The sequence below is a fragment of the Notechis scutatus genome, chromosome 2, assembly GCF_049901735.1.
Source record: "Notechis scutatus isolate UNSWTSFEM ecotype Mainland chromosome 2, rNotScu1.2, whole genome shotgun sequence".
NCBI lineage: Eukaryota > Metazoa > Chordata > Lepidosauria > Squamata > Elapidae > Notechis > Notechis scutatus.
Window position 1 is genome coordinate 132,783,289 of NC_142010.1, and position 419,394 is coordinate 133,202,682.

General features: G+C 38.9%; 6 protein-coding genes across 13 annotated transcripts; 3 read left to right on the forward strand and 3 right to left on the reverse strand.

The window, feature by feature from the left end:
• The first annotated feature begins 6,255 nt into the window (after positions 1 to 6,255).
• TMPRSS12 (transmembrane serine protease 12) lies at positions 6,256 to 31,500 on the forward strand. Its single transcript, XM_087956237.1, has 4 exons — positions 6,256 to 6,451; positions 7,440 to 7,705; positions 9,879 to 10,021; positions 31,098 to 31,500. Exons 1-4 carry the CDS (start codon positions 6,270 to 6,272, stop codon positions 31,332 to 31,334), a joined length of 828 nt encoding a protein of 275 aa, XP_087812363.1. The 5' UTR covers positions 6,256 to 6,269; the 3' UTR covers positions 31,335 to 31,500.
• Positions 31,501 to 34,680: 3,180 nt separating this feature from the next.
• On the forward strand, positions 34,681 to 44,734 carry LOC113420147 (transmembrane protease serine 12-like). The gene is made up of 5 exons (XM_026679954.2): positions 34,681 to 34,917; positions 35,681 to 35,885; positions 39,771 to 40,036; positions 43,220 to 43,353; positions 44,406 to 44,734. The coding sequence occupies exons 1-5, from the start codon at positions 34,815 to 34,817 to the stop codon at positions 44,643 to 44,645; spliced, it is 948 nt and encodes a 315-aa protein (XP_026535739.2). The 5' UTR covers positions 34,681 to 34,814; the 3' UTR covers positions 44,646 to 44,734.
• Positions 44,735 to 57,417: 12,683 nt separating this feature from the next.
• LOC148132251 (transmembrane protease serine 12-like) lies at positions 57,418 to 66,551 on the forward strand. The gene is made up of 5 exons (XM_087954087.1): positions 57,418 to 57,655; positions 58,689 to 58,890; positions 62,191 to 62,456; positions 65,213 to 65,355; positions 66,309 to 66,551. The coding sequence occupies exons 1-5, from the start codon at positions 57,553 to 57,555 to the stop codon at positions 66,549 to 66,551; spliced, it is 957 nt and encodes a 318-aa protein (XP_087810213.1). The 5' UTR covers positions 57,418 to 57,552.
• Positions 66,552 to 76,958: 10,407 nt separating this feature from the next.
• ATF1 (activating transcription factor 1) lies at positions 76,959 to 116,419 on the reverse strand. 3 transcript variants are annotated; one of them, XM_087956240.1, is made up of 8 exons: positions 116,197 to 116,419; positions 97,707 to 97,777; positions 94,240 to 94,362; positions 91,451 to 91,548; positions 86,831 to 86,952; positions 86,271 to 86,435; positions 80,601 to 80,754; positions 76,959 to 79,618 (listed from the first exon to the last, which is right to left on the reverse strand). In XM_087956240.1, the coding sequence occupies exons 3-8, from the start codon at positions 94,360 to 94,362 to the stop codon at positions 79,474 to 79,476; spliced, it is 807 nt and encodes a 268-aa protein (XP_087812366.1). In that variant the 5' UTR covers positions 97,707 to 97,777; positions 116,197 to 116,419; the 3' UTR covers positions 76,959 to 79,473. The 3 variants fall into 3 exon arrangements, with proteins under 3 accessions (XP_087812366.1, XP_087812365.1, XP_087812367.1); XM_087956239.1 differs by having other exon boundaries at positions 97,663 to 97,777; positions 116,197 to 116,410; XM_087956241.1 differs by lacking the exon at positions 97,707 to 97,777 and having other exon boundaries at positions 116,197 to 116,409.
• Positions 116,420 to 120,975: 4,556 nt separating this feature from the next.
• DIP2B (DIP2 acetate--CoA ligase B (putative)) lies at positions 120,976 to 311,752 on the reverse strand. Of its 3 annotated transcripts, none has more exons than XM_026679973.2 (38): positions 311,389 to 311,752; positions 227,720 to 227,791; positions 191,442 to 191,570; positions 187,626 to 187,751; positions 176,408 to 176,620; positions 172,792 to 172,941; positions 167,636 to 167,755; positions 161,922 to 162,119; positions 160,639 to 160,730; positions 159,751 to 159,861; positions 158,835 to 158,958; positions 157,950 to 158,059; positions 157,135 to 157,237; positions 155,995 to 156,059; positions 154,273 to 154,366; positions 153,708 to 153,827; positions 151,925 to 152,039; positions 150,800 to 150,939; positions 149,656 to 149,792; positions 148,300 to 148,380; positions 146,982 to 147,109; positions 145,586 to 145,700; positions 144,207 to 144,408; positions 143,741 to 143,850; positions 142,538 to 142,618; positions 140,209 to 140,332; positions 137,877 to 137,998; positions 136,394 to 136,505; positions 136,091 to 136,200; positions 134,960 to 135,090; positions 133,691 to 133,859; positions 131,650 to 131,820; positions 131,004 to 131,065; positions 128,239 to 128,296; positions 127,629 to 127,703; positions 127,050 to 127,227; positions 125,221 to 125,344; positions 120,976 to 124,627 (listed from the first exon to the last, which is right to left on the reverse strand). In XM_026679973.2, the coding sequence occupies exons 1-38, from the start codon at positions 311,489 to 311,491 to the stop codon at positions 124,375 to 124,377; spliced, it is 4,728 nt and encodes a 1,575-aa protein (XP_026535758.1). In that variant the 5' UTR covers positions 311,492 to 311,752; the 3' UTR covers positions 120,976 to 124,374. The 3 variants fall into 3 exon arrangements, with proteins under 3 accessions (XP_026535758.1, XP_026535757.1, XP_087812364.1); XM_026679972.2 differs by having other exon boundaries at positions 143,741 to 143,853; positions 311,389 to 311,696; XM_087956238.1 differs by lacking the exon at positions 176,408 to 176,620 and having other exon boundaries at positions 143,741 to 143,853; positions 311,389 to 311,696.
• A 14,511-nt stretch (positions 311,753 to 326,263) lies between these two features.
• Positions 326,264 to 363,402, reverse strand: LARP4 (La ribonucleoprotein 4). 4 transcript variants are annotated; one of them, XM_087956242.1, is made up of 17 exons: positions 363,081 to 363,402; positions 355,377 to 355,482; positions 354,769 to 354,913; positions 351,653 to 351,808; positions 350,150 to 350,225; positions 349,083 to 349,219; positions 340,854 to 340,957; positions 340,194 to 340,304; positions 338,140 to 338,193; positions 337,302 to 337,511; positions 334,750 to 334,853; positions 331,725 to 331,958; positions 331,584 to 331,632; positions 330,083 to 330,241; positions 328,461 to 328,582; positions 327,930 to 328,095; positions 326,264 to 326,905 (listed from the first exon to the last, which is right to left on the reverse strand). In XM_087956242.1, exons 2-17 carry the CDS (start codon positions 355,455 to 355,457, stop codon positions 326,564 to 326,566), a joined length of 2,250 nt encoding a protein of 749 aa, XP_087812368.1. In that variant the 5' UTR covers positions 355,458 to 355,482; positions 363,081 to 363,402; the 3' UTR covers positions 326,264 to 326,563. The 4 variants fall into 4 exon arrangements, with proteins under 4 accessions (XP_087812368.1, XP_026535760.1, XP_087812369.1 ...); XM_026679975.2 differs by having other exon boundaries at positions 354,769 to 354,916; XM_087956243.1 differs by lacking the exon at positions 355,377 to 355,482 and having other exon boundaries at positions 354,769 to 354,916; positions 363,081 to 363,362.
• Between the last annotated feature and the right edge of the window lie 55,992 nt (positions 363,403 to 419,394).

Consider the following 419,394-nt stretch of genomic DNA (forward strand, 5'->3'; position numbering starts at 1 on the left):
GCCTTGCTCTTCTTGTGTGACTGGTGCGTAATACCTGATTCACACTTTCTCCTTTCCAAAGTAAGTTCTTCTTCTAGGACCATGATCCCTGGCTTACTTAAGTTATCATTATCACAACTACCTTGACCTGTCACTTTAGTGTCCCTATTAAGGTCAGCAAGGGCATTGTATCTGTTATGCTGGGACACAGCAAAAGCTTTGTGTCTATGGTCCACAGCTCTCACCCTTCCAGATCCCACGGTTGTCCATACTGCCCTTTTCCTGTAGGATCTTTGTGGTAGTGGGGGCTAGTAGCACGGCAGCTCAATAGATGGCTGGATTGGGCACCTAATTTCTGTTTGGAGAGCACAGATTAGAGATTCTAGATAGGTAATCTGTCCATGTAGACTGGTAATATTTTTACAAAGAGGACAGTATCCAAGTTTGAAAAGAGTACTGCGAAAGACAGCTAAGAAAGACTAAGAGAAAGACTAAGCCGGTCATTTTGAAATAAAATAAAATCACAATCTCAAGTGTACTTACTCTAAATGTCTTATTGGTATTCTTGGTTTATAGTTATATGATTAGCGCGCCGTTAGGCGTGCGGGCCGCTATCTTTCTCCTTTCTATTCACCCTCTGCTTCCTTCACAAGCAGCCAGCAGCTCCTCCCACAACCTCTGGGAATTTGAAATGCAATGGAAGCAATTCAAACTGCCTCTCTTTTTTCTACTCACCCTCTGCTTCCTTCACAGACAGCCAGCAGCTCCTCCCACAACCTCCGGGAATTTGAAATACAATGGAAGCAATTCAAACTGATGATGATGATGATGATGATGAGCAAATTAGGCTTTGTGGTTGCTTCTGGGTTGAATACTCTGCTCCTTGTTTTTCAGCATCTGCATGAAGTCACTGAAGATCACCCATTGGTTCAGGATAATTACAAGTACAATAATGATACCAAATTATACATAAGTCATCATCTCCTGTGTCTAGGTCAAACTTTAAACTGACAGAATGAAGCAACCTTCCTAATTTTGTTGTTGGTCCAAAATAAGTCATTATTGGTACATGTTTCTAGTAGTAGTTGACATACCAGATGAACCAAGCTCTGCATCTGTCCACATTCACACATATGGTATAAGTACCCAGAGGTGAATAGATGTCATGGAGGTTCTTAGGAATACTTGAAGACTGTAAAGGATTGGATAAGACAGACAAGTTAGACAGAATCCCAAGAAAAAAGTGCTGTTTATGTAGCAATGACGTTGTTGACTGATCTCCTTACTAGTCTTGGGAGGCATCCATTACTTGGAAATGTTCCTGAATCAGCAAATGGAAATTATGATGAGGAGTGTCTTTGTCTTGCTATACCTAGTGCAGTTTTTAGGCAGAAAAATTTGGCAACAATAACTCCATGGCCTTATTACCTCTACATTACCGCAACACACGCAGAATTGCCCTTGAAGTCTACCCAGAAACTGCAATTGGTATATAGTACAATAGTAATAGCATTACCATTTAGACTTATATACTGCTTCACAGTGTTTCACAGCCCTCTCTAAACGGTTTAGAGTCAGCCTATTGCCCCCAACAATCTGGGTCCTCATTTTACCCACCTTGGAAGAATGGAAGGCTGAGTCAACCTTAAGCCTGGTGGGATTTGAACTGCCAAATTGCAGACAGACAGCACTCAGCAGAAGTAGCCTGCAGTACTGCACTCTAACCACTGCGCCACTGCAGCTCTTAGCTCACATACAGTTCAATAGCTTCCAAGGAGGTATAGTTCAAAGGACTGACATGTGTTTGAATATTAGTAGCTCAGGTTGGTAGTTAGGTTGTTGGTTTGAGCTCCGAACTTGGCAGTTTGGTAGCAAATGTTTCCTCAATATTTGAGGAGATATCGTCAGTGCAGACAACGCACTGACAATGTCAGTTTGCTACCAAACTGCCAAGTTCGGAGCTCAAATCAACAGCCTTGTTCAAAAATTATAAAACCCTATAGAGCTTAGAGCTTGATATTTTTGAGACGATTGCTTCTGAATAGATTGTGACCAAACTATTCATTTATTTAACCTGTAATTTTTTTTAGTCCAGAAGATGAAAGAGAATGAAAGCTTTGTGGATATCCTTGCCATATGTAATAACTCTCTCCCCAAATACATATACAGTAGTTTGTACACATTTTAATAAGGCTTGTTAAGTCCCCGTTCTTTAAATAAGCTCTTGAAGACTGAGAATTAGAATTCGGAAAGTAAAAATTAGGAGACTGGGTGTGGTCAGACACTCTGAATAAAGAAGTACAACAAAAATTTTTTCCTTCCCCCGACAATCAGCTGTTCCAACTATCAGCTGTGGGGGAGATTTAGATTAGCTAGAAAGCAGGAAATCCAATATTGGATTTCTTGCTTTCTAGCTAATCTAAAAGCAAAGCTGAACCTTCCTTAGGACTGAAGCTTTTATTTTTCAGTGCAGACCCAGGTAGCAGATTGCAGAATGGTAGATCTGAGTGAATCTGTGATTCTGGGAGCAACTCAATCTGCCTGCCTGCTTTGCCTGCTTTTGCTCTTTTTTTAATAAAATAAAAAGTTGCTATTTTTTATAAAATATTCAATATTTACATAAATATTTACAATATTTATATACAAGCCACACCCAGCCAGTCAGTCAGCAAGCCATGGCCAGCCAGTCACATGACCACCAAGCCACACCCACAAATTAGGCCACGCCCACAGAACAGGTGGTTAAGAAATTTGAATGTCACCCCTGCTTTGATCTCTCCATAAGAAGATTACTTGTGTGCCAAAAGCTATTTTTTATCTTAGTAGAATTGCTTGATTCTGTAGTAGAGGAAGTTAAATTTTAGGTACCAGAGAAAGTATACTGAATACCATAGAATTATTGCAAGGATCTAGGGGCCACCTTCTGACATATCTTCTAGGTACGTTGGTGCATAATTTTATTTTAAAATTATACAACACCCTTGATAGCAGGGTTGCCAGATCGCAGCTTGGCTTTGCGGCCAAACTCAAGTCAAAATTCGGCCAAATTATTTTCTCTCACAGCCAAATTTTCCGGCCAATTTTTTTTATGCAATATAACATGAGGATATATTGTTTTTTGTTTTTTTAACTGTTTTTAAATAATCAAATCATAAAAAATAGTCAACCAGGGGGCTCAGGATTGCGTGCAGCACTCACCCATCTCCTCCGGCACCTCCGGCCCTGGTCTGCTTCGCGCCTGCCTCTCCTCCTCCATCTCCTCCTCGCTGGCTCGTTCTCTCTCATTCCTCAAGCAGCGCCCCTTGCACGAAGGTTGGGGTGGGGTGGGGGTGGTTTCTCATGGGGCGCGTCCGAGGAGCAGCTCCGGGCAGAGGGGAAAGGGAGCGCGAGAGAGAGAGAGGCGTATGAGCCGAAAGCTGGAGTGGGGTGGAATGAAGGGGCTCAGATCCCGATCCAGACCCCTCGCGGGAGCCCCTGAAAGCAGCCCTGTGCTTGTCCAGGGTGCCGGAGGGGCGCCGGGGCCATGGTTCGGTGGCAGCGGCGGTGGAGCTGTCAGCCGGGGGAGGAGGAGGGTGTGCGACGAAAGGCACCGGGCGGAGGTGAAGGCAGTCGCCGCCCGAAACAACCGGGAGATGAGGAGAGCGAAAGAGACGAGAGAGGGAGAAAAAGCCGCTGAGGTTCCAGCCAAGGGGGTTTCTTTTGCTTTTGCTGCTTTCCAAAGGTGGCGGGAGCGTGCAAGAATTGAGGAAAGGGGTGGGCCGAGGGAAAAATTAAATAAAAAAATAAAAAATCAGAATAATTGCAACGGGGAGAAAGCGATGCAAAGGTTCCCGGTTTGCAAAACACACACACACACACACACACACACACACACACACACACACCCTGAAGCTTGCAAAAATAAATTTTTGTTGCAAATTTCAACAACAACAAAAGGAGCTTGCAAGAATAAAAAAAGGAGCTTTTTGCTTTTGCACGGAGGGTCGGGCGCGCTTAATGGGGCAGGAATCTCCCTCTCGGACGGCATTCCGGGTGTGGTCCTTGGCCAAGGGGCAAGCAAGCCAAGGCACCAAAGCGCATGATTTATTTATTTTTATCATTATTATTATTTTTTGGAGGGGTATTTTAAGGATTCCCTTAGGATTCCTTCACAAAGCGTAAATATAACGGGCGAGGTGTGCCGGAAAGAGGTGCTTCGTGGCAGAGCCGCTGAGGCGAGCTTTCTCCCACCCTGCGTTCCTTTCTCCCTCAGGCCGCCGACTGGTGCTGCTGAGGGCGGACTTCCCTCGCCCGTAGGCTGCTGCGAGATTCCCCCGGACGAGGTCAGACCCGCCATTTAGCCCCAAATTGGGGCTGGTGGGGGCAGAACTGAAAACCGGTATTCGGCCAAAATTTCGATTTCATGGCCAAGCAACTTTCATGCGGCCAAATTTCCGGCCAAATATATTTGGCCCGAGACATCATTTTTTTCACAGCCAAGCAGACTTCTATACGGCCAGATTTCTCGAATTTGGCCGGAAAAATGGCCAGATGGCAACCCTGCTTGATAGGATGTTCCAGAGAAAAATTTGGTCTCAACATAACACACAGGAAGTGAAGGAGTGCACAATATTACACTATAACAATGGCATCTTTTATACTGGATATGAAAATGAGCCCAAATTCAGTGAGGCAAATCAAGCATACATCAAAGAGTGTATCAGCTTTTGAATTTTGTGGAGTAATGTCCTGTTTCCCTGGCCCTCAATACCAGAAACAATGTCATGGAAAACTGCAAGCTTGTACATAATTTTAGCACCTGGGGTTGATCTAATGAAACTGCTTACTCACAGGGCTTAGGTGCCATTCATGTAAAGTGGAAATACAATATTTTGAGAAGGTTAACTGTACTGTTTAGGTAAATGAAGTTAAAATATACACAGAAAATATATAACACAAAACACAGAATCCAGGAAATATCTCTAGGAATATATTCAGCAATCTCCAGATTACATGAGGAAGCTGCTCATGATATTCCCACCATAAACCACAATGGATCTCACAGGGGTGGCCTCAAAATGTTTGAAGATCTAAAGGCTGCATCCCCATTACTTTGGAAGGTAAGCAAGTGGGGCCTGCCAATCAGCGTGAGAATAGCCGAAGGGGCCGTCATATGGTGGTGAGGAGGGCCCGGAATCCCCTGGTTCAGCCAGCGGTTATTTCAGTTCAGTGACCGCTTGGAAGGAAAACCTCCACTTTCCCCTCTCGGTGGCCGTGCCTCGATTTGCGCCGGAGCAGCGACTTAGCGAGGCGACTTCCCGCGAGGAGAGTCTTGGCTCTCGCACTCCCTGTCAGCTGGCCCTTAGCGGCCCTCGCCTCAAGTAAAACGCGCGCGAAGTCGGGCGCCATTTTTCTCCCTGGATGGACGATGAGCCGCAACTTTTGCCCCGCCGCCTTTTCCTTCTGGGCTTCGCTTCTGCTGTTCAGGGAAGTCCGCCCAAAGCCCTGTCATCCCAGAATCTTTCTGACGGTGAGCCTTGAGTCTTCGCAGGGCGTTGAGCTCGGCGGTTGATCGCCACCGTGCTTCTCAGGACGGGATAGCCTGACAGATCGAAGTTAATTGGGGGAGGGGGTGTTTCTGTGCTGGGATCTACTCGAAAATAGTTATAATTTACCTGTTCCCAGCTCTTGGGGAAATGTCGGTAATTAGGCCATCGTAACTGGAGTGGGAAGCTCAGAAATAAAGCAATTAAAGATTCGGGACTATGGGTAGTAACAGAAGAAAGAACGCTGAGGCCAAGGTTGTAATTTACATACTAAATTATGTCTGACGCGTTATCAGTTCTAAAATTGGTAATAACTGAATGCAATTTGGGATCATTGTTTAGATTTTGTGCCTCATTTACCCATGTATTGAAACACGGGTAAAAGATCCTATACCTGAAGGAATTAAGTTCGAATATTTATGTGATACGTTTTGTTTTCAGCTACATTTCACCATTCCATTCCCCCTGTTAATTCTGGTGTATTTTGTGTGTGCAACACACTCAACCATAAATTAACTACAGAGGCTGACTAGATACAAGTAGGCCAAGATAAAATTGGCTAGTAAATATATATGGTTTAGACTAGAGTCATACAACCTAAATGGGAGTGATTCAGTTTCTCAAACCTTTCACTCTTGTTTCATTTCTTATAGAAAGTGGTTTTTGTTAAACACTGCTTTAACTATATTGTTGCTGCATGAATGCCGTTTCTTACATGGCTAACTTATTTTTCTTTGATTTCTAGTCTGTGGAACAAGGCCTCTTATGAAAAATACAGCAACAGGAACTCGAATTATAGGTGGACATGATGCTATGCTAGGAGCATGGCCTTGGCAAGTTAGTCTTCAAGTTTATGCAATTGGTCTAGGATATGTCCATATATGTGGTGGATCTTTAATTAATAAAATCATAGTGTTGACAGCAGCACACTGCATTAAAATGTCAGAGTATGTATCTTTCCATTCTAATACTTTTTCTTCAATTTGGGTGTGATTTAATGATTTGATTAGTTTTGATATAGAAACTGAATAAAATTTAAACTTTTATATCACTTTTACAATCTGCAGCGCTTCAGCATCGCTAATATACATACATACACACATACACACACACACACACACACACACCCCTACATCTTTTTTCATAAATTACCTTTATATTTAATCTTTACTTCTGTTTTCTAACCATTTATATCATGTGTCCCAGACCAAATAATATTCTGTTTCCCCTCTTTTAATTCTAATGTCAGCCTGTCCATCTCCACACAATCCAACACCTTTTTTATCATCATTCTCTCAGAGGGCGTGCTGTCCTGTTTCCAGTTTTGCGCCTATGCAATTCTGGCTGCAGTCATTATGTACAATATAATACATTGAATTTTCTTGTTATGGTTTCCTCTTATTATCCCTATTAGAAATAGTTCGGGTTTTATCTCAGTTCGTTGACTCATGATTTCCTCTAGCCAGTTTCTTATTTTGGTCCAGTACTTCCTAGCTTCCGGACAAGACCACCACATATGAAAAAAATGTACCTTGGTTGTCTTTGCATTTCCAACATTCTGCAGATCTATTTGGAAACATTTTTGCCATAGATTGGAAAATACTTTCATTGGCTATAAATAATGCTGAGTATATGCTACCATCAGAGAGACATATGTAGATTTCCTATAAGCATCTGAGCAGTAGTTACTATGGGAAGCAGGATACTTAATTGAGTGAAGTGATAGTATAGAAAAAGAATATTTTTTATTGGTGTTTCTGTCATTTTCTGCAGTGATCCTTGTTTTAGCCACATAATTCAATTTTAATCTGTACTGAGTGATTTATTGTTCACGCTGAATGGAATAAAAAAAACCAATGTCCATGTCATAGAAGTTATAAAATAGCAATGTATAATAAGAACAATAATCCCTATAGAAGTTTTGTTCTGTCATAGGAACCCAGCCATTTGGAGGGCTGTAATTGGCTTGCATAATCTTAATGAAGATAACTCTCATACAATAAAACGTCGGATTAAAGCTATCAATATACATCCTAATTATATGGCAAACACACATGACAATGATATTGCATTGATAATATTAGTCAGATCTATCAAATTCAATGACTATGTTCACCCGATCTGCTTACCTGCCACAAATCTTTTGAAAAATCAACAGTATCCCTGTTACATATCTGGATGGGGTAAAACAAAAGAAAAAGGTACTTTTCTATTATTTATGTGATGTTTATATAAAGACAATGTACAAACATCAGATTAAAAATTACTGTGCAACAAAAACCATCAGTTAAAACTAATAATATATAATAAAAGTAAACATGTCCCACTGTATTCATAATAGTTTTTTTATTCTCTTTTAAAGTGTTAAGAATATTAAGTTTCTAGCAAATGTTTTTGCTGTTACTATATACTATTCATGGCATTTCACATGTTTGTAAGAAAACTAGGCTTGATTTATATTTCAGAGAATGCTGAAAATCTTGGATAATGAAATTAGGTTTTTACAAATATAGGGCACAAAAGGGCTATTTTCATTTTGCCACTGGGCCTCTATCTAAAAGGTCTCCAATCTGGATTTATATGCAAGCCACTAAACATGTAGAAGCAACTTTTGTTGTCTATCCAATTTTTCATCCTCCCTTTCCCCAAATGTTGAACAAGATAATTTGCAGTAAAAGGAAAGGGCAGTTGCTGCTAGATGAGGTCACTTGCCTGTTAAGAATACATTCAGTTCTGCTCCTGACCTTACTAATAAGATATGAGCAACCTGAGCAGATGTATGATCCACAAAACATTTGCTTTTTTAATCTTACAAACGAAAAAAGACTGCCTATTTAGAATGTTGATGAATCTGGCTACTTCTATCTTTCAGCATTTGAAACTAAAAAACAACCATCAAAAGATTGCAGTAGTGTTTAGCCTGCTAAAGATTAAATGTAAGATTCGCTACCCAAGCAAAGTACCTTCAGCACCAAGAATAGCACACATTTCTGTTAAAATGATAGGCAAATATAGTATGGTGTAGCTAAATTAATGATTCTAAACATTTTGTTTCATTACACCCTTTCCCCTTAGTTTTCCATTCATACCCTCTCCCCATCCATCAGGCATCCATCCATTCTGCAACAAATAAACATGTTTGATCATAATTACTTTTGTTAACTCTCTCAACCCAACTTAATTTTTCTCGGTATAATTTGTCTGGCTTTTGTAGAGTTTATTGGACCCATATACTGAAAGCTGTTTGGTCCTCAACTTTGAGAGGGCAAATAACACTGAAACTAATTTATGATAAAAAATCTAGCAGCTATCATCACCACACATATAAAACTGCCTCTGAAATTTCAGAAATATTTTAGTAAAAAACCCACCAAAATAGAGGAAGTAGGAGTTTCACTAATTTAGCAGACACCAGCATTTTTTAAACTTTATTTTTTTTAAATTTTAAACTTTAAGGGGCAATTGGTTCGAAGGAATACAGGTATACAATCTTAGTTTGATTTCAAAGTTTTGGATACAGCTATTACAGTATTCAAGATCTTGGTTCTTTTTTTTTGCATCAGAAGAAAAAATTACCTTGAGAAATCCTTAAAATTAAAGTGATATCTTCCTCATCAGGATTAGAATTTTACATGAAATAAATCTCACTATAATTTAAGCTTCATTGCATATAATTAATAGCTAGTTAATATTTAATTGTCTTAATTATCTTACTGATCCACTCTTTAGATAACTCTGTCTACTACTTCAGGATTGAAGCAGATATTAAAATTACTTGCCAAGCCCAATTAAAATTTAGATACTTTTTTGTATATATCACTGTGTTGGATATGTTCACTGCTTTGATTTTTTTGTAAAAGTAAAGGCAGGAGTCAAATAAATGAATAAACATACTTAATGTCATAATAACTACAAGAATAAAATAAATCTTTTAAAAATCTAGCCTAAAGCACTGGGGTGTAATTTGACCCTGATTTTACTGATTCTTATTTCGTCTTTTTGAACTCAACCACGTTGACTATACAAGTAAGATTGAGCACAAAATTGAATTAATAAAAATAAATCCTACACCATTACAAACTAATGACAAAAGGACAACAAAGCCTTTAAGATGTAATAATTCATGAGAATAGAAATAAAAGTACCAAAAATCTTAACAACCCTTGTTCTATACAATCTTGGGTTCTATGTGGGATGCCAAACAAAATTAAACCCAACTCCAAAATATTAGAATTAATCTTGAAGATTATTTTGACCAGCAGTATACTTTCTAGAGTGTTAAATATAATGTAAGCTTGGTAAAGAAAGACTTAGTTGTCTTAAATAGTGACCGATTTGTTTCACAATGTCATGATATGTTATATTTTTTTACAGGTGAAAACAACTTAATATTACAAGAAGCTCAAGTAGATATTATTCCACAGAAAATGTGCAATAAACTCAGCTGGTATGGTGGAACAATTACATTGAATATGATCTGTGCTGGCTTTCTAGCTGGAGGTGTTGATAGCTGCCAGGTAAAAGAAGATAATTTTAGGTTAGATTATGTTGGCAAAGCTTGCTGTGCTGGTGCTTGGATAATATAGCCTGTTATTTCCTTACTGCATATTTCCTTACTATCTAGGCTCCTGATTTGAAGCAGATTTTCTGACATTTTATCAAAGAGAAGAGAAACAGATCTTGCCCTCATGCTACCAATCTAAAAAATATACAAATGAAGGGAAGATGAGGCAGATCATTTATTCAAAGTAGAAATAATATGCTAGTGTTCATACTAGGAAGACCAGACTTGTTTTTGGAGTTCTTCCTTGAATAGTCGTTTGTGATATTTATTCCTTTGGCTAAAGGAGGGGGCCAAAATTAATTTCGTTGATGAATGGGATCAAAATAAGCTGACCTTCTGTTTTCCAGTTCCAGGACAGAACCACTGAGTTCTTTATGCGATAAAGTGGCCAAGCAAGTTTCCAGCTTTTATTCTTTTCCTATCTCTCCAACCAAAATGAAGACTTATGACCAAAATTACCTAGATGTATGTCAGAGTAGCAACAGAAGAAAAATGTTATCATTTCAAGCACAAAAGTTATTATTGGAAATTATACATTTCCAAGTGATATCTCGATTAACTGATCCATTGGGATAGCTCCATCTTATATCAGTAGACATAGCCAAATGTCTGTTATTTCCAAGGAAAGTGGTATCCTTATTACTTAGACTTCATCTGTCTACTAACAGCACAGAATCTTAAGGTTTGGACTAGATGACCAACAAGGTCCCTTCCAACTCTGTTAATCTGTATCTGTCTTTTTTGGATTAGTTTGGAGACTAGGTAGATTGGTGTTTCTTAAACTTTTTGCTCTCAGGACATCTTCTCACTTTTCATTAATTCTTTCATTTTGGTACCTTCAAATCCCTTTTTGATCCTGACAACTACCTAGACAACTATTTCCTTGGTTTTTTTCAGAAGTGGTTTACCATTGTCTGCTTCCTAAGGCTGAGAGAGTGACTGGCTCAAAGGTACCCATCTGGCTTTGTGCCTAAAGGAGATATAGAACTCAGTCTTGCAGTTTCTAGCTTGTTGCCTTAAACACTACACCTAACTGGGTTTCTTTAAAAATTATGGAGAACTCCAAAAGAGCTATTGTTTGTACAGTTTTATTTATTGATATTTGTGATATTGATAAAATTGACACTTTTGTAGAACATATATTGCATCATGTAAAAATAGCTATATTAAACCATTAAATATTCCCATAAATACTAACACTCCCAACTAAATTCATAGAATCAAAAATAACTTAGATTGGGCAACATGTTGGAAGATTTGATGACTATTAAGAAGAAATAAAAAGAGAAATGTGGTTTTATTACCAAAGAATTGATAGAAAAAAGGTTTGGCCAGAAAAAATATTGGGGCCAATGTTTTCCAAATTGGCAAAGGACTCTGTCTTCTCAACCCATGAAAATTACAGAAACCATAGAGTTCTTTTAGATGATTGCCCATTTTATAGACAGTCACTTCAGCAGTTTAGAATTAACCTCTAGTTCTATGAAATCTGAGCAGAAACTTGGTTGTTCTCCCAGGCCTTAGGATGGGATGGTTATGGGATCCCTCTAGGACTAGGTCAATTTCATTGTATTTAGTCTTCCTGTTGCCTTTCCCCCTTTGTATCTGTGTGTTGTTTTCTTTTTAATTTAAGCCATATAAATCATTAAGGAATCAATCTGTTTCAAAATGGAGTTAAACAAATAAAATAGTGTCATCTTCATATTGGATATTTTTAGTGTTTCTGCCTTTTGTTTTCATTTCAACTGTCATCTTTCAATCTAGCCATTCTTAAAATATATTCATTTGATATGTTCAACAGATATGGGAACAAACACGTCCTTGCATCACTCAATTCTGAATCACTCATTCTCTAAATTTGTTTCTTACAGTAGCTTCTTATCACTGTAAAACTTCCTGAGAAAACATAACCAGATGTTCTCTGTTGTGGTGGAGATGGCATCCAGGATTGGGTTGTCAGTTGCTGCTAGCTGATTGGACTGAGTCTGTCCAATCCACACTGTTACCGTGATAAGTTTGGGAGGGCTTGTGGCGGTTTCAAACGGCCACCTCAGAAGCCTTTAAATTACCGTGGCAGCGTTTTTAAAGGGAATGTGAAACCAGCTGTCTTTCTAGATTGCAATTTCACAGGTTTCCGATCTTGCCCTGGTTTAACTGTTCTAGTGGGCATTTTGTGTCCTCATATCCATAGGCAGCAAGCCCCTAAGGCAGTTAGGTTACCTGTTATTATAGAAAATGGTGGACTCAACAGAAAATGCCGGCCGTGCGAACGGGAGAGCAGAGGAAATGGCTTGCAGGTTATTACGCTCTCTCAGCCCTACAATGCAAAATGCTTCAACATCATGTGAAGCCCCCAAGCCAAAAGACAAAGCTGCAGGGGCACAAAAGAACTCCAAGGCAACAGAGCGGGATGAGTGTCGCAGGGACGGGATTAAACAGGCTGTGGGCTAAGGACAACAAGAAGCAGCCCAAAAAAGCCCAGAAGAGTGCCTAACAGCACGATGACAGATTCCCGCCAAAATGAGGAGTGGCCGTTGGAGAGAAGAGCCAGGTCTCTTCAGTCTGACAGGAGGCAATTGCAAGAAACAGCCACTGGGGGAGCTGAAGAGCAGTGTCTTTTGCAAGATCCTTTTGACATTTCTGAAGGAAGGAATTTTTTCTTCGTCTGCCCAGCAACTGAGCAATTGACAGCACCTGACCATAGAGACTCAGAGTGGCCCCAGAGGCTACTTGCACACCCACTGCTGCGGGGCTCCATCCAGCCTGAAATACAAATCAACATGCAGGCTGTGTTAGCTGAGGCAGCGTATTAGCTGCCTTAAAGCAAACCTGTTGATCACCTTCTGTGGCTTCATGTTCCTCCTCAAAACATAGCATGAGACAAAGGTCCCATTTTGAGGATAATCTATCTATGTATTCAGAGGCTGATTCTTATGCTCCTTCTCAGCATGGCCACTCTACCCATCTGACATGGGGGAATCAGACAGAGATTTTTCTGATGATGAAGGCCTGGATTCTGAACAGCCTATAATTTCAGGGTTTTTCCAACCTGCCCTGTTTAAATCGCTCCTCTTCAACGCAAAAAATGCCACAGGGCAAAGTAGGGCTCTGGCTCTACCAGAGCCAGCAGATACATCTGAAGACTCCAATGACCCACTCTTGAGAAGACCATAACTCCTGATGTTATCCCCTCACCAAGGATATTTACTACTGTGATCCAAAGGCAATAGTCTTCTGGGTCAGGACCAAGCCCATCTTAACTTGATAAGAAGTTGTTCAGTGTGGGAGCGGATTTTTCCAGAGCATTGGAAATGCCCACAGTAGATGCCCCTGTAGTTGCCCTGTAGTCTAATTCTTAGATACCTGTGAGCCTGAAGACTCATTGAGAGCAGAAGAGAAGTGGGCAGAACAAACACTGCAAAAGACCCATCAATCAGGAGCCTGGGCAGTGAAGGCCTCCACTGCATCATCATTTTTCAACAGAGCATTTCTTATCTGGCTGTGTGAACTGTAGGACAGAATTCCAGCTAGCGATGTGAGATCTTATCAACACATCAATAAACTCTTGACAACTGTTGAGTTCTCTGCTGATGCCACAGGTTCGCTTCAAAGGGGATAGGATCGTCTGGCTTTTCGCCTTCTGCTCTAGCTCAGGCAATGGCAGGCAGACATGAGGCATAAGTGGAGGTTGGCCTCTGCCCCCTTCTAGGGGCATAAATTATTTGGAGAAGCCCTGGACAAGGTTCTGGTGGACTCCAAAGACAAGGGGAAGATTTTACCTTCCAGGTCAAGAAGGGGTGAATTCCGCTCGATGCCTTATTTTCATTGTCCCTCCTTCAGGGTGATGGAAGCTGGAGTGGGGTTTGCTAGATCCCAGAGACCTTTCATCCCCAGACAGGAACAACAGCAGGACCGGACAGGTAGAAACTACCAGTTCCAGAACAAGCAGCCCTTTTAAGGGGGAGGGGGTCATCCCTTCCGACACCCTAGAAAAATCTTCTGTCACCCCTCCCATTGGGGGATGTCTGGCTTTGTTTGCCAGGCGTTGGGAGGAAGTAACCACAGATTCCTGGGTCCTGGAGACGATCTGATTGGGCCTTTCTTAGAATTCCTTTCCATACCCCTGAGGTTTTTCATTTGTTGCCCTGTTTCTAGGAACAGGGAGAAAAGGGTTCTCATGGAAACAGGTATCCAGCACCTGCTGGAAATCTATGCTATCCAGCCGGTGCCTGAGGACCAACAGGGGATGGGGTTTTATTCCATCCTGCTTGTCATACCAAAGGCCTCAAGGGGATGAAGGGCAATTCTAGATCTGAAGCGTCTAAACCGCCGACTAAGATACCAGTGGTTCAAGATGCATTCTCCCCAGTCTATTCTGGATGGAATTAGGGAAAGGGACTTCCTCACCTCTATAGATTTAACAGAAGCCTATCTTCATGTCCCTATATTACCTGCCCATAGGCAATTCCTCAGATTCTTCTATAATGGCAGACATTTTCAGTACAGGGCTTTGCCCCCTTTGGTCTTTCGTCCAGAACATTCACGAAATTGTTAGCAGCTCACCTTTAGGGCTATCCCAGTCAGAGCCCAGTGATATCTGGATGACATCCTTGTCCAAACCTCTTCTGCATCACAAGCTCCAGGTGCTCCAGGAGCAGGGTTTTTTCTGTCAACAAGTCCAAAAGCCATTTCAATCCCACCAACAGCTTACTCCATCTGGGAGCCATAATAGATATCATGGCATGCAAGGTTTTCTTGTCCCAGGAGCGTCAGGAGACTATAAGGGAATTAATTATTCTAGTGAAATCTAAGCACAGAGTCCCCCTGGCTATGCTTTCAAGGCTCCTAGACAAGATGATTTCATGTATTAATATAGTGCCCTGGGCATACTTGCATACCAGGGCTCTTCAATGGTTTCTTATACCTTATCAAAGGGCAGGCAGGAGTTGTTCTCATTCCCAAGTCAGGAAATCTCGGGAAGTTATCAAGTCCTTTAGGTGGTGGTTATCAAAGGCACTTTCCTTAGGAAACTGATTCAAGGAACCTAACTGAATGGTTCTGACCATTGATGCTAGTCTTTACGGCTGGGGAGCCCATCTCTAATCCAGGATGATCCAGGGACAGTGGTCCCATGCCAATCTGGACCATAACATCAATTGGTTAGAACTCAAGGCAGTCCATTTGGTCCTGAGAAAATTCCAAAACATAGTAGCAAACAGGGACATCCTGGTCTTAACTGACAATGTGACCACTAAGGCACATGTAAATCGCCAAGGAGGAACATTCTAGACCCCTGATGCTAGAGGCAGAAAAACTGCCTCTGGGCAGAAAAACATGTCTTGCTCAGAGCTGAACATATTGCAGGAGTATCCAATGTTGAAGCAGACTGGCTCAGCAGAGCCACTATAGACCACGCAGAGTGGTGTTTGCACCTCGCTTTATTTCAGGAGCTGTTGGAGTGCTTCAGATGATCAGCTGTAGACCTCTAGGTTTCTCAGGACAGCGCACAACTCCCAAGATTCTTCTCCAGGTTTGCGATTCCGGGGACAGAGGGGACGGATGCCTTACACAGCCCTTGGCCTCAGGGACTCCTCTTTGCCTTTCCTCCACTGCCCCTGATCCCAAGGGTGATACAGAAACTATTGGGGGAAAAGGTGGAGCTCATACTTGTTGCCCCTCATTGGCCCAGATGGTCATGGTTTGCCAACATGGTACGCCTACCAACCACGGCCCGGTGGTTGAGGACCCCTGCTATAGAGGCCTTGGTCGCACAGGTTCTGGACTTTCTTCAAGAAGGACTTGACAAAGGCCTGTCACCCAACACGTTACGATGGCAGGTGGTGGCCTTCTGTACTTTCTTTGGGGGGCTCAGAATCCCTATCCACAGACATCCTTCAATTCACAGATTTCTTAAAAGGAGCTACAAATCTGCAGCCTCCGGTGGTTCATTGATACCCCACATGGGACCTCTAAAGTACTGCATTCGCTGACTGAAGCTCCATTTGAACACTGAGGTCTACTGTGCAATTTTTATCTTGCAAGGTGGTCTTCCTGGTAGCCATCACCTCGGCCAGATGGATTTCGGACTTGGCTACCTTATCTGTTAGGAAGGACCTCTGTATTTTTCACCCCAACCAAGTTGTTTTGAGATTGGACCCTTTGTTCATGCCAAAGGTGAACTCATGGTTCCATAGGGCCCAGGAACTTATATTACCTGATTTCTGATCTTAACCTGTCCATACATTAGAAAAGAGATGGCATACTCTGGACGTTCAGAGGACCCTTCGTATATACGTTAAACAAACTTCTTCCTTCAGGAAGTCTGAACCCCTCTTTATATCATTTCAACCTTCTACCATGCATTGCAAGGTCACTCCAACGACTGTGGGTAGATGGATCAGAATGTGCCTCTCCAAAGCCGACCAATCCTAGGGATAACAGTCCATTCAACAAGAAGTGCAACCACATCAGCGGCGTGGGTCACTCAGGCCTCTAGAAGAGGTTTGCAGGGAGGCAACTTGGATTTCGCCTTCTCCGTTCATCAAACACTATAAGCTGGATTCCTTTGCATCTTCAGAGGCAGCCTTTGGATGGAGAGTTCTTCAAAAGGTCCACCCTTAATAAGGGGTTCAGACCAAACTAGGCCCGCCTGTAGGACAGCCAGCTTTGGTATGTCCCAATACTGGATACTATCTACCACAATGGAGAAGGGTCATTGGTTCTTACCTGAGATGACCTTTTTGGGTGAAGATAGCATCCAGCCCCACCCTGATGGAGGTCCATTCCGAATCCAGTGGAGCACGACAGCAACAAGAAAACATGTTAGTCTGTCATTATTCCTTCGCTAATTTCTGGGGACCCTTAGTAACGGGAGTGTCCTCACAGATCTGATAGACTCAGTCCAATCAACTAGCAGCAACTGAGAACCCAATCCTGGATACTATCTCTACCCAAAGGGAAAGGTCGTCTCAGGTAAGATCCAACGACACTTCTGGGACTGAATTTATCTTAGTAGATTCCCCACACTAGTTTAATCAATAGTTATTAACTTTTGTGTAGTCAATGAACAAAGTTAATCTCCTGCTTATACTTTCTTGCTCTCTTATTATCCTTCTGATACCTGTCTGGATTCACTTTCTCTCCTTCTTCTGAAACCTGTTCATTTGAGTTGCGTACCGGTCTGAGTCCTGTTGCTGCCTAGATGCTTCAGCCATATTGCCTCCCCTATAGTCCATCAGAGCAAGAAGGCAGTTACCTGTCATGTGATATGGCTATTAAATTGTTATGCGGAATATTCAAGGACTTTAATGTCTAAGGTTACTAAAACCAAGGAGATTAGGATGAAGGGAAAGAAGATTAAAAGAAGAAGGTAAAAATATCTTAGTGCTGATTGGCAGAGCTTGAGGGTGTTTCTGGAATTTGAGTCTCTTGTTCAAAAAGCAAATGATTAGGATTCTTCTTGTACATCAGCTGTACTTTTTCCTAAATTGGAAGGTCCTCACAGTCATTTGTAGAATATGTGGTATCAGATTTGACAAGTAAAACTAAAACGAGTTTGACAAGTAAAACTAAACATATATATGTATGTATGTATGTATGTATATATGTATGTATGTATGTGTTATATTACTCTGAGAAGCACAAAGCTGAAGACACAAGCCTGAAGATGACGAATGAGATTTCATCGAAACATCGCCAAGATACTTCCAATTTTACACGGGAGAAAACCTGAATAACCAAAGATCCGTGTGTGTATGTGTATATATACATATACACACATATATTATAATTTAAGATAATTTATGATCTGTGATGTCACAGTAGTTAGAATGCAGTATTTCAGACTAATTCTGCCACAGGAGTTTGATACTGACAGCTCAGATTTAACAGATAATCAGAGTTGGAAGGGACCTTGTAGGTCATCTAGTCCAACCCCCCGCCCAAGCGGGAGACCCTACACCATTTCTGACAAATGGCAGTCCAATCTCTTCTTGAAAATCTCAAGTGATGGCACTCCCACAACTTCCGAGGGCAAGCTGTTCTATGGGTTGATTGTTCTCACTGTCAGAAAGTTTCTCCTTATTTCCGGGTTAAATCTCTCTTTGTTCAGTTTCCATCCATTATTCCTAGTCTGGCCTACAGGCACTTTAGAAAATAGCTTGACCCCTTCCTCCCTGTGGCAGCCCCTCAAATATTGGAAGACCGCTATCATGTCTCCCCCGGTCCTTCTCTTTACTAGACTAGCCAAGCCCAGTTCCTACAACTGTTTGTTGTATGTTTTAGCCTCCAGTCCCCTAATCATCCTGGTTGCTCTTCTCTGTACTATTTCTAGAGTCTCAACATCTTTTTTGTAATGTGGTGACCAAAACTGGATGCAGTACTCTAGGTGTAGTCTTACTAAGGCTTTATAGAGTGGTATAAGTACTTTCCTTGATCTTGACTGTATCCCTCTGTTAATACAACTTAGGATTGCATTAGCTTTTCTGGCTGCTGCTACATACTGCTGGCCCATATTTAGCTGGTTGTCCACTAAGACTCCAAGATCCCTCTCACAGTTACTGCTATTGAGCCTGGTTTCACCTAGTCTATATGTGTACTTTTGGGTTTTCTTGCCTAAGTGTAGGACTTTACTTTTCTCTAGATTGAATTTCATTTTGTTAGATATGGCCCAGTGTTCTAGTCTGTCAAGATCCATCTGGATCTTGAGCCTATCTTCTTGAGTGTTAGCTATTCCTGCCAGCTTAGTATCATCTGCAAATTTGGTAAGTTCCCCTTCTATTCCCTCATCTAAGTCGTTAATGAAGATATTGAAGAGTACTGGGCCTAAGATGAAACCTTGTGGCACCCCACTGCTTACTTCCCTCCATGTAGACTTAGACCCATTAAGGACTACTCGTTGAGTACGGTTTGCCAGCCAGTTGTGAGTCCATCTAGTGGTCGTGCTATTTATTCCACTTTTTTCTAGCTTACTAAGAAGCAGGTTATGGTCTACTTTGTCAAATGCCTTGCTGAAATCTAAATATATTATGTCCACAGTATTTTGTTGGTCTACTAATTTAGTCACTGTGTTGAAGAATGAAATAAGATTGGTTTGGCATGAACTGTTTTTAACAAACCCGTGCTGACTGATAGTTATTACTTTACTTGTTTCTAGATGTTGGCAGATCTGGTTTTTTATGATCTTTTCCAGTATCTTCCCGGGTATTGATGTTAGGCTGATTGGTCTATAGTTTCCTGGGTCTGTTTTTTTTTCTCTTTTTTTGAAGATGGGAAACACATCAGCTCTTTTCCAGTCCTCTAGTAGTTCCCCGGTGCTCCAGGATTTTTGAAAGATATGGTGCAGTGGTTCTGAGATGACCTCTGCCAGCTCCTTTAAAACTCTGGGATGTAATCCATCAGGCCCCAGTGATTTGTGTTCATCAAGATCAGACAGGTGTTCTCTTACTATTTTTTTTGCTTATTTTAACTTTTATTTCTGGTCTGTCTTTTACATTTATGTTTTTGGTGAGTTGAGCTATAGTTTCTTTTTGCGTGAAGACAGATGCAAAGAATGAGTTAAGCAGGTCTGCTTTCTCTCTGTTGCCTGTTACTTCCTTGCCATCTTCTCTCTTTAGTGGACTGACTGTTTCCTTGATTTTTTTCTTGTTATTTATATGTTGGAAGAAACTTTTTTTATTATCTTTGACTTTTGTTGCAAGTCTTTGTTCGTTCTGAGCCTTTGCTATCCTGACTTCGTCTTTGCAGATTCTGGCTATCTGCTGATATTCTGCCTTAGTTGTATGTCCTTCTTTCCATTTTTTGTACTTGTCCTTTTTTTCTTTCAATTTGCCCAAGAGATCTTTGTGTAGCCATGCTGGTTTCTTCTTGGATTTCTTGTTTTTCTTTCTCAGTGGTATTGTGCTGGTCTGGGCTTCTATGATCATACTTTTTAGAGTTTCCCAAGATTCTTGAGTTGTTTTCCCCTTTAGGATTTTCATCCATGGAATCTTTCCCAAGTTCTCTCTGAGTTTATTGAAATCAGCTCTTTTAAAATCCAAGACTCTGGTGTCATTATGTTCTGTTGCTTGTGTTTGTGTTATGTTGAATTCTAGTATGACATGGTCACTCTCACCCAAGTTTCCTGTAGTTTCAACTTCCTCTATCACTTCTCTGTTTGTAAGAATTAAGTCCAGTATGGCTGTCCCTCTAGTTTCACCCTCTACCTTTTGGACAACAAAGTTGTCAGCTAGGTTGGTTAGGAACTTATTTGATTTCTCACTTGGTGCAGAATTAGTTTTCCAATTGATATCAGGATAATTGAAGTCTCCCATTACTATTGTTGTGTGTTTCCTGCATATGTTTGTTAGTTGGCTGGCAAAAAGGACATCTATATTTTCTGCTTGATTGGGTGGCCTATAATATACACCTATGGTCATGTCATTCTTTTTTCTTTTATATTGACCCATATGCATTCTAGGAGGTTTTCATCTTTGGTTTCATGCATTTCTGTAGCAATATAGTGGTCCTTGACATACAGTGCAACTGCACCTCCTCTTTTATGGGGTCTGGGTTTTGTTTTTTTTTGAATAGTTTGTATCCTTCTACCAGTATGTTCCAGTCATGGGTTTCATCCCACCAAGTTTCTCTTATTCCAACTATATCATATTTACCTTCATGTATTCGTAGTTCCAGTTCACCCTGCTTGTTCCCCAGACTTTGTGCATTTGTATATAGGCACTTGAGATCTTTATGTCTGACACTGTGTTTACTGTCTCCATAATCTGTGTTGTGCCTGCCTGCCCCTACTTTCTTGCCACCTGTTTGATTAGTGCACATGGTATGGCACTCGCTATTAAATGCTTGGTTTTGGTTGGCATCAAGCTTGATAATCTTACCTGCACAAACATCTATTTTGCATGCACTGGTATCCTTATTAGTTTTAGGTTGCTGGGGACAGAAATGTTCTGAATCCATTAATTCTCTGTTCCTGCTGTTCAGTTTAAATGTTTATCCAGGAAATCTGTGAATTTAATGCCAAGTAACTCAGTCCCTTTCTTTGATGGATGCAAACCATCTCTTTTGTACAGTTTTTCATTGGACCAGCTGCAGACATCATGACTAATAAAACCAAAGTGTTCATTTTACACCACTCCTTTAGCCACATATTAAACTCTGCTACACACTGCCCTTTCCCTTTTTGTTCCTTTTATACTGGTAGAACCTCTGAAAAGTACCAAGATGTATATATAATAGCATCAACATCACAGCCCTTGCTGGCATTCTTGACTATCTTAAGAATACGCTTCTTGTCTCTGCTGGCAGTAGCATCTGGTAGACACCTGACCTCTTTCAAAACTTCAGTATCCTTTCCTAAATTTACATCCCTTACAACTGAGTCCCCAACCAGAAGGTGGCTTCTCTTTTTGGATGCCTTGCTCTTCTTGTGTGACTTGCGTAATACCTGATTCACACTTTCTCCTTTCCAAAGTAAGTTCTTCTAGGACCATGATCCCCGGCTTACTTGAGTTATCATTATCACAACTGCCTTGACCTGTCACTTTAGTGTCCCTATTAAGGTCAGCAAGGGCATTGTATCTGTTATGCTGGGACACAGCAAAAGTTTTGTGTTTATGGTCCACAGCTCTCACCCTTCCAGATCCCACGGTTGTCCATACTGCCCTTTTCCTGTAGGATCTTTGTGGTAGTCGGGGCTGGTAGCATGGCAGCTCAGTAGATTGCTGGTTTGGGCACCTAATTTCTGATTGGAGAGCACAGATTAGAGATTCTAGATAGGTAATCTGTCCATGTAGACTGGCAATTTTTTTACAAAGAGGGTAGTATCCAAGTTTGAAAAGAGTACTGCGAAAGACAGCTGTAAAACAAGTCAGCTCGAGGTTGACTGAGCCTTCTGAGGTTGGTAAAATGAGGATCTAGGTTTTTTGAGGCAATATGCCGACAGAGACATCACCCTGCCAACAAAAGTGCATATAGTCAAGGCTATGGTTTTCCCAGTTGCAATGTATGGCTGTGAAAGTTGAACCATAAAAAAGACTGAGCACCAAAGAATTGGAGAAGACTCTTGCAAGTCCCTTGGACTGCAAGGCGATCAAACTGGGCAGTCCTAGAAGAGATCAATCCTGATTGCTCTTTAGAAGGCCAGATCCTGAAGATGAAACTCAAATACTTTGGACACCTAATGAGAAGGAAGGACTCACTGGAGAAGAGCCTAATGCTGGGAAAGATTGAGGGAAGAAGGGGACCACAGAGAATGAGATGGCTGGATGGAGTCACTGAAGCAGTTGGTGTGAATTTAAATGGACTCCAGAAGATGGTAGAGGACAGGAAGGCCTGGAGAGCGTTGTCCATGGGGTCGTGATGGGTCGGACATGACTTTGCAATTAACAACAACAAATGCTAACATTATAAACACCCCCCCCCCAAAAAAAAAATGCTGTAAAGGACTTTATACTGTATAACTCTTAAGTGTTATTTCTATAAATTGCATTATTATAATAGCTAGGAAGTCTGTGAATGCCCCTTTTGTTCTAACAAACTATACAGAGGGGTTAGATTTTTCTCTTGCTGCTCCAGTACTGCAATAAGCAATCTGTGATTAAACTGAATTGACTGGTAGTCTGGTTTGAACAAATTGTAAAGGAAATTTATGAGAAAAACAGTCACCACTCACTCCATATGTTACAAAGTGCTCTACATGGAGCTGATTTTGAAAATTACTTGGAAGTTACAACTGATCCAGAATGTGGTGCCATCAGCAGTCTGGGTGGACCTTGCTATGCCTTTGAAAAACTTTTAATTGCAAGCTATGCTGGTTGCCAGTTTCCTTCAGGTAGAATTCAAGGTGCTAGTAATCATCTATAAAGTTCAGATTTTTCTTGTGACTACTTCTTTATGGTCCTGGAACTTCCACCATTTGATCCTCTTGGGGTCTGTAGTGCTGTTCATTCTCTTGTGGCCTTTTATTTTTAGATCTGTAACAAGTAATTTGTGTGGGGGGCAAGAACATCAGAGGGGATAACCTTGGTGTTGCATACCAATGTAGGCAATCTCCTGTCTTTTCCTTATTCAGAGAAGTTTATTTATTTATTTATTTATTTGATTTGTCAATTGCTTACAAGATAATAGGTATGAGTACATACATAGTTATGAATACATGAAATGGGTACATATAAGAAAAATAAAAGAAACAATAGGACAGGGACGGTAGGCACGTTGGTGCGCTTATGCACGCCCCCTACAGAACTCTTAGGAAAGGGGTGAGGTCAATAGTAGACAGTCTAAGGTTAAAGTTTTTGGGGTTTCGGGAAGAAACTACAGAGTCAGGTAGAGTATTCCAGACATTGACCACTCTATTGCTGAAGTCGTATTTCCTGCAATCAAGTTTGGTGCGGTTAACCTTGAGTTTGTATCTATTGTGTGGTCTTGTGTTGTTATGGTTGAAGCTGAAGTATTCATTGACAGGTAGGACATTGCAATGTATGATTTTATATACCATACTTAGATCCAACCGAAGACGGCGTAATTCAAGGTTTTCTAGGTCTACAATTTCAATTGTAAAAAGCGCGGGTGGAATTGGTGTATAGAAGGGTTTCCTTTTCTTTAATGTGATAATTGGTGCATTCAGTCTTTATCTGGTGGCATAAATTTTTGTATCGGCTTTTGAAATTGGCAACGTGACCAGATTTGTTTTTCCGCCAGAGTGATCTCTTTTTGGATTGAAGTTTCCTTATTGTTATGGGTTATCTGTTTTTTTGTTGTTTTGGGAGTTGTTGGTACATATAGTTTGATGACTCTTGACTTCAAGTAAAAACATGTTGTAATGGTCTTCAGCAGTGTTGCATCCAGTGAATAGAGATTGCCAATCAAGGGATGAGAGATCGTTGTCTATAAGATCATAGTTGCCTTTTTTGAAGTTATAATTGGGGATTACGTCATTATGATGATTTTTGTGTGGCCTGTGTTGAGACAAAAGTCAATCATATTGTGGTCACTGCTGGAAAAGGGTTCTTTAGTTTGTATTCCGTAAATTAAATTCAAACTATTGCAGAAGATGAGATCAAGGCAGTTGTTTAATCTAGTGTTGTTGGTTACTAGTTGTTCCAGTCCCAGCTTTGTAACAGCATTGTAGAAGGCTGCGTGTATGTGTTCAGTTGTACATTCATTTAGGGTCCAGTCAATATGAGGTAGATTGAAGTCACCAAGAAAGATAAAAGCGTGTGGGCAGGATGCTGCCCATGTTAGTAGTGTATATAGCTTGTTTACATGTTCGATGTCATAATCAGGTGCTCTGTAACATAGTAAGAATCAAAATGTGATATTTAAGGATAGTTCACAGATGATGGTCTCAGGAAGAGCAAGCTCCTGGGTAACTTGGATGTTTTTTAGAGGTAAGGACTTTTTATAGAAGATAGCAACACCACCTCCTACGAATTTCACGATCTGATCGGTAAACATGATAGTCTCTTACTGTGGTAATGGAGTCAGGGAGAGATGCGTTGAGCCATGTTTCACAGACAAATATGATGTCGAATTTAGCCATATTTAGTAAGAGGAGAAATTCAGGTATTTTATTCGCAAGGCTTCTTGCATTGAGTAGCTTGCATTTAAGGCCAGCAGTAGTTGGATTTGAGGTAGTTAGGGGCGTGCGTGCCTAGTCTTGGGTGATGGTGGATTGGTTGAGGTAGGGTTGTGGTTGAAGGTTAAAGCTGAGTTGTGGGTTGTGTGACTTACTTTTGATAGTCAGCATGGTAGTCAATGTACAGGTCCTTCTCTCCATTGTCTAGACGTTTTTTGAGTTCAGTGCAGAGTACACAGGAGCGGGCACGTTGCTGTATGGTTAGGTCAGGGCAACAATGGAGGTTCATATGGTTGGTGTTGGTTTTGGCGAGTGAAATTATAGTGTAAATGAATTTACGTTTGCTTGATTCATTTTTGCAAATGACCCTGCAGAAGCGTGGGGCCACAGAGCCGTCTCTGTTTTTGAGCTCTCGGCCAATGCAGGAAATGTCAAGTATTTCGTCAGGGGAGATGGTTGATGCTTGATAATCACTGATGATGTTTTGGACAGTTGTGATGTCATCATTATCATTGATGTCCTCTAGACCAAATAAGATGGCGTTTGGACGTTTCCGTTCACGCTCAACAGCTTCTCTGATGAGGATTGGGATATCATTATTTGTCTGGCTTACGTTTTTTTGTGGATTGGGTTGTGGTTGTTGGGTAGAGATGTGGTTTGTAGCTATTGGATGTTCAGGTTTTTGCGTTGTGTCTTTTTTTTCAAGGTTGGATAATCTTTCTTTTAAGGCATCCAGGGATGCTACTATGGTGTTGAGGGATGTTATTCGCTCTTCAATGGTATCAACTCTTTCCAACTGATCCAGTTTGGGTTTGCATGATTTGTGGAGATATGGAAACTCATTGGATGATTCTAGGTATTGAATCATTTGCTCGGGTAATCCCAAGCAGTCATGATGAGCGTATTTGTTACATAGAGAACATTTGATGGAGTTTTCATTATCCTTTAGAGTTTTGTAGCATTTAAGGCATGTGCAGGAGTATTGTGGTTCATTGGTGGGGATTACTTTCTCTTTAGGTTGTGGTTTGGCATTGGATTTTTTTCTTGGCATGGTAGATTTGTTAAGATGGTATGTTGATTAAATTAATTAATGGAACAATTTTGGGTAATCAATATAGCCAATATCACACCAATCAATCAATTGCAGTAATCTCTCTAGTCAAATAATTTTCCTAAGCAACAATCAGCCTAATCAATTAATTACACTAATCATTAATCACACTGTTCAATTAAATTCACTAAATCACTGATTTTACTAATCAATTAAATTACATGAATCTTGATCTTTTAAACTAATCAGTAATCACACTATTTGCACTAAACACTCTAATCACACTAATCAATTAAAACAATAAATCAATTAAACCATTAATGAAATATTTTATAGAAATTGATTATCTAATCATTGATATAGGTGATGAGGTAGAAAAGTTGTAAGTTTTGAGGTAATGAATTAATCAGTGTTTGATTAAAGTAATGAGGTAGTATTGAGAGTCTGCAAGGAAAGGGTTAATTGTTTTACTAGCAGCTGTGATTTACTGGGTGGGAGGAATTTATTGCTCTGATTGCTGCTGCTATTACTCTGTAAACAATAGGCTGTAACAAGATGTTCAAAGCAGGCTGGATTTTTGAAAGAGAGCAAAACTCGCTGAATTAAAACACTTTAACTACAATCAATATGTCTCTGAATAAGATTGTTTTCCAATAGTTTCCTAAAGTTCTTCAAGTTGAGAAGTAGTAAAAATACAGTCCAGAAATTTGGGTTAACCAATCCAATCTGTCCAATCCAATCTACTTCTAGTTGCAATATCTTTTTTTTTTTTTAACTAAATCTGACAGACACTCCAGATCGTTAATCACAGCTATTTTCCTCCTTTGAGTCCCACTTTTCAAGGAAAATTCCACTGCAGAAATTGGAGTGATTCTTACCAAGACTAAGCATGCTGATACAAGATCTTTCATTTCTTTTTCACTTCTGTCTCAGCTGCCTTCCTGGCTTCGATTTAGCCATGCTGGCAGTTCTCTTTTTAGTTCGGATGGAGGGGTTTTCTTCGGGTCAGTTGAGGAGACTCTCCTCTCCTCGCAACCACCGAAGCATTCCTCTACCTTTACTACCCGTCCAGGGTGACTTTCGGCTCCTAAGAGCCTCAGGGCTTTCTCCTCCCTCCTTGTATCTCCCTGCCAGCTGTCCGATGTGGCTCCGGGGAAACTGTGTGGGGGATATTAATGGAAACACGTTGTCTGGCGTGGAAGATACTTCTATCAGCTGTGTGAGGGATTTAAATGAAGGTGTGTTGTTTGCACTCCGCTGGCTCCAAGTGATCCAGTTCAAGAGCTCCACCAGTGTGGTTAATAGGGCTCGATGGAAAGAGCTTCACTTCTCTGGGGAAGGAGAGGATGGCTCCGGATCAGTTAGCAGGAGCTCCGCCAGCATTATTAGGGCTCCACGGCTTCAGAATCTAGCATTTTGGGGCTTGATTTTTGGGCTCTGATTTACTCACGGTTACTGGTGCAGGCGGCAGCTTTAAAAGTGATTTCTGGTGCAGGTGGTGGCTTTATAGGGAGATAGTACTCCAGGAGCGAGAGCCTCACCTTCCTAGTTGGGCGCCGCCATTTTTTGGGAGCCAAAAGTTCTAGGAATCCAATCTACTCATTGGTTCCTCACTGGTTTGGCTTTTGCAGACCTATCTCCAGTTTTCTAGTTTATCTTGGGAGGTTCAGATGTAGAGTCTGCATTGTATTGGCAACTAATAAAGCATTCACTTTCAAATATGTGCTAATCTATCTCATACATTATTGTGTTTACAGAATAAAAATACAGAAATGGATTGCTATTGCCTTGCTCTAGGGTAGATATTAAAAGTTCTTTAAAGGGATAGCTACCCTCACACCTGCAAAATCCTATTTTAACTCATACCCACTGAAACTTGCTCTTTATTTTCCCACTCTCTTTTCTACCTTATTAGCATGGGTAAGTCTTGTTAGGAATGATAGTCACCTAACAGTTGGGTTGGAAATATATAAACCAGGATAGTAATTTAATACTATATCTTTAAGTGAGTGCTGTAATTATCATTGGCTGAGGTTCCTCCAACGGCTATAAAATGGAGCCAGAAACCTGGTTTCTTTCTCCTTGCATTTCCTGTTTTGTCGTATTGCCTGATCGTCGTTCTACTTTGGATTGCTGTGAGTCTTGCAACTGTTAGCAAACTCTGTTTACTGAACTCTGTTTATGATACTTGACTTCGTTTTGGATTATCCCTGGACTGATACTGCTTTAACTGTGTATGATTTGGACTGTTTGTTTGACTTTGTTTACCCGTTTACTGGAAGTAAAACCTACATTTTACTATTCAGTGTATCTGTATACTGGTTGTGTGTTATTCAACATCACTCTCACTACGTTTCCCTGAGTGCACTCATTCTCCTAACAGGGAATACGTCAACAAGTCTCCCATTAACTTGTATTCCCAGGATCAGTGGAGTACTATGCTATACCCATGTAAAGATGGGAATTCTCTGGGTGGGAATTCTGATTAGACATAAAACCACATAAATGTTTTTCTGGAGATGCAGTATTCAGCAAAGACATGCTACAGACAAAGCCTTTTTTAACATAATAATTCAGGAATTATATTGCAGTCATGATTATTTTTTCTACATACTGTTTTTACAGTACAGAATTGAAGAATGAGAATAATCATCCCCTCAGGGAAAATGTAAAAGACAATTAGCTCAGTCAACTGATTTGCAAAAAAAATGAAGGCAGTGAGAAGCCGTTTTTATATATTATGCTAAGAAAATACATGGATGTGTCCATGTGAGTCATCAGGGATGGATGAATTAAAAATGAATTAATATAAGAAGAGGGCTGTCCTGAAAGATTAGTAAAATCAAAATACTACCTGTATTCAGAACCCCTGAAAAATCCTGAATTTTCTGAGTCTATTGTTAGTTTTATTTTTTCATCATTATCAATTATTGAAAAATGAAATTGACTTAATACCTTAACATAATTTGCTTACCTGCCAGGTTATAATTTACTTTTGCAAGATCAAATAAACCCCAACTTTGCAGGATGTGAAACAATAGTTATGCTTTGATTTAATTTATTCCTGAACAATTGGTTTTACAGAATACAACAAGCTTTATAAGAAAATTAGAATTTATTTTGTTTCCATTCTGTGTATTTGGACAATTGATCTGTCTCCAAAATAGACAATTTGAAAATAAAGGGTAAAGTGATTTGTCTTCATTAGCTACATATAAAATGCTTTCTTATGATAGCTAAAACTGGATGTTAGATTATGTACTCTTAGATACATAGTTTGATTTTTGGTCAAGCCTACTAAGCAAGAAATGATTTTCCAAGAAATGATATATAATTGGCCTACTTCATGTATTACCAAACTACACTGCTCAAAAAAATAAAGGGAATACAAAAATAAGACATCCTAGATCTGAATGAATGAAATATTCTTATTAAATACATTGTTCATTACATAGTTGAATGTGCCGACAACAAAATCACACAAAAATTATCAATGAAAATCAAATTTAGCAACCCATGGAGGTCTGGATTTGGAGTTACACTCAAAATTAAAGTGGAAAAAAATACTACAGGCTGATCCAACTTTGATGTAATGTCCTTAAAACAAGTCAAAATGTGGCTCAGTAATGTGTGTGGCCTCCACGTGCCTGTATGACTCCCTACAATCCCTGGGCATGCTCCTGATGAGGTGGCAGATGGTTTCCTGAGGGATCTCCTCCCACACCTGCACTAAAGCATCCCCCAACTCCTGGACAGTCTGTGGTGCAACGTGGCGTTGGTGGATGGAGCGAGACATGATGTCCCAGATGTGCTCAATTGGATTCAGGTCTGGGGAACAGGCAGGCCAGTCCATAGCATCAATGCCTTCGTCTTGCAGGAACTGCTGACACACTCCAGCCACGTGTGGTCTAGCATTGTCTTGCATTAGGAGGAACCCAGGGTCAACCGCACCAGCATATGGTCTCACAAGGGGTCTGAGGATCTCATCTCGGTACCTAATGGCAGTCAGGCTACCTCTGGCGAGCACATGGAGGGCTGTGCGGCCCCCTAAAGAAATGCTACCACACACCATTACTGACCCACTGCCAAACTGGTCATGCTGGAGGATGTTGCAGGCAGCAGAACGTTCTCCACGGCATCTCCAGACCCTGTCACGTCTGTCACATGTGCTCAGTGTGAACCTGCTTTCATCTGTGAAGAGCACAGGGCGCCAGTGGCGAATTTGCCAATCTTGGTGTTCTCTGGCAAATGCCAAATGTCCTGCACGGTGTTGGGCTGTAAGCACAACCACCATCTGTGGATGTCGGGCCCTCATACCACCCTCATGGAGTCTGTTTCTGACCATTTGAGCAGCCACATGCACATTTGTAGCCTGCTGGAGATCATTTTGCAGGACTCTGGCAGTGCTCCTCCTATCCCTCCTTGCATAAAGGCGGAGGTAGCGGTCCTGATGCTGGGTTGTTGCCCTCCTATGGCCTCCTCCACGTCTCCTGATGTACTGGCCTGTCTCCTGGTAGCGCCTCCATGCTCTGGACGCTATGCTGACAGATACAGCAAAACTTCTTGCCACAGCTCGCATTGATGTGCCATCCTGGATGAGCTGCACTACCTGAGCCACTTGTGTGGGTTGTAGACTCTGTCTCATGCTACCACTAGAGCAGGGGTGTCAAATTCGAGGCCCGGGGGCCAGATCCAGCTCGCAGGGTGCTTCGATCTGGCCCATGGGTTTGCCTTGGAAACAGCAAAGGACCAGCCCGAGATGCCTCTGCCAGTGAAAATAGATTCCTGAGCTGTGTTTTTGCTGGCAGAGGGTAGCAGGAAGCCACCGCAGCCGAAAATGGTGCTCGGGAGCCCATTTTCGGTGGCAGTCTCGGCCCACCACAGGTACCCCCAACACGAGTGATATTGAGCTGGCCACACACCCCCGAAGACAAACACAACCTTGTTGTGGCCCTCAATGAAATCGAGTTTGACACCCCTGCACTAGAGTGACAGCACCGCCAGCATTCAAAAGTGACCAAACCATCAGCCAGAAAACAGGAACTGAGAAGTGGTCTGTGGTCACCACCTGCAGAACCATTCCTTTATTGGGGATGTCTTGCTAACTGCCTATGCTTTCCACCTGTTGTCTATTCCATTTGCACAACAGCATGTGAAATTGATTGTCAATCAGTGTTGCTACCCAAGTAGACAGTTTGATTTCACAGAAGTGTGATTGACTTGGAGTTACATTGTGTTGTTTAAATGTTCCCTTTATTTTTTTGAGCAGTGTAGATTAAGATTGTTCAGATTTTCCAGATTTATTTTTCCTAGAAAACAGTATTTTCTTTTGACAATTGATAATCTGTTGCTTCCTACAAATAAAATATATATATTAAAACACATTATGTGCTTTTCCTGTTCCAGGGAGACAGTGGTGGTCCTCTGACATGCTACCTTCCAACCACTACAAAGTTTTATTTGATAGGAATTACCAGCTTTGGCTATGGTTGTGGTCGTCCAAGATATCCAGGAGTTTATGTTAGGACAATTAATTATCTAAATTGGATAAACAAGTATTTAAAGAGTAAAATTATAACACTGGAACTTCATTGCCTCTTGATGTTTTTAATTGTGTGGTGGACAGTCTTCCATATTCTGTAAAATGGCAGTTTCCTTCTACTGTATGCAGTAACTTTGTATTGCTTTTTAAATGTTTTTGGTTTGTGGGAACAGTATCATTATCAACATTTGATTTTTAAAAATGCCCATACAATTTAATTCTATTTACATTCAAATAATGATCTATAAGTTTAATGATAACAATACCTTTCCAAACACATTAAATAAGAAAATTAAACCAGTTTTTAAATAAATAAATAAATAATAAACAGAGCATTCGTATACATGATTAGAGAATTTCACACAAATCTACCTATATTCATATTTTTCACTTTGAAGGATAAATTACAGTTTTTAAAAGATACTAGATAAGAGTATTTTCAAATAAAATATTTTGAAGTTATTTGGATAATCCATTGTATTTCTTATACTCTAGAGTATTTCTTTGGAAAAAATCATGAAGATGTAAAACTTAATATTTTTAGACATGAATTTTCCACAAATACATAATTTTAGCGTTGGATCTGAAATATGAAAAAGTGTGTTCAATAACAACTGTTGTGTCTGTTTATTCTGCAAGGTAAATTTTCTATATTTCCTTCTAGCAACTGTATAAATATGATTCAAATATATGCAATAAAATATAAATGTTCTATATACAAAGACCTCCTCTTTGAGGCAGATGGGTGGTTTAAAAATTTGAAATATACATAATATGTACAAATTGATAAATGGGTTCAACCTAAAGCCTTAAATAAACATGGTCTTCTTTAGCACAACAATTTATTTTTTTTGTAAATATGCAAAATAATAAAAAACAAATTTGCTGATATGTGGAATCATCAACAATTCTCCAAATAATTGAAATGGTACTTGGAAGTCACATACTAGAGAAATTATCATGGGAGACAAGAAGACAGCTTTCTTAAATGTATTCCAAGTATGTTGATGCAGGGTTGTGATCTTAAGCTGATATAACACTTGATACTTTCAATCCAATATGGGATTTTGTTCTCAAGATCACATATAGAAGAAGCATGAATGTATAGGCTAAACAAATGAGTAAAAGGGGTAAACCAGAGGTGGTATTCAGCTGGTTCTGACAAGTTCTGGAGAACCGGTAGCAGAAATTTTGAGTAGTTCAGAGAACCGGCAAATACCACTTTTGACTGGAGATTTTACAGTATCCTTCCACTGCCATGCTCACCAAGCCACGCCCACAGAACCAGTAGTAAAAAAACTTGAATCCCACCACTGGGATAAACTAGAGTGAAAAACTAATAATTCAAAGTGACAGAATGAAAATATTTCAGTCACACTTCTCTATCATGTTTTAAGGCACATTTTTGACTTTGTCAATATATTGCATGTTATGTGCCTTCTAGCTGGTGGGATATGGGTAAAAGGTTTTGGACCTCTACTAACTTACAAAGAATAATATGAGCATGCTTGGGGTAAAATTGGAGTGGCCATAGGCCCAAGCATTCTTTTCCTGTTAATATTAACGAAACCTAGTAAAACAATCATTTACCTAACTCTTGTAGGTAATCCAAAAAGATATTATAATTGAAAGTAGCTATGGTTAAGAGCAAGTTTCTGTTCATTTTGTTATATGAATTAAACCTATCAAGAGAAACAAGTTGAATGCAGTAGAATGAGGCATTTCAGAAGTGTGTGGTAAAATAGGAATGAATTGATCAACCTTGAAGTAAATGAAAGGCCTTGAAAAGCCAAGTGACAGTAGCTTGGCTTAATGAATGTATTTCCCCAGTCTTTTCCCCAAATGCACTTCAATACAGCACAAATATGCCGTGCTTTGCTTCAAGTGCCTTGAATATTGCGTAATTTTGTGCATAAAAGGTAAAGGTATCTGATTCTAGGAGGCAGTGCTCATCTCAGTTTCCTAGCCAAGGAAGTCAGTGTTGTACCATTGTTACCTTCCCAGTGAAGTGATCCTATTTATCTACTTGAATTTGCATGTTTTCAAACTGCATAGTCCAACCCATTTATCTATGTTTAGCATCAATAGCTCATTACAGTCAGTTATATGTAAAAATATGGCTTTTATCAGAGCCTAGCTCAATGTGATCTAAAAACAACTTGAGTCCCTGCAGGACCTGATGTACAGGAATCCTCCATTAGAAGAGACTACTCACCATTAATAGCCTGTCAGAGCAATTTCAAATCACAAATCTTAGTCTTCCATTTGTTACCTGGAACTTTAAGGGTTCATTATCAACATTTTAAAAGGTGATATTAAGATTTTTAACATTGCAGTCTTGGCCTCTTTTCTAACTTTAGAAAAACATGTTCTTTTTCTTCTTAGTCAAGACTGTTTCTTTTGGTCTAGGTATAGAACTTGTCTTTTCAGCAATAAACAATATTGTATTTTCAAAGTCCTTGAACACACAAGTTTTAGCAAAGTACACTTGGAGAAAGGAATTCATAATGCAATCGATAAATTTGCCACTTGTGGAATGTAATCTAGAATCAATGTTTTTATTGTTCAAGTGTCACACGTAATCAATGTCTTTCATTGTTTGACTGATTGCTTTCTGAAATATCAAATGCATTGTATAGTTTCTTCCTGTACCTTATATAAACATTTGACTCTCAATAAATGCTTTTTGCTTTGTCTCAATTACTTACTGTTTCGTATATTTTTAGGTAGCAAAGAAGCACATGTGCAATAGTAAATGTTTCTCTCTAAAATTCGGGGATCAAGTTCTTATCAACTTCACACCGAACTCGGAGTGCCAGAATTTCGTGGCAACATATGGTTTAACATTTTGGTCTGTCATACCATTGAAGCAACTAATATCTGTTTCGCATCCAAAGGGTCATGATTTGCATGGCACTCGATCCCTTTAGCTCATCTTTGCTGGGAAATAACATACTTTGGGCTGGGGGGAAAAAACCTGGAATGGAATGAGTCCCCTCTTATATAGGACCCAAATATATTTTCTCCTTATAAATACACTGGCAATATTTTCTTCTGCCCCTCTCCTAAGATATTGTGACAAATTTAAGTCACTGGTTGCTGTATCATGAAGTGGCATGTTTCCGTCAATCGAACAACACCGATGGGCAGCTCTCAACGATGGTTTAAGGTTTGTTTTATTTTTTATTTAGTTATTACATTTGTTTTATTTATTATTAAATTTGCCGCCCATCTCGCCACAAGGTTTCTCTGCGTTCCCCATTACTTTGGAAGCTAAGCAAGTGGAGCCTGCCAATCAGCATGAGAATAGCCGAAGGGGCCGTTATATGGTGGTGAGGAGAGCCCGGAGTCCCCTGGTTCAGCCAGTGGTTATTTCAGTCGGGTGGGTTCAGTGACCGCTTGGAAAGAAAGTCCCCACCTTCTCCCTCTCGGTGGCCGTGCCTCGATTTGCGCCGGGACAGCGCCTTAGCGGGGGGGCTCCCCGCGAGGAGAACCTTGGCTCTTGCACCCCGTCAGCTGGCCCTTAGCCGCCACTCGCCTGAGGGAGAACGTCGGGCGCCATTTTTCTCCTTGGACGGACGATGAGCCGCAACTTTTGCCCCGCCGCCTTTTCCTTCTGGGCTTCGCTTCTGCTGTTCAAGGAAGTCGCGCCCAAAGCCCTGTCCTCCCAGAATCTTTCAGACAGTGAGCCTTGGGTCTTGGCCCATCTTCTCAGGGCATTGAGCTCGGCGGTTGATCGCTACCGTGTTGCTCAGGACGGGCTAGCTTAACAGATCGAAGTTAATGGGGGGAACCGTCACCGGAGCGCGCGGGAATCCTTCGCCGAGGACGCGCAAGAGTCGTTGTCGTCTCCTCGGATGGGGAGGTTGCGAACGCTCCCGAAAAGGAGGCGTCCTCCGGGCTTCCCTGCTGCCATTTCTGCGGCATTGGCTCGCGAAAGGCCCGTCGACGGTTGCATAAATAAGGGCAAAAATGGGGATTGCCTCAGGCGTTTGATCTCGGTGACTACGCCGCGAGGATGTCCGCGCAAAGCTGTATTCTCACAGTGCGGGGGTTTCGTTCCCTACGATCTTTGTTGGGTTGTTGGTAGCAATTCTAAATAAAAGGGCTGTTACAACTTTTGCCTGCTACCTAATATATAAGGGCGGAATAAAAATAAATTCAAATACTCATATGAGGAACTTGTGAGTATTAATCAAGTTGTCTGTTGAGTTCACTGCTGCTTCAATTCAAGTTGGACAACTCTTGTAATAATGAAAGCTAGTGGTATTTCATAATTATTAATCTCCAGTATCTGGTCCAATAACAGCAAATATTTCCTTCCCAGATAAATTTTTAAAAGGCTCTTTGGTTATTACTTTATGTATATTGTTGAATGTTGGTGTTGATTTTTGAGCTGTCTTAGAATAATTGAAAATTAACAATATAACTACATTTTGATTTCTAGGATGTGGAGCAAGGCCTGCAATAGTTAACATAACAGCCGAGATTCAAACTGTAGGTGGACATGTTGTTCAGCCTGGAGCATGGCCATGGCAAGTTAGTCTTCAGATTTATCATATTCCATCAGGTCGATATCGGCATATATGTGGTGGATCTTTAATTAATAACAACTCGGTACTGACAGTAGCACGTTGCATTAAGAAATGGGTGTATGTATCTTTAATTTCTAAATCTTTTTCTGTTCAGTTTGAAGATTTTAAATAAATGATTGAATTTTGGAATTGGACAGATTTTGGAATTGGAGAGATTCAGAAAAAATGTTTTAGTATACCTCTAGCCTTAACAACACTTGTTCAAATCTTTTTATCAAACTTTATAAAATAAAACTAGATAAAACTAGATGATATAGGGTTTCCAGTTTGAGCAGGGGGTTGGACTAGAAGACCTCCAAGGTTCCTTCCAACTTTGTTATTCTGTTAGATACAGCAGCTTTTAATGTATGCAGAAAATATTTTAAGAGAGAGCAACAGCTAAAGAATTCCTGTATTTCTTTTCCTTGATAGTTAAAATACTGTTCACCCATTTGTCACTTGGCAGAAACATAAACTAGGATGAAATTTCTGTTAGGTATAGCTGTTAATTGCTATCCTTCCAAAGGTAGGATGCCACCAAATTGTGATGTCTTTATGTAGTATGAGTTAATGAGATTGGTGTATTCCTACAGCACTGTTTCTCTTCCTTCCCACCAAATATCAGAGGCTTGTGGGAGAGCATCTGCCAGTCCCCAGCCTTTAAATCTGCTGGGGCTTTGGAGTCTAAGCTGGAGCTCTACATTGCTAGATTATATCTTTCAAGATTCACTAAAGCTTTTCACAGGTTCCAGCCATGGTTAGAATTCAGAAATGCGGGCTAACTGCCATCGCCTGGAGTACATCCTGACCAGCTCAAGGTTGACTCAGTCTTCTATCCTTCTGTGGTCAGTAAAATGAGGATACAGATTGTTGCAGGCAATATGCTGACATAAACAAATCAGAGAGTTCTGTAAAGCACTATGGAACAGTTCAAGCCGTATAGGCGGGATAAGCGATCTAAGTGCTATTGCTATTAATCAACATTACCAAAATATCATCCGCTTGTGTTCTACAGGTGGTCCTTGCTTAAAGACCACTGGTGCAGCACCATTTCAACTTAGGATCGGAGTAAGTGATAGTCAATGACTGGTCCTCATATTTATGATAGTCACAGTATCCTCATGGTCATGTGATGATGATCCAGGTGCCCAGTTATGAACAGATCTTTAGAATTCATTGTCATTCATATTCATTTTTGGCTATCACAAAGCTGAGGCTGTTGAAAAAACAGGTAGCATGCATCCTGCCATCATGCATCAGTCTAAAGGTAATCTAAATTGTTTAACACCACTCTTAAGACCCATATTAGATATCACCCTTCACAAAAGCAAAAGAAGAAACCTTATTTTTTTGTAAAGAATATTATATACCTTTGCCCACACAAACATCAGCAGTAGTAAAAAGGAGAAAAAATCAGAATATTTATCCTATGAAGTATACACAATCCCACTTAGGAACAGGAAGTCTCTGTGTGAGTTCTTCCTTCTCACTTTAATAAAAAATGTACATTTTGTTGTTGGGTAAACTGCTTTTTTGTTTCAAGACCGGAGGAGCCAAGAAGACATTTCCTAGGACAATATTACTTCTGCTGCTTTAAAATGTACCAAATGATTAAATTATATTTAGAAATAGATAATGTAAATATGTCTGTGAAAAGTTTAAAGTTCAATCACATGACTCAACTGCTCATTGATTTCAGAATTGATAAGCCACTGAAAAGAGGATTTTAAAGTTTCAGCCATTAAAATGGCATTGATGAGAGGGTCCATTTTAAATTACTTTCTTTTTAAACACTTTACAAATAATATATACAATTTGAGAGATTTTTCAGATAGAGAAGTGTCTAATAGATATAGAAGTAGAAAAAAGCATCCTATCTTGAATTATGTTTTTAGGACATCATTTTTTTTGTCTGAACTACCCTTATTTCTAACAAAAAATGGAAAAATTGATATAAAGTATTCAGTGAAGAGTGAACAGATCGCTCCTACCATCAACTATAAAGTCACTAATTGGAATGGATGATTGCATAATTATGCAGCTGTGCATAATGGTGGCTATTTTCTTTTCTAAGAATTCTCTGAAATATTTTGTTTCTCTGAAATATACTTGTTATACTGGCTTCTTTATTTTCTAGAATGTCCAGTTTCTATTTCTGAATCATCTTTTTCCTTCACTAGCATGCAGTTGGCTTTCTGATAGCCACAGCCTAATTTGTGATCTCTACTTAAATTTATGCTCTACAGGAAAACCTATTGTTATAGTAGTGAACATCAAGTTTAGAAATTAAAAAATCTCCTGCCAAACTCACTTAACCAGTGCTTAATTTTTTTATACCAATTTGTTATTGTAATTTTTAATGGCACTAAATTTCCACCCCCATCCCAATATCTACAGAAATATACTGTGCTGGAAATGCACTTAAATACAATAAGTCATTTAGAAACAATGTAGTTTTCTGTCTTATTTCTGATTGAAAGCTGTAAAACTCTAGGATAGATTTTTTTTCTCAGTTGTTGTCAATGACCAATGTTGAAGTGATGTGTTCCGTTTGAGTTGCTTAAAATAGAACATGTTTTGGTTTGGTTTTTGCACTTTTTTTCTGTAAAACATACTACCAGTAGCACATTGACTTCACTGCTATATAGCACTCTTTCATCTACTGTTTTATAGTGATATTTTATTTGGCTAATGTCAATTCTTCTATTTGGGGATTTTTAAAACATGCTGGTCCAGATTCTGGATGGAAATGAGTACAGAAATTGGCATCTTTCTTTCTATGCAATATGTGTTTTACTGTAAAATAAATCTTGGTGATTGTCTGAGGTTTGTTGCCAGTTAAACTATCAATATAATATTGTCCTTATATAAATTTACAGAGAATCTTCACTTTGAATACTGTATATAGCTTTATTCGTTATGCTTCAAAAAGCATTCTATCAAATAGTAAAAATGCAAAAATGTAGCTTCTTTGGATAAATGATGAATTTCTTGGCTTAGAGCAACGTCAGGTAAAGGGAGTTATGCTAAAGCATAGATATATGCTATATATGAAATCATATGCAGTATGAAAAATGGGCAACAAGTGGGCTGTTCCATTGAAATTAAATGCAGGGTTTTTTAGTATCAAAATAACTTTTTCGTACAATTTATAATTAAAGTATAGAATTCACTGCAATCGGATGTGGTATAGTAATAATTCAGATGATTTTAAAGTGCAGATGAATGAATAAATTCATGGAGGAGAAAACTATTAGTAGTTAGTAATCTTGCTAGTTGTGAATATCATACCTTAAATGGGGGGGGGGGGGTACAATGGAAGAGAATTACTGTATTGTCCTCAGTTATTTGCTTTTAAATTTCTTAAATACATCCATTTGGGCAGTGATCCCCAACCTTTTTTATGCCGCGGCCCGGTACCGGCATCAGCTGGGCGCCGCCATCTTTTTTTGATGAAAAAGTCATTATCTCCTGTATTCATGTTATAATGTTACATATATAGAGATTTATCGTTCAGAACAAAAAATATTGTATGGTATTTGTATCTCATGTTTCTGTATTCCAGTTGTCAAATTGAATACTTAAAAGAGTTTCAAAGAATAATTGTCACAATAAAACAAAGTCCAAATACAGAGATGTATAACATGGTTATAGAAGATATTCACAATGTAAACACTGCTATAGTAACATTGTAAAGTTTGGAAATGTGTTTTTAATTGTCAAAATGTTGAATAAATAAATTTAAAACAAAAACAAAACAAAGTCCTAATGGCAGGGAACAGTACTTGTGTTGCTGGTTTTATTTAAGGGATCTCCTTGATAAAATTCCAAGTTTTCTTACTTCATAGAATTCTTGAACTGAACTAAAAATACAGTACTACAGATTTTAAGGTTGATAACTCTAAAATTATGTAAAGCAGCCACTGAGCCTCATTAACTCTACAAAGGTTTTTATTATCCTAGGAACCCAGAATATTGGAGAGTTGTGATTGGTTTACATCATCTTTATAAACCTCATTCTCACACCATAAGTCGTCGGGTGAGAAGTATCATTGTTCATTCTGATTTCAAGTGGGACAGCTATGAAAATGACATTGCAATGTTTAAACTGGTGAAGTTTGTTGAGTACAATAAATATATTCAGCCTATCTGCTTATCTCACAATTCTCATCTCATGACTGATAAGAATCCATGTTATGTAAGTGGATGGGAAAACAGAAAGAAAAAAGGTAATTACTTAATTTTTCTGTGGATAACGTTTCATGAATTCAGAAAGCTCACATTTTAAGTAATTTAGTTTACTATGGAGAACAGGGCTGGGCTTCCTTTCAGCCTACAAGAAAGCCTGTGATGCTATCACGAGGAGGGATTGGGCTGATTCTTAGTCTTTAAAGCTGGTTCAGAGGTGCATATGGGAACAGGAGACCTGTAGAAAACAAATTACTCCTACTGCTAACATTAAGATCCCTGAATCTCCATCCTCCATCCTTGTCTGTCTGCATTAATATAACTTTCAGCCTTAGCCTATTGAACTAAATTAAATTTCATTATCTGCTGAATTATTTCATATTATAGATGTGAAGCAACTTTTTTTTTGGCCAATGATTCAAGCAATTTGATATGAGTGCTTTCATATTAGGGCTATGAAATGTTACAGAGTATAAAATTTTAGGCTAGGAAAGAAAACCCAGGAGAATGAATAATTTTTATATAATCTACATTCATGTGTATTTAATAATTTCCATTATTTTAAATATTTAGTGACAACTTCTGGAGATGCTCTTGTGCCTGCATACTTTTCAGGCATATTTGTTTTAAATAAGTTACCCCAGGGATCACGAGCCTCACTATTTTGTTCTGGTTTCCTGATATAATCAACACTAAGAAATTATCACGTCCCAATCTGCTGTTTTCTAGGTAAAGAGAAGAGTAGTGAAAGGGACGTGGTGGCTCAGCAGCTAAGATGCTGAGCTTGTCAATCAGAAAGGTCGGCAGTTCAGTGGTTCGAATCTCTAGGAGCGTAACGGAGTGAGCTCCCGTTACTTGTCCTAGCTTCTGCCAATCTAGCAGTTTGAAAGCATGTAAAAATGCAAGTAGCAAAATAGGGAACACTTTGGTGGGAGATAACAGCGTTCCGTGCGCCTTTGGCATTTAGTCATGGCGGCTACATGACTATGGAGACGTCTTTAGACAGTGCTGGCTCTTCGAGTTTGTAATGGAGATGAACACCGCCCCCTAGAGCCAGAAAGGACTAGCATGTAAGTGCGAGGGGAACCTTTACCTTTACTACACTGTGAGCGGAACTGATGACTCCAATGGAACAAAGAGATGGAAAGGATAGGCTGTTCAGGTTTCCTCTCTGATCAAGAGAGCACTTTGGAATGTCCACATATGCTCCAGACAATTGCTTCTCACAAGGAGACCACCAGCCAATGATCTCCAGCAGGTTTAAAGTTCTGGGAGATGAGAGTTTGTCATCTTTGCCCAAGCTGGCACTTTTTCAAAAGACACCGGATTTCCTTTCTTAATCGCTTTCGGAAGTTGCTTATTAACTGTTTTTCAGATATTAAGAACCTAAAGAAAGGGAAGTTTTACTACACTGAAGTGAGTTTCCTTCCATCCTTTAGCAGAAGACTTCAAAACTTCATCTCAGGTGTAAACAATTTAGTGATTGTTCATCTCCACTAAGATTACAATTGACCAACATTATATTCCTTTCTTTTACTTCTAACAGTCTTAATCTTCATTCAATCATTTTAAGATTTTTTTTTCTTCAATTCTTTTTTTATCTCATCACAAAGAATTGTTCAGGTCTTTTATATACTTGTTTTTTAAATCCAGTAAGGAAAAAATATTTAGTTTACTTTCTTGGTTCATCATTTGTATTTCCCTTTTGATCTTTAAAATATAATCAGTTTCTTTTCTATAACCAGTGAGAAATCCTTTTCCAAGTTATTCTTTTGGCATGTCATTTGTAAATCCACTTTAAGTATCATCTCTAACTTGTTAGATAAAATACGTTTTGCATTTCTTCAATTTCATTTTTTAAACATAGTCTAACCATAGAGGCAGACACCATGACTGACACTATTGATATTGTGGCTATTAAACTCTGGTTCTATTCTTCAAAAGTCTGCATTAATATTTTGAATGTTATGTTTTGCATCATTTTAATTGACACAAAAGGTTCCCCCCCTCTGCCTAGAATCTTTAGTTCCCTCTAGTGTCCAATTTTTAAAAACATAAAATTACTTATTATGTCTTGCAAAACTAAAAGAGATCAATTTCCCATGGGTTCTTTGTTTTTTATAATTCATTCCAAAATCATCTTATATTTCTATATTCCCAATTTATCTGCCCCCTTGTTCATTTATAACTTTCTGAGATCAGTCTTCAGTTTTTGCTGTTTATTACAAATTCTTTAAATTTTTAATCTTACGATTAAATTTTTCTTTCATTCAGGGTTGAAGCAAACTCACTTGATGTTTTCAAACTTATCATTCCAAAGGTCTCTAATAGATTAAAAGTAATTAAAAAGCAAGTTTTGAAAGATAATAGAAAATGAGGTTAATAGTATCTTTAAAAGGTGCTGACCACAGTTGCAAGCAAGATGGCTATTCCTGTCTTCTTCACAGAGAAGACAGGACTAGACCTAATCACTAGTTCTTCATTGTTCGCCACAGTTATTAACTCTGCATTTGTAAAAGTGTCTTCAATCAACCATTCCTTCCCTGGAAGCCAATTTTTATTTCTCTAAAAATGAGATTATCATATGTTTTTATAACATTTGAAATATGTTGTTAAATTTAAGGATGAAATAATATTATATAGAAACTACTTGGATCTTTTTATAATTTTTTTAATCCTTTTATGTTTTATTTATTTTATTGATTACAGTGCATGTAGGCGGGGGGTTCTACAGAAAAAAATGGATGGTTGAAAAATGCCTTTTTTGGTCATCTAATGATTTGAAGGCTTAGGGACATTATGCTTAGAAAATAGCACTGGGTCTAAAACCGCCAATGTTCTATATTTTCCATAAGGCTTGTCTTACTACAAAATTAGCAACAGGGTATCTGTAGCAGTTAAAGAATTAACAGTGTTATAATGGTACTAGTTCTTATGAACTGGAGTTCTCTATCTGATATTTCAAGTTCTGTCCTTAGCAAAGGGTGTCTATATATGCTGTTTGTACAATAGTAAACATGATTAAGAAAAATGAAGTACAATAAATATAAATTGGGATCATTACCCTCTGGTAGTAGCCTTTGACCTTTTTGTAATGCATGCACATTGCTTAGCATTCAGTGAGATAAACTGAAGTCTTTGAACACTTTTTCCATAATAACTTGTTAATTTTTTTTACTGCTCTTTTGGAAACTTGAATGCTGAACATTTTTTTTTTTTAACAGGCAAAATTCACACTGTATTACAGGAAGCTCGAGTAATTACTATTCCACTACATGTCTGTAATAAATATGAACGGTATAAAGAAAGATTATCAACTGATATGATTTGTGCTGCCTCGCCAACAAATAGCTGTGTGGTAAATTAAAAATATTTTTATAAGTTTTAAGTGTATAATATATAGTGTCATTTGGTATTTCAGCAGTGCCTTAAATTGAATAATGAGTTGATAAAAGAAATTGTGAATTCATGTATTTTTAAAGAACTTTTTTTTAATAAGGAACATCTTAAAATAACTTCTTTTAAATTAACTATAGGTAGCCCTCAAGTTATGACCACAATTGAGTCCAAAATTTCTGGTGCTAAGTGAGACATTTGTTAAGTGAATTTTGCCCCCATTTTAATGACTTTTCTTGCCACATTTGTTAAGTGAATCACTGCAGTTACTAATACAGTTAAGTGAATCTGACTTCCCCCTTTGCTTGCCAGATACTGCAACTGTTCTAAATGAGTCAGTTGGCAAGCATCTAAAGGTTGATCATGTGGCCATGGGGATGCTGCAAAGGTTGAAAGTGTGAAAAACAGTCATGAGCCACTTTTTTCAGTGCCGCTTTAACTGAATGGTCATTAAATGAACTGCTGTTAAGTCGAGGACTCAACTCTCAGCCTTGAATTGGCTTTGTATTGAACCCAGATGGGATCAAATGCTCTTCTTTCATATAGTCAATGTTCAATTCACTATTTTAAAATTTATTAGTAACCTTTATATTCATATAAAATTAAAGGTTTGAAAATATTCAATGGCAGAGGAACTTCTGACATACAGTATAAAAATTTTGTATTTTCATGGATTTTTCTATCTACTTTTTTGTTTCTTTGAAGTGTTTGTGTTTATAGGGTTTTTAATTTTTCTATACATATTTTTTTCTTAAGCACCTTTTCACAGCCCCATAGTTTTTAACATAGTTTTCATAAGTTTTTTCATCTATGATAAGTGTGTACTATGCCAACAAAATTATATTGATTTTTTGAAATTAAATGAATAATTGAATTTTTTAAAAACATATTTTTGTTACCTGAAGGCCTGTGTAATTACACTCTTTCTGAACCAAGCAGAAGATTCCTATATAGTATTTCAGAACTTCAGAATAACATGAACATTTTACTTTTTCCATGTTTTTCATATTCTAGGGAGATAGTGGTGGACCTTTGATGTGCTATTTCCCAAGTGTATCCAAATACTATCTGATAGGCATCACCAGTTTTGCCAGTGGCTGTTATCCAGATGAGTATCCAGGACTCTATACGCATACAGTTAGCTACAGAAAATGGATAGATTTTCATCTTCATAATAAAACTGCAACCACAGTGAACATCCAAAGTATTCTAGTTCTTTTAACTATGGAATGGATAATCTTTCACCTTCTATAAATAGACCTGTTCTTAGGTGGAGTATTTAACATTTCTGCTAGTTTATTTAAACTGTGTCAACTAATTAAATTTGTAAGGTACTATCCCAACAGCTCTTAAAATATATTTCATTTGTAATTTAGATCACATTATTAAACATTTCTGTATTGTTGTATTAAATGCCTGAAATTTTGTTATGCTGTCTGATATAAATTAATTGATGTTATCTTTTGTCATATACGGTAGAAACCAATCACTAAGTTGAAATTTAGTATGATCTATGAATTAATGGTGCAAGATTATACCAAATATTTAATATAGTAGCTTGATCTGTCTTGATTTCTCTAATAGGATTAGCTCTAAACAAGGGTCACAAAATTGGAGAAAGCTTTTTTCCCTTAGTTTGCAACTCCAAATATTTCTATCTTGTTCCTGTAGAGCAGTGATCCCCAACCTTTTTGACGCCGCGGCCCGGTACCGGCATCAGCTGGGCGCCGCGGCCCGGTACCGGCATCAACTGGGCGCCATCTGTTTTTGATGAAAAAGATGGCGGCGCCAGCGCTTCCGGTGAGCTTTTTCGGGTAGAAATGGCTTTCTACCCGGAAAAGCTCACCGGAAGCGCTGGCACCATCTTTTTTTGATGAAAAAGTGCTTCCGGTGAGCTTTCTACCCGGAAAAGCTCACCGGAAGCACTTTTTTACCAAAAAAAGATGGCGATGCCCAGCAACCAGCGGCTCGGTAAGACTTGTTCCGCGGACCGGTACCGGTCCGCGGACCGGCGGTTGGGGACCCCTGCTGTAGAGCATTTTGAAGAATGGATCATAGGATATTATTGCACAGATAAATTCCTCCCTTTATTATAGCAATGGACTTCTGCCACATCAGACAACACTCCTGGATAAAACAAGCTTATTTGGAGGAAGCTTATAGTGGATCCAATCTAAAATCACCTTTGAAGTACCAGTGTAATATTTCATCTTTTACATTTAGGTAATTTAGAGAAAAATTATAAAGACCTAAAAATAAGTTTCTGGTGAGTCCTATAAACATTAAATGTTGAATTCATTAATACATATGAATGAAAATGGTAAGAAGAATGAGTGTAAAATATGAGAATGTGAATTACTTCATGAAAGGATATGAAAAGGCATGTGTTGTGGCATATATTGTAGAAATGTCATGTATAAATGAATGGAATATATATGAGTATATGTGAAGGCATGGCACTGAATAAATGAATATTTCAGATTAGTGACAAAAATATTTTGAGCCTTTAAAAACTTAAAACATTCCATCAAAGACCACCAGAGAACAATCCAATATTAATTTTTTAAAAGGCTGTGTAGAACTGTGTGCAGAAGAATAGAGAAATTAACATCTAATGGTCCCATGCTGAGATATTCTTGTACCTTTAATATTTTGAATGAAAAGTATGCCTCCATCTCCCTAACCTTAATTTATATATGGATATTATAATTAAAAAGTGGTAAATAATTCTTAAAATAAACTATTTTATTTGTATTTCCTATATACCTCTACACCTAATCACCATTACTTTCTACATACTTTGGCCAATGATGGACAGACTACTTAAAGCTTAAAGTCTGCTTCTTCAACCAGGTCTGAAGTTCTTTCTTCCTCCATACTCATACTTGTCCATGAAAGTATACCTTCAATTATGGAAGAAGGTGGAAGTTGCATGGTCCCAAAACTGGACTGCATAGTGGATAAGGTTAAACAGTGAAATCAAATTTGCAATTGCCTCCTGGGTGAGGAGTGAGATTTAGTACTGCCATGCTGCAGCAAAATTTCCTTTTCTATTTCCAACAGTGGTGGGATTAAAATATTGTTGCCACTGGTTCAGTGGGCGTGGCTTTGTGGGTGTGCTTTGTGTGCATGCAGACTTTGTGTGCACGCACTCACTGAATGCACACTTTGCGCAGGTGCAGAGGCATTTGTGCAGGCACAGAGGCGTTCTAACTCACCTCCTGCAAGCCTGCACGATCCCAATCGCTTCAGCAGCTGCTGCGCAGCACTATTCTGTGCCGTGCAAAGCAGCTACGCTTCAACTTCAGCGGATAAAAGTGAGTATGGGAGCCCGGGAGGGTGGGTGGCCCCACAAAGAGCAGCAGAGAGAACCAGTTCAGTCTCCGCTGCTCATCGCTGCTACCAGCTCTCCAGAACCGGGCTGAACCAGTAGAATAACACCACTGGTTTTCAAATTCAAACTGTTGAATGTTATAATACAACATTCTGAGTTGACAGTAATGCCAGTTTTAAGGAAATCCATGTGAATAATATTAACTACCTCCCCGAAAACTTACAAATTTTCCTAACCAGGCCTAGGTTTACTTCTGCAATATTGACTTTCACAGGTCACAAAAGGTGAACACATGACCCTGAGACACTAGCCATCATAAATATCAGGCATGTATCTGAATTTTGATCACATGACCAATGGGGATGCTGCAAAAGGTTGTAAGTCACCTTTTGCAGTCCTGTAACTTTGAACCATCATTAAATGAACTGTTGTAAATTGAGGAAAAACTATTCAGTCCATTTGGGTCTGGTGTCTTTCCAATTTTAATCTCTATAACTTTTTTTAAAAAATAAATTTTATTGATTTTACAATTAAAACAAACCAAAACATACATAAATGAAAGAGAGAAAAAGAAGGGAGAAGAAAATAGAAAGAAAAAAAATAGAAAACAATTAAAAACATTCTCATCTTCAACAGTTTGTAAGACCTCTTTTTTATCCTTATTTTATGCTATACACACAAACCTAATCCTTACATATATATTTGTATCACTACTATGGATTTATCCTATCCTCTTTTGCCTTTTAGTGTGAAGTCTATCTTTGGTCTATCCACTTGTACCAGCAGTTCCAGCTGTTGTAGTATATTGAAGTGTCTTTATTTTTTAATGCTGAAGTTAATTTGTCCATTTCTGCACAACTTGAAATTTTTTGAATGATCATCTCCTCTGATGGAACATGAGGCTGCTTCCAACATTGTGCAAAAGCCAATCTGGCCGCTGTCAAAATGCATATTATTATATATTTCACTTTTTTTATATTTGTTTATCAAAGATCCCTAACAGAAAGGCTTTGAATTTGATCTGTTCTCTTGTCATTTCTTCCAGCCAATTTCTAATTTTCTGCCAATATTTTTGAGCTTCTGTACAGGACCACCACATGGAAAAAAGTTCCCTCTTTTTTTTTTGTATTTCCAGCAATTCGGACTCATATTGGGGTGCATCTTCGCTAATCTCAAAGGAGGAAGGTGCCATCTATAAAACATTTTATAGGCGTTTTCTTTGTATGCTACCGATTTTGTAATTTTATTATTTCTACCCCAAACCTTTTCCCATTCTGTTATGGTGATGCTACATCCTATATTCCTACTCCAGGCTATCATGTTCCCTTTTACAATTTCTTCTTCTAATTCTACTTCTAATAAATAATTATAAAATTTTGTTGTTTTTTTTTTGCCTGATCCTAATAAAATTTTATCTAATTGCTGGAGTTTATTGTTAATTCCAAATTCTTTCTTGTCCTGTTTATATCTACTTTGAATATGAAGATATGCCCACTGATCAATTTTTAGTCCCTGATCTTGAAGTTCTTGCCGCGATTTCAAATTTCCTTGTGTATCCAATAGGTCCTTATATTTAATCATTTTAGTGATATCCAGATTATTTGGGTGAATCATCGCCTCCATTGTTGAAATCCAAATTGGTATTTTTAAATAGTGTTTTTTTTCCGTATTTTCTTCCAATTAGTTAATAATGAGTCTCTGATTAGGTGTCTGTGAAAATATTTCTGGCTAGTTTTCCCTACATCCCATAAAAAAGCATGCCACTCCCCCTGCAAGTCATAGCCTTCTAAGAATAATATTCTCTTATTGGTTAAATTCACCCATTCCTTCAACCATACTAAAGAGGCTGCACTATAATACAACTCCCAATTTGGAAGTGCCAGCCCTCCCCTGCTCTTCATATCCTGCATTGCCTTTAAAATTATTTAGGTTTTTTCACTTGCCAGATAAATTTTACAGTTATTTTATTTTATTTATGTACTTTGATTGGGATCATATGAAATATATATAGGAATTTTGGAAGAATATTCATTTTAATAGCAGCAATCCTGCCTAATAATGAAAGTTGTAGCTTGCCCCATGTTTCTAAATCCTTCTTTACCTGTTGCATCAATTTATCATAATTATTTTCCTTAAGTGTCTTACAACGTGCTTCTTCTAGTTCTATTTTCTGTTTTTCTGTTAAATTTTTATGCATTAATTTTGTTTTCTTCCTGTTAATTTTAAGTCCTGCTACTGCTCCAAATTGTTCTAATTCATTCATCAATTTTTGTCCTATTGGTTCCTCAATGAAAAAAATCATATCATCCGCAAACACTTGCAACTTATATTCTTCTTTAATCTCTATAACTTTAATCTCCTGAATTGTAAATGGATTGCTTAATCCATTTACAATTCAGGAGATTAAAGTTATAGAGTATGTGTTTCATACAATCCAGTCCGTGTTCTTCAGAAACTTCAAATTCTGAATTTTCAATGTTTTCAAACATTTTTTTTTAAACAAGTTTTATTAATTTTTTTCAAAACACACAAGTCGTCATTATCCATTACATATTTAAACCTTTTTCCATTATAAATTTAACAAGTCAGATAAACTATAATTCTGTTTTAAACCATTTCCATATAAACATACAAAAACCTCTTATCCATTTTCTCTTTCTTTCTCTTTACTCTTATTCCATTTTATTATTATTATTTCATCTATTTCTTTCTGACTTAATTACCATTATTCTCATTCTATATTTCTGCAAGGTTTCATTAATTCTCCCCCCCCCCAAAAAAAACATATATACACAACACACAAAACATAAAAAAAGATCTTTTTGGAAAGTAACTTGGACCCAGGTATTTCTTTCTTCATGGACTTCAACTGTATTCATACTCATCTTACATATCATTACTTATTTTATTTACCATTCTAAATCTTCTATATTAACTTCTCCCCATATTTCACTCTTTTTAATTCTATCTTAATTAATCATCTTAATTTGAGTCATTATATTTGTATCTTTTGTCCATTCTTTATTGTACCTTTGTCTCATTCCTTAAAAAAAAAAGAAATTTCTCCTGAAATCACTAATCAGAGTATGATGCCTTTCTATCTCCCGACTAAATTAATCAAATTAATCTTTAGAATACCCAATCCGATTTTGCTTGGTACATTCTAACTGAATAATACATCCAAAATAATTAAATACATAGTTAAACAATAGATCTAAATATTAAAAACAAATACTATAATGAAAATTTTATAATAACATCAATCCCATAATCTTATTAAACTCTTTAATTAAAGCTCAATATTCTAAATCTCCCCTCATATTATATTTTAAAACCAATCATTATTAACATTTCAACATTTTAATCTCTTATCAACTCTTAAGCCATTTAAGTTTTCTATTTCTAATACAATACTACCATATCATCTTATGTACCTTGCAAAATCTCTTTGAAGAAATTATACTTATCCTTTATCCCTAAAAAAAATTCCTTTTTTCCCATTTAATTTCAAAACTTTGTAGCTTTTCTCCACCTTTTCCCTTTCTTTCTTCTCCCAACAAACCTTTCTACCCCCCTTCTTCTAGCCTCTGCCTTACTGGCTTCCCTTCTCTGTCGTATTCCTCTCCCTTTTGTTTACCATCCTTATATTGATTTTGCACCTTGTTTTTCCCTTTCTTAAATGTTTTTTTAAATCTTAAGTCCTTTATTTCTCTTCTCTTCCCTCTTCCTTCCCTCTTGGTCGAGTTCTGAGATTTATTAAAGATGGTTTCCTCTCCTTCTTCTTCTTCTGCTGTCTTCATCTGCTGCAATGTTTGTTGATAGTTAATAAGCGCCATTTCTAAAAAAAGGAAGGCTTCTTTCAAACCAGCTTTACCATTTTTTTTTGCTTGCTCATAATCTTTTCTCAGTTCCTCAATAGAAGGAGCCATTATAAATCTTTTCTTTTCTTTTCTCTTACAACAGTCAGAATATTCCAAAGGAAAAATAAGACAATCCCAAAGTTATCAGTCAGTCCAAACCAAGACAGAGTTCCCACTCTCTCCTCCTAGGGTAGTATCAATCAGAGAAAAAGAAAGTCCAAATCTGTTTCTTAAAATCTTATTGCAATATATTTTAGTCTTTCAATCCTTAAGGCATCTCCTCCAACAAAGTCTTAGCATACAAATATTTTTTTTTAGTCCTCTCTTTTCCCACTCATCGCTTAAAGCCAGTTTTCACCTAAAAAAAATAGATTTCTTAATATTCACTTTTTATTCCGTAGAAAAAGAGGGTAAGCTATCCTTTCAGCACCATTAAACTGCCGCTTTTTTCCTCTTCTCGAAGGTATCATTCAGAAAGTCATACTTTTCAGGAATTTTGTTAAATATGTCTTAGAGTCCTAGGAGCCAAGAAAAACTTTCTCCTTTCAATCACTTTCTCCACTTCCTCCTGCGCATTCTTACCCGGCTGCCAGCTTCTTTGTGGCGGCCATTACGGACCGCCGCTGCACCGTCCTGGGAAAAGGGGGTTCTGCCGGCCGGGGAGGGGGTCTGCAAAACCCCCAAACCCTTCTCCGGATCCCCCCTACCTTCAGCTGCCCCTGCAGGGCAGCCTAGCTCCGTACCCGTCTGGGTCGGAGCCCCAAAAACTGCTAGCGCTGCAGGGATCGCGCAGCTTCGCAAATCCCTGCCGCTCGCGAAGCCGACAAACCGGAAGTGTCTGTTTTCAAACATTTTTATTATATGCTTAGAGTACAATTCTAATCAGTACTGAAATCTATATTAATATATTAATACAATATTAATATATTAATACAATAATTTGAAACTCTGAGCCATGACACCATACTGTTTTTCTGAATCTTGCATATGCTTGAATTTAATACTTGGCCTTTTATTTATATATAATTCATTTACTTGTCTGTCAGGCATTTAATACCTTACTCTCAATACAAACAGAAATAATTTGAAATAAAAATATTAGACTTGGTAAAATATTCATTTAATCACTGCAATTCTTGCTAATGAAGTCAAATTTAATTTCTATCAAGAAATATGTCTTTCCATTTGTTTTTTTAAATGCTAAATATCTGACTTAATGATAGTTAAAACCTATTAGTCAACACCCAATTTGTTTTTCATCCTCTGTCAAATTCAATATCAGCATCTGAGTTTTTTCTTTATTATTCTGATACTCTTGACACTGAACAATACTGATAAGAGCAGCCCCCAATCTTTGGACACCAGGGACTGATTCCATTGAGTTTTTCCATGGACCAGAGGGGGCGTAGTTTTGCATGCTACCTGCATCCTGCAAATGGGGCTTTATTTGTTTGCGCGAACTGGATGTTGGTTGGAGACCCCTGTTTATAACTCGAGGATGAATAGTTGTTAGTACAGAATTATAAAAGATATTAATAGCACTTATATACCGCTTCATAGTTTTTACAGCACTAAGTAATTTATAGAGTCAGCATATTGCTCCCAACAATCTGGGTCGTTTCATTGACTTCAGAAGAATGGAAGGCTGAGTCAACCCTAAGCCCATCAGGATCAAAGTCCTACCACTGAGCAGTCTCAGCCTGCAATCTGCATTCTAACCTCTGTGCCACCCTGAGTCATAAATAATTTAAATTTGTTCAACTAATTGGTTCATAATACTCTATTTTTCTTGACATTTTAAATGCTAAGAGTTCTAATGCTATAAAAAACAAAGGGAGAAATGACATCCTTGTTCTGTTCTCTTCAAAATAATCCATAGCTATGAAGCAAGACCACTATTTTAACTTTTTGCTCTTTATAGATACTTTGAATCTAGGTAAAATGCCGAATTATAGATCCGTTTTGTCACTTCCTGTAATACTGGAAGTGACGAAACTGGCCTATAATTTGTCCTGAAAAGCCTTGCAGAGGCTTTTTCCAAGCCTCTGGGAGGCTGAAAAAGGCCTCAAAACAACTGAAAAATCAACTGTGAGGCGCAGTGCAGGTAAGGGGGTGGCAGGAGCGGAATTGCGCGCACATGCGCAGGGCATGGGGAGGGGCGCGCACATTGCATTCTGGGTGCTGGCACACAAGTGCATGCACGCTGCTGCGTGTGCAATTTTTGGCACAGGAGCCCAGAAAGTTTAGCTACCACTATCCTATACCATTTCAGACAAGTGACTGTCTAGTCTCTTCTTAAAAATCTCCAGTAATGAAGCATCCACAACATCTTAAGGCAAGCTGTTCCACTGATTAATTGTCCTCATTGGTAGGAAATTTCTCCTTAATTCCAGGTTGCTTCTCTCGATTAGTTTCCATTCAGTTTCTTGTCCTGCCCTCTGGTGCTTTGAAAAATAAGTTTACCCCCTACCACTCAAATACTGGAATGCTGCTATCATGTCCCCTCACCCCTAGTCCTTTTCTCTAGATTAGCAAAACCCAAATCCTGCAATCATTCATGTTTTAGTCTCCAGGCCTTTAATCTTCTTAGTTACTCTTGGCAATTTTTCCTAAGGCTCAACATCTTTTTTGTAATGTAATGACCAAAACTGGATGCAATATTCCAGGTATGGTCTTATAAAGTGGTACTTTATAAAGCAGTACTAATACTTCATGTGATTTTGATTGTATGCCTGTTTATACAACCAAGGATTGTATTAGCTTTTTTGGCTGCTGCAAACTGCTGACTCATGTTTAAGTGGTTGCCCATTAGGACTCCAAGGTCCCTCTCACTGTTACTATTTTTGAACCAGGTTTATCCTAATCTGTACTTGTACCTTTGGTTTTTCCTGCCCAGGTGTAAAACACTGCTTTTCTCCATATTAAATTTTATTTTGTTGGATAGGGCCCATTTTCAAGTCTGTCAATATATTTTTGGATTCTGAGCTTGTTTTCTGGAGTATTGGCGATTCCTACCACTTAGTGTCATCTGCAAATTTGATGAGTTCTCCTTCCCTCATCTAAGTCATTTATGAAGGTATTGAAGAGTATTGGGCCTAAGATGGAATCTTGTGGTACTCCACTGCTTACTTCCCTCCATGTAGATGTAGTACCATTAAGGACTACACATTGAGTATGGTTTGTCATCCAGTTACAAATCCATCTGGTGGTGATGTTATCTATCTATCCCACATTTTTCTAGCTTACCAAGAAGTAGGTTGTGTGTCTACTTTGTCAAATGCCTTGCTGAAGTCTGAATTTCTACAGCATTTTGCTGGTCTACTAATTTAGCCACTTTGTCAAAGAATGAAATAAGATAGGTTTAGCATGATCTGATTTAAACAAATCTGTGCTGGCTACCAGTTATACTACCAGTTTATTTGTTTCTAGATTATTTGCAGATCTGTTTTTTAATGATTTTTTCCAGTATCTTCCCAAGTATTGATGTTAGGCTGACTGGTCTGTAGTTTTCTGGGTCTGTTCCCCCCACCTTTTTTTGAAGATGGTAACCACATCAGCTCTTTTCTAATCCTCCAGTAGTTTAATAATGAGATGAATCTATGTTTCAGGATAGTGAAATCATTTCCTTTAGGAATCAAGGAAATAAAATCTTTTTTATTTCTAAATTAATCTATCATTTCCAATTATTCATGGTTAGAATATCTGAAACTTGGCTTACAATTCCCATCATTCCCATGAGGCAGGTCTGATTAAAGACCAACTCAGAAAAGAAAAAGCCAGTTTATCTCTGCTGCCTTGAAGGGGGATGTAAAGAACAGATTTTTCCATGTTCTCTGTACACTGGCTATGTCTGACAACTATGGAAAGCTTGTGGTTAGTTATGTTTCTACTCCAAATTGTGTGCATGTATTTGTAAATATATATGTGTGTGTAGAATATATATATATTAAGAATATATATTATATTAAGAAAACACACACACACACACACACACACACACACACACATATATATATATATATATATATATGGTATTCAGCTTTGTTGGGTATTTTCCCACGTCATTATAGTTGTGGCAACGTTTGGCAGAATCTCATCTGCCATCATCAGGCTTCTGTATTGTGTTAGTCTGTGAGTCAGACTTTCACAGCCGTTTGTTTTAAATTTGGTGCTAGCCTACTGCTGTGCCAGAATGGTATACAACGTTTCCAACAGAGTATACAACATTTCCAACAGAGAACTCACCAAAACAGAAACAGATGTCCTAACCAAAGGATTCAATTATGCTATAGCACCCAAAAAAAAATCCCCACAGAATCCATCATATGCGGAGTGGAATCCAGCCTAACTAAATTAAATACAGATGAAGTTGATAGAATAAGACACCAAGTCACTAACATCCTATGCACAAGCAAACCACCCAAAAGCAACTTGCACAAAGAGCAACTAAAAGCCCTGCAAGCCCTAAGGAACGACAGCAGCATAATCATACTTCCAGCAGATAAAGATAATGCCACAGTAGTAATGGATAGAAAAGACTACGAAACAAAATTGACAGACCTACTCCAAGACTCCACATACAAACCCATAAACACGGACCCAGCCACATATCTGGAAAAAATAACCAAGAAGAAAATTACAACCAGCCACATGAGCAAAGAGATCCAACAGACGATCATCCCAAGAGAAAAATCTTCCAGATGCCCCAAACTATACGGCCTCCCAAAAATACACAAAGAAGGCATACCTCTCAGACCCATAGTCAGCTCCAGAGGAGCACCACTACAAAACCTAGCCAAACCTAGCAAAGCAGCTACAGCCCCATGCTGAAGCAGCAGCTTCACATGTACAAAACTCATACCACCTCTTGGAAATGATCAAAGATATACACGTGGAACAAGAAGATCTGCTTGTAAGTTTCGACGTGGTTTCACTATTCACTCCAGTCCCGATAAAAGAAACCCTACAATCATCAAAAATAAATACCAACTACCCAAACACCTCATGGAACTAGCAGAACACTGCTTAACCAATACATATTTCATATACAAAGGACAAAGATACAAGCAAATTGAAGGAGCCCCTATGGGATCACCACTGTCACCCATCACTGCAAACCTGTTCATGGAAGAATTCGAATCCAGAGCCCTAGCTAATGCCACCCACAAACCCAAACTATGGTTAAGATACATCAATGACACATTTGTGATTTGGCCCCATGGAAAAGAAACCTAAACAATTTCCTAACACACCTAAACAGCACACACCCCAAAATCAAATTCACCATGGAAACAGAAACAAACAACTACCATTCCTAGATGTACTAATCTACAAAAAAAACAGATGGCACACTAGGACACACCATATACCAGAAGAAAACACACACCAACCGCTACCTCAACGCCCAATCCCACCACCACCCAGCACAGATAAACTCCGTGGCCAAAACACTAATTGCCAGAACCAAACGCCTGGCAGACAAGACACAAATAAAGACTGAACTATGCACCCTGACTAAAGTACTGACAGCCATCGGCTTCCACCAAAGCAAAATCACTGGCCTGATCCACAAAAACACACTGAGACATAATGGAGACCTAGAAGATGAACAGACCTATGGAACAGCTGTCCTGCCCTACATAAGAGGTACTACAGACAAAATCAGTAAGATACTACACAGGTATCACATCAAGACTGCCTTCAAAACAGACAGAAAAATAGTAGCTATCCTAAGAAACCCCAAAGATAAAATTGACCTTGAAAACCAAGGCATATATGAAGTCCCCTGTGCATCATGCCCGGCCACATACATTGGACAGACCAATAGAAGAATAAGTACCCGCCTGGATGAACACAAAAATGCAGTAGAAAATCTGGAACACACTTCCTCACTAGTCCAACACATGAAAGCAACAGGTCATAGCATCGACTTCAATGGCACCAAAACCCTAGCCACTATAGAAAACCCCAGCTACAGAATTATCAGAGAAGCTATAGAGATTGAAAAAAGACCTGAAAGCATGAATAGAAGAGATGACTCCACCAGACTGTCAATTATGTGGAAGCCTGCACTCACAAACAAAAAAATCTCCACACAAGCCAGGCAAACACCTGGGCACAAACAGACTCCCCCTGATACCTCCAGCTCAAACACACCCCAACCAGGCACCCAGATGAAACCTAGCTTCCTAATAAATGATAGTCATCAGTTTACTCGGAGCCAAGCTGCACTAAAAGCCTCCAATACAGGAAACACAATGTTGCCAGCCAATCAAGACAAAAAAAGCTACAAAACAGACAGAAGATATTAGAAACACCAATCAACCAGAACACAGCAAACTCCAAGACCAATAAACACAGACCAAGACTCCCAACCAATCAGGATGAAGAAAAAACCATTCTGGCACAGCAGTAGGCTAGCCCCAAATTTAAAACAGAAACCGGTGTGAACGTCTGACTCACAGATGAATACTATACAGAAGCCTGATGATGGCAGATGAGATTCTGCCCAACCTTGCTACAACTTTAAAAGCACTATAATGATGTGGGAAAATACCCGAACAAAGCTGAATACCATACATGTAAGTACCCGCGAAAACTTAAGAAAACACACACACACACACATCTATCATCATTACCATCATTAATATTTATCCATGTATCCAACATCTATCAATCTGACAATCTATCATCTACTAACATAATTAATCTACCTACCTAATCATCTAGAAATTGCGAACCATCTTACTTCCTCTGCTCCACCCGATTGTGGGACTGGCGATCACGATTCCTCCTTCCACTCACCCACCCACCCCTCCATTCGATCCAACCGGCCTCCCGTTGCCGCGTCGCAAAGGCTATTCCAGGCGGAGCCCGCGGCCGTCTCCCCACCGTTGGGCATCCTTTCCTGCTGGGAAGGAAGACGAGCGAGGCGGGCGTCTTTTTCCCTTTTTCGTCCGGACCGACGATGCAGAGGCGGTTTCGCGCGCCGCTCTGTGCCTTATTCCTGCTGCTTTTGCTGTTGAGCGAGACCCCACCCAAAGCCCTGTCCTCCGTGATCCCTACAACCGGTAAGGCCGCCTCTCCACCTCAGAGCTCGAGGCGCCTCACGAGCGGCAGCCGTCGAAGAAGCGAGGAGGCCCAACCGCTCACGCCCTCAAGCCGCGAAGGGCACGTGCGCCTTCCCCCAGAACTACAACTCCCGACAACCTCTCCTTACAAGAGCGCCTCGCGGTCGGCGTCCAAATCTCACTCTAGGTGGAACTCCGGAAGTGGGGATTGGAAATCCCGCCCAGCTTTTGAAAAGGTGGAGCGGGAAGTTTCTTCGTCTTCGAAAGTAGCTGATCATTGCAAACGTCCATAACGGCCGTCCTGGGCAGGGTGGCAGTGGGTGCCCTGGAGATTTGCTCAGAAATCCCGATCAAGAAGAACTAGAGCAGAAAGAAATAAAAGCTCTGGCAGATATGAAGGGATGTTTGCAGGTATATAGATAGGAATATGTGGGCGGGGAGTCTAAATAGAAAAAAGGCATCTGAAATAAGGATGCGGAGGTGGAGGTGTATTTCAAGCTGCCTGTATTTTGAACACATCAATCAGAATAGAGACGGAAGGGACCTTTTGAGGTCTTCTAGTCCAACCTAATCTCAAGCAGGAGATCCTACCATTTCAGACAGGTGGCTGCCCAAACTCTTAAAAATCTCGAGTGATGGAGCACCCACAATTTCTGATGGCAAACTGTACCACTGCTTAATTGATCTCACTGTTAGAAAGTTTCTCCTTAATTCCAGGTTGCTTCTCTCGATTAGTTTCCATCCATTGTTTCTTGTCCTGTCCTCCAGTGCTTTGGAAAATAATTTTACTCCCTCTTCTTTGGTAGCCCCTCAAATACTGGAATACTGCTATCAAGTTACCCCTCAACATCAGAACATCATCAACAACAACAGATGTGCTTCTGGTTTAAAATAAAAGACTGCCTGTACCCATAGTACACAACCATCATCTACTTAATCGTCTTAGTGCCTATTTTAAACATGCTGGTAAAGGAGTTTGTGTGTGTGTGTGAATCCTTAAAACGTGCTGTTAGAAAACTTTTTTGCCTCCTAGATTGCGGAACCAGGCCAGTTGTGGATGACATAGTAACAGAGACACGAATTGTTGGTGGACTTGATGCTCAGCTTGGTGGATGGCCATGGCAAGTTAGCCTTGAGGTTTATCATTTCGGTAAAGGATTTGTTCATGTATGTGGTGGATCGTTAATTAATCACAACTCAGTGTTGACAGCTGCACACTGCATTAAAGAATGGACGTATGTATTCTCTTCCGTTTTAAAACTACTCTTATCAGTATAGAAGGGAAAAAAACTTGATTAGCCTGCAGTATTGGCTGAATTTAGAAATATGTTTTCGAATCGATCTTGACCTCCTGAACTTGTAACAAAATATTAGTGTTACTAAAATATATGTTGCCGACATTAACTTTTATTATCCCAAACCAGTTTAAAATGAGATTAGGTAAGAAATAGCTCTGCAGAGCACTACATTAAAATGCTCAGCTAAATGGGCAGCTTTTGCTTATGTGATTTTTAGTTAATTCTATAATACAATAGGTATGAACAAAAGCTATATCAATGCATGATAGTAAAACTACAGCTAAGTAAAGTAAAAATATGGGTAGGGAAAGATAAAACAGCCTTCGAAAATATTACTGAAAGAAATATAGTCTAGATTAGAGGAAGCTGAAGCTAGATAAGCTGCAAACTGATGTTAATGATAGAGCTGTAAGGAACCTTGGAGGTCCCCTGCTCAAGTTGAAGAGCAAGCAAGAAAGTAGCTTGAAGGAATAAAAAAAAATATGTGAGAGAGTATCCAGAACCAAAAGTAAGAGATCTCTGAAGCAAACTACCTGAGATGGGAGGACTAGAATAAACTGGACCTAAGAAAAAAAGGAAATTAGTCTGATCTAGATAGCAATTGAAAGGGAAGCTTGAGACGAGCATATTTTTATTTATTTTTTCCCCACCTTTATTATTTTTATAAGCAACTCAATATATATAATATAGTTCTCAACTTGCGACCACAATTGAGCTCAAAATTTCTGTTGTTCAGTGAGACATTTAAGTGAGTTTTGCCCCATTTGCAACCTTTCTTGCCTCATTTGTTAAGTGAATCACTGCAACTGTTAAATTGGTAACATGGATGTCAAATGAATCTGGCTTCCCCATTGACCTTGCTTGTCAGAAGGTCACAAAAGGGGATTATATGACCTGGGGACACAGCAACGGTCATAAATATGAACCAGTTGACAAGTGTCTGGATTTTGATCATGCGATCTTGGGGATGCTGCAAAGGTCGTAACTGAAAAACGGTTGCAAGTTGCATTTTTAGTGCTATTGTAACTTTGAACAGTCACTAAATGAACTGTTGTAAGTCAAGGACTACCTGTACTCCATCCTCTTCCAATTTTCCCCACAACAATCCTGTGAGGTGAGTTGGGCCGACAGTGCGTGACTGACCCAAAATCACTCAACCAGCTTTCATGCCTGAAGTAAAATTATAACTGCTTAATCAGTTACATTTAGCTGACATTCTATTTTGGAGCTTCAGATGAATCTTAAATTAGGTTTCATTTTTGTGAATTGTAAGTTTTATGTCAGATTTTTATTTACAAATGAATGTGTCTAAACAAAAACCTGTTTGTTTGTTTTTTTGCCAAAGTGGAGAAATAATCTCTTCATTCATGGCTAATGGGTTAGAGCACGGGTGTCAAACTTGTGACATCATGTTACGTATTGCGATATTTTTTGCCTTTTTGGAGCTGGGGTGGGTGTGGCCTGCACATGATGCACCCAGCCTGCAGGCTGCCAGTTTGACACCTTGGGAGATTGTGGCCTTTGTACTTGAGTACTACATTCTTTTCTAATACAATAGTAAACATATTTACTCCCCTCAGAATTTCTATTTCCAAATATTTTTATGAGCTCTGAAGAACAAGAATATATGAAATGAGACTTTGGCTAGGGTTCCAGAAACTTTTATTGTACTCCTTGGGATTTTTAATACTGAATGTAACAAACATCAGACTCCTTATGTAATTTTCCCCAGTTTCAAAAGGAGCCCATAAAGTCAATTTATTTAGCATATGGCATATCATAAATGGACTAGCAAAATAAATTAACATTTCAACTAGACTAGTAGAACCCAATAAAATATAAATGTTAAAAAGCATAAAGTTTGGTTTAGTTTACTTTATTGTCATTGCACCTCGTATAACGAAATCAAACATATTCAGCACACATCATGACCATGAAAATAAAAACAAACACACATCCTTCACACTCCACACATTGAACTGAAAACCTCTGAAACTGCACCATACAGTAGAATTCAAAAGAGCTACTGCCCTGTGATAGAAGCTGTTTTTCAACCTATTTGTTTTTATTATTCTGTATCGTCTGCCAGATGGTAATAGTTCAAAAAAAGGGTTCCCAGGATGAGATGGATCTTTGAGAATGTTTTGAACTTTCTTAAGGCAGCGGGAGCTTTAAAGCTGTTCCAAAGAGGGGAGAGGGCAACCAATGATCTTCTGGGCAATGACGTTAACCCTCTGGAGTGCTGTCCTATCTGCCCCTGTGCAATTGGCAAACCCTACAGAGGTGCAGTAAGTTAAGATACTCTCTATGGTGCAGCGGTAGAAGGTCACCAGCAGTTTTTCATTCAGTTGTTTTCTGAGAAGTCTCAGGTCCAAAGCCCAAAATAATTGTTGTTTCAGGATCATAGGTTTAAAGTGTTGATTTTTTGGGATGCTGGCTTTAGTACTTGCATATATGCTAGGTATGAGTCAGTGGCTAATCTTTCATGTGGTTTTTCTATCTTAATTTAATCCCAGCTCCATTTAATAATGAATAGGCAATAAGTGGCAATCAATGTTCTAAATGTAGGCGAAGGCAGAACCTGGGGGCAGAGTCAAGAGAGGAATCAGCCTAGGATCTCTACATAGCCACAAATGGTCTAAATCCCTCTCCCCTTGAATTCCATGGTCTCTTAACACACACAACTTTCAAATATATTCCATATGATACAGCATGGCAGATGTAGACATCTAAAGTGTTTTTTTTTAAGGAAAAAGAATTTGACCAAGAAATCAAAAGAAGAAATATATGAAAATTTATAAATATTACCGGTATATATCACTCAGAGCAAAGAGGAAATTAGAAGCTACATATTTACCTATAATGTTTTAATTCTGTTCTTGTTTATCTTTTTGATACCCTTAAATGTCAAAATAGTGGAGACTTCAACATGAAGTTCAGATGTTTAAAAACCTCTAAAATCTGTTTTAAATTGTAAAAATAATGTGTTCTGTTTTTTATGATTAACATTCCATCAATGACATACTGTTTGCCCTCAATAACAACTTTGTCCACTTATTGATACTATATCTGTGCATTAATTATTTTCCCCTTTGCTTGTTCATTTTCTCATTATCTAAAAAGGATTAACTTTTTTTTAAAAAAGGTAAGAAAAAGTGTGCAAGTTCAGGGTGTAGGAAGCTACAATTCTACAGTCAGCTCTCATTGATTTCTACAGAGGGCTTTATTCTGTTCTAGGTTCCCTTCGTTTTGGAGAGCTGTGGTTGGATTGCATCATATTACTAGACTCCACATCCATACCAGAAGGAGCCGGATCAGGGCTATCATTATGCACCCCGGTTTTAACAAGATTACCTACGAGAATGACATTGTTTTGTTCAAACTGATAGAGTCTATCCAATTCAATCAGTATATCCAGCCCATCTGTATACCTGATGTTCCTGTTGCTCTAAATGATGAGATGCCATGTTTTATAACTGGATGGGGACGGACAACAGAAAAAGGTGAATTTTTATTTCCCCCTTTCCATTGGTCTGTTAAAAATGAGAAAGTTGGATTGAAACCCAAATGTTCCTTTTTGGTGGTGGATGGAAATTATCCAGGAATGAGATACCACTCCCCTTTGATTTAAAGACAAATTAGACATTCTTAGGATGAGTGGTCTGCTTCAGTCAGAATGCAGTTGAAACCATTAATTGGTGGGTGATATTTGCACAACATATGTCTTATTCCTAGCCGGGAATGCCCAGATGTTTGGCTGATCTGTTCCACATGCCTCATATTCCCAATGAACTGAGACACAAACTAGAGAAATCCAGAAGGTTCTTGTAGGTTAAATAGGGTAAGACTGGTGCACTGTGCCCCTCTCTCCTTCTGCTATGCATTGCCATGGGCCCAGCTCTCCCATCATTTTCTTGTCCATCTTTGAAGTAGACTAAGTCCAGAAACAGGCCAGCAGGGAGGAATACTTTTTATTGTAATGAAGCAGAACAGCAGAATATTGAAAGCCTGTCAAAGTTCCTTTCTGCCCCATCTTAAATTGGACAACATAAGGTGGGATTATTTGTAGTTTTCTCTTCACGCTTCCCTCTTTCTTAGGACTGTGCAATTCCCCCACCCACCCACCCAACAGCAAATTCTCCTTGGTGGCTCATTCCTTCCTTCCCGATGCACAAGGTCAGCTCTACTCTCCATCACACCTCCTTCCCATGACTTTTCTTTACCTGTGTGCTGCTGTTCCACTATGCTTTAATTCAACACAGCATGCCAAACATATTTCTGCTGTTCCTCCAGATCTCACACCTTCCTGAACCATACATCACTGTCAACTTGTTAAATGTATTCAAATGACCTGCTTACTCTTCTCTCCATCTTCCTATGCCTTCCTCTCCTATACCTTCCTTTAGCCTCCATCAGTGGTGACCTTACCTCTTTCCACATTCTCCTGATTCTGTGGCATCTCTCCCTAGAACACATATGTCTGGATAAAACGCATGCAGTTCCAGGTCTTTGTTGAGAAAATATATGTGAACTGTGTCCATAACAGACGTGTTGGTTCAGGCGTGGACCATCCAAAATTCTTTGCATAGACATTTAAACAGAATATGCCTAACAGCACAGCATTTAACAAATGGGGAACAATGTTCCTACCTAGTTTAGGTTTTATCTTGGGACTGCAGAGCAGATATAACTATTGATGAATAAATTGCGTGATGAAACATGTGGCAGATGAACACAGCTGACAAATGTCCTTCAGACATTTTTCCTTGGTCACTCATATCTAAGAATTGCTAATGATCTTTGTGCCCTATAATCATTCTACACCTTGATCATTCTGTCCTAATTTTTTCCACACGGATCAAATATTGTTTCAGTACTTCATTTCTGCCTAAAATGGTTTTGTTTTTTATATGAACTGATATATTTAGTCTCCTTTTTACAAACCTTTTAACCATTAATTTTATATTCAGAAAGCTGCTTCTCCTGCCAGAATCAACTTTCTATTATAAATATTGAAAGAAGGGAATACCTGTAGTTTCATATTTTTCTACAGTTAGTTTCTACCTATTTATATCTTTCATGAGACAAGAACACCTGAATCTGTATTTAAAGAAATAATGGAACTTTTAACCGTATTGTTTTTCTTTGAGCATGTCAGTAACATCTTTCTTGCTTCAGTAAGTTAACTGATTACTCAGCTTACTTGCATAATCATAGATGCAATGAAGGACAGTTTGCTTAACATTGGTTCCATTATTCATAGTTTTTCATTTCCTTCCACTATTATACCTCAATACTGCCTAAAGCAGGAGTTTTGAAACTTGGCAACTTTAAGACTTGTTGGCCGAGGAATTCTGGGAATTGACATCCACAAGTCTTGAAGTTGCCAAAGTTGGCCTAAACAGTTTGCCCATTGGAAAAAATGAGAAGGGACTCTGGCAGAAAGATAGCATTTCACTGTAACTTCTCTATATACCTACTTGCTGTGTTAAGTGCCAAATAAAATTCATTTCATATCCAAATGCTGAAAGAACCTCTTAATTTTTCTTTGGGCAAGCAACTGGATAACCATTTGGAAGCAAGGTGCATTAGTGTTGTCAGGTTTAAAATTCTTATTTGTTTGTTTGTTTGTCAAAAGTTACAATATAACAAACAAGAATAAACATAAGTTTAAATACAAGAAATAGGAACTAATAATTGGGGACAATAGGACAGGGACGGTAGGCACGATTGTGCGCTTATGCACACCCCTTACAGACCTCTTAGGAATGGGGTGAGGTCAATAGAGGTTAGTTTGAGGGTAAAAGAGTGGGGGGTTTGAGCAGGTGACAACAGAATCAGGTAGTGAGTTCCAGACATTGACCACTCTGTTGCTGAAATCATACTTCCTGCAATCGAGTTTGGAGTAATTTACATTTAGTTTATATCTGTTGTGCGCTCTTGTGTTGTTGTTGTTAAAGCTGAAATATTTGTTAACTGGTAAGATGTTATAACATATGATTTTATGTACTATGCTTAAGTCTAATCTTAGTCAGCTTAGTTCAAGGTTGTCTAAGCCTAGAATCTCAAGTCTGGTGGTGTAGGGTATCCTGTTGTGAACAGAGGAATGCAGTACTCTTCTGGTAAAATACTCCTGGACTCGCTCAATTGTATTTATGTACTTATGAAGCACCAAGAATAATCTGCACCAACATTTTCCCATTTTTGCCTGAAACAGGCATAAGAGTACTTCCAGGTTTGTTTTTAATTTTCATTTTAGAGAGAGCAAGAGATGTATTACAAGAAGCACAGGTCGATATTATTCCAATATCAACTTGCAATAGGCATGACTGGTATGCAGGGATGGTAAAAGACAATATGATTTGTGCTGGCTCTGAAAAAGGAGGAATTGATGGTTGTCAGGTAAAAGAGAATTTCATTATTTACTTATTTGTTTATAAAATTTATCGGCTGCCCATCTTATCACACAGTAACTCTGGGCTGTTTAGAGCCATAACATAAAAATTACATAAATGAAAAACGTAAGTAAGCTAATACAAGCCAAATGCTACAGTCCAATTATAGATGGGGAGGGTGTGGGAGCAGAATATGGGGGGCGGGGATCTGTTGTTAAACTGTGGCCCACCTCCTCTGTGATGCTCCCTCGTTGGAGCCATAAGCTAACTGGCAGAGCCTGGTTTTAGGCTCTCAGGAGAAGTCAGGGAGATTTGAGCTGACCTTACTTGGGGTGGGGAGAGATGTTCCAGAGGGCAGGGGCAATGGTAGAGAAGGCCCTTCTGCATCCCACCAGCTGTAATACTTGGGCCGATGGGTGATCAAATATGCCATAAAGTAAGACCTGTAAAAATGATGTTATCAGAATATTTAAACTTCCAGCCAGGTGTGAAGCTAAGAAGGTTCAAGGCTGCCTCTCTTATTAGCTTCTTGGCCGCTACTATTGGAAGACTGGACTTTCAGGAGTCCTGCAGTGGAGTTCCCATGATCAGATGTTGAGAGAGTGAGGGGAACGTGTACATTTTGCTGTATAACCAAGGCAAGAATACCCCATTTCCAGGAGAGGGTATCTTACAGAAAACCTTTTTCTTCCTGACCAATCATGGAAGGTGTAACTTACAATTTCTTTGCTGAGAACACACAGTGAGCCCTAATAGCCCTAAGCTCAGCTTAGCATATGAATCCAGCTAATATTTATACATTCGTGGATTGCACTATATCAGCCAATTACGATTTAACAATCTGGTTAAGCAAAGGATGCTTCGTGGGTTAAGTAAATGTGTTGACTAATAATAATGTTTTCCTCTAACATCTGAGAATTCCCTCCATTGATATTTTCTCCTTGGTGTCTTATGTTCCAGGGAGACAGCGGTGGTCCTCTTGCGTGCTATATTTCAGATCTCACCAGGTACTACCTGGTAGGGATCAGCAGTTTCGGTTACGGTTGTGGCCGGCCAAGGTTGCCAGGAGTCTATCTGCAAACAGGTTTTTATAGAAGGTGGATACAGACTAAAGTTATCTTATTTGACAAAGCCATGACTAGGAAGGCTCCATATCTTTTCTTTCTGCCTGCAGGATGGATAGTTTTCTGCAGTGTTTTATGAAAAAAATATCTCCTTTTGGATTGGGATATCTTGGCTTTCCAACTTGTTTCCATGTGTAGCAATATCTATTACTTTTAATTATCTAATAGATGTAATAAAAGTATTGCCCATTCAGTGCAATTTATTATGTTTTAACTTTAGACCTGATACTTCATCACTGACAACTGTAGCTTGGAGAAAAAATACTTTTTGAAGTGTTTTTCCCCTCTAATACCTAACATCGGATTTAACATTATAAAATGTGATCTTAACAATTATTAGCTCTGCTTCTTCCCTTATGGTAAACTAAACACGTATTTTTAATCTGAAATACAGATTTTTGAAAAAACTTCCTGCTTACCTTCCTCCCTGTCTGAGTACCTTAATCCCATGGCCAGATTGCTGGTGGAGTTCCCTAGGCTTGGGTCAGGGGGGCATATAGAATAGAATAGAATAGAATAGAATAGAATAGAACAGAATCATTATTGGCCAAGTGTGATTGGCCACACAAGGAATTTGTCTTGGTGCAAATGCTCTCGGTGTACATAAAAGAAAAGAGACATTCGTCAAGAGTCAAGAATCATAAGGTACAACACTTAATGATAGTCATATGGTACAATAAGCAATCAAATCATACTAGGAAACAAATAAAACAATATAAATTGTAAAGATACAAGCAACACGGTTATAGTCATAAGAGGGAAGAGATAGGCACTAGGAAGTGTTATAATCTAGTAGTAGAGGAATAATAGTAATACAGTAAATAAGTTGACAGTGTTGTGGGAATTAGTTGTTCAGCAGAGTGATGGCATTCGGGAAAAAACTGTCCTTGTGTCTCGTTGTTCTGGTGTGCAGTGCCCTACAGTGTTGTTCTGAGGGTAAAAGTTGAAACAATTTATATCCAAGATGTGAGGCATCTGTAGATATTTTCACAGCCCTCTTTTTGACGCGTGCAGTATACTCCTCAATAGAGGACAGGTTGGTAGCAATTGCTTTTTCTGCAGTTCTAATTCTAATTATCCATCTGTCTTTGCCAAATGAGAATGTCTGTGTCTGTCCTGTTGGGTTGCAGAGCCAAACCAGACAGTTATAGAGGTGCAGATGACAGACTCAATAATTCCTCTGTAGAACTGAATCAGCAGCTCTTTGGACAGTTTGAGCTTTCTGAGTTGGATCAACCAGTAGGATCATCCCTGGTGAGATTCCAGCAATAATTAGCAAGCATGGCAGACTCCATTTCCCTTGCTATCTTTTCTCCATGCCTGCAATATCCTGGTGGAACACCCATGTTCATCACTCACTGCCCCAGAATTCTTTTTATTATTATTATAATCAAGTTTTTTATTTCAATCTACACATACACAATAATACATAAATAGTGTGGCATCAATATATCATACATTCTCCCTCGAGCCGCTCGGAGCATCCAGACTGTGGGATGTGCTTCTGAGTCCTCTTCTTTCAGGCTGAGCTTTAGACGAGGAAACGCTCCGCCCCTCCCACGTGGCATCGCGCAGCGTCTCCCCAGTCTTTTGCTCAGCCTCGAAGAATCAGGCTGCGTTTCAAAGAGCTCCTTGGCTGTTTCATTGAATCCTCCGTCCTAATAAGGTTTGCTTCCTTCCTCCTCCTGCGCAAAGGGTCAGGACTCAAGGGAAATTTCTTCCCTGTCCTCAGGGCGAAGTTGTGGGCTCGCAGCGCCTTCAGCGCGACGCCCCCCCCCACCCTTATCAGATCGTGTCGCTGCCTGCGCGTTGCCTGTGGCACGCGCTCCTCCGCTGGATTCCCCCCCACCCTAAACGCCAACCGGGAGGGCTATCGCCCCTAAGGCTTTAGGAGCGCCGAGCTGACCGGCCAAGCCTTCCTTTTCTTTCCGTCCCGAAGGCGCCCAGGCAGTTCAGCTCGCGGACGCCATTTTGGCTCCACCTCGTGGCCGGGCGCTGAAAGTTTCTTTTTATTTAATATTCAGCTGCGGTGAATTAAATCTCCAGGCCTAGGGTTAAAGCCTAGCTGCCCATCGAACTGCCTGGCTAGTCTTGGTTAGTGCTTGTTGGCCTCCCGCAGCCCTTTTCGGGGCGAAGTTGCAGCCTCCCCCCCCCTCCGGTTTTTTCTTCTGTTGTCTGGAGGCTGGCTGCCAGAGGCCTCCTATTCAACTCTAGGCCTCAGGCGTTATTCGACTGATTCGGCACTGAGAGATATCCATCCAAGGAAATAACTATAATAGAATTTATATTTGATCCAAATACAAAAGGAATAATAACAAAAAAGAAATAATTTTTTTGGTACAGCAATTTTTCTCTTAAGATATTGGATATATCGGAGTACCTGTATATTCAGCTGATATAAAGAATATAAAAAGCACTACAGAAAGGAACAAAACAGGATTACATAGCTAAATATATATATATATATTTCTGTTATCTCCGTACAAGTAAAATTCCAAAAGGGGGAGCGGGCCAGCCTCATCCTCACCCGGCCTTATCCAGGCCTGATCTGGGCGAGCCAACCGCCCTTATTAATCTCTATTGTTCAATATGGCAGACGACAATTCCTCTAAACGTCCTTCATTGAAGGCCAAGGCAAAGTCCCACTATTTGCGCCAAGCAGGACAAGGAACCTAAGGGCTCTAGAAAGGACAAGGAACCTTCCAAGGCCTCTCAACGTGACGCCTTAAGGCACCACAAGGCGTTAGAAAAAGAGTTCGACAGGCGTTCAAGGGAGTCCCGCTCTGAACCGTCTCTACCTCCTCCTCCACCCCTACCTCTATTCAACCTCTCCCCCAGGCCTTTCTTCCCTACCTAGGCGCAGTTCGCCCCAGGGTCTCCCGACCCCGGTCCTACGATGAGTCTGACACCCGAAGCCACTTTTACACCCACGGCTGCTGGTCTGCGCCAGGGCGAACCTTCTACATCTGAGGTGCCACCTCACATCAGGGCTTGGATGGAATCAGCCATCCGCCAGAGTGTTATAGAGGAACTACAGCACATGTCCAGATCAGGCTTCTCTCCTCGAGTCTCCGAGCACGACTCCTTGTCTATCAGATCCCTTCCACAACCGGTCCCCCCGGTTGCTCAGGTACTCTCTCAGAGGGACAGCCCTCCTCCGGTTGGGGCCCAGGTTGAGGAGGAAGGGGACTTTAGGGATTTCGAGGAGGAGGATTCCCAGATGGGATCCTCCCGCTACAGTGAACCTCCCTTAGAGACTGACATCATGGAGGGGAGATGTCCGAGGGACGAGGGCACTTCGACTGACCAACCCTCCTTTGGGGGCTCTTCAAACCACACATGTTCAAGTCCCTCCTTCTTAAGGCCAAGAATGTCTCGGGCCTTCTTTCCCAGGCCCCTGCTGACCTCCCCCCATCCCAGAGGGCCCAGAAGATTCCATTTTCACCCAACCAGTGGTTGAAGCTGAGGTCATCCCTTCCCCCCATATTCGTAGATCTGGTAGCGAAGCAACTATCCTCCACAGGGACCCCTCCCACACCCTCTAGCCAAGACAAGAGGTTCTTTAATCTCGATTCGGCACTGTCCAGCCTCCTGAACATTCCAGAGGTCGATGACCCTATTGTGGGTCTAGCTTCCTCCTCTACACCTAGTGAGGCCCTAGAGGCCTTGAAACCTGAGGATAAGCGGGTGGAGCTGGCCCTGCGCAGGGCCCACCTATCCGACGCCTGGGCCATTAAGTCAGCTACCGCCGCCTCTTTTTTCACTAGGTCCTCTATCCGCTGGCTACGTCAGCTCAGGGAACACGTCCCTGCTTCCAACCTGAGGGCGCACCAGGACATTGCGAAGCTAGTGGCTGCAGCCGAGTTCTCGGCTGACGCCACTTACCAGTCGGTGAAATTCTCTTCCAGGGCCATCACGTCCCACGTCACGGCTCGCCGCCTGCTATGGCTCAAACACTGGCAGGCGGACGTAAAGAATAAGGTCAAGCTGGCCACTGCCCCTATTACAGGAGACAAACTGTTTGGCCCGGCCCTTGAACCCCTGCTGGTCGAGGGTCGCAGCAAGAGGAAGTACTTGCCTTCCCTTCTTCGAAGATCGGAGACCAGGGGCTCTCAGCCCTTTCGGAGGAGCTTTCCCCGCCCTTTCTACCAACCCCCCTTCCCGCCCAGATTCCCCCGACCCCCTTCCTTCCGATCCCAGGATCGCACGGACTCAGGCGACAGGACCAGGCGAGGGGGTGGTTATAAGAGACCCTTTCGGGGTACGGGAGGAAGGCCCTACCGCAGAAGGTAGAGCCTCCTTCTCCCTCCCCATTGGTGGCCGCCTCCGCCACTTCGCCGCCCAATGGGACAAATCCACTTCCGATGCATGGGTTAGAGACACAATAAGGTTTGGTCTCGCCCTCGAGTTCAAATCCACTCCCCCTGATCGTTTCTTCCCATCCCCCTCCTCAGGGGATCCCACCAAGCGATGCATTAATGGAGGCAGCCATCCATCACCTGCTTGATATTCAGGCCATTCAACCTGTCCCTCCGGCTCAGAGAGGAAAGGGATTTTACTCCCATCTCTTTGTCGTGCCCAAACATTCTGGGGGCTGGAGAGCCATCCTAGACCTGAAACGGCTCAACCGTCACCTTATCCAGCGCAAATTCAAAATGCACACCTTGCAATCCATTCTCCTAGGCACCAGGCGGGGAGACTGGCTGTCCTCCATAGATCTCTCTGAGGCATACCTTCATATTCCTATCAGGCCCTCTCATCACAAATTCCTTAGGTTCTGTTATAATGGCCTTCACTATCAATACGTGGCCCTACCCTTTGGGCTGGCCTCGGCCCCCAGGACCTTCACCAAGGTCCTGGCGGCCCTGGCGCCCACCCCAGGAGCATTCCTGTCCGCCTCCACTGCTACTTGGACGATATCCTTATCCTGTCCCCGTCCAAGTCCCAGGCAGTCAGGGATACCAGGGTCACCCTTTCCGCCCTACGGGCACACGGGTTTCTAGTCAATTGGCAAAAGAGCCAACTTACCCCTTCCACCCGAATCAACCACCTGGGTGCCATAATTGATTCGGTCTCAGAGAGAGTTTTTCTCTCCCCAGAGAGGTTTCTTAGCATTCAAACCCTGGTCAAACAAATTAGACGTTCTAGGAGGGTGGCCTTGCTTGACCTCTCTAGATTGTTGGGAAAAATGGTGTCATGCATCTCTATTATTCCCTGGGCCCGCTTACACAGCAGGCCCCTCCAGTGGTTCCTGCTCCCGTTCCAAAGATCCGGAAGAAGCAACTCGAAGATCAGAGTCAAGGTCCCTCCAAGGTCCTCACGTCTCTTCTCTGGTGGACCAATCCCGCCATCAACAGAGGCCACCTCTTTGCGGAGCCTCAAAGACTCACCGTCACTACCGACGCAAGTCTATCCGGTTGGGCGCTCATCTCAACTCACTCTCGGCGCAAGGCAAATGGTCGCCGACCGAACAAAGATGCAGCATCAACTGGCTAGAGCTCCATGCCGTCCATCTGGCTCTGCGCTGCTTCCCCAGATCCGCAGTCGCCATGTTCTCGTTCTCACAGACAACGTCACGGCCAAGGCCCATATCAACAGGCAAGGGGCACCCAGTCAATTCAACTGATGAGGAAGCCGGCGCCTTTGCCGCTGGGCAGAGGCCAACCTCCTATCACTAAAAGCCGAACACATCTCCGGGATAGACAATACCCAGGCGGACTGGCTGAGCAGGGCCACGGTGGACCAAGCAGAATGGCGACTTCATCCATCCCTGTTCGAGGAAGCGTCCAGGATATTCGGCCTTCCAGTGGTGGATCTGTTCGCTTCCCCATCCAACACACAACTTCCACGGTTTTTCTCCCGGTATCCGTCTCACGGGGCGGAGAACCACAATGCTCTGCGCTGCCCATGGCCCCCAGGGCTCCTATATGCCTTCCCTCCGCTCCCGCTAGTGCCCAGAGTCATTCAGAAACTCATTCAGGAGAGGGCAGTCCTTCTCCTGGTGGCTCCCTATTGGCCCAGGCGACCGTGGTTTGCGGACCTCCGCAACCTATCGGTAGCGCCCCCATGGCGGATCCCCCCGGACAGGGTCTCCCTCTCTCAGGGGCCCCTTCTACATCCGGAGCCTCAATGGCTACAGTTAGCCGTCTGGAAGTTGAGCGGATCCGTCTGACTAGCGAGAACCTATCAAGCCATGTCATCGACACTATTTTGGCCGCCAGGCGACCCTCCACTACACGAATTTATGATGCCACTTGGAAGGGGTTCTGCAAGTGGTGTAGTGGGTCCCAGGTTGACCCTCTCTCTCCCTCCGTGGCTCAGATTCTGGAATTTCTTCAGGAAGGCCTTCGCAGGGCTTGCACCTAACACCCTGAGGCGACAAGTCTCTGCCCTCTCAACAGTGGTCTCCTGTGATAACTACGGCTCCCTTTCCCATCACCCCGGGTTAGATCCTTCCTTAGGGGTGCCACCAACCTGTGCCCTCCCACTGTTCACAGGTTTCCCACATGGGACCTCAACAAGGTCCTAGTTTCTCTTACACGTTCTCCGTTTGAGCCTTTGAGGAGTCATCTCTTCAGTTCCTCACCTTTAAGGTAGTTTTTCTAGTAGCCATCACTTCTGCTCGTCAGTGTCGGAATTAGCAGCTCTGTCAGTCAGGAGCGATCTATGTGTGTTCCATGCAGACCGGGTCGTCCTGCGGCCTGACCCCACTTTCCTACCCAAAGTTAACTCGCCCTTCCATAGATCTCAGGAACTGGTTCTACCAAATTTTTGCCCTAGACCCTCCGGGAACAGGGAGGTTCTTTGGCACACCCTAGATGTTAGACGGGCCTTGCGTATATATATTAAGCGCACTCAGTCCTTACGAAGGTCGGAATCTCTTTTCCTGTCCTTTCAACCCAAGACACTAGGGCTCAAGGTTTCTCCTTCCACTATCAGCCGCTGGATCAGGGCGACCATCGCCAGGTGTTACCTTTCCCATTCTCTGCCGGCACCGGTGGAATAACTGCCCATTCCACCAGGAGTGCAGCCACTTCGGCGGCCTGGGCCACACAAGCCCCCATTGCTGACATTTGTAGGGCAGCCACCTGGGCCTCTCCGTCCCGTTTATCAGGCATTACAAGATCGTACGTATGCCTCAGCTGAGGCCTCCTTTGGCCGGCGGGTCTTACAGAGGGTTGTCAATGATCCGGAGGGGCCTTCGGGCCAGACGGAGTCCCACCCATAGGACAGCCAAGCTTTGGTATGTCCCACAGTCTGGATGCTCCGAGCGGCTCGAGGAGAATGGGCGTTGGTCCTTACCTGATCGCCCCTTCTAGGCGAGCCGCGAGGAGCATCCAGCCCCACCCTAGCATCTCCGTCTGGTGGGGACTCCTGTTTTCAGCCAAGGAGCCAATAGTTGATTAGATAGGATTAATAACTTCTCTTCTCGTTATCGCAAAAAACTGGGGAGACGCTGCGCGATGCCACGTGGGAGGGGCGGAGCGTTTCCTCGTCTAAAGCTCAGCCTGAAAGAAGAGGACTCAGAAGCACATCCCACAGTCTGGATGCTCCTCGCGGCTCGCCTAGAAGGGGCGTATCAGGTAAGGACCAACGCCCCATTTTAGTATAAGCAAAGTTAATAATACCAATCATGTCTCTTAATACACATATTCACATTAAGTCATAATCCTTCACTGCTTATTTTCAACATTTCAATACTCTCTCCTAATGCCAACCACCATATCATTTAAACATACCTAGTAATTTCATTATTCAATTTCCTCTCCAATTTTTATTTTTTAAATAAAGAATTCTCATTTGGCAAGCAGTGTGGTTCCAGCTTTCACATCTCAATACAAACATGACCATAGTTACCTATTCATTTTATTTATTCAATTTCATATCACATTATCCTTATTAATCTTAAATATCAAACTTACCCAATTCCAGTTCATGTTATAGCTTGTTTCATTTTTCTTAAAATATTCTCATATTTTATTTTACAATGTTATCTAAAATTCTTATCTCATTCCTATGTTCATTTCTCATATTACCATTTTCAGTCACATTTGCAATTTTATCCTTATTCTATTAATTCAAAATTGTCCCCTTTGGTTAATAATTCGAGCTAGCCACCTTCATCCTACGTTAATACCAATCTCCCTATATACTATATATCACACATACATATATTTTTTGTCAGATTCCACATTACATTTTTTCAATCACCTTATAAGTTATCTATACCTTACAAGAACATTAATCAATTAGTTATAGCAACTGATATTAGTCTTTCCATAATGATTCTCATTTCATCATTTTTTATACATTGCTAATCATCAATTAATATAATATTCTTATTATAAATTCCCATTTCCATATTTATTTCATTAAGTTCCATGTCTAATGTAGCGATGATGAGCACCCTCTCGAGTCATTGACGAAATATCTGATCCTGGGGGGGCCAAAACCCCATAGCTGTTCCATCTTGCAGGGTTGAGTTGAAGCCAGTTCCTCCCCATCCAGACCCTTAACAGTCTCCGGGCACTTGACCAGCACTGCCACCACACCACTTGTGTGGCTAGGGGTGGAGCTATATACAGTAGAACCTCTGGTCACGACCATAATTCATTCCATAACTTTGGCGATTTTTTTCGTCTTCTAGTGTTTCATCTTCAGGAATTTCATCTTCAGGGGTTGTGTTTGGTCACCATCCGAGACTAGATTGAAACATTTTGTGAATTTTTTGATTGGAATCCAATTTGGTCATGGTCAGAAGTGTTCATGACCAGAGGTTCTACTGTAATTGGGTATCATCAACATACTATGATACCAAACCCTATCGTGACGGATGACCTCCCTTAGGGATTTCATGTGGATGTTAAAATGGATTGGTGAGAGGCTGAAGTCCGAGGCACCTTCCCATTGCAAGGGTCTAGCACTTGATCCATCCTTTCCTAACACCACAGACTGGAACCAGTCATGGGGGAAGGAGAACCACTATAACACAGTGCCTCCCACTCCCAACCCCAAAGCTAGTCCAAATTGATACCGTGGTCAATGGTACTGAAAGCTGCTGAGAGGCCCAGGATGGCCAGAATGGTTGCTTCATCCTGAGCTTTCCAAAGGTTATAAAATGGGGCCAATGTTTCAGTGCTGTGCCCTGGTATGGATCCAGACTGAAAAAATGTCCAGATAAACTGCTTCATCTAGTGCCCTCTGTAAAAGCCATCCATTCCTCATAAAATTGTCTTGATATGTAAGAGCCGTGATGGCAGTATTGTGGCTACTTCTGCTGACTGCCAACTTTCAGCAGTTTGACAGTTCAAGTCTCACGGGCTCAAGGTTGACTCAGCCTTCCAGCCTCCTGAGGTCGGTAAAATTGTTGCGGGCAATATGCTGACTCTGTAAACCTCTTAGAGAGGGCTGTAGAGCACTGTGAAGTGGTATATAAGTCTAAGTGCTATTGCTATTGCTATTCTCCAGCTAGTTAAAAAAAAATGGAACCATGCCCATGTGCCTGGCTCAATTCCTAGTGAGAACATAGAGTTTTTTTCATAGCAAAGTAGAAGTGATTATCCATTGCTACTTTCCAGGATATTTTTTTCAACGTCCTGACCTAACATCTCTGGTCATTCCTGATGGTCCCCCATCCATGTACTAACTAGAACTGACATTTTTAAGACTGATGAACAATGCAGGCTATTTAATTTCATACAAGAAAAAAAGTATTAGCTCTCCTGAGCTGGTGAGGCTGAACAAATCAGAAAACATCGCTTTTGATTATTTTTATTCTTGAAAGTGTTCAGCCAAATTGTTTAAAAATTAAGATTAAGAAAGTATCTTTCATCAAATTGATAATAATCCACTGGACATTACTGAATTTGCTTGATACTTGCAACCGGCAGTCTTGTTAAATAGAAATTAGAGTGATGAAGACTACTGTTGCAATGCAAATCATGTTGTTTTGCAAAATGTTTATCATTCATCAACAGGCTGCAGACTGCTTTTAAGAGCCTCTTCTTGTTCTGAAATTTAATTATTTTAATAGTTTCTGAATAACGAAGTATTTTTTGCTATTAAATATATTTTGAAATACTGAGCTAAGTTTAGCAAAAGGTAATATAGGTATCAGATGTTATATCTTAGTGTTAAATGTCAGGTGTTGGTGTTAAATCTGAAAACTTCAATTTTCTTCTGAACATAATAAAATTAACAAAAGTACAGAAGGCAGTCCAGCTGTAGGAGCCATATTAGTCTTGGTGGTTGTGATCAATAGCAGAGACTAGCAACACAGGTGCTCTGCTTTATGAACAGCAGCTGTTTGCCATTTTATGCATGTGAACAATATGGCAAACCAGGTTTGTGTGTGCTGGTTAGGATGGATTTTTGCAGTCTGATCTGTGTGTGTGTGTGTGTGTGTGTGTGTGTGTGTATGTATATATATATATATATATATATGCACACCATAGAGATTATTTTTAAAAACACAAACATGAGGCAATTTTTGATAAGTTTTATTTATTAAAAGTTTTTATAGATATATATCATAGGCATTTTTTTTTTAAGAGTTCAATATTCAGGTGAGGATAAATAATTGGAAAAGTTCATATATATATATATACCCTTCTCTCCACAGTGCATAACTATGGAGCTCTGGTGCAAAACCAATAGCTTTGGCTACATTTCACCCTGAACATCAGCCCTCTATGCTACATTACCACATAGCATTGGCTGCTGAGATTTACCTAGCTCCATTGTGCCTGTGGACAATGGAGCCCTAAAGAGGAGCTTCCAAAGATACCCATTCCCAGAATCCAAATTCTCTTTTCAGAATAGTTTAACTATAGAGATGGGCAATTTGATATCCTCCAGATTCATGGATCACAACTTCTCACAATCCTTTTTGTCCATCAGGTTAGAATAAAGTGAACAGCAGTCCAGTGTACTGGTAGTATTAAATTGCCTATAGCCAACTTAGGTAATAAAAAGTGGTATGTACCCCCTCCCTCTCCTTCAGTCTTTAAAAGAGAACAGAACCAAGAGAAGCAAATGGCTTATTTTCAGGGATACATCTTTTTTTTAAGGGCCTCCCATTTCCAGTTATTTCTTTGCTGGGGGAGGTTACATCAGATGTGTCAAGCCTATTGTACAGGTTACACATTTTTTTTTTGTTATGTTTACCCCAAAACTGCAGAAATCCATGCAGCTTCTTCTTTAGCTCTTGGAAACTAACAGTTTTGGGAGAGAAAGGCACTATCATTTTTCTTTTAAAGTTTATTAACAATTTTCTGTAACTTCCATGGCTGTGTAGAAATATTCTGCTGTCTGTTCTCTAAGACTGCTGGTACCAGAAGGAATGATTTCATAGTATTTTCTATGGAATGATGTATCATGATAATCTCAAAATTGCCCAGAATTTTAACATATGCAGCAGTATAATAGCATCTTCTTGGCCTAAAATACAGATTGAAATGCATTCAATGGCATAATTTTAAAGGGTATCATTGGAATGATTAAGTATTGTGGCAACAACTGTTAGCTTAACATTCACTAGGTATTCAAAATAACTCTTTAACATTTCTTGAAAATAAGAAAGCAAAGTAACATAATTATCCCTGACAGCATCTTCATATTGAAACGATCAATGCATTTTTCTATGAACAATAGGAACCTTTCCCACTCAGAATATTTTTATTAATCCCTGCCAGATGAAAGTACACAGAAATAGTTTTTAGTTTCTCAAAAAATTCTACAAATACAAAGTTGACAATTTGAGAGAAAAATATCTGCTTTCTGAAATTGTACATATCTAAAATACCCATATAAAAGGTAAATTTATTTTAACTATAAAAATATATCTGAGATCAATTCCAGCTGGATTACTTCTTTATAAAAATCAGAATTATTTGAAAAAAATTACTACTAGGTTTACAAATAGAGTCTTGAAATTAAGTATTTCAATGTCTTTCTGTGCACATTATCTTTGGTTTATAATTTTGGTTTCTTTCTGATATAAAATGGGCAGAACTAAGAATCTTGGCATTTGTTCAGTCATTGTATGCCAGGAACAGCATCTTCAAATAGCATACATGATGCACATTCACTTGAATGTGAATGTCTTTCAGACATTTCAGACATTTTTCTTACCTGTGACTAAATGCATAGGCAAAAAGATATTCTCTAGTAGCATTTGTTCAGTTGAATAAAACATCAAAAAAATTGGAATAACTATGATTGATATATATTTCATGCCTTCAGGTGCCTCCAACCATAAGGAATCCATTGCTTTTATCAATACTGATAAACAACACATTAAAAAATTAAATTGTCTGCCTTTGAAATAATCTGTATGGTCTCAACAAATCAGTGGTTTATAATTTCCAATCTGAAGGAAAATATGTATACAAAACTGAAAAGCCTTCTTATAGGAGGACTGTTCCAGGTATACAAAAAATACAGATGTTGCCTCATCCACTAGTATTACAAAGGTAAATAGAAACCACACAACTGGGAACTCTGAATGCATGGATTTGAAGCTTACGGACTCTGCATAAACCAAAACATATGAATGCTCATTGCAGATGTGCAGTTCATTGCTTGTCAATTTACATGCACAGATCTAGTATGATGGGTTAAAGAAAAAACGTGAATATATCCTGATTAAGCATGTTAATAGACATTTACAGCTGATGGCAGTCTTAGCTTCTTTGCAATTTAACTGCAATCAAAAGTTAACAAGCATTTAAAATTAAACTACAGCTCATGAAATTCAATTGCTCAAGTGACAGAAGGTACATGTCCATATAGCCTGATAGAATCAAGATTCCAGTTGCGCCAAGGAATGCTTCTTCACACAATTTCATGCTTTCTTTTGGTACTCTGCCATGCAACAATTTCAAATGATATTTTAAGAGTCTTTAAGTTGTAGAATTTGAAGAGATTTTTGACCTTTCATTTTAATTTTTTCAAAATCAAACCCCCCCTGATATTCGTGAAAAAGCTTTTACCTTCTTTTCTTACACACTTTTATGGCAATAAAGATCTTTTAAAGTTTTTAGTTCTTCAATTAAAGTTTTGTTCTGGTTTTCAAGGACTGCAACTCGATTTTCAAGGCATTTAACATATTCCTTCTTCTTTCTACGGCATTCTCTAGCGGCTTCTCTGAAATCCAAAAGCAAAAATATGTCAATTACAATATGAAATTCAAAATATTTTACAAACATTCCACTTTTGCTTAGAGAAGATGGTGAGCATTAACATTTTTCTAGGACATTCTCTTGCCAGGTAAAGTATACTTTAGTAGAGTGTCTATCTGTATTGTGATAGACACGGTCTGCTATGTACTAAAATTTATGCTCCCCTAAATCCATCTTATCCTCCTATCCCTCCTTTTAGATGTTTATGTATATAATTTCATTCTATACCTTTGAGCTTTTTATTATTTTTTTAGCCTTTGATTAACTTTTTTTGTGTTTTTAATTGATAGTACCCTTCCCTCCTTATGCTAATATCTGATTTAATTCTTTCAACTAAATTTTGAAATAAATGCTGAGCATTTTGTCAATATTTTATACCAAATAAAATCAACAGTCAAGGCTCTCTACAGTTAAATTAGTCCAAGAAAAAGCAACTATGTATAAATATGCTCTAATGCTAAAGGAACAAAATAACTGCATGTCCACTGAATATGGCCTCAAACTAAGTACCCACAGAAGGATGTAACATAGTCTGAAGCCTATTTAGGATTTTACTTCAGAAGTTTGATACATTTAAAAACACGATAGAAGTTCAAGTGGTCTATCAATATATGATATATGTGATGGAACATTTCACAATTTTTCATTATAAAGCACAAGTGAAAAAACTAAAGCTTCTAGGGGGATGTATTAAATTTATTTTTCAAGAATTTTGTTTTCTTAATTATTTATGAAAAACACTTCTTTTCCCCTTATTTCTTAAAATAAGGCATTTTTAAATGAAGGTATTTCCCACTCAAAAAAGTGAAACCAGAAAAAAAAGCAAGCAATATGAACAAGCATTTAGTTAGAAGGGAATAATATTCCTTAGGCAAGATAAAAAACTGAAACCTATTAGTAATCTCTGCATAAGATCTCTTTTCAGAACATAAGTGGAAAGTACATACCTATTTTTCATCAGCCTTATTTCTCGTTTCAGTTGGGGATCATCTGTTTTGGTTGACTGAGATGTCAAGGATGTTGTCATTACAACTGTTTGTGGAAGGGAAGTGGTGGTTGGCGTCCTGCGTAACTGGTAGGCCTGCATATCCCCAGATGCAGCTGTTAAGGAATCAGAGTAGAGCATACGATAAAGCAGCGATTCTTAAACTCTGAAATACTGCTATTCCCACCCTCCAAATAAAATTAATGATTCCACTAGGTTTAGGGTTGGGCAAGAAATAAATATACCATTTTTAGTGGTGGTTTTTGAGAATAAAGGCAAATACTGACAATGATGGACTCTGTACGTGGAAAGAGAAAGAGGGAAAAACTTATGGAATTAAGCAAGCATTACTTTTTTTAATCAAAAAGTAGGATTATATAATTGGTTAGGATTAATTGTTTAATGACTCAAGCATTAGAGAGACTATTCCCAACTAGTTAGACTGCCTGAATGATAGAAAATATCGATAGTACACTTAACTTAATAGCAAACACCCATTTTCTACAGTAACAGATTTTACTTCACCATCCATTCTAGGGGAAGAACTAAAATCAGCTTTCTGTGGGAGGATAAATTTTGAAAAAGGTAAGGTAGGAATAAAAAAAGAGATCCTCTCCCCACTCTGCCTGGAGAGGCTACATGGCCTGTACCTGCTATAGGAAGTGGACCTTCATTATAAGTCTAATATACTAACGTCCACAGTAAGACATACTAGAGACATTTCTGGGATTGGAGTTTTCAAGAGAAGGGTCCTGAGCTTTGCCAGAAACTCTTTTCTGTAGATTCTCTTGTGAGAGGAAATTTGTGAAGAGTCGTACAAATTAAGTTTGCAGTAATTAATAAAAATGAACTCAAGAGGGTCAGGTGAGAACCCTACAAAGAACTCCCAAGGAAGTATTTGAAATTTGAATGAACTCTTTACGTTCACCACAAAACATTTCCTGAAGATTTTTCTCAGTCTGTGCTATAAACACTTTTGCACATGATTGCCATGGATTTCAACCTGCAGAAGCCTCAGATTTTGGTAAACACTGTATAATACCAGCCCACTTTATAAGATAATAAAGAAAGGTGTTCCAAGTACATAGAAATTATTGGGAAGGTGGGCGAGACTCTTCAAAAGCTTTCTCATCCCTTGCTTCTTTTTAACTTGGAAATAATGGTAATCAAATGGGAAGGCTTTTTGCATGCAAAGGTCCAGATGTGAACTTGAAGCCAGTTCAAAGAGTAGTTGCTCTGAACTGGGACTGTTCCTTCACTTATGAAAATCCAAGAAAACTCTTGTGGAAATGAGCAGGTAAGCTTCTGGCATGTTTATCATACCATAGTTTAAAAGATGTTTAGATAATGATTTCTGTCATGCACCTCAATAAACCCTATTCTGCAGATTCAATGGCTAATAGACAAGTTCAGTGGTCTAAGACTCAGTATGACATGCCAAGCTCCCGTTTTTACTCCCATGAACAGAAGTAGGGAGAACAGATCTTCCATTCTTTTATGCCAATGTCAACTAGGTGATATATTGCCACCATCATTCTATGGGAGAAAGTGGGGAAAAGGCCATGTGGGACATCTGTCAAGTTCAGAGGGGATACCATCATACTGGACCTAACTAGGCCAGCTTCATCCCCAACATCCTCTGCTGACTGACATGGTCCATCACACAAGATCTCCAAATGGCCCCAGTATGGTAATCTTATGTTCCTCCTTTGCCACATCGGCAATGTGAAGCAGGAGATACATGTATTTTCCCTTGATAAATGTCTCTTTGCAAGAGGGCAGAGAGGGAAGCTCTCTGCTTCTAAACTCATCTGGTACTTCTATCTCACCTGTTAATCAGCACTGATGGAAAGGCTGCCTGAATGGTTTATATTCATCAGCATTGTGTGGTCCTGGCAGTTACCAGGAATTTGAAGAGGAAGAGGAGATTCTCCAGAACATACAACTACAATACCAAGGCCATTGGGTGTTTCCAACAACCAGCAGTTGGAAGTTGGATGGATCATCCTGGTCTCTCCGTGATTTTCCTTCTGCTTCTGGCTTATTCACTGGGCTGAGCTGCCTTCCCTAGTGCTCTCCTTGGCAGGAGAAAGCCTTAAAGTCCCATACATTCTATATATGTTTAAACAATATAATGAGGATTACTTAAATTTGATAAATGTGATAGAGATCACCAACACTGGTACTGTGAATGGGATTAATATGAATGACACCCAGAATCAACTCTGTTCACATGCAATATGGGTGTATATTTTAAAAAAATACTATATATATATTACTATATTATATAGTACTATATTATATGTGTGTGTGTGTGTGTGTGTATACACTGCTCAAAAAAATAAAGGGAAAACAAAAATAAGACATCCTAGATCTGAATAAATGAAATATTCTCATTAAATACTTTGTTCATTACATAGTTGAATATGCTGACAACAAAATTACACAAAAATTATTGATGGAAATCAAATTTAGCAACCCATGAAGGTCTGGATTTGGAGTTACACTCAAAGTGGAAAAAAACACTACAGGCCGATCCAACTTTGATGTAATGTCCTTAAAACAAGTCAAAATGAGGCTCAGTAGTGTGTGTGGCCTCCACGTGCCTGTATGACCTCCCTACAATGCCTGGGCATGCTCCTGATGAGGTGGCAGATGGTTTCCTGAGGGATCTCCTCCCACACCTGCACTAAAGCATCCCCCAACTCCTGGACAGTCTGGTGCAACATGGCGTTGGTGGATGGAGCGAGACATGATGTCCCAGATGTGCTCAATTGGATTCAGGTCTGGGGAACAGGTGGGCCAGTCCATAGCATCAATGCCTTCGTCTTGCAGGAACTGCTGACACACTCCAGCCACGTGTGGTCTAGCATTGTCTTGCATTAGGAGGAACCCAGGGCCAACTGCACCAGCATATGGTCTCACAAGGGGTCTGAGGATTTCATCTTGGTACCTAATGGCAGTCAGGCTACCTCTGGTAAGCACATGGGGGGATGTGTGGCTCCCTAAAGAAATGCCACCCAACACCATTATTGACCCACTGCCAAACCGGAGGCTGGAGGATGTTGCAGGCAGCAGAACGTTCTCCACGGCGTCTCCAGACCCTGTCACGTCTGTCACATGTGCTCAGTGTGAACCTGCTTTCATCTGTGAAGAGCACAGGGCGCCAGTGACGAATTTGCCAATCTTGGTGTTCTCTGGCAAATGCCAAACATCCTGCACGGTGTTGGGCTGTAAGCACAACCCCCACCTGTGGATGTTGGGCCCTCATACCACCCTCATGGAGTCTGTTTCTGACCGTTTGAGCAGCCACATGCACATTTGTGGCCCGCTGGAGGTCATTTTTCAGGGCTCTGGCAGTGCTGTCCCTCCTTGCACAAAGGCGGAGGTAGCGGTCCTGATGCTGGGTTGTTGCCCTCCTATGGCCTCCTCCACGCCTCCTGATGTACTAGCCTATCTCCTGGTAGCGCCTCCATGCTCTGGACACTACGCTGACAGACACAGCAAACCTTGCCACAGCTCGCATTGATGTGCCATCCTGGATGAGCTGTGCTACCTAAGCCACTTGTGTGGGTTGTAGGCTTCGTCTCATGCTACCACTAGAGTGAAAGCACCGCCAGCATTCAAAAGTGACCAAACCATCAGCCAGAAAACATAGGACCTGAGAAGTGGTCTGTGGTCACCACCTGCAGAACCACTCCTTTGTTGGGGATGTCTTGCTAACTGCCTATGCTTTCCACCTGTTGTCTATTCCATTTGCACAACAGCATGTGAAATTGATTGTCAATCAGTATAGCTACCTAAGTGGACAGTTTGATTTCACAGAAGTGTGATTGACTTGGAATTACATTGTGTTGTTTAAGTGTTCCCTTTATTTTTTTTTGAGCAATATGTGTGTGTGTGTGTGTGTGTGTGTGTGTGTGTGTGTGTGTGTGTGTGTGTATATATATATATATATATATATATATATATATATATATATATATATATATATATATATATATATATATATATATATATATATATATAGTGTTCGGCTTAGTTCGGTTGTATTTTCCCACGTCATTGTAGTTCTTTTAAAGTTGTAGCAACGTTTCAGCAGAATCTCATCTGCCATCATCAGGCTTCTGTATTGTGTCCGTCTGTGGGTCAGACTTTTACAGTGGTTTCAGATTTAAATTTGGGGCAGCCTATTGCTGTGCCAGAATGGTTTTTTCTTCATCCTGATTGGTTGGACCAAGCTGCACTAAAGGCCTCCAATAAAGTAACACAATGCTACCAGCCAATCAAGATACAAAAAGAGCCAAAAAACAGACAGAAGATATTAGAGACACCAATCAAGCAGAACACAGCAAACTCCGAGACCAATAAACACAGACCAAGACTCCCAACCAATCAGGATGAAGAAAAAAACATTCTGGCACAGCAATAGGCTGCCCCAAATTTAAATCTGAAACCACTGTAAAAGTCTGACCCACAGACGGACACAATACAGAAGCCTGATGATGGCAGATGAGATTCTGCTGAAACGTTGCTACAACTTTAAAAGAACTACAATGACGTGGGAAAATACCCGAACCAAGCCGAATACCATACATATATATATATATATGTATGTATGTATGTATGTATGTATCTGCTTGCACTGGCACAAAGCCGAAAGCACCAGCCTGAGGATGGCAAGTGGGACCTCACCGAAACGTCGCCAAGATACTCTTAATCTTACATGGGAAAAGACCCAAACACACCTAGACACACACACACACACACACACACACACACATATGGTATTCAGCTTTGTTCGGGTATTTTCCCATGTCATTGTTGTGCTTTTAAAGTTGTAGCAACGTTTCGGCAGAATCTCATCTGCCATCATCAGGCTTCTGTATTGTGTTCGTATATTTAAGCTGAATGCCATACATGTAAGTACCCGCGAAAACTTAAGAAAACAAATTATATTTATATATAAAAACCATGAAGTCTATTTAATTTAACTTCTGTGACATTCTCTTCTATTATTGTTACTGGTGGTTTTCTTCCCAGCCTATTTGTAGCCAAAAGAAAAAAATATCTTCAGAAGAGGATTTAACCCTTTCCTGTCAACCCTAGTACATCCAGGTGACAAAAAAAAATTTAAGGTAAAGGAAAGAAAATTGCTAACCTGCATAGATCTGGCCAGAAGGATGGCTGGTACACTTGGAACAAAAGAATGCCAAAATTGGGGTAAAAGCTAAATCCCCTTAGACAAGTAGCATCATAACAATTCTAAGGCATTTTTCCAGAGCAACTGGGAGAATAATATCTACCACAGGTTACCCTTCTTTCATTATAGGAATATGTCTTAGTTGCCAAGACTAAATATTATGATCAATTTCTACTAATAAATTATGGAAGGGATTTGGGAGTTGCACCAAAGCTTTAAGTGTACTGGAAATTCCACAACCTTGCTATAAATGGATGTCTAATGAACTGCTAGTAATATTTATTTATGTCCCGCCCTTCCTCCTCCTATTTCTCCCACTACAACCCTGTGAGGTAGTTTAGACAGAGAGAGAAAGAGAGTGACTGGTCCAAGGTCACCCAGCCGGCTTTCAGAGATTAATTGTTTGAATTATTTAAAGTGGATACTTACTTTGCACCACTACCTGATTACTTGGTACCAGTATCTGCTGGCCATCAGATGTCTGCACATACTGCAATAACGGAGTCCCAGTAGCATTTGTGAAGGTCTGTAAGCTCTGCACACTCTCCACCCCAGGACTGCTCAGCTGTAATGGTCCATTTGGGGCAATGGCAACTTCAAAACCAGACAGAGCAAAACAGGGGAGATGCTGAATAGCGCATAGTATAAGATAAGCAATTATAAGCAAGAAATTTCTTTTGGACAGTCCCACAGGAATATTCCATTAAATACAGTCTCTTGCCTAAAAATAAGTAATAAAGTAATATTCAAATGGACATTTAAAAACATTTTCTCAATGCTGGGTTATCAGATCACATGTTTTGAATGAATAAGTATTTAGTATGAGGAAAAAATATGATTTTTAACTCATAATAAATAATTATTGAATTTAAAACATTTCCAAAATTATTGCTTTGTTTTTCTGATAATACATAATTTTGGAAGGGATTGTAATTCTGAATTAGAATCATGGGTGTTAAACCTACGCAGTGTAGAGGCTTAATACATACTATATTGACCAGTGCTGGTCTGATAAACAGGTGCAGTGACGGGCACTGAAGTGACAACAGCATTCGATTCATCTCCTTTCCTATCCCTTGTGTCTTCAGAAGAAAGATCATTCAAGATTTTTCTATAAAAAAGCAACACAATGTATCAGATATATACTGCTGGAAGAAAAAAAATGTGCTGAATAAAATAGCTACATTATTGTTATATTGATTATTACAATATGTACAATTTTAGGCACATTGTCTTTTTTTCTAATTCAACAGAAGCAGAGCCTTATAAAATTAAAACCCTTTCATTAAAATGATTGCTAGTGATGCACATTTTTGAATTCTTTTGCCTTGAATATGTTACAGAAAGGTACAATAAATGTAATAAAAAGATTGAAGATGAATACTCTGTACAAGACAGGTAGCATTTGCTTGGGAAGCCGTATTAAAGCCTAGATTCCGTCACTGGAAATATCCTAACAGATAGCCAGAAAAGTCTAAGCAGTCTCAGAAGCAGACTGAAGTCCTTGCACAAGCTCATAGGCAAATTTGGAAGTTGGGAGATACGGCCATATAGTGTTGTTGTTGTTGCATACACCTCATCTTTTCCAGAGAACTTAAAGAGCAACTATGAGGGAGGGCATGGCTTCTCTAAGTTTATCCCTACAATAGTCCTGAGTCAGGTAAAACTCAAAGAGAGAAGGGATATATCGGCAGGGTATAGAAATAAAAGGGATGCAGATAAAAAAAGAAAAATACAAACTACAGGCATTTGCAGATGACCTGGTATTTATTGTAGAGGAACCGCAAACAACTGGACTCAAATTAATGAAGAAAATAGATGACTATGGGGAAGTTGCAGGATTGAAAGTAAACAAAGAGTAAACTAAAATTCTAGTCAAAAACTTTACAAATAGACAAAACGGAGAAGATAGACATTTTCAGTATGTGAAAAAATTAAGAAAAAACACTATTTGAAAATACCAGTCTGGCTCTCTACGATGGAGGCATTTGATACATCCAAATGTGGTTGATATGGAAAAAAAAAGATATAAAAAAAAAAGATATAAAGATATTTTGAATGAGAAAGGGGAATTGAAAAGTAATCAGGAACAAGGGATAAATTTAGCATGGTGGCCACAGGTACAAATTCAATCAAGATATGGAAAAAAAGTGTAAAATTGTATGGTTTTTATAAAAAAACAAAACAGAATTGGACCAGATTCTAATAGGAATTGATGAAAAATTAATTTTAAAAGTTTACACTTACCTATTGAGTATTAGAATAGAAGAAGAGCAAGTAAAAGAAACAATGATAGTGTGGGCTATGATTATTCTATAGAATTGGATAAATGGCGAAAGTTGTAGGATCTAAATTATAAATTAACAATGTCTACTGCATACAAAGAAAATTTATATAAAACGTTCTACAGATGGTGCTTTCCACTAGCAAGATTAGCCAAGATGTATAAAGATATGTCAGCTAAATGTTGGAAGTACAATCAGACTCCGGGCTCATACTAAATGTAGTGGACATGCCCAAAAGCAAAAACATATTGGACAAAAATACGTATTTGGATAGAAAGAATGATAAAGGAACATGTAGATTTAAAACCAGAAATATTTCTGTTGGATATCATACCAGAAAAATACTGTATAATAAAGGGACTATATATTTAATATTACATGGGCTAACAGCGGCTAGAATTGTATTTGCACAACATTGGAAAAGTGTGGAGATCCCCACAGATGAGAAGATAGTAAAAAAAATACTAGAATGTACAGAAATGGATAGATGTTTAAAAAAAATTGAAATTAAAGAGAAAGAAGATACTAAATATTTTGAAACATGGGATTCATTTTATCTATGGTTAAATAACATAAACAGAAGTTAGAATATTTATAAATGAAGGATTAATTTTACCATGAGGGTTTATTATATGTTTATTATCAATATTAACAAGTATTAATATTATATTGAGAAAATATTGTTATTATCTGATCACTACTAATGAATATTATGATGATGATTGCTCAAACTAACTGTAACCAGACAACACTGTTTATATAGACATTGAAATTGTTGCTCTTTCTTTATATAGTAAAAATAAAATAAAAAATATTTGAGGGGGAAAAAAAGAGAAGGGCTTGCCCAAACTCACCCAGTTGACACAGAAGTTGGGTTTTCTTGACACACATCTAACAATTTATTCTACTCTACTCACTGACTCCCTGAAATTCAGGCTATAGATACAAAACAAATCGGCATTCTGTGGCTGTTGGCTGCAGAAAATACAGGATCTTTAACCAATAGCAATAAAACTTATAAACTGCTTCACAGTGCTTTACAGCCCTAAAAAGTTTACAGAGTCAGCATATTGCCCCCATCAATACGGGTCCTCATTTTATCGACCTCGGAAGGATGGAAGGCTCAGTCAACCTTGAGCCAGTTAGGATCAAACTCCCAGCAGTCGGCAGAATGAGTCTGCAATACTGCATTCTAACCACTGTGTCATCATGTCACCAATTAGCCAGAAAATCAACTAGCAATCTATGTGGCTCTCAGACATTAAAATATTTCCCTCACATGATTTAGGTTTTCACATAACGGAACAAAAAATTGGAATTAGTAAATGTTTGGTTCTAAATATGATTTTTGATATTTTTGAACCAACCAAAGCTGTTGGACAGTCTGCAAGGGCAGCATCATACATAGCATATTACTATAATCTAAGTGGGAGGTGATTACATGGAACTGATTAAGATAGTTCTGGATTTTTTCCACCCAAGAATGGCCACAACAATCACATATGATAATACTGATGAAGATCATTCTCAGTCACTGTAGTAATATGGCCAGCTAGAGAAAAAGTTCTAGCAGTGGGAAGAGATCCAGAAGAAAATTCCACTCTCTTCTACATTATCTGCTTATTTGCTTTCAATCACAAATACATACTCAAAAGAAGATTTAGAAAATGGAACATGAAGAATAGCAGTCTCGTTTTTTTCCTTTTTGAAGTATCTAAGTCAGAGTCCTGGCATGACTTTCTCCGAGGCTTCAGTGCAAATGCTGAAGAATGGAAATAAAATCTAACTCCATAATGCAGTATGCTTACTATTCAGGAAAAGTTCTAGAGAAATTTGCAAAGTTCAATACTCAGAATATTGCATTTCTCTACTGCAAAACAAAGATTATTGTGCAAAATAATTCTTCTCTTATCGGACACTTTCTTTTATCAGGAAGTACTACAATCTAGACTTGTAACAAGCACTGTCACCTTGAAATGTTCTAACCTCAAAATAGTTGAAAGTTCTGAACATGAAACAAAACAATGTGTTTTGAAAGTTTTGCTGAAACCATGAAAGAAAAAAACACTATATACAGTTTTGTGACTATTCCAAACACTGTAACTGGGCTATTCTTACATCCTGTGGCTGGACTGCTTTTTTCAAACCCTTCTCAGTCTTTCTAGAAGCAGGGAACAAAAAGTGTTGTTAATGCCGCTAAGGCTGTATAAATTTAAGAACTACTATTTACAGTGGTGATTTAGTTGGTTTGATGGTTGTTTGGTTTGATGTTTTTATGCTCTTTTATAATACTAATATGCATCCAGTTAAGAAACACTAGAAGTCACAATAGATAAACTAGAAAACACAATAGATACAAACTCAAGGTAAACTGCACCAAACTTGATTGCAGGAAATACGACTTCAGCCACAGAGTGGTCAATGTCTGGAATACTCTACTTGACTCTGTGCTTTCTTCCCCAAACCCCAAAAACTTTAACCTTAAGACTGTCTACTGTTGACCCCTTTCCTAAGAGGTCTGTTGGGAGCGTGCATAAGCACATCAACGTGCCTACAATCCCTGTCCTTATGTTCCTTTTTATTCGTATCCATTTCATGTATTCACAATCATGTTTATACTTATACCTGTTATCAAATACTTGCTTGACAAATAAAATAAATAAAATAAAAATCTTTTAATAACTTTATTTGTTTTGTCACCAGCAATTACTCCTCACAACAAAGAACTTTTGTGATGTGTAGGGCTGCAAAATTGCAAAAAATAAAAATGCCTACAGAATGTTGGCCAAGATTTTTAAAAATCAAATCATTAAGAAAACTTAATAGGGAAGCAACTGTCAAAAATAAGTGACCTGGTGGATTCATTTAAATATAAAATAATAATCAGAAGAGTTTTAAAAAACTTAAAATTGTTTTAAATTTTTGCAAATATCTTCAATATCTGGCAAAGAATTGATTTTGTGGATCTGTGAAAGGAGGGATCCCTAGGGGTTTTTGGACCATACTTTAACACTGATTTAAAAATTATTGGTTCTTTCTGTTGTGAGGCTTCTTAAAAAAATAGACACTATCTAATCAGTCTTTTTCAGTTAGTGAAATCGATGTGCTCATCATTTCCTAAGGAAATTTATCCATTCCAAAAATGATTTTAATTATGTCCTTGACCATTTCTTGTTGCCTTTTGGCTAGTATAGATGAGGCCAAAAGAATTGATACGCTTCTATGTTTTTCTCCAAAGAACCCAATTTGCCAGGAAATATTATTTTCCATAATAATTCCAGTACAGATCTGAGAAAAAAAAATATTTTAGTATAAAATAGAGACCTGTAAGATGGACGGCGTGCTAAGAGTCCTCTTGCTTTTTGGGAAGAGTCCATGCTATCTGAAGAATCTTGTGAATCCTCATTTTCGGATAATGACACCTGAAAGAAATCAACTATCATTTTGTTGAATGTTATAAGAGACAATATGATGCACCATTTCTTCTATACCAATTTTAAAAATGACAGCAGCCTTTCAAAAATTTGCAGAAAAAAAAATATTCTATGCTTAGGGTAAATAAATGCATTCAAAAAAAGTGTTATTTGTTTTTTAAACTAGAATCTGGACTGTAAAATATTTATGGATTCCAGTAACTTTATGTGCAGATTCAAAGGCAAAAGATTGGAGCTCTCTCATGTTGATCAAACAAAACAAAAAAAAATTTAAAACATATTACAGTTATATTGCAAAACAGTGTTAGCATTAAAACAGGTAGTATTATTTTTCCCAATAATTTTATTAAAGATTATAATGTACAAGTAAAACATATGCAACTATGTAATAAAGAAATTAAAAAGTGCATAAAAAGGAAGAGATTAAAACCACAGCAAGAATAATCAACATTAAGAACTTAGTACTATGTCTTAAAGTAAAATCAAAGATTTCTTCATTCCATATCTCATCCCAGTTTTTATAAACTCATCTCTAAAAATTCATATCTCCCTACTAAATGGCAAGCATCCAGTAAGGATTATCAGAAATAACTTCATAAATACTACAAACTGTATCTATTGTACCCAATCTGAATCCTTCCTTCATCCTTTAAACAAAGGCTGTCAAACTTCCGGCCCATAGGCCGGATGTGTCACGTGCTGGCCACGCCCCCGCCTAGTTTAGCAAATGGAAAAAAGTCCCAATACGTCACGTGATACCACTGTGATGTGACTTTAACACCCCTACTTTAATAAAACAAATCACCATTTGCTCTCTTCAAATAATCAAATTCAGTCCTACTCAAAAAACAAAACATTATCAGAAATAACCATTGTCATCCAGTCCTGCTGTAATCAAGAAGCCATTAAGCATCCCCCCAAATAACAAACCCATTATTTTAATCTAGGTCAAATAAATCAATTTTGTGTTCTTTTTTCTTCTGCAAATAATATTTAAATTCTTTAAAGAACGTTCTAGCATCTGTCTTCATATACTCTCCTCTTATCTCAAAATTCTTGTTTTCATCTTTATCAAGTCCCCTGTATATTTCCAATATAGCAACTCCAGTAAAACATTCTTGTAAATTCAATATAAGAAAACAATCCAGATCACTCATCTGGTTTGTTATTAGTACTTTTTCAATTATTGAACCATTGTCTTTTACTTGTAAATTCATTTCTTCCATCTTCTTGTAAGCTGTAATTTTTAATTCAACTTGTACATCAGCTTCAGTTCAATCTTTTAAATATGTTTTATTAATTTTCTACAAAATATTTTAAATACCAGTATATTATGGAGTTAAGAAGGCAAAAAATTGGAAAGGGGAATTTGCAAGAGAATAAAAAAAAAGAAAAAAAATAGGAGGATAACGTTCAGTTTTCCTCAATACAATTACAAATATAAAATACATTAACCTCTTGATATAAAGTTCAATAATATACGTTATTTATATAATCATCAACAATTATAAACATCAGATCCCAAAATTAATATAGCATTTCTTTGGGTTTCCAGAAAAAAGTCCAAAAGTAGTTTCACACAGAAACAAAACTGGACAAAAATGTTTCTTTAATCAAAGTAGTTAATTTCGCCAGCCAGTTCCATTAACTTCACTATCCATTCTTCCATTATGGGAATTTGTCAGTCTTTCCATATCTGTGCAAGTCTTGTGGCAGTTATCATATATAAAAAGAGTCCCATGTTTTTTCTCCCAATGCTTATCCATCAAACCTAAAAGAAAAACCTCTGGTTTCAATTGTACATTTGTTTTAAGAATTTTCTGGATTAAAGTACATATTTATTCCAGTAACTCTTAATCTTCTTATATGTTCACCAAAGGTGATAAAAGGTACCTTCAGAGTGATTACATTTCCAACATATGTTTGACCCATCATTATACATATTTGATAATTTATTAGGTGTTGTTGTTGATCAACTCTTCACACCTCTATGGATCATAGTATGACAGGCCCTCCCCTGTCCTCCACTACATCCCAGAGTTTGCCCAAATTCAAGTTCAGTGCGTTAATGACACTATCTAACTGTCTACGCTGCTGTTCTATTCTCTTCTCATTAGATGGACAAAGTATTTGAGCTTATATTGTTATAAATCAGGGGTGTCAAACAGGACTTCTCTGAGGGCCGGATCAACATTGTACTTCTCCTCCATGGGCCAGCTGGGTGATGGTGCAGATGGGACTAATGCCTCCTGCCAGCCAAAACAGGGTACGAGGGGGCATACCCCATTTTGGCTGACAGAGGCACTACGGACCTGTCCTTTGCTATTTCCGGGCCAGTCCTGCGGGCCAGATTTAAGCATCCCATGGGCTGGATCTGGCCCATGGGCCTTGAGTTTGACACCCCTGTTATAAATCAACCAACCAACAAATAAATAAATGTTCACTTTTATAAATAATACAATTAACCATCAATTACTTACATAAATGTATGCTATTTAAGTTTTATTTCTGTACTGCTGCAAAGAAAAAAAATACATGAAACTTGTCTATAAACTCACCAGAATTCAAGCTTGATTGAAGAGGAACTTTATTATTATTTTTAATGAAAGGCTAAAGTATATAAATACAAACTTTTAGTAAAAGCTGAAACTAAGCTATATACGGATACGAACAATGTACCTGTATTGATTGTCCTTGTGGTGAGTGAATCACAGAGGAGGTCTGAGCTGTATGAATGACTCCCTGGACTTGATCTCCAGACAGATGTACCACTGTTAGTGGAGTTGGACCTCTAAGAGACATCTAAGAGAAAGAAGTAGTTTAGTCTCCATATTCACTATCAATGGAATGGAAAGTATAGTTAAATAAATATTTACTCTTATGTAAGTAACATTTCAGTTGTGACACAGAAGAACTTAATGTTAGTTTATTATTTTTTATTTGTTACCCTTATTTGCAGTCTATCTCATCATGGGTTTACTCTAGGACAGGGATCCCCAACCCCCAGTCCATGGACCGGCCCCGGGCTGCGGCATGTCAGCAACCAGGCCACACAAACAAGAAAAGGCCCATCCACAGGATGCAGGCAGCACGAAAAATCACCCCCTTCCAGTCCATGGAAAATCCTTTTTCACAGAACTGATCCTAGTGCCCAAAAGGTTGGAGGCTGCTGCTCTAGGAGGCTTAATGATAAAAAGGAAGAAAAGGAAAGGAATGCAAATAGAAGTAAAATAATAGAACAATAAAATAAAGAATGACAAAGGAACACAACAAGATAATGTATCAGTATGATAACCAAAAAGATGGTTAGAAAGCAGAGAGCAAGGAGGAGGAGGAGGAATTTGCCTTCAATTTAGCAGCCACCTCCAGAGACTTAATGAACATTAAGTCAGGCTGTCCAGATTGAAACATTGAAAAAAAATCTATTTAAACAAATATAATGTATTCTAAGAACTATATGTACTTTATATAAGACTACATCAGGTATCTCCAGTTTGCCAGCTTTCAGTATTTGCTAATCTCATTTACTAAATCTAATTGCTTACTTAAACTCCATGTTTCGAACAGCAAACAAATATTTATCCACAATCTCATACAAAAGTTCTTCCTGAAAAATCATTATACATAGGGAAACCAAAAAAAATCAACTTGTTCCTACATTCTTGAGTTTTAGGAAGCAATCAAGGTCAACTGGACTTTTCGGGGGATATGTGCATACAACTTTCTGGGTTTTTATGGCTTCTTGGCATAGGAATACTTTATTATTACTGTGTTCAATTCAGATATATTAATGTTTGTTTTTAATCTGGCACTATTTTTTATTTGTTTTAATCCTGTTAACCCATGGTAGAGATATAAATCGCTCACAGCCATCCATAAATTATACAGTAGTGGCCAAAATTGTGGAAACCTTTTGGGAAAAGTGTATTTTTATGTCATCACTACCAAACAGGGAAATCTTGGTCTCATCATTCCAAATAACACTGTCCCATTGTTCCTCTGTCCAGGTAATATGGGTTTTGGCCCAGTTTAGTCTTTTCAACCTTTGTTTGAAAGATAGAAGTGGCTTTTTTCGTGGAATTCTAGATTTTAGGCTAAATTCCTACAGTCTGCACCTAACAGTCCTTGCACTCAACTTTACATTGCATTGCACCATTTCATCTTGTATACACCCAGATGATTTTCTTCTGTCACATAGGCACAGTCTCTCTTAATTCTTCTATCATCACTTGCTGTTGTGCATCTTTTCCTGCCTTTACCAGTGTGGTTTTATAGTCTCATACCTCTTCAAAAACTCAGAAATGCCACCTTTGGTTAAGTTTCCACCAATTTTTCTTCTAACTTCTTTATAACTGTAGCCTTGTTCACTTAGTAATACTATTTTACATCACTTTCTGGGTGACCAGTCAATCCTTTGCACCATTTCTTTAATTTTATTACATTTTACAAGCTCACTAAATGAAAGAATACAAAAAACCCAACCAACTTGATAGCGATCACATGACACACTGACAAATGTCCCCTCAGGTTCAATACATGACATCAGTAATTGAATCCTACTGTGTTCTGATTGGCTCATTGCCAAAACAAGATGATACCTGATTGGCTCTCTAAACACTCATGCTCATTGGCTACAATCAGATGAAGGAAAGCTACCTGATATCAACCTAAGCAAGTTGTGCTTCCTTTTTCTGGTTATTTGGCTAGAACTTTTCATAGAATACAGATAACTGAATAAACTTTGTTGCATTACATTCTTGATTAAATTATCTTTCCATTGGTATATAATTTTATGGTACTACTCCAAAAAAAGTGGTGTTATTAGCCATCAAACCTCAAAAATACTTTCCCCAAAGGTTTCCACAATTTTGGCCACTACTATAAATCTAGCATTATAAGCCTAGTAGAATTATAAAAAGATAAAAATATACAACCACTTGCTTAAGTTTCACAGATACTATTGTTGTGCTGCTGTTTAAATTTCACTGGGTAAGAATTTCAAGAATTTGCAGCAGGCACTGTAACACTAATTTTAGAATGAACAAATATAAATAGTGCAACTCTATTCAAAATATCTTAAGATGAATAATCTCCATAAAAAGAAGTGGAGACAATGTAATGTCAGTGCTTGATCTTGCATTATTTGTGATGCATCATTATTCATATTTGCTGAAGGCCTCAACAGAAACAGCAAAACCTAGTCAACCCTGGCTGATCTCAGAAAATTAAATAGGACTGGCCTGTTAATGCTTGAACAAGAAAATCTTACTAGAATGTTGAAGAAGAAAATAAAGCTAAACTTGTACTGTTGCCAAGAAAACTACATGGATGTGACCATGCTTAAGGTTGGACTATAAGGCCTTTAATAGCCCTTCACATCCAATGATTCTGTGTAATTTTATTCAATATGCAAGTAGATACTTTCTTGGAAGCAAATATTTTTAAACAAGTATCACAATAATTACAATTAACAATTTTCAGGCTTAGCATATTTATAATTCTGATAGTTGAAGACATCAGAAATATTTTAAATTAATAACTTGGGTTTTTAAAAGCATTGGTTATATTCAGCAATATTTCAAAGAAAACCAATTCTCCATTACCCTGCTAAACTAGTTCAGATGGATTAGAACTAGATAGACAGACCTTTTAAAATTAATAGGGAATGAGTGTTCAGATATTATGGGGTATGGAAATATAGTATATGAAAGGTCCTTGGTGTTCTATGAGTTTGCAGGTAACACCATCAGTGCTAGTAAGGAGTGCTGTTTGCTGTTAGTTTATATTCTGGTGACTTGCTTGTCTGTGTGGATGGGGGCGGTCTTAAGATATGTTTTGGTTGGGCTGTTTACTGATGGCTCTTTGGCAGTTTCTTGATTGGGGTTTTGTTTACCTGATTGTTGGTCTGAAGTTAACCTTGGTTATTATAGTATATTTGTATATATTTTGAGTTTTTGTCTGGAAGCACATGATTACCCAAGACCCTTTGAGATCATATAGATACTTATTGTAGTTATTTAGAAAGCAAATATAAGAAAGGAAATCTCTGCAGTAGCCTACTTAAAAATCCTTCATGGGTCTGGTCTAGGTAGCTATTTTTACCTGTTGAGAAACATGAGGAAGTTGAGCTTCCTGTAGAGCGGTACCTTGTAAAGATGCTACTTGTGGAGATGTTGATGAATTATTACTGCTTTTGGGCACCTTGTCCATAATCAATCTATAATATACCAAAGATACACAATATGCATAACTAGTTAAAAGAAACTGATCCTTTTTCAAAGTATATTTAACATATTCAGCTATGTTTACCTGTGAAATATAAATAGGATATGGTGTCAAGAGTATTAATATAGATAATTCAGGGATATAAACCTGGCTAAACTGCACATACTGAAACCAATGGAACTCATAGAAAAGCAAGTACTTTAAAGATAGAAACTTATTAAATGGGAATAAAATCCATGACACTCAGTAAGTCTGACTAAAAAGTATAGATTTAGGTACTTTCAACTTTCACTTCCATTGTTGCTATAACTTTCTAGACTTTCAAAATATGTAATGCATTTCCACTGAACCAGATGGACCAGTTTCCAGAATATGAGGCAATATTTCTTTTAAATTTTTTTATAAATTGTTTAGATTATAAAGTGATCAGCAGCTCTTTACTACATTGTGTTACAATTATATATTCCTAATTATTCACATGTTCAGGACTGACTTCTTGTCATATATGTTCTAATTTACACTGGATGCATAAAAACTATTAATATTGTAAAAAATATCAAAGTATGTACCAAAATATATTTGGTATCCCCATCACTTGATATTACAGGTAGTCCTTCTTTAATGGCACTAAATTGGGATGGGAAACTCAGGAGACCTGTAGTGGCAGTGGTTAGAATGCAGTACTGCAGGCTAACTCATTCCTCACTCCAGGAGTTGTCTTGATCGGCTTAAGGTTGACTCAACCTTCCACCCTTCCAAGGTCAATTAAATGAGGACCTGGGTTGTTGGGGTCAATATGTTAACTCTGTAAACCACTTAGAGAGGGCTATAAAGCACTGTCAAGAAGTATATAAGTCTAAGTGCTATCGCTATTTTGTCATTTGCTCCAGAGAAAAGGAGTAAGATAAAGAAGTTAGCTCTTATCTTTGTATGCTTTAGAACAGGCTTGTCCAACCCGCGACCCCACGGGCCGCATGCGCCAGGTCACCTCGTAATGCGGCCCAACGCCCACCCCAACCTTCATGAAAGATCCAGCGAGGAGGAGGAGAGGCAGGCGCGAGGCGGGGCGAGGCGAGCAACAGAAAAGGTGGGCAGCCGCAGCCCAAAAGTCCCGCCCCGCCACCTCCTGCTGTTGCCGCCGCCACCGCTGCTGCTTCTGCCCCCGCCGCCGCTGCTGCTGCTTCTGCCCCCCCCCCGCCGCCGCTTCTGCCCCCGCCGCCACCGCTGCTGCATTTGCAGGAGAGGTAGGCGCGAGGTGGGCGAGCTTTCTTCCCCTCTCTCCCCCCTACCCCACAAAATTTGGCCGGAAAATTATAAAATAAAAAATAAATAATTTTTAATAAATAATTAATAATAAATAATAATTTTATTTTATTATTTTATTAATTTAATTTAATTTAATTTAATTTGATTTGATTTGATGATTTGATTGATTTGATTTTGATTTAATTAATTATTTAATTTAATTATGTGCGGCCCAAACCAAATTTTCATCTTCTAATGTGGCCCAGGGAAGGTGAAAGGTTGGACACCCCTGCTTTAGAACTTTCTGCATCTGTATTGTTTTTTTTAAAGTTTTTATTGGTTTTTAAAAACAAACATAAACAAACAGAACATAAAAACATCAAGCCTTCTTCCATAGGTGTACATACAGTGTGCCAATTGGTTTACAAATTGTTTTGTGCTTCCATTTCGTAGTCTTCAATTACAATTACATTGCATATAATCTCGTATTTTCAATCAAAAATTAAATACCTTAGTATCATTATTAATCAATCATTTGACTATACTTTTATTCATTCATGTTTTACAAGATAATCACAACTTACTTAGTTTGTTTTATAACAGTTCATATTATCATCCCAAATCTATCCTAAAATCATTTTGTAGATATAAGAAAGAAGTACACCTTTATATATTTATTATTTTCTAAAAGTCTACATATTTCATTACTGTATTTTATTGTCTAACCATTGATAGAATAGATCCCAAATTTTATAAAATTGTTTATCCTCTTGTTCTCTAATTTCAAATGTCAATCTACTCATTTCAGCACATTCCAAGATTTTCTTAATGATTTCCTCCTGTGATGGTGTTTTCTCATTTTTCCAGTTTTTGGCAAATACAATCCTAGCCACTGTTAATACATTTACAACCAGATATTTCAAGTCTTTACTATATATTTCAGGTAAAATTCCCAATAAAAATATCTCTGGTTTCAAGTCTATATGTTTTTTTGTCATTTTTTCCAACCACATGTGGATTTTAGTCCAGTATTTTTTAGCATCTGCACAAGTCCACCACATATGGTAATATGAGCCAGGTGTCTGATGACATTTCCAACATTTTTCCGATTTATTCTTGAACATTCTTGCTATTCTTGTCAGGGGAAAATGCCACCTGTAAAACATCTTATACAAATTTTCTTTATATGCTGTTGACATTGTCATTTTATAATTTTGAGACCACAATTTTTGCCATTTCTCTAGATCAATCCCATATCCAAAATTCTTCCCCCAAGCAATCATAGTTTAACTTGTTCTTCTTTTAATTTAATTTCTAATAAATATCCATACAATTTTTTAATCACCTTTTCATCAGTACCTGTCAAAATCTTATCTAAATCAGTCAATTTATCATAGAAACCTTCCATTTTAGAATCTTTATCATACCTTGAATGTATTTGCGCATATGAAAACCAATTCATCTTTATACCTTGTTCCTCTTATTTTTGTATAGATTTGAGTTCACCCTTTTCATTCAATATTTCACCATATCTGTTTGTTCCTTTTTGTATATTATAGGATAAGAAAATGCTTCAATAGTCAATAGCCAGACTGGAATTTTCAAATAACATTGTCTTTTAATCTTCGCCCAGTTTAACACAGAGACTCCCGTATATAATGTCTTCTAAAATACCCCTGTGATTTAGTTCCTTTATACCATAAAAAAGCATGTCACCCCAACAACAAATCATGTCCTTCTAATGTCAACAATCTAGTATTTCTTAGTGTTATCCATTCCTTAACCCACATCAGATTTGTAGCTTGATAATACAACTCCTAATTAGGCAAACCAAATCCTCCTCTAATTCTAGCATCTTGCAAAAGTTTTAACTTTATTCTCGCTTTCTTACCCTGCCATATATATTTCAACACAATTTATTTAAATCTTCAAAGTAATCTTTTCCAAGCCTAATTGGAATTGTTTGAAACAAATATAAAATTCTGGGTAATATATTCATCTTGATTGTTGAAATTCTCCCTATTAGTGACAGTTGTAAATTTTCCCATTTCGCCAGATCTAGCGCTATCTGCTGTTTAAGTTTGATATAATTATTCTCTTTTAGTGTGCTACATCTTGCTGTCAAATATATCCCCAAGTACTTGATCTTATTCTCAATAGGTCTGCCAGTTCTTCCTTTTGTCTTAATAGCATATTCTTTGTCAAAATCTTTGTCTTATCTTTATTTATTTTCAAACCAGCCACCTTTCCATATGTCTCTATCTTTTCTATCAATTTTGGTGCTGTTTCTAGAGGGTCTTCTAAGATGAAAACCAGATCATCTGCAAATGCTTGCAGCTTAAATTCTTCCTTTTTTATTTTCATTCCTTTTATATTCTTTTCATCTCTAATATTTCTGTTTAGCACTTCCGAAGTTAACACAAACAACAAAGGTGATAGTGGGCACCCTTGTCTTGTTCCTTTTCTTATATTGATAGTCTGTCAGTTCTCCCTCCATCATTACCTTTGCCGTTTGCTTATGATATATAGCTTCTATTGCTTGAATAAATTTTCTAGCAAAGCCCATCTGTTCCAACAGTAATAACATGAATCACCAATTCACATTATGAAATGCCTTCTGTGCATCTAGAAATATCAGAGCCATTTGTTTTTCAAGATGTGCCTCGTAGTATTCCAAGGTGTCCAAGATTACTCTCATATTATCTTTAATTTGTCTCTTTGGCAGAAATCCATTTTGATCAGGATGAATAAAATTATTTAGATATTTTTTAAGTCTTTCTGCCAATATTGAAGCAAAGATTTTATAATCTGCATTTAGTAGAGAAATAGGTCTATAGTTCTTAATTTGTAATGGATCGGCCTCCTCCTTTGGAATAAGTGTAACATAGGCTTCTCACCATTATTTAGGTATCTTCTTCTTTAACATAACTTCATTCATAACTTCTAGCAATGGAAGATTCAACGATTCTTGTAATGTTTTGTAAAATTCTGCCGGAAGTCCATCTGGGCCTGGTGCCTTTCCATTATTTTGCTTCTTGAGTGCTTCAGTTAACTCCATCATTGTTATATTGCTTTCTAACATTGTTTCAATCTCTTTAGGTATCTGGGGTAACTTAGCATTCTGTAGGTACTGTTTGACTCTTTCCTCATCAATATTCTCTTGCATATATAGTTTCCCATAGAAGTCTCGAATGATTTCCTTCTTTTCTTTACTACCATAGCAAACTTGGCCTTGGTCATCTGTTAATTGCAATATTTTCCTTGATTCTTTCTCCTTTCTCAATTTGTATGCTAACCATCTACCTGGTTTGTTTGCATCTTCAAAGTAGTTCTGTTTAGCACCTCTAATTTTCTGTGCTAATTCTTCTTTTTCTATTCGACCCATTTTATGTTTAACTATATCCATTTTTAGCTTGATGTCCTTTTTCTGTGGCATTTTCTGTAGCTCTTTTTCAAGTCTTTTATACTCATCCTCTAAGACCTTAGAAGCTAATCTTTTCATAGTATTTCTTTTCCTTGTATAGTCTAATATCAAGCCTATAACATATGCCTTCATTGTATCCCATACATTCTGAATTGATGTATCTTCTTTTTTGTTTTCTCTAAAAAAAAAAAGCCAATTCTTTCTCCATCCACTGTGTGAAGTCTTTTTCCTTTAAAATAGTATTATTTAACGTCCATCTAGATCTTCTTTTTTGTCCTTTCCATTTAATTGTCATTGGATTGTGATCTGCCCAAATACTTGTTTCAATATTTATTTCTTGAATATTAGTTATTAATTCTGTTGACAGCCATATCATATCTATTCTGGACCATGATAAGTGTCTATTTGAATAGAAGGTGTATTGTTTAGTTTTAGCATTTCTTTCTCTCCATGTATCTTTTAAGTTTATTTCATCTACCATTTTAAAAAAAGATTTAGGGAGAGTCTTTCTGTTTTGCTTTATTGTTTTCTGTGCTATATAATCCAATTTATTGTCTACAATTCCATTAAAATCTCCCATCATAACTATATTGACATAGTCCAGTCCAATTATTTTCATATGTAAGTTTTTATAAAATTCTTCTTGTTTATCATTTGGAGCATAAATTGCAATCAGGAGTGTTTTCGTATTATTGTCCATTATTTCCACCATTAGTGTTCTTCCGTCATCATTGGTATAAATCAATTTTGCTGGGATGGTCTCTTTAATATATAAAACCACTCCTCTTCTCTTACATTGTGTCAAGGAAGTAAACATTTTCCCAAGTTTTGGCTGTATCGACAATTGTTCATATTGTTTTTTAATATGTAGTTCTTGTAGACAAATTATATCAAATTTTAATTTCTCTAATTTATGAAAGGTTTTCCTTCTTTTAACGGCTGAGTTAAGTCCATTTATATTAATTGTAACCAGTTTTTTCTCTTCCATGGTTATATTTTGTAGTTAGGTTTAGCAGCTCTCGTAGATCTTAGTTCACGTTGTTCTTTGGCTTCCACCTTTCCACCTACTGCACCTTCTTCTTTTTCAATCGCCATTTGGCAGTCCTCTTGGAATTCAATTAGTGAAATTTCTTTTTCTGCCTCTTCCTCTTTCCCTCCAAAAAATTCTGTATAAAATAATTCCGCTTTCTCAATTGAGTCAATTCTATGCCTCTGTTCTTGCCATGTGAATATTAAACCTTCTGGAATCAGCCATCTATAATTCACCTCTTTTTTAAGTAGCATTTTAGTCAGGAATCGGTATTCTCTTCTCATCTCTCTCACTCTTCTGGGTATTTGTTTCAAGACCACAATCTCCTTGTCTTTATATTTCAATGTTTTCTCTTTTGCCACTTGCAATATTTGTGTTTTAATGGCTTTCTTTGTAAATCTAATGTGAACTTCTCTTGGTAAGCTATTTCTCATCGCATATCTTGTGAAAACTCGATAAACCTCATCTATTCTATCCATCATCTTCTCTTGAGTTACCGTGTTTCTCATATAATAAGGCCGGGTCTTTTTTTTTTTTGAGCCCCGAAAAAATGGCTAGGCCGTCTTTTCAGGGGTGACTTAATTCTCCCCCCCCCTTGCATCTTCGGGCGGGTGGCGACGGCTTGGATGTTGACCTCGGCGTTGGTGGGGCAACTTCGTATCGGGGTCAACGCAGGCAGCACCATATCCAGGTGTGCAACAAAAGTACTTTCTAATGGCAAGCCCCCCCCACCATTCCCATTTTGCATGTTTTAATATAGGCCTTAATTTGGGGGGAGGGGCTTAATTTCATTTCATGCCTATAAAACATGCTGGGACTTCCTATTGGGGGAGGCCGTATTGTTGGAGAAACAGGGTATTTCCAAAGCTTCAGCCAGTATTTCTATCATTATCTCAGGTAAGTTTTGTCCTTTTTCTTCCTCTACATTTTGGAATCTAAGATAGAATTCTGATCTATCCATCTCCCATCTCAACATACCACTTTTATCTTGTTCAACCACCGTTAATCTATTATCAATATCTCCAATCTTCTTGTCTCTTTGTTTATCTTCTTCAATTTTCTGGAATCTCTCATCATACTTCAACATCATTTGTTGGATGTTCTCCACTTTTTCATCGGTTTTCCCTGTTCTTTGTTCAATGTTCTCTGTTCTTTGTTCAATGTTCTCTATTCTCTTTTCAATATTCTCTGATCTTGCTTGAATATTTTGAATTCCTTGCATAATCATCTGCAGAGTCACTTTTCCCTGTTCTTTTTCTTGCTTTATCATTGTCTGTATTGAAGGTTGTCCTCCAGATGGTGGAGAGGAAGAAGTAGAAGTTGAAGAACCAGGAGCTGTAAATTTTCTACTCATTTTAAGCAATTCAAAATCTTCAGGTTCTTCTAAACCTTAATCCAATTGTGAAATAACCAATTGTAGTTCAAAATAAAAATAGTAGAAAAAAGAAGCCAAATAGTAATGATAAAAAAAAGGGAGGACAAAATTTCTTCAGGTTCTTGTATACCTTAATCCAATCAGTAGTTAGATGAAGAAAAAGGCTTGAGGGAGAAGAAAAAGGAAAAATTCTTCAGGTTCTTCAACACCTTAATCCAATTGAGAGGTCTCAAATAGAAAAGAGTGCATAAAAATAAACCAGAAAGGTAGATTAAAAAAACAAAAATACCAGGAAAGGAGAAAAAAAGGCTATTCCCTTTAAAAAAAGGAAACATTAATACTAAAGCTTTCCCTTTAAAATAAAAAGCAAGCATAGAGATCGGACTTCCAAAGAAAAAAAGAAAAACAAAGCTCCAACAAAGCCAAAGATCCAAATAGCTATTGCAAAAAAAAAAAAAAAAGATAAAATGAAATAAAATAAAGCTGGTGAGGAGGGACAGCACAACTTAGAAAAAGTAAAAAGAGCACACTGCACTTTGTTTAATTATCCAAGGCTCTTATTATAACTCTCTTCTCCAAAAACTTATCACTTTTTTCCCCCTAAGTTTCAACACCAGACTCCAGCTGTTGATAGAAACCCAGAAGAGCACCTGCAATAATACTCTCCCATGCTCTTCCCTCTATCTTATCAAATAGCAATGTCCTTGAAAAAGAGTCTCAGTTCTTTCTTTCTCAGCTTTGTCTGGTCACAGGAGAAATAGAATATTTCCAAGCCTCTAGTTGGCAGTGTTACAAAGTTTCTTTGCTTTCACTTTCCCCCTCCTTTTCCAAGCAAAATAAAATAAGAATTAATTTAAAAAAAGAAAAAGATATTTTAAAAAAAGAAATAATTAAAAGGGAGTCTCTAGCCAAAAATATTACAACATCAAAAAGGAGAAAAAAAAATAGATGGAAAAGAAAAATACAGTCCAGTTTCAAAATATAAGATCATGTATAGAAAATCCAGCAATGAAAAAAAAACATTACTTTGACATTCCTGTTTAAAATTGCCGCTTAATCACTTCTGTCAAAACTTTTACAGATTCTTTCTTTTCCTTAGGGTGTCCTTTCAGATCTTAGAATAAAGAAAAAGTTCTCACCAAACCGGCACACTCTCTCTTTCTGTTCTCTTTCGTATCGAAGCTGTCCCAACTTCAGCAGCTTTAATGGCTGCCTCTTTGCCGCTGGCAAGAAGAACTTCTCCTGGATCCAGCAGGGACTTTGCGGTATCCCTGGGATCGACAGGATGCGCTCTTCACTTTCACCATCTCTTCAGGACGGTTTAGATCCAATAGGACCGTCCAGGAGCAAAGATATCGGCAGCGATCTCAGACCTCCAAGATCGCATGCCGTATTGTCGCGACGCCAGCTCCACCCCCTGCATCTGTATTGTTGTACCTGCAGTAGTATTACCTAGTCAACCGTGCTATCGTATACAAAATATTTAAATAAAAATACCTCCAAAGTATTCAAGTTGCTTTATCAGCTCTGAGCATGGTACAAAATATTTCATGTAGTTGCAAAAACATGCTTGATAAACTGGAAAAAAATATTTTTAATAGAAATGTGACTCACTGATCTTTCCCTGCTGAATTCAACCACAGGGGCTGTCTTGAAAGTATGCTGAGTATAAAAAGTCAACCCTCAGAAGATTCTATTCACCTCCACCACTATAAAATTCTTCAATTGATATCAGATAGTGGACATAAAGTGACAGCTAACTGTACACCACTCCCACATTTTCAGAACAATTCTTTTTATTCCAACAATAGAATCATTCCATAGATATTATTTTCAAATTTTATACTTTGAAAATTTGCAAGGCTATGCAATGCTACCCCCCCCCCCCAAAAAAAAAAAAAAAACTCCTAGGAAAAAGGCTTCCTGTAAGTGATAATATAAGATAGATATGCAGGAAAAAAAACCTAAGCTGAAAGAAGAAACAAATGGAATGCATGAAAATAGAAAAGGATCCGGGTGAATATGTTATTTCCTGATTGGAAATGAACTACAATTTAAATATTGGGAATAAGGGATAACAAGCAAGTCTTTTAACCCTGAGATGGGCAGTATATAGAGTCTTTGTTGTAGTAGGATTAGGTAATATCTTCTACAGATTAATGCAGTTTGGGTCATTTGAAATCTTAACACAATTCATGTGAGGTCATTTCAAAAAAAATAACTAGCTTCCATTAGCTATAAGATTGTGTTAAAATAAAAACACCACTATTAGCTTCCCTATATGATTCAGCATTATTGTATATCCATGCAAGACAGGAGATTGAAATAGACTATCAACAGCTGATTTCCCTGTCTTCTTAATGTACTATCACGCTCCCATAAGATGTGCTTGCAGTAATTAACCAATGGTTTATGAATATGAGCTTTCAATGAAGGTAGTCAAAAGTACAAACCCTGCAATATTACGTATTGCTTTTTTCTCCAGTTTAGGCTGGGAGACTCCACAATAATCTGGAGGCTCAGTTGTTATATTCCATGTGCAAGTTAGAAGGCTGTGCCAATGGAGGATAACTTCAGGGAATGGATTGGAGTATCTTGAAAGAAGGTACAACAAGTACACTAGGCAGGATCACATTGTATTGCAATATTTTGCTGCCAGCACCACTTGTACTTTTCTAATTCTGTAGTTTTCCAGTCTGGTGATCCTAAACAAGAGGTTCAGTCAAGGTGGACTTTCTTTCCTGAAAATTAGCTGAACCATCATTTCCAATTTCAATGTGCAGCAGCTAAAGAATACTGATGATATTATAGAGTCCATTCTCTATCCAACAATGAGATACAACATGCCTGGCCAGTACTCAATAAAAACTTATAATGAATTTATTCCAGAGAACTCATTAATGTAATGGAATTGTAATGGAAGGAGATACTTTCACAGAAAAAACATGTGATGGATTTCCTAAGCAATTTGAAAACAATGTAAGTGTCTTGGTGTAAACAGCAAATTCAAATTCTGAATTACTGCTACCACCAATATTTATAAAACAAGTTTTTGAAAAACGAGTATAATTTATAGCAGGGGTGTCAAACTCAAGGTCCGTGGGTTGCTTAGATCTGGCCCACAGGGCCACCCTGGAAACAGCAAAGGACTGGCCTGCAGTACCTCTGCCAGTGAAAATAGCCTCCTGAACTCCATTTTCGGCTGTGATGGCTTCCTGCAAACCTCTGCCTGCGGCCCTCCCAAGCTCCATTTTCTCTGGCAAAGGGTTGTAGGAAGCCGTTGGAGCTGAAAATGGAGATCAGGAGCCCATTTTTGCAGGCAGTGCTTGGTTCAACATAGGCGGACCCAATACGAGTGATGTCAAGCTGGTCACTCCCACCATGGCCCCCCAAGGTCAAACACAACCTCAATGAAATTGAGTTTGACACCTCTGATTTACAGTCTATAGTGCTTTACGAATGGAGATTGGGAGGACCATGTAGCTGCTCTGCAGATGTCCTCAAGTGAAGCCTGCGTTGCCCAGGCAGCTGTGGTAGCTGCACTTCTGGTTGAGTGAGCTGTTACCCGTCTGGGTGTTGGAAGAGCCTGGGTCTCGTATGCCTTGGCTATACAAGCCCTGATGCAGCGGCCTACAGTTGAAGAAGAGACTTTAGTGCCCATTGAAGATGGCTGAAATGAAACGAACAGGGCCTCGGTTTTACGATATGTTGATGTACATTTGATGTACCTGCGAAGAGCCCTCCAAACATCCAATTTGTGCCATCTATGCTCTCTGCCGTATGAAGGAGCAGGGCAAAAGTCAGGGAGAACAACTTCCTGAGCCCTGTGGAAACAAGAGTTTACCTTTGGGATGAAAGAGGGGTCAGGGCACAGGATAACCCTGTTGTTGTGGAATGTACAGAGGTCTTCCCTGATGGAAAGAGCTACCAATTCTGATATGCGCCGGGCCAATGTGAGGAAGCATGCAACCAAAAGGAAATCTCTGAGTTTTGATTTCCTCAGCAGGAGGGATAAATTCCTGCTCCCTACCTCCCTCTGGTGACCAAGCCCTGGAAACTGCAGACAAGTCCTGTGCTAATGGCTGCTGAGGGAGGGCGCTAACAGGCCTTGGCTGGCGGGGAGGGGGGAATACTTCTCCTGGTCTGCTTGCTTCTGAACTCTGGAGAACTGCTTTTCCAATGCTCTTTGCCTTCTTTCTTCTGCTCTTGTGGGCTTTCTGGAATAAAGAGCCTTTGCCTTTATCTTGTTAGCAGCCTCTTTACTTTCAGTTCTGACCTTACTGGGACTCTGCTTGGATCGTTTAGCACTTGTGGGCTCCATGCTGCCTTGGTCAGCCATGCTGCTATTGCCCAGATTGCAGGAAGGAGAGCTCTCTCAATCCTCCAATCCTGCTGTTCCAAAGGGAATTCAAAGCCTGGAAGCCTTCCCTGGGCTGTGGCAGTGGCAGTCTCCTGGATAGCCTGCACAACTGCACAACTTGCCAAAAAATGAGTTTTGCCCACTTTATAACCTTTTTGGCCAGTTGTTAAGCAAATCACTGCAGTTTTTAGGTGAATCATGTGGTTGTTAAATGAATCTGGCTTCCCCCATTGACTTTGCTTGTCATAAGCTAGCTGGAAAGCTTACAAATAGCAATGACATGACTTTGGGACTCCGCGACTGTCATAAATACATGTCAGCTGCTAAGTGCCCAAATTTTGATTGCATGACTATAGGAATGCTGCAACAATCATTAAGTGTGAAAACCAGTCATGTTACTTTTTTCAGAGTTATTGTAACTTTGAATGTCACTAAACAAATGGTTGTTAAGTTCAGGACTACCTGTAATCAATTACCTTCTCCTGTAGATGTTTGGCATATATTTTGCTCATCTGATTTAACAAGCTGATTAGGCAATAGTTAGCTGGATAACTTCTTTTGCTCTTCTTATATCTTAGTATTACAATAGCCAAGCCCCATCCTTTCATATCACGGCTGAACGATCTATTGCTGTGAAAAGTGAAGCTAGTACTAGGATCAACTATTCTACATTATTTTTTTATTACTTCATATGTAATGGAATCTGAGCCTAGGACTTAACTAACAACAGTTTTCCCTTATATTCTCTGATTAATATAATACCATATATTTTCATATTTCTTTTGATTCAAATATGTAACATTCTCTTAAAATAATAAACAGTACTTGCATTTAGCGAGCACTGATTACTTCTTTATTGTTAAAGTCATATTAACTGTAAAAGGGCTTAGCACACAACACTCAATAATCAATTTTTGCCCTATGCAATCTTAATTTTTTGAGAGAATAATTATGTACTAAAAGGCCCTAATGTGAGTTTCAGAGGGAATAATTGAAGAAAGGCCTGGAGCAATGATTGTAGCACCTGAATCGGCATATAGAAAATAAGAATAAGCTACAGAGGTTTGCAGTTAAAAATATTTATAGGTGATATCTTAAAAGCACAAAGGTTAACCAATGGTGAGCATAATGGATTTATTTTAGAGTAAATGTACATTAAGTGTATTGTGAATATGCTTTAATTACTTGCTTTTCTTAATAATAATTAATTCTAAGATAAAATTTCAGAAACTGATAATTGCTATTGCTGTTTTTCAATAACAATAAATTACATACACATTACTGTGACTCTTATTTTTATCTAATGTTTTTCTCTTCTATTATATATATTCTTATATTTCTTAAAATATACTTATTACAAGCTATAAAAATAGGAACAGAATGTTTGCTTAAATTGTCTGCACTTTAAATAATTCATTATTGTCTGCTAAAATTTAAACAATGATATATGTCCTCACTGACATAATTATCTCCACTACTTAATTAAATGGAGATATAATGCAATAACGGAATCTTAGTTTGTTACCCTATTTTAATATCTGTTATCTCAGGTGCTTTGTTCCAGCAGGGACCTTCTGAATATCAGTCATTCAAAGCAATAAATGTATATTTAAACACCAGCTTTCCAGTAACACTGAGAAAAAAAATTAACTTGTTTTAAGTCAATTATTAATATTAAAAAGTCATGAAATTTTGTTTTTTACATAACAGCACTGAGATTATTGTATGCACAAAGATGGAAAGATTCAGCATTTCCCATAATAGAGGAATAGTTGGTGAAGATGATGGAACGTGCTGAGATGATAAAATGACTTATTTGATCAGAGAAAAGATAATATATACATTTATTGCTCACTCGAAACCTTTTTTAGCCTTTTTGCACAAAACAGAAAAAATGAACATGATTTATGGTTTTGATTAGACAAATAGATTATAGAAAGAAGAGATGTAACTGTACAATAAGAAATAAATTTATAATTGTATTTATAATTGCTATAAAGATCAGAAGCTACTTCTTTGTATCTTTTTTCTTTCTTTTCTATTTTTTCCTTTTTTCTTTCTTGCACTTTTAGCCTTCTCTTTGATTTCTTCTTTTTCTTATATTATATTAGTTAGTATTGGTTTTTTAAAAAGAAGTCTCCAATAAAATTATACAAAAAATACCTATTATTAAGTGCAAAATTATTTTAATTCCCAACATATTGTTAAGAACCAGATCCATATAGCATGGCTTGATCCCAAACATGCAGTGAATTTATTATGAAGATGAGAATTTGAAGACTGCAGTTTCCGCTTTACACCATATATAATTATCAAAGATCTATTTTTATAATTATTTTATATGTGGGGGCATCTCTATTACACTTGTTCAGAGTTGCTTTTCTCCAGAGTATGCTTTTCACCAGAGTTGGTGTTCTGGTAGAATAAATAGTGTGAGATGATAAACTATTGAAACTAAAACGGTTAAAACCTTTATACGTTAGAAGAAATGTATAGTGAATTGGAAAAATGTACACCAACGTCTGGCCACTACCGTTCTGTGCGGTTTCATAACTCTTATTAACCAAAGGGCTATTAAAATAGCTTCCACTTTTTACAGCACTTTTTGATACAGAAAATAATTTGAATAATAAAATCTATTATCCTTAGTCTACCTACATATTTTAACACTTAATTTAGTATTAGTTGGCAATGCAAATGCTATTATTGAAAGGTAAAATTGAATTAGAGTTCTTGAGTAATTGTAGCATCTTAAAAATACTTCTTTAAAATAATTTATTTTATTTATAAAATTTATTGGCCACTCATCTTACAAGGTGACTTATGCTAACTTGCGTCTATCTGTAGATATCACAATAGATGTTATATAATGTATGAATTTTTATTGCATTTGAATAATTGTGCCTAAGTACTAATTTGTTGCATAAGAATATTGACTGAATGAGTGATTGATTGTGCCACCAAGTTTATTGTTGTCATTTAGTGGCCGCATAGACAGACTTTTTCCTGGATGGTATTTCTGCAGCTTCATCTTTTAGTCTCCAGTAGTAGAATTATCACCATTATAGTGAAAACATTTTGCTGTAGGACTTCCTCTCCTTCTCTTTCTTTCCATCCTTCCCAAAATTCTGTTTCTGATTATGTTGATAATCTTTTTAGTTTTCCTATTTGTTTCCTGTTTCACAATAGCAAAAATGTCTTTTTTTTTTTTATTTTCAGTTTAAAAAGTGGTTTGATTATTTTAACAGAATTACATGCTGTTTCCAGTTTTTTATATACTAATACAGTAACAAGATTTTAAAAATGCACAAAAACCCAAGGCAGCAATGAACAACTAAACTCTATAAGTATTCCCTTTGCAGGAGGGATCAACACCGGATTTCCCCTCCCCCTAAGTATTAATTATTTTTCAGAAATAAAAGAACATTAGGCCTGATTTGACCTCTAGGAGAATGCTTTTCTAGTGAAGGGAGGCAGGTACTTAGAAGGGCCTATGATGCCAACATTACAGGTACGGATAGAGATCCAGATAAACTCTTACTTTCTAGATTCTGACAAATAAGCAAAAACTGCTGAGAGTTAAGTAGTCCAAAAGATACCCGGGTTCTAAGCCATGAAGGCCTTTAAAGAGACAATGAGATTCTTCAATTGCACTCACAAATAAACAACTAACGGTATTATTTTGAGTAGCGCCCATAATTCCTGGAGTCACTGCATTTTGGGCCAGTTAAAACTTCCAGGTGGTCTTCAGGGATTGCCCCATATAAAATACACTGCAATAGTCTAAATGAGACATGACCAAGTTTAAGTGATACTAAGCAGAGCATCCCATCCATAAAAGGTCACAATGGAGACAGAAGATGGAGTTGTGGAAAAGCACTCACAACCTGCTCTTTACTATTATTTATTAATCAACTAAAAATTAAGCAATAAAAAGCATATTGACAATTAATAAGTATCAATTTGCTTTTCAGCATTCCTCTTTCCCATCTTAAAGCAACAACTGCATTTGGAGCCTAACCGCGTGATTATACCTGTTCAGTACATCTTGTTCCCTCGAGAGAGGCTGAGACACATACACATTAAATTCTAAATTCTCTTTATTTGCAGTTTCTAAATATCCATCTTCATCAAACCATCAGCAGTGCTGTGAATCAACTTCACATAAGATACATTTACTTTGTTTGGTAAACTAAAATCTCACTAAGTATCAGTTATAATTTTCTTATAGACCTAAACTCATTAATTCTGGAGAGAAAAAATAAATAAAAAATAAAACATTTCAATATTATAAACTGAGATATACAGCTAATAATATGGTGTGCCATAATATACTAGCAATGGTATACAACTGCAGCTGTTGAAGCTCTAATGGGCCATTTTCAATTCAATTTTCAGATTAAAATCTTCTTGAGGAGCCTAATATTTCTTATTTCAATTCAAAAAATTTTTGCTGTTCCTCTTAACTTTGTATTCAGAAGACTCTTATCTGGCATGCTTCTTGTTTAAAAATATTTGTTTATTTTGTCTTCTACACTTTTTGTAGATATAAAAAGTATTACTAAATAAAAATAAAATTGTAATTCTGTAACTATCTAATATTACTTCAAGGTTGGGCAACCTCTCACCTTCCCAGTGTTTAATTCTTTTTGAAGACTATTGTTCAGCAATCTACTTTATTCATTGAAATTATATAGTATAGGTAATTTACAGCATAATAAGCATATGGTTAATTTTAAATAGGGCCTATTTAATCTTCCAAAAGATGTATTAGAGACTTGGGAAAAACACCCCTGTTATTTTAGAATAGTTTGGCAATGCCCCTTTAAATCACTAAGCCAATATCATAGCATACATTTATAGAAATAATGTAAGAACTTGCCTCTAAAACTGATATAAAGTTTTTTGCTTAAGAATTCAAAATCCTATCAATAGGAATTAGATGCAAAAAAATAGCAACTCAATAAAGAGATAGGACTGCAGGAGACATCTATGCTCAAAATACAAAAAAGGAGCTAATATAGAAATACACGTTTTTTCTTGTTATAATTTTAACTGTTTTCATATATTGAAAAATACAATGTGTTGTTCATATTTCAGGCACATATATCAATTTTATGAGTTTGGATCCCTATTTTCAATATAAAAAACCCTGTATGCTACTCACAAAAGACACACACTTAAATAAAAATGAGACTAAAAATAAACACAGTAAAAACAGTGACAGCATTTTTAACAGGCCACTAGAGCCACACTGAAGAATTCATTAGATGGTTATTATTAAAAGAGTTTAAATAAACAATTTGCAATGATTTATTTAAACATTAAATAAAAATCTGAAAAAAATCAGGCTCCACCTGGCACCAAGAGTATCAGTTTGTATCAGGCAAAACTCCTTGGGAAGAACAACTGGGCGAAATGATTATGCAAGCCTTCTCTCCTCCCCATGAAATGTGTAGCAAACTTAAAAATAAAAAAAAACAAGGAAAGTGTAACAAACAAATTAACAGAGGCAGATCAATTCCATAGAAGACCAGTTATAAGGTAGACTGCTGTACAAGAACAGAACATCACTGGTTGTCCAACCTATACCTCAATTCATTCAAACATATTAATAAAATACAACCTATACTGGACAATGACATTGCACTTTCTCAGGCACTGTCTTGCATGCAGACATCCTGAAGCTGATTTCACAAGTAATCAAAAACAGGGAAATAACACTAATGAGGTAACCAGACTCTCCACAGTCTGCAGATGCCTACTTTCCCTCTCATTTACAGTAACAGATTAGTGGTGCCTTCCCACACTCTTCCTCCACATGCCCAGAAATGCCCTTCTGAATGCTACATAAGACAATTTGCACAAAATAATTAATAGTCATCGATTTCACATCAAACTCAAAAGAAAAGTTATATCGGCATTTCTACCCATGATATAAATCTTTGTGACAGATTTTGGAGTAACTCTGAAACCAATGAAAGTCCACAGTACAACTTGAATGAGACTGCTGAGCTCACCTAAATTTAAAAGGTTTCAGGCTATCTCAAAGGTCCCAATATAACTCATTATAATTATTGATAGAGCATGTGTAATCTGACCTCTATGTCACCCGTCTTCCTTCCTCTTCGCTCCCAAGTCTAACTTAAATCATATGTTAGTCTATGCATCCGACGAAGTGAGTTGTAGTTCACAAAAACAAATGCCCTTTAGTAGAAAACGGCCCTACAAGATTGCGGGTTTCGGGCTACCGTGGACTTAATTCTTCTTAAAGGATTTTAATAAGGTATAAAATCATTACTGATTCTGGCACTTGAGGGTCTGCTGGAAGTGGAGCATAACCTCTACCTAACCCGATATTTGCACTGGCACCAACCACCGCCGCGGAGTATCGAGCAAGCCGACTTCTGTGACATTTGCTGGCTCTAAAAAGTACTCCCATCCCCTGGCGTCGGCACATGTGAAAAAGTCGGCTCTGCTTGAAGCCAATGGCCTGGGGAGGACGGTAAGCGGGTGTAAACTGACTGGGCAGACGGAGGCCAGCGAGAGCTTACGGTAAGCCTTGCCCCCTTTTTTTGTGTGGAAACCCTGATCTTTTGGACTGATAAGTCGCGGCAAGAAGGTAAGGATGTCAGCGGGCGAGCCCCGGTGCTTGTGCAACAGCTGGGGACGAAGGGCTGAACGCTCGTCTGCACAGACGCGGCTCATCGCAAGCTTCCCCTCCCGCCAAATTCCAACCGCTTCCAAAGCACACACACCCCACTTCGCGCCTCGCGCCTTTTTTATGCGCGCGTGCTCTGGAAGGGGGTCGCCCAACGCCCCCCCCCCCTCCCCGGACTTTGCTCAGCCGCTTCTCTCCCCGCCCCCCGCCCCGTTCTCCCTTCCTTCTTCTTCCTGCTCGCGCTCGCTGGTTTCAGTCGCGTCCGATCTGCTTCGCGCTCTAAATTGAGTCGCTTGGCTGTCGCGCCCGCTTTTACCTCAGAGGCTTTCCGGGCTTCGCCTCGACTTCGCGTTGCCCAGAGGGAATCGCCCTAACGCCTCAAGAAACCGGACCCACCAGTACTTGTCAGCATTACCAAACTAATCCCCGCCAGGGGGACGCTACCCTGCGGTTGCTCTTTGGTGGGCGGGTTGTGACTATAGAGTGCGCCGGAGGCCAGCACTAGAGTTTGCTACCGCCTGATAACAATAGAGTTTCTCTTTTTCCCTTGGTCTAGACTAACCACAGCCGGGAATCAGAGAGTTGCACGCCTGTAGAAGCTAGAGTGGCAAAGCAATGGGTATTTTTGAGGCCTTTGGAGTCTCTGGTTTCGTGCCTTTCCGTGCCTTTTTATTGCGAGTGAAGTACCATTAAATCTGCATACAGAGGGTCGTATCTTGATTCTACTTAAGTGTACTCAGAAGTGACTTCAAATAAGCAACTTTAGGATTGCAATTTTGGCCTGTGTCTTAGAAAAGCAGAGTGTTAGTAAAAAACTTTTTTTATATATATATTTACAGACGCAGCGGCCAAGCGAAAACAGTTCAAACCCAGGTGTGCATTTAAAACGGTTTGACCTATTCTACGTAACTCCAGACTTTACATTCCGGCTGCGAATTTAAAAATTGAGAGCTGATAAGGCGCTTCTTCTGCTTCTGTGCAATGGGAGGAAGTGAAAAGAAGAAAAGTTTGGACCTGAAGATCTGTTGTTCTTTTCGTCTTGAATTGAGGTATTTTTTGTTTTCACAAGAAATTACTGAAAGGAGGCGGCTTTTGGGGTGGACATACATTCGAAATGTTGAGAGTTTGTAACTATCCTGTAATCTGCAACTCTTACACTGCAAAAACATATGGACGACACAACTCGACCAGGGCAAAGCAATAGACGCAATCTACATAGACTTCTGTAAAGCCTTTGATTCAGTGGTACACGACAAACTACTCCTAAAAATAAAATCCTATGGTATCTCTGGACAACTGAATAACTGGATAGAAGCATTCCTGTCAAACAGACAACAAATGGTCAAAATCGGGAGCGTCCTATCAAATCCAGTACCTGTCAATAGTGGTGTACCCCAAGGCAGTGTTCTAGGACCAACTCTCTTCATACTCTACATAAACGACCTCTGTGATCATATTAAGAGCAATTGCGCTCTCTTCGCTGATGATGTAAAGCTGTTCAATACCACAGACAATACTGCTACCCTACAAAAAGATCTTGACTATCAGAATGGTCAAACAAATGGCAACTTCAAATCTCAACAAATAAATGCTCTGTCTTACATATTGGCAAAAAAAATCAGAAAATAAAATACAAGCTGAATAGTCAAGATCTTGTTGATGACCCATGCTCTGTAAAGGACCTTGGAATACTCACCTCTAATGATCTAAGTGCTAGAGCCCACTGCAACTACATAGCCAAAAAGGCATTAAGAGTTGTTAACCTAATCCTACGTAGCTTTTTCTCTGGTAATATCACACTACTAACCAGAGCATACAAAACATTTGCTAGACCAATACTCGAATACAGTTCATCAGTTTGGAACCCACATTACGTATCTGATATTAGCACAATTGAGAAAGTCCAGAAATATTTCACAAGAAGAGTTCTCCACTCCTCTACTCGTTGTAGAATACCTTATGCCACCAGACTTGAAATTCTAGAACTAGAAAACCTTGAATTACGCCGTCTTCGGTCTGACTTAAGCATGGTATATAAAATCATACATTGCAATGTCCTACCTGTCAATGAATACTTCAGCTTCAACCATAACAACACAAGAGCACACAATAGATACAAACTCAAAGTAAACCGCACCAAACTTGATTGCAGGAAATACGACTTCAGCAATAGAGTGGTCAATGTCTGGAATACTCTACCCGACTTTCTTCCCCAAACCCCAAAAACTTTAACCTTAGACTGTCTACTATTGACCTCACCCCTTTCCTAAGAGGCCTGTAGGGGGCGTGCATAAGCGCACCAACGTGCCTACCGTCCCTGTCCTATTGTTTCTCTTATTCTTTTATTTTTCTTATATGTACCCATTTCATGTATTCGCAACTATGTATACATTTATACTTATTATCTTGTAAACAATTGGCAAATCAAATAAATAAATAACACTCACAAAATGATTGCCTGTTCACCAATTAAACTCTGTTGGGTGAGGCTAGTAAAAAATAAACCGCAGTTTACAGGACGCTAGAAATAGTTCCTCATCGTGATGAAATTATATCCATTGGGTCATGAAGAGTAGGAATGGACTGAACCACCCAATAAAGTGGTGAGATTGCCTATTGCCTCCTTTTATTAGCTAAAGCTATCTTGGCATTTCTTCTCAGCAGTCACTATTTTTATAGCTATGATATATATATGGGTTTTAGCTGTATTCTTGTAAATTATATTAGACGCTGGTACCATTGTTTTGCATCATGCCAGTGAACCATAGAATTTTAAACCAAATACCTGCTTTGTCTTATTAGAGATAAAAGAATCATAGCCTCTATCTATGTTTCCTTAACATGGTACAGTATATGGTGCAATTAAAAGTCAAGCTCTTACATGTGCTCCTTTGCCTGATATCCCAAAGTTGTCTTTTCAAGGGGCAACTGGGCTTTCTGGTTTTTTCTTTGAAAACATTTCACTTCTCATCCAAGAAGCTTCGTCCGCTTTGACTGGATGGTGGGAAATGGAAGGATGTATATTCCTTGCAGACAGTCATTTGCATTCTTTTAGAGAGTCCTTGAGGCCACTTGGAGATTTATCTGTGTGGTCAAGATCACCTGAATAGTGCAAATGGGGTGGAGTCTTCTTGGAGCTGTTGAAAGGACTGTGTTGAAGACTGGAGATAGATGTCATATCCCTCCTCTGTTGAGTGAGGGCTGTCCACTTTTGACATAGATGGCCTCTTTGACCCCTTTCAAACCAGTGGTCCTTTCTGTCCAAAAGTGGACTTTGCTGTCTTCAAGAGTGACCTTCGTCTTTTAAATGCAGATGGACTGCTGAATCTTGTCCTGGTGGGTTTATTCTGCTTTGTTATGCCATGCATTTATGATGTGGTTGTTTTGTTTCCCCAGTGTACAGATCTGCACACATGAATTGTACTGCAAATACCACATTTCTCAGTTTGTGTCTGGGTGTTTTATCCTTGGGGTGGACAAGCTTCTGCCTTAGTATATTCTTGGGTTTAAAGTATGCACATATGTTTTGTTGGCTGAAGATCCTCCTGAGTTTTTTCTGATATTCCTGCAACATCTGGACTGACATTGGTTCATTTATTGTTCTCTGTGTTGTCTGTTATGGTTGTCTGTAGGGTCTTTTGAGATTTGATGAAGGCCCACTTGGGATAGCCACACGTTCTGAGGGCTTCCTTGATGTGTTTTATTTTTCTTTACCATCTTTGCTGGTAGGCAGGCCTTCAGCTCAGTGATGTAGGATTTTGATGACTCACATTTTGTGCTCCAGTGGATGGTGAGAATCAAAATACTGATGTGTTTGTGTGTTTTCTATAAACTTCAGTGTCAAGGCTTCTGTCTTCCTTAATGTGTACTCTACAGTCCAGGAAGGCTAGACTATTTTCCTTAAGATCTTCCCGTGCAAATTTGATGTATCTGTCCAGAGTTGATGTTTGGTGAATGCTTCTCCTGTGTTTTGATCTTGACCCAAGTATCATCCACATACCTATACTAGTGACTATGTCAATTGAACAGCCCCCTCTCCTAACAGAGCGGGTGGGTTACAACATCATCTGTCTCCAAACTACAACACAGTCCTCTCAACAGTTCCAAGAAGGCTCCACACATTTGCACCACTCAGGTGACCCTGACAATGAAGATAAACCTCCAGGTGGCCTTCACAACTTGCTAAAAGAATGCAAATGACCAGCTGTCTGCAAGGATTATAAATCCTTCCATTCCCCATCATCCAATCAGAACTGAAGAAGTTTCTTGGATGAGAAGCGAAACATCTTCAAAGAAAAACCAGAAAGTCCAGTTGCCTCTTGAAAAAACACCTTTGGGACAATCATGACCTGGATGATTGGGAATCTCCATAGACACTCGTTGCCTGATGTTTCAAAATCATATTGCCTTACAATAGGATATCTTTGAAGCACGTTGCCCCCAAAGTACAGTTTCAGTAGTTCATTCTAGGGTAGTGTTCTTGTTTATTGCCAGCAGTGATAGAAACCTGAATGCACTTTGTAGACAGACATGAGTGCCTTAGCTGGGATATGGGCTGCAAAAATCCAGTAGGCCTAGATGATCACAAATTCTTGATTACTTTTCTGTGGTTGTCTTGAGCTTCAGCCTGAGTGATAGAAATTTCTGCTTTTCTTCCTAGCTCTTAATTTATGCCAGAAGACTTGCTCTGCAGGAATGTAGGAGAAATAACAGCACAAATGACAGTATTTTCCCTTTTTGAGTTAGCATTTATTTAAAAAAAAAAAACTTTGGGGGTTGTTCTGTTCTTTATTTTTTTAAAAAATAATTTAATTATAGTAATTAACTTCAGGGAGTTTGCCGAAAATCAGCTTAGTGTTTCGAATAAGTCCTGTAATGATTAGAATTAGACTAGGATTAGTGAGTTCCAAATAACATTCAATCACAGAAACTCACTAGATTATTTGGCCAACTATCTCACCATTCAATTTTCTTTATAGGGGTGTGTGGAATTAATTGGACAAGGGAATATTATGTGTGCAGACTTCACCAACTGGAGTTAAAGTTGGTAATATCCAACAGGCTTTGAAAAAAACATGGGATAAAATGTTAATGATATAATAAAAAACAGACAGGCATCATTATTTATTAACACAAGACAAGAAAGACACAATCAATGCATTAATGGAACACTGTCCAGCCAGATGTTAAAATCTTTTAAAAAGCATATCTAAAACCTAATTTCAAATAAATAAAAAAGACTTTTTACATAATTACACAGTTGTGATTTGAATCTGACAATGGTAAACGTATTGACATCAACAAAAGCAAAAAATGATTAAAGACAATGATCTATTTTTACAATCATATCTCCCTCACAGTTAAGCTTGGCCCATCATTGCTAAACTGCACAATAAAAAAGCAAACTTATTTAACTAAAAAAAGCCTATCTTTGAAAAAAGTGTGAAATATGGTTTTGTGTTCAGAGTAGTAAGTTCATTCTCAGGAATAAGTGTTCCAATTGCTTCATATTAATATATTTTACTAATGATATTAATTCAGAGGGGGTTTTTGTTAATGAAACTGCATTCATGGGATATTCCTGCTAGAAGAATCTAGGAAGGCAATTCTATTATCAACACCCCATAAACCTCTGTATAGCAAAATGTGAAAGAAACATGAGAATTGCAGGGTATTCATAGAGCTCTCCCACTTCCGCTGTTGTTGGAATTTAATCTTGGACTTATGAAAACAGTAGTCCTTCCATTTGCAGAAGGAATACTTTGATCCAAGGCATTGTGTTTAAATTAAGTATTACCTGAGCTAATAAGTAAATCCAAAAAGCCAAGGCTGAAAATGCTGGCTTTAATCTCTTTGGATATATGAAAAAATTACCATACAATGATTCTGTGGAATGGGAAAAAAAGGACAAACTAACTCCAGAAGCTACAGAGAACTAATACTTATTGTATTCCATGTGGAATCTGTAATGTCTGATGGAGAACACAGAATAGCACACCCAAAGCCACACTGAGTAAGTCAGTGTCAGAACCCCTATAGAGATCAGATTCTACAATCATTCCTTTGGAATCTCAGCCATGTGTATAAATTATTGGAAGGCAAATATGTGTGGCACTGAAGAGATCTCAGGGCTAAAGAGTAACATTGAAATCCTTGGTGTATTAATTATAAATCTTTGGAGAAAGTATATTAAAATCTCACATTAGCAGGGAAGAAATAAAATATTTAACAATTAAATCAAGGAGGAAAATGATATATTTGAAGTTAATGTTGAAAACAAAACTTGAAGTATTTCAGATTAGAAGATCAGTAATTTCAAATGTTTTTCTAGACTGCACATAGTAAACATACCATTTTAAATGTAATATGAATGAATCTAAACGTAAGTGTAGAAAATACTGCTACAACCTTGGGTAGAGAACTATGCTCTGTTTTCATTCAGTAGAACATTAAAAGTGTATTTTTATAAAAATTGAGACCTCTTAAGAACCACATTGGAGTGAATAAATAAAGGCTGGAGTACACAGAACATTTATTTGCTGAAGGCCTTCTGTTCCCATGTGGAGTGCCAGCAACTGCTCTATCTGTGTTCGTTTTCCAAACTATTGCAAACTACAAGTTAAAACAACTTCAGCATGGAGTGCATTTTAATTTACATAGCAGCACCACACTGGAAATACTGATAATGGAAAATATTCAAACCGTCTCCATTAAGAACCAGTAGTTAATATTTCAACGATTTGAAGTAATGAACCTCCCTCCACCCTGTACTATTTTTGCCATAATTCTTCAATTCAAGACATATTCAGTAACATATGTATAAGAAGGTAATTGTGAATATTTTGTTAATATATTTAAAAGTTTTCTGTCTAAATATCTATACGTCAAGCCATAAAAAACAAGCTTTTGAAAGTTTGTACAGAAAGGTTTTCAAGTATACATTTGGAATTTGTCTTAAGGAACAAGTTGCCAGAGCTACACTTAATATAGCTGCTGTAGTTGAGGATTTAATCCAGGTTTATATTTATATCTCTCTTAAAAATGTCTAAAAACACTAACTTTGTTACAGGAAGGGTAAACAGACATTATTAAAATATTCTAAGTATTTACACAATAGGCCACAAATGGCCCAAGGAAGTTTGTCACTATTTCTAGTATCTGCTTTCTGTGTTATTTTAACAAACTTCTTAAGGAGAAACAAGGAGAAGATTCTAAAGTGTAATCAGAAAAAAATAATAACGGCCTAAATAGAAATATTGTTTTTCCTACCAGCTTATTGGAGATGGGTTGCAGACCATTTTCAAACAATGGCTATTCCAGTACATTTTAAGGCATCTATTATCATCAGTTCTTTGAAGGCTGAAACTGATCAGCTATTTTGAATGGGATAATCACAACTTGCCAATCTTTCAAAAGAATTAGGCTGTTTCTGATTCAAAGACGTCCTGCAAAAGCCCATGATTTGCAGTACAGTAACGAATCCCACCCAAAAAGTAGCACATCAAAGTAATGGTAGGAATTTTCTTTTAAATGAATTGTGTGTGTGCACCATCATCGAACAAAATATGTCTAAGATCATGAATGGTTTTGGATAACAAGTGTTTGCTTATAAAAACCATTTTAGTAGGCTATACAAATTCTATTCAACATTCCAAAGTCACAGAATTGCTTCTTGCTTTTTAAAATGCTTTTAAAGCTGAGGAGCATCAGCCTCTTTATAAACATGTGCACTGAAAATGTAAGTTTCTACATGCTATGTCATACCTGACCAGCAACAAAAGAGAAACCTAATAGTCTAATTGCATTCCTCACTTTAACTGTCTTATCATAATTTATTTAAGGGCTTTGTTAAATTCTTAATTATTTGAATCAGTTTTCTAAATAAATGAATTATGCATACTAATATTTACATATTTTAAATAGAGGCAAATTCTTTTTAAGTTTATGAGATAAGCTATGTGAATAAGTGATTCTTCTGTTGAATATTGAGTGTGGCCATGGCACAATTTTAAGTAAACGTGATCCCTATCAACACAGTACTACAGAATTAAGCTAACAGTTTTAAAGTACACTGTTTACAGACGGTATACGTAGGACTTACATAACCAGGTTCTTACAATTTGCATTTTAACTAAATAAATCATCCCTCGTAGAATTCTAAATCAGTGTTAGAAAAAGTACAAATATATACAGTAACTGAAAATGTTAACACTACAATAAAGGCCCTGGTGTTCGTTTTTCACAAGGGCCTATTTTTCACTGCCAGTAAAGCTATCACCTTACAATACAAATGTAGTTCCCTGGTTGCCATCTTTTGTCTTTTGATCAGTCTAGCTTGCTGTCAGTCCAGTGAGATGGAGAGAGAAGGAGTCAAACAGCACTGTCCAGCTTCACAACTACCATCGCTAATTTTTTTGTCAGCTTCTTTTGTTTCCACAGTCATTCCTGGTCCTTGCTCAGTTTGTAGGATAATTTCAGACCCACGCTTGCAAAATTACATGTTGTATGCTACATATATGGGATCCAGTTGATCAGCCAAGAAACTGTCACGGAGATGCATCCGCTGCTTCTCTCCTCTGGAATTGATGGGTATCACCCCAGGATCAACTACCACCACAACTCCTACAATCAGATAATGTTCTTCCAGGACCACATTGGTAACCAGAGGGACTAAATCAAGAGCTTCCTGTTCACAGCCACACAATTCCACAACCACTACAAGTAAATTGGTCCATGTGAATACAGCACTAAAAGAAAAATAAGAAATCCAGAGTTTATTACATGCACTTTATAGGAATGAGTCTGCAGATTAATATTTTATAAGACTAAATATGTTTAAATTTAAGCTAATATGTTTAAATACCTCCGTTTTAAACTGAAAGATCCCCGTCACAAAGAAACCTTTAAATCAACGTTTTATGCATTCTGAAATGACCACTTGGAATAGATCAAGTACAGTAATACACTCATTTTAAAATATATAAATCACTTCACGCACTCTACTTTTTAATTTACAATAAATACCGTAGTTATTTAATAAATAAACTGAAATCTAATAAAGTATAATGCAAAATTTTAAACTATAGTTATACAATCTATAAAATAGCACAGAATAGTTTGCTACTGTTCTCATATCAATAATGAAATGAAAGCTGGGGCTATCATCCAAAGCTCTGAGCAGATGTGCTCAATTTAATATTTTAAAACACAGATGCGATTGCTCAGGATCCAGATTGATCTGAACTTACAACTACAGTCAGTAACTTTGTTTTTCTATTGCTACATCCTTGCTAAACAATGTTGTATTTTCCCAAAAGGAATATATTGCATAAAATTGTACCATTCTGCAATGCTCCTGTGCATCCGAGAAATGGAAGTTTCTATATCAATTGGATGATAACGCAATCCACGTAATTCCAGAGTTTCGTCCAGTGCCCCAACGACATACAATGCATCATGGCGTTCTAAGGAGCATATTGTACATTAATATATAGATTTATACAGATTCTTCAAAAGAATATTGAATTGTCCTAATTGTTTAAAAAATATATGGGGGGTTAATTCTCAAACTGCAGGTAATCCTCTACTTACAACCATTTGTTTAGTGACCTTTTGAAATTGCAACAGAACAGAAAAAAGTGACTTATAACTGTTTTTCATTCTTACAACCATTACAGTATCTCCATGGTCACAATACACTTGGCAACTGGTTCATATTTATGATGGTTGCTGTGTCCCCAGGTAATATGATCATCTTTTGCGACTTTCCGGCAAGCAAAGTCAACGGGGAAGCCAGATTCACTTAACTGTGTTACTGGTCTTCCCAAAATGGCATCCTACGCAATCTTTTTTCCTGCTGACAAAACAGCTGATTTTGCTGCCAAAGCTGTTTCTTTGGTGGCACACTCCCCAAAGCTGAACAGAGCAACTAAGGAATGACCCAAGATGACCCTCGGTACAACCTGGGAAGAATCTCGACAATTGAAATTCTGGGTAGGAACAGCTGGAGAGCTGGATCTTTATCTTTTCCTTACAGCTATTTATTTTAAACATGCCTTGGTTTTAACTGCATGCTTTGAATTTTTTTTCATTTTGATTTTTATCTTTAATCGTTAATCAATTGGTTGAATGTTGACTTATTCTAACCCCTTGCATGAATGTGCTTTTTTGTTTTGTTTTTTAAAATCTTTTTTACTACTTTATTTTAAAGTTGCAAATCACTTCCCTGTATGAAAGTCGAGGGCAATTTCCTGGGTAGTGAAAGTGATCTGATTTTATTTACATTTACACAGGATTTTCAGTACAAGGATTTTGCATTTTATTAATTTTTTAAAGCTCTGGTGTTATTTTTTTTTAACCTCTGATGGAAAGCAAGTAAATTTGATCCTGGACAGATCAGAAATAATGATTGTGGTGGTTTATAGTAGATCAGAAGCCAATGTGGCCTTTCTGCAAGTGAAATACAATAATGGATTGTTAACAGAGAACGTTGAATTTTAACTATGGTTTTGACTTTTCCTGTTAACTATGCTTTTTATCTACTAGATAGATGCCAGGTCAAATTGGTTGGGTAACCAGTTTATAAATTGTGGCCGTTTTGCAAGGGGGAAAAGCTATTATTCTTGAAATATATTTATCAGTATTCAACTAGGAGGGACAATCTATGTGTATGTTTGTCTTTTTTATTTTTATACACATTTTTTCTATGTCTTTTGCTTTGTTCCTGTATTTCTCCCCCCCCCCCTTTTTTTTTTTTTGCAGTTTGTATTTTGTTGTCAATAAAATTAAAAACTTATTGGGAAAAAACCCAACTGTGTTACAACTGCAATAATTCACTTAATAACTGTGGCAAAAAAGATCATAAGATGGAACAAAACTAAGTAAATAATTGTCTTACTTAGCAAAAGAAATTTTGGGCTCAATTGTGGTTGTAAGTTGATAGCAATTCTCCTCTACTTTCCAACAGGCATGACAGCAACTATCATGCTAATAGAAAAATTCCCACTAGCTACTCCAGAATCTAAAAAAGTACTCAAGGTACATGCATTAAAATATATATATTGATGTTGATTTGTGGGAAACTGTTCTAACAGCTTTTCTTGTAACATTAACTTTACATTCATGTCACCAGTAAAAATGTCCACAAAAAGGAAGAGTAATTTGTCCTACCTCCAGTAGCAGCTGTGAGTTCAGTCCGTCGTACAAACCCAAGGTATCCTGTTCGTGCCCAGAGAGTTTGAGCAGCATCACCAAAGCTCAGGCGGGTATTGAAATGATCTGCTTGGAGGGTTTCATTATCATAGATGGTATAGTATCCACTAGCAGTGTGAGGACTATTCACCCAGATCTATGAAGGTGATAAAACACAAATCTTCTACTTCGCATTTTTTTTATTTTGTCTCTTTTTAACCACAGAATATAGATATACATTCAGATAAGCATAATTAAAATATTAATGTTCATCATCATATAAATTATCTGTAGTTTAAATGCTCTAGGTAGGATATGACAGACCTTAGAAGCAGCCTTCATGCAAAAGGAATGCATTTTTTCTTAACTGAAATAACCACTTGGTGCTCAATGAACTTGATTGTTTGTTGCAGACATTTCTTTACCCAATTAGGTAACATCATCAGTGTACTACATTCTCTTCAATTGGACATTGCTATGCATATTGGACACATATTGGGAGCATAAAGATTGGTTAGATTAAATACACTTTTGTAAAGTACCAATAGCAGCACGTACCTCTCCAAGGTGTGAATCACCAACAGGTCCCTTGGTCTCAGGATTAACAATTATTACTTTGACTCCAGGCAATATCTGAGAGAAGGAAATGGGGGTGGGGGGAGAGAGAGATTAGCTTCTGCATTATATTAAGTAAACACTTTAAACAAGCCTTGAGGATGTGACTTATCTCTTATGTTGGTAAGTGCAATACAAACAATTGTGTATTTTATAGCCTAGAAACATTTCCAACTTTGACATCACTGCTGTTAGGATTCAATTTAGCTCAAACAATTTTTCCAATTCCTCCATTTCCATCAGAGCTACCTAGATCTAACCTGAGTTATATTCTTAATTATATTAGTATTATTGCCCATTATTACCTGTTGTCTCAACAAGGCCAGTCACAAGGAAGCAGTACTTCAAACTCATTACTTAGCAAAGGAAAAATTAATATTTTAAATGGCCTTTGGGGAAGAACCTATAATATATCTGCAGAATGGAGGAGTGTTTTGTCCTACACAGGAGTTGTACACCTCAAATCACAAATGCTGACTGAATTCTATTGTTTACTTACTTTGGATTGTATGCAAATGTTTCACAAAGATTTACAAACTGATGTATTATTTACCTTGCCTGACTCAGAGAGTAAGAGGCTCTGGGGAGCACCTCTTTCAACTAGCCGCACCCTGGAGATAGATTTTAAAAAATTAACACAATCACATACTTGTAATTTAAGAGCCTTCATTACAAGATTCTTAATTACTCTTTAATATTCTGAACACTTAACAATACTAAAGAGAAAAGATTTTTCTTCCATTTTGTTTAAATTCATGTCACCACAGAATCATCAATTACATTCCAATTTCTTTTTTTTATCCCACCTTTATTATTGTTCATACAGTAAATAACTCAAAAGTGGCAAATATACCTAATACTCCTGCTTCCTCCTATTTCCCCCACAACAATAACCCTGTAATGTGGGTTGAGTTGAGAAAAGGCGATTGGCCCAAAGTTCAAATCAACTACTATTTCTGAACAACTGCTTTTATCTTCGTATAAATTATTTTTGTTACCTGATTTGCTCAACCCACCCACAACTACATCCAAATGCGCTCAACTTTGAAATTTTTAGTAATGTTCAGTCATGACTCAAGAAATTAAAAACCCAAGGATGATAATTCCAAATAGCATTGACAAAATCCCTTTAATTTCTCCATTTGCTTGGCTGATACTTGGATATTAGCAAGATAATGACAAATTTAACTGAATAATATTTACACTAGGTACATCTGGCAAGTTCTTTGGATAAGTAACATAAGCAAATATCCATATTCTCTGCCAATGTCCTTTTTTAATACCCAGAGAAAAATGCTATTACCCAAACATATTTTTAAATGTTTTATAAAATAACCTTGTTAAATTTGTGGTTTTTTCATTAGTTGGTATTTCATTCTAGAGTCTCTTTATAAATACAGCATTTTCTTCATATATCAGCATATGACTGTGCTGTCAGCTACTCAAAGTCACTTATCAGTGACTTTGTGAAATTGACTTGAAATTGAGTAGTGAAATGGGTGGTATATAAATTTAATAAATATGTCCATCTGTCTTGTCATTCTCATGTAAGAATTAAGAACTGAGACATTATTAGAATCAATCATATTTATCCCAATTACAGAGAGTTTTTGATACTTGTTGATTTCTTAGCTTCTGCTCTGTTGAAATGTATTGACCTCTGCTAACCTTGTGATTATGGGAGGAGAGATAGGAAGAGGTTTGGTTTGCTGGATATTATTACATGTTGCCAACAAGAAGAAATGTGAGAAAGCTCTCACATATTGAAAGTGATAGCCTGAATAAAATAAAAACTTGAATTTGAAAGTGATAGCCTGCATTTCAAAGGAGAGGTTCTAATCTAGAGTGGCAAAACCAATGGGAAATGCTTTCCATCATTAAAATTCATGTATGAAGCTTCAGCTAGCATTCCCCTGCTCCCTTGTAAATGATCCTAATGCTTTGTATCCACTCAGTAACATAAAAGCAAGAGCCACTAAGTAAAACGTAGGTAAATTTGAATCATCCTCTTTGTGCTAAATGTGGAAGATTGTGTGTGTGTGTGTGTGTGTGTACACACAGAGTTCCCCATTAGGATTTTGTAATACTAAATGTAAAGGAAGAGACTGTTCGAAAAACCGAGAATTCCGGAGTAACATCCTGTTATTGTTCACTTCAACAGACCTTTTGATCAGGGCAATCACTGACAATATCCTGTCTAACACCAACTATTATGCTAAAGAACCTCCCCCTCCAGCCCCTCTGCCATTTTTCTCTCCCTACAGTGCTACCTCTAAGAGTCTATGTAAATTGCTAGTTTTAAGTACTGAGTGCCTGTTTAACAATCTGAATCGAGTAGCCATTAATTATAGGGTTGTTTTAGAACTTTCAGAATGTATATGCCTGTGTAATACTCTAGTGCAGGGGTCCCCAACCACCGGGCGAAACGGGCGCGGGAAGCTGTGGCGACAGGAAAAGCCACCCCCCCCGGCTTCTTTGAAGCAGTTTCTTCCTGGGCTGGTGGAGGAGCGATAGAGTGACTGAGAGAGGAACGAGGCAGACACCTGAGGGAGGGAGGGAGGGAGACACCTGAGGGATGGGGCTGAGGAGGCAGGGCCGAGGCGCTCCCTGAACTTGGTGGTTTGCTGGCAGACGTTTATTACCCGACTAGGTAACAACATCAGATGTTACCTAGTCAGGTAATGAAACGCCTGCAAGCAAACTACCAAACTCGGATTCTCCCCCGGTCCTTGAAAAATGTTTCTGCTTGAAACCGGTCCCTGGTACAAAAAGGTTGGGGACCACTGCTCTAGTGTCTAGAATACCGAATTGAACTGCAGGTGTCCCCAGTTCATAATACTTATCAGAGTAGAAAAAATGTTCACAAAATAACTGGCTGGCTGATACCTGAAATCTTAGGAATTCTGCAAATTCAGAAGGAATGGCTATTTTCTTAGTGGAAGAAGATAATTTTCTGGAATGTTAAATATTGGGCCAATTTAATTATTGGTGAGAAAGTAAGTAAATTCGTAACTGATAAGAATGTTAGAAATTGCATTTTCATTTTTCAAAAGGAGTGCTACCACTATATGCCTAGCATAATGTAAATGATAAATACTGATTTGTTCCAATACAATCATATTTGGGGAAATCAAGAAATTTGTATGTAAATCTGAGATATGCCACCCATCGACTTCCAGAAGTTCTAAACTACAACTCACAATCTTGTGTCTGCTGGTTACTGCTGATAAGAAGTGAAATATCTTGCACACTCCTAATTGAAATGATCTTTTCTTACAGAATTCAGTCAAAAACTAAATATAATAAAAATAATAGTACCTGTCATGTCGCAATGATTTCAGATCCACATAAACTGTGGTTGGATCAGGCCCTGAGGTTCCCTATAATAACAGAGATTATTTTTAATGTGTCATATTTTCTGCTAAGTGATACATATTAAAGGCACTTTCAATGGGAGCAATGCAAACTAGATACATAACTGTCCAATGCTGTCAAATAAGGGAAATATTACATAAAATAAAATGTTTGTGCTGCAAATCCAAGAATACTTGCATGTAAGTTTTCTTGATAGAAGCTCCACAACTTTTAGTTAATAGCACAGTCCCACTTTTTCAGTTTGGAAAATATTAGTGAAAAACAGTTTTTTTATGTTTTATTAATTTATTTATTTGTGTTTAACCATGGGAACCTATAAAAGTAGACTCCAAGAGAGTCACACTGTATAAATAGCTATATGTTTATTTTCACAGCACAAAAACGTTTAATACTTTTTTTTTTTTTTAAAAAAAAGCAATATACAGTATGAATGAGTCCATGTAAATAAAAAAGCCTGCAAATCAGCAGTCATAATTCTTCAGGCTCAAAACCCATCCCTGCACAAACAGATTTAGAATAGGTTGAGAATTCTGCTAATACGAAGAGCCCCTGATCTCTAAAAATAAATCTACCAAATCTTCACTGTTACCTGTAAACAGATAGCTACATTGACTCTTGATCCAAAGGTGGTGCTGACTGCACGAGATGATAGACCAATGTCCTTGAAAAGCTTGGAGAAAGACTGAGTAAGAGCAACACGTGGGCGTTCTTCGGCCACCACTACACAAGTCCGGACTCCTGATAAATTGATACCTCTTGCCTGTTAATACAGAAAGGTTAAAATTATTGAAAAAATATTAAAGTATATCAAACAAGCAGGGAAACATTAATCAATGCTCCAGTTAATATCCAAGTACTTGTAGTTCATTTGTTCTAATAATCATCTAGAAAACATAATCAGACTCTTGGTTTTTTAACACCAGGCAAACCACCAGGAAATCACTAACATGTGCCCATCTTTTTGATTTATCTAGTTCTTTAGAAATATAGAACCAAGCAAAATGTAGCCATAAGACTTCTACATCATTTAGATCTATAAGAAAACACTGTGTGAAGGTCCAAAGCATTTGCAATTCTTTAGGGTTAAAAGAAGAAAAAAGTGAAGGATCAAAAGATACAAACTGTGTTTAAAAATGAAGATCAGGATGTACTATCAAGGGCTGTTGGATAATTAAAACAATATATTTGTTTGAATCAATAGCAAGATACCGATCTAAGGTAGCAGGGCAAAAAATTCTAACAATGGGAGTGACATGCCCCTCTCAACTCAACTCTAACAAAACTCCAACATTCGATTACTTAAGCCTTAAAACCAAAACATCAGCTGCTACCCAGCATAGTTTTAAAAAACATAATATGCACTATATTTCATTTTAGGAAATTACTTATATTTTCTATTTAGCTATCTATTATAACAGTCTGTACTGGGTTAGATACAATTAATTTGCAAAATCCTGTGGAGGAAAATCAACATACACCTAAAACAGAACATACAGATCTAATTCACCTACAATGCTAACCTATGCTTAAGTTTGGTTAATATGAACACCTCTTCCAGTTTCTTCCATGAGCATTAATAGGTAGAGAACAATTACAGCATATTTGTTTATAAGTAACATTTTGTTCAAGTACAGAACATGTGCTAGTTCTGACCAGGACCCAGAGCAAAAAGTATAATTCCTTGTATTGTTAATTTGGGTGGAAGAAGTCTTGAATTTTATGGCATGTTTAACTATAAACAAACTATTGGACAGGAGTTTCAACAGCCCCACTGCTGAGGGAAATGGAAGTGGAAGAATCAGCAGAGAATTTTGCACCAACCAAATCTAACAACATACTATGTTGGGCAACACTGTTATTGCCAGAGCCCTGGGATTCCATGTTTGCCTTTCTTCTCCTTTTATAAGGAAAGAAGATGGATCTTTAAGAGTTCTAATGTCAATTTGGATCAATCTGCAATTTCCTTTTTCATGTCAATATAGGAAATTAGATCATGCAGCTTTTCTCTGTAAAGCAAGATATCAAAACTCTGGCTTTTTTTTTTTTAACGAAGCACAATTTCTCATATCAGATGAAAAGAAAAAAATTCAGATTGTTCACAATCATGATCAGATATAAAATGTCAATCTCTTGGCTACAGAGCACAAAATGAGGGGGACATGCACACATATGTCCTTGCATTTAACAAATTAACTATAATTTGTCATCTCTGATAAAGTCAATTATTTCATCCTAAAACAAAAAGAGTTGCCAAATTTAATTTTAACAAGTATTGCCATTTTTTCTTTTGCTCTAAATCTAAATACATTGTATCTTCTGATACCATATTTACCCAGAACTAATTGAAAATAATTGACATTCTATTATCTAGATAACTTAGTGTTGAAAATAGAGAACATTTTATCAATATTAATTACAAGTAGGATATCAATATTACAAGCATAAACTAATTTGACATTTTGATTTAGAACAGTGTGTTAAAAAATGCTACAGATAAAAGTATATATTGATTTATAATAATTTCACGATCAGTATGACCATAATATTCTGTTCTAATCTGAATACTAAAATAGATCTTGTAAAATATATTTAAAAGGATGGGGGGTGGAGAGGAGGAAGAGGATTCTTACCTTTAATACTTCCACCTGATTCCCAAGCCCCTTGGTACACATATCCATGACAGAATAGGAACAGAAAGTATCCCGTATTTTATACTGGCTTACAGTGGAGAGCCACAGGAAAAGATTGGATTCTAACTCCATAGGAGGAATTAAAATGGATTGATGACCAGAATACACACTGCAAGATCACAAATCAAATATAGATGGATGTTATTAACCTGACAGTCCAAAATATTATCCTCAGCCTCAAACTCAGAGATGTCAAACCCGCGTTGTCATGGCAGTGTCACATATTGTGATTTTTTCCCCCTTCGCTAAACCACTGTCAAAGACAGTTGTGTAACAAATATGGGATATTTAAAAGGTATATCATTCTGTGCTCTCAAAGAAGCTTGTCATCAAGCTGATTTCAATATTGTTTCTGAGTTAGTTATTTGCCCTGCTAGAAGAGACAAGCGATTTCTGATTTGTTGATAGTTTCCCCAACTGTATGTCTCATGCTAACAAAAAAGTGATTTCAATAGTTAGTTTCAATGAGTGTTGTAAATTTGTTTACAACAATTCATAGTGAATTAAACATTTTGTTATCGAATCCACAGTCAACTAGAGATATTAGGCAAATTCACCAAAGTCTTGGAATTTTCCCTCCAAAGAATAATGTTATTTGCCAATCTGAAATATATTCTAAGGAAAATAAATCCCAACTAGTGATTTCTAATGTTCACCACTTTAAAATATCACTTCAAAAACAAGCATAAATGCTTAAATATTTGAAAAATGTATATACCAAATTGCACCCACATTTGGGAGAGATGGAAGTCTTCTTATGTGGTTGCACACCCATTTGTTTAAATTTGCAGAATGAAGTAGAACATCTGACAGATATTGACATGGACTGGACTGGATCATATAATGATTCCCCAAGGACATGGAAAAAATGTCAATACCAGCCTATTTTCCTTAGGCTGGTCTATGACCGTAATAAAGATTTGATTGATTGACTGAATGTCAATACATGTATATAGGATTATCATATTAAAAAAGTGCAGAATCTCTTGCAATGTTTTAATAATCATCAGGAAAATACTGGACATGTAGTTAATGAAACTGCGTGTTGCTTGAGATTTCTGCCATGTGAATTAGATTTCATTTGATATCCAATCCCCACAGGACATACAATCAGGCATTTCACTGGATTAAGACAGATGATATAATTTATATCAAGCAAAGATTTATCTTCTGCAAACCCACCAGTTCTAATTACATCCTGACTCTTACCTACAAAGACACCAAAGTGCAAAGCCGAGCCCACAATAAGGATCAAGACAGATGGCAATTTGCCGTGTGGAGTAGAGCTCACATTGGAGCTTTATGGCTCTGCAGAGGGCACTGACTGATGCATGGGACATCTGTGGGAAGAAGGGGGGGGGGGAGGGAAAGGGGAAGAGGGGGAGGGAAAGGGGAAGAGGAGGAGGAGGAGAGACTGAATCCCAGTTGCACAACAGAAGAACATGATAACAAGTATATGAATATGATAAAAGTATTACTAATATGTAAGTATATGAGTAGCCATATATTATGTGGTGTCCATATTGAAAATGGTAGGTTTTTTATTGCATCAGCAAAACCCAGAATCAATTATTTCAAATCATTCATTCTGTTTTGTCATATTTATCTATATAACTTTTTGTTTTAAAAAAAGAGAAATGTTTCCATATTCTGCCAGGAGCCATGTGGTCAAATGAAACCATAGCATGAACTAAACAAGAAATTAAACTTGGATTTTCACATTATGCCTTAGCATTAGCATAAAAATACTAACTGCTATTGCTGTCCACCAATTTATATTCCAAATATTTTATTTATGCTAACGGGAGTCTCCCGAGTCTTTTCATCTTTACTCCTAGATGGGATTACACTATGGCCATGAGAACAGGCCAGAGAATGAGCCAATACTTTTCAAAAAGAAGGACTAGTATATGCTGACACTTCTGTTCCCACTGTTAACCAAGAACTGATAACAGTGAAGCCTAAGCACAGAAGGGAACTTGTTCTGGCCTTGTATATCTGCCACACCTTCTTTGATAGTCCAAGATGTTTCTTGTTCCATCCAACTTATTAGAAGATCATGAGCATTGTTCACTGAGAAATGATGTTCTATCATATGCTACCCCACTGTCTTTCATGTCCTGCAGTCATAGCTATGGGAACCACTAAGGTGCCTTTTAAATTCAAAGCCATAGCAAGATGACTCTGCTCTCCCTCACGCATTAGTTTCTAATATCTGACTTTACCCATTCAACTATTTTCATGCCCAGATAAAAAATATGATGCCCTCTTTATTTATAAACAAACAACTAGAAATATTTGGAACTCTAGCTATAATACAGGCATCCAACACTCTTATACCTTTACTCCTGTAAGCATCCCTGTTGTGGAAACACTAAAATCCAGGTATGCCAACATTTCTGAAGTTGGTGGTTTATAGACCTGAGGTAGCCGCTTTCTGGGCAAATCATCTGGAACATATAAAGAAGAAAGTGATTGTTGTTGAATTTAGCCTGGGGAGTAACATTAGAATGATATCCACAATGGCAACAGAGCTAAGCAACACAATTCTAAATAAAACAGAGCTGGCTCATGGCTTGCATGTGCATTATAACTGCTTGGAAATCCTGGGAATGAGTTTGATGGCTTAGCAAGGTCTGTCACCTGTATCAATGATGGTTGGCCAGGTTTTTACATCAACAGCAGTCGCCGCCTCTCTGGATCTCAGTAGTCTCATCAGAATTTGATTTGTGAGAATACAGGCAGCCTTGCTCACCTACAATACATTCGATAAGCGTAGTTGATTACCTGATTATCATTCTTGACAGCAGCATCATTAATTATTTATACAGTGCATTTTTAGCATTTAAAATATTCCACACATTCTTGCCTTCTTCATACCGAAAGCTTTATATTAAAGCTTTCCATAGCTTGTACCATAGCTTTATATTAGCCCCACTCTGCAGGTGTAAGAGTCACACTGAGACTTGCCTAATTTACACTAAGTCAATCCACAAGGAAATAACTGGAATTGCATAGTAGTGGCCTCTAACCTTTCTGTTTTTGTGGACCGGAGGGGAGGGAAGGGGAGGGGATGGTTCTGTGTGAGTGGTGGGCGAGCATACATGTAGTTTCATTTGTGTGAGTGGCAGGCACACGAGTTCCACTGCTTGCACAAATGGAGCTGCGTGTATGTGCGCTTTTCCACCGCTTCCATGGCCCAGTTCTGAACAGGCCGCAGCCCAGCAGTGGGCCGCGGCCTGGTCATTGAGGACCCATGCTTTATAACTAGCACTTCACATTTTAGTATCCTCTCTATTACCTTACATTTTAAGAATTTCTTTTGACTTTTAACAAATTTAGCATTTTTGTCCAGTAAGGACTTTGAACTCAGTAAAGATTCTGAACTCAGTGAAAATTCAATTTTGATTTTTATCCCAGTATCACTTGTATCTTTTGTAACTTTGGGTTACAGGGAAGAAAATCAAATCATTAGGCAGAAAATATTATCATTCTATACTATGAAATGTAATGATGTTTCCCTTAATGTGTGGCTTTAAGGGCTAAATGAACCTTCCAAGAGGATCGGGAAGGCAAAAGGCTTCTAACTTGAACACAAGAAACTTAACTGCTGTTATTTAATGATTCATGAATTACAGGGCAGCAATATTAATATTTCTTTAGTATCTCAATGATAACTAGGTGGTCCTCAGGTTACAACCAACTATCCAAACTTGCAAGGGTGCTGAATGTTGTTTATAAACAATGCCTAGACTTCAGGCCATCACAGTATCCCCTGATATTTCCTGCTGGCTTTCCACAAGTAAAATCAGTGAGAAAGCAGACAGGAAGTCAAGTCGCTTAATGAACCGCATGGACCTCACTTATCAACAACACTGGGACTGCTGGCACTGCCATTATTAAGTGAAATAATCACACAATATTACACTTTAAAATCATGTCGCTTAGCAGGGACAATTCCAGTCCTAATGGCTATCGTAACCCGAGGACTACCTGTATCACAACAGAAAACACATTTCCCACAGAATAATTACTATTTCAGCTGATGCACAATAATCAACCATTCTAAAACAAAGGGCAAGAACTGATGTAGAAGTAAAAGCTTACGCTCAGCCCTTATACTCACATCTACTATCATCCGCACAGTGGGCAAAGTGGCAGTGAGGTTCTGAGCATGTGGAGGCCGGACAGTCACTGGGATACAGCCAGCGTACAGGCAGCCATAAAATGCTGCAATGAGTTCAATGCCTAGAAGACCAAGAAACAGTGTCATATCATCCTTCTCCGTTTATTTTTGCTTGGGCCAAAAGCTTCTTAAGAGTCACAGCACTAAGACAAAGTTTTCAAATAGGACAGCAAGCCAAAGAGGAGCTGAAGGAACTTGACTGCACAAAGCGAAAGATTAAAATAAGACAAATAAGCCACTGTGAAAGAGGGAGAAAAGAAACAAGGGTCAAAAGGGTCTCTGGGTTTGAGTCTCCTTTACAAACTGTTTCAGTGAATCAAAACACAAACTTGGAAAACCTTGCTCTTAGTGGAAATGGACATTCCAGAAAAAAAAGGAGGAATGAGTTTATGTAGTGAATTCATAATCATTAAATGCTATTTGTCCAAGCAAGCACTGAACATTTTCAACATAGAATATGAATATACATATAGCTAAAAATTAAGAAGCAAAAGTTTTTGAGAATTCTTAGGACTATCGTATTTTTCACACTATAAGACACACTTTCCCCGCCCAAAAAAGTGGGTGGAAATATCTGTGTGTCTTAATAGAGCGAATGTTGCTGAAGCGTCGCCTACCCACCGGCCCCCACCCTTCGGCCTCTGCCTCCCAACAATGTGCCTCCTTGCAGCAAACAGCAAACAGCCTGGTCAGTTTCAGCACAGATCGATTTAGCACAAGCAGCTGATTGGTGGTTGGATCGGCCTCCCACAATACTGCCGATCAGCTGTTCCAGGCTGTGGGGATCACCGCTGCCCATCGCCGCCACCACCTATCAATGCCTCTGCGCGCTCCATTTTTGGCCTCTGGGTACCCTGTTTTTGGCCCATTCCAGGTGGCGGGGATCACCACCACCTGGGATGGGCCAAAAATAGGACATACAAAGGCCAAAAATGGGGCACGTGGAGCTGGTGATAGATGGCGGCGGCGGCGACGGGCGGCAACGGAGCGATCCCCACAGCCTGGAACAACTGATCGGCAGTATTGTGGGAGGCCGATCCAACTGCCAATCAGCTGCTCGTGCTTATCAGGCCAAGCTGAAGCTGATCAGGCTGTTTGCAGTTTGCTGCAAGGAGGCAAATTGATGGGAGGCAGAGGCAGATCTTTTTTTTCTTGTTTTCCTCCCCAAAAGCTAGGTGCATATTATGGTCTGAAGCATCTTATAGTGCAAAAAATACAGTATATACAGTATGAATGTATCAGGACCATATCTACTGGCAGGAAAACCTGTGTCTTACTGGTTCAATTAGAATATGAGGTAGACAAAGGGATTTGAAATGTGATGAGGAAGCATCAGTGTGGTTTGAACGAAACATGAAGAGATCCCCTTAGCTCAGTGATGGTGAATCCATGACACATGTGTCAAAGATGACATGGCATGACATTTTGGGTGACATACTAGCATTCACCAACACTTGTCAATAACTATTCTCAAAAGCATGCCCCTTTCTCGCAAGATTTTTGCAGGATGTGTGAGAATGGGGTGTGCTCTGGTGCAATCTCCAAAAAGTCATGCAACCTCCAGAACCTCCGAAAATCATACAAAAATTAGACATACTTTCATGTGGTTTTCAGAGGCTGCAGAAGTCACCGAAGGGCATTCTCCAAAGCTGCCTTGTACAATCCAGAGCTGCCCCAATTTGTGTGTATTTTTTTTAAAAAAAATGAATATGTAAATAATTGTTTATTTTTTGTTTGGAGGAAGTGACACGCCAGCAGTCGTTAAGCATTTTTCAAATTTTTGACACACTTGAACCCAAAAGGTTCACACCAACACTGCCTTAGCCACTTCTTCATAATCTAAACCAAAGTTCCCCAACTTTTTTGGCTTTGCAGACCGGTCAGGATGGCGGTGATGGTTTTATGTGAGCATCGGGCAAGTGTAGCACAGCTCCTCTTGCGTGTGCAGTAGGCACGCATGCACTCACCTGCTGCTTGTATGAGTGGGGATGCATGGACATACACATGTGCTCATCTGCCACTTCCGTGGCCCGGTTCCAAATGGCTCAAGGCCTGATAGTGGGCTGCGGCATGGGGGTTGGGGACCCCTGATCTAAACAATTTCCCACTCTAATTTGTTTTGCAGTTCTTGAATTTCAACTTGACATATCAAATGCTTCATTTCTAATAGCTGCAACACATTTCCTATAGTTCACTGCCTCATGAAAGTATTCAGCTTAGAACATGGCAGGGAATCCCATATAAACTCCCCCTGACTCTCGATTTTCCTTACCAGGAGGATAGAGCAGCACCACATTATCACCAGCATTGAGGTGTCCCTTTTCATACAGAATTGATGCAATTCGCTCCGCTCGCTTGTGCAGCTGTAGGCAAGTTGCTGTACAGACAGGAGCCCCCTTGCAGAGAATAAAAACAAACAAACTCTGAAAGTCTGCCGAGCTTGGAGAAATTGCTTCAGAAACAAAGACAAGCTGCTTTCTTGAGTAATCAAAGGCAAAACATGATTTTTCAAGGAATATTAGGGCTGGTGGCTTTGCAGGGTATGCTGTCACTCCCGTGTTAAGAGGGTACTTCATAACATCAGAATTAAAATGAAAGTAATCCCATGAGTTTTAAAGGGAAACATTAGACTTGCAACATAGATTTGAACACCTGCTCAAATATCTGCATGAAAAAAGTTACTGTCTCTTAGCCTTATGCCATTTTCAAATGGAAGTAATGCCAGCCTCCACCAGGCTAAATGGATGTGAATGAAAATGAAGGCAACATTATCTATGTTTAAAAGAGATTTAAAAACAGGACCATAATAAAAATTGAGTTCAGCCAATACATTTGATTTGAAAAGTTAGAGCAACCACATTTATTTAAACAGCCTTTATTATATAATTTCTTGTGTCTTAAATAATAAAAGCCTTCTTGTCATAAAGTGAGAATAATGGTAAAAAGGAGAACAATGATCATTTTTTTAAAAAAATTCCAAGATCCTCATTTTATTTAAGATTATCTGAACATTTAGCCATTGGAGAGCTTCTGTTAATATCTAGAATATGTATAAAATATATTCTTCTATTGCATGAATTGTGCAGGCAATTATTTTTCCTGTGACAGTCTATCAAAGTGAAAGCTGAATGTTAAAACATCTGGATGGAATGAGTATTGCTGTTTTCAAACTTTGGTGTTGGAAGACACTCCTGAGAATACCATGGATAACCAAGAAAACAAAGAAAGGCTTCATAGTAAATACGGATTTACAGGTCTCACTCAAAGTAAAATTACTAAGCCTAAATGATCATACTTTGGGCACATTATGTAAAGATCTAGCTCTCTAGAGAAGTCTATAATGCTGGAAAAGGTGGAAGGAAAGAGAAGAAGATAAACCGCAAGGTTTATGGACTCAATATATATGCAATCACTGCATCATTGGAGAAACCTGGGGGACCAGTTTGGGGACAGATTGTTCTGAAGAAAATGTAGCTACATGGTCACCAAGAGTTGACACTGATTTGATGGCACATCATCATCATCATCTAGCATTATATTTCCACTGTGAGGGTAGAGTCTGTGTTAGTTTTGTTCTTGGTATGGTTCGCTAAAGCTATTTCTATATCCTTACATCAGCAAACGTGTCTTAATTTATACTGTATTGCATCATTTTCTTGAAATATATTCCTCTGTATCTTCTAGTATTTTAACAATTTTCAATTTTCCTGTGGAAGAAAATATACTTCCAAAGGAAGGCTATGCAGAGAAAGGTGAGGAAGGCAGAAAAGATTATCGGAAGTTCTCCTCCTTCTATCCAAGACATAGCATGTAAGCGATGCTTGACCAGGGTCTGCAGTATTCTCTGGGATGCTGCAAATTCTCTCTATGATTGGTTTTCTTTGTTACCTTCTGGAAGGAAGCTTTGTGATATCTAAAGCAGAACAACTTAATTCTGTAATAGCTTTGTATCATACAGAATCAACTTTGTTAATCCTGAAGGCTCTTTTTTCTGCTACGTATTCAAAATGGACTGATTAATGTGTGTGTGTTTGTGTGTGTGTGTGTAATATGTGTGTGCAAGTATGAGTATGGATATATAGATATAGAAACATTCTTCTGAAAGCAGGCATCAGAATTTCATTTTTTAATGTGTGCCAGTGTGTTCACAGAAAAAAAAAGTGACAATAAAGATTATCTTATTTAGTTTGTTATATGAGTCAAGAGAAAACTAATTAAAACAGTAAAATGATGACCAATCTAAAAATATACTGCAACTAAAATCCAAATGGGATTCCAAATTATGTAATTAAGAATAATTAGCAAGACATAGTACAACAACTATTCTGTAAATGTGGAAAACAGAAACAAACACAAAAAACACAGTCCAATTGATTGGTTGAATTGAACTTTAGGTAGTTTAGGTGTAAGAAAAAGAAAGGAAACCCCATGTTTCTAAACAGACACATTCCCTCAAACAGAAAACAAACCAACCAACCAAGCTCCACAAACAACTATCTCAAGCCCAGAAGAACAGCAATGTTTTTAAAAAGTACAGGGTGAGAAGACACAGAAATTCAAAACACACAAATGTTGGGAAAATTCAAAACTTTTATTTTTACCTTGGCATTGAGAAGGAGGAAAAGCATGTGCTCGGGAGTTGCTTGTGCTCTCCACTGAAGTACCTCAGACAGAAACTGATGCTGCAAAAAGAAAAAAAAAACCAGTAAGTTGTAGAGCATGCATGTCAAAGTCGCGGCATCACGTTCCCATCATGTGACATCTCATGACCTTTTTTTTTTCTCTTCACGGAGCTGGAATGGATATGGCCTGAGCATGACACATCCAGCCCACGGGTCACCGGTTTGACACCCCTATTGTAGAGGCAGTCTTAAGATGGATGGGCTAATATTCACTTTTAGCTCACTGTTGATTAAAAATAATTCCAAAGAGGACCGAGATGTTATTGAAAGCATAAGATTAAATTGGGGAGCTGGTGTGGTTTTAATGATGATCTCTGTGAAGTGCAAGAGGAGAAATATAGCAATGGTTTGGCCAATGTGAAAAACCCACTCAGCCACATGAGCAAAAATTCTAGAGACAGGCTAATCAGTGGAAGCACCTGACACCAATATTTAATAGTTATCTGACAAGCATCAGTGGAACCCTAGCTTAACCAATCTCGGGATGCCTGAGACCTTGTGCCTTTGCCTCTTATTCCTTACTGGTCCAGTACAGCATGTAAAACAAATAGCAGTGGAAGGGAGTTTAAGAGCAAGAGCTGGCTGCATCTGTCCAGGCCACAATCCAATGATACATATCTCTTTCACACCCACTGAGTGACATGTGTGGTATAGTATTGCCTTACATTCATAAAGCCATTGACTACTTGCCTAAGCAAAGAAGCAGGTGTCCTTTTGTGAGTAAGAGAATGACATCAATGATTCTTAAGAATTTAAAGAGCAGGAGAAAAGCACACATAGAAACAAGCCCATGATGATGTTTGCAACAATGGCCAGGAATATAGCCTTTTTATTTGAGAAGTAGGCTACTCTTGGCTTTACTTTAAAAGATCATGGAAGTGACCGTTCAGACTCTTACTATGCCGTTTACTATGCCTTTGTGGAAAATGAAAAGAAACAATCAGACCCATAGGCTAAGAGTCTTGTATTGGTTCTGGTCTTACCCAAATTTACCTTCCCCTTCTTCCCACAACTTTTTGAGCTTTGAGAAGATGCATTTCCCAACATAAAATGTAACCATCATTCTTCCTCATTCACGAAAGGGCCAAGAGGAAGTCTGGAGAACGTGGCAGAGATACTCACTTTTCTCACCAGGTCATTCTCTTCTATCTGTCCCAGATCCCTCCCAGAGGCCTGTGCAATACGCTTCCCTGCAACCAGGTTCCCCACCATCATAGAGGCAGGACCAACACCTGCTGGCATATACCAAGGTATAAACACTTAGGAAAAGAAGGCAATTAACAGCATTATACATCAATAAAAATTACAACATAAGTGTCATGAATTTTTTTCCTGCTTCAATCATGTGTCTGCTTTTAAGTTCAAATGAGCTTTGCATCAGAAAAAAAAAAAAATGCTTGAAAATAACAGGGCCATGACTGATGCACAGCTTCAGAGCCTGTCCACTGACCAGCCCCTGTGAAGATGTGCCCCACCTACTTATCCGAGATATAAAAATAGGGCCCCACTCCTTTTGCATTATGACAAGAAACATTTTCACCAACACCAAGAACTTCTAATCCACTTAGAGGAAGTTTTGTCTAATTACCTGGTTGTTTCTGCCTGGGTTTTGGCAAATTGGTTACACACGTGTGTGGGCACATGAGAATGTTACATGGATGCAATGACCCTTCCAGAAAGTGCTGTTTGGTTTGAGATATATGAATCCCTCCTAGAGGAGTTTTTGGCAAAGTATTTGCTGGAACAAGAGCGAGGCAATATACTCCAACTTGGTGAATACTGTCAATTGCCTAAGAACCAAGAAAGCAAAGGTTGACATTTTAGAACTATGAAGAGCTATTTGTATTTTTACTTAGATAACTCTAGAAAGGAGTAGACAAATTCACCAAGTACTGAAAAATAAGTTGTTAAAAAAAAGCCTTTACAAGCAGTCAACTTACGACGAGTTGCTTAGTGACTGCTTGAAGTTATAATGAATCCCCAAAAAAGTACTTACAACCCAGATTCAAACTTCTCATAGCCATACACCCCATGGTCACAGGATAACTGCATTTTGAGCAGTCAGCAACCCGTTCATGTTAATGAGTTTTCAGTGTTCAGTGGTCATGTGACCGTGATTTACAATGTTTTCTGTTTTTTGTAAACTGGCCTTTACTTCTAGTTTATGGCAAAAACCACCGATTGTGTAGGAGATTGTGACCAGGCTGAGCTCAAGGGAGGAGTCAAATGCTTTATAAGTCATGAGTCCCTGCGTGCCTGCAAAAGATCCAAGTCCAGCTCATCTTGAATGCCTCTCTTATCTCCAGCTCTTTCTTTTGATCATTAGTTGGCCAGATTCTTGTACAGAGCTTAAGCTTGCAATAAATCTTTGCACTCATTTGAACTGCCTGAATCTCTTGATTTCTCTGGTGCTTGACAGATTGTGGGCAGTGGGTTCACTTAAGGATCATGGCATTTGCTTAACCACCATGATGCCACAGCAAAAAAAGATTGTAAAATCGGGCATAATCACCTGATGACCTGCTTAGCAACTGACATGATTTATGACTGTAATTCTGGGCTCAACTACGATTGTAAGTTGAGGACTACCTGTAATTGCAGTTAATATTGTACACTGCCCAGGGCCTCAAGGAGATGGACTGTTTAGAAACATGAAATATTAATGAATAATATAAATAATAATATGCAATCGGACTAAAACATATTAGGAGATATTTACAGCTTTCCATATGCCCAACTTATGATTTAATACAAGTGCGAAAGCACATGAAATGAGAAATTAAGGAACATGGGGTCATGGTTAGGATGAGGTGCATTCTATTTTGAGAGACTGTCTCATAAGGACCTAAAAATTCCACTCCCATCACTGATAATGACTCTGTTGTATATGAAAGTGTACAAGTCAATGGTGGCTACTGCCCATCTATTAAAGGAGAGAGAAAACAGGTCATCCTAGGCTAGTCTGACCTGCAGTACACGACTCATCCACTGAAAACTATCTTCTTCAGAAGCATCAGGCCGTTGTTCAGCTACCACCACAATCCTTTCATCATAAAACACAGTCACAGAGAACACAGCAATCCTAAAAAGAAACAGAAGAGAGGTTGTAAGGCTGGGCTCTTTTGCCTTATAGAGTTGTGTCACCAGCTTTATCCCAAATGGTGTCTGGGAGATATGCAGAAAACCAAAACTGCACGAGATTACCAAATGTTAAAGCATGTTAGAGTAAGAACATGAATTCTCATGTATTCTCAGTATTTTTTTTTTAAATGATTGAGAGCAGGGTACTTTTGCTATACAAATCCTTGGCACGATATTTTTTGTTGTTGTTTCAGTCAAACAGATGGCAGCCTGCAACACTAATTGCCACATATTTTGGACTAATATTTTAATGAAATAAAAATAAAAAAATCTGTTATCTGTACTAGAATTATTAAACCTGCAAATTCCTGCAAATTCAAACAGGGGGGAAATGGGGAGGTTATAGGTAGCAGCCATTCCTTTAGCAATGCTGGGGCTGAATCCTGGCCTGTGTTTATTCTATATAAAAAGGGCAAGTCTTTTTCTGAGGAGTCCTTGGGGCTCTCTGAGCTTGCTTGTTTTCTTGCAGACATTTCATTATCCTAACTGCCTTGGGTAACATCATCAGTGCTAGTAAGGAGTGCTGTTTGCTGCCAGTTTACATTTTAATGTCTTGTCTGTCTGTGTGGGTGGGGGCAGTCTCAGGGATTCTTTGGTTGGGCTGTTTACTGATGGCTCTTTGGCAGCTTCTTGATTGGGCTATTGCTTACTTGATTGTTGGTCTGAAATTAACCTTGGAGTTAATCTATGCTTATCTGAGTGCTGATTACTGGTGGAGAGAGGCTGGAGACTTTTTTGTTCTCTTTGGGACTGGACTTTTTCTGCTGCATTTTTTTTGAAGGGCATGGTGGTAAAAAAATAAAATGATTTGTGTCAAATGTTTGGGGAGAAAGAGAATGTTTTACTAGGAAGATGCAGTTCTTCATTTACTTATTAATCCTTCTGCAAGTCTAGACAGACAGTTTAAAATGGCCCCCCTGCCCGCCCCTCCTCCCAGGTTTTGGCTGGGCTGCCTGACATTCTGGAATGGCAAAGCGGGAATGGCAAATGGCAGATCTTCTTTGCTTCTTGTTTTTCAGGATGGGAGACATTGAGCCAGGAAGATGTTAAGAAGGGTTACCTCAGGAAAACCCAACCTACTCTCAGAAGAAGATAAGAATCTGCCATTTAGATGATCAAGAGACTGCTTTGGATTCATAGGAGAACATTACTGTTTGAACAGCCTGATCCCAACCGTCGCCTATCAGTAATCATAGTATTATTTAGAGAGATGTAGACTAACCTTCCTCTGTAAACGGTCTTTAGGGATTCAACTGCCAATCCGGTGGCCACAATGTCATCAGCATTATGTCTGCGTCCACTAACAATGAGCATCCCATCTATTTTTCCAACCACAAATACCAGACTGCCCTGTAAAAAGAAAAAGAAAAAAAATGCCTATCACAAATGTCAAGTGCTTCCCTTCCCTTTTATAAAATGTCTTTTAATTTAGCCACCATCCAACTTTGATGGAATGTAAATTCCCGCCTTACATCACACTTCCACACCTTAGAAATATCTACATTTAAAAACATTTTTTTAAAGCATTTACTATTTATGACAGATACAAGAAAATAAATCTAGACAAAAGAACATAAGACTGTTTATAAAAGCTTATGAGTGGTAATGAGTTGCCCTACAAAAAGCAGAAATGGTAGCACTGGGCTAATTTCTAAATCATGTATCAGGACATTCCAATTTAAAAGCACAGAATGTGTATTAAGTCAAAATATGAAATGCTTCTATATTCTGTATACAGTGGAAAAGGAGGTCAGGTAGCACTTTTCTTCCTTGTGGCTGCTACTGCACAAATAATGAAGGAATAAGTGTGCACCAAAACTCCTATATATCTGATAGCCCGGTGGGGGAATCTTAGCAGTGTCACCAAAAGCTTACGATGTATCAGCTACTCTGCTCGGTTAACAATATGTGTATAGTCAATAGTTAAACTCGGATTCACATTCCAGTTTATGCACGCCAGGTTCATAGGCTCAACTTCTGAAATGTCACTGACTATTGATGTGCAAAGCAGTGAATAACTTTGTGCGTATGTTGATGATAAAGACTGTGAAATGTACCTCTGGGCTCTAAAGAAGTGAAGGGTAAGAGAGAACTTGACACCAACCTAAAGGTTGATGCATAATAATTACAAAAAGAACTGGGAAAAATCACTAACCTGGCCATGGAAACTACACAATTATGGGTGAAACATGTAACAGTGATACCCATTGTCATTGGGGCACTTGGTACCATGTCCAAGAATTTTAGAAAATACATCAAGAAATTGCAGCTTCCAATAATAACATCAGTGGAATTGCAAAAAACTGTGCTACTCGTACATGTTAGGAAAATACCTGGTTGATATCTAGGATGCTGGCAGCCACACATATCAACTATTAGCACCAGTCAATTATATCAGTGACACATTTTTAAATGTTCAGTTGACTGAGTTTCATGTTTAATGAATAAAAGAGATGATGATGATGATGATGATGATGATGATGATAATAATAATAATAATAATAATAATAATAATAATAATAATAATAATAGAAACGTACAGGCCCAACAAACCCCAGCAAGCCAGATCGCACAAAAGGCACATCGCCCACAGGAGAACCAGCTGAATTCACTGGGAAGACCTGAAAGAAGAGAAAGGCTGTTGATGATCGAACAGCCAAAGCATTTCTGCCTGGAAAAAGACACACAACTGAAAAAAATCTGTTCTTTTTACTGCAGCACCTTTATCAACAATCACAGCACTGATGTTTTCCAGAACCAACTAAAAACCCTGAAAACAAACAAGTAAACAAAAAGACTTCACAGTTAGGCACAAAAAGACTGGAAACTAGGAAAGGATTTCAGACAAGGTCTCTCCTTGGGTATCTACAATTATCCTGAACAGAACCCTAAATCGCAGGACCTTCATTTTCAGAAGAAATTAACAAGGGACGGCTTGCCAGCAGAAATGCATTAGCAAGGTAAACAGAGGACTAAGGAACTGCTGTTCATAGATTAGGGAGCTCCTGTATTTATTCCCACTGTATTTCTTTGTTTCTTAACCAGAAACAAGAAATTTCCTGCTGTTAAGAAATGCTTAATATTTTGATGGTGCCCAACTGTGCAATTAATTAGTTTTACAGGATAGACACCCAATGTAAAAATGTAAGACTTACAATGCATCACAAAGATTCTTATGTAAAAATATATTATGCTCAATAAACTTCCTTCCAGCATGTTAAAACGCCAGCAGTATACCCATTCTAAATTGGCTTCAAAGTGATTAACACTTAAAACTCACAATTCAGGTGGATGATTAATTTGCCCATTTTTAAGTAGTACTTCTGGTTAATAGTATGCTATCATATCATAAAAATATTTTTAACTTTAACTATAAACAAATCAGCGGACACGCTGACATTGCTTAATATGAAACCTGAAAGCCCTTTGCCTCCCCAGTTATTGCTTAGTGAAAATTAAGCTGGTACAATTTAGCTGTTGAGAGCACACATAGCACACTTGAACTTTCAGCTCAAAGACAGCTTCAGAAAATAGCAATAGCACTTAGACCACCTCACAGTGCTTTTACATCCCTCTTTAAGCGGTTTACAGAGTCAGCCTATTGCCCCCAACAATCTTGGTTCTCATTTTGACGACCTCAGAAGGATGGAAGGCTGAGTCAACCTTGAGCCTGGTGAGATTTGATCTGCCAAACTGCATGCAGTACTGCAGGCAGAAGTAGCATGCAGTACTGCATTCTAACCACTGCGCCACCGTGGCTCTTAAACATTCACTTTCAACAACGTTCAGTTTCAACACTGCAAATTAGCAATACAACGGACCTGTTCCAAATAGCTAACTGAACAAAACCAGATATAATCCAAGTCAAACCAGAATATGCAATTTGATTACTGTACCTCAAATGTGTTCTTGGTTAATCCACTCAGCCCATAATACATCATCCCTCCTGTTCTGGCGCTAACACAGATTTCACCAATCTCGTCTGTTTTGCAAAGCTGAGGGGAGCCATCCGGCTTCACGATACACATCATTCCTAGAACAAATCACATGCTATTGTGAAAGCCCTCACCTGAGACAAGGACAAGAATTTAGCTGAAAATACAGAAGATATTTAAGAAGACAGGAAATGAATAACAATGGCAGCTGAATGTATTCCAAGCATTCAGTGCACAATATAGTTGCCTATCACATAGAAAGCAAACAGCACATTTAACTATAGTGCCTATAGTTGTATTTGCTGTTTAAAACATTTGAGTCAAACAAAGCACTTGGACATTTTTTCCCTCCTGAAAAAGCCTGTTTCCGGAATTCTGTTCATGCAAAAGCTATTTCACTTACTCTGCATATTTTTTTGGCTTTCAGACTTCTGCACACAGGATAGGAGGGAGGGGTGGAGATGGAGAATTAGTTGCAAGCATGCGGGAAGGCCCAATAGGGCCCTAAAAGCAAGGTAATATGAACCCTAAGCAGAAGAAAGATTAGGCAAACACAATGTCCCATTTTCTTACTCAGTGAATTAAATAAGCCTCAAAAGGCTTGAATATCCAAGTAGATGAAGAGATCTGTTGTCAGCATGCAGAGGCTCAAGAGTGCAACAGCAAAGGATTATACCTAGCAGCTGGGGCTCCAGCAGTAGCAAAGTAAGCTTTGTGGTTCGCATTATGGATGCTTTACTCCTATTATATATTTAATCTAAGCACACATTTCCTTTACTCTTCAACCAAAAAGGCTCTTAAAATGGCACACACAGTATTAATAGAAAGAAGGGAGCACTCAAATCTACAATCTAAATATTATATTCCAAAAGACAGCCTGTGCACACAGATGCACAGGCACAAGAAGAAGGGGAAGGGAAAACGAAATAAGGCAAGCTTAGATGCCGATTTTTTAAACTTAAATTGCAATGCTTAAAAGGAAACTCTGTGAGTGCAAACAGTTTGGGGGCAGGGGGACCCAAATGGAGCTTGTATCTTAGCAGGACCTTGAAGGAAGCAATCCGAGAGCCTATGTAATTTATCTTTCTACTCCAAGGACACTTACCACCTGGCATAACATGACCAACATCCTGTATGGTGAGAGCAGAATTCTTATCTTCTGTATTTACACGAATGACGCCATAGCTCAGACCATTCATTGATAAGATAGCTCTTCCAGGCAAAGGTGCCCCAGGAACACCAGGTCTGGAAAGAAAGGCAGATGCCATTATGGCCGCAAAGTTGTATGAAGATGAATCAGAATCTATGAGTAAATGGGTGTTTCACCATAGACTGGGTTGAGTTTCTAACTCCCATTAATTTACAGAAGTTGCAACAAAGGAACCAATTCTGCACCCGGCTCCATATTTTAAGGCACTATTAAATCCATTTGCTGGAGCTTGAGATCCTACAGGAAAAAAAGTTGAACTTATCTCACTTATTTTTATCCCTGCACCATAAGGTAATAGGCAGGAGGTCACTGCTGGATTTCATCATTTTGAAATTATTTTTCAGGGTTTTCTACTCATCTGAGTGTTACAATTCCCACCAGAACCAAGTATTTGGAAAGGAACTGACACAGTAAATGCCAGAGAATAATGGCTAAGGAGCCTCCTGTGCATAAATTTAGGAAACACAATTCTATTGAATGTTTGCTCTCAGGTAATGGTAGAAAAAATCGTTATTACTTGCTAGACTGTGAGAAAATTAATTATGTGAGCAAAATGCAAGGTGACAAATATCCATTATAATTTTTAAATTAAATTACAGTATGCAGCAAACTTGCACAGGATATGGATAACTGGACTCCCCTCCCACCAAAAAAAAACCCTGATATATTCTACATGATATAAGCCAGCGTAAAATAAAAAATAGCAAAACAGAGAGAACATTATAGATTTTTTACATAATTCTGCAATATCATACATTCATTACAAAAACATTTTTCATCCATTGTACTTTGTTCTCCATCAGAATGTTTTTGTCTCTCCAATGTTCAATATGGATGTATTGATCATAAACTTTTGAACTATTTGTCATATGAAGAGAAGATCGCAGTTGCTCAAGAAATGAATCTAATTTTAGCTTCTGAAATGCCAGATAAGAAATGATACAGTACATGAAATGTAAATTAATAGTGTCTCTTTAGCAGATAATGGAAATGTTGTGGAAAAACGAGATCCAATTTTACCTCCGGATAGCCACTGTCATTGCTTCAGGAGATGTAGCACAAGGACATATTGCCTCTGGTTTAAGCCCATAGTTCTGGAATAGACTCAGGAAAGCATCACATGAGGACACAGACCCTGGAAAGCAATTACATTCTTATTTAAAATAGTGAATTAGGGCTTGATAACAGGAACACAAAGCTTCTTTAAAAGCCATGATGACTGCTATTTATAAGACCTCTAAATGTAATTTGTTTGGTAAAAGATTTAATGCACTGCACATACGTGTAATTGCTATAATAGAGTACCTCTTTCTAAAATTAAACTGCTTCATTTAATTACAATGCTGTAATGTAGACTTGAACTTTGAGCATCTTACATCATCATTTGCAGAGGGATTGTCCGTAAATCAACCATGCACAAAGCTTAATAAACTCTTGTAGAAATAAAACTGCAATGCTAGATTATGCAACGCAAAATCAAAATCACCTCCCACCTGTTTATTTTTTTTCCCCAGCATCCAAAAAGAAATTACCAGAACTAATTTTAACCCCAAATATAGAATGCAATTCTGAATAATGGCTTGCACAGCTTTTGCAGATTCTTTCTGAATCATAAAATACAATTTCAAATAAGAGATTGCATTCTGTCCAGAAAAGAGCAACACACACATTTCCCTGCTGCAGTATCCCTGCCTGCACTTGATCCAGAAATCATAACTTCATTCAAATCTCATTTCTTCCTAGCACCATCTGGGCAGACAATTCATTAAGCCCACTGAGCAGCAGGAATTCCATGAAAATCTGTTGTTCATTTCTTTCAAAGACCTTTGGATCATTTCTCATGTGCAATTCAAACACAGTTAGGCTGGCCCTCCTGCTTCCTTCCCTTAGGTGGCCCATGAAAGCTACTTGGTTTTTTAAATTCTTTTTAGTGGAATATTTCCACCTTTTCCCCTTTACTGATACAATTTTTATATGAATTCCGCATAAGCTTTGATTGTTTCATAAAGGATTGGAAGTAGAATTCAAGCTATCCACAATCTGAGGCTGAGAAGTCCTTTGATCTCTCTATCATTTATTTTATCTCTTTGCTGATACCATTCAGCATGACACCATTTAACTTTTCTTAAGACAAGGAAAAATAAAACTTGCTTCAGGGACAGTGATGACTACCATTTCACTCTCCTATTTCTAGGAAAAGTGACCTTTGTACACAAAGAAACCTCATCTATTTATTACTCGTAAACTGCTTAAAATATATTAATGCTCTGGATGTTGGCTTTTTAGTAATACCATCTGTCCCGAACACTCAGGAAAAGTAGGTTAGAAATCCTTCATGAAATAAAAAGTCAGAATCAGAGGAAGGTTCTCATCTAACTCTGAGATGCTGAATCTAATCTGGTAGTCCTTCAGTCTTTGATGAACTGTGCAAGTCCAAACCTTTGCACTGTTCATCAAAGACTGAAGGACTACCAGTTTAGATTCAGCATCTCAGCATTCGATGCAAGTGTATGTTATTTAAATGTTTGTCATTCATTCATAAAATGTATGACTAACATTAGCCTGAACATCAGCATCGTGAAAAAAGCAAACAGCTGTTTAACACACATTTTTGCCTTTCTATTTTTGTAGTTTGAAAGGAATAGAGAATGAAAAATGAATCCACCTTTTCAAAAATGATACAGTCTGTTCTATGGTGAATGCCCAACTCTTTCACCATCCTCTCTCACTCATATAAACATTGGAGAAATTCAGGGAGAAAATCTGTTTTAACAAGCATGGAATATTATCAAGGCCTACTCACAGGGATTAGCACCATCAGTTACGATCAGCATCCGTAGGGAACTTAAGCTGACATCTCTTTGGTCCCGGTGAGCCATCATGGCCCAGTGCAAATCTCGACATTTCACCAAAGCTACTTTAGCTGCAAATCCAGAACAGAAGAGAAACTAGAAATCAATACACAGAAACACAGGCATATTTATGAGAACCATCCACAAGGGTGTTCTCCAAATCTGAAAAACAAATGAAAAGCTTTAATATATGGATACTTTTTTAGAACCAAGGCAGACTTGAGAAGAAGAAATTCGTTTATCAAAAGGATCTAGGACTATTTGGTGAAAACAGTAAGCAACCTGGAATAACCAAAGCAGTGGTGCAGATGGATCATGTGTCCCAGTAATATGCTTTTAACTTCATAGCTCAACACCTATTGTCAGTCCCCTCCCCTCCCCAACATCTGGCTATAAGAGAATTGGAACGGGATTAGAGCTCTCTTGAGAGTTCTTAAATATCACCTGCCCCATTCGTTTGTGCAGGTGCTAAAAATACTAGAGATAATCAATCATGCAATTCAATATCTACACTACCTTTGTGAGTGTGAACCCTCTGTGCCCAAGAAAGAGGGCAGGTTTTCATCACTGCATAGGGCACGCTAATGGTGTGCAGCTTGTTCATTACACTCTGAAAAACAAAAAGCGATACTATTTTTACCAAAATAACAAAAGATACAGATCAAAAAGTAGTTCACCCAGGAAGACAAACAACAACAACACACAAGCCCTGAAAGCTTTTATGCAATTGGTTCACTTGAAGCCATGTTTCCTGATCATCAGAAGGTTCAGCTTATTATTTGGTTAACAATTTCAAAAGCTGGACCCCCAAACAATTTTACTCTATACGCAGCACTTGTTTGTTGAAATGTCACATGTTGCCCCAGTAAAGCATGCTGTAGTGTGACATTTTCTACTGCAGAGTTTGCAGCCATAGTCTAGATTGGCACCAATCAAATACAGAAAACAATCCCCCTATTTCAACAGATTGACTTGATGTAGACACAAATCCCACAGGACCCAGTTATGCGAAAATCCACATTCTCTACTTGCAACAGGGCAATTGAGCCCAAAATTTCTGTTGTTAAATGAGAAATTTGTTAAGTGACTTTTGCCCCATTTTATGACTTTTCTCACCACCTTTGTTAAGTGAATCACTGCAGCCATTAAAATTGGTAACACAGTTGTTAAGTGAATCTGGTTTCCTCATTGACTTCGCTTGTCAGAAAAGGTCACAAAAGGCGATCACATGACTCTGAAACACTGCAATTGTCATAAATGTGAGTCAATTGTCAAGCATCTGAATGTAAGTCACGTGACCATGTGGATGCTGCCATGGTCATAAGTGTGAAAAATGGTCATAAGTCACTTTTTCAACTACATAATAACTTTGAACAGTCATGAAATGAACTGTTGTAAGCCAAGAACTACCTTACCTGTATAGTTCCCAAATTCCTAAAATGGGCTTTGGCTAGTCTAATCTCCATCAGCCTTCTTTTACACAGAACACTTTATTATTTAGACAATGCCTTTGCCCAGATCGACTTTTAGGGATCCAGCTATTTCATGTTTCATTACAGATCATTCTATTATTATTATTATTATTATTATTATTATTATTATTATTATTATTATTATTATTATTATTATTATTATTATTATTACATGGTTATGGTTATAAGTATGATAACCTTCCCTGAGCATTGTTTCACAGAAAAATCACAGTGCAAACACAACAAAAGAATGAAAGAAATATATCTCAAGGAATAGAAACATCTTATTCTAACTTAGAAGTGGGCAAATCCAGTGCTCATTGCCACCTTCAGCCACCAAACAAGCTTGCTATGACCTTCTGAGGCTTCTCTGGCCATACCACCACCATTTGCTGGGGAAACTACTATTTGTCAGCAATCAAAATAATTTGTGACATTTTGAGCAGGAAAACACATGAATACCATAATGGGATCCCACAAAGATTAAAACCAGTAAAAATAGACATCTCAGCCCTTTTCCACACATATGATGTAGCTCCATGTTGGTCCCTCTGAAGCTACCACCATCTCAAAAAGAAAAGTTAAATGGTGTTAAGGTCACCAAAAAGTTGTCCATCTCTATTCTAAGTGAAAACATTAATTGCAAGATCCCTTTTTCAACTGTTCATCAGACCTTGATCACGCCGTTTTTAAAGGCTCTGTCATTTTTAACACTAAGCCTAATTTTAGCGGTATTTGTGAAAATACCCTCAAAAGACCAACTCACCGTTAGCATGCTGTGCCACAATCCTGCATCCTTTTTAAAATCCAGAACATTCACTAGTGTTTCACCTAAAACAAATGTTAACAATACAAATTCAAAATATACATCTCTTTTGCAAAAAAAATGGGTTCTTTTTATCATAAGAAAAATGAAAAAGCCTATCGTTGTCTTTGGTTTCAATGTCTATAAGAAACTTGGGTTACGATCTGGTATTAGCCTTCATCACCATTCATCAGAGGGGAAAAAGATTGAGTAAGTGATGCAAACACCACTCTTTTTATACTTGCATCACAAAGGTCCATGGATCGAACTGTATAGCTTCAATAAATATTTCTGTGGGAAATTAGCAAATTTGACCTAGTCATCAGGCTACAAAATGGGAGATTGTGAATTCTAGTCCCACCTTAACCATGAAAGCCTGTTGGGTGACTTTGGGCCAATCTCTCTCCCTCTCTCAGCTCAACCCATCTCCCAGGGTTGTTGTGAGGAAAAGAGGAGGAGGAAGAGGGTGTTTTGGATATGTTCACTGGTTTCAGTTATTTGTAAAAAATAATAAAGGCAGGATGCAGGATATAAAAAAAATAAAAGAAAATAAAAATCTGCAGTGAAAATGGCAATTAGGATTTATTTGTTTGATTGATTGATTTATATGTTGCCCATTATTGAGTGATTATGTGGGATATGGAAGAAAGGGAAAAAAATCACATATGCATTGGCAATAGCAATAAACATCTCTGGGATCCCAACCAAAAAAGGTTAAAATAGTATTTCATTTATAAATAACAAACTTTATTTTAATTTCTTTGAATTTTGTAGTGATGGTACTTTAATGTTTTCTTAAAATTCAGGATTCTTTAAATGAGAGGCAGGAAGGCAATATATTTAGAGAGAAGAAAATATCCTTATCTTTCAAAATAAAAATAGCTATTACTACCAGCCCTAAACTGTTTCCCAGAATAATTTATACAGATATCTGATTATGCAGGCAAGAATTATGCTAATGTCACATACATACATACATACATAGAAAATTCATCCATTCACTTTATATGGGCACCACCTCCCCCCAATGCAGTTTGTCTTTGTCTTCTAAGGGAAATGATTTAGTCTTGTATGTAGTATGAGAAGTATCATAGGGCTCACCCTCAGAGTAGTTGCATGCCTGAGACAGAGCCTGACAATGAGACAAGAGAGCAATTCGAGACACAGTTACACCCATCACGCTCCCCTCCTTGCTGGTCTTGTACTGAAAAAAAGAATATTAACATCGACAATTAAACTTTATCAGGAATCACTATAGTTATATTTACATCATGATTCATAAAGATGTAGTCATTTGGTCTTTCTTTTCATGGCTGTGCTTGTGTGCTTGTATAGTGAAGTCTACCTTCAAAAGCGCTCAGTGTTGATCACAATGCCAAAAATTTAAGCCTAGATATTCTTCCCTTACATCATCTTCGTTCTAAATAAATGTGGGAAATTTGTGACATAGGTTTCTGAAATTCTTAGCACAAAAAAAGATCGATCAGATAAAAAATAGGGAGAGGGAATCTGCTATAAGTGTAGAAGTTTTGCTAACACTGTAAAGTTAGCTACTAGTTCAGCAAATGATACATTCTCCATAAAGCCCAAATCAGATAAGGCACACCAAAATGCTGCTATACTGGTGAGGTATGCAATTCTTGATTTTAAAAATGTTAAATACTGAGGAGGTGTTCAATAATTCTGCCTCCTTGTTCCAGATGAAGTGTGTTTTCAATATTTAAATATTTGTGTCACATTTGTTAATTCCCTATGAGACACGGACTGAGATTATGAACAAAACCTAAATTAATCTTAAAGCACACATGTTCAAGAAAAAGAGGACATACTTGCTGCATAAAATATTTGCAATGACCTAAAGGTATTAACAATCATAACGTATTTTATTTTGTCAAATCTCATTTGCATCTATATACCTCAATATAAGCTGGCTCAGTCCCTGCATTTGAAATGTTGGGCTGCCAATCCTTTGGTGTTTTGGAGAGGTACTTGGAATCTGTAACCACCCACTTGAGCCTTGGCCAACCTAGAACCAAAAAAGAAACTCAAAATTTAGGTGACAAGCTGTTAGGGTTGAACTTACAATGCACATCATGGAAATCTGGCATGCTACTCCAAATTCAGTTCCCCCGTTTTCTTAATGTCGGATGTCTAATCCTCAGGAAAAGTTAATTTAAAAAGTAATAGGCAATAACAATACATAGAATACAGATTACTGTGACCCACAAAAGGAATGATGAAATTAGGGTTGCCTCAGAAGTCCAGCAGATTTCTCAGAAACTCTCTTTGCAGAGATATAATTGTGATAATGGAAATATTTTTTTACTATTTTCCATAATTGTATTGGATGAAATTGCTATGTACCAGCTGTTTACAAATATGTGAAACTGAGGAAAAAAAATAAGCAGAACACATCATTTTTATAGTATTAAGTGATACTCGATGTGTAAGGCTATTTAGAGCTTCACTGTTTTGTGTTCAAAGCCACAGAGCAACAAGACAATGTGTTTCCAGTTCATTCCCATTATGAAAGATATTGTGGTTAGTGGATTCAACAGCAGGAGTACAGGTAATTCTAATTATTGAGGCATAACAATCTAATGATTCCTCCGCTAAAGGAATGATATAGCAATGCTATATATTTTTTGATAATTAGATTCATAACCTGATTATGTCAAGTAGAGTTACAATCACTATATTTAGGTCAATTATTTTTTCTACAACTGGTGGAGAAGTAGATGTAGGCAACCATTTTCATTACTTTAAAAAAAAAAACTTAAACCATTTTAAATGTAACAAACCCTTGAATTGCACAATTTCTCCATTTTGTGTTTTGGGGAGCCCCTTCAGACAAACTTCAGTGGTGAGGGCCAAAGCAATGCCACAACTACCCAGTAGAAAGCCAATCTGTTGGCCACCAGCATCCTGAGAAAAGGAAGGGAACAACGATGATTTGCAGATTAGTAACCAATGTCACTTTTAACCACGCAAAACTTATAATTCAGTAAAGTATTAGTAAATGGATAGTAACATTGTGACAGAGCAAATGCACTTATCCAGATTGTGGTTTGAGAATAATATCAATTGTAGAAAAGCATAAAATTGCCTAAAATTTGACCCTTTAGTAAACACAGCTTGTAATCTGAATTGCAATCTCTTTAATAAGAAAAAAAGTTTCAATAAAAGTTGATTTTCAGACTATTGTTCAAATTAAATAAATTTGTACTTTTAGCATAACAATTAACATAGCTATGAATAGTCTACTTTTTTCACTGTTGAATTTTAATTTTATTAAAACTGAAACGTGTAAAAATGTCAACGTTTAAACAAGCACAGTAATGTTTAAAACATAATAACACAGCTTTTAAGCGACCGAAGGATCTACCCTTCCCTTATGTGACTACTGTGCTATAAAACTCAGTGGAATATAGAATAGACACCAGTGTCCCCACTATTATATTTTAAAGTGCTTAATTCTGAGATTCTTCTCCTATTTCACAGTGAGCATACAGAGAAAGAAACCATGGTTTTGTGAATTTGTCTATATAATAACTGTGAAATGGAGGACCACTTGAACATCTCTTTGCAAGCCTGAGAACTTACCAAAGGAGCAACTGGTTGAAACCTCTAGAATGTAAATGCATCTAAGAGCAACAACTGGTTTGTTTCTTATTTGCACTCATGGCTTATGACTCCTCTATGATCAATCACTATTACCTTTCTCGTTAGAGGCACCTCTATCGGCACTGGGAGGACTTCAGCCAGCAAACAGCCATAAAATGCCACCATGAACATGACAGGGTCATTATTAGGATAAACAAGGGCTACCTGTGATTCACAAAAACACTTTGTTAGAGAAAGAAGGGAAACAGCATTTGTGTTTTGACCATTACATTTAATAGGTGAAAGTGGATATTTTAATTGAACAAAGTACATGAGTAGTTTTCAAAAGGTTATTCACACACACACACACACAAAGTTCTACCAGTTATAATAGATTGGTTATACAGGTAGTACTTGGCTCAAAACTACTCGTTCATAAAATAACTTATGGATGTTTTTCATACTTATGACCACTGCAGCATCCTCGTGGTCACATGATAAAAATTCAGACGTTGGGCAATGGTCTGAATTTGATGACTGCAGTGTCCCAGGGTCATGTGATCATCCTTTGTGACCTTCTGACAAGCAAAGTCAATGGAAAAGTCAGATTCACTCAACAACCATATTGCTAATTTAAAGCTGCACTGATTCACTTAACTGCAGCAAGAATGGTTGTAAAATGGGATAAAACTCATTTAACAACTGTCTTCCTTAGCAACATAAATTTTGGGCTCAGTGGTGGTCGTTAAGTCGAGAACTACCTGTATTTACAACTGGTCCTCAAAGTTCTGGCCAACCCAGCACCTCCCCCACCAGGCGGCACTGGGACTGCCAGATTACTGTCACTAAGCAATGCAGTCATTTGACATCACATTTTACAACTGTATCACTTACTAATGAAAATTGTATTCCTGATTATTGTTAAGTGAAAACTACCTGTGCACCTGATTGATCACTCTTGTTTATCATAAGAAGTGTGAGTTAGAAGGTAAAGCATCTTACCCTGTCTCCAGGTTTCAATACAGGCTCATTTTTGGTGCCCAGCTTGTTCAATAGTGTATATGCCAACTTAAGGCTTCTGCTCCACAGTTTGCCTTGAATAAAGAGACAAAGCAATCAACACATTTGTGGCATTAGCAACATACCATCAGCATTACATACATACATAATATTTATTATTTATCAAAGAAGTACATTCATATTGCAACCATGATATCTGTCTTGGTTTGCAGTATGAAGGGGAAAAGGGTCCCAAAAAATTAAATTCAGCAGCTAAATAAACACTAAATCCTGATAAATGCATGAGAAAACAAGATCCTCCTTTGATGCCTTGGGCACCATAAAAGGAGCACCCACAGAATGGTTCAGGATTAGACCACTGAAAAGGCTATGAACTTAACTGCCATTCAATTTGACCCAAAAAGATAAGTGCCTCAGATGACAATCTTAATGAAATAAATCGAGCTGTCCTGTGAATAATATTGGGGTTGACAGACAAGAGAAGCAAGAATATATCCTGTACAATGGCACTAACTCTGAGCAACCAAACACAAAGGTGCTTCTTTTCTTAGTGTTATGTTCTTCCCTGTAATGCCAGCCAGAGATTAATAGCTGCTGACCATCCTGAATGAGGCTTTACTTGCTATGGAGCAGAAAGTAGCCAATAGAGATGCTGTATACCCAATGATACACAAACATACTATGCCCCAAATAAAATATAAACTTATCACAACTTAAATCTACAAAACAGAATAGTAAGAGTGTTCTCATTACTTTGGATTACCTTTTTTTTTTCTTTTAATGTATCCAATCTGTATTGCTTTGCTGACTACTTGGTGAAACTTAATATGCAATCTGTGCTATGGTTATCATAGATGTAACTATGTACTATAACTATATATAATCTATATACACTGTATACATTAGACAAAAGCCTTATGTCCATGCAGGGCAGAATGAATGCAGATTAGCAAAACACTACTTCATCAATTAACTGCTAATGCATCAAGCAAAGCGATAGCTATCTCAAAGAGATAGCAATAGCTTATATACTGCTTCACAATTCTTTACAGCCTTCTCTGAGAGGTTTACAGAGTCAGCCTATTGCCCCCAACAATCTGGAAGGATGGAAGGCTGAGTCAACCTTGAGCCTGAGTCAAACTGCCAAATTACAGGCAGCCGGCAGGAGTAGCCTACAGTACTGCATTCTAACCACTGCACCACCCTGGCTCAATATAGAGATATGTACGGTATAACATGAAGACCATCAAGCGAATGAAACTCACCATATGTCAATGTGTAGACGGGTTTCCCAGAGACATCCAGGGCTGTCAAACAAGGGCATTTGGCCTGTGTTGTTCCCCAGCGTTGCAGAGCTGCTTCTAAAGCAGGAGGCCAATTGCACACTACACCCAAGGGTTCTCCCTTCACAGGTGTCATCTGACGTCCCTCAGGCCTCGGTTGATTAGGATCTGGCTGAGGAACTACAAAAAAACCCCATCCAATCAAATGTTAAAACCATTCACAAAATAGAACAATGTTCTAAAAATGCTAATAAACTCTACATCTCCCCTTATTAGTGATGGAAAGGATTCCCCACACTTCCCCTCCAATGGTTCTAATAATTAGGGTTTTTAAAACTATTCCTTAAAGGTCAAAGCAATTTGAATATATTTGTTGCTAAGGAAAAATGTCTCACAATAGGAGATAGGAAATGCATGTGCTTCCAAACCTAGAAAACCATATTGTTAATCCAACTGCATTTGGTAGAAACCTGCTATTACTGTTGCTGCTACTGTATAATTATATTGTATAGCGTGAACCACATATTAGATGCAATATAGAATATACCAAGGTTAAAATTCATATCCAGAAAATTTTAACTCTCAATCAGACAGATCAGAAAATAGGACTTGAGTTTAAAAAAAAAAAAAGCAAAGACAGAAGAGGGCAAGAAAAAGGGGACAAACTGGATGGTGTTTAGAGAAGTAAAGAAGTTTGCAATTTTTAGAAATAAAGACAAACTATTCGTTATATAGACCAACAGGGTAGCAAATTCTGAAGTGGGAGTAGATGATAGAATAAAGAACAAAGAAATACTGTGTTTCTCACAAAATAAGGCTAGGCTGTCTTTTCGGGGGTGACTTAATTTCCTCCCCCACCGAGAGCAGCCCATGCGCACGTACCTCTCCACAAGGCCGTTTCTATCGGCTGACGAAAGCTCCCCAAAGGCAGAGTCCCCAGCCGCTTCGGGGCGAGGCGTGGCTGCCCGTGTCCCCTCGCCATTAGGCAGTGTCTTTCGGGCGATGGAAGCTCCCCAAGGGCAGTCACCAGCCACTTCGATCGGCCAGTAGAAGCGGCCTCGGGGCGAGCGCACACTCCCCTCGCCGTGAGGCCTCTTCAACCGGCTGGTCGAAGCGGCTGGTGACTCTGTCTTCGGGGACCTTCTATTGGCTGATGTTCTATCGGTAGTAGATCGGGGTATTCTAGCCTAGGCTACCTGCAGGGCACTCCTAAAGGCAAGTTTTCTCCCCACCCCACCCCCCCGCCCTTCCCCCCCATTTATTTTCACCTCGTGTAGTTCTAACGAATGTGAGAAATGGCGGGGAAACACATGGTTTAAATAGGCCTAAATTCTAGGGGTGGGGCTTAATTTTACCTCATGCCTAGAAATCATGCTGGGCCTTCCTATTGGTGGAGGCCGTATTGTTGGAGAAACACAGTAACTATATTAATAAAAAAGAGGAGACAAAATGTATTTTATTAAAATCCAAGAAAAAACATATCAGGTGATTTCAATTCAAGGAATTTGACCTTCTAAGAATATTTATTCTACAGTCACTTAGAGGTTCTTCTGTTAACCTGAGATAGTTATCTTATAAATTTTTCTCAACACTTGACCAAGGAAAAGACTTTTAATTAATTAATGGACTTTAAGATTTAAAGTAAACATGGATTTCCGGTTTGAGCTTTTTCAGCGACAGACTGAAACCTTGTCTCTACGAGGCTTCGATCCATGCTCGCCACTGGAGCGCCCTGAGCCGGCTGGCTTCAGGGCTAAGCCACCCCGTAGAGGTGGTGAAGAGGGGGAAGATTGCCAGCAGGGTTGAGGAGAGCCGCATCTCTCCTCCCCAGCTGGCCATTACTCCCTTTCCCGAAGGCGGTTGCAGCCGTGGTCAGAAATGGCCACCACAAAGAAGAACTCGACCGGAAAAGAATGTGCAGGAGGAAGATAAGAAGAGAAAGTTTTGGTTGACCGGGTCAAACAGCAAAAGCAACAACTAAGGTACCCTGGAATTGAAACTGTTAAAAAACAATAACATTGTTCCCTAAGAAGATTTTTAAGCTGCAAAGGAGAGAGAAAAGGGAAAAGATTTGGTTTTCTCCTTTTCCTATACTGACAGCTAAGAGACTTAAGCAAGAAATTGGAGAAAAAATCCACTTTGACATCAATAGGCATTTAATGCTGAAAATAAAAAATCAAAGGGATAATAAAGATTTCTGGATAATTAAAAGCTTTTGAAAACAGGAAAGGAGAGAAAAAGAATAAAAGGGCAGGATCTGGAAGGGAAGAGACTGCCTGGAATTAAAAAAGAACTTACAGCAAAATCTCAACAAGACTTCCAAAAGATACATTCTAACTGAAATATCGCAACAAAAACCCCAGGAAGAGAAAGTTGAAAAAGAAATAAGAAGATATAACTCAGGACTATCTGGATTACTTGATGATTTCTGGATTCTTGGTTATTGTTTTAAATGACTAAAATCAATTGGGTGGTTGTTTAAAACTGTTTAAAATGGCTCTACTTTTAGAAGAACTGAAAATGGAACTTAAAAAGTACAAAGAAGATGCACCAGAAGGGAGAGGTTCTTTTGGGTTCGTATTTCAGTTTTTAGAAATGGAGATTTGGAATTATGAGAAACAACAAGAAATGCCTGCAGAACAAAAAGATTGCGACAAAGAAGAAGCCATCTTTAATGAACAAGTAATCTTAGATGGGGGGGGGGGGAGGAAAGGGGGGAAAGAGAATGGAAAGTTTAAGATTGGGAAAAACAACTCCCCCCCAAAAATAGAGTGAAAAATAAGTATAAAATCAGAAAGCAACAGAAGAGGGAAATGCAGAAGAGAGAATTAGAACTAGAGAGACAAGGGGGTAAAAAGGGGAGGGAGAAGATGAGAGGGAAGAAAGGAAAAAAAGTTATAAAGGACAGAAACAAAATACAGAGGAAACAGGGGCTATTTAGAGATAATGGGTGAAAACTTAATGGAAAAGGGGATTCTGCAAAAGTACATAAGATAGTATGGTTATATTAGAAGCAGAAATAATTTTAGAAAATAAAATAATGTATGATTAAAATGTCTGATAAAATAGCTATCGTAATTCAGTGGAATGCTTGTCAATAAATAAATGTAACAAAAGGTATATTTAATGATTTATAAAACATATGTGAAGAGAAATAAGGGAAAAATTAATTATGGAGTTTATATGTGTTTTTAAGGAAGTATGATATTTAATTGAAAAGAAGTGTTAAAGATGTTAAGATTTTAATGATTATTAATGATAGAACTGAACTGGAATGGAATGAGGGTTTATAATTACATATATTTAACACATTCTTCGGCTCAGTATTTGTAAACAGCAATGGATCATGCCCAGTATTTCCTAGCCGTACCACAGATAACAACAATGATCTAATACATATCGATTTTACAGAAGACAATGTTGAAAAAGCACTACGCAATCTAAAACCATCTCTATCTATTGGACCGGATGGAATATGTGCCTACTTCTTAAAAAAGCTATCCACTGCCATAGCCAAACCTCTAAGCATAATCTTTGAAAAATCTTTCAGGACCAGCTCCTTGCCTAACCTATGGTCACAAGCCACAGTCATCCCCATCTTCAAAAAGGGAGACCCCAGCCTAGTTGAAAATTACAGACCAATCTCTTTATGCTGCGTCACCTGTAAAGTCATGGAATCAATTATTAACCAATCCATCATCCTCCACTTAGAGACAAAAAACCTACTCTCCAATAAACAATTTGGTTTCAGAAAAAAACTATCCTGTAATCTGCAACTCTTACACTGCAAAAACATATGGACGACACAACTCGACCAGGGCAAAGCAATAGACGCAATCTACATAGACTTCTGTAAAGCCTTTGATTCAGTGGTACACGACAAACTACTCCTAAAAATAAAATCCTATGGTATCTCTGGACAACTGCATAACTGGATAGAAGCATTCCTGGCAAACAGACAACAAATGGTCAAAATTGGGAGCGTCCTATCAAATTCTGTACCTGTCAACAGTGGTGTCCCCCAAGGCAGTGTTCTAGGACCAACTCTCTTCATACTCTCCATAAATGACCTCTGTGATCATATTAAGAGCAATTGCGTTCTTTTCGCTGATGATGTAAAGCTGTTCAATACCACAGACAATACTGCTACCCTATAAAAAGATCTTGACTATGTATCAGAATGGTCAAACAAATGGCAACTTCAAATCTTAACAAATAAATGCTCTGTCTTACATATTGGCAAAAAAAATCAGAAAATAAAATACAAGCTGAATAGTCAAGATCTTGTTGATGACCCAAGCTCTGTAAAGGACCTTGGAATACTCACCTCTAATGATCTAAGTGCTAGAGCCCACTGCAACTACATAGCCAAAAAGGCATTAAGAGTTGTTAACCTAATCTTACGTAGCTTTTTCTCTGGTAATATCACACTACTAACCAGAGCATACAAAACATTTGCTAGACCAATACTCGAATACAGTTCATCAGTCTGGAACCCACATTACGTATCTGATATTAGCACAATTGAGAAAGTCCAGAAATATTTCACAAGAAGAGTTCTCCACTCCTCTACTCGTTGTAGAATACCTTATGCCACCAGACTTGAAATTCTAGAACTAGAAAACCTTGAATTACGCCATCTTCGGTCTGATTTAAGCATGGTATATAAAATCATACATTGCAATGTCCTACCTGTCAATGAATACTTCAGCTTCAACCATAACAACACAAGAGCACACAATAGATACAAACTCAAAGTTAACCGCACCAAACTTGATTGCAGGAAATACGACTTCAGCAATAGAGTGGTCAATGTCTGGAATACTCTACCCGACTCTGTAGTTTCTTCCCCAAACCCCAAAAACTTTAACCTTAGACTGTCTACTATTGACCTCACCCCTTTCCAAAGAGGTCTGTAGGGGGCGTGCATAAGCGCACCAATGTGCCTACCGTCCCTGTCCTATTGTTTCTCTTATTCTTCTTTTATTTTTCTTATATGTACCCATTTCATGTATTCACAACTATGTATATACTTATACTTATTATCTTGTAAACAATTGGCAAATCAAATAAATAAATAAATAAATAAATATTTACAATCTTTCTTTTTTTTAAAGAATATAGTGTGTATTATAAGAATGTACCAAGCAGAATTCGATTGGAAGTTATGTATTATGTATTATATTGAAGGTCATAAACTTAAGGTATATATTGAAGTTTAAATAAGAGTTGAATGGATGTAATTAAAAGATATAAAGGTGTCATACTCCAATTAGTAACTACAGGAGAAAATTTGTTTAATGAGAAAAGATAATATGAAATTGAAACAGAACAGACAAAAGTATAAATATAATGATTTGAATTGAGATGAGATAATCAAAATAAAATTGAGAAAATTAAAAGAGGGGAAAAACTATATAGAAAATGTAAAATAGTATAAGATATGGAATAGAATACAAAAAGGAGCATGAAATTGAGTTTTGTGTCTGTATAAAGAAGTTCAACCCGGGACCATGCTATTTTCAAAAAAGATGTTTTACTTGTATTTTGTGTGTGAAAACCCAAATAAAACTTTATTTTTTTAAAAAAAAGATTTAAAGTAAACATGCAGAAATGAGAAAAAGGAGATTAAGATGCATTGGTATATGAGAATAGCCACAATATATAGTTCATAGAAAGATACCCAATCCATATACCTTCCACAATCTCTTCAAAATCATCCACAAAGAATTCCTTCAGAGGTGGCCGTTTAGGTCGCTTCAGAGTATTGAGTAGCTGCTGGATTTTAGTGGAGACTCTGCTATTTACAGGGACACCTGCAATTTAGGAAATAAGTTGAGTTAACCAGAAATACATCAAATATGAGCAAATGTAGACCTATAATATCTGGGCTACAAAAATCTGGCTGACCACTTGGCAAAAGAACTCCACTGTTGTTGCCATATACATTTTTGCAAGTTTAGAAATGAGAGCCATTGTAAAATATTGGTAATTTAATTTTAGAGAAATTACATAATCTTTCTGATATATAAAGATATCTTATATTTGGGGTGAAGCCCAAATGTAGAATAAACTGAATATTTCACAAGATGTTTTCTAATACTTGATTATTTTTCTGCTTTTCAAATTTACCATTAATATTGGCATCACACAGGATATATAGGTTTATTGTGTCCTATGGTGGATGTTATCATAAGATACCTTTTATTTCTGCTAGGGCTACAAAACATGGCATTTATCAATATTTTTCAGATCTCAATTCCTAGCTGATCAGAAATGTTTGGCTGAATGGACACAGCTGCATTCAAGGCTATATTGCTAATGATTGCCTTAGGACATGGCCACCAGAGGGTGCAAAGACAACTGGAGACTTATTAAACGCTAGACAATTATCTTCAAAGGCTTTACATACTTCAAAAATCATTGCACAGCACAATTCTGGTATTCATTAAAGAACCCTCATTCCTTTTCAGGATTTTGCATGAATGTGACAAAAAGAGGGCCTCTGTTTTAACAGTCATACTACCTTTATTAAGCAGGTTCCTTAAAGCAGCAAAATCTTTCTTTCAGGTTTCAGGGGAAGGCATGAAGAAAATTAGGCTGTTTCAATGAATAGCAGGCAGATATGCTCATGGTCTGAAACATTTCTTCTCAATCATTTCCAAAGCATGAACAGCCTACCACATAAATACAGGCAGTTCTTGCTTAACACTCATTTGTTCAGCGGCCGCTCAAAGATACAGCGGTACTGATCGATTGGCACGTACACCTAGGTCTCAAAATGTATACAATTTTTGTAAGTTGTTATAAACGGAATGTTGCACAATCTGTACGAAGCATTGTGAGAAGAAGGGTGCACGTGGCATCAGGAAGAAAGCATGGTGTAGCCAGCAGCTACTTTGCATAGGGCCGGGCCAGGTGTGCCTTGTCAGTGACTGGAGAAAAAAGACAATGATGAGCACAAGACCCAGTGGAGTGCAGGTTGGAGGGGCGGCTGGGGTTTTGTGGCCCTTTGGTGGTTAAGCTGCAGCAGGAGGTGGCACTCCTCAGTAGTGGTGGTGGGTGGAGCTAAAGTGGCAGCTGTGGGAAGCCATAGGCCTCTCTGCTTCAGCCCCAGTGTAACTGCCATCTCTGCTGAGGAGCATCACTGTGCAGGGCAGTCAAAAGGGCCAAGATGGGGCATGAATATAACTGATAGGGGGCGTTCAAGAGGAAGCAGTCGCTTACTGAGACTTGAGGCTGGGAGGGGGGTCCAAGCCAGGAATGGCTAGGATCGGGTTGGATCTTTACTGAATGACCAGCCAGAGTAGATTAATAATGGCAATAGGGACTGCTAGGATTTCCGTCTCTAAGCAATGTGGTCACGTGACATACTGCTTAGTGACAGAAATTCTGGGTCCCAATTGCCATTATTAACCAAGGATTACTTGTAGCAAAAGTCCTACAGCTACAATAGTTTGGGGTTTCCCCCTCCCCAATCTTTAAGTAGGCAAACTCCACAAGAATAGGCATTTTATATAAAAAGTAGGACACTTAACAATTATACTTTTTTTTTTTAACATGGAAAGCAGTTGCGCTGAAAAGTGGGACAAAATCACTTCTCTAGAGATGGAACTAGCTCAATAAATGAGCAATATCAAAACCCCCTTTTTAAAATACCAAACATGGCTGTAGGAGTAATACATACAAAGCAGCTGCTTTGCCTTTGTACTTTTTACCTCAAAACGAGCAATCCGAATTTTCTAATAAATATGTTTAATTCACACATGTGAAATCAGCTATCGTTTTGTTGGCTGCAAAACTTGTTTCTAAGGCAAATACAGTTTCTAAAAACAGAAACAGAGCAAGGGTGAAAAAAGCTATGCTATGACAAGCAGAGACCTCACCAAAAAAAGAAAAACAAGAAATCCTGTGGGAATTTAGGTACAGAGATAAGAACTGAAAAAAAGTCTGCCTTCGGTTATAGTGGTAGCAGATGATATTGCACAAGCAACATGCTTGTTTTACACAAATGTTAATACAAACTACAACTGTGACTGCAGAGAAAAAACAATATGGGACTATCCAATATGAAAAAGGCAGCGGCTCTGATGTTCATCCAAGAAATTGTTCAACAAATCCAATTTATCACTGATATTTGTACTCTACCACACAGGACTAATTCTTTAAAAGAAAGAAAACAAAACTTTTCCAATTTTATTTAGAAATACAATTTCATTATTTATGTGCCAGGCTTTACTTTCTTAATATTTTACTCTTATAGCCATTATTTGGTAATTAACAATGGAAAGACATCTGAAAACACAATAAAAATGACAGTAACTTGTGATTATTCCAACCATACATTCCTAGTCATATCAAAGAAGTGTATTTTGTCCAATTCCCAGAAATACTGACTTATAAGCAGCAACAGGAATTCCATACAGTGGGACATGACGACAAATCAGACAGCAGGTTTTGGCTCTTCCCAGGGATACAAAATCAATAGTGTAGCAGCAAAGAATAGGAAAGGAAAATCTCTGGGCATAAATTATATTTTTGACAACTGCAAGAACTGTCTAGGGCACGGGTGTCAAACTTGATCGTGTCATGGGCCAGATTGTGACATATTGTGATGCTTTTTGCCTTTTCAGAGCCAGGATGGCTGTGGCCTGTATGTGATATATCCAGCCCATGGGCTGCCAGTTTGACAGCCCTGATCTAGGGTGACCAGACAGGAGTTAAAGAGCTAATATATTCTGCTCACACATAAACTGAAAGGCTGACCCCAGTTGCAGCAGTGAAAATATTTGCAATTTCTGGGAAAGTGAGCAGTGCAACTTCCCAAATTTGGGTTATTAAATCACAAATTGAAAAACTGCATATGGACCTGAAAAACTGCATATGGACCTGTTTTTGTGCTTTTCAAAGAACTTTGAAAAGCACAAAAACATTCTAGTGTGACAGAATAGGTTTCTCTTCCTATAAACCATTACCCTAAACCAATGTTTCTCAACTTTGGCAACTTTGAAGATGTGTGGATTATAACACCCAGAATTCCCTAGCCAGCCTTCTTAAAGTTGCTAAGATTGAAAAACGCTGTCCTAAACACATCATTCTTGGGGATATCCAGACCAAAACTCACATAAAACTGCACTGCAGGTTGATTGTCCTAGAATTCAGCCTTATGCTATACAGGATATCAGGGCTGTCAAGCTTGCGGCCCAGAAGCCAGATGAGTCACACACTGGCCATGTCCACATCCAGTTTAGCGAAAGGGGAAAAAAGTTGTGATATGTCACGACAATGCTGTGACGACGCGAGTTTGACACTCCTGATCTATATGAATCAAATATCTGAAAATTTGTCATTTTGAAATTTCGTCTCTGAAAGTTATTCCATATCTACCTATCTACTTCGCCACCTCAAAGCAAAACCTGCTGTTGGTGAACTTGCTTTGGCTTCAAGCAGCTGGTGAACAAACAGGGCCAGATCCTGCTGTGGAGTATCAACCTCGAAAATATCCTCAAGGAATAATTGCACTTGGTAGTTTTAGTTAGCAGGTTTTCTATGTTTTATTTTAAATAGCAACTTTCTTTTTTCTGATTCCTCTGTTGGATTTTTAATAGATGTACTAAACTGGCAAATGGAGTTGCTTTAATGTTTTTAACCAAGCTGATGAAGGGTCCTTTTCTCATGTGCCAAACTCCAGTGTGTGTGTGCATATGGTTATTTGATTCTTAAGGAGTGAAAACTCTGGAGAAGGAACTATTCTTCTCTAGAGTTCCAACTGTCAGGCCTGGATTTACATGCGTTCAGCCTTAGGCTTAATTAGAAGCAGTGGTCATGTGTCTCTGTCTGAAATATTTGACAAAGGCGCTGGCAGCTTATTCTTCTACACAGGATCAGAGATACAGCTTGCCATATAACCAAAGAAGTATGAAACAAAATGTAAAGAAAAACCAATACAATTCAAGACTTTGCCAGTGCATTTGCCTGATATTCATCTGAAGAACTTTGTTTTGCCTGTAAAAAGAATAATTATCTTTCATTCTATAAAAGATGTATTAATTAAAGGATTATGTCTCCAGAAATGATTACAAAACATAACCTCTCAGTGTACCTCATATCTGGGGATTTAACAGGATTCTGAATAGAAAGCAAAATACTACTAATGAATATTACCTACTGTGTCAGAAATTTAAATAAGATCTGGTTGGTTGATTTTGGCTATTCCGAAATCATTTCCCTCTTTTCTTTGTTATTGCTCAAATTTAATTGATATAATCTTTGCACCCCTTCAAGAACCAAGGCAAGCTAATTTTGTTTTTCACAAAATTACATACTTTTGGTTTTTCCCCCTTCCCCTTACAAAGGAAAAACCAATTGAGACTTATCTCAACATTTTCTGCCTATCCTAGCAACAGAAATGTTGGTGGTTACACAGGACTAGTTGTTCCGTTCACGAGTTTAGTTGGGACTATTTTGAAAACTGCAAGCCTTTTCTCTGCAGACATGGCATCTTCCATCGTAATACACATCAAACCATCCTTGTGATGCTACTCCAGGTAGTTAGCATACTCATAGACCATGGCTGCTGTCAAGTCTGGGAAGCTTGGAAAGTTAAGCTAAATAACAGGAGCTTCCCCCCACTTTAAATACACATAGTTATTTTTGTACAGAAGCAATGGGCACTAGAACTAAGGATTCCATGTTACCAGGATCTCCCTGCTGCCCCTGTTGCCTCATTTGAGTCGGAAACTCCCATATGTCATCCTTTCAGAATTCTGTGACATTACATGGCTGATTCCTGCTTAAGTTTTATTTTTGGGGGGGAGGGAAACAATACAGCATTGTGGTTCTGCAGATATACCATCAGCTGTGTCCATAAGGCTGGACCGGTTGGATGCTTTGTGCATGCCCTTCACTATTCCTGATGGAGGAAGGTCAATAGCAGACGGGCGTGCAGAAGAGGCAGGTGTGGAGGTAGTTGCGGTAACATCCGGGGGAACTGAAAAATTCTCTGAAAAGAGGATCAAGGGAGAAAAGTCAGATTCAGGTTATTTCTTGTTACAAGGTAACCTAACAGGAAACTGGTTACCTTCACAATTTTTCCCTTCTCTGATGCAAGAGCATAAATCACAAAGGAGAGAGAACATGATGCATGCTGAGTTTCATTTTTACTTTCCATTTGGTTATACATGCCAATTCCCATTTCTGCTTTGGTAACCAACAGATCGCATTGTCTCTTTTCAAAGGTTAAAGAGACTATCTGAATTTTATTTAAGATGTCCACTGCAATGTTCAAGAGGCAGGGAAAAAAACAATACACTACACCATCCTCTTGCCTAGGTAAGAATTGTACCTAAGGGCAAGAGGAGAATTTTTGTCCACATAACTACTATTATAAACTGTAGGATTCTTTCAGATGGTTCAGTATAACTCAGCAAATGTGTGGTGGGAAAAGGTCACATAAGCTCTATAATTGATCTAGATAACTGCATGTAATAGAAAAAACTTAAACTGAATCCTTTTACAAACATACAGATTTTCACTAAGTTTCTAAATTGCAACAAAAACAATGATATTGACACTACGGATTAAAATAATTCTAGACTGAGTTATTGCAAACCCTCTCTTCATTTATATATCATTCTCTTGCCTTCTACTGAATTGCAATATAATTGTTTCTAATACACTGCTGAGAGCCATCTGGGTGACCTTGAGCCAGTCACTTTCTCTCAGTCCATGGAAGGACTCAATGGCAAAAGACTTCTGAAAAACCTTGACAAGAAAACTGCAGGGACTTTTTCAAGCAATCTCTAGGAACTGGACGTGATTGAACACAAGAAAAAAATATACACTACTAGTAATTGATAATTACACAGATTACATTTCTCTGTATAGTATTACAATAGATTATATAGCCATTAGAAGTCAAATATTCAATTTCTGTAGAAAGCATATTCTGATTACAGCACTGGTATATACAAATAATACAAGTTCATTTATATCCACACATGTATCATAAGCCACACAAATTAAAAGCTCGTACACAATTCACTTTATTAATGAATGTTATGCTCACCAATGTTATTAGTCACTAAACGTACAACTACTGAGATGGACAGAACGTGTATTATATGTACCTTGCCAAGTTGCTTTCTGCATTTTAATGTTGAATTGTTTTGGACTTCTAAATGTGGATACATATTTTCACTTGGATTAGGAACTGAAGGACAACAAGTTCCTCTCCAATATATAGACAGAGACATAAATATAAAATAGAAACATCATCCTGCTTTCAAACAGAGTCAGATTTTCACTGCTGCACTTGTTTAACTAATGCCAGTCTTTTCAGCCCATCTTTCAAAAGTGTTTTGATCACTAATAGCATCTACTTCAGTTTTGTCCAAGAGTCATTTCTCACTTGTGTGCAGTGGTTAGAAGAAAGAAACTCAGTGTTTAATCAGATGTCAGTCTGTGGGGAAATAGCTTCATATTTACTGCTGCTGTTGCTAACACCCACTGAATTCAGTTTTGGTCAATCCATGCTGAATTTGACACACGGCCATCAAAACAGTATGAAAACAACCTTTCAGAAAGGCCCATACTTCAGAACTAGAAACTTGATACTTGAAGAACAAGCATCTATACATATATAGATATTATATTATACTTCAAACCTAGACACGTATTGAACGAAAAATGGGATTTTTACTGCTTGAAATGTTTTCAAAATAATGAGCAAGTGCATGATCAATCAGTTGCTGTTCTTCTAACCACTGGTCTCTGTGCGTTGTGTTTATTAAATCAATCAATTAGGTTCTGTTGTTTTGAGGCTAACCATGACTGTCTTTTATAAATGTGAAAATGCCCTAACATTTTAGAATGTTCTTATATTTATAGCTGATGACTAGTATCTGTCTCTGTATTGTGCATTTCTTGGTTTTCTCTGAGCTTGTTTGTTTGCTTGCAGACATTTCAATACTCAACTAGATAACATCATCAGTGCAAGTGAGTGTACGGTTTTCTGTCCTTTATATGCAGTATATATAAATGTTACAGTATCTAGTTGTATAATGAAATGATTGCAAGTAAACAACTAAGCTCAGAAAATACCAAGAACTCAGCAGTGTAACTCTTCAGCTACAAATATTGGTATTTTTTTAATATTGAAATGCAATGTTATTACTGGAAACCTCACTTTTCATTAGGTATTCTCAATATTCCTAACATGTTTCTTACAAAAGAAAAAAAGCATTTTTAACATTCAATCTGACATCAGTTATTCAACAACTGAATAGCCATGAGTTCCAATTTGAAGGAACATTTTAATGAGAATCTCTTTATTTGAAGAAAGTGCGATTTATGGTGATGGACTTTTAAATAGGTAACACCCCACCCCCAAGTTTTCCATTTTAGAAAATGAGTCACATCCCAGTAAGTCAGTAAGAAAGAAAGAAAAAAAAAAGGGAAGGAAGGAAGACAGTAGCAACATATAGGTTGAAAGAAATAAAAGCAGCAATTAAGAGACACCAAGTATCTACACATGTCTGAAATCAATTAAGCCAAAGCAGACAGCACACAAAGACACAGGCACCCCCTGAGATGCAACAATATTGTTTGGGACATGTTAATACAGAAACACATATGATGGAGCCAAACAAACCCTACAAACTTTCACACAGCAGCACCAGCGGCAGGGAGCACCTCAGAGCGTCAAAAAACTGAGCCTGGGGTATCCAAATCTATATATGCCCCAACAAATATGTACTACTGAGCTGGGGGAAACTTATTTGTTTGCTAAATTTATTTGCTTCCTATCTCACCCTGGGGCTACTCTAGGAAGCTCAGGGTCTATGGTTCAAGATCCCCAAAAGCAATATAAAATTTTACTCAAGACAGGAGGGCTATTTCCTAGTTTCCTTCTTGAAAAGAGCTGAGATCAATAACAAAAAAAAAAAAAAAACCAGCCCGTTTTGTATACTAGTACTCAGTCACTGGAAAGGTATAAAATTTCTTCCTGGTGATAAGATCCCACTATTAAGCAAATGTCATTGTGGCATTTCTCTGATAAGATTTTTTTTAAAAAGGGCAGTGCCTCTGACTGATTAGGGAGCAGACATCTACAATAACACAGGACATGTGAATTATTATACTCTCTTCTGCTGGCTTGGAAGTGAAATGACCAAGTATAAAGAGCAGCTCCAAGCATCAGAAATACCAGTGGCATGAAAAAAAAAATAGCCAGGCTGCTGTGCAAATGTTTCATAGTGATTATGACAAAAGGCTTCTCCCTTTCTCTTTCCCTCTCTTCCAAAGGAGTCCTTTCTCCAAAATCATGCTTAACATTGCCAGACTTCTAGAAAAAGTTTGGAAATAATTTGAGCTTTAACATTGGGGAGATTTCTAAAGCTTTACAGAAAAATAAATATTCGAAATGTTTAAGTTACACTGTCCATATCCCCCCACCCCCCAGCTCCTACCTATTCGAGTATTGGCAAATACATCAGCTAGTGACCCACTGGTCCCTTTGCCTTCTCCATGGGATAGTGTAGAAGATGCTGATGAAGATGTGGATGACCCCTGAATAGATCGGTTGATCCATGACTCAGCATTCTGTAAGCTCTGATGCAATGCAGCAGATAGGGCAGCCTGGCGCCTGAGCGAACCTTCATCTTCGGAGGCAGAAGACGTGTCTGTGTGGGATCAGAAAAGGGAAGCACACTGCACTTAACATGCTCTTTTTGCAACCGAGGAAACACTGGCAAAGGCTCCGTACCACCCAATGCAGAGTGCACAAAGCATGGGTCAAGATGGAAGGAAGCTATTAGCAAGCCCACCAACTTGGGCCAGCTTGTTCCTTACTGCAAAGGAAAAGCAAGTAAAATGGTTGAAAACCCACCAGAAAAATATCCATACACCCAACTCTCACAGGTAAAATAGCCCTGCAGTCATCACCCTGCAAATTGCATGCTATGGAACCTGGCCTCAGTTTCCCCCAACCATTAACAATTCTGAAATGGAAAACATCGGAATCAACCCATATCTGAACATTTGTTTGGGAATAGACATTCTGGGAAATTTCGTATGGCCTATAATTATTGATTTGCAGATGAACACAGAGGAAGTAAAACTTCTTTTACATACTGAAGATGTATATGTTGAAGAATTCCTCCCAACCATCCCATTTTTTTAGTACCAAAAAAAACAACACCAGTATTGTACTATAAAATGTTGGCTATATTGTGGAATCATAAACATTGTAACAAAGAAGTGCTGTAGTATTCAACTATCTATGCAGTATGATTAATACTTAGGAATATTCAATCTGTTAATCTATGTACCTGTGTAATCTTTCACACAAAAGTATGCATATATTTCTGCATGTAAATATGTCACAATTGGTCCTTCAATACATCAATAATATCACTGTCTCATACAAATTCAGAACTTTAAAGTGGTAGTCATTTGAGCCAAAAAAAGGAAAGCCAGATATCTTTTTGCTACAACAATCATTTTCCCCCTAATGGATATTATTTTGATCCTGACGCATTCTTGACTAAGATGGGAAGCCACAGCTTTTTTCATCTCAGCCCTCTCACCATGATGTTAAAAGCAATTGCTAAAAACATTTACTGTTCTTCTCATCTGTTTACTTGCTACTTTCCCCTATTCCAGACCTATTTTTTTTTCTTTTTTCTGTCAATCATTATAAACATTTAAAAACTAGAGAAGCAAGAGTAATGTAATCAGGAGCCTAAAGAGCAAGATAATTATATGTGCACATCTAAATTTAAAACAATCTTCCTATCACCTTCACCTAGAACAGAGATGAGGTAATGGTGACTCTCCTGCTTGCTCTATAGAGCTGGAATGCATGACTGCTGCCTTATAATAAGATACCTCACTGATCCATCCACACATCTCTTCCAAATGGCACAAACTCAGGTTTTTCAGGTACTTGAACCTAAATATCAGGAACTAAAGAGCAAATTCTGCACATGAAAAACTAAATGTTCTGCTACTAAACTACAGCTCTTTCCACTGAAAAAAATGAATGGAAATGTGCAGCTTTTCTTAAAATATAAACCTGTGTATAAATACTAACACAGAGAAAAAAAATGAGAAATGTTGAATTGTCAATATGAAATTGTTGGGATTTTCATATTCAGCTAAATTCATGCAGTAATTTCTCACAAGCAGTTACTTTGATAAGATAATTGAGGAAGGACCCACATAAAGTTACTGCTGAATCTCAAATCAAGAATACATCAAATCATATGTGAAAAATACTAAAGCAAGCAACATATTATCAATGTCATGTGGCAACTGAAACAAGTCTTCGCAAAAAAAAAAATGAAAGAAGAAAGAAAAAGAAAAAAGAAAGCTCAACAACAAAATCCAGCTATTATTAAGTCTCCCTTATCAGGAATCTGATGTCTTTTAATATTGCCAGCAATAGCAATAGTACTTAGACTTATATACTGCTTCACAGCCCTCAACTAAGCGGTTTACAGAGTCAGCATATTTCCCTCAACAATCTAGGTCCTCATTTTATTGACCTTGGAAAAATGGAAGGCTGAGTTAACCTTGAGCCAGTGGGAATCGAATGGCCGAACTGCTAGCAGCCGGCAATCAGCAGAAGTAGCCTACAGTATTGCATTCCAACCACTGCGCCACCACAGCTCTTGCCCAACAATCAGGAGGGAAACTGGTCTAATGAGCAAGTGGCTGAGCTCACAGTCATAAGGATCCTATCCATTTCCTCAGGCCCAACAGATTCAAAGCATTCTTTATAACAACAGGCCAAGTTTTTTGCTCCAACCACCTACATGATATCTGTACCAAAGCTGGCATCTAACTGGGAAAAATTCAAATGATTTTTGTCTGACGCTTGCTCTGAAAATTCCCCAGCACAATTTTATAAGTGAATTGCCTGGTTTCTGATTTGCACTAGAAGGGCTTGGGTCACCCAGATCAAGGCTATTGGGAGGTAATCCATGGACACAATATTTTTAAAATATATATCCTCCTGGCTTCTATTAAAAATGTATATTCAAACCTGATTGAATGGGAATGTGTCTAAGTAAAATCTAATTTGAGGCCTGTACTTTAGCCAGAAGCAAAAATGAGCTCCACTTATAGCAAGTACCTACATCTGATCAACAAACAATATAAGGTTCTCCTGGGTGGCAACAATATTCCAAGCCAACATTGCATGGAAACTGATTAATTAGTGCAAGAAGAATAGTGAATTTATCCTCTCCATTAATAGAATTTAAAATAGCATGCTGGAAAGAAAAATGATTTAATCTGATCCTGAGGAATACATTGTTTTTCTTAGTACATTCAAAACTATCCTCTGGATAGGAAATTGAGCAGCTGGCTGCTGCCTTCATTTGATAAGCAGTGGGATCTAAAATTAATACAGGTACAAGTACCAAATAAGTTCAGAACATTCCATTCCTCTTCCAGCCCATGCGAATCCCATTCTGGAGATGGCCTGGGATTTTTTAGAACTAAACTAAACCTCACAACCAGAAGTGAATTCTTGTTTTCTGAGTATGGTGTAGAAATGGGACTGGACCACATGTACAGCATGGAAGCCCGTGTCCATTTGCAGGACTGATTTCACTTGAAGAACAGCTACATTAGTGTGGTCTGGAGAAGCAACAGAAGCCTCTAGAGTTCTCTGGAATGTTCTTTTCCCAGAATGTCAGGTTCTACATATTTTGAATTTAGACATTAAAGAAAATGATAGTTATTGTTGCAGAGCAAAACAAAATACTAAAATTTAAATGTCAAGACTGGCAAACACTTTTGCAAATTTAACTGCATATGCATATGTTGCAGGATTATATAACTGAACTACTAAAAAAAGAGGCCACATAAATAATTAAACATTAAAACAATCAATGCTGTGGAATAAAATTAGAGCTGGCAAAGACAATGTATGGCTGAATATAAAAGTACAATTATCCTCTCCTCATTTTTTTTTTTATTTTTTTTTTTTGCTGGGGCAAGGCTAAATTAGTAAATTTAATCTTGTTAAATCTAATAAAAGCATCATTTTAAAAGTTAAAAAAGACCAGCATGTATGTTGCTTTTTTCCTCTTTGGTGTCCCTGGAAATGAAAGTTTTTGATTTTAAGTCAATTATAGTTTTTCTCACCAACTTCAAATTTAATAATCATAACAGTAATAAAAAGGAAATGAGCCAGTGGGAATCGAATGGCCGAACTGCTAGCAGCCGGCAATCAGCAGAAGTAGCCTACAGTATTGCATTCCAACCACTGCGCCACCATAGCTCCTGCCCAACAATCAGGAGGGAAACTGGTCTAATGAGCAAGTGGCTGAGCTCACAGTCATAAGGATCCTATCCATTTCCTCAGGCCCAACAGATTCAAATCATTCTTTATAACAACAGGCCAAGTTGTTATAGAGGAAAAAGAAATCCTGGGAAATTATGATATAAACAGATAACCTCTCACACCTCAATTGTGATATTGCTTGAAATTATTTATCCCTTTATCAAAAACTCCTGATAGACGATAGTTCAACAATCCATTGTATTATTGTGTACATCTCTGTCCAATGTTGTATTATAATTCTTTGAGTCAAACTCCACCCTACCACTTGAAAAATCCATATTATTGATCTCCATATTATTGATAGATTTCAAATATAGGCATATAGTAAAGAAGAAAATATTAATCTTTAATACAGAGAGTTTCATATTCAATAGAACGGAAACTGGAACCAACCTTTGTTAAATATTCTCTGTGATGTACAATATATACTGAGCAATTTTCTTTTTGAATAAACCTCACTGACAATTAATTTCATATTATTTAAAGCCACCCTGCAGTGGTTTATCTGGACAAGATATTCAAAACTATTATTTCAGAGGGAAAAAAATATGTTATGTTTGCCATGATTTTAAGGTCAAACAATAATTCTCAATAGGAGCCGAATTCTCAAGTTCTTCATTTTAGCAGATGACCAAGTGCCCAATGATAACCCTGAGAGAAATAAAAAAACTACCTATTCCAACAAGTAAATCTAATGTGCAGCACAAAAATTTCATTGAATGCTGTTGCCTATAAAGGTACCTAAGGTCTTGCAAAATGTGAATCAACCTTGTAGTTGAACTCATCTTTATCACATTTATCTTTCTCCAAATACTTAAAATTGAATTGTAGATATGCCTCCTGCCATTTGTTTTTATTTGCATCAGGAAGCTGGATTCTAAGAGATGAAAATGGTTTTAAAATTGGAGGAAGAAACATAAATAAGCTGCACTACGCCTATGACGCTACTGATCGCTGAAGATGCAAATGATCTGCAAGCTCTAGTAAGGGAAATCTAGGGACACAGTGAATAAATAAGACTAAAATTAAATATAAAGAAGAGCAACTAATGACAATCAGCCTTAGAACTGACAATGAATAAACTGAAGTGGTAGATAGATTCTGTCTTTTAGGACTATCAGCAGTAAAGAAACTAGCAGTTAAGAAACATGTCACAGACTATCATGTGGTAAGAGTAGAAGTGGACACCTTGGAAAAAATATTCAGGTAACATAATGTATCTATACCAACAAAGTTCAAAATTGTATAGGTAATTTACCCTTTTTGAACTCAGTGGTGGAAAAGACTTCTTCTGCGAATGCATGAATAGCCAAGAAACAAATGGATCACAGTACATAGTTCAGGGGTCCCCAACCACCGTCCGCGGACCGTACCGTCCGTGGAACAAGTCCTACCGGGCGCTGGTTTGCTGGTCGCCATTTTTTGATGAAAAAGTGCTTCCGGTGAGCTTTTCCGGTAGAAAGCTCACCGGAAGCACTTTTTCATCAAAAGATGGCGGCACCCAGCTAATGCCGGTACCGGGCCGCGCCATAAAAAGGTTGGGGATACCAGGCCGCGGCATAAGAAAGGTTGGGGATCACTGACATAGTTGTCACTCATATAAACTATCAGGCTAGAGTTAAGATACTCTGGGCACATATGAATATTAGTTCTTTTGAGAATATTGGAAAGATGGAAGGAAAGAGGAAAGACCAACAGCAAGGTGGAGAGACTGAATCACTGTGGTGATAAACATACACCACTGGAAGACCTGATAGGTCAGAAAAACCTGAAGAACAAATCATCCACACACACCCCCAAAAAAGTCAATACCAATTTGATGGCATATAATCAACAAGTTCAGTTGAGAAAGTTACCTGATAATTTTTACACTGTACCAAAATAAATAAGAGAATCAAAACACAATGCAACTCATGCCCAAAATGATGATAATATGGTTAATTATATATAAGCAATATTTAATTATTTCTCTTTTAGTCATATTACTGTTTGGATAACTTTGGGGTGGACCATGGATCATGGTCTCTGTGAAACCACATGGAGTCTTAGTTTTGAATTTCCAAAAAATGTACACCATTGCTTTAAAATTCGTAAGTTCTCTTCCCCATGAGTGAGAAGGAGGTGAGATATGGAAGAAAGCCTGAAGTTTACTGGTATTTTTTGATTGGGAAATCAAAGTTTTTGTTATATCTGAATTGACTCATGGTCAACTATTATGGTTACTTCTGGTACAAGCTACAATACATTCTTTTACTCTACTTGTACAAGATATGAAATCCCGAATCCACTACTAAATCTATCTATACCAGGATGGCTTATGGCAATAGCTAATGTCCTATTTATTTAGTACATACACAGCACTCTACTGTAAAGCACAATGCAAGATGAGCTGGATAGTTAGATACATTTTTTGGCAGGGCAGAATAAAATATACTTTGACCTTGAATCTTTGTTATATATGTAGTTGTTTTGCTCATGTGTTGCTTGACATGTCTTAGTAATATGTAAGGCACACAATGGACTCCTACAAATGGATAGGGTGAAGTAATATAACCTCATGACATTAGGGAATGAATTCAGGCTTACAAAAGAAATAAGAAAGCTGTAATTCAAGCCTTCTGAAATAATCTGAATATTTGTACAATTAGATCACACATGAATAATTTGGGAACCTCCAAACTGATCTACGTGCTGCAAATCTGCCCGCCCCCTGCCCCCCACATATAACATATGCAATATTCTACATTTGATCCAAACAAGAGAAATTGTTAAGATTTATTATAGTCTCAGGGTGGCTTGTACATAATAAAAATATGGACAAGTTTATGTATCAGAAAAAATATTAAGATGTTTAACGAAGGAGATTATTTCTTCAAAACCACACAAGAAAATTGACACAAGGAAGCATAACAACATAAGTAAAAAAAAATACTAGTGCTATGCAAAAATTGGGAATATGTATCGTTTTCAATCTAAAACAACTGTATCAAGTTCAAAGTATCGTACTGTACTTTAGAAATGAGAGATAGCCTCCATCAAATAAAAATAGTTCTTTTGCCTTGAAACTTGGCACCTGACTTTCATAGGTGAGAAAAACTGTTCACATAAGCATGTACATCTAAACATTGCTAGTATGCTTGTGGAAGCGATATTTTGAGAAATCATTCTTGGGAAGAAAAAAAAGTAGTCCACTAAAATTCCAATATTATTATACTGTATTTCTGCTTTAAAATCTGAATGAAGCTCCTCTGTAACAGTCACTTCACAGTAAATAATGATAGTATTACATTTGAATGAAAAAAGAACATAGTCAATGACACTTATTTGCAGTTTAATGTAGATACGAGCATTGCCTTTTTATGTGTCACTATTATTTAATCCTAAAATAGACAACTGTGGCTAATTCCTTGGCAGCAAACTCTATTGAGCTTAATGGGCTTCCTTCTAAGTCAACATTCATAGGATGACAGTTTGTCTTTGACACCCACTAATCCTATTTTCCCACCGCTATAAACCAACATTTCATCTTAATATTATCCTCAACCTTCTGTCTTTCAGATGCTTCAGCTTGTGAAATTCTTAACTCCAAAAATAATGCTGGCTGGGAAGCCTGGGAACTGAAGTCTAAAGTATCTGGAGAGTATGAGTGAAGTAAAGCGGCTTTAAGCATGGACCAGGTACTCCAGCTTTTCCTGTTTGAGCTACAATACTTGTTAGTCTCCATGGAGTAGGAAACCAAACCAACTTTGGGAAGTCGCTTGAATTCCTTCCTATTTCTATAATCTGAGGTTTGACAGGCCTCTACCTTCCTGGCCTTCTGAAAAGCACTGAAGGCCTAACTTTTCCTCCCCAAGTGCTGGGATAGGATAAGGTGACTTCATGACGGAAGCTTGACATGGCAAACAGGTTTTTGTTTTTAACATTTAATAGTTCTAATAGTTTTGATACTGTTTTTTATGCTGTTTTATTTCTGCTATCGTTTTAATTCTTGATTGGGAGCCACCCAGAGTTTGAAATAGATTGGGCGGCTGTATAAATGTTTTAAATACATAAACAAAAAGTAATGAATTCAGCTTTTGCTTTTAGACGTGGTTCTGTTTGAACTGTGCACTAAGCACCCTTGCACACTCAGACGAATATACCCAAGCAAATCCATGGAAACCCCCCTAGCAAGGCCGTCCCCAAATACACATTGATAAAGTGTCTTTTCGAACACGAATCACTGTTCAGTTTTTACAATCAGCTGTGACTGAGAAACACGCTTTCTAAGAAGCCAAGAATCATGAGTCCTGGAAGTAAGTAGGCCATTGAGTTAGGGAATATTACAGTGCCTACTTTGCAAGTCCCAGCTTGCAACAGTTCTTCACTTTCCAAATAGAAAAAAAAGCCCTGGGTTTGTTTGTTTTTGTTTTTGTTTTGGTTTGACAACGTTCAAATACAGTTGTCGGAGCTGTTACAGTAATACGAAAACCAGAAATTCCACAGATGATATTCTACTCGTTTGTCTCTTCAGAGGTTTTGCATTTTAAAATATATTCAGTTTTGATAATCATATAACTTGCCTGTCTACCATCTCTGCTACTGCAGTTCCTTGTGACCAGAAATAAATTGATAGGCCCCAGTCTGGAGATATGATGATACTCCAAAGCAGTGCTAGAAATATAGTCAACTCTCACCCTGCTGTGAAGCTGCACTTTCTTCCCATCCTAAGAGAAAATTCATAATGCTGCAGTCTTGCTTTTGTACACGACCTCTTTTCTATTGTCCTTATTTGTTGCCAAAACCTGCAGAAAAGACCTGGTTCACATTTCGGGTCTCATAATCCAAAGCCTCTAACACCTCTGGAGAATACCCGCAGCACCTCTGGAGTATACCCGCACCATCCATCTTTTTCAGGAAAATCGACACCATTTTTCAACCTCAGTGTACATGTATCTAAAAATGTAATTTAATCAGGTCTTTCAGGCCAATGTAATAGAGGCAAGAGTTCTCATTGAGATCTCCCTCCACACCAACACTAACCAGAAGTGGCCTTAGAGGAAGGAAAAGAACAACTGTGAAACAGTGACCCTGATCCTAACCTCAGAGCCAGTCCAAAAAGATATAATGGCTGATAGTATCATCTCCATCCTGAGCCCTCCAAAGGTCATCCATGAGTGCAACCAATGCCCTAACAATAATATAGTTCAGTCTAAACCCAATTTGAAAGGGTCCAGATAAACTGCCTCAACCAGGACCTTGAAGCTAAGGGCCCACCACCCTTTCTACAGCCTTCCTTGAAAAGGGTGAAGGGGAATGCTAATTGCACCTACGAAGAACCTTGGTTAATGGTACAGTTGAAGACATGTTCTCAAATATGCCAACAGTGATCACTAAACTATAGTGATTTCCACTGGAAAAAAGGCATATGAAAGCTTGTACATTAGAAATAATGGCATGCTAAAAAGTGATTAACAGCAATTTTGTTTAGGGACTAGTGTCTGAAAAATAGTAAGTAATGATGGTCTCACTCCCAAAGGAAGAAGAATGGTAGTATTCTTCCCATCCTTCTCAAGACTGGTAATAGACATAACGGGGTAGATGTGAAGGGGATAAGGTAGGAGTGGACTGGTTGGACTGGTTCTGTAGAACCAGTTGTATTGATTCTGCGCAGTTTGGAGAACTGGCAAATCATGCCACTGGCTGGCCCCTCCCCTCCCCACCCACCCACTCCTTACCTGGTATGCGCACCATCAAACTTGCCTGCGTTTGGTAAATTGCTATTTTTCCTTTTTTTTTTCCCCCCGACCATCAGCTGTTCTGCTGTGCCAAGAGATTTAGATTAGCTAGAAAGCAGGAAATCATTCGATTTCTTGCTTTCTAGCTAATCTAAAAGCAGAGCTGAACCTTCCTTAGGACTGAAGCTTCTATTTTTCAGTGCAGACTCAGGAAGCAGGTTGCAGAACGATAGATCTCTGAGTGAATCTGTGATTCTGTGAGCATCTCAATCTGCCTGCCTGCTTTGCTGATTTGGGGTAAAAGTTGCTCTTTTTTATTAAAAAAAAAATCAATATTTACATACATGGTGTGTTGTGAGTTAGTTTTGTGAGTTTACTTGCTAGCAAATTTTATAAGTTTGCTTGCAATCAAATTTTATGTGATAGACTCAGATAGCAGATTGCAGAAAGACAAGATCTCTGAGTGAATCTGTGATTCTGTGAACAACTCAATCTGCCTGCCTGCTTTGCCTGATTTTGAGTAAAAGTTGCTCTTTTTTCAATTAAAAATTCAATATTTACATAATTATTTATAATATTTACATATAAGCCATGCCCATCCAGTCACATGACTAAGCGACACCCAGTCAGCAAGCCACGCCCACTCAGTCACATGACGAAGCCACACCCACAAATTAGGCCACACCCAAGAACCAGTTGTTAAGAAATTTGAATCCCACCCCGGGGCAAGGTCCCTTTCCGATCCATTGCCATTTGAGAAAGCAGATACTTTTATGCTACCTAACTGTATGGTAAACTAAAAATACAGGACATTTTCTCCCTGTACGCTATTTATTCATTACATTTCTACATCACTCTCCGGAAACATGAGAAATCAATTGGATATGGAAATCAAGTTCACCTGGCCTTTGTTTTTATTGGAGTGAGAAAAAACACAAACCTAGGAATAAAGAAAAGGCACTACTAGAAACACATTTAACACAGTTCCTTTCTTCATTCATGTTTCCAACTGACAAGAGGAAGGCGCTGTCAGTCTTACAGCAAGGGGATCTGAAGCTATTTCATTGTCTGTGTTGATTGGAAATCTCAACAAATAGGGAATGCCACATTCTCTATGAACAATAATCTCCATTCATCTATTTCACATATCAACCACTCGATCATTAGCAATGACTGTTTAAAAAAAAAGATAATATCAGGTATATTATCCAGACAAGTGTGTATATGGAACACATACACACTTCTCAATTCTTCAACACAGAATCCCAGCACATTAATGAAATTTATTCCGATGAGATTAATAGTAGATATGTTTTCTGTGCACATTGTTAGGAATATTGTGGATCAATAAAATAAATGACATACATGCATTCTATTTCATTTGTTAAAGCAAACGAAAGTATATTTGGGGAGACAGCAATCTTCAAAAGGTGAAAATTATTTTAAAAGCAAAAAGGAAGTTGGTGTTCATAAAGTGTCCTTTAAAGGGAAAGAAGGTACATGTTTCATATGTAAAAAATATTTTTCTAAATATGACTCATTCATCAAACAAAAAGTTAGTACAAATTCAAGTTCTCAGAAAGGAAATCAATTGATTCCCAGTTGATTTCTAACCTGGAGGCGTGCAGGCATCAGCTGGAGACTGTACAAACGTAGAGCGCCTTTTTGTGGGCATAGGCAAGGCCATCTTCTGTTCCTTATGTTTTGCCAGTGCAGCTTGCACTGCCTCTGTATGGATGTCTGAAAAATAGAAGCAAATCTGTAAGAAAATAAGAAGAGCATTGCCTGGTAAGAGCAGAGCCTTCAATCATATGTCTAAAACAGACGTATCCTTTTATGGCCATTTAGCAAACTGATCATGAAGCCATATAGCAAGGTTAAGCATATAATTGCTAACAACAGAAGCTGAACAAAGGTGTATCAATTAATACCTGGGTTTTTTTAGGCACACCCTACACATAGTGCCTTTGAAAGTTTCGCTGATTTCACAGAATATGAACTTCTGTTGATCAATGGGATAGAATATTTTAAGACAAGAAACATTTATACTTGCATGCTTTTCTGAAGAAAATTTCATATGACTAAAATGAATTATTAAACATATTTAATGGGTAAGATTGTGGTTACAGCCAGAGTGTAGAGATTTTTTCCCTTTAGGAATATTCTTCTTTTTCTACAGCTCTTATGTCTCTAACCAACTGATCCACAGAATTGGAAATCTTTTCGAATAACATGGGCTGACAGTCACTATGCTGATTCGGTGATGAATATAATTTCCTTTCTCATTCTTGAAGCAGGAATTTCTGATATAGTATTATTGTGTGTAAATTAAAGCTAAACATACATGATCTGATTTCTAATTCAACATTTCACATAAATTTGACATATTCTCCATTAATGTTAATATTTAGAAGATTTCCATTTTACAAAATTAATCATACTGAGATGTTTGAATTTGCAGAAATGCAAATGTCTAGATGCACAAAACATCAATAGAAGTTGAAAACACAATAGCTGAAGAATAATGAAGAAAAGATGTTAACAGCCCTTCACATCTCTTAAAGTTAGATAAAACACAGCTTTTTAATTGGAGAAATCTACAACTATTTTAACACAACTGACTGCCTGGTTTCAAAGGCCTATTACAGTTTTTAAATTCAACAGTAATCTGTTGAACAATATGCTCCAGAAGAACGACTTCAGCAAGATGACAGGGACAAGGTCATAAAGTCTGCAGGAGGTTATCCAAAAATAACAGAGTTCATGCTGAATGTGCTATTTTACTCAATATGACTCATTTGGACAACCACAATAACACAGTGCTAAGATGAAACCAACACAACATGATTCATTCATTCATTCTGGAGCACAATAAGAAGGAACATATGAAAGCAAAAGTTCATCTTATCCAGAAGGATTTTTTAAAATGCTTGTGCGTTCAAGGTCTGAATACATTTGTAGCTAAAAGTGACTTTTCATATAATTCATATTGACTGGCAACTGTGAAAAAGATTCAAATTCATAGGTACAGATAAAACATTTCAGTAATAGATTGATTATGTGAAGTACCTAAAGTAAGAACATCACTTGTAAAGTAAGAATATTGATGACAATTGCAGATTACTCATATGTCAACAACGCTAAGAAATTCCCTCAATTTTAGGAAATTTCAGGTCCAAAACATGTACAGAATTTATTCGAATCCACTATGGCAAAATCTTGCAAAATCTTTTGTACTTTGCTGAAATACTTAGATTGGCTTGAATTTAAATATTTAGTTTTCAACTGTTTTGTTATAAGAACTACTCTTATTGAATGTGCCACATCCAGATTCCCAATCTGGAAATCCCATATGTGCAGCAAGAACGGAGCTGTTATGTCTATGGAGATTCTCAATCATTCAGGTCATGGTTGTCTCAAAAGTGATTTTCCAAAAGGAGACAATAACAACCACCACCTTTGGGATAGAGCTGATGCAGAAAATACTCAGGTTCCTCTGCCCTGACTACCAGTATAAAAGCACTGCAGATTATGAATAGTTTTTAAAAGTATAAATGAGTACTATTTTAGCAATAGCAATAACATTTAGGCTTATATATTGCCCCATACTGCTTTACAGCATTCTCTGATCAGTTTACAATGAAGAAGCAGTATTTGCATATTGCCCCCAACAATCTGGGTCCTCTTTTTACAGACCTCAAAAGGATGGAAGGCTGAGTCATCCTTGAGCCGTTCAGAATCGAACTCCTGGAGTGACCAGTGAATTAGTTTGCAATACTGCATTCTAACCACTGCACCGCCAGGCCTCCATCTTGCAGAAAATAGGTTTCTTTTTTAGACTCCTTCAATTCTTACCGAAGTTCAAATATAGGTGAAGCAAGAGGCTAATTTCAAGAAGATCAGAATTCCTCAGTAACATACAATGACTACAAAAGCTCAGGATAGAACAGCAGCTGGAAACAGTATATAGAAGACGTCAGAGTCGCAGAGTCACTCTTAGGTGAGAATCTTATGTAATCTCCAAACTTAATATTCATAAGCAGTGAAAAGAAATGTCTCAACAGCGTGAGCTGAAGCCCACCATGCTAATTTTTCTCATATGAAATGGAGGTTGATCTTTACTGTGAGAAGCCATATGCTTGCTAACTAACTACTGTGAAAAGAAGACACTTACATTGTGTAATCAGAGTATGGACTCTTGTTCAAAGGAAAAAAGGTAGATATATAAAAACATAGTTAAAAAAGCAAGTGATTTTTATATTATAAGTATATTGGACAGTTTAGAGTAGAAAACTGATCCAAAGTCATCAAGTGGATTTTGTTATTTTTAAAAGGCCTAAATATGTGCTTCCTACTAAACAATTGACTCTTGATAATCAATTCTTGAAGCATCTCAAAAAAGCACTTCAAAAGATGCTTAAAGGGCATAAAGGCTTTTTCTCACCTATAATATGAAACTAGTGAGAAATCAGCTTTTCAATCTGGCACTGCAGCAAAGCTGATATATCTGTTATAGGTAAAATATAACAACTTATTCAATGAGGACTTGGCATGCTGCTCATATATAGAAATATTCATGTGCATCTATCTTCATGTGGTCGGGGACACAAATGTTAATATGCATGTGACAGTGTCATTACACAAATGTTACAATTTATGCACATGTGTCATAAATTGGGATGTAAATATGTAGTGCAATTGTTGGAAGGCTTCAACACGACTCTGTCATTTTGATATTACTAAGGTTGCTGCATATATTGTTGGGCATTTTTAAAACTGAAACTAAGGAAATTAGTATTTAGTAAATTATTACTACTAAATAAAACATCCCATAATCCTGGCAGTGTTTTGATCATGTATTGTGTAGCATTCAAGTTATACACAATTAAAATGCAACAGGTTTTGGATTAGGAGATCATACAGAGCCACAAAAATGACCTTGGACAAACTGTTACAAAAACGAAAACATGCTTTAAGCCCAGGAAACAGAGAAAGTGTTAGAAATAAACTGAGATTACTTTCACCCCAATTCATTGGGGTATAAGCAAGAGAGAAGGGAAAACTCAGGCTTTCAATATTTTGTAATCATATCAACTCCACAGTCAAATTTGAAGAGTCCGTTTCTGACCTGGTATACCTCAGAGGACTGATGGATGCTAACACAGATATTAATTTGGATAATTTTAAACATTATTATACATGTGTCACCTTTGGGCCTGTCGCCTTTGATCCGTTTCAAAACTGACAACATCAACAAAGTAAATTCACTATCATTCATAATTTGTGAACATCTAATGACCCAGTTGGCCTTCTCTTTTTCCCTCCTGTAGCACCCTCAGCATTTCATAACTAATTTTTCTATTTATTGTTTACTCAAAGCTACTAAGGTACATTTGGTTCAAAGTTCAGGTGATTTTGCAGCTTCCTTACCAGACCGGTAGCGTTCGTCTCTGGCTCCCCCAGAGCGTCCTCGGTGATATTTAGATGAAGATGGTGCAGGAACCGCAGATGGAGTTGGTGTCTGACTGCGGGATTCTTTTTGTAAACCTGTTTCAACCCCTGTGGGAATATTTTTTAAAAATACATTTTGTCAGGAAACTGAAGTGGACATATTTGGGACAGTGTTAACAAACTTTACTGGTTTCACTATGTAACCGTTTGGAGTCTTATTAAATTTAAAATTGACATATATCAATATATGACATTCTTTTATTGAAATTATTGAAACAATGCTTTGAAAGATCTTCCTTTGAGTGTACATATAGCCACAATTTTCAGTAGATAGAAAGTGAATGCTCAGTAAAGAAAGTAGAAAAGGTGACTAAGAAAATTTATATTTGGCACTTCAAATTACTTCATGAGGCAGCAATCCAAGAATATTTTCACAATACTGATGGTTCTATGTATAATCACAGATATATATTTCATATATGGATATAAAAATGAGAATTTGTACACTTCTCAGTATGCAGATCTTTGCTCTTTTGCTGTTTGTAGTGCATTTAGTGGTATATTCTTTAATCAGAGGAAAATAATCAATTTGAGCCAAATATAAATTTGATCAGAATATCTTAAAATTTAATTCCTAATATTCTTTAAGCTAAGCCCAGCAAGCTTCACAAGAATAATAGCATACTAGCACCAAAAGGCACATGACATAATGTTTTTAAACACAGTACAATGGCCTTGTTTCAGTGCAGGAAGAGAAACAAGGTCATTCATAACTGGAGACCTTTTTGAGTAAACAATTGCAACCTGCTATTTTTTTTTTTGCAAAGCAGGCCACATATTGAAGATGCTGGAGGAAGAGGAGGGATATATTATTTCACATGAGACTGCATATTTTGGAGATTTGCTGCTCCACCATTTTAAAGGCTGCCAAGGTGGTTAAAAACAACAACAACCCTAGATCTTTTTCAAGGATTGAGGGTGAGCTTTCATATCTTTTTTTTTAAAATTAGAACCCCAAGATCAAAGCACCACAGCAATCTGCAAAAAGTCATAGACTGAGTTCATGATCAGGACTCTTTGAACAAATACCAAGTCTCGGAATTGGTTCTCAATATTAGAAGTGAACTAGGTTTACAGTGTTTGATAAACTCAAGTTTCCTGCATTTTGGAAGCTTAATTTAGGTATACAGTTTTGGGAGAATAACCGCTGCTGTTGTTAATTAATGGAATAAGAAATCTTGCTGGTTTATCATAAATTGCAGAAGGGTAATTCTGCTGCTCATTTGTCCACTCCCACTTTCACAATCTCAATACAAGTAATCCTCTAATTATGATGGTTCGTTCAGTGATATTCAAAATTATGACAGTGCTGAGCGACTTACGACTTGTGTGATAAGTTACAGCTCTCTCCCTGCAGTCACATGATCACAGCTTTGGCTCTTGCCAGTCTGCCCATACTTACAACTGCCCATGGGGGGGGGGGGTTGTACCTCCTCCAAACTACCCACCTACCTTTCCACCCACCCCCCGCCATCTATGCTCTTAAACACTGGGAAAGTTTCAATGGTGTAGCAGAAGCAGCTCAGCCTCCCCAAAGGCCAAACACTGGGAAGCTTCCACACTGGGGCACAAAGGAGCTGCCCCACAGGAAGCTCCAAATGCTCAGGAAACTCCATGTGCGGGAAGTAACCACACACACACACAAACACACCACACACACACACACAAACACACACGAAGCCTGGGAGACTCCAGCCTAGCTGCCCTCGCTCCCCTGCCTATCATCGTGCTAACTGACCTTTACAGTTTTCTTCCTCCTATGCCGTCATCAGGCTTGGCTTTTTTATCAGCAAAGAATTTTTTAAAAATTATTGTGGTGTGGTGTGGTGTGTTAAAATGCCCCTGTTCCTGGGCAGGGCTGGAGCTGGCTTCATGGTAAAAAAAAAAAAAACAATTTAAAAAAAGACCTGTCCTTGTGTTCCCAAGGCTCTGCAGAGACTACACCTCTTCCAAGACTGCATAGAGCACCCTTGAATCCAAAAGCAAATGTTTTGGCTGTCGATAGCAATTTTTTTCCCCTTCTTTTTCTTTGCAGAGGGCCAGGCTTGGCATGCCTCATAAGCTCAATCATTTTAAGAAGTTTGAGTTTGTGGCTATGACCTTAAACCCCAGGAAAGTTCCAATAAATCAAGCCCATATTCCTAGAGAAGCTACTAGAGGAGTTACTAGAGGAGCCATTTCTATCATGTACTAGTAATGAAAAATTGTGGTTAACAACAGAGTTGAACAAAAATAGGAAATAGTAGAATAGAACACAAAGAATTGGAGAGGATCCCAATGTATCACGATGTAATGGAATGTGTCCATGAACAGGAAAGTGATGCGATGAACTACAATAATGCAACAGTTCCCAAGAAGGAGGGAGCACATTTGAGGGGGGAGGGGGAGGCAAGAGACTGTACAGTCCGGATTGTGGGAAGTTAAAACGATGTAGGATACCAATGTCCTAGAATTTCCCCCAAAACAAGTTAGGGTTAGGGTAGGTTTAAGTTGGCAGGATTCTATCCATATGACATAAATAAATAAAGAACTGAATTCTGGCAGGATTGTGTTATATTATTCCTGACATATGATTTGAAAATCAAAACTGAAAGATTATAGTATAAACTGGCTATGGTGAGGCCAGTGATTAGCAGCATCCTGGGTTCCATACCCTAAAATCTAGGACGGCACTTAGAAAATCTATGCAACAATAAAATTTGGCAATTCCAAAAAGAACTACACTACTTGGATTTACATATATACAGGTAGTCCTCGACTTATGATCACAACTGAGCCCAAAATTTCTGTTGTTAAATGACACACTTGTTAAAGTGAGATTTGCCCCATTTTACGACCTTTCTTGCCACAGTTGTTAAGTCAGTCACTGCAATTGATAAGTTAGTAATCCGGTTAAGTGATCTGGCTTCCCCATTGACTATGCTTGTCAGAAGGCTGCAAAAGGTGATCACGTATCCCTGGGATATAAATATGAGCCAGTTGCCAAGCACCTGGATTTTGATTACATGAGGATGAGGACGTTACAAAGGTTGTAACTGTGAAAACCAGTCATACGTCAAATTTTTCAGTGCCTTTGTAATTTTGAATGGTCACTAAATGAACTGTTGTAAATCAAGGATTATCTATACTAGGCTGATACATTATGACATCCTAGGTTCTTGGGAAGAATTTGTTAGGTAAGAAGGCCAACTCCATTTAAGTTGGTGTCAGTCAGGTAAAGCTGATAACAACAAGCAATGGCTGAGAGCTTGGCAAGTTGAAGAAAGAGACAGAGGGGCTAATTCTAGCTGCACAAGGCCAAAACTTAAGAACAAATGCATACAAAGCCACAATTGAAAAGACAACAATAGACAGCAAATGCCATCCCGGCAAGGAAGCTGAAGAAATAGTGGACCACTTAGTTACCTGCTGCAACAACATCGCACAGACTGACTACCAACAACAATGTGACAAAGTAGCAGCAATGGTGAAGTGCTTTTTCAAGAGGCAACTGGACTTTCTTGCTCTTCTTTGAAAATGTTTCGCTTCTCATCTAAGAAGCTTCTTCAGCTCTGACTGGATGGTGGGGAATCAGAGCTAAAAAACCTTCTTGGATGAGAAGTGAAATGTCTTTTGAAGAAAAAAACCAGAAAGTCCAGTTGCGTCTTGAAAAAGCACCTTTGGGACAATCATGACCTGGATGACTGAGAATCTCCATAGACATTTTCATCAATGATGGACAAACAATATGTAACTGTACTACACGTGATGTCTACATTATATTCAGATTTTACTGACATAGGTAGCCCTTAACTTACAACCACAGTTCGAATTGGAATTTCCACTTCTAAGCAAGGTGGTCATTAAGGGAGTTACACCCAAAATTATACAACATTTTTGCTTCAGTGAATCGCTGTCACTGTCAATGAATCACATAGACATTAAAGAAATCCAGCCTTCCATAGAGGACCTGTATACTGCACGAGTCTAAAAGAGGGCTGTGAAAATATTTACAGACCCCTCACATCCCGGACATAAACTGTTCCAACTCCTTCCTTCAAAACGATGCTATAGAGCACTGCACACCAAAACAACTAGACACAAGGACGCCATCACTTTGCTAAACAAATAATTCCACCAACACTGTCCAGCCATTTACAAAGTCTGCATTACTATTACTGTTAATCTTCTCATCACTCCTTTTCACCCATCCCCTCCCACTTGTGACTGTATGACTGTAACCTTGTCGCTTGTATCCTTATGATTTATATTGACTGTTTCCTAGTATGATTCGATTGCTTATTGTACCCTATGACTATCATTAAGAGTTGTACCTCATGATTCTTGACTCTTGACAAATATATCTTTTATGTACACTGAGAGCATTTGCACCAAGACAAATTTCTTGGGTGTCCAATCACACTTGGCCAATAATGATTCTATTCCATTCCATTCCATTATTCTATTCTATTTCCCCATTGACTTTGCTTGTTGGAAGCTGACTGGAAAGGTCACGAATGGTGATCATGTGACCCAGAGACACTACAACCAATGTAAATACATGCTGGTTGCCAAGTGCCCAAATTTTGATCATGTGACTGAAGGAATGCTGCAATGGTCCTAAGCATGAGGGTGAGTTGTAAGTCAAGGAATTACATCTTTGTCTGTATCCCCATATAATTACCTAAGGCCTATCAGTCAATGAACTTAACACTGTTAATTATAGTTTTTTCCCTACTGTCATTATAGTTGCTAATTAGCAGTTATATTGCTAACAGTTAAACATTGCTTGAAAAGAAAAGAAAATTTAAAGAGAGATCAAACTGCTTTATGTAGGTAAATAATATGGTTCTAAAATTGGCTGGAAATCCCCAAAGAATAAAACATTTTATTTGTAGCATACCAATTATATTGCTTGTGATGGGAAGCTAGAATGAGGAAATTATAGGGGGACTATCAAAGCCTAGGAGAGCAGACATATTCATTTCAGCTTGAATTGTTCATTTTTATACAGCTTAGTTTTATGTTCATTCCAAAAGGAGTACATTTTCAAATGCAGAATATTTAAAAGATACTAAATCTTCGCTGGCAGGCCAAATGGCATTTTCAAGATTTGCTAGAAAATTATAGTTATAGTTTTTTTTGGTTTTTTATTTCATTTTTATGACTGTAAGCCGCCCTCTGTGGTGGCCAATAAAAATGATAAATAAATAAAAAAGTGTTGGACATTTTCTATTATACAAATAGGTATGTAGCATTCTTCACAATTTTTTCAGGATCTTCCAGAATGACAAAGAAAACCAAAACATAATTTGCATTGCTTTATCTATATGAACAATTTTATTTTCAATCAGTTTTTAGTTAAAATATGGAGACAGTCCAGACCATTAAAGTATTTCCAATCAAACATCAGAAACTTAAGACATGAAGCTTCTTACATCCGTAATATCTACTGTTATAATTACTATTAATTCCACTCCAGTATTATTTCTGAAGAAACCAATGAAAAAGATTCTATTAAGTATATTCTAAAGAAAATATGAGCAATAGATTATCTTGACAGTAATAAGCAAGACATACAAATTGCTTTCCTTTTGCATAGGAAGGTATTTATCTTCAGCACACTCTGGGTTATTATCATCATTGACTGATTTAAGTATGCCTGTGATAGTCAAACAGCACAAAAACCTATTCCTGACTTTCAAGTTTTTTATTTGTTCAAAAGAAAAACTACATTATTTAGTTTAGATATTATTATTGTTGTTTTTGTTGTTGTCGATTGCACAATCAACTAGATGTTGAGGCTAGATTTGGCATTTTAATACATTATCTACCAAGTCCTAGCTGGCAGATGTTATTGTTATGGTGTTAAAGGCATCATTGCAGGATGTAAGCTGCAAGTACTGTAAAGCTGCCTTTGCAATTGACTGATGTGTCAGTGCTGGTGTTGTTCATGTGGTGGTCCAGATTCCACCCAAAGCACCTATTACTACTGATATTATCTTTGCTTTCTTTTGCTATATTTATTCTACTTCTATTTGTAGGTCTTTATATTTTGTGATTTTTCTCCAGTTCTTCCTCTTCTATTCTCTTCTACTCTACTCTTTGTACCGATGTATTGCAATGTCCACTATCCAGACACCACCACCGACACCATCTCCACAGCAATTCAAAATCATAGCTGCCAGTTCTTTAGCTGGTGCTGTCCATCATATGATTTGAGTACTTCCGAAGAATCTATGATGTTGTAATGTATCGGTATGGTATATGTACAATATGTAATTGACAGATGGAATTTTTGGCAATTTCCTAAGTGCTGTCCAAGGTTTCTGGGTATGGCACAGAGGGTGTTGATAACCACTGGGACCACCGCAACTCATTTATTCCATAATCTTTCAATTTTTATACTTTGTAATCTTCTCCAGATTATTTTGAAATATTTTATCTCCTGGTATTGCCACACCAATTATCCACGCTTTTTCTTTTCAACTACAATTAAATCTGTTGTGTTATGAACCAAGACTTTATTAGTTTATATTCAGAAATTCCACAATATTTTAACCTGCTCATTTTCAACTACATAGGATGACATAGGATGTCATAGGATAATTTTTACAGATATTTCAGTGAATCACTTTGGTGATTACATTGGGTTGTGCAACCTTCTTGCACAAACTGTCTGATCTACTGTTTTTCCTGCCTCTTTGCACAATCTGCATTTTGAATCATTTGATGATTTTTCAGTTCTGGCCTTTATAGCATGAGCTTGAATAGCTTGTTCATGGTCAGCCAAAACCAAGCCTTCCATTTCTTTTTCTAGCCTTCCAATTGTAAGCCATGCCAGGTTTTGACTTTATTCACTTTCCCCTCAATGTTTTGTCGAAATTGACTACATGCTGTTTTTCCTTGCCAGGAAAAACATTCTGTTCTTGTTTTTATTACATTATCATCATTATTGCCTCCTCTGATTAACCCTGTCCAGTATGGCTGAATGGCATAGCTTTCATTTTCCTCAGATTGCACATGCCATACAATCTCATGAAGTTAGTTCCTTATTGAGGGATCATTATATTATTATGATTTATTGCAAAATATTGTCTATGGTTTATTACTATTATTGTTATGAATAATATGTGAGAACACCTTAGAATTTTATTGTCAATGTATATTGATCCTGCCTCAGTTACAAAATAGCTCCTAGCTTTAGAATATTGCATCATCGAAACTCTTACTTAGAAAATCAGAAATCTGCTTCCATTGGAAAAGGAAAGCAGTGTATGAATATGCATCATGAACATAACTCAGCTCAATATGAGCTATTTCATACTTTCAGGTAGATATTAAAAAGCACATATGACAGAACTCTGTGACTTCTTACTGCAAGGAACAGAGCAGTGGTATTCCCGCATCACCTTAACATGACCACCTTGGAGGAGTTTTCTTCAGAAGAGGTGGACACAAATTGGAAATCTAGTCTATGAGATAGCATCTAGCTCTGAGATACTTGGGAAAACCATCCTCCCCTGCTTTTGATTTTCCATCTCTGGACTGTGATTCCACAACAGCCTTTGAACAACCACTACATTAAGAATTAAAAGTTAAGAAACAAACAAATGTGTTATATTAAACAGAAACAATAGTTAACATGCCTGTAATAATTCTATACCTTACTTTTGTAACATTGAGGTCAATATCATGGCAGAAATACAATACTGAAACTGTTTAGGAATTAATTATGGTCACCTCAAAGGCACCTTGTATACATATTCTCTGAGAAATTGCAGGTATACCTTGACTGCTGTCAACAATATCAAACTAAACCAGTATTAGCAGCTTCTGTTACCAGGTATTTAGAAATATGCATGGTTAAAGCCAAGGAACTTCAATTGTGGAGTATCAAAGAATATGTTGTCTCTTCTTTAAATTAATAGCAAGAAGAGGTAAGAGATTATCACTTTTTCTTTTTTTAATTTTTATTATACATTTTCTTTAACTATTCATAATTATACAACATCATTGTGTACTGGGTACATCAAGTTACTTTTTCCCTTTCCATCGTGTTATACTTCCTAGCTAAAACTATCATATTGTATAATTTCTCCATCGTATCATATTATACACCAAAATTTTATCTATTATTTGTTTGTTTCCACCATAATATACTATTCCAATCCTACTTTATGCATTTCATGTTATATTCATGTACAATTCAAAGGTATAGTTTTTTTTTTTACATTATTTATTCTTACATCTTCCTTTATCCCTGTTTAAATGTAATTTTGTTAATCTTCTTTCCTTATTTAACACTAATCTCTGCTTCTATTATTTATCCAATTGTACCATATGTCCCATGTTGCATAGTACTCTGATTCTTCCTTGTCTTTAAGTTCCATTGTAAGTCTGTCCATCTTGGCGCACTCTAGTATCTTTTTGATTACGGTACTTCCTCCTCTGTATGTGTCCTTTCACTTTTCCAATTTTGTGCGTATAGGATTCTAGCTGCAGTTATTATATGAATGATTAAATAAATAAGTCTTTTATTATATTTCCCTGCTATTATCCCTAATAAAAATAGTTCTGGTTTCATATCTATTTGTTGTTTTGACATTTCTTCTAACCAATTCTTTATCTTCAGCCAGTATTTTTTCGAAGCCGGGCATGTCCACCACATGTGATAGTAGGATTCCCACTTTTGTTTGCATTTCCAACATTCAGGTGATGTATTAGGGAACATTTTTGCCAGTCTTGTAGATGGCAAAAGCCATCTGTAAAACATTTTGTATAAATTCTCTTTGTATGTGGTTGATAATGCAAATGTTTCTAAATGAACCTTAAAATGATATTAGCCAATCTATCTATACGTATTAACACACAAACTGAAAGAATTCACGTTTCATACGAGTAAAAACTAGTTAAAATGCAATAATGATTGTCAAGCTCCCAGTCTTTTAAAAAGTATCCAGAAATGGTTGATTCACTTTGCTTTTGTTGTCTAGTCAAAAGATTGCATGCACATCACTGTTGCACCTTAATTTTAAATCTCATTTGTTTAAACAAATCAACAATATCAATAGAACTTGGATCTCTTATCCAGAAGGCTGAGTCTTTGTCTAATCTACAATTCAGAAGCATATAACTAAATAGAAAACTAGCAAGAGAGAAACTTGGTTTCTTTATTTTCATGTCTGAAACAACATTAAGCATCCACTTGAAGCTCATATAAATAAATAACAGAGACTCTTCCCTCTAAATTAAACTAATTTTCAAACACATTTAAGACACATTTCATATCATCCATTGGCATTGTCTTCCCTCTAAATGCTTTATATGTTGTAAGATTGCCAACCTATTCATCTTCCTAATCATTAAGCAACAAATAAAACATTTTGACCATTATTAATTATCCACAGATTTAACAATACTCTTTGAGAATTTTAATAGCTACAAGTTTTTATTTAGAAAAACAAAAGACAATTAAATCCATTGGGATTTTATAACTGGCACTAAGTCTACTTGCTTTCCAGATACACTGGAATCAGAACAGCAACTATTTCTAAATCAGCTAACCGATTGATGTGATGGCTAGAGGTGTTGGGAGTTATCTCAGCCTCAATTTTCCTGAAAAGCATCAACTTGGACAAGACTGAATCTAGGATCCGAGTACTTCTTAAATGATTTCTAGACTCAAGACTGATGGCTCCCTTCTTAGCCTGCTACAGTCAAAATACCTAGAATCAAAGAGACTTAAAAAAGGTGACATTGTAAGGACTGGCCCTGATCTAACTGGCAACATTAATAACCACATGTCTTGTTTTCATGTCAATGAGGGAAGGTGAAATATATTTTTACGGAGCAGACAGGCTGCTTCTAAAATGACAGAGATTTGAACTGTAGTTTTAGCAAGAGCTAATGGCGAATGGAAAATGTTAGTTTTTTCAGGGGGGGTCCACTCTGAGAGAGAAGTAACTGTGTTGTGCATAATTATTTCATAAAGAAAAGATGAGCTCTTCTGTTCTTTTGGAGGAATGAGCACCAAGGACTTTTCGTTAAAGTAGATAAATAAATGTATAGGTGTAGCGGATAGGATGATTATTGCTGCCATGAATTATCTCGCAGGCAGTAACCACTTGGTATTTGCATTCCTGAACGCTATGTTATCTGTGTGATGTTATGTAACTCATTAATGCATCGTTGAAAAACTATCTCTGAACTAGGTACAAATATTCCTTTCTTGGGCTAAATAACAGGGCAGTAAGTAGAAAAATGAGAAATCATATTTTAGATTGGTTTTACATCAGCACCAAACAGTCTCGCTGGAACAAGTCCAGGCTAGCTTAGGCCGCCCTTTTTGATAAGTGCTTACAGTTATTTTTTGGGTTGCTTCCTTTAAACTTCTCCCCCCCCCCCCCCCCCCCCCCCCCCTCATCAAAAAAACCCACTCGTGAGCTTTTCGGGGAGCTCACCGAAGCTACGGATCTGAAAACAGTTTTGGCGACACTGAAAAAGCAGCCCTGGGCTAGAAGGTAAAGGCAAAATACTGCAAAAGCATCGGAAGATGTTTCTAAAGCAGCAGCTCCTAAAGAATGCAGCTACTTGATTATTACATAAGGCAAATAGGTGGTCTTTGTCATACCTCCATTAACTTGCACTCCTCCTCCAATTATATGCTAGCATAATTTTTGCTGCCCTGATGACCAAGCCTCCAATCTGCCTTAATAGAGCAAATGGCCATAATTGGCAGCACTCCAAACTGTATACGGAATAAAGAAAATGGCGCTGCTGCCCTCTCAAGAGAGAGCCATGGGAAACAGCTGAAGCAGCAGAAAACCCATAATGTACTCATTTGGGGCAGAATTAGCAATACATTTCTAGTATAAATCCCATCCCTTTTTTTAAAGGGAATTACCTCTTTTTTTTTAGATCACTGACTATATGTTTAATAACAAGTGTAATGGTATACCAGAATACTCTTTATATGTATATACTAGCTCTATACCCGTGCTTCGCTACAAAACTATGAGGTCGGGCTTTGTTTTGGGGGAGAAAAATAAGGAAAAGAAAATTCTGCCTCTGCCTACCAGCATCCATTGGTATTCATCTGGCTAGCATCCTGTCAGTGTGTGAGTGAGTTGAGGGCTGTTTGGAAACTGAAAGAGTATTTGCTGCGTGAGCAAGAAGGAGACAGCAAGGAGCCTGGGCGTGGCTTATCTCAACTGTTCTGTACTAAAGCTGGTTGCTGCTGTGAAACTAAAACTGAAACTCCTCTCCTCTGCTTGTGTTTTGCATTTGGAACAGATTTCTTTTCAGGTGGAGAGAGGAAGTGGAATTCCTTAGCATCAGAGCGTAATAATATATGAAATACTAATGCTCTGATGGTCATTTCGAAAAATCCTTTGTTAGCGAGCACCCAGAAGCCAAGAGGAGCATAAGTGCCAAATTTCAAGTTTGTAGGCTTTACGGTTCTGGATATATATGAATGAAGATAATGAGATAATGAGCCCAGGTAACATCTGGACAGCATTATGTGAGTAGAAACATCCTTAAAAATCACATTCCTGATTTTTCCCCCTAACTCCCAGTCCAAATTGGTCATGGAAGGAAATGCCCAGGGACCTAAGGGAAAAGGGAAAGCATGAGCATCTTTAACTGACCAAAAGATGCTCAGAAGATATAAACTCTGGGTTAATCATCGATAAGAACATGAATGATGCTTCATCGATTGTTCACGCACCAAGACCAAACAGTTAAGAAACAAGTTTCAAACTGAAACAGCTAAAGAAAAAATTAGACTATATGCATAATAAGCAAGGGATTAGTCAACTAAATCAGTGGGCCCCCAAACTTTTGGGCACCAGGAACCGGTTCCATGGAGAGAGGTTATTCTGCGGACCGGAGGGGCGTGGTTTTGCATGCTGCCTGCATCCTACAGATGGGGTTTCGCTGGTTTGCACGGCCTGGTGCCGGTACACAGACTGGGGGTTGGAGACCCCTGAACTAAACTGTGTCCTAAGGACACCGTCTCTAAGAACAATTACTATGCTATCTTTGTACTGTGGTTAGGGGAACGTAAAGAAGAGCTCTAAATAGGATAACATGCTACAAAAGAGCTTTCTGGTTGCCCAGGAACTCTCAAGATCATTTCAAAATGTTGGTCACCCCAACATCCAATATTAGTCAATCCGTAAGTTTAAATTGCTTGGTAGACTTTCTTAATGTCTCAAGTTATAGGCATGGATCATAGGTGGCTTTGATTACGGACTTCTTCTACCAGCTGAATACTCAGTTGAATACCACAGCCACAGACTGAATTTCTGCTGTTCTAGTGTGCTTTTTCTGTTCGTTTGTTTCTTTCTTTCTTTGTTGGAGTGTATCTTTTTATCTTGCATTGTGCCCTTTCTTAGACATTTAATGATGACAAATTGAATGTGCATTTTATAAGTTAAATAAATTAATGAAGCTGGGAATTATTTATTATTCCAGTATTAAAACAATGCAGATTTTTATTGGAAAAATAACCTCTAGAAAAGACATTTAAGCTCCACAACAGCAAAAATTGCATTGATGGAGGAACAAGTCAACCTGCAGAAACAGGAAAATGATAAAAATGAGTTAGGAAAACAAGCAGCCAGGTTCTATTGGCAATACCCAATAAAAGTCTCTTGGAGAAAACATAAACACACCTAGGTAAGAAAGAGGTTACATTAAATTATTCCTTGGATTAAACAGCCTGCTAGGTGACTACTGAGTACAAACATACATGTCTGCTGATGATTAAAGCAACTAAGGCAAATGTCAATCCCTATGTAGGGTAGCCAGTAATGAATTAGATAATTCAGAGAGTTGATAGTCTGTAATATGATTTTTGTGCTGACTGAAATAAAAGCAGCCAACACCTAATTTAAAATTCGGCTGTGTTAACAGGTTGGCTATTTATTTGTTTGCCACTTTCTCTCTCCACCCTGAACCCTAGGATCATAATTTTGTCTGGGCTTGCCGTAGATGAGTCAATACACTTTTAAAATAAATTTTCCACGAGATTTATCACACCCAATCTAGAGCAAGGCATGTGGGTATCTTGCCCCTAGCGCAGTCAATAGCCAGCACACTGACTGTTCTGGCTGGTAATAAAGCCATGCGCACAACTGTTTCTCTCTACACAGATATCTGTCGATTACAGTGATGGCACACACCACAACAGCAGAACTATTTTCATAAAGACCTAGGCAGCATGCAAAACTCTGTTTTTATAGAGAGTTTATTTCTATTCACCTCAATGGCATATAGCAGGCTTATATGACTATAAAGTGAACTAAATAGCAAGTAACAACAATAGTAGATTTATTGTCAAAAAGCAAAGAATTAAAATTTTATTTAAAATTAGAAAGTGGAAGAATTTCTGATGCAACAAGCCTCTGGCTATGTCCTCTATCTGCTTTTCTAGCATAAACCATAAGCCCAAGTCACTCTTCCATCAGAACTGCAGCCTGTCTGGAGACATTATTGGAGACAAACAGAAAAATACAATGGACAAATAGTAACTCTGCCTTGTTAAAATTCAATTTAAACCTGTAGCCTCCTATCCAGATCCTCACAGTTTCAAGGCATTGTGACAAGACTTCAATAGCATCATCAGCCTTCCCTGGAGTAATGATTACAAAAGTAGGTATCATCAGCATATTGAGAATGCCAGGCCCCAAACTGCCAGATGACTTCTGCCAGTGGTTTCATATAGAGTTCAGAAAAGTGGTCTATACAGCGGTCTCCAACCTTTCCGGCTCTGTGAACTGCCAGGGGGAGGGATGGTTCCGCATGAGCAATGAGTGAATGCACAAACGGTGACATGCACGTCTGCTGCTCGCATAAATGGAGCTGTGTGTGCATGCTCACTTGTCCGCAGCACATGCAAGTAGAGTTGCGGGCATGTGCACAGTCATCCATTTCCAATGCCTGGTTCTGTAAAAGCTGAGGCCGAGTAGTGGGCTACAACCTGGGGGTTGGGGACCCCTGGTCTATGAGACACCTGAGTAGCTCCTGGATCAACTTTTTCTCCTTCTCCTCTATGCCTGAAACCAACCAATGATGAAGGATCAGAGGCATTGTGTCCCCAACCTCTTGCAGCATTCCAGAAGGTTACCACTGTTGATGGTACCAAAAAGAGAGTTCTTAAGGGACCAAGGTGGGACCACTTCCCCCATCCAGATCCCAAAAAAGGCAACCAACTAATACAACTAATGCCAACTATCCCTTTTCTGGGGCTAGAGAACAGACTAGAATTTCTGTTTTAATGTAGCCTTACAATAAAACAAATTTGTCATCTAGTCCAGGGGTCTCCAACTTTGGCAATTTTAAGACTCGTGGACTTCAACTCCTAGAGTTCCTCAGCCAGCTTTGCTGGTTGAGGAACTCTGGGAGTTGAAGTCCACAAATCTTAAAAGTTGCTAAGGTTGGAGACCCCTGATTTCCTGTCTGATTTATCTTTGAGGGTTGACAACCTTGAAACCTGAAGGTACAAACATCCTGTCATCACTTGTAACTATCTGATCAATTGCGGGGGGTGTCCTTTCAAAGTTTTTTCTCTGGCCATTGAGTGACTGGAAGCTGTCCCCTCTCTTCGTTCCATAGACAGCATCTCTTTCCTCTCTCTCTCTCATCCACAATTCCCTTCCATTCTATGAGAGATTCATAAGCCAAGGGTGCATCAAATCTTTCTGTCAATTAATATGAATGAAACTATTCCCCCTCCAGCTGCACGAAGAAGCCAAGAGGAGCAAGGATCCGGCCCATAAGAAGCAGAGAACATCCTAGAGATATCTCATCAGAGGTCAGAAGTAAAATGTAATCCCTTCGGTAAAAAGATGACACAGCCATTAATTACCCAAGTCCCTAGACTTGAGCAACCCAAGTAACAGAACCAGGTGAGAACTCTTTATACTGATTCTTCTCAAAAGGGAATTAGCCATCCAAATAGGGCTAATAAAAAATGAGGAGAAATGAAGTCAGTCCATGTCTATAATTAACACAGAAAAGGCCCAAATGAGGGCATACCCCTGAGGTTAATCAGATTCAGTTTTTCTCTACTGGCACTCTATGCAAAATTTCTGTTGCTTCATTTCCCAGAAGCTTTCAGTAAACTAAGGATCCACCCAGGATTGATCAACAGGGAGAGAGCTTGACTTGAGATGAGTTCATGAAGAACCCAAGTCACTTCACACTGGCAACAGTGAATCAGACCTCACCAGATTCATCCACCAGATCATCAGCATATTCCAGAAACCATCCAGATCCATGTGGTTCCTGGGGTGGATCATTCAAATGGGTTCAGCTCTACAGAGGTCACAGATGACTATCAACCAAATTGGGACCGAGAAATGATTAAGTCATGACAGAAGTGTGATGGTAATTCTCTTCACGTTTAGTTTTGATATTCTAAAGCAAAGTTCTAATATGTCAGTCTGTGCATGTTGAGGCTAAGGCCTCCAGAGTTAACCCCTGATTGCCTGGCACCAACCAGAAACAGGACTGGTCACATGAAGCTCCTCAAGAGAAAGTCTCCAGACTAGAAACCCACATCGCTATCCTGATGGGTACTAGACACTTAGCGCACCAACAGTATCCCTAGCTTGTGTCTATAGCCCAATTAAACACAAACACCCACACGAAGCCTTTGCAGGAACAATGATGACCAGAGATAAAATCTCCAGATAGTTCAGCACACAGACATAAACTGGCCTTGAGACTGTTGTAGGAGATGAAACCACAGATTTTTTAACAAATGCTGGGTCTACCACAACATCATGTAAAGGTATCTATCAGCAACACTTTTAAGACTAGGAGCACTAATAATCTGGCCATAGCTGAGATTAAGACTCCCACAGATATTATTTCTTACAAATTTAATTTTGTTTAAATTCAGGGTTGGCATAAAATTGTAGCCCTCGGTATCATCCTTAAAAGGGCACAAAATAAACTAAGCAAGGAAAGCACACAGAGCATGGCTTTTGGAATAATTTCTAACCCTTCTACCAATAGTACCCCCAAAAAGGTGTTGGTAATTTCTTTTGCATAATTAAATAACATAATAACATCTCTGTGTCTGTGTTTGTACTTTCTCCCCAGGGTCTAATCAGGGTGAAGTCATATGTTGCCTCTGTGTATGCAAAAATGTATCAATGACATTCTAATTAGAGCAGTTGCCTATATATTTCAGTTATCTCCTCCTCTCATGTTGTTTTTGTACTTGTGCTTATGTATGTCCTGGAAAATACAGTGCATACTTTTCACTCTGCACTACCAAACAGAAGGGAGACGACTCAGGCAAAATTCCAAACTATTACCTATCTGCCTCTGCCACAGGGATGAACCAGATAATTTTTTTAAGGATTTTTTTCCCTCCATAGTTCTAATTCTAGCCCATTTTTAGACTTATCTTTTGCTGGTTCTACAATACCAAATTTAGGCCTGTTCTATTTTGGCCACAGACAATTACTAGACAACCTGTTACCCACTGGTCATTGTTTCAGAGATATTAGCTTATTTAAACAGAGAAACAGAATGATCATGGGCAAAAAAAAAGCAACGGGAGCAGAAGTGACTTCCGACTTCCTGCTGGCTCCCCCATAGACTTTCCTTGTAGAAAGCTGGCAGGGAACATTGAAAATGACAATCACATGACCACGTCTGACCATGACAGTATAGCAACACTGAATCAGCCACAACTTTGCCAAATTTCAATTGCACGGGAGCCAGAGGTCCTGGGTTTTGGACACATTTTATAAGTCAGTCCATTTGAAGTACTTTGACACAAAAACTGTCACCCGTTTCATCCAACTGAAAGTTACAAACAATCAAAAAGACGTGAGAGCTTTAATAGTATATAGCTTCTGTGGATGGATAGGTAGGGTCTTGAGTTCCTTTGTATGTTTTTTTATATTCTTTGGGATAGAAATAATAAAAAAATAACTGGCAATGAAAGTTACTTTGAGTCAATTCACTCAAGAAAAAGTTACATTAGCAATAATAGAGAACATTTTGGAAGATTAGATATTGCTATGCAGGGGTGGGATTCAAAAATTTTAACAAGGGAGTTTCTGCCTGGTTGCTGGGTGGGCATGGCCATGGTGGGTGTGGCCTAGTTGGCCTCCTGCACACTGGCTTCAAATTTTTTTACTACCGGTTCTGTGGGCGTGGCTTGGTGGGCATGACAGGGAGGGATACTGTAAAATCTCCAGTCAGAGGTGGTATTTGCCAGTTCTCTGAACTATTCAAAATTCCTGCTACCGGTTCTCCAGAATTGGTCAGAACCTGCTGAATACCCACCTCTGCTCCTGCACCACAGTGGGAGGGGGGGCATTTTTGCCCTCCCCAGGCTCTGGAGGCTTTCCTTGAGCCTCCGGGAGAACAAAAACAGCCTCCCTGTGCTCTGAAGGCTCTCTGGAAGCCGGAAACAGGCCCATTTCTGGACTTCCTGAACTTCTGGAAGATCCATTTTTCACCTTCCCATAGCCTCCGCAAGCACCCTGCACTTACCTGCAATTTAAAACAGACCGCATGGGGACTCCTGGGAGGGGTGGACAGGTCCAGACAGGAGTGGGATTTGGGGTTTCTCCAAACTATGCAGAATCTTAGCTAGGGGTTCTCCCGAACCACTGCAAATCCCCAACAGCCCACCCCTGGCTACAAGGAGTACTCAAAGGGAAAATAATAGGTGAAAAAATAAATCTTTTTTGCATGTAGAATGTTGTGTGTTTTGAGTGATATTATTTTTATCATGGCTAGTTAGTTTCTGAATCACCAGTACACATTTTGCCTAAAACATCTTTTTACATATTTGAGACTCGGGTTTGAAATAATATTTAATTTTGGAATGGATATTATATCAGAGTCTTGTACTTAAACTCATACGAAAGGTTTTTTTTAAAACTTCAATGTCACATAATCATCATAGCAACCATTTTACAATTAGTCCACCCTTCCTCATGTGGTAGCCATTTTATGAGTCCACCAGGCCAATCACATTAGGAAGCTTTGAAACTGCTAATTGCAAATTACAAAGTAATAATTATGAAATTCACTCATATTCAGATCTAGCCTACTTTGACTTGCATCACTACCATATATAGAGCTAACTGGAGCTTCATTCTCCAGGAGGTGCCAGGTATTTTCCTTAATATACTGACAGTAAGCAATATATTCAATTGTTTTTTCCAACAGTTTATTCAAATATCTAAAAACAACGGAATACAGCATTGCTTCCCTTTTCTCTGCACCATAAAGCAAGGGCATTTATTTTTCCTGGCAGCCAATACACCTGAACAGGATAATGACTCATAAACTGGCTCTTTGTTCAAATACTGTTTGCACCTTTAACAACATAAAAGGGTTAAGCAATATTTGAGGTAGAGAGGCCTTGTATTTACAATAAAGTACATGATACTCCACTCCACTGTTCTCTGATAAAGCAATCTGGAATCAATTAAACATAGCAGATGTTAGGTGACTACATTTATTATTCTCTTTAGACTAATCTGGCTTGATTTGCAATTTCTACCAGCAGGAAAATTTAGATACACTTGGGCAAGATAGTGGTAAGTTTTTTTAGCAAAGAATTCATTGGTCTACTGGAAGTTCAATGGTCATTAGACTCTGAAGAAATTTGAAGCTTCGTAAATAAAAAGGCTGATGAAGTGAAGGCAGACACAAAATAAACAATGTGTGTTCACAAACAAACACATATAGAAAGGTATGTCTAAAGTAAGAAACTAAAAAAGTATGTCTAAACATTCAATAAGATTATTCCATAATTACTATTTGTTCAAAGAAAGCTTCCTTTACAACAAAGGTAGACAACCTGTGTCATGTGCACATTGCTGAACCACAGCTCTTAGCAACCCTTATCACTGGCTAAGCAAACTGGAACAGCTGGGAGATGTAGTTTAGGAACATCTGGAGTGCAAGAAGCTACTATCTCCTTACTGTAAGTAATGAACATTGGTATTGATTTTCTAGAAGCAGGTACAATACAACAATGTCCCAAGTCTGTGTCTGCAGGCCTTTGAATTCTATGCTCTCTAGTTTACAAAAAAAGAGCAATGGTTCAAAGATATCCTCAGAATCTGTACACCGCAGACTCAGACATTTCAGATCTCTAAAAGTCTACTTCTTCCAAATTTACCCATAAAAGATATCACGTAGCATAAAAAAGTGGACAGTGTAAACAGCACCCTTCCTTTTTCACCATGTGTGGTGCTTGGGGTCCAAAATTTACACAAGCATGGATTATATACATAAGACGAATGAATCTACTAAGATGCATGAAGTGTATATTTAAAGGGCATTTATTTGATATTTAGGATCATCAAAAGCAAACTTTTGTTGTCTTCTCGTGCGTGGGATCATTTTATTTTGGAATTATTGCTGAGTCATGCACACTGGATTCCTTTGAGATTGCTGTAATTTCAGAAAATAAAGCACGCACACACAATTCAATGACATTAACCTGCAGGTTGATTCACCCGCTGTTGAAAAAAGAGGAACATAAATAGATCTTAATTTGGACTCCCAAAGTGTGGAAGTAGCAAGCAGAAAAAGAAAAAAAAACACCAAATGATATATCAAAGGCCAACTTTTCTAAATTGTATTTATTTTTAAAAGCCCAGTTAGCCCAGGAGCAAATATCAACACAATTTCTACCAATAAAACAATTTTAAACAGAATATGATGCTATTCACAGAATTATATTTTTCTGTTTTTTACAAAACACTAAAACAGCATTTCTACATTCTACCACTAGGGGGCACAGTTTCAAACCAAGGTATAAACTTGCACCAGCAAATCCAATTAAAAAGATTCTGAACAACATCTTGCCAAGTTGCAACCAAAAAGGAGCTTCCTAGAAGCAACCACAATAGCCATGGTTCCTGCTCACACTTGAAGACTTCATTCACAAAAGGCTGTTTAACATAGGTTTATCAGTATTAGGTTTATCATTAATAAAGTTGTGCTATTTTTTAAAAAAATAGGGCATCATAAGAGGAAGCAGGAATTAAGCAGACTATAAGTAGTCCAGTGGCTAAGATTTATAATTATATTTTCCTCTTTAATATATTTTATTAATTATATAATTATACTAGCGTTGCCTCACATCTTGTGACTAACGCCTACCATACACAAAGGCAACATTCTGCAAAAATATCAGGCAAGTTATCAATCTGATGCTAGTTGTACTGCTGCTGCTTTATTAAAGTTAAGTCACTGAAACCCTTTATTTGCCAACATGATAACTACAGGAATTATAATAAAAAAATGAAGTCTTGAAAGGGATGCTCCAAAATTTAAAGAGTTCATATGTATTGACTACCACGTATTCTATTGACTACCATGTACATTGACTACCATGCTGACTGTATCAAAAGTAAGTCACACAACCCACAACTCAGCTTTAACCTTCAACCACAACCCTACCTCAACCAATCCACCATCACCCAAGAGTAGGCACGCATGCCCCAACTACCTCAATTCCAACTACTGCTGGCCTTAAATGCAAGCTACTCAATGCAAGAAGCCTTGCGAATAAAATACCTGAATTTCTCCTCTTACTAAATATGGCTAAATTCGACATCATATTTGTCTCTGAAACATGGCTCAATGCATCTCTCCCTGACTCCATTACCACAGTAAGAGACTATCATGTTTACCGATCAGATCGTGAAATTCGTAGAGGAGGTGGTGTTGCTATCTTCTATAAAAAGTCCTTACATCTGAAAAACATCCAAGTTACCCAGGAGCTTGCTCTTCCTGAGACCATCATATGTGAACTATCCTTAAATATCACATTTCAATTCTTACTATGTTACAGAGCACCTGATTATGACATCGAACATGTAAACAAGCTAAATACACTACTAACATGGGCAGCATTCTGCCCACACACTTTTATCTTTCTTGGTGACTTCAATCTACCTCATATTGACTGGACCCTAAATGAATGTACAACTGAACCCATACACGCAACCTTCTACAATGCTGTTACAAATCTGGGACTGGAACAACTAGTCACCAACAACACTAGACTAAACAACTGCCTCGATTTCATCTTCTGCAATAGTTTGAATTTAATTTATGGAATACAAACTAAAGAACCCTTTTCCAGCAGTGACCACAACATGATTGACTTTTGTCTCAACATACGCCCACACAAAAATCATCACAATGACGTAATCCCCAATTTTAACTTCAAAAAAGGCAACTATGATCTTATAGACAACGATCTCTCATCCCTTGATTGGCAATCTCTATTCACTGGATGCAGTACTGTTGAAGACCATTACAACATATTTTTACTTGAAGTCAAAAGAGTCATCAAACTATATGTACCAACAACAACTCCCAAAACAAAAACAAAAAAAAACAGATTACCCATAACAATAAGGAAACTTCAATCCAAAAAGAGATCACTCTGGCAGAAAAACAAATCTGGTCACGTTGCCAATTTCAAAAGCCGATACAAAAATTTATGCCACCAGATAAAGACTGAATGCACCAATTATCACATTAAACAAGAGGAAAACCTTCTATGCACCAATTCCACCCGCGCTTTTTACAATTTTGTAAACAACAAACTAAAAGACTCAAGGTCCATCCCACCCCGATAGGACCTAATGGTAAAGACTGCAACAATGACACCATTAAAGCCAACATCTTTAACACATTGCTTGTAAACAGCAATGGATCATGCCCAGTATTTCCTAGCCGAACCACAGACAACTACAATGATCTAATACATATTGATTTTACAGAAGACAATGTTGAAAAAGCATTATGCAATCTAAAACCATCTCTATCTACTGGACCAGATGGAATATGTGCCTACTTCTTAAAAAAGCTATCCACTGCCATAGACGAACCTCTAAGCATAACCTTTGAAAAATCTTTCAGGACCAGCTCCTTGCCTAACCTATGATCACAAGCCATGGTCATCCCCATCTTCAAAAAGGGAGAGCCCAGCCTAGTTGAAAATTACAGACCAATCTCCTTATGCTGCGTCACCTGTAAAGTCATGGAGTCAATTATTAACCAATCCATTATCCTCCACTTAGAGACAAACAACCTACTCTCTAATAAACAATTTGGTTTCAGGAAAAAATTATCCTGTAATCTGCAACTCTTACACTGCAAAAACATATGGACTACACAACTCGATCAGGGCAAAGCAATAGACGCAATCTACATAGACTTCTGTAAAGCCTTTGATTCAGTGGTACACGACAAACTACTCCTAAAACTAAAATCTAATGGTATCTCTGGACAACTGCATAACTGGATAGAAGCATTCCTGTCAAACAGACAACAAATGGTCAAAATTGGGAGCATCCTATCAAATTCTGTACCTGTCAACAGTGGTGTACCCCAAGGCAGTGTTCTAGGACCAACTCTCTTCATACTCTACATAAATGACCTCTGTGATCATATTAAGAGCAACTGCGTTCTTTTCGCTGATGATGTAAAGCTGTTCAACACCACAGACAATACTGCTACCCTTCAAAAAGATCTTGACTATGTATCAGAATGGTCAAACAAATGGCAACTTCAAATCTCAACAAATAAATGCTCTGACTTACATATTGGCAAAAAAATCAGAAAATAAAATACAAGCTGAATAATCAAGACCTTGTTGATGATCCAAGCTCTGTAAAGGACCTTGGAATACTCATCTCTAATGATCTAAGTGCTAGAGCCCACTGTAACTACATAGCCAAAAAGACATTAAGAGTTGTTAACCTAATCCTACGTAGCTTTTTCTCTGGTAATATCACACTACTAACTAGAGCATATAAAACATTTGCTAGACCAATACTCGAATACAGCTCATCAGTCTGGAACCCACATTACGTATCTGATATTAGCACAGTTGAGAAAGTCCAGAAATATTTCACAAGAAGAGTTCTCCTGTACTCATTGTAGAATACCTTATGCCATCAGACTTGAAATTCTAGACCTAGAAAACCTTGAATTACACCGTCTTCGGTCTGATCTAAGTATGGTATATAAAACCATACATTGCAATGTCCTACCTGTCAATGAATACTTCAGCTTCAACCATAACAACACAAGACCACACAATAGATACAAACTCAAGGTTAACCGCACCAAACTTGATTGCAGGAAATACGACTTCAGCAACAGAGTGGTCAATGTCTGGAATACTCTACCTGACTCTGTGGTTTCTTCCCCAAACCCCAAAAATTTTAACCTTAGACCAGGGGTGGGCAAACTTTTTGGCTCGGGGCGCATTGACTTTTAAAATTTGACAGACGGGCCGGGTCAGCACAAGATTTTTGGGAATCGCCCCCTTCCCCCCTTTTCTCCTCCTTCCCCTCCCTCGGAGGCTCCCTCCCTTGGAGGCCCTCTGAGTCAGGAGTTGCTACCGCCGGTGCGGCTCCAGTCCGCGTTGCCTCGGGAAGGGAAGGCAAAAGGAAGAGCCGCGGCGGTGCTTTGCAACGGGAGCAGCGGCACCAGAGGCTCAGGCTCAGTGGCTCCTGGTTTTGCCTTTTCCTTCCCAAGGCAACACGGGACAGCTGTCGAGCTGCACCGGCGGTAGCAACTCCTGACAGCACCGGACACCTGAGCGGAGCCGGGCGAAACTGCATCTTGCTGCTGCCGGAGCACCGCCGGGTCACCTCCTCAAGCAGCCTGCCCGCCCACGGGCTTCCCCTCTGCCGCGCGGCTCGGGGCCAGGCGCAAGCGCCCGCGAGTTAAAAGGAAGCCGAAAGTTGCTGGGAAGTTGCTCGGGTGCTGGGAGCAGGCTTTTAAAGTGCCGCCCGAGCAAAGTTTAAGCCTGGAAGCCCGGAAATCCGAGCAACTTCCCAGCAACTTTCGGCTTCCTTTAACTCGCGGCGCTCATGCCTGACCCGAGCCGCGCGGCGAAGGAAGCCCGGTGGGCGGGCAGGCAGGCTGCTTGGAGGCTCCGGCTTCCCTCCGCCAGGCGCGGCGCCCGCGAGTTAAAAGCGAAGCCGAAAGTTGCTGGGAAGTTGCTCCGTTTTCCAGGGCTTTGCAAAGGCAAAGTTTGCAGGCTGGAGCGTCTTCCCGCCGAGGAGCGAAGGGTTCCGCCCAGCGGGCGGGCAGGCTGCTTAAACTTTGCTCGGGCGGCACTTTAAAGCCTGCTCCCAGCACCTGAGCAACTTCCCAGCAATTTTACTTCGTTTTAACTCGCGGCGCTCGCGCCTCGCCCGAGCCGCACGGCAGCCTGCTCCAAGCAGCCCGCCCGCCCATCGGGCGGAACCCTTCCGCTCCTCGGCGGGAAGATGCTCCAACTTGCAAACTTTGCCTTTGCAAAGCCCTGGAAAACCGACCAACTTCCCAGCAACTTTCGCCGTTTTAACTCGCGGGCGCTTGCGCCTCGCCCGAGCCGCACGGCAGCCCGCTCCAAGCAGCCCGCCCGCCCGCCGGGCGGAACCCTTCCAGCTCCTCGGCGGGAAGACTCTCCAACCTGCAAACTTTGCCTTTGGAAAGCCCGGGAAACCGAGCAACTTCCCAGCAACTTTCGGCTTTGTTTTAACTCATGGGCGCTCGCGCCTCGCCCGAGCCGCACGGCGGAGGGGAAGCCCGGAGCGCCGCCGGGTCGCCTCCTCCAAGCAGCCCGCCCGCCCGCTGGGCTTCCCCTCCAGCGGTGCGGCTCGGGGCCAGGCGCGAGCACCTGCGAGTTAAAGCGAAGCCGAAAGTTGCTGGAAGTTGCTCGAGTGCTGGAGCAGGCTTTTAAAGTGCCGCCCGAGCAGGACCGCCGAGCGGGAAAGGGGCACCAAGGCAGGGCAAGGCTCCACCAGCAGCGGCCTAGCTTTAGGTGGCTCCAAGCAGCCCGCCCGCCCGCTGGGTGGAACCCTTCCGCTCCTCGGCGGGAAGGCGCTCCAGCCTGCAAGCTTTGCCTTTGCAAAGTTTAAGCCTGGAAGCCCGGAAAAAAAAGGGGATCGGCGGGGACTCACCTTCGGAGAGGTCGCACTCGAAGGTGATTTGAACTCCCAGCTGAGGCCTTTGCAAATTTCTTTTCTTTCCTACCCTAGATCGCTCCGCACTGTTTTGCAGCTTTGGGGGCCACGCGGCACAGGGCAATTACGCCACGCACAGCGATTTTTTTCAGGGCGGGCCGCATTGGACAGACCAATGGCATTTTTTCAGGGGCGGGCTTCGACCACGGCGGGCCCCGGGCGTGCCCTGCCTTAGACTGTCTACTATTGACCTCACCCCTTTCCTAAGAGGTCTGTGCATAAACGCACCAACGTGCCTACCGTCCCTGTCCTATTGTTTGTTTTATTTTTCTTATATGTACCCATTTCATGTATTCATAACTATGTATATACTTATACCTATTATCTTGTAAGCAATTGACAAATCAAATAAATAAAATAAAATAAAATATTTGCTGTATTTATTGTTCTCAATCATCAACAAACACATCCAGCTAGCAACAGTGCATGCTTTTAAATGCAGCATTTGAAGGATGACAATGTCCTTTGTCTAGAACAAATATCTCTCAAACAGCCATAAAGCTTAATGAATGCCTCTTGTTTGTTTTGTTTGCTGCAAGTCTGCCTAACCATGTGGGGTTTTTTTTACTCCCTTTGCATTTAACCCTTTTTCCTAGTTTACAATGATTCAGTTTTATCTTAACATCCAACCACTTTTTAAGTAGAAACACACAATTAATATTTCATTCATAAAAATATAAAGATCTGCTTGTACCAAAGGGAACTCTTATATAAATAAAGCTCTTAAGTTCCATATATTTATTCCTTATTTATTTACTATTTCACCGTATTTTTACTACTTCAATATATAATAAATAGCATTCTGAAATTCATGATACTGCGCAGCTAACAAGAATTAAAAACAATACTTTGTTTTTGGTATCCTAAGTTATTAGATTGGTAGGATCATCAGAATGGCCTGGCTGATGAATAAGCAAAATTTAGGGAGGGCAGATGGATCTACAATGGATCAATGTGCCATTTTATAATTCCTAAGAGAGAAATACACACACGAGCAATACTGCCTTTTATAGATTATAGATATAGATTATCTTCAATGAATTAAATTGTCAATTCTATTCCAAGATAGTGCCTCCAGTAGAAGTGTTTCTCACTTCTACTTACCAGGGATTACTCTTTTTAATTAGACTGCTATACCTTTGGAAGATCTGAACAACCAGCTTAAGGATTCTGAAGAAAATCTATAGCTGTGACTGCTGAGAGTCAACACTGACTTGATGGCACATAATCAATAAATTATAACAAAATCAAGATAAAGTCATTCAAATTAAATGCTATAGAACGGTTCACCCTACTGGAGACATTCCAATCTGCCATGGAGTAAAAAAAAGGGTTGTATTTTAGCTTCCTTACTGTTTAATATCTATGTGAATTCATAGTAGCTACCTTAGCCAGAATGGAATTCTACCCCTTCTAAACCCAGTGACAAGTATTTGGCAGTTCTGTTGTATGTCAATGATGAAGTGTTTCTTTTGCTCACACAGGTGCATTTTCAGGAGTTGTCTGCGGGCCTTAGAAGAATTCTAAGAAAGAAGGGCTTACAGTCAATTACTCTTAAGACCAAAATTATGCTTCTCTGAGGATGATCTGGTCACCGCAAACATCAGTGGCAAATTGGAAATAATAAAATTATTGTTTTTAAAAAATAGCATAATTTTTCAAATCACAGAGCTTGCCAAAGCCAACAACAGTGCAAAGACAATTTGGACTTTTTTTTTCATTTCAAAAGGGGCAGGTACATACCTGCCACCACCAAGTTTTTCAAAGGTACTTCCGAAATACTGTGTAAGGTACATAACATGTGCCTACTATGATTCAAAACCCTTAGCTGTTTTTCAATCTAGATAGTATTCTTCTGCTTCCCATACTATGTTTTGAATGCTTTAATCAACATGTCTGCATTTGCCAACTCTCCAGCTTAAACTCCTGTTTTCCAAACGTTCATTGGCCCCATTAATTCTCCTTGGTAACTTCCCACCAAGATAAAAGGGGAAAAAATATTCACTGACTTCCGTTATCGTGGCCTTTTTACCTACTTTCTGCTGCTCCTAAGCCTGCAGCTGAAACACTTCAAGTGTCTTTGACATCACACCCCAGACAGGTTTGAATACTGAAGCCAACTTTTTGAGGGGGGGAGGTCCTGAACTGGAAACCACAAGCCACAAGCTACCTTATCCTGTGGAGCCATTTTTTTGGCTTGTTTGAATGCCTTGCCCTCAGCAGCACTAGTTGGGAGGGCCAGTAGGACCTCATTTGTCCAGAGAGGTTATCCCCCTGGTCAGAAAGAACCAGAGACTTTATTGTGTGCCCTTTTTCCACTGCCTTTTCTACACCAATTTAAAGGCAGCCGTTCCTTTAGCCCCCTCCTAACAAATCCCCAGGAGAGCAGTTAGTTTCCTACTTGCTCCATTTCTCTCTGTCACAATTTCCCTAGGATGGCACAGCAGTGGCTTTCCCTTTTATCTTATTGAATTTTTCTTTTATATTATTTTGTGCTGTTTTACTACATTTCACTGAATGTTCCTCTTTTCTGTGTGTGTGTGTGTGTTTGTCTGTTTGTTTTTTTAGCTTCCACGTGGCTTGCACTTCGTTGCTTTTGTTCATTGCTTCTGAGGTTGTTGTTTTTTTTACTGTGCTGGTCGCTAACCATTATTTTTTTAAAAAAATGATTTCTGGCATAAAACATTAAGATTTTTTATATTAATAAAACATTAACTAAACTATTAATATTCTCATTTTCACAAATAAGAAAGAAGGCAAATAAGCTGCGGTGAGCATAAATCTGAATCCAGGACATCTGCTATTAACCAAGGAAATGGTAAACATCAGTGGCATTAATTAATAGCAGAGGAAAGGAAATATTATAAGGAAACTGGAAACATTGGGTTTAGGAAAAAAAATAATTTAAAGAAAGGAAGTGGAATATGAAAGAGAAGGTAATCTACAGTATCAACTACATTCTCCCAGGTGAAATAAGGAGGGTTACTACAAGCAAAGAGTGAAGAAGAAAAACATCTGCAACTACAGTTAGTTCTCAACTTATATCCAGTCATTGAATCCTAGTTCAAAGTCCCGATGGCCTCAGAAAAAATGTTTTACAAGCTGTCCTCACAACTGTCACTGTTTTGCACCACCCCCGCAGTCACATGATCACAACTCAGGTGCTTGACTACCAGCTTGTATTTACAACTGGTTGCATCACTCTGCATTCACATGAACGCTGTTTGCAATCTTTCCAGATGGTTTCCAGCAAAACATCAACTGGGAAAGCTGGATTTGCTTAATGACCATGTGATTTGCTTAACAATTCTATGATTTGCTTAAATGACTGGGATAAAAATGGTTGTAAAATCAGGTCCGGTCACATGATAACTTGATTTATGATAGTTTCATTTTGCAATGGAAATTCTGGCCCCAATTATTGATCGTAAGTCGATGACTGCCTGTGCTATATATGCAAAAATGAAAGCAAATAAAAATAGAAATTAAAATAGGTGCTAACAATTGGAGAAAGTAATACAATGGCAATGTAATTGAACATGCTTAACCTGCACTGGTTTCAGTGAAAACAGATACTCAGATTTATTATTTACCGCAGAGATTGGAGCAGAGACCTATGTAACAATAAAAGGAAATTGGTTGTTTTTATGAGAATAAAAGAAAACAAATTATCTTGCAAATTGCAGAGAAAGATTTGAAAAGAAGCTGTACATGATATGAAGAATCTTATATATATAGTCATGGGCAATTTCAAAGGATATTCTACTGGTAGTAGAGATGAAATTGACCTAATAACTGAACTTTTTTTCCCTAAAATTGCAAATGAGCACATGAATAGAAAATCTGAAGTGATGGAATAAATCTGAGCAAGAAGGAAGAGTTTGGATATAAATGTAACACAGAGAAGAAAGCAATCAGAATAGTAAAAAACAAAACAGAATTAAAAGTAAAGAACAGAAAATGACCAGAACAATTTCCTACAGTCCCAAGAATGTTTCTGGTATACCATATTTACAAAAAATGTATCATTTCTTCACAAAAGATTATTTTACGCAGCACTATGTAAAAGATATGCCATTTGTAATGTAATTCTTATGCTTATGGGTAAAACAAGTAAACACAGTACATACAAGTTCAACTTTTGATGGCCAGAAAGAAACTTTACTATGACAATTGCGTTTGTTTTGAAAATGCTGAAGGAAGTATGTCTTAACATACAGGATCTCCATTATAGTAAATACAGGTAGATCTCGACTTACAATACTTCATTCAGTGACCATTTGAAGTTACTACGGTATGGCACTGAAAAAAAGTGTCTTATCACAGTTTTTCATACTTGTGACCATTGCAGCATCCCCATGTGGTCATGTGATCAAAATCCAGATGCTTGGCAACTGATTTTTGCTGGTCTGTGATTGTAATAAAAATCGACTGATAACTGATTTGTATTTATGAAGATTGCAGTGTCTCAGGATCATGTGACTGCAACCTTCTGACAAGAAAATCAATGGGGAAGCCAAATTCACTTAACAACTATGTTACTAACTTAACAACTGCAGTGATTCGCTTAACAACTGTAGCAAGAAATACTGTAAAAATGGGGTAAAATTCACTAATAACTGTTTCACTACATGTATGCATGGTGTCATACATTCTTCTTCTGGATAGTCAATTTGCTATAGTCCTACATTTTGGCTAGGTTTCTCCTACTTTTACTTGAATGATCACATTTTAAGCAAATATAGTTATGATTACATTATAAGCTGAACACAGTTATATGAAATAGGCTGAAATTTTATGGGCTGCCCCTGTTTTATTTAAATAAGGCAGTCACCTAAATTCCACTGATGCTTTTCTTTAAGTGGATTCATACGCTCCACATTCAGTCTCATCATTTCCCAACATGTTCCATTTCAGATTTATTGGACATTAGTCTTCCAGCCACATCACGTACTCAGGATATTAGCCGTAGCTTGCAAGATGATAAAGAAAACTCTAAAATTGCAGAAATACACCTGAAGAATTGTAAAATAGAACTATGAAACTACAGCAAGAAGCAACCGATGAAAAACATACTCAGATTTTTTTATGGAAAAAAAATCTTGGCATAAAGAACATAAATTTCTCCGATATGGTTCAGTTATTTTAACCAACATACTATGCACTCAGCAGAGTTTATACTGCAAGGAAATTGTTGGATGTACAAATAGTTATAAGGGGGAAAGAGTTACCCTGAGTTTTGATGGGCAAAACATGAACTCATGAATTCATATATGCCTGCATGTCTGCAAAAGGAAGAAGTGCATTCTATATCGGACTGATACAGTAGGACAGTGGTAGCTAACCTTTTTGGGCTCCTGTGCCAAAAACTGTGTGCACGTTTGCACGATCGCACTCGCATGCCAGCACCCAGAAGGCAATGCCTGCCCACCCCCACATTCCCTATGCAGGCGTGCATAATGCCCACTCACCCACGCCACCCCCTTACCTGCACTGCGCCTCACAAATGATTTTCAGCCAGTTTGAGGCCTTTTTCGGCCTCCCAAAGGCTTGAGGAAGGCTTCTGGAGGCTTCTGCAAAGTTTGCAGGCCAAAAACTAGGCCCGTTTCGTTATTCTTGGTATTTTCGGAAAAACAGGAAGTGATGAAACGGGCCTAGTTTTTGGCCTGCAAAGCCTACAGAAGCCTTCCACAAGCCTTTGGGAGGCCGAAAAAGGCCTCAAACCAGTCAAAAATCAGCTGTGAGGCGCACCCATGCGCAGTGAGGTAAGTTTGCCTGCAGCTTGCATGCCGGCACAAATGGCTCTGCATGCCACCTGTGGCATGCGTGGCATAGGTTCGCCATCACAGCAATAGGAAGTATATTTGCTGCTAGTTTTAAGTATGCAACGGTATTCTGAATAATTACAGTACAGCAGTAAAAGTTATAACAAACTCTCAAATTAAATGTTAATATACAGATTTATCATAGATGATGCTACAGACACCCAAGTTGTGAAGGAATTTAGAAGAAATCGAAAAGGCAAAATAAATTTAAAATATTGCTGGGTACTGAATTTAGTTCATCCGTGTTTTTCTTTTTATTCAGAATCTGTAAAGGAGACAAGATTTATCTTTTCATTTCTGAAACTCTTCCTTCTTCCTCCATCACTTTTTCTATTCATTTGCCTCCTTTGCAATTTCAGAAAAAGGTTTGGTTATTAGATCAATTTAAATTTATTCTGCTGATTTCTGAATTGCCTATTTTTACTCCTAGAATATTGTTTATATACAAAATAATTTTAAAATGCATATGCCTGATTTTAATTTTTAAAATTATTATTTGTTGAAGAAAGCTAAAGTGTAATTAAATAGGTTTAATATAGTCTAAACACTTAACATTTTTATAGTAGAAATATTTTCCAAACAGAAACAACTAGCTGACCTGGAATTGGAAGCCTGCCCATCCATCCATTTATTTCTACGTAAGTCTAGTACAGTTCTATTAATCTATTGTTTTATTAAAATTAGTTTGAAAAAAGTCCCACTTATTGCTTTTATAGCATATACCATTTCAATAAGGAACATACTTTTATTAGAAATGGTTATACAATCTACCTGTCTAGTGAGTATATTATAATTTAAATTGATCGGTTTTAAATCAAATCCATGTTACTAAAATTTTCAAATCAAAAACATATATCAAATTACAATACATTTTTGTATAAATTAATAACAGAAAATTCAGTATTTTTAACATACTGATTAATAAAAACTATTATTTACAGAATATGCTATATTAATTTAACTCTCAAGAAAGCCAAGTTATCTTTGAGGACTCCAGTCCTAAAGATAAAGCATTATGTCTTAAAGGATTGGATATTATTTTTATTGGCCCAGTTTTGAAGACAGAATGTAGAAATAATCAAGAATTATCATCATCACACATTTTCTGGGCATTATCTGAAAACTGTAAAGCCCTCTCTTCTAGTAAAGTGAACACAAGCATCATCCATATTTTTAAAAAAAAAACACGGATGTTTTGTTATTTTAAGCTATGGACGACAGGAGCAACACCACAGATTTGAAAGCTAAACTAAGAATTACATTCTTCATCTGTTCCAATTGAAATAAACCAATTTACCATCAGATGTTCCTGCAAAAAGCCCAACTGAGCTAGAAAGGTACAGTACAGCTTAGAAAAGTGAACAATCCTCCTGTGTAGGAGGTCCCAAGCCCTCAAGTATGCATAATTTAGCAAAGATGTTACTTATTTCACAAGAAAAAATAATAATTCCATTTATTTGAATTAAGACACTATAATATTCCTGTATAAATATATTCGTTTTCCCCATGTGGTTTTTTTTTTAAGCCTGGCTTCATCTAAATAAATTTATTCTCAGTACCTTCAGGCACTAACGGGGGTAGGTCAGACACACCCAATTCCCACGGAAAGCAACATGCAATCCTTACCTCTATGCATATATCCCTAAAATTTTGGGTTTCATTGTATCTGCCCCAATTATTTTAATGAAGAATCTTCCATATAACCTCTTTTTTTTTCTTTTACAAGTTTCAGAATCAAACTGTCTCAGCATCAAGAAGCATAAACCTTAAATTTCCTTTTTTAAGGAGCTTTGTTATTATTTAGAGTCAGCGAAAAGGGCTACTTTCAAGCTAAAGTCCAATTTAATGCTATTTCCCAGATTGTTAATGTCATAGAGGACAGCAACTTAAGAAATTGGATTATTGTTTGGTGTTTTTTTTAACCTGAAATATATTCGCTAAGATATTTTGAAAATACATCCTTGTGTCATAAAATAACATGAAAATCGCAAAGCTCTTTCTTCTGTTGATGAAAGTAATGATGATACTTGCCAACTCAAATACATGCCAACAAAGCAAAATTAATTTTTCTAAGGTACTGACACTCAGTCCCTTCAACTCTTCCTCTCCTTCATTTAAATATCTCCAACAGCTAATTGCAGTATGACACTGGTATGGTATATCCAATTCCCTTCCAAATCAAATAGCCTCAGTACATTCTTGCGACTTTTTTTTTAAAGTATCAACGCTTCAAGTATTTTTATTAAGTGGTCTTTTGCTATTTTTTTCTCATTTTTGATAGCTATAATAGTTATTGTTATGACAACAGAACCAATAATCTTTCATTACATCTAGAATACTATGAATAGAATACTTCTTTATTTCTCACTGGTTTTATTTCTTTTATATTTTAATTTATATACTGTAGTTGTTTTAAAAACTACATCATGCATACATTTCTATACAAGTTTTTCTAAGAGGGTATTTTAGCATACATTGCATTCATTATTTTATAATCTTAGCCCCTATTATAGATTAGGCTGAAAGACAATGAGAAGAGTTAACTATCTATGTGATTGGTCCATACTATTGTATTTGTTTTGTTGTGGAAGGGAACAGTCCCCTGAAGTCTTGAAGGAAGCAGTGATGCATCCCCTCCTCAAGAGGCCTCTGTTGGACCCAAGGTGCTGGACAATTTTTATCCTGTCTCCAGCAGAGGTGGCATTCAGCAGGTTCTGACCAGTTCTGGAGAACTGGTAGCAGAAATTCTGAGTAGTTCGGAGAACCGGTAGAGGAAATTTTGAGTAGTTCAGAATACCATCTCTGATTGGCCCCACCCCGATCTATTCTCTGCCTCCCGAGTCCCAGCTGATTGGCTGGGCCTTCCTTTGTTGCCCTGCCCAGGAGAACAGAGCTGGAAAGCAGGTTAGTGGGGTGGGGAGAGAATGGGGATTTTACAGTATTCTTCCCCCTGGAGAGGGGTGGGAATGGAGATTTTACAGTATCCTTCCCCTGCCACACTCACCAAGCCACGCCCACCAAGCCACACCATGCCCACCAAGCCACGACCACAGAACCGGTAGTAAAAAATTTTGAATCTCACCACTGGTCTCCAGCCTTTCCTTTTTAGGAAAGATGGCTGATGAGATCGTTAGGCTGTGAGTACAGAGGGCCCTGGAGGAAACTGATTATCTGCAGTCCTTTCAGTCAGGTTTCAGGCCTAGACATAGCACCAATCAGCAATAACCACACTTGTTGATGATCTTTGGAGGAACTATGACACATATAGTACAATAGTTTTTTTCTGGCCACCACTGGGGATTAGGAATGGGCAGTAAAGTGTTGTGGTTGTTCTCCTTTTTCTGTGGTTGAGTCAGTTACTGTTCACAGGAGGAGACAGATTAAGTCTGATGCCCTAAAGCATAGGGTACCTCAAGGATTTACCTCATGCTCTTCTGTTTAATACTAGTTGTGGCCAGTTTGGGATCAGGCATAATACCCAGCTGCACATCTGAACTCCAGACTACCCAGACAATGCTCTCAAGGTCTTGTTTGAGTGTTTGGACGCTATGGGGCCCTAGAAAAACAGATTCAAGCTCAAATTTGACAAGAGTGAATAGTACTTTTAGACGCTCCCGGGAACCAGGGACACTTCATCTTTCATCCTAAATAGGATAGCACAGTGATGGCTAACCTTTTCCACGTTGCGTGCCAAAAGTGCGTGAGCATGCACGTGCTCACGTACATGTACTTGCATGCCTGCACCCATGATGCAATCCACGCATGACTCCCCCACCCCGTGCATGCGTGCGCAACCACCTGCACCCGCACCCGCACCTTACACCTCCCCCCGCACACCTCTGCGCATACAAACACACCTGCATGCTACATGCCTCTGCGCATGCGCGTGCATCTCCCATGCGTGCATCTCTCCCATGCATGCACGGCAGATACCCGACAATCAGCTGGCTGGTAGATGGCGTGCATGCGCAGTGGGGCTCTTCCAGGCAATCTCTCGTGTGACGGCAGAAGTGGCTCTGCATGCCACTTCCAGCATGCGTGCCATAGGTTAGCCATCACGGGCATAGCATTTCCCCCTTTAGGGCTGCACAGTGTGAGAGTCTTCTTGGAACACACAGATGTGAGGAGCAATGGCAACTGTGGCTAACAAAGTCTTTGTAAAGCTTCATTCTTGTGAATCAATTTTACCTCTATCTGAATCAGAAAGTTTTTCAGACATTCACTTGTGGTTTGGTCACCTCATGCATGGATTTTTGCACTGCTTTCTATCTGAGGCTGTCCTTGAATAAAGCTGCAGCTAGTCCAGAATGCAGCTGCATAATTAATTATTGGCATGTCATAGCATATCCATGTAGCAGCCTTGATTTGTGAGCTGCAATAAACTAGACTTTAAGAGATGCAATTAATGGTACAATTCTGTTTATTATCCATAATATAGAGTGTGTGATTATTTCAAAGGCAGCCTGTTTTCTAAAGTATCTTCCTAGTCAGTATAACTGGGCAGAATGGGAATGTTCCAAGGTCATTATTATCTTATGGGACCCAGGAAGTGTGACTTTTCTTTGCAGAATATGCCCTATGGAACACCAACTCCCAAGATTTGTCTGGCTCCCATCCTTACTGTATTTAAAAGAGCCCTGAAAAGTTATGTCTTCCCCTAGTCGTTGGATTGGAGTGAGTGATGGGTTGACTGTATTTTACTTTTTAGAATGGTTTTTCCCAGACGTTTTTGGCTTTTAAATCCGTATTTTCTTACTGTTTTCTTTGTACACTATCCAGGGTTATCATAGAGTTGGGCAGGCATGTAAATTTAATAAAATAAATATCTAAATAATCAAGTATGCAGTGATGTCATAACACACCATTTTTTAACATCCTTATGACTTATAATGGATGCCTATGGCCTTAATCCTGACTTTATTTATTTATTTAGCCTATGGCAAATACATGGACTTATAATGGTTCAAATGTTAATGTCCAATCAACCCAGCCATTCAAGGACAGGGTGATCTATGTTGAAAAAAAATCAGACATAGGGCTGGTGTAAGCTCTTGATGGACATTTGGACACAATGGGATGGATATTTTGTCGAGGAGCACCACAGTCACACTGAGGGATAGAGACAAAACTCCATTTATACAATGAATCCTGGCAGACACCATGTTGGGTACGGATCCTGTTCAGAGTTGACCAATGCTGGCGAGGAAGGTCAAAACCTAGCACCTTTTGTGTAGGAGCATCTACGTAGCTTGCTGCCTGTATCTGGGCATTCAGCAGCCCATTTGACTTACCACTGTGTGTTGATGTCAAAAATTCCTGACTAATAATGTTCTTAACAGCATCTCAAAAGGCCTACCTTGAGTCTGTGGGAAATATGGAGCCAACAATTTCGCCCTTTTCTTCTCATAGCCCTTCTGGGTAATGTCTCCTAAAAAATATAAGGTAGCAAAACGTCAGATGTAACATCATAAATGCAGGACAGGATATTTAAAGTTAATATATCTACATATGCAGCTATGGTCAACTGAACCAGCTTTATGATCTACTACCAAACAGTATTATTCAAGCCATTATATATAAATTGAATGATTACAAACCCTTCTAAAAACGATTATTGGTATTCCATACCATTTAACGTATCATAATCTTTACATATTTTTATCCGTTTTGACGTGATCTATTTTTAACATTGCTCATGACTATTAATTTATTCAAAGCAAGCTGGATGGCAGTAACAAGCATTGGGAGTCATTATATAATAGAACTAAAGACAAAGTAATATAGAAAATAGGCTACACGATGATTAATCTATTAAATAAAGCTCCATGACACTGAACTGTTTGATATGCAGAAAAAAACATGGCTGTTCTTTTTTCATTTTAAATTTGTATTTTATCTGAATGTGTCAGTTCTTTAAGGAAGGCTACATTATTACTACAAGATATGCAAACAGCGTGACAGAGATTCATTCTCATTCTCTCTCTCTCTCCCTCCCTCCCTTTCTCTCTTAACAAAAGAATCGAGACAGATAAATTTTGAGCTTCTTCCTCAACTCCCTCCTCCCCTTCAGAACCAAGCTGATGTTTATGGCAACTCTGAAACAGGCTCATGATTTAATTAGGGCGATCACTGGAATCCTGACAGTTTACTTAATGGCTGTTGGATACTTTCTTCAAGGTCATCTTTCCATTTCTTTACAGAATGGCAGGAAAAAATGTTGAAACATGAAAGAATTAAGATGGAACAAAAAAACATTAAGTCCAGAAACAATTGAACTGCCTTTGTAGATTTGCCATCACCATTTTGTAACTGTACCACCAAAAGATTATTTGTGAACCATCCACTATAAAGGAGAGACTTAAGCATGGTCATCAGTCTAACGGAAACTGAATCTAAATACCTAAATTTATGGCAAAGATATTGCTTCAATAGTCTTTTTGGTGTAACAATATTATATTGATAGTGCTGAATAAAAACCCAAGTTCCAAAAAGGAGCACAGTACAAATCAGTAATAAATTAGGATTCTAGTCTAAAACATAACAGAGCAAAATTCATAAATGAATGAACTTTGCCTTTGACTTGTGGTTTGTTGCAAAAAAAACCCAAAACTTTGGGATGGGCCTGCCTCATACCATGCCAAAACACCACCACAGCAAGTCTTCCTGCTGTTATGTAAACCTACATAAATGTTATTCCCTGATTTTATACTACTTTTCACAGGTGACTTTTTTATTTATTGAAGATCTTTGGAAACATTATGATCCATAAAATAGAAGAAAACAAGGACATACTATTAAAATATTTTAAAAGAATAAAACAATTCCCGTAATAAGTAATGATGTACTAATTTTCTCAAGGGACAATAGAGGGAAAAAAATGTAGTTGTTGACACATGAAATAGTAAAAAGATGACTTCACCTGGGATTGAGCAGTAAACACCCTGGTCTCCAGGATAAGGGCATTCTGATGTTAAATACCTTAATAGGGAGGGCCTTGTTCCTATGTAAGCATATAATACACTTCCAAGCTAAGGGGAAAATACATTACTGATAGAAATGTTGTTGCATTGGAGGCTTAAACAGTTTAAGGCCTTAAATGGCAAAACTAGTGAACTCCACCACAGGAATTATCTTCTAAAGACCCTTCTAATCATTATCTCCTGTAATTCTTAAAACTTAATTTACTTGGTGCAGTCACTGCAATTCCTCTAGCCTTAGTGTTACATATTCTAGATAGCAACCTCAAGGCAGCATTTAGTACTCTTTTGAAGTCATCTTCAAGGACAGGGCTTGAGGCCACATCTGTATCCTTGGGGAGGCTAACAAGCATAACATAAATCAAGGAAGCAGAACTCAGAAGTTATCTTTAATCTTCCTCCAGATCTATTGAACTACAATGTTCAGAATACAGAGTCTGATTATTATGATTTTACACCTTGAGGTCAAGCCGTTATAGTATCAGGGGTGGGCTGCTACGGGTTCTCCCCGGTTCGGGCAAACCTGTAACTACTTTTATGGCTGGTTCAATAAACCGGCAAATCCCATCCCTGGCTGGCCTTGCCCACCCTTCCCCACCCCTCCCAGGAGTCCCCACGTGCCCCGTTTGGATGCCAGGTAAGTGTAGGGCCCGCAGGGAGGCTCGGGGAAAGCGAAAAATGGGCCTCCTGAAGGCTCTGGAAGGAGGGCCTCTGGAGCCCGGGGAGGCCATTTTCACCCTCCCGGAGGCCTGAGGAAAGCCTCCGAAAGCTGGGGAGGGCGAAAATATCCCCCACATACACCATGGTGCAGGAGGCCAACTAGGCCACACCTACCCAGCAACTGGGCAGAAAACCGGTTGCTGATATTTTCGAAGCCCACCCCTATATAGTATAGGATGTTGAAGGCTGTGTCTATTATGTTGAAGGCTGTGTCAAAAAACCCAAGTGAACCACATCTAATTGTATTGCTTTTGTTAATTTCCATTTTAAAATTTACTTTCTCCTCTAGAATTTAAATAACTACAAAACATTGCTATGTTGTTTCATCTGTTTGCTTAGCCATCCATTCATCTTCATAACTTTATTTTTTTAATTATGAAAATAATAACAGTACTCCACTGTGTTATTAGTAAAATGCCTCCCCTAGAAGGTACAGAGATAGGGAAGCTTATGAGCTATGCCATCACCCTATTAGGTCATACTTCTTGAATTCTTTCCAAATGCATTTCAGAATAATATTTTTTGTAACTACTTTGGGTAATTTCCATATTGTTTAGCTCAAAGCAGTTACCAACAGAATATTTTCCATAATCAACATCATTTTCTACTATGGTGTTTTAGCTTCCATTTATTTATTTATGCTAGCAGCCCAGGTTCGAGACCTGAGTACCACTTAACAGGGTGAACTCCCATCATTGCCTTGGCTCCTGCCACCCTAGTAGTTTGAAAGCATGCAAATGCGGGTAGATAAATAGGTACCACTTGGTGGGAAGGTAACAGTGCTCCATGGCCACATATCTAAATATTTTTGGACAGTGCTGGCTCAATGGCCTTGAAATGGAGATGAGCACCATCCCCTACAGTCAGCAATGACTAGCAGAAAAAGAATCCACAGGGACTTCTTTACACACACACACACACAACATCCCACAGTACTTTGTCAATCAGCTCTCAAATCCAAATGGGAATATCAGAACAATAATTTCATTTCACACAAAAGCAAAAGACTCATCAACAATCCTCACAAAATAAGATATGTAACACGTGAACTATTTGTCACCAGTATTTCTACAGACATTGTTGTACATTACTGTTTCTTCATTTACAAGACAATCACTAACCCACAAAGAATAAAAGTTCTAGCAGTACATGAGAAGAATTTAGCAAAGGAAACGATAAAACAGTTAGATAGATGCCTTTTGTCCCTTTTAAAAATCATAGTCACATTTAAGTATGCAAGATCACGTATAAAACACTAAATGTATCTCTGGGGAAAAATGATGCATACACAAACTGGAAGACAATAGATTGCTCTGGACATTTAAAGCCAGACTATTGGTTTAATTCTGTTTTGAAATGTCAACTGAGTTTTGTTGCTGAATTTGCAAAAAAAAAAAAAGTAATATTCGAACTGCATTAAAATACCATTTCTGTTATGAGGTCATCAGCAATCATACAAATGTATTTACTAAATAGAATTTATTTTTTTAAAAATCCTCAAGAATAGCCGTCTTCATTCCTAATGTGTTTAACAGAAAGGATTTTTTCCCCAGAGTATTTTAAAAAGGGTCTGTGCCCGAGATCTCATCTTTCCACACATGTGTAATTGTCATTTAGGTCAGAGATAAACTGAAGATGCCATAACTGAAGCCTTTCCCTGTTTTGGAAATCCATATTTTTTCCTATTATTATTTCTCCAAGGATTTTTCAGAATCTGACCCAATTTTCCTAGGTAATGACAGAAGATGTAGACTCAAGACCACTTTAAAACAGCTGCAACAGAAATTATCAGCTGGTATACAACTTTTCCCAATTTTATCAAAAGTATACAATATTATTATTATACTTCAAATTAACCTGCATAGGCAGCTGATCTACATTTCTATATCTCTTAACTTTAATGTAAGAAATAACGAAAAGTACAAATCAATAAAAACAGAAACCAGAAAAAAGACAAAAAAAATATATTATGAAACACACAAAGCAGCTTGGTTTTTAAACATAGCCTCACCAAGTTGGCCAAACCTGTTGTTACATCAATAAGGAAATTCATCAGTAGAGAGCAAAAACATATAATCAATCCATGATGCCACTGCCTTTAAAATAAGAAACAAATCATAAATAAAATAAGCCCCATACCTAATATATCCAAAGTTCTTCATATATTGATAAATTTCAGATTTTCAGTATATATTTCAATGGCAGAATACAGACAACATACCATACAAACCATTCACAAATCACAATTTATAAATCATGTTATAAATACATTACATAAACTAAGATTACTGAGTTTTCCAGAATCCTGGCTTATTTCCGTTCCCATAGAGAACACACACACACATAACTGTGCTTTAGCGGATTTATTAATATTCTCCCGCAACTCCCCTCACCCAAATCCAGAACTGTCCCAATTAAGTCCAGCCACAATCAGACCACTTCTAGTCCACAAAGCAATGGCCAATGAGTCCACAAAGCACTTGAAAGTTTCCCAAGCAAAATAAACCCACCAAGCAAAATTAAATCCACATAATACACAGTTCACAAGACATGAACCAAGTCAAGGCATGGTGTCAATCCAAAGCAAGGCAAGAATCACAATGACCAGAAAACAGACAGCTAGGAAATGAACACACTGCTCCCAGCATTGCTTCCGTCTAGAAAGGCTTCTTCTCATTCTCCTCGTGCGTAATCTGGCTGACCTTCTCTGCTCCTGCTTTTTCTCTGCCCTAAATGGTTATTGGATCAGTGCAGAAGGCAGTTCCTCTTCCTCATCATTGACCAGCTGCACCTGCATGCTTTCTCCATCTGAAGCCTTAGGGCTGTCCTTCTGCAGCTATGCTTCAGCCAAATCCCTCTCAGATGGCTGCTTGGAGCCACTGACCAACTCCCCTCCAGATGTTCCTGCAACTGGTTCATCTTCTTCTGAGCTGCCATGTAAAGAGGCATCGAGGAATGATCCGGCAGAGTCGTCACATGTATAAACTTAATACAGCTATTCTTTTTAATTGGTTTTTTTTATTTCAAGAGTCACCTGCCTCTTTGGAATTGTTTTCAACAGTTATGCTAGCTCGAATGCTGGCTACACATAAACGTTAAATAAATTATTCTAAGTGATGATAAATCAATATGGATACATTCAACCATTTTTTTCTTTTTACTAAGGTTGAAATTTGACAACAAATCCTCTATATTCCTTTTTTCCTCTTGCTTGGCTATTGTTTAAAACAATATCTTAATTGTGTTTTCTTCTCTTGAGGCAACTTTAAATTTTCTTCTTTTGATGCTATTTATAATTTTCAAGTTGCACTGCAGATTTTTTCATGGCTTGACTTCCCACTCTAAGATATAAATTGAATTTTTTAATTCTTCTTAAGTGTCTGAAAGTTTGAAGATGTGAACAGAATGTTAATAACGCAATGAATAATAGGACAATGATTTTTTTTTTTTTTTGCTGGCAGCAATTACAAGTTATTTCTAGCTTTAATGTAATGACAACAAAGTAATTTAAAATGTGTATTTGATCTAATTCGGATTTTAATAGGTTATGCTTTGTACAGAGGCTTTTTTTCAATACCAATAAAGATTTATTCCCTTATTTATTCATTCATGGCATTCATATTCCACCCAGGAGCATATAATGGTGATATTCTCTCCTGCAATTTTTCTGTTTAATAGCAATCCTGTAATGTAGATTGGATTAAGAGATATTCTTATGATCCTTGATGGTTAATGAAAAATTCAAACTTGGCCCTGTATTGCAAACTCAGCACATTATCATTATACCATACTAGTTTTCATTTCCCAATCCTCTATGGATTTTCCTTCTACTTGAATTTCTGTTTTTAACTTTAGCCCTAACGGGCACTTAATTTTTATTTAAGGCTATATAAAATGAATTGCACATATCACTAAGAATTGTCAAAGCAGCCAGAAGAAATATGAGCTTGTTTGTCTTAATCGTATTAAATTTCAAAATCCAGTTAGAGAAGAACCGGGGGGCTGTTCATCTATTTCCATAGTGAGAAGAATCTTATTGTGCACTCAAGGCAATTTCAGAGAGACCAGAAGCAACTCTGAAAATAGCAGCTGCTGTGAAACACTTTGGCATTGGTTGGGCCCCGGCTGGTAAGTTTATTTTCTTCAAGGAAGATGTAAGTGAAAGCAGAAGGAGGCAATTCTTTATCTGGGTTTTTGTCTGGCTGTTTGCTCATGGAGATGGAATTCAGTTTAATGATACTAATTCTGCTGAGTGTGTAATACTGTATTTTTGCCTTGCATTGTTAAACTTCACACTTTTAAGATTAAGAAAAGAACAAAAATGGGAATATTGAAGTTGATATTGCAAATATTATCATACTGTATTGTTGGAGCTTGATGCATAGCTGAGGAGTGACATAAGGGAATAGGAACCTTGCTCATTACTGGTGTAAATTAGAGATTCTTTTGTTTTCAGTCCTTGAGAGAGAGGCTTGGCAAGCCACAGATCATAATCTTCATACAGCTCCTGACAGACTTTTCTGCAGCCAAGTAGTGGCTTCCATGCATTTTCCTGCTCTCTCCACCAACCTCCTAGTCAGCTGGGTGATGTACTTCTGGTAAGCACAAAAGTGGGTAGTAGGATTGTTCCCTTCTCCTGCAAAAGAGTGCACCAGCACTCCTTAACAATCCATCCAATGGATTGACAAGAGGTCCACAAATGTGAAGGAGTTAAAGCAAACTTTAACTTTAAAGTCAAACTTACTTTCATTGAGGGCCGTATCAGGGTTGTGTTTAACTTCGGGGGACCGAGGTGGGCGTGGCCAGCTTAACGTCACTTGTGTCGGGGCGCCTGTGATAGCCCAAGCCCTCTGCCAGCGAAAACAGGCTCCCGAGCTCAGTTTTCAACTGCAGTGGCCTCCTGCAACCCTCTGCCAGTGAAAACAGAGCTCAGGAGGGCCGTACGCAGCCCCCTCCTGAGCTCCATTTTTGTTGGCAAAAGTGCCGCAGGCTGGTCCTTTGCTGTTTCCGGGGCGGCCCCGCAGGCCAGATCTAAGAACCTCGCGAGCTGGATCTGGCCCGCAGGAGTTGAGTTTGATACCCCTGAGTTAAAGGATAATATTCCAGGGCAATTCACCAAGCCAACTTCTGGAGATCTGCTGTGAAGTATTTTCCCTCTCTGTTAAAGGATTACTGCATGAGAAGAAGGAAATCTCATCCCCCTCCTCTTCATAGTGATCTTGTTGAATGTGATTACTTTTCACTATAATGGGAACCCAAAACAAGTAAGTAGGGAACAACTGACAGGGAAACAAAGTATCTTCTCTTTTTCTTTCCAGTTATCATATGCCATTTTTCCCTATGGCAGAAAAGGAAATGGAGAAATGGTATTTTTATAAACCAGATTTGATTATGTTTCCTTTTCCCCTCTCTTAGCTCATGCTTTTAATTTACGTATCCTACTATTTTTTACTCCTTTTCTCTACCCTACATTATGCTGTATATTCTTCCAGGGAATGGGGTAATTGGTATCTATGTATGTTTGTATGGGTTTGCATTGGGGACAAGCATTTCTTCAAAGCCAGTGTAGGCATGCCTACTTTGTTAGTTGATGCCTCCTTAAAGAAGCTGGGTCTTTTCCTGGGTTTACGTGATTGTTACAGAATTCAAGGAAAATACATGTTTGAGATCAAGAGGCATTAAAAGCACCCACGAACTACCTTTTTGCACCCTTTCAACACTTTCTTACCTCAAACACCTATTTTTTGGATTTGTGCAGCTACTATGTGAGCAGATGAAATTATGTATCTTCCTTAAAAAAAGGTGTTGACAGGTAGAAAGTGCCCTCACTGTGAAGCACCTTTTCTGCATATCTCTCCTATGTATGTATGTATGTATGTATGTATGTATGTATGTATGTAGGCATGCATGCATGCATGCATGCATGCATGTGTGTAATTCTTAAACAAAATAGAATGGAGACTATTTTACTATCAACTTACTCCACTTTCTATTCTTTCAGAGCAAATTTACTCAGAAACTAAAAATAAAAAGGTTTTCTCTAAATATTTTTTCCTTTTCAAATATCTAGCTATGAAAAATACAGGTACATTGGGCTGAACAGATTTCACTGCAGGGCAGTATCAGTTAATCATCATCTACCAGGCAAAATAGTCCATATTGTAATCTCTCAATCTGGAAAGGGCTTTTTACAAACCTCTATTAGTTGAATGTGTTATGGTCTACCAAGCCAACACTGATTCCTGGTGATTACAGGACAGGTCTCTGTACTTTTCTTGACAACGTTTTTAGATACAGTTTTCCCTTGCCTTCTTTCTAGGGCTGAGAAAGAGGGACTGGCCAAAGGTCATCCAGCTGACTTTTATGCCTAAAGCAGGACTAGAACTCAGCCTCCTTCTAATCCACCACCTTTAACCACTACATCAAACTGGATTTCCTGAAAAAAGCAACTCGCACCTGCTTCGTTAGTTCCACAGCAAATCTGTTTAGTAGGATTGGTCTAAGTTTATTTTTCGCTTGCATTCAAGAAATTATCCTTGTTCTTTTCAATCTCGAAGTTCTGATGTAAATTAAAGGTTTTTGGTTTTTTTACTCACAAAAAATGTGTTTAGGTACAGACATTTAAAGAACGCAGGACTATTATTGATTACGGTCTAAAAGCTAAAAGTAGCAAAAAAGATTGCCAGGTCAGCTACTAAAATACAATCTGAAGAAATTAAAAATGTGAACTTTAAGATTCCTGTGAAAAATTTCAAGGAAATTCTGATAGTCAAAGCAGCATTAATTCCGAAATACAGGCTTCTATATAGTCAGTGTAGCCCAGTGCACGGCACAGTAGTCCTGGATTTGGGATCTCTAAATGCCATGACCTCGTATGACTTTAAACAATTCATAATCTCACAGTGTTTCTGATTTGTAAAAGAAGGAACACCAAACAGCCCTAGATGAGACCGTGTGAATGAGAAGATATTAGCAAGTGTTTTATTCATTTAAAAGTGATAAAACTGGATAGCCCAGCAAGTCAGTGCTGTGTTAAGTGGGGGGGGGGAGGGGGGGGGAAGCACATTACCCTACAATGGACACCACTTAAATACCTTTCACTTTTTCCTCAGGGTAATTGCTGCCTAGCAACTAATGAATTACAAGTTATTAAACATTATATTAGAGCCAAACCCCTGCAGTCAAAGGAACCTACATGTCCAGGCCCAACATGTGCCTATAGGTGAACACCAAATTCTCTGCAACTTAAAAGAGTTGCTTTTCCACAACTGCAGCCAAGATTCCCTTTTTAAACAGTGCTTTCAATCCTTTTAAGGTGGTAACCACAATTAATCATGCTGCACTTTCACAATGAGAGCTTTTCAACTCTCCCCTCCCCCTTATCCTTATGGAATTAGAACAAGGAATCATTTACAATGTAACACATGAATAGCTGCAACAATAAACACACCCTCCCCAGGATCGCATAGAGCAGTTTTCAGAACACAAGGGTCAAAATTATATCTATGTGCTGGACAAGATAGCAATAGCAATAGCATTTACTTACTGTATATATTGCTTCTCAGTGCTTTACAGCCCTCTCTACACTGTTTACAGAGTCAGCCTATTGCCCTCAACAATCTGGATCCTCATTTTACCCGCCTCAAAAGGAAGGAAGGCTGAGTCAACCTTGAGCCTGGTGAGATTCGAACTGCCAAATTGCTGGCAGTCAGCAGAAGTAGCCTGCAGTACTGCATTCTAACCACTGTGCCACCGCAGCTCTTATACTTGTAACAGCTGGATTTCAAAAATTTAGAAATTCACATTTGAGCAATCTTGTGCCATTGCCTTAACTGTGACAAACTGCTGGTAACCATAAAGAGTGGTATTATCACCATTTTAGCCACTGACTATCCACTGCATGATGAAGGTTCTCTTCCGCACGTTTCCAACCAATATGGCCCTGAGCTTTCTTTTGCCAATTGGGCCTGCGATAGTTGCTGGTGTCATCAATCCATCTTGTTTTAGGTCTCTTTCACAGTATATAGCGCCAGACTAAAGTAAGCAAAACTTCCAGGAAAGGGCAATCTCAGAAAACAAAGCATCTAGACCAGATCTAAAGTTGTTTTAAAGCCTTTGTTTGCTGACTGTTAGGGCTTCTTTTGAAAAGATGCAAAAGAAAGGTAAAAAAAAATGGCACCTACACAAAGCTATACAATATGTACAATTATAAACTTGAAGAGCAGGTTCCAAATATATTTTCCATTTATGTAATAAAAGCAAGTTTACACAATTAAATCCAACATGGAATTTTGTTTCTTGGTGTGATAATGCAATTTTTTTTCCCCCAGGGAGAAATTGAATGTTTTTTTCCCCAATATTCTGAACCAGTACTTATGTAAAGCAACAAAAGTATTAATATTATCACAAAAGGAATATGGAAGTAAATTATTTTGGAAGCTTCTTGTACACTTTACAAGAACATTATGCAATGGGTATGTGACTTTTCTGGTTGTAACCAAATATTATTGCAACAGCCTAAGCTTGGAAAAACAAAAAAATAGTTATGCCTCTCTCTTTTTTTTTTTCTCAGAGTAGAGTTTATAAATCCTTTGTTCTTTTCATTCTTTTTATTCTTCTATAAGCTCTATTTAAGAATTCCATCTCTATCTACTCTGCAGTGAGAGCAGGAAAAGTTTTTCCCAGGTTCCTCTGCACTGGATATTGTATTTAAAATGTTGTTAAACAAGTATATTTTAAAAAATCAAAGTCACTGCTATGTGCCCTTAGGCTCACCTTATGAAAACATTTATTTAAGTACCTATATAAGAGAACCCTGTTAATGATAGGGTAAGAGATAAATAAATACATTTTAATACAAACAAGTTTAAACATCTGAAATCACAGAATTAAAAATGTTAGTTAAAGAAAGCAAAACCAGGTTAAGAAAAAATTAATGTTATTAACAAAATTATCTAATGGAGCACATTCTAAGCAAATTTACTAAGTAAATTATACAAGTTTCAATTAAAACTATTAATAACTGTCATAACATCTTAATCTGGTCAAATCATTTCAGCCAACTATCTGTCCTTTGTTCACTCCATAATGCACTGTCATTATGTAATTGTTATCTCAGAGACTATTCACCTGGGTATGCATTTCATCAATTTTGGTTTCAGGTGAACCACTAGGAAATATCCTTAAGGAAAAAAATGATGAAATGTCATGAAAATACCTACTGTAATTGTGACCCCACTTCTACTTATTTCCACAGTTTATTTATCTAATTTAATATTTATAAATTGTGATTCATAATTATGTGCCATCAGTCAGTTTCAGCTCTTAGTAATCACATAGATAATTTTTCTCCATAACAATCTGCCCCTAAAGTTGTTCTTTAGGTTTTCCAATGGTGCATCTACCAACACCATAATAGAGTCCACCTATCTTGCTGCTGATCATCCTCTTTTTCTCTTCCCTTCCATCTTTCCAATCAATACAACCTTCTCAAGAGTTAGGACTTTGTATAATGTGCCTAAAGTAGGACACTACATGGCAAAGGTTGGCAAAGAATCATTTGATTGTTTGGGGTGGAGGGGGAAGTGAGAAATGGAGGATAGTCTTCCTTGATTTTGGCTTTTTGGCAATCTCCACAGTTTGATTTCTTCTGTTTCTTTATCCTTGGCAATCTCTTTTCCAATTCATCCTTAACAACTTTTTTAAAAGTTTGTTCCTTAGTTCCTTGGTTCCCCATCACTGATGTTCAGGATGTCAGAATGATTTATGATATTCTCCTTGAAAATAGTTGGTATATCCTCAAGGTCATCTTGTGGAAACTGCTTGGCTTCCTTCTCCTTTAGCTTAACATAGAAATTGCACACGATCACTTTGTGATCTGTTCCAAGTCAACACCTAGTCATGAATTTGATGCCAGAACTTAGGACTACTTCCTTTTAGCAATAATAGTCAGTTTGATTTCTATATATTCTATCTGGTGACATCAATAGATATGGGCATCATTTTGATTGTTTGGAAGTAATGTTAGCTACGAAGAAACTGGAGTAGTGGAAATGCTCCTGCTTCATTTTGGTTTTCTAAGCCAGACAATACAACTATATTTTTCAACTTTGGCATTCTAGTCTCCAATCACAAACAGCACACCTTGCTTTCTTGAACTACTGACTCCTTTGTTTTTCATGCCCTGAAAAATAAACAGTGTGATATTCTAGCTGAAAGTATCATATCCTGGTCTATCTCAACTTGCTAATTCCTAAGATGTCCGTTTGCACTTATTTTATCTTTCATTATTTTTAACTGTTCTGAGCTTTCCCGTGTTCATGCTTGTTAAATTCCATGTTCCCACTGTAATTCTGTCTTTGCAGCTTTAGATTGTTGGTTTTTTGGTTTGTTTGGGGTTTTTTGGCTGCATGGCAACATCAGCAAGTACCTGTCCGACAGTCATCAATCTAGCCACGTCATAAACACTATGAGTACACTGATAGATTCTCAGCTCCTTCTCAGTAGTGTATTGTGTGCCATCTGATCTGACAGGGCTTTCATCCAGCACTGTATCACCAATCATTTTATATTTTACATTATGTGGTTTTCTTGCTAAAAATACAGGTGATTTACCATTGTTTTCTCCCACAGAGTATGAAATTATGCCTTTATCATGTTATTAAAGTGATAATTCATCTCCAGCATCTTCCTCTACCTCTGTGGCCCAACAAAGGTGACTTCTTGCTTTAACTAAGAAGCTTCTTGCCTTGGGTTTGCCTACTGGGAATGTATAAATCTTGGCATACATTGTTGGCATTCTTCACTCATTCTCTTGCCATGAGGCAGGACAGCAAAAGCTGGGATAGGGAACAGTTGTCCCAAAAATAGTTTTATTTAAAAACAGACATTAGGCAAAAACAATAATGCAACCAATAAAACAGATCACATTGTAACATTCAGGATAATTAATTGTATATTGTATATCATAAGATTCTACATTTAACTTGAACTATGTCTAGATTTGACTTTGACAGGAGTCCAAATTTTACCCATTGAAATTGAATATTCTTAAATGTATTAGAATTCAATAACTGAAAGCTAGGTTAAATTAAAACACAATGCAAGCAATTTTCAAAAGAGTACAATATAAAAATATGGGCGTATATCTTCATTCCATAATATTGAGCAGTTACATTACACTGGATTACAATAATTGTAAATTCATCTACCATGGTCCTTTAAATAGGTCTCCACATCAAAATACACTTCTCCAAAATACAGCCACAACATGAGTCAATATTATATGTACCAGTTTCCAAACTTTCCAAAGAAATATATACACATACATTTAAAACTTATCATAAATTAGTTGTGATTTTTAATTAGCTTGGCAGGGAAATCATTTGAAATCTTATAAACCTCTTATATAAAGCGATTGCCGGGAAAAGGGGTTTCAAATTTAGATAAAGTTAACCACATATCTAATACCCATCAAATACAAACGTATCTACATATATAATACACACTTTCTCAAACTGCCTTATATGGTCAGAATTAGTCACCTGACCACTGACAGTCAATAAAGAAAAAGAAGAGGTTCTGTAAGATTTTGGGTAGGAACAAGTTGGATGTCTTTTGTGAGATGGTTGGAGACCTGGACAACAAAGTTGAAAATTGAGCTGTTTATGTAGAGTTAGAAATGTGTTAAGTGATTTTCCATTTTTGCCCTTTAACTGTGTTGTGTCTAGAATCTAGAAGAAAGACGTTCTTTCAACACAAATGATAAAATTGATTATTGGTTAAATCATGGAGTGACAATTTTTTTTGCTTTTTTGCACTACCCCAGCTTAAGTGAGCTACAGATTCCCAAAGATTTTGGGGTAAAGATTTCCCCTTCAATCCTCTCTTGATTCCCCAAAGACTGGAGAAATAGGGAAATAGGAAATAGAAAAGAGAAATAGGTTTCCAATGACAGCAAAGAAAACCAATTATCTAGTCACTATTCATTCTATTTACCTCTTGCCACCAGACTTTATTACTTTGTACTTACCAGAACTACTTAATCTTTGGTAACAATATGTACCTGGAAATTAATGGCACATCTATGGATATACATAGGACTTTGCAATATAACAACATCTTCATGGCTTACCTAGAATATTTTCTTTAACACTTATTCCCCCTCCCAATTTTTTTAAACTTGAGATTTATTGAGGACATGGAAATAACTCCACATCAGATTCCATCAAGACTACAAAAATTTCCATCCAACAATCAACTTAAGCTTGGAGTTCTCTACAAAACAAATCTATTTGTTCGATGTCATGGTATAAAATGACACAATGCATACATAAATACCACACTCTTCATGAAACTACACATCACTAGGCATACCTACACATTTCTAGAAGATATTACCAAATCTATTATCTACATTACAATTTTTTTTGTTTCGACCCACTTGATAGAGATTATATTTATTTATTCAATTTCTGTACCTGGTCATCTCAAACAAGTGACTCTGGACTGCGAACAATCATAATGCTTAACTGATAGTTCAGCCTCCTAATGTTTAGTTTAATTTTATCTACCCAGCAAAATCAATACAGAAATCAACAGGGAGGATCTATTAAAACCTAGACCACAAACAAGAAAACAACAGAGCAACACAAGTTGTCACCTACAGCTCACAGCTCAAACCACATAAATGCATTATTAATAGGCTACTAGGCAATGATTCCGCATTTTACAGGCACCTCAGGGTAGGCCCGTATTTGCATACAGACAACCACCATCTAGAAGCAAATTCTTACAAGCAATAAGAAACAGTACAACAATATAAGATGGGAACCAGAGCCTGCAACAAACTCAGATATTAACAGGAAGTCCTTGACTTACAATCGATCACTTAACAACATTTCAAAGTTATGGCATGTTCAAAAAGCCCTTACAAGAAGTCCTTGAGTTATGAAAGTTCATTTAGTGACTGTTTGAAATTACAGTTGCACTTAAAAAAGTGAGTTATCATTGTTTTTCACAGTTATGACCCTTGCAGCAACCCCATGGTCATGTGAACAAAATCTAGAAGTTTGCAACTGACTCATATTTATGACGGTTTAGAAGTTCCAGGATCATGTCATCCCCTTTTGTGACCTTCAAGCAAAGTCAATGGGGAAGCCAGATTTGCTTAACAACTGTGTTACTAATGTACAACTGCAGTAATTCACTTAACAATTGTGGCAAGAAAAGTCTTTTTCTTTACCACAATTTACCACAATTTACAACCACAACAATTTACAACCAGCATTCTGAGCTATGGCACTTGTGGTCATAAGTTGAGGACTATCTGTAGAATGTTTCCACATCTATACCAACAAAATAATTACGTGCCCCAACCACTTCACAAAGAACATTAACGGCATCTTCATATACTCTTCACAAAATGTGATAGATATCATCATCTGCCAGCAATGCCACAGTGGATTCTACATAGAACAAACAGGTCAAGACTTCATGCAAAAGAATTAATAGACACAAATTTGACATCTGGGCTCAAAACAGAGACAAAGTGATAGAACTATATTTTAACTACCCAAGACGCTTTATCACAGATTTCAAAGTAGTGATTTTAGAACAAAGAAACTTAGGCACCACAGTTAAATGAGAGACTACTAGCTTACATCAAAAGATTTCAGGCTATCTCAGAAGGTCTAACACAAAGGGTTTTTAACAAAACAGTTCTATTAATTAATAGATTACCTGTAATCTGCCTCTCAAGGAACCCTATCTGCGTAACTAGCCTATCTTCACTCCCCCCTCATCTCAATATATTTAAGTCCTACATCAATGAAATCACACCACGCATCCCTAATAGATGAAATAGCTGAAGCTTTTGACAGCTGGTGCCTTAAAAATGATTACTTTCAAAAGATGCTGCAAAAATTTTTTCTGAATCATATATCCACGATTACACTGTGGTGATGCATCACTAATTCTCTCATTCTTTCCTCATAAAACCATGCATTTTAATTGGTTCCTCTTCTATGTATAAGTATGAATAAATAAACTATATAACTGAACCACAGGAGCTTTTTTTCCTAAGAGGCAACTGGACTTTCTTGGTTTTCTTAGTAGATGTTTTGCTTCTCATCCAAGAAGCTTCTTCAGCTCTGACTGGTTGGTGGGGAATGGAAGGATTTATATTCTGTGCAGACAGCTGGTCACTTGCATTCTTTTTAGAGAGTTGTTGAGGCCGCCTGGAGGTTTACCTGTGTCCTCAGGATCACCTGAGTAGTGCAAATGGCCTTCCTGGAAGTGAACAGCCCTCTCTCAACAGAGGGGGAGGTATACGACATCATCTATCTCCAGTCTACAACACAAGAACAGGAACTCACCACTGCATCACATGGTGCTTGGGTCTCGAACTGCCAACTTTCCAGTCAACAAACCCAGTGACTTAACTACTAGGCTATCACGCTCTAATTTTCTTCCTATAGCAAAGAACTGTGGAATATTTCTGAATGATATGGAACAGGGCTGGATTATATGTGAGGACAGAACCTATGAAAACTTTTTATGTTCACCCTGAATGTCAGAAATCTCAAAATTAAGAAAAGAAATCCCCATAATCTTACTCTATATTCTAGCTGTATTGTATGCAATGAATAATGATGATTATACGTTGCATACAATACAAATATTCTTAGAAGCTAAGAATTATGAAAATTATGAAAATGCCCAGGTCTAAGACTTTATTCTGGCCTTACGCTAGAGATATCAAGAAAATTTACCTAGGTAGAGGGAGAATTGGTCAACACAATTTTTCTTGCTATCTCCTTTCTCTAGAACAGGGGTGTCAAACCCAATCGCATCATGGGCCGTATTGTGATATATCGGGATTGTTTTTGCCCTTGCAGAGCTGGGGTGAGTGTGGCCTACACAGGCCATTTCTGGCCCATGGGCCGCATGTTTGACACCCTTGCTCTACAAGATGCTTCTAATAAATCCCACAAATATTACAAATATATCTCATAATTTCTCTACATTGTGTTTAAGTGGAAATCGTTTCACTATAGTTTTCTCTGCACTAACTCTGCTAAACATTAAATTTTGACATATCATGTTAATATTTCTCATATCTTTAAAAAAAATTAAATCTTCAATTTTCTCAATACACAAAAAGAGATTATGCTTAAATTGTAGATAAATATACACAAACAAATGCAAATATAAGTACACCTTTATATTTATATTTTATTGGCACATATTAAGTTTATAGTTGTTGAGGAAATGGGAATCCTATTAATTGTTCTGTATGAATATTCCATAATATACTCTTATACTAATTACACATATACAGTTTCTGAGATTAAGCCCCTAACAGCTGCTCTAGATTCTCACAAAGCTTATTAATCAGATTTATTGAAAGGGGAAAGAAGATTAGATTACAAAATCTTGGAAAGTTGATATGTATAATTTAGTATTCCATTTACCAATAAACTTGTTGGAATTTTTAGCTCTCCATACTTCTCTGTCTGTTTTTTAAAATATATATTTTATTGCACATTTGTAAGAAAGGAAAAGAAAGAAAACAAAAGATAAGAAAAGGGAGAGAGAAGAGGCAAAAAAAGTCAAAGAAAATACAAACAACGTTTATGATAACATCATAAACATAACTGAATTTTTAATATGTAACTAAATGGTCTTACATACTGAATATCTGATACCATTTCAAAAACAGGTCATTGTTGAAATCCAATTATATATGATTAGCAGCAATCAGCACAGTATTATTAAAAATATTAATTTCTGACTAAATAGTGAAAGATTTATCCTTAGTTAGAATTATGATTTAAAAAGGGTTTCGAATTTATTTTGCTACTTTCTTTTACGATATGGGAAGAACGTTTAGATGTTCTGGCCCTGTAGTAGTTTGCAAGCCACCATGCATGAGTCCAAGATCTAAGAAATTCACTGTAGAGGGGCACATACTTCCATCTAGGTCCCTCCACAGGTTATCTACACAAATGAATAAATTCCTCTCTGGTCTTCAAGTTGAGGCTTATGCAGAATCTAAAAACTGGCTGGGAACAGATAAACCCCCTCCTTCCTCACCCAACCACAATTACCTTGTGGAGAAACAAAGTCTCGTTACAAACAGGCCAGGTGCTAAGTAACAATAGCTACAATTGTGAAGAGAGGTTTCCAGTAATGGCCTGCCTACTGCCATCCATCACAGATTCCCCCTGCCCATAATTTCAATTTTCCCACCACCACCTAAGCCCAATGATTTATTTGTGGACCAAATAAACTAGTCCTTTTAAGCCCTGCTAAAAGCCTTTCCCTTCCAGTTCTGGGTGAGTGCAAGTTTCACATTAACAATGGCAATGCAAGTAGTCCTCAACTTAGAACAGTTCATTTAGTGACTGTTCAAAGTTACAATGGCCCTGAAAAAAGTAACTTATGACCATTTTTCACACTTATGATCCTTGCAGCATCCCCATGATCCCCATGATCAAAATTCCAGAAACTACCTGCTTTCAGCAACTAGCTAATAGTAGAAGCTTCACAGATTCCACAAGGGCAGATTAAGAATTTTATTACCCGGGGGAAAATATGGACCTGAAAAAAGAAAAAAATGTCTAAGGCAAAAACACAAGAATCAAGCCTTATACATAACCCCAGGATTTCAATCTTAGGCCTTTTCTCCCATCCTTCTGAGTCAACAGACATTTGGTGGTTCTTCTCTTTGCAGCCTCAACAGTGAAAGCTCCCTATTTACATAACCATTCCATCTGGCATAAGCACTGCTGATTCCTGCCTCATTAGCTTCAGCCCTCACGGTTGCTTGCTTTGTTGTAGTCAGGCTCATGAAAGAATTATTCTGAAAAGAATAATATCTATCCGGTACTCCTAGTTTTTCTAGAATTAAGATTTCTACTTATTTTAAACTACAAATTGAAAGGCTAAATGTGGGATGGAATAAATATCACAGTTAAATCAAATGCAAACTTCTCAATAGTGTAAATGGCTCTGATTTGTCCCCTTGCTTGACAAGAGAGAAAAGTAACAACCTGTTCTAACCTGTCTTGAAATTAAAACTACAAACACACACATTTTAAAAAGCACAGATTCACAGCCTGTATGCAAGACACACAACTAGCATTCAATTATGTTTACATCAGCAACCATTGCTTGAGGAATTCCATTGCTAAGGAAACCATACTGGCACATAATCAACATGGCTAAAATGCCAAATCCATTATTCTTTCCACTATAACGTTCATTTTCAAAAGGATCAAGGCAGAAAAGCCTTTTTCTTTTCTTTTTTTTTTTAACCTACCCCAAAACTTTTTCTACATCAGCTTTTCTAAGTTTCAAAAATGTTCTATTTATATGGAATAGCTCAGGATGTGGCAAGCACGGCATTTCTTGAAAAAATGTTTAAAATAACATCTTAGATCAAGATCATGCAAATGTTATGATTTCAAAATACTCTGAATATGAAAAAAAGCTACAAACACTGTCTCAATTTAATGTGAAACCCAATGATCTCTAGTGACAAGAAGGACCCATGCTGAGGAAATTAATTTTGAAAAGATTTGTGTAGTAACTTTATTGCTGTAAGTAAATGCCAGGCTGATTACCTTCTGCCAAAATACCAGGCTGACTACCTTCTGCCAGAATGTATTGCAGCCAGAAAGAAACATAAAGGCATGAAATTCACTCCAGGTATTTGCTTCAGTCTTATAAACAAGAACCCTTCTTTGTTCTATCCCTCTCTCTGTAGAGGCAAGAAATGACATTATGGGCTTATTTTCACTAGTCCATTATACTCTAGTTCTTAGTCCTTTCAGCTACTTTTTTCCTTTTTTTGTGTGTGACCAATACTTCCACTTAAAAAGACTAAGAGTTGGCCTAGAACATTTTTCCTTGGGAGTATATGAATTCAAAATGAATTATTCCTTTGTGTATAGGCCAACCGTAAGGAAATCCTGCACATGGGTACAAGCTCTATTGTGAATTTGGACTATTGCAATAGCAAAGAGCTAAATGTGTGGAGAAACACATTTTTGAAGTAGATTGACTGATTCTTCATTGTCAATAACTAGAATTTTAAAGGTACTTTAATGAGGTAACTCATTCTTTTTTTCCTCTGAGGATACAGCCCTAACAATTCACCCATGCTACCATGTCACAGAATTAACAGGAATACAGGGAAACAGGGAAAGACAATATCAGAGTTCACTCCCCAAACTAGCCCAGTAATATCATTTACCCTATGCAAAGGAACCTGATGAAATTTTATGTTATCAGTATTATTTTACTGTGGCCTTAAAACATTTTGAAATCACCTGTAAACTGCCTAGGAAGCTCTTGTATCTTTAGAGGAAAAATACAGATCATGATCATTTGTTCAGTGAGCATTCAAAATTATGATTGTGCTGAAAAAATGGATTTACCGCTCATGCACAAAGTTGGAATTGTTGCAGTATTCCCCCCCATTCACATAATCAAAATTATGGCACTTAGCAGCTCACCTGCCCTTACACTACAGAGATGCTTCATACACACACACACACACACACACACACACACACACCTGGGTATCTTCCCCCCTATTTTTCTCCTTTTGGCTGCCCTGTACTCTGCCTTACAGAGCAGCAAGCAGCCCCCAACCCACCCAGCTCTGTGGTGACTTGCCATGCCTCAGGAAGCATTCATCTACCCAGGTATCTTCTTTCCGAAGAACGATGAACAGGGATTGCCATTGTAAATCAGTGCAGTCACTTGACAACTTGGTTTATGACTGCCACAATGAATGACAGAAATGTCAATCCCAATTGGGGTTGTAACTCGAGACCTATCTGTAGCAATCAATATAATTAATAATCAACACAAATATCCACAACTATAGTTGTTGCATGTACCAATTCACTAGAACAATGTGCAAAATTATGCCATTTGGAAACAACTTATATTAAATCGTTTCTTCCCATACTTTTTGTAACCAATCTGTTACGTCTGCTTACAGAAAGCATATTACCCAGAGCTTTGATAAAGCAAGATATACAGGAAATAAAAAAGAGTAATCCTTTATTTGCTGCAATGATAATTTTTAACGGATGCCTGAAACAGACTTTAATAGATTGTTCTAAATATATTGCTGCTTCACAAACAGAATCAACATGCCCTTTTAATATGCTAAAGATAGGGCCATCTGGATTCACCAAAAATTGTAGGCTGAACATGGCAGTATTCTTCATCACAACAGCTGTCCTCTGCCCCATTACATCTCCGAAAAAGTGCATTTGGGAATGTATTTTCATTCTACTTCATTAACATATCTATGCTGTCAAAAAGCTGTAAACAGCAACAGAAGGCACAATCGTAGTTAGTCCCCCTGATTTATACAACTGTTTGGTTAAGGTGCATCATGTCCTGTTTTGATGATTTATCCCTTGCAAATTGCTATTAACAAAGAAGATGACAAAGGCGACAAAAATTTGCTTGAATTTAATAAAAGAAGTTTGCTCAGTTGTAAATTCTATGCAATAAGTGTTTTCATAAGAAAAGATCTCAATGGAAATTTCAGATTTGTTTAAGGAAAAAGGTCATAAATATACTATTTTGCAAAAAATATTTGCAAGGTCATCCCAATATTTTTTTTAAAAAAAACTAGAATATGCTTTTACATATCACCGAATTCATGCATTATATGGTAGCAATAGAGGTAGTCCTTAGGTTACAACAGCATTTGAAACTAGGATTGCCCTCAGTAGGCAATGCAGTCATAAAGCAAGATATCATGAGACCACATTGCTTAGCAGTGGCAATCCCAATCCTCATAACCCTAGGATGTCCAAGTCATTAAGCAGGAAGGCCCAGAAGTCTCAGCTAAGGAATGAAGGGGGGGTATGTGCAAGTGCTGTGGGAGGGCCAGCAGAGACCTTGGATGGGTTGGTGGAGGCCATGAGCAATGGAGTCTGCAGGCTGGCATAGAAACTTAGAAAACTGACTACAGAAAAGGGCACAGTGGCCCATCAGTCTGCCCTTTGAGTTTGTTTTTTGCTTTCTTTTTATTTATAATTTTTAATTATTACTTTTATTATATTTTTTATTTTATTTCCATCGGATGACGAACATGTGTCTATCCCAAGCATGTGTAAAGTCACTTTAAACTCCAAAGCACACTCTATGGAGTACTAGTGGGCAGCGGGTGCTACAAGATCCTTGGGAGAAAAAAATGGCAGGAGTGACTTACAAAGCAACTTGCAACCCGCTTGTTGGTTATCTTATTGACCTGATTTTACCAGCAGAGAATTTGCAAATGAACAGCCAGAGCTTTGTAAATTCATTTGACTCTGAACAGTCACTGAACAAATGGACATAAGCCAAAGGCTACCTATAGAAGCTTAGCTTCATACAGGAAGCTTTTGCTTCCAAGTCTTAAACTTCTGAAGAAGTGTTCCGTATGAAACTACTTTATAAGATACAATAGGCAAATATCTATGAAGTGACTTAAAATTACTGCAGAATTCCAAGACAGCGTTTGACGCCTTTTCTCCCCCTTTCCCTCAACAAGCAATCCCGTTACTAGCTCTGAATTACATGTAATAACATACATTCTTATTAATAATTATTTATTTCTTATTCAATTCCTTTATTAACTGTGGCAAGCAATTAATATCCAATTAGTCCATGGTAACGTGATACATAATAATGCAGAAGTGTCTTATTTTCAAACACTTTTTAAATAGGGTATGTAAATATTGTATGAAGGATTGGATCTAGATCTGTTACATGCAAAAGTATTGAAAACTGATTTACTGATCCAATCAAATGAATATATGTATTATTGAACTAATGCTCCTTTTCTCTCCCTCAAACCCAACTTAATAAACACAAACAGTTCTAGGATAATTTCAGTAGTCTCACTCAATTGCACTACTCAATTACGCAAGCCTGACAAACTTGTATTATTGCTTTGGCAAGTTAATGAAACGTGCACTAGCAAAGATAAATGAGCATACTTTTGTCTCACAATAATGTCATGTATATTTATATTCTAAACATTTATATGTTGAAACCAAACCTTTAACGGAGTCTTCTAAGATTAAAAAAAGAACACAGCTAGAAGTTTGACACACAGCATGTATTCCAATTCTATTATGTTGTATGAATCGAATTATATGCAATTTTCTGTTGAAATCATATTACCTTGGGCCACTAACTTCTATCTCCCTTGCTGCTATTTTTTTGCCAATTTTTTTCCTTTTGCCATATCTGTTTATCGAAGCTTTTGAACCCAAACAGAGATCACTGGTTGACTCTAATGTCACAGCACCCATTCCTGCATTAGACACAGTTCTGCCTTTTAAATATACATTTTTCTCTCAAGTAATTGATATATTTTCATCACAGTATGACGCTTCATCAAATATGAATGGATCTGACCCATTGATATGCCCTTAAAGGTGTTTATTTTCAACTGAGTTGTTTAAACAATAATTTTCTGATCATGTAGTAACTCAGTTCATCAACTTGTTTTAGGTACATGTTACAGAAAAACATGTGAAACAAATGTAATATGAAGGTTTCTGAATATGTGAAAAATACCTGCCTCATTGCTGAGTACTGGGTGTTTCTTGGGACTTGAATTCAAGATCACAGGATCTATTGACTAAACAAAAAAAGAGCACTTTTTGCACATATTCAGTTACTCAGTTTTGCACATATTCAGTTTAAAACATACATTTCCAAGAAAGTGGTCAGCCATTTATCAGCAAAAACAGATTGACGATCCTGGAATCCAAGTACAGAGGACAACTGCAAAAAATTCATAAAACTAACAATTTTCTAATGAACTTGTTTAATCAAACCTAAAATGATTTACCCTAATGTAGGAAGGAAGGAAGAAACTAGTTAAACAAGATGGGTACTTCTGTTCAAAAAAGAAAAGGTCCTCCTAACAATAAGCATTATAGCTAGACTCTAAAGCTTCATTGAAATCTTCTTCCAAATACAAATGCAAGACTTCCTCTTTCCTGAGTCTTCCTACCATTCAGAGTTGCATCAGTGGAGGCATAAAGAACTGATACTCACACCCCTTAGTGTAAATAAATGGATTTCTCTGGGTACCAATACATCCTTTCATCTCCATTGTCAACTAAAGAATGTTGTCACTTGAGACAACATTCATACGAATTATGCATTTTATTTAGGCAATCATGCTGAAAGATAGTGACTACTCCATTGCCATCCAATGAGTTTAAGGGCCTTGAACAACAGTATGCCTATTATAGCATACCAACTCTAAATGAACAATGGAACCTTATTTCAGCTGAACCATGCATACATTTGAAGTACAAGCGGCTCCTAGGCAAAAAAAAAAAAATTCCAGATTTTTTTTTTAACAGAACAGATGCTATTCTGAATGACGAGAAGCCACCATTTCACAGAGGCCTACTGGAAAGCTACAGCATCATTTCTTCCTAGCAAATTAACAATAGATAATTGTATTATCAACTTTAGGGAATATCAAATCAGAGTTACAACTACAAAACAGAATGTACGCATTAGCATTTGGAGATTTATTTATTTTTAAAAGCGGCCCATGTCTGTCTTTACAGCAGCTTAGATTTTGACCAAAACCCAGATTATAATATTTGAAACTTCAAGTTCAAGATACAGAATGTGGCAGCATGATGAGGGCGAAAAAAACAAAGTGGAAACATTTGGAAACAGAAATAAAATGAAGAAATACTTCTTGCTCTAGTGTAACCAACTGGATTCCTAAGCAAGAAGGACATTCAGTACTTTTTTCCCCTTCTTTCTTTCTTTTTTTTTGGGGGGGGGGGACACAAATGGCTAAGTCTCCTTATATAATGGTATACAATTATTTTTTTGTTCCTGAGGCCCCCTATTTCTTCCACTCATGAGGAAATTTTCTTTTTAAATGACATAAAATGGATTTTAAGCAGTATTTCTCAATATTATTTCGGGGGGGGGACGACACTTTTATGTAAAACTACCGTCAGGATTACTCAGAAGTTAACATATAAAGTGTAGGTGCCAAGTGCCTCTTTTTCACTAGGAGACCCTGACATTTATTTTCACAACCAAAAGAAGAGCTTAATTCTTCTTTGATCAGAAAAAGTTTCTCCTTTTGTCCTCCTCTCCCTCCTATTGTCCATTATAGGAAGTATAAATGTCTGGAAGAACTGTAAATAGAATAGATATTGGCAGAAGCACACATGTATTTATCTATAGATTTATTTTTTAGATGTATTCATATAGAAGTATTTTCATTGTGTTCTTTTCCATTGATAATTTGATTGTTCTGTTATTTTACTTTTGTTCTATTTATACTCTTTTAATTTCTTCCCTTTTATTGTTGTAAGCTGCCTAGAGTAGCCCCACAGTGAGACAGGCAGCAAGCAAGTTTAACAAACAAAGAAAATAGATGAAGAGACAAGTTACTTTTCCTAACAATTCCTCTTTAACTCAAGAAAAATCAATTTTAAAAAACACTTCCAAAAAATCTAGAAAGTTTGCAACAATAGTGAGATTCACTGTCAAAAACCATCATGTTTCAGCATAACCTTTCTTGGAAAACTGCTTTGAAAATACATGAGTCAGTTATACAGTGTTGATCTCTTAGAAGGATAGATTAAAAAAAGAAATGTATGTTCCATTATCTCTGAATCATTTAATCTCCATAGTATCTTCAAACACACTATTTCCTTGAGGTAAACTACAGATAGAACCCCTAGATGAAAAGGTCGAAAGATAAGACTGAAATCCTGAGCACTAACTAATCCATGGAAGATCAGTTATACCCTCCGTGTAACCAACTGGATGCCTAAGCAAGAAGGACATTCAGTACTTTTTTTTTTTTTTGGGGGGGAGCAAATGAATAAATCTCCTTCCAAAATAGAAAATTAGATGGCTTCCTATTGTGCCGTGATTGCAAACCTATGGCACACGTGCCAGAAGTGGCACGCAGAGCCATCTCTCCGGACATGCCAACTGTCGCGGTCTCCCATTGTTCTTCCGAGTTCCAGTACGCAGCTGATTTTTGCGCATGCAGGAGCGCCAGAAACTGGAAGAGCAGCTCCCCAATGCAACTGTGTACCCTGTGAAGCTGAGCTTTCAGTTTCCGGCACACACACACACACACCAGCCATCTGGTCTTTGTGCACGCATGCACAGCAGAAACCGGAAGACCAGGTGGCGCCAGGGAACTGCTCTTCTGGTTTCCGATACTCCCCCACACACGTGTGCGCTCCCATTTCGGCACTTGGTGCCAAAAAGGTTCACCAACACTGCTATAGTGAATAAAGCAATAAAAGTGTTTCACTAAGTAACCGAGTTGATCTGCACTAAGATACATCCACATGGAATTAATATACATGTTCAAAACTCAAATACAAGGGCAACAGTTATATTTATTTGTATGGCAAAAATACACTTCATTATATTCAAATGTCATGTCCATTTTCAGTTATTATACAGTTGGGTACTACCTTGCACACACACAAAAGACAGCAAGGCAGTACCCAACTGTATATGTACACCTCCTATTCTCCCCACAGTATCAGCTCTGTGAGGTGGGTTAAGCTGAGAAAGGTGATTGGTGCAAAGTCACCCAATCAGCTTCCATAATTAAGGGAGGACCAGAACTCAATATCCCAGTTTACAGTTCAGTACCTTGACCTCTACATCAAACTGATTCTATGATTAACAGTACTCAAATGTTGAAATCTACCATTTTAAGGGAAATTGCAGTGGGGTTCTATCTCTAGTTTTTATTGTAGAACCAACTTTCTCTGTGTTTAGAGAAGCAGTATACATTTTAAAATTCCACCAAACATTTAATTAAACATTTTCATTGTCTTGAATAAATCATTTCAGTACTTTGATACATATCTACCAAAGATCAGAACAAGTCTGACTGATAAGAGATTAGGCTCAACCACTCATTAAAGTAACCTCAGTTTAATTGCAATAGAGTTAATTGTGTTTAATTAGAAGAGCCAAGAAGGCCCTCAATGGAATCTACAACATCCAAACTGGCTCCTCACTTTTAAGTACAACAGGTTCCATCATGAGCTTTTGGAGTCCACAGTTAATATGGCTAGCGCAAAAAGAGAGGGGGCCAGCCAGCCAGCTGGAGCTTCTATGGAACCCATATAATCTAAGATAGATCCCAATTAGAATGACAGCTGAATAAACAGGATGCAGAGTAGAATTAACCCTTTGTTAAACCTGGGGATTTAAAACAGTAAAATTCAAGACGTTTAGAAGTTCAATTAGCATCTGACAGTGCACCAAAACTTAACCAAAAATTAGAACAAACATACTCAGTAATCATAAGGATTTTCTAGAAACAAGGCTTTCATTGTTTTAAACACAGTATAACTTCTTCATCTTTTTAAAATGAAATACTATAAATACAAATGTATGAGCAGCCGTATAAATGTGATGCATTAAACAAACAAGTAAAGAATTTTTTCCAACAATCCATACTTTATTTTCTTGATTTATATCCTGCCTTTTGGAAACCTTTTTTCTGGTGGAAGAAGTAATTATTAATATTATTAAAATGTTTTTAAAAATCTGAGCTTCTATTTGAAAATTACTTTTATCAGAAAAATGATAAATGTTTAGATAGGAATAATCAGTACTGAATCTTTATTTCATAATTTTATTTCACAAAGTAATAATTTATTTCATTATTTATTTCATTATTATTTCATCATTGAGGTAGTCCTCAACTTACAACAGTTTCCTGACCATTCAAAGTTACAACAGCATTGAAAAAAGTGACTTATTACCGTTTTTCACACAGCCGTTGTAGCTTCCCCATGGTCACCTGATCAAAATTCAAATGCTTGGCAACCAATTCACATTTCTGACAATTGCAATGTCCCTGAGGTCACATGATCACCTTTTGTGACCTTCTGCAAGCAAAATCAATGGGGAAGCCAGGTTTATTTAACAATTGTGTTACTAACTTAACTGCAGTGACTCACTTAACAATTGTGGCGAGAAAGGTCATAAAATGGGGCAAAATTCACTTAACAACAGATTTTGGGTTCAATTGTGGTCGTAAATTGAGGATTACCTGTATATACCAACTTCTGACTTTAACACATATAAGTAATCCAGCCCCTAAGGATATGGGATATACGTAAAATAAAAGCTGCATTAGATTCTCTTTTTGTTAGGAGAATCTCATAAATAATACACATTCAGAGCTTTTCATTTACAAGATCACTTTCACAAAATGATGAATTCTTCTTCTCAGACATGCTCTCAGAAAGTCTCTGATATGCATCTAATGACACTGTCCCACCCATAAAAGATATGGGAACCAAGCAGAGTCAAGAATATAGTGTTCAAAGACAAGGGAAGACTGTTTAGAAAGTAAGCAATTACTGTTAATTCAATATCCACGGTCACACAGGTTAGCTTCAACCAACACTGTTGTAGACTCCTGACTGTTTTGAAACAGGGTTTTCTATTTGAAGATCCAATCTTCTAGATGTCCTAATCAGTGGTGGGATTCAAAATTTTTTTACTACCAGTTCTGTGAGCATGGCTTGGAGGGTGTGACGTGGTGTGGCTTGGTGGCCGTGGCAGGGGAAGGATACTGCAAAATCCCCTCCCCTCCCCACCCACTAACCTGCTTTCCAGCTCCATTCTCCTGTGCAGGGCAACAAAAGACGACCCAGCCGATCAGCTGGGACTCAGGAGGCATAGAATAAATGAGGCAGAGCCAGTCAGATGTGGTATTTGCTGGTTCTCTGAACTACTCAAAATTTCTGCTACCGGTTCTCCAGAACTGGTCAGAACCTGCTGAATACCACCTCTGGTCCCAATCAGGTATGCTGTCAACTCTGAACATTATCTCAAGGCTTTTTCCCTTGAAACATACTACTTCTTGCCTTCCCATCCTCTAGTTTGAATACCCCGGGGCTGATTCCACCTGAAATTAGTATTAGTTCCTAAGGGCTGGGTGACTATGCTGATGTATCATCTTCTACTGAGGCCATACATTCCACAACTGTGGGACTCAGCTCTGACTTTACTTAGATGATGGGCCCCTGGGTCTGCTTTTCCTAGGAGTTCAACAGCATTTCTCAGGCTCTTCATCCAGCTCCTCTTCTTTCTCCCGTCCCCAAGCTTAATACCATACTATTCTGCTAAAAATTTATATAGACTTATAAGAAAACTATCGCTATAAACTTTGCTTTCATCTATACATTTTTCACTGATGATTGTTTTTTACGGCAGTTTGAAATACTGGAGAAAATATAGGAACTTTAAGGAGCTCTTTAAAATATGGAGTTAACAGCAGTATTTAAAAAGAAAACATCCTGCCAAGAAAGAATCAAACCTGGAAAACCTATAATTTGACTGAAATTCTGGGAAAAGTTAACCCTAATAACTGGGGTTAGGTTTGGCACAACGCCATTCCATTTATTCAATTTTACTGGCATCCAACTTACATTAAATCTAGGTCAGAGACAAATCATGCAGTCCTTTGAAGAAGTAAAGAAAAGTTAATTCTAACTAGAAAACACGCTAAAGAACAGTAATTTAGTTTTATAATATTAAGAGAACTTTATATGCTTATTGTTTTGATTATATGCTGCTTAGGAAGTTGAGTTTACATTGTCAGCTGCTTAGAACTTGAATGACTGAAGTAGCATTATATACAAATAAATGCCATTAGATGAATTCAGGTCTGCATCTACATAGATAGATAGAAGATAGATAGAATTCTTTATTGGCCAAATGTGACTGGACACACAAGGAATTTGTCTTGGTGCAAATACTCTCAGTATACATAAAAGAAAAGATACATTCGTCAAGAGTCAAGAATCATAAGATACAACACTCAATGATAGTCATAGGGTATACATAGGGTAAAATAAGCAATCAAATCATACTAGGAAACAGTCAATACAAATCATAAGGATACAAGCAACAAAGCTACAGTCATACAGTCACAAGTGGGAGGGATGGGTGATAAGGAGTGATGAGAAGATTAACAGTAACAGTAGTGCAGACTCTGTAATAGTTGAACAGTGTTGAGGGAATTATTTGTTTAGCGGAGTGGTGGCTTTCGGGGAAAAACTGTCCTTGTGTTTAGTTGTTCTGGTGTGCAGTGCTCTATAGTGTCGTTTTGAAGGAAGGAGTTGAAACAATTTACGTCCAGGATGTGAGGGGTCTATAAATATTTTCACAGCCCTCTTTTTGTCTCGTGCAGTATACAGGTCCTTGACTGAAGGCAGGTTGTTTTTTCTGCAGCCCTAATTATCCTCTGAAGTCTGTGTCTGTCCTGTTGGGTTGCAGAACCAAACCAGGCAGTTATAAAGGTGCAGATGATGGACTCAATAATTCCACTGTAGAACTGTATCAGCAGCTCCTTGGGTAGTTTGAGCTTTCTGAGTTGGTGCAGAAAGAACATTCTTTGTTGTGCTTTTTTGATAACATTCATTATAGCCTTCCCCAACCTTCTGACCTCCAAATGTTTTTAAACAGGAATTGCCACAATTTTCCACATTTGGTATAGCAGCTGGGAATTACTGGAATTGTAAGCCAATACTTTCTCCTATATCAGACTGAAGGAGCTGTTCCACATATCTTTAGCCAACAGCGATACAATGGCTATCAAACTTTTCATACTTGGGTGTTGCTTTTAATAACATATTAATTATGCAACTTTTAAAATGTGTTCATCTTTTTCTTCTTCCATGTTTATTACTTTTTGGAGCTTTCCATCTTTGAATTTGTCTCATAGTTCCATCTTTTCTCTGACCTTTGCTGACCATTTGTATTCTTCCCTACTTTTAGTACTGTCTTTCAGCAAGGAGCTAGACTTATAAAAAAAACTTGAGATTAAATATAAGCATTTTATATGTACTCTAGATTCCATAGCGAAACATGGTATCTCAGAGTAGTCTCAGAACCTCTTTTAATCTTGTTCCAACATCACAATTCTTTCAAAATCAAATGCCAGCCAGTTCTACTGGTAATCACAAATTAGTGCACACAAGCGCAGACACGTAATTTCCAACTTGGCAAATATCTTTCTTTATTTCAATATGTGCAAGATAACATATCAAGAGGTTTGGGCATATACATTTTTGAAAGATTGCCAAAAAAAATGAACCAAAGCCATAATTCAAAATAGAATACTTCCTCAAATTATAAGAACAGTACCTTCTGCAAATATAATGATTTCTAAATCACTATCCCTATTAATAAATAATTCTGCATCTTAATTCTAAAAAAAATTCCTGACAAGTCCTAGCTGATCCATCAAAAACCAGTTTTTATAAATATCCAAATATCACCTTGCAAATTCTCGGTAACTAAAGGAAACAATAGCTTGCTTAGTTATAAATTAAAATCACCTTCAAGTTTTCTTTTTAAATGTTTATCTCACCTAGAATTTTATTGTGTTGAAATATTGATCAACAAAATTATGCAACGTTAAAAGGACTCAATTTGACTATTTGCTGAATGAAGTTTCAAATATGCACTAGGTAATCCTTGACTTACGCCATTCATTTAGTGACCATTCAGTTACAACGGCACTGAAAAAGTGACTTATGACCATTTTTCATACTTTTGACAGTTGTGCCATCCCCATGGTCAGGTGATTAAAATTCGGATGCTTGGCAACTGGCATGTATTTATGACCGATACAGCATCCTGTGGTCATGTGATCAGCTTTTGCAACCTTCTCAGAAGCAAAGTCAATGACTAAGACAGACTTACCTAAGAATCACGTTACTAACTTAACTGCAGTGATTCACTGTTGCAAGAAAGTTCATAAAATGAGGCAAAACTGTCTCAACAGAAATTTTGGGCTCAATTGTGGTCATAAGTTGTGGACTATCTGTATTTATGATTCCACTGAATGGATCTCCCTAATTTGATAAATGTGGTAGAGAATTGAACTTCAACATAACTATTTATATTTAATAAGTGAATCAATTGATGTATAGGGGTAGTTTTTGCCTTATGACTATCCCAGGGAGCCAAATTTCTACCATAGTTTAAACCTCTTTATACAGCATGTTTTTGTTTTAACCATGTGTATCCAATGAAGCTATATATTTCATATATTTTAATGCTTGTGAGTCATCAAAGTTGAAGCGAACATAGATATTTAAGAAGAGATAAGGAACTTTGCTTTTCCATGTTTCATACAGAATAGCTTTTTATGCAATACTATCACTAATTATGAGCTGTTTGTTCTCTATTATTTGGTAAGATAGATGGATGGATGATTTAGTATCACGTTTTGGTTGTTCCTGTTCAGCTGGGATCATTAATTATAATTTTAATTTGGAGGATTGTTGTTTCTAACCTTCTTATTATAAAGAATATTACCAGTTCTCATGTAGATTAGACTTGAACACCATGAATAATGAACTACTTTTATTACTGGGTTATAGTAACAGAACTTTGCAAACCTGAATGGGCCTCTCCCCTCCCTGCCTTTATCCTAAAGAGAACCAGAGGGGGTCCAATCTGAGATATTTTTTCCAACTTTGTCCCTGCTTTGGACTTAGATTTATCTGATTGTTGCCTTGGCTGTGCCTCTTCCTCTCCCTCCTCAAGGTTATACTCTCAGCTCATTAAGATACATACGCCAGGCCCCTGCTGGACTGGAGTGGTACATAGGCCCTATTAAAGCCTTTGCAATAGCTCTGGATACAATTCCTCAAAATATTATATTCAAACTATAATAATAAACTATTATTAGGAAAGTCAGAGTCATTTTGCATGATGTTGTACTACCTGATAAAAATAAAAGCAATTATCTGTTTCACACAACATTTAATTAGAACATATGCAAGTAATTACGGAAAATTCATTTAGAAAGAAGCTTTTGCCTGAAAAGACACTATGCACAACGTACACAATTTCAAGGACAATGGTTTTTTAAAATAATATATGCAAGGATCTTCAAACATGAATACATTAATAAAATAGACTAGGTATGGGACATCTCAGGTTCTAGTCTTCTTTTTCATGTGGAAATCTGCCAGAAGATTTTGCCACAGCTTCTCTCAGCCCTTGACTGAGAAACTGAAATATATCTATCCACTATTCCAAATTGGATCAGACAGTGGAATACATTTCACAGTTTCCTTTTATATAATGCATAGTAATAAATTCATAACAGTCCAATCTTTATCTCAAGAAAGTTCACCTGTTGCTTTTCAAAATATAAATTTTCAAATATACGGTGCCAGTGAAAAACAGCTACATATTTTCTGTATTTTTTCAAATTATATATATGCAGGTCTTGGTGTGTTCGGGTCTTTTCCCGTGTAAGATTGAGAACATCTTGGCAATGTTTTGACGAGGTCCCACTCGCCATCTTCAGGCTGGTGCTTATACATACAGATAATCAGAGTTGGAAGGGACCTTGTAGGTCATTTCCCAAGCGGGAAACCCTACACCATTTTTGACAAATGGCAGTCCAATCTCTTCTTGAAAGTCTCAACTGATGGCGCTCCCACAACTTCCGAGGGCAAGCTGTTCCATTGGTTGATTGTTCTCACTGTCAGAAAGTTTCTCCTTGTTTCCAGGTTAAATCTCTCCTTGTTCAGTTTCCATCCATTATTCCTTGTCTGGCCTATAGGAGCTTTAGAAAATAGCTTGACCCCTTCCTCCCTGTGGCAGCCCCTCAAATATTGGAAGAACGCTATCATGTCTCCCCTGGTCCTTCTCTTTACTAGACTAGCCAAGCCCAGTTCCTGCAAACGTTCGTTGTATGTTTTAGCCTCCAGTCCCCTAATCATCCTGGTTGCTCTTCTCTGTACTTTTTCTAGAGCCTCAACATCTTTTTTATAATGTGGTGACCAAAACTGGATGCAGTACTCTAGGTGTGGTTTTACTAAGGCTTTATAGAGTGGTATTAGTACTTCCCTTGATCTTGACTGTATCCCTCTGTTAATACAACTTAGGATTGCATTAGCTTTTTTGGTGGCTGCTGCACACTGCTGGCTCATATTTAGCTGGTTGTCCACTAAGACTCCAAGATCCCTCTCACAGTTACTGCTATTGAGCCTGGTTTCACCCAGTCTGTATGTGTACTTTTGGGTTTTCTTGCCTAAGTGTAGGACTTTCTACACTCTCTACACTGAATTTCATTTTGTTAGATATGGCCCAGTGTTCTAGTCTGTCAAGATCCATCTGGATCTTGAGCCTATCTTCTTGGGTGTTAGCTATTCCTGTCAGCTTAGTATCATCTGCAAATTTGGTAAGTTCCCCTTCTATTCCCTCATCTAAGTCGTTAATGAAGATATTGAAGAGTACTGGGCCTAAGATGGAACCTTGTGGCACCCCACTGCTTACTTCCCTCCATGTAGACTTAGACCCATTAAGGACTACGAGCATGAGCACGAAGCCGAAAGCACCAGCCTGAAGATGGCGAGTGGGACCTTGTCGAAACCTCAATCTTACATGGAAAAAACCCGAACATGCCAAGACCTGCATACCTGTACCCGTGAAAATCTATGAATATATATATGTATATGCCAAATTTGTTCCTAATTAAGCTTAAATCTCATCTAAACGAACAATATCTTTTGGGAATTAAACAACTTACCTTTCCATAAAACATTTAATTATGAAAACACTTGAGACCATTAATAATGGGGACCTTCACATATAAATATGATTTGTGCAGCTCATATTACATGGTTGAATAATTCATGTATTTGGATAACATGGCTTACCCCTGCCCCCAATCACAAAACCACATATTTTTGTGACTTGGTTTTATAGAAGAAAATACAAAACAAACCAAGACTTCTCTCTTTAGACTTCTTTCTTGTTTCAGCTGGAACAAATTCCTACTTCTGTTCATGAACAAGATCTCTACTAGTTAGATGGGCAGCCAGAAAAAAACATAATAAAATAAGAGATCCAATCATCAGGCATGATATTCCCCTCTGAAAAAAAAAATCGGGGCCGGCCAAAAGAGACCCCACGCCGCGAGCCAAGAAATTGCACACACAACACCAACGCTACACACCCCTCCTTTCCAGCCGGTCACGTGTGGATCAGCTCCAGAGCTGGGGGTGGGGCCAAGGCCGCCGCCCGGGGAGCGCCCGCTGCTTTCCCTCGCCAGGGCCGGGCGGTGGCATGTTGCACGGAGAGACGGATGGTCCGTGGCTGCCCAGCTCCCTTTTCCTGCCGCTCAGCGGCCTCCGCTCGCACCGCCCAGGCTCCGCTCAGGTGTCCGGCTGGGGCTGTCAGGAGTTGCTACCGCCGGCGCGGCTCCACGCGGCTCCAGTCCCGCGTTGCCTCGGGAAGGGAAAGGCAAAACCAGGAGCTGCTGCGCCTGAGCCTCCGGTGCCGCTGCTGCTGTTGCAAAGCGCCGCCGCGGCTCTTCCTTTTTGCCTTTCCCTTCCCGAGGCAACGCGGGACTGGAGCCGTGGCGGCGGTAGCAACTCCTGACTCAGGGGGCCTCCGAGGGGAGGGGAAGGAGGAGAAGAAGGGGGAAAGGGGGGGCGATTCCCAAAAAAATCGGAATTCCGATTTTAATCGGAAGAATATCATGTCTGAATCATATATTATGTAGTGATGCCATAAATAGGGAAGGGGACCCTAGAAATCAGCAGGTGAACCAGGTGGCTGTACTCCCTTCATAAAAAATATATTACATTGAGTTCTACATAAATAAAACAAAATACAATTGGGAAAGCAAATAGCATGTTCTTCCTCAATTACTATCCATTGCTCCTTATGCCTGAACAGAATGCACCTATCAGCTCCCCAAGCCAGAGAGCCTTGCTTACAAAATAAATCATGGTGAAAAATGTGAATTAGTATTTACATCTATATTTACATTGTCACCACAATTGTGATTATGTGCATTTTTAAAAGTTCATCCAAATAGAAGAACCCATAGTTACATAGATTATATGAGAAAAAATGTACACTTACTTCATTGCTCTCTGAGAAATTGAAAAATTATACCAAAGAAAAAGGGACAAGTCCAGAAATGACACTCAATAACTGTTTAATGAGTGGAATTAAAATTATGAAATTAAAATATCAATATCCATTTCAGTATCTTTTATGTATCAGTTTTGAACTGAAAAGTCAGACAAAAGAAAGCTATCTGGGGAATTTTGTAGATAAATGAAACTTTCTGAATTCATAGAATATTTAAAAGCTCCCATTTCCATAGTTCCCCATAGAATTGTAACTGGATACAGATAAGAAAATTAGCAATACTTCTCATTATCTGGAGAAGGAACTTCCAGGAATTAATACGGTAACAATATCAACAACTGTATATAAGGCAAAGTTCCACAAATGATGTAGATTGATTTTCAAAGCAAGGCAATTTGAGGTTAAAAGAGCTAAAAATAATACAGGTAGTCCTCAACTTACGACCAACAATTGAGCCCAAAATTTATGTTGTTAAGTGAGAAATTAGGTAAGGGAGTTTGCTGCATTTTATGACTTTTCTCCCCACATTTGTTTAAGTGAATCACTGCAGTTCTTAAGTTAGTAACATGGTTGTTAAATGAATCCGGTTTCCCCATTGACTTTCCTTGTCAGAAGATCACCAAAGGGGATCTGACCTGACTCCGGGACACTGCAACTGTCATAAATGTGAGTCAATTGTCCAGTATCCAAAATGTAAATCACGTGACCATGGGAATCCTACAATGGTCATAAGTTGAAACATAGTCACAAGTCCCTTTTTTCAGTGCCATTGTAACTTTGAACCGTCACTAAATGAACTGTTGTAAGTCAAGGACTACCTATATCTTTAAAAAATAAGAGAACAAATAATTGGTGCAGAAAAACAAAGGAAAGGCCCCAGAAGAGATACCACACAGTGAAAGTCCCTCTACTTTTCCTCTCACCTGGACTATGTTAAGGACTCTGCCCCAAGGTGTTGGCTGCCTCAAAAAGAAATTACATGCCATCCTTGGTATCTGGAGGAGAAATACATTAGTAGCAACTTGGCTTTCTGAAGTAACGCCACAAAGAACAGGAAGAATTGTAGAGAGGGTGGGAAAGAGAAAAAAACAAACAAGAAGCCAAGAAGCCACCATCTGGAAAAGATTAGAGGTAGAGGAAGAGGTGGAATAGATGGCAAGTAGAAGAAACCACAAAAATATTAAAACTTGATTTTATTAAAATATTTATAAAAAAAGAATTTTTGAAACACTGAGAATATTTCTTTCCCCTATATCAAAGAACATCAGAAACTTTTTTTTCCCTCATGTCTTTTTTCTTACCCAGGCCAAGCTCATGTTTTAGTAATGGTCACCATGTAATTTCTTCAAGGTCATCTCTCTGATCCTCTATGCTAAGTAAAGCTACAATCCAGGCAATGGTAAACAGAATTCTATAGCTGGCTGGAGAATTCTGGGAGTTGAAGTCTACAAGTCTTAAAGTTGCTAAGTTTGGGGACCCCTGAGGTAGAGGATCTCCATTCTTACTGATTGATTGGTCGATTGATTCAATTTCTATAGCCTATCTCAGCAAATGACTCTGGACGGCTCACAATTATGACAATTGAGCAAGACTACCCTGACCAAGTAGTAGAGCAGCAACTAAACGAAGCTGGCTGCATGTGTGACATGACCAAGATTGGAAGCAGAGTCAGAAGACAGGTGGCTGACTGCTTGTGAAGCACACCTCCACCAGAAAGAGTGGAGTGGGGCAATCAGAGAGGAGTCAAGGCAGATGGGCACTGAATGGAGAGGACAGTAAGAGCAACCCAGCAAGGAAGTGTTCTGCTATGAAGGCACTGAATGGACAGGGATAAGCAGTTGGGCAGTAGGCAAACTGAACTCTTAACACTTGTAACTAGTGGCACAGGCCAGGGTTTTCTGAGCTGCAGTCCCAATACCAGGATGGACAAACCCTGACAAGTTAGTTGCAAAGAGCAGCCTGATGTGATCACGTGACTGCTGGGAGGAAGCAGCCACTGGAACTTCAAATTTGAGTATTATCTCTTTTTTTGAGGGGGGCGGTCCATTGTAACTTTGAACGGTCACTAAGTGACCAAATCATAAGTCAAGGACTATCTGTATGGTGACTGATAAATTCAAACAATTACATTCTGGCAACAAAATCCATTCAGTTCACAAATCTTGTGACACAATCTAAATTGGCTGATAAATTCCCAAGAGAGACCTACAGGTCACAATAGAAGTCCTTGACTCACAACAGTTCATTTAGTGACTGTTCAAAGTTACAACAGCACTGAAAAAAGTGACTTGTGACTGTTTTTCACACTTATGATTGTTGCAGCATCTCCAGGGTCATGTGATTTACATTTGGATGCAACGGGTTCATATATATGACGGTTCATATCTATGATGGTTGCAATGTGGCCACCTTTTGCAACCTTCTGACAAGCAAAGTCAATGAAGATGCCAGATTCACTTAACAACCATGTTACTAACTTAACAACTGCAGTGATTTACTTAAGAAATGTGGCCAAGAAACATTGTAAAATGGGATAAAACTCACTTAACAAATTTCTCATTTAACAACATAAATTTTGGGCTCAGTTGTGGTCCTAAGTTGAGGACTACCTGTACTGTTAAGATGGAAGCAAAAATTGAGAGGGAAATTTCAGAAACTTATGACAATAAAAACAACACCAATGATTGCACAAGATAATTTGTAAACCAACCGGCACACTGCTTGTATACTCATGGAAGAAAGTTTGATGCTTTTATGTTTTGTTTGTTTATGTTTGTTTTTAAAAACCAATAAAATTTACAAAAACAAAACAAAACACCAATGATCACTGGCAACTTGGGCCACTTAAAAGGCACACTATATTCTTATAAGATTTCAAGATCATAATCAAATAATAACAATTAAATAGACAAGGCTATTTCTAGAGAAAATAAGTAAAAGTCAGCTCTATAATTGCATATATTTTCATTAATAGATACTGAAACAAACAACAAAAACATATTATGTCTTTTTCATGAATTCCCAGGACTTTATGGATGATCAGTCTACAAAAAGAGTAGTGCAGGGGTGTCAAACTCAAAAGACCGCAGCCTGGAACTGGCCCGCAAGGTTTAAATCTGGCCCATGGGGACGGCCTGGAAATAGCAAAGGACCGGCCCGCAGTGCCTTTGGCAGCCAAAATGGAGCATGGGGGGCACCCCTCATTTTAGCTGACGAAGTGCTGCAGGAGGCCGTCCAGGCCAAAAACAGGGTGCAGGGGACCATACGTGCCCCAATGCCTCATTTTGGCCAGCAGGGTGCTGCAGGAAGCATCCATCCTGTCTCCCTCCCCCAGCTGGCCCGCAGAGAACTACAAGGCTGATGTGGCCCTTGAAGAAATCCAGTTTGACACCCCTGGAGCAGTGGAAGAGACCTTTCTTGTGAAATTTTAGTTTATCCTACCAGTTTAAGGTTAACGTTCCACATTTGTACAATCAGGGAATAGTGTTACTGTTGTCTCATTCAGCACCTCTAGTTTTATTCCAACATAACTATATTGTGATATGCAATTCAACCTGACTCTGCATATTTACTTATGCAGGACCTTTACGTTTACATTTCTATTGTCTTCTCTACCACCCTCCATATATTTACTTCTTTTCAATTCTTTGCAGCTCCAGTAGCCATGCATTCTGTAGAAAAATCTACAGTGAGGAATTAGATTTCTACTGACATAAGCATATTATGAACAAAAATGTCAAGAAAGTTGGCAGGAACTTTCACTTCTCATTTGATATTGCAATGGTTTGTGCAAACAAAGAATGGAAGCTTCACAGCATTCTGTGGTGTTCCATGACCTCCAGCTATTTTTAAATTAGGGGATGAAAAGGAGAGTGCATAATTAATATACAAAATAAAGTAGTCAAGGTATTTGGTCTAATAAAGATAAAGCTATTTGGTCTTGCCCCTTGATCTGAAAATTGCACTTTTAAAAGAACATCTTATACTCAAAAAGACACAAAGAAAGAAAAAGTATTTGTCCACTAATGCTGTGTTTTCCTTTGGCTGAAAAAGACCAGATACATTAACACAGCTATGTAAATACTCTACATTAAATGCAACACATTTAGAAAGCCCAATACAAAGCAGAAATTATCATATAGTTAACAGCAAAAGAATTTAGCAAAAGACTGCCTAATCAGAAGCAAGTTGCTCTTAGAAAAATTAGTACAGAATTTCAAAACTAAAATGTATTTTCATAAACCTAGGTTTTTTTCACATTTATTTTTGTAACTCCAAATTTCCAACTGAGAAGAAAATGAGGTAGTTACCTATATGTAGCTGGAATTCTTTTCTTTTTTTAAACAAACTTTATTGATTATACAACTAAAATGTCAAACAAACACATGCCCAACACACAGAGAAAAAAAGAAAAAAATGATTAAAAACTAACAATTCTATTATCAACAGTCTATGGTTCCTTATTTGTTATCAATATTGGTGACATATTTACAAATACATCTTATTGCAAGTATATAATTACTACCTCTTTTACATTTTATGTTGTTTACTAATATATTTTCTATTTTTGTTCTATCCAGTCATACCAGCATTCCCAGCTTCTATAATATTCTGATGTTTCTTTTTCCTTAAGTGCTAAGGTTAACTTATCCATCTCTGCACAGGCTGTTATCTTCTGAATGACCATTTCCTCTGTTGGAATATCTGCTTGTTTCCAACACTGTGCAAAGGTTATTCTAGCTGCAGTAAGAATGTGCAGTATTATATATTTGACTTTTTTAGAAATTTGTCTATTAAATATCCCCAATAAGAAGAATTCTAGTTTTAATTCAATTTGCTCCACCGTTATTTCTTCTAACCACTTTTTTATTCTGTGCCAGTATCTTTGGGCTTCAGTGCAGGACTACATGTGAAAGAATGTTCCGTGTTTCTTTTTACATTTCCAGCAATTCGGATTCATGTTAGGAGACATCTTCGCTATTCTCGAGGGCGAGAGGTGCCATCTATAAAACATTTTATAGGCATTTTCTTTATATGTTGCTGATTTTGTAATTTTATTATTCCTTGTCCAGACCTTTTCCCATTCTAATAATGTAATGCTATGTCCTATGTTTCTACTCCATGCTATCATGTTGCCTTTGACTACTTCCTCTTCTAATTCTATCTATAATAAATAATTATAAAATTTCGTTATATATATTTTTTATCTGGGCCTAATAGGATTTTATCTAATTGTTGTGGCTTAGCATAAATTCCAAAAATTTTCTTATCCTGACTGTATCTATTTTGAATTTGCAGGTAAGCCCACCAGTCTACTTGTAGCCCTTGTTCTTGGAGATCTTGCCATGATTTTAAAGTTCCTTGCGCATCAAGAAGGTCTTTGTATTTTATCATTTTGTTACGATCTAAATTATTTGGATGTATCATCGCCTCCATCGTTGAGATCCAGATTTTTAAATAATTTTTATTTTAAATTTTATTCCAATTAGCCAATAAGGAGTCTCTAATTATATGTCTTTTATTCGACAGGTTTACCCACTCTTTCAGCTAAAGTAAGGAGGCTGCACTATAGTATATTTCCCAATTTGGGAGTGCCATACCTCCCCTGTTCTTCATATCTTGCATTGCCTTTAGGTTTATCCTCGGTTTTTTCCCTTGCCAAATAAATTTGGTGGGTATCTTGTTAAGTTCCACTGGCATGCTTCTCTAAAAGATGCGTGCACCCCTAAGGGTCACTCCAACAGCAAGAGGAGATAGCATGAAACCCAGAGCGAGCTTCAGCACCTCCATTCGTCCATATCTCGTCACCGGAAGTCCCCTTGTAGCTGGAATTCTTTAAGTGGATATATATGTGATGCACAGGTTATGTGCAGAGTCTCATTTGATACCTTCACTTACAGAAATGTATAGCAGGAGCTCCACCCCTACACATACTATGCTGCTAAACACATTTCCTCTGAAGCCCCTTCAGTTCCTGTGACTGACACACAAAACCTGAAGGAACATTAAGTTGGAGATACAAAAACATAGAAGGAACATTAGTACATGTGTTTTGGATGCATTTGTTTCTCCCTGGTGAGATACTATTAATGTGATGAAAGTTGGGAATTTGTCTATTTATTTAAAGTCAGGTACATCAACCCTGGATGATTGCAAATAATTTTAAATGCTGGCTCAACAAAATCTGTCAGTTCTTAGCCTTTGAGCTGGATTTATGCCAATGAAGAGGCAAAAATTGCATAATGTGATTCTGTGTGGTCCAAGTTTAACTAATTATTTAAAAACTAGATTTGCAATCTGTTTGCAGTTAATGTTTAAAATATAAATATATTTAAAGTAATTAAACTTGTAAATTACTATTATATTGATACTACAGAAAAGTACTTGGTTACTTTTATGATTGGGGGCTATAATCTTTTAAGGACTTAATAATTTAAATGAAATGAAATTATTAGTTTTCTTATTATGTGACACTTGTGTAATTAACTGTATTGATTAAACATTCAGATAAAAATATTGTTTTTCAAAAAAATAAAAAACTGAAGGAACATTTAAGTTACCTGACCCTGAACACATTATGAGGGCAGGTTGTACGAATTTATAGACTGTGACCAGAAAAACTACAGGTAGTTTCTGATTCCCACACATGAGGGAACAACAAGCTTCTTCCATATCTTCCATGGTCTGACTATTGTAAGATCACAAAAGAGTGCATGACTTTTCCCAGAGCCTACTATCCATGAGAGGAGGTGAATCACAATAGAACAATGGTTCAAAGAGTTTCTATACTTATTAATAATTCAGAGAACAGAGAGGCTCCTGCTGGTAATGGCAAAGATACCAAAGGACAGATATAGGCTAATCTTTCCATAAAATGCTTCATGTAGCAGGTTTGTTTGTTTCATTTAATTTGAATGCCATCCAACTCCAATCACCTCTGGGCTGCTTACAACAATATTGTACCATTAAAATATAGAAAAATATAGAAAATTAACCAAAAGGCATAAAAAACCCTTACAAAATGATCCTAAAATGGCAAACCCGATTGCCCCAAGGCCTAGATAAACAGCCAGGTTTACATGCAACTAGGAAGCAATCATCTAAATAAGGGAACAAAATAAATTTAAGGCAGAATAACATGATGACAGTTGTAATGTATTTGGGGTGGGGAGTTTCCTGACCCTGAGAAGTCCCATTGATAAAAGATATCAGTGAAAAATGGATCCAACTATTATAACATTTAGTCTAGTGGTTAAGGCATCAGGCTAGAAAGTAAGAGACCATGAATTCAAGTCCTGCCAGCTGGATGATGTTGGGTTAGCCATTCTTTCTCAGTCCAACCCACTTCACAGGATTGTTGTTGTGGGGGGAAAAGGAGGAAGAAGGTATGTTGGGTATACTTGCCACTTTGAGCTATTTGTAAATTATAAAGATGGGATATCAGGGAAAGGAAAAGGAAAACACAATGGTAGAGTTCTACAATTATGCAAAAGAATGCATTCTGCAACTTGAAAGATGTGAGCTACACATTCTTCTGCAAGAAAGGATGCATGGAAGTAATCAATATAAATCCTGAAGTGAGAGGACTTCAAAAATAGTTATCACATTATCACAAAGTTGGAAAAGTCTATTTACACCACAGTAACCTATCTCTCAATGATAGACTCATGGTAGACAAGTGGATGTTCTCTATCAACTTCAACATACTCAGTGATGGGGAGCTTACACTTCCTCTGAATAATGGATATCACCATTTAATCGCTTAATTTATATCAAGTTATTGTGTGTCCTGAATTCTAGAATATGACATTCTTTACAATCATTTACAATCCAAAGACACGACATCCTTTCCCCATTCCAGCTGTTTTCCCTCAAAGCTAAACAAAACTTTCAGTCCTCATGCTCGTTTTTATTTCAGAAATTTAGCCCCCAGCCTTTAAATCAAAACCTCTCATAGAGGTGTCTAAAGTCCCTCAGCTCCACCAAGAATTCTTGAGGATTTCAAAAGGAGAATCAAACAGTCTCCCTACTATGAGCTAGTTTGGTGCAGTAGTTAAGATGCTGCCTAGAAACCAAGAGAGTGTGAATTCTAGTCCCCGCCTTAGGCATGGAAGCTGACTGGGTGACTTTAAGCCAGTCACTCTTATCACTAGACTGTTGGGGGGAAATAGGAGGAGAAAGGAATAATATCACCACTGCTTTGAGTTATTATAAAGTAAAAAAAGTGGAATAAAAATCTAATAAATAAATACCTTGCCTGAACAAGGTAGCTTCTATTCTCACAGAATTTTTATTCTACATTAATATTAAATTGAGAGATGAGAACTTGCCAGTTATTTTTAATACAAATATTAAACCAAGCCATATTATTTGATTCCCCCCCTTTCTGAAATACTATACTGTCACAGTAGCAGTATGGGCTATATGCAAGAATGTACAGGGAAAATCAGAGACAAAAAAGAACATTCAGGTCTTCTGGAATGATTAGAAATATTCAAGATTGGATAGTATTAAGTAAATCTCTAACAATTCAAGCTGTTTTTTCTTTTTAAAGTACAAGGATTGAATACACAAGGTTCTTACCTGGTCCCTGGCACTTCCAGTACAATGAATGAAGAAACACAGAGATACTGAAGAGTAGACAGACAATGTTGGCTTGATGAGGAGATATTTTGATAAGGTATAGGATGCTTATCTTGTATTATTTCTGTAAAAGAAACTAGTAATACAGAAACTTCCCATACTTTCCCAAGGCATGGACTAGTATGCTTATTAGATCTTTGAGCCAAACAATACTATTTGCATAATAATTCCTTTTTTAAAAAAATAAAAACCCTCTCTTCTCCCAATATTCTGAATTGAAACTCTCATAATTTTCAGTCAGCACAGCTGACAGCCATTTTGACAATATTGGATTGAGAAGACAGATGAATGACACATGAAAATAGCTCCAAAAATGTGTTGCTGATGTTGTTTTTCTCTCCCAAGTCATCAAGTCGCTATCTTCACGCAGACAGATCAGAAGGCTGGAAAATGTATTCAGAATACATATATGTATTCAGAATAAATATATTTATTTAGCAGTGTTTTCAGTTTATATTTTCTCCTTCCATAAAAGAGAAATTGTGTTTAATTAACACTATTATTTATAAAGAATAATACATAGAGGAACTTAATTGGAAAAAATTAAAAACAAAACCTGAATGTAAAGAAATCCGATTCACAGTCTGACGGTCACACGAATGCCCTTTTCCTGTGCTTGATAAACTGCTATCTACAATCTTTAGACTTAGGGGTTCCTTTGTAGCTCTTGATATCTAAGTAGATTCATAATGAGATGGTGGTATATTCCAGGGTAGGGCTGAGCCCCTAATTCTATAAAATCCTGATAAACCTTCCCTAGAAAACCTACAGCAAACTGGTTCAGTTGGGATAAAGCAACAGACTAATCACAGAAAGCTTTAAACTAGCAAACAGAAAATACCTTTTGTCTGCTGCATCTATCTTGGCACTTAACATCTGACCCTCCAAGAGACAGTAAAGAAGAGCTTTTATTCATAGAATTATCCAATTCCCACAGCTCCAGCTGTTGAAAGCAGCAGACATTATTCCTGCATTAAAATACATCTTTTTTCAAGGCAGTGAACCATCCAGCTGTTTCAACATTAAGACTATAGAATGCCTACAAGATGCAATATACAGCTTCTTGTGTTGTTTCTGTCCCGAGGATACAAGCTGGAGAAAGCAGGTTGCTTGAATGCAGTGGAAGTTTACAGGCCCCCCCAAAAAAATCATTGTAGTCAATGAAGCAGGAAATTCCCTTGTGTTTCCATTATGTCAGGTTTCTTTTATGAGTCCCTTTTAAAAGTCCATAACCTGATCTCTCTATGACCTCAAATAAAAATAAATGATCTAGCACATAAATGTTTTTTAAATGTTTATTTCTGCTTTACATGTTAATATTTCACCGAACCAATGCTTTGATGTAAACAAAATCCTTTTATCATTTTAAAAGTGAAGAGAACTGTCAAAAAGCCTTTTGTAAAATATGTGGGGATCTGAATGGATTATTCCAAATACTCTTCTTGAAACTTGGCATCCTATTCTGAACTCATTAAAAATTCAATAGGCTAAATTAATTTCTTTAGATCAATTGCTGGAGCAAATAAGCACACTATATGTTTGCAATACATATGCAATACTGTGAATGCTATTTATCTTCACAGCTTTTCTTCTAGCAGATTGGTAATCAGGGATTATTACAAGCAAATTGTGTAGAGCTACAATAGGAATCCCATTTGGAACATTCCTTGGAAATTAGAGGGGTTGCCCCAAAAAATTCCTAGTTCATCCATTTCCAATTCACCAACACTCCAGTTTGCTATAATAAAAAAAAGTAAGGCAGCCATCCCCATTCCCATTCTTCTTTATGTCCTCCGGTTTAAAAAATGTCCCATTATACCAAAGGTGCTTTTTCAAAAGGCAACTGGGTTTGTTTTTCCTTAAATATGTTTTGCTTCTCATCCAAGCAGCTTCTTCAGAACCAAAGAAGCTTCTTGGATGAGAAGCGAAACATCTTCAAGGAAAGACAAAGAAAAAGCACCTCTGGGGCAAATCATGATCTGGATGACTAAGAATCTCCATAGACAGCCCCATTATACATCAATATACCAATGAATGAAAAATGTTCACCAATTAATGAAAAGAGACAGCCTCAGACTCTCTGATAGGCAAAGGCAGTAAAATCCTACAGCTTTACAGTTTCTATCCCTGACTCTGCTTGACTGGGAACAAAGGGAAGCCAGGATTCCAAAGGACAAAAATAACTGGACTCTCATAATGAGGAAAATATCCCACTACCAATTAAAGGAATTAAACAAGAAATACATCTTTTGGAAGAAGGCGGAGCCTCCTCGCTGACAGACCGTAGATCGCTTCTCTCTGCGGCTATGGTCCGTGCTCTTTTGTTGGAGAGCCCCGATCATTACGATTAGGGGCTGAAGCTGCCTTGGAGGGGCAGCACAGTAAGGGGAAGCCGCAAGCCAGGTTGAGGGGAGCCGCATCTCCCCCCCTGGGCTTGGTCTTTTTCCCCCCCGAAGACGACTGCAGTGGTGGTTCAAAATGGCCACCCCAAAGAGGAGGAGTCAGCTGGATTAAGCTTTGTGTAGGAGGGAAGAAAGAGGTGGATAACATCTGAACCGGGACAACTGGGCAATACAACTAAACAAAAGTACCCCGGGATTAAGGTAACATGGAATTTTTAAGAAAAGAAAAGTGAGCGGAGAAATTACAAAGGGACAGGAAAAAAAATAAGAAAATATTTCTGACAGCTAAGCGGGGCTTCGAACCGGGAAAGGAAGAAGCCGGAACTAAAGATTTAACTAAATTGGACTAAAATGTTTTGGCAATAAACAGGCATAAAATAAAGCTGGACTTAAGAGTGTCAAAAAATAATAATAATAAACTTTACAAATTGGAGACTGGACTGTGTTGGAATATTGAGGTTCGAAAAACCCTATATAAAAAAATAGGGGGAAAAGGTGAAGACTTTGTATAATGGAGAGTGCCACCTTTTGACAAAAACTTGAGCTCAAACAAGGGAAAGCATCCTATTTTTGAATGAACTTGTGTGGATATAATATTAAAGAAATATTGAAATGGGTGTTGGTACCTACCTGATACGCCCGTTCTCGTCGAGCTGCGTAGAGCATCCAGATAGTGGGAGGTGCTCCAGTCTTCGCTCTGACAGGCTGAACTATAATTGAAGGAACGCTCCTCCTCCTCGTGACTCCTCCACGCGTTCCCCCAGTTTTACGAAGACGAGAAGACAACAGCTATCCTCTCATGTCAACTATATTACAAGACTCAACTCTGAACTATAAACATCATTGGCGAAGCAGGATTCCCCCCAGACGGACCAAATAGGGTGGGCTGGATGCTCTCGCAGCTCGGCGAGAACGGGCGTATCAGGTAGGTACCAACGCCCATTCTCCGTTGAGCTGCTGCGAGCATCCAGATAGTGGGACATACCAAAGCCTGGCTTGTCCTACGGGAGGGACTCCGTCTGGTCCGGAATCACCTCTGGATCCTTTGCCACCTGTTGAAGGACTCGCCTGCCAAAGGAAGCCTCAGCTGAGGCGAAAACATTGATTTTATAGTGGTGTATGGAGATGGAGAAGCCCAGGTAGCTGCTCGACATATGTCCTGAATTGACGCCTGAGTAGCCAAGGCAGCCGAGGTGGCCGCACTCCTTGTAGAGTGAGCGGTAATGCCACTAGGGACAGGAAGAGCCTGTGCTATATAGGCCTTGGATATAGTGGCCCTAATCCAACGACCAACAGTAAACGGGGAAACCTTGCAACCCAGCGTCTTTGGCTGAAAAGACAGGAATAAGGATTCAGATTTTCTGATTGATTGAGTACGGTAGATGTAAATACGAAGAGCCCTTCGCACATCAAGAGTGTGCCACTGCCTTCCCCTTTCTCGAGAAGGCTTGGGGCAAAAATTAGGTAGGATCAATTTCTGGGATCTGTGAAAGGCCGAGTTAATTTTAGGCATAAAGGCGGGGTCTGGCCTCAGAACCACCCGATCAGCGTGGAAGACGCATAAATCTTTTCTCACGGATAGAGCTGCTATTTCAGATATCCTTCTTGCTGATGTTATTGCCACCAGGAACACTACTTTGAGTGTGAGGAACTGAAGTGACGCCTCCCTGAGAGGTTCGAAAGGAGGTTTAGTTAATGCCATAAGAACTTTATTAAGATCCCAGGTAGGGTACCTGTGAATCACTGGAGGGCGTAGATTGGAAGCCCCTCTAAGGAAAGACCTTATGCGAGGGTGGTGTGAGAGTGAACCAGAAGAACTGCTAGAAATCACCGTTGCCAGGGCTGCGACCTGCCTTCTCAGAGTGTTGGGGGAGAGACCCCTATCTAGCCCGGCCTGTAGGAAGGCTAGGATTTGGGCGATTGAAGGTGAGAGCGGATTCACGTATGACTTACAGCACCACTGACAAAAAAATATTCCAGGTGGCGTCATAAATGCGAGTAGTCGAAGGCCGCCTTGCTGCCAAGATGGTAGTGATGACCTGGGCCGACAAACCCTCATCCTTTAATCTTTCCCGCTCAACCTCCAGACGGCTAGCTGAAGCCACTGCGGGTCCGGATGCTGAAGAGGACCCTGGGACAGAGAGATCCTGTCGAGGGGAATCCTCCACGGTGGGGCCACTGATAGATTGCGAAGATCCGCAAACCACGGTCTCCTGGGCCAAAACGGGGCTATCAGGAGGACCTCCGCCTGTTCGAGGATCAATTTCTGAATTACCCTGGGTATCAGCGGGAGGGGTGGGAAGGCGTATAGAAGCCCAGTGGGCCAAGGGCAACGCAGGGCATCGTGATTCTCTGCGCCGTCGGCAGGATAACGAGAGAAGAACCTCGGTGTCTGGGCGTTGAGGGGAGATGCAAACAGGTCCACCACAGGCTGATCGAACCTTGCTGCCGCCTCCCTGAATAAGGAGGGGTGTAGGCGCCATTATGATTGGTCCAGCTTGGCCCTGCTCAGCCAGTCTGCTTGGACGTTCGAGACCCCCGAGATGTGCTCTGCCCTGATGGATAAGAGATGCCTTTCTGCCCATCGACAAATGCGCTCAGCCTCTCTCATGAGACGAATGGAATGAGTGCCCCCTTGACGGTTGATATGGGCCTTGGTGGTAGTGTTGTCTGTTAAAACCAGAATGTGACGTCCTCGTACCTGAGGGAGGAAGGCATGTAAAGCCAGATACACTGCATGCAGCTCCAGCCAGTTGATGCTGCAGCGTCGCTCGGCTACTGACCAAGTTCCCTGGGTTGAAAACGACTGCATGTGAGCTCCCCATCCGTAAAGGCTGGCGTCTGTTGTGAGAGTGACCCTCTGGGGCTCCTTGAAGAGATGACCTCGATTGGTAGACGGTCTTGTCCACCAGAGAAGCGAGGCGAGAACCCTTGGGGGGACCTTCACCACGAGACTTGAGTTGCTCCTTCCGGAACGTTGGTAAGGCAGAAGGAACCACTGCAGAGATCTGGAATGTAAACGTGCCCAGGGAATAATTGATATACAGGAGACCAACTTTCCAAGCAGCTTGGATAGGTTTAGTAACGAAGCCCTTTTATTTTGCCTGATTGTCTTGATAGCTTTTTGTATACTGGTGAATCTTTCTTGTGAAAGAAATACCCTCTCTTGAACCGAATCAATTACAGCCCCTAGATGCGCTATACGGGTGGAAGGATTAAGCTGGCTCTTTTCCCAGTTAACGAGAAATCCATGGGCCTGAAGCACTGAGAGGGTAATCTTAGTGTCACTCTCAGCCTGCTGTCGGGTAGGAGACAGAATAAGGATGTCGTCGAGGTAGCAGTGAATGCGAATAGGGAAATGTCTCAGGTGCGCTGCCAGGGCCGCCAACACCTTGGTAAAGGTCCTCGGGGCCGAGGCAAGACCGAAAGGAAGGGCTACATACTGGAAGTGTTGATTGTTATAGCAAAATCTCAGATACTTGGAATACGATGGATGAATAGGTACATGCAGATAAGCCTCAGAGAGATCAATGGAAGTGAGCCAGTCTCCCTTCCTAGTACCCTGTAAGATAGACTGAAGTGTGTGCATTTTGAATTTGTGATGAACAACATAGCGATTGAGCCTCTTTAGATCTAAAATGGGTCTCCAACCCCCGGAATGCTTCGGGACCAGAAAGAGGAGAGAATAAAACCCTCCTCCCCGCTGTGACAAGGGTACAGGCTGGATGGCCTTGATGTTTAAAAGATGAGTGACAGCGGTCGCCATGAGAGCCCGCTTAGTCGGGTCCCTGGAAAGGGGAGAAACCATAAAGTGCTCCGGGGGAGGTGATTGAAACTGAAGGGGGAGACCAAACCTAACAGTATCCCTAACCCAGGAATCAGGCGTGGATAAGTCCCACTGGTCGGCAAAGTACTTAAGGCGGCCGCCAATGGGATAAGAAATTGAAGGACTACCTGGGACAGCGGGGAGCTTTATTCCCAGCGCCCCGGAAGGGTCTCCTGTAGGAGTCTCCCCTTCTATTTCTATCCCCAGAGTCGCTCCGGTCCTGATAGGTTGACCGGAACATCGGGAAGCCCTGATACCTGGGGGTGAAGGCCGGTGGAAAGGAAGATCGAAAGGAGCCCCTCCGAAAGGACTGAGATCCTCTAGACTCTTGCCTCCGAAAAAGAGATGGAAGGAATTTCTTATTTCGGCTCTCCATCAGCAACGGATCAAGTGCAGGGCCAAACAATTTCCCCCCTGACAAAGGAGCTGAGGCTAATTTGGCTTTGTTCTTGACATCGGCCTGCCAGTGCCGAAGCCATAGTAATCTACGTGCAGAGACGTATGAGGAGATGGCCCTAGTGGAAAATTTTACAGAATGAAAAGTGGCATCGGCCGCGAACTCTGCTGCGGCCGTTAGTTTCGCAATGTCCTGATGTGCCCTAGTGTTTGAAGGGGGGACATGCTGTCTTAACTGCCTGAGCCACCTGATAGAAGCCCGGGTGAAGAATGATGCGGCTGTGGCCGACCGGATGGCCCAAGCATCCGACTGGTGCGCTCGCCGTAAAGCCATCTCCGCCCGCTTATCCTCCGGCTTAAGCGCTTCTAAGGCGTCAGTGGAGTTGGATGAGGACGCTAGCCGCACTATTGGATCATCTTCCTCTGGGGTGTTTAGCATGTTGGAAAACTCTGAGTCGAGATTGAACAACCTCTTGTCTTGACTGGAGGGAGCGGGAGGGCGGCCGGCAGAGGCCCATTGTCTAGCGACCAAATCGGAAAAAATTGGGGGAGTTGGAACGACCTCGGTTTCGATGACTGGCTGACTGAAAACTAAGTCTTCTGGTCCCCCCGGGATCGCCGGTGATGGTTCAGAAGGAGCCCGTGGAATCAGGCCCGAAACATTCTTTGCCTTGAATAACAAGGACTTAAACAAGTGCGGCTTAAATAAGCCTACGAATACTGGCTGGTCAGGGGAAATGCCCTCGTCCTCGGACATTTCCCCTTCCATGGAGTCTACCTCGAAGAATGGCTCTGAATACTGGATCGACCCCCAGTCTGAACCTTCCTCTTCCCTGAAGGGTTCAAACCCCATTTCTTCCTGGCTCACCCCCGCTTCCAGGAAGGGGGCTTCCACATGGGAAGGTACCTGACCGTGATGTGACGGCGGCCTGGAGAGAGATCTTCCGGACATCGACTCGACCTCAGGTGCCATCGTTTGGGATCCAGTTCTGGACAACTGTTGCATGCCCTCTGCTATTCCTTGTTTGATAGCCAGCTGCATCCACTCTCTAACGCTGTCCGGGATAATGGATGAGGACGGGTTTTCTGGACGCAAGCCTGCAGCAGTTGGTGTGAAGGTCGCTTCAGGCCGGGTGGTCTGGAGGCTTCGAGCGGGAGAACTGTGCCTAGAAACAGAAGGTTGTTCTGGCAAAGGAAGAGGGTGAGTAGAAGTAGAGGGGGTAGGGGGGGCTGGTGGTACAGATTGAGATTCCCTAGAGCGCCTATCAAACTCCTTCTCCAAAGCCTTGTGACGCCTAAGGGCATCCCTTTGAGAGGCTTTGGAAGATTCCTCGGTCCGCTTGCGCAGATGGTGTGTCTTTGCCTTAGCCTTCAAAGAAGGACCTCTGGAATTTCCTTCTGCCATAATAAATCCTGAATAAGATAATATTAATACAAAGGCGGTTGGCACGCCTAGGAGTTCGGCCTAGTTGTGGGCCGGCTACCTTAACGTTGAGCCGCGTCCCCCTTTTGGTAAAAAAAAAAATTTTGTGTTATTTGTATTTGTATTTATTTATTTTTATTATTATTATTATTTTTATTATTTTTATTTTTTTATTTTTTTTTATTGTTTATTTTCGAACAAAAAAAGGATCAAAAGTAGGCCAAATTAAACTGTAAAAGAACCAATAGATCAAATGAACGCTGGGGCCAGGCAAAAATGAACCAAAGAAAGAGTGAAAATTTTTAAGAAAAAACTATATATAAAAATCTATGGAAGGAAAACAATGGCCTCCTGAGACAGCCTCCCAACACCAATGGGAAGTAGGTGTCTCTCCTCCACCTCTGAGTCGCTGCGGTAGCCAACCAAAAGAACTAAAAGCAGGGCAGCAGGGCACGGAACCACAGACCCCTTTAAAATAAAAAAACAAACTGCAAACAGGCCTGCCGGTCCTGTTCTAAGCCTCTCAAATCGTCGCAGCCAAAAACGAAAGTGAAAAGCACAACAAAAATGGCGGCCGGCCACGAGGCGCACCCAAAATGGCCGCCAGAACCAGCACTCACTCAGAGAGGAGGAAAGCCCCTCTAAACAGTAAAGAAAACTGCCGGAAAAAAACGGCAGAACGAGGGGCCTGAGAGAGCAGAGCTCGCCCTCTCTCCTGCGTTCGTGGGGGGAAAAACACAACGACGCGCTATGCAGCGCGCTAACACAAGCCGCTGCGATGCGGCTAGAAACGGCAGGCACCAGAGTGAGGGGGGTGGAGGGGGCGAAATGGCCCTAAACCCCCCAATCTCCCCCTGAGGGGCGAAAACAAACGACCCCTTCTATATCCAGACAATTCAACTGTGCAGGGACCAGAGGAAAACAAGGAGAAATTCAAACCTGAACAAAATTAGAGAGAAATCCCAATTCGGCCAAGGAGCGAAAAGCTAAAGCTGCCTGTCTCTGCGAGGCTGAGCTAAAACTGGGGGAACGCGTGGAGGAGTCACGTGGAGGAGGAGGAGCGTTCCTTCAATTATAGCTCAGCCTGTCAGAGCGAAGACTGGAGCACCTCCCACTATCTGGATGCTCGCAGCAGCTCAACGGAGAACAAAGCAAGAATCTTAGAAAGTGAAAGCAGAACTAGAATAAAGAAAAAAGCAAGGAAAGACTGACTGTGGGATTGATTGATGTTTTTGGTATAGGCCCTGGGCTGGAACAATGGAGAACTTTAGAAAATTGAAAGAAGAAAGAAGAAAAGTAAAAGTGGTTTTTTTTTGTGTGGACTTTAACAATCATAAAATACAAAAGTGTGTAATGATGATATCTTTTCGGGAATTAAAAATCTGAGAATTACTACAGGAAAGAGGCGAATCACTTTGAAATTGTTTTTTCAGAGATAATGGTTGATGAATTAAAAAGGGGATTCTGCAGGGTGACAAGGGGTAATAAGAATATTTCTGCAATTAAAAATATTTAGAAAATAGGGTAATATAGATATTGATAACTCTCATTAAAAATTAAGGGGGGAAAATATGCTCTGGAATCCAAATGAAAAGATGTAATGATTATTATTATAACTTCTTAAAAATAATGGTTTATTGGGAATCAAGATGAGGGAATAAAGCACTCAAAGCAGTAAAAGGGGGAAACCTATACTTGTTTTTTTTTCTTTAGTGTTAAAACTTGTATTAATTTAGAATTTATAAAAAGAATGTGTAATGGAAAGGGAATATGACAGACTAAAGAACCAACTAAATTAATAAGTCATACAGACTATTAAAAGCAAGGAGAGACATTGGCAACCTATTATTATTATTATTATTATTATTATTATTATTATTATTATTATTATTATTAGGCAAACACATATTGTTTATCTTTATTTTTAAAATAAATATTAAAGGATTATATTTGAAATAATTGAAATGAAACAAAAAGATGTTTCGATTGAGATTAATGAAAGAGGCTAGAATTAATGTGTTTGTTTCTCTCCTTACTAAAAATTTGGAATGGAAAAGGTAATAATAGAATTAAGTATGCGTATATGAATGTATAATTGCTGTCATATTTGTATGTAAAGGTGATGACTCGGAAATATGTTGTCCACTAAAAAGAGATTTTTGTTTTTATGTGAAAAACTGAATAAAATTTGTTAAAAACAAACAAACAAGTAATACATCTTTTTAAGTATGAAGCTGAAATTCAGCTCCAATATTGACCAAGAAGACTGCTCTGAATATCAAATGTTTGTCAAATGTACTGCAGCTTTTTAAAAATCCCAGCGCTATAAATACATTTAACCCAAATGTTCCTTAAGATTTATACCTCTCCTCAGCAGAGCTACCCAAAAGGTTGACACACACTTTGTTTAAAGAAATCATCTTCAATATGGCGAGAATTCCTTCCTTCCAGGTACTTTTGAAAGTCCAAAGCATAAAAATTCTGGCTATGGTTCTGCAATCTTTTTTTTTTTTAATGTTGAAGCTATTTAAAAAAAGAAATGAAACAAAATATGCTAGCCCGCACAGTCATCCAAGGTCAGTCTGATGATCAGTGCATCATCATGAAAAGGTAACTGCAATATTAACAGATGACTCACAATAAAAGGACAGGCACTGACCCCATACAGAGAGTTCTTTTGCTTGAAAGTAGATAAGGGCAAGATTCGTAAACAGGGCATACTCTTTCCAGAGCAAACAGTGTTGAACAGTGAACAAAGAAGTTATCTAGTTTAAAATCCACAGATGTAGCAAGAAGTGAGAGGAAGAACCTCCCCCCCCCCCCCCCCCCCCCCCCCCCCCCCCCCCCCCCCCCCCCCCCCCCCCCCCCCCCCCCCCCCCCCCCCCCCCCCCCCCCCCCCCCCCCCCCCCCCCCCCCCCCCCCCCCCCCCCCCCCCCCCCCCCCCCCCCCCCCCCCCCCCCCCCCCCCCCCCCCCCCCCCCCCCCCCCCCCCCCCCCCCCCCCCCCCCCCCCCCCCCCCCCCCCCCCCCCCCCCCCCCCCCCCCCCCCCCCCCCCCCCCCCCCCCCCCCCCCCCCCCCCCCCCCCCCCCCCCCCCCCCCCCCCCCCCCCCCCCCCCCCCCCCCCCCCCCCCCCCCCCCCCCCCCCCCCCCCCCCCCCCCCCCCCCCCCCCCCCCCCCCCCCCCCCCCCCCCCCCCCCCCCCCCCCCCCCCCCCCCCCCCCCCCCCCCCCCCCCCCCCCCCCCCCCCCCCCCCCCCCCCCCCCCCCCCCCCCCCCCCCCCCCCCCCCCCCCCCCCCCCCCCCCCCCCCCCCCCCCCCCCCCCCCCCCCCCCCCCCCCCCCCCCCCCCCCCCCCCCCCCCCCCCCCCCCCCCCCCCCCCCCCCCCCCCCCCCCCCCCCCCCCCCCCCCCCCCCCCCCCCCCCCCCCCCCCCCCCCCCCCCCCCCCCCCCCCCCCCCCCCCCCCCCCCCCCCCCCCCCCCCCCCCCCCCCCCCCCCCCCCCCCCCCCCCCCCCCCCCCCCCCCCCCCCCCCCCCCCCCCCCCCCCCCCCCCCCCCCCTTCTACAGCAATAACTACTATCCCTTTCTAGAAAAAAAGAGCCTTGGAACAGGAGCAACTTTATTTCAGTGTTACAAGCAAAGAAGTGCATTTTCCCTTGGTAAAAAATAAAATTGGTATGTTTGAATATTAATTATAGCTTCTCTTTAGATGCGGGTATTTATCCACTTTTCCCAATTAGTTCCAGATAATCAAACGTTCATAAATGAGTTCAGCAAGAGTATTCTGCTAAATATGAAACTGGAACACCTACAAAATACTATCAGCTATTCCTTTTGTACCAAGGGTCTTCAAACTTGACAAGTTTAATACTTGTGGACTTCAACTTCCAGAATTCCTGAGCTAAAATGACTGGAGGGGGAATTCTGGGAGTTGAAGTCCACAAGTCTTAATGCTTTAACGTTCCACTGTTGTGTTGTGTTTTGTTTCACCCAATTTTGTAAAACCAATGTTTAAACCCACAGGTTTAAAATCTTCACTTCAGTCATGCAAGTGCCAAACAATCAACATGCAATATATCAGGAGTCCCCAGTGTTTGGGAGCTGGATATCCTATTCAGCATTCTGAGTAAAAGTCATGGACATTCTCCCAAAACTCAAACTGGTGAAGTTGCCTCTATCATTTCTCTAGCTCAGCAAAATAATATCTACCATTTCTCTCTTTCTCTCTCTCCTTCCTTCCTTCCTTCCTTCCTCCCTCCCTCCCTCCCTCCCTCCCTCCCTCCCTCGGTTTCCCACAAGGTGTGCATATTCCTCAAACAAAGCACTAGGTTTCACACCAATTTATTATCTTGTCTGTGGTTTATGTGAGGCTCAAAGGCATTGCCAAAATGCCTCAGGTTGTGCCCGAGGCAAGGGCTTCCTATTTTTTAAATTAAAAACCAGATGAGGCATGAAGCCCGGAAGGTATTAAGGAGGTTTCAGTAGGTACTTTAGTGCCATGGAGAGATCCATGATTTGCATAAAATATGCAGATTCAAAGCCAGGCATTCTTTGCTTTCAGAAAATAAAGTGATTTAACAGCCAAAGGTTAAGAGTACTGGAAAACCTAAATCATTTTCCATTTTTACTCATACAAAAGACTGCACTGCCCAAAGTTATTTACTGTGAGATCCTATACACATTTACTTAGAAATAAGTCTACTGAGTTCCAAACTGCAGCCCCATTATCGCTTGGCAACGTTTTTATAATGGCTTCATTCAAAGGTTTAGTCTCTAAAAGTTTTGTGTGTCTGCTTTAAAAACAAGGGTAACAATGAGATGGTACCAGGGATGGAAATACAAGGTTATGGAGGCAATCTTAGGAGACATCAATAAAGATGTAAATGAATGAAGAGGACAAGGTATTATGAGTCACAGTAGCATCACTCTCAAATTGTCAAGTTTCTGTAGGCCAGGTTTTATCGCTACTCAGGCTCAGGTTTATATAGGTCAACACAAAAGACAGTGCAAAAGACTTCAGCTGCAGAAGTAAATCAAAAGTCTGCCATTCTACTAGCCCCACATATTCAGGCACAACAATCTGAGACCCCAAGATCGATCTTCAAGCACAGGAACAAGAAGTATGCAAACTAGGAATAAATATCCTATTTTCAATCTCCTACATTCTCCTTTTGCAAACACAATTCAAATTCATTATTGCAGAAGCGTTTTCAACTTCAATAACCACTTCTGAACGACATAACCAAGAGAATAAAACATTTTTTAAAAGGGGGGGGGATCTGAAGAGATAGGAGGAGGCATGGATCATGAAATCAAATGCTCCAGAGCCTGAGAAAGACTTAAAAGTCCTGAAAGTTATTTTGTAATGAAATAACAAAGTAACAAAATATTGAACTTCCAAGGGAAGTTTTATAGAGAATGTGGGTCCCATTGTAGACGTTATTCGTACTTTGATATAAACTGAACAAGTTGCTGCTTTATTTATTAACCCAAAAAAGTATCTATCTACATACAGAGCAAGAGAGAGTTGTGCCTCCATTTTTTACTTTTATAATTTATATGCTGTCATTTATAATAGGATATATAGATAAAATTAGGGCAAATGGAAACTTTCAATTCAATTCCCAAAGTTAGGGTTACACGAGATTCTGGTTTAATGTCATTGCTATGATGCCAGCTTGCTTCAGAGTATAGTAGTTATGCCTTGATATTGGGAACAAAACAGCAATATAACTAGGCAGATTGAGAAGCAGATGGTGGGAAAACACTGACTAGTAAAGTTACACTAGAAAATGGAGAAAGCTCCTCCCATTAGATTGCATATTTGGACAAGGTAGTTTCAAGCCTTTGGGGTGTCTTGTTAGTATTTGTCATTCGCCTTTAATACAAGGTACCATGTAGTTTATGTTGTCAGTCAAGAGAAAACAGAACCCAAAGAAAAAGCAGATAAGTCTATGTGACTCAGTTGCATTGCTTTTTAGAGCATCATTATTAAGCAACTGACTCATAAGAAGTTAGGACTCGCCACTGACTCAGAATGACCTTCAAAAAGTCATATAGACGCTGACTCAGTTTTCAGAGTAGACGTACTAGTCTTTTGCAGATGAGAAATCATGCCAATAGCCTTCCAAAATATGTTTCAACAATTACTAAATATTACCTAAAGGAATCGTGGGTGAACATTCTCTATGGAAACTCAATTTGTCATAGGACATTACATGTCCCTAGATAACATTTTCCACCTCCAGTGTGACAAGTAGCAGGCTGAGAAGACAGGAATTCTTCTCCTGCCGGTGAAAAAGCCAATCCTTTTGTCAGCCAGGGCAACATTGTTCAGGGAGTTTGCTCAAAACACATTTTCATCTCAAACAGGACATGAGGGGCTTTCATGTCCTTAAGCTCTTACATACCCTAGTGCCCTCCCTTCAACAGCAGAAGGTAAATAGCGCAGTAGGAGATTCTACAATTATTTCAAGAGGAGTTTCCTCTAGCAGAAAACTTTTAGGAGAAAGCAAAAGAGGAAGTATTTAAGTGCAAGAACAGAAGGTATCTGCAAATCTTCTCCATGATTCTTTATCTTGCTGTCCTCTCCCATTAAAATTTTCTTTTTCTACAAGAAGGAATATAATAATGGTTATTTCCTTCAGAAATAGTACACACGTTGATCCCACACCAATTTGTTACATCAAAAGTATATTTTTTTCAGATCTGTGATCCAACTGTTTTGGGCACTCTTCCTACAACAAATACCGATGTTCCTGTTACTCTGGTTCAAGTCAGTAGGACCTAGTTGTAGCTTTAAATCCATCAGTTAAAGGACATGTTACAGGGATTAAAGACTTGAAGAATGTTTATTCCAGTTCATAAAGTATCAATTAGCCTTCTGCACATTGAGGCATTTGAAGTGAAATTTCAACTGGAAGTTCTTGTGTCACAATTCACTTTTAATTTTAACACTTTCGTGCCACTTCTAAAAGATAGTGATGTGGAACTAAATTCCACATTCAACTGCAACAATCATTCCATCAAAGACATTTTCTATGCATTTTTACTATTCTGGCATAATAAAGCATCTCTCTCCATATTTAGCAAAATGACTAGTATTGCTCAATAGAACTATTATACAATTCTGGCAAAAGATAAGTCTTTGAATCTCTACACTACTTATTGTTTACATTTTTAAAAAAATTGGTAATTTATCCTTTAGATAAATTATCTGCCATCACATACATTCTATCATTATTCTTTATTTCCGCAGGGACTCCCAAGATGAGAAATTAATAGGCAAGCAAAAACAGTCCAGATTCTTTAGACATATGGAAGAACTAGAAGGCATTAAGTCATTCACTGCATCACATTCAGAACTAGCACTTAGACACGCTAGCTCATGTTTAATTGAAAAATAAACAGGAACCTTAACTCCTACAACAGCATGATGAAGCAAGCATGAAGAAATCATGACCTAGAGCATTAAGATTAGAAAGGGGCTACCAGCAGTAAGAACACACATGAGAGTTGCAATGAGTGGGACTGACCATTTGAAGACCAGGTTCCAGGATCTACAGAGCTATGAAGCTCACTAGATAATCCTGGGCAAATCACTCACTTTCTTTCAATCTAACATACTCCAGAGAATTATCATGAATAAAAAGGTCAATGGAATCATGAAAATTGTAAGTAAAGATCCCTATTTACTGCTACACAAGCACAAATCAACAACTTCGCATCTGTTTCTTCAGTCAGCATCCCAACAACATGAACAAGGCTATGGATTCACCACTTTATCACATCCGTCAAGGATTGTCTTCTTCGCTGTGTATTTTTATTTCATCTTTATAAGATCAAATCACTAGACGATTCCACAAACAAACTTGATGAAAATAGGTGAAATTTCCAAGCATCAGAAGCGAGAAAGAACTGTATGAAGAAAAGTGTCTTACCTTGAAACATTTAGGATTCTCAACTCTGTATGAGCAAAACTTCACTACAAACCTTTAAAAGGAGAAGTTGTGTTTCAACTACCAATCAGAGTGGCAGTGAGGGAATAAGCAAATGCTGCTCATAAACCAGCTGCTCTTCAAAGATAGCCACTCCCAACATTAGTAAGAGTTTGTTGCAGTGAGTAAATTACATTGAAGGGTGGAGTATGAAGGGAGTTCGTAACTTAAGTCCAGAAACAATCATTTTTCTGTCTCCAGATCACATTATTTTATGTATTGACATGAGGGCTCAACATCATATTGATTATTCTCCTTAGCTCAAATGCTGGACAATATAGATAATACTGTATTTATACTATTCTAGCATACTCCATAAATTTATTATATGCATAAGAAATACCATAGCATCTTTGCTTGGGGGTTATGGTGCCCAACCTCTTTCCTAGCTATCTAAATAAATACATAATATAAGCCAGAGTGTATCACACGGCTGAGAAATGAAGAAAAAGTCGAGAGGTATAGAAAAACACATTGTTGTGGTCTACATTCTAAAGATTACATCTGAAGAAAGAAGTCATTTTCTCCTTTCCAACCAATGGAAGGGAAAGATTATGTAAGAGTTCAGCACACTGTTAATTAATATACTAGGTCTCTGAAAACTGATCAGATACAAATCAAACTTGATGTGAGGGAAGAAGTGGGAGAAACAAAAATATTGAAAATTGAACTGAATCTGGCCAGGAGGAAAAAAACAACACCCCAATTTCCCCAAATATATTCCAAAATACAGCACAGACTATTTCAGAATCTTGATGATTCCTCCAATCTATGCTATCTTCCCAATCATGTGGCTTAGAACAGAGGTATTACTGAGAGGCTGGAAAAAGTCCAAAAGTGATTTTAGTACTACAATTACTGTCACTTGACAATTATAGTTTCTCTTAGTAACAGGGAAGCTCAGAAAGCATAACTGGAAATTAATTACCAAGCAAAAGTAAATCTCATTGCACTTAAGAAATCTGCCATTTATCCTATCCCATCCCATCCCATCCTATCCAAAGTATTTCTGCATACATTTAAAAGCAATATTCCAAATTAATATTTTTCCTTGGCAAGGACCAATCATATTTTTAATTCTATTAACAAAATATTTTTTTCAGAAAATTTTACCTAATAAACAACCCATTCCCAAATTGCATTTCACTATCTTACTTTTTGTTCCAAATATCAGTACCTGCAGGAAATTCTCTCAGTTGTAAATTTTTAAACTAGAAATGGCCAATTCAAGCACTATTAAGCACTATTAATCAGGAATAAGGATGTCTTATTTTAATGGGACTGCAGTTTACCCCTTTTCGTGCAACAGTTTCATTAAAATTACATATAAACTATAAATTTAAAAATAAACAGAAAATTACATATATTGTACTTTCAACGTTCCAGGGCTTTCATTGCCTAAAAATCATTCTAGAAGCTTGTGTCTCTAGGTTCACGTCTCTAGGGTGCTCCAGAGGAGCCATGATAATTTGATTTTTAAAAGGCAATATTTTGAATAAGAACAACATCCTATCACAATACGTATTTTTCTTAAGTTCCTTATCTTGTTTGCCTTCTATTAATTCTCTCCTCACAGATACTATCCCATGAATTTATAATCTCACCTGTTAGAAGTGACAACACTGCTAGGGGCAATAACCAACACCTTAGAACAGGGGTCCACAAACTTGGCAACTTTTAAGACTTATGGGCTTCAACTCCTAGAATTCTCCAGCCAGTTATGCAAAGTTGTCAAGTTTGGAGACCTCTGCCTTAGAAGATAGGCTCAAGATCCAGAAAGAGACTTGAACACTGGACATTATCCAACAAAATGCAATTCATTAAGGTTTTACACTTAAGCAAGAATAAACAAAGGTACAAGTATAGAATATGTGGAACCTGGCTCAATTGCAGTAACGGTGAGAGGGATCTAGGACTCCTAGTGGACAACCATTTAAGTATGAGCCAGCAACATGTTGCAGCTGCCACAAAAATCAACAGAGTCTTAGGCTGCTGCAACAGAGGAATAGGAGCAAGATCATATGAAGTATTAGTATCGCTACATACTGCCTTGGTAAGACCACACTTGGAATACTATGTCCAGTTCTGGTCACTATGATACGGATAGTCCTTGACTTACAACAGTTCATTGAGTGACCAAGTTACAACGGCACTGAAAAAAGTGACATGACCATTTTTCACACTTACAACCTTTGTAGCATCCCTATGATCACGTGAACAAAATTCAGATGGTTCATGGTTATGACTATTGCTATTTCCCAAGGTCATATGGTCACCTTTTGACAAGCAAAATCAATGGGGAAGCCAGATTCACTTAAAAACCATGTTACCAATTTATCAACTGCAGTGATTCACTTGACAACTGTGGCAAGAAAGGTCATGAAATGGAGAAAAAATCACTTGACAAAGAAATCTGGGGCTCAATTGTTGAGGATACCCTATTTTTCAAAACACCTGAGGGCAAGACAGTAACAATAACAATAGCACTCTTATATACCGCTTCATAGTGTTTTACAGCCCTCTCTAAGCAATTTAGAGTCAGCATATTGCCCTCAATAATCTGAGTCCTCATTTTACCGACCTCAGAAGGATGGAAGGCTGAGTCAACCTTGAGCGAGTGACAGTCGAACTGCTGGCAGTTGGCAGAGTTTGCCTGTAATACTGCATTCTAACCACTGTGCCACCAAGGCACTAATGGATGGAAACTTATCTGAGTCCTCATTTTACTAACTTAACACTAACTTAACACTTAACAGCTAATTTAACACTGATAAGTTTCCTGGCAGTGAGAAAAATTGATTAGTGGAATCGCTTGCCTTCAGACACTGTGGAAGCTCCAACTTTGGAGATCTTTAAGAAAAGATTGGATAGCCATTTGTCCACAGTATCTCCTGCTTGAGATCTTCAAGGTCCCTTCTGACTCTTGTTATTCTGTATTATCTAAGTCAGTGGTCCCCAACCTTTTTGTACCAGGGACCAGTTTCACGCAGAAACACTTTTTCAAGGACCGGGTGGGGGGTGTGGAGTTCGAGCAGGTGGTTGCTTGCAGACGTTTCATTACCTGACTAGGTAACATCTGATGTTGTTACCTAGTCGGGTAATAAAACGTCCGCCAGCAAACCACCAAGTTCAGGGAGCGCCAAGTCCTCCTCATTGCAACCCTGAGCAACCGATATTCTCTTCTATTGGGACATTTAAAACGGAGGGTTTCAGCTGCAGATTCAGGAACTGTACCTGGCTGAGGAGCGCCTTCAAAACTGAGCACTGGGCGGTGGCGGCCCGCGGCTGTCTCCGCGGCTCAGGACAAGTCCCTGCAGGACGTCTGAGAAGCCCCGCCTCTCGGCCCTGCCTTCCTCAGCCTTATCCCTCAGGTGTCTCCCTCCCTTTAATAACTATTCGCCTCTTTTTCTCAGCCGAAGCTGCTACGAAACAACCAGAAACGAAGGCAGGCAGGCAGGCAGGCAGGTAGAACGGAGCATTGGATTGAACCGCGGGCGGCTGTGTGGGGGTGAACGGGCGCTTCGGAGGAGCTGCGCCGACAGGGAAAGCCACCCTGCCGGCTTCTTTGAAGCAGTTTCTTCCTGGGCTGGAGGAGGAGCGAGAGAGTGACTGAGAGAGGAACGAGGCGGGAGGAAACCAAAGCCACTGAGCCGGAGAGCAGGACAGGCTTCGGTTGCTTCCTCCCTCCCCTTCTTTCCTTTGTGTTCTTGATCCCTGATCCCAGCAGCATTCACCGAAGGCGAAGAAAGCCTCCATTTTTATTTTATTTTTATTTTTTATTTTTATTTTCTTTGCGGCCCGGTACAAAATGATCCACAGACCGGTACCGGTCCGGGGCCTGGTGGTTGGGGACCCCTGATCTAAGTCACCAATACAAACTAAGCCTCTGTTGTGTCAGTAAATAAGCCAATACCGTATATTGGTAGTCATTTATGAAATATATGGCATTGGCATTTTAAAGCAACCTCGCACACCAAATCCATCTAATTATTTTATTTAATTATTTAATAAATTTATATTGCCGCCTATTTGCCCACGGTGACTCAAGGCAGCTTACAGAATGTAAGAATATATACATAGGGTGACAAAGATATTGACAAATGTTACTATGAAAAATTACTTTCAATGTCATTTTCAAGGCTATCTGTAGCTTCATGACATGAATTTTTAAAATAATCAAATTAATATGAACAAATTTGAACATACAATATATCAAAATGAAAGTATGGACACACTAGATGGTGTGAGGATTCTGAGCAGTATCTTAGATCAGGGGTCGCCAACCTTTTGGACCTCAGGGACCACCTAACTCATACTTTTAAATCCTGAGGACCACGAATACAAAATTTTTTAAAAAGATATTTAATATAAAAATTTTATGTTTATATTAAATATAAATTTAATATTAAAAAATTAATTACATATAGACATACATACATACATACACACACAAACATATGCTTATTTAATTATAATAAAATCATAAATGCTTAATCATAATTGTGGGGCAGAACAAAAGGAAAGAAAGGGTCTCTCTCATCCTTTGGGAAGAAAGAGGAACATGGAGGCTGGGAAGATCTGGATGGGGAGGAACCGGCTCCCCCTCAAACGGAAAGAAAGCAGAGCCCTCCCAATCTAGTCACCTGTCATTTCATATCTCCTCCAAGTCAGAGGAAACCTCTCTCTCCTTTGCCAGGTGTGGCTGCCTGGAGTTGGGGGAGGAAAGGAGGGCCGGGCTGGAAGTGCCGAGGAAGACGGGCTCCTAATAACCAGGCAACACTCCCCCTTTGGCCTCCACACAAGAAGACTCTCCCCCCCCCCAGGCTAAGCTCCAGGTTTCTTCCCCCACTTCCAAGCAAAGAAGGGTCCCTCCCCATGTGGAGGCCAAAGGGGGGAGCCCAGCAAAGCTCTCACCTGCACAAACAGGCTGGCTATTAGGAGCCCGTCTTCCTCAGCACTCTTTTGGTCTGGGCATTTGGTCTCCCCCCCCCATGCCAAAGGAAAGCCAGCCAGGCTTCTCCTTCCCTCCTACCTTTGCCCCTGCTCCCTCCCCCCCACTCAATCCTACTTCAGGACAGAGGAGAGTATGCTGGAAATGTGTGTTGGCATTTCCAACACACATTTCTCTGGTGCTCACCCGAAGAATTCCTCCAGGCCTGGCTTGCTGAGGGGGGAGAGCAGCCCTGATGTCTCTCCTGCCCCCCCCCCGGCCCCACCCATCACTGCCTGAGGAAGGCACAAGAAAAGAAAGCAAGCAGAAACATAGCTCTCGCTGGGGCGAAAGAGCGGAGATCGGAAGGCAAAGGCAACAGAATGGGCGTTGGTAAATTTATCTGTGAATGTCCTTTCTATTTATGCTGTGAGAGAGCCCAGGATGGGTAGACTCCTTCTTATGATGTCATTAAGCTGAGCCTGTACTTGTATATAAAAAGCCAGCCCCCGGGAGAATCCCCAGCTTTGGCGAAGATACTTGGCAGACTGAAGAAGTGTCTCTGAAAGCAAACAATCCAATACATTAACATGCCTTACCATCTCCGGACGAACCAAGGGAGGGGCTGGGCTTTCTCGCAGCATAGATAGAAAGGGCGTTCACAGGTAAATTTACCAATGCCCATTCTCCTCCATGCTGCAGCGAGAGCCCAGGATGGAACATACCAAAGCTTGCATGTCCACGGGCGGGTCCTCGTCTGGCCAATCATTCCAATGATGGAACCACTCGCTGAACCCATCTGCCGAAGGCCGCCGTCACCGAGGCAAAGGAATCCAGACAGTAGTATATGATGAAGGGAGATGGGGATGTCCACGTGGCCACTCTGCAAATCTCTTTCAAGGATGCCTGGGTGTCCCAGGCAGCTGAAGTGGCCACACTTCTGGTAGAGTGCATCGTTAATACCACGGGGTACCGTAAGAGCCACTGCTTTGTAGGCTTGTGTGATGCACGTCCTGACCCACCTGCTAATAGTAGGGGAAGAGGCCTTGCTCCCCAAGTGAGAAGGGGAAAAGGAGACAAACATGGCTTCTGTCTTTCTAAAAGGGGAAGTGCGCTTGATGTAAATTCTAAGAGCCCTTCTGACATCTAGAGTATGCCACTTGCACTCTAAGTCATGGTGTGGAAAGGGACAGAAGTCAGGTAACACAATGTCTTGGGTCTGGTGAAACCAAGTGTTAACCTTTGGGATAAAGGAGGGGTCCAGATGGAGAACAACCCTATCATTGTGAAAGGTGCAAAGTTCCTGCCTGATAGAAAGGGCAGCCAGTTCTGACACCCTTCTGGCTGAAGTGATAGAAACAAGGAAAACTACCTTTAGAGTTAGGAATTGGAGACACTGTTCTAAGGTGTTCAAAGGGGGGCTTCGTAAGGGCATTAAGAACCAAGTGAAGATCCCATGAAGGATACCTGTGCACCACAGGAGGGTGTAGGTTGGAAGCCCCTTTCAAAAATCTCCTGACCGAGGGGTGATGGGACAAGGAAGGAAGTGAACCCCATGAAAGAACTGAGGAGAGAGCCGCTACCTGCCGACGTAATGTATTGGGGGCTAAACCTTTCTCCAAGCCATCCTGAAGGAATCTAAGAACCTCTGCCAACTGGGCTGAGGAAGGAGAAAACCCTCCAGGTGGCATCACAGAGGCACCTCGTAGAAGGTTTGCGAGACATCTGGATGGTGAGGATAACTCCCTCTGGGAGATTAGCCTCCCTTAGCCGCTGCCACTCAAGCGCCACACGGTCAGCTTGAGCCACTGGGGCTCTAAATGGATCAGGGCCCTTTGGCGCAGGGAGATGAGATGGGCTGGGATCCTCCAAGGGGAAGCCACAGACAGGTTGACCAGGTCCGCAAACCAGGGCCTCCTTGGCCAATAGGGTGCCAGGAGAATTACCTCCGCTCGTTCCGCCAACAGCTTCCGTATGACTGCCAGAATGATGGGAAGAGGGGGAAAGGCGTAGAGGAGACCCTTGGGCCATCTGCACCGAAGAGCATTGGTCCCCTCCGCTCCCTGGCAAGGAAACCTGGTGAAGAATCTGTTGACTTGGGCATTTTGAGGAGTGGAAAAGAAATCCACCTCCGGAGTTCCAAATCTAAGGGAAAGATCCCTGAATAGGGACGGAGGAATGGACCATTCTGCCTGGTCAACTAAACTCCTGCCCAGCCAGTCAGCTTGGGAATTGTAGACTCTGGAAATGTGATCTGCTGAGATCGACAGCAGGTGTTTCTCTGCCCATAAGCCCAAACATTCTGCCTCCCTCATAAGTGCCTTGGTTCTCGTTCCCCCCTGTCTGGTGACATGTGCATTTGCGGCCATATTGTCCGTCAACACGAGAACATGGGAGACGGTCACCGAGGCTCTGAAATGCTTGAGAGCCAGAGAGATAGCTCTGAGCTCTAACCAATTTATGGGATGGGTGTTGTCTGATCTGGACCAAACCCCTTGAGCTATCTGACCCTCCAATATGGGAGCCCCAACCCAGAAGGCTGGCATCTGTGGTGATTACTAGCCTGTCTGGTTCCTTGAATTGGAGCCCCTTCCAGAGGGACGGGGAGAGCCACCAATTGAGGGACCACTGGGCCTGTTGAGAGAGCAGGACCTTGATTGATGAGTGATTGGTTCCTGCTTGTGCCCTTGGGACGATGCCAATATAGGAGACCATATTCCCCAGTAGTTTGGACAGCAGCGACAGTGGAACAGTCTGTTGTTGTTGAATCTGCCTGATGATCTCTGCAAGACTTTTTCCATGATCTGGAGACAGGAAAACCTGGCACTAAGTTGTGTCGATGACTGCTCCCAAGTGTAGCAGTTTGGTCATGGGTGAGAGATGGCTCTTATTGGTGTTGATGGAAAACCCATGGCTTTGGAGGCAAGACAGGGTAATTTGTAAGTCCCGATGGGCTGAGTGGATGGAGGAGGACAGTATCAACTTGTTGTCCAAGTAGCATTGGATCCTCACTGGAACAGAATGGAGTGAAGCCACCAATGCAGTAGAATCTTTGTGAAGACTCTTGGAGCCGATGAGAGGCCAAAGGGAAGGGCTCGATACTGGTAGTGGGCATTCTGGTAACAGAAATGGAGAAACTGGTGATGATGAGGCCAGATGGGGATGTGGAGGTAAGCCTCCGTGAGATCAATGGAAGAGAGGAGGTCACCCTCCCGAACGCTCTCTAAGATAGAATGCAGTGTCTGCATTTTAAATCACCTGTATTTGACAAATTGATTGAGAAATTTTAGGTCAAGGATGGCTTGCCACCCCCTGAGGCTTTGGGAACAACGAAAAGATGAGAGTGAAATCCACGTCCCCGTTGTAAGGTGGGAACTGGTTGAATAGCCCTTATGTCAAGTAGGTGTTGAATGGCCGAATTCATAAGGGCTCTCTTTTAAGTGTCCCGTGAAACAGGACAAATCAAAAAAATTTCTGGGAGTGACAATGGAAATTCCAGTTGTAGCCCTGACCTAACAGTGTTGAGCACCCAGGCATCCATCATTGACTCCTCCCATTTGGAGGCAAAGAAGGCTAAGCGACCTCCGATGGGTGGGGAGAACGAGGTATTAGAGTGACTGAAAGCACGACCCCCTCCTCCCTGAAAGGGCCATTTACCAGCAGAAGGTTGTTGTCTGCCAGGTGGTTCTTGATGTTGGTCTTGGTGCTGAGAATACGCCCTTTGTGGCTGAGGAAAGCGGGAGGTGGACTCCGCCCAAAAGGAAGGTGGGAGATAAGGAGCTGGGCAATAGTCAGCTTTTTTCCCCGAGGAGGAAAGAATTTTACGTTTATCTCTGGTCTCGATGAGATAGGGCTCTAAGAGCCTCTCTGAAAAGCTTGTCTCCTGCGCAGGGGGCAAAGGCCAGCTTCCATTTGCGGCGTGACTCTGCCTGCCAATTTCGGAGCCACAGAAGCCTTCTTGCCGCCAACGAAAATGCCATGGCCCTTGATGCAAATTTGGTGGAATTGAGGGTGGCAGTGAATTCCGCCACTGCTATAATTTTGTTATGGTCCTGAGACCTGAGGTCAGAGGCAGGCAATCGGTCCTGCAGTTGGTCCAGCCACCGTAGAGATGCCCTCATGAAAAATGATGCAGTGGTTGATGCCCGAACAGCTGCTTGGTGGTTGGGCTTGAGGGTCTGTTCAGAACGCTTGTCCTCTGGTTTAAGGACATCCTCTGGCTCGGTGGGAGTGCCAGAAGAGGAGAATGATGCCACAACCGGAGTGTCTACTGAGGGCACTGCAAGGGCGTTGGCTAGGGATGTGCTAACATTGTAGAACTTCTTGTCCAAAGATGATGGACGAGGACCTGCCGAAGGGGAAGTGCACTGTTCCTTGACCATGTTGAGAAACAAAAGGGGAGAAGGCAAAACCTCTGTGTGTACTACTGGCTTGGAGAAAAGTGACTCTCCTTGCCTGGAGGGTTCCCCTTGTGGTTCAGGTGCTGCTTCCTCAGGTGACAGCTTGGCAGTGACCAGGGCCTTGCTAAGTAAGGGTTTAAAGAGGACTGGTTTATAGACAAATGCAGAGGAGGGCTGATCTGGACGAGTCTTCTTCCTCTGAAAGATTGCGATCACAGATTTTGCCCTCTTCGTGCTCTGAACGAGAGGAGCAACTGTGTTCAGATGGGAGGCACCCTCTTCCCTTTTCATACTCCTCCCATTCTGCCTGTGAAGAATGGACCCTGAGGTCTTGGCGGTCTGTGGAAATCTCGTTGAGGAGATAAGGAAGCCATAGACTGAGAGGGGAGAAGGGCCGGAACCCTTTCCAGAGGCTGAAGAATCTGTTGAAAACAGATTCAGCCAATCCCTGTCTAATGGCTAAGGAAACAACATCTTGGATCTCCCTGGGCCTGTTATCAAAGGTAGTGGGCATGAAGGTGGCTTCCGGCCTGATCTGGGAGGCCTGAACTCTGGAGGGAAGAGAGGGGGCATAGGGCCCAGAAGTTTGCTGGAAATATGGCCCAGACCTGCTGAAATCCTGAGGATCTAGTTGTTCCTCAAATGCCCAGGGGACCAGATTTGGGGGGGAGGGGTCTTGTTAAACTCAAATCTTCTCCTTCTGAGTATTAATGCTATATTGGCCTCTTTCCAATTCTCTGACATCTTCCCTCCTGTAGGATAGGGTTCATTATGTTTTGTAAAGGTTTTAAGAGTACATCCTCAAAACATTTATAATAACAACCTCATAATTTATCTGGTTCAGGAACCTTTTCTAATTTAATTTTTTTATCGCTTCAGAAACTTTCCTAATTGTCCATTCATAATTTGTCTCTGTTCCTCCGTAATCTTCAATCAATTTTGTTTCTTTAGATATTCATTTGTTTCTCTTCATTCTCTATCAATGGGGGATGACAAAATACCAATGAAACTATACACTTGTTTTCTTTTGCTTTTCAATCTGTTATGAAATGACCCCATCAATTACTGCTTACTTATTTCTATTCACATTCATTTTACTACTTACTTTTTTTGTTATGGCAATTTTAAAAAAAATACAATTTCTTTGAATATTGGAGACATTTATGAAATCTGCATAATTTACTCTGTGCACAGAACAGACACAACAGCAGACACATAGTGCTTACTGTTATTAATTGCACAGCCAAGGTGACGACCGATATGCAAACCAAATGGAAAAAAATAATGATCGAGACAACATTAGGTGTTTAAAATCCAAAGTATAGGAGGCCTGCAGAAGCACTCATTCTTATCCATCGCTATTTCAGAATTCCAGGCCTGCAAATTTAAACAAAAATATTTGGGAAAAGAACTTGCTAGATCATGTCTCACTACTTGTCACAAACTGGCCTCACCTATGACAGGGGAAACTACATTATACTCTGGATTCTATGTAACTACATTACAATTACAGAGATACGATCACCAGGGAGCCGATCTTGGTGAGTGCCAGCAGAGATTTGCACAAGGGATGAGGCTTGTACTTTTCTCCATCTTACTCATCAAAATTGCCACACCAGGGAACAGAATTCTCTAAATATTATGATATAAAGCAAACTGCTCCACAGAACACAACAAAGGGATTAAGCCAATTCCTTAGCAACAAGGAGACATTCCTCCTGATTTATTTATCACATTTCTATCCCACTGCAGTAAAAAAAAAAACAACTCTCAGGAACTTACCTAAATTATAAAAACTAATTAAAGTATCCTTAGTGCAATCTTCAGAATAAAAGTAATAAAAATAAATAACACCAACCAAATATTAGAATAAAAGCACTAAAAATAGAGGTTAAAGTTGGTGTGATAAAATCAGAGGAAGAAGTTCCGAAACGACTACAAATTTGTGGCTTTTGAGACATAAACAAGGTGGGAGGCCAGCCTGTTTTCTATGGGGAGGCTGTCCCACAGAAAAACAGCCCCTTCCCATTTCAGCTTCCCAAACCTCTTAAATGAGAAATTAGCAAAAGTTTCTCCCTTTCCTCCTAACAGAGACTCGCAGGCATTACAAAAATACCTTAATTTTGAAATAGTTTCAGATTTAAGCTACTGGTTAAAGCACTGTTTCTAGAGCACATATGTCACGGTATACTGATAATTCCAATTTTCTCCAGAAGGTATGTCTACCAGCTGTTTAAATGCAGTTGGGAGGATCTTGGCAGAACCGTTTGCACCCTACTGATGACCCAATCTGTCATTCCATGATTGCAGAAAAATTGAGTTGTGCTTGGACTTTCATCAAATTCTTTCCACCATAGATCAAAAATATCCACCAAAGATATATTTTCTGATATCCTACTTGAATGTAGATTTGGGTTCCTGAGTATCTCAACCCTTGTAATTTTACTTATATTTATATATTTGAAAGCATATTTACGAGTGCTAATATACCAGAGGTCAAGAAGTATCTAACTCATGTAGCCATCCTAGATAAAATAATAGGAGGAAATACTACTGGGCCCCATCAGACTTCCTCCAAGTTAATGCTGACTAAAATATTCTGTAAAATTTCCCAGAGTTTCAAAGCAGGACGTCAGTTCCTCTTAAAGCAGCTATGCTGAAGCAAGAGTGAGGAGACTGAGGTTCTCATCTTCAGTCACCAAAGCTCACTGGGTTGGACATTGTGACAGTTACATTCTCTTTACCCAACCCATTTTCCAGAGTTGTGGGGAAAAATATTAAGAAGGAAAACTATGTACGCCTCCTGATTTCCTGAATAAAACACAGGCTAGAAAGAGAGTGTAGTAGACAACTGGCCCGTGGAGTCATCATTTCAGATACTTTCTTATCTAAACATGGAAACAGAATAATCACAGATGTACAAAAAAATCATGGGAGCAGTAATAACTTCCAAATTTCTGACACCTTCCCATTTCCTTGTCTGAAGAGATCAGTGAGCATCTTCCTTCCTTCCTTCCTTCCTTCCTTCCTTCCTTCCTTCCTTCCTTCCTTCCTTCCTTCCTTCCTTCCTCCCTCTCCCCTCTCTCTCTTTACTTCCCTTCCCATTAGGCAGGGCTGCTGCCAGGTAGAGAAGCAAGCAAGGGAATATGTTAGTGACCAGCACCATGCAAACACAGAGGAACTGGTGGAGAGTGTACCATTTCTCCATGTATTTTCTCCCTGCAAGCTTTCCACAATCATGCCACCTCCATGCGACTGCACTCAGCTGTGGCCATGTGATTCTCATTTCCAATGTTTCCTGACAGCTTCCCACAAGTTGATGGGGAACAGAAGCAACTGAAATGATTGCTGATGTTCCTTGCTACCTTCTCGCTAGCAAAGTCTCTGCTAAACAGCAGCAGTGCAGCAACACCGAAGCAGCAAAAAAACCAAACAAAAAAAAAACCCAAGATTCATTCCCTTGGGATTAGGCTAAAAAGCAGATCCCACCTTAACCACAAAAGGCAGCTGGCTGACCTTGAGCCAGACTCTCTCTCTCCCAGCCCAACTAACTTCATAGGGTGATTGTTGTGGGGGGAAAAGGAGGAAGATGGGTTGGATATATTTGTCACTTTGAGTTATTTGTGAAAATAACAAAGGTGGAGTATAGCTAAATAAACAAACACAAACAAATAAATGAAATTACTGTGTGCCAGCATTCTGCAGGTTAGCCCATTTAACACACTTTTGTTGACAAAACGTTGTCCTATGATGAAATGTTTTGTCCAACTGAGGGTTACAAAGCATCAAACAGACACTGACAGACAGACAGGCCTTAGTAGTATATAGATAGATGAATAAATCAATCCTTGATAATTTAAAAAGAAAACTTTGCAAAAACATATATTTCTAATAACTGAAATCAAAAATAAACTCAGATTACAATACAGAATTTGATAAGTGCAGTTTTAATACACATAGAATTGTTCTGTATTTAATTAAATCCAAAGATTACTAGATTTTAAAATAAGAATTGTCCATTTGAATAGAAAGATATCTCACATAATAGCAATTGATCATCCAATTACTGAAAACAAAAGCTCACAAAACTTTTGTCACACACAAATATGTAGCTTTGGATTATTTTCCTCTATAAACCAATGAACAAGCATAATGTTTTTTACTCATTTGTTTAATTGGGTTCTATTTATCCAGTTTTAGGACTTCCGTGGAAAATGGATAAAGCTTTAGATCATTTTTATGCAGAAATATTGAACATTCAAAGGATTCACAAACTTTTAAACACTATTGTAAATATGTATAGCTGTCCTGAGTTGCATTCTAGGATCCATGGCCACACAAATCTTTAAATAAATAAACATCCTTATTGAATATTCTGATTTTTCTTACATATTCATTAAAAATAACAAAAAAGACTCTCTTAATGTTAATGTGTGTGTCTGTTTTTTGAAAAATAGCTGTCCTATAAATGCAGTCATTCCTCTCTTCAGTCAGAACACATCTCAGCAAATAACATGCCCAGACACATCCAAAAAGTTGATTCCACCTTTGACTCACCTTTAGTTAAACAGATAAGAGCAGGAATCCACTAGAGGAAAATATAATTATGTTACTCCATGTATTCATTGGTCAATTGAATTGCCTATCAAATAGTTATACCCTATCCTCGATAGAAATACATTCATTGTGTGTGAAATTTTCTTTGGACCATGGGCAGCTGGTAAGCAGTAAAGGCCTAAGATCTGGCCATGCCAAATGCCCTCCCTCTGCAAACTATTTAATTATCCTTAATTGTTAAGTATAAGGTAGTTGGTTAGCGGTGACTGCTTCAAGCTAGATACCAGGAAGTTGTGAGTTCTAGTCCCGCCTTAAGCATGAAACCACCTGGATGACCTTGGCCTAATCACTCTTTTTTTCAGCCCTAAGAAGGCAAGACAAACCATTTATATAAAACGTTACCAAAAAAACTTCAGGAACTTGTCGAGGCAGTTGCCAGGAGTCAAAATTGACTCACGGGCATCAATCAATCAATCCATAGTATGTTTTATTTTAAATATATGTTATTTAATTTTTTTCCTGCTAAACATATTTTTAATCTATTGTTACTTATGAGCTCAGTGCTGTGAATCAAGGATGAATATACCAGCCAACACACTACTTAATATTGCATAGTTTCAGAGATTAAGGAGGCCTGTTCCATTGGTATCCACATAATTTTAAATTCTTGATTATCCAGACAAAGCCTATTATTATTTATATAGGTGACAGAAGTCATCTCTGGAGTTTACAACAGATACTCTATTTCTCCTCATTGTCACAATAGCATATGAGCTCAAGCAAGCTCTGTCCTAAAGAAGCTGCCAGAGGTGAGAGAATGAATAAAGCCGAAGTATGAGAACAAGAATTTTTACTCTTCCTGTGCCAATTTTTTATCTTTAGATACTATTCTTTCCCAACTCTTTTCTCATATATATAGCGAATTATCTCACAAGAAGCATTAATTTAAATTACAAAGTCTCACCAAGATAAAGAATGCTGGGGAGAAATATCTTAATCTATACTGATTAGTAGGAGTACCCTGGATCCAATGAAAGGCCTAACCCAGCATTTCATTCATTCCCAAAGCTGAAACACCTGGAAAGTACACAACAGATTATGATTGTATAATTTCAGACCCATATTACATCTTATGTTAAGAATGTTTATGAAGTGGCTTTCCCTAGATTTGTCCATTCTTTCATTAAAATGGCCAAGTAAGATGCTGTAATTGTAACTTTAGGAATCAAGAAGCAGAATGTAACTATGCACTAAGTATTTCTCTTTCTGTCTTGAATTTCTCACCATCCAGTTCTCTATCATTCTAACTCATGTGAATAACTGCAACCAAAGGGATCACTTGATCACTTTGATTGCTATTCTGTGCATCTTTAAGGTGGATCCATAACTGAACAATATTTGAAGTCTGGGTTATGGCATAAATTTGCTTAAAGAGATTATAACATTAATAACTCCTCTTTTCTCATTTTCCCATCTAGCCACGCTGAGTCTATCAGGGAGCTTTCATCTTCCACAAATATAAACAGTACCTTATCTGCATATCAAACAAGCTCAATTTTTTCCAATGTCAGGCTCAGTCCTATATGTCTGGAAATTGTGTGCAGTCTGAAACAAAACCAGGACATTTACAACTAGTATAGTATTCCTTTACCAGCGAGATAAGCAGAACAATTTCCTGTAATAGATGTAAAACAGTACATTTGGGAAAGGTGAATTCTAGTAAGGAATCTTTATTTTTAGATACAACATAACTGAATTGTCACAATGAATGTAGCTGTTAGAAAACAGATTAGTAGAATCTTATTTCTCTAAGGAATATTGTCTTTTGTCAGTTTCATTCTGCGCTACAGCGTAAAATTGTACCTAACAACACACTTCATACTGCTGTTTTAGTTTCACAAATTTTCAAAAACAGACACAATACCTAAAATAATTATTATTTACAATACCTAAAATAATAATTATTAATCATCTGTTTATTTCTGCAACATCTCAAATTGATGCAGCATCTCTATGGCATGGATTAGTTTCTTTTCTTATTGTTTCTCATTGGCTAATTAGAATAGAGGGAGTTTTCCCCACAGCCACCCCCAATAAGAAGCAATGGTGGGCTAATGCTAAAGAATTTCAGTCAAAGCCACCAGTATATTTTTTACAAGCAAAAGGCAAAACAGAAATTAAAGGCAGCCATTTTTATGTTACAAACCTTTACAAAATCAATAGCTTTAATAAGCTGCCAAAGAATAATAAATGCCCTCTTCACATGACGTATTAAATTGGCTAATTGCCCATTAATGTTTTAAAAATACACATACTTATCGCACTATAAATACACACATAATGTTATAAGAAAAAAAATCACCTCTGTAATTAGTGAAAGCAAATTATGCATGAATAATATAAGCAAATGATGGGAATAAATTATTATAGGAATCTCCTGAAAGATTTTGCAAAGCTTAAAAGAGAAGAAAGCACAGAAAGAATGAAGTTCTCAAGTCAAGGAAACAGTGGGATATAGAGGCATCTATGGGAAGGTGGGTAAATGACAAAAGCAGTGTTAAGCCATAAGCCCTGCCCCTTTTGTACACATTTTGTTCTGTTGCATCCACATTCAAAAGGGGTTTAGATAGCATTACAAAACTACTTTATTTTGACAAAAGCACCGGATCCTGCAGTGTGCTTCTGATAACATAAAAATCGTCACAGTTATAGTCAGAAATTATATATTTAATAATTTGTAGCTGTAACCTTTACAGTTTTTATGTTATCAGAAGTTAAAAACATGAAAGATACTACTTTTCATATCAGCTACATTTATATTTAAAGATAAATAGTGTTAGTTCCTTGGTTACCATGCAGGGCCTGGCACATGGTCAAACTTTATTTAGGGCTTGACAACTAGACATTTTGTTCAATTGTCAGAAACAGAAACTGGGGTTTTTGACAAATCATTGTACCATATGATGACTTCCCGAGAAATCCATAACATTTGACTTGTTCACCAATATCACCAAAATTACATTCACATGGTGCCCATATAGTATTCTTTTGTAGACACCTATTCTGATTTATCCACCAACAGAAACAAAATAGAAATAACATGATTGCTATTACAAGGCACTTACTGACAACATACCGTGCGTAGTAAACAACACTTAGTGAAAATAATCGAATTCTTAAAGCAAGATGATAAAAAAATATACATCTAAAGCAGAAGTCAGTTTTTGGCCGGCACTATGTTACAGGAGTCTAGGGAAGTCGAAAACGGACCGCGCAGGGTGCTGCAGGAGTCCATCCCATCTCTCCTCCCCCGTTCCCCCCACCCACTCCTGCTGGCCCGCAGAGAACTACAATACTGATCCTGGGCTAGAGGAAACCAAACTCCATGTATCCACTGGTAGCTGGAAATCACTAACAGCACTTCCAAATTTCTGGACTGCTTTAATTTACAGAAGTAGATTAGGAACAAAACAAGGATGGGTGGCTTAGAATTTGTGCACTGGTTTACCGAATTAAGATGTAACAAACAATCTATCACTACATACGAAAGTAGCTGAACAAGATGCCAACTAAAAACTGTATCACATTCAAGGCTTTGATTGGCACCCTTTTTTGTAGCATGATGCAGAAGTTGTTGATATATTCCCCTTCAGGCCTGTATAGTTTTACAGAGCTTCTGCTTACACCGATTCCAGTGAAAAGTACCACATTCTTGGCATAAAAACCATCCCCAAAAGGCATCAGTAATAGCAGTAAACAACTAATTAATGTAGACAAAGGTCCCTCTTAATGTAAATGCTTACCTCAAATCTGATGTTTTTAGCTTTCTGGAAAATTTAGTTGGCTCAAAGGTGCTGAAATTATTATGTAAAAAATCTTTACTCTGTTTAAGAATCAGAACTCCCCATGGAGGAAACATTATTGGTTTACATGAGTTTACATTCTCTGTATAATTTTCACTCAACAATAATCAGAATGCAACAAAGAAGTACCCGTACCTATATGCAGGGCAAGCAGCATGCTATTGGTACAGAGAAACACCCCTATGTAAACATGTTTCCATATTGAATTAGCATCCTCATCGGGCTGTGCTGAAAAAGCACTGCAGTGTTTTGAATTGCAGCTTCAGGGATACCGTATCAAGATCAGATGCTATGCAAATAATGCAGAATAAGCATACCACGGTATACTTTAAAAGATTAAACTGTGTAAGGTGCCTTATAACATTATAAAAACAGGTTTTTTTTTAATCAGCCAAGTGTGCCAATATATTTGCAATATAGGATTTATTGAAAATGATATAAAAAGGAATGTTTTTCATGGTTCTCCAAATTTAATATGATTTCAATTAATTGCTTATGTGAGATTCCCATAAATGAAACTGGGTCAATCAAATCTGACATTGAAATTTATATTTATATATTACAGAGCTATATATCAAAACAACAAGACTATAACAAGAAAATATTGACAAAACAAGATCAACAGTATAACAAGAAAAGCCCTGAAAGCTGATGATTGGGGAAACATATAAAAATGGTAAATTAAAAAACAATAGGATAAACAGAAATATGAAGGGCAAGAACAATCCTAGTACACAGATTGCTTACTCAAGAAAATTGTATAAATTTGCTATTAAATAAGCAACATTCCTTCTCTGAAGTTGTACATAAGAGATTTTCATGAATGTTTACAAAGATAATGTTCCTTTATAACATTATAACATTATTGCTTCCTCCCAAAACATTGTGCAGAAAAAAAACATGGACCAGACGTTGAGTTTCTTCATCATCAGCAGCAAAAGCAACAGCAGCAATAATGTAGAGATTGCTATTCTCCTTAAAGACCACTGTACAGAAATACAGCAACATGCTTTAATCATTTGTAAAGAATTACCTGTTTTCTCTGTATCCTTACTTGCATATTAATATTATTTGAATATCAACAGGCCTTTAGTTTTAATGATTTCTCTACAGCCCAGTATTACTAAAATGTATTATACAAGCAATGCCTGTGATCTTTGCTCAATTATTAATTTTGTGCAGTACACATTTTATAGCGTAAAATCATATAATATAGGACACTTAAAACAGTCATCTCCTTAAGTTTCTTCATTCAAGATCCAAAAATTAATTCCACTTGGCCAACTATACCTTTGATTCATGGTATCTGAATGAGAGGGTCTGTTTGGAGTAGTGGTTAAGGCATCAAGCTAGAAAGTGGGAAACCATGACTTCTGGTCCTGCCTTACATACAAAGCCAGCTGGATGACTCTGGGCTAGTCTCTTTCTCTCAGCCCTAGGAAGGAGGCAATGACAAACCACTTCTGAAAAACCTTGCCAAGAAAACTGTAAGGACTTGTCCAGGCAGTCTCTGAGAATCAGACATGATTGAACAGAAGAAGAAAAAATAACGACAGATCTAATGTTAACACAAACTAGATGACAAAAAAGCACAAAAAGAGTTATTATAAAAGAGTTATGATAGATATGGGATGAGGTACCCGCTCCACCAACTCCCCCGCCCCCAAATCCATTAGTTCAATCCCTTGAAGTAATTAAGTAACTGCTTAGAACCCAGCCTGTCATGACAAATATATTATCAGGGTAAAATAATTTACAAAATGTCCCCTTCTGAAATAATTAACTTTGTATTCTCCTCAGAAAATTAAAGCTTTTCAGAAATGAGACTACTATTTGAGTTTTGAAAAATGATTCATACATGTGTCCCAAAAGGAAATTCAGACACAGTAACAATGAATTATGTATGTTTTATTAATTCTTTTTTAACTTCAACCGCCTCTTTTGTTTCACAAAATTCACTTATGATTGTCATTTTATGAGGATATAAGACAATAGTTCAACAGCCAGTGAGTAGAAAATAACTTGGAGAGTTAAGAAAACAACTAAAGGGGGGGGAAAGGAAAAGAGGAAATGTGCCATTTATGTCTTAAATACAACTTCAGGTTTTGTTTTTAGCATAAACAGGAACTTCGTAAAGTACTTACATATGCAGTAAAACAGGCTGCAGACCACATAGAAAGCTCAAAAAAAGTCTGCATTGTTTTCTAAACTCCTCAACCTATTATAGATAGACCCCTTTTAAATCTTGCTTTCCTTTCAAAGAGATGATGTCCTGCCAATCAGCAGTATATGCAAGATAAATCATTTCTAGTAGTTTTGGATAAACTTTAGTCAAGTGAGTTCTATTTTGAGACCCTTGACCTGGATGCAACTAACACACATTTAAAACTAAAGAATGCTTAGTCTAAATTTTAATGCTTTTGAATCCCAGAAGAAAATAGGATCCCTAGTCATTTCTCACAAAAATAAATTCCTGTTTAGCCTCACCAACTTTCCTAATTTCAGACTGTAGTTTATATGTGCATTTAAGCATGTACGAACCATTATATGGCAGGAGTGGACAATTAATTTTCCCAAAGGGCCATATGAAAAACTGGGACTGTTGGGGAGGGCCACTGCTGTCCTGTCCCCCGCACCCTGCCACTCCCTCCAACACTACTGCCCCCTGGCGCTGATGCCCTAGCCCCTGCTAGCAATACCAACACTGTGGGTCGGACAAGAACAGTTGAAGGTGTGAATGTGACCCTCACTCCATAAAATGCCAACATCTGGTATATCATATCAAGAACAAGTGATGCATCATGTCACTCTCATACTTCAGAGTGTGTATGAAAGGCTTTTTGGTTTATTTTTAAACTTTGCATATTTGAACAATGCAATTAATCACTTCAAAAACAGTTTTCGATTATCTTTAAATTGGTAAAACTGGTTATACTATTTATATACATGTTTCTCTTACCTACCAAATTCTGATTAGTCCACCCACTATGATGTTCACTGACAAGCAATATTGCTGATGTAGGAAGGGAATTCCCTATATAGTCTAATACAAGTTGTGTTATCACTGCACCAAGTGGTAAGATACACATAACATTTTCTGAATTAATATATGCAGGGGGAATAAAACAGAAACTGTAGCAATTATCCAGGCAGACAAAAGGCCTATCATGCTAGAAGCTCTTAACTGCATAAAGCATATTTGTATTCTCATTCAACAGCAAAGCTTCCCACAAACCAATATTTTTTTTAAATTTCTACCCAAATGGAAGAAATTAAAATCTGGATGCAGTCAGGATTAAAATGGATCCTCATTTTTTTTTACACGGAACCTACTGAGTACCACTTACAAATCACAGATTCCATCCTTCTGCACAAAATGGTATTTGCACCTATTATGCAAAAAGGTGGATTCTTAAGGTTTTTATGTTGGATCCATGTGAATCTGCAGATTATATCCATCACTGGTGTGGTCGGTTGTATGCAAGTGGAATGAATGGGAGGAATGGAAAGAATGTGACCTGGTTCTCTCAGTGACCGTTACATCCTCAACCATCATATTCTGCCTAAGCGTTTCTCTAAATTATGATGTAGAAGTGATGGGTCAGGAGTCTTCTTTAAAAGATGGATTCAGAAAAAAGCTTAATTAATCAAGTAATACTTCCAAGAAGACTTTGCCTGGCAATTATAAACTATTAACAAATAGGGAAAAAAATACTAAAGCTTGAGGGACATCTGACCAAATGATGGGGAAAAAAACACATTTTATTGTTATTGTACTTCTAAAACTAAACCTCTATGATTTGTTGGTGATTTTAGGTGTATTCCATATAAAATGGTGATGCTCTATGACGACCACTGCATTGGATCTATTTTTACAACACAGTGACAAAAAATGGACAGATACAGAATGAGACTAGTGTTCTGATAATTGTTTCAGAAGGATTCTAAGCAAAACCTTAGGGATTCACAGAAATTTCTGGTTCAGTTCTGTTGTTTGGCCTTTTCATATATGCCAACAAATGTTATTGTAGTGAACATTATACTGAACTGATAACTATGACCTCTATTTTAATAGATGTTTTCATGCAAAAATCAGGAGCATAAGCACCTTGAATTCACCTTATTGTGCCACAGTAGCATCAAAAAACACCAGACCCATGACAGTCAGTGGAGATAGAAGTAAACTGTGATTTAACCATGGCCTCAAATGCATCCTACATAAAAATTCATAAGGATGTGTATGAATCTAAATTTCACCAAAATCCCATTTACAGCAAAAACAAAGTATTTGTTTAGTAACATTCTACCCATGACTGTAGATTCTGGGAGTTACAATGCAGGTCGAAAGTCACAATTAAGTCACAGGCTGAGAGAAGAGGGAAATGTAAAAAAAAAAAAAGGAAAAGGAAATCTCGTCTATGCAACCACAGAAAGAAAGAAAAAAAGAGAGGAAATTGCGTCTTTGTGGAAGAAAAGGAAAAAATAAATTGAAACATTTGTGTGGGTGTGTACAGAAGTGTGCCTATGCACAGTCGGCTGTATTTATTTTAGTCAACCTTAAAATAAATTTTTAAAAAACCCCAAAATGACCTATCTGTTTCATCCAGCTTTCATGCAGACACTCAATAAGAAGATCCACGCTAACCCTAAAGGAGAATGTAAACGCCACCACCAGGGAACAGACTAGAGAGCGCATGTTGAGGGGGGGACAAGAGGCAGGGGCCTTTTCTTCTTATTTCCCCCATTTGTCCGTCTCGGAGCCCCCACCCAGCAAAGAAAATCAGTCAATTCAACCGGGAAGCCCAGGGGAGAAATATGTTCCCTGTTTTCCCCCGTCGGAGAAATGGAAAGCTGCCAATAATCTGGTTTCCGCCCTAGAGAAGAGAAAAAGAGGCGGCGGGGGGGGGGGGGCTCACCTTCCGAAAGCTCCAGCTCCAGCTCCGCAAGCTGCTCACGGACCTCTCGGGGCAAACCGACCGGAGGAGAAACGGCGCCGTTACCGCCCGGCAGCTCAGCCATGGTGGGAAACGAAAAGTGCCCGACTTCGGCGACTTCCTTCCCCTTCTCAGCGCCGGCAGGTCCGGATCTTGCCGTGCCCAACAGAGGTGGCAACGAGACCTACCGCCGTGGCCATAATCCGAGCCGCTCCTTCAGCCTCGCCGCCGCCACCCTCCTTCTCCTCCTCCTCCTCGTCTCAGCCGCGTTGAAGGAGCCCGGCTAAGTCACATGGGAGAGGCGGGCAGGCCCAGCCCAAGCAGCAGCCTTCCTCCCCCGCTCCACGAGAAGAAGGGGGAAGCGCCGCCCCGGGCAGGGCAGGCCCAGCGCTAGGAAAGGCCCGTTCTGTGCCGCTGGCGTCCTCTACCGGCCTCCTCCCACAAAGCTGCCTGCCCTATCGGACTGCCGCCGGCCGTAGGAGGCCAGGCGAGGAGGCGGCATGTGGAGCGGCTCCCGGTTCCCTCCAGGCACGTTTCACTCGAGGCTTCCAAACCCCCAATTTCAGGATTAGCGAAACCCGGTCGGCTGGAAAAGTGATCAGCTCACTAGTGCTTCGTGCAAACGCAGCCAAAGACAAAGCCGGAATGCATAAAACTGCAGCAAGCGATGGTTTATTTTAACAGGTACCTTTAAGTATGGTATGCTGTAGTGTTAGTACAGGTAGTCCTTAGCTTACTACCACAACACAGCCCAAAAATTTCTGTTAAGTGGGACCTTTGTTAAGTGAGTTTTGCCCCATTTTATGACCTTTCTTGCCATGGTTGTTAAGTGAATCACTGCAATTGTTAAGTGAGTAACCCGGTTAAATGAATCTGGCTTCCCCATTGACTTTGCTTGTCAGAAGGTCGCAAAAGGGGGTCACTTGACCTTGGGACACTGCAAGGTCATAAATATGAATGGATTGCCAAGCATCTGAATTTTGATCACATGATCATGGGTATACTGCAAAGGTCATAACTGAAAAACGGTCATAAGTCACTTTTTTCACTGCCGTTGTAACTTTGGTCACTAAATGAACTCTTGTAAATCGAGGACTACATGTATAGGTATAGTGGCTAAGTCAAAATTACAGAAACCCTTTTAGGAGTTTGTGTGGTGAACAAATGGCAGGTGTTTGCCTCCAATAGTTCAGGATTGTTTAGTACTGTTTTTGCCATTTAAGAAAGAATGTTTTTTGTGGTTATTATGCATTTATGCATAATTAAGTGCACACCAAGAAACTGGGTTGGCACTTAATATGCTTTCTCAGTTCTCAAGAACTTCTTTAAATTCAGCCATCAACCCACCTGCACATTATAAGGAACCACAGCTATGGCATCCCCAATAAATGCCATTTAAACCCACCTAGTTTCAGTTTAAATTCCTATAGCAAAGGAGAGGCCACCCCTCTAGAAGTTGTCTCTTGCATTGCTAAATAGCTCATGACATGAATTTTTTCTTGATATCCAACTTAATTTTGTGCCTTCTACAAAACATCTCATCAGCTAGAACCATGGAATTTCCCATCACTCTCTTTTCCAAGCTAAAAATACCCAATGCTTCCAGACTGACAATGAAAACAGTGAATATTTCATTGTATTTTATATTGTATTCCTGATACCAAACTTTCTTTTTTTCTTCCCGGCCTTTATCATTTTGATTGCTTTTGTCAATATCTATTTCAAAATGTGGTGCTCAAAAATGGATGAAATATTTTTGGATCGGTCTGACAAATCCCTAGTGAAACAATTACTTTTTTTAATTGTGATACTACAATTTGATTGATACATTTGGGGTTTTTAGCTGCATCATATTTTGAAAAGTGTTGGTTTAAGATACCCAGATCTTTTTCACAAGCCTTGCTTCCAAATAGGATTAGTCCTGTTACCCCAATTTTATATTCATGCGTTTGTTTTTTGTCTGGTCCTGCAAACATGGTAACCAGGAACACCTTAACAGTCCCTTTACTTAAGATGGGTTGTCAGTCCTTTTGTCTATCAATTGCTCTGCTTAAAAGGGGCGTTGGTGCTTACCTGATACGCCCATTCTCTGTGAGCTCTGAAGGGCATCCAGACATGGGAGGTGCTTCCTTCTCTTGTCCGATAGGCTGAGCTGATTTCTGAGGACACTCCTCCTTGAGGCTCCTCCTTAGTGTCCCCAGTTTTGAATAGTCAAAGTGATAAGTTAATCGTCATTCTTCGTCACCTTGCTCTGTAGACTTGGCCGGAATTTGACCCACACCAGACGGACTCTGGGTGAGGCTGGATGTTCTTCACAGCTCACAGAGAATGGGCGTATCAGGTAAGCACCAATGCCCCTTCTCCAGATGAGCTGTTCAGAGTATCCAGACATGGGACATACCAAAGCTTGATGTGTCCTACGGGAGGGTCTCCGTCTGGTAGGAGTCCCCTCTTGTTACGTGTGGACCCGTTGTAATACGTGTCTGCTGAAAGCTGATTCAGCAGAAGCAAAAACGTCCAGTTTATAGTGCCTTATGAAAGTTGACGGTGAAGCCCACATTGCTGCCCTACATATTTCTTTGATCGACGCTTGAGTGGCCCAAGCAGCCGATGTTGCAGCACTCCTAGTTGAATGTGCTGTGGGTACAAGCAATGACTGAGTCTTGTAAGTCTTTGCAATCATGGCTCATAGCCACCTGCCAACTGTCGATGTCACCTTCCTGCCTTGAGTAGCTGGCAGAAAGGAGACCAAGAGTGCCTCTGTCTTCCTAAAAGATGCAGTCCTGCCTATATAGATTCGGAGTGCACATCTGACATCTAATAGATGCCATTGTTGCTCCAGACCGTGAGATGGCCTAGGACAGAAGTTGGGGAGTATCAACTCCTGAGCTCTGTGGAAGGTCAAATTAATTTTGGGAATGAAGGTTGGATCTAGATGAAGGACAACTCTGTCAGAATGGAAAATGCAGAGATCTTGTCTCACTGACAGGGTGGCTAGCTTGGAAATTCATCTTGCAGATGTTATTGCTACTAAGAACACCTTAATAATAAGCAGGTGGATAATTAATAATAATTAATAAGCAGGTGGAGACTCATGCTTCTCAGAGGCTCAAAGAGTTGTTTTGTGAGTGCTGTGAGAACCTTGTTTAGATCCCAGGTGGGGTATCTATGGACCACTGGAGGTTTTAAATTAGTGGCCCCATGGAGGAAGCTGTGTATTGTTAGGTGATGAGCGATGGATCTTAGGTCACCACAGGTAATGATCGAGGCTAGAACCGCCATCTGTCTACGCAAAGTGCTTGGTGAGAGTCCTTTGTCCAAACTTTCCTTAAGAAAGTTCAGTATTTGTGCCACCGATGGAGAAGTGGGGTCTATTTTCACCTTGTCACACCACCTGCAGAAGATGTTCCAGGTGGCGTTGTATATATGGTTCGTGGAAGGACATCTGGCCACTTAGATCGTAGAGATGACTTTACTGGAGAGCTTCTCGCCTTTCAGAGGTCTCTGCTCAAGCGCCATATGCAGCCATTGTGGGTCCAGATGTTGAATTGGACCCTGTGTGAGCGAGACTGTCCGGCGGGATTCTCCATGGGTCTGTTATCGATAGATCCCTGAGATACGCGAACCACGGACATCTTGGCCAGTAAGGTGACACTAACAACAGTTCCACTTTCTCCTCTAGAAGCTTCTGTAGTACCTTGGGAATCAGTGGGAGGGGAGGGAAGACATAGAGAAGACCTCAAAGCCAGCGACAGCATAGGGTGTTGACTCCTTCCGCTCCTTGTGTTGGAAATCTGGAAATGAACCTGGAAATGAATTGTGCATTGAAAGGTGAGGCAAAGAGGTCTATGATCAGTTGGCCAAACAGATGTGACATCTCCTGGAACAGTCTTGGGTTCAGGCACCACTCGGAATGGTTAACAGTGGCCCTGCTCAACCAGTCTGCCTGGATGTTGGACTGTCCCAAGATGTGTTCCACTTTGATGGAGATCAGGTTCCTCTCTGCCCATTGACGCAGTTTCTCTGTCTCTCTCATTAGAGATTTTGAATGGGTGCCCTTCTGCCTGTTTATATGGGCCTTTGTGGCCACGTTGTCGGTCAGGATTAGAACATGTTGCCCCTGGATCAGTGGTAGAAATTTGTGGAGGGCGAGATAGACTGCCCTCAATTCTGGCCAGTTTATTCTGCAGGCATGTTCTGTCATAGACCAATGACCCTGAGCTGTAAGGGACTGACAGTGCGCCTCCCATCCAAATAGACTTGCGTCTGTTGTGATAGTCTGTCTGTGAGGGTCCTTGAAAAGGCAGCCCTTGCTGATGTTTGTCATGAACCACCAGTGGAGCGATATGAGGACCTTTAATGGAACTGTAACCTTGGACATGGAATTGCTCCTTCCTGACCGCTGATAGGGGAGCAGAAACCATTGAAGGGTTCTGGCATGTAGCTGGACCCAGGGAACAATAGAAATGCAGGATATAATTTTTCCTAGCAGTTTGGATAATTGGGCCAGGGATACATTTTTGGTGATCGTAACTTCTTTTGACAACTGTTTAATACTACTCTGCCTATCTGGTGATAGGGACCTTCCCAACCACTGTATCAGTGATGGGTTCCCAAATGCATGAGCTGAATCAAAGGTGTTAAATGACACTTGGCCCAATTTATTGAGAATCTGTGCTTTTGTAGAGCTTGTAGAGTGATCTGGGTATCTAGTTCAGCCTGTCGACTGAACGATAACAAAATTAATATGTCATCGAGATAGCATTGTAGCCAAACTGGCTACAATCCCAAGATGAGCTGCTAATGTTGTCAGAACCTTTGTAAAAGTTTGTGGGGCAGAAGCTAGACCAAATGGAGGAGCTATATACTCGAAATGGTGGTTATTATAGCAGAATCTGCTATGTGTGAGTCTGATGGAAATGTGTAAATGTTAAGTCTATTGACGTTAAGACATCCTTTTGTCTGATACTGAGTAGGATTGATTGTAAGGAGCTCATCCTGAATCTTCTGTAGACAAGGAAACGATTCAGGCATTTTAAATCTAGAATCCTCTCCACATCCCCAAACTTTTTGGGACCACAAATAGATGTGAATAAAATCCTTGCCCTTGTTGATCCTGCAACACTGGTTGAATTGTGTGGATCTCCAGTAAATGCTGGACTGCGGTCTCCATAAGAGTCATTTTTGTAGGATCCCTTGAAACAGGGCACATCATAAAAAAAGTTCAGAGGTATGGAGAGGAACTCTAGGGAGAGACCTGATCTTATGGTCTCTCTGACCCAAGCATCTGATGTTGTGGATTCCCATTGATCTGCGAATAGCTTTAACTGTCCTTCTATGGGAGAGTCGGGAATGATCTTACTTGGGGCAATGAAAGGACTTGTTTCCTGATCCATGAAAGGACCTTTTGTTCTGTCCTCCCCTCCTATTTCTGTCCCCAAAGGCAGATCTTTCTGCCTGTTGTCCTTGTCTATACCCAAAGAGCCTTTGTGATCTTTGGGAATATGATCCTTGGTAGAAGGGATGAAAGGAACCCCTCCGAAAGGACTGGGAAGGTCTACTATCAGGCTTGCGAAAGAGAGATGGGCGAATCTTTTTCTTGTTTCAAGATTCTACCAAGAGCGAATCCAGGGCAGATCCAAATAGTTTGTCCCTTTCAAGGGGGGCTGATGCCACCTTCCACTTATGTTTGGTGCCCGCTTGCCAATGTCAGAGCTAGAGTAGTCATCGTGCTGTAACATGGGACGCTATAGCTTTTGCTGAGAATTTAACCGAATTAAAGGTTGCATCTGCAGAGAATTCTGCAGCGGCCATCACTTTGGCTATGTCCTGGTGCGCTCTGGTATTGGATGAGGGAATCGAATCTCTCATGTGAGGAAGCCAGCCTAGGGAAGATCTAGTAAAGAATGAGGTGGCTCTGGATGTCCTGATCGCCCATGCATCTGCTAAGTGAGCTCTTTGAAGTGCTAATTCTGCTCTCTTGTCCTCTGGCTTAAGAGCTTCTGCTTCACTAGGTATAGCAGAAGGAGAGCTACTACAGGTTCATCTACTATAGGGTTAGAAAATTCTGGAGCTAAATTGTAGAATTTCCTATCATATCCCATTGGATTGGGATAAGTAATAATAGAAGACCATTGTTTCTGAACTAATTCAGTAAACATTTGTAGAAATGGAAATCACTTCCAACAGGTTGTGAAAATATTAAGTGATTTGACTCCTCCTCCGCTGAAGGCGGTTGGGAGGTAGGGTTCGGATTGTCAAGGTGTGCTTTGTTCTTTGACTTGAACAGTAAAGACTAGATGTGGGTGGAACAGACCCATGAAAATAGGTTGATCAGGGGCTAAGCTCTCATCGTCCGACATGTCCTTCTTTGTCTGTTCTGCCTCAGACAAGGATGAATCATTGTCCTGAGAAGATACAGACACAATCTGTTCCAACTGGTCTATTTGATCCTCCCTACATTGAATACCCTGGTTGGGCATATGAGAGATTAGAGATTTGCCTCTTGGGAAGGTACCTGAAGTTGAATAGATTCACTCTGCTTAGTGACCTTGGAGATTGAAGATACTGCACGGGTTCTGCTTGTTATTGCCTTGTCACGAGTGTCTGTTGCACTCCTGCCGCTATGCCCTGTTTAATTGCTTGCTCCATCCAGAGTCTCATCTGTGGAGGAATTTCCTGGGGGAGATATTTCTCTGCACTTAGACCAGCGGCTGTAGGAATGAATGTGGCCTCCGGAGCCCATCGTGAAGCCTGTATTACAGTTGATATGCTTGCTTGATCTTGTAAGGCATTGCTGTGCCTAGATTGCATGGACAAATCAAGGGGGTGAGCTGGGATGGAGGCTGGAACAGGAGTAATTTTTGGAGGAGACTTATTCTTTTCCGCCTCATGAAGGCACTTTTTAAGTTGTTTTTCTAGTGCCTTTTGACGCCTCTCAGCGTCTTTTTCAGCGGCCTTTGAAGGCTTTTTTGAACCAGATGATTTACTCTTGGTCTTTGCCATGGCCTTTCTGGCTGCCGCTCTAGAGCCTGAAACAGTGGAGCTGATGGAACTTCCACTTTCCATTACAAACCCTGGTTACAGGAGTTGTGGGAATTTGAGGCTTAATTTGACTGGCGGTTGGCTCACCTAGGGACCTGCTCCAGTATGTGCAGGGATCCCTCAATGCAAATGATTTGATCCCCTTGTTTTTTTAAATTAATTTTGTAATTTAATAATTAATTGGTTAACTGGTTAAATAATTGATTTTAAATAATCTCAATGAATTTCAATTAATGCCAATATACACCTGAAGTGCCCAGATTAGGTTTGATCTTAATATTACTGGGCCAGCAGCAGCTTTAATGCACAGGCGGGCTCAGGCCTTGGTGCTAGCTGCTATTCTGCTGACGAGATTAAATGTGAGGTATTGCCAACATACAATCCTTCAACTGCTCTTTATTTTTTTGTGTTGTTGCTGAAGGTCCTGTAAGGCTTTCTGTGACAGGCCTTTTTAGGAATAAACACCTCACAATTACTTAACTAATTAGGTAAATTATAGTTAGTCAATACAATTTGAAGTTTCAAATGCAAACAAAATGGCACTAGCCATTATTTTTGGCGTGCAGTAATTTTAGTCAGCAGAAAATAACTTCTCAATAGGAGCTCCGCAATAGATTAAAGACAGACAGATTTGAATATTATTGAAAAACTCCCAAATTTGCCGGGTAGGGGTCAGGCACTGATGCCCACCCCTTTGATTTTAAGTGTTCTTATTGTGGGGAATAAGCCTCTGGCCATTATTTCTTTGGCGCGAGATGAGCCTGTGTGCCTTGTGTCATAATGGACCCTACCCAGTCAGGCAGCCAGTAGTTTTACATAAAAACCTCCCTGATATTTCCAGATATTTCCTCATGGTGGCTGGATGTACAGCCGCCTGAAGCCTGAATTGGCACCTTGAAGAGGATCCAACAGCCAGCTGATCTTTATTGCTTCGGCTGCTTCTGTGGCTTTAATGGCATTATGAGGGGACTTTATATGGCGCCGACTGAGCGCGCTCCACTCGCCGTTGAGGCCCTCGCTGAGGGCTTAATTACTCCAACACCCAGCTGGTGATAAGAGCGGCCTTGATAGCAACATAAAGCTTTTGTCAAACTTTGACTCCCTTTTTGCAGCAAGAAGCTGTGGTCTATTTTCTTACTGATTTTCTGCTAGCTTTCAAAGGATCCAGCCAAGAAAAGTATGCCCATCTCATACAAAAGCTTAGTAAAAACGGGGGACACTAAGGAGCCTCAAGGAAGAGTGTCCTCAGAAATCAGCTCAGCCTACCAGACGAGAGAAGGAAGCACTTCCCATATCTGGATGCTCAGAACAGCTCATCTGGAGAATGATAGGATTCTTTGGCAGGAGAAAAATAAAAAAAGTAGGAGTATCTCTTAATAACAATAGCACTTAGACTTAGGTACCGCTTCATAAAGCTTTACAGCACTCTCTGAAGAGTTTACAAATGTTGGCGTATTACCCCCAACAATCTGGGTACTCATTTTACTGACCTCAGAAGGATGGATGCCTGAGCCGGTCAGGATTGAACTCCAGAATATGGGCAGAATTAGCCTGCAACAGTGCATTCAAAATATTGTGTCACCATGGTTCATAAACATTAGAGATAGGAGGCTAAAGATGTCCAAGAAAATGGGCAGCTTCATCCAAAGTATATACTGTTTTTATGTGAAATGGAAAGAAAGACATAAAAGGAGTCAAGTCTTCTCCTAATCCGTTCTTAGTGGCTCCACATATAGTAGGGCCACCATGTTTTAAAGAACTATACATTAAAAAATATATGAGCAATCTGTAGCAAAAATCGCTGGGATATAACCCAATATGGCTGCTCCCAATTAATTCAGGCAAGTCCTTGCTCTTTTCCCTTTGGTGATGGATCACAGGAATATGTCAACAGAATTGAAGAGTTTATTGTCTTAATTATGATCATCTTCATCAGCATCTTTATTATGGTCAGTCCAAAATAAGAATATTTCGAAAGGAAGTATCGTGACAAAAAATATAAGATATAAAGCATAAGTCAAATAAAACTCTGGGCCTGATTAACACATTACTAAAGCACTTCCGAAGGATTATTTAAAGAATTCTGTAAGCATCATCACAGTTTGGCCACCAAAAATATAATAGCAGAATCTAAATTTAAGGAAATGCAAAATAGGACAGATCTGCATAGTGTTTTAGTCACTACAAAGATAGATTCTCAGCCTCCTCTGCTTTTGTTATTTTATTTATTTAATTACTGGCTTAGTCATCACTCTGAGCAGCTGCCTTCCATATGCAAACATGGCTAAAACAATAATCAATAAATATAGGTAATAAAAGTCCTATGCCTTCTGTAAAACATTCAGGGCCAGAGCGGATGAATTTGTACAAAGCACTACTTCATGGCTAATTGAAACTATTTATTGAATTAATGCAATTTTCTGATTTCATACAACTCAAACTTCAAACTAACTAACTTTATTCTAGATTATGCAAGCTCAGCCATTATGCAAATCAGGCTGTTTTGTTCAACAAGCCTCAGCTTTACAAAATCCAAACCAAACTATGTTCTCTGCTGAATAGCTTATTCATTACCAAGGACAATAAAGCATATTAAGACTATAGAGGTTGGATAGGAAGAATTTGAAGAAAATCTGTCTTTAGTCCTTCATTGCTTTTTTGTGCCTTGTCCCAATTTATCTATAAACTGGAGTATTTCTCACAAGCAACTCTCTACTTTCAGATCCATACAATGTCTCAGTTTTACCCAATTTTATCTGAATTTAGAAGCTGAAAGTCAGGCCTCATTAGTCCTTGGATAAGAAACCACCTGGGAATTCCAAGTCTGAAGGGCAGAGGGGTGGAATTAAATACAACCTGGAAGAAGGCAATAGCAAACTGAATTGTTGCAAAGAAATTGTAGTCATCAGGCATATTTTTTTTGTTTTTGGTCAATCACCCTTGATTTTGTTTTAAGTAATAAATCTGAAAATAAAGAGTTCTGGGAATTGTATCTCATGAAGAAAAATAAAAACAAAGAAATGCCCGTCACACAGATCATACAGTGTATTAATGGAAAAGAATCATTATCATCTGAATGGAACTTACATTTTCTCCTTGCATCAGAGTAAGAGAATGGGCATTTTTAGCCCATAGGCTACCTCAGGTCAGCATGACAAAGGAATAAATGTGCCCTGGGCCATCTCTTCCCAACACCCATTCCCTTTTTAAAATTATTTCTAGAGAAGGCAGATCCAATTTCTACTTCTGGCCCCAAGTGGAATCTAGGAACAATATATTGGAGGAAAAAATAACAAAAATGGATCTTTACCACCAGTTAGGATGGCAGGTTAATGTAAATAAAGCTAAAGGCGGCATTTAAAACTCACGTTTGTATAAAAAACAATTATCTAATGGATTCCATAATTCCTGGAGACCACAGACCTTTTAAATGGAATATGACTTTAAATCTACAAACTGGCTTTTCTGTCAGTCTGTAGACAGAAAAGGCTGTCTTTCGCTTATTTAACTCACATATGGAAATAAAAGAAATGATCTCATTTTCATTGATAAATTTCATGGATTTCTTTCACTAATCAATGTTTCCTCACCTCTCAGTTTTGATCTTGTTAGATTTGAAGATATTTTCTCTTACTATTTCTTTATTACACCAAATAACACTCAGACAAAGTTTCATTTTTTTAAGGTGGCTTTTATTATTTCCTTCTAATTGTTATTTCAATTTCCCATAGCACCTTGGCAATGTCAAAAACAAATACAAATACATGTATAATTTTAACAATTAAGCATGAACCTACTCTACACAATTTCTTGGATTAGACAGCTTTGACAACAGGAATAAACCAAACTGATAATAGATAAGCCAAATAATTGAGATATATATGAAGCCATCACTCTGATAAATCAGATTAGATGTGTCACAGAAGTCAAACTTTTTGGGAAAAAGATACAGCTGAGTAGTTTGGTTTATTAAAACAGAAGCCATTTGCACACCAACACTTATATTTGAAATTTTTTGAGGGAAATTTTATCCATAACTGATTTTTTTAAAAGTCATTAAATAAAAGTGTTGAAGTTGTTAACAGGTTAGTACAGAGGCTGATTAGTTCCTATGCTAAATCTTAAATCTACATTAATACACTCATCCCCATCTCTTCAAAAGAGTCCAGGGCTGAAGATGCAAATAACCTTCATCCAATGAACCAAAAAAAAGGGGGGGGGGGAATGAGGGGAAATCAGAAACCATCCTAAAGGAAGCCAATGCTATGTAAAAGATTCTCTCTCACATACACACAAGAGCATGATAGACCATTACAGACTGATGGTGATCTTATGTTTCAGAAGAAAATATCAAAAGTTAAAAGAAAAACCTATTGCATATTTCTTGTAATCAACAGTTTACAAAAGTTTAAGCAATCCCCAACCCCGAAGTGCATTTCTGTTGCATTTAATCAGTATACAATGTTGCATTTTATAAATTTAAAATAATCTGTACACATGTAGCAGGAATTTTTATCCAAGTGAATGTTCACTCGATGACAATAAAAATCGTGGATATATTTAGACATTTAGCTGATACTGACAAAGTAATAAGGCCGTAGCTATTTAAATTATAGTAAAGCATTGTTTAAGTCACTTAATTGCTACTGATTTGCCCATATCTTCAGATCAATAAGAAGAGATTGATTTTAATCTGTTAAAACAGCATTGCAACTTTCCAAGCTACTTTGGGGAAAAAAGAGAAAACAAATAGAAATACAAATTTAACCCACAGAGAATCTTCTCCTTTTCCCTTCTAGAGAATACCATGGCTCAGAATTATTGACTAAAATTAAAGATACAGAATGTGTAAAAAACTCAAAATTTCCTGCTAATGAAGATCTCCTTTCACAAGTTCAGGAAACAAAGGTAATTGTGATCTTTATCATCTTGCATATTATATTTCATCAAGTTTAAGGGTAAAAGGCATGTACGTCCAATGATGACCTATTAAAAAGGAAACTGTTCTCTTAGTTGATAGTTTTGGCACTGATGCTCTATGAAATGCAAACATCAGCTTCATCTCTGTTGTTCCAATATTTACAATGAAAATGCTCTTTTTATTACATTTACCAGTATAATCATATTGGCAATGTCATTTACGTTCAACCATTGCTGAGACAGAGGATAATGATTTACAAGTTGGTCAATATATCAACTTTCAGTTTTAACAATGTTGATTTGCTCATTTACATTTAATGCACAACTATGCAGAAAACAAACACTACCAATATTGCACATCCTTACAGCAAGATAGTAAAATTGCCCAGACATTGAATCTAAAAACTTATTGTGTCTCATTTCTAAATTAATATGGGAAGACTGATGAAAATCCAATTTAGTCTCTGAGAATAATGATTAGCCCAAATACCCTTATCATTCAAAAGTAATTGCAAGTTAACAGCATATAGCATATGGTTCTTTTTTTTTTTTTACTTTGTCATTCCTTCTATCTAAATTTACAGATTTAGGTATTCATGATAACAAAATAGACAGGGATATTGGAGGAGAATGAAGATGTTAACTGAGGAAACACTTATTAAACACTTCAGTTTTAGTAAATCCCTCCAAGGTATTAATCTGACATTGGAAAAAGCTGCTTTTACACACTTTACACATACATTGCACAAGAGCCACTTGTGTGGGGAAAGCACACATGCGCAGACATAAGCTTCAGGATGTACAACACATCCTTTCCCACAATCAATTTTTTCCCTCACAAGAAATTGTCTTGAGTTATGCTTGCTTTAATATCCAATAAAGAAAAGAGTTACATTTAGTTGATCTCTTTGAATACTAAATTCAATTCAAGCTTGAACATATAAACAGTTAGATTTCACATCCTTGCATTGCCAAGTAACTTTTAAAGTAGCATCTTCCAACAGAATTGCATTCTTCTTGAAGAGGAAGCATTTTTAAATAACTCCTAGCAACTGTTAATTCAAATCCATTTTTAGTTTGCAATGACACAGTGCTTTATCTATCCTAAAAACAACTACAGTATAGCAGTTCAACCTTTTTTCCATTCCAAGTGCAATAATCAGAATTATGAGTTTTTAAAAATGAAGTATTTATACATTTTTCAGAATTCCTAACTTTTTAAGTACTTCACCTTTTGTATCATATTCAGCAAAAATAGCATTATGAGTAAACCAAAGTGGGTTTGTACTTAAGAGACGTGATCAATTATTTGTTTTAATATAAAGTCTGCAAAGGCCAGCAGTTACTTCAAAAAGAGAAATGATTAATAACATGCATAGAAAAAGAATATCAACTGCCTTAAGTACATTTGCACTTCTCAGTCAAAAAAAAGTGATTGCCAAGCTGAATAAGTTAGAGAAATGACAAATCTGGATGGATGGATGAATGAATGAATGGATGGATGAAGATTATATATATATATATATAATATAATATATATATTATATTATATATATTATATATTATATATATAAATTATATATATAGTGTGTGTGTGTATGTATGTATATCACACACATATACATATATATACTTATAAAAATAGATATGAGTGTTCTCAAAGCCATTGATAGAGAATGCCTACCGAATAAGAAATTGCCAAAAGTTTTTTGGCTAAGTAAAATCAGAAGATTACCATTTTCACAGTTAATTAATCATCTGCCACTGACATTTTAAAGTTATAACTAACACACAAACTAAAATGCATTGTGGTATGTCATAACTGAGTTTTCCAGTGTTTACAACTAATGTCTTTAAATTTGTATATTGCTACCAACTAAAGAATCCAATATACTTTCCCCTAACACTTTAATACAGAACTTTGAAGTCTAGCATGCTGATTTTGCAAGATTAATGTTTTGTAATTGTCTTAGTTCTTTTCTTAAATTCTATAATCATCAGCTTGTAAACCACACTGCTTGTTGCACATTGTTATTCTAATTACCATCCTAATATTCTTGCCAATGTTCTCCAAAGTAAGTTAATTTTCAGTTATCAGCTCTATCAAACAGAGAAACTTAATAATCTTTGTTTTGTTTCCCCATTAAATAAAACCTGATTTCTGGTAGTTTTGAAACTCCTTTAAGTAGGTAGAAAAAGTGTTTTCAGTATATCCAAGTACAGCCTTAGGGTGGCCATTCTATTTGTTAAAGTTAAGTCAGACCCCCCAAAATTATCTTACCTCCTTCTAGAGAATTGAGAATATTAAAGAGTCGAAAATCTCAATTCAATGCACCAAGCTAATGTTTACTATGAAGTTTCACATTCCCTATTTTTAGTTCTGCATTAGTATCAGAATAACTACGTTCCAGCTAGATGTGCTTAATTCTGTAATAAAGGATCAGAGAAAACATTAAAGCAGTGGAAAAATAAAACAATGCTATTATCCCTAATTAGAGAAAATGCTGGAACAAATTAAAATCTTACCCACTATTTCTTGTTTACTAATCTTGCTGTTTGCATACTCCAGAGTAAAATCATAGTTTTAAAAGCTGACCAAAATTAGTAAAGTCAAAGACTATATTTCCAAAACACAAAATCCTACAGTAGTACAATCAATTATCATCAGTGACGAAATCATGACATAACAGGTAATATGGCTACACTCATTCATACTGACCTAGCATGTCAGTTTTGGGGCTGAATTGTAATGCAAGGCCATTAATGGCATACATGTCATCTTACAAGCCATACCTTAAATACATTTTTAGAAGTAATTTATAACTTTTACAGTTGTTTTTTTCAAAAAAAAAAAATATTTGCCCCCTCTTCAAGTAAGAAACATGCTAATATGTGTATTTGTTCCTCATCTTTAATAAGCTAGTTCTTAATGCAAAAATCTAATTCAAACAGGAAATTAAAAACAGAAAGTTACAAAAATTATAATCTTTGTCATATTTATATTGATTCTATTTCTCCAGCATTTTGTATCACTTCGAGATGAATATTGGGATCCCTTTAAGCTCTCTCACATTGCAAACCCTGTGCTCTTCAATTTATTGTCCACTTTTCCTATATTTATATTTCTCTTGAGCTGGCCAGTTTCTCCTCTACTGCTCTTTAATTCACAGTTCTGATTAAATAAAAAGTTTGATCAATTTTCCTTTGGTGATCGCGGTGGCATATACTGTTCCTTGCCAACTCGCCGAGGCGCTCCCTGAGGAGAAGACCTACGTCCACATTGGCGCCTCTGTTCCCTGATTTTTCCTGCAGCTCCTTTGGGAGGCCCATTGCCTCTGAAAACAGCCAAGTCATTCATCCGTCCTTCTGACTTTTCATGTGCCTTCTCTCCAGCCTTCTCATGGGTGCCATTTTCTTCTGTTTTTGCAGGGGAGGTTACATTAGAACGCAGCTCCCTAAGTGGCTGAGCAGGAACAGAAGGTACTTCTTTTGGAGGTTTCTGACAGACCTCAGCATAACTGAGCTTCCGAGGTTCCTTACCAAAAGAAAAACGCTTTAGTATGCCTGTAATATAACCAAATCAAGGGGCATATATGCTAGTGACAATTTAAAATTAAATCTATATTAAAGCAATTGTATGTAGTTACTCCCTAATTTATAACTAAGTGCTTAGCAACTGTTTGAAGTTATGGCAGATCCTGGAAAAGTTACTTACAACCGAGTTTCAAAGTTATAATTCCAGCAGCAACCCCAAGGTCATGGGAACAACATCCAGGCAGATTCTTCTTCTGGAAGAAGCTGCTGCACCACAGAGCCTTCCTACATAGTCCAGAGTTCATGTTGGGAAAGGAGAGCAGATTGCTCTGCTCCTCAGCATACCTGCAGGGCTTCATGGCACTATCCAGGAAGTGGGTATCATTTTCAGAGTGGCCACCATGTTGCAACCATTCTAAAAATGGTACTACCTTTCAGGATGAAGTCACGCAGCCTAGGGATGCTGGGGTGGTGGTGTGTGTGGAGCAGCCTACTCTCCTTTTCCAATGTGAGCTCAGGAGTTCTTTAGATGGCAAATAATCGGTGATGGGGGTTGGGGAGGAGGGTGTGTAGGACCCAGTGAGTCCCAAACCCTGTGGGGACCCAGTAGAGTAGGAAAGTAGGTCCAGGGTCTGAAAGTACAGGGTACCTTGGGGCAGGGTAGGACCTTGAAAAGCCTAGGGCAGGTGGTCCTAGGAGGAGCTTTCAAGGGCTTAGCTCACCCCAAATGCCCCTCTCCAGGTTCTCTACTAAATGATCCTTGTTCAGGAGAACAGTAATGGTGATTGTTAAGCAAGAAAATCATGTGGTCACCTTGCTTAACAACCACCAGGACTTGCTACTATAATGGGCAGACTCCATTACGGTCATAAGTCAAGGACTCCTTATATTTGTTCTACCATTTTCATTCAAATGAGTCTGACATTTTTATTTCAGGTTTTTTAAAAGATTAAATTCTGTACCTCTGTTATACCTGGAAGGTGGTTTATTAAAACTAACAAAAACGATTTAAAGCAGTACCTTACCTGTATCACTACAGCAGGCATTGGGTTTGCATTGGTTGTGGATGAAGTGGTATTTGTTCTGGGTGATTTTACAGTACTGGGGGGGCATACAGATGAAGGTGGGGAAGTCTGACTTGCAGCCTCCTTATGCACATGAACATCTAGTTTCTTCTCTTGCTGAGTGGCACTAGAAAAACCATTAACAGAATTGTGTGACATCTTGCATATTCAAAAATGTTTTAAAAACAAAGTAACAAAAATGAATTGCTTTGAAGCATACAGACATTTTCAAACACATTTGAGTTTCTGCTTTGGAAATAAACGCAACAATGACTTTTGTTTCATGCTTTCAATTCAGCTACCTGAATTAAAATTTTCAAAAGGAATCAAACTTGCATAGTATTTTCTGTCTGGGGTTTATGTTAGGAGAAAATAAAATATTACCAATGTTACTGGTGATAGAACTAAAACACACAAAAATGTATTTGTGCTTCTCTTGCTATACAAAATAATTACTGGTATTACTTGTAATTGGAAGATCAATCTCCATACCTTAATCCCGGAAGATCAATCCCATAGGGAGAACTGGCATTCGTGACAGGCTGAACAACACTTTGGCCCTGCTGCTCTTCCTGAGTGGATGTTAGACAACTAACTGTCAAATCTTTGTTTTCCTAAATAGAGCAAAATGGAAGAAAGAATGTTTACAAAAGTACAGATTAAAAACTAAACGTGTTATTACAGAAAAGAAAAATTAGATATCATATAGGCCAGAAGCCACCTCACAGCATTGAGATCAAGGATAGACAACTTATTATTGCCAGAGTAGCAAGGATCTAAGTTGGCAGTGCAATAACAAAAAAAGAGGGAACAAATCACAAATATGAGCAAGGCTCAATAACAAAAAAATTAAAACAGAACAAGGGGCTCCATCAACCCTATCTTAAGGCCTAGTGCAGCCCCATCTAAAATTGAAAACAGGAAAGCAATGGGATTCTCAGCTGTTACTCCTGTCCTCCGGGAACATCTTGACCACCAATGTGAGATGGGCCCCAACCCTCCTATCTTTTTGTAAGGGCCCAAAGACATGGCTGTGCCAGTTGGCTTGGGGCTCCAGTGGAGGATCAGTGCAAAGGAGGTGGTTGATTAATAACAGAGCCCACTCTGCCCTCGCCCTTCCCCATATGTTTTTGGTTTTAATGTTTGTTTTTAATTTTTCATGTTTTAGATTTTATGTAACTATAAGACGCCCAGAGTTACCCTATGGTAAAATAAGTGGCCAATAATTTTTTAAAAAAATATAAATATAAATAGGCAGGACTCTAATATTCACAGCCACTCAGTCTTGGTAAGCTATATCAGAGTTGGTTCCTTCCTCACAGCCTCCAGCACTAGGACAGGACCTGCAAGAATGGAGCCTGTTCTTGAGGTGCTTCAAAAACCTCATCTCCAAGACTCACATGTTTGGAGAAAGGCTTCTGAAGCACAGCAGGAATGATGTTCACTTACAGAATGGCACAAGGTGGCTTTGATAAGAAAGCGGCAGTATTGCAGTCTCCTGCAGCCACATGATCACCATTTGCAAGCTTCACAGCCAGCCTCTCACACACCAAGTCACTGAGAAAGCCAGCAGTTGGTAAGTCACACTTACATCTTGTTGCGTTCAACAACTGCAGGTAATTTACTTAACAAGTGCAGCAGAACAGACAAGTTATGCACATTTATAAGACATTTCAATTACAACCATGTCACTTAGCAACAAAGTTGCAGGTTCCAATTGAGATTTGTTATTGGGCAGTAGTCTGCGGCTGAAGAACTGTAAGCCACGTTTTTCAACATTTTTTGCTTATTGCTGGATGTGAGAACACCTTAGAATAAAATTTCATTTTCCTATACTGTACTGGTACAAGCTCAGAATGTACTAAAGCTTTAATTTCTTGAATTTTACAATATATTCATATATATAAATTTAGCAAAAAGCACTTTTGCAAAAGCTATTAGTTTTGCTCTTGTTCCTATAAGGTAATGTAAACAACATTTATTGTTTGGATTCAAGCAAATGTAGTAGCGATGAATTAAGCATGCTTAACATTGTCAAATAATATAGTGATAAATAATGAAATAATGAAATGCAAGATTAAAATTGAGAATGTGAAAAAAATACAACTGATTACCTTTTCTTTGCTTATTCCTTTAACTATATCTGACATCCTATTCTCCAGAACAGGATCTCCTTGTGTTTTTATCATGCTGCCCGGTAATGGAGGGAAATTTGAGGCTAGCAAGTCAAACTTTGGTGTCAAAGTCTTGGTTTCAACTGAAGCCTGAGGTCGCTAAAAAGAGAAGTAGCATGTTAATATGTATTATTCTCACTAATCTTACTTGCAAAAACTAGAGAATGCCATCAGACATTTGTATCCAATCCCAATTATTAGGGAGCAATTTTACATTGGCAATTCTGGAATAGCTGAAGATTCAAAAGCTGATTGACTCTAGGACATTATTTGCTATAGCTCTAGATGAGCTTGTGTTGGCAGCTGTTATGCCAACAGGCTATACACTGCTCTTAATGAAGCAAGTCAAAGCTATGATAACGAGGGTCTCTGCCCAGCTTTGGTGATGCAGAGATGTCAATCTTAGAATAGTCAATGCTGACTAGTCATTCATGGCCTTGGTCCCTAACAGAGGATTACTTAATGCAATCTACGTGGGGCTGTTTTTAAAGACCACCTAGAACTACAATTAGTATACAATGAAATTACTATTAACCAGGACAACCCAACATTGATATATAACACTAATATTCCAACTGCACTATTTGCAAGTTTGTTTCTACCAGAGCAGCGGTCACCAACTGGTGGTTGGTGAGAAAATTTTGATGGTTCGCAGAAAAAACATTTGCATTTTTTATATTGCACTAAATCACGGGTCCTCAAACTATGGCCCTTGGGCTGGATACGTTCAACTGTTCGAACATTGTGTTGCTGCAGAGACTCTCCCACTTGGGGGTCTTTTTGTGTGGGTTGGAGGGGGGCAGAAATTCTGACTTGGAGTCTGCTTCAGTATGGTGTGGGACTTTGGGCGAAGGCTGGAGGGAAGTGCCACTGGTGGCAAAGAGCCGGAGGGCCTTGTTCCAGTGACTGCATCATGGCCTGGAACTGGCGATGATCAACACTGAAGTCCTACATAGCCGGAGACCTGGCTTTCTTTGGGGCCTCTTTGTGATGGCATTTCTAGCTAGATTGGAGGGGTGTTATGACAGACAGCGTCCCTACGATCACATGATCAACATTTAGGTTCTTGGAAACCAGTATTTATGATGGTTGCAGCAGCCCGGAGTCACATGATCACCACTATCACATGATCACCTTTTGGGGGTGTCATCGTAACTTCAAACACATGTAAGATGATTTCTTTGCTTATGTGATGTTTCTGCAGCCATATAAATGACAATTTAACAAACAGAAAAACTAAGGTATGTGATACTTCTGAAAATTAGTTTGATTGCCTGAATTCTTATTATAGTCCAATTTATAGTGCAAAATAGTTTACATTGTAAGGTTTTTTTTCAAATTCACATACATGATGTCAGCATGGTTTTCTGGCACCAAAAGACATCATCATCATTCTCAACTGTTGGTGACTGATACGACTGCAGTAAAAATAAACACTTACTGATAGCCTGTCATCTTCCCGTCTCCTCCGACCTCTGAAAATGTTTCTTCTGCAAATTAGCAAATAAAAGCTTCTGTGAATATGTATTATGTTTATTAATATGTGATATGAATTAATGACATAATAATATGAAGACCTTACCTGCCTCTTCCCATGCCATAATCACCATTTTGTTCTACATGAGTAATTTGAGGCTCCTTCTGTGTGTAGCTTGGCTCTTGATGTCCTGATAGTGTACTTGTTTGCCGCTCTGGCTGAAAATTCCGTAAAGTGGTTCTATGCAAGTGTCCATCACCTACCGAAACAGCACTGTGTGTGGAGGGTCCTTCTGATGAGTGTTCTGAGCTATTTGCCAACCGGAAATGAGACTTCATACTGGATTGACATATAAAAACAAGTGAATAAATTCCTGCCACAACACAAATAAATTTCCCTAGAGAGCTCAGAGGAAGTTGATGTCTTAAGAATCAAGGAAATGTGCCAATAACTTTTTGCTGATTTTAACTACATAGATCTGTTTGTCAAGAACTGGCAAGCACATTTCTCTAAATCAATTCCTCAATGATACTATCCAACCACAATTCTTCCCTAGATAATTTATAAATGTATTACAAACTTATTCTTGAGACAGGAGAGAGAGAGACACACGGGGAGGGGGGGGGAGAGGGAGAGATCAGTATCATATATAAATGGATCATAAAATATAAATGGGATTTCAATAAAAATAGAAAAATATGCAGAAAATCTAACAATTTTCAAAAATGCTTCCCATCGAAAGACTATTTCTTGCACCCCAGGCAACGCACTTTAAGTTACAACTCTTCAATCAAGTAAACAAGACTGTATGGATGGCAAGTATATTGCTATGGATGTTAAAAGAGATTACACTGAGCATACACTATGTTTCCCCAAAAATAAAACTGGGTATTATTTTCTTTTGGGATCCAAAATAAGCACTATGACTTATTTTGAGGGGTGTTGTATTCCACCACCACCCCAGGTACAGGAGGCCCATTTCTGCTTGCTCGAGGTGGGGCAGGAACCCATGTGGCATGCCAATGCCACCACTGTGAGGCAGGAGTGGAGCCCCATGCACCCTGTATCGGCTTACCTCAGGGAACCTGCAACCAGGCCATCCACCCCTCACAGGATGAGCACACCACTTGGCCTCCTGCTCCATTGCAGCCATGAGCAAGCAGAAGAAGTGGTCCGGTGGCCACATGGACTCCTGTTGCACATGGCTGCCGGTGCTGCTGCTGCTGCAAGTTAGGTGTCGGGGTGTGAACAGCCTGGCCCAGAGGTCCTGAGATAAGCCGGTGCAGGGCACGTGGGGCAGCTCCACCACCATGCCTCATGGCCATGGCACAAACGACTAGCCATAATGGGCAGGTGCCTGCACAAGTGTAAAAAGCATGCTAGGGCTTATTTTCCAGAGGAAATACGTGGGAGCAGAATGATGACCCTACAGGTATGCAATATCACATTTTCCAGTTACATAAACACTCCCCATTTTAGCTTACAGCCTTGTCCATTTCTTTCTAAATTCAAATAAATATTCTCATATTTATTTCATTTTCTTTTCTTCTAGTTAAGAGTTGAATTTAAGGAATAATCATCAAATGCTTCCTTTTTTTCATTTGGGGGTTGGACAATTATCTAAATTTTAGACAACCAAGCATCTCTATCTCCCTCCCCACTATCCCTATTTAGTGGTATAATATGAAACTTATTGTTGATGGACAAGTACAAGTAGTTCTTGACTTACAACCATTCATTTAGTAACTGTTTGAAGTTACTACAGCACTGACAAAATAGTCGTAATTTTTTCACACAACCATTGTAGCATTCCTATGGTCACGATAAAAATTTGGACGCTGGTTCATATTTATGACATTTGCAATGCCCCAGGGTCATGTGTTCACCTTTTGCAAAACTTCTCACAAGCAATGGGAAAACCAGATTCACTTAGCAACCATGTTACTAACTTAACAACTGCAGTGATTCACTTAACAACTATGGCAAGAAAGTTCATAAAATGAGGCAAAATTTACTTAACAAATATTTCATTTAGCAACAGAAATGTTGGGCTCAAATGTGATCATAAGTCAAGGACTATCTGTACACAGGATAAAACAAAACAAATATATTTCTTCCTCCTTAAGAAGTTCCACTCCTTTATCAAGGATTCTTAAGTAGATCTGAAATAGCACATCACTGCATTAAAAAAGGCCTCTGCCAAATTGTCCACAAAAAAAAAAATGCTTTGACCTTACAATATCACAGGAATATTTGTCTCCCAAAAGTTTAACATACTTATTTGGCACATTCTGGGATTTCTCCCCTGTTCCAATCCATCAAACTCTTGGTCCAAAACAAACAATTCTATGATTAAACTTGAATGATATACATGGGTAGGGAACTGCCAAGCTTATGTGTAGCACTCTCAAACTGAAAAATGTGAGTATAGGTTTCTAATTGCTTTACTGAAGTTCTGTCTTACACTGAAGACAGTTTGTATAAGAACTGGTGTTATTTTCTTGCTGCCACCATTTATTTATTTATTCATTCTGTTTCATTTAAGCCTGCCTTAATGACACCAGGATTTTGGTAAACTGTTAAGATTACAAAATAATGCAATCAATAATTACCATAGCTGTGAAAAATGACTTTTTAGTGAAAATAAGAAAACAAATTTTATAAGCAATGAGAAAATAAAGAGTTTTCAGTTCAAGAAAAAAAATATTTCAAAAATATTTTCTTGAAATGACATGTTGTCAGAACATATTTGTCAGAAAGAAAAGAATGATTGGATATCATAACTAACAAAATTAACTAAAAAGAAATGAAGTTAGTTTTAGATTAAAACAAATGTAGACCAAAAAACTCCCCAAAACAAAGGGCCTTTTTTTTGCAGCTGTCAGTCTCAAAACCCAACTAAATTTCCTGTAGATTTTAGTAAAACTCCTTCTTTTAGATATGAAGAAAATAAAATATAAAACTAAAGAAAACATAATACAGATATGAAATTGAAGGAGGAGTTGACAGGAATTCACTTATGAGCATAGATAAAACGACCACACTCTTTTATTGAACCAGTTTGGTGATTCTCCAATATAAACATAGAAGATGTTTTACTTTCCAAAAATGTTGGTGTCAACTTTCTTACCGATTTCTAAGGAATGGGCGACCTATACTCAATGCTGCAGTATTTGTCTTGTATGAACTTGGTGAACTGAAGCCGTTCAGAAATCCACCATTCGGAAACGGAGCCTGAAGTAAGCACGACATATATCATGAGGTTCACTGCAAACACATAACTGAATACAAATTCTCAGAACTGCAGTTGTAACAGCTGCACAGCTAAAACCAAGGAAGTACAGGTAGTCCTTCTTGCTTAAGATCACGGTTACAATAGAATCCTCCAAAATCTACTTATGATCCCATTCTGGACTTCTGACAGCGTATTCCCACCATGGTCACAAGACCATATTTCAGGTACTCGGAAACCGGCATACCTTTATAGCTAGTTACAGCATTGCAGGGTCATGTGACTGCAAAGCTTTTGCTGGTTTCTAACAAAAACCACCCATAGAAATGAATGGATTTGTTTTATGACCACAGCATTAGCATGAAGACTGATGCAAAAACAACCATACAATTAATTTGGTCACTTGAGGGCCTTGACTTATACAGCTGTGTGAAAAAGTCCTGTACGCTTTCCGGTTTACAGTTTATGACATTTTTGGGATAGGCCATTGATTTTATGATATTTTATGTTAACTGCTATGCAAATATTGTTATATTTAAATAAATACTGGTGGTTTTTAAATGAAAAGCATAAGTTTTTTGCAATTTGGTGCTGTTTGGATGGGGGTTGTGAATTTCCTTGCATGCTTACAATGCATGCTTACAATGACTATGAAAAAAGATGAACTGATGCATACCCAATGCCAGAAGCAGCGATACAGCCCCAGAAAATCATGTGCAATGGATGCTTCACAAATAGATTCAAGCAGTATGGCCTAAATCCTTCAGCTGGAGATCTTCTGACATACTTATTGCACTGATTGCCAGTCAAGTAGAAATTGCTCTCGTCACTGAAGGTGACCTTGGCCCACTGTTCGTTGGTCCGCTTGGCATACTGTACAGTCTATGCAGAAGCGATGCCGCCTGGTGATAAGCAATAAGGGCTAGCCAATTTCATATTGGTAACCATGTTTAGTTAACCTAAATGGTCCTTTTCAGGGCCACAAACAATAAAAATGTTAACCAAATACTAGCATCGGCCTTAGTAATTGCAGCACATATGCCACTGGGTATGCATCAGTTAATCTGTTTTCATAGTTATTGTAAGCATGCATTGTAAGCATGCAAGAAAATTCACAATCCCCATCCAAACAGCACCAAATTGCAAAAAGCTTATGCTTTTCACTTAAAAACCACCAGTATTTATTTAAATATTACAATATTTGCATAGCAGTTAGCATAAAATATCATAAAATGAATGGCCTATCCAAAAAATGTCATAAACTGTAAACTGCAAAGCGTGCAGGACTTTTTCACACAGCTGTTAACTGTCATGAATTACAACATAAATTGCGGGGCCCATTACAGTTAAAATCAAGGACTACTTATATGTATTACACCTATATAATTTCTACAATAATTGTTGTCACAATATAAACTTGGATGCCTTGGTTGGAGGTGTTCTCCAATTTATTACTTTTGGAAAATATTTCTTAAAAAATATTGCTATAGCAATGCAGTCTAAAGTTAAATGCAAATCAGATTATCATTTAAAATAAACACCTGCTCATGAAACACAAGCTTGTTTTGGAATCAACAACAACCCTGGAGTTCAAATATTTAAAACAGTTCAAAAATATAAAATTAGAACAATGCAAACTGCATTTCATTATATTCACTATTAATACACAGCTGACTTTATTTTCTATTAGAGTTCTACCAATATAGGTAGTCCTCGACTTACAACCACAATTAAGCCCAAAATTTCTGGTGCTAAGTGAGACACTTGTTAAGTGAATTTTGCCCCTTTTTACAACCTTTCTTGCCACAGTTGTTAAGTGAATCACTGCTGTTGATAAGTTAGTAACCTGGTTAAGTGAATCTGGCTTCCCCATCGACTTTGCTTGTCAGAAGGTTGCAAAAGGTGATCACGTGACCTTGGGACATAGCAACAGTCATGAACCAGTTGCAAGCACCTGAATTCTGATCACAAGACCATGGGGATGCTGCAAAGGTCGTATCTTGGTTGCAGGTCACATTTTTCAGTGCTGTTGTTACTTTGAACAGTCACTAAATGAACTGTTGTAAGTCGAGGACTACTTGTAATGAAAATAGTTGTTTTATATATTTGATAATGATTAATTTGTGCTACTGTATTTTAGTTTCAGAGTATCATCCTGAATTTGTGAAGAACACTTTTGTCTGCCAAATAGTTGCACTGCCAATCTATATGGTTCGACACTTCTGGAAAACCCACTCAGTTATAAGCATAAATATTTTCTATTTGTATAATTCCCTGGAATTATCAGTGTTCCACTTCCCAAGCAGCAAAAAGCGGAATATGCCATTCCAACATCAATTTAATGCTGTAGGAGGGTCAAATGACATTCATTACAGGACAGGGGACTTGGTATTATTTAAGACACAGTTATATCTTTTGAAGCAAACACTGCAAAGCACAAACATACTTACCAGGGGTGTTTCAAAATAAGGTGCAGGGTTTGGAGACCATGTCTGAGGCACAATACTATAGATGGAGTACTGCTGAGGACTGTATATAGGCTGCATGAACAGTGGTGAGGCAAACTGTGCTTGTGTTTGAACCGGTTGAACATAAACACTGGAATCCACTACCCGGTAACCATTCTTTGCAAAAAATGTGTTGATGGCTTTTATCCTGGCCTGTGTAAGAAAATTTAAACTAGGTTATATTTATCATACCAAATATAAAGACTGTTACAAGATACAAATGTTACTATTTGTATTTTATCTGTTTCCTAACAGGTTGTCTGTAGCTTTACTTTTTTTACCTTTTGTTAAAATTTTGGGATCTGCAATTAAAAATGCCAATTCAAATTAGTTCTTGACTATTTCTGCAACCAACTTAGATTCTTTGCTGAGCCACTTTGCAGAATGTCTTGGAAGCAACTGCAGTTCAGTTTAACAGATACACTTTTCAATCACTGTCTGAAACAAATATTTATTCTTTTTTTAGTCTCTCATGTTCAAATGTTATTAAGATTTTACCATAAGATTACTCTTGCAATTAAAATTGCCACAAAACTATATCAGAAATAATCCTTTGTAGTCTTATTCATAGTTAACTATAACACCGTTAACTTTGAATTAAACCAGAACTAAAGTTGGTGCTTCAAAATATTATATCTATGACACCCCATAGAAAGACAAACATAAAGGTTATGATAATCATACCAATGAAAATCTAATAGCAATTAACAAATTTTAAGTGTAACTTACTGTTTAAGTATTAAACTATAACTTGAGGTATACATACAGTAATAAAGCTTACCATTATTGGCTTGCCCTGAAAGGTTTTAACTTCTTCCCGTAAATATTTAAAAGCCTGTACAGATATAAAAACATCCAATGACAGATCAGTATAACAGCATTTTCAAAAACATTAAAAAAAACTTCCAGGATCAATTTCAAGCTGAAATATAAGTAACTCTACAGCATTCTTTTGTTACTTCTGCAACATTTCAATTTTGTTGTATTTATTAAAACATTAAGAAAATTACACACCACCTTACTTTCCCATTTTTTCTGAAACAAATCTTTTCTCAAAAATCATGTGTAGATTTTTCTTTTAAAAAAGCACAATAATTTTCTTTAAAGTTATGAATCACACCCCAGAAATAAAGTCCTGTGCAAAACAATATACAGATAAAAATTATAAAACATTAGCTAGTTTACTTTTAACTGAAATTCAAAGTCATCAGTGTGTTCAAAACTAATGCATCTGAAAGTTCTGGAATTTTCTCTAGCTGAGCAATGGCAGATTAGAGAGCTTACCCGATGGCAGAGGCAAGGGCAAAGGAAAGTGCAATTCTAACAAAAGGAAGAACCAGCACTGTGTCTGAGATTGAGCACACATCTCACCAAACTGAATGGGAGATACATCACATTTTACATATAAGTTGTATAGTTGGACATTCAGGCACGGTATTAGTCCTTTGAGTGAGGTCTCTCTCAACACCAACCTGTTTCGAAGTTCTCCTAATTTCACATTTCAGATGAACACAAGTTGTTCTTGCTGTGAACATGAGGGCTAAAGAAAGTGGAAGAGGTACCAAATGGATCAGTGGAAATGAAGAAACCATAGCTGTCACCTTGGACAGGAAGAATTTCATTTGGACTTTTGGTAAATAGCAGTGTGTGCAGTGACACATCTTCTGCCATTTACTGACTCTTTACAATCACCGAGCTGCTTGCAATCATCAATGTCCTTAGCTTTTGGAATACTGAAGGTGGAGGAAAGAGATTTTTTTGCTTGATAAAGGGTATCAGGGAGTCTTAGGTAGGATTAAACAGCAATTAATGAGCTGCTGTTTGCTAGGCTTGGATAGTATGGCCCAAATGGAGTGCAGACAACTTCAGATTTCAAATGCTTTGCCATTTTACATGATTTTGGGGAAATTGGAAGTAGGTATGAATGAGTGGAGGTTGGAGCCCTGTAAACTAGGGATAGAGTCAAAGTAATTGACCCCATACATTTGTAGTAAGCAAATATGATAAGAAGCATGGTTTCTCCAAAGCAAGACTAGATATCTGGGGGATGGGAGAGATAACCAATAATCAGTTTAAAACTACAGATTCTAACACAGGTTATTTTGCTTGCTTTTAGAGAATGGAAGAAAAATCTCAGACCAAAATGTAAAACAAAAGACCTTCACAAGGTCATCAGAATAACAAAGAATTTTGGTGAACTTGGTTTTAGATATATAGTTTAAGGGGAAAGGGCTACTACTTTTCAACAAAACTAGAGAAAATTCCAGAATGAAATTACACACAGACCTACAGCTATTTGTGAGATTCAAAGAAAGCACAAAATATAACAGGTCACATCAAACAGGATTCTAATACAGCAAGGAAATTTCCTAGAAATGGGAGTTTTGTTTTGCTTGATTTAACGAAAGTCTTGATTTGACCAATTTTTAAATAATTTCATTTTCATAGCTGCAAATACCAGCACATCTGTAGATCTGCAGAAAGCTTATAAACCTAATTTGGAGAGCAGCAGTCTGTAGAAATGCTGAAAGAGTCTAAGATTCAATGTGCCTGTTTAACAAAAGGATTTCTATTAAGAGAAGAATCCTTGATTAAGTTTGCATTTCCAATTGCAAGCTTTGGAGAACAAAATGATTTCTCGTCACACTGAAGAGAATGAACACCAAAATATTTCCAACCACTTTCAGATTAACTGTATGAGACACATGCTTGAGGGTGAAAATAGCAAGAACATGTATATGTGCTACTGGTTAAGTGTAGGTCGACACTACCCTAGACACTAGAAAAAGATAAATTCATTAGTGCAATGAAATTCAGAACACATGATATTCTTACCTGCTGCGCATCAGTATCTGACTGGAATGTAACGTACCAGTTGTTATTGTGAGCAAATTCACAACTTATAACTTTGGGACAGCTTTCATTCTTAAACAGTGCTTTTACCTCCTGGATTAAATATATAAAGACTATTTCAGTGAATTATATTATGTTAACAATTATGTTTTTAAAAAATCCTATCCATGCTGGAGGGGATTTTAATTTCTGCAGCAATAATTTGAAAATTACTGTTTTCATTTTAGTTTCCAAACAATGGTTAATATTAAGTATATAAAATCATTCTATGACTTTCCAAATCAATAATTTGCCTAGCAAATCAACATTTAAAAAAAACAATTTACATTCTATTAACAGCTAAGAAAAAGTCATTATTCTTTATAACTAGCAATGCTGATGTGATACCTGTTTAAAAAGGCATGAGATACTTGTACAAGTATCTGGTAAACAATACAGATATTTTAAAAATATAATCATTGCCAAACATTTCTATTCTCTCAAATCTAGCTCAAAACCAAGATGTAGCTGAAATACATTACCATATCTCAGTTGCAAACTTGCATCAAATATAAACACTACTTTAACCTATTGGTTATTGTCTTGCAAATGAACGTTTTCACATTGTCTTATTTGTAATAAATTTTAAAAGACACCTCTTACCTCTACTGGTGTGGTTTCAGGGATCTCACGAAGTATAATAATGCAACGTTTATGATTTGGTCTAACTTTCTCTCCTTGCTCATCCACTTGGACTATAGGAGAAGCTAAATTAAACAGAATTCTGTTTATTTGAAATACACTGAGATAGCATGATGACAATCTCTTTCTTCACATTTCAATTTAGTCTAAAACAACGTCACTGTTTAGTACTCACTGTATGTAACTCTGCTCATTCTTCTGTTGGAATGTCACAACAGATTTTATGTATGCCACTAAAATATTATTCTGTATTAATGGGTATAATACTCCGTATCGGTGCACATTTCAGGTGTTTTAGAAAATACATCTTTGGTCAACTACAGGTAGTCCTCAATTTATTACCAGGATAGGGACCAGAATCTCAGCCACTCAGCAAAGCAGGTAAGCAAGAAGCCCATATGACTGCTTTACTCAATAATTGCAACCCCAGCATTTCCAGTTGCAATCATTAAACTATCTTCTGGGTCATTAAGCAGACAGAGCAAAAGAACTGCCTGCTGGGATTAGCTCCCCTCTGCACATGGAAGAAAACTGCTCTGGTGAGTTGCAGAATACTGCTTGGACCTTCAGGATCTAAGCTCCATGTTTGCATCCTGATGAAATTCAACTCTCCTGTGTGTGTGAAAGGGAACATCTCTGGTGGACTGTGGGAATGGAGCTTGCATCTTTGGAACGTGAGCTTCATTTTTCCACCCTGCTGAAGGAGTTGCGTTCCTAAGGTCCCTTCTAGCTATCCTATTCCTATTCCTATTCTATTCTTGGCAGGGAGCTCTTTCAGCCAGTCCCCAGAGTTGAAAGGGAATCCTCTTGGCAGGCAGCAACAGCTTGCAACTTTCTCTGCTGGCTTCCCCATTGACTTTCTAGGGAAGCTGACAGGAAAAAAAATGCAAATGTAAATCGCATGATCATGGGGCACTTGGCAAACAGTCATAAGTACAAACAAGTTGTCAAGTACTCAGATGCAACCACTATGAGTGGTTGGAGCGGTGTTTTATGACAACTGGAAAAATGATTGGTTTTAAATCCAGGGAAACCTTACTTATCTCTTGCCTCATTCAGCAACCATTCAAAGTTAGGATAGTGCTGAACAAGTAGCTTTATGACCAATGTCTGAGTTTATGCCTTCAGAGTATGCCTCAGTCACATGGTTGCCATTGTAGTCAGTATATGTGATCCTGTGCCTGAACTGTTGGTTCCATTTACCAGCCCTTCCAGCGTTAATAGTGTTACGTGATGTCATACTAGCATGACTACAGAAATGTCTTCAGACAATGCTGGCCCAATGGCCTTGAATGAGCACTGCCTCCTATAGTCAGCAACAACTATCAGAGTAAAATCCACAGGGATTCCTTTACCTTTTTTTTTAACCTTCAGAACTATGGGAGAAGAAAGGATGACAAGAGGATTAGCAGGCACACAATGGGGAATACATATTGAAAGGAATGCAGTTGTGCCAATTCTGAATACATACACAAACAGTCCAGTGTGTCTGCTAACTCTCTTGTAATCCCTTTCTCTCCAATCCCTTTGCTCTGCAAGGAGAGAGACAAAATAGGCCAAGTACCAAATAGATTGCTTTTTTTCCCCTCACCTTGGTAGGGCAGAAATTGCTTAAAAGGGAGAGCAAGCAATATCTACTTAGTCTCTCTTGTACCTGACCAATTGTCATCCCCTTTCTGTCAAAGAAAGTAACTAAAAACACCAATTCCCTTCTTGCTAATTATCAAAGTGCCAGGGTGATCATTCCAAAGAATAGGTGAAAGGAAAAGGAAAACACAGTCACGGGCATCAATTAAAGACAGAACTACTGGTCCCAACAGTAGTTGTGAAACAAGGAATACTTCTATATACATTTCTACTGTGTTTCTCCAACAATAGCCCCCACACACCCAGAAGACCCAGCATGTTTTCTAGGCATAAAATGAAATTAAGCCCCTCCCCTCAAATTTAGGCCTAGTTTAAAACATGCGAAATTGGGGGTGGGGGAAATTGCCATTAAGAGTGCCCCGCGGGCAGCTACGCCTCACCATCAGCCGCTCCTAACACCATGGTGGAGCACGGAGGACTCCCTTACCCGGGTCAGCAGGTGGGCGGCATCAGCCTGGATGTCCGGCAGCATTTCAGCCGCTTCTCAGGCCTCTGTAGCTTCCACGGTTCCCACCGGTGCTGGCGCCTCTCTCGCCAGCGCCGTCTCCAACAACAGCGTCTGAGTCGCTCCCGCTTTTCCCCCATCCACATAACAGGAAAAAAAAAAACATTTTGAGGTACCTGGGAGTGCCGCGTGCTGCGTTTTGGTTTAATCCCGAGCTGCTGGGTGGGCGTGAGAAGAGCTGAGTGAGTGTCTCTGCTGCTGCTACCCTTGGTGCTCCAGCCTTGGGCTCTGCAAGTTTGCAAAAGTCCCGGTGTTCAGCCCGTTCCTGCATTCCAAGCGTCCAGGCCAAGCTGGAGCTGCCCCTCTCTCGCCAGTGTCGTCTCCAACAACAGCGGCAGCAGCGACGGGAACCGTGGAAGCATTTCAGCTGCTTCTCGGGTGGAGGAGCTACCTCAGTAACTTCCACGGTTCCTGCCGCTGCCGCTGTTGTTAGAGACGGCGCTGGTGAGAAGGGACAGCTGCAACTCGGCTGCGCACCGGGACTTTTGCAAACTTGCAGAGAGCCCGAGGTTGGAGCACCAAGGGTAGCAGCAGCAGAGACACTTACTCGGCTCTTCTCACACCCACCCAGCCGCTTGGGATTAAACCAAAACGCAGCGTGTGGCGCTCCCAGGTACCTAAAAAAAATTTTTCCCGTTATTACGGGGACGGGGGAAAAGCGGGAGCGACTCAGACGCTGTTGTTGGAGATGGCACTGATGCGTGGGGGGGGGAAGAGAAATTAATTCACCCCCCAAAAGACGTCCTAGCCGTTTTTTCGGGGTTCAAAAAATAAATAAATAAGGCCCGGCCTTATTTTGTGAGAAACACAGTATGTAATATCAAGGTCAGGACAAGAGATTTATATAGAATAATAGTTCTATAGAATTCACAAAGAAATGGGCTTTCGTGTAATTACCTGAGAATGCCCTTTCTATCTACACTGCAAGAGAGTCCAGGATGGGTATGACTCCTCCCTCTGATGTTATAGAGCTGAGTCTGCCACTTGAAGCTTGTGCTCCAAAGCATGGAGTGGCTTGGGACAGAAATCTGGCAACACAATGTCTTGTGCCTGATGAAACCAAGAATTCACTTTAGGGACAAACATAGGGTCTAGCCTTAGAACCACTCTGTTCTCATGGAAAATACACATGTCCTGTCTAACTGAGCGTGCCGCTAGCTCCGACACTCTCCTACCCGAAGTAATGGCCACTAGAAAAACCACCTTGATGGTCATAAATTGAAGAGACACATATCTAAGATGTTCAAACAGGCTTCCTGTAAGGGCCTGCAACACTTTATGGAGGTCCCATGTGGGATACCTATGAACCACCGGGGTGGGGGGGGGGAGATTAGAAGCCCCCTTCAAAAACCTGCAAACTGAAGGATGGTGGGACAAGGTTGAATAATTGTCCCAAGGCAACACTGATGACAGAGCCGCCACCTGACAGCTAAGAGTGTTAGATGCTAGCCCCTGATCTAGCCCATCTTGCAGAAACATTAACACATCTGCAACAAATGCCGAAGAGGGGTCTCGGGCTGATCTAGAACACCAAGTACAGAAGACCTTCCAGGTAGCATCATATATGCGGGTAGTGGAAGGTTTACGGGAAGCCTGGATAGTCTCTATCACCCTGTCAGGGAGGTTAGAGTCCCTCAGAGATTGCCGCTCAAGCGCCAAACGGCTAAGTGAAACCACTAAGGGTCTCTGTGGAGTAAAGCTCCTTGATGGAGGGAGATCCTGTTGGCCGGAATCCTCCACGGCTGGGCTACAGACAGATTCACCAGGTCGACAAACCAGGGTCTCCTAGGCCAATGGGGCGCCTTTTCCTTCAACATCTTCCAAATGATTGCCGGAATGATCGGAAGAGGGGGAAAGGCGTAGAGGAGACCTGAAGGCCATTTGCTCCAAAGAGCGTTGATTCCCTCTGTTCCCTGGGTTGGAAACCTGGTGAAGAATCTGCTCACCTGAGCGTTTTGAGGAGAGGCAAAGAGATCTACTGCTGGAGTTCCGAACCCACGGGACAGATCCCGGAACAAGAAAGGATGAAGACTGGTTTGGTCGATCGGTCGACTCTGGACCGACTCAACCACTCGGCCTGGGTGTTGTCGACCCCAGAAATGTGGTCCGCCCTGATGGAAAGATGAGTCTCCGCCTGGCGTTCTGCTTCCCTCATCAATGCCCTGGACCTGGTCCCCCCGCCTGTTGATATGTGCTTTAACGGACACATTGTCGGTTATGACCAGTACGTGACAACCTGCCACCCTGTTCCAGAAATACGTCAGGGCTAGGAAGATGGCTCTGAGCTCTAGCCAATTAATGGGACAGACCCTGCCTACCTGAGAGCAAGTCCCCTGGGCTATTTCGCTGGCTAGATGGGCCCCCCAGCCCTGGAGGCTGGCATCTGTGGTGAGCAGGATTCTATCTGGTTCCTTGAATGGAAGTCCTTTCCAGACTGCCGGAGATTGCCACCACCTGAGGGAGCAAAGGATCTGTGGTGGAACCTGAACCCTGGTGGAAGTGTGGCTGCTTCCTGCCCCAGCAGGAACCATTGAAGACTCCGGGCATGGAGATGGGCCCATGGTACAATGCCAATCCAGGAAATCATTTTCCCTAAGAGCTTGGACAGGTGGGACAAGGGAACTGTGCACTGCCATTGGATCTGAATGATGAAGTTGTTGAGGGTCTCCCCGCACTCCGGGAAAAGACCTTGCAGATGATCGCCCTGAGATGAAGCAATGTGGTCATTGGAAAGATGGCTTTTCTTGAAGTTGATAGAAAAACCATGGTCTTGCAGGAACTGCAGCGTGATGTGGAGGTCGCAATGGGCGGATTGAAGCAATGTCGAATGGATCAATATGTCGTCCAGGTAACACTGGACCCTAACCAGGATCACTCAAAGTGAAGCTGCCAAGATCTTGGTGAAGACTCTGGGGGTCAATGAAATCCTGAAAGGCAGGGCCCGGTACTGGAAATGCTAGTTCTGGTAACAAAAATGAAGAAACTGACGGTGATGAGGCCAGATAGGGATGTGGAGGTATGCCTCCGTAAGGTTTATGGAAGAGAGGAGATCGCCCTCCTCAACGCTCTCTAGAAAAAGGTCTGCATCTTAAAACGCCTGTAAGGGATGAATCTGTTCAAAGACTTGAGGTCGAGAATGGCTCGCCACCCACCCACTCCGAGGCCTTTGGGATTACAAAGAGGCGAGAGTAGAAACCAAGACCTTGTTGATCCACTGGAACCGGCTGAATGGCTCTGATGTCCACGAGGTGTTGAATAGCCGATTCCATCAAGGACCATTTTGAACTGTCCCTAGAAGTCGGGCAGCAGACAAAAAAAACTTGGGGGGTGGGGAGAGGAACTCCAGCCAGAGACCCAACCTCACCGTCCTGAACACCCAGGCGTCCGATGTTGACTCCTTCCATCTGGAGGCGAAGAATGGCAAACGACCTCCGATGGGTGGGGAGAAAGGGGATTCACTTAGAACATTGGAAAGAATGACCTCCTCCTCCTCGAAAGGGCCATTTACCGGTGGTCTGCTGCTGCCTGCCTGCAGCCTCAGGTCGTTGTTCCTGACAAAGAGGGAATGTTCTCTGGCCCCTAGAGAAACGAGCAGAATACTCGGGATGGAAGGAAGGTTGGTAGTATGGTGCAGGACGATACTATGACTTCTTCCCCGCCGAGGAGAGAACCTTTCTCTTGTCCCTGATTTCCACCAGGTATGGCTCCAGGGTGTCGCCGAATAGCTTTTCTCCAGCAAATGAAGCGGAGGCCAGTTTCCATTTCTGGCGAAAATCAGACTGCCAATTTTGCAGCCAGAAGAGCCTGCTAGCCACCATCGGTGATGTCATGGCCCTTGATGCAAATTTGGGTGAATTCAGTGTAGCATCCGCCGTGAATTCCACCACCGCAATGATTTTATTAAGATCTTGATGAGACCTAAAATCGGTGGTAGGAAGCCAATCTTGCAGTTGGCATAGCCACCGCAGAGATGCCCTCATAAAAAATGAGGCTACTGTGGAGGCCCAGACTGCCCAAGCTACCTCCTGTTGGGTGCGCTTGAGAGTTTGCTCTGACCTCTTGTCCTCTGCCTTGAGCACATCATCTGGCTCAGTGGGGGTGCCTAAAGTTGAAAATGAGGCAACCACCGGGGCATCCACAGCTGGAACCAGGAGAGCATTGTCCAAGGGCCCACATTGTAAAAACGCCTGTCGTGTGATGAAGGCCAAGGCCCTGCCCCCGGGGAGGCACACTGCTCCTTGACCAAATCCAGAAACTATAGAGGGGATGGAGGTACCTCTGTATGAACTAGATTTGAGAAAAGAGAGTCACTGTGGCTAGAGGAAGCCATTTGGGGTTCAGGAGCCACCTCCTCAGAACTTAACTGGGCAGTGATTACGGCCTTGTGCAGGAGCAGTTTGAACAGAGAAGGTTTAAAGACCGCTGCTGAGGGGGGTTGATCAGATCTAAACCCCTCTTCTTCAGATAAATTGGGATTCCTGAGCTCCCCTTCCTCCTTCTCTGACATGAAGGAACGACTGTGATCAGAGGGGTTGGAGTAATCCCTCTCCTCATCCTCACCCCAATCTGATTGGTAATTGAACTGTTGTTGTCTGGAAAAACCCCTGAGCTGGAGGGACCCCTTGGGAGTAACCAGGAACCAAAGACTGACCTCCCCCTGATGGGCAGAGGAACTGCTGAAACCCCTCAGCGAGACCCTGTTTGATGGCCACTAAGACCATGTCCGATATCCTCAGGCCTGCTTCCTGTGGGATCCACTGGACGCAAGCCTGCAGCAGTTGGGGTGTAAGTCGCCTCAGGTCTAGGCCTAAGGCCTCCTTGAATAACCTGGCCTAGGGGGAAGAGGGACCTGGGCCTCAGGCAGCCTGTCTGAAGTTGGGCCCAGACCTGCTTAAATCCTGGGGTAAAACTTCTTCCTCCACCCTCTCTGGAGACCAAGCTAAAAGATGGCTGGCAGAGCTAGATTCAGCCTCCCACGCCCTAGTCGTAATCCCTGGGCAAACCTGTACTGCCCCTAAGAAGTCTGTTGGAACTGGTTTCTCATCTGTTCCAGTGTCTTAGCAAACTGTTATTCCAAAGCAATATGCCTTTCCTTCTCAGCCCTAAGCTCAGATTTGGAAGTATTTTGGGGGGCCAGGGCCTTGGCCCTGATCTTTGCAGCAGCCTCTCTTTTTGCTGAATGGCCTCTTTGTCTTCTTCTCTTCCTCACTGGGGCTTGGGAACCTTGAATTTCTTCCAAGCCAGTGAGGTCTGACTGGGCCATTCCTCTCTCCATTTTGCTAACAGGACAGACACAAGAGGTGCTGGGAGCTTCCCCTATGAGAGTGCTGCCTGCTGTGTGGGCCAGGTGAGCAGTGAAAGCTGTGAGGCCCTGGTAATGGCCGCTCCACAAAACAAAATGGCCACCTGGGTCTCAAAATGGCCACCCGCCATGTGCGCTGGCCCTGGGATGGCCTGGTCACCTCCTTGCTCCCTAGACTCTTACCAGGCCTGAGATATCAAACCGCCAAACGGAGAAACAACTGCAAAGCAGTGAAGCGGAGGTCTGAAAATCAACTGTGGAGCGGTCAATTAAATTAAAATTGACTGTGAAGCCGCCACTCGTTGCAGCCGAGAACTGCATGGAAGGCTCAGCCGAACATTCCCTGTAGCTGCAGCTTCTCCAACGGACAACATCGAGGCCTCAACGCTGCAGGAGAGTGGATCCCTGCTCTTCTCCTCATAGCACAGCTCAACCGGATCCCCGAGAGCTGTATAGAAGTTGTTTTTGTGCTTCTAAAGATTTATTTGCTGTAAAATGCTCTAAACGCTTTAAAGTCTTTTATACTTCTTCCAGAGGCAATACCTCCTAGACACGAAGCTTAGTCAAAAGCTGGGAGCCAGCTAGGGGCTGGCTTTTTATATAGTGGCAGACTCAGCTCTATGACATCAGAGGGAGGAGTCATACCCATCGTGGACTCTCGTTGCAGCATGGATGAAAATGAGATATATACCATATAGAAGTAAAGGTAACAAATACATTAAATATTTTTATATACCTCTTAGTACTTCCACGATAAGATCCATATTGGTTGTCAGTTTCTTAATTCCTTCCATATTGGCAATAGTCCATATTGGAATAAATTGATCACTGTCCATTTGAGACATCAAGTAAAGATCCTTGGATAGATTCTCACTAGAAATAAGTTAATAAACATTTTATGGAATTTTTTAAAAAAATACTATTTTTGAAATAATAAGCTACTAACCCTAGAAACAATTTAAGCAGTTAATAATACAACCCAGCTACTTTTAAAGGATGTATTAGTTTTAAATATAATCTTGATCATATTCCCAAATTAAAGAATCACCATACCAATATAATCTGATATTATTACTGAAAAATAGTTTCAAATTTAGGGTGAAAAAGTAGACAGCTGTAAATATTTCAAGTATTTCTTTGCTCCCACCTCACACATCATTCAGATTGTTCCAAGCTGGTTCTGGCAAACATTTATTAATGGATTACACTAAATTATAAATATCATTCCTGACTATCTTACAGCAAAACCTTACAACAAAACAAAACCCTGAATGGAAAGGGAGTCAATTATTTCTCTGAATCAACTATATCAAAGAGTACATTATCACACCAAAAAATTATGCATTTTAGGTCATTAATTATGTGAAATTATGCAAATAATTTGGATCATTGGTGTAATGATATAATTACACCTATTTTGTAAATTGCAATGGAATTTGGTCTATTCCATGTGAACCCCATTGCATCGCAGTCAGAAAATTGAGGTTTTATTTTGAATATCTTTGGCAACTATATTTAGAATTAAAGTACTCACTTATTTATCCCCAAGAAAGCACGGACAGTTATTAGAAAAATAAACTACTTCTCTATTTTATTTCAGGTTATTTTAACTGAGATGTTTTTAGCTCAATCTGACTTTGCAACTATAGCTAGATCTTATTATTAACACTGGGAGCCTCTAGAGATATCTGTCATTAGATTTTCAAATTAATTCCTTATAAAATGTCCACAAAACATGCCAAGTGGCTCTATTATCTCAAACTAACCTCATGAATACATTAATATAATCAAAAGGCACAATACCGTGAAAAACAAAACTCTAATTGTTTCTTCAAGCATTCTTTTAAATCTTCTGTAGAAATGACAGGGTTGCTTTCACCTGAGAAAAGAATTCCAAGAATATATTGTCTAAAACCAGAACTTAGATTCAGTTTTTATCCCTACTGACAGAAAGCAGTTGTAACTCCCTTCCTCCTAGCTCCTAACACCCTTCTCAGAATATGATGTTGAAGATTAGGGGATTCTTAGAAAGCAGAGGCTTTGGGAATAGGTATCTTTCTTCCTTTCTACTTTCAGCAGTGTTGGATCAAAGGATATCAGTAGCCAAAGAAGTTTTTTTTCTTCATGGAGGACTGGTGAGACTACAGTAGGGCAAATTTATTAAGAACACCAAACTTTGATACCAAATCCCCGACACCTGGGGGATTCAGTTATTTGTAACTGCATCTAGTTATTCTTTTTTAACTTTATTAATTATGCAACATTGGTTTGTAGTATTTATGGTGTTCTATGTATATTTTGAACAAAGGATTGTTTTATTAATATCAACTGCACTGAAACATTCTTTACAGGATTGCTACTGTCACTTAGGGTCGATAAAGCAATCAAATTAAAGCTAATCTGATAGGATAAACACAATTCAAAAATATACAAGGCTTTTTACTAGAAATCTATAATCAACAAATACTTGCAATAGTCTATCTGCCTTTAGATATTAATTCAAATGTGTTGAAGAAGAAAAACAATTATCACCTGGAAGAAAATCTTACATGCAATTTATACACAATAAAATTAAACAGACTTTCCATTTTCTTGTTGCATAAGCACAAATAATACAAAATGAGACTATGGCACAAAATTGAGCTAGGACACCAAGCTATCAAAGAAATAAAAAAGTATACATTGGGTTAATAGTAAACAGAAAGCATGAAAAAAAGAACAAGCCACTTATCCTGAAATTATTTTCAATCTAGGGTCCTTTAAAAAACATGTAAAAGAAGAGAAATACCTGGGAAACTAAATTGTAATTTTCAACTTTTTATTAAACCCCTTAAACATGGTGTGTGGGGTGGGGACTGGAATTCTAACACTTAAAAAAACATTTTGATGTGGTTTCAAAGCCGGAATAAATTAATAACAGTGATATCCACAGGGATATTTTTCATGAAAATGTTGCTCTTTCTGGAGTCCCAAAAATATTTTTTTCTGAAGTCTGTCAATTGACCTCTGAATAACTAAATATAATATATAATGTCCTTTTCCAGATTCTACCAAAATATTAAGGAATCACCATTTTAGGCTAAGTGGATGTAGCAAAACAAACAAACCCTACTGCCACTATCCAAGCTCTGAGATACCAAGAATCTCATGCACTATACGTAACTGGTACTGAGGGAATACATATACATATAATACTATTCAGAACTTATGTAATATACTGCATAATTTGCCAATGCATTCAGAATAACATTTCATTCCTATTTCTAGTTTTAATCAATGTAGGTTTTCACAATGTAGGTTATTTACCCGAAACATCATAGAGTGGATATCCAAGTTCCTCATGTGCTAAGACCAGACCATTAGCAGCTGATTCCTCAGCACATGAACTGTTTCTTGACAATTCACAAGATGAATACATTGCTTCGTATTGTTTAGTACAATCCTCTGCAGCCTCAGTATTGCCTGAAAGAGTAAAGAGCAATCAATGGGAAATAAAGTCTAGCAGTCCCATTCTTATATAAAAAGCTAATGTTTGAGAACCTCTTGTGAGACCAGGCTGCCCAGAAACTGGCTAGCACCTGTGCTGCTGTAATCCTGTCTCTTTAAGCACTCTCAGTAGCCAGCACTGCAACCTTGGATATAAAAGCTGTGCTGAGAGGCAGCTGGAAGTGTTATGTGGGAGCAAAGCCCTTAGATAAGAGATAATTGTCTCAAGGAGTAGGATTTAGGAGGAGGAGGAGTTGGAGTAGCAGCAGTAGGAATAGTTGTAAATTGGGTATAATTAAGAGAACATGTGAGACCTCTAAAGTATAAGATTAAAAAAAAAACATACTTAATTATTGAAGTGCTCATATATACACAGTAGGTTAACTTGGATGCATCCACCAATTTTGGCTCCCCCCCCCAACATTTTTATATAAATGACAAGCTTAAGAGTGTCAGGGATACTAGATAATAAGAACTACACCACCTTCTGTCTCTATCTCTCTCTCCTCCTTTTTAGAACCCTATAATCCCTTCTACATGTCCTTCATTATTTAGATTACAGCTGTGAAGCAACTCCAAAAGCTTGTTTCAAAAGACAAAAAAAAAGGCAAACTATGATTCAGTGATTTATATTTAGATCTTTTCTACAGATATTTGGAGACATCCTAGACCAGTGGTGGTGAACCTATGGCATGCATGCCATAGGTGGCACGCAGAGTCCTCTCTGTGGGCACACATGCCGTCGCTCCAACTCAGCTCCACTGTGCATGCACGCACACTTCCCCCAAGACAGCTGGCTTTCAGGTCTCTGCTGCACATGCGCAGAGTGCATGAGGAGGCATGAGTGGGGAGCACCCTGCATTTTGGGTATGCATGTGCACTTGCTTTGGGCACTCAGGGCCCAAAAAGTTCGCCATCACTATCCTAAACAAAACACGTCAACCAAAGTCCCCAAGGCACCAATGAAAACACCAAAATTTTAAGTGAGCTCCATAGCCCCTTGAACATTATTTATTAGATTGTATCTCACCTTTATTACTTTATCAGTAATTCAAGGCAGCAAACATACCTAATATTCTTTCCTTTCTCCCGTTTTCCCCACAAAAACCCTGTGAAGTGGGTTGGGCTGAGAGTGTGATTACCCCAAAGTCACACCCATAAGACAGGACTAAAATTGAGTCTCCTGTTTTCTAGTCTAGCACCTTTACTATAGCAAAGTTGGCTCTACACTGAATATGAGCTACTATATAATTTTTTTTACTGTGACAAAAATATTAAACACAAAGGAAGTAATCATACTACATGGAAATCTCAGTTTAATGGACCAATTAGAGCAGGGGTGTCAAACTCGATTTCATTGAGGGCCGCATCAGGGTTGTGTTTGACCTCAGGGGGGGAGTCAGCTTGACATCCCTCCTGTCAGGGGCGCCTGTGGTGGCCCAAGCACTCTGTCAGTGAAAATGGGCTCCCAAACTCGATTTTCAGCTGCCATGGCCTCCTGCAAGCCTCTGCCAGTGAAAACGGAGCTCAGGAGGGCAGCAGAAGCATCATGGGCTGGTTCTTTGCTGTTTCCAGGGCAGCTCCGTGGGCCAGATCTAAGTACCCCATGGGCTGGATTCGGCCCCGGGCCTCCCTGAATTAGAGGGAAGAAATATTTGCTATTCATGAATGGCTGCTAAATAAGGAAGTACATTATAGTGGTGATTTACATCATTTGAGTGATGCTATTGGACAAATGGTAACATCTATCAATTTACATCATTTCCACGACAGTGTCATTATACAACTCTCATAAGCCACTATGTACATTTAAATTTTGTCAACTGCATATAGTTTGTGGCAATGAGATCCAAAAAAATTAGCATTCAGTTAATTTTAAATTTAATCAGGTTAATTTGCTCTGAGTCTGCTCACTGAGACACTGACTCTTTTTAAAGAAATAATTTAAAATATAATGGAACAAAGAGATGCATGGCTAAATTATACAAATAACTGCCCAGTCACCTTATAGAGAAATGGGCAGCATAATTAAATAATAACAATAGTGAAAATGTACATGGAATCTTACCATTGTTCAGTAAATATAAAGTACAATTACATATATTTATATACATAAGTTATTCTTCTATAGTTTTTAATGTTTTTAATAGTTTACAATGATTTTATGTAATAATTTTATATTTGTTTTATATTTATTTTATTGGATTGTTGTACACCATCCAGAATCACTTTCAATGAGATGGGTGGCCATATAAATTTGATTAATAAATATTTCTATATTCTCTCCTTAGCCTCTCATCACCCAGCAACAATTAGCCAAACTAATTCATATAAATACAAGATACTTAAAGAATTAATAATCTCCTACTTAGCAGCTATTACATGTCAAATAACAAAATGAAGTTTATTCATAGTGCAAATAATGGATGATGGAATCAATGGCCTCTGATTCCCTAATAAATTATTTACTAAGTTGCTCATTATTCTAAGGAAGCAGGAAGGATTGTACATGGCCCTCAGATCTCATAATCTTTTTGTTCATAGGGTCAAGTGTTCACTAAGGTGCAGAAATGAGAAAAAGATCAAAAGACAAAAGTGAGACAAGAAAAGAAATAGGAGGAAAGAGAAAGAATAAGTCAAGAGATCATTTCTGTACATTTAGCAACATGATCCCCTCTTAGCGCGATACTTGGTCATCACTGGGCCACTGTACTTACAAGTCCTAAGAGAATTATCCTTACTATTCAAATATATTAACTAACTTCTCCGAAGTTAATGCCTCATGTTAGATGCCACTGGCGTTCAGTAGCTATCACAGGCTGTTCCAGAATAAGATTTGCTTCTTACTACTAAATTCTGGTACTAGGGTTATATCTAGAATTCAAAACTAAGAAAGGAATTAAGTAGCATTTAGATATATCAATCTGACATCTTACCTTCTGTACAATTACCCTGCACAGCTGCTGCCTCTTGCCATGATTGCTCAGTGCCGTTAGTTACTGCTGCAGCTTCTGGGTTTCCCTCCATGCTTTCTTGCCATACCTTTGCATTAGGATTTAAGCTGGCACCTTTCGAGGTTACCTGCTGAGAAAACAGAAGATATGCATTAGAAAATAATAAACACTTCAGAAAATAACTTTGGGTTGCTTTTATTGCTCTTTGCTGTTCAATCATTCTACTCAGGCAATCTACACTGTTTAATAAAATACACTTGTGATTTATCATTGCATGCAATTGAGTAAGTTTAGGTTCCATGTTATTCCTCAATCTCAAAGCACTCAGTTTAGAGTATAAATATGCAGTAAAGTTCTTCTGGTCATCCAACCATCTGCACATGTTGGCATGCAGTAAAGTCTGGTTCTTCAAAGATTTTAGGGTCCCCCCACCATCACCAATCTTGCTTACAACCTTTTCACTCTCTTTTGTGAAAGCCCAAACCTTATACACTGAAATAATACTTCCCTGAACAAAATCACATCTTAAAATACAACACAAGAAAAGTCTCTTTATTAAGGCAGCATAACGATACTAAACAAGCACTGACCATCTTGCCACAGAGAAGCACAAGCCAGAGAATAAGGAAGTTGAATTTCCAGAGTCTAGCCTTCTGGAGTCTCTCTAGCATCAAGGAGTAGTTTTAGTACCATCCCCTGTCCATAGAACAGAAAAAAATAGGACATAAGGAAACAGTTTGGATGGCCATTAATATACTTTTGCTCCTATACAAGTACAAAAATTGTAACAGCTGTATAGTTTTGCAACTAATAAACTATGGTACCTACACAATTTTTCCTAAAATCTCTCCATTATATTTGAAGGAGTTATTTTGAAAAAAGTAACCCATGCTTAGACTGTATTTAAATTTTAGTTTTATCTATATTTTCCCTTAACATTTGCCCCAAAACATTCTTTAAAAATAAAATTAGAACAAGACTGTTCTCCACATTAATTTCACAAGAAGCAACTAATTAATCTAGGACAGAAAAAAAAAAAAAAAAAAAAACGGGAAAAAAAACCCAGAACTTAATTAGTGCATCCTTGTTTCATAACATTAGTTTCCAGAAGCACCTGTGTTTCTGATCAAACAAAAGTTTCTACATACTGTGTGACTATTATAAAACCCAATTTAATTGGCTAATGTACAATGAAGTGCATTCCAAAGGCAGAAATTCACATAAAATGACTGGCATAGAAAACAATGCTATTTAGTCATTATATTTTAAGTACAAGGTGTAACAAATGCTCAACATAAGAATTCCAATACTCCTAAAAAGAGTTGGAGTAAAATAAATGTTTGCTGAATATTCCTTAAGCATAGACCTAAGGATAGCTGTTTTGCAGGATTCATTTAGTTCTGGATTCTGCAACATGACTGACATTACCCATGCACCATTCAGTATTAGAAAAAGTACATTTTAATTATAAAAATTGGATGCAGATATAATAAAAAGTAAAACACCAGCCTCAAGTATATTAATGTTTTGGCTATATACGGGCCAATGGGCATTCCTAAAAATAAAATTGAATTTTAATATATGGACATTTAATAATGCCCAATGCTTTATTTAGAACTGACCCACCATGTCCAAGAAAAGACAATAAACAGCATGTGCTCACACTTATATCTTCCTCTTCTAACAAAAATGCCATGATTTTGAACAATTCAGTGAATCCCTACCAACAGCACTGCTAATTATCATTCTGAAATAAATACTCTCATTTTTAAAAGAGCAATCCTAATCCACAATCTTACAAGTGGATAAATAATGCTATAAATGCTAATACTGTACATATTTTGAGATGGGTAGCTTTTTTATAGTTGGCAGTACTTCCTTAAAATACTACTTTTTGAGAGTTTGAAATAACTTCTAAGAATAAACAATAGTTCAAATGTAAATTAAATTGATATTTATTAATAGTAATATTTAATGAATAAACTCAAACCATAATTAAAAGCATGAAGTTTCTATATATCAGTGTCCTGCTTCTATTAGCAATCCTAAATTTTCATATATAAGATTCAGCTGAAATCTAAAGCCAACACTATTTACTTTTACAATGTGCTGACAACACATAACTAAGCAGCCTTGAAAACAAAACATAGTGTCGTATGTCCAAGTGTTCAATAGTTTGTGTTAAGAACCTGTTACACAAGGCTATCTTTCAGTGAAAGTATTTCATAATATAGCTTATATTTTTATGTGGCCTATATCAGCCTATAATACTTTCTCCTTTTTTAAATATTAAAATTGCAAAAATTAAAAAAATGAAGGCAGAATTCATACAGCTTTTAGAGTAATAGAACATGAAGAGATGTATCCCCACTCAACAAATCAAGCAGATGTGGAGACCATATCTATCAAGATGACTACCAAAGCTACAACTCTCTCAAAAGCAAAACACAACAGAACGTTATAATAATCCTAAAATACCACCCTTGAATCAGGTATGTCACAAATAAGTACTGCATGTTTTTAAAAACGTACATCCAATTCAGGTTATAGCTCTAGACATGCTTATTAGACAAATAACCCCTTTGGACATAATGTAACTGATTCTGAATAAATACAAAAAGTCCTTGCTTTGTATTTACAATTGGGACTGGAAAATTAATTTTTAATATACTGAAATTAATCATACACTCCAGATGATCTCTTAACCAAAAAAAAAAAAAAAAAGCAATACTTTTCTACCTATTATAATTCCTGTTGTTGCTGTAAATAGTATTTTAAAAGCACAACTGTTTTCTCAACAAAAACACTACTGGTTGATAAATTGTTAGACAACAATGTGTGAATCAGGTCAATGGCTTGTTCACACTGTAGTTTGTTACTTGATTAAGTCATAAAGGTTTGGAAATGGAACAATCGGTATTTTTATATTGATTATAAAAAATTGCCTAAGTTGCTGTGGAGAATAGATTTACATCCGCAATTGAGTCCAGAATTTCTGTTTGCAAAACAAGACAGCTGCTAAGCAAGTTTTGCCCCATTTTACAAACTTTCTTGCCATAGTTGTTGTGAATCACTGCAGTTGTTAAGTTAATAACACAGCTGTAAAGTGAATCTGATTCCCCATTGACTTTGCTTATCAGAGGGTTGCAAAAAGTGATCACATGATCCTGGGACAGTGCAACTGTCATAAATATATACCAGTTGCCAAATGTCTGGATTTTGATCATGTGACCATAGGGATGTTGCAATGGTAGTGTGAAAAATTGCCGTAAGTCATTTTTTCAGTGCCATTGTAACTTTGAATGGACACTAAATGAAAGGCTATATAAGTTAAGAACTGTATAGGGTAAAGTTTTAGAACTAGAATGAACTCATCCTGTGTGTGTTCTCAAGACCCACAAAAAAAAAGATAACAGAATGCATTGTAACTAATGCTGTTTTATTGGAAATATTCATCAGCATTTCCCAATATGGTTCAGGCAATGCCAGTCCTTAAATTATCATAAAAATCAAAAGCTACATCTTAGATAAATTCTATACTCTGTAAGACAAAAGCAACAATAACCTATGGTACTGGACTTAAGCTAGTTAAAGCTCAAATATTTTCTGGAAGGATTTATGGGCAATGGTTAATGTTTGGAGACATTCTAACATTGTATTTAGTGATCTCTCAGGATTGCTATAACAATGATCACATCTGTTCCAAGGATAAATTGCAACAAAAGAAGTTAAGATATATAACAAATATTAGTGGGTTTAAAAATTAGTTAATGTTTGCTCAGGAGAATCTATTCACTATCACATTAGTTATGATACATAATATTCAACTGCAGAAAAACCAACGGAGTCTGGCTTCAAATGAAGCAAGAACCACTTGAACTTTCCTAGAAAAGGGCTGAGTTAAACTAAATTATTTATTTAGACAATTCAATGGCACTTCTCAGGTTGTATGGACAAAACTCAAATCCAGCTTTGTTAACACTAAAAGATTTAAATATCTAACTTTAACAGAGAGAGTATTTTATTAAAAAAAAACTCAGTTAAACAAACTAGTTACATCACCGATAATGAACAGTTGACTTTTAACTCAGCAATTCAGTTAATATTTAAAGTGCAAGATTTAAAATTGCCTTCAAAGGACTATAGGCAAGAGTGCATGTATGTTTCTTCCATTATAACTGGCAAATATGACAAAAAAACCTGCTCTTCTAATTTATCAGTGTATTTTAATCAATTTGCACAAAAAATTCACTCAGCTACTGTTCTTGATTTAACAGCTCTAGTAAACTGTTTTACATTTTCTTTTCAGATTTATTATTTTTTTATAGACAGCAAATAAACAGCAGTTTTTAATCTTTTATGATCCAGCATCCTGTTCTCCAAAATGTCTAGCATGTTTATCAGACAGCCACAAAAATAACATGAGACACAGCATTTTCTATTGTTGTTCTTCAGTATTAAAATTCAAGATGAGCTAAACCATCTACAATAATTAGACCATGCTGATGCAGCATACAGATTTTTAAAAAGTCTTTAGCTTTTAACATCATGAGCACATTTCTTATACCATTCCAAAATCTAGGAGGAGGGCATAAAACTGTCCCAAGTTTGAGTTAAAAGAAACATTAACAGGATACCATCACCCTGTCAAAATCTCTGAAACCCTTCTTGAACATATACAGTACTTTTTCCTGGGGCTATACAGTTACCATACAAGACCAAGAAATGTGGGGTTTAAGAATTTTAATATATTATAACTTTAAAAGAAATCTTTGCTGTATCTTTGCTTCCTTCAACTACAGAGCTGCTAGTCACAGCAGAGGAAAGACAACCATGGAATTCAGGATTCAACACGAAGGTGGCCACATTCTAAGTACAACTATCTAGAATTGCTATGAATTATCTTTGCATTACTCCTCCAATAGCAAAATCCACTAAACTAGCCAGAAAATAATGCAATTTTTTTGTTCAGGATTTATATTTTGTTCCTTCCTTAACAATCCAAAGCACGTTCAATCTAACTGGAAGTATTTATCTCCTCTGTAACCCAGTTTGTTTAATATCCTATTGCACAGGTCCATTATCTGTAACATATAAACCAGAATTCTCAACAATTCTGGCATACTGCTGTGGCCAATGTTCTAATTCAATAGGTACTATAGCAAAATGTTATGTGAAAGAGCCAACACAATTTTATTCAACTCTGTCAAACAGAACTGAATAATGACAACTCATAAATACCATCATTTAGTAGATTTCAATACTCTGATTCCAAGCTTGCACTCTTAAAAGTTCTCCTGAAAAAAGCCTTTCTTGTAAAAAAAAAAAGCATATTTATAATTGTAGTTAAGTTTCTCAGAATTGTATGGATCTTTAAACATTAAAAAAAATACATATTACAAAAAGCTACTGCACCTCAAGCTGATAGTGAAAAATTAGGATTACAACTTTTCCAACAGCTTTAGTCAAAAGATCACGATAAGTATCTGCCCAAGTTTGTATGCCTTTTCCTGCCTTGGAAATATTTATCTTCACCTTCTTTAAAAAAAGGATTAAATTGCAAACTTTGAAATCATCTTAATAATAAATGATGAATCATGGCCCATCAGAATATTATTTCTCTATAAGAATTGTAACAACAAGATCAGTTATTCAGCCAGTTATCCCCATATTAAATGATTGCATATATTTAATTCACAATAACATAAAAGTATTTTATTGCTGATAGTTATTACTCCATCTGATTTATTATAGATACCTTTGTAAATTAGACTTTCACTTTATAATTTTTATACATAACAGTCCTATTTCTTGGAGTATTCATTGACTTAAGATGGAATCCGATATTCATTTACCTAGACCAGTGGTCGCCAACTGGTAGTCTGCGGCGCACTGATGGTCCATGAGAAAATTTTAGTGGGCCACCCCAGAGCCCCCCCCAAAGCAATTAATCCAGGCTGCGCGGGAACACTGCGCTGCCTACATACCATGAGAACCCGCCCCGCCCACTCACTCCTTACCTGGCAAACTTGCCTGCTAAGTTGCTATTTTTCCTTTCCCCCCCCCAGCCCTCAGCTGTTCTGCTATGCCAGGAGATTTAGATTAGCTACAAAGCAGGAAATCATTGGATTTCTTGCTTCCTAGCTAATCTTTAGATCTAGGACTGAAGCTTCTATTATTCAGTGCAGACTCAGGTAGCCGATGGCAGAAAGATAGATCTCTGAATGAATCTGTGATTCTGTGAGCAACTTAAATCTGCCTGCCTGCTTTGCCTGATTTTGGGTAAAAGTTGCTCTTTTTATTATAAAAATAGATCTCTGAGTGAATCTGTACAACTCAATCTCCTGCCTGCTTTGCCTGATTTTGGGTAAACATTGCTCTTTTTTAATAAAAAAATTCAATATTTATATATTTGTAATATTTACATACAAGCCATGCCCAACAAGTCACATGATCACCAAGCCACACTTACAAATTAGGCTACGCCCACAGAACCGGTTGTTAACAAATTTGAATCCCACCCCTGCCTCTGTGTGGGTGGGGGGGAAATGTTAGATCTGTGTGTGTCACTCTCTCCAACGTCAGCAAACAACCTTCAGTCAAAATTCAGTGGTCCCCAGAATTTAAAATTATGAGTTTGGTGGTCCCTGAGGTCCAAAAGGTTAGCAACCCCTGACCTAGACTATAGCCCAATAGAATTCAGTGGGCCTTGCTTCAGAGCAAGCAGTTGACATTTTGCACAACTTGAGTATAATAAGGCAGCAAACCTAACATTTCATGTTAAGTCTGCATGTATTTCTCACAGCCAAGGTCTTACCCATTGAGAATAAATTTTAGTTAAAGGTTTGAGACATACACACATACAAACACACACATATATAGAGATGTCAATTAGTTTGCAGAACAAGCTATCAAATCATAAGCCTTTTCCTGTGTTATTTCCCAGAATCAGTCTCATGCATATTTATGAATAAAACTTTGTACCTTTAACCCTGTTCTATAAAATAGAGAACTCCAAACATTTTTTAAAAAAATGATTTTAATTGACTGCATAATTATGTTAAACTGGTGTATCTATTTGAACTTCACTATAGTAGAAAAACTTTTCCATATGTTGCAACTTCATTTCCCATAACCTTCAAAAGGCATATATTTATATATGGAATTAAAAAGGTGAAACTGTGTTGCTCAGTTAAAATGAAGACTATTATGAAGCTCCTACTTCAGCAATTTCTGAAGGATAGAAATGGTTTAAACATCCAGCGTTACAAGCCAGGTTCACACAAAAAATTTACACCACTTTCCTCTTAAAAGTTCTGTTTATTTGGGCACAGTTAAACCAGTGCCACGTTGCTAAGTTACAGCTTTACTAGTCTGACATTTCGACAATAAGAACAATACAATCTGGAATCTACTCAAAACATTAGCCAGGCAAGAGGGGGGGAAAGCCAGCAGTCAGCTGACTATATATTGTACTCCTGCCATGTGCCTGCAGTTTTTTTGAGAGTTGGAAGGGGATGACCTCCCACGTATTCTTTTTTAAAGTTTATTTTAACAAGAGGCAAGATGGGAAATAGGAAGGCAGAAAACTGCTTCCAAAACGTTTCTTCCTCCTCGGCGCGGGACTCAGATAAGCGTGTAACCTTCACACGTGCCCGGCCATGTTCCAAGTAGCAGCCATCAGGGAGAACTTTTACGAAAGGTCACTGCGACGTCTTTCATGGCCTTCTCCTCCCGCCCAGACTCCTTCACACACACACACACACAAGAGGAATAGACAGAAGAATCTAACACAACTTAGTCTACGGACTCACAAAAACGGTCCGGCACGGTCCCCTGAACTGCGCTCCCCCCTCAGGCCTACTTCACCTTTACGCGGCAAGCCACGCTTCCACATCCTGTCCCCTTCGCCCACACGACCGCAGATCTCGGCCCCTGTTCACAGGCCTTCCTGGGCCGCTCACGAAGCTTGACCTTGGGAGGCCCACCCACTGGCCCAGCGTGTCAGATTGGATCCCGAAACCCGCTTCGCCCCATTACCCGCCGGCGGCCGCGTGATCCTCCTCCTCCACCTCCAATGGCGCACCATGGCGGGCAAGTGCGCCGGGAGCGCCGTCCCCTCCAACCTCCCTCCTTTCCGCCCGGAGACCCCCTCCCAAGTAACGCTCCCCACCGGCGCCCACGCGAGCGAGGGGGCAATTTGCTGTGTCAGCCACCATCCCCCCACTCCAGCCGGGCGGCTGGCGGGCGACCGCGCGCCGCCTGGCGAGTCACGTGGCTCAACCCCGACTCACCTCCATGAAGAGCAGCATCTTTTTCCTCCAGCCTCCCCCGGCCAGTCTTTGACCCTCCCGACCCCGACCGAAGCCCCCGAGGCGAGTCGCCGAGATCGTCTTCCTCCACCACTGCCGGCAACGAAAGCCTGACTCCGCGCAAAAAGACGAGAACTCCGCCTCCTCCGGCCTCCTTCTCCTTCCTGCCGCCGCTATCACTCCATTCACCACCAGGGCCGAGCCCCAGCAGCAGCAGCAGCCGCCACACGCAACCCTTCCCCCCTCCCCTTCCGGGGCAATTTCCACAAATGCTTCCGGACCACGAGCGGCTCAGCTTCAGAGAAATGACCCTCTGCTGACAAGCGATCGCGTTAGCAGCAGAATGTACCATTAGCTGAAAGGGGGAGGAGGTGTCATTCTCCCACCTGTTCTTCGCAGGATCCATTCTTTTTGCCCGTAGGGAGCGTCGTATTGCAGGAATGTAAAAAACACCGCAAGATAGGGGAACCGCCTTATTGTATCCAGCCTACCCTAAAAATCTATCTTGTACGGTCTCCTCATTATTTTATTTTGACTAAATCCACGCCTGAGTACTTTAATCCAGCTATATTTTCTCAAGTGTAGTGTAGGGGTGTTTTGGGGGTTTGTTTGCTCAGAGCTTGTAAGACGATTTTGCAAAATGCTGCTTCTTACAGTACCTTCCTTCAGTCACTCCAGTATGCCAGAACTAAAGTTTTGTAGCATCTTGAAGACTAAGAAAGCTATTGTTTTAACTGCTATGTGTAACCTATTTTCGGGTGTGTGTGTGTGCTCTTTCTCTTGATCACATAATTGTTTGATGAAGGCATCCTTTTTTCATAAACTTCATTGCACTGAAGTTACAGAACTTAGTGTCCTGAATTAAAGAAGACAAAACCTATTCCATAGTACTACTAGTCTATTACATAGCAGGTACAGAGAGGCAGGGGGGTGTAAGTAGAAAAATATATATCAAACTTTTAATTAAATCTTTGTCACCCAACATCTCCATGATTTTTTCATAGTATTTTTCTGGCCCACCATGCTTTCTGTTTTGATATAACTACAGTACAGAGCCATGCAAGTGAACAAGGAGGTTGGGATTTCCCCAATATTATCTCCCTTTTTATTATTCACCTGTATGTTTGCTGGCAGAAAGTGTTGTAAACAACTTTCCTGCATTGTATCTTGCACACAAATTTTGGATTTGGCACAATATAGTTATTCTGATTATAGTGTTCTCTATGTGCAATGCTCAAAGCATCCTTTTTTTAAAAAAAATTAAAATGAAATAGAGGGGAGCTTAAAAAAGGCAAAATCAAGAATGCAAAAGAAAAAAAAAACCCATAACTTCCAATTTTCTTTGGTACAGGTACATTCTACATTAACCTCTTACTCTAAAATCAACAATACACAATATTTCTATAATCATAACAGCTCTAATTTTCAAACCCCCAAATTAAAAGTTAATTTCCTTCCATTTCCCCCAAGAAGTTCGACAGTGGTTGAACAGATAGGACAAATAGATGTTGATCCTCTTTTTTGTGAAGGTGAAATTCTGTGCTGCACAAGGTTTTTAAGCTTCCCCACTTACTCAAATTTGTATAAATAAATCATTTTGAACAATAAATACTATTTTATCTCTTAGCTATGCAGCACCAAGTCTGATTCAAAGATGATAGATTAAATAAGAAGATCGGACAATTTTGTTAATCAAATTTCTGTTATTTTGGAGAAGGGATTAAGGTAGACAACAAGATGTTTGGCTCATGACATGTTGAGAAAGAAGATAAGGTTAGATAAGAAGATAACCTTTATTGTCATTTTTTTTTTTACTGTGAGCATATTGATACACTTAAAAATAAAATTCTGTAACCTGCTTTCAAGAGAAACACATGTACACATGCTATATGCATACATACATATACCCATCTGTTCTGACTCGAAGGTCTGAACCTGCCTTGTTAGAAGATACAGACTTAAGTAATGAGGAAGAAGAGGAGGACTTGGCTCTGAGGTTTGACTCAGACTTAAGTAATGAGAAAGAAGAGGAGGACTTGGCTCTGCGTTGCTGGAGGATTCGGAATCATCTCCCTCCCCGGGACCTTCCTCCCTGGTTGTGCCTCAGGTGTCGGCAGATAATCAGGAGAGCGTGCCGGAGTCCTTGGCTGAGGATGAAGCCGAGGAATGCTGGTTTGATGCAAGACAAAGACGTAGACTGTCATGTACGCCGATCGAAGGAAGGCGCGGAGCCAGTGACTATTTTTCAGCTCATTTATTAGTCCCGAGATCGACTCGGTTCGTGGAGATCGATGGCAGCTTATATTGAACTGGCCTCGCCGGCCGCGGCCAATGACACCGCTTCGAATCTCCCGCGATCGGTTTCTTCCAATCGCGGGGATTCGCAGTGGGCCAATCAGTGCGGCTCGCTCGGCCAATCCGATTGCTGCGCGCCATGGCCAATCAGGACGCGGTATTACAAGAATGCTAATGTACAATACAGAACACCCCTCCCCTCTTGGTATGGTCCTACGTGACGTAGTCCCGTAAGTAGGCGGGGCTCCGCACTTGCCTACTGGACCTGCGCAGGTTAGTCGATGTCTGGTCTCCGAGCGGTTCGGTCGGGTTCTGTGCTGCTCTCGGCCTCGTCGATGGAACCGCCTGGAAGGGTGAGCCGGGCCTTTCGCCGTAGCTTCCTCCCGGTCTACCCGGGCTGGTCGAGCTGCTGGCTTTGCCGCTCCTGCCTGGTCCTTCCGGGCTGGTTGAGCTGGCTTGGCTGTTTCTTCCAGGTGAGGCTTTGAGCTGGTTGTCTGTCTCTGCTTTGGTTGGTGAGTATTCTTGGCTTCTTTCTTGTTGGGGTTGGTTTCCGGGGTTTTCCCTCCCCTCTTGGTTGGTGTTTGAGTGGTCCCCCTCCCTTCCTGGGTTTATGTTTGTGTCTGCTTGCGTGTCGGTTGTGTTTCCAGTGGCCGTTCTCGATCTTAATTGATCGATGTGTCGTTTCCATGCTCATCCATCGACTGTAGCCGGTACGAGCGGGGACCTGTTACCTGGGTTATCGTTGCCGGTACCCAGAGGGGGTCCCCTCTAAGTTTTTTTGCGTATACTGTGTCTCCTGGTGTGAACGTTCAGTGCCTGCTTGATGAGTCGGGGGGGGTTCGGGGTTGTATGTGGGGTGCAGTCTGTCTAGGGGGAATCTTAGTTTCCTCCCCATTAACAGCTCTGCGGGGCTTTTGTTGGTCGTTGTGTTTGGCGTTATGTGTTGGATGAAGAGTAGTTTATTTATTTTTTCTTGCATTTCCCCGGTTTCGATTTCCTGGATTGTTTTTTTGGTGAATTGGACCATTCGTTCCGCCCTACCATTCGCCGCCGTATGTGCCGGCGCTGTCAGGGCATGTCGTATTCCCCGTTCCGCTAGGAATTTTTCGAATTCCAGTGTGGTGAACTGTTGACCGTTATCTGATACAATTACATCTGGGAGACCATGGGTTGAGAATAGTTTGTTGAGTTCTTTGATGACAGCCTCGGTGGTGGTAGTTCTCATGTCGCTTACCTCCAGCCAGTTGGAGTAAGTGTCTACCGTTATGAGGAATGTGTGCCCTTTCGTGGGCCCGGCGAAGTCTATGTGTATCCTGGACCATGGCCCTCTAGGGGTTTCCCATTCCAGGATTGGGGCGGCGGGTGGGCTTGGCCTGGATTCTTGGCATTGCTTACAGCTTGCCACCCAGGCTTCGATTTGTTTGTCCATCCCCGGCCACCAGGCGTAGCTTCTGGCCAGGGCTTTTGACTTAACGATGCCCGGGTGCCCCTCGTGTAACAATTCCAGGACCCTTTTTTGCAATTTCTCCGGAATAACAACCCTGTTCCCCCCCATAGTACACAACCCTTTTGCGTGAAAAGTTCCGTTTGTCTGTTCCGAAAAGTCCTGAATGCTTCGTCGTCGTCTTTTTCTGGCCACCCTTTCTCCACCCATTGTAAGACCCGCGCCAGACGTTTGTCTTTATTGGTTTCGTGGGCAATGTCTGACGTGGTTAGGGGGAGGTTGGGTAAGGTCTCTATGCTCAGGGTGGATGCTGTGGGTGCCGGGTCGGCGTCCAGGTCGGGTAATGGGGTGCGGCTCAAGGCGTCTGCGTGTGTGATTGTCTTACCGTGTCGATGGGTCAGCTGGTAACTGTAGGCGGCGAGGAATTCAGACCACCTTGTCATTCTCGGGGATAGAATGTTCGGGGTGGGGAAAACTTCCGGTTTGTCGGCTTTGGCAGCGGCAAGGATTCGTGATCCTGCGCGATCCCTGTTGCGCTAGCCGCCTTGGTGCCTCCGATCCGGACGGGTCTGGAGGCTAAGGCTGCCCCATAGAGGCAGCCGAAGATAGGAGGGATCCGGACAGGGGGTTGGGGTTTTCGCAGACCCCTTCCCCACCCGGCTTAACCCTCTTTTCTCAAGGCGGTGGAGCGGCGGTCAGCAATGGCCGCCACAAGGAAGCTGACAGCTGGATAAGATTGTGCTGGAGGAAGAAGGAGAAAGTTCTGAAGCGAAAGTTTTTTGGCTGAACTGGGACTATAAGATACAAGTAATATCCTGAAAATCCTGATTTTTTGAAAGATACTTTGTTTCCAGAAGAGATTTACAAGTGGCGAGTGAAAGTGCTTAAAGAGAAAGTTTACTCTCCTTCCACATGGATTTAACAAATGGATATTGAAAATCCTACTATTTTATAGAAGGTAAAAATTTAAAGCTTTCTGTTATAAGTGGGAAGGGAGAGGACAAAAGGAAAATTTTTATTAAGATTTTGTTGGAGAAGATGCCTGGAAGATTTTGAGATTGGAAGTTAATTGCAATAAGACTTTAAAATACAGATTGGGTTTTTTTTCCCTTTTCAATTGATATTACCCCAGGAAGAAAGGTGTGAAGGGAAGAACTTTGTGCTCTGTTTGGACTGTTTGATGACTTTGGAACTTTGGGAATTGTTTTAAGCCTTGAATTATCTTGGTTGTTTTAAGAAGAAAAAGAAGGGAAAAAGAAGGAAAAAAAGGTTTATAATGACTTTATCTGTTGATGAACTGAGAGAGGAATATGGCAAAATAAAGAAAGATGGAAAAGATACTGTGAAAGAAATTTTTCGCTTTTTAGAAATGGCGCTTGCTACTTATCAGAAAACACAACAATTGAGGGAGGAAGAAGAAGAAGAAGAAGAAGAAGAAGAAGAAGAAGAAGAAGAAGAAGAAGAAGAAGAAGAAGAAGAAGAAGAAGAAGAAGAAGAAGAAGAAGAAGAAGCCATCTTTAATGAATCTACAAAGTTGATTAAGAAAGGAAGGAGAAAGAGAGGAAGGAAAAAGGACACAAGACTTAAAAAAACATCCAAGAAAGTGAAAAATAAGACGCAAAATCAATACAATGTTAAAAAGCAGAAGAAAAGAGAAATACAACAGAGAGGGGAAGTCAAGGGGGGTAAAAAGACCAGATGGGATAGGATAGGGAGGAAGAAGGGGGAGGGAAGCCATAAAGGTATGAAACAAGATGTGCAAAAGAAATTTTTTTTTTAGGGATAAAGGGTAATATAACTTTGTCTTAGGATTCTGCAGGGTACATAAAATGGTGTTGTAGTATCTGTATTAGGAATAGAGAATTAGAATTTTATAAGACTTGAGTAAAGATTAAAATATTAAAGGTTTAATAATTTAATAAAATATTAAAAGGAATGTTTAAAATATTTAGTTTAAGTATAGAGTTTAATTGACTATTGTGTGGATGTTAGTATGAATATATTATTGTAGTATTTTGTTTTTGAGATAGATGATAGGAATGTTATGAGATTTAATCTTTAATTATATATTTAATTACTTTGTGGATTTACTATTTTCTTTCTCTAAGTAGTATGTACTAAGCAGAATCAGATAGGGAACTAGGTGTTACCTTAAATGTTAATTTAGGGGTGCGATGGAAAGGCATCATGCTTCGATTAGTGATTTCAGGAGAAATCTTTTTCTTTTTTGCTGTAGGGAATGAGATAAATAAATAATTGGAAAAGAATGGACAAAAGATACAAATATAATGATTCAAACGAAGATGTAATAAATAAAATAGAATTAAGAAGAGTGGAAAGCGGGGAGAAGTTATAATGAAGATATAGAATGGTAAACAAGATAGGTAATGGCATATAAGATGAACATGAATTTAATTGAAGTCCATACAAAGAGAGGTAATCCGGGGCCAAGCTACTTTTTTGAAAAAGAAGGGGTTTTTTTGTGTTTTGTGTGTGTATGTTTATTTGAGATTTAATAAAACCTTGGAGGAAAGCGAGAGGAGAATAATTGCAAACAAGACAGAGGGAAATATGAATAGGATGACTAAGTGCAAAGAGAAGTAATGAGAAATTTGCTAAAAGATATTTAAGTGGAAATGGGATATATTAGAATTGTATTGTATAAAACAATGTTTTATCTGCCTTGTAAAAATTTATAATGGAAAGAGGTTTAATGATGCTTTGTTTGTCTTTAAAAATTTAATAAAATTAGTTTAAAAAAAAAAATAGAATGTTCGGGGTGGCCTTGTTTCCTGCCAGGATGCCCAATAGCAGTTTGTGGTCGGTGATGATGGTGAATGTTCGGCCGTAGAGGTACTCGTGGAACCTTTTTACGGTGGCGATGATTGCCAGGGCTTCCTTGTCTAGCTGGCTATAGTTCCTTTCCGGCTTTGATAGGGTTCTTGAGTAAAAGGCGATGGGTGCTTCGTTTCCGTTCGGAAGTGTGTGGCTGAGGATAGCCCCGATGCCGAACGTTGACGCGTCGCACGTTACTGTTAGTGGGAGGGTCTCGTTGTATTGGATGAGTACGGCATCCGATGTGAGGAGGTCCTTGGTTCGGTTGAATGCGGCTTCCTCTCGCCTCCCCCAGTTCCAGGTGGCTGTTTTGTCCAGCAGCCTATGCAACGGTTCCACTGCGGTCGCCTTTTGGGGCAGGAAAACATTATAGAAGTTAATCAGCCCTAGGAAAGCCTGCAGTTCTGTTTTATTCCTCGGCCTGGGGGCTTCCTTGATGGCTCTGATTTTTTTTTCTGTTGGGTGGATTCCGTGCTGGTCTAGGAGGTACCCTAGGAACTCGACCCTCTCGGTATGCAGCTGGCATTTTTCTTTTTTGACTTTCAGCCCCGCGTCTTTGAATTTTTGTAGTACCTCCCTCAGGCGGCCTTCCAGTTGTTTTTGGTTGGCCGCTGACACCAGCACATCATCAAAGTAGGGCACCACCCCCTTGATTCCTTGCAAGAGCCTCTCCATGAGGCTCTGGAAAATTCCTGGCACTACGCTGACTCCGAACTGGAGTCTCTTGCAGCGGAAGGCCCCCCGGTGGGTTACTATGGTCTGCGCCTCGGCGGTATCTGCGTCGACCGGCAGTTGTTGGTAGGCTTGCGCCAGGTCGAGCTTCGCAAAAACCTTGCCTCCCCCCAGTGAATGCAGAAGGTGCTGTACTACTGGGACGGGGTAAGCGCTTTGTTGTAGGGCGCAGTTGAGGGTGGCCTTATAGTCCCCACAGATTCTCACCGACCCATCGGGCTTGACTGGGGTGACTATGGGGGTCTCCCACCGGGCGTGATCAGTTGGCTCTAGGACTCCCTGTTTTATGAGCTTGTCTATCTGCTCATCGATCTTGGGTCTGAGTGCGAAAGGCACTTGTCGCGGCTTGAGGCGTATCGGGGGAACGCTGGGGTCTAAGCTGAAGGAAATAGGGGGCTCTCGGTACTTGCCTAGGCTGCCGTCGAACACCTCCTGGAAGTCCTTCGCGAGTTGTTCCTCCCAGTCTACCTCAGCGACGTGGACGATGCCCGTTACTTCGATCCCGAGGGGCGCGAACCACTGTAGTCCCAAGAGGCTGGGTCAGTCTCTGTCTACGATAGTCAGGGGAAGTCTTGCTGTGCGCCCTTTGAATGTGATTTCGAAGTGTCCTGTCCCGACTACGGGGATGCGGTTCCCTTGGTAGTCCTTTAGGATTAACTTCTGGCTTTCCAGCTCCCTTTTGTGGATGGTGGGCACCAGGCGCTTGATTTCCTGCCATGCAACCATGGAGAGGTAGGACCCGGAGTCCACCTCCATCTTGCATGGCTTGCCCTCGATACCCACTTCCACGTGTACCTTGCGGGCGTCCCAGCTAGATGAGTGGCCGATGATGACCGTCTGGTAGGTCTCCTCTCTTTGTCGGTTCTCGCCGTTTCGTCAGTTCCGTCCGCCCCGGCTCCACCGGCTCTCGGCTTGGCGGTCCCTTGTCCTGGGGGGGGGTGCCGTCTCGTCTCCTGCCGCTGCTGGTTCGCCGTCGGGGGCTGTAGGTCCGCTTGAGTCGGCAGACTCGGGCGATGTGGCATCTCTTGTCGCATTGCCGGCAGATCGCGTCGAAAAACCGGCATTCCGACCGAGGATGGTCACCCCCGCACCCGGCACATTGCAGTCCCGACTTACGACTCCGCCACTCGCGCCGGTCTCATTCCGCTTGGAGTCGGTGGATGTCCTCCTCCTCGTCCGTGGTGTCGGAGAGGGAGTCGAGGTCGCCATGGTGGGTGGTGGTGGTCGCTCGGCAGTTTGCCTCTGGCTGCGTCTCAGTCATCGGGGGCGTCTCGGTGGTTGCGGTTCGGTCCCCCGCGTTGGGCCGCCGCATTCGGGTTGCTGATTTCCGGGTTGCCTCGGCTGTGGTGGCCTCGGCGAGGGCGTCCGTGAGGGAGATGTCGCCCTTCGCCATCAAACGGCTTTGTAGGACCGGGTCTCTGAGCCCGAGGACGACGCGGTCTCGTAGCGCCTCGTCCATGTCTGTGAAGCCGCACATGCCTCCCAGGTTCCGCAGGTCAGCCATGAAATCGCTGATGCTCTCACCCTCTTTCTGGTCGCGTCGGTAGAAATCGTGCCGTCTGATGAGGGTGGGCACGGCAGGGGCATAGTGGCTTCGCAACAGAGGCTCGAGGTCGGCCCAGTCCATTGCCTTTACATCTTCCAGTTTTGCGAGGGCTTTTGCCATTTTAAACACCGTGGGCCCGCAGTGTGTCAGGAATACGGCCCTTTTTTCTGCCCGTTCGCATCCTTGAGGTTGCTACTCTCCAGGAACATCAGGAACCGATCAATGTATGATTCCCAGTCCTCAGTAGCCTGGTTAAAAGGTGCGGATGGCGCTATGCTGGCCATCTTGCTGGTCACGTCCATCTCGATGCCACGTGCTCGGTGGGTATCAGTTCCGCGATCCCACCTTCGTCGCCAGTGTCATGTACGCCGATCGAAGGAAGGCGCGGGAGGTAGTGACTATTTTTCAGCTCATTTATTAGTCCCAAGATCGACTCGGTTCGTGGAGATCAGTGGCAGCTTATATTGAACTGGCCTCGCCGGCCGCGACCAATGACACCACTTCGAATCTCCCGCAATCGGTTTCCTCCAATCGCGGGGATTCGCAGTGGGCCAATCAGTGCGGCTCGCTTGGCCAATCCGATTGCCGCGCGCCCTGGCCAATCAGGACGCGGTATTACAAGAATGCTAATGTACAATACAGAACATAGACATCGACGTGAAATGGAACGTAAAAGGAAATGTCAAATCAGGGACTGACTTGAGAGACTGACATGCCCCTCAGGAAATAAAAGAGGGCGTGTTAGCTCTGAATCTCTGTTCGGGACAATTTGTTTATTTGGAATAGTAGCTTTGACAAATTCTCTGCACGGCATTTGCTTTTGATTTATGGTCTTGTCTTGTTATCGGACTTTGCAGGCAGCTTTTGGAAGACTGCCAAGGAATTCTCCAGCCAAAGGAATTTAACTCTGTCGTTCCTGATTCTGTCGGTTTATTTATATTCCTTTGGAAATTTGGACTCTCACCTCGTGGTCACAGGTGAGACAGAACACCCATCCATCCATATAATCTTATCTATTTTTCCAAGTCATGGAATAAAATTGTCCAAGTTGTGAGTCAAAAAAATTTCCTCCAAGTAATTGTCATTCTTTGATTCTCTGTCAGTAAGCATGCAATAACAAATCAATCAATTGTGAACATTGCCATTCTATTTGTGACAGATGCTTCAAATCAGCTGCCTGCTATGCAAAAGTTATAACATTAAATACTTTGTAACATTTGGTAATGGCTTACTCTGGCAATTCAAGTTTGGAGAAATAATGTCAGGATTGAAAGGGGACTCTGTTCAGTGCCAATATACAAATATATTCAGTATTTTCAAAATGTCTTTAGCTAAATTGAGGATTATAATCCTCAACTACTACTGTATATTACTGAAGCACTGCAATGCTGCTTTCCTTCCAAAGATCTTTCCTTCCATATATGGTGGGACATGTTATCAATGAAACATCCTATTCAATATGTAGAATTATGAGGTTTTTTTCTCTGAAGCTTCTTTATATGCAAATGTTTGTTGCTTGCTTAGTGACATCATGAATTAGAAGCCATGGAATGGCAACGGAGACATCAATTCTATAAACAGAATCTGCTCCTCTCTGGGTGATTTTCCATTTAACTGTAAAAAAACAAAAAAAATTTGAAATGTAAATCTCTTTGTTGTCACCCATCTACTTACCTACCAACACAAATGGTGTGATAAGAGTAGAGGAAGCTTATCTGGCTCTTTCTGTGCAGTAATCATGCGTTCCCAAAGGTTTGTTGCATGGGAAAATCTACCATCCTTGATTTCAAAATCTGATGACTTTGAATCTTCATCATCAAAATCAGGAAGTGTGAGAGAATATGAATCAGAAGGTCCTGATGTGTCCAAAATTACAACCACCAAAAAGGAAACCATGCCTACCCATTCGGTTGAAATGCCTCCTCCTATAAAGTGTGTTTTGGATAAAATTGAGGTGTCACAACTGGAACGAGCCAAGAAGGTAGGCACCAAAAATGTAGCACCTTGCTCTGGAAAAAGACAATTAAGTTTGCATAACTCTTCACAATAGCATCTAGGTTTGCCTCATAGATTTATGACTATCAATTGCATATGAAGCACAAATATTCTTGGACCAAAAATCAGTACGATTTTTACCATTAAACAAAATATAATCTGATTCTGGTCATTAATGAAGGGGAAGCTCTTAAACTTTATTGCTACAGTACTATAATGTGCTTTTAAATCGTTATCATCACTATTATACTTTTGGGAAGAAAAGTCGCAAATGTATCTATATCTACATTTCCCAGATACAGAGACAACATCTTATGGGATTTACTGTCTCGGGGCGAGGGGACATCTGATTTTTTTTTTAATACTAGGAAATGCAGTTTGAGGAGAGTAGCATTTGCTGTTCGCCCTCAAATATCCCGTTTTTGTTCAGGCTTGTTGACCATCTCCAACCACCTGTGAAAGGTAGGAAGAAGGAAAATATTAATTTATTCCACAAATAAATGCTAAAACACCCAAATTAAGCTCTTTCATCTTGAAAAATGCTATATTATTGAATCCCTCCCTGAATGAAAAAAGAAAGCACAATGCTTTCCTTTTGCTAGTAAGCAGAGTCTAGGTCCTGTTTTGTTTTGTTTTTTTATAATGGGGGTGAGAGAGATGCTTCAAGGAAATCTATAAGCAGAGTTTTAAGTTTATAGTTATGTTCTTTTTTCCAAGGTTTCTGAATCTGGAGGTTTTACATAGTTTGAGTAATACCTGCAGAAATGGATTGGCCTATCTTTTATGAATTTGCTCTTTTTAAAATCTAAGAGACTTTCATTATTATTTAACTTTTTTTTTTTTAAAGGGATACATTTCTATCCCCTTTCTTCATAGGACACAAAGCAGGTAACATACCAACTAAAGTATTACAGTAAGCTCACATTCACACATTTAGAAATTTCCCAGAATTTTAAGAGGAGAGTGAAAGAGCTCCAAAACTAAGAAGTGATTTACACTGCTGAGTTAGGAATTCCTGTAACAATTCAATATATTACTTTTCCTTGCAAATATGTTCTATTCTTTCAGGATATTTCTAAAAAACTCTTTCGCATTCTGGAGAATGTGAATAGAGCTTATGAGCGCTACAAAAAAGATGATGGCATCGATCCAAAAATAGAAAAGGAGTATCACTCCATACTAACATGGGAGGAGAAAAACCGTCGATCTCAATTCCTAAATGAAATTGACAGTGTACTAAATGTCAACATGGGCAAATTAGTGGAACTACGCCTAGTACTGGACTCATTAAAAGAATGCAGTAAGTTCTGTAACTCCAACAGTGGGAAGGGATGCTCTGTCAAAATTCTATCTCATAGAAAAGTTGTTTTTTTAAAAGAGTTTTGAGAATCTGATCCGATATACTGTAGAAGACAAGAATCTACCACTGTTAAATTAGATAGACTTATATAATGCATATGAAGCCTAGGTTTAGCTAACATTTAATAGGAATCTATTCTAACACAATGGTCTTAATCTTCTATACCAGGGGTGTCAAACTCACGTCATCACGGCGTCACATGACGTATTGGGACTTTCCCCCCTTTGCTAAACTGGGTGGAGGTGGGGCCAGCATGTGACGCATCCGGCCCACAGGCCATGAGTTTGACACCCCTGTTCTATACCTTACATCCCACCAATTGCTCTATTAAATTGGATCTTTCAGCGATTGAAAGAAAAAGTCATTTTTTTCTTGGAAGGATATGCATGCATTTACACACATTCTGCTGTTAATTTATCAGTTGTACTGTGTTTTAGTTATTTAATTAAACTTCCATTGGTTTATTTTTAGTTCATCAGCTAGGTGCATTGCATCTATTTACTTCTGTATCCTCATTCTGTGAAAAAGACTTGCGACCTCCTGCCAGCTTCCCCACTGTGGGAAGCCATCAGGGAAGGTCATAAATGGTGATCACACGACTCCAGAGCACCTTTGTGAGTTGGTTGCCAAGTGCCCAAATTGCAATCCTATGGGGCACAGGGATGCTGCAGTGGCTGCTGCTTGAAAGACTGGTTCTAAGTCTCCTTGTTGAGCACTTCTGAAACTTTAAACATTTGCTGAATGAGTGGTTGTAACCAGTGGTGGGATTCAAATTTTTTTACTACCAGTTATGTGGGCGTGGCTTGGTGTGCATGGCAGGGAAAGGATACTGTAAAATCTCCATTCCCTCCCCACCCTACTAACCTGCTTTCCAGCTCTGTTCTCCTGTGCAGGGCAACCAAAGAAGACCCAGCCAATCAGCTGGGACTCAGGAGGCAGAGAATAGATGGGGGCGGGGCCAGTCAAGGGTGGTACTTGCCAGTTCTCCAAACTACTCAAAATTTCCACTACCGGTTCTCCAGAACTGGTCAAAACCTGCTGAATACCATCTCTGGTTGTAACCCAAGAAGTGCCTATAATTAGGACGAATTGTTTTGTAAAAAAAACTACTTTCATGTAATAAGTTCAATGCAATAAATTTTCAATTGCTATCTCTTGGACTAGGAATGCTATAGCTACTTATTATTTGGCAAGATTCTGAGATCTGCTTAAGTTTTAAATCAAGGAATAAATCCTGAATATAAACACTATCAGTGGGAATGCCTGCTAGCAAATAACTGCAAGCTTAAACTTCAGGATAATTTTTCACACACACACACACACACACACACACACACACACTCCCCCACAAGAATTAATGTAGTAGAGGATAGATAGTGGGCTAGTAGATAGTGGGCTAGTATTCAGATTTGGTATTCTCACTTATGGAAACTTCCTGGGTGATTCTGAATCAGTAACTCTCTCTCTTAGACCAGGCTATCTCATATGGTTGTTATTGTGAGGACAAAATGAAAAGGAGCCTTAAAAGCTTAGATTGCCAGGATATCTAATAAATAAGCAAGGCCTGTTGATTTTTCTCTCATATTAATTGTGCGATAGCTATGAATTATCCTAATGTAAAATTAATAGTCATTTTTTTTCAATAGATACCAAAGCCTCTCTTTCTTTCCAATTCCCAATATGTGAATGTGCATACAGAAATGATTAAAACAAAGTAATTGATTAAGTATAGCTTTAATTCTTGTACATGCAAATCTTATTAATCTTTGGAAACAATAGCTACAAGAAATCATTCAATACTAAATATTGTTGAGCTAGCTCAGCACTCTCTATTATGAGCCCATAAAGAGGCTTTCCAATAATTTGGATCCTTTTTCATGGGCAAGGCTATTATAAGAAAGAGTGAGGAAATTACTTGCAAGGCAGAGGTAGCAGAAGTACAGGTAGTCCTTGACTTAAAAAACAAAATTGGGACCAGAATTTCCATTGTTAAGCAAGGTGGTGGTTAAGTGAGCCACATCCAATTTTTATAATCTTTATTGCCATGGTTATTAATTGAATCACTGCAGTTGTTAAGTAAATCATGGTTGTTAAGCAAATCCGGCACCTCCCATTGATTTTGCTTGTCCGATGGCCCCTGGGAAGGTCAAAAATGGCAATCACTAAAGGGTGTGCATAAGTGCACCATCGTGCCTACCATCCCTATCCTATTGTCCCCATTTATTCATACCTATTTCCTGTATTCTTCCTCATGTTTATACTTATACCTATTATCTTGTAAGCAATTGACAAATCAAATCAATCAATAAATAAAATAAATCACATGATCTTGGGGTGCTGCAACCATCATCCATCATAAATACATGCTGGTTGCCAAGTGCCCAAATTTTGATCATGTGACTGCGATGGTTGTAAAGTGTAATGACCGGTTTTAAATCACTTTTTTCAGTGCTGTTGTAACTTTGAACCGCCATTAAACAAAATATAGTAAGTCAAGGTCTACCTGCACTGTAGTACTGGCAGACTCCTGGAGCTCTCTATTGAATTCCAGCTGGACTTTCTTTGTAGGAGGATAAGAATTTTTTTATATTATGTGCTGGACCACTCCAGCTTCTGCTAGAAGACAAGAGTTTTACTGGAAGAGTCAAGTAAGTTTAATTGCCCTCTCTTTCCAGTATATTAGAGCTGAATGTTGTCATTTACATCGGCTCTAAACAAAATGTCTAGAGACCAGTCTGTCCTTCCTATAATCTGCTGCTTGGTACTTTAAACCAGGTTTGGATTTTCTATGTGAGAAAGCTGTATATCTGAACTATGAATCTAGCAACATGAAGTCCCTCGAATGTATCACAGAATTGAGGCCTTGGGAAACAGTTCTCCATATAATTTTCATATTGTTGGACTGCTCTACGGAATTTTTTCCAAAGGAAAAAAATTAATGTTATTTACGAAGGATCTTTCTACCATCCCATTTGACTTTAAAATTTCTCTCTAGGTGGAATGCTGGAAAAAGTTGAATTAGAAGAAAAACTAATTCCCAGTGAAAAAATGATTGAGAAAATGGAGATAGATCTCTTGAAATTTATTGAAAATATTGAAGAAAACGTTCGACGTTTGATCAAGCTGTTCCAGCCACTCCTTACAGAGAAAATGAAGGCACGACGAAAATCAGGTACCTAAAAAAACAGTAGTGGGTTCTCCAGAAGCAATACTTTTGGCTTAATTACAAAATGTATCTGAGAACAATAACCTGCCAAAGATCAGCCACAAAAGACCCAATGTCAGAAGCAGAATCAATCTCTAAGCCACTGTCAGCATTTGCATGTTGCTAGGGAAGATGTACATTTCAATCTGCTTTGTGTGACTGATGTCCTTTTAATCACTATACAAATCCCAGTCACCTGTTTCCAGTTTTTATCGTCTGTGCAGTTTTACCAGCTATGTCCCAAGTCTATTGTTTTTTTTACAAACAGTATTTGTAAGCTGATTTCTGAAGAACTTTTTTTTTCATTATTATTATTATCAAATTTGTTTGCCACCCATCTCACAGTTTGATGTGACTCTGAGTTGCTTTTGTTTTTTAAATATACCTAATATGCATTCCCTGACCATGTTCTTGTACAATTTATGTTACAGACATAAGTACAATTAGTTGTAATTTTCTTCTTGACATATGAGATTGTTTATTAATATAATCTTATTTGATATATAATCTTATAGTAATAATGTTTAATAATTTCTGGTCCAATGATCTTTTATCGCTTAATTCAATTTTACATTATTACCAATGTTACTACTATTCCTCTTATTGCTATTGTTGTTACTCTTATTATTACCTTTCTACCTCAGGTCAAAAATATGCCCTTCTATTTAAAGCATGGCGAGATAAAGTGGCAGATACGCCTCAAGAAGGTGAGCCTTTGACACCTGAGCAGATGTTGGATGATGAATCTCTTGCTTTTACCCGTTGTCATGATGTTAACAACATGATACACGAACTAGGGGAATCTTCATTTTTCAACAAAGCAGAAATAGCTGCCCTCAAGTACACTACAACCATGGTAGGAAACCTTATAAAGGCTTTCAGCCTTCTAGTTAGACAATGCCGCAATCTAAGACTCAAGTGTGACAGTCTAACTATTGTGGAAGGCAGGAAGCAAGATCCTCAGGTTGTAGTCCTACAGAGAGAACTGAGAATGGCTCTGGAGAGAAAGATGGCATTGGAGAAGCAAGTCCAAAGTGCTGAAGAAAGATGCATGGCACTTTTGGTCACAAATGAACTGATTCAAAAAGAATTGCATGATGCAAATGAAAAAGCATCATTAGCAGATAACATCACCTTTCCCAGGGTTACCCCAGGTAAACCTCAGAGTAAACCATTGGATGTTGAAAAAGATGTAAAAAGCAAACAAGCTGAGAAACTCAAACTCCCGACAGAACCCAGAAGGAAGGTAACTAGAAAAGGTGAAGGAGAAACCTTGGATGAAAAATGGGAATCTCAAGGAGAGGATTCACAAACATCTCTACTAACTATTTATGGGAGAGAACCAACTCCAACTGGAAGCATCCAGGATATAAAACTTAAACAAAAGAAAACAGTTTCTGACAAGGGGAAAACAAAGCAACCCCTGAAGGCTACAGATGAAAAAGGTCCATCAATGGAAAGATCACTGGAGCTACTTGACCAAATGCTCACTAGTCACAAAACATTGGACACAGAATCTGATGGAATGGCTCCTAAATCCAGTGATGAAAAGCCTATTGAGAGCAGTCCATCTTCAATGGAACCTTCAACTATAACTGAACCGACTGCAGAAGACATTTCAGGTCAAAGCCTCCAAAAAGATAAAAAAGGAGCTAGGCGCAGGATATCAATCAAAGGTACAGCAGATAAAGTTGTACTGACTGTAAAAACAAAAAAGACAGTCAAATTCCCACCTACCAAGGATACACCTACCCAGGACATGCCTAGCCAGGACATAACTCCCCTATACACAACTGTCCAGGAAATACCTGAAGGTGAATTAACTCAAAAGCCAATGATGACTTCAGAAACCAAGAAGGAACCAGAGACCCTAGATAAAACTCTGACACAAATAGCTGCAGCAGAGCAAACCGAGGAAGCCCCGAAACCGCTAGCAGACAAATCAAAAAATATCCGAGAAAAGAAAGAAACAAAGCGGTGGAGCAAACTATTACAACTCCCAAAGCAGGCAGAGAAGTCAGAAGGAGTGAGACATGGTTTAGATGTAAAGTTGCAAGAGACTGCCAGGGACATACCTACCTCGGCCAGCCCTACACAAGAAATACCTATCCTAGACACCCGTACCCAGGACACCCGTACCCAGGATATACTGACCCTGGACAAACCTACCCAAGACACCCGTACTCAGGATATACTGACCCTGGACACCCCTACCCAAGACACCCCTACCCAGGATATACTGACCCTGGACAAACCTACCCAAGACACCCATACTCAGGATATACTGACCCTGGACACCCCTACCCAGGACACCCCTACCCAGGGCACCCGTACACAAGACACTCCTACACAGGACACCCCTACACAGGAGATAACTAGAGGTGAATTAACTCAAAGCCCTACAACGACTTCAGAAACCAAAGAGGAGCCAGTGTCTCAAGATAAAGATCTGACACAAACAGTTGCAGCAGAAAAAACTGAGGAAGCCCTGAAACAATTAGCAGACAAATCAAAAGATATCCGAGAAAAGAAAGAAACAAAGCGGTGGAGCAAATTATTACAAATCCCAAAGCAGGCAGAGAAGACTGAAGGAGTAAGACACGGTGTAGATGCAAAGTTGCAAGAGACTGCCAGGGACACACCTACCCCAGACATTCCTACCCCGGACACTCCTACCCAGGAGATTCCTGGAGGTGAACTGACTCAAAGACAAATGACAACTTCAGAAACCAAGGAGGAACCAGAGTCCCAAGATAAAAACCTGACACAAACAACTATAATAGAACAAGCTGAGGAAGCCCCAAAACAATTAGCAGACAAATCAAAAGATATCAGAGAAAAGAAAGAAACAAAGCGATGGAGTAAAGCATTACAAGTCCCCAAAAAGGCAGAGAAGTCTGAAGGAGTAAAACATAGTGTAGATGCAAAGCAGGCAGAGAAGTCTGAAGGAGTAAGACACAGTGTAGATGCAAAGTTGCAAGAGACTGCCAGGGACATACCTACCCCAAGCATTCCTACCCCAGACACCCCTACCCAGGACATTCCTGGAGGTGAACTGACTCAAAAACCAACAACAACTTCAGAAACTAAGGAGAAGCCAGACTCCCAAGATAAAGATCTGATACAAACAACTATAGCAGAGCAAATTGAGGAAGCCCCGAAACAATTAGCAGACAAATCAAAAGATATCAGAGAAAAGAAAGAAACGAAGCGATGGAGTAAAGCATTACAACTCCCAAAGCAGGCAGAGAAGTCTGAAGGAGTAAAACATAGTGTAGATGCAAAGCAGGCAGAGAAGTCTGAAGGAGTAAGACACGGTGTAGATGCAAAGTTGCAAGAGACTGCCAGGGACATACCTACCCCAAGCGTTCCTACCCCAGACACCCCTACCCAGGACATTCCTGGAGGTGAACTGACTCAAAAACCAACAACAACTTCAGAAACTAAGGAGGAGCCAGAATCCCAAGATAAAGACCTGATACAAACAACTATAGCAGAGCAAATTGAGGAAGCCCCAAAACAATTAGCAGACAAATCAAAAGATATCAGAGAAAAGAAAGAAACGAAGCGATGGAGTAAAGCATTACAACTCCCAAAGCAGGCAGAGAAGTCTGAAGGAGTAAAACATAGTGTAGATGCAAAGCAGGCAGAGAAGTCTGAAGGAGTAAGACATGGTGTAGATGCAAAGTTGCAAGAGACTGCCAGGGACATACCTACCCCAAGCGTTCCTACCCCAGACACCCCTACCCAGGACATTCCTGGAGGTGAACTGATTCAAAAACCAACAACAACTTCAGAAACTAAGGAGGAGCCAGAATCCCAAGATAAAGACCTGATACAAACAACTATAGCAGAGCAAATTGAGGAAGCCCCAAAACAATTAGCAGACAAATCAAAAGATATCAGAGAAAAGAAAGAAACGAAGCGATGGAGTAAAGCATTACAACTCCCAAAGCAGGCAGAGAAGTCTGAAGGAGTGATTCATGCTTTAAATATAAAGTTGCAAGAGATTGCCAAGGAGAAGGATGGTATGATAGATATAGAGACTATCAAACATGTTTTTGAAGAATTAGAGTCATCATATAAAGACACTGCAGCAGGACCAGTGACTGGAGGCCGCCATACAGAAAAGCCTGCCAAAATATTCAGTGGAAAAAAGTCCACAGTGCCTCCTGACACAGCTGAGCAAGCATATACTACAAAAGAAAAACGGAAAATGTCAAGAGTTGAAGAAACTGCTCTCCGTGAATTTCAAGAAGCCACTCTTGCTTGTTTAGAAGACAAGCTAGAAAAGTTAAAGAAAGGTCCTCCCGGCAGTAGGAAAGTATCAGTTCAATTACAACCCACAGATCTACAAGCTCAACAACTCTTTAAGGCAATACAGGACAAAGTGGAAGAATGCTTCTTGATAAAGCAAAAGTCCTTTATTCATCTGGAGGAAGATAAACAGATTTTGGAAAGCATGGAAAAGTTGGAAGATAAAAGTGGAGAAGAAATCACCAAAATTCCTTCATCTACTCATGTCACCCCTACTCAGGATATACCTACCCAAGACACAACTCCACAGGACTTTCCCACTCAGGTCCTGCCTCCACCTCCTCTGGACATACCCACTCAGGTCCCACCTCCACCTCCACCTCCACAGGACATCCCCACTCTGGTTCCACCTCCACCTCCACCTCCACCGGACATACCCCCCTTGGTCCCACTTCCCCAGGAAATACCTACCTTGGTCACACCTCCCAAGGACATATCCACTATGATCCCATCACCATCTCCCCAGGATATACCCCCCCTGGTCCCACCTCCTCAGGAGATACTCACTCTGGTCACACCTCTCCAGGACATACCTCACCTGGTTCCATCCCCACTTTCCCAGGACATACCCCCTGTAGTCCCATCTCCCCAGGAGATACCAATCCTGTTCCCGCCATCCCAGGACATACCCAGCCTGTTCGCCCCTCCCCAAGAGATACCTACTTTGCTCCCACCTCCCCAGGACATACCCACTCTCATCCTGCCCCCACCTCCCCAGGATATACCCCCCTGGTTCCACCTCCCCAGGAGATGCCCATCCTATTCCCACCACCTCAGGAGATACCCCTCTTGTTCCCGCCTTCCCTGGAGATACCCCCCTGGTCCTGCCTCCCCTGGAGATACCCCCTCTGATCCTGCCTCCCTGGAGATACCCCCCTGGTCCTGCCTCCCTGGAAATACCCACCATGGTCCCAGCTCCGCTGGAGATACCCACCCTGGTGCCACCTCCCTGGTGATGCCCACCATGGTCCCGCCTCCCTGGAGAAATCCAACCTGGTCGTGCCTGCCCTGGAGATATCTACCCTGGTCCCGCCTCCACCTCCTCAGGACATAGTCCCCCTGGTCCCACCTCCCCAGGAGATACCCACCCTTGTCTCACCTCCCCAGGATATATCTACCCTGGTCCTGGTTCCACCTCCACAGAAGATACACACCCTGGTCCGGCCTCCACCTCCACAAAAGATACCCCCTCTGGTTCCGGCTCCCCAGGTACTCACCTTGGCCCTGCCTCCACCTCTGCAGAAGATACCCCCTCTGGTCCCACCTTCCCAGGTCATACCTCCCCTGGTGCTGCCTCCACCTCCACAGGAGATACTCCCTCTGGTCCCACCTCCCCAGGTCATACCTCCCCTGGTGCTGCCTCCACCTCCACAGGAGATACTCCCTCTGGTCCCACCTTCCCAGGTCATACCTCCCCTGGTGCTGCATCCACCTCCACAGGAGATACTCCCTCTGGTCCCACCTCCCCAGGTCATACCCACCCCGGTCCTGCCTCCCCAGATCATACCCACCCCGGTCCCGCCTCCCCAGGTCATACCCACCCCGGTCTCACCTCCCCAGGTCATACCCACACTGGTCCCGCCTCCCCAGGTCATACCCACCCCGGTCCCGCCTCCCCAGGTCATACCCACCCCGGTCCCGCCTCCCCAGGTCATACCCACCCTAGTCCCGCCTCCCCAAGTCATACCCACCCCGGTCCCGCCTCCCCAGGTCATACCCACCCCAGTCCCACCTCCCCAGGTCACACCCACCACAGTCCCACCTCCCCAGGTCACACCTACCACAGTCCCACCTCCCCAGGTCACACCCACCACAGTCCCACCTCCCCAGGTCACACCTACCACGGTCCCGCCTCCCCAGGTCATACCCACCCTAGTCCCGCCTCCCCAGGTCATACCCACCCCGGTCCCGCCTCCCCAGGTCACACCTACCACAGTCCCACCTCCCCAGGTCACACCCACCACAGTCCTGCTTCCCCAGGTCAGACCCACCCCGGTCCCGCCTCCCCAGGTCACACCCACCACAGTCCCGCCTCCCCAGGTCAGACCCACCCTAGACAAGAAAAAAACAATTATACCAATTTCTGAGAAGCAACCAAAGACTGTCGACATAGGAAAAGAGCTGTCCCCAAAAGTGAGCCATTTGAAACTGAAGAGCTTACAGGAGTTAAATATTGAGAAGGAGCTTTGGTACCAGCAACTTCAAAAGGAGCTACTGACAGAGAAGGAACGAATGCAAGAAAAGCAGTTACGGATACAGGAGGAGTGTCAGCAAATAGAAAAGGCCAAAGAGAATCTGGTACAATGGCAGGGGTTGTTTCAGAAACAGCAGGAGGAATGGAAGCAGAAGCAGGAGCAACACAAGGAGCAGGAGCGCCTCTGGCAGCTGCAGCTTGAGCAATGGCGGCGCCTGCAGCAGCAGAACTATCATTATCAGCAGTACTGGACTGAGCAACGAGAGAAGCAGAAGGAGCAGCAATGCAGGTTGCAGGAGGAGGTCAGACAGCTGCAACAACAGTACAAACAGCATGTGATACTCCAAGGGGAGCAGGCCAAAGAACAGTGGTGCTGGAACCGGTTGAAGGAAGAGCACCGAAAGCAGCAGGAGATCTGGCAAGAGGAGGATAAGGAGCATGAGATCAAGAGAAGGCAGTGGCAGCAACAACAGGCAAAGCATGAGGGACAGATGGAGACCCTGAGGCAAGCCCATCTGCAGCAAGAAGAGCAATATAAACAGCAGCAAAAAGAGCAGCAGAAGAAGCAACAAGAGCTTGAACACATTTGGGAAAAGCGCTGGCAGCAGCAACTGCAAAGCTGGCAGCAGGAGCTGCAAAAACAGCAAGATCAGGAGAGCAGAGATCAAGAGCAGAAGAGCAAAGTGCTGGAGAAGCAGAGACTGGTACAGAAGGAACATAAGCCCTTGAGTCCCAAATTGAAAGTAGTGGAAAGCTCTGTTTTGGATATATTTATTAACCAATGTAAAATGCCACCCGTTTCTAAGGAGAAAATAATTTCTACCACTCCTCGGATCACTCCCTCTTCTAGTACTGCATTAAAGGAAGATTCCTCTGAATTAGAAACTACATGGTTCCCTAAAATGTTGACCAAAATAGAAGAGTTCCCTACATATGACATCACAGAGAACCGCTACTGGATAAATGTGGAAGCACAAAGGAAAAACCTGAAGCTGTTGCGGGAAGCTTCTCAGAAGGCTGGTATTTCACCAGATCTATACAATGATACTAAAGAAACTATCAAGCAAGCATTACACAGCAACGTGGAGAGGCTAGCTTTGCTCTTTCGTAAATACAAGTCCTTTTACAATCTCCATGAAGTCAGGTAAGATTAAACCTCAAATATGAGGCTAAATACTGATATTTGCAACTAAGAGACACATGTTGTTAGATTAAAGTATGATAGGTAGTTTTTAAACCCATCAGTTAATAAATGAAGTTGTGTTTTTAATCACCATAGGTATAAAAGAAATGCATCGATAAAATATTTTCCAAGAGAAGCAAAGTTGCAGTGTGTAGGAATGATTATTAGTCTATGCATAGCATGCATTGCTGCAATATATTTGTCAATTTTGTATTATAATTGTGTTGTACCTTAAGAGTCATACTCCATGGTAGAAACAGTACAGCAGTCTTAAGAAATAATAGATCCATTTTCATAAATGTGGCAATTTGGCTTGTCAAAAAAAAAGAAAGATCCTGTGCTTTAGAATATAAACAAGGGAAGGTCTCTTATACTGTATCAAATCATTTTATTAGTTTACCTAGTTTAATATGGTCTGCACGGTTTTTGACAATTTCAAACTGGAATTTTTCTTGGTTTCACTGTAAAGACCAGGGATTAAAACTAAGGTAAGACCTTCTGGATGTAGGATAGAGACTCTACCATGAAGCTGCATCCTGTTTCTTCATCTTAGAAATATGGCAAACATTCTATATACAGTTCCTATTGTGTGGACTATTCTTTGCAATGGGGTTTGAGAGGACTGAAGCAGGTTCTAGCAGCTCTCCTGTAATCTCTGGCCAGAGATGGCACATATGCAACATACAGAACTGCTCAGCTTAAAGATCACCAAGCATTGCACAATTAATTTCTGGAATGTAAGAAGAAACAACCTCACAGTATCAGAAGTGTAATACTCCAAATGAGTTCATGCAAATAACTCGGTGGTAATGAGCAATCTTGTCTACCATAAAGATTCTTATCTAGTCAAGTAACTTCTGCAAATTCAAATAAAAAAACCAAGCTAATGTGTGAAATGTCAGACCAATCACTACTGTTGAATGCTGCTAGCCCTCTGAGAACCCCACTGACCATTAGTCTAGTTATTAGTGTCTGACTCTAGTGTCAGAACTAAGTCAAATGAACCAGTTATCCCAGATTATGGGATAACTGACCTAACTTGCCAGGTAGGTAGTAGAACAAAATCAACTACCATAGACAGGCCCCTTTCTATGGGGACTAGATTGACCCTAATGGAAACAGGAGTAGTTCTTGCAACTTTATTTCCTTATCCCACTTAATCCAGGGAATGCCCTGCTATAAACTCACGATTTATATATTCATTTGAATCAGGATCCTATCACTTTTGACTTCCTGAAAAACTAGATTCACACCTTGAAGGTCTCAAACTCCCAGTATTTATCATCCTTAACTAAGTACCTTCCTACTTTGCCTGTCAAATATGAAAATAATCTGATATGTTTGGAAATGGGGGAAGCTGGCACTCTAACTGTACAATAAATCATATTATTCCCACAGTTTTGCTACCCAATTCCAAATATAAAGTCAGGCTGCTTAAAGTAATTTATCCACAAGCATGTGTCGTATTTTGTAATAATACTCCTAACACGTGAATTTTCTGCACACAAACTGCTTTATTTTTCTTAACTCCTCCCTTCCGGTTCCTTCATGCTGTGTCACCTCAAAATATGTCCCTCACTACTCTCTGTCTAACATTGGTTCCTCTTCACAGTTAAACATCAGCAGGTTCCATTTACCCTACACCACAGCATGTAGCTTTTATCTGGGCTTTGTTTTCCTCCTGCACTAGTGAAAAGAATGAACATGGGTCCCTCTGTGTAATCCATGATTACTGACGCTTTAATTCCATAATCAAAGTGGAGTACTATTTTCTTCCATTGATTTTTGAATCTTAGAATGGTTGCTAAAGACACAAGTGTTTTGTCAAATTTGACCTCAAAGGGGTTTAGAATCACATTCACATGAAACAAGGGTATGAATATTCAACTGCCTTCAATCATTGCTATGGGAAGTTTGAGTAATGCTAGTCAAATTTGCAGGCATACCCTTGTTTTTTTCAAGGAGTTATGAATATTATTTTTCACAATTCTCTTAATAAGTTCATAGAGTATTTATATGATCCTGTCCTTCAGGATCATTAAAAAATCAAAAATCATTCAGTATCTTTATTACTACAGCTTCTGTACTAAGCTAGAAAAATGTATTTTTACAGCATCAGGGCTATTTTATATTCTTGAAAGAAATTAAGATGACTCCATTTAAGGTAACCTCCATTCTATCATGAAAGCACAGCATATACTATCAAGAATATAAAGGGGTTCTGAGGCTCTGTAATTTTTTTAAAAAATTATAAATATTTCTCTCTCTTTTTCTTTTTTTGCATTAATCAGTTGATTTCCCTTATCAAGAAAGAGAAATCCTTCTAAGTTGGTTCTGCAGATAAATAAGCCTTCGTTCAATATAAACAAGTATTCATTTGTTAAGCATCAGTCAGATCTGTCATTGCTTCATTCAAGCTGTTGCCTCTGATTTTACTTTGGGAGTAATGTTGCCTCAAGTTTATGAACAGTCTTCTCCCTGTACACTTTGCTGATAACCCCTGGCACCCAAAAATGATATTGTTTTAGAAGTTTAAGAAATAGTTTTAAATTATCAAGAATGCCTTTCACCATTGGCACTACTTCTTCAAGGTAGATATCTCATTGGTAGATATCTCACTGAGATTTGAATGAATGATGAGACTTACAAAATTGTGATTTTGAATTACATATCCAAACACTCATGTCTCTGCTTGAATAAAAAGGTAAATGCCAAAAGGTGTAAGGAACAAAAAAAGATCAATTGGTGTTCGATAAAATGATACAAAAAAGAAAAGTGAACAAAAATCAAAGTAGAAGGCTTGGCTTGAATATATGAAGGCATCTGTGTTTCTTCCACATAGTTGGATACAGAAACTTTTTGTAAAAGAAATAAAATTATTAAAAAGTAGACTACTACTTTGATGTTAAATTGTGAAATTAAAGGAGAGGGAAAGCATTTTTTAAGGGAATTCAGTCGCTCCATTGTTTTTTATCACCTCAATGATACCCTTTACATATTCTGAATACAAATGTGTATATGAAATTTTTTAAAAATTAGAAAATATTCCGTCTGTTATATAGGGATGCTTTGAAACTACTTGGGGAAAAAACAAATCTGAAATTGAATCCTTAGTATTGTAAGGATATATAATGATGATATAAAAATGAAATTTGGAATTGACATGTGTATAAGGCTCAGTACAAAAAAAAGGAAGCACTGATCAAAATGACCATATACTATTAAACAGTGGTGGGATTCAAATTTTTTTACTACTGGGGGCATGGCTTGGTGGGCATGGCAGGTGAAGGATACTGTAAAATCTCCAGTCAGAGGTGGTATTTGCCGGTTCTCCGAACTACTCAAAATTTCCGCTACTGGTTCTCCAGAACTGGTCAGAATCTGCTGAATACCACTTCTGCTATTAAAATGTGAATTTTATCTTTGCCCATAAAGGAAAACTACAAATATCTCGATCAGATAACAGTTTTTTTAAAAAATCCAGTTTAGAATGTTTGAAACAAATGCAAAAAAATCTAAATTTAATGTTAAATTGTGGAAATTTATTCAAGGCCACGTTAGTACAGTAAACTGGACACAGGTTGAACTGAACAATTTAGATCAGAAAATGTGAAAGCTGATTACAATGCTTAATGCACTAAATCCACAAATTGATATTGATTGACTACATTCAGCATGAACAATTGGAGGTTGTGACTTAACTGCTGGTATAAGAGTGGAAAAACAAAGATAACCAGGCTACATGATTATATTAAGGCAAGCAAAAAGAAAATTATCATTGTAGTTTGCAAAGAAAACATTCAGAAAGTAGCAGAAATGAAAAGGAGTATAAATGTGAATTGGTTTATAAATCATTTAGAACATTGGGGAAATAAATCATTACCAATACATTAAAAACTGCAAATAAAGTGGACAAGACAAAGAATTGCCAGTAATTGTAAGCTGCCATCATCAGAAGGATTAATTTTATGATTAAAGAACAAGCATTACAAATGTTATGAAATCAAGCAAATGCACTTTGTAAAGAAAGAGTACAAGGGAACAAGGGATCACGTATTGTATTTAGTAGGTACAAAAAAACTGCTCAGTTTTCATGTATAAACAACATCACAGCAAAATATCTATTGACATCTGTTGCAAAAATTATGGATTCTGAGTTTCCCAGATGTGGATATAACAAATTTAAAAACAATCATTGAAAATTATGTTAAATTTTTAATGTAAATATTTTTCATATACAGATAGTAATTATCTGAAACACAAATGCAACAGATAAAATAACAATGAAAAGAATATTTTTTGTATGTGTACTAATACCTAAGGAACTAAGGAACAAAATAGAAAAAAAATACAACATATAAGGATCTAAAGATTGAAATGAGTAGCTTATTGAAAAGATCTTGCAAAATCATCCCTACAATTATTATCATGTTATTCAGTGAAATAACAAATGGATTAAATAAATATTTACAAGACTAAAAAGTTTGGCTATATCAACTATGGATTTATAAAAGCCATATTGCTGGGCACGTGTTTCACAGTAGACTATTACTTGGTCTTGACTGGAACTGTAATTCTTTTTATTTATTTTTCAAAGCTTAATAATCCTTGATGGATTAAAAACAGTATTACAATAAATTCAGAGAAGCAACTGAACCAGACAAGTAGCTTTATTGCAGAGAAAAATAAAAACAGACAAGGAATGGAATAGAAGAAAGACCTATCTATAATTCAGAAGCTAACTAGATAGCGTTCCAAACACCAGAAGGTACAAGTGAATTGTGTGAAACTTATGTTGATAACAATTCTAGGAGATCCTTTGGTACTACCTGAACCAAAATTATTTTTTTCAAGCATTATTTCCACAGAGTTCACTTTAGCAGGATTTATTCAGATGAATGGGGGTATAAGAATTCAGCTAGTAAACAAACTTTCAATTTAGAACCAGTACTATCTCAGTGTAGTACTGAGATACTATTAGGGTGAAGTCTTACAGTTTTAGGGAAGTCTACAACTAGTTGCTTAGTCATTTGAACCTTTATCATTGTAAAAACAACTTCTAGACCTTTTCGAAAACAATCATCATGTACTTTTGCTTTGTCTTCATAAAAGCAACAAATTTCTTGCTCTTTATATTAAAAAAGAATAAGAAAAGGAACCAGAATCTTGCCACCTTAAATTGTCTGTTTATAGATTTCTGATTTGAAAGTAGAGTACCCGCTGGTATTGCATCTTTAATCTTCTTAGCTACTAAAATAAGTATTGCTAATCTGAGTTTTGAGACTTTGCTCTTCAGATTAACTGTTCACAGTCTGGGTTACTACAAGAGAAGTCTGAAAAGAGTACTAAGATCTAGTTAATCATGGAAAATGGGGCATGGCTTCCAACAAGCGGTTATAAGACCACGCAAGAATTGCTTCTAATACTGTATTGGGACAGCTCCAAATACAAAATTTTCCTGAAACCAAATAAACTGAATTTGTTCAACAGAAAATGTCAGATTCCTCAGGAATAACAGTAATTTCCCAATATTCTGTGAGGAGATTTTCTTTACAGTCTCGTGTGTCTGTGTGTTTCAGGCTACTGGGCCTTGAACTGCTATTGTAGATTTTGTAGACAGAATCATAATGGAATCTTGAGCCACAAATTCTCTAGTAACAGAGTCTGAGTTTCTCAATTTGCCTTGCTAGGCCCCAATTCCCCATCAGTCTCTCTAAGGCTTCTGAAAATGAACTCTCAGTATGGGTCATGACAAGCATAAAAAATTACAAATTGATGCTTAAGCCAGAAAGAGATGTCCTGCTGAATCTGAAGGTAATTGCTAATTGATCTTAGTGCCATTCTGGAGGTTATGTCAGTCAATCACTTAGTCAATCAAATAACAACCAACTATAGTTTTAACTACAGTATGGTTTAGTCTGTAATCCATTTCTATCTTCTTCTCTAGATTAAGCAGATAAAAAACTCAGGTACTTACACTATTTGAGAAAATACTAATATCTAATGAGCCATACTAATAAACTGCATCAGTCTAGTCAAAGAGAGAAGAACACTGCCCACCTGCCCCCATCACCAAGAAAGCACATGAAAATCTTGTGGCCTTCCATAATGGCGATCACACAGAAAAGCAAAACTACAGTACAGTAGTGAAAAACAATATAATTTTATTTATACAGTAGCCAGAGACTAAATCACATTCCCAAATAAGACAGAACAAAATAAATAAAAGAATCAAAGGATAAGAAGAAAAGATAACACTAAATTAAACTAAATTCAAATACTTGAATAATTAAATGTAAAAATACACAGATTGTATAGTGTTATAGTTAATTCTTTTAGTTGGTTAATCCTGTGCAGGCAGCATGATGGCTCAGCAGTTAAGACACTGGGCTTGTTGGCTTGAAAGCCAACATTACAGGTTCAAGATCTGAGCACTGTGTAACAGGATGAGCCCCCATCCTTGCCCCAGCTCCTGCCAGACTAGTAGTTCAAAAGCACGCAAATGAGTAGATAAATAGGTATCCCTTCGGTGGGAGGGTAACAGCACTCTGTGACATCATGCTGGTCACATGATGCGGAAATGTCTTCAGACAGCACTGGCTCAATGGCCTTGAAACAGAGATGAGCACTGCCCCCTAAAGCTGACAACTAGGGAAGAAAAACCCACAGGAACCTTTTTTAATCTTATCCATGACATAGAGAAAATATACAAAAGGATAGTTCATATATATAATCACTTATTTTCTGTGAATTCTGGTACTTCCAAATCATTCAAAAGAGAAATGTCTTTGTTTTTCTCACACTTGAAAAGCATTCTGGTGTCTGCGGACAATCCCCCTTTATAGCTTACTCATAGATGACTATGAACAAAAACTAACTAAAAAGCTGGTAAAGCTGCAGTTCTAAAACTGAACAAATATGACATCTATATGGAACATTACCTGATTAAACATTGAGTAAAGCAGATCCATAGAAGATGGAAATGTTAGGATTAAATCACCTTGTAGGCTATAACTGAAGACATAGTGACATACCAATGTGAATACTGATGTTAGCAGCCATGCAACAGGTGGGAACATTGTTTCAAGATCATGATAGATTATTGAAGCCAGTGGCTTATTCTTCCAGTACACTCATAGATCCAAATATGCCCAAATAATTTGCCCAAATTTAGATGGAGTGTTTTACAGCAGTGTGAGCATATGTTTTGAAAATATATATTTTAAACAGGAATCCTTCCAATCTAAATATAAGTCATAAATTATTCATTTCCAGATAAATCGCAAATATTTGGACTGGGTACCTATGAGTTGCCAGAATTCTTCTCCAGATGATGAGTTAAAACCCATATACAAAATGTTGTCCAGGTAAAAACACTTATAGTTGATTTAGATGCCATTCAAATTAGTGAAGCAGTTTTGCATGTATCAAAACATGAACACTAAATAGTTGGCTATTACATGCAACCCATTCTTTGTTTTGTTTTGTTTTTTTAAAGGAAGCCTTATAATATTATAGGAATTAATTAATCCTTGTTTCACCTACAGCCATTTAGACATCATAAAATGTGGAGAGAGAAACTCTAGAAAACCTGATATTTGCAAACTTGAAGGTCATAAAAGACTTAGTAGTTTTACACTATTTCTCAAATATTTGGTATTTACGTGCCTGTTTTATATACTGCCATTAGTTACTTTAAAGAATAATAACAAAATGGAGATATCTTGAGCAATTATAAACACAATGGAAAACTTTACTCATATTACAAGCAGTGTATAATTTTTACAAATCGTTAGGCAAGCAGAAAGTGTAGTTCAAACTACGAAGAATAGAACGGTCCATTTGATAAATCTCCCAGACTTTGGGAAAATATTACAAGTTTTGGTTTTAATATTTGGTTTTAATATTTTGAAGAAAATGTTTCTTAATATTTTTTGTTAATATTATTGTTGAAGAAAACATACAAAAAAGAACACCAATAAGAAGTTTTGTAAACACCAGTTTGGAAGAAGATATTATTCTTTAAATATCAATGAATGTGTAATAGGAGAGGTTTGTATGTATGCTATAAATAATGGAGAATAATGTTTCCTGTGTATACCATAAACATGCATTGCATTTACTAAATCCCAGTTGTAACTATATGAAGGTATTGCAGTTTTTTTTTTAAAAAAGGTGTGGTTTCTAGTTTCTAGTTTTTGTTTACTATTCATCAGAGAGAAAGGTCTAAATGTTGAAATAATGTAGGGTGTAACTATTTGCAGTTTTCTCCTTCTGTGAAGTACTGCTTGTATTTATAATTTGTATTTGTATAGTGGAGGGCCCTATTCATAATTTGCAAAAACCTTGATAGGCTTCACTTGTTGATAGGCTTCAACTGTTTTCAGTTATGTTATGTCCCCCTAGCATTAGACACTAAAACCAAGTGTTCTGAAAACAGGACAAAACGGGTCCAAACCCTTTCTTTCCTGGCATCAAGTACCTCAGTTACATCAGCTGGATTTGTTATTGTGCCTCTTAATTGCTTTAAATGAGGAAACAAAAAATATCTACAGTTTGAAAAGCTATACCTTTCCCACCTAAGGGAGACTTTGAAAGTTATTAAAATTATTCAATGCTTTATTCCTCACCAATTCTGCTATCAAATAGTTCTGCAATATTTTAACTCTTTTGAGATTGCAATGCAGAGAATACATTCTATTAATCAAAAAGAAGCTATCTACTGAATAAATATTCATATGATTGGTTTGGTAACTATGAATGATGCAACTAATGAATGATGCATTGCTGGTTGTTAAGTAAATACTGGCCAGTTTCATTCTACCTGCCCAAAATTCTTCTTTCCTTGTAGTATCCTAAATTGTTGGCATTTCTGAATTTTGTTGGTGCACATATTTATACATACATATATACATACGTACATACATACATATAATATTGAAAGCAGGAAGACAACTAAAGCAGGTAATGTAAGTGTTAATACAACATTTCACAAAAGTAGTAACTGCATTTTAATTTCAGGCAACTCTAGATTAAAAATTCCTAGTTATCGTTGCTTTTCTCAGTTAATTGCTCCTACATTAGCAGCCAAACATCTGAAAAGCTACAGATATTTCTATCAGAATTTCTGTAGATGCTAATTTAAATAGGCAGTTGTTAGCAAAATTCTGCATGAGGCAAAAACTTGGGGATTGTTTTAAATTTACATATGACCATGCATAAACTAATACCCATTTTTTCTTAGAAAAAGCTATTCTTCCTGTACCTTTTTTTTTGCTGAAAATAAGTTTTTCCATGATCTTCATGACTGACTTTTAAGCCTTCCTTTCCTACTACCACAACAAATACTTTCCTCTACCATTTGTTTTCAAATGCAAATATGTTAATGAAAAAGTAGAATTGGCCATTGCTTACTGTTAGATTAAGTATTCCAAAAATGCTTTTTCAAGAGGCAACTGGACTTTCTGAAGCTTTTTGAATGAGAAGTGAAACGTCTTGAAAGAAAAAACCAGGAAGACCAGTTGCCTCTTGAAAAAGCACCTTTGGGACAACCATGACCTGGATGACTGAGAATCCCCATAGACTCTTAGATTAATTTTTGTTTTTTTAAAAGGTAACTTTTTTTACTACATGTATGATATTTGAATTTTAGATTACAGTGTTTGAAATTTTTAAGAACAAAAAGCTATTTCTCAATGGGGTAAAAAAACCAGTATCATACTCTGACCCCAAGCATACTTATTCAGAAATCTGCCCCATTTATCTCAGTGGAATTTTACTTCTCATGTTAACTTCCTGCCATTCTGACTTCTATTACTGGAATTTGCAAAGGTCTAAAGTTTATTTTACTATTTAAGTACTATAATAGTACTATAATATAAATATAATATAAATGGACTTTTTCTTTCTATTTCCAGAAAAGAATAAAAAAGAAAGAAAAACTCACAGCAGTTGTTATAAAGCAATGTGTTAGAGATTTTATATATTATTTTAGCAGACTAGGCCAGTGGCATCTGTAGGATTCTGCTCCAATACTTGTAGGAAAGGGGCAGGATTGGTGACAAGGTAGCACTGCTTTGATCAGTGTGACACACCCATGGCCCCTACGCACACAAACCCCAGTACCACTGAGTAGGGCTTCACTTTCCTAAACTGTAAGCAATTATAAAAGTTAGATATTGATATTTGGAAGAAAAATATTATTGTTACTCTTCTAACATTGAAATATTAAACAGCAATATTGAGCAGCTCAGATATGTATAATTGAGATTCTGAGAAAGAATAATTATTTATTGTATTAAATTTGGTCCAAGTTATTAAAGCATTAGGCCTAAACTACTTGCAATAAAGAAATATGTACCTACTTTATTCTCACTATTCCTAATTCACAGACATAGTTTAATTCTTCAGTTAGACACTGCCAAAGAAGCAAAAGATGGTGCCAAAATGCAGAATTTGTACAAGATGGTGGACAAGGTGGATGCTTATCAGAAAAAGCTTCTGGACAGATGGAAAGCTAAGCAGAATGTTGTAGAGAAGCAGCACCAGTACTGCCTTAGAAAAATGGTTGATTTGTTTGCCCAGGTAAGCCTAAGTATGAATTGACAGCAAAATACCTCAGAAGTGTTATCTAAGCTAATAATCCACTGATTTTCCACAGCTTTTGGGAGCTCATAAGCATTCATCAAATTCCCAATCCTCTAATATTTTGAGACATTTGTCATATCTGTACTTACTATAGTGCTTACACTGTTCCTGCCCTGAGTTCATCCTGGCTTGCCTCAAAGGAGTTTATGAAAATCCTCTCAGGACTGAGATACTTTGGCAGCAGCTTGCAAGGTCAATCTAGACTGCAGATTGCCACATCCTTCGATTGGACAATTCCCCTGCAGCTGTGCACTCCTGCCTTTCTCTTCCAGGAAAGTCATGGCCAACCACTTTCCTTCCTATTTATGGTTCTTCTATAATATCTATGTTTTTATAATTGTCTATGTGTCTATATGCAATGCATACAGATACATTTTATGTACACACAAAATTAATGTATACAAAGTGCAGATGCAAGCAATGGCTTTTACAAATCTTTTACTGATGTCTTTTTCTTTCTAATATCTTTTAGACTTACTATTATTACTAATACCATAATATGTTCGGAGGTTGCCAAGTTGGAGAACTTTGATATGAATTTATGATTCATAATCATTCTACATTGGGGAAAGTTTAGAGTATAAAGAAACTTGCTATATAGTAGCTTAAACTCACATGATGTTCATATAGCTTACTATGTCCTAATATGGTATTGTATATTGCATATAACCCTAGTTAAATGTTGCTGATTAAAGAATAGATAATGATTTAGCATGATGTATGAATCCAGTCAGTAAAGTCTACTTTGCAATATAAATAAAGATAGGAATCAGATATTCCCACGCTAGAATTAATTTGTAGATAAGTATTTTTTCAGAGAAAAGTATTTTTTTGATTTGTGTTTGATTTAGCCAGTAAGGAGTCCAAACCAACAATCTGATTCAGATCCAACTTTTCAAAATGATGGTGTGGTGAATATAGATAATAGATAAAATAGATAAAATAATAGATAATTAATAATCCATAGTGAGATGCAATCAGTTATTCTTTCTTTCTGTCCTTGTTATAGCTCCATTCGAGTGCCCAACTCCATCTCAGCAATCCATGCCTCTTGACAGCTAAAGCAGAAGACAGCACAAGGAAGGAGACCTTCCACATGCCTCACATTAAACCTGCCTTCTTGAAGTCTAGGGTTTACAAAAGCCCCCTGATTAGGGTGAAGAAATCCCAAGATTTCACAGTAACAGCTATGATCAGGTATGGCTGAAAAAAAATCATGGGAGGGAAGGCTACAATGGGGCAAATCGTTAAGTTATATTCCTCATATCAGATAACCTAAATTCCTGTAGGAAATTATTTTTAAAGTTATATTCAAGCAAAATATCAAATGCAACCATCAAGATTGCTCATGGCAATAACATCAATACCATTTTCAGCAAACCCCATAAATCATTAAAATATGTAAAAGGTAGTTGAATCAGTAACAAAACTATGATTTGATGTCCCAAACATGCTTTGAAGCATGAATGTACCACCTGCTTGCAACACTTTAAAGCATCTTCTGAGGATTGCGTGCAAATCTGGAAAATCACAATTGCTGTGATGTAGATGGATGCTACATTTGTGCTCTTGCATGCTCTAAAATATCTTTGCATCTGAAGCATTGCACAGCTGTATTATTTTCTGAAGCTCTTTATAAAAGGGAAGTGTTAACTTTTTCATAGTCTTTGAAAAATTAATAGTGAATTTTTCTGATGAGACTAAGTTGAAGAGGGTGCTCCAAAATTATTCCCAGAACTTTTAAGAATATAGTTTATTTTTTTAGTCACTGTATTATTTGAAATAATTAATGCCCAAAATACATCTTACAGAGAAATGGGTATAGTATAGTACTAATAGTCCAATTGCTAGGTGTGGACAGTTGAGAGACAACGAAGCATCACTTACTACACTAAGACATAATTTGGTTGGTTTGATTCTGGCTAATAGTGTTGTGTGAATCCAGCCATTGTGTTTTGAGAAACATATTCATGGCTCATTGTTTACTATATCATATACATTCACTTAATTTTATTTTATTCAACGCACCATATCTAAACAAATCCTGCCAATCGCCCTGTAATTGTTTTTTCTCTGCAGAGCTATTACCTCATGTTAAATATATAAGAATTGTTATATCATTGTATTAAAATGTATTAAATAGTAGATTGCTTCAATATTTTTCCATTTGCATTATGATTGTATTTTCTCTACAGAAGAAAGCCAAGCAGTGAGCAAATAGAATCACTGTGGAAGACTGATATCACAGAACTGAGTTTTCCCCTTGGACCCAAAGCACCTGTGTCTTTCCTGTGGTCTGAGACCTCTGGCTTTCCTGATATTCCTAGATTTTTGGAATTAGACATTTCCTCTGTGAGGGGGAAGCCCCTTCAATATATGGAGTCTCGGTAAGTGGCCTTGCATTAAGGTATCTCTGCGATGACAGTTGGTGTAAGTGTTAAAAATGTTAATGCAATGTTTTGTGATTTTTTTTTTTTCATACTGATTAAAGAACATCAGTCCAGAGCAGCCTCAGCAATTTCTCTGATGTGATGCTTCTGCCATTATCATTCACAGAACTTTTTCTGCTTCCATAGATATCTCTGGCTGTCACCTTTTCTAGGAGCCAGTTCTTGAAAAACTATGCTTTCTCCTCCTGTCTCTATTTTGTAATAGCTATTTTAGATAGTGGTTTTAAAGATGGGAAGATGTCCCCCTCCTTACCTAACTCTCTTCCTAGGTATATCCAGGGTATCTCTGTGGCATATGGGTAGGAAACCATTGACTCACCACATGTAAGCAGCAAAATGAGTGAAATGGTTTCCCACCATTCTGAAACAGCCAACACATACAGATGAATGACAGCAAACAAATATACCCTAAAATCTGGTGATTGGGGGGGGTAGCATTTTCATATGTATGATAGAAATTTGTTCCTTTTCCATGCCCATTGCATCCTCTCAAAAGTTGGCCCATGGCCATATAAAAATGGCTTACCTCTGTCAATGATTATGACCCTGGCTGAGAGGGAGGGAGGGAGATTCCCCTTGTCCCTTAGGTAGTTGTTCTGCTGACTCTTTATCCAGATCTAAGCCCCCAAAGCAGGATCATTTTGACTGCTCGTCACTCTCCCCATGTTCTTACTTTAGTGAAATACTGCCTCCTGGAATTTTCATGGAATTTTATGGAGTCTGCATGTCACTAGCTCGTCCTCCAATCCTACCTGGCATTGCATGGGTAGATTTCAACAATTCTAAAGCACACCTCTCTACCTCCATCTCTCTCTCTCTTACCTCTCAAGGCTGCTTTTGTGGAAATAAACAGGAGGGGTATCCTGAATGCTGCTTTGAGCTCCCAAATGAAATATCAGATTTATATCTAAGATGAATAAATGCATATATTTCATCCCCCAACTATTACAGAGGGAGCTGATGTTACTGTAGTGTTTCATCTCTTCTAATGTAAATCTTATGATAACAATCTACGGTGCCTCAGTGATGACTGTTGCCACAGTCAGATCATGGATATGTCCAGCTCTAACTGGCCATTTAAGTTTGCTACAGACATATACCCCCTCCTTAAGTCACTGGCTGACATCAATGGCCATTTTGACCTGGGCTATGAGCTAGACAGGGCAATTGGTGTGCATAGCCTTTTTTGTACTATATTGATATCTGAATGTTGATCTTCTGAAAGATTGGTGCTTTCCAAACAAACATTGGATTTCTAAGAAAGTGACATACTTGAGCCAAAAACAAACAAATAGAATCCTTGTTGACAGGTTGATGGAGGGTAGAAATGCACTGTTAGCCTTAGACCACACTTGAAAGCAAGGTTATGAATACTAATATTACTTTGATTATACAATTACAATAAAATAATCTTTCCAGTCTAAATATATTTCCCCACTCTCTCTTTTCCTCTGTGAGAACTAGGGAAAGTCAAATCTAAGATGTTTTTTTCAAACCACACTTCTGTTTTGGACTCAATTTTTTAAAAATCTCACTGTTGTCTTGGTTGTGTCTCTTCTTCCTGTTCCTCAAGGTTATTTTTTTACAGTAACTGGAAATAAACCAGCTGCAAACAAGAGCAAGAGAAACCTGAAATAGCCCTGAACCTTTCCCCAGATTTCTGTCTGTTGGGCCCACCTCTAAGAGTTGTGAATTGACTAACTGTCCTATTATCTATCAACTTGAAGATAGAAATTAATCTTTTTTACTCTTATTATTTATAGGAATATTGATCTCCTGTCCTCTTATCAGACCCTGCCCTCTTGACTTGAACTGCAAGAAATATTAGATATTTAGATTATGCAGAATAGGTCTGTCAGCAACTTTTTTGTTTGCTAGTTTATCATAGTATTAAGGGAGTTCCATCCTGATTGATAAATCTGTCTCCATGTGAACTCATCCTTGACTAGCAGCTCCCTCTCTCCCCCCTCTCTTGCCATAGAAATTATCTGTCTTCCAGGAGAATATTAGTCCTATAATTCTATGGTTAAACCCCCGCCCCCCCAAAGCTGATTGGTTGGTTGATAGAGCATAGGAAGAGAGTAGGATAAAGCACAAGGGAACAATTGATCTGCATCCCAGCTCCCTAAAAATGAAAGACATGAGGTCAGAAAAGCCTCACTTGTTTCTAAACTACATCTTGAAAAGGAAGGAAGGAAGGAAGGAAGGAAGGAAGGAAGGAAGGAAGGAAGGAAGGAAGGAAGGAAGGAAGGAAGGAAGGAAGGAAGGAAGGAAGGAAGGAAGGAAGGAAGGAAGGAAGGTGGGAGGGAGAGAAGGAGGGAGGGAGGGAGGAAGATTCCCCTTGTCTCTTAAGCACAGAGATTCATTTAACTAACAGATTAGGTGAGAAGGTTGTAACAGCTCTATCCCTCATCTACTTCTTGCAATTTGTCCAGGTGGTCAAAACAGCTCATGTGTAAATACATGAGGCATAGACAGTATCTGTTAGTAGTTGGGGATACTGGATAGGCATGACCCTAATATGGAACAATATGAAATTAGCTGCAGTTCTGTGCATAGTAGCCTGTAGATGTCACTATTGAATAGGAGAAACTTACATCAGTTTTTGAAAAGTTAATCATAGTTTCATTATTTCAACTGAATAACAGAATAACAGAGTTGGAAGGGACCTAGGAGGTCTTCTAGTCCAATTCCCTGCTCAAGCAGGAGACCCTATACCAATGCACACTAATGGCTGTCCAATATCTTATTAAAAGACTCCAGTGATGGAGCACATTTAGTTACATTATATAGAAGCATCTGGAGTGTGCATGAAAGTTGCAATGATAAAAGCAATGCTATGTCATCATGATACAAGCTTGTATCTGCATTGTCGCATCATACATACAATATAATGGAGGCAGAAATGGTATCACAATGGTGCAACACTATTTTAATTTTTTAATAGAAGCATCAGATCCTGCAGGTACCCTTGCTTCCTAGACTATCCTATCTGAAAGTTCACCCACAGACGTTACTTCTACTGGGATTCTTAGTAAAGCAAAGTACTATGTTTGTACACATGCACACAAACAGCTGGGGACAGCCCTTAGAACAATTTTGTGACTCTTCCAGAGAACATAACTCTGTTAATGCTTGAGCAGGAATGTGTTGCTCACACTTTGCAATACATTTCTTTTAATTACATTATATAATTGTATCACATTATATAATTGAAATATATGCATAGACAGGTTGCAATGGGACAAGGAAAAAGCAGAAAAAGTATTAACAACTCACAGCATGCAGTCACAGATTTAAATTGCTGCTATTTTGAAACTTTGAAAAATACAGTTCTGTTCTAAAATTAATTTTAAAAATGGTTAAATGTTCTTTGTACAATTAGAATCTATTTTATATCTTTACACCTCTGCATAATAAATAACTTCAAAATGATAAAATTCTGAAAGCAAAATCATATAATTACTGCTTTAAAAATATGCAACATATATTTTTGAAATTATTTTTGTGTTACATATAAACTCATGTTCTCTCTTTTTTTGCAGGATTCAGAATATTCCCAGATGGAAAATATCTGGATATAATTTTAAGCATTTGTAAATTAGATAACAATCACAATTTATTACAATATGTTAAAGCAATATGTTATATAAGGGGTTCAATAACAATATACAGTATTAATTGTAGACCTGATCCATTTATATTTTTCTGATATTTATTTATTTATTTAATTGATATTTTTATTAGTTTATTTAGCTGATACTTTACTCTTCAACAGAGAGTCCAAGATACTTTAAAAATAGTCTATATAAACCAGCTTCATATTATAAAATAACTAATAAATAAAAATCATTATAAAGCATGTGTTTGGCTGCAATCTGTGAATGTTAAGGATCCAGAAGCCCAGATGGAAGGTTTGTCACACAGAACTCTTGACAACTAGTTTTACAAGAAAAGGTACTGGATTTTTGCTGAACTAAGGAATCTGCTTTTCTGCCCCCCTCCCCCTCCTTTAGCAGGAATAGTCAGTCAGCTTCCTGATTGTTTAGGATACCCACATAAAACTCATCCAGTAGGGTGAATAATCAAAGATTGTAATCAAACCTCTGAGGATAAAAGTCATGACATAGTAACATTCATACACTCAGTTTACTGAAGCTGCAACAGATGTCTTATTATCAGACTTCTTTTAATCAGTTTCATTTGCCTCCAAACTCAAGGAAGGACAAATGAAGTAGTCACGTTCGTATCAGAGTCTTCCCAGGGTTATTGATTACTGTTTCTTGTATCTGGCTACAGGCACTGATAAAAGAAGCATTTTTCCAATTGATGGTGTAATCCTTCTGAAAAATCAATTAATGGCAATCCTATGCATAATTGCTTGGAAATAAGTCTTACTGAATCAGTGGGACTTAAATCTTAATAAGCTTATTTTAAAATAAAAACAGCATAGGGTTGAATCGTACAGTAACTACAACTAGCTATCAAGACCACTCCTATCTGGTTTTCCCAGTGTCTACTGTCAATATGACTTCATCTACGTGTTAGAGCTCATTGCCTCCAGCAAGTCATACTTCAACTCTCCTCATTTCGCAAGAGGCTCATTTCCCCACCTACAGGAAACTCCACCTCAGAGGCAGCATATCAGGAATTTGCTTCCTAAAGAGGCCAAAAGTTAAAGATCCTGTCTGCCAAGTCAGGCTGACAAATAGTATGACTAAGCCCTATTGTGCTGGAAGCCTTTAGCAGAGTCTGATGGAGAGGCCCAAGGCATACTTGGGGCTGAGCTGCTTTCAGTACAAAACGAAAATACCCAGCTGACACAGGGCAATAGTTCATAATTCAATAATGTGCCCTCCCGCCTCAGTATTTGTCAGCCTTAAATCAAGGCTTGTTCGTGGTTTTTATTTTCTGCTGCTGTGGGCAAATTAAAAGTTGCTGTACTGACAGCTTTCTATGTGAAATGCTAAGCAATTACCAGCCTATTATTATTATTATTTTATTCTATTATTTCTCATAGTTACATTCTCATGATTATTTTCATATCTATTAGCTTTGTTTATCTGGTTGGTATCAGTCCTATTATTTTAATTTAACTCTGCTGTTTCCAAAGAGTGCTGTTGCGCCAATAGCTTCTTTTCCCTCCTTAAGTAAAGTAATACAGTTTCAGTTGATAAGACTGTAGAAAATTAAATATGCTAGATTCAACCACCAATTAGTCATAAATAATACTCATTTTCCAGAAAAACAAGTTTGAGGTCAGAAGGAAGATAATTGCTAGCCAGTCAAGGTTGGCACAGTCTGGAAACTAGGAGTTTTGAACTACACTTTAATGTGGTAAGAGTTTTGCAACCGAATCTTGAAAGTCTGTAACATGTCTCCAGGTCAACCTACCTATCTCCATTTCTATCAAAACCAGATTGAATTGTTTTGAGTTCCTTTTTCACACTTTCTACTTTCCAGGACTCAAAATATGTATAATAGTTTAGCACTTTTGTCTCCCTTTTCTGAGTCATACCAAACATTCCATCACAAACCTAAGTCTAAAGAGGATAACAGATTCTGAGTTTTAAACACCTAAGTTTTTCTTTAAACCCGCAGTTTTGTGCTACAATGCTTGTTTTAAAGAAGAGAAATAAATGGGGCTCAGTGTCAAGTAACTTGATCAAGCAACTGAATGAAAGGCAAAGATGGAGTTAGCGATACAAATGCCAAATCACATTTTTTCCCTACACTTCTCAACAAAATATCCATTACACAAAAATACACCAGCATTTGACATTGCTCACAGCCTTAGATTTAATAAAAGTTTAGCTCGGGGTCAGTTTTGATACTGAATCCTACTATAGTTATGACCTCACAGCTGCCAGGTTAGCACCAATGCCAATTCTAGTTGAAGAAGAAGAAAAAAGGCCTGTTTGAGGAATTGGCAACCAGTGTAGTTTGGCATGCACTATTCAGAACCAAAGTCTACCAATTTCTTCCAGTGGTTATTAATTTTTGTATACTTTTTGTTTAATTCCCCAGTAACTAAAATCAGTTAAGCAGTCAGATGTTTGAAAAGCATTAATGCTGCAGGAAAATGTTCATACTTTTGTATTGTGTAATGTGTCACCGTAGCTACTAAATAAAAACACTTCATTAATTCATTACTGTATACTCTTTTTTTTTTTTTTTTGGAAAATTTTATTTGGGTTTTCACAAAAACAAAATACAAATAAAACATCTTTTTTGAAAATAGCATGGTCCCAGGTTATCACTTCTTCATACAGACACCAAACTCAATTTCATGCTCATTTTTATATTCTATTCCATATCTTATTACCATTTTATATTTTCTACATAATTTTCCCCCCTCTTTTAATTTTCTCAACTTTGTTTTAATTATCTCAATTCAAATCATTATATTTATACTTTTGTCTGTCTTGTTACAATTTCACATTATCTTTTCTTATTAAGCAAAATTTTCCCTGTAGTTACCAATTAGAGTATGACACCTTTATATCCTTTCATTTTATCCATTCAAGTTCTTATTTAAGCTTCAATGTATAGCTTTAAGATTATAGCATTCAATATCATACATAACTTCAAATTGAATTCTGCTTGGTACATTCTTAAAATAGACACTATATTCTTAAAAAGAAAAAAATTATATATATATATATGTAAATAAAACACATTCCATTCCAATTCAATTCTATCATTAATATGCATTAAAATCTTAACATCTTTAACATTTCTTTTCAATTAAATATCATACTTCCTTGGGAACACTTATAAACTTTCCATAGTTAATTCTTTTTTTTCCATATTTCTCACTTATATTTTTATAAATCATTACTAATAATTAAAAACGTTCCCTTTTAATTCTCTCAATCATTTTAATTCATTTATTTATTAACAAACATCCCACTGCATTACAATAAACATTTTATCCATCATCATATTTTCTAAAGTTATTTCTATTTGTAATATAACAAAGTTATCTTATGTACCTTTGCAGAATCCCTTTTACAATTAAATTTTCACCCATTATCTCTAAACAAACTTATGGTTACAATCCTTATATCTTTTCCCTGTTTCTCCATTTCTTGTTTCTGTCTTTTACAACTTCTTTTCCTTGCCTTCTTCCCCCTCCTCCCTCCCCTTTTTACCCCCTCGTCCCTCTACTTCTAACTCTCTCATCTGTAATCCCCTCTTCTGTTGCTTTCTAATATTATACTTATCTTTCAAATTGTTGTTCTTTTAGGTTGTTTTTTCTAATCTTAAACCTTTCACTCTCTTTCCCCCCTTTTCTTTTTTCCCCCACTTAAAATTATTTGATTGTTTGTCATTTCTTTGCTTCTCAGTTTCCATTTTTTTAAGTTCCGTTTTCTTTCAGTTCTTCTAAGAGTGATACCATTTTAAAAACTTTTAAACAACCACCCAGTTAATTTTAGTCATCTAGATGCAAAAACCAAAAATCACCAAGTAATCCAAATAATCCAAGGCTGTTTCTACTTGCTTCTTTTTTCCACTTTCTCTTCCTGGGGTTCTATTATTTTGTTACCAAGTTTCCATTAAAATGTATCTTTGAGGAATCTTGTTAAAATTTCACTGTAAGTTCCTTTTAATTACAGTTCCATTCCTTAATTCCAGGCAGTCTCCTCCATTTTTCCAGATCCTGCCTTTTTATTCTTTTTTTTCTCCTTTCCAGCTTTTAAAAACTTTTAAATGTCCAGAAATCTTTATTATCCCCTTGACTTTTATTTTCAGCTTAGATGCCTATTAATGTCAAACTGGATTTTTTTTCAGTTTCTTAACTGTCAGTATAAGGAGGGGAAGAAAAAAAACCTAATCCTTTCCCTTCTCTCTCTCCTTCACAGCTTCAAAATCTTCTTTGGGAACAATGTTGTTAAGTTTAAATTCCAGGGTACCTTATTTGTTGTTTTTGCTGTTTGACCCTGTCAACCAAAACTTTCTCTTCTTATCTTCCTCCTGCACATTCTTTTCCAGTCGAGTTCTTCTTTGTGGTGGCCATTTCTGACCACCGCTACAACCGCCTTCGGGAAAGGGAGTAATGGCCAGCTGGGAAGGAGAGATGCGGCTCTCCTCAACCCTGCAGGCAGTCTCCCCACTCTTCACCACCTCTACGGGGTGGCTTAGCCCCGAAACCAGCCGGCTCGGGGCGCTCCAGCGGCGAGCACAGATCAAAGCCTCGGAGAGACGAGGTTTCAGTCTGTCACCGAAGAAGCTCAAACCGGAAGTCCCCCATTACTGTATACTCTTTAATGCCAAAGAATAATAGGAACATTAGCATTAGGGATGGGATTTTATATTTTTATATGTTTTAGATACTAGCAAAATATTTGAAAGAAATGTTGTTACCAGGGGTGGGGTTCTACCGGTTCTGTCCACCTCTGTAGAACCAGTAGCTCTGAGGAGCAGCAGACATAGAACCGGTTCTATGCTGATGTTTTTGCCCACCCGCCCACCTGGGCTCTTACCTGATCTTTATTTCCTGGTTTTTTTATTTCAGCTGCCGAACACACCTGCTTCTCGGCAGGCAGCGTGCCAATGACGATTTATGATGAAGGCAGGGAAGCTCGTAAATCCCGAACCTGTAGTTAACCCTTTCGTATCCCACCCCTGGTTGTTACTACTTTTTAAAGGAGGGCAAGCTAAACACATGATCATAAGACAAAGTAATAAGTTGAACAAATACAACATAGCGTACCCATGTCATATCCTCCTTTGATTACTTACTCACTAATATGCACTGCTAGCACATCAAAGGTTATATCACTGGCAATGGTCAAGACAACCATATATTTTATTATATACATATATTTTATGAGGATGAGGCTGTCACTTCCTTTCCTATTTCTGGTTTTATTTTTCCTACAGAAGTGAAAAGAAAACTGGCAGTGACACAATCACAGCCGGTGCTATATAGATAGGCTTGGAGGGATGTGTGCATTCATACCTGTTTTTAATCCAGGTGGCCATTTTTAGGCCCTATTTTCATGATTCCTCTCTGGACTGCAAAAATCTAGACAACCATTAGTAGGCAGAATATTTTATTCATGTTTTTCCATTCTAGATATTACAGCCTTATTCTAAAATTTCATGTCAATCATGAGCATTGGGTGTGACAGTTAACCAGGGGAGGGATTCTACCGGTTTGGACCTGTTCTATAGAACCAGTTGTTATGATTCTGCCTAGTTCGGAGAACTGGCAAATCGTGACCCTGGTTGGCCCCGCCCCACTCTGCCCACCCCTCCCCTCCCTGCCTAGTCAGTCCTTATCATGCATGCTCGACATTGCTGACTGTGTCCCCCCTGCGCAGTCACTCCTTAAGGTATTTCTTTTTTTCCCCTCCTGACAATCAGCTGTTCCAATGATCAGCTGTGCTGGGATCCCCCTCTCTTTCTTACTGCTTCACCCAGGAGGCTTCCCTGAGGCCCAGGAAGGCAAAAAGGGGCATGTGGTGCTGCCCCCCCCCGCACTCCATTTTTTTGCTTTCCTGGACCCTAGGGAAGCTTCCTGGGAGCAAAAACGCCCCCCAGCAGACTTGCCTGAGGCCCAGAAGCCCCAAAAACGGACCATAGGGGGGTGCTGCGCGTCCCTCCTATGCTTCATTTTTTTTTCCTTCCTGGGCCCCAGGGAAACTTTCTGGGAGCAAAAACGCCCCCCAGGAGGCTTGCCTGAGGCCCAGGAGGCAAAAAAAACCTGGTGTGTGTGTGTTTTGCTGGAAAAAAAGAAACCACGCCCACACAGTCACATGGCCATGCCCACCTAGCCACACCCACAGAACTGGTTGTTAAAAAATTTGAATCCCACCCCTGCAGTTAACCTATAGGTATGAGTTTGCATGATATAGTGCTAGAGAGCAGGGTGGACATTTAGTTGACCAGGAAATACTTTTCAGTTTGTTTAGAGCAGTGGTTCCCAAAGTGGGCGGTACCGCCCCCTGGGGGGGCGGTGGGATGCCTTAGTGGGGCGCTGAGAGGCAAGGGGGCCGGCAGAGGGGCACTAAGAGGCAGCAGGGGGGCGCTGGAGGTGAGCGGCAGGGCACAATTCAGGGGTGAGAAAAAATGCCGCTGCCGCCGCATTTGAGGCAAGGCCCTGCAGGATCATCCCATTGATTTGCACGCTCTGGTGCAAGGAGCTCCGCCCACGAACACAGTGTTGGGAAAGGAGAGCAAAGCCAGAGTGGCTTTGCTCTCTTTTTCAAACATCCTCCCGCCGCCGTGTTCCACCCCATTGAGCCCCTTGCACCGGAAGCACCTGCCCAAGCAAGTCCGAATGGAGCTGTGCACGAAGTCAATGGGGTGAGCCTGAGAGAGGGAAAGAGAGAGGAAGAGAGAGATAGAGAAAGAGAAGGAAGAAGAGAAAGAGAAAAGGGAAAGAAAGAAAAAGGGACAAAGAAAGAAGGGGATGGAAGGAAGGGACAGAAAGAAAAAGAAATAAAGAAGGAGGGAGAGGGGAAAGATAATGAGATATCTATTCTAGTCCAATCACCTGCTCCAGCAGGGTTAGAAGGGAGTGTGTGTGTGTGTTCCCCTTGTAATTTACCAGTACATTTTGATTTTGCCTTCTGCAGAATTGGCACTGTAATAAATTAGAGAAAAGTAATTTTTTAGGGTGGAGATCTGGTCCAATGGATCCTGTTTAAAGCCTCAACAAAATGTGAGAGCTTCCTGATAGTCTTGGCCATGTTTCGTCTACAAAACCTTTAATTAATAGAAGCCAAAGATGTTTCAATGTGCTGGCAAAGATGCTGGCAAAGATGTTTCAATGTGGAAAAGGGCCTCTAAACGAGGCCTCATTTCAACCTGATGCATCAGCTCTCTCTCTCTCTCTCTCCCTCTCTCTCTCTCTCTCTCCCCCTCCCCCCTCCATCCCTCCATGCCCCCCCTTCTTTTTCCTTTTTTCTTTCTTTCCCTTTTCTCTTTCTTTTCTTCCTTCTCTCTTTTCTCTCTCTCTCTTTCCCTCTCCCAGGCTCACCCCATTGATTTGGTGCACCGCTCTGCTTGGACTTGCTTGGGCAGGTCCCTCCAGTGCAGCGGGCTCAATGGGGTGGACCTGCGGGGCCGGCACCTAAAATGCGGCAGTGCCAGCATGTTTGAAAAGTAGAGCAAAGCCAGCGGTCGGTAATTTTTGCTGCAAAGAATCACAAAAGCTTCTGGGTTGTGCACAAGAAGGGACACACATGTCAATACAATTCAGCAACATAAAATAAAGAAATACAAATAAAACAAATCAACAAGAATCGGCAAAGCATCTCTGATTAGATTTTATTCACTACTAGAATCTAATCAGAGATGCTTTGCTGATTCTAGTCCAATGACCAGCTCCAGCAGGGTTGGAAGGGAACATGCGTATATGTGTGTTCATGGCTGTCAAAACTCCAAAAACAGGTCAAGTAGTTCTGGGGAGGCCAGTCATAAATTAGAACACTTGCTAAGCAACCGGCCATTAAGTGAGGACCACTTGTATTTGGTTTGCCAGTCACCAAACCACACTCACCCAGTCACGTGACCAGCAAGCCACACCACCAGTCATGTGACCAGCAAGCCACACCCGCCCAATCACGTGACCAGCAAACCATACCCTCAAATTAGGCCATGCCCACAGAAATTTGAATCCCGCCCCTGGGTGGGGGGCATTGAGGATGAGTTTGTAGCACCAAGGGGGCGGTGGACTGAAAAAGTTTGGGAACCACTGGTTTAGAGAGCTAAATTAAATGTTAGAGTTTAGCTTAGCCTCCACCCTACTTCATCCCCCAGTTAGCCAAGTGTGCAAAAAGAACCAATGCATCCTTGTCTATAATATGGGATAACTTAAAGAATATATTGAGATAGGATTGTGCTTCAGATGTGAAAAATTGTTGTGCATGTTTCTAACTTCAGTATCTTTACAGATATTGTTGTGATATCTTAGTACTTATTATTTCTTCTAATAGCTCCATGAAATTTTTTGTTAAGTTACTGTCTGAGATCTTTGTCTTTCTTTGTTTTGGTTTTTCTTTTGTTCTTGTCAGCTTCCATTATTTATTGATATCCAATTTTCTTTATTCTTTTTCATGATCTTTTTTCACATTCATCCTTAACAACTTCTTTGATTTCATTCCATTTTGGCTCCTAGTAAATGAGATTCAGGACTTCCCAATTATTCATGATATTCTCCTTGAATGTGATGGTATATACTTGGAACTTGAACATGAACAATTTGTGATCTCATGAATTAAGGCAAATATATGTGTCCCAGGATAATGTTGCGAGATAGAATTTTGATCAGTCATCGCCGGGTTTGTAATCTCTTCTACAGTCACTCCTGATCACATCTTTGGTGTTACAATGGGCTCTTCTACCTCTGGACCAATAATATAATCAATTTGATTTCTAAATATTCCATCTGATTATGTCTATGTATATAGACACCATTGATTGTTTGAAAAATGCGCTAGCAATAAAATGTTTAATTGATAGGAATCGGTAAATTGTTTCCCTGCTTCATTTTTGTTTCCTGGTCCGTATAGTCAAAGTACTTTTTCCTTCTGCCTTACTATTTCCAGTTTTGGCATTTCAGTCTACAGTCACAAGCAGCACTCTTTGTTTGCATATTCTGTCAATTTGTGTCAGCTTCCTCTTCTTCTGCTGCAAAAGTTGGAATAAAAACTTAGATAATTTGCTCATTGCATTAAACAGGTAGTCCTTGATTTAGAACCACTTAAAAAAAATAATAACCACTATTGGAATTAGAATCTGGTTTCCTCCATTGATTTTGCTTATAGGAAGTCAGCTGGGAAGGTCACAAATTGCAATCACAAGACCCTGGTATATTGCAACCATTAGCTGATTGCCACGCACCCAAATTTTGATCACATGATGGTGGGGATGCTGTGAGATTGTGAAGTGTGAGTATCTGTTATAAGTCACTTTTTCAGTGCTGTTGTAACTTTGAATCATCACTAAACAAATGGTTGTATGTCAAGGATTACATGTACCCAAGTACCGTCTTTGCCTCATCCTTCCTATGAGAGCAACACCATTCCTTTTTTGATTTTTGGATCCTGAGTTGTAAACAGTATGAAAGTGTCCAAATCCAGTCCATTTCAATTCACTGATTCCTAAAATGTCAACATGTAGAAAGATGTCATTTCATCTTTCAGTGTGTTGAGCTTTCCCACAATTCATGCTTCCTATGTTCCATGTTCCCATTGAAATTCTGTCTTTGCAGCACTGCATTTTCTTTTCCTACACGGAAGAATCAGCAACTAGACATACCAAAGATTTAATCTGACTACTTCATTGTAACATGTTGTGCAAAACCATTAAAGTTGGGTTGAATTCAGCTAACTATGGATAGCAATGTTGTGCAAATTCAACCATTGTTGAGTGTCTTGATGCCATAACAATCTCTGCCATCCTATCATGTTGGCTATGAACACTTTTCTTGATTTCATGACTGGTTTATTCACAGAAATTTTCCTCTACAGTATACATATTGCAAAAGTGTTCTTCATCTAGCATAATATTCAAAAGAATTGCACACAAAGCCACTCTCAGTTGATGTTTTTCTATTGTATCCTTACTCACAGGAAGAGTGTAAGCTATAGTTATGTGTTCATGGAAATAGAGAAAGCTCCACTATGAGATGCAGTTTGTCATGACCAGAGCACAGCAATGCAGCGGTATTTGTATCCTGTGCATTGTTTGCCAGCATAGATCTAGAGATTAAACTGGTTCTGTGGGTGTGGCCTAATTTGTGGGTGTGGCTTGGTGGTCATGTGACTGGCTGGGCGTGGCTTGTCTATAAATATTGTAAATATTTATGTAAATATTGAATTTTTTATTAAAAAAAGAACAACTTTTACCCAAAATCAGGCAAAGCAGGCAGGCAGATTGAATTGCTCACAGAATCACAGAATCACTTAGAGATCTATCTTTCTTCAATCTATTGCCTGAGCCTGTCATATAAAATTTGCTTGTAAGCAAACTCATAAAATTTGCTAGCAAGCAAACTTACAAATTTAATTCACAAGACACCATGTATGTAAATGTTGATTTTTTAAATAAAAAATAGTAACTTTTACCCAAAATCAGGCAAAGCAGGCAGGCAGATTGAGTTGCTCACAGAATCACAGATTCACCCAGAGATCTACCTTTCTGCAATCTATTGCCTGAGTCTGCACTGAAAAATAGAAGCTTTAGTCCTAAGGGAGGTTCAGTTCTGCTTTTAGATGATCCTGCTTTCTAGCTAATCTAAATCTCCTGGCACAGCAGAACAGCTGATGATCGGGGGGAACAAAAGGAAAAATAGCAACTTAGCAGGCAAGTTTGCCAGGTTAGGATTGAGTGGGCAGGGAGGGGAGAGGCGGGGCCAGCCAGTGGCACAATTTGCCAGTTCTTTGAACTGGGCAGAATCATAACAACCAGTTCTATAGGACTGGTCAAACCAGGTAGAATCCCACCCCTGGAAGGGTGGCTTATTTGTTAGTAGTTCCTACTGAATTCTATAAGATTTCTGCGACCCAGTCAAGGCACAATTCAGCATGTCTTTCAGGCTGCTGGAGGCAGTATATAATTCATATATAATTAAAGGGAATGTGTGTAGAATGTCCCTGAGCATTTTAATCATGTTTTCCTCTCTGCCGGGAAAATAAGTTTTTCACAACATTAAGCATTTTAAAAACAACTTATACAAGGTGACATTTTCAGCAGAATAAACACACCAATCTTCCTCCAGTAAAAATTAAAAAACAAACAGGAATAAGTTCGCCCACAAATGTGTCCTAGGACACTGTCATATACTTTCGCCCACATAAATTGAAACAATGGCCTTTATGCAATCATGTAAAGAAAAACAGAAGTGCCACGCCTGAGGCCATTTGTAGCTGGCTTAGCTGTACCCATCTCCTCCTCTGAGATTTCTGTCCTCACAAGATTGTGTCTCTAGGAACATGGGGTACAGAATGATTTTGCAACAGGGATGAAATAAATCAGGATTTATATTATTGGAGCAGGATTCTGCATAAGTAAATATTTGAAGTGACCAAATTCTACTGAAATAAAAACATTCATAATGATCAAACATAGGCAATAGTTAGGTATCATGCTATCGTTTTAGACTAATTTAGTCTCATCCAGTCCAGTTCATAAACTGCATTACAATGGCTGGAGTGTATTATTGTACTGCTCTGGCAGTACAATAATAGGGCTCTGAATGCATGTGGGATTAGGACTTCCATATTCCCAGACAACATGTTCAGCACCTGTTTCTATGAGTTATGACTCAACAAATCTGAATGGCAGCATACTCTATTGTGCATAAACCTGATCTGTATCTAATTTTAATTCTGAAGTCGTTGATGAAATTATTCTGGTTTGCAGATGCAGCTGGCTAACAGCAATTGTATACAACTTACATTAAGAAAATGTAATAAGCATGTACAATGGAAAAAGATCAATACTGAAATGAACATAGTGAATAAATCCCATCACTACAGTACAATGATTAAGAACAGAGGAAACACCTGACAATGTTTATACCGGAACATCACAGTTTATGCTTAATTACAACATTGCCTTTGGCAGTAGTATGGAAAGCTTGCAATTACACTGACCTAGAATCTTTATTTCAGTACAATACAGATTAGCAAGTTTTTAAATAGAAAAAAATGGATAATGAAGAAACATGCTAGGATTTACAGTAATGCTAGCTTGGCCCTTGTATGATGAGCCCTATTATTTATGTAGTGTTGTGATGTCATGATGTTCCATAGGCACAAGTTAATAGAATTAAAGCATTGGGGATAATATAATTGCCACCTTTTAGATAATTTAGTTATCTTCTGGATCAGCATAAATATTAAGCAACCTATACTATGACTAGTATTATGAATATTGGCTTTTGGGAGGAAAGTATATTTCATTTCTTCCAAAAATATAATGTCTGGGGCACTGAACCAAAAGCATAAATTTCCAGAGCTTGCTCTACCAGTTTTTTCTTGTTTATTTTTATTTCTTCCTTCTTCAACAGAGAACAGTTCTTTGGAATATAGGTAAATTCCCATGTAATCATTGATTAAACCAGGACTCTATCTTAAGCTGTTTTTCCATGAAGTATGCTGCCAGAACAAAAGAAGAGAAATTGGTTTTATATGATGATACAGCAGGATATAGGATTGAAGGGCTAATTAAAAGGATTGAATGGGTGCAAAATGTCCTCTACAATTACAGAATTTCTCCTACTTGGAGCCTTCCAGATGACTTAGGATATAATTTCTATGATCTTTATTTTACACAGCTGCCAGTTATCTGGAGCCCAGTAGATTGAGAAAGATTAAGGATAAACATCAACCGGTTTATAGCCAAAAATCACAAATGATAACTGTACTTGATCACTACAATATTTATAACCTTTCTAAATTCTCCAGTCCTGTTCAGCCAATACTATAAATTACTTTTCCTTTTCTATAATTTTAGTATGATGGTTTTAAAAATGCAATCAGAGTTTCAGTATCTACTTTATGGTATGGTTCACATTATATATTTTGTCAACAGACTTTGTTTTCCATGTACTTGAAATGGTAGCCTCACCATTCAGATAACGTTTTTTATAGTATTCAGTCATACTATGCATGTATAATAAAGGTATGATCACAGCATAGATTATAAAGTATCTTTTTGGTTTAATGTATGGTGTGAAAAATGGCCAGTGTATAATGATTTACATTATTATACAATTAAATATCTATTTATAGTATTTATGAGTCACCTATGTCTTTGCAGTATTTTAAAAAGAAAATATAAATTATACTATTCAGTATTATGTGAATACTGTTTTCCCATAGCTGATAGGGACAAATTACATATCAAATTGGCTCCAACCCTTTTGACTTTCCACAAGGCCCTGGAAACTTGGCTTTATGACAGAGCCTGGGGCCACATTTGTGTATCAGAGCCTATCTTATGATCTGACTACGTTAACAATTGTTTTCTGATTCTGACTGCTGTGTGTTTTTATTTTTTGTACTATATGTGATTTTAGATTTTTATCTAATTGTAAGTAATGTACGTGAAATATAAATGACAACATAGGATTATTGATCAGATAAATGGAAGTAATGATGGAGATATAAATTAATTAAATATTCTCCTTTATATACACAAAATGATATTATGGTAATAAAAATGTGATAGCATATACGCAAATCTCAGTCTGCTATCCCGATCATCATTATTTTTGCCTTTCCTTCCTTCCTATATATAGTGCAGAACTATAGAATTCATTGCCATAAAGTGCATAGATGGTTTCCTCAAATCTTCTTTTCCCACGTTATTCCCTAAATCTAGGTATTCTTCTCTCACGTACCTCCCCTCACAGAAATGTTCACTGATATAATCAGAAAAGTTGAAAATTCAAATTTTCTTATAGAAGTTCACATATAAAAATGCCATATATAAATATTTCAGAAATGTAATTACTAATGTGAAAATGTCCAGTTAATTATACAGCACAATACCCTTCAAATTAAGTTATTAGGATTTTATTTAGAAATTATAATTAAATTCACCAGAGAATGTTAAAATGAGATAGTAATATCCTTGCTTGTTATTTTATTCCTAAATTTGCAATCTCAGGACAAGGATTCCTTCCGTGGAAGTTTTGACATATCTTAAAAGTATTCAAACAATGGATTTTAGACACAATATTATAATCATGCTCTTTTATATTTTTAGCTTAGATTCTTTTATATCTCCTTTATTATCTTTATAACTTACTCAAGGTTGGGAACATATCTAATATTCCTTCCTCCTCCTGTTTTCCCCCCAACAACAACCTCAGTGGAGAGAGTTTACCTGAAAATGTGTGACTGACCCAAGGGCATTCAACCAGCTTTCATGACTAAGGTGGGACTAGAACACACTTCCCTGGTTTCTAGACCAGAAACTTCACCACTACATCAAATTAGCTCTCACTCTTAAAAGAAAAGAAAATGGCAAACAGTGAGAAAATAAATTTCAGTTCACCGAAGGTAATATCAAAGTAACGTCCAATTCAAAATAGATTATTAAAATAAATACTGAAACTTCTTACATCAATAAATAAGCACTCATGGATAATGGAGTCTTGTAAAATATTTGGCAGAATGTATAGGAAGAAAGAACATCAGCTGTAAACATTATATACAAGTAAGTTAAGGAAACTTTGCATCAGGACCACTTTATCTTTACTGTTAAGATTTCTCATATTTTGGTATGCACTTTGAATACATTTTGTCTAGAGTTTAGTAACTATAAGCAAAAGAACAATTGATTTCCTTCCTATTGAAAAAGAATTCAGTAGCTAGGTATTCATAGGGTCCAAAACAGAATATTGTATGTTTGTGTGTAAATAACCAAATCTATGCCCAATACCTCTGTATTTTAGGGCAGAACCCGATATAAGTAAAAATTGCAGCCAAGCTCGCCATTCTTTTTCAGAGGTATTTTCTTGCATGATGGTGTAATAAATTCAGTGACTTTATGTATCTTCTAAACTGCTGCATTGCAATCTGACTGAATTCAGGGACAGAATGGAAATGAAAAAAAGTATAGAGGTGGGAAAGTTAAGTGAAGATATGGATGTTTTGTCTTCAGGTTCTATGTTAACCACAAAGATAATGGAAGGAAATTCTGAGTTGCAACTTTGAAGTGCTATTTATGACTAAACTGAGTAAGTAGCACAAATAACATCCCTCAAGGTTTGTTTACAAAGTCTTTTAAGATATCAGGAAATGGGCGGGGCTAGTTTCAATTCTCTTATGCCTCATTCAAAAGGAAAGAGTTGTACTCAGTTATTTCATCACTTTAGCTCTAAGCCAAGGGAATCCCTATTTTATCTATTAATTTTCATCCATTTCCTGATTTTTAAAAAAATCACTTATAAGGATTCTCTGTAGAAGGCATATCTCAGGTTATTTGTATCTCAAATAAAGAAGAATTTGAGCATGTTTCAGGAATGAATATCTCACTTGCTTCAGCCTGAGCCAATAAGGGAAACTAATTGCATATTGCCTGTATGGCAAGCCTTTTGTTTTGTGACTACTTGATCCTTTGACATTTCTCTCAAATAGTCTTTTTCTGCCACCCCAATTGCTGAACATGTTTTTTCAAGGAAAGACTTTTTCTTTCTTTCCCTGAATATTTGCTTCCAACTGGGTTAGAGGAAAAAAATTTAAAACATGGAGAGACCAAAAGTTAAGATCACTTTCAAACCATGGTCATCTAGTAATGTTAATAGCTCAATTAGGCTAATTAAAAAAAACATGGCTATGATTGCAGTCATAACTGCCTACAATCCAAGCCTAGGAAAATTCAGTACATGCAGGTAGTCCTTGACTTAAAACCAGTCACGTAGTGATAGATAATTCAAAGCTACAACAGACTTCCCTAAAGATACAGTACTTACAACCTGGATTCCAAATTCAAATGGCTGCTTCCGCCTGCCTGTAATCACATGATCACACTTGTGGCCATTTGCAATGCCTCACATTCACCTGACTGGATTTTTGAAGGATTTACTGCAAACCAGCATTTACTTTTGGTTTTCTGCAAAAATGGCCCAATTGTGGTGGCCGTTTTATTACCATAGTGTTCATTTAATGACCATTGCAAAAAAGTCACAATATCAGGTTGGTCATATGGGTGACCCACTTTATGACTATCACAACTTACGATTGAAATGGGCAGGTTTTATTATGGTCATAAATTGAGGATCTGCTATACAGTTCAAATACATTTCCAGCCCAATAATCGAACAGTGCATGTGCACATAACATACTAACCTACAAGTACCTAAGCTTATTAAATTAACTCAGTTTCCTGAATTTATGCAAATCACCAGACTTTATAACTACCCATATTTTTATGACATAATATAAAATTTAATAGAAAAGTTTTATGACATAATATAAAATAAACAATCACATTTTGATATTGAGTGTTGTGCATATCCAATTGTTCAAGATAGTCTTTAAAAAGAAAAAGAATAAAGGATGAAAAGGAATAGGAACAAAGAGGGTAATTGTAGGAAGCCTCTAGATGAGATGGGCAGAAAACAA

What these genes read in the sequence shown, in the direction of transcription:
- DIP2B (XM_026679972.2), bottom strand. Translation starts at nt 311,491, where the DNA reads ATGGCTGAGCTGCCGGGCGGTAACGGCGCCGTTTCTCCTCCGGTCGGT. An exon ending in GAGGGTTCACACTCACAAAG is followed by an intron (nt 153,828 to 154,272) that starts GTAGTGTAGATA and finishes CTGGATTTGCAG; the next exon opens with CTAAAGTAGCTTTGGTGAAA. An exon ending in ACTCACAGCTGCTACTGGAG is followed by an intron (nt 125,345 to 127,049) that starts GTAGGACAAATT and finishes TATGCTCCTTAG; the next exon opens with AACGCCATGATGCATTGTAT.
- ATF1 (XM_087956239.1), bottom strand. Translation starts at nt 97,770, where the DNA reads ATGGACAAGGTGCCCAAAAGCAGTAATAATTCATCAACATCTCCACAA. An exon ending in TTCCTCATGTTTCTCAACAG is followed by an intron (nt 94,363 to 97,662) that starts GTAAAAATAGCT and finishes TCTTTCTCTTAG; the next exon opens with ATGTCTCTTAGAGGTCCAAC. An exon ending in GACCAGCACTGGTCAATATA is followed by an intron (nt 86,436 to 86,830) that starts GTATGTATTAAG and finishes CTGGTTTTGAAG; the next exon opens with TTGCCATTGCCCCAAATGGA.
- LARP4 (XM_026679975.2), bottom strand. Translation starts at nt 355,457, where the DNA reads ATGCTAGAGAGACTCCAGAAGGCTAGACTCTGGAAATTCAACTTCCTT. An exon ending in TCCACTCTATGATGTTTCGG is followed by an intron (nt 350,226 to 351,652) that starts GTAAATAACCTA and finishes TTCTTTTCTCAG; the next exon opens with GTGAAAGCAACCCTGTCATT. An exon ending in AAGGAATAAGCAAAGAAAAG is followed by an intron (nt 328,583 to 330,082) that starts GTAATCAGTTGT and finishes TGCTCTATTTAG; the next exon opens with GAAAACAAAGATTTGACAGT.
- LOC113420147 (XM_026679954.2), top strand. Translation starts at nt 34,815, where the DNA reads ATGAGCCGCAACTTTTGCCCCGCCGCCTTTTCCTTCTGGGCTTCGCTT. An exon ending in CTCCCAGAATCTTTCAGACA is followed by an intron (nt 34,918 to 35,680) that starts GTGAGCCTTGGG and finishes TTTGATTTCTAG; the next exon opens with GATGTGGAGCAAGGCCTGCA. An exon ending in CGTTGCATTAAGAAATGGGT is followed by an intron (nt 35,886 to 39,770) that starts GTATGTATCTTT and finishes TTATTATCCTAG; the next exon opens with GAACCCAGAATATTGGAGAG.
- LOC148132251 (XM_087954087.1), top strand. Translation starts at nt 57,553, where the DNA reads ATGCAGAGGCGGTTTCGCGCGCCGCTCTGTGCCTTATTCCTGCTGCTT. An exon ending in CTCCGTGATCCCTACAACCG is followed by an intron (nt 57,656 to 58,688) that starts GTAAGGCCGCCT and finishes TTTGCCTCCTAG; the next exon opens with ATTGCGGAACCAGGCCAGTT. An exon ending in GGGACGGACAACAGAAAAAG is followed by an intron (nt 62,457 to 65,212) that starts GTGAATTTTTAT and finishes TTTTCATTTTAG; the next exon opens with AGAGAGCAAGAGATGTATTA.
- TMPRSS12 (XM_087956237.1), top strand. Translation starts at nt 6,270, where the DNA reads ATGAAAAATACAGCAACAGGAACTCGAATTATAGGTGGACATGATGCT. An exon ending in CACTGCATTAAAATGTCAGA is followed by an intron (nt 6,452 to 7,439) that starts GTATGTATCTTT and finishes GTTCTGTCATAG; the next exon opens with GAACCCAGCCATTTGGAGGG. An exon ending in GAGGTGTTGATAGCTGCCAG is followed by an intron (nt 10,022 to 31,097) that starts GTAAAAGAAGAT and finishes TTCCTGTTCCAG; the next exon opens with GGAGACAGTGGTGGTCCTCT.